The following is a 535,573-nucleotide window of genomic DNA, read 5'->3' as shown; positions in this document are numbered from 1 at the left end:
GGAAGGCCCGCACAGTGAGGCCAAAGGGCAGGACACCACCCATGTGCAGGCACAAAGGGAGCAGAGAATGCATTCTGTTTAAGAAACAAAAAGGGTCTGTGTCACTGCATTGCAGGGCAGAGGGAAGAGTGGTTTAGGATGAGCCAGGGGAGGGGCAGGGACCAGATTGTGGTGGCCTTCACCAGCCATTTTGGCAAGTTTGCACTTCATCCTAAGGGTGATAGGAAGTACCTTAACAATTTTAAATCGAGTGACTTAGATCTGCATTTTCTTTCTCTGGGGAGCTCTCTCCATCTGCTTGTGAAGCATGGGATTAGGGAGCTATACCCGAAAACCATGGAAGGCATACGGAATGGTTTCCACTGGGGTGATGGCATCAGGGCCGGATTCAAAAGATACTAATGAAGAAGGTGGAATCAAGAGGACTTGGTGGCTGGCTGCACGTGGGAGACCCAGCCTCTGACTCCAGTAGCTGGGTGAGCAGCAGTACCTTTCTGAGATGGGGAAGTGGAGTGACAGTATGGGGAGAGAAGTGTTGGGCTCAGTTTGAGGCATGCTGAGTTGGCGGTGTCTGATATCCAAGTGGAGATGTCCACCAGGCAGGTGGGTATTGACACCTAGAGCTCCAAAGTAGATGAGAACTTGAGCGAGAAGAGGAGGAGGTCGTCTCTGGAAGCTAGAGAAGGTGGGAAAGACAAACGCTGCTGAGGAGGTTTGAGCCATTTAGCCCACTGGGTTTAGACGTGCAGCAGGGCGTGGAGACATTCCACATCAGAGAGGCCTGCAGTAGAGGAGAGGATGTGGACCATGAAAAAAGTGAGGAAAGAAAGAAGGGGTTGAAAGAGGGATGCTTGTTATTTTTAATAGGGAGGTTTTGACACATCTAAATGCCAATGTCCATAGGAAAAATTAGGAATGTGGGGGGGAGTGGTCGGGGACAAGATCCTGCTCCCTCAAAGACAGGACATGGGAAGGTGGGCACAGTGGCTTACACTTGTAATCCTAGCACTCTGGGAAGCTGAGGCAGGTGGATTGCCTGAGTTCATGGGTTCGAGATCAGCCTGAGCCAGAGCCAGACCCTGTCTCTAAAAATAGCTGGGTATTGTGGAGGGCACCTGCAGTCCCTGCTACTGAGAGGCTGAGGCAAGGGGATTGCTTGAGCTCAAGAGTTTGAGGTTGCTGTGAGCTATGGTGCTAAGGCACTCTACCAAGGGTGACAGAGTGAGACTGTCTCAAAAAAAAAAATAAAAGAGGATTTGGGAACCAGACGGCCTAGCCCTGAAGTCCCGCTCTGTTCACAGGCTGTGGGGTCTTGAGCAAGTTATTTGACCTTTCAGCCTCCGTGTGCTCCTTTGCATTGAAGATGAAAAGCAGGAAATGCAGGGAAGAGGTCACTGTCAGGCGGAACAGACTAGCAGCTGCGTCAGGTGTTCCTGGTATGGGACAGATGTCTACAGGATGCTCTTAAGCTTGCCTCGGGATAATGGTCAGGATATGTTTGTCTAATGAGAAATTTCTCATGGGAAAAGAATTGAGGGTCATCTATGTCAACCACCCGACCACCGCCAGCTCCTACCCTTGGTAACACTGTCCCTCCTAGAATCCCCACCAACATCCCTGCTGTTACTTGACAGGAGGGTGAAGGGAAGGGGCCTACCATTTACCAAGCACTTTAGCAACTTTTATTTATTTTTTTAGAGACAGAGTCTCACTTCGTCGCCCTCAGTAGAGTGCTGTGGTGTCACAGCTCACAGCAACCTCCAGCTCTTGGGCTTAGGCAGTTGTCTTGCTTCATCCTCCCGAGTAGCTGGGACTACAGGTGCCCTCCACAATGCCCAGCTATTTTTTTTGTTGCAGTTTGGCCAGGGCTGGGTTTGAACCTGCCACTTGTAGTGTGTGGGGCTGGCACCCTACTCACTGAGCCACAGGCGCTGTCCACTTTACCAACTTTTAAAAGAATAATAGCAACAATAGCAGATGGGTAGTGCTTACTGTGTACTAGGCCTGTAAGCATAAACTATTGGAGTCCTCATGGTGACTCTGCAGGATAGGGGCCAATATTGCCTGTCGTGTTACACCACATAATGCAACAGAGACATATAAAGAGGTGAAATAACTTGTCCAAGGTGTAGCCAGGGTCTGATTCAAACACAGGCAGTTCTGCTGGGGGGACCCCTGCCCTGCCATTCCTGCCTGTCAGGCACAGCTTGCCTGATAGAGGAAAAGCTCTGATTTCAGGGCTTTTTTTAAGGATAGTAAATTGCCCTTACCAAATGGGACATGCCCAGGAGTGTTAGGGGAGGAGGCATTTAAGCTGTGCAGACATGGTGAGAAATAAGTTCACAAAGCAGCAAGAACAAATACTAAAGGCCAGGGGCAGTGGCTCAAGCCTGTTAATCCCAGCACTCTGGGAGGACCAGGTGGGTGAATCTTTTAAGCTTAGGAGTTTAAGACCAGCCTGACCAAGATCGAGACCCCTGTCTCCAAAAATGGCCAGGTGTTGTGGCCCGTGTCTGTAGTCCCAGCTGCTCGGGAGGTTGAAGCAAGAGGACGGCTTGAGCCTAAGAGTTTGAGGTTGCTGTGAGCTATGACGCCATGGCACTCTACCAAGGGTGAAAAAGTAAAACTCTGTCTCAAAAAAAAAAAAAAAAAGCCACCCCAACTGTGACGATCAGAAATATCTCCAGACATTGGCATATGTCCTCTATGAGGACAAAATTGCCCTCTCTTGAGACATACGGGTACAGACCTACACTGTTCAGTTTAGTAGCCACTAGAAACATGTGACTATTTAAATTTAAGATTAAAAGTTCAGTTTCTGGGCCAGGCGTGGTGGCTTACTCCTGTAATCCTAGCACTTGGGAGGCTGAGATGGGTGGATTGCTGGAGCTCAGGAATTAAAGACCAACCTGAGCAACAGTAGACCCCATCTCTACTAAAAATAGAAAAATTAGCTGGGCATTATGGTGGGTGCCTATAGTCCCAGGTACTCAGGAGGCTGAGGCAAGAGGCTCGCTTGAGCCCAAGAGTTTGAGGTTGCTGTGAGCTATGACAACATGAGACTCTACCCAGGGCAACAGAGTGAGACACTCTTGTCAAAAAAAAAAAAAATTCCCCAACAATTAAAAAAAAGCTCAGTTTCTCTGTCACACTAATCATATGGGAGGACAATGTAGCTATAGACTACTTCCATAATTGCAGAAATTTTGGTTTGTTGGACAACACTGGTCTACTGACTCAGATTTGTTTCTCAGGAAGATCACAGAAACCCAAATAAACCAGATACTTTTACAAAAAAAAAAAAAAAAAGAACAAATACTAAGAAGCAAAGACTGCTTATTTTAGTGGTAAGGAATCCCATCAGGTAAGAAATGCTGGGGCCCCCATAGAGGCAGCAGAGAGCTTGGGGAAGAGAGGCCAATATGGGATAAACCAAGGCTTGTTGCCTTTCTCTTGATGGCAGGCAGGAGGGACAAAGATAGCAAAGCCCATAAATCTTGCAGAGCTGCTGGGGAAAGGGGTGCTTTTGAAGTGGTTGCCCCAGGTGTGTACTGTGGGTGGGTGACAAAAGAAATTTCCTGTACTGCTGCAGAACCCTACCTCCCAGTGTGGAAAGTTGAGACCGCTAGACAAAAACAAAAGTTGTAGCAATCTCTCAAATGAGTCTTTCTCACACTACTTAAAAATATCTTTAAATACACAAAAATAATACCTATTGACCATCAAGTTGGCTCAGACCTGTAATCCTATCACTCTAGGAGGCTGAAGTGGCTGGATTGCTTGAGCTCAGGAGTTCGAGACCTGTCTGTCTCTACTAAAAATAGAAAAACTAGCTGGGTGTAGTGGTGCCTGTAGTCCCAGCTACTTGGAAGGCTGCGGCAAAAGGATTTCTCAGGCCCAAGAGTTTGAGGTTGCTGTGAGCACTGGGGCAACATAGTGAGACTCTGTCCCAAAAAAGATGCCTATTCATTTCAGATAATGTAGAAAGTAAATTAAAATCACCCATATACTACATCCAACTGATACTGTATATACTTCTTGTAGGCTTCTTTGTGATCTTGTAAAATACCACAAAGATCACTTTTTAATAGGATTTTATGTGCTTTTTAAAATGTTACAACTTTTTTGCAATTTCAAGATATTCATCTACATCATTTTTAATGGCTGCATAGTTTTCCATGCTATTGGTAATAAGGACTTTTAGATTGCTGACGAAATTTAATTCTTTTTTTTTTTTTGCAGTTTTTGGCTGGGGCCGGGTTTGAACCTGCCACCTCCAGCATATGGGGCCAGTGCCTTACTCCTTTGAGCCACAGGCGCTGCGCTGAAAAAATTTAATTCTTAACGATCAATGCTTTGAGAGCATTGTTAATTATTTCCTTAGGATAAAATGCTAGAAATGAAGCTGCTGGGTCCAAGGAAGTGTACATTTTATTGCCTTTCGATATGTCTCAAATTGCTCACCAAGAAAGTTACTCCAGGGCGGCGCCTGTGGCTCAGTGAGCAGGGCGCTGGCCCCATATACCGAGGGTGGCGGGTTCAAACCCAGCCCCGGCCAAACTGCAACAAAAAAAAAAATAGCCGGGCATTGTGGTGGGTGCCTGTAGTCCCAGCTACTCGGGAGGCTGAGGCAGGAGAATTGCCTAAGCCCAGGAGTTGGAGGTTGCTGTGAGCTGTGTGATGCCACGGCACTCTACTGAGGGCAATAAAGTGAAACTCTGTCTCTACAAAAAAAAAAAAAAAAAAGTTACTCCAAATTATACTCCTAGTGCTGGGAATTCTCATTTAAAAAGTATCCCAGTTAAAAGAAAACAGTATTAACTTTATTCACATTTGTTTCATTATTCCTGAAGTTGACTGTTTAAGTACATTTGCACACTCTTTGTGACAGAGGCATCTTAAAAATACTGAAGTCCAAGTTAGAGATGACAGTAGTTTTTTCTTTAAATTCAATGCAGACACATACCCACATAATAATGAAACCTGCAAGCTACCAAGAAGGAAGTGGTTACTCGTGGGTCTGGAGACAGAATTACTCATCACTAACAAAGTTTTCCCAATGGGTTTTCATTCCTAGTTGATGCAGGGAAAAGATATTTTGGAAATGGATGTTTAAGAAAGCATTTGATACTGTCCTGAGAAATGTCTTGGGAAAATTAGCTGAGGTTCACTTGGATTTAAAAAATAAGAGGACTTGGTCACCAAAGCTCGTGTGGATATGTGTGGGTGGGATGGGGGTGCTTGGAAGGGAAGAACAACCAGGAGAAGTTCAAACTGGGCAGAAAGCCACCAAGCCTCCAGGGGCTCAGGAGGGCATTTGGACTGAGCTTGCATTTTCCTGTGGATTCTATTCTTGGGGAGGGCAGACATCTTGGAGCGAGGGGGAAGAGATAAAGGAGCTGCGGTGATGGCTCCCAAAACACCAAGGGTTTCAGGAAGAAGGACGTGAGGGCTGAGTTAAAATAAGGGAAGCAATCTATTGTACTTACCTGAAGAAACTATGGCAATGGTAGGCATTGTGGGTGGTACAGTGGGCAGTGGGCAGGAGCCACAAGGAGAGCAGGGACAGGGGAGAAGTGGTGAGAATGCGTTCAGGGACACCTAAAGGAAAGCCCAGCCACCTGCTGGGACTCACGTTGGTGACAGTCAGCTCTACCGAGGGCTTGCTTATGTACCAGGCTCCCTCTTGACCTCAGTAACTCCTGCTGGCCTGGCAACTGCACAGAGGGCAGGCATTGTGATTAATCCTAACTTTGCAGGTGAACAAACAGGCTCACAGTAGTGAAGAGGAACTTTGTCATAAGGTCACATGGCTTTGAAATGATGGAAATTGAGATTCAAACTTGACTCAGTCTCACAACCCATTCATTGGCTTAATCTGCCTCAATGAACATTGCCTGCAGACATTCAGGCTTCTTTATGTTGTAAGAACCGAAAACCCAACTGGTTTAACCACAACATTCAGCTGACCTGCCATCTAGATGCCTCTTCCAGGCTAAATTCTATCAAGAACTGGCTTGAGGGCGGCGCCTGTGGCTCAAGGAGTAGGGCGCCAGCCCCACATATCGGTGGTGGCGGGTTCAAACCCAGCCCTGGCCAAAAACTGCAAAAAACAAACAAACAAACAATAAAAGAACTTGAGTGATTTCATTTTCTTCCTCGGAGTCTTTATTGTTTAGACCAAGAAAGGATATAGACCACAAACCCTCAATGGTCATTTGTTCCAAATACCTAATTTTAGGCCAGGCACAGTGTGGCTGGTGCCTGTAATCCTAGCACTCTGGGAGGCTGAGGTGGGAAAATCATTTGAGCTCAAGAGTTCGAAACCAGCCTGAGCAAGAGTGAGACCCCGCCCCCACCACTCATATCAACTAAAAAGAAAAATTAGCGGGGTATAGAGGTCAGCACCTGTAATCCCAGCTTCTCTGGAGGCTGAGGCAAGAGGATTGCTTGAACTCAGGAGTTAGAGGTTGCTGTGAGCTAGGCTGATGCCACAGCACTCTAGCCTGTCTCCAAAACCCCCCCCCCAAATGCTCAGTTTTACAGATGAGGATACTGTTGCGGATGGCTGTGTACTGATTTGTCCAAGGCCACTCACCAGCTGGTGGCAGAGCTGGGCTGAAATTCTGGGTCCCTTGGCTAGGTCCAGTGGGTGTCTCTGTCCCACCACCCTCAGCAAGCCACTTTCTCTTGCCTGGCTTCTGAGCCCTGCTTCACTCTATTCCCTAAAGCAACTTCCCACTACATCCTGGGCACTCACTGCTCATTGCTCCAGAGTATGATATAGTGGAGTTGCTGGTGCTTCACTGTGGCTCCCTGGCCCCAAATGCTGCTTCTGGAGAGATTGAAAGGAAGAGTGACACCCACGGACAAATCTAATCTCTGTCTAGGTGTCTGGGATAGATGCAAAAGGCCCTCACCAAAAATTCAAACTGTCTCACTAACCGTGGGGAATTCTTCACTTCTTTCTCAGTTCAGGAGGCAAGAAGAGCCCCCAATATAAGGAGTGGGTGCTTCCCAGAATTCAAGACCTGGGAAATTAAATAAAACCAGTAAAACAGAAACACTCACCTTCTCCTTCCTGTCTCTCCTCTCTGGTCTGGGGCTGTGACCCATCTGCAGCCTGGGCTAGGGACAGAAGGCACTGGGGTGGAGGGGAGCTGCTGTGCTAAGCCTCCTTGATCACCAGCTTCCATCCCGCTGAGTGGCAGGCAGCCTCTTTCTCTGCATTGGAATTGGCAGATTCTTCTGCTCCAAGATGGTGGGAGTGGAGGGAGTTCAGAGGAGAGGTGGTGAGACTGGCTAGGCAGAGGCAAAGCTGGAGAATTTCACACTCTGGTAGTGGCAAGGCCTATCAGAAAGAAGATACTTCCTTTGCTCCCTCAGGCCTTGGAATGAGAAGGGGGAGATTCTGGATGACCATTTCCTGGCAGGAGCTGGCTGTCCTGCCTTCCCTGAAATGGCCCAGGACAGGGAAATGGGATTGCCCCAACCCTGCCTGCTCAGTTGTCCAAGAAGCAAAGCTTCACATGGTATGGTGTCTTAGGGTATATTTGCAAGGTGAAGGATGGTACACCGGTCTGCGAAGGAGTGTGGTGTAGGGGTGTCAGCTGGCACAGGGCATCTGCCACACAGCTCCCCTTTCTCTGGCCTTCTTGGATGTTTGCTGAGCACCTCGTAGGTTCCTAGGACTGAGGAAGGTGCTTTAAAGACATGATTTTATTCAGGCCAGGTGAGGTGGCTCACACCTATAATCCTAGGTCTTTGGGTAGCCGATGTGGGAGGATTCCTTGAGTTTAGGAGTTTGAGACCAGCCTGAGCAAGAGTGAGATTCTAGCTCTACAAAAAATAAAAATGATTAGCCGGGTATGGTGGCACATGCCTATAGTCCCAGCTACTTGGGAGGCTGAGTCAGGAGGATTGCTTGAGCCCAGGAATTGGAGGTTTCAGTGAGCTATGACGACACCACTGCATTCTAGCTGGAGGGACAGAGCCAGACTCTGTCTCCAAAAAAAAAAGAAAAAAGAAAAATTCAAGCAACTCAGCCATTCTTGCAAAGCAGTCATTACTCCCATTTTAAAGGTGAAGAATGTAAGGTTATGAGAGATTCAATCACAGCCAAGTTGAATTCTTTTTTTTAATTAAAAATTCTTTATATTAAAAAATTTTATATTAATTTTTTAATTAAAAATTTTTTATATGGCATGAACTTTTTACATAGAACAAAAGTCTTGAGAAGGTGAAATTAAATAAAACCAGTAAAACAGAAATAGAGTCTTCAAATGAATCCCATCACCTCGTGATACTCCTTACAAGTCTTTACACCAACACCAGATATTAGAACAGTTAATCCTAAAGAAAGAGCAACAGTCCAGGCCTCGGGTCTGCAGAAGAGTAACTGTTTAAATTAAACCAGCAGCACCCGTTCCCTTTGTAGAAACTCTTTCTGAAGCACTATGGACCCTCTAGCAGGGTGCTCAAACACAGTAAAGCAGCTCTCTGCCTCTAGTGCAGGGGTTCTCAACTTTCCTAATGCCTCGACCCTTTAATACAGTTCCTGTGGGTATGACCCACTGCTCTAGTGCCACACCCAGTGAATGGCATGAAGGCAAACAAAGCATTGCCTAGGACTCTGCAATGCCACCCTTGCAGGCTTACAAAACAGTAGCTAAAAGCACGCCGCATTGCCAGCAATGGAATGTGTCACAACAGTGGATGTCAAGAGTTAAGCTAATATTACTCATTAAAGTACCTCTGAGGCTCGGCGCCTGTGGCTCAAGCGGCTAAGGCACTAGCCACATACACCTGAGCTGGCCGGTTTGAATCCAGCCCCGGACTGACAAAACAATGACAGCTACAACCAAAAAATAGCTGGGTGTTTTGGCAGGCGCCTGTAGTCCCAGCTACTTGGGAGGAGGAGGCAGGAGAATCGCTTGAGCCCAGGAGCTGGAGGTTGCTGTGAGCTGCGATGCCACAGCACTCTACCCAGGATGACAGCTTGAGGCTCTGTCTCAAAAAAAAAAGAAGTACATCTGAAATAGAAAAATCTTTAATATACGCCATTTGTAAACTTGCTTTTGTCTTTTTTTTGGGGGGGGGACAGGGCCAGGTTTGATCCTGCCACCTCCGGATATGGGGCCAGCGCTCTACTCCTTTGAGCCACAGGCACTGCCCTGATTTTGCTTTTTTAAATGATTTGCATCATACTGTAACAGTTTCTCTTTCTCTCTCTTTTTTCTTTGAATTATTAATAGAACCATGGTTCCTTAACTCGGAAGAGCCCTTTTTTTCTCAAAACTACCCCTGCAAGATATAACCTTGACTTCCCAGGAAAATGAAAGATAATTTACAATTTCCCCTATCACCTATGTAACTCCCTAAATAAATAAAAATTACAGGCAGCTGCTCCTGGAGATTACATATTCTGGTGTTGAGGATGCAGTTCTTCAGAAGATGTTAAACATTTTAGTTCGACAGATTAAACAACCGAAACATTCTAGAAATTTCAGGAAAAACACAAGTTGCATAAACATCCGTGTCAGGGTTTGGGAAGGAAAGGGGCATCAGCTCAGGGTTGTAAATAAGAAGCTTGTAGACTTTTTTCATCCTATGAATTTGTTTTAAATAAGATGTTCTCCTCATTCTAACACCTCTTGCCAGCTGTGGTGCCCAAATTTCAAGGAACAGATCAGGATGTCACTGCCTCTTTTAGTTCTGTCAGTGTAGGCGACTGAGACGGAAGCTGATTTCTTCCCTTATGCTAACCATCTTCAAGTGCAAATCTTCCCATTCTTTACTCCAATTTGAACCTTTCAGAGTGTGTGATCATTCATTCCTCATCTGAATCCAGAAGGGCTGGTAGCACTACATCTGTCACTGAAGAAGGAACAATCCCTTCTACCCATTTCAAATCATCTCCCTGTGCTTTGTTTACTATCTCCACTAAGTTCTGTTATTTTCTTTCTTTCTTTTTTTTTTTTATTGTTGGGGATTCATTGAGGGTACAATAAGCCAGGTTACACTGATTGCATTTGTTAGGCAAAGTCCCTCTTGCAATCCTGTCTTGCCCCCAAAAGGTGCGGCACACACCAAGGCCCCACCCCCTCCCTCCTTCCCTCTCTCTGCTCTTCCTTTCCCCCACCCCGCCTCCTTCTTTCTCTCTCTGCTTTCCCCTTCCCCCACCCCCACCATGACCTTAATTGTCATTAATTGTCCTCATACCAAAATTGAGTACATAGGATTCATGCTTCTCCATTCTTGTGATGCTTTACTAAGAATAATGTCTTCCACGTCCATCCAGGTTAATACGAAGGATGTAAAGCCTCCATATTTTTTAGTGGCTGAATAGTATTCCATGGTATACATATACCACAGCTTGTTAATCCATTCCTGGGTTGGTGGGCATTTAGGCTGTTTCCACATTTTGGTGATTGTAAATTGGCTGCAATAAACAGTCTAGTACAAATGTCCTTATGATAAAAGGATTTTTTTTCCCTTTGAGTAGATGCCCAGTAATGGGATTGCAGGATCAAATGGGAGGTCTAGCTTGAGTGCTTTGAGGTTTCTCCATACTTCCTTCCAGAAAGGTTGTACTAGTTTGCAGTCCCACCAGCAGTGTAAAAGTGTTCCCTTCTCTCCACATCCACGCCAGCATCTGCAGTTTTGAGATTTTGTGATGTGTGCCATTCTCACTGGGGTTAGATGGTATCTCAGGGTGGTTTTGATTTGCATTTCTCTAATAGATAGGGATGATGAACATTTTTTCATATGTTTGTTAGCCATTCGTCTGTCTTCTTTAGAGAAGGTTCTATTCATGTCTCTTGCCCATTGATATATGGGATTGTTGGCTTTTTTTTTTCATGTGGATTAATTTGAGTTCTCTATAGATCCTAGTTATCAAGCTTTTGTCTGATTCAAAATATGCAAATATCCTTTCCCATTGTGTAGGTTGTCTATTTGCTTTGGTTGTTGTCTCCTTAGCTGTACAGAAGCTTTTCAGTTTAATGAATTCCCATTTGTTTATTTTTGTTGTTGTTGCAATTGCCATGGCAGTCTTCTTCATGAAGTCTTTCCCCAGGCCAATATCTTCCAGTGTTTTTCCTATGCTTTCTATGAGGATTTTTATTGTTTCATGCCTTAAATTTAAGCCCTTTATCCATCTTGAATAAATTTTTGTGAGTGGGGAAAGTTTTGAGTCCAGTTTCAGCCATGAAACTTTTACATGTAGACATCCAGTTCTCCCAACGCCATTTGTTGAATAGGGAATCTTTTCCCCAAGGTATGTTGTTGTTTGGTTTATCAAAGATTAGGTGGTTCTAAGATGTTAGTTTCATTTCCTGGTTTTCTATTCGATTCCAAGTGTCTATGTCTCTATTTTTTTTTTCATAACAGACACCAGACATATTTATTAGCAGTACATACATTTTATGTTTACTTCTAGTAGAGACAATAACCGCAGCTCCTGTAACTAGCATTGACTCATCTGCTTATGCAGACTTAATTCCAGATAAAACATAAGCTTTCTAGGGTGTTTCACGTGTCACCACAGCTAGGATGCCTTAGGTGGACCTTACATTACCAATTGGGAAACATTATTCAATCTTCATTTTGGACAGAAACATTATATGAATCAAGTTAGCTTTTTCAAAATCTGGACTTCTCAAAGCTAGGAGAGAGGCTAAAGTCAATTTTAGTTGTTTGAAAGCCTCTTTGAACTTTAGGGACAAAACCAGAAGATGTGAAAGATTTTTATGTAATGGCTGCAACAGAGATTTTAATCACTCTGCACCACCTGGCATCTATTGTCTGCAATACTGTTTGAGTCCCAAAACTATCTGTCTTAGTCCATTTAGACTGCAAAAACAAAAATAACATAAACTGGGTGGCTTACAAACAACAAACATTTACGGATCACACTTTTGGAGACTGGGAAGCCCAAGATCAAGGCACCAGCAAATTCAGTGTCTGGTGGGGGCTACTTCCTCATAGACAGTACCTTCTGGTTGCATCCTCGCTTGGTGGAAGAAACTAGGAAGCTGTTGGAGCTTCTCTTCCAATGGCACTAATCTCATTCATAAAGGCTCCACCCTCATGACATAATCATTTCCAAAGGCCCCACCATTTGATGTCGTGGAATTGGTGATCTGGATTCAATATATGAATTGGGAAGGGGATGGGACACCAACAGTCCAACCATAGCACTAAGTTCTTCGTAGCAGGCCACTAGATCTGCAAAATTCTTCAGTGACTCCTAGATTGTAGCACTCTGTAGCCTATAGTTGAAAACTGATGCCCTAAATATTTTACCTCAGGAAATCCATGTTGCAATCTGTCTAGTGAAGCTGTATGCCCTGTGAAGCAAAGAACTGTAGCAAAGCCAAAGTGTAGTTTTTGCATTGCTCTTTAGTTTCTGAGGCTACCAGCGAATCTTCTACACTTTGAAAATATTAATAGATCCTCTGGTGGCATACATTTTTCTAAATTGTCCTGTAAATGACTGGAGAAAACGCAGTAACATTACCACTTAACCAGGTTCATCTGCCCACTGCCCAAGAGGAAGCCAATACCCAGGACAGGAAGGTTTACAGCAGAGAAAGAGTTTATTCCACATAGCACTAAACAGGGAGACAGAAGGATTTTCTCAAATCTGCCTCCCTAAGAATTTGGGAGACAGAGTTTTCTTTCTTTTTTTTTTTTTTTGAGAGAGTCTCACTCTGCCACCTTGGGTAGAGTGCCATGGCATCCTAGCTCACACAGCAATCTCAAACTCCTAGGTTTGGGTGATCCTCTTGCCTCAGCCTCCTGAGTAGCTGGGACTACAGCTGCCCACCACAGTGCCTGGCTAGTTTTTCCATTTTCAGAAGAGACAGGGTCTCACACTTGCTCAGGCTGTTCTCCAACTCCTGAGCTCAGATGATCCACCTGCCTTGGCCTCCCAGAGTGCTAGAATTACAGGCGTGAGCCACCACTCCCAGCCAAGACAGGGTTTTTCACGACAGTTTGGTAGGCAGAGGATTAAGTAGATAGGGTCTGCTAATTGGCTGGGTTTGGGGTGGAAGCATCAGTCCCTTGGTATAAGCCATTGCCTGGGTGGGTCAGCCAATCCTTTGGAATGCAGGACAAGGTTCTTGAGTGGAGGAGACAAGACCAGTTGAGTCAGTTCTTTGGTCCAGGTGGGTCAGTTAATCCACTGGAATGAGGACCTGGAAGACATCTCTAAAACTACTCCTTGGGTTCTGAACAGGTGATGTTATCTGGGTGAGAGGGCCCTGAACCTAGATGTGGGGCTTCCTGGTGGTGAAGCGTGGCTTGTGCTGATAGTGGAGGACCTGATGAGGCAGCAGGAACTTGATCTTGAAGTCTTGGAACTGTTTAACCACTGGCTGCCAGCACTTTGCTGGCTACAATCTCCTCTACCTTCATGATCTGGATGATTTGGCCCAGGTGTGCTGCTGGGTGCCCATGTCCCAGTAGCACTGGGTGATGGCACCCACAGGGGCCAGATCCCAGTCGCCCCTACATGTTGTTGAAAGGTTACAGAACCAAAGATGAAAGATTATTCTGAGGCTCAAGATGAAAGGAAAATGGAGGCCTGGTTTGTGCAATTAAAATGGCTTTATTCCACCTGGGAGCAGGTGGGGAGACTCTCCAACCAGGTCAGGAAGAAATCCACCCTATGTCTCTATTTTTGTGCCAGTACCATGCTGTCTTGACCACTATGGCTTTGTAGTACAGCCTAAAATTTGGTATGGTGATGCCCCCAGCTTTATTTTTATTACTAAGAACTGCCTTAGCTATATGCGGTTTTTTCTGGTTCCATACAAAACATAGAATCATTTTTTCCTAATCTTGAAAGTACGATGTTGGTATTTTAATAGGAATGGCATTGAATAGGTAGATTGCTTTGGGAAGTATAGACATTTTCAAAATGTTGATTCTTCCCATCCATGAGCATGGTGTGTTCTTCCATTTGTTAATATCCTCTGCTATTTCCTTTCTGAGGAATTCATAATTTTCTTTATAGAGGTCCTTCACCTCCTTTTGTTAGGTATATTCCTAAGTATTTCATTTTCTTTGAACTATGGTGAAGGGAGCTTCTCATCTTGACTGTTATTGGCATATACAAAGGCAACTGACTTGTGGACATTGATTTTATATCCTGAGACATTACTGTATCTTTTGATGACTTCCAGGAGTCTTGTGGTTGAGTCCTTGGGATCCTGTAAGTGTAATAGCATGTTGTCAGCAAACAGGGAGATTTTGACCTTCTCTGCTCCCATTTGGATTCCCTTCATTTCCTTGTCTTGCCTAATAAAAGAACTTCCAGCACTATGTTGAATAGTAAAGGTGACAGAGGACAGCCTTGTCTGGTTCCAGTTCTAAGAGGAAAAGCTTTCAGTTTTACTCCATTCAGTAAAATATTTTCTGCATCTATTGAGAGGATCATATGGTCTTTATTTTTGCCTCTGTTAATACGGTGGATAACATTTATGGACTTGTGTATGTTAAATCAGCCTTGCATCCCTGGGATGAAACCTACCTGATCATGATGAATGACTTTTTTGATGATAAGCTGTAATCTATTGGCTAGGATTTTGTTGAGAATTTTTGCATCTATATTCATGAGTGAAATAGGTCTGAAGTTCTCCTTTTTAGTTGGATATTTTCCTGGTTTGGGTATCAGGGTGATGTTTGCTTCATAGAATGTGTTGGGGAAGTTTTCTTCCTCCTCAATTTTTTGGAATAATTTCTGCAGTACAGGAGTAAGCTTTTCCTTGAAGGTTTGATAGAATTCTGTTGTGACACTATCTGGACCAGGGCATTTTTTTGTTGGAAGCTTTTTTTATCGTTTCTTTATTTTCAGTGCTTGAGATTGGTCTGTTCACGAGCTCTATTTCTTCCTGGCTAAGTCTAGGGAAAGGGTGTGATTCCAAATATTGATCCATTTCCTTCACATTGTCAAATTTCTGGGCATAGAGTTTCTGGTAGTAATCAGAGATGATCTCTTGGATCTCTGTGGGATCTCTGTTGTTATTTTCCCTTTATCATTTCTGATTGAGGTTTCTAGAGATTTTACTTTTCTATTTCTAGTTAGTCTGGCCAAGGTTTGTCTGTTTTATTTATTTTTTCAAAAAACCAACTCCTTGTTTCATTAATTTTCTGAATGATTCTTTTGTTTTCAATTTCATTGATCTCTGATTTGATTTTGGAGATTTCTTTTCTTCTACTGAGTTTAGGCTTAGATTGTTCTTCTTTTTCCAATTCCATACGATGGCTTGTAAGTTTGTTGATGTGTCTCTTTCTGTTTTTAGAATGTAGGCATCTAAAGCAATAAATTTTCCTCTCAAAACTGCTTTTGCAGTATCCCACAGGTTTTGGTAGCTTGTGTCTTCATTTTGTTATGCTCAAGGAAGTTAATGATTTCCTGTTTTATTTCTTCCTGCACCCATCTGTTATTCAACAGAAGGTTGTTTAATTTCTTTCTTTCTTTCTTTTTTTTTTTAAGAGACAGAGTTTCACTTTATTGCCCTCGGTAGAGTGCCGTGGCATCACACAGCTCACAGCAACCTCCAACTCCTGGGCGTAGGCGATTCTCCTGCCTCAGCCTCCTGAGCAGCTGGGACTACAGGCGCCCGCCACAACGCCCGGCTATTTTTGTTGTTGTTGTTGTTGTTGCTGCAGTTTGGCCGGGGCTGGGTTTGAACCCGCCACCCTCGGTATATGGGGCCGGCGCCCTGCTCACTGAGCCACAGGTGCCGCCCTGAAGGTTGTTTAATTTCTATGCCTTTGTGTGGGGTTGAACGTTTTTGTTAGAGTTGAATTCCACCTTTAGTGCCTTGTGGTCTGAGAAGATACAAGGTAAAATTTCAATTCTTTTGATTCTGTTGATGTTTTTGTTTTGTGTCCCAGGATATGATCAATTTTGGAGAATGTTCCATGGGGAGAAGAATGTATATTCTTTAATTTTGGAATGGAGTGTTCTATATGCATCTATCAAGCACAGTTGGTCTAGGGTTTCATTTAAATCTCTCATATCTTTGTTTAATTTGTGTTTAGAGGATTTGTCCAGCTCTGTAAGAGGAGTGTTAACATCCCCTGTTATTATGGTATTATCAGATATCATATTGCTCAGACTGATTAAGGTCTGTTTCAAGAACCTGGGAGCATTTAAATTGGGTGCATAAATATTTAGAATGGAAACATCTTCTTGTTGTATTTTTCCCTTGACCAATATAAAATGACCATCTTTGTCTTTGTTGACTTTAGTTGCCTTAAATCCACATGTATCTAAAAATAAGATTGCAACTTCTCTTTTCTTCTGAATTTCATTTGCCTGAAAAATTGTCTTCCAACCTTTGATTCAGAGTTTTAATTTGTCTTTTGAAGCCAGGTGTGTTTTCTGCAGACAACAAATGGATGGCTTGTGTTTTTTAATCCAGTCAGCCAATCTATGCCTCTTCAGTGGGGAATTCAAGCCATTAACATTTATTGAGATAATTGATAAGTGTGGTAGTGTTCTATTCATCTTATTTTGTGAGAGTCCATTGCTTAGTTTTATCTTTTGCATCAGTGTGGAAGTTAAGTTCTGTCCTTTAATTTCTGAGTTCTTACTTTGCTGCTGATCCATTGTGATGGTCAGTGCATAGAACAGGTTGAAGTATTTCCTGTAGAGCTGGTCTTGTTGTGGCAAATTTCCTCAATGTTTGTATACCAGTAAATGATTTGATTTCTCTGTCAATTTTAAAGCTTAGCTTAGCAGGATATAGAATTCTGGGCTGGAAATTGTTCTGTTTAAGTAGATTAAAGGTAGATGACCATTGTCTTTTTGCTTGGTAAGTTTCATCAGAGAAGTCTGCAGTCATCCTGATGGATTTGCCCCTGTAGGTCAATTGGCACTTACTCCTGGCAGCTTGAAGAATCATCACAGGTTCATCACAATGTGTCTTGGAGAAGCTCGGTTAGAGTTGAGGTGATCTGGGGTCTGATATCCCTCTGAAAGGAGTGTATCAGAGTCTTTGGTGGTATTTGGGAAATTTTCATTTATAATATTCTCTAGTATGGCTTCCATTCTCCTGGGGCATTCTTCTTCCTCTTCTGGGATACATATCACACATATGTTTGAAGGCTTCATAAAGTCCCATAATTCTGTCAATGAACATTCTCCTTTCTCTCTCGTCTTTTCTGCCTCTTTAACTATCTGAGTTATCTCAAGAGTTTTGTCCTCTACCTCTGAGATTCTTTCTTCTGCATGGTCTAATCTGTTGTTGATACTTTCTATTGCATCTTTAAGTTCCGTAATTGACTGCTTTAGTTCCTTCAGTTCTGCTATATCCTTTCTACATTCTTCATATCAGTCATCTCTTATTTGATTCTGTTTTTGGATTTCCTTTTGGTTATTTTCCACTTTATCAGCAATTTCCTTCATTGTTTCCATCATTTCCTTCATTGTTTTCATCATGTGTATTCTAAATTCCCTTTCTGTCATTCCTAACATTTCTTTATAGGTGGAATCCTCTGCAGTAGCTACCTCATGGTCCCTTGGAGGGTTTGCTCTGGACTGGTTCTTCATGTTGCCAGGAGTTTTCTAATGATTCTTCCTCATGAGTGATTTCTTTTATCTGTTTTCTTGCCCTAATTTTCTTTTCACTTCCTCTTGGTCTTTAAGTTGCTGTGCCTGTGGACTAGGGTTTCGATGAGTCCTTTTGGTATAGGACCAGAAGGATGAGAAGGTTGAAGAGCAAGAAGGGATAAAAGAAAAAACAAAAAGAAAGAAAGAAAGAAAGGAAGGAAGGAAAAAAGAGAGAGAGAGGTGTGAATAAAAGGGAATATTGACAAAAAGAAGAGAGGCACAGAAAGAGGGAGACAGAGCAATGTAGGTGTACAGTAGGGTACTTTGACACAACCTTAAAAAACACCTTAACTTGTGGGGGTGCCGGGTTGGGTGGTTCCCTTGAGGTCAGCAGGTCTTTGCTAGCCTGATCGGACACAGTACCCCACCTCCACCAAGTAGAGAGGAAAGAGAAAAATGCTATAAATCAAACCAAAGCAAGGTTTATGGGATAAAATTGGGGGTGGGGGGACCAAATGATAGGGGTAGAAACACTAGCAAAAATGAAGTTCTAATTATGGAAAAAGGCAACAATGGGAAATTGTAATTAAACTAGAAAAATGGAGAAAGAAAAGAAGAAAAAGGGAAGAAAAATCTATAGGAAAAAAGTTCAAATTAAAAAACAAAACAGAACAACAACAACAAAAACAATCAAAAACAAAGTATATATATCTTGTTGAACATTGGGCAACAGGTGATCTTCTGGGGTATGAGATCTTAATCACAATGCTGATACAACTGGAGGCCTCTGCTGATTTCTCAAACCCCGCAGGGTGGAGACCCTAAATCTCTCTTCATCCCTCTTAAAAGGACTTTAAACTTCTAAACTTGGCTAAGCATAAGCTTTCCCAGGAAAGCGCTTGTTGCTGGGATCACTACTGAAGTGGCTATCCATTTACCCAGTGTGCCAAAACTGGCCTCACTCTGCCCCTGACGGTTAAGGCTGTAAGGTGGCTCAGTCCCTGCCTTTAGGCTGCTCAGTCACTAGATTACTAGCTCCCGCCTGATCTTTGCTCTGTGACCCTGAGGGCAGAGTTTGCCAGAGCAGTTCTCTCACAATGGCTCCGTGCAGCCCACAGCCGAATACTATTAGCTCCGTCCAGCTCAGTGGCTCAGTCTGGAGCCCTAGACAACACCCAAAGTTCTCCGCACTCTTGCCCAAGCTCTCCCAAGGCAGTTCAACTGAGTGCCAAGTCCAAAACCACCAAAACAGCTCACAGGTAAGGCCTTCCCGGTTTGCAATCTCACTGCTGCTGTACGTATAGTTGCTGGTGGGATTAGACTGAACGAACACACGCAACCACTTGCCAGTTTTCCACTGCTTTTGTCCTCCTCCTGGGATCCAGAAGTCTCTCGCTGACTCCCTGTGTCCTCAAAGGGTTGATTATAGGCAGATCCCACCAGCCAGAGATGCCTGGAGTCTTGTCTCCCCAGATTCACTATGCCCAGTTGCAAGGAAGCTGTTACTCGGCTGCCATCTTGCTTGGATCACTCAGGCCCAATCCTCCACTAGGTTCTTATTTGGTACTTCTCTTGCTCATTCCTTCATCATCACTGGTTGTGTAGTGGTTGGAAGTGGGGGAGACATCCTTTAATTTTTTAATTTAATTTAATTTTTTTTGTGGAGACAGAGTCTTACACTATTGCCCTTGGTAGAGTGCTGTGGTGTCACACAGCTCACAGCAACCTCCAACTCCTGGGCTTAGGCAATTCTTTTGCCTCAGCCTCCTGAGTAGCTGGGACTACAGGTGCCTGCCACAACACCCAGCTATTTTTTTGTTGCAGTTTGGCCGTGGCTGGGTTTGAACCTGCCATCCTCGGCATATGGGGCCAGTGCCCTACCCGTTGAGCCACAGGTGCCACCCAACAACCTTTAATTTGTTTAAGATAAAATGACACACCCCTTGCTCACACACTGGGACTTTACCTATTAGCTTTCCACTAATTATACAGGCAAGCAATGCTCATTCTCAGAGCAGGTGTTTAAAAAAAAATAGAAAATAGAGGAAAGAAAGAGAGAAAGAAAGAAGAGAAGGGAGGAGAGGAGAGGAGACCATAGGTTGAATTCTTTCCCCCACAGTGCTCACTAGTTCACTTCTTCCACTCCCTGGCTTTTCTCCCCAGGTTCCTGGTCCCTACTGCCTGGATACTTCTTCCCTAGCATCTGACCCCCATCCTACCTTCTATCCTGCCCAAGAATTCCTCTTAGGAATGCCCAAAGCCAGGACATTGAGGCATTTACAAAAATACAGTCCCAGGTGCTGTGTGGTGTCAGTAGTTAAGATGGGTTCTGAGTCCCTGCAAAGGACAGGCAAAGCCACAAGACCCTGGCAGTTCTTGTCCTCTCTCTGGGCCTTTCTTGTGGAAGGCTGTACAAAATGATGCCCTGTACATACCCTGATGTCCTCTCGGGTCTTCCTGCTTCACAGGGAACTAGAGCTGGGGGACATGCCAGGCTTCTTTATTTCCACTGCTAAGAAGGGAACATCATCTGCTGTGAACGCTGGGTGAGACAGAACACATAACACATTCTCAAGTTCTCAAGTTGGGCCTGGGTCCTCCTCCAAGCTGCCTGGTGATAGAAGAGTGTCACAGGGCTTGGGGACCATGCCATCCCACACCCGAGAGGTGAACAGCTGCTCGGCATTTTAGATTTCCTATGATGCTACAGTGCCCCCATAAAAGGAAATTTCATACCTAGAACTGTCCTGAGCAGCCTGTCTGGCACAGCTTAAACTGCTCTGAGCCCAGGCCAACTGATAATTTCATGATTCTCATGGAGGAGGGTTTGGCAAGTGCAGACGTCCCCAGAGCAGAGCTTCCCTCGGGAAGTAAGTAGCACAGCCTCCATCAAAGGCAGGCAGCTGAACACCAGAAACACAGAGTACAGGGAGGAGGGCCCACAGTCCAACACAAACACATCCACTTGGAGCTGCTATAGTTCCTGGGCTTAGTCTCTTGGGGCCCCTTAGTACCTGGGCTGCAAAGACTTTCAGGGACTTTTGGTGCTCTGTGTGTGGGCTGGCCACCTTCCACTCTGGCTTCAATTGTTTCTTCATTGAATGTTTGTTAATTCATTCAACAAACTTCTTATTTATTTGTTTGAGGACTTAGCTTATACAAAGCCTGGACTAAGTTCTAGGGGCACAGTATTGAATAAGATTCAGTCTTTGGTCTCAAAAAGTTTGTAGACTAATAAGGGAGAAAGAGATTAAACAGCCCTACTTGAAACTTGAGGGAGAACTTTAAAAATTGAAAAAAAAAAAAAAAAAAAAAAAAACAGCTGTAGTGACACACCAGCAAAGTGCCGGACAGTGAAGAAGAAGGAACAGTTGATTTCTCTGGGTCTGAGCAAAATTTCCCCAGGAAGGTGCCACTGAAATGTGTTTCAATATACTTCAATTGATGAAGAAGAGGGGCTGTGAGGTGGGAAGTGGGAGGAAGAGAACTCTTCAGGCTATCAAGACCCATAGGAGCAAATATACCAATAATGAAAACATGAGCTGTATGAAATTGCCATTTTTTGTAGATTAAAAAGAAAAAGATCATAGATGGGCAATTTCTTTTTCTTTTTTTTTTGTAGCGACAGAGTTTCACTTAATTGCCCTTGGTAGAGCGCCGTGGCATCACACAGCTCACAGCAACCTCCAACTCCTGGGCTTAGGTGATTCTCTTGCCTCCCAAGTAGCTGGGACTACAGGCTCCCACCACAATGCCCGGCTATTTTTTTGTTGCAGTTTGACCAGGACAGGTTTGAACCCGCCACCCTCAGTATATGGGGCTGGCACCCTACTCACTGAGCCACAGGTGCCACCCATAGATGGGCAATTTCACCGTAATACACAACTGTCTTAAGATCTGCTTGAATTAGGGAAGGCCTTCCTTCTCAGAGCTAGACTATAATTATTTTAATTTTAATCACAAGAAAGAAATTTCAGGAAACCCATAGACAACCATCCAGAGTCTTCCTGTCCCTGAGTGTGATCCCACTGGCTTCTGCCCCTGACTGCAGGGGGCAACTTCAGAAATCACAGGAACTACTCAAGCCTATAGGATAGGCCAATTCCCTTGCTCTTTGGTGCAAATAACACAGCACTACTTGCAACCACATTTCTGCCAGCAGCAGTCAGGCAGCTCTTCCAGTGTCGAGATGTTTTGACCCTTTTTATTATTGTCCTTAGGGCAGAAAATGAGGGACATTAGTCACATACAACTATAACATTGTTCCCTGGTTGAGCTTTTCTATTTTTAATTAGAAATATTTTTAAATAATCAAGCTATCTTATAATAATTAATGCATATTAAAACAGAAATAATATTTTCACATATCAGGCTGGGGAATAAAAGGCTTAAAAGCATCCAGCAGGAGTATAAATTGCTACTTTCTCTATGGAGAGTAAATTTGGCAGCAACCATCAAAATTACGAGGCCGTTCCTCATCCTCTTACCTTCTCTTCCTGAACAATTCAGTCCTAGAGACATGAGGTGGGGGAAGAGAAGACAATCACAAATTCATGAAGTGAAAACATCAAAACAAACAGAATGAGCCCTGCAATGCCAGACTGGACTGGAGGCACTGGTGTGGACTCGCGGTTTTCAATACCCAGGAAGTCCCTGAGTTATGAATGACCCAACCTACTGGTGTTTCACATTTACAAATGGGCTTCAAATGATACCCATAAAGATAATTTATAATTAAATAATTAAATTAATAATTCAGGAACTTGGCTGGGTGCACTTGTAATCCTAGCACTCTGAGAGGCCGACGTACCACCAGCCTGAGCAAGAGCAAGATTCCATCTCTAAAAAATACCCGGGCATTGTGGCAGGCACCTGTAGTCCCAGCTATGTAGGAGGCTGAGGCAGGAGGATTGCTTGAACCCTGCAGTCTGAGGTTGCTGTGAGCTAAGCTGAGGCCATGGCACGCTAGCCTCTAGGCAACAGAGTGAGACTCTGTCTCAAACAAACACAAAAGTCAGGAACTAGTTTCTTCCATGTATGTAAACAAACCTGCATGGTGTAAGCGGTTTGTTGGTGCAGCATCTTTACACTAGCGGCTAGTTTCTTTTTTATACGATTGCTTATGCACAGTGTTACTTGTGTCTTAACTTTTTAATTCAGTTTTATGAGTCCATGTTTACCCTTATGACTAGGCCTGCAAATCCAGATGAGCCTGAAGTGAAGACAAAGGTGATTAGAAAAGAAACAAAAGTAGAAATAATTAAGTGAAATAATTATTAAGTGAAATAATTAAGTAAAAAGTAGAAATAGTTAAAGGCCAGTACCATTATTCACTGGGAAAGCATTAGGCTCCGGTCGTCCGACTATTGGAACAATTATAAAGCATAAGGGAGAATGACGGAGCGCGCCAAAGGCAGTGCTCCAGTGAATGCATCACGCGTACCAGGCAGCGTGGCAGATTGATTATTGACATGGAAAGGTTATTACTGATTTTGTCGGAAGATCAAAATAGGCATAAAATTCCTACTAGCTTAGCTTTTATGTCACATTAGGTGAGGGTTAACCTTTAATATTCTTTTTTAAAGTTTCTCTTATCAACTTTTTGCATGAACTTGTTTTTATATTCTCTTTGAATAAAAGAGAGCTCAGTAGTTTCTGTAACTTATTATTATAGTACAGGGGTCAGAAAGACTGTCCACCTCTATGGTGAAGAGAAGAAAGGGGGAAAGGACAGAGAAATGACCACAGAGCTTTGATTTAGAAGAGAGCTCCCAGGGAGCACGTGCGGAGGGCTGGAGAGCATGGGACCTGGGGCCATGGCAGGACCCCTAGAAGTATTCATCACACTTGTTTAGGAGGCAGGACCAAAGCCTGTTTCAGGGAATTGCTTCTGGGGTGAAATAGAAGTGACAGACCTTCCAGAGGAAGATGTAAAGGAACTTGAAGGAGGAGAGCCCATCTGCAGGGGCAGAAACAGACAGGCAGTCTCCTGGCTCATCACATTTCTCCCTATGACCTTGGGGCCTCAGTACTCAGAGCTCTGCTAGAGTTCTTATATTCCTGGAATGAAGACTCACTGTATTTCTGGAAAACACAAGCACTTACGTCCTCATACTCATCCCTGACACAGTAATCAACAAATGTGTCATTAACAAATGGGCCCTCACTACAGCCAAACTCTGTAGGAGGCGCTAGGAATACAGAAGGGAACAAGGTCCACAGGTCTGGGGTCAAGGCCAGGTACCTTGAGGAAGTGGAGGCTGAGACTTTAAAATGTGTAGGTGTTAGCTAGGCAGGGAGGGTTCCAAATAAAAGGTACAGCATGTCAGAAACTCTGAAATGGGAAGGGGATGTGGCGGGAAAAGAGTGGAGCCGGATGGCTCCGGAGAGGCAGCCAGGGGCCTCAGGGTCATGATAAAGAGTTGAGCTTCCTGCAGGAGCGATGGGAAGCCATTGATGGATTCCAGGGAGGAGGGAAGACATCCGCTGTGTCTTCAAATGTTCTTGGTACTGTGCTGAAAACGAGCGGAGCAGCGGGCGCAGAGCGACGAGTTAGCACCACACCGTGAGCGCTCTCAGGTCCCAGGACCGCGGAGGTGTTTGCCACAAAACAGGCCGAGACCGGCAGGTCTGGTCTGCATTTCCAGCAAACTCCCAGGGTGTGCTGGGGCTGCGGGACCACAGACCACAATGTCAGGAGCAGGGGCTTGTCCAACTGCGCCACGGAGATGGCCCAGACAGATGCGGGGCAGGAGTAGGGGGCAGACCCTAGGTGTACATGGCAGGTGGAGTCGCCACGCAGAGGGCAAGGGACGAGCAAGAAGGCCTGGAAGATGATTGGCCGCCCTGGGGAGGGTTCTCGGCGACGAAGACTGGGGGAGGGGCTGAGGGGGCTCTTGAGCCTCAGACCTGGAGTTATTAGCAGTTGGGGATGCCCGTGACACCCCCCGAGGGAGGCGTCAAGCTGGGAATTGAAAATAGAGTCCGGGAAAAAGAGCGGCTCCCCAGTCTTCGCTCCCACTGCCCTGCCTCGGTCAGGCAGCCTCGGCAAGCCCCAGCCTGGGCTCAGCCCGGGGACGTCCCGGTCCAGCCCCGCAGACGCCCGCATCCGCTCTGCTTCTCCCTGCGGCAGCGCACCAGGGTGCGGGGAGGGGAGACCATCCCGGTTCCTCTCTGACCGAACAAAAGCCACTTTTTTTTCTGGGAAGAACTTAAAGAATTGGAAGTCCCACCTTCGACTTGGATATTTGAGGCGGGCCACGGGCGCCTCAGCACACCGGAACTCGGGGCCCTGGGCAGCCGCGATGCGCGAGGCCGGGCTGGTCGGCCCGCGGGCGCCATCTGGTGTCGGCGAGGGGGCGGCGGAGCCCGGGAGACCCCCGGGCCCAACGCGCAGCGGGGGCTGGGGTGGGGAGGTGACCGCGGAGCGTGAGACAAATAAGACCACTGTTTAGACTCAGGATTCGTTTCCTAGGGCTGCCCTACCGTATTACTACCGCCGGTAGCTTAAAGCCACAGAAATTTATTTTCTCACAGTTCTGAAGGCTCGAAGTCCGAAATCGAGGTGTCGCTGGGCTGTGCTCCCTCTGAAGTCTCCAGGGGAGAAGCTTTCCTTGCTTCTTTCTAGCTTCTGCTGGCAATCCTTGTTGTTGGGTTGCTTCTAGATGCATCGCTCCAGTCTCTGCCTCTGTTTTCACAGGGCATTCTTCCCAGTAAGTCTAGGCTCAAATTTCCTTCTCTGTCCGAGGACGGCAGCCAAGAGCACCCTCAATCCACCGTGATCTCCTCTTGACTACATCTGCACAGACCCTATTTTCAAAAAAGATCACAGCCTGGTCGGGGGTGAGTGAGTAAGAATACATCGTTTTGACGGACACAATCCAACCCTTTACAAACGTCTTTGGTTCAACAAATGTTCCCTGAGCACCTGCAAAGGACCAGGTGGTGATTGGGGGCTGGGGACAGGGAGCTGCTCTGCCCTTGAGGGTCTCAGCGCAGCTCTGCAATAGTGTTGTCACTGACCTGTGGCTCCCTAGCACACCTTTGACAGAGACAGTCTCAACCTGTTGCCCTGGGTAGAGTGCCATGGCACCATAGCTCACAGCAACCTCCAGCTTTTGGGCTCAAGCGATCCTCTTGCCTCAGTATTTTCTATTTTTCGTAGAAGCCCTTTCTGGGTGCCTCTAGGTGTCGTCTTCCGCCATGGGCATGGACATAGTTAACGAAGATTCTTTTAATTCCTAGTTCTGAGTGTTGTTAATAGTTAATGTGCTTAATTTTATCAAATACCTTTTCTGCGTCTATTAAGATAACTATGTTTTTCCTTAATATGTTAGTAAAATGTAACATTTTCTATATTAGTTGACTTTACTGCTATCAAACCATTCTTATATATAATTAACAGGTCTGACAATTAACTTCGCGAACTCATCCTAGAAAAAGTGTATGTACCTCCTTATGTATCACTATAGTCACCTTCTAAGCTCCCCTTGGGGAGCTATGAACCAATGCCAGCACCTAGTCCACCCTTCAAAGCAATTCTGAAACTCTTTTTCTGGAATGGCCATCAGAGCTTTGTTATATTCCCTTCATGTCCTGAATGTCATCAAAATGTCTTCCTTTCCCCCTGATGCCTGTAGCTAAGTGGCTAGAGTGGCAGCCACATGCACTGGAGCTGGTGGGTTCGAATCCAGCCTAGGCCTGCCAAGCAACAATGACAACTACAACCAAAAAATAGCTGGACATTGTGGCGGGTGCCTGTAGCCCCAGCTACTAGGTAGGCTGAGGCAGGAGAATCACTTAAAGCCCAAGAGTGTGAGGTTGCTGTGAGCTGTGACACCATGGCCCTCTACGGAGGGCGACATAATGAGATTCTGTCTCAAAAAAAAAAAACGTCTTCCTTTCTCTTTGGGAAAAGAACAAAGTCATTAGAGGACAAATCAGGTGAGTAGGGTGGGTGTTCCAATACAGTTATTTATTTACTGGCTAAAAATTCCCTCACAGATAGTGCAGTGTGAGCTGGTGCATTGTTGTGATGCAGGAGCCAGGATTTTTCAGTTAACATTTTCTTGTTTCTCTATCAATGTTTACTTGGTCTGCTATGCTTCTCACAGTCAGCCAATGATTTCAACACACAATTTAATGAATTTTTACAATGTTTTTGTCAGTTGAGCTCTTTACTGGCCAACCTGACCTCTCTTGATTAGTGACGCTTTCTCTCCCCTTAGAAAAACATTTAATCCAATTGTATACTACTGTTGTCTTCATGGCATTATCCCAATAAACGTGGACTAGCACATTTCTGATTTCACTTCCACTCTGGCCAAGTTTACCAAGAAATTGACAAACATTTGTTCATGCTTCTAATTTAAACTTGGACAGTCTCACAACAACACACAAAAACATGCAACAACAATAATGAATGCTACACAGTGAGACACTGCCACATGTCAATACAAACACAACTGTGAGACACTGATATACCAAGGTTATGAAATCCTACTGAGTTGTTTGTCCAGGGCTGCCAACAGAAGTGCATGGTGGTAAGTTCCTGAAGAGATCTCTTATATATTTTTTGCTTTTTTTCTTCTTCCTCACATTAGGAGGAACTATTCTTATATTTTTGCTAAAGCCTACTTGACTGCAATAACAGAGTTCATGCTTATGTGTGCTTTTTTTATGCTTTTTTTTTTTATACCCAGAGAACTCAGAAGAAATGTGTGTATTTTAAAATATATTGCTGTATTTTATTTATATATCTACAGTCATAAGTGAAAATGTTCTATAATTTTCATTTCTCCTCCTTGTTTGGTATCAGAGTTACACTAACCTTATTGAAAGAAATAGGTAGCTTCAAGGCCGGGCACTGTGGCTTATGCCTATAATCTTAGCACTCTGGGAGGCAGAAGTGGGTGGATTGTTTCATTCAACTCATAAGTTCAAGACCAGCCTGAGGAAGAGCGAGACCCTGTCTCTAAAAATAGCTGGGCATTGTGGTGGGCGCCTGTAATCCTAGCTGCTCAGTAAGCTGAGGCGAGAGAATCACTTGAGCCCAGGAATTTGAGGTTGCTGTGAGCTCTGATGCCATGGCACTCTACCAAGGGTGACAAAGTGAGACTCTGTCTTAAAAAAAAAAAAAAAAAAAAATAGATAGCTTCCGTAAAGCTTTTGTGCCTGGTATCTTTTGGTGGAGAGGCTTTTAATTACCAGTTTAATTTCTGGAGTGATTATTGATTTAGTGAAGTTTTTCATTTTATTGAGTTCAACTTGACAATTTTTCTATAAAGTTATCTATTTTAACATATAATTTTCAAATATATATTTTTCAAAATGGTTCAAGGTATTGTTTTGATTTTTTAATTTTACTACCTGTAATTGTCCCCTTTTATATTTCTAAATTTCTAAAATTGTTTACTATGTGACTTTCTCTTTTTTCTTGATCAATCTCACCATAGGTTTGTCTGTGTCATTAGTTTTGTTTGTTTTAGTTAGGTTTGTTAACATATCTTAAGTATAGTAAAATTTGCCCCTTTTAGATCTTAGTTTTGACAAACTCACACATAAGGTAACCACCACTATGATCAAGATATGGAACTGTTCCATCAGCCTCAAACTTCCTTTCTGCCTTTTCATAGCCAACTCCTCCCCAACCCCAGCCCCTGGCAACTACTGATCAGTTTTCTGTCTCTATGGTTTTGCTTTTTGCATATTGTCATATAAATAGATCATACTTTTTTTTTGAGACAGAGTCTTGCTCTGTCACCTGAGCAGAGTGCAGTGGCATGATCATAGCTCACTGCAACCTCAAACTCAAATGATCCTTTTGCTCAGCCTCCTGGGTAGCTGGGACTACAGGCACCCAGCACCACTATGCCCAACTAATTTTTCTATTTTTTGTAGAGCCAGTGTCTCCCTGTTGCTCAGGCTGGTCTCGAATGCCTGAGCTCAAGGGATCCTCACTCCTGGGCTTCCCAGAGCTCTAGGTTATAGATGTGAACCACTGAGTTACTCCCAGTTTCTATGAGACTGGGATTCAGAAGTGGTTTGGCTTGGGATCTTTCCCGAATCTGCAGTTGTCACCTGGGGCAACACTCCTCCAAAGGATCTGCTTCTAGGCTTACTCACCTGGTCAGCAGGTTGGTGCTGACTGGCAGGAGTCATCAATTTCTGCCTACTTGCTTGAGTATCCACATTACATAACAGCTGACTTTCCCCAGAGCAAGCAACTTAAGAATTACAAGGCAGAACTGCCACTGTCTTTTATGAAAGCCTTGGAAGCCACACACCATCACTTTGCCACATTGTATTGGTTAGAAGCATGTCACTAAGTTCCACCCATAATCAAGGAGGGGAGTTAGGCTCCACCTTCTGAAAGGAGGAGAGTTAAAGAATTTGTGTGGACATTCTTCTTAGTAAAGTATCACAAGACTGAAGAAGCAAGAATCCAATGTACTCAATTTTGATATGAGAACAATTGATGACCTAGTTCATGGTGGGGGGTGGGGGAATGGGGAAGCAGAAAGAGGGAAGGAGGGAGGAGGGTGGGCAGTCATGGGATTTGGCACACCTCTTGGAGGATGAACACATTTATAAGAGGGACTTTGCCTGACAAACGCAATTAGTGTAATCTGGTTCTTTGTACCCTGGATGAAGGCTCAATAATTAAAAAAAAAGATGAATTTGTGTGCATATTTAAAAACTATTCACTTATGTTATTAAATCTGTCCAGAGGTATATATTTTCTTGATGGGATGTTTCTTTATTATGTAATTTTCCTCTTCATCCCCTATTAATTTTTTTATCCATATACTATAGATTCTTTTATTTGACTATGTTAGGTGCTAATCTGGATTTTCATCCCTTTATTTTCAAAATGTCATTGTGCTTTTGTTGTAGGTCTGTCTCACAAGTAACATTTTATTAGATTTGTATGACTTTGATCTGATCTGATAAATTCTGTCCTTTAATATCTGAGTTGAATATGTTTATCTTTTGTATGTTTATGAATACATACATTTGAGCTTATTTATTTTTCATTTATTTTTTATTTTTTATTTTTTTTTGTAGAGACAGAGTCTCACTTTATGGCCCTCGGTAGAGTGCCGTGGCCTCATACAGCTCACAGCAACCTCCAATTCCCGGGCTTAAGCGATTCTCTTGCCTCAGCCTCCCGAGTACCTGGGACTACAGGCGTCCGCCACAACGCCCGGCTATTTTTTGGTTGCAGTTCAGCCCGGGCCGGGTTTGAACCCGCCACCCTCGGTATATGGGGCCGGCTCCCTACCGGCTGAGCCACAGGTGCCGCCCATTGAGCTTATTTCTATCATCTCATTTTGTATGATCTCTTTATTGTTCTTCTCTTTTACTTTTTCTTATCTTTTTTTTTCTTTTGAGACAGGGTCTTGCTCTGTTCTCCAGGCTGGAGTGCAATGGCATGACCATGCTCACTGTAGCCTCCAACTCCTGGGCTCAAGACATCTTCTTGCCTGAGTGCCCCAAGTAGCAGGGATGTGGGACTACAGGTATGTGCCACCCACCTGGCTAATTAAAAGAAAAAAATTCTTTGAGAGATGGGGTGTCAGTATGTTGCCCAGGCTAATCTCAAACTCCTGGTTTCAAGTGATTTTCCCACTTCAGTCTCCAGGGCTGGGATTATAAGCATGAGCCACCACACCTGGCCTCTTACTTTCTTTTGGACTCTTGTCTATTTTTCTACTGGCTGGATGACGTAAGATTGTATTTCCGTCCTTTTAGAGGTCAACATTAGGGCTTAGAGATCAATACCCTCAAATATGGCGCTTTGACATGCCTTAAGGTCTTCGACCTTCCCCCTACTCCTGTCTCTCAATCTGTTTAATCTCAAAGCACAGGGAGGCTGTTCTCTGAATTTCCCTTATCCACCTAGAAACTAGACCCCCAGACAGGAACTACTCCCTTCCATCCCTTCCTGAAATCTCATTATTTATCTAAACATCGAGTGAGACTCTGTCTCAAAAATAAAAATAAATGTCTCCATCTCAGAAAATAAGACTGAGGAATGCAATCACACCTGGATGGACTTTTTCACAAGATAATATTTGCCTCTTGTGTGCATTAAAATTCCAAAGAGAGTCATTTGCAAGTTATTTCTATCTCCCAGGTCCATTTATTTCCCATGAAAATAATTTATTCATATACTCCCCATTTCTCTCTCCCCAATGAAGAAGATATTTAAGCCCCAACCATTTAACCCTTTTGTATGACTCCTGTGCACTTGTGTGCCATATGCATTTGTTGTACTTTTCTCTTTTTACCCTATCTTTTGTTGCAGGAATGTCAGCCATGACTCTTTATGGTGAGGAACAAAGAGACCTTCCCCTTTGTACCCCTACATTACCTGACTTAAAGAATAATTGAAGCTGGCTGGGCACGGTGGCTCATGCCTATAACCCTAGCACTGGGAGGCCAAGGTGGGAGGATTGCTTGAGCTCAGGAGTTTGAGATCAGTCTGAACAAGAGTGAGACCTCATCTCTTCAAAAAATAAAAAAATTAGCTGGGTGTAAAATTAGGGGAAATTTGTGGCAGGAGCCTGTAGTCCCAGGTATTTGGGAGACGAGCCAGGAGGATCACTTAAGCTCAGGAGTGGGAGGTTACTGTGGGCCATGAGCTACCAAGCACTCTAGCAGGGCCACAGAGAAAAATAAATCCCCAAAAGTTATTCATTATTTTCCTCCTTTCCTAAATCTTACAGACCTTTGCCTATCCTGAGATTTTTTTAAACTATGAATTTTGTTTAAAATTTCTCATTTTATTGTCTTATAATCAAAGAATATAGTATGAATAATAAGAATCTTTTGAAATTTGTAGAGGCTTCCTTTATAGATTCCTTTAATGCATCGTTTTAAATATTGTATATCTCAAAAAGAATGTGGTTTCCCCCTTAGGTGATGAGCAGTATACAAGTAAATAGCGCAATTGATTACATTGCTCTGATCTTTCACATCTCTGTGTTTCCATAGAGGGTGGTAATGACTGCCTTTTTGAAAAAAGTATAATTTCCATTTTATTTTTTCCCAAAAGATAGTTATTCTTCAGTCCTTAAGAACTCAACTCCCTACATGGGTTTTGGTGGAGGTCATGGGGCAGCACCCGCAGGTCTAAATCCAGGTGGAGGTGTTGGGTCCTTGCAGGCTTCCTGAGAACGGTTCCTGACTACCTTGCTGTGAATAGCACAACTCACACAGCAATGTAGCTTCACATAGAGCTTGGGAAGCACATAGGCGTCGAAGACACTCGCTTCAGAAACACCCCCCTCACAGCTGCGGCCTCCACTGTGTTCGGAAGGACGAACTTCTTTATGGCTTTGTCCTTGGGCACGCATCGGGCGCACTTCGTGCAGCGAATAGGTTGCACAAGGCCACCGCCCTTTTTGACACAACTGTTGTTACTTCTTTTTTTTTTTTTTTTTTGTAGAGACAGAGTCTCACTTTATGGCCCTCAGTAGAGTGCCGTGGCCTCACACAGCTCACAGCAACCTCCAACTCCTGGGCTTAAGCGATTCTCTTGCCTCAGCCTCCCGAGTACCTGGGACTACAGGCGCCCGCCACAACGCCCGCTATTTTTTGGTTGCAGTGCAGCCGGGGCGGGGTTTGAACCCGCCACCCTCGGTATATGGGGCCGGCGCCCCACCGACTGAGCCACAGGCGCCGCCCCTGTTGTTACTTCTTTTTTTTGTCATCTTTGAAGTGAGGATGCGAAAGAGGGTAATGATTACATTATTTCTCCCTGAAGTTTTGTCAGTTGTTGCTTGCTTCATGTTTCTGCGCTATTAAAAACACATGCCTGATTGACATGTTTCAGTGTATTTATTTCATCCTCGCACAAGCTCTGTTATTTGCTCCATTTGTGTGATTTGTTGCCCAAGCACATGGTCCTATTTCAAATTAGAACAAAAACGCTGGTGAAGGTTAAAAATTGCTTTAGGTTCATAAAATGGAGGTCAGGCCCTGAAAATAGATCTGATAATAAAGGACAGCGCTTGTTTCAGGACATCTGAAGAGCTTTCTGACTTCTGGAGGCCGAAGTCAACTCCGGTGGAGGACCCAGGGACTGTGTACAACGCAACTCTCCACCAGGTAGCGCGCTAAGCGCATGGTGCAGAGTTCAGTCTACCCCAGCCTTCTAGGACAAGAAGATTCCAGCAAGAAAATGAGGCCTGAGGATTTTCAAATATAGATGAAAGTTCGAGATCCAATAATTTCTTTGTATGTGTATCAAGACCAGTACCTTATAATAGCAGAATGTGAGATCTGGACTGGCTCCTTTGACTTGCCTGTTTTTACAGGGAGAATTAAGCCAGAAATAGATGCTTTGGTCCGTCTGTCCGTCTGTCCATCCATGCTACATTAATTAGTAGCAGAACTTGGCTGAAAAGCAGATCTTTTAGAGAGAAGGCAAAATCTTACAATGCTTCTAGATTCTTTTTATTTACTTTTGGAGAGGGATTTTGGCATTCACTTAAATATCAATGTGTTTAATATTTATAAAAATTCACAGCAGCCACGCAAATAAGAAAGGCATATTGAGAGGGGTGGGTCGGTAGGGATAAAGCCAGAAGCCCTCAAAACTTGCTCCTGTCCAAGGAAGCAGCTGACAGGTTGCACCTGGAGAGATATAAATATATGAAATGTGTGAACCTTGACTGGGAAGAAAACAACTATAGAAGGGGAAATTTCAATATGATAATAGGGGAAATATGAATATAAATATGTTATGAGATGAGATTAAGGAACAACTGTTAATTTTCTTGTGTGTGATAATGGTGGTTATATAGGGTTTTTATATTTTGGAGATACATGCTGAAGTGTTTAGGGGCGAACTGTCATGATTATGTTACTTAAGACAGAGTCTTGCTCTGTTGCCTGGGCTAGAATGCAGTGGCATCATCATAGTTCACTGCAACTTTGAACTCCTAAGCTCAAGCAATCCTCCTGCCTCAGCCTCCTAGGTAGCTGGGACTATAGGAACACACCACCATGACCCTTAATTTTTAAATAAAATCTTTGTAGAGATGGGGTCTCACGATCTTGCTTAGGCTGGTCTTGAACTCCTGGCTTCAAGCAATGCTCCCACCTCAGCTTGTGCCTGGATGGACTTTTGGAGAGTTTTGATCATGAAGGATGCTGGATTTTTTGAAATGCTTTTTCTGAATCTATTGAAATGATTATAGTTTTTGTTTTTAATTCTGCTTATGTGGTGAATCACATTTACTGACTTGTGTATATTGAATTATTCTTCCTTCCCTGGCCTACTTGACCATTATGAATTATCTTTTTGATGTGCTGTTAGATTTGGTTTCCTAGTATTTTCTTTTTTTTTATTGTTTGGGATTCATTGAGGGTACAAAGAATTAGGTTACAGTGATTGCATTTATTAGATAAAGTCCCCTCTTTTACTTGTGTCCTGCCCCTAAGAGGTGTACTATACACTGTATCCCCCTCCCTCCTCCCCTCTCCCTGCTACCTCATTCCCTGACCTCACCCTTTGCATTAGCTCATCTACTGCCTTCATATTAGAATTGAGTACATTGGGTTCTTACTTCTCCATTCTTATGATGCTTTACTAAGAAGAATACGTTCTTCCTCTATCCAGGTTAATACAAAAGATGTAAAGTCTCCATCTTTTTTAATGGCTGAATATATATCCATGTATTCCATGGTATACATATACCACAGCTTGTTAATCCATTCCTGGGTTGGTGGGCATTTAGGTTGTTTCCTCCTGATATATATATATATATATATATATATATATATATATATATTTTTTTTTTTTTTTTTTTTTTTTTTGAGACAGAGTCTCACTTAGTTGCCCAGGGGTTGAGTGCCATGGTGTCATAGCTCATAGCAACCTCAAACTCTTGGGCTTGAGCTATCTTCTTGTCTCAGCCTCCCTAGTAGCAGGGAAGTTTCCTAGTATTTTGTTGAGGATTTTTGCATCTATGTTCATCAGAAATATTGGGTCATAATTTTCTTTCTTGTTGTTGTTGCATCCTTTCCTGGATTTGGTATGAATGTGATATTGGCTTCATAGAATGAGTTAGGGAAAATTTCCTCCCTCTCAATCTTTTGGAACAGTTTTAGTAGGATTGGCACCAGTTCTTCATTGTACATCTGGTAGGCTTTGGCTATGAATCCATCTGGTCTGGAGCTCATTTTTGTTGGGAAATACTTTTATCTCTGATTCAATCTCACTCTTCATTATTGTTCTATTCAGGAGTTCCATTTCTTCCTAGTTTAATTTTGTGAGGTTGTATGTTTTCAAGAATCCATTTTCTCTGTGTTTTCTAGTCTGTGAATATGTATTTGTTTATAATAGTCTCTGATTATGTTTTGTATTTCTCCTTTTTAATTTTTGGTTGTGTTTATTTGGATCATCTCTCTTCTTAATTAGTTTAGCTAGTGGCATTGATTTCATTTATCATTTCAAAGAACCAACTTTTTATTTCATTTATCCTTTGTATGTTTTTGGTCTGTTTCATTTAGTTCTACTCTGATCTCTGCTATTTCTTTTCTTCTGCTAAGTCTGGGTTTGGTTTGTTTCTTTTTTTACTAGTTTCTTGAGATGTGATGTTAGGTTGTTCATTTGTGATCTTCCTACTTTTTCCATGTAGTCATTTAATGCTTAAATTTCCCTCTAGCACTGTTTTTTTTCTAATATCCCACAGGTTTTGGTATATTCATTCATTTTGAAAAAATTTTTTAACATTTCTTTCTATATTGACCCAGAGATAATTCAGGAGCATGTTATTTAATTTCCATGTGTTTGTAGAGTTTCTGAAGTTCCTTTTGTGTTGATTTCTTTTATTCCACTGTGGTCTGAGAAAATATTTGATATGATTTTAATTTTTTTATTAAATCATAGCTGTGTACATTAATGGATTTTAATTTTTTAAAAATTTGTTAAGACTTCTTCTGTGGCCTAAAATGTGATCTATTTGGAGGATGTCCCATGTACTGATGAAAAGGCTATATATTTGGTAGTTGTTGGGTGGAATGTTCTATAAATATTTGTGAAGTCTAACATCCAATTTAAACCCAGTATTTCTTTGTTGATTTTCTGTATTGATGATCTGTCTAATAAATGTGGTATTAAAGTCTCCCACTAGTCTAGTAATATTTGTTTTATGAATCTGGTGCACCAATGTTAGATGCATATATATATTTAGGATCATTATATCAGCCTGCTGAATTGACCACTTTATCATTATATAATGACCTTCTTTGTCTTTTCTTTTCTTTCTTTTTTTTACTATTTTTTTTTTAAATTTTTTTATTAAATCATAACTGTATACAATGATATGATTATGGGGCATCATACACTCACTTCATAAACCATTTGACACATTTTTATCACAGTGGTTAACATAGCCTTTCCGGCGTTATCTCAGTTACTGTGCCAAAACATTTACATTCTACATTTACCAAGTTTCGCAAATACCCCTATAATATGCACCACAGGTGTGATCCCTTTTTTTACTATTTTTGATTTAAAGTCTTTTCATGCTTGCTTTTGGTTTCCATTTGCTTAGAATATCTTTTTTCATCACTTTACTTTCAGTCTATCTGTGTCTTTATGGGTAAGGTAAATTTCTTGTCAACAGCATATAGTTGGATCTTTTTTTATTTCTTCTGCAAATCTGTATCATTTAAGTGGAGCATTTAATCCATTTACATTCAAGGTTAATAGTGATATGTGAGGCTTTGTTCTTATCATATTCTTAGTTGATTTTTAGTTGTTTAAAATTTCTTTGTTTCTTTTGGTCTTTGCCTTTCTTTTCCTTCTTCGTGTGATTGTTTTATGAAACTAATGAATTTTATATTTTTATGTGTTTTTGTGATGGTGAATATTGACTTTACTTTTCCATGTTTAAGACTTCCTTGAATTTTCCTGTAAAGCCAGTTTAGTGGTAATGAATTCTCTCAGTGTTCGTTTGTCTGGGATATACAAAATTTAATGTAAGAACAACTTCACTGTCTGTATTTCTTTTCTGGTCATTTATTTGTTATTTCTTTTTTTTAGATGAGGACTTACTTTGTCACCAAGGCTGGAATGCAGGAGCACAATCATAACTCATTGCAGCCTTGAATTCTTGGGCTTAAGCAATCCTCCTCTCTCAGCTTGCCAAGTAGCTGAGATTATAGACATGGGCCACCATGCCTGGCTTCTTTCCTTGATTATTGCTTCATATAATTTTCTTGTATACAGGAGGAAGTTCTTAAAAGATGATCTGCTCTGGATGTCAAATGTACTGGGTGTGCCACTGTTGGCAGCCTGGATTTCTCCTGTGTAAACTAGGAATAAGAAAAGGGACAGGGTGGCGCCTGTGGCTCAAAGGAGTAGGGCGCTGGCCCCATATACTGGAGGTGGTGGGTTCAAACCTGGCCCTGGCAAAAAACTGAAAAAAAAAAAAAAAAAAAAAAAAAAAGAAAGAAAGAAAGAAAAGGGACATGTGAGGGTTAAATATAATGATTTGCCTTCATTAGTTGAAATGATTACTTGACATTCATTCAAACTTCACTGCCTTAAATTAAGAAAGTCTGCTGAAGGAGAGAAAGTCTCCTGTTTGGAAGTGTAAACCAGAGACTTCTTGTAATGGTATCTCATAGTTGTAGAACAGAGAAGGACAGGGATGGCTTTGTCATAGGTGCCAGGGAGGAGAGTGGGGGGGGGGGCAACTCCTGACCTCCTTCTGTGGCCCTCTCTACAGATGTTACAGCAAAGGTGCTGTTTGTACTACCACCTGGGGCTTGGAAATGACAGGAGAATCCCTGTCTCCATTCAGCTTGGGTGTCCATGTCAGACAGGCAAGAGAAAGGCGAGGCTGTAGAGAGGAGCAGCTTCTTATATTGATTCTTGCTTTTCCAGAGACAGACATATTTGGGCTGGCAGAGCCCTGAGCATGGCCAGGTGTTTTCTTCCCTGACTGATTGGCTAGGTGAGTTGGGTGAGGCGTTGGGGCTGGGATTCTGTGAGTGCCCCTGAATTTCCCACCTGGTTGGTTTCATCATCAATGGCCAGGTCCAGCATTAATGGAGCTTTTTCTGGGGGGGAACAGGAGGGGATTCTATTTCCAGAACTTCTCATTCATGCCGGGGCCACATTCTTGGAGAGCACTGCAGGCCTTTGCAAATAGCCCAAACATGCCTGTCTTCCTCACCCTGAGGACTGACAAAGCCCGTTTTATAGATAAGGACGCTGAAGAGGGCTTTATTATCTTTAGTACAGCAGAATCCCCTCAACTAGCAGAAGTTCTTTTCTTTGATGCAAATACTTTCTAGGGAAACTATGAACAGTACAGGTCTCAGTGAAGAGCTAGTGTTTTGGTTTGAAGAAAGAGGACTCAGTGTGTAATGGCTAGCCTGCAAATCTCCTAAGGAGACTGGCTGGTTCATTTGTGCTCCCCAGGATCCAGCACAAAGACTGGCTGGTAGGTGGGAATGAATTGTAGCCACTGTCAGAAATTGTGTGGGAGCACTTCCCGTGCATTCTTGGGAAGTTGGTGTTCTTACTGTTCCCATTTTACAGGTGGGAAACTGGGGTTCAGAGAGGTTAGATAACTTGTCTAAAGTTAGTTAAGTGACCGAGGCTGAAATCTACATCTTTCACAAAAATCCTGAGTGATTTGGGTACAGATGGTCCCTTACTTTGAGAAATGCTGTCTTAATGGAGGAGAACTTGGGAAACTTGGCTTTTCCTTTCTAATACACAATGGTATTAATGGTATTAATGTGAGCCTTACTGACTTCACAGTTGGTTTAAGTGGTTTTACCCCCCCCCAGTGGCCTGGGGTCAGGGATTTCTCCCACTCTCTTTCTCGGTAGCTGTGGGATTTGGGGTCAGTCACTCACCTTCTCTGGTCCTTAATTTCTTTATCTGCAACACAAGAGGATTAGACTAGTTCGACAATTCTGAGACTTTTTTTTTTTTACTGCAATTCACTGTAAGATACACTTTTTACACAGCTTTTTTTTTTTTTTTTTTTTTTCGGTTGTAGTTGTCACTATTGTTTGGCAGGCCTGGGCTGGGTTCGAACCTGCCAGCCCTGGTGTATGTGGCTGGCGCCCTAGCTGCTGAGCTACAGGCACCAAGCCTTACACAGCATTTTTGATGTCCTCTGATAGTTGAGATCTTTTCTCCCTCCTCCTCTCCCCTCCTCTCCCTTTTCTTCTCCTCCCTTCCTCTCCTTTCTGCTACATTCCTCTCTTCTCTTTTCCTTTCTTATTCTTTTTCATTTAAAATAAAGTGCACATTAACATCCATTAAACTGATTTCAAGAGCCACCAATGGGTGGAGACTGGCAGTTTGGAAACCTCTGAACTAAAGGATGTGCTGACATTTTGTGGGTCTATAAACAATGATCCTGAGCTAACGTTCCCAGGGACCAGGTCAGAAGAGTGAGAGGTGGGCAGGTTGAAGGTTGTGGTGCTGACCTGGTTGGTCCCCACAGCCAGCATGTTGGAAGGCAGATCTCTAGATGCTTTTAAACAAGCCCAAAATATGGGGCATTAAGTGAAATATCTTCTAGTTTTGAAGTGTTAGCAGGTAGTAACTCTGGTTTAAAGCAGATATAAAAAGTTTATTATTTTGATTTTTAAACATTGTACAAATGAATTAAAGAAAAAGAAACAAAAACTTATAGGGCCAGATGGTTTAGTTGTCTGTGTAAATGATCAATCCTCTTTTTCCCTTACCTTTGCCAGCCTGTCCTGTGTCTAGTGGTTCAGCAGAATCACATATTTGGAAAGACTTCAGTGCCCAGAACAGGTTGCATGTTTGCCTACTTCACTGCTAGACCCTCTTCTGTAGTCCCAGTCCCATCTGCAAGCACTGTTCATTTAGCATCTCTGGGTTAGCCCTGCAACTACAGACTCCCTAGAGGCAAAGCATGTCTTAGGTAGGAGCGAGTGGAAAACCTAGGACAATCAGGAAAATTGTCCCCACCCCATCCTCATTGCTGAGCATCCATGGGACACTCATGGTTTCCCTCTAGTGCAGGGGTCCTCAAACTGTAGCCCGTGGGCCACATGAGGCAGTGTGATTGTATTTGTTCCTGCTTTGTTTTTTTACTTCAAAATAAGATATGTGGAAGAATCCATGATGGCGGCTGAGTAACAGCTTCCCTGCAACAGGGCACAGTGAGTCTGGGGAGATAAGACTCCAGACATCTCTGACTGGTGGGATCTGCCTATAATCATCCCTTTGAGGATACAGGGAGTCAGCAAGGGACTTCTGGACCCCAAGAGGAGGACAAAAACAGTGGAAAACTGGCAAGTGTTGCATGTGTTTGATCGACCTAATCCCACCGGCAGCCTTAACCTTCAGGGGCAGAGTGAGACCCGTTTTGGCACACTGGAGCCTTGGGCTATTGCCCTGGGTAGAGTGCTGTGGTGTCACAGCTCATAGCAACCTCAAACTCCTGGGCTTGGTGCTGCACGGACCTCCATAAGAGCTGCGCTATGACCCCCCCCAACCTGCACCCCATGCCCGCTGGGCCTCTGCATGCCCTGACCAGGAACTGTGGGAGCCACACAACCCTGCATCCTCCCTCCTGTACCCTCTCTGCCTCCATACCGGCCCACTCATCTGGCAAGAAACTCTGGTAGCCACATGCCCTCTGGAGCCCTCCCTGCCTCTGCGCAGAGCCCTTCTCCTGGCCAGAGACTGCTGGAGCCTTGGGCTCTCTGTGCCAAAGTCACTGGGCACCAGGCACTCCCAGAACTGTGTGCACCACCTCCTGCCCTGTTGCTGGATCCGGGTGTGTCACACTCCAGAACTGCTTCCACAACCAGAACTCCCTGGCTGGGGCATTCCTAGAGGAACTGCACAGGGTCACTCCCTAGAAAGATCCAGCAATAATAGAGTGATCCTGCTGGGGTGTAATCTTGGAGAGACACCTTCCCAACTCTGAGGATGGCCAGAGGCAACGGTGAAAAACAATCATGAGGCGAAATCAACAGAAAAACTCTGGCAATATGAATAATCAGAGTAGATCAACTCCCCCAAGGATCAATGGGGCAGACACAGCACAAGATCCCATGCACAAACAAATAGCTGAGATGTCAGAAATCAAATTCAGAATCTGGATAGCAAATAAGATCAAATTAGAATTTTAAGCAGTAACCCAAAACATATCTCAAGAATTCAACAAATTCAAAGACCAAATGACCAAAGATTTTGACACATTGAGACAAGAAGTCACAGCCCTCAAAGATCTGAGAAACACAGTAGAATCTCTCAGTAACAGAACACAGCAAGCAGAAGAAAAAATTTCTGACATTGAAGACAAAGCTTTCAAACGCTCCCAAACTCTCAAAGAGGAAAAGAAATGGAGGGCAAAAACAGATCACTCTCTCACAGAGCTCTGGGATAATTAGAAGAAAATCAATATTCATCTTATAGGGATCCCTGAAAGTGACTAAGTGGCTTCACAAGGCACAGAGTCTCTTCTCCATGAGATTATGAAGGAGAACTTTCCAGACATGCCAAGAGATCCTGAAATTCAGATAGCAGACAGTTTCAGAACTCCAGCACGACTCAACCCAAATAAGACATCTTCAGACACATAATCAATTTCACCAAAGTTAATATGAAGGAGAAAATTCTGAAAGCAGCCAAATGAAAGAAAACCATCACCTACATGGGCAAGAATATTAGAATAACTGCAGCTCTCTCTGCTGAAAACTTTCAAGCTAGAAGAGGATGGTCATCGACTTTTAATCTCCTAAAACAAAATAACTTTCAACCCAGGATCCAGTACCCAGCTAAACTGAGTTTCATTTATGATGGAGAAATTAAATACTTCAATGACATTCACATGTTGAAGAAATTTGCCATAACTAAACCAGCTCTTCAGGATATTCTCAGACCTATCCCCCATAAGGACCAACGTAATCCTCCACCACAAAAGTAAACCCTCCCAGAAATTTTTGATCAAATTCCAACTTCCACAGTCACAAAAGGATTAAAAATGTCCACTGGACTCTCAAAAGGCTTATCAATATTCTCGATTAATGTGAATGGTTTAAATTGTCCTCTAAAAAAGCACAGGTTGGCTGACTGGATACAACTACTCAAGCCAGATATCTGCTGCATGCAAGAACCGCATATTACATTAAAAGAGAAATATAGACTCAAGGTGAAGGGATGGTCATCTATACTCCAGGCAAATGGAAAGCAGAAAAAAGCAGGCGTTGCAATCCTATTTGCAGACGCAATAGACTTTAAACTAACCAAAATAAGGAAGGATAAGGATGGACACTTCATATTTGTTAAAGGTAATACTCAATATGATGAGATTTTAATTATTAATATTTGTGCACCCAACCTGAACACACCTCAATTTATAAGAGAAACTCTAACAGACATGAGCAACTTGATTTTGTCCAGTTCCATAGTACTTGGAGATTTTAACACCCCTTTAGCAGTGCTGGATAGGTCCTCCAAAAAGAAGCTAAGCAAAGAAATTTTAAATTTAAACTTAACCATTCAACATCTGGACTTAACAGACATCTACAGAACATTTCATCCCAACAAAACTGAATACACATTCTTCTCATCAGCCCACGGAACATACTCCAAAATCGACCACATCCTAGGCCACAAATCTAACCTCATCAAATTAAAAAAAAATAGAAATTATTTCTTGCATCTTCTCAGACCATCATGGAATAAAAGTTGAACTCAATAACAACAGGAACCTGCTTACCCATACAAAAGCAAGGAAGCTAAACAACCTTTTGCTGAAGGATAGATGGGTTATAGACGAGATTAAGAAGGAAATCACCAAATTTTTGGAACGAAACAACAATAAAGACACGAATTACCAGAACCTCTGGGATATTGCAAAGGCAGTCTTAAGAGCGAAATTTATAGCACTGCAAGCCTTCCTCAAGAAAACGGAAAGAGACGAAGTTAATAACTTAATGGGACATCTCAAGCAACTGTAGAAGGAAGAACACTCCAACTCCAAACCCAGCAGAAGAAAAGAAATAACCAAAATCAGAGCAGAATTAAATGAAATTGAAAACAAAAGAATTATACAACAGATCAATAAATCCAAAAGTTGTTTTTTTTTTAAAGATCAATAAAATAGATAAATCTTTGGCCAACCTAACCAGGAAAAAAAGAGTAAAATCTCTAATTTCATCAATCAGAAATGGTAATAATGAAATAACAACAGACCTCTCAGAAATTAAAAAAATCCTTAACGAATACTACAAGAAATTCTACTCTCAGAAATATGAAAATCTGAAAGAAATCGACCAATACCTGGAAGTACGCCACCTACCAAGACTTAGCCAGAATGAAGTGGAAATGTTGAACAGGCCTATATCAAGTTCTGAAATAGCATCAACTATACAACATCTCCCTAAATAGAAAAGCCCAGGACCAGATGGCTTTACATCAGAATTCTACCAAACCTTTAAAGAAGAACTACTACCTATATTACTAAATCTCTTCCAAAATATAAAAAAAAGAAGGAATATTACCCAACACATTCTACGAAGCAAACATCACCTTGATCCCCAAACCAGGGAAAGACCCAACAAGAAAAGAAAATTATAGACCAATATCACTAATGAATATTGATGCTAAAATACTCAATAAGATCCTAACAAACAGAATCCAACAATACATCAAAAAAAATTATACACCACAACCAAGTGGGATTTATCCCAGGGTCTCAAGGCTGGTTCAATATACATAAGTCTATAAATGTAATTCAGCACATAAACAAACTAAAAAATAAGGACCATATGATTCTTTCAATTGATGCAGAAAAGGCTTTTGATAATATCCAGCATCCCTTCATGATCAGAACACTTAAGAAAATCGGTATAGAAGGGACACTTCTTAAACTAATAGAGGCCATCTACAGCAAACCCATAGCCAATATCGTATTGAATGGAATTAAATTGAAATCATTTCCACTTAGATCAGGAACCAGGCAAGGTTGCCCATTGTCTCCATTGCTCTTTAACATTGTAATAGATGTTTTAGCCATTGCAATTAGGGAAGAAAAGGCAATCAAGGGTATCCACATAGGGTCAGAAGAGATCAAACTTTCACTCTTTGCAGATGATATGATTGTATATCTGGAAAACACTAGGGATTCTACTACAAAACTTTTAGAAGTGATCAAGGAATACAGCAATGTCTCAGGCTACAAAATAAACACCCATAAATCCGTAGCCTTTATATATACCAACAATAACCAAGCTGAAAAAACAGTCAAGGACTCTATTCCTTTCACAGTAATGCCAAAGAAGATGAAATATTTGGGAGTATACCTAACAAAGGATGTGAAAGACCTCTACAAAGAGAACTATGAAACTTTAAGAAAAGAAATAGCTGAAGATGAGAACAAATGGAAAAAAATACCATGGTCATGGCTGGGAAGAATCAACATTGTTCAAATGTCTATACTACCCAAAGCAATATATAATTTTAATGCAATTCCTACTAAAGCTCCATTGTCATATTTTAAAGATCTTGAAAAAAATAATACTTTGTTTTATATGGAATCAGAAAAAAACCTCGAATAGCCAAAACATTATTCAGCAATAAAAACACAGCAGGAGGAATCATGCTACCAGACCTGAGACTGTACTATAAATCGATAATTATCAAAACAGCATGGTATTGGCACAAAAACAGAGAAGTAGATGTCTGGAACAGAATAGAGAACCAAGAGCTGAATCCAGATACTTACCGTTATTTGATCTTTGACAAGACAATTAAAAACATTCAGTGGAGAAAAGATTCCCTATTTAAGAAATGGTGCTGGGTGAACTGGCTGGCAACCTGTAGAAGATTGAAACTGGACCCACACCTTTCACCATTAACTAAGATAGACTCTTACTGGATAACAGATTTAAACTTAAGACATGAAACTGTAAAAATACTTGAAGAAAGTGCAGGGAAAACTCTCGAAGGAATCGGCCTGGGTGAATATTTTATGAGGAGGACTCCCTGGGTAACTGAAGCAGTATCAGAAATACACTACTGGGACCTGATCAAACTAAAAAGCTTCTGCACAGCCAAGAACATAGTAAGTAAAGCAAACAGACAGCCCTCAGAATAGGAGAAAATATTTGCAGGTTATCCCTCCGATAAAGTCTAATAACCAGAATCCACAGAGAACTCAAACATATTAGCAAGAAAAGAACATGTGATCCCATCTCAGGGTGGGCGAGGGACTTGAAGAGAAACTTCTCTAAAGAACACAGACGCACGATCTACAAACACATGAAGAAAAGCTCATCATCCTTAATCATCAGAGAAATGCAAATCAAAACTACTTTTAGATATCACCTAACCCCAGTAAGAGTAGCCCACATAACAAAATCCCAAAACCAGAGATGTTGGCGTGGATGTGGAGAAAAGGGCACACTTCTACACTGCTGGTGGGAATGCACACTAATACGTTCCTTCTGGAAGGATGTTTGGAGAATACTTAGAGACCTAAAAATAGACCTGCCATTCGATCCTATAATTCCTTTACTAGGTTTATACCCAGAAGACCAAAAATCACAATATAACAAAGACATCTGTACCAGAATGTTAATTGCAGCCCAATTCATAATTGCTAAGTCATGGAAGAAGCCCAAGTGCCCATCGACCCAGGAATGGACTGGCAAATTGTGGTACATGTATACCATGTAATATTATGCAGCCTTAAAGAAAGATGGAGACTTCACCTCTTTCATGTTTACATGGATGGAGCTAGAACATATTCTTCTTAGCAAAGTATCTCAGGAATGGAAGAAAATGTATCCAATGTACTCAGCCCTACTATGAAGCTAAATTATAGCTTCCACATGAAGGCTATAACCCAACTATAGCACAAGACTGTGAGGAAAGGGCCAAGGAAGGGGGAAGGGAGGGGAGAAGTCAGGGAGGAGAGAGGGTAATGGGTGGGGCCACACCTATGGTGCATCTTAGAATGGGTACAGGCGGAACTTACTAAATGCAGAATACAAATGTCTACATACAATAACTAAGAAAATGCCATGAAGGCTACGTTGAACAGTTTGATGAGAATATTTCAGATTATATATGAAACCAGCACATTGTACCCCTTGATTGCACTAATGTACACAGCTATGATGTAACAATAAAAAATTTTTTTTTAGCATATGGTATAAGAAAAAAAAAGATATGTGCAGTGTGCATAGGAATTTGTTCATAGTTTTTTTTTTAAACTATAGTCTGGCCCTCCAACATTCTGAGGGACAGTGAACTGGCTCCCTGTTTAAAAAGTTTGAGGACGCCTGCTAGTGGGTACACAGGGCGTGGTGCTAATGATAGGCCTGATACCTGCAGCCTGAGCTAGCCCAGAACGCAGGAGGAAGCCAGCAACTGTGGCTTCTCCCAGGCAGCTGGCTCCTCCTCCTCCTTCTGTTCCTTCTCCCCCTATCCTTCCTCCTTCTCCCCTGCAGATCTTGCAATAGTTTTTCTAGAGCGAGGAACACCAGCTTGAAACCTTGTGATTCTTCTGTCCCTAGCTAGCCACTGACCTGAATTGAACTTGATGCTCCCCCGCCATGGGGTGTGGTCTTAGAAGACTAAAGATGAACTGTAAAAGCAAAGTATAATCTATCTCAACAAATTATGATGGGAAATTTCAGACAGACACAATATTTGAACAGTTCAATGAACCTTCAACACTTATCAATATTCTATCGCTTGTGTATAAATTTTTTTAAAAATGAGGGTTCGCAGTTATATTTACTGATAGGAAAAGATCTTTCTGGGGCTTATGGGAAAAGACAGTTGAAATGTATAAAGTGTTAATAGTTATCGTAGCAAGATATCAATCACATTAAAATGCATCTTTGGAGTGGCACCTGTGGCTCAAGGAGTAGGGTGCCAGCCCCATATAATGGAGGTGGCGGGTTCAAACCCATCTGGGCCAAAAATTGCACACAAAAACAAAAACGAAAACAAACAAGAAAAAAGAGCTTATCCTATTTAAAGGGACAGGGTGAGGGGCCTGTCCTGGCAAAGAGATGCACAGCTGTCTATCACCTGCTTCAAAACACTCTGCCACCCATCATTCACTTGCTCAGTGTTATGTTTCTGATGTTAAAAAAAGGCAGTGATAAAACACAACCAGGATGCTAGTAATACCACAAACTGACTTCATAAATGCTACCTGCCACTTAAAGTCATAGTATGAAAATATATTTGACTGAGTAAGGTGTCTGTGGGATATTCTTGCTAAGTGAATACAAAGTTAATAATACTGTCAACAAGATGATCCCAATTTTGATTTTGATAAAAAATATTATCATAGGAAGAAGGCTTGGAAGTTACGACGAAATGTTAGCAGTGACGTTATGTGGGGTGGGCTTCCGGTGATATTTTTCTTTCCTTTCCTTATCTGTATGGTTTACTTTTTTCCTGTGCAGTACATATAGAAAAATGAAGGCAGTTTAAAAAATCAACATAAACAAATATATATTTTATGAGTGCCAGTGTCATTGTATTTGAGTGCAAGAAGGGTAATGCTCAGAGCAGGAAGGGCCCCGAGCAGGAAGAACCTGTCTGGTGCAGAACCAGACGGGTTTGAGGGAGGAGACTGGAAATGACTTTGTTTCCACAGGTGCCAGGGAGGGTGGAGATGGGAGTGACAAGTGTGGGCATTGTACAGGTGAAACAAAACACCCCACAGAACCTGAGGAGTCCTTTGAAATCGGGATACCCAGGTCTGCAAATGGCCCTCACCTAGTGTAGCAGGGTTGAAATGAGTACTTGGCTTCTGAAAAAACAAGCTTCCCTTCTCCAGAGAGGCAGTTTGTACATGGAAAACAAAACAAAGTTCAGAAGTGAAGCTCTGACTGAGTTACAAAGGAATTTTTTAAAAAATATGGAGACAGAGTCTCTGTTGCCCCAGGCTAGAGTGCCGTGGCATCATCATAGCTCACAGGAACCTCAAACTCCTGGGCTCAAGTGATCCTCCTGCCTCAGCTTCCTGAGAAGCTGGAACTACAGGTGTCTGCCATGATGCCCGGCTAGTTTTTCTATTTTTAGTAGAGCAGGGTCTCACTCTTGCTCAGGCTGGTCGCAAACTCCTGAGCTCAAGCAATCACCCACCTTGGCCTCCCAGAATGATAGGATTACAGAGTTGAGCCACCACACTTGGCCATAAGTTAAAAATTTCCTGACTTTTAACTGGCTTCAAGCCATGCAGCAGAAGGGAAGAGATGGTTTTATAGGGAACCCAGGTGAATAATACAATGAGAATGGTAACAATCGTACTAATAAAAGCAGCTGCCATTTACTGAGCCGTTTTAATGTGCACTTTGTGTATATTACATCACTTAATCCTTGTCGCAACCACGAACCATAAAACCTGCTTCTGTCATTTATCATCAGTGACAGAGTGCTGAGAAACCTTGTTTTCTAAAATCATAGACTGTTGCCGGACCAAGGAGTCTGTCTGCCTGTCATCCAACAAACAACAGAGAAGCAGATGAGAGCTCAACAGTTTCACTTATTTACAGAAAAGCCAGGAATTCCAGAGAACAGTGAGGGTATCTCCTCAAAGAGCAGTTCTGTTCTCCTGTTTCTTTTTGTTAACTTTATTCAGCAAAAGCACACTTCAGCAATGTTATTAACCAGCATAGTAAACAGATGCCACCTCATAGCTTACAAAGTTACACAATCTCCATCTTAAAATGCCTATATTGTCAAAGCATTTTTACTCTAGACTAAGTTTATAGTTAGAGTGGGTGCACAGTGTTGGTCCTTGACCAGTACCATGGAGTCTAGTTCCCCAACTTATTTATGACAGTGGCCTTGAAAATGAATAAACAATCTCCAGATGTTGGCATGTGGACTCATCCCGCCTTGTTAGGGCCTGACCGCCCACGCCCTGCATGAAATGGCCGTTCAGGTGAACAGTGGATGCTAACATGGGCCGCCCTGTTAGTGTTCATGGGTCTATGGACCCCTGTTTTGTTTTAGCATGGAAATAATAGGTATGATGTAAGATGTTAACTTTGGGGTTATAGGCACTTTAGTTGAAAACCTACATGGTGATCAAAGAGAAAGCAGACTTGCTTTGTCCAGGGCAGCATACACAGTAACATGTTAGGAGGCCTGACAAGAGGAACCCCCAAACTCCTGAGCTCAAGCAATCACCCACCTCACCCACATTGAATGGCTATTGTTGTGCATAGCCAGCCAATGTCAGGTACTTCAGCACTAAAGAATCCGTCTCTTTATGTCCTGGATTGTATTATTAACAGCTTGTATTTTCCTTTTAATTAATTAAGCGTTATCTCACAATTTAAAACAACACATACTATTGAAATCTTGTTACCCACGGTTGTATCTTAATAATAAGTAGTCCAGAGCAACCCAGTTTTCTAAGACTGCTTCCCTAATCTGTCCTAATTCTGTACCAATAGCACTTGTCGCTTGAGAAGTAGCATTTAAAGTTTTTGTCATAGCACAAGCTATTCTGTTAATCTGAATGTTAGCACCAACGGTCATAACAGGCACCACAAAAATGGATAAGGAGACAGTCTCAGCAGGACTGAGCACGTGCACATCACTATAGCAGGTGCCAGGACAGGTAGTTCCCCAGTATGCCTACTGGGTTTAATGCTGCATGTTCTGGAAATTTCTAAGATGCTCATAGTGCAGGGCCTGCCAGTGGTATTAGCTGGGGCTTAGGAGTATGCTCAAGACGCACAAAGAAGAGACCGCCCTTTAGTCAGCTTCAGGTGTGCGATAGTGTAAGACAGGGTGTTTGTCTAATTACACAGGGGGCCTGGGTATGTTAAAGATTGGCCTTTAACATAACACTCTGTGAAGCTGACACAAGAGTCACTTGGGGTAACTGCCTCTAGTTTCAAAGAAAATATTTCTTCATTTTTTTTGTCATGGTAACATGTTCCCCAGTCATATATATCTAAGTAAGTCATACTTTTGTCTGTATGTCTAAGAGAAATAACATGTCTTAAGAGTCTAGAGGAATACTCGCCCCTACTAAATAAGATGTAAATACCTGTTTTACACAGGTTTCCCTTTTTTTTTTTGAGACAGAGTCTTAAGCTGTCACCCTGGGTAGAGTGCTGTGGTGTCATCATAGCTCACAGCAACCTCCAACTCTTGGGCTCAAGCAATCCTCTTGTCTCAGCCTCCCAAGCAGTTGGGACTACAGGTGCCCACCACAACACCCGGCTATTTTTTTGTGGCAGTTGTTATTGTTGTTTAGCAGGCCTGGGCTGGGTCCCTCCAGCTTCGGTGCATGTGGCTGGCACCCTAAACACTGAGCACAGGCGCCATCCAGCTTATTTATGAAATAAATAAGTCTGTATATTTTCATTCTAATGGAAAGGCAGGATGTCCACATTTTGAGAAATGATTACAGTCCAAGTTCAAGTGACTAAGAAGGTGAGGGCTCCATCGCTTTAACTGGAGCCTGGTCAGGCCCACAAGTCCTGGGCAGGTGTTGAGGGTTGTTTATTTAGGGACATTGTTGCTTTCGCTCTGTGTGTGTCCTAAAGACCTTTTATTATTGACCAAACCTCTGGTCAGTCCTTGGGACCCCCCTTGTCACGTCATCTGTTCTCCTTGGGAGTCTGTTCCCAAAACAACCCAAGTTACCATGTCTGTCTGTCCATGTCAGAAAGTCCCTGGGACGGGGGCGCAGCCGGGCTTCGGAGCGGGAGGGAGCCCCGGTGCTCTCTGAGCACGTGGGAAAGTCTTCTCAGGAGCCAGGCGCAACGTTACAGTGGGACGTTTTCAGCTTACCCCTGCTGGTAGTGATGCCTGGGTCTTTAAACAGTGATGCAAATACGCGAGTCAGTCATTGATCATAACATTGCCTCTGCTTTCTCTCACGAGCTCGCGATCTTGGCTATTGACCCATTTTAAAATGCTGTCTTATGTATCATTTAATTGTGTTCTGGAGAAAATAAAGCCATTTGAGAGAAAGAACAAGACCCGGGGGAGGAGCAAGATGGCAGCCGAGTAACAGCTTCCTTGCATCTGGGCACCGTGAGTCTGGGGATATAGGACTCCAGGCATCTCTGGCTGGTGGGATCTGCCTATCATCACCCCTGAGAGGATACAGGGAGTCAGCGAGAGACTTCTGGACCCCAAGAGGAGGACTAAAACAGTGGAAAACCGGCAAATGGTCGCGTGTGTTCAATCCGCCTAAACCCGCCCGCAACTGTAAGTTCAGTAGCAGCGAGACTGCAAACCAGAAAGCCCTTACCTGTGAACTGTTTTGGTGTCTTTGGACTTGGCACTCAGCTGAACTGCCTTGGGGAGAGCCTGAGCGGGAGTGCGGAGAACTTTGGCCTTTGTCTAGGGCCCCAGTCTGAGCCACTGAGCCAGACGAAGCTAATAGAGTTTGGCTCTGGGTCACAGGCAGACATTGTGAGCGATCTGCCCTGGCAAGCTCCGCCCTCAGGGTCGCAGAGCTGGAATTGGGTGGGAGCTGGTAACCCAGCGACCAAGTAGCCTAAGGGCGGGGTCTGAGCCGCCTTGCAGCCCTAACCCTCGGGGGCAGAGGGAGACCAGTTTTGACACACAGGGTAAGTGGATAGCCACTTCAGCAGTGATTCCAGCAACAAGCACTTCCCTGAGAAAGCTTCTGCTCAGTAAGTGAACAAGTTCAAAGTGCCTTTTAAGTGGGCTGAAGAGAGATTTAGGGTGTCTACCTGCTGGGGTTTGAGAAACTAGCAGCCTCCAGTCGTATCAGAACTGTGATTAACATCTCATACCCCAGAAGACCACGTGTTGCCCAGACAATATTCAATTCCATATACATACTGCTTTGTTTTTGGTTGCGTGTGTGTTTTTTTTTTGTTTGTTTGTTTGGTTTTTTTTTTTGGTTTGGTTGTTTTTTTTGTTTATTTTGACGTTCTAGATTGTTGTTTTGTTTTTTAAGTTCAACCTTTTCCATACAGATCCTTTTTTCTCTCAATTTTTCTAGTTTAATTATAATTTCCCATTGCTGCCTATTTCAATAATCAGAACTTCATTTTTGTTAGTGTTTCTACCACTATTATTTGGTTTTTCCAGCCAATTTTATCCCGTAAAGTTTTCTGTTTGCTTGTTTTGGTTTGATTTATAGCATTTTTGTCTTTCCTCTCTACTTGGTGGAGGTGCGGTACTGTGTCTGATCAGGTTAGCAAAGAGCTGCTGACCTCAAGGGAACCACCCCACTTGGCACCCCCAGAAGGTGTTTTTTTTTTTTTTTTTTTTAAGGTTGTATCAAAGTACCCTACTGTACACCTATATTGCTCTGTCTTCCTCTTTCTGTGCCTCTCTTCTTTTTGTCAATATTCCTTTCACCCAACCACTCTCCTTTCTCTATTTTTCTTTTTTTTCATTTTTTTTTTTTTTTCTTATCACTCGGTCCTCATTTCTTTCATCGCTTTTTTGCTCTTAAACCTTCTCACCCTTCTGGTCCTGTAACCCTTAGTCCACAGGCACAAGAACTTAAAGAGCAAGAGGAATTGAAAGGAAAATTAGGGCAAGTAAACAGATAAAAGAAATCACCCATGAGGAAGAATCAGCAGAAAACTCCAGGCAACATGAAGAACCAGTCCAGAACTACCCCGCCAAGGGACCATGAGGTAGCTACTGCAGAGGATTCCACCTATACAGAAATGTTAGGAATGACAGAAAGGGAATTTAGAATACACATGTTGAAAACAATGAAGGAAATGATGGAAACAATGAAGGAAACTGTTAATAAAGTGGAAAATAACCAAAAGGAAATTCAAAAACAGAATCAAATAAGAGATGAACGATATGAAGAATATAAAAAGGATATAGCAGAGCTGAAGGAAATGAAACAGTCAATCAGGGAACTTAAAGATGCAATGGAAAGTATCAGCAACAGGTTAGACCATGCAGAAGAAAGAATTTCAGAGGTAGAAGACAAAGTTTTTGAGATAACTCAGATAGTAAAAGAGGCAGAAAAGAAGAGAGAGAAAGCAGAACGTTCACTGTCAGAATTATGGGACTTTATGAAGCGTTCCAACATACGAGTTATAGGAATTCCAGAAGGGGAAGAAGAATGCCCCAGAGGAATGGAAGCCATACTAGAGAATATTATAAAAGAAAATTTCCCAAATATCACCAAAGATTCTGACACACTGCTTTCAGAGGGATATCGGACCCCAGGTCGCCTCAACTCTAACCGAGCTTCTCCAAGACACATTGTGATGAACCTGTCCAAAGTCAAGACCAAAGAAATGATTCTGCAAGCTGCCAGGAGTAAGCGCCAGTTGACCTACAGGGGCAAATCCATCAGAGTGACCGCAGACTTCTCTAATGAAACTTTCCAAGCAAGAAGACAATGGTCATCTACCTTTAATCTACTTAAACAGAACAATTTTCAGCCCAGAATTCGGTACCCTGCTAAGCTAAGCTTCAAAATTGACGGAGAAATCAAATCATTTACGGATATACAAACATTGAGGAAATTCGCCACAACAAGACCAGCTCTACAGGAAATACTTCAACCTGTTCTGCACACTGACCACCACAATGGATCAGCAGCAAAGTAAGAACTCAGAAATTAAAGGACAGAACCTAACCTCCACACTGATGCAAAAGATAAAACTAAGCAATGGACTCTCACAAAATAAGATGAATAGAATACTACCACACTTGTCAATTATCTCAATAAATGTTAATGGCTTGAATTCCCCACTGAAGAGACATAGATTGGTTGACTGGATTAAAAAACACAAGCCATCCATTTGCTGTCTGCAAGAAACACACCTGGCTTCAAAAGACAAATTAAAGCTCCGAGTCAAGGGTTGGAAGACAATTTTTCAGGCAAATGGAATTCAGAAGAAAAGAGGAGTTGCAATCTTCTTTTCAGACACATGTGGATTTAAAGCAACTAAAGTCAAAAAAGACAAAGATGGTCACTTTATATTGGTCAAGGGAAAAATACAACAAGAAGACATTTCAATTCTAAATATTTATGCACCCAATTTAAATGCTCCCAGATTCTTGAAGCAGACCTTACTCAGTCTGAGCAATATGATATCTGATAATACCATCATAACAGGGGACTTTAACACTCCTCTTACAGAGCTGGACAGATCCTCTAAACAGAAATTAAACAAGGATATAAAAGACTTAAATGAGACTCTAGAACAACTGTGCTTGATAGACGCATATAGAACACTCCACCCCAAAGATAAAGAATATACATTCTTCTCATCACCCCATGGAACATTCTCCAAAATTGATCATATCCTGGGACACAAAACAAATATCAACAGAATCAAAAGAATTGAAATTTTACCTTGTATCTTCTCAGACCATAAGGCACTAAAGGTGGAACTCAACTCTAACAAAAATGCTCGACCCCACCCAAAGGCATGGAAATTAAACAATCTTCTGTTGAATAACAGATGGGTGAAGGAAGAAATAAAACAGGAAATCATTAACTTCCTTGAGCATAACAACAATGAAGACACAAGCTACCAAAACCTGTGGGATACTGCAAAAGCAGTTTTGAGAGGAAAATTCATCGCTTTATATGCCTACATTCGAAAAACTGAAAGAGAGCACATCAACAATCTCACAAGAGATCTTATGGAATTGGAAAAAGAAGAACAATCTAAGCCTAAACTCAGTAGAAGAAAAGAAATATCCAAAATCAAATCAGAGATCAATGAAATTGAAAACAAAAGAATCATTCAGAAAATTAATGAAACAAGGAGTTGGTTTTTTGAAAAAATAAATAAAATAGATAAACCATTGGCCAGACTAACAAGGAATAGAAAAGTAAAATCTCTAGTAACCTCAATCAGAAATGATAAAGGGGAAATAACAACTGATCCCACAGAGATACAAGAGATCATCTCTGAATACTACCAGAAACTCTATGCCCAGAAATTTGACAATGTGAAAGAAATGGATCAATATTTGGAAGCACACCCTCTCCCTAGACTCAGCCAGGAAGAAATAGAGCTCCTGAACAGACCAATTTCAAGCACTGAGATCAAAGAAACAATAAAAAATCTTCCAACCCAAAAATGCCCTGGTCCAGATGGCTTCACTCCAGAATTCTATCAAACCTTCAAGGAAGAGCTTATTCCTGTACTGCAGAAATTATTCCAAAAAATTGAGGAAGAAGGAATCTTCCCCAACACATTCTATGAAGCAAACATCACCCTGATACCAAAACCAGGAAAAGACCCAAACAAAAAGGAGAATTTCAGACCAATCTCACTCATGAACATAGATGCAAAAATTCTCAACAAAATCCTAGCCAATAGATTACAGCTTATCATCAAAAAAGTCATTCATCATGATCAAGTAGGCTTCATCCCAGGGATGCAAGGCTGGTTTAACATACGCAAGTCTATAAACGTTATCCACCATATTAACAGAGGCGAAAATAAAGATCACATGATCCTCTCAATAGATGCAGAAAAAGCATTTGATAAAATCCAGCATCCTTTTCTAATTAGAACTCTGAAGAGTATAGGCATAGGTGGCACATTTCTAAAACTGATTGAAGCTATCTATGACAAACCCACAGCCAATATTTTACTGAATGGAGTAAAACTCAAAGCTTTTCCTCTTAGAACTGGAACCAGACAAGGTTGTCCTCTGTCACCTTTACTATTCAACATAGTGCTGGAAGTTCTAGCCAATACAATTAGGCAAGACAAGGAAATAAAGGGAATGCAAATGGGAGCAGAGGAGGTCAAACTCTCCCTCTTTGCTGACGACATGATCTTATACTTAGAGAACCCCAAAGACTCAACCACAAGACTCCTAGAAGTCATCAAAAAATACAGTAATGTTTCAGGATATAAAATCAATGTCCACAAGTCAGTAGCCTTTGTGTACACCAATAACAGTCAAGATGAGAAGCTAATTAAGGACACAACTCCCTTCACCATAGTCTCAAAGAAAATCAAATACCTAGGAATATACCTAACGAAGGAGGTGAAGGACCTGTATAAAGAAAACTATGAAATCCTCAGAAAGGAAATAGCAGAGGATATTAACAAATGGAAGAACATACCATGCTCATGGATGGGAAGAATCAACATTGTTAAAATGTCCATACTTCCCAAAGCAATCTACCTATTCAATGCCATTCCTATCAAAATACCAACATCATACTTTCAAGATTTGGAAAAAATGATTCTGCGTTTTGTATGGAACTGGAAAAAACCCCGTATAGCTAAGGCAGTTCTTAGTAATAAAAATAAAGCTGGGGGCATCAGCATACCAGATTTTAGTCTGTACTACAAAGCCATAGTGCTCAAGACAGCATGGTACTGGCACAAAAACAGAGACATAGACACTTGGAATCGAATGGAAAACCAAGAAATGAAACTAACATCTTACAACCACCTAATCTTTGATAAACCAAACAAGAACATACCCTGGGGGAAAGACTCCCTATTCAATAAATGGTGTTGGGAGAACTGGATGTCTACATGTAAAAGACTGAAACTGGACCCACACCTTTCCCCACTCACAAAAATTGATTCAAGATGGATAAAGGACTTAAACTTAAGGCATGAAACAATAAAAACCCTCCAAGAAAGCATAGGAAAAACACTGGAAGATATTGGCCTGGGGGAAGACTTCATGAAGAAGACTGCCATGGCAATTGCAACAACAACAAAAATAAACAAATGGGACTTCATTAAACTGAAAAGCTTCTGTACAGCTAAGGAGACAATAACCAAAGCAAAGAGACAACCTACACAATGGGAAAGGATATTTGCATATTTTCAATCAGACAAAAGCTTGATAACTAGGATCTATAGAGAACTCAAATTAATCCACATGAAAAAAGCCAACAATCCCTTATATCAATGGGCAAGAGACATGAATAGAACTTTCTCTAAAGAGGACAGACGAATGGCTAACAAACACATGAAAAAATGTTCATCATCTCTATATATTAGAGAAATGCAAATCAAAACAACCCTGAGATATCATCTAACCCCAGTGAGAATGTCCCACATCACAAAATCTCAAAACTGCAGATGCTGGCGTGGATGTGGAGAGAAGGGAACACTTTTACACTGCTGGTGGGACTGCAAACTAGTACAACCTTTCTGGAAGGAAGTATGGAGAATCCTCAAAGCACTCAAGCTAGACCTCCCATTTGATCCTGCAATCCCATTACTGGGCATCTACCCAGAAGGAAAGAAATCCTTTTATCTTAAGGACACTTGTACTAGACTGTTTATTGCAGCTCAATTTACAGTCGCCAAAATGTGGAAACAGCCTAAATGCCCACCAACCCAGGAATGGATTAACAAGCTGTGGTATATGTATACCATGGAATACTATTCAGCCATTAAAAAAAATGGAGACTTTACATCCTTCGTATTAACCTGGATGGACGTGGAAGATATTATTCTTAGTAAAGCATCACAAGAATGGAGAAGCATGAATCCTATGTACTCAATTTTGATATGAGGACAATTAATGACAATTATGGTTATGGGGGGGGAAACAGAAAGAGGGAAGGAGGGAGGTGGGTGGGGCCTTGGTGTGTGTCACACTTTATGGGGGCAAGACATGATTGCAAGAGGGACTTTACCTAACAATTGCAATCAGTGTAACCTGGCTTTTTGTACCCTCAATGAATCCCCAACAATAAAAAAAAAAAAAAAAAAGAAAATAAAGCCATTTGAACTAGTAAAAAAAAAAAAAAAAAAAAAAAGAAAGTCCCTGGGACAATGATTAGTTTCTATCTCAATGAAATCCACTGTTAAGGTCTCAGTCAGCCCCAGTCCCATGTTAACTCAGCATGACAACTTATTGTGAGAACTCAGGCCCTCCTGACTCAACTCAGCCCCAAACTGCCAAACAGCCTAGTTCTATCTGCCACCTGCCCTGCTCATGTCTAACTGTCTGTCTAATTTAACATTTCTGCTCTGACTAGCAGAGTCCTGTTCTTTGGGAAATGAGCTGATGACCACTTTGACTACTTCCTCACTGAGAGGGAGTGATGTGAGTCGTGGGCTCTGCAGGCAGCTCTCCATCAGGGCCACAGTGGATGTCTGTACAGAGGGCCACGGTATATCAAGTGCAGTTGTTCATAAGTGTTTGTTTTCATATGGTGGTTGTCTGGTTGTTGTTGTAAATATTGCTACCCAGATATGGTAATATGTCATATGTCACTTACAGACCAGCATCTGTAAGTGGCTAGCCTCTCAGAGGGAAGAAATAAACTTTGTTATGCAGCTGGAAATACAGGGTCTGAAAATTAGAATTGGTCAGTCAATACCTGGCACTTTTCCCTGACTACCTTTCAGGACAAACAGAAGGGAAGAATCACGTCCTGGAACAATGTAAATCAAAAGAAGCCATATGTTAAGAATCAGCCCAGCTACCATAAGAGCCAGACACAACAGTGCCAATTAAGGAAGAAAAGCAGCTAGTGGTTTAAAAAGTAAAGAGGATCCTTTTTCTTTCTTAGTTCCAAATGAGTAACTCACCTTGGGTCTTCAACTGAGTGCTGGTATCTTATCTTGAGGATACCCATGCATGACGCAGCAATTACAATTTCTATCTATCTATTTATTTATTTATTTTTGAGACAGAGTCTCACTTTGTCACCCTCAGTAGAGTGTTGTGGTGTCACAGCTCACAGCAACCTCCAACTCTTGGGCTTAAGTGATTCTCTTGCCTCAGCCTCCCAAGTAGCTGGCACTACAGGCACCTGCCACAAAGCCCGGCTATTTTTAGAGACGAGGTCTCGCTCTGGCTCAGGTTGGTCTTGAACCTGTGAGCTATAGGGCAATCCACCTGTCTCAGCCTTGCAGTGTGCTAGGTTTATAGGTGTGAGCCACTGCACCTGGCTGCAACCACAGTTTTTAGCAGGCAGAAAGATAAACAATTTAACAAGGATTATAACTCTGTAGTGACAGATTGACCCTTTGAGTTCTTAACTTTTGATGCATGTACCCATTAGTTTAAACACATGTAGAAGAACAGAAATGGAAGAAGCTTCAAGCATAAGTCTTATAAACTGAGAACAGAAGACTTTGTTGTTTTAACTAGTGATTCTGTTTTCAATATAACCAACTTAATCACATACATAATTCTTTGTAAATTCCCCTTTATGAACCTTAAGACTTACATGAACCATCTTTCAACATATTTAAGTCTTCCATTTTTGTCCTAAATTTTCTTTCTTAAACTACCAGTTACTTTAGGACAAAGAGTTTTCACACAAGATTCCTTCCTATACAAAATTATTCTCTTTATCAAAAGTAAAGAGATGTCTTTCTACCCATCTTTCTCCCCTACTTACTGGTTCCTTTTATTTTAATTCCAAAAAAACACAGAAAAAAGGAAAAAGAAGGTTGTATACAAAGTCTCAGTTAAGCTTCTCCAAAAGTCTGAGAAAGAAAGCCTGAGATGTTAAAGGAATTAGGTATTTAACTTAACCTTGAGGTTCCATTCAAACAATTGGACTTGACCTCCCAGTGGGTAGAGAAGCTGTGGAATACACAGGGGTTTGTATTTTGCCTTTCACTCTGATGAAGATGGAAGAAGAAAACTGAGGTCCTAAAAATTCAGGGAGAGCAGAGGAAGTGGTCCTGGTGTTATTAAAATCAGTTTGCTTGCTTGTAATAGAGAGAAAATTATCTGAGGCTCAGTCACCCCGGTGTGAGGAAATTGAATTTATTCCGAGGCTCGGGTCTGTCCATCAGACTGAAGTAGTCCTAGAGGGTCCATAGGTATGGAGGATGCTGGCTCAGGGAGGCTCCACCAGCTCCAGACTTGCATTCCACTCCCTGGTGCATTTCTCTCCGGAAACCCAACTGGCTGCAAAGGAAGCAGGGTGCAGCCCCCAGGGCAGGGTGCATTCCTGATGCTTCTTGCCTGAGCCTCCACTGTACCTCTGTCTCTGAAAACTTTCTACCATTGTGTTAGACACCATTTAAAAACCTTCTTTATGTTCTTAGGGCCTGCTACTGGCCCGTCTGCTCTCTCCCCTCTCTCTGACTCCATGAGGTTATCAAAGGCCATTGAAGGACAGGTTTAGAAATCTGCTGTGGAGTCTGAGGCTCCTTTACAAGCCTTTGGAGTTTATGCCAAATATCAGGCACCAACTGGGAGAGGAAGTGCACTGCCAGGATAGATTGTCCCTCCCCAGTGTCAGGATCTAAACTGGGAAGGAGGGAGCTAAAAGAGGCAGCTTATCCAGAAAGTGAAGATGGTTAGAGCAGGCAGAATGTAGATCAGAAACTCCAGCAACCTTAAACTTCAGCAGCGCATAAAGTAAAAAGAAGGCATTGAAAATAAAAGTAAATCCGTGAAACCCACCTCCTCCTGGCTGGCTCCTGAGCTAAAGTGAGTTCCTTGATTGGTTTTAGATGGGGATACCACCTCCAGACCCACCTTCCTTAGGTAAGGAGGGTTAACTTTCTCAGCTCCTCTTCTGGAGCTGATGGGAGGGACCACAGGAGTATTGGTCACACATGCCTCTTCCAGTCACCAGCTTAGAGTGATCATCCTCACCCTGAACTATGACCTTTTTTCCCAAGTGTCTGACTTTTCTCCCTCTATGTTTTCTGAACCATTAGAGGGTTCCCTTCTTTTCTTGCATCTGTATTATGTAAAGACAAAAAAACTGTACATATGGAATTTCATCTTATTGTACTAATCATTGATAAACCAATTCAAGCTATAAAATGGTATAACAATTCAAGGAATCGTTCAAGGGCCAACTTTCCTCAGAGCCCACAACATACACAGGCTAAACAGTGTTCCAATAGAATGTTAATTTCCTTTTAGTCAGAGAGTAATACCCATAAGTGACCTAATCCGACAGGATTCACCCCAGAGGATTTCCTCCAGGATTATACATGTACAGAGACAAATACTACACATATAAACAGACAGATGTTTGCCTACAAATTCTACAAATACTACACATACAGACAGATGTTTGTCTACAAATTCTACAAATACTACACATACAGACAGATAGATGTTTGTCTACAAATTCTACAAATACTACACATACAAACAGACAGATGTTTGTCTACAAATACTACATATACGAACATACACAAACAGAAATAACAGGTTGAACATAGAGGATCTCATCCCATTTCTCTGATCTTTGACCAAAGAGCTCTAGTTGTTAAATAGTATAGTAATTCAAGGATCTGTTTAATGGCCATTTCTCTTCAACATTAAGCTTGTATAAAGGCTGGGCTGTGGTACAGTAAAACTTCATCTCTCTCTTAGTCATAGTTGGGTACCCATAAGATGACCAATCAGATAGGATTTGACCCAAATGGCTGTCCTCCAGAAGTGACAGCTGAGCCCCCATAGTTGGACTCCATGGAAAATAGGCCCCTGTGCACAACCAGATGGGCACTTGAACCCCTGCACACACCTGAATAAAAGTAAAAAGGATCTCTATCAATGTGAGGCAATGGCGAGAGCAGGAGGACACCACAACAGCCAGTCCCGGGAGGCACATCAGGGTCTCACCTGTCCAGACAATTGGCAGGACCATAGGCGAGTGTATAGTCAGAGTCCGTCTGCCTGTCACCCCACCCAATCAAAGCAGAAGCAGAGTTTCACTTTTATTTACAGAAAAGCCTGGTTTCTTTTTGCTACCTTGATACTCTCACAGTGAGGGGAAACATCAGCCCTGTTATTAATCATCAAAGTATACATTACACAGATTCCTCCTCATAGTTTACAAGGTTACAAAATATTCTCTTGAAGCAGTTATATCTTTAAAGCATTTTTACTTTAGACTAAATTTATGGAGTTCCTGGAGTCAATCCACACTCCACTGGGTTGCACAGAGTGCCCTGGGTCCTTGATCGGTACCATGGAGTCCACTTTGACAACTGATCTATGACAGTGGCCTTGAAAATGAATAAACAATCTCCAGATGTCTGCATATGGGCTGTGGTCTTGTGAGGGCCTGACCTGTATGAAATGGCCCTTCAGGTTTACAGTGGCTGCTGACACAATACATGTCAAAAGTTTTGTTTCAAACTTGCTACAAAGCAAGAGGGTTTCTAAATAAAGAAGGAAAAAAAACAACTTAACGATTTCTGTCTGTTTTTTTTTTTTTTTTTTTCTTTTTGAGACCAGGTCTTTCTAGGTCAACCAGGCTGGAGTGGGCAGTGGTGTGATCATAGCTCACTGCAGCCTCGAATTCCTGGGCTTAAGGGATCCACCTGCCTCAGTCTCCCAAACACCTGGGACTATAGGCGTGTGGCACCGTACTGGCTAATTATTATTATTATTATTATTCTGTAAAGATGGGTTCTTGCTTTGTTGCCCAAGCCAGTCTTGAATTCCTAGCCTCAAGAAGTTCTAGTGCCTTGGTCTCCCAAAGTGGTAGGGTTATAGGTGTGAGCCATTTTTACTGTGCTGAGAGATTTCTCTCTTGGCAGAGAGGTTTTTATTTTATTTATTTATTTTTCAGTGTTCATATTTCAAAAATTTATTTATCTCAAACAGTGCATAATGGAATAAAAACTTAAGTTGAAAATGTACCTGTTATAAGGATGATATTAGTTCAAGTATATATACATGGATTCTCAGCAGACTGATTTAAATAATACAGAGCTGAATCTTTTAAAATACAACTATGGAAAATAAGAAGGGAAATCTTAAAATATCACAATAAATTTATAGAAATATTACAAACCATAAGAAAATATTTCAAACACAGTAATTTCATGTTTTTTTTTTTTTTATCTGAAATGGAAAGCTGGGATTGAACAAAAGGTATTATAAGTTATCAATGATGTCAACCTGCATGGCCATTTTTTTTTTTTTTTTGAGACAGAGCCTCAAGCTGTCACCCTGGGTAGAGTGCTATAGCATCATAGCTCACAGCAACCTCCAACTCCTGGGCTTAAGCGATTCTCCTGCCTCAGCCTCCCAAGTAGCTGAGACTACATGCGCCCGCCACAACACCCGCCTATTCTTTGGTTGCAGCCGTCATTGTTGTTTGGCAGCCCTGGGCTAGATTCGAACCCACCAGCTCAGGTGTATGTGGCTGGCGCCTTAGCCGCTTGAGCCACAGGTGCCGAGCCTGGTTTTTATTTTTATTAAAAAAAATTTCAGATTAATATGAGGGCATAGACGATTAGGTTACAATGTTTGCACTTGTTAGGTAAAGTCCCTTTTGTTGTGTGTCCTGCACCCAGGAGGTGTGCCACATGCCCTTACATTGTGCCCATTAGGTGGGAAAGCACTGGCAGAGACATTTTTAAAGGAAAAAACACGAGCGTTTAAATCTTTCCTGGCCAATATGGTAACTGCAAGCTGCATGTGGCTCTTGAGAACTTGAAACGTGGCTTGTCTAAATTGAGGTGTGCTATAATTGTAAAATAACCTGATTTCAAAAACTTCATTAGTAGAAATGTCAAATATCACATTAATGACTTTTATATTGATTGTATGTTGAAATGATAATATTTTGAATTTATCAAGTTAAATAAAATATATTATTAAAATTAAGGTCACCTGTTTCATTTTACCTTTTAAAAATGTGGCCACTGGAAAATTTAAAATTATATGTGTGGCTTGCATTATATTTCTACTGGAAAGCATTTGTTTAGAAAATCATTGTTAGACTAGAGATTAAAAAAGAAAAAAACCATTATCCGGTTAAAGATTATTAGAAACCTCCCAGGGCTGGTTAAAGGTCCTTAGGCTCTTCCCAAGACCACAGTTAACCTGAAAAGGTTCTTAAGGCGATTAAAGTTGATCATAAAACTGCTCAAGTGTTTTTATCAGCAATGCAGAGTTCTTCTAGGAAGGAACAGCTATTCACAGCAGACCACACAGTTCTACTCTGGCTTTGGGTTTGGGACAATTTTTTTTCTTTTCTTTTCTTCTTCTTCTTCTTCTTTTTTTTTTTTTTTTTTGAGACAGAATCTCACTTTGTCACCCTGGGTAGAGTGCCATGGGTCATAGCTCACAGCAACCTCAAACTCCTGGCCTCAAGTGATCCTCTTGCCTCAGCCTTCTGAGTAGCTGGTACTACAGGTGCCTGCCACAACACCAGGCTATTTTTAGAGATGAGGTCTGTCTCTTGCTCAGGGTGGTTTTGAACTCCCAAGCTCAAGCAATCTATCTTTCTCGGTCTCCCAGAGTGCAAGGATTATAGGCACCAGCCACCACACCTGGGCCTGGGACAGATTCTTTTGAGGCCTTCAGAGAACCTGATTCCATGGGTTTAAGGAAGGCCTAGAAATCACACTGGGGACCATACCCACCAGTAGATCCGACTCTTGTGGCTCTCTAAGTTTGAGAATCGGTGACTTAGGTGTTTGTGTAGGCTTGTTGAATGAAATGGACCTTTGGGAGAAGCCGTTTTCTTCACAGAACATCACCTGATGGGAGAAGTGGTGGACAGGATTTAGTGTGAGGCTAGGTGCCCTCTCCCTGGGGTGGGGCAGTTCCCTAACACTCACCCTTCAAGCCCACCCCCCGGTGTGCTGTGTTCTGTGGCTCAGGCCTGTGGTCTTCCAACCTTACTGTTCACCCACCCTTTAAAAGACCTTTAAAAAATTACATACCTTTTCTCACATTTTAAATTGACATCTGAAACTTTTCATTGTCAACTTAAATACAGAGGATGTAATTTCTAGTGTTTTTAAGTATTGACATTTCAGAATAAAATGATTACATTACTCTTGAATTAAACCAGTTGGGATCTGTACACTGTCACCACTTGCTACCTAAACTGATGCATTTTGATGCACAGATAATAGTTCCTCTAACACCACAAAATTTTCTATTTCTGTCTTTCCTTTTCTATTTGAGCTTATTTCCATTCCATTTCTCTCATAAATTTTTATACCAATGTAATAAGTTTTTACAATTTAAAAATTTTTTAAATTGTCCTTTCATATTCGATTCCTTTAAATTATACAAGTGTATACTGAAGGCTGAGTGCAGTGGCTCACACCTGTAATCCCAGCTCTTTGGGAGGTTGAAATGGGAGGATCACATAGGTCAGGAGATTGAGATTAGCCTGAGCAAGAGTGAGATCCATTTTTGCAAAAAATAATCAGCGGTGTGCGATGGTGCATGCCTGTAGTTCCAGCTACTCGAGAGGCTGAGGAGGGAGGATAACTTGAGCCCAGAAATTTGAGGCTGCAGTGACTATGATTATACTGCTGCACTCCAGGTGTCTCAGAAAAGAAAAATAATTGAAAAAGCAAGAAGCCCTCCCAAACTGAATGTTTTAATTGCATATAATCAAAACAACATAGACATATTATAAAATTTGAGTTATTCCACTTCAAAAGCAATTTAACTGGAAATATATCTATTTTGAGGTAAATAGACTTTTTTTTTTTGAAACAGTCTCACTCTGTTGCCCCCGGTTAGAGAGCCTGTGGCATCAGCCTAGCTCAGAGCAACCTCAGACTCTTAGGTTCAAGGATCTTCCTGCGTCAGCCTTCCAAGTAGCTGGGACTATAGGTGCCTGCTACAATGCTCGGCTTAATATTTTCTTTTTTTCTTTCTTTCTTTTTTTTTTTCTTAGAGACAGAGTTTCACTTTATCACCCTTGGTAGAGTGCTGTGGTGTCACAGCTCACAGCAACCTCCAACCCATGGGCTTAGGCGATTCTCTTGCCTCAGCCTCCCAAGTAGCTGGGACTACAGGCACTGCCACAATGCCCGGCTATTTTTGTTGTTGTTGTTGTTGCAGTTTGGCCGGGACCAGGTTTGAAGCTGCCACCCTTGGTATATGGGGCCAGCGCCCTACCCACTGAGCCACAGGCACTGCCCAATATTTTCTATTTTTGATGAGACAGGGTCTTGCTCTTGCTCAGGATGTTCTTCAATTTCTAGCTCAAAGGATCTTCCTGCCTTGCCAGAGCATCTAGGATTACAGGCATGGGCCACCAGACCTGGCTAGTAAATAGGGCTTTAAAATTCATAATTGTGGATAAACAATTGTAAGAAAAGAAGTATATCTAAGTGCTAAGAAATGTTTATATAAACTAGTAGGTAGAATAGATGAAGTTTTGTTAAAACAATTGACACTCAAATTTTAAAATTTCTTCTGAATTATATGTCAAAAATATTTTTACATATGATAAAATATTATATTTGATGTATTAGCCGGCAACTTGGTTATGTTCTCCTTTAATTTACTTTAAAGCAAAGGATTGGAAACCATTTGATTTCCCAGTGTTTGTTACCCTGTCATTAGACTCATTGGCCTTCTGAATTCCTATCTAATATTTCCAACTGGCCCTTTGCTTGGGGCCTCAGAGGTGTTTCTCTCCCACTTCACAAAAGAAAAGTAACCATCATGAATCTCTTTCTAGTGGGAAAATGGCTGTTAGAAAAGAGATGCCTGAAGTACAGGAGAGAAGTCTCTCCATGAGGTCAACTTGGGAAAGCATTCATTTTGAAGTGGGGGATCTAGAATGGCAGCTGGGTCTCTTAAAATGGAATTCCATGTATCCTTGAGAAAGCCTTCGTATGTTCGCCAGGGATTCACACACCCCAGGCATTCACACACAGGCCAGCTGAGCAAGCAACTGCTGCCTGCCCTTCAGAGCTGATGTGAAAATCACCTTGACCTGGAGAGGAAGTGGGACTGCTCACGTGGGCGGGGGGCGTTCCCTGACCCATCATCATGCTCAGAGCTGCCTTGCTGTTCTGCTACTTCCTCCTTGGCCTCATCTCTTTCTCGTGTCACCAGTTCTTTTCTTAAGCTTCTCTGGATATGTCCTTAAGTTTTTCTTCAGCCTGTATCCAGTAATTCTTTGTCATGGTAGTAAAAGTTTGAGCTCTTTGAGATAAACTGTGTGGGTTCAAATGCATACTTTCTGCCGAACTTTGTAAAGTTATTTTCTAAGCCTTAGTCACCTTTTATGAAAACTTGTCTTGAAGAGTAAGTAATTTAATGCACACAAAATTCTGAGCACAGTGCAGAAACAGTAAGTGCTCAATAAGTGTAAGCTAGGCCAGGCACAGTGGCTCATCCCTGTAATTCTAGCACTCTGGGATGCCGAGGCAGGTGGATAGGCTGAGCTCAGGAGTTTGAGAACAGACTGAGCAAGAGCTAGACCCCATCTCTAAAAATAGCTGGGCATTGTGGTGGGCACCTGAAGTTCCAGTTCCTCAGGAGGCTGAGGCAAGAGGATTGCTTAAGCCCAAGAGTTTTAGGTTGCTGTGAGCTATAACGCCACAGCACTGTACCGAGGGGTGACAAAGGGAGAGTCTGTCTCAAAAAACAAAAAAAACCCCCAAAATCAAAAAACGAAGTATAAGCTATTATTATTGGTATTTGCTCTAAATTTGGCCTTTTAAATCTCTCTTGGACAGTCAATGCTCATAAAATGCTTTGAAACTCCAAGGATAAATCACTGTACAGAACCCCAAGCCCTGCTGTCACCCTCATATTCTCTGCCCCTTATTAACCCCATTTTACTGAGGAAGGCTGAGTCAGAGAGACATGTGTTGAGGAATGTGGGGTGTCAAAGCTTCAGAAACTGTATTTGGGGGACCTCACCTAATGTGCATGATGGAATGGTACATTTCAAAGCTATTAAGAAATGAGTATAATTGTGATGGATGTGTTACTTAGTTCAAGGTAAGCATTTCACACTGTATGTTGAAGCAGTACTCTGAACCCCATAAATGCATCAATGTACAAAGCTATGATTTAATAAAACATAATAATTTAAAAAAAATCAAAGTAGCAATAAAAACAAAATCTTCAAAAGAAGAAAAAGCTTCATTAACTAAGCAAGACATTCACAGTGCCTGAGCCTCTCAGCCTCTGCTTTTCTGAGCAAGACACACAACTCTACTCTGTCTATCACTCCATTCCATGCTGGAGTTGAACTTGGCCCAGAAGAAAGAGCAAATGGGCCTGAGTTTAGACAGACTTGGCCTTGAATCCTACACTGTCACTAATAGTTATTGAACTTGGGAAATAAACTTCTTGGAACTTCCTCTACCATAAAATAGAATGAGCAATGGCTGTTGAGAGGATCCAATGAGATAAGTCTGTGAGACTTCTTGAGTGGTACCTGGCATACAGCAGGCCTACAATTATTCCTGAATGTTTCAGTAGGTAACTATCAGGGTATCTTCTTGCACTAGACATATCCAGGAAAATAGGCATGACTCAGGCAGATAAGCTGGTTTCATATGTCTTTGCCCAAGCAGTGCTAGAAGACAGATAAGCCGGTTTGGCCTGCTTTGGTGGAAGTTTGATGGGTGGTTGATAGTTGCATTTTGAAGTTGAGCTACTTATTTATTCAATATTTAGGGTATCAGCCTCATTGACATTAACCCTGGAAAACATCATCCACATCTATAAGGTGGGCCCTTTGACAGCCATATTTGTACCATGTGACTTCATCTCTTCTCATTGGACTGGAATAGACGGACCTCCTCCACCAAACTGGGGTCATCAGATTTTCCTCTCCAGATAACTTGGAATTGAGACTAAGTCATTCCCTCCTCATTCTGGGATCTACTTTTGAATGGAGGGGATATGAAAACTGGGTGATATGGTATGGCCATCTTTTCCCATGTGGATTGAGAGGCAGGGAAAGCTAAGCTGCAGGGAATGAGCAAATGAAATAACAAAACAGGAGAGGTGGAAACTGTATACTGCTGAGTTCTCGGCAGTTCCCGCTTCCACTTCCTTTTTAACTCCTTCTCAGGCCTGGGCACATTCTTGCCCTTGAATTTCATGAGACACTTCTGAATCCATACTGATACATATATATTTGAGACAGACTCTTACTATGTTGCCCTTGGTAGTGCCGTGGCATCACAGCTCACAGCAACCTCTTGGGCTTAAGCAATTCTTTTGCCTCAGCCTCCCAAGTAGCTAGGACTATAGGCACCCACCACAACGCCCAGCTATTTTTTTGTTTGTTTAGCAGGCCCTGGCCTGATTTGAACCCACCAGCCCCAGTGCATGTGGCCAGTGCCCTAACCACTGAACTACGGGCGCCGAGCCTGAATCTGTACTGATAAACCTGACTTTGATTTCTTACACTGGATCATGTTGTATGTTAAGCTATTTTGCTCACATGTTACAGAAGAAAACTTGAGCTAGTTTAAGCAAAAAGAGGGAATTGGTGGAGGGGGCTGGGGAAATCTCATTAAATCTAGGTGTGAACAACCTAGTTTCAGGAGGTGCTGGTACCAGGACAGCTCTGGATATGCCACCTACGGTTGGGAAAGCCAACTTCCTTCTGATCTGCTGTCATTAGGATGCCCCATCTTTGGGTCTGAGTTCAAAACTGGGAATTCCTGGGGTAGAGAGTATTTCACTCATCCATTATAAGCCTGTTAGTAGTGGCTAAGAGGTAGCTTTAGGCAGTAGAATCATAGTTGCCCAGAGAGCTTCACCTTGGGGGCTGGATGCCATCATCCAAGGACAAGTAGTGGGCTCTGAACAGCCAGCCCAAGTGATGCCCTGCACAAGTGCCTTTGTGCACCTCCCTAGAACTTACTGTAAGCGGGAAACTGTGCTTCTCACTGAGAGGGATGTAAAGATTTGTAGAACAAGGTCTCTAACATCAAAGAATTTATAATCTGTCCACAAATAATCTGGGCACAGCTTGTGACAACTAACTGCTAGAGGAGATGTACAAGCTTAACCTTATATAGGAATCTAGAGAGAGGGGAGATACTTTTGAGCCACTGCGACTATGGCCTAGGTGTCAGACCAGGTCAGGTTGGCAAATGGCTTCCTAAACAAAACACTAAAGATGCACTTAAAATGCCTTATAATAACCAGAAGGACGATATACTTAAAATCAAATGTAAAATTCAGTAAAGCAAGAATGTGTTTTTGATGCACTAACCCATAGTATGTGAGCCATGTTGACATATGCAAAGGAACCAAGTGGAGAGTGGACACAAATTGATTGTGCCAGGGCTCTGCCTTAGTTTTAAGGCAAGTTGATCCTGTGATCCTTGGTGGCAGCCTGCTTGTAAGCGTCTGGTCAGCTAGTCTCCTTGCACTCCCACCCCCATAGCATTTGTGCATGGGCTCTTCTGGGCTTGTGGCCCTTTTTTCGTTGGAAGTCTCCTTCCAAAGCAAACACATCCTTAATCTGTGCACAGAATTCTCCCTCCACCTCTTTGCCTCAACCCAAACCTGGGTGACTTCATCCACTTTAGTGGTCTCAACTGTTCCATATATGGGGATTTCTCCCAATTTTAAAAACTGCTCTGGCTCATCTGTCTCCTACACTTCAGACTTCTGCACCCTACTGCCTGACAGAGTCTCCCCTGACATGTCCCAGGGGAACTCATGGGCACTGCTCCCTCATTCTCTATTTCCTGGACTCTTTACTGAGCCCATACCACATGCCCAGACTGTAGCCCGGAAGTGAAATTTAATTTTTTTTTTTTTTTGAGACAGTCTCTCACTTTGTAGACTGGGTTGCTGTGCATCGTCACAGCTCACAGCAACCTCAAACTCAAGTGATCCTCTTGTCTCAGCCTTCCCAGTAGCTGGGACTACAGATACCAACCACAACGCCTGGCTAATATTTTTTTGTTCTATTTTTAATAGAGTTAAGGTCTTGCTCTTGTTCAGGCTGCTCTCAAACTCCTGAGCTCAAGCAATCTTCCCACCTTGGCCTCCCAGAGTGCTAGGATTATAGGTGCGAGCTACCACACCCATTTGTGAAATTTGATTCTTTTTTTTTTTTTTTTTGAGCAGAGTCTCACTTTGTTGCCTTCGGTAAAGTGCTGTGGCATCATAGCTCACAGAACCCTTAAACACTTGGCTCAAGTGATCTGCTTGCCTCAGCCTCCTGAGTAGCTGGGACTACAGGTTGTCCACCACACTCTCGGCTATTTTTTAGAGATGGGGTCTTGCTCTTGCTCAGGCTGGTCTCGAACTCCTGAGTTCAAGTGATCCAGCCACCTTGGCCTCCCTGAAATTTGATTCTTATCTCTCCATTACCCACCAAGTCAAATGGATCACAGAGTTATTAATATAATTTGTCTCCTCAATATTTTTCTAATTTGTCCCCCTCTTTACCATGGCCCCATCAATTCTATGATTCACTTAATGCCCTACTGGTGTTTTTGCCTCACCTTCTGTATTAGTTATCCATTACTATGTGACAAATCCCCCCCAACATAATCGTAAAAAACAGCAAGCGTGTTATCTCATGTAGTTGTTGAGGGTTAGGAATCTGGGAGCAGCTTAGCTGGGTGGTTCTGGGTCAAAGTTGCTTATGAGGTTGCAGCAGCTGTCAGCTAGGGGCTACAGTCATCTCAAGGCTCAAATGGGGCTGGGGACTCTGCTTCCAAGCTCACTCACAAGGAGTGGGCAGGCTTCCCTTCCTTGCCAGCTATTGCCTGGAGGCTTCAGCTTCTTCATAGGTTGCCTGAATGTCACAGCATGGCAGATGGTTTCTCCCCAAATGAGTGATGTGTGTGTGTGTGTGTGTGTGTGTGTGTGAGAGAGAGAGAGAGAGAGAGAGAGAGAGAAACTTAATTCTCACTGCAACAAGAGAGGAGCCATAGTCTTTTAAAACTCAATTTCCAATGCTTTCCCTTCTGCCGTATTCCACTGGTTACACAAACCAAACTTGGTACATGTGGGAGGGAGCATGTGCACACCAGGATGTAAGGATCCGTGGGGGTAATTCTGGGCGTTGGCTACCACAATGTCAATTCACCCTCTTTTGGTAAAACAATCCCTTGATTTTCCTGATATCTCCCTTCCCCACCATCAAGCTCTGATATGAGTGAGGTCCCTCCTCCCTCACCATTGGTATGATCCCCACTTATGGCATGGGTCCTGATTGGCTACTGCCTGTCAGCACATCCGTTGTGCTATGGACTCAATGTTCGTGTCCCCTAAAAATTCATATGTTGAAACTGTAATCTGCAATGTGATAGTATTTAGGGGTGGGGCCTTTGACAAGTTAGATGTGAGCGTGGGGCCCTCATGATGGGATTAACGCCCTTAGAAAAAAAGAACAGACATACTCTGATCTCTCTCTTTCCCTCATTTCCTTCTCCTTTTCCCCTCACCCCCACTTCTCTGTATGTACCAAAGAAGGGCATGTCTGGATGTAACCAGGAGGAACCTCACTTAGAACCTGACCACACTGCAACCTGATCTCAGACTTCCAGCCTCCAGAACTATGAGAAATAAATGTCTGTGGTTAAGTCAGCCAGTCTATAGTAATCTGTTATAGTGGCCTGAACTAAAACATAGTCACTCCGGCCTTAGTGATAGATTCAGGGATGAACGGATAACCCAAATGAAAGCCAGAGACATTAGGAAATGTTTGCTGGAGTTCTGGAGAGCATCTAAGAAGCTTCAGTGGAAGCTCATGAAAGAGATGCTCTCTCTTCCTCTGGCCCTGGTGGCACAGGGCTGTGACTGTTAGAGCTGCTGGCATCCTGCCAACACAAGGCAACCCAGCCAAGGAATGGTTATCAGGGGCAGCAGAGAGATGGATGCTGGAGACACCACTCTACCTCAAGCCAAGCCTCCAGCTATATCTGTCTGTAAAGTGTTCAGTTATGCTAGCCTATAAATAAATATTTTCTTAAGGTGGTAATACTGGGGATTCTGTTCCTTGCCATGTAAAGAGTTCTAACTGGTTTTGGTTCTACCTCACAGCCTTTCCCACCTAAAGCATAAATTTGATTGTGTTATTTGCTTGCATAAAACCTTGGAACATTTACTCAGTGTCCATTTGATAGAGTCCAAGCTCATTAACTGGCAGTTGAGGTTACCACTGTCCTCCCAGTCTCCATCTCCAGCCACCTCTTTCCTTGCTTCTGTTTTGAGTGACTCTCAACTATTTACACTGCCATTCTGAAGATGGTCCTTGGCTGGGAGCTCATGAGGCTTAATCAGGAATTAGAGCAGTAGAAACCATGAGAGTGGACTACAGCCAGTCTATCAAGATAGCCCATAAGCCCCAGACTTAGATCCAGAAACTATAATAATTTTATGTGCTAATGATGGAGATGCTGGGCCTTTTCTGTTCACTGGATACTATAGTCTGAATGTGTCTCCCAAAATTAATGCATTGGAAACTTAATCCTCAAGTAATAGTGTTGAGAGATGGGGCCTTTTGATTCTAAGCACCTTGAGTTTGATCTTCCAGCCTCCAGAAAAGGGAAAAATAAATTTCTGTTCTTTAAATTTTTCAGTCTGGGACTGGGCACGGTGGCTTATGCCTGTAATCCTACCACTCCAGGAGGCTGAAGTGGGTGGATCACTTGAGTCACGAGTTCCAGACCAGCCTGAGCCAGAGGGAGACCTTGTCTCTAAAAGTAGCCGGGAATTGTAGCAGGCGCCTGTAGTCCCAGCTACTCAGGAGGCTGAGGCAAGCGGATCACTTCAGGTAAAGAGTTTGAGGTTGCTGTGAGCTATGACTCTACAACACTCTGCCAAGGGCGACAAAGTGAGACTCTGTCTCAAAAAAAAAAAAAAAAAAATTTTTTTTTTTTTTCCAGTCTGTGGTATTGTTATAGCAACACAAATGAACTAAGATAGTGGGTTTGGGTCAGGCTCTGAGTCCCTGCAGCTCTGTATTCCTAATAGCATCTCACTGTGGATTCAACCAGTTGTCTGCAGAGCTCAATAGGGTGTCCTCATTTTTTGCCATTGGGATATCTTAGTCCAATTCTCTTTAACCCAAGCCATGGGTTATTTGAATTAATATTCAATATCCAAGCTCTTAAAAGAGGAGACTGTTGGCTGGATGCAATGGGCCATGCCTGTAATCTTAGTACTCTGGGTGGTGAAGGTGGTGGAGCTCAGGAGTTTGAGACCAACCTGAGCAAGAGTAAAACACTGCCTCTACCAAAAATAGAAAATTTAGCTGGGCTTTGTGGCAGGTGCCTGCCTGGGGAGGCTGATGCAGGAGGATCACTTGAACTCAGAAGTTTGAGGTTGCTGTGAACTATGATGATACCACAGCACTTCAGCCTGGGGAAGCAGAGTGAGATTCTGTCAAAAAAAAAAAAAAAAGAGGAGACTATTTATTTGAAGCACAGTAGTCAGGTAGAAACACATGGTAGAACTTCTTACTCCTTTCCATGCTCTTTGTCTGGGAGCAAGCCATTTCTTCTGGACTATATGTGGCCCACTTGTGGGTGCTTTGGTTTATCTAATAGGATGTCAAATGTTCTGTGCTGGACTGATTCTGTGTGCCTGGATCCTAAAATTGTATTAGGGAAGATATAATTAGGGGTTGACATTGAAGTGGGGAGCATCTCTACAATGATGCTGTTATGATTGATTTAGGGAGTTCATGCATTTGAGGATTCCTTCTTGATATCAAAGATGAAAATATAGGGTAGTGCCTGTGGCTCAGTGAGTAGGGCACTGGCCCCAGAAACTGAGGGTGGCGGGTTCGAATGTGGCCCCAGCCAAACTGCAACAAAAAAATAGCCGGGTGTTGTGGTGGGCACCTGTAGTTAGTCAGTTCTAAATTCTTGACATCTTGGTGAGGCTTTAGAGGATAGGCACTGGGGGGTGGGGGGTGGCTCTTGTCTAGTTCTTGTTCTTTCTTTCTTTTATAAATCTCTTTAGTGGTGCTATGTGTCCCAAAAGTTCATGTATGGGAAATGTAATCCCCAGTACAACAGTGTTGAGAGATAAGGCCTTTAAGAGGTGTTTAGGTCATAAGAGCTCTACCCTCATAAATGGATTAATGTCATTATCATCAAGTGAATGGATTTGTTATAAAACCAAGTTCAACCCTCTCTGGCTCTATCTCTTGCACACTCTCTCACCATGTAATGCCTTCTCTCATGCTATTCTGCAGCACAAAGGCCATCACCCGATGCAGCTCCTTGATCTTGCCCTTTCTAACCTATAGAGCTATAAGACATAAATTCCTGTTCATTATAAATTACCCAGCCTCGACAGAAACCAACATGATTTGGTAAGAAGAGTAGGGTCCTGGGGGTAGGAGCAAGGTGGCGGCCAAGTAACAGCTTCCTTGCAACTAGTCTCTGGCTGGTGAGATCTGCCCATAAACATCCCTTTGGGGACACAGAGAGTCAGCAAGAGATTTCTGGACCCCAGGAGGAGGTCAAAAGCAGTGGAAAACTGGCAAGTGGTTGCATGTGTTTGTTTGGTCTAATCCTGCCAGCAGCTCTAAGTACAGCAGCAGTGACACCGCAAACTGAAAAGGCCTTATCTGTGAGCTGTTTTGTTTTTTATGGATTTGGCACTCAGTTGAACTAACTTGGGAGAGCTTGGGCAAGAGTGTAGAAGTCTTTAAGCATTGTATAGGGCCCCAACTGAGCTGCAGAGCCAGACAGAGCTAATAGTGTTTGGCTGAGGGCCGTGCTGAACTATTGTGGGAGAACTGCCCTAGCAAGCTCCGCCCTCAGGGTTACAGAGCAAGGATGAGCAGGTTTGAGTAATCTAGTGCCCGAGTAGCCTAAAGGTGGGGACTGAGATGCCTTACACCCTTAGCCCTCAGGGGCATAGAGTGAGACTGATTTTGGCACACTGGGACTCATTGAAACCCTAGTCCAGAGGCATAGCAACTTAAAGAGCAAGAGGAAGTGAAAGGAAAATTAGGGCAAGGAAACAGATAAAAGAAATCACTCATGAGGAAGAATCATCAGAAAAACCCTGGCAACATGAAAAACCAGTCCAGAGCAACCCCCCTCCCCACGCCCCCCAAGGGACTGTGAAGTAGCTACTGCAGAGGATTCCACCTATAAAGAAATGTTAGAAAGGACAGAAAGGGAATTTAGAATACAGATGATGAAAACAATGAAGGAAATGATGGAACAATGGAGGAAACTGCTGATAAAGTAGAAAATAACCAAAAGGAAATCCAAAAACAGAATCAAATAAGAGATGAATGATATGAAGAATATAGAAAGGAGAGATGAAGGAACTGAAGCAGTCAATTAGGGAACTTAAAGATGCAATAGAAAGTATCAACAACAGATTAGACCATGCAGAAGAAAGAATCTCAGAGGTAGAGGACAAAACTCTTGAAATAACTCAGATAGATAAAGAGGCAGAAAAGAAGAGAGAGAAAGCAGAATGTTCACTGACAGAATTATGGGATTTTATGAAGCATTCAAACATATGCATGATAGGTATCCCAGAAGAGGAAGAAGAATGCTCCAGAGGAATGGAAGCCATACTAGAGAATATTATAAAGGAAAATTTCCCAAATATCACCAAAGATTCTGACACACCGCTTTCAGAGGGATATCAGACCCCAGGTCACCTCAACTCTAACCGAGCTTTTTTAAGACACATTGTGGTGAACCTGTCCAAAGTCAAGACAAAAGAAAAGATTCTGCAAGCTGCCAGGAGTAAGCTCCAGTTGACCTACAGGGGCAAATCCATCAGGATGACTGCAGACTTCCCTAATGAAACTTACAAAGCAAGAAGACAATGGTCATCTACCTTTAATCTACTTAAACAGAACAATTTCCAGCCCAGAATGCTATATCCTGCTAAGCTAAGCTTTAAAATTGATGAAGAAATCAAATCATTTACTGATATACAAACATTGAGGAAATTCACCATAAGACCAGCTCTACAGGTAATACTTCAGCCTGTTCTACACATTGACCATCACAATGGATCAACAGAAAAGTAAGGACTCAACAATTAAAGGACAGAACCTAACTTCCACATTGATGCAAAAGGTAAAACTAAGCAACGGACTGTCACAAAATAAGATGAATAGAACACTACCACACTTATCAATTATCTCAATAAATGTTAATGGCTTGAATTCCCCACTGAAGAGGCATAGATTGGCTGACTGGATTAAGAAACACAAGCCATCCATTTGCTGTCTGCAGGAAACATACCTAGCTTCAAAAGACAAATTAAAACTCTGAGTTAAGGGTTGGAAGACAATTTTTCAGGCAAACAGAATTCAGAAGAAAAGAGGAGTTACAATCTATTTTCAGATACATGTGGATTTAAAGCAACTAAAGTCAAAAAAGACAAATATGGTCACTTTATATTGGTCAAGGGAAAAATACAATAAGAAGACGTTTCCATTCTAAATATTTATGCACCCAATTTAAATGCTCCCAGGTTCCTGAAACAGACCTTACTCAGTCTGAGTAATATGATATCTGATAATACCATAATAACAGGGAACTTTAACACTCCTCTTACAGAGCTGGACAGATCCTCTAAACAGAAATTAAACAAAGATATAAGGGACTTAAATGAGACCCTGGAACAACTGTGCTTGATAGATTCATATAGAACAGTCCATCCCAAAGATAAAGAATATACATTCTTCTCAACACCCATGAAACATTCTCCAAAATTGATGATATCCTAGGACACAAAACAAACCTCAACAGAATCAAAAGAATTGAAATTTTACCTTGTATCTTCTCAGACCACAAGGCACTAAAGGTGGAACTCAACTCTAACAAAAATGTTCGACCCCACACAAAGGCATGGAAATTAAACAACCTTCTGTTGAATGACAGTTGGGTGCAGGAAGAAATAAAACAGGAAATCATTAACTTCCTTGAGCATAACAAAATGAAGACACAAGCTGCCAAAGCCTGTGGGATACTGCAAAAGCAGTTTTGAGAGGAAAATTTATTGCTTTACATTCCTACATTCGAAAAACAGAAAGAGAGCGCATCAACAAACTCACAAGCCATCTTATGGAATTGGAAAAAGAAGAACAATCTAAGCCTAAACCCAGTAGAAGAAAAGAACTATCCAAAATTAAATCAGAGATCAATGAAATTGAAAACAAAAGAATCATTCAGAAAATTAATGAACAAGGAGTTGGTTTTTTGTAAGAATAAATAAAATAGATAAACCTTTGGCCAGACTAACTGGAAATAGAAAAGTTAAATCTCTAGTAACCTTGATCAGAAAATGATAAAGGGGAAATAACAATTGATGCCACAGAGATACAAGAGATCATCTTTAAATACTACCAGAAACTCTATGCCCAGAAATTTGACAATGTGAAGGAGATGGATCAATATTTGGAATCACACCCTCTCCCTAGAATTAGCCAGGAAGAAATACAGCTCCTGAACAGACCAATTTCAAGCACTGAAATTAAAGAAATAATAAAAAAGCTTCCAACAAAAAAAAATGCCCTGGCCCAGATGGCTTCACGCCAGAATTCTATCAAACCTTCAAGGAAGAGCTTATTCCTGTACTGCAGAAATTATTCCAAAAAATTGAGGAGGAAGGAATCTTCCCCCAACAAGTTCTATGAAACAAACATCACCCTGATACCAAAACAAAGAAAAGACTCAACTAAAAAGGAGAACTTCAGACTAATTTCACTCATGAATATAGATGCAAAAATGCTTAACAAAATCCTAGCCAATAGATTACAGCTTATCATCAAAAAAGTCATATATCATGATCAAGTAGGTTTCATCCCAGGGATGCAAGGCTGGTTTAACATACGCAAGTCCATAAATGTTATCCACCATATTAACAGAAGCAAAAGAAAGACCATATGATCCTGTCATAGATGCAGAAAAAGCATTTGATAAAATCCAGCATCCTTTTCTAATTAGAACACTGAAGAGTATAGGCATAGGTGGCACATTTCTGAAGATGATTGAAGCTATCTATGACAGCCCCACAGCTAATATTTTACTGAATGGAGTAAAACTGAAAGCTTTTCCTCTTAGAACTAGAACCAGACAGGTTGTCCTCTGTAACCATTATTAGAGGAGCATGGCCCTACTGACATCCAGAATTATGAGACAAGAATTTTCTGTTGTTTCAAGACATCCAGGTTTTGATGCTTTGTTGTGGCAGCCCCAGGACACTAACACACTATGGTGTCAGTGTGTTAGCATGTCACTTCTGAGATTGGGTTATAAAAATGCTGTAGCTTCTATCTTGGGTGCATGTGTCTCAGACCACCCTCTTTGGGGGCAGCCAGCTCCCCAGTTCTGAGGACACTCATGCAGCCTATGGCGAGGTTCACAGCAAAGGAACTGAGGCTGACCAATGTTGTAATCTGCTCCACAGACAAGAAAAAAAAATATATTTTTGAGACAGAATCTCACTCTGTCACCCTAGAAAGAGTGCCGTGGAGTCATAGCTCATACTAACCTCAAATTCTTGGGCATGAGCAATCCTCTTGCCTCAGCCTCCTGAGTAGCTGGAACAACAGGTGCCCACCACCATGCCAATCTAGTTTTTTTATTTCTAGTAGAGATGGGGTCTCACTCTTGCTCAGGTGTTCTTGAACTCCTAAGCTCCAGGAATCTACCCGCCTTTGCCTCCCAGAGTGCTAGGATTATAGACATGAGCCACTGTGCCTGGCCACATGAAAACATTTTTTAAAAATAATTTTTGTAGTTCTTTTACATTTCAAGTTCCCAGGCCAGTAAGATTTGCTGATTAGTAACTTTCCATTGCACCGATACACTCCCTTTTGAGTCCCCTCCCCCCCCCAGGAACAGCGTGATCTACTTGCAGCCATGAGAAAACTACAGCAGCTTACACCACCTGTTTGTCCAGAAAAGACAAAGATAAGTGATAAGCTACTGTAGACTGTGTCCAAGACCCACTGAGCCCACACACAAGACTGAAAAAATTACCAATATTAACCCTAGCTTATTATAGCATTAAAATTCCTACCTGAGAGGGATGTATCTACCATTTTCTGCTCATGAGATGTAGCGTGAGTTCTGACTGTGCTTTCATGCCCTGCCCTGCACCCCAAACAGGGAATGATGTTCACTACTCTCATGCATCGTTCATTTCGACCTCAATAACCCTTCCCACGAACCTATTGGTTGGGGAGATAGATTTGAGGCAATCTGTGCCTCCCCCACCCAGCAGATGCATCTCCTACATTCAATCCTTCTTCCTTTACAATCCTTGTCTTTCTGAGTAATTGTCTGTGTAGTGAGCAACATGAACCCCCCCCCCGTGGGTTTATTAACAATGTTAGTGAGCTTGGAAGAAGCTTCTTCTGCCTGAGACATCAGATAAAACTACAGCCCAAACCAACAGTTTGCTGCAGCTTTATGAAAGACTCTGAGCTAGAACCTCTCAGCCAAGCCACTCCTGAATTCTTGACTTGTAGGAACTATGAAATAATGTTTCTTGTTTTATGCTGCTAAATTTGGGGATAATTTATTACACAGCATACCTGCTAACAATGAAGGAGAAATGGAAGCTTGAGAAGAGAAGATGAGGAATGGGGGGATGAGATCACAAGAAAGGGTGACACGAAGTGGGCAATGCACATTTGAATGGTGGTTGCAAACTATAATTGGGGACCACCCTGATTAGGGTGCCAGTTAAATACAGGTGCTCCCCTACTTACCAGGGGATTATACACCAATACATGGATGACAAACCAAAAGTCCATTTAATGCACCTAACCTGCTGAACATCATAGCTAGCCTTAGCCTACTGTAAACGTGCTCAGAACATTTACATTAGCCTACAGCCAGGCAGAATCATCTGGCACACAGGACCCTGTGGAGTATTGGTGGTTTACCCTGTGATCACACGGCTGACTGGGAGCTGAGGCTGGCTGGTGCTGTGCAGCTTTGCAAGAGCCTTTCCCACCGCTTTCTGCTGAATGACTATTGCTTTCGCACCATCCCACAGTTGACTTAGGAAGTTAAACCATCATAAGTTGGGGGTCATTTATATTCAGACTCCTGTGCTACAGATTTTTGAATCAGGGTCTCTGGAAAAACAAGAATCTGCATTTGGAATTAAGTGCCCTTGTGATCTTTCTAAAAAACCATTGAGTTAGAGTAGAGGCAAGACTGGGACACAAGGAGCAGCTAAAGCTAGAATTAAAACCAGGTGTTAATGCATGGCATAACACCAGTTGTTCTCAGCCTTCCTAATGCCACAACCCATAGGTTGAGAACCGCTGGCATAGGCTGACATCAGATACACACAGCCTATAGGTCTGTAAAAAATTTCCAAGTTTTGGGTGGCGCCTGTGGCTCAGTGAGTAGGGCGCCGGCCCCATATACCGAGGGTGATGGGTTCAAGCCCAGCCCTGGCCAAACTGCAACAAAAAAATAGCTCTCAGCTGCTTGGGAGGCTGAGGTGAGAGAATCGCGTAAGCCCAAGAGTTAAGAGGTTGCTGTGAGCCGTGTGACGCCACAGCACTCTACCCTCGGGCGGTACAGTGAGACTCTGTCTCTATAAAAAAAAAAAAATTTCTAAGTTTTGTCTGAATTAGTGGGAATTTTCTATCCCTGCATAAGAAAATATTCTCAAGAGCCCACCTTTCCCTGTAGGTACTGCCCAATTTCTCTTTCATTCAATCCCTATACAGAGATGCCAACCAACTTTTGTGTTTGTTATGTCTCTGCATCTTTTTTCTTTTGTGACAGAGTCTCACTCTGTTGCCCAGGCTAGAGTGCGGCAGTATCAGCCTAGCTCACAACAACTTCAGACTCCTGACTCAAGTAATCCTTCTGCCTCAGCTTCCTGAGTAGCTAGGAGTATAGGTACCCACCACAAGGCATGGCTAATTTTTCTATTTTTAGTGGAGATGGGGGTCTCACTCTTGCTCAAGCTAGCCTTGAACTCCTAAGCTCAAGCAATCTACCAGTCCTGGTCTCTCAAGAGTGCTAGGATTACAGACATAAGCCACCACCCCCGACCCCTTTTTTTTTCTTTAAGAGATAAGGTGTCTCTGATGCCCAGGCTGGAGTGGACTGGGATCATAACTCAATGCAGCCCTAAACTCTTGGGCTCAAGTGACCCTCCCATCTCAGCCTTCTGAGTAGCTGGGACTACAGGGGCATGCCACCATGCTTAGCTAATTTTTCTATACAGTCTTGAATTCCTGGCCTCAAGCAATCCTTCCACCTTATGAGACAATAGGTATGAGCTACCACAACTGGCCCTTCTTTTTCTCTTTTACTAAAGATTTGCTACTCATTTGGATATTTTAGGAAAAGGATGCTAAATCATTTTGTTGAAACATTAAAAAAGGAACAGGACCACTTGAAAAAATGTTCATACAAATCCAGGTCTGTAAGTATTAAATCCTTTCTGTGCTAGGCATTTCTGGAAAACATGAATAACAGACATAAACCAGTGATAAGGGAATTATGGGGGTATAAATACAATATTGTAGGATTGAATAGGAGAGTAAAATTTCCACTGATGGAAGATAACTTTGTGTTTATTGGTGAAATTGGAAGGGCTTGAAATTAGGCAGTCATCATCACAGCAAAAACAAACACATCATAAGACAAATAGGCAATACTAATGAAAAATTACTTTTATGAAACTCACAAACTTTCAGTAAGTAAATAAAAAGAAAGGGATTTCTTTAAAAAACTGGGCCTGATGAAAATCACAGCACCATGGGTGAAGCGAGCAATGTTTTCCAGGGTGTACCGCACTGTCTTTCTTGCTTTTCACCCCCCGAAAACCTTGCTAGATTACTTATTACCGCAAAAATAACAGTGAATGAAATCACAATTATTCCAATTATTTTCTACCTTTTGTATTGACTATGAAAGCACTGCTTTCATAGTCAATTCAAAAGGTAGAAAATAATTGGAAGACTGATTTTAAAAAATTATGTAGAAATCAAGCAAATGTAATTCAATAAAATCTGGCTTGAGACAATTTGTGCATTAGAAAATGCCAATGTTTATTAGGCCAACAGCTAAAGATAACAGTTTTTTCTCTTTAACAAACATGTATTTTAAATCCATCCATTTAAAATCCATCCTTAACTCCCCACATCATAGATAACTAACTTTACAATTGAATCACGCTCCCACTGAGGTACAGATAACAGTGTGAATAGCCAAGCTGCGCCCACACAGAGTTCCAGAACAGTTCATAAGAACCCCTGAGGTTGGACTAGGGTTGGCAGAGCTCCTCCTTCTGAAACTACTTTTTCTCTGTGTAACTCTACCTTCAAATAAGCAACCCTAGATTCTGGGCACTTCTCAAAAATGGGGTGCCTTGGTTTCCACCTATAAGTATTAAAAAAAAAGTAACCTTTTGAGCTTCCTCATCATTATGCTTAAGGTTCTAGGCCTACCAACCTCATTTGGAAACAGCTGGAGTTAAGGACGCAGAGGGCTGCGTTTTACACCCACTTTACAAGCACAACGTTCTCCGTTTCTGAATAATTGTAGACTTTTATGTGTTAATGACAGAAACCCGAATAAGGAGGATTAACTAAATAGATTTAAAAGCAGCTGGATATCTCTTCTAGCCAGCTCAGTCCCAGAGCGATAGAAAAGCAGAAATCTGCATTACGAACTCAATTCAAGATGGCTTTGCAGCTGCAATCCCAATTTCACGCAAAAGCCTTCCATTGAAAAAACAATTCAGTCCCTTAGCTTTCTCACTCCAACCAGTCAGGCACGGTTAAAAAAGACTTCATTAGAGCCTCAAGAGCGCCCTTGCCTTGTAAAAGGGCAAGTACGTACACGAAGAGGTCTGAGCAGGCCAGGTATTTTTGCAATACCCGAGTGTCTCAGCCAGTAGTCTTCCGGGTTTCTGATAAAAACTTTAGATACAGAAAAGGGGCGCCACTTGTCTCAACGAGTCCTACGGGAGAAACGATGATGAACCGCACTCCCAGGTCTACAGCAGCGAATGTCCTCAACAGATGCGCCCCCAGCGCGGGGCACTGGCTCGTGGTGCCGAGGACAGCTCCTGCCCCGGGGGCCCCCACCGCAGACAGAGGGTCACTAGGAGAGGTCCCGCGAGGAAGCCCCGCCTCGCCGAAGCTGGACCCAGCGAGCCGGACGCCCGGGTCCCAGGGGCGGTCCCGGAAGTGACGCAGGGACGCGCCCTCCATTTTGTGGAGCGCAGGACTGCTAAGTGCGTCAGTTGTGGAGAGACGTAGAGGAGTTAAGTCCTGGTCTGCGTGGAGGCAGACGGCTCCGTCGCAGACTACGGACCTCTCTCTGGGTCTCAGCCGCCAAAGATCCTGTCCGGTAGGTGAGTGGCTCACTTTGAGGGCGAGGCTTCTCGGATCGAGGCTTCTTCATGGCCGCTCAGATCGCGAGTGGCCGGGGCTGCTCTCTTTGCGGAGGACGGCGTCTAATGAGCGCAGTTGACTCGAGGTGGGCGCTGGGGCACGTCTCCCTTTTGGCATTGTTTGAGGGGTACTGAAGGTGGAAGGGCGGTCGCGGTTTCGGTTGTTTTTACACGGAGAGGTCGCGCGTCCCTCCCTGCCACTCCGTTAATCTCATCACCCGGCCCCCTTGAGAGCGAGCCGGGTGCCTTGTGACTGCTCGGGGTGCGGTTGGGGCTTTTTGCGGGCGGGCATGGTGACTCTGGAACGGTGGGGGCAGGGGACGGAGAGGCGGATTTGGCACGCGCGGCTCTACCCCGCCGCTGACTCCGCAGCCGCCATTTTATGGCTGCCGAGCGCCTGCCCGCCGACGTGTGCGCAGGCGCAGCTGTGGCGTCGCGAGATTCCGGCTTCCACCCGCTGTGACGCGTCCGGGAGGCGGTGACGCGCTCGCGCGGCCGGCTGCCATTGGGCAGCCTTGCGGAGGGCGGAGTCGGCCCCTCCCGCATTTCTCGGCTTTTCCTAACTGCGGCAGATGGGAGGGGGCCGGAGAGCCGGGGTTCGTTTGCGGCTGCGCAGTGACAGAGGTGGCAGTGGGCGTTGCGGTTGCTGCGGTCTGGGCCTGGGGCGGGATCGTGTTGGGAGCCGGTTTTTAATTGTCTGCAAGGTACTCTTGGCAGTCCTGGTAAACCTTGTGTGCCATGTATGTTTGTGATCCCTTGGCCGGGCCTTCCTCTGTGACAGTCATTTGGTATTGTCTCGATTGAATTATTTTCTGACAGGAAATACTAGCCGGACATCATGAGTGGCTGTCGAGTATTCATCGGGAGGCTAAACCCAGCGGCCAGGGAGAAAGACGTGGAGAGATTCTTCAAGGGTTATGGACGAATAAGAGATATTGATCTGAAAAGAGGCTTTGGTTTCGTGGTGAGTGTTTAGAACGAAATGAATTATAAAACTTCTGGGAAACAATGTTCTCGGTCTAGTCTTGGTGGCTTTTTTTTTTTTTTTTTTTTTGCAAATGTTACGTATCCTTGTGAATTTCATTAAGGGTTAAAAGAAGCTACCTGGTGGCTGACTGGAACCCACTCGCAGTCACTTCTTGGTTAGGTTATCTGGCCATGCCATTATGATATTCCTTTTTCCACTCTGTCTCAATGTTTTAGTACTCAGTATGTTGTGGGATACTTGTTGAAAGCCTTATTAAGCATCTTAAATGTTTATATTTTAGGAATTTGAGGATCCAAGGGATGCGGATGATGCCGTATATGAACTTGATGGAAAAGAACTCTGTAGTGAAAGGTGAGAATCTTAGTTTTATAATTACTGTGTTTAGACCTGGAATGTAGAGCAGACTAGGTCAGCTTGGATATTTTTCTAAGTAGATGTTTTATGTAGCTTGGGTGTATAATGGAGATTTTTTTTTCTTTGTTTTCTGTAGGGTTACTATTGAACATGCTAGGGCTCGGTCTCGAGGTGGAAGAGGTAGAGGACGGTACTCTGACCGATTTAGCAGTCGCAGACCTCGTAATGATAGACGGTATGTAAACAGGTGGATGGCTGCTTTGAAGTATTGTATCAGCAGTATTTAAGTCTCAGGAGTTATTAGCAATAAATGATTCTGGAACTTACTGTATAATATGTCCTGCTATTCTCATGTTAGCCCTCTGTTCCTGATGAGTCTGTAGTGAGTCATAGAGTAACCCAGAACTGTTGATGAAAGTCATTTGAATGACTTGATGTTCGATTACTTGAACTTGCCCACAGTTGAATACACAACTTCATTCACAATCATTGCATTTCTTTTCTTCCTTTTTGAATGCTTGTTTTCTTCCTTAGAAATGCTCCACCTGTAAGAACAGAAAATCGGCTTATAGTTGAGAATTTATCCTCAAGAGTCAGCTGGCAGGTTTGTTCAAATACAGTTTTGAGTTATTTTAATGTGGCTTTTTAAAAAAGTTAATGGGTAGCTAATATTTTTATTAATATATTTTATTAAAAGTACTTTTATCTTTAATTAAATTAATGGATTTAATTGTAATATTAAAATTTAATTAAATGTAACTGGGGGATATTACAAACTTTAATATTAGTGATCAAATGTAAATGTTTTGAGGATATTTTTTCTTGTTTTTTAAAATCAATTTTAACCAAATATTAAACCCTTTATTTGCCAGCCTATCTGTGTCGTTGGCCTTATGACGAGGAGTGCCTGTGGGTTATCCTAATCGTTGTCTTGGTCACTCTTGGTTGGGCCTGGTTGACTTTGCCAGTCAGCTCCTACAGTGATCATTTGGCCACCTCTAGATCTGTGTTTGCCGGTCTAGACGTAATCGATGCACTTACTTGAAGTGCCAGGTTGCAGCGATCCCAGAGCGTTGATAACGTGATCTGATCCCTAAGTTGAGAGCTGTCTCCTGTAACGCTTCCGAATAAGAGGTCCTGGTCGAAAAGAGTTGAAAGATACGAAATTAGGTGGTCGTTGGAATCCTGATTGCAGTAAAGTGGTCCTTGGTAACTGCTCAAGAGTAGAACATGTCTGCATCCGCCAGTAGTCTGCTAATAGGGAGGGCTGTGCGATTAAAGGCTTCCATCGATTGGGTAGTGTCCTTCAAGTGGGTGGCGAAGAGCCAATCGGGCATATGTCATGAAGGTTTCTCCGACCGATAAATGGTTTGCTGCTTGACTAGCCTAGGGAAATATTGATAAAGGTAAAGTAAACTTTTTTAATGACATATGGGGCACAAAATAACTGGTGTCTTGTAAATGTTCTGTTTTTTAAATATAAAATTTCTATTTTAGTCTTAAAAATATGTACTGTTTTCTCTTTTTTTTGTTTTTTGTTTGTTTTTTTTCTTTTGTACTGAGCTCAGTATAGACTAATACTACTTTAATGTTACAATCTGAATTTCCTCTAGCATTTTGCTTACAAGCAATATGCTATTTGCTTATTTCGTGCCCTGACCTAGATAATTCTTGATTTCTGATAGAATACAAGTGTGGTAAATACCATGTTTGTACTTTATCTAACATCTTCTCTTTCAGTAGTTTTGTTTTTATACCATGTTGTTTTTTGTGTGTCACCCTTCCTCTTCTCTGCTTAACACAATTATCTTGTGTTAAGGATCTCAAAGATTTCATGAGACAAGCTGGGGAAGTAACCTTTGCGGATGCACATCGACCTAAATTAAATGAAGGGTGAGTTGTGAAAGTTGTGGAGGTTGTGAAAGCCTTTTAAAATACCCTGAAAATTTTACTGTGAACATTCCTAAAGACTTCAAATTTGAACATTTTCAAATGTAGTAGTTCTCTAGGGACAGTTTTGCTCTCCAGGAGATGTTTGGGATTGTTGGGAGACGTGTTTGGTTGACAAAACTGACTGAGGGTGCTCCTGGCACCTAGTGGGGTAGAGGCTAGGCATGCTGCTAAGCATACAACAACAAAGAATTATCTGGTTGAAAAGGTAGCAGTGTGGAAGCTTTGCTGTGTGTAATACTGTTTTACCCATCAAGAAATGAGAATATAGCAGGAGCAAAGTGAACACAGAAAACAGCTTGTGTAGACTCCTATGTGAGAGAGACTACAGGATGTATTTACCTTAAAATAATTTTTTTCTTCTTTAGGGTGGTTGAATTTGCCTCTTATGGTGACTTAAAGAATGCTATTGAAAAACTTTCTGGAAAGGAAATAAATGGGAGAAAAATAAAATTAATTGAAGGCAGCAAAAGGCACAGGTACCTCTCATATTTTCAATATAAAAGTTTTGTTGAATGGATTTGTAGGGCCTGTCATATAGTCTGATTTCCTTCACCCCCCTCTCTCATTTCATAGTAGGTCAAGAAGCAGGTCTCGATCTCGGACCAGAAGTTCCTCTAGGTCCCGTAGCCGGTCTCGTTCCCGTAGTCGCAAGTCTTACAGCCGGTCAAGGAGCAGGAGCCGGAGCCGGAGCAAGTCCCGTTCTGTTAGTAGGTCTCCCGTGCCTGAGAAGAGCCAGAAACGTGGTTCTTCAAGTAGATCTAAGTCTCCAGCTTCTGTGGATCGCCAGAGGTCCCAATCCCGATCAAGGTCCAGATCAGTTGACAGTGGCAATTAAACTGTAAATAACTTGCCCTGGGGGCCTTTTTTAAAAACAAATTTCCAAACCATACTTGCTAAAAATTCTGGTAAGTATGTGCTTTTCTGTGGGGGTGGGGTTTGGAGGGGGTTGGGTTGGGTGGATATCTTTGTAGATGTGGACCACCAAGGGGTTGTTGAAAACTAATTGTATTAAATGTCTTTTGATAAGCCTTCTGCTCACATTTTTGTGAATGTCTGAAGTATATAGTTTGTGTATATTGACAGAGCTCTTTTATAACTAAAGCAAATTTAATTTTTTTGTACTAGAAAAAGATTGAACATTTTTAAGTTCCTGGTTATTCAAATATGTTTATTCAGAATTAGTTTAATACCTCAGTTAAACTAATTAATAGCTTTGGACATTTAAAAGAGCTCTAAATTTGCTTGTACATAAAGGCTTAATTTGAGTTTTCTTTGTTTAGGGTCAAGGGTGTCCTCCCACTCACCCTTAAAAAACAGCTGCAGGACACACATTAAAGCAGCTGTATGTTATTGATAATAAAATACTATAAAACTGCTTTTGTCTGTTTTTTTTTTTTTTTTTGAAGTAGTCCTATTTCTCACTCCCATATACATACATTTAAAACATAAAATACCTCCAGAATCTGTTTTGACAGTGTCCCTTGTGTCCATATTCCCCCATGCTTTTTCTTTATTATCGCTGGCATCTGGCTACCTAGGTTTCTAAAACCAAATGAAGGATGGTGTGTTTGAAAAACAAATTATAAAATTTAATGAATTTCTTGCTTATCCTAAAAGTTATAACAGTTTTGATAGTCAGATGGTACAGAACTTGACCAGTGTACATGATCATGCTTAAGGGACTATTCACATTCTGCTTTGATTATTCTTGAGACACAGGACAATAAGTGGTTGAGAGAAAACAATAGTAAAAACTGCCTGAGGTTGTATGCCTCTCTTCAGCAAAGTGTTAGAACCCTCTATTCCTTAGTCCTCAAACCCTGCCCAGTAAGTGCAGGAAATGAGTTCTATAGGAATCTCAGAAGACTGGTTAGATATTCTTAGACTTCTGTTAGGATGCAAGGCTAGATAAATAATTGGTAACAGTGGATAACATCTACTTAACACCTGATTGTGCTAGCCAGTTGCCGTTTTAAGTTCTGTACCTGCATGTTGTACTGAATCTTTATGGCTATTTAACAGGAGAGAATTCAGGGTCTTTTTCAAAGAACAAATTTAAGTGGTAGATTAGTAATAGAATCCAGAAAGTCTGGCTCCATAGCCCCAAAACCACATGTTCTCATGACATAGACTTATGCCCTACCCTACCCTTTTGGGCATATTGAGAAAGGCAGAATAAGACTCCAAAGTGGATGTTGCAGTCCGTGGTTGTGGTATCTTGAAGTTAAAAGACTGGAACATGGGCAATGAGGTTGCAAAATTAGGTCTTTATTAGTATCCGGTTGATTTGGGAGTTGGTGTTATACCCATACTTGTTAATATGAGGAAACTGGGTTTATTTTAATCTGTTGTAACTTCAGCTTTGTAATGTATTTCAAGATCAAAATCCTTTTCCCTTGTTAGGTTCTTTTGAGTATGGTCCTCAGGGCAGTGTGGTAGTCCGTTCTTGACATTTTGAGTATTTCTCTTGTCTACCCCTAAATTAAGGCTTACTACTGTCAACAAGTGGGAATACAATAAATTTCATCCTTTGAAAAGATTGTGTTCTAGATTGGTTTCTGGCTAGCCTTTGTTAGGGCATGGTGCAACCTTTGTTTTCTATGTTTTATTCCTTTCATTTTGTTTCTCGTGACAGTTTTAAGTCCAACCCTATCTTCCTCTAAAGCTAAACAAACTTAATTTTTGAGTGTTTTGTATAATAAAGACTAGTAGATGTTTCCTAAATAGAGAAAACAATTTGAGTAAGTAGGCATATATAGATCAAGTGGTTAAGTAGGAGACCTTTTCAGACATCTGTATGTATGATTATTCTGGTGCTGAAAATACTCGTTAGTCTAGTACATTTGCTAGCTTGTCTTGGTTTTATTAGTACCTGATCATACTAAAAGATAATGAAAATCACAAGTAGGCACATTGACTGCAAGTGTTAATACTTAGTAATCTGCTTAGTCCTATTTGCATATGAGCGATGTGCAAAGTGTTTAAATTTTATTAGAAAAAACTTGAAATTTGAGAGTTCTATCTGAATACAAACTATGATACTGCCCTGAGTGTTTTTTATTTTTTAAATTTGGAATCATGTATTTTTGTAATAGTTGGCAGTACTCTTTGAGTTTGGGGTATACTTTGTGTTAAAACCACTGATACCTAATGAAGTTACAGAGTAGGTTATTAGTAATATTCTTCAGTGTGGTTCCTGGGTTTTCTTTGTCAAAGTGTCTCTTCATACTTCTGGAATTCTCCAGACTAAAATTTCAGTTATGGCTGTAGCTATTTTTGAGTTTCTTGTCTAAGTGCTTTTGCATTCATTTTATTGTGTTCATACTTGCATACTGGTTTCTTTTTTGTTTTTTTTTTTTTTTTGAGACCATCTTAGTCACCCTGGCCCTGGGGTTGAGTGCTGTGGCATTGCTCACAGCAACCTCAAACTCACAAGTAGCTGGGACTATAGGTTCCTGCCACAACGCCCTGCTATTTTTAGAGGCGGGTCTTGAGTTTGTGAGCTCAAGTGATCTGTCCTCTTTGACTTCTTATTAGAATGCTAGGACTACAGGTGTGAGTGACCATGCCGGGCTGGTTTCTTACCTGTGTTCTTGAGAGTCTTAATCCCAAAAATATCAAAAGGGAAGGAATGAACTTGGAATCTTTGAAGTCTAATCCTATAGTATTCTTCTATAGTGCTCTTTAGCATTTTGTTTGCCTTCTGGGTCACAAGACTTGAGATTTGGGTATTTGATTAATGGATAAAACACCCATTCATTGATTAGTTAATAAGCTTATCAGACGCTTTGTATTTCTGCCTTCATACTATTTATAGTCACTCTACATGTCTTATTTTTTAAATAAGTAGCAAATCTTAAACGGATAGGTGAGGCTTCTCAGGTTGACACCCTCTGTCTTCCCAGCCAAGGCTTGATGTGATAGGTTTTGCTGGAAATGGAGAAAACTCAGGCAAGGCTGCTGTTTTTGCTGCTCTCTGGTTTACCATCCTGTTTTTCTGAATTGCTTTCTGACCAGATTCTGGGGTGAAGGTGATGGTCTGGGAGAAGGACTAGACTGCAAGGGGAGCCCTCTTCTTTTATGTGGGTGCCATTTATCAGAGCTTCTGGAGTTGTTTCTTCAGTTGTGGCAGCTGTGTAAATCGTATTTGCTTTATCTGTAAAGTTAAAAAGAGTCACAGTTGTAGAGGGAGAATAACAGTAGTTGAAGTTTGTTTAGTCTGGAAAATAGAAAAATCCAACTTATTCTAGGGTATTGTGTGTGCACTGATTTTCTACTTATCTACAGTTGCATCTCTCATTACTTACTCCTAAAAGTCACTTTTTCCCCAATATCTGTAGTGGCAGTACTAGTAATAAAAGGCCTAGTAGAGGGCGGTGCCTGTGGTTCAGTGGGGAGGGCACTGGGCCCCATAACAAGGGTGGCGGGTTCAAACCCAGCCCCAGCCCAAACTGCAACAAAGAAATAGCTGGGTGTTGTGGTAGGCGCCTGTAGTCCCAGCTACTTGAGAGGCTGAGGCAAGAGCATCGCTAGAGCCCAAGAGTTGGAGCTTGCTGTGAGTTGTGACGCCAGGGCATTCAACCCAGGGCGACATACATAAATACATACATACGTAAAAAAGTTAAAAAGGCCTAGTATATATGATTAGTGTATTTGAGCCTTTATTACTTCTCTTTTCTAATATGTGTAAAACAATAGGGGAGGTGAGTTTGTATGCAAGGATGATTTATGTTCTGTGTCAGGAGGGATAGGGAGGAAACAGCTTTAGGATGGGCTAGCCACGAGAGTTTGCACCCTTGTTCCGGTCCTCCTTCCACACAGGTCCTCCCTCCACACACTGCTACCCCTATTTTCTGCACATGTAGAGGTGGTGGCAGCTTTCTAGGCAAGAGTTGAGGTCCACTTTATTCTATGTAGAGGTACAGGGGTCAAAATCCAAAAACTTGTGACAGATTTTTCACCCTGACAAAGCTGGTTGGGCTGTTAGCTTAAAAAATAAGTTGCTTTGGTTTTTGACACTGGGATTTTTGGAGATGCATTTGAGAGGAGTGTTTTTTTAAATAATGGTGTTTGTATTACCCAAGCTGGAGTGCAGGAGTATGATCATAGCTCATTGGAGCCTGGAACTACAGGGCTAAAATGTTCTGCCACCTCAGTTTCCAAGTAGCTAGAACTATTTTTAAATTTTTTGTAGAGGGGGGAGGAAAAGCGGAAGGAGGGGGGTGGGGCCTTGGTGTGTGTCACACTTTATGGGGGCAAGACATGATTGCAAGAGGAACTTTGCCTGACAATTGCACTCAATGTAACCTGGCTTATTGTACCCTCAATTAATCCCCAACAATAAAAAAAGAAAAAAAAATTTTTTGTAGAGACATTGGTCTAGCTATGTTACAATCTAGATTTAGAACTACTGGTTACAGGTGTGGGCCATCCTGCTGGCCTGTTTATTTCTTTATAAGGCTAAAGATTCAGTATTCCCCTCTGAGGGCATTCCTAGGACTTCAAACCTATTTGAGATGCCAATTGTTCTAGAAATTTCTCTGCATTTTTGGTAAGAGGATAGAAACCTTGTGGGCAACAAATCTCGAATTGCTTTCAGAAAATCATCAGACTAGATTGTTTTATACAATACTGTGTAGTTTGGAGCCAAAGCTTACAACGTGGTTCAGCCATTTTATGTCAGCTATTGAGTTTTTTTTGGGGGGGGGAGGGGGCTGCTGGATAGCGAAGATTACCTCTCTGCCAACTTAAAGGAAAAGAATTTGCATTTGCTAATACCATGAATTCTAACTGGGAAGGTTGCCTGTTTTCTTAGGGTGTAAGTTACAATCCCCAGGGTCTAGAAAAGGTTTAGAAGGGGCCCTCAATTCATGGGAAGTAAGACAGTTGAGAGATTTGAGTAAATGGTTAGGAAGAATATATTGATGTTTGGGAGTATAAAATAAAATGAGTGATAAAGTTTGAGTTTCCTGGTTTAAGAGAAAGCTTTGGAGTTAAAGTGTTCTTTGAGGAAGGGACGCTGGTCTTTTTATTATATCTTGAAGGTAGCTTTGAGCATTTTAGAAATGAGGTGCTATATTAATCCAGTAGTAATGAAGTTTATTGTGGTCAGTGTTTAGCAAGCTTAAGTTTGCTGTGTAACCAGAGTTAAATTTTCCTTTGGATTCTGAGTTATATTAGGCTGCTTTGCCTTAATTTTCCTCATGGGGGTGCTAGAGGTGCCAGGACTGTGACCTGGTTCCAGGACATGAGAACGTTGTCCTAGAAAACAAACTTGCCCAGGGTCACCAAAGTGGAAAGTCCACAAAACGCCTGATAACCTCAGTGATGTAAAAGCCAACAGACATGTACTTGAGTGTGAAGGGGATATGGAAACATGAAAATTGTTGGTTAGGGTCAGAGAAATCAAGGCTAACTTGTGATTTAAATATATAATGTTGGCTCGGCACCTGTAGCTTAAGCAGCTAAGGTGCCAGCCACGTACACCAGAGCTGGCGGGTTCGAATCCAGCCCGGGCCTGCCAAACAACAATGACAACTACAACCAAAAAAATAGCCGGGCGTTGTGGTGGGTGCCTGTAGTCCCAATTACTTGGGAGGCTGAGGCAAGAGAATCACTTAAGTCTAGGAGTTGGAAGTTGCTGTAAGCTGTGATGCCACGGCGCTGTACCCAGAGCAGTAGCTTGAGGTGCTGTCTCTGTCACACACACACACACACACAACACACACACAATATATATATATATATATATATTATAATTTATTTATTTATATATTTACATGAGTTAGCCTGGGCAGCAGAGTGCTCTGTCTCAAAAAAAAAAAAAAAAAGTAAAGGACTTTGGTTGAGGCCTTTCACACAAGTAATATTTTAGAACTGTCTAATATCCAGAGCATTCTGTCCTTTTCCCTTGTGCTGAGGAAATGGTGCCTCCTACTTGGACAAAACAGCCCAAATTGTGTCAGCCTTAATGAGGTAAACTGCATTTCTAATTCAATTTGCCCACCTAGAAGGCAGAAATGAAGTACAGTTAATGAAGTAGTCTTGGCCTTATAAGGTCTCTTGAATACTTCTGAGAGCTACCTGGTTCTTAGTGTCGTGAATAGATAATACTCTATACAAAAAGTCCCTACTAGAAATTTGATTTTTAGCAGGCTGGTCTAATACAGGGCAAAATTTGAAGGAGGTAAGATAATTCAGCACTCACCTTTGGGAGTCTTGATTTTCTTATAGCACCAAAAGATGGCAATGAGCAAAAGCCCTTCCCCAAGCTGGAAAATCATGTAGAGGAGAGGAAAGAAGAATAGGGGTCCAATGACTTCAGGTGGAAAGGTCACATTGAGGATGGCAGAACAGAGTTGAATATTTTGGCATCCAGTCTCCATGCTGACCGTGCGTCTGCACCTGTGTGGGTAGGAAAATAGAAAGCCTGTATGCACTGACAGAAGGAGCACGAGGGAACAACTTTGCTTGCACTTCTCCCTCCCTCCCAGATACTCCAGGATCTGCTCAATAGTCCTACATAGGAAGATGGAAGGGAGCCAGGAAAGTGGAGTGCAGTGGGTTCAAAATAAGTCAAGTAAACCCACTTGACACTAATTGAGCTCTGGGGGGATAGTGACTAGTAGATTCACATTGGGGGTTTTATGAGCAGGTTTTTAAATAGCTTGGGAATCTATAACTTGTCTGCTTTTGCAAGATTACCAAAGTTTGGAGAAATGTGTAGTTGTTGAGGGATGAAAAGGAAGCGTAAGTATCGTTCCTTGGCTTGTTATGTTGGGTGAATGGGCCGATTATACTTTAAACATACAGTAGAAGATAGTTTGTCTGAAATGTCTGGGACCTTATCCTCAAGTTTCTGGCTTAAACTTTTTTTTTTTTTTTTAATTAAATCATAGCTGTGTACATTAATGCAATCATGGGGCACCATACGCTGGTTTTATAGACCATTTGATACATTTTCATCACACTGATAAACATAGCCTTCCTGGCATTTTCTTAGTTATGTTAAGGCATTTATATTCTACATTTAGTAAGTTTCACATGTACCCTGGTAAGATGCACCCTAGGTGTGGTACCACCAATCACCCTCCCTCCGCCCATCCTCCTCCTCCCCTCTCTTTCCTTCTTCCCCATATTCTTTTTTTTTTTTTACTATTATTTTTTTTTTTATTAAATCATAGCTGTGTACATTGATAAATTCATGGGGCATCATTCACTAGCTTCACAGGCCATTTACCAAGTTTCACATATACCCTTGTAAGATGCACCGCTGGTGTAATCCCACCAATCCCCTTCCCTTTACCCACCTCCCCCCTCCCTCCCCTCCCTTTCCCCCTTCCCCCTATTCTTAGGTTGTAACTGGGTTATAGCTTTCATGTGAAAACCCTAAATTAGTTTCATAGTAGGGCTGAGTACATTGGGTACTTTTTCTTCCATTCTTGAGATACTTTACTAAGAAGAATATGTTCCAGCTCCATCCATGTAAACATGAAAGAGGTAGTCTCCATCTTTCTTTAAGGCTGCATAATATTCCATGGTGTACATATACCACAATTTATTAATCCATTCGTGTATCGATGGGCACTTGGGCTTCTTCCATGACTTAGCAATTATGAATTGGGCTGCAATAAACATTCTGGTACAAATATCTTTGTTATGATGTGATTTTTGGTCTTCTGGGTATATACCTAGTAGAGGAATTGTAGAATCGAATGGCAGGTCTTTTTTTAGATCCCTAAGTGTTCTCCAAACATCTTTCCAAAAGGAACGTATTAGTTTGCATTCCCACCAGCAGTGTAGAAGTGTTCCCCTTTTTCCATATCCACGCCAACATCTCTGGTCTTGGGATTTTGTGATATGGGCTAATCTTACTGGAGTTAGATGATATCTCAAAGTAGTTTTGATTTGCATTTCTCTGATGATTAAGGATGATGAGCATTTTTTCATATGTCTGTAGGCTGTGCACCTGTCTTCTTCAGAGAAGTTTCTCTTCAAGTCCCTTGCCCACCCTGAGATGGAATCACTTGTTCTTTTCTTGCTAATACGTTTGAGTTCTCTGTGGATTCTGGTTATTAAACCTTTGTCAGAGACATAACCTGCAAATATCTTCTCCCATTCGGAGGGCTGTCTGCTTGCTTTACTTACTGTGTTCTTGGCTCTGCAGAAGCTTTTTAGTTTGATCGGGTCCCAGTAATGTATTTTTGATGCTGCTTCAATTGCCTGGGGGGTCCTTCTCATAAAAATATTCTCCCAGGCCAGTTTCTTCAAGAGTTTTCCCTGCACTTTCTTCTAGTATTTTTATAGTTTCATGTCTTAAGTTTAAATCTTTAATTCAGTGAGAGTCTATCTTAGTTAATGGTGAAAGGTGTGGGTCCAGTTTCAGTCTTCTACAGGTTGCCAGGCAGTTCACCCAGCACCATTTGTTAAACAGGGAATCTTTTCCCCACTGAATGTTTTTAATTGGCTTGTCAAAGATCAAATAATGGTAAGTAGCTAGATTCATCTCTTGGTTCTCTATTCTGTTCCATACATCTACCTCTCTGTTTTTGTGCCAGTACCATGCTGTTTTGATCACTATCGATTTATATTGTAGTCTGAGGTCTGGCAGCGTGATTCGTCCTGCTTCATTTTTATTTCTGAGTAATGTCTTGGCTATTTGAGGTTTTTTTCTGATTCCATATAAAACGAAGTATTATTTTTTCGAGATCGTTAAAGTATGACAGTGGAGCTTTAACAGGGATTGCATTAATTGCTTTGGGTAGTATGGACATTTTAACAATGTTGATTCTTCCCAGCCATGAACATGGTATGTTTTTCCAATTGTTAACATTTTCAGCTATTTCTTAGATTTTCTTAGTTCTCTTTATAGAGATCTTTCACGTCCTTTGTTAGATAAACTCCCAAATATCTCATCTTCTTTGGCACTACTGTGAATGGAATAGAGTCCTTAACTGCTTTTTCAGCTTGACTATTGTTGGTATATATAAAGACTACTGATTTACGAATGTTGATTTTGTAACCTGAGACACTGCTGTATTACTTGATCACTTCTAAGAGTTTTGTAGTAGAATCCCTGGTGTTTTCCAGCTATACAATCATATCATCTGCAAAGAGGGAAAGTTTGATTTCTTCTGACCCTATATGGATACCCTTGATCACCTTTTCTTCCCTAACTGCAATGGCTAAAACTTCCATTACAATGTTAAAGAGCAGTGGAGACAATGGGCAACCTTGTCTGGTTCCTGATCTGAGTGGAAATGATTTCAGTTTAACTCCATTCAATACGATATTGGCTGTGGGTTTGCTATAGATGGCCTCTATCAGTTTAAGAAATGTCCCCTCTATACCAATTTTTCTTAAGTGTTCTGATCATGAAGGGATGCTGGATATTATAAAAAGCTTTTCAATTGAGAGAATCATATGGTCTTTGTTTTTTAATTTGTTTATGTGCTGAATTATATTTATAGATTTTATGTGTATTGAACCACCCTTGAAACCCTGGGATAAAACCGACTTGGTCATGATGTATAATTTGTTTGATGTGTTGCTGGATTCTGTTTGTTAGGATCTTGCTGAATATTTTTGCATCAATATTCATTAGTGATATTGGTCTATAATTTTCTTGATAGGTCTTTTCCTGGTTTGGGGATCAAGGTGATGTTTGCTTCATAGAACATGTAGTATTCCTTCTTTTTCTATATGTCGGAAAAGGTTGGGATCTTGTTGAGTATTTTTGCATCAATATTCATTAGTGATATTGGTCTATAATTTTCTTTTCTTGTTGGGTCTTTTCCTGGTTTGGGGATCATGGTGATGTTTCCTTCATAGAACGGGTAGTATTCCTTCTTTTTCTATATTTCGGAAAAGGTTGAGTAATATAGGTACTAGTTTCTCTTTAAAGGTTTGGTAGAATTCTGATGTGAAGCCATCTGGTCCTGGGCTTTTCTTTTTAGGGAGATTTTGTATAGCTGATGTCAGAACTTGATATTTCAGAACAATAGAATGCTATTTCAGAACATTTGCACTTGATTCTGGCTAAGTCTTGGAAGGTGACGTGCTTCCAAGTATTGGTCAATTTCCTTCAGATTTTCATATTTCTGAGAATAAAGTTTCTTATAATATTCATTAAAGATTTTTTTAATTTCTGAGGAGTCTGTTGTTATTTCATCTTTGTCATTTCTGATTGATGAAATTAGAGATTTTACTCTTTTTTCTGGTTAGGTTAGCCAAAGGTTTATCTAGTCTATTGACCTTTTCCCAACTTTTTGATTTATTGATCTCTTGTATAATCCTTTTGTTTTCAATTTCATTTAATTCTGCCCTAATTTTGGTTATTTCTTTTCTTCTACCGGGTTTGGAGTTGGAATGTTCTTCTTTTTCCAGTTGCTTGAGATGTCCCATTAAGTTGTTAACTTCCTCTCTTTCCATTCTCTTGAGGAAGGCTTGCAGTGCTGTAAATTTACCTCTTACGACTGCTTTTGCGGTATCCCAGAGGTTGTGATAATTCATGTCTTCATTGTCATTTTGTTTCAAAAATTTGGTAATTTCCTTCTTAATCTCGTTTATGACCCAGCTATCATTCAGCATAAGGTTATTTAACTTCCATGTTTTTGTATGAGTATGCAGATTCCTGTTGTTACTGAGTTCAACTTTTATTGCATGGTTGTCTGAGAAGATGCAAGGAATAATTTCTATTCCTTTAAATTTACTGGGGTTAGACTTGTGACTGAAGATGTGATCGATTTTGGAGTATGTTCCATGGGTGGATGAGAAGAATGTGTATTCAGTTTTGTTGGGGTGAAATGTTCTGTAGATGTCTGTTAAATCCAAATGTTGAATGGTTAAGTTTAAATCTAAAATTTCTTTGCTCAGCTTCTTATTGGAGGATCTATCCAATAAGAAGGATAGATTGATTTTAACACTGCCAAAGGAGTGTTAAAATCTCTGACTATTATGGAGCTGGAGGAAATCAAGTTGCTCATGTCTGTTAGAGTTTCTCTTATAAACTGAGGCGCATTTTGCTTGGGTGCATAAATATTAATAATTGAAATCTCATCATATTGAGTATTACCCTTAACAAATATGAAGTAGCCATTCTTATCCTTCCTTATTTTTGTTGGTTTAAAGCCTATTGTAACTGCAAATAGAATTGCAACACCTGCTTTTTTCTGATTTCCATTTGCCTGAAATATAGATGACCATTCCTTCACCCTGAGTCTATATTTATCTTTTAAGGTAACATGAGATTCTTGTATGCAGGAGATATCTGGCCTGAGTTTTTGTATCCAGTCAGCCAACCTGTGCCTCTGTAGAGGACAATTTAAGGCATTCACATTAATGGAGAATATTGATAAGCCTGGTAGAATTTTGGGTATTGAGTTTTTCAAAAGTCCAGTGGACGTTTTTGATCCTTTTGCCATTGTGGAAGTTGGAGTTCGATCAAAAGTTTCTGAGTGAGTTTACTTTTTTTGGTGGAGGATTGTGCTGGTCATTATGGAGAATCAGTCTGAGAGTATCCTGGAGAGCTGGTTTAGTTATGACAAATTTCTTCAACATGTGAATGTCATTAAAGTATTTCATTTCAACTCAGTTTAGCTGAATACACGATCCTGGGTTGAAAGTTATTTTGTTTTAGGAGATTTAAAGTTGATGACCACCTTCTTCTAGCTTGAAAGGTTTCAGCAGAGAGATCTGCAGTCATTCTAATATTCTTCCCTTTGTAGGTTATGATTTTCTTACATCTGGCTGCTTTCAGAATTTTCTCCTTTTTTTTTTTTTAAAGAGAGTCTCACTTTATCATCCTGAGTAGAGTGCTGTAGCATCACAGCTCACAGCAACCTCCAACTCCAGGGGTTAGGTGATTGTCTTGCCTCAGCCTCCCAAATTGCTGGGACTACAGGCACCCGCCACAGTGCCCAGCTATTTTTTTGTTACAGTTTGGTCGGGGCTGGGTTCGACCCTCCCACCCTCGGTATATGGGGCCAGTGCCCTACTTACCGAGCCACAGGTGCTGCCCTCGCTTCGACATTTTAAAAATGTGTGGTGGTTATTTGAGACAGTCTCACTCTGTTGCGCTGGGTGGAGTGCTGTGGCGTCATAGTTCACAGTAACCTCAGACTTAAGAGATCCTCTTGCCTCAGCCTACTAAGTAGCTGGGACTGCAGGCACCTGCCACGATGCCTGGCTAGTTTTTCCTATTTTTAGTAGAGATGGGGGTCTCACTTTGCTCAGGTTATTCTCGAACTCCTGAACTCAGTCAATCTCTCCCTGCCCCTCCACCTTGGCCTTCCAGAGTGCTAGGATTACAAAATGTGTGATAATTAAAAACCAAAAAACCCAAACTCAATTCTGCCCTGTTATCAATCTTTGGAACACATTCTCAGTTTTGCTTTGTATTTTATGGATTAAAGGGTGGATGTTTACATTAATGAATACATAATTCATTGAATTAGGACTTAGTGTATTAAAGTATCTATTAAAAATGTAGTAACATCATAGCACATTATGAGGGAGATTGCTGTGATGGAACTTGATACCGTGCCCATTACCATCTGTAGCACCCTGTTTTAGTGAAAATTGACATCACTAAGTGGTCATTGGCAGCCTTTTGGCTCATGATAACCATCTTGTGTTACATCCTATGGTGATTTTTTTTTTTTGAGACAGAGTCTCACTTTGTTGCCTTGGTAGAGTGTTGTGGCATCACAGCTCACAGCAATGTCAAACTCTTGGGCTCAAGCGACTCAGACTCTTACCTCAGCCTCCCAAGTAGTAGGGACTACAGGTGCCCGCTACAACACCTGGCTTTTTTTTAATTGCATTTGTCGTTGTTTAGCTGGCTCTGGGTGAGGTTTGAACTCACCAGCCTCAGTGTGTGTGGCTGGAGCCATAACCACTGTGCTATGGGCACTGAGGCGGCAATTCGTTTTTTGTTAAATTACATTGGTTTTAAAATGGGTAATTAGGTTGTGGCAGGTGCCTGTAGTCCCAGCTACGTGGGAGGCTGAGGCAAAAGAATCACTTAAGCCTAAGAGTTTGAGGTTGCTGTGAGCTGTGACGCCATTGCACTCTAATGAGGGCGACATAGTGAGACTTTGTCCTAAAAAAAAAGGGTAAATATATATATATACACTTTTTTTTTTTTTTGAAACAGAGTCTCAGTCACCCTGGGGTTGAGTGCCATGTCATAGCTCACAGCAACCTCCAAACTCGTGAGCTCAAGCTATCTTGTTGCTGCAGACTCCTGAGTAGCTAGGACTACAGGTGCTCACCACAATGCCTGGCTATTTTTTAGTGATGGGGTCTTGCTCTTGCTCAGGCTGGTCTCAAACTCCTGAGCTCAGGCAGTCCACCTGCCTCAGCCTCCCAAAGTGCTAAGAGTACAGGTGTGAGCCACTGCACTTGGCTCTAAAAAAATATATATATATGTGTATATATGTGTATGCATATATAGTTTTTGAGATGAGTCTCACTATGTTGCCCTCGGTAGAGTGCTGTGGCTTCACAGCTCACAGCAACCTCAAACTCTTGGGCCTAAGTGATTCTCTTACCTCAGCCTCCCAAGTAGCTGGGACTACAGGTGCCCACCACAATGCCTGGCTATTTTTGTTGTTGTAGTTGTTTGGCAGGCCCAGGCTGGGTTCGAACCCTCCAACCCCAGTGTATGTGGCCGGTCCCCTAGCTGCTGAGCTACAGGCACTGAGCCCAGTAATTATATTTTAAATTGTTTAAAAATTAAGTTTTTTTGGGGGGGGGTGGGGGTGGGGGTTTTACTAATGTTTAGTGTTTAGATTTCAGAATTTGTTTGCTGTGGCTGAAAAGAGGAAATGTCCTTGTGGTACTTTCTCTGTGTAGACAGGAGGGTCTCTGACGTTCCCACACCATGCCCTCAAACTTCTCTAAAGTAGCAACTGTGCGTGTGAATTGGATTACACTTTAGCCAAGGTGCATAGTTACTTCAGATCTGAGTAGCACTTAGCAGAGCTTTTACCCAGTGGTCTTCTTGTCGGGTTTAAACCCTAGGCAGAAATGGAGGAAAAGTGAGAAAGTACTAACACCTGTTATGATGACCTGAAACTACCCCAGTGCCACTAACTACCAAGGAGTTGGGCAGGACATGGTGTCTAGATTTGGGGTGTATGTGGGGGATACTTTGCCATTAGCTATTGCTGTTTGGATGATGGGGTTTAGCTGGTGCATGTGAACTTATTTGCTAGGAAAATGCCTTGCCCAGATCTCACCTTCACTAGACCCTTATCCTTTTCCTCAGAGGCTAAGACAAGAATGAAGCTCATGGCACAGGGGGACTTAAACGAATACCTACCGTCCATTGAGGTGGAAGAGCGTAGAGAGAATGTAGCCCAGCAGAAAGCCAATAAAAGGCATCAGGGAGGAGGTGGCCAGCAAGAGTGGCGTCATGGCAACCAGGATGCTCTTGCCCACATTGATGGCAGAAAGGGCGATGACGGCCACACTGAGCAAGAGAATGATGATCATACCTCCCTGGGCATGAGACAAGAAAAAGTGGTTAAAGGGGTGGAGAATAGGGAGGAACAGAGAGGTGGGGAGGTCCAGGTGGGGATTGGAGGAAAAAGGGAATGTGAAAGACCTTCATCTTCCATATTTTAGGATTTTTTTTCTTTTCTTCTTTTTTTTAATTTGTTTTTTGAGACAGAGTCTCACTTTGTTGCCCTCAGTAGAGTGCTGTGACATCATAGCTCACAGCAACCTCAAACTCTTGGGCTCACATGATACTCTTGCCTCAGCCTTCCGGGTAGCTGGGACTACAGGTGCCTGCCACAGTGCTGTGGTTCAGGCTAGTCTCTAACCAGTGAGCTCAGGTAATCCACCTACCTTGGCCTCCCAAGTGCTAGAATTACAGGTGTGAGCCACTGTGCCCGGCCCCTAGTAACACTTTTAAAAATTGTGATAAAATATAAAATTTGCCATTTTAATTTTCCTGTTTTTTTTTTTTTTTTTTCTTTTTGAGATAGAGTCTTACTCTGTCACCCTGAGTAGAGTGTCATGGTGTTACAACTTATAGCAACCTCAAACTCCTGGGCTCAAGCAATCCCCTTGTCTCAGTTTTCCTAAGAGACTGGCCTCAAACTTTTGAGCTCAAGCAATTCCCAGAGTGCTAGGATTACAAGCGTGAGCCCACCTTGCCTGGCACATTTTAATCATTTTTTGAGTGAACCTTTCAGTGGCATTAAGTACATTCACATGTTATCCTAATGACGTTTTAACATTTATTTATATTCAAATTTTGGTTATATAGCTTTCCATTTCTGTTTTCAATCTATGTTGTAGCTGATGTGATCATATGAAACATCATCTATACCAAACAGTGGTCCTATCCTAGGACAGGAAGAACATTCACACATCCCATCAATAACCACATGCTTCAAGTTTTATTAAAAGACTTACTAAATAATGGGCTTCCCACTTTGCCTTTCATTTTTAATTGATTTCCCCTTTGGATTTCTGCCTTTTGGATTTGTCCTATACTTAATGACCAAATAGTTTTTATCCCCATCCAAAGAATATAATGGATAACGTAGGGGAATTGAGATACAGGAATTGTTCCTCTGTGTGGTCATTCACTCCCATTCCTTCACTCACTCTTGTTCTCTCACTTGTGGTGCAGAGTGGTGGTTATGACACAGACTTTGGTTTGATCTGTGTGAAAGCTGGCTCTGCCAGTCTCTAGGTATGTAAACTTTGGCAAGCCACACACCCTTTCTGAGTGAGATTGATGGCACAGGACCTGGCTGACTTATAGGGACCACTTATTGAATTGTAGCTTCTATTATTGCTTATAGGTAAAAAGAGAAATTTAACATTTTGAGACTTTCCTGTCACTCTCACTCATGCCATCTGTGGAAATATGTATACAATCTGCTGTTGAGACCTCTGTGGCCTTGGGTAATGGCTTCTCCATAGGTCGCCAAGTTTTGTACCACCTGGCTTTACTCCCTGGTCACTGCCCATTCGTGGGCAGCTAATCTGTTGGCTTGACAGTGACACATGACTTACAATAGATACACCAAGTTAACATTTTAAAGATGTCCCATTTGTGGGCACTGCCCATTAGTGGGCAGCCAATCCATTGGCTTGTCAGTGACACATGAGATGATGACAGGGCCTCTACACACAAAGGTGGCCTGCACAAATAGGGGAGTGGTTGAAAAAAGCAGATTCTCTCATATACGAGGGTCTGGATTACAGAAAGGGAAGCAGTAGCACGGACAAGAGTTAAGAGACACAGAAGTCCGGGAGCAACTGGAGCCACAAGTTAGCAGAAGCCATAATACAGGGGAGTCAGGTCAGTTCAGCAGCAGAAGCAGGTGTAAGAAAAGCCTAAGTAGAGTGAGTCAATATAATGGCGTGATCCTTATTAAAAGTGGTGGATGAGCTTGGCGCCTATAGCTCAGTGGCTAGGGCGCCGGCCACATGCTCTGCGGCTGGTGGGTTTGAACCCTGCCATGGGCCAGGGCTTGAACAACAATGACAACTACAACAAAAAAAAAATAGCCGGATGTTGTGGCAGGCACCTATAGTCCCAACTACTTGGGAGGCTGAGGCAAGAGAATCTCTTAAGGCCAAGAATTTGAGGTTGCTGTGAGCTGTGAAGCCACGGCACTTTACCAAAGGTGACATAGTGAGACTCTGTCTCAAAACAAACAAACAAAAAACCCAAAATCACATGGAGCTGTTGATGTCTGGTTGTTTCACCCTGGAGGTTTTAGCCAAGGACAAAATGGGTCCAAGGTACACCTGGGGTTTGGAGATCACCTTTTATGTAGCTCTTTCTTAGTGGACCCTGTCTTTCCAGCCCAAGTATTTCTTAGTCCTTTTATTATTCTCTAGGGTCATTTCAACTCTTGTTTTTGCTGTGTCATTGAGTGGTAGATGTGCAACACACCCGGAACAGGAGACTGTTCAGCTTGGCAGTCACTATATTATAATTATATTAATAATTATTGATAATCCTGGTTCTTCCAAGAAAGTTTTCAGGGCCTCAGTCCGATCTGGAAATTGGGAATAAGGTGGGAGACTGAATTTTATGTGAAGCTCTCTCCAGCTTTCAGAGCTGAGGTTCTGCCTTTGCATCCTTAGAAGACTTTTATGGTTACTCTGAGGTAAAAAGGAGTCATGTTCTCATAACAGTTGTCATTAGCAGTGTGAAGTTAAAGGGAAGGACAGAATTGTATTAAATAATAGCAGTGGTCACTTCACATTTTTATATTCTGTGATTTTCAAAATTCCTAATATCTCATAAACTATCATAAAGAAATTACATGATGTCCTGCAATCCCATCACTGGGCATCTACCCGGAAGGAAAAAAATCCTTTTATCATAAGGACACTTGTACTAGACTGTTTATTGCAGCTCAATTTACAATCGCCAAAATGTGGAAACAGCCTAAATGCCCACCAACCCAGGAATGGATTAACAAGCTGTGGTATATGTACACCATGGATACTATTCAGCTATTAAAAAAAATGGAGACTGGGTGGGGTGAAGCAAGATGGCGGCGAGTAACAGCTTCTTTGCATCTGGGCACCGTGAGTCTGGGGAGATAGGACTCCAGGAATCTCTGGCTAGTGGGATCTGCCTATCAACACCCCTGCGAGGATACAGGGAGTCAGCGAGAGACTTTTGGACCCCAAGAGGAGGACTAAAACAGTGGAAAACTGGCAAGTGGTTGCGTGTGTTCAATCCGTCTAAACCCGCCCGCAACTGTAGGTTCAGTAGCAGCGAGACTGCAAACCAGAAAGGCCTTACCTGTGAACTGTTTTGGTGTCTTTGGACTTGGCACTCAGTTGAACTGCCTTGGGGGGAGCCTGAGCGGGAGTGTGGAGAACTTTGGCCGTTGTCTAGGGCCCCAGTCTGAGCCACTGAGCCAGACGGAGCTAATAGTGTTTGGCTGTGGGTCACAGGGAGCCATTGTGAGCGATCTGCCCCGGCAAGCTCTGCCCTCAGGGTTGCAGAGCTAGAATTGGGTGGGAGCTGGTAACCCAGAGACCAAGTAGCATAAGGGTGGGGTCTGAGCCGCCTTGCAGCCCTAACCCTCAGGGGCAGAGTGAGACCAGTTTTGGCACACTGGGTAAGTGGATAGCCACTTCAGCAGTGATTCCAGCGACAAACACTTTCCTGGGAAAGCTTCTGCTCAGCAAGTGAACAAGTTCAAAGTGCCTTTTAAGTGGGCTGAAGAGTGTGTCTACCTGCTGGGGTTTGAGAAATCAGCAGCCTTCATCGTATCAGAACTGTGATTAACATCTCATACCCCAGAAGACCACGTGTTGCCCAGACAATATTCAATAACATATACATACTGCTTTGTTTTTGGTTGTGTTTTTTTTTTTTTTTTTTTGGTTTGGTTGTTTTGTTTGTTTATTTTGATGTTGTTGATGTTGTTTTGTTTTTTAAGTTCAACATTTTCCATACAGATCCTTTTTCTTTCTCAATTTTTCTAGTTTAATTATAATTTCCCACTGCTGCCTTTTTCAGTAATTAGAACTTCATTTTTGCTAGTGTTTCTACCACTATTATTTGGTTTTTCACCCAATTTTATCCCGTAAAGTTTTCTGTTTGCTTGTTTTGGTTTGATTTATAGCATTTTTGTCTTTCCTCTCTACTTGGTGGAGGTGGGGTACTGTGTCAGATCAGGTTAGCAAAGAGCTGCTGACCTCAAGGGAACCACCCAACTGGGCACCCCCCAGAAGGTGGGGTTTTTTAAGGTTGTGTCAAAGTACCCTACTGTACACCTATATTGCTCTGTCTCCCTCTTTCTGTGCCTCTCTTCTTTTTGTCAATATTCCTTTTACCCACCCCCTCTCCTTTCTCTATTTTTCTTTGTTTTCCTTATCACTCGGTCCTCCTTTGTTTCATCCCTTTTTTGCTCTTCAACCTTCTCACCCTTCTGATCCTGTAACCCTTAGTCCACAGGCACGAGAACTTAAAGAGCAAGAGGAAGTGAAAGGAAAATTAGGGCAAGGAAACAGATAAAAGAAATCACTCATGAGGAAGAATTAGCAGAAAACTCCAGGCAACATGAAGAACCAGTCCAGAACAACCCCGCCAAGGGACCATGAGGTAGCTACTGCAGATGATTCCACCTATAAAGAAATGTTAGGAATGACAGAAAGGGAATTTAGAATACACATGTTGAAAACAATGAAAGAAATGATGGAAACAATGAAGGAAACTGCTAATAAAGTGGAAAATAACCAAAAGGAAATCCAAAAACAGAATCAAATAAGAGATGAACGATATGAAGAATATAAAAAGGATATAGCAGAGCTGAAGGAACTGAAACAGTCAATTAGGGAACTTAAAGATGCAATGGAAAGTATCAGCAACAGGTTAGACCATGCAGAAGAAAGAATTTCAGAGGTAGAAGACAAAGTTCTTGAGATAACTCAGATAGTAAAAGAGGCAGAAAAGAAGAGAGAGAAAGCAGAACGTTCACTGTCAGAATTATGGGACTTTATGAAGCGTTCCAACATACGAGTTATAGGAATACCAGAAGGGGAAGAAGAATGCCCCAGAGGAATGGAAGCTATACTAGAGAATATTATAAAAGAAAATTTCCCAAATATCACCAAAGATTCTGACACACTGCTTTCAGAGGGCTATCGAACCCCAATTGCCTCAACTCTAACCGAGCTTCTCCAAGACACATTGTGATGAACCTGTCCAAAGTCAAGACAAAAGAAAAGATTCTGCAAGCTGCCAGGAGTAAGCGCCAGTTGACCTACAGGGGCAAATCCATCAGATTGACCGCAGACTTCTCTAATGAAACTTTCCAAGCAAGAAGACAATGGTCATCTACCTTTAATCTACTTAAACAGAATAATTTCCAGCCCAGAATTCTGTACCCTGCTAAGCTAAGCTTCAAAATTGATGGAGAAATCAAATCATTTACGGATATACAAACATTGAGGAAATTCGCCACAACAAGACCAGCTCTACAGGAAATACTTCAACCTGTTCTGCACACTGACCACGACAATGGATCAGCAGCAAAGTAAGAACTCAGAAATAAAGGATAGAACCTAACCTCCACATTGATGCAAAAGATAAAACTAAGCAATGGACTCTCACAAAATAAGATGAATAGAATACTACCACACTTATCAATTATCTCAATAAATGTTAATGGCTTGAATTCCCCACTGAAGAGACATAGATTGGTTGACTGGATTAAAAAACACAAGCCATCCATTTGCTGTCTGCAAGAAACACACCTGGCTTCAAAAGACAAATTAAAGCTCCGAGTCAAGGGTTGGAAGACAATTTTTCAGGCAAATGGAATTCAGAAGAAAAAAGGAGTTGCAATCTTATTTTCAGATACATGTGGATTTAAAGCAACTAAAGTCAAAAAAGACAAAGATGGTCACTTTACATTGGTCAAGGGAAAAATACAACAAGAGGACATTTCAATTCTAAATATTTATGCACCCAATTTAAATGCTCCCAGATTCTTGAAACAGACCTTACTCAGTCTGACCAATATGATATCTGATAATACCATAATAACGGGATTTTAACACTCCTCTTACAGAGCTGGACAGATCCTCTAAACAGAAATTAAACAAAGATATAAGAGATTTAAATGAGACCCTAGGACAACTATGCTTGATAGACGCATATAGAACACTCCATCCCAAAGATAAAGAATATACATTCTTCTCATCACCCCATGGAACATTCTCCAAAATTGATCATATCCTGGTACACAAAACAAATATCAACAGAATCAAAAGAATTGAAATTTTACCTTGTATCTTCTCAGACCATAAGGCACTAAAGGTGGAACTCAACTCTAACAAAAATGCTCGACCCCACACAAAGGCATGGAAATTAAACAATCTTCTGTTGAATAACAGATGGGTGCAGGAAGAAATAAAACAGGAAATCATTAACTTCCTTGAGCATAACAACAATGAAGACACAAGCTACTAAAACCTGTGGGATACTGCAAAAGCAGTTTTGAGAGGAAAATTCATCGCTTTAGATGCCTACATTTGAAAAACAGAAAGAGAGCGCATCAACAATCTCACAAGAGATCTTATGGAATTGGAAAAAGAAGAACAATCTGAGCCTAAACTCAGTGGAAGAAAAGAAATATCCAAAATCAAATCAGAGATCAATGAAATGAAAACAAAAGAATCATTCAGAAAATTAATGAAACAAGGAGTTGGTTTTTTGAAAAAATAAATAAAATAGATAAACCATTGGCCAGACTAATGAGGAATAGAAAAGTAAAATCTCTAGTAACCTCAATCAGAAATGATAAAGGGGAAATAACAACTGATCCCACAGAGATACGAGAGATCATCTCTGAATACTACCAGAAACTCTACGCCCAGAATTTGACAATGTGAAGGAAATGGATCAATATTTGGAAGCACACCCTCTCCCTAGACTCAGCCAGGAAGAAATAGAGCTCCTGAACAGACCAATTTCAAGCACTGAGATCAAAGAAACAATAAAAAAGCTTCCAACCCAAAAATGCCCTGGTCCATATGGCTTCACTCTAGAATTCTATCAAACCTTCAAGGAAGAGCTTATTCCTGTACTGCAGAAATTATTCCAAAAAATTGAGGAAGAAGGAATCTTCCCCAACACATTCTATGAAGCAAACATCAACCTGATACCAAAACCAGGAAAAGACCCGAACAAAAAGGAGAATTTCAGACCAATCTCACTCATGAATATAGATGCAAAAATTCTCAACAAAATCCTAGCCAATAGATTACAGCTTATCATCAAAAAAGTCATTCATCATGATCAAGTAGGCTTCATCCCAGGGATGCAAGGCTGGTTTAACATACGCAAGTCCATCAACGTTATCCACCGTATTAACAGAGGTAAAAATAAAGATCACATGATCCTCTCAATAGATGCAGAAAAAGCATTTGATAAAATCCAGCATCCTTTTCTAATTAGAACACTGAAGAGTATAGGCATAGGTGGCACATTTCTAAAACTGATTGAAGCTATCTATGACAAACCCACAGCCAATATTTTACTGAATGGAGTAAAACTGAAAGCTTTTCCTCTTAGAACTGGAACCAGATAAGGTTGTCCTCTGTCACCTTTACTATTCAACGTAGTGCTGGACGTTCTAGCCAATACAATTAGGCAAGACAAGGAAATAAAGGGAATCCAAATGGGAGCAGAAGAGGTCAAACTCTCCCTCTCTGCTGACGACATGATCTTATACTTAGAGAACCCCAAAGACTCAACCACAAGACTCCTAGAAGTCATCAAGAAATACAGTAATGTTTCAGGATATAAAATCAATGTCCACAAGTCAGTACCCTTCGTATACACCAATAGTAGTCAAGATGAGAAGCTAATTAAGGACACCACTCCCTTCACCATAGTTTCAAAGAAAATGAAATACTTAGGAATATACCTAATGAAGGAGGTGAAGGACCTCAATAAAGAAAACTATGAAATCCTCAGAAAGGAAATAGCAGAGGATATTAACAAATGGAAGAACATACCATGCTCATGGACGGGAAGAATCAACATTGTTAAAATGTCTATACTTCCCAAAGCAATCTACCTATTCAATGCCATTCCTATCAAAATACCAACATTGTACTTTCAAGATTTGGAAAAAATGATTCTGCATTTTGTATGGAACCGGAAAAAACCCCGTATAGCTAAGGCAGTTCTTTGTAACAAAAATAAAGCTGGGGGCATCACCATACCAGATTTTAGTCTGTACTACAAAGCCATAGTGCTCAAGACAGCATGGTACTGCACAAAAACAGAGACATAGACACTTGGAATCGAATTGAAAACCAAGAAATGAAACTAACATCTTACAACCACCTAATCTTCTATAAACCAAACAAGAACATACCTTGGGGGAAAGACTCCCTATTCAATAAATGGTGTTGGGAGAACTGGATGTCTACATGTAAAAGACTGAAACTGGACCCACACCTTTCCCCACTCACAAAAATTGATTCCAGATGGATAAAGGACTTAAATTTAAGGCATGAAACAATAAAAATCCTCCAAGAAAGCATAGGAAAAACACTGGAAGATATTGGCCTGGGGAAAGACTTCATGAAGAAGACTGCCATGGCAATTGCAACAACAACAAAAATAAACAAATGGGACTTCATTAAACTCAAAAGCTTCTGTACAGCTAAGGAGACAATAACCAAAGAAAAGAGACAACCTACACAATGGGAAAGGATATTTGCATATTTTCAATCAGACAAAAGCTTGATAACTAGGATCTATAGAGAACTCAAATTAATCCACATGAAAAAAGCCAACAATCCCATATATCAATGGGCAAGAGACATGAATAGAACTTTCTCTAAAGATGACAGATGAATGGCTAACAAACACATGAAAAAATGTTCATCATCTCTATATATTAGAGAAATGCAAATCAAAACAACCCTGAGATATCATCTAACCCCAGTGAGAATGACCCACATCACAAAATCTCAAAACTGCAGATGCTGGCATGGATGTGGAGAGAAGGGAACACTTTTACACTGCTGGTGGGACTGCAAACTAGTACAACCTTTCTGGAAGGAAGTATGGAGAAACCTCAAAGCACTCAAGCTAGACCTCCCATTTGATCCTGCAATCCCATTACTGGGCATCTACCCAGAAGGAAAAAAATCCTTTTATCATAAGGACACTTGTACTAGACTGTTTATTGCAGCTCAATTTACAATCGCCAAAATGTGGAAACAGCCTAAATGCCCACCAACCCAGGAATGGATTAAGAAGGTGTGGTATATGTATACCATGGAATACTATTCAGCCATTAAAAAAAATGGAGACTTTACATCCTTCGTATTAACCTGGATGGAAGTGGAAGACATTATTCTTAGTAAAGCATCACAAGAATGGAGAAGCATGAATCCTATGTACTCAATTTTGATATGACTACAATTAATGACAATTATGGTTATGGGGGGGAGCAGAAAGAGGGATGGAGGGAGGGGGGTGGGGCCTTGGTGTGTGTCACACTTTATGGGGGCAAGACATGATTGCAAGACGGACTTTACCTAACAATTGCGATCAGAGTAACCTGGCTTATTGTACCCTCAATGAATCCCCAACAATAAAAAAAAAAAAAAATGAAAAAGGATATGGAGACTTTACATCATTCGTATTAACCTGGATAGAAGTGGAAGACATTATTCTTAGTAAAGCATCATAAGAATGGAGAAGCATGAATCCTATGTACTCAATTTTGATATGAGGACAATTAATGACAACTAAGGTCATGGCGGGGGGAGGAAAATCAGAGAGAGGGAAGTGTGTGCCACTTGGTGTGTGCCACCCCTTCTGGGGCCAAGACGTGATTGCAAGAGGGACTTTACCTAACAAATACAATCAGTGTAACCTGGCTTATTGTATCCTCAATGAATCCCCGACAATAAAAAAAATAAAAATTAAAAAAAAAAATCACACGATGGACACAGATGTGTTTCTGGGGTTTTTTTGTTTTGTTTTGCTTTTCTTGCTAATGTGTGGAATAATTAGGAAGCAGACAGGACGTGCCCTTTATTTTCAGGCACTAGCTCTGGGATCACTGTGATAGGTGCTGTGGATTCAGGGTTAATTAAGACATAGCTTTATGTTCTTGGTTAATGAAACAGGCGAGTGGGGAATAAAAATGAACAAGTATTTATAGTACAGTGTGGTAACCACTGCAAGTTTTGGCAGGAATTGGGTGCTATGGCAGGGAACAGAGCAAGCACCCTACCAGGCTTGGGGGGTTAAGGAAGGCTTCCTGGAGGAGGTGCTTTTTGTATTGAGACTTGAAGGGTGAGTAGGAGGGACTTGTGAAAAATGGTGAGTAGGGTGGGAGTTGGGAAGAAGAGTGTTCCAGGGAAAGGGCAGGGCATGTGCAAGGAGAGAAGAGCTGAGATTGGCCAGATCAGTTAAGACCAAATCAAGAAAGGCCTGAGAATCCACGTTAAGGAATTTAAACTTTATCCTGGAGGGGAGTAAGGGACCAATGAGTGAGTACAAGCGATAGAGTGACATGCCAATGTTTGTTCTTTACATCGCCTCTCTCAAGTTAAAACTGGGTCAGGGAGCAGAGTTAGAGGGCTGTGTCCATTGTCTAGTGAGAGAGGATAGTGGCCTAAATGAAGATAGTGCAGATAATAAGGATGGAGAAGAATGCATGGATTTAAGCAATGGAAGAGAGACTTGATGGCCACAGATTAGATGGGTGTGAATGGGGAGGGAGAAGGGGATGTTGAGAATGACTTTCTGGTTTTTAGTTGAAAGGCACACACATAGTCACTGAGATAGTTACATGGGGAGGAGGGGAGGAGCAGGTGTGGAGAAGAGTTGATTTTAATTAAATAATTTATATATATATATATATACACACACACACACACACACACAGTCTCACTCTGTTGCTCTGGGTAGAGTGCCATGGTGACATAGCTCACAGCAAGTTCAAACTCTTAGGCTCGAGAGATCCTCTTGCCTCATCCTCCCTAATAGCTGAGACTACAGGCACCTGTCACAACACTCGGCTAATTTTTCTATTTTTAGTAGAGACACGATCTCACTCTTGCTCAGGCTGGTCTTGAACTCCTGAGCTCAGGCTATTTGCCAGCCTTGGCCTCTCAGGGTGCTAGGATTACAGACATGGACCACGTTCCCAGCTAGTGATTTTAATTAAAACATAGTAAATTTTAAATGCCTGAAGTATAGTCAGGCAGAAAGATCAATAGTTAATAAGTGGATTCTGGAGTTGAGAGAGTTGGGAGCTGATAATACCATTCTGGAAGTTTTCAGCTTGCAGATGGTAGTTGCAGACCTGAGAAGGATCAGATCCTGCCCTGGGAGGTCCTGGACTGGGGGAAGTATGGCAAGAAAGGCAGAAAGCTTGGTCTGAATTCAGAAAAGTTACTTTTTCCAGAGGACCTCACAAGGGAGTCTGAACAGAAGTCACAACAGGTGGTAGGAAAACAGCAGAGCTTAGAGTCACCAAAGCTGATGGAGCTTAGAGTCACCGAAGCTGATGGGAGGAGGCTTTTAGGAAGGAGCCAGTGGTCAGTTATGTCAAATTCTGCTCAAAGATCAAGGAAGGATTGAGAATTGTCTGTTAGATTTGGCAAAGAAAATGGAGCAGATGGTCATCAAGCTATTGAAAGAATGGGGGACCCAAGAGGAGAGAAGAGAGAGATTCAAATAACAGGCCACTTGTTGGCTTGGTCACTTGTGAGAGTTCTGGTGGTAGTGTGGTGGAAGTGGAAATTATTCGAAAGCAAGAGGACTGACTCAGAAAGAGAGCTGTGAAGGAGAGTTTTTCTTTTCTTTCTTTCTTTTTTTTTTTTTAGAGACAGAGTCCCACTTTATTGTCCTCAGTAGAGCACTGTTGCATCACAGCTCACAGCAATCTCCAACTCCTGGGCTTAGGTGATTCTCTTGCCTCAACCTCCGAAGTGGCTGGGACCACAGGCACCTGCCACAACGCCCGGCTATTTTTTGTTGCAGTTTGGCTGGGACCAGGTTTGAACCTGCCACCCTCGGTATATGGGGCTGGTGCTCTACCCACTGAGCCACAGGCGCTGCTGAAAGAGAGTTTTTCTGAAGCTTGCCTAGGAAGGGGAGCAAAGAGAGAGATGTTAGGTGGAATACAAAGTGGATTCCACAAAATATCTCAATGAAGGATTTTTTTGTTGTTGTTTCTTAAAGATGAGAAATTAAATCTGTATCAGTGTTGATTGTAAAGAACTAATACAGAGATTTTTAGAAATGAGAGGGAGGTGGGGAGTTTGCTGGGGGAGGAGGCATAATCAATAAAGGGTAAAGCAAGGGTGAGAAGGTGGGAGTGTACCCAGGGCTGGGGATGGGTGATCAGCATGGCCACGAGGAGGAATGACTTGTCCATGTCTTCCAGGAGGTGGGAAGGGGAGTGACAGCCTTGTATCGGGACAGGGCAAGGGCAAAAACTACCCTTAAGACAATGAAAGTATGAAAATAACTTCCTCCACCCCTGAAAACCTGACTTGTAGTTTCTTTGTCACAGGCCCTAAACTGGTGCCAATCCCTAGGCTTCCAAGCAGCATGTCTTATAGACCAGGCCAAACGCACTGATCCAGGGACTGAGATAACAGCATGTTAGGTGAATTCCTGGCCTAGGAGAATGAACAGTAAGCCAGGAAGGAGGTGAACAAAGATCAAATTGTAAGGTCAGAAAAGTAGGTGGAGGGACCGTGGATGTATTCCAAGAGTTTGGGATTCTTTTAAGAGCAAAGCAGTGGCATGATGCCTGGTCTGACCACAATACTTCCCCAATCCCTCTGTGGCTTTACGCACTTCATTCTACCTCCCATGGCCCTCCTGAAATGCTGGGAATGTGTACACCACCTCTTTTCCCCTGGTCTCTTCTGTCTAGCTTCTTGTCAAGTCAGGCAAATTTTCTCTTGGTACTCTATGACCTCTTCTTTTCACGCTTCTTCCCAGGCTTATGTAAATCCTACTCTTTTTTTTCATGGTCTGGTTCAAGCCCCACTCCCCCATTTAAGACCCTCCTTGACCACCCCGACCCTCACTGATCTTCTGTCCTTGCGTGCTGCCAGTTCTTGCTTGTACACTCATGTTGAATCAAACTCTGGGGACAGTGAATCCTCAGGGCATGGCATAAAACTTAGCATCTAGTAGGGGCAAAATACAAATTTAATTTTATTATAAAAATGATGATTATACCTTATACTTTGTGTATGGTGTTTTACTGTTTTTTTCTGTTTTTAAGCCCCCAGGTTCTTACCTTTGTGACACAGCCTACATATTGTGGCCGTTTGGATTTGAGGATGATTCCCATGGTGGAAGGAATGAGAACGAGAATCAGTGATATCATGATTTTTCCATAGGGTACCTTATCCTTCAGGTCCCCATCAAAAATCCCTCGGGAGTAGATGTATAAGAGGAGAGGCATCATGCCCAGGGCAAGGAAGGTGGAGCAGGTAGTCATCACAATACTGGGTGGGAGACATGAGAAAAATGGAGAGAGAGACAGCCCATTAATATAAACAAATGCATAACATAACATTACAAATAAATATAATAATAAAAACAAAATTTAATATTTTGTTGAGTGCCTGCCATGTGCCAGGCATTGTGCTAAATAATTTACGTATATTGTTTCATTTCCTTTTCCCAATATTCTTAGGCAGTAACAGTAAGTATATTCTTTTGTTGTTGTTGTTAATAAGGAACCTGGGGGAGTAGAAGAGTTATATTTTGTCCAAAATCACACAAGGTAGTAAGTAAATGGCTAAGGCAGGATTTGAACCTAGGACTGTGCATCATTATGGAAGTTACATTCTGATCTCCTCTGTAACAGAACTCTTTTGGCTTTGAGTACCTGCCACATGCACAACTCATTTTGAAGAAAGCTAACTCTGTGATTCCCACACCCTGACTTACAGCCCATTGAATCATGGAATAGCACCTGATCCACAGTTGCTAAATGTTTGGCTTAGAGCCTAGGGAATGGCTGGGTGTAGAAGCTTTGTCCAACTAAGATAATAAGGATTAACTACATCAAGTATGTTTTATGTATTGGGGAGTTTGAGTGCAAGGTACAGTGACAGAGCACTTAGTCTTCGGGAATTGGTGATGCAGGAGTGATGGTCAGGCAGAAGCCAAAAAGTGGAGTAAGAGAAAGCAGTACACAGAGGTCATGATTAGAATGCTTGTATCACAGTGAACACCTAGCACACTTAAATATATATGTGAGCTTGTAAAGAAAGTCAGGAAAGTGCCCAGGGACAAGAAACAATGGAAAGTAGTTAAGTGGGTAGGCTCAGGTTGAAACTGCCTGCATGGAGGGGTTAGGGAGTGGAGTGTTAGTTTTGGTAATCTGGAGGTTTGGGTTTTAATCGCCAACAGAGGTCATAGGAAGAACACTGAAACTGAGACATCTAGCCAGGTATTATGGCAGGTGCCTGTAGTCCCAGCTACTTGGGAGGCTGAGGCAAGGGGATCGCTTGAGCCCATGAGTTTGAGCTTGCTGTGAGCTATGATTTCATGGCACTCTACCCAGGTGACAGAGTGAGACTCTGTCTCAAAATAAATAAATAAACAAATAACACACACACAAAAAAACAAATAAAAAAAAAACAAAAAAAAGAAGAAGAAACCAAGAAATTCATAATGAAAGGATCATGGGACTTCCTGATTATCTTATGGATCAAATATGAAATCAGTGTAAAATAACTAAAAAAATGGGCAAAAGATTCGAATAAGACATTCTCTCCGAAGATATACAAATGGCCAGTAAGCTCATGAACAGATGCTCAACATCATTACTTAATAGGGAAATGCAAATCAAAACTATAGTGAGATACCACTTCACACCCACTAGCACAGCTATAATAAAAATGAATAATAACAAGAGTCGAAGATGATGTAGAGGTTTTATAATCATCCTACACTTCTGCTGAGAACGTAAAATGGTACTTTGGATGGCAGTTTGGCAGTTTCTCAAAAATTTAAACACAGTTTTATGACCCAGCAATTCCACTCTTAGGTACATATTCCAAGAGAATGGAAAGCATGTCTATGGATGTTTATAACAGCATTATTCATAGTAGCTAAAAAGTGGAAACAACATGAATGAATGAATAAACAAAATAAGGTATATCCATACAATGTATGACTCAAGCGATTCTCTTGCCTCAGCCTCCCAAGTAGCTGGGACTACAGATGCCTGGCACAATGCCCGGGTATTTTTAAGAGATGGGGTCTTGCTCTGGCTCAGGCTGGTCCCGAACTTATGAGCTCCAGCAATCCACCCAATTGTGGTGGATTGTAAATTCAATAAAAATTTCAGACATATTTCTTATAGACTTGAAAGCTGATTCTAAAATTCAAATGAAAGAGCAAAAGGCTAAGAATAGCTAACATGAGTTTCAAGAACAGGTAGGAGGACCTAACTTTCAGATGTCAAGACTTATTATAAAATTATAATTAAGAAAGCATGGTACTGGTGCAAGGATAGCCACATAGACCAGAAGAGACATTCCAGACACAAACCCATGTATATTTCATTTAGGAAAGAGGTGGCATTACAGATAACTGGAGAAAAATTCACTCAGCGGTGATGGAAATTTTCTCTACTCATCTGGAAAAGATATAATTAGATCACACTATACATAAAAATAAGTTCTAAGATGATTGGAACATTCCATGTGAAAAGCAAAAATTTTAAACTTTCCAAAGAATATATTGGAAAATATCTTTGTAATTTTGCAGATAGTGAAGGATTTCTTAAACCTAAAATAACATAAGGCATTAAGGAAAAATAATGGTAAATTTGACCAAAGTAAACCCTCAATATTATAAGACATCATTATCAAAGTGTAAGGACAACCTCCAAACTGTGACTAGACTGTCGCAACACACATACATATAAAATAAAAAATAACGTCACAAATTGATTTTAAAAACCCACTAAAATAAAAATCCCATAGAAAAGCAAAGGACTTAACACCCAAATGGCCATTAAACATATGAAAATGTGATAGGCTGGGTGGCGCCTGTGGCTCAAAGGAGTAAGCTGTCAGCCCCAACCAAAAACTGCAAAAAAAAAAAATAATAATAATAATAAAAATAAATAAACAAATAAAAGAAAATGTGATAGACTGCCCATGAAATTAAATTCAAAACTTCCATGATCTATTTCACACTTAGCTAGCAAAAACTAAGAAGTCTAACAATTGTAAACACAGATGAAAATATGGAGAAGTAGATCATAAGACGCTGCTAAGTGTGAAGTGGAACAGCTAGTTTGGAGACTGGTTAAAGATGTGTGCACCCCACTCCCTAGCAGTCCCAGTCCTGGTTTTATTATATATGCCCTATATGCTCTCATCTATGGGGTGTGCACTGTTCAGGGAAGCCAGATATGTGATCCACGTGAATGTCTGATGGGAGAATGGAGGGACACAAATGAAGCAGCACTTCAAATACATGAAGTAGCTATTTTCTTTACATGCCTGTCTCTCAATGAGAAAGTCAAAGGAAGTTGTCCACTGTTTATATATACATTTTTTGAGTCAGGGTCTTGCTTTGTTGCCCAGGCTGGAGTGCAGTGGTGTCATCATGGCTCACTGTAGCCTCAAACTCTGGGCTCCAGTCATCCTGCCTCAACCTCCCTATTAGCTGGGACTCCAGGTGCCCACCACCACACCCAGCTAATTTTGTTTATGTAAAGTTTAAAGACATACAAATTCAATAGTATATCTTTTTTTCTGAATATATGCACATGTGGTAATAGTTGGAAAGGATCCGTGGAAATGCTGAATACCAACTTCGGGAGGTGCTCCCTTCGGGCTGTAAAGAGGCATGAGATTGGGAGAGAGAGACATGAGGCTTCCGTGCTATAGCTATTGATCTCTTTTTAGGAGCAAAGCCATACATAATTTGTGTGTTTGTTTTGCTGTCCTAGAGCAGAGAAGTCATGCTTACTTTGGCTTGGTGTGTCAGGAGTGCTGGAGTTTGCTCTTGGACTTGGTGTGCCATGTCAGCTTGGATAGGCAGGAGCATGTTCCCAGACTTCCAGACACTTCTCCACCTGCACAGGCACGGGGGCTGGTCAGGGACGCCCACCTCCCAGCTGGCTGGTGTCTGTGCCTGCTGTTTACCTCAGTTTACCCCGAGGGGCAGGGACAGAAATGGGACATGACTTTTTCTACTCTGCCTCTTGGAGATAGGAAGTATGGTAACACTGTGGGCCTGGCTGCCTTTTAAGGTGAAAGGGACACGTTTGAGTTTTAAATTTTTCCTTCCTGCTTAAGTTCTAAGAGGATTGTCCTACTTTTGGACATCTTTACATCCTGTTTGAGGGACTGGTTTTGAGCCCCTATCAATGGAGGAACTGGAGGCAGAGATGAGGGAGCTGAGGGGACCCATGGTGAGGTGGGAAACTTCTGGGAGGCCCAGAGGCTTCCACTTCCTCCATGATGGCGGGCAGACCTGTGGATGTTCTTAGGTTGTGTCCAAGCCTGTAGTCCTCACAGCCATTGGCTCTGGTCTCTGCTGTGAGCCCAGGGATGATGGGGGGAGCAGGTGAGCTTGAGGGGAACAGGTAGGGGGGCTGTCAAAGCTTGTGGGTAACAGGTAGGGGGCTGTCAAAGGGGTCCAAGTCCCTCTGGCACTCTCCCCTCTGTCCCCAACAAGCCAAGTCACTTCAGCTTTAAGGGCTTGTTCTCTCCAAGTCCCTCTGGCACTCTCCCCTCTGTCACCAACAAGCCAAGTCACTTCAGCTTTGAAGGCTTGATAATGATGTCTTGAGGGCTTGTTCTCTCGCCTGTGTTTTCCTACACTTTTTGCAGTTTTTCTAGTGGTCTCCATGAGGAAGGAGCTGCCATGCCTGGCTATGTCAAGGGGTCCACCTGGTAGCCCAGGCTCTTGTGATGGCAGGCTGTACCCAGGGCTCTGAAAATAGTTTCCCACAGATTCTGGGAGACCTTTGGCAAGACTCCAGACTTCAGCCTCTTCCTGTGTAAGGTAGAATCAGCATCTTCTTCCCAGCTCTGAATGGGAAATAGCAGTGTTGTGCTTAAAGTGAGGTCCCAAACTGAGGCCCGTGAGCTTTATCTGGCCCTTCAACATGTATTGTTTGGTTTGCAGAATCTTTTTAAACAATTTGAATGAGTTGCTGATTTCACATAAAAATGGAGATTCTATCCTGAAAAGCAGGGAACTGTGGCAGCAGGAAGCCCCCAAGTCCACAGAATCCCTGTCTGCCCTAATTAGAAGGGCCCTTCCAGAGGCTCATACTTTGTTTGTGGACTTACTAGCCCTGAAGATACTTAGTGAAAACACAGGTCTTCTGTTTGTGAACATGCTGGCCCTGAAGGTATTTGGATGAAAACTTGGGCAGAAGCCACCCAGTCTCTGAGCAGTCTATTAACCTAAGACAGTTTCTTACATTTAAATGTGAGTGCTGTATGTGATCCAGGTAACTGTTTAGTGCTGTGCTTGGCTGTTTCCTGTCATTGTCATTATCACAGTACATGTAACAAACTATCCCAGATGAACTCAATCAGAATTTGATGTCTGGCAGCACATGATGGTGGATGAGATTCATTCACTAGTGTGGGTGGCTCATTTGTGGGGAAGAGACTTTCTGGCAGAAGGTAGGCAGTCCAGCAAAGCATTATCTCTTGTGGGATCTAGGTAAAGGTGACAGTCCCCAAGTACCTGGACAAGAGGCTGAGCAGAAGAACAGGAGGGGTCATGTTCTTGAATCACCAAAAGCCTACCCTGGTTGGGGCCCAGCTCTTGAATCACCAAAAGCCTACCCTGGTTGGGGCCCAGCACCACAAGGTCTCCTTAGCACCCACTGGCTGATGAGGCTGAGGTGTCTGGGCACTCACACTTAAAAATTCCTTCTTTGTCTTTTATGCTGTTGCCACCACTCTGCTTCTTACACAGAGACACAAAGCCCTCAGTACCCCTTCCTGGGCTCCCACTCCCTGCATCTCTTCTGTGCCAGAATTAAGGTCCAGTCTGGGCTCCTGGGAATGCAGAGGCTGCAGTGAGCCACACCTGCAGGCCACATCGAAGACTCAGAGCTTGCTTTGCAGAAGGTGGGATTTGAATTGGACAGAGGGAAGACTTTCCTCCCAATGAGGTGGTTGAACATTGACATATATCCCTGTGGTAGCCTACACGAGCCACGTCCCCTCTTTGCCTCTCTCTCCATTGACTGCCTTAGTGAAGCTGAGTCAAGTGGATAGAGAGAGCCCAGAGCACTTCAGAGGGTGGGTCCTGGCAAACCACCTCTCTCTCTTGGTTTGTTCGCTGTAAAAATTTGTCGTGGGTCATTTGGCCTCACCAAGAAGGGCTTCTTGTTTTCTTAGCATGGTTCAGCTGGGGGTAGGGTGCTGACAGATGCTAGCAGAGTCCACTGCTAGAGGCGCCATCTGGATTCCACTGCTAACCCTGTGATTGAACAGTGTCTCCACCGAGGATTGAACCAGAGGAAACTGGCCTGAGGCTGAGGCTTAGCTAAGAGGAAGAGCTTCTGCTAGTCAGCTTTCTTCAGCCTCCGCACAGGTGAAGGGCTTCACTGGTGGGCATTTGAGGCTGGAGCCCCTCTGTTTGGAAGGACAGGCATCAACCAGCCCCCTTGTGCTGGGTCTCCAGGAGTGAGCCCTTCCTGATTTGTGCCTGTGACACTTTGGGTGGGGAGATGCTGCTATCTCCCCTCTACCAGACTGGCTGGGGGAGGGGCAGCATAACCTGGGTGGGTGTCAGGAAACTCTAGGACCTCCTTGGTTGTGCCTTTGCATGTAAGTGGCACTGCATCAGATGTCAGGGGGAGATGAGAGACTTTAAAAAGACATCCCAGATGCCCAGATAATTGAGAGGAGGACCTTTGGGAAATTCTTGCCCACTGGGCAAGAACTTGAGGTGCTCACTGGTTCCAAGTCACCCTAATCTTCCTGGAGATGTTTGGAAAGGATTTCACCCCCTTTCAGATCTCTGGCCTCAAACCAGACAACTTAACTTGCCCACCAGAGCAGGTGGGTACAGTTCTCCAGCGGCCTCTTTGGTTTAAAGCAAGTATCCTGGTTTGACACCCATAGCACAGTGGTTATGGCACCAGTCACATACACCGATGCTGGCGGGTTCGAGCCCAGCCCAGGCCAGCTAAACAACAATGACAACTGAAAAACAAACAAACAAACAGCTGGGCATTGTGGCAAGCGCCTGTAGTCCCAGCTACTTGGGAGGCTGAGGCAAGAGAATCACTTAAGCCCAGGAGTTTGAGGTTGCTGTGAGTTGTGACACCACAGCACTCTACTAGGGCTACAAAGTGAAACTCTATTTCTAAAATAAATGAATAAATAAATAAATAAATCAATACATACATAAATAAAGCAAGTCTCTTTTAAGACAATCCTTGTGCATCACTTGAGATGCCTCTGGGAGTAAGGGGGTCTCCAGGATGCTCCTGGATCTGTCTAGTTCCTTTGCCTCGTTGCTTAAACCAAGATGTATGCCAGGTCCTGCCCCCAGCCCAGCATAAGCTTTTGGCAGTAATTGCCAGCCACCCCCCCGCCCTAGCATCTACTCAGCCCCTACTCACTCTTTGCTGGCTTTAGCCCAGCCTTTTCCCTCAATGATGACATCTCTACTGCGACCCTTGTCCCAGCCTGCTCCCTCCTCATCCCCAGCCCTACCTGAGGTTCATGTCCCCTTTCAGGGCCAGACTGAAGACGTTGGACAGGTTGCCCCCAGGTGAGCAGCCACAGACCAGGATAGCCAGTGCCTCGATTTTGGTCAGTCGGAAGACCTTGCCCAGTGCAAAGGCAGTGAGGGGCATGATGCCATACTGTGCCACCAGGGCGATGGCCAGCCCTTTAGGCTTCCAGAAGTGCGCCTTGATCTTGCTGAACTCCATAGTGCAGCCCAGTGAGAGCATCGTGATGAGCAGCATGAGCACCAGGATGACGCTGAGGGCCAGATCCGTGGGGCGCTTGCCGAAGTTGGGCGGCAGGGTGAAGTTGAGGGCGGCAGATGTGTTGTGGGCCTCCATCCCTCTGTGAGGCTTTGGAAAACCAACTCTTGTTCTCTGGTGGACTCTGCTGCTTGTCCAGTTCTTGCTGGGTGCCTTCTCAGGTCACAGAGTTTCTGGACAAAATGTAGCTCTGGGCAAATAGAAGGATTATGCAACTAACTGAGCTGTTTCTGTGGTTGTGGCTCCAAGGGGGGAGCCCTAAGCCTTATCTGCCTGGCTTTCCCTATGTTTCCCAAACTCCCTGATCTCTGCTGCCTTCCTGGGTGCCATTCACACTGGGATGAGAGGGCTTATTTCTCTCCTTTGCCCTCTATTCAGCATGTCTGACAGGCATTCTGTTCCTGGGAGCCAGGCCAGGATGGCCCATCTCCTTCCCTGCAGCTCCTGGCACTGATGCCTTAATTTCTCCATTGAGGAAAGGTATGTCCCCATACTCAGTGGGTTATCATTTTTCCTTAGAACCCATGAGAGTGACAGGAGCTGACTGTTGCCTTTGGTTCTTGAATGTTGGCAGCACAGCCCAGGGGGTTGTGGGACGGGGTAGGAGCAGGTGATGCTGTTGGCCTGTGGGAGGGGATGTGTCCGTGACCCTTCTCCTGGGAGATGAGAGGACGCCAGTGTCCTTTTTGCCTGTGCTGGGGAAATCCTTGTCTTATCCCCAAACTTGGACTATGTGGGGAGGAACACTCCACGCTCTCTGGAATACTTACCTCAGACAGAAGAACCTGTGGGGATGGCACATCTCAGGAAGCTTGGAGGCTCTTTCCCTGAAGGGCGGTTCTGAGGAACCCTGGCTGTGGGTTTAGTTTATGCCCAAGGAGCCCCATCAGCCCCACTTGCTGAGAAGGAAGCAGGAATGCACCATTTTTTCTTTCAGATTTCCTGACTGCTCTACTTTTGCTGTTGCAGAGAGAGGCAGTGCCAGGGGCAGGGCTGTCTAGTATGCAGGTCATTTTGAGCCTTGCTCCTCCATCCTAGCTGCAATGATTGCTTGTTGGCTGGGTTGGAATTAATGAAGCCTGGGTCAGGTCTTATACAGAAGATTAGGCTTTGTGTGTAGGACTCCAAAGAGCAGAACAGGAGCCAGGATGTGAACCACTATTGGACAGGGGTGAAGACAAATTTTGGCCTGGTGCTAGGAGCTTCCAATAGCGGATTGAGAGGCCTCTGGAATCCTGCATGGATAAGGGTTGCATGACAGGGCAGATGAAGGTCTGGGCTCAAAGGAGGCTGCTTTCTCATCTTGGAGCCTGTCAGAAAAGGGTCCCCTAACATGGTTCTTAGAGGTGAATTACTGATCACTAACAGAGTACCAGGTACTTTGGGAGGTAATAAGCTACATAATCCACGTTCCTGCCCTCAGGGACCTTATGATCTCTATCAGACCACAGGAGACCAAAGGGCACACAATGCAAAGCAGAAGCATATAAAGGTGGAGGCCATGCAGGGCTCCCATGTACAATTGGGCAGGTTGTACACTGCACAATGCTGGAGACACCATTCACATAGACATCCTGTGCAGCCATGCTTGGGGCCCTGAAACCAAAGGAAGACATTACGTTTTTACACATCTTTCTGATGCCCAAAGGGATGATAAATAATTGATCAGTATCTGTTAAAGAACAGGTCCTGGGAATGTGTCTCTTGATCACATCATGCACATACAGCAGAGGTCCCATGAACACGCCTCTAAACTGGATTTCAAGCCATTTATTCTCCACTAACTCTCCCTCTTCCCCTCTTCTCAGAAACCCAGAGTTTTCCTACCTCCTTCTGTGAATTTTTCCCTTTGAGAAAACACACCTTTCACTGGCCATCCCGCCTGCCCTGTCTTTGCGGAGAATGGAAAATCTCTTCTAGGAAGCTGACAATTTTCATCCTTTTCTTCATATCTTCTCTGTACCTTCTCTGATTCCATAAAATTATGGGGACAGGAGGATCTTTTGTGTCATGTTAATGACAGCTGAGAGTTGTTGAACACACGCTATGTGACAGACACGGTGGCTTAAATTACATTTCTTATTTAGTCCTCACAATAGGGACTACAACTGGCCTTATTTTACAGGTTAGGAAAGCAAGGCTTAGAGAAAATTAAGCTGTCCAATTCAACTAGGCGATCAGTGGGAGAACTGTTATTCCACCCTGCCTGGCTCCATGCCCCTGACGGCTATGCTATCCCGCTTTGCTGAGTTCCTTGATTCGCCTCACTCTATCTCCCTAGTTACTCTGCTTTTTGAGACCTGGAAGCTTTGCCTGGAAAATCCCTGAGATTACATATTTTTTCCCACCTGGCCTACACTGTTTTTTTCATAGACTGGATGCACCAAGCAAAGTAACACCCAAACAATTTAATGGAGGTAGTGGTGGCTAAGTGAATTTACTTATGGGGTATTTTAGCTTCAGCTCTCAGCAAAACTGGGCTACTTTTCCAGATTCTGAGGTGACATAAAAAACCCATAGAAATAATTGTTTGAGTACAAAAAGGATCGACACAGAGGGATTTTCACTGAAGCACAACTCGTACCAGTGAAATATTGGAAACTTCCTTAAAGTCTGTTAATAGGTAATTGGTCATGGCCCATTTAAAAGAACGTAGCCACTAAAAACTGTAGTATGAAAGTGGCTGTAGAAATCTGCATTTTCTCCTTCTTTTCCCAGAAAAGTAATAAGAAAAACAGAGGAAAGTATCACAATGTTTTTTGGTGAAACTAGGGAACAAATATAATTTGCAGATTCCAGAATACCATGAAAAGGCTGCCCAAGGGCTGCTCTCAGGCAGCCTCACCAAGGGGAAAGGAGGGAAGGGGAGGAGGGATGGAGAGTGGCCAGAGGGCTCAGAGGCACCTGTGTGAGGAAACTCCAGGAATACACACACCTGCAGGGGAAGGACGTGACCTCAAGTGTGTAATCACCATTATGGGAGCCAGGGTGCTCAGGACAGAGGGCAGAAGCCATGGTACACCCTGCTCACGTTCATACAGTTAGCAGTGGGCATGTCAGTTACATGTGGCGCTGCATAACAAGCCACCCCCAAACTTGGTGACTTTAAACACCAATTTTTTTTATTTTGAGACAGAGTCTCATTTTGTCACCCTTGGTAGAGTGCTGTGGCATCACAGCTCACAGCAACCTCAAACTCTTGGGCTTAAGCTATTCTCTTGCCTCAGCCTCAGCCTCCCAAGTAGCTGGGACTACAGGTGTCTGCCACAATGACCAGCTTTTGGCTCTGGCTCAGGCTGGTCTCGAACCTGTGAGCTCAGGCAATCCACCAGCCTCAGCCTCCCAGAGTGCTGGGACTATAGGCCTGAGCCACTACGCCCAGCCTCAAACATCTATTTATATTGCCCTTACACATAGGGGGTGAAAAAAATCAGTTTATTGTTATCTTTCACAGTCCTTAGTTTCAGCTGTGGCTTTTGCTTGCAATTGCTCATGTGATTGCTGTCTGATGATGGCTGAGGATGAGTCATCTGAAGCCTTTTTCACTCTTGTCTGGAGCCTGGTTTGTCAGGCTTTTCTCTCTCTCTCCCTGTGGAATCTCTCCACATGGTCAGCTTTGGTTTCTTTAGAGTGTCATGGTCTCAGCATAGTCAGACTTCCTATAGCAGTTATTAAGCTGATGTGCCCCATGCAACTGCTACAAGTGGCCAGGGTTATAACTGCCAGGTGTCTTATGACCCAGTATGGAAACCACAGGATGTCACTTTCAATACATTCTGTTTGTCAAGCAAGTTACTAAGAACATCCCAGATTTGAGGTAAGGGAAGAGTAGACTCCCCTTGTAAATGGGAGGAGTAGCAAAGAATTTGCAGCCATTAATTCTCCACCTGGATGAGCAGTAGTTGTATGAAGCAACCTGTGGCTGTGGCTATTGTGGTGGGAAAACCCAGCTATTCTGGAAGGCTACCCTGGCCCCCTCAGCAGAGCCTCATACAAATAAATTGCCTGTTAAATGATGAGTGATACACAACATCAAATTAAATCCACTATAAGGTGAAGGAGGAAAAGAGTGACAACATTTTCCAACAATTGAACATTCACTGGAATAACAATGCCACAAGTAGATGAAAACTTTCCAAGCATTATGCAATTAGGGCATTGTGGCAGGCGCCTGTGGTCTCACCTACTTGGGAGGCTGAGGCAAGAGAATTGCCTAAGCCCAAGAGCTGGAGGTTGCTGTGAGCTGTGACAGCATGGCACTCTACCGAGGGTGATAAAGTGAGACTCTGTCTCTAAAAAAAAAAAAAAAAAAGAAAAGAAAGAAAAAGGGAAGGTGGTAATTGCTTCTAGGAAGGAAGACCACAAAGCAGAAATACCTGAACAACAATTAAAGAAAAATATCAACATTTTACAAACTCTAATGTGATAATTGATACAGGTAAAGATCACCAATAGAGGCTAAAATCCTCAGGTAAAAGTCTGTTAGGGAATAGGATATTCATATGGTAATAAAGTATCACCACAAAGATTAATTAGTAATTTTAGAGGGAAGATATGTATTGGGGAAAGCTGGCAGTTACCCACTTTAACCAAGTGACCAAATTTGGAATTACTAATATCAACAGCCTACAATCATGTGCCAGTGGGGAATGTTATATGGAATGTACAACATCATCATAGACAAAATGTTCAATCTAAATCTAATCAAGTGTTTAGACCTAGCTACCGTGTTTCCCCGAAAATAAAACATCCTCCGAAAATAAGACCTACTTACAGGTTTCCTTCTGGGTGAAATATAAGGCATCCCCCCAAAAACAAGGCCCCCCCCCCTCTGTCTTGGAATGAAAATTAATTTACCGTAAACTGGTTGCTAGGGCCGCCGTGACTGGCGTCTAGCAACCAGTGACGTTATGCGGAGTCTTGACCTCACTGCTGTGTGGAGGCTGAGCGGAGGTCGGAGTGGGGCGGGAGAGAGGAGGAGACTTTCACAGATGCGTGTAGAAGAACAGGAGGATCAGAGCAGGTGGGACTCGGCGAAGGTGGTGAGTGCTGGTCTGTTTCTGGTGACACTGCCTGATGCTCTCCAGCGCCCTCATGATGACTGAAGGTTCTCAGTCAGTGGCAGACCCTGCTCCAGCCCAGGTCCAGGCCTCAGCCAGCCCAGTGACAGTCCCCAGGCAGACCCCAGGGGGGAAATGTCTGATAAAGGGGTGGGGTGGGGCACTTAAAATGACACAGGTGGATCAGAGGGGGCAATCAAAATGACAGAGGAGGATCAAAAGGGGTTACTAAAATGGTAATCCCCCCTCTGATTCTCCTGTGCCATTTTGATTCCCCCCTCTGATCCCCACTGTGTCATGTTAAGTGAGCCCCCTCCCCCCACCCTGATACCCCAGTTCCTTTTTTTTACCCCTAGAAATGAGCGCAAAAAGGAAAAGCTACTCCATGGAGTACAAGAAAGGAATCGTGGAAGACTCTTGGGGCCAAAATCTTACTGCTTTCTGTAAAGAGAAGATGTTGAGTATCCGATTGGTCCTAAAATGGCGAGCAGAGTATGGTAACCTCATTGAACAAGTGGACAAGGGAAATGCTAAAAAGCGCAAGTGTGGATCAGGTCGGCAACCATTATTTTCCGAGCTGGAAGACCTGATCTGTGAATGGGTTGTTGACAGGAGAGCAAAGGCTTTGGTTGTGAATAGGGCTCAGATCCAAGAATTTGCCCTTGCAATGGCACCACAGTTTGACATAGCCCCCGAAGACTTCAAAGCATCACAACACTGGCTGGATAATTTCCTTCAGCGAAGTGAACTGTCTTTAAGAAGATCCACAACATTATTTAGGTTGGAAGATACTCAAGTTACTACCGTATTGTATATAGGTAATAAATTTCCTTTATTTTCATTTTACAATAAATGCGTACGGTATTCTTCATGGAAAAATAAAACATCCCCTGAAAATAAGACCTAGCGCAGCTTTGGGAGCAAAAATTAATATAAGACACTGTCTTATTTTCGGGGAAACAGGGTAGCAAAACAAATATAAGTGCTAGAAAAACAAATGAAGTATAAAGAAACAACCTGATGGATCTAGACAATGGGATGTTTTACAAAATAACTGGCTTTTTTTTTTTCACGTACAGAGCATTTTTTCATAGGGAAGCCATAAGCTTTGTGCCCCTTTGTTACATTGACCCCGGATTCCTGTTGGGTGTGTTGTAAAGAGCCTTTCTTCAGGCCCTGCTCTGCGCGTATCCCAACATGTGGTCTTAAAGAAGTTAGCTGTCTAATGAAAGTTGGGGGCCTATTCCAGATTAAAAAAGAATAAAAAGATAGAACAACCAAATGCAATGTATGATTGGATACTGGATTGAAAAAATGTCCAAAAAATTTTTGGAAGTAAGTAGGGGAAATTTGAATATAGATTATATATTAGATGATATTATGAAATTATTGTTAAATTAGTATTATGGTTGCTATGGTCTGAATGTGTCCCTCAAAATTAATATGTTGAAACTTAATCACCAATGTGATGGGAGGTGGGGTCTTTGAGAGGCAGAGCTCTCATGTTTGGAATTTGTGGTCTTAGAAAAGAGGCTGCATGGAGTTGGCTTGCCCCTCTACCATGGAAGAACACAGCAAGAAGGTACCATCTGTGAACCAGAAAGAGTACCCGCATCAGACAGCAAATCCACAGATGCCTTGGTCTGGAGCTTCCCAAGCCCCTGGATCTGTGAGAAATGCATTTCTGTTGTTTACAAGCCACCCTCTCTATGGCAATTTGTTATAGCAGCCCCAAATGGACTAAGACGGGGGTTATATAGTAGAGTGTCCTTATTTTAGGAAATGCAGGCTGAAGTTTTTATGGATAAAGTGTCCTGATGTCTGCAGGTTATTTTAAAATGGTTTGGAAACATGTGTGTACTGTTGAGTGTGTAGAGACAGCAAAAGCAGATTTGGCAAAATGATAACATCAGTGAATCTACATCAAGGACATCTGTGTATGCTCATTGTATTATTTTTCCAACATGTCTGTAGGTTTGCAATTTTTCAAAATAAAAAGTCAAAGAGAAAAAGAACACAGGGCAGAGGTAGATAACAAAGGGAGATAAAGCAAGGGTTGGCAGAACCCAGGAAGAATAAAGTATCAGATAAATAAAGATGAAATGGATGGAATACAAATAATAGACAATTTAAAAAGCCATAGTTAAGGACATGGGGGGAGAAATGAGAAAGCCAAACAAAGTAGAATGGAAATAAAGAGTTCAAAAAAAGAGCAAAGAAAAAATAATAGGTATAGAAAGAAGATTCAATGTATATATAATTGAAGCCTCCAAAGAAGAAAACCAAAAGAATGAAACAGATCAAATGAAAATGTATTTTCTGCTCAGTGCTCATAGCTCAGTGGTTAGGGCCCCGGCCGGGGCTGGTGGGTTAGAACCCGGCCCACGCCTGCTAAGCAACAATGACAACTATAACCAAAAAATAGCCAGGCGTATGGTGGGTGCCTGTAGTCCCAGCTACTTGGGAGGCTGAAGCAAGAGAATTGCTTAAGCCCAAGAGTTTGAGGTTGCTGTGAGCTGTGATGCCATGGCACTCTACCAATGGTGACATAGTGAGACTCTGTCTCAAAAAAATAAAAAATAAAAAGTGATTTTCTGAAATAAAGAAGACATTAATTTATATCATATAACAGGGTAAATAATGCGAGAGAGTCAATCTAGAAATATATTCTAGTAAAGTTATTAAATGTTGAAGATAATCAAGCAAAATTATTAAGTCATTGAGAGGAGAGAAAAATAGCGCTGGTCTCAGAGTTTTGTACAGCAACATTCAGTGTCAGAAGAAGGTGGTACAATACTGAAGAGATCTTCATGGGGGACAAATTGTTAGCTAAGGAATTTATACCCAGCTAAATTATCCTTCAACTATAAAGACTGAGATCCGAGGTCTTGGTCACAGATGATTTCAGGAAATAGTCACATTATGCACCTTTTCTGAGGAGAATAAATGCTAGGCAGCTAAGATATAATTGAAGAAATAACAGAGAAAAGACTGGAAACAAGCTTTAAATATATGTAATATAGACTTTAAAAAGCTAAAGTAATTCTACACATTAGTGTGATTGAAAGGATGTAAACTTTATTTATTTTTAATATTTATTTACTCATTTTGAGACATGATCTCACTCTGTTGCCCCGGGTAGAGTGCCATGATGTCCTAGCTCACGGCAACCTCAAACTCTTGGGCTCAGATGATTCCCTTGCCTCCACCTTCCAAGTAGCTGGGACTATAGGCATCCACCACAATGCCCAGCTAGTTTTTCTATTTTTGGTAGAGATAGGGTCTCACTCTTGCTCAGGCTGGTCTCAAACTCGCTGAGTTTGGATGATCCACCCACCTCAGCCTCCCAGAGTTTTAGGATTACAGGTGTGAGCCACCATGTCCAGCCAAGATAAAACAGTTCCAATTATCTCTGTACAAAATAGCAAAGCACAACATTTGTAAAGCTAAAGTTATGGCAGATACAGGGGTAAAAATAGATAAGCAAATAAATAATTGAGACTTGAATTCATCTCTCTTGATCAATAGGTCAAACTGGAAAAAAATAAGTTGGTTTATAGAAGACCTAAGTATTGTATTTAGAGGAGATACAGGTTCACAATCTCTTTTCCAAAACCCTCCATAATTTTTCAGTTTGGATATAGTACATATACTGTACTTATCCTGTATATTAATTACGTAACAGGAATTTCTGAGTCAATCATATGACAGGTTAAGTAAAACTTGCATTTTCATTGCAGTTTAGAATAGAGTTTGCTGTCAGGGGGGTTGCAAAAAGACTTTGAGATTTCAGAATATTTTGGATTTAGGAACTGCAGAGTTGGAAAAGTGACTCTGTATTTGGTTCCACATATGGGAAAACTTTTTTTTTTTTTATTGTTGGGGATTCATTGAGGGTACAATAAGCCAGGTTACACTGATTGCAATTGTTAGGTAAAGTCCCTCTTGCAATCATGTTTTGCCCCCATAAAATGTGACACACACCAAGGCCCCATCCCCATCCCTCCGTCCCTCTTTCTGCTTTCCCCCCCATAACCGTAATTGTCATTAATTGTCCTCATATCAAAATTGAGTACATAGGATTCATGCTTCTCCATTCTTGTGATGCTTTACTAAGATTAATGCCTTCCACTTCCATCCAGGTTAATACGAAGGATGTAAAGTCTCCATTTTTTTTAATGGCTGAATAGTATTCCATGGTATACATATACCACAGCTTGTTAATCCATTCCTGGGTTGGTGGGCATTTAGGCTGTTTCCACATTTTGGCGATTGTAAATTGAGCTGCAATAAACAGTCTAGTACAAGTGTCCTTATGATAAAAGGATTTTTTTCCTTCTGGGTAGATGCCCAGTAATGGGATTGCAGGATCAAATGGGAGGTCTAGCTTGAGTGCTTTGAGGTTTCTCCATACTTCCTTCCAGAAAGGTTGTACTAGTTTGCAGTCCCACCAGCAGTGTAAAAGTGTTCCCTTCTCTCCACATGCATGCCAGCATCTGCAGTTTTGAGATTTTGTGATGTGTGTCATTCTCACTGGGGTTAGATGATATCTCAGGGTTGTTTTGATTTGCATTTCTCTAATATATAGAGATGATGAACATTTTTTCAAGTGTTTGTTAGCCATTCGTGTGTCATCTTTAGAGAAGGTTCTATTCATGTCTCTTGCCCATTGATATATGGGATTGTTGGCTTTTTTCATGTGGATTAATTTGAGTTCTCTATAGATCCTAGTTATCAAGCTTTTGTCTGATTGAAAATATGCAAATATCCTTTCCCATTGTGTAGGTTGTCTCTTTGCTTTGGTTATTGTCTCCTTAGCTGTACAGAAGCTTTTGAGTTTAATGAAGTCCCATTTGTTTATTTTTGTTGTTGTTGCAATTGCCATGGCAGTCTTCTTCATGAAGTCTTTCCCCAGGCCAATATCTTCCAGTGTTTTTCCTATGCTTTCTTGGAGGATTTTTATTGTTTCATGCCTTAAATTTAAGTCCTTTATCCATCTTGAATCAATTTTTGTGAGTGGGAAAGGTGTGGGTCCAGTTTCAGTCTTTTACATGTAGACATCCAGTTCTCCCAACACCATTTATTGAATAGGGAGTCTTTCCCCCAAGGTATGTTTTTGTTTGGTTTATCGAAGATTAGGTGGTTGTAAGATGTTACTTTCATTTCTTGGTTTTCAATTCGATTCCAAGTGTCTATGTCTCTGTTTTTGTGCAGTACCATGCTGCCTTGAGCACTATGGCTTTGTAGTACAGACTAAAATCTGGTATGCTGATGCCCCCAGCTTTAATTTTGTTACAAAGAACTGCCTTAGCTATACGGGGTTTTTTCCGGTTCCATACAAAATGCAGAATCATTTTTTCCAAATCTTGAAAGTACGATGTTGGTATTTTTATAGGAATGGCATTGAATAGGTAGATTGCTTTGGGAAGTATAGACATTTTAACAATGTTGATTCTTCCCATCCATGAGCATGGTATGTTCTTCCATTTGTTAATATCCTCTGCTATTTCCTTTCTGAGGATTTCATAGTTTTCTTTATGGAGGTCCTTCACCTCCTTTGTTAGGAATATTCCTAGGTATTTCATTTTCTTTGAAACTATGGTGAAGGGAGTTGTGTGCTTAATTAGCTTCTCATCTTGACTGTTATTGGTGTATATAAAGGCTACTGACTTGTGGACATTGATTTTATATCCTGAAACATTACTGTATTTTTTGATGACTTCTAGGAGTCTTGTGGTTGAGTCTTTGGGGTTCTCTAAGTATAAGATCATGTCGTCAGCAAAGAGGGAGAGTTTGACCTCCTCTGCTCCCATTTGGATTCCCTTTATTTCCTTGTCTTGCCTAATTGTATTGGCTAGAACTTCCAGCACTATGTTGAATAGTAAAGGTGACAGAGGACAACCTTGTCTGGTTCCAGTTCTAGGGGGAAAAGCTTTCAGTTTTACTCCATTTAGTAAAATATTAGCTGCGGGTTTGTCATAGATAGCTTCAATCAGTTTTAGAAATGTGCCACCTATGCCTATACTCTTCAGTGTTGTAATTAGAAAAGGATGCTGGATTTTATCAAATGCTTTTTCTGCATCTATTGAGAGGATCATGTGATCTTTATTTTTGCCTCTGTTAATATGGTGGATAACGTTTATGGACTTGCGTATGTTAAACCAGCCTTGTATCCCTGGGATGAAGCCTACTTGATCATGATGAATGACTTTTTTGATGATAAGCTGTAATCTATTGGCTAGGATTTTGTTGAGAATTTTTGCATCTGTATTCATGAGTGAGATTGGTCTGAAATTATCCTTTTTGTTCGGGTCTTTTCCTGGTTTTGGTATCAGGGTGATGTTTGCTTCATAGAATGTGTTGGGGAAGATTCCTTCTTCCTCAATTTTTTGGAATAATTTCTTCAGTACAGGAATAAGCTCTTCCTTGAAGGTTTGATAGAATTCTGGAGTGAAGCCATCTGGACCAGGGCATTTTTGGGTTGGAAGCTTTTTTATTGTTTCTTTGATCTCAGTGCTTGAAATTGGTCTGTTCAGGAGCTCTATTTCTTCCTGGCTGAGTCTAGGGAGAGGGTGTCCTTCCAAATATTGATCCATTTCCTTCACATTGTCAAATTTCTGGGCATAGAGTTTCTGGTAGTATTCAGAGATGATCTCTCGTATCTCTGTGGGATCAGTTGTTATTTCCCCTTTATCATTTCTGATTGAGGTTTCTAGAGATTTTACTTTTCTATTCCTCGTTAGTCTGGCCAATGGTTTATCTATTTTATTTATTTTTTCAAAAAACCAACTCCTTGTTTCATTAATTTTCTGAATGATTCTTTTGTTTTCAATTTCATTGATCTCTGATTTGATTTTGGATATTTCTTTTCTTCTACTGAGTTTAGGCTCAGATTGTTCTTCTTTTTCCAATTCCATAAGATCTCTTGTGAGATTGTTGATGCGCTCTCTTTCTGTTTTTCAAATGTAGGCATCTAAAGCGATGAATTTTCCTCTCAAAACTGCTTTTGCAGTATCCCACAGGTTCTGGTAGCTTGTGTCTTCATTGTTGTTATGCTCAAGGAAGTTAATGATTTCCTGTTTTATTTCTTCCTGCACCCATCTGTTATTCAGCAGAAGATTGTTTAATTTCCATGTCTTTGTGTGGGGTCGAACATTTTTGTTAGACTTGAGTTCCACCTTTAGTGCCTTATGGTCTGAGAAGATACAAGGTAAAATTTCAATTCTTTTGATTCTGTTGATATTTGTTTTGTGTCCCAGGATATGATCAATTTTGGAGAATGTTCCATGGGGTGATGAGAAGAATGTATATTCTTTATCTTTGGGGTGGAGTGTTCTATATGCGTCTATCAAGCATAGTTGTCCTAGGGTTTCATTTAAATCTCTTATATCTTTGTTTAATTTCTGTTTAGAGGATCTGTCCAGCTCTGTAAGAGGAGTGTTAAAATCCCGTTATTATGGTATTATCAGATATCATATTGGTCAGACTGAGTAAGGTCTGTTTCAAGAATCTGGGAGCATTTAAATTGGGTGCATAAATATTTAGAATTGAAATGTCCTCTTGTTGTATTTTTCCCTTGACCAATATAAAGTGACCATCTTTGTCTTTTTTGACTTTAGTTGCTTTAAATCCACATGTATCTGAAAATAAGATTGCAACTCCTCTTTTCTTCTGAATTCCATTTGCCTGAAAAATTGTCTTCCAACCCTTGACTCGGAGCTTTAATTTGTCTTTTGAAGCCAGGTGTGTTTCTTGCAGACAGCAAATGGATGGCTTGTGTTTTTTAATCGAGTCAACCAATCTATGTCTCTTCAGTGGGGAATTCAAGCCATTAACATTTATTGAGATAATTGATAAGTGTGGTAGTATTCTATCGTCTTATTTTGTGAGAGTCCATTGCTTAGTTTTATCTTTTGCAACAGTGTGGAGGTTAGGTTCTGTCCTTTAATTTCTGAGTTCTTACTTTGCTGCTGATCCATTGTGGTGGTCAGTGTGCAGAACAGGTTGAAGTATTTCCTGTAGAGCTGGTCTTGTTGTGGCGAATTTCCTCAATGTTTGTATATCCGTAAATGGTTTGATTTCTCCGTCAATTTTGAAGCTTAGCTTAGCAGGGTACAGAATTCTGGGCTGGAAATTGTTCTGTTTAAGTAGATTAAAGGTAGATGACCATTGTCTTCTTGCTTGGAAAGTTTCATTAGAGAAGTCTGCGGTCACTGTGATGGATTTGCCCCTGTAGGTCAACTGGCGCTTACTCCTGGCAGCTTGCAGAATCTTTTCTTTTGTCTTGACTTTGGACAGGTTCATCACAATGTGTCTTGGAGAAGCTCGGTTAGAGTTGAGGCGACCTGGGGTCCGATATCCCTCTGAAAGCAGTGTGTCAGACTCTTTGGTGATGTTTGGGAAATTTTCTTTTATAATATTCTCTAGTATGGCTTCCATTCCTCTGGGGCATTCTTCTTCCCCTTCTGGAATTCCTATAACTCGTATGTTGGAATGCTTCATAAAGTCCCATAATTCTGACAGTGAATGTTCTGCTTTCTCTCTCTTCTTTTCTGCCTCTTTTACTATCTGAGTTATCTCAAGAACTTTGTCTTCTACCTCTGAAATTCTTTCTTCTGCATGGTCTAACCTGTTGCTGATACTTTCCATTGCATCTTTAAGTTCCCTAATTGACTGTTTCAGTTCCTTTAGCTCTGCTATATCCTTTTTATAGTCTTCATATCGTTCATCTCTTGTTTGATTTTGTTTTTGGATTTCCTTTTGGTTATTGTCCACTTTATTAGCAGTTTCCTTCATTGTTTCCATCATTTCTTTCATTGTTTTCAACATGTGTATTCTAAATTCCCTTTCTGTCATTCCTAACATTTCTTTATAGGTGGAATCATCTGCAGTAGCTACCTCATGGTCCCTTGGCGGGGTTGTTCTGGACTGGTTCTTCATGTTGCCTGGAGTTTTCTGCTGATTCTTCCTCATGAGTGATTTCTTTTATCTGTTTCCTTGCCCTAATTTTCCTTTCACTTCCTCTTGCTCTTTAAGTTCTCGTGCCTGTGGACTAAGGGTTACAGGATCAGAAGGGTGAGAAGGTTGAAGAGCAAAAAAGGGATGAAAGAAAGGAGGACCGAGTGAGAAGAAAAACAAAGAAAAATAGAGAAAAATAGGGGTGGGTGAAAGGAATATTGACAAAAAGAAGAGAGGCACAGAAAGAGGGAGACAGAGCAATATAGGTGTACAGTAGGGTACTTTGACAGAACCTTAAAAAAACCCCACCTTCTGGGGGTGCCCAGTTGGGTGGTTCCCTTGAGGTCAGCAGCTCTTTGCTAACCTGATCAGACACAGTACCCCACCTCTACCAAGTAGAGAGGAAAGACAAAAATGCTATAAATGAAACCAAAACAAACAAACAGAAAACTTTAGGGGATAAAATTGGGTGGAAAACCAAATAATAGCGGTAGAAACACTAGCAAAAATGAAGTTCTAATTATTGAAAAAGGCAGCAATGGGAAATTATAATTGAACTAGAAAAATTGAGAAAGAAAAAGGATCTGTATAGAAAAGGTTGAACTTAAAAAACAAAACAACATCAACAACGTCAAAATAAACAAAAAAAAAACAACCACACCAAAAAAAAAAAAAAAAAAAACACAACCAAAAACAAAGCAATATGTATATGTTATTGAATATTGTCTGGGCAACACATGGTCTTCTGGGGTATGAGATGTTAATCACAGTTCCCATACGACTGGAGGCTGCTGATTTCTCAAACCCTAGCAGGTAGACACCCTAAATCTCTCTTCAGCCCACTTAAAAGACACTTTGAACTTGTTCACTTGCTGAGCAGAAGCTTTCCCAGGAAAGTCCTTGTCACTGGAATCACTGCTGAAGTGGCTATCCACTTACCCAGTGTGCCAAAACTTGTCTCACTCTGCCCCTGAGGGTTAGGGCTGCAAGGCGGCTCAGACCCCGCCCTTAGGCTACTTGGTCGCTGGGTTTCCAGCTCCCACCCAATTCTAGCTCTGCGACCCTGAGGGCGGAGCTTGCCAGGGCGGATCGCTCACAATGGCTCCCTGTGACCCACCGCCAAACACTATTAGCTCCCTCTGGCTCAGCGGCTCAGACTGGGGCCCTAGACAATGGCCAAAGTTCTCCGCACTCCCGCTCAGGCTCTTCCCAAGGCAGTTTAACTGAGTGCCAAGTCCAAAGACACCAAAACAGTTCACAGGTAAGGCCTTTCTGGTTTGCAGTCCTGCTGCTACTGAACTTACAGTTGCAGGCGGGTTTAGACGGATTGAACACACGTGACCACTTGCCAGTTTTCCACTGTTTTAGTCCTCCTCTTGGAGTCCAGAAGTCTCTCGCTGACTCCCTGTATCCTCGCAGGGGTGATGATAGGCAGATCCCACCATCCAGAGATGCCTGGAGTCCTATCTCCCCAGACTCACGGTGCCCAGATGCAAGGAAGCTGTTACTCGGCCACCATCTTTCTCCGCCCCCATATGGGAAAACTTTTAACCTATAACTGAAAAAGGAATGAACTACCTTGGAAGTACCTGTCACTGGGGCTGGAAACAGTGAGAGAGGTTCAAGCAGAGATGACTTTTTCAGGGGACTCACATAAAGTGGGGAGCTGGTTAAGGGGGTGACCAAGTTATGATATTTCCTAACCTGAGATTCTAAGGTTAGGGTAGCTGGGGGCAGGGGTGGGTCAGAGGAGGGGATGAACAAAAGTGGTTTATACAATTCCATGTCTATGATACATCTGTTGACATTAAAGCAAAATGGAGCCTACCCAGTGTTCTAACATGCAGTTTGGAAATGTGTACACAATGCACTAACTCAGTGAGGAGAGGCAGTAAGGAGCTTTTTATAAACTCTTAGAGGATTGAGCTAAAGGAAGTATAAAATGTGCTGAAAGATAGGGTAGCAAGTAGGGCTTTGAAAGAGCAGCTCCTGGTGTTTTCTGTGGCTGGAGGCAGCAATACCACTCGGAGAGTACTTCTGAACTCTCTCTGTTCCACAAAGCACATCTGTAAATGTCTGGATTTAACGCTGCATAGCTGGCAGCCACAGCAGGGTCAGTGATCCTGATCATGGAGAACTTGGCCCATTACTCAGAGCTGATAGACCAGGGGGATGCTGGCGAGGGGAGGTAGTGATGAGTGGGGGGCATTCCGTGTCTGTCAGGCCATGATTGGCTGATTTGATGATTATGAGCCAGAAGTAGAGGGCGAGGAAGAGTGTCCATTGCAGCTGGTTGCTGCTGCCTGCCCAGGGTTAATGCTGTCTTCTGGTGCATGAGGTTTCCTGACCCTCGTTAAATTACTCTGTCTATTCCTTTTAAAAACTTTTGCTGAGGAAGTTTTTCAGTTTCCCTCATGGAATCACTCAAGTTGTGATTTTTGCCACTTTCTCTGGTTCTTACACCACTCTCTGGAAAATGGTGAGGCTGGTGGAGCAGAAGGAAGCTTCACCCTGAAATACTTCTTAACCCCTTGTAATTTTTTTTTTCCTAAGGCAGAGTCTGACTCTGTTGCCCAGGCTAGAGTGCTGTGGTGTCAGCCTAGCTCACGGCAACCTCAAACTCTGTGTTCAAGCAATCCTCTTGCTTCAGCCTCCCATGTAGACGGGACTATAGGAGCCTGCCTCATGCCTGGCTGATTTTTCTATTTTAGGTAGAGATAGGGTCTCACTCTAATTCAGGCTGGTCTGGAATTCCTGAGCTCAAGTGATCCTTCTACCTTGGCCTCCTAAAGTGTTAGGATTGTAGGCGTAAGCCATCACGCCCAGTCATAATTTTTTTTAAAATTTCTTCTTTTAGATTTGTTTGCTTGTTTTACTATGTCACTCTCAGTAGAGTGCAGTGACATCACAGCTCACAGCAACCTCAAACTCTTGGGCTTAAGCGATTCTCTTGCCTCAGCTTCCCAAGTAGCTGGGACTATAGGCACCCGCCACAATGCCCAGCTATTTGTTGTTGTTGTTGTTGTCATTGATTAGCAGGTCAGGGCTCAGTTCAAACCCACCAGCTCCGGTGCATGTGACTGGCACCTTAACCACTGAGCTATGGACACTGAGCCTGATTTCTTCTTTTAGAGACAGGGTCTTGCTTGGTCAGCCAGGCTAAAGTGCACTGGTCTCATCACAGCTCACTGCAGCCTTGAACTCCTGGATTCAAGTGATCTTCCTGCCTCAGCCTCCCTAGTACCTAGGACTATACAGGTACATGCAACCATGCCCACCCCCTTGTAAATTTAAGCAAACATTTAGTGGCTAGAAAGGAGCAAAGTGCATTGGAAGGCAAGAGCAGCAGGATTCACAGGGTCAGAAGTCCTTTACAACATTGATTTCTTTTCAGAATAACAAAATGACGCACGTTACAAGGGCTCATTTTTCAGGAAGCAGAAAATAAAGATAAGCACAAAGAAGAAAACAAAAATCTCACCACCCAGAAATAAGCACTGTTATTAACAATGTTTTAGTCTGGTGGTTTATAGCCTAGAAGTCCCAGGATTCTGTGGAGGGGCTTCTTTTTTTCTCCCCCAAATTCAAAATATTTATTGGAATAGATATAAATCATAAACCCCAAAGAAAGTCACATGACAATACTTTATATTTGAAGTGTATTTTTACCTGATTAACAAAATTGACCTGTGTTTATGGTTCATTAAGTGACCCATATTTTTCTGCTACACCTTTGTATTATATGGCTAAGCAGAAAAGTCCTTAGCCCTGCTTGTGAGCCTACAGGAATTTCCTATGGATGCTTTTGTGTTCACAGGTTTATTTGACTTGCCCAGGATAAATTGGGGGACTGGTAATGCCTGAGTTCATCACAGGATGGATACTCAGGAAGCTTTGATCACCATTAATTTCATCTTCAGGAGCAAAAAATGAATGCAGTGGCTCCACGGCAGAAGTTTTAGTGAATATAAAGACATGGGATACATCACCAACCTTACAAAAGAAAATGATCCCCACATCTGTATCCAGGAAAATCCCCACTTGGTCTAACTGAGGCTTCCCCAAGACACCAGTTCCAGGTATAGTGCTGGCAGGAAGACACCTTCCTTCACCAAACCCATAGTCCAGCAGCCGAGTTCTGAAGACAGTACGAGTTCTCTTTGTCAATTGACTGATTCTTTGCAAACACCCACAGCCCAGTCTTTGCTTGTGTTCATGTCCACCTCCCCATAGTGGCACCTGGAAGTAAACCAAAGGCTGCCTAGGACACATAATGCATAGTTGGACCTCTCAGAATGCTGTTTTCTATTTTGTTTGAAGTGCCCACAATGAACATTTCTCAGGTCATCATAAATAATGAGATGAATGTTGGCTATGTCCAACTTCAAGGTCAGATTCACTTGGAAATTGTTCATTCTTGGGCTCATCTGTAGGAGAGATCTCAGCTGGGGCTCTAGTTTTTTGATCTTGGAAATCAGCTCCCCTAGCTGAAAAGTGGGCTTAATGTCCTTCTAAGCCTTTCCACTGGGCTCCTTCTACAGTGAGTTGACGTGCTGGAGGCAGCAGACATATCCATGTTTCAGGTACCTGGGTTTTTCAAGATAAGTTCAACAGACATCAACTTGCTTCTCTAAAGTATTTAGCCACAGCCAATGCCTTTCTCTACTGGTTCTCTTCCAACTTTCAGATACTTCCAGGGACAATTCAGATCTGGCTGGAGGTGCTTCTAAGACTATCCTGGTGCCCAGGCTAGAGTGCAGTGGTGTGATTATAGCTCACTGCAACCTCAAATTCCTGGGCTCAAGCAATCCTCCTGCCTCATTCTCCTGAGTAGCTGAGACTACAGCTGCGTGCCACCACCTCTGGATAATTTTTAAATATTTTGTAGAGATGGAGTCCCACTGTGTTGCTCAGGCTGGTCTTGAACTCCTGGGCTCAAGTGGTTCTCTTGCCTCTCTTGCCTCCCAGAGTGCTCCCAGTTGTGAGCCACCATACCCAGCTGCAAGTTAGAATTTAACTAAAGAAGTAGAAAAGATTTTGACCATAAAGACACTGCAATAAACAAATTGCAAAACAAATTGCAAAAGTACAGGCAAGCTTGGGGCAAGCAATAGCCTCATGGAGACCGCCAGCACATGCTAGCCCCTCTTATGTCTCTGGATTGGATGTTTATTTGCACTTGTCATGGATGTGCTTTGGCCAGAAGGTTGGAGCTCTGCAGACCCATGGGCCTATCAGAAGACTGCAGGGCCTTCTTCTCTGCAATGTTTGTTTACCTCATTGGGAAATCATGGGTTGTGCAACAAGAAGTGAAGTTGTAGCACATTGTGGTGTCATTTCATCACACATCACATTATAGATCTTTTTAGTATCTTTTAGTTTTATTATTGCAGTATGGAGAATACCTCTTCATAGAAATGCCTTTCTATAAGTGGCTGGATACTAACCTTCCCCGCCACCCCCACCCCCACCCCCCACCCCAGCCCACATTGTCCAGCATCCTCTAGCCCAGCGGTTCTCAACCTGTGGGTCATGGCCCACAGGAACTGTATTAAAGGGTCGTGGCATTAGGAAGGCTGAGAACCACTGCTCTAGCCTCTCTCCTGCCTGGCTGGTAAGTTCTCTCGTGCCTTAAGAGGAGGATTTCAGAAATGCAGAGAGAAAGAAGCATGAGGATACTCAACTATTTCATTGACACTCAGAAGTCTCGATAACTTTCAAGACCAAAATCCAAACAATAGTCTTAGAAGATCTGGGTGGGGAGGAGAGAGAATCACTGGGGAAGCTGGAGAGAAATAAAGTGCTGGCCTCCTGTCCCCGTACTCCCCGTCGGCATTTGCAACCCCAGATTGAAGACAGTCACTTGAATAAATGTGGGACCCTGGGGTCAGAAAGGACCTGTGCTTCCCAGGCACAGCCTCAGGAGATCAGCTGAGGTCCTGAAATCCCCCGTCCCCTGCAGTGGTCAGCAGCAGTCGTGTTGGGATGACTGAACGGCACAGCTGGGCAGAGAGGGCCCATGTTGGCAAACTCCTCCCTTCTTAGACTCCCACAGTCCAAAGGGCGTGAGACTGGCTGGTTTTGAAGGTACTGTGGGGTTGTGGGGAGGAGAGCAGAGCAGCAGGGACTGGAATCAGGGACCAGCGAGGGAGAGTGTCTGCTCTGGGGCTCGTCTGTTGGCCTTGAAGGACAGCAAGGAGGGTTGGGCTAGGAAGTAGCCACAGAAGGGACTGACGGAGAGTTGACAAGGAAGGAGGAGGAGTGGGGCTGGAGCATGCTTGTCCTTGTAGTCATGGAGAAGGCGCTTGGCTGTATTCTTAGGAGGTGGGAGGCCACTGAAGGATTTAAAGAGGGAAGTGCCATGGTCTGACAGCTTCACTCTGGCTGCTTTGTGAAAAACTGCCTTCAGGGAAGTAAGAGGGGAAGCAGGAAGATGACTGCAAGAACCCAGACCACGGGCAGAGTAGCTTGACCTGCAGCTGTGCTGTCTACACGTGAGCAGGAAGCTCATGAAACGTGGCTGGTCTGAGCTGAGCTGTGCTGTCTGTATAATACACAACACTGAAGTCTGAAGACAGCACAGAAATAAAATAAAATACCACACTGATAATTAAAAAAATATTGATTCCATGTTGAAATGATAATACTATGCTCTGACTACACTGTACTGAGTTAAAATACATTATTAAAATTAACCTCACTTGCTTCATTTTACCTGTTTAATTTATCTTCTGGAAAATCTAAAATTATGTATATATATATGGCTTGCATTTGCGTTTGTGGCTTGTGCTATGTTTCCATTGGGCAGCGGTGAACTTGATGTTTCACAGAGATGGTGGCAAGAAATGGGAGGATTCTGTGTTGATTCTCAAAGTTAGGATGATGGGAGCATGAGAGTCAAGGGACACTGGAGAAGGAATACGTCTGGGGAGAGGTAATTCTTAAGTAAATTTTGGAAATGTGCCGGGAGGTCAAGGCAGGTGGATCACCTGAGTTAAGGAGTTTGAGACCAGCCTGAGCAAGAGTGAGACACTGTCTCTACTAAAAATAAAAACAAACAGACAAAAAAAATCCCCCCAAACTGGGATCCTGTAATCTCATCTACTTGGGAGGCTGAAATAAGAGGATTGCTTGAGCCCACAAGTTTGAGGTTGCTGTGAGCTATGCCATACAGCACTCTACCCAGGGTGACAGTGTGAGACTCTATCTCCTAAGGGAAAACAAAAAAAAATTTTTTTAATGTTGAGTAGAGGTCTCTTCCTCATCCATGTGGACATGAGGAATGTGGAGTTGGAATGTAAACAAGCTAGGATGTACATTGGCAAGCTATGCACATACGGGTGGTATTCCTAGTGCTGGGAGTGTTGGAGACAGACAGGGAGAGAGCAGGGCTACAGAAGAGAAGAGGGTCAGAGCCCCGAGGTGCTCCAGCATTTAGAGTTAGGGAAAAGGTAAACGAGTGACTAATATTCCATGGTATAACACACTACAATTTATCAATCTATTCCTGTGTTGAAGGGCACTTGGGTTGTTCCTACAACTTTGCAATTGTGAATTGTGCTGCTGTAAATGTATGAGTAAAAAGATGGAGATAATGTAACTTTTGCAACAATCTGGATGGAATCGGAGACCATTCTCCCAAGTGAAGTATCACAAGAATGGAAAAAACCCAATCACATGTCTCCAGTACTAAACCGTAGCTAGCAGATTAACATCCAAATGCTCACATGAGAGAAAAAACTCATGAAATTCAATCACAGACAAGGGAGAAATGGGTTGAGTAAATTCCTATCCAATGGGTACCTTGCACAGGTGGATGGCATACTACCTGGATGTGGGACACACCTATGAATCAGACTTTAATCTTACAAATGAAAACTATGGAATCTGTTTGTATCCTCACATTAACCTGAAATAATAATAGTAAAAAAGAATGACTGGCAAGGTAGCAGAAAAACCCAGGAGAGAGTGGTGTCAAAACCTCCTGAAAAACTCACACTGAGCAGTGGTTCTCAACTTGTGGGTCGCGACCCATAGAAGCTGTATTAAAGGCTCGTGGCATTAGGAAGGTTGAGAACCACTGCACTAGAGGATCACACTGGAATGCCTGTTGCCCACTGAGGCAGAGAAAGGCTGAACTGCTTCCTGTGGTTCCCTCTGGATCACTCTGTATACATACTCTGTATACATACTCAAGAGAGAGCCAGCAAGGGGAAGGAGCTAGGCCAGGGGAGCCACACCAAAGCCGGGGATGGGGGGCCCTTCCTGCCTGTCTCTACTTTTGTCTTCTGAGAAGCCAAGGAGTGGTTGAGTTGGGTCAACCCCATGACCAAGAGTTCTCCTCCATTTGAGTCATACCCTCTCTGGTGTATCCTCCATGGTGCTGCCCCTGTAATCTCAGAAAGCCAGCCCTGCTTGTCATCCACAAGCACATGCACCTTCCTTGTGCCACGGGATCAAAATCCAAATTCTTTAGCAAGACATACAAGGCCTTCTGGGATCCAACCTTTTCTTCCTATGGTGTAGGGGCTCAGCTCTCTGCAGGAGGGTATTCTCTTCCTCTTCGAATGTCAGTCACATTTGTGTGTACTCAATGAAGGCACTCCATAAACAACTGGAAACCTGTCAGGACACTTTCCATACATTCCTCAGATCTTTGCTTCCCTGGGATGGGCTTTCCCATTGGAGGATAAATTCTGGAAGACAAGAGGGGGGCTGCGGGGAAGGACCACCTGGGCAGCTCTCTGGGGTGCCCAATTGCAAGGACAGCTTCCAGTTTTAAAGACCAGTTTTGGCATAGAGTTATCAGTAAGGGATGATTTACTATCTTCGTTTTAAATCCTCATATTCTCTTCTGAGAAAGTTGCCCAATTAGAGAAATTGCAAAAGAAAACAGAAGAGAGAAGAAATACAGGAAACCAGGAAACATTTTGCTGGCATCATAAAAAGAATTTTTGCGAGCTTTTGGACATTACTTTATGTCTATATGCTTATAAATGATCTCCCTCCTTGGTTAAGTGTGAATGATTAAAGCTTTACATAGGTACATGTAGGAAATTTCTTAGTTAAGCATAGGGATTATACAATTTTTATTTTATTAACTACAAAATGCTAACTACAACTAAACATATATTGAACATATTTGGGGGAACCCAAGTTATTATTTATCATCAGCTGTCCAGAAACCCTAATGTCTCTGTCTGATTCTAGGAGGGAGGGTGGGCTGGTCTGTCCTTAACATTCCCTGTGGCTCTTAGAATGCTGTTAAAAGATTGCCTCATGCCTGGGAGATCATATTGCACCACCAGATGGCAGTAAGTCACCTCTGATGGGATTGCCCTGCACCCGGGGATTGCCGGGGTTTGTGGTTGGCAGAGTAACTAGAGGGGAGTATGGATGCTGGGAAGCCGTGGGGATGATGTTTTGATATGGAGAATCCTTTGTGGAAGAGAGAAAAAGCCGCCAGAGGTATGTCTCAGCCTTACATGAGTCACAATTCCTTTAAAGCACTGTGTAGAAACATAACTTTCTTATTGACTTTTTTGTGCCGCCACGTTTTCATGCAGCCATATTTCCTGTTGATCTTTCATCCACAGTCATTCAGAAATAATGTACATTGCTCTTGCTTACACACTCAAGTCTTCTCTTCCCAACTCCAAGTCTCCTAATCGGTTCACAAAGACATTTCAGAACATATTTAGTCTGCTTCTTTCCCCACTTAAGGAACACCTCTAACATTTATTGAGGGCCTATTACATGCTGGGCATTTTACATATCAAGTCCCTTTAATTTCTCAGAACAACCCTGTGAAACAGTACTGTTAACCCCATTTTATAAATGAGAAAACTAAAGCTCAGAGGGAACACGGTCAGGGTCTGAACCTTAAATCTGTTGACCTCCACACTCAGGTGTGTATATATGAAGTGTTTCTCAATCTATTGACATTTTGGGCTGGATAATTCTTTGTGGAGGCAGGAGGCTGTGAGCTGTGTATTGCCAGTGGTTTAGAAGCATGACTGGCTTCACCCCAACAGATATAGCAGTATCTCTCTCCTCCAATTTGTGACAACCAAAAATGTCTCCAGACATTGTAAAATGTGCCCTGGGAGACAAAACCATCCCAGTGAGAACCGCCAACGGGGAGAGGCTTTGGCTGGGCTTCTGGTTGCTGTGAGCAGGAAGACGGCTCCGTCCAGGCATCAGCCATTCAGGGCTCTTGCTCTGACCCACTTCCAGCTGCTGCCGCCTTAGAGTAAGGAGTCCACAGTGCCAAGGAGACACGCCTACCCACAGCACCTCCACCTTTCTGCAGCACATTCTATGTTCCAGGGCCCCCAAGGGCTCCTTGTCAGTTCTCCTGGCTGCTGCTGCAGTGTGCACTTCTACCCCGGGAGTGTGCCGGGGTATCTACCACAGGGGGGAGGAGGTGGACAGAGTTAGACATGTGAGTCAGGTTGTCTGGACACAGAGGTGCATGCAAGGCCCCTCTGCTGGAGGGTGGTGTCAGAAGTGGGGAGAGAAGGTGGTGGGCAGTGAGCCAGGGGCTGTTTGTACCTTGACTCAGCCCGTAAATGTTAGGGCAAGCCTGCTGCAGAACCCTGCTGCTGGGTGGCTGCTGGGAGATGTGGTGTAGGTCTGATTGCTGCATCGGTTCTAAGACCTCAGAAAGGCTTCAGGCTTTCTTCTGAGTCAGATTTCATTTTTTTTTTTTCTGATGTGCACACCAGGTTTAATTCTTCAGTAGCACTTATAATAAAAATACGTGTAGAACAGCCTTAGTCTGCCCCTCTGAATGTGTGACGGAGGACCTGTGTCTACTAAGAAAAAGAGATGCTAGACAAAGAGGTCTCACGTTGCACTGAAAATCTGCTGAAGTTCCAATCCTCTCTGTAGGAAAACGCATATACATCAACTCCTGTGTACAATTTCAGGGACATCAAATACATTCGAAGGTCCAGTCTCATGTCTCAGGTTCAGACACCTGGCTTTCAATCTTCTTACAAGGGATCTGAAGAATTAGGCTATGTTAACCACTGTGATAAAAATGTGTCAAATGGTTTATGAAGTGAGTGTATGATGCCCCATAATCATATCATTGTATACAGTTATGATTTAATAAAAAATAAATAAATAAATAAATAATTAAAAAAAAAGAATTAGGAATCCTCTCATTTCTACAGTCTGTTTTTCTCCTATTGAATCTGGAAGGAGGGGACCCCAAACCAGAATAAACTAAAAGAAAAACAGTTTGCTTCACGCGCCATTTATACTTATTTGCCCTTGGAAGACAGCACGTCCCAGTCTCTGGTCGCTTCTATCAGATGCCGCTGGCCGTGACTCATCCACTCCTCCTGGTCTTCATGCAGCCACCCACAGAACCGGCACTTAAATATACACTTCAGGCAAGGAATCCACCACCTGGTAGTTGTTTTTATGAACTTTTTAAAGTTTCATTTTCAACATCATTTGCCTTCTGATTTGATTGGCTTCCTCTGCATTCTGGTAGGTGAGCCGGAAGTGGTGCTGTCTGATACCTAGCTGGCACCTAGTCCTCTCTGATAACACAACTTTGAGGACGTTGCCTTTGTACTTATTTATTACCTTCATCACATTGGTCGCTTCTGGGGAGTCCACATCAGGATGGTTTAACACGATGACTGGCTGGTTCCGGTGGGGGCATTAATTAGCTGATCTGGCTTAGCGGCTATCAGTCGAAGTTGTCTTGCAACCTGAAAAATTGAAGGAGCCTTGAGATGGCGGCTGGGGTCAGCCTGGATCTTGTTTTTCTTCTTGGATAAGTTGACTTGTTTGGTTTTGTTTCTACTTATAGGGAGACTTCTTAGAAGCAGCCTCCCTTGCTTGCTCGACTCACCACTCCCCTGTAGTCCGTGCATGAGAGCAGTCTTTCTCGGGGTGGTGCTGCAGAGGGCACTCTCTTTTCTTGGTTTAAGCCGAAAAGATGTCTCAAGATTTTGGGACATGTCTCTTGGCTCACTTTCACTTGTCAAAGGCTGGATGCCTGAGTCTGTCTGTTTCACAGGGTAGGAGGGAAAAGGTTTTACTGTGTCTCATGGCAAGGTGTATCTGGAGGTGCTTCACAGGTAGCCTCTGTGATGTGGGCGTCCTCAGAGGAGCTGAGAACCCTCAGCACTGCCCCTTTGGGAATCAACACTGGAGCAGCAATGTGAGGCTTCCTGGTCTCTCTCTCAGTTTTCCCATTGATGCCACTGACAAACTGTGGATGTATCTGCTGACCAGCAAGGTGTCCACAACCAGCAACACCACCATCATTCTGAGGTTTCTGGAGGGCACCTGTGGAATGACCATGGCCAGTTAAAGTGAATGACACTTTAACTTCTTGAGTATTTTCAGGGACAGCTTTCGAAGTTGTCTTTGAGGCCTTCCCTGCAGAACAGCGACGGGCACTGTTTGCAGCCAGAGACGAGGGCTTGCCACAGGACTCGATCAGCTGAGTGATCTTTCTGCGCAACAGTTCAATTGACTTTATCTTGGATGTTGAACTATTCCACTTAATGCCCTCACGGACATTTTCAGATCCAGAACTTAGAGAAAACACTGATGGGATGACCGGGCCATCAAAAGTGTCACTTGTCTTTTCAGAATTCTTTAATTCCAAAGGCTTATCCCCAGACTGCTGAGATCTGATTCTGTCTTCTCCGGTTCCGTTTACATGTAAATATTCACTTCTCTGCTGGGAGGACATCTGGCTTCTATGTGCAACTGCCTTTTGTTCCTCTGTCTGGTTCTCTTCCAGCTTCCTATCAGAGGGAACCATTCTTACAGGAATGCCGATCTTACATCTAGACTCCACGTCATTTTCTCTTATGGGCAACCAGCCCTTTTCACTAGGGAAGGGGATGGATGCAGGTGATGCAGCAAGAGGGAGTAACCGCTGTGAGCCGCTGGACAGCCTTCGTCCACCTTCAGCAAAAGAAACAGCAGCTTTATACGGAAAAGGGTTTGATGCAGCTCCAAGCCCACAGAAAATACTGTTTTTTAAAACAGATGCTGGTGAATGACCTTTTAAGGCAACAGAATGAAGAGAAGCTCTATGTGGAGATAAGTTATTTTTTTTCTGGAAATCCTCAACTCTTTCAGAATTGAGAAAGGATTCCCCATGGTTGTGTACATTAGAGTTTGACATGGAAAAGTCATAAGACCTTACCCATTTCACATTTCTAAGTTGTTTCTGAATTGAAGACTGAAGACAATCAATACCTATGAGTTTTCCAACATTCCCTTCAATTGTTAGGGACTTTTTCTCTGCAGAATCTATTTTTTCTTGTTCATCTGAACCCTTCTCTTTAGTCATATGCTCAAAATTACCTCCATTGCTCCTGCCAGCTTCGCGGCAATTATTTTCTTCCCGTGGAAAGAGTTTCAGAACCAGCTGCTGTGTGCCATTGACAACCTTCACATCTACCGACTGGGCTAAACAGTTTGCAGGCACGACCAGCTCTGCCGGGGCCACGACTGTGAGCGGCATGCCTTGCTGGACAGGTTCTTTTGCAGGAGATAACACTTCTATCTCAACATTTTTGTTCTCAAATAGGCTGGCTTCACTTTGCTCAGACAGGGCCATTCTATTTGGGATGTAGACTACATCTTTTTGGTACTCCTTTGGTTCAGGTAACAACATGATACTGTGCATTTTGTCTTTATTTGCATGGAGAGAGAATCTTGAAAGCTGATCTGATAACTTATTTTGAAATGTAGTCCTTGGCCTGGAAGCTTTCAGAAGCTCCACATTTTGTTTTGAAGTGCCAGCTCTTTTTGGCTCCAGCTTGGCGCTAGTTTTGATGGCTGTTTCATACCAGCCCTCTCATGGACTCTCTTTCTGCGTTTGACAATATAATCATTTCTGACAGCACCGTAGTCACAGTACTCACACCTAAGGGAAGATGCCTGTGTGTTTCACCAAGTGCCTCTGAAACTCTCCTTTCGTATATGAAATGTAGCTGCAGTGAGAACAAATAAATGTAATCTCTTCATGTTGGAGTGTGTGCTTTTTGAACTGCAAAGGGTCCTTTGTGGAAAATCGACATTTATCACAGTAATATTTGCCTGGCTTAAAGTTCCTCACCTTAAATTTGTTATTGACAGAACTTGAAATGGCTTCAATTTTATTTCCAGGATGAGTTGCGCTTGGATTATTGTTCACAAAGTGGAAATTGGGAGGAGCCACACCCAGACTGCATATACATCTTCCTTCTGGCTTTGCTCCATAGCCTTTTTCTAATCTTGACGAGGGATTCTGTGAACGCTTTTGTACTTTACACATGTAGCAATGGTCATCATGGCAGCCTCTGCCTCTGAACCTTGATAGAAAAGGCTTTGCACTTCCTGGTCGAGGTGTTCCGCTAGCATCAGGCTGTTTGGGTGACATGGTCAAGGAACTGTGTCCACCATTCATTTGTGTTGCATATAACTGCTGTCCAATATCCTTCATCTTCTTTATCTGCATATCTAAAAAGAGCTGACTGAAATTTGGAAAGATTTCACATGATACGACCCTCAGGAGGCATCCTGCAATATAGTTGGTGACTGTGCCTGGAGGAGGGGCTGCTGCTTGCTGGGTACACAGTCAGGGCTGCGAGGTCACAAAATGTGACTGCTTTCAGTTTTCTGACATTCCCAGAAACACTTGATCAGTCTCAAAGTCAGCCTTTAACTATCTGCTTCTTCCAAGATAACAGGCCTGGAGAAGTTACAGGGCTTTTCTAAGGTCACAGTATTGGTGAAGAGGAGCTGCCAGTGTCCCATCTAAATTCTTTGTTTCCTGCTACCCTGCTGTGAGAGCTGAAGTGACAGTCAGGATCTGTTGCCACTTGATCACTGTTCATACTTCCTGCTTAGAGCCTTGGAGCTGCAGATATAAAACAAAAACGTTACAAGTCCCGTTGGCTGTTCCTTCCTTTCCAGGCCTTCTCTTCTCAGGCGTCAAGTGCCATGGATTTCCCAATTTCGGGCCCTGGTCGGCTTCTTTCCTCAGCACTCTGGGTGGCAGCAGGCGCTGCACAGAGGTCGCCGCCGGGTCCCTGAGCCAGGTCCCAGCGAAGGGGTGTCTACACCGCCGCCGCCGCCGCCGCCGCGCCCGCTGTAGGTCCCTACCCGGGGGGCGGAGCCTCTGAGTCAGATTTCTTTAGAGAAATCTCCACCATGTTCACTTCTCACTTGGTTGTCATTTCCTACAAGGAAAAGCGGACGGGAGTCAAACAATAAAGGCACCTGGAGAAGTGGGGCTCAGCAGCTGAGGGACCCTCAGACACAACCAACTTACAGGGGAGGAGCCAAAATAAAACCTGCCTGTTATCTCCTTCCCCACCCACATGGAAATATCTTCACTATTTTTAGTCAAGAAATTCATTGAAATGACTTCTAGGTATACTCGGTCAGAAGTAATATAGGTATGGAAGGGTTTTAACTCACTTGCAATAATTTAAAGTACAAAGTTTATCCATAATCCCCATTAATGGATAGTGCTAATGTTGCTGTCAATTTTGGGAACATCATAAATAATAAGTGTCGGCCAAAAGAAGACTAGCGATTAATTTATAGTACATCCATATGCTGGAACCCAAGGCAACCGTTAGAACCAATACAAACCAGTAAAAAGATGAGCTGACATTAATTTCTTCATATAACAAATATACTCTGAGTGTATAGTATGTATTGGTGAGGGTCTGGATAATGAAACATATGAGTTGACTTTCAAAGATGTCCATGATAAAACATTAACTTTAAAAACACCGTTCATAGCATATAATGCAATCGCTTGTATGCTGTCATATTTGTATATTTACACCAGGGTAATAGTAACCACTCACAGAATGCTGAGCTTCACTGTGCAGCTGATATTGAGCTAAGTGCTCATATATGACAATTTCATTTAATCCTCAGACCTATGGTTAATATTCTCCCCATTTTGCAGAGATAATCAAGACATAGGGAGGCTAACATGTCCAAAGTCATAGACACAACTTGTAGCAGCAGAGCTGAAATCAACTCTGATTACAGGACCCGAGATTCCCACCACCATGCTTTATAGATTTCCTCAAATTGCATAAACAAGTATAAGATGATACCACATGCCATGGAAAGAAGTTTCTGTGCTGTTTAGGATTATCAGCAAATGCAGATATTACAGATTCTATTTTCTGTATTTTTAAATGAATTATATAGTAAATTTATCAAGATCAGAAAAAGTTTGGTGATTTTGATTGGTTGTGTTTAGAATGCTGTGGACAGAAATTGCTATCTGCATAACATTCAGAATTCTTATCTACAATATGGGCATATCTTTCCATATATATTAGAGGCTTTCTATGTATATTCAAATTGCTTCTTCCCTGCCTTCAAATTAAGTGTGATGATTTTTAAACGGTTTTAAATGCACACATCTCACATATTTCTTTTATTATTATTATTATTTTTATTATTATGAAATCATAGCTGTGTACATTAATGCGATCATGAGGCACCATACACTGGTTTTATAGACCGTTTGACACATTTTCATCATACTGGTTAACATAGCCTTCCTGGCATTTTCTTAGTTATTGTGTTAAGACATTTATATTCTACATTTACTAAGTTTCACATGTACCCTTGTAAGATGCACCGCAGATGTAATCCCACCAATCACCCTCCCTCAGCCCATCTTCCCCCCTCCCTCCCCTCCCTCTCCTGCTTCCCCATATTCTTAGGTTGTAACTGGGTTATAGCTTTTATATGAAAGCCATAAATTAGTTTCATAGTAGGGCTGAGTACATTGGATACTTTTTCTTCCATTCTTGAGATACTTTACTAAGAAGAATATGTTCCAGCTCCATCCATGTAAACATGAAAGAGGTAAAGTCTCCATCTTTCTTGAAGGCTGCATAGTATTCCATGGTGTACATATACCACAATTTATTAATCCATTCGTGGATCGATGGGCACTTGGGCTTTTTCCATGACTTAGCAATTATGAATTGGGCTGCCATAAACATTCTGGTACAAATATCTTTGTTATGTTGTGATTTTTGGTCTTCTGGGTATATGCCCAGCAGAGGGATTATAGGATTGAATGGCAGATCTATTTTTAGATCTCTGAGTGTTCTCCATATATCTTTCCAAAAGGAATGTATTAATTTGCATTCCCACCAGCAGTGCAGAAGTGTTCCCTTTTCTCCGCATCCACGCCAACATCTCCGGTCTTGAGATTTTGTGATATAGGCTAGTCTCAGTGGAGTTAGATGATAATCTCAAAGTAGTTTTGATTTGCATTTCTCTGATGATTAAAGATGATGAGCATTTTTTCATATGTCTGAAGACCGTGCACCTGTCTTCTTCAGAGAAGTTTCTCTTCAAATCCCTTGCCCAGCCTGCGATGGGATCCCTTGTTTTTTTCTTGCTGATGCGTTTGAGTTCTCTGTGGATTCTGGTTACTAAACCTTTGTCAGAGATATACCCTGCAAATATCTTCTCCCATTCTGAGGGCTGTTTGCTTGCTTTACTTACAGTGTTCTTAGCTGTGCAGAAGCTTTTTAGTTTGATCAAGTCCCAGTGGTGTATTTTTGAAGCTGCTTCAATTGCCCGGGGGGTTCTCCTCATGAAATGCTCACCCAGACCAATTTCTTCAAGGGTTTTCCCTGCATTCTCCTCTAGTATTTTTATAGTTTCATGTCTTAAGTTTAAATCTTTAATCCAATGAGAGTCTATCTTAGTTAATGGTGAAAGGTGTGGGTCCAATTTCAGTCTTCTGCAGGTTGCCAGCCAGTTCACCCAGCACCATTTGTTAAATAGGGGATCTTTTCCCCACTGAATGTTTTTAATTGGCTTGTCAAAAATCAAATAGCGGTAAGTAGCTGGATTCATCTCTTGGTTCTCTATTCTGTTCCAGATATCTACTTCTCTGTTTTTGTGCCAATACCATGCTGTTTTGATCACTATCGATTTGTAGTAAAGTCTGAGGTCTGGTAGTGTGATTCCTCCTGTTTTGTTTTTATTTCTGAGTAATGTCTTGGCTATTTGAGGTTTTTTCTGATTCCATATAAAACGAAGTATTGTTTTTTCAAGATCTTTAAAATATGACCGTGGAACTTTAATAGGGAGTGCGTTGAAATTATATATTGCTTTGGGTAGTATGGACATTTTGACAATGTTGATTCTTCCCAGCCATGAGCATGGTATGTTTTTCCATTTGTTAACATTTTCAGCTATTTCTTTTCTTAGAGTTTCATAGTTCTCTTTATAGAGATCTTTCATGTCTTTTGTTAGGTAAATTCCCAAATATTTCATCTTCTTTGGCACTACTGTGAATGGGATAGAGTCCTTAACTGCTTTTTCAACTTGACTGTTGTTGGTGTATATAAAGGCTACCGATTTATGGATGTTGATTTTGTAACCTGAGACGCTGCTATATTCCTTGATCACTTCTAGGAGTTTTATAGTAGAGTCCCTAGTGTTTTCCAGATACACAATCATATCATCTGCGAAGAGCGAAAGTTTGATCTCTTCTGACCCTATATGGATACCCTTGACTGCCTTTTCTTCCCTAATTGCGGTGGCTAAAACTTCCATTACAATGTTGAAAAGCAATGGAGACAATGGGCAGCCTTGTCTGGTTCCTGATCTGAGTGGAAATGATTCCAATTTAACTCCATTCAATATGATATTGGCTGTGGGTTTGCTGTAGATGGCCTTTATCAGTTTAAGAAAAGTCCCTTCTAGACCAATTTTCTTGAGTGTTCTGATCATGAAGGGATGCTGGATATTATCAAAAGCTTTTTCTGCATCAATTGAGAGAATCATATGATCTTTGTTTTTTAATTTGTTTATGTGCTGAATTACATTTATAGATTTACGTATATTGAACCAGCCTTGAGACCCTGGGATAAAACCAACTTGGTCATGATGTATAATTTGTTTGATGTGTTGCTGGATTCTGTTTATTAGGATCTTGTTGAATATTTTTGCATCTATATTCATTAGTGATATTGGTCTATAATTTTCTTTTCTTGTTGGGTCTTTTCCTGGTTTGGGGATCAGGGTGATGTTTGCTTCATAGAACGTGTTGGGTAGTCTTCCTTCTTTTTCTACATTTTGGAACAGGTTGAGTAATATAGGTACTAATTCCTCTTTAAAGGTTTGGTAGAATTCTGACGTGAAACCATCTGGTCCCGGGCTTTTCTTTTTAGGGAGGTTTTGTATAGTTGATGCTATTTCTGAACTTGATATGGGTCTGTTCAACATTTCCACTTGATTCTGGTTAAGTCTTGGAAGGTGGCATGCTTCCAAGTATTGGTCAATTTCCTTCAGATTTTCATATTTCTGAGAATCAAGTTTCTTGTAATATTCATTAAGGATTTTTTGGATTTCTGATGAGTCTGTTATTTCGTCTTTGTTGTTTCTGATTGATGAGATTAGAGATTTTACTCTTTTTTTTCTGATTAGGTTGGCCAGAGGTTTATCTATTTTATTGACCTTTTCAAAAAACCAGCTTTTTGATTTATTGATCTGTTGTATTATTCTTTTGTTTTCAATTTCATTTAATTCTGCTCTAATTTTGGTTATTTCTTTTCTTCTACTGGGTTTGGGGTTGGAATGTTCTTCGTTTTCCAGTTGCTTGAGATGTCCCATTAAGTTGTTAACTTCCTCTCTTTCTGTTCTCTTGAGGAAGGCTTGCAGTGCTATAAATTTCCCTCTTAGAACTGCCTTTGTGGTGTCCCAGAGGTTCTGATAGTTTGTGTCTTCATTGTCATTTTGTTCCAAAAAATTGGCGATTTCTTTCTTAATCTCATCTCTGACCCAGCTATCATTCAGCATAAGGTTATTTAACTTCCATGTTTTTGTATGAGTATGCAGATTCCTGTTGTTACTCAATTCAAGTTTTATTCCATGATGGTCCGAGAAGATGCATGGAATAATTTCTATTCCTTTAAATATACTTGTGACCTAAAATGTGGTCAATTTTGGAGTAAGTTCCGTGGGCTGATGAGAAGTATGTGTATTCAGTTTTGTTGGGATGAAATGTTCTGTAGATGTCTGCTAAATCTAAATATTGGATGGTTAGGTTTAAATCTAAGATTTCTTTGCTCAGCTTCTTGCTGGAGGATCGATCCAACACTGCCAAAGGAGTGTTGAAATCTCCGACGATTATGGAGCTGGAGGAAATCAAGTTACTCATGTCTTTGGTGGTTTTGTCTTTAAATTCGTTAAATTCTTGAGACAACTTTTGAATTTCTCCACGAATTCCTAATTCCATTTTATTAATCTTGTCTGCAATCCAAATTCTGAATTTGATTTCTGACATCTCAGCCAGTTGTTTATGAATGGAATCTTCAATCATATCTGCCGTATCTTTGCTTGGGGGGGTTGATCTATTCTGGTTATTCATGTTACCAGAGTTTTTCCGCTGATTCCGCCCGATGGTTATTTTACTCCCTTTGGTTTTTCCCCTGGGGTTTTATCGAGGGCCCGTACAGTGTTGTGGCCTGAGAAACTGGGGCCCTGTCTTGTGTGGTGGAGCTAAGTGGTTCTGTCTTGTTTTCAGCTGGTTTCTGTTCAATCCTATTGCAACTTCTACTCTGGCTTGAAGTCTCAGCTGTGTGGAAAAATCAGCAATTAAGTCACCCCACCTGCCCCCCTCTGGCCCCAGTTGGAAAAGGAGAATCAAACCTTCCTACAACTGCACACCCAGGGCACCGCCTGAAAAGTCCTCAGTCTATTAGCCCAGTTCAAAAGGTCCAAATCAACTGTCTCAATCGGCACCTGTCTCGGGTGGGAGAGTTCAAGAGGTCTCTGGGAACTGGATCACAGGGGCCTGGTGACTCCTCTGACACAGCTCATCCCAGTGCAGCGTGGAGTCAGGAGGAGCCACCCAGCAAACAGAGCAGTCTGGGAAGGTTGACGTCTCCTTCCCCACTTTGCCCCTCCGTCGGACCCAGTCACTGGTATCTCTGCAGATGGCTAACCAGGTTGCCTGCAGTGAACAGACACTCCAGGGGTTTGCACCTGCCTGAATCGCAAGGAGGTCTGCCAGGCCCCCGCAGACTGCCGCTATTTAGCAGGAGGAGATGGGGCCTGACATCTTTGAGTGCTTGATGCAGGTGATGGGAAGGAGGTGTTCACTCAGGCTTAGCCCCGTTCCTGATGGGTGCTGTTAACAGAACAGAACAGAACAGACAACTTTGCGGGGTTCTGTTTCTGTTCCTGCCGAAATCGCCTACAGAAGGTGGGCTGTTCTGAGTTCAAATGTCTTTGCTGCTGGAGGTTTGTGTCCTCTTTGCTGCTGAAGGCTTGCGTCCGATCACCTCTCTGGGTTGGCCCCGCCCTGGAAGCTTCCCGGGTTTGTGAGCAGTGTCAAGAAATCCCCCGCTCACCGGTGGCCTCCTCTGGTTGCCCAGGGAGACAGGGGGTGTGGCCTCAGAATATCCAGAAGTGAGCCGTTTTGCTGTTAAAGAAAAAACGGCTGTTGCTCTGCCTCCAGGGAACTGCCACTCTGGTGTGGGCACTCAGCCGACCCTTTTCTCCTCTGTCTCGTGCCCCAGAGTCAGCACTGAGCAGCCGCAGTTTATGCTGGGTCCACACTCCTCGAGAGATCCCCCAAGAATCCGAACTCCTGGGGGACAGGCCCCCAGATCCCGAGTGGGAGTGGGGGGGAAGCTAGAGTGTCATTCAGTTTTATGCCTGGCCGTACTGTTGCCCGCCCAGGGAGGGCTGCTGCACCGCACCGCAGGGAAGTGCCACCAAGGCTTGATTTCCCCTCAGCAGAGTGCCCTCTCCTCGCTCACGTGTCTCAGAGTCAGCGCTGACCTGACGCAGCTCGGGCACTGTGCACTCCCCTCGAGAAATCACCCAAGGATCCGCACTCCTGGGGGATAGGCCTCCAGACCCCGAGTGAGAGTAGGGGTGCTCAGCGGGGAAGCTGGAGTTTTATTCAGTTTTAATGTTGCCCGGGGAGGGCTGCTGCACCACACCGCAGGGAAGTGCCGCCGAGGCGTGACTCCCCCTCAGCCCGGTGCCCTCTCCACATTCGCGTGTCTCAGAGTCAGCGCTGACCAGTTGTGGCTCGGGCACTGTGCGCTCCCTGCGAGAAATCACCCAAGGATCCGAACTCCTGGGGGACAGGCCCCCAGACCCCGAATGAGAGTGGGGGGGAATCTAGAGTTTCATTCAGTTTTATGCCTGGCCGTATTGATGCACGGGGAGGGCTGCTGCACCGCACCACAGGGAAGTGCCGCCGAGGCGTGACTCCCCCTCAGCCCGGTGCCCTCTCCTCACTCGCGTGCCTCAGAGTCAATGCTGACCAGTCACAACTCGGGGACTGTCCACTCCCCTTGAGAAATCACTCAAGAATCCGAACTCCTGGGGGACAGGCCTCCAGGCCTCAGTGGGCGGGAGGGGAGTGTTGGGGATTCAGGGTTGCCGGCAAAGGATTTTTAAAGTTTTATCCAGTTTTATGCCCGGCAGGAGAACGCCATGGCACCCCAGTAGGGGAGGTAGGTCCAGTTTTTAGAAGGTCTCTCCCGTGGAGTGTAGTGGGAGGGCCTTTAATTTCTGCCCGTTTGTTTAGTTGTGGGGCTCTTGAGCGGGTCTCATGGGGGAGGGGGACTCCCGTCCGCTTGGTGGTGGATTTTGTACCTTTTGTTTGCGTCCTTGTGATCACAGCTTGCCTCAGCGGTGTTGATGTGCGTTCTTCAACCTTCTCTCTTGGTGTGGCTCAAGTCCACGAGGATACTTACTAAATTCCTGTCCCTTAACTCTCCTTCTGGACGGGAGCCTCTGTTGAAAGCTGGCTTCAGTCCGCCATCTTGTCTCGCCCCACCCCAGTAGTGTATTTTTGAAGCTGCTTCAATTGCCTGGGGTGTCTTCATAAAATACTCGCCCAGACCAATTTCTTCAAGAGTTTTCCCTGCACTCTCCTCTAGTATTTTTATAGTTTCATGTCTTAAGTTTAAATCTTTTATCCAGTGAGAGTCTATCTGTAGGGTAATATTTAAAAATAAACATATCCTACATCAAGCACACAAAGTAACTTCAGTGTGAGTTTAAAATGACATGCTTTTCTTCTAGAGGCTTAAGAGGCTTGGACCCCCCCTGGGTTACTCGCAGAGTTAGGTTTTTGGAGTTACGAATTTCTTAGGCCTTTTCTCTGAAGCAGTACACCCCTTGAAGCCTGAGATCCAAGGGCATGCTGCCCTTCCTCAGAGATACTGGCCAGAGGGTTAACATATGTTAACAACATACTGTCAGAGGTCTATAGGTGCTCTGCCCTGAAGGAAGGTCACAGTCATTACTTCATACTGAGTAAACTGAGTGAATGCCTGAAGATATTCAATTCCCCTGTGGCTACTTTTGTCTTTGTGATCTCCTTTTAGCTACCTGCCCAAAAATTAGTCACTGTTTAGAAGAAGAGTTTTACTACACAAGTGGTTGCATTGATATGATAAATATTTCCTTATAAGTTAAATTACAGATATGTAAAAAAGAAGATAAGATGATGAAACTAATAGATAATGGATTAGGTGTGTACGTGACTGGAAGAGTATAAAACTAAAACTTGGAATAAAGAATTTTGCTATATGCCATCCCACGGTGTATAGTCTGTTTCTTTACTTAATAATTATAGGAGTGAGTTTACACCTACAGCAAAGCTGCTGCTCGTTCGCGTCTCCGGTCATGCAACACTATCTTAGTTAATGGTGAAAGGTGTGGGTCCAGTTTCAATCTTCTACAGGTTGCCAGCCAGTTCACCCAGCACCATTTGTTAAATAGGGAATCTTTTCCCCACTGAATGTTTTTAATTGGCTTGTCAAAGATCAAATAACGGTAAGTAGCTGGGTTTATATCTTGGTTCTCTATTCTGTTCCAGACATCTACTTATCTGTTTTTGTGCCAGTACCATGCTGTTTTGATCACTATCGATTTCTAGTATAGTCTGAGGTCTGGTAGCGTGATTCCTCCTGCTTTGTTTTTATTTCTGAGTAATGTCTTGGCTACTCAAGTTTTTTTCTGATTCCATATAAAAAGAAGTATTATTTTTTCAAGATCTTTAAAGTATGATGGTGGAGCTTTAATAGGGATTGCATTAAAATTGTATCTTGCTTTGGGTAGTTTGGACATTTTAACAATGTTGATTCTTCCCAGCCATGAGCATGGTATGCTTTTCCATTTGTTAACATTTTCAGCTATTTCTTTTCTTATAGTTTCATAGTTCTCTTTATAGAGATCTTTCACGTCCTTTGTTAAACTCCCAAATATTTCATCTTCTTTGGCACTACTGTGAATGGAATAGAGTCCTTAACTGTTTTTTCAGCTTGACTATTGTTGGTATATATAAAGGCTACTGATGTACGAATGTTGATTTTGTAGCCTGAGACATTGCTGTATTCCTTGATCACTTCTACGAGTTTTGTAGTAGAATCCCTGGTGTTTTCCAGCTATACAATCATATCATCTGCAAAGAGGGAAAGTTTGATTTCTTCTGACCCTATATGGATACCCTTGATCACCTTTTCTTCCCTAATTGCAGTGGCTAAAACTTCCATTATGATGTTAAAAAGCAGTGGAGACAATGGGCAGCCTTGTCTGGTTCCTGATCTGAGTGGAAATGATTTCAATTTAACTCCATTCAATATGATATTGGCTGTGGGTTTGCTGTAGATGGCCTCTATCGGTTTAAGAAATGTCCCTTCTATACTAATTTTCTTAAGTGTTGTGATCATGAAGAGATGCTGGATATTATCAAAGGCTTTTTCTGCATCAATTGAGAGAATGATATGGTCTTTGTTTTTTAATTTGTTTATGTGCTAAATTATACTTATAGATTTACGTATATTGAACCAACCTTGAGACCCTGGGATAAAACTGACTTGGTCATGATGTATAATTTGTTTGATGTGTTGCTGGATTCTGTTTGTTAGGATCTTGTTGAATATTTTTGCATCTATATTCATTAGTGATATTGGTCTATAATTTTCTTTTCTTGTTGGGTCTTTTCCTGGTTTGGGGATCAGGGTGATGTTTGCTTCATAGAACGTGTTGGGTAGTCTTCCTTCTTTTTCTACATTTTGGAACAGGTTGAGTAATATAGGTACTAATTTCTCTTTAAAGGTTTGGTAGAATTCTGACATGTAGCCATCTGGTCCTGAGCTTTTCTTTTTAGGGATATTTTGTATAGTTGATGCTACTTCAGAACTTGATATTGGCCTGTTCAACATTTCCACTTGATTCTGGCTAAGTCTTGGAAGTGATGTGCTTCCAAGTATTGGTCAATTTCCTTCAGATTTTCATATATCTGAGAATCAAGTTTCTTGTAATATTCATTAAGGATTTTTTTAATTTCTGAGGAGTCTCTTGTTATTTCATCTTTGTCATTTCTGATTGATGAAATTAGAGATTTTACTCTTTTTTTCCTGATTAGGTTGGCCAAAGGTTTATCTATTTTATTGACCTTTTCAAAAAACCAACATTTTGATTTATTGATCTGTTGTATAATTCTTTTGTTTTCAATTTGATTTAACTCTGCTCTAATTTTGGTTATTTCTTTTCTTCTACTGGGTTTGGAGTTGAATGTTCTTCCTTTTCCAGTTGCTTGAGATGTCCCATTAAGTTGTTAACTTCCTCTCTTTCCATTCTCTTGAGGAAGGCTTGCAGTGCTATAAATTTCCCTCTTAGGACTGCCTTTATGGTATCCCAGAGGTTCTGATAATTCGTGTCTTCACTGTCATTTTGTTCAAAACATCTGACAATTTCCTTCTTAATCTCATCTCTGACTCAGCTATCATTCAGCATAAGGTTATTTAACTTCCATGTTTTTGTATGAGTATGCAGATTCCTGTTGTTACTGAGTTCAACTTTTATTCCGTGGTGGTCCAAGAAGATGCAAAGAATAATTTCTATTCCTTTAAATTTACTGAGGGTAGACTTGTGACCTAAGATGTGATTGATTTTGGAGTATGTTCCGTGGGCTGATGAGAAATATGTGTATTCACTTTTGTTGGGATGAAATGTTCTGTAGATGTCTGCTAAATCCAAATGTTGGATGGTTAGGTTTGAATCCAAAATTTCTTTGCTCAGCTTCTTATTGGACGATTTATCCAACAGTGCCAAAGGAGTGTTGAAATCTCTGACTATTATGGAGCTGGAGGAAATCAAGTTGCTCACGTCTGTTAGAGATTCTCTTATAAATTGAGGGACATTCTGGTTGGGTGCATAAATATTAATAATTGAAATCTCATCATATTGAGTATTACCCTTAACAAATATAAAGTGACCATTTTTATCCTTCCTTACTTTTGTTGGTATAAAGCCTATTGTGTCCGCAAATAGAATTGCAACACCTGCTTTTTTCTGATTACCATTTGCCTGAAGTATGGATGACCATCCTTTCACCCTGAGTCTATATTTATCTTTTTTTTTTTTTTTGTAGAGACAGAGTCTCACTTTATGGCCCTCGGTAAAGTGCTGTGGCATCACAGCTCACAGCAACCTCCAACTCCTGGGCTTAAGCGATTCTCTTGCCTCAGCCTCCCGAGTAGCTAGGACTATATATTTATCTTTTAAGGTAAGATGTGACTCTTGTATGCAGCAAATATCTGGCCTGAGTTTTTGTATCCAGTCAGCTAACCTGTGCCTCCTTAGAGGACAGTTTAAGCCATTCACATTAATGGAGAATATTGATAAATCTGGTAAAATTTTGGGTATCGAGTTTTTTGAAAGTCCAGTGGACATTTTTAATCCTTTGCCACTGTGGAAGTTGGAGTTTGATCAAAAGTTTCTGAGCGAGTTTACTTTTGTGGTAGAGGATTGGCCTGGTCATTATGGAGGATAGGTCTGGGAATATCCTGAAGAGTTGGTTTGGTTATGGCAAATTTCTTCAACATATGAATGTCATTAAAGTATTTAATTTCTCCATCATAAATGAAACTCAGTTTAGCTGGATACAGGAGCTGGGGTTGAAAGTTATTTTGCTTTAGGAGATTAAAAGTCGATGACCACTCTCTTCTGGCTTGAAAAGTTTCAGCAGAGAGATCTGCAGTCATTCTAATATTCTTCCCTTTGTTGGTAATGAATTTCTTACGTTTGGCTGCTTTCAGAATTTTCTCCTTCATATTAACTTTAGTGAAGTTAATTATGATATGCCTGGGGGATGTCTTATTCAGATCGAGTCATGCTGGGGTTCTGAAACTGTCTGCTATCTGAATTTCAGAATCTCTTGGTATGTCTGGAAAATTCTCTTTCATAATTTCATGGAGAAGGGCCTCTTGCCTTGTGAGGCCACTTCATCACTTTCAGTGATTCCAATGAGGCGGATATTAGCCTTCTTCAAATTATCCCAGAGCTCTCTGAGAGAATGATCTGTTTTTGCTTTCCATTTCTCTTCCTTTTTGAGAGTTTGGGAGAGTTCAAAAGCTTTGTCTTCAATGTCAGAAATCCTTTCTTCTGCTTGCTCCACTGTTACTGAGGGATTCTATTGTATTTTTCAGATCTTTGAGGGCTGCAAATTTTTGCTTCAGTGTGTCAAAATCTTTGGTGGTTTTGTTTTTAAATTCGTTAAATTCTTGAAACAACTTTTGAAGTTCTCCTTGAATTTCTAATTCCAAATTTTAATCTTGTTTGCAATCCAAATTCTGAATTCGATTTCTGACATCTCGACCAGGTGTTTATGAATGGGGTCTTCAGTTACATCTGCCATATCTTTCCTTGTGGGGGTTGATCCATTCTGGTTATTCATGTTACCAGAGTTTTTCTGCTGATTCCGCCCCATGATTATTTTACACTGTTTGACTTTTCCCCTGGAGCTTTGTTGAGGACCTGTACAATGCTATGGCCTGAGAAACTGGGAACCTGTTTGGTGTGGTGGGGCTACGTGGTTCTGTCTTGTTTTTAGCTGGTCTCTGTCCGACCCTAGTGAAACAGTTACTCTGGGTTGAAGTCTCAGCTGTGGAGAAATACCAGCAATTAAGTCTCCCTGCCCCCAACAGGCAAAAATTGGAAAAGGAAAATCAAACCTTCCTACAACCACACACCCAGAGCACCATCTGAATAGTCCTCGGGTGATTGGCTCAGTTCAAAAGGTCCAAATCAATTGTCTCAGTCAGCACCTGTCTCAGGTGGGAGAGTTTAAAAGGTCTCTGGCAACTGGATCACAGGGGTCTGGTGACAACTCAAATATGACTTGCTCCGGTGCTCTGTGAAGTCAGGAGGACCCACCCAGCAAATAGATCAGTCTGGGAAGGTTGATGCCTCCTTCCCCACCTTGCACCTCTGTCACACCCAGTCACTGATAGCCCTACAGGGCTATGACCCAGTTGTCTGTAGAGAGCAGATACTCCAGGATTTTGCACCTGCCTGAATCACAAGGAAATCTATGTCTGCTCAGCCAGGCCGCTGCTGTATGCTTCTATCCAGCAGGGGGAGGTGAAGCCTGACAACCTCGGGCACATGGTGGAGGCTGGGGGGTGTCTACTCAGTTCCAGCCCCGCCCCTGATTGATGTTACTGACAGAACAGAACAACTTTGCGGAAATTTGTTTCTGTCCCTGCTAAATTCCCATGCAGAAGAGAAGCTGTTTGAGTTCCCAGAACCTGCTTCTCAGGCCCTGTCTACTCCTGTAGGTTTGCATTTGCAGCACAGTTAGGTGTCAGTTCTAGCCTCCTGCCTTCCTTTGTCTATAGGCTGATGATCCCCTGAGGGCAGGATGTGTCTTAGGCTCAGTAAAGTGGTTCTCTGGGTCAGCCCCACCCTTGGAATTTCCTGGCTCTGCGCATGCATTTTTCTAGTCCCTGCTCTCCACCCAGGCTGGTACTGCCTCAGGCAAACCCTTTACTCACGGGGCCTGTGTTTCAGTCCCAGATCCATTCCGTGGTGGTTGCCACGTGAGAAGATGCCTGGCCTCCTCTAGTTGCCCAGGGAGACAGGGGGTGTGGCTTCGGAATATCTGGGGTGAGCCCTATTGTTGCCAAAAATGGCTGCTGCTCTGCGCTTTGGGGCACCGCCACTCCGGTGTGGTTCCCTCTTAGCCGACCATCCTCTCCTCACTCCCGTGCCGCAGAATCAGCACTGGCCAGCTGCAGCCCAGGCCCTGTCCACACCCCTCGAGAAATCACCCAAGAATCTGGACTCCTGGGGGACAGGCCTCCAGACCTCAGAGTGAGAGTGGAGGGGAGTGCTGGGAGCTCAGAATTGCAGGTAGAGAATATATATAGTTATACGCAGTTTTATATATAAACTGGCAGGAGAACACCATGGCACCCTAGTAGGGGAGGTAGATCCAGTTTTTAGAGGGTCTCTCCCGTGGAGTGTAGTGGGAGGAGCTTTGAACTCTGCTCATTTGTTTGTGGGGCACTCTGAGCCGTTCTCATGGGAGAGGGGACTCCCGTCCACTTGGTGATGGATTTTGTACCTTTTGTTTGTACCCTTGGGGTGGCAGCTCGCCTCAGCAGGGTCGATGTGCATTCTTCAACCTTGTCTCTTGGTGCAGCTCTGATCCACCAGGTTACTTGCTAAATTTCTGTCCTTTAACTCTACTTCTGAATGGGAGCCTCTGTGGAAGGCTGGCATCAGTCAGCCATCTTGTCTCCGCCCTCCTCACATATTTCTTGTTCAATTTAATACTAGGCATTCCATAGTTTTTGTTTGCTACATGAAAATGGCCTCCTCTCCTTGCTCAATTTCCTTTCTAACTGGATATTTCCTTTCTATGTCAAGGTAATTGATTCTTGGCTGTTAATTTTCTACTCAGCCATTGTATTGAACCATCTTATTTTCTTATTGACGTGAAACTCATACAATATAAAATCAAACATTTTAAAGTGAATGATTCAATATGAATTTAGGATGTTCACAATGTTGTGCAACCATCTCCATCTAGTTCCAAAACATTTAATCACCCCAAATAGAGCCCTGTGCCCATTAAGCTGTTATTACCACGAACCATCTTATGTTTTTTGGATTTATTTTCTTTAGAAACTGTAGCTATGGAATCTGTGGATACCATTGGGCCATGTGGCATTGCCAGGCAGGGAATTGAAACTCATGTAAGGTTTCTCCAAATTTTAGGCATACCCTACTCCCATCCTCAGTCTGCTTGGAAAGTAGTAGTTCCCAGAAATTCACACTGAAATGACCCTCAGACCTCTTCTGGCCAGTCACAAGCCTGGGTCTTGCTGCCAAGGATAATCAGTGCTTCCGCACGGCTGGAGCGGAGTTACGTGCTGCCAGGGCTGGCCAAGCAGCGCCCCCGGGGCTTGGAAAAGGATGGGGAGTAGGAGTCACAACACAAGCCTGGAAAGCCAGTTTGAGCTGCTGTGGTCAACACCCAGGGGCCAACATTTGCATAAGCCCTGCATATTATTTGTATTATATAAACTGAAATTTATTCTTCAATTTCCCACTTAAAACTTTTATATTTATTTATGCACATAAAATATGAAACCTTCCCAATGTTTCTTTGGTTATCACAGATCTATTTTTGGATCTTATTTTCTATTTGTCAATCACTGGGTCCAGGGCTGCTGAGTTCTGTGTGTGTGTGTGTGTGTGTGTGTGCGGGTGCGCGTGTGTGTGCATGCATGCGCATGTGTGCACATGCACGTATGGCTCTGGGGGCCATGCCCTGTACCATGCACTGAAGACATAAAGACACTGATAATCTAAGCTTGACCTCCAATGAGTTCCCATAAGGCAGGACTAGCCACCCAGCTCCCGAGTCCAAGCCCAGGGCTCTCTACCTCTGTGTCATGTGGTTTCTTCCCTCTCTTCAGATACAGCCATGGCTGAGGTTGTAGATAAGTTATATGTAGCAGAGACCAGGATTGGGGTGAAGCAGGCTCACAGATAAAGAGTCAGCTCTCAGTGGATCACTGTGCCAGTAAATTGTGACTTCTAGCGAGTCTGTGGTAACCCTGTGCCCTCTGAACCCATGCCTCCCCTGAGTATCTAATGTTGGTGTCCCAGTTGGACAATGTTGGACTTGGACTTGGACCCCTCTTGGGTGGGGTAGGAGACTGATCCTAAAGGACATTCTAGATTATGTCTGGACTGGCTTGTTCAGTTTTCCTATTAATCCTACCCCTGGGGCAACCTCAGAGTCCTCATACTAATTGCCCCTCTCACCTGCTGATCTCTCACTTCCTACCTCCCAACTCTCCCAACTCTCACTTACTTTACTTACTCTCTTTATTGATCACATAAGTAGAAATTTATGGAAGATTTAATGTGTTAATCAAACGAAATATTCAACCCTTTGCCACAGTTTATGGTGTATGGTGAAAATAAGTATCAACAGCAAAACTTTTGGTCATAGAAAATACAATAAATCAAAATTTAAAGTGAGACTGGGTGTGGTGGCCCACACCTGTAATCCTAGCACCCTGAGGGGCTGAGGTGGGAGGATTTCCTGAGGCCAAGAGTTTCACCCCAGTCTGAGCAAGAGCAAGACCTTGTTTCTACAAAAATAGAAAAATTAGATGTGTGTGGTGGCTCATGCTCACAGTTGCAGCTACTTGGGAGGCTGAAGCAGGAGGATCTCTTGAGCCCAGGAGTTTGAGATTGCTATGAGCTAGGCTGATACCACTACACTCTAGCCTGGAGTAACACAGTGAGACCCTGTCTCAAAAAAAAAAAAAAAGAAATATATATATATATATATATATATACACACACACATATGCACACACGTATATATAGAAATAGAACTGTACTAGATAATCATCTAGTAAAAGATAAATTGGAATATTTTTTACTTCATAAAGCAGGAAAAATTCCAAAAATATCAGACATTTAAATGTAAAAAAATGACACGATAAGAATACTAGAAGAAAATATGGATAAATTTTTTGGGATCTGGGGTTACAAAAAATTTTCCTTCGACTCAAAATCAGAATAAGAGAAAAGTTTAATATAATTACATAAAAATATAACATATTCTACATGGGAAAAAAAAAACTACAAGCAAAGTAAAAAGCCAAATAATAAACTGAGAAAAAATACTTCCAATTTAGATCACTAAGGGTTAAAAATATCTAAATGTAAAATTCTTCTAAAAATAATAAAGAAATTGGGGCAGTGCCTGTGGTTCAAAGGAGTAGGGCGCTAGCCCCATGTATGGGAGGTGGCGGGTTCAAACCTGGCCCTGACCAAAAACTGCAAAAAAAAAAAAAAAAAAAAAAGAAGAAGAAGAAAATGATCAACAACTCTATAGCAAAGTGAACTAGAGGCTGAGCACAGTGGTGTGTGCTTATATAAGTTCCTTGGGCAGCTAAAGCAGAAGGATTGCTTGAGGCCAGGAGTTCAAGGTTGCACCAGTGAATAGCCACTGCACTCCGGCTTGGGCAACATAGCGAAACCCTGTCCCTTAAACAAAATGTATAAAAATGAGCTAGAGATATAAACAGAGCATAAAAAGAAATGCAATTAACTCTTAACCATTTAAAATCTGTGCAGCCTTGCTCATAAGAGAAATGTAAACTGAAACTACACAGAGATATTATTTCTTACCTATCAGCATGTGGGAGGAAGACAAAGTTTGGCATCTACATCAGTTATCTGTTGCTGTATGATGGACAACCCCAAAAACTCAGTGGCTTAAAACCACAATTATTTACTTGGCAGGATGCATCAGGGATGGCTGTTTATTCTATGTAGCTTCAGCTGCAGTTGCTGCGTTGGGAGCTGACAGGGTTTTAAGTTGGTGCTGGGAATTGGCTGGGAGCTTAGCTGAGGCTGTGGGCCAGAGGCCTTAAGTCCTTTCCATCTGGGCCTTGACATGGGCTTCTTGGGCTTCCTTACAGTATGGTAGCTGGATTCCAAGAGGAGCACCCAAGACAACAGGGAAGAAGTTCATTGCATTTTTATGAACCAGCCTCGGAAGTCCCATAGCATCACTTCCACAATACTCTATTGATCAAGGTGGTTAAAAGGTCCCCTCAGTTTCAAGGTAAAGAGACTTAACCTCTTGAAGAAGTAGGTTCCAGAAGAGGACATGGGACGTGGGGTATTGTCTCAGCCACCTTCGAAAATTGCACTCTTGTGTCTCTATTGGTGGGCATTGTGGGGAAGCCAGTGTTAGTGGGGATGAAAAGAATGAAGCACAATATAATCCTCATGGAAAGCGCTTTGGCAATATTCAATAAAACTACATGTACATTTAACCATTTGACCCAGCAATGCCACTTCTAATAATCTATCTCAAAGATAGGCTGGCAAAAATATGAAAAGACATATACACAAGTCTAGTCTTTGAAACACTATTGTAATAGTAAGAGACTGGGGAACGAAGAATGTTCATCAATAAGGACTGTTTGAATAAATGATGGGATAGCCACTTGATGTAATGCTATACAGCTATAAAAAGGAATAAAAATATCTCTATGTACTATTATATAATGATATCTAGGGTATGGTGTTAAGGAGAAAAAAGAGAATTGGAAAAATATATATACATCACTGGGTGTGGTGGCATGCACCTATAAAATTCCAGTTACTCAGGTGGCTGAGCCAGGGGATCACTTGAATCCAGGAGTTTCAGGCTGTAGTATGCTCTAACCATGCCTGTAAATGGCCATGGCACTCTAGCCTGGGCAGCATAGCAAGACCTTATCTCTAAAAGTAAAATTTAATTTAGTTTTAAAATATACACGCATAATATGTTTTCAAAGAAGAGTGGACTGTGAATATATGTACTTATATATTTTTAAATGAAAGGATAAATTATAACACTTTTTAAAATGATTACCTGTGAGGGATGGAGGAAGTGGGGTTGAGAATACAGGGCTGTAAGACAAACTCCTTTGACAAATGCCACTATTCATGGAATTATGTGACCTATTTATAAATTATACAACAAAAATGCACTTACAAAGTGAGATCTAGAAATCAAAAGAAAAAAGTAATAAATGACCCCAACTATATATTTGGTAGAATAACCACACCAGGTAGAACCATTCCAAATGATAAGCAAAAACTTATCAGTAGTAAGATAAACCCTAGGAAAAAACAAACCAAAAAACTCCCAAAGCTACAAAAACAAAACCTCCTTAAGTGGTCAGTGTTCATGTTGGTATGTGTGTTGGTATTCATATTCTAGGAATAGTTTGGTGTATATATGTGGTGTGGAATAAATCATAAGTAATTCATTGGTGACATTATAAACCAAAATCTGGGGTACGGTCAAAGGTGATACTGATGTATAATTAATGAGGCTGTATAAAACACCCACAATCTTGAATTTGAAATAGAGGTATCAACATGAACTCATCTGTTTTATCCTGAATACACACATATACACACTCATCTTTTCTAGCTCTGTCCACACAAAGGGCCCAGTATTAATAACCAACTCAAAGTCTGGGCACTGTGGTTCACTCCTGAAATCCTAGTACTCTGGGCTCTGGGAGGCCAAGGTGGGCAGATTGCTTGAGCTCAGGAGTTCTAGACCAGCCTGAGCAAGAGCAAGACTCTGTCTCTACTAAAAACAGAAAAACTACCTGGGTGTTGTGGCAAACACCTCTTGTCCCAGATACTGAGGAGGCTGAGGCAAAAGGATCACTTGAGCCCAAGAGTTTGAGGTTGCTGTGAGCTATGACAACACAGTACTGTAGTCAGGGTGATTGAGTGAGACTTTGTCTCAAAAACAAAAAACCAAAAAACAAAACAACAACAACAAAACAAAACAAAACAAAGGAAACAAAAATAAAAAATAAAAAATAACTCAATAGTAATCAGCATCTAAACACACAGATTATGGTCTCTAAATATCATTCCCATTAATGAAAGTCAGAATTCTTGAGAAATGGATGGTTCTAATTCTGAGGCGGGAAATGTGCATATGGTACCAGATAGAAAGGAAACTATCTAAGACTGTCAACATTGTGCCAAAAAGATTCAGGAGCCAAACTGAGTAAACAATTGTCCCACAATTTGACCATTGATAAAGATAATAACTGTAGGACTAAAATATATCAAGTGCATTTAATTCATAAGCTCATAACAATATTAGGAAAGTCATTGGCAACCTATGGAATCAACTTATTAAAATCTTCAAAACTGGCAAATAAGTAGGAATAAAAGAGTGAAGATTTTCATCCTACCTTTCCTGTAATGTTTGCACCGAAAGTACGTAATATAGTTGATTAAGGACAGTTCTCTTTAGAGGACTACTCTAGCTAAATGACAAAGAAAGGTTGGTAGAATATAATCACTTTTTGCAACCCTAATGAATGAGTTATCTATTAAGCAATGGTCATCGATGACTGACAGTATCATGAAAAAAGAAAACAGACTTTCTACCTCTTAATGGAGGTATACAGCACCATGTAGAAGGTGGCAAAACAAAACAAAATAACCAAAAGAGAAACAAACTAAAATCTCTGAAATGGACCTAAATTCAAATCTAATTTCCAAGATCGAATATATAAAAAACATGGGACAGAGGAATATGTTAAACAATACTAGAGTTAGGAAATCTGCAAAAAGCAGGAAACTTACAGGGCAAAGAAGTAGTTTTTCTTCCATAACAACGAAATTATGAGAAAAAAAAGAGAGAGCGAGTAAGCAATGGTGGAGGGACCTACAGATTAATCGACACAATCAACCAATCGCAATGTATGGGCCTTTCTGAATCCTGATCTGAGCAAACTTAGAAAAATTTTTGGAGAGAGTGTCAAGCTAGGAGCTCCTTGGCTCTAGAGCTCCCTGTTGTGTTGTTTTTGCAAAGTGATAAAAGATTTGGTCTGGTATTTCCTGAAGTCTGTTTTCTCTGCTCCACTCCTCTACTTTTATCTGACACTTTCTATCCTTTGCTCCTATTTTTTGGTTCTGCTATGGTTTCTGGCACTTTCTTTTCAGTGTGGGGTTTTTTCCTGAAAAGGGGCTTATGCTTGTCAGTTTGGGGAGTTTCTTGGGATTAGACTGCTCCAGCACCTGAGCAGTCCTTTTCAATTGCATTATTACTGCATCTTGGTCCTCTTGCCCTGGCCTATGGATTGGATCCTGCAGGAGCTTTTCTTCTTAGACTGGCTCACTACATCTTCCAGTGAATTCTGGGTTCTTGGGAATTTCCTTCTGCTTGTGCTCAAAAAGAAGCCAATGCCATGCAAGTCCCCTGCTATCAAAGGTTTGTCCCCACGAATTCATACTTAGGGGTTTATAGGACACAGTGTCACCTGATTTTTGTAGATGTTTTCTGTGGGCCTTCGATTTTGCTGTCTTGATTGCTCCCTCTGTGTTTGGAGGAAGTAATGGGAGATTTAAAAAACTATGTTGTTGCCACCATCTTTTCAGGATTCACCCTCTTAGTCTCACTTTTTTATAAATGTAATTTAACTTTTTAGAGACAGTCTCACTCTGTCATCCAGGCTGGAGTGCAGTGAGTAGCATGGTCACAGCTCACTATAACCTCAAACTCTGGGCCCCAAGGTTTTCTCCCATAGCAGCGTCCTAAGCAGCTGGGACTATAGGTGCACACCACTACACCCACCTAATTTTTTATTTTTTTGTAGAGATGGGGTCTCGTTATGTTGCCCAGGCTAATTACTTCCAGCCTCAAATGATCCTCCTACCTCAGCCTCCCAAAGGGCTAAATTTGATTTTTAAGGCAGTATTAGATTTATAGAAAAATTTCAAAGATAGTACAGAGAGTTCTCATATTCTCTGCATCCAGGTTTCTTTACTATTAACATTTTTCATTAGTATGGTATATTCATTATAATAAACATGCTGATTTTTTTGAGTTAATTTTTCTACATAGTTTGATTTTACCCTTTTGCAATTTGTCACCAGTGGAAACCTGTTTTTTTTTTTTTTTTTGGCTGGGGCTGGGTTTGAACCCACCACCTCCAGCATGTGAGGCTGGCACCCTACTCCTTTGAGCCACAGGTGCCGCCCAAGAAAGTACCTGATTTTTTTATTATAATTTTTTTTTTTTGAGATAGAGTCTTACTCTGTCATCTGGGATAGAGTGCCTTGGGTCCATAGCTCACAGCAACCTCCAACTCTTAGGCTCAAGAGATCCTCATACCTCAGCTTCCTGAGTAGCTGAGACTACAGGTATGCACCACAAGGCCTAGCTAATTTTTCTGTTTTTTTTTTTTTTTTTTAGTAGAGACAGAGTCTTGCTCTTGCTCAGGCTGGTCTGGAACTTTAGAGCTCAAGCAATCCACCCACCTTAGCCACCCAGAGTGCTAGGATTACAGACATGAGTGCCTAGCACATTGATATTGATAAATTATTATGAATTAAATGTCCATATTTTATTTGGATTTTCTTTGTTTTTGCCTAATGTTCTTCTTCTGTTCCAGGACACCACGTTATATCTTGTCATTGTCTTGTCTCCTTCGGCTCCTCTTGGCTGTGACAGTTTCTCAGACTTCCCTGGTCTTTGGTGACCTTGACAGTTTGGTAAGTACTAGTCAGGTATTTTTAGGATGTCCCTCAATTGGAATTTGTCTTTCTCATGATTAGCCCGGGGTTGTGGGATTTAGGAAGGAAGATCACAGCGGTGAAGTGCTGTTCTCATTACATTAAATCAAGGGTATATCCTGTCAACATGACGTATTACTGTTGATGTTGACCTTGATCACCTGGCTGAAGTAGTATTTGTCAAGTAACCCTTTCTTCCTCTTTTTATAGTATCCTCCTTGGATAGAAGTCACTATGTGCAGCCCATATTTAAAAAGTGAGAAATTCTGCACCATTGCCTTGAGAGTGAGTGTCTGTGTAAATTATTTGATATTCCTCCATCGGAGATTTGCCTCTTTCTCCCTTACATTATTTCATCATTAAGGGAGGGAGTCTTGAATATTTATCATACTTTGGGTTATAGTCTAATAATATTTATATATCTTGTTGTTTAAATTGTTATAGCTTTGGGCCTTGGGAGCTCTTCCAGTTGGTTCCTGTGTCCTTTTGATATATAGCCTGTGTGTGTATGTGGGCGTGTGTGTGTGTGCACTACCTTACTTTCTGGCAGTACGAGATCCTCTTGGTTCATCATTTCTAAGTCCTAGAATCAGTTATTTTCTCCAAGGTTCCCTGGTTCCTTTTATTTGAGAATGGCTTTAGAAGCCAAGAGTTAGGTGCTCAGGCATGCTCTACCTCTCTTTCTTGGTGCTGGTGACCTCCGTTTCTGGGCCTCCCTGTTCTTTCAGGCTACCACTTCTTTCCAGCTTCACTTCCTGCCAAGATCCCATTGCTGAGCTGCCTTTGAACTTGCCATCCCCTGATCGTGTGGTGCACACATCCTGCCAGTTCACACAAGCTTAGATCTCCTTGACTTTAGTCGTGCCCTGAGGTTGTCAGGTTCTAACAGATCTGCTGAGCTCTTATTGCAACTTGGCAGCCTTACCATTCTCTGTGACGTCCGTCCCACACCACTGTCCTATGCCCAATCCTGCCTCTTGTACTCTCTCACTCTGGTCAGCAGTTAGGATGGAGACCTCTGACCTCTGTGTTAATGATGCCCTCCACAAAGGATCTGTGCACTGTTCATGTGGGGCTCACTGGTGAGCTTCATATGGTCACCAGAACCTCAGATCTACAAGTGGACACATAACTCATTTCTCCCCCTCCCTCTGTTTTGCTGCCAGCCTTGCCCTGATCTTTCCCCCTCTTGAAGGCTGTCCCCATATGCCTTTCAAACAAGACAGAGTGCTCACTCTGACTTCCCCCTTCCCTACTCCCAGACCACATTGGCAGCTGTGTCCTGCTGATCTGAGATGTTCTCCTTCCTCCTCACTCTCCCTGCCACTGGTTCAGTTCAGGTCCTCAGCATCTGAACAGTAGCACTGAATCCCTAAATGTTTCTTGCCTCTTATTTTTCCCACTCCTTAATTCAACCTTCCATAATTTTCTTTCTAGAAGGCAAATCTAATCATCGTCTGCTGTGACAATCTGAGAGATGACCACCCAGCACCTGGCTACTATTTTTTATCTTTTTGTTTTTTGAGACAGAGTCTCACTAAGTCACCCTCAGTAGAGTGCTGTGGCATCACAGCTCACAGAAACCTCAAACTCTTGGGCTCAAGAGATTCTCTTGTGTCAGCCTCCCAAGTAGCTGGGACTACAGGTGCCTGCCACAATGCCCACCTATTTTCTGTTGCAGTTGTTATTGTTGTTTAGCTGGCCCAGGCTGGGTTTGGACCCGCCACCCTTGGTGTATGTGGCTGGCTCTGTAACCTCGGTGGTACGGGTGCTGAGCCACCTGGCTACTATCCACCAAGGTGTTCTTTAGATCCATGCATCATGATCACTTGTGATGCTTACTAGAATGCAGAGTTGGGCAGGGCGTGGTGGCCTGTAATCCCAGCTACTCCCAGGTGAGGCAAGAGGATTGCTTGAACCCAAGAGTTTGAGGTTGCTATGAACTATGAGGCCACAGCACTCTACCAGGGCAAGAAAGTGAGACTGTCTCAAAAAAAAATAAATAAATAAATAATAAATAATAAAATAAAATGCAGAGTCCTGGGCTAACCCCAGACCTATGAAATCAGAACCATGGGAGTCTGCATTTCACATATGCTCCCCAGTAGGTCCTGATACCCAATGTAGAGATGTTTGTGAAACCTGGTTAAAGCCTATCCCCTGTAGCTGGCACATAATACCTTTCTACTTGTGGGCTCTGTGTCTTGGCAGCTTAGTCTCCATGGAGATTTGTGGTCCCCATATTGTCAAATCCAGGTACTACCGAACAAAGATTAAGGTTTAGCTGTCCTGGTCTGCTTCCTTCCTCTGAAAATACCACTTTTTCCTTGCTTGTTCTGACTCCTCTGCCCAGCTGAGAGAAACCAAAACTCAGGGTGAGAAAGATGCCAGAGTTAGAAAGTGGCAGAGCCGGGAATCCAACCTCAGAGCCTGTACCCTTCACCAACTCTGCCATGCTGGTTCTAGGGACTGATTGATTTATTTGGCAAAGCCTACCCACCTCTTTGTTGTAGTCCCAGCACTGTCTCTCCCTCCAGAGCCCCTTTCACCAAGAGGTTACTCATCCCCTTTCATCCTCCTCTCAGTGGAAGACCTATGTCTACTCTTCCTCCCTCCTTGCCCTTCTCCCCCCATCAAGATGCAAAGAGGTGCTGTGATGAATGGGAAGGGAGGGAGCACAGAAGGAGGAGAGGTGGAAGTGGAGGGGAGAAGGAGGGGGCCAAAGGAAGGGGCAGAGTGGGATGGAGTGTGAGCAGAGTGCCAGCGCCACAAACCTTAATTCAATCACAGGGCCCCGCGCTCAATTTAACAGACACAAGGGCTCAGAGCGGGGTCTCTGTGCCATAGTGGGCAATCAGCCCCTGCAGTTCCTGGGAAAGCATTAATTGCAGTGACAATGTGTAAACAGTGGGGATGAATGGAGTGTGCAGGTGTGAGCAGCTGGGGCCAGCCAGACTGTTTTCACACGAGCTTCACCTCCTCCAGTGCTGACCTGCTCCCTAGAACCCCATTAGCAGCAGCAGTTGGGAAACCGTTGAAGGTGCTGGAGCTTGGCATAGAGCAAGTAGCTGAGAATACAGTGGAAGAAGAGAAGGCACTAGAAGGGCAGAGGCCTAGGAGATGATTTGGGGTGTGTATGTTTACATACATGTGTGTTTAGGCTGCCTGCATCTGGCCTTAGCCCGTAGCCCACTTGCTCCCTGGAAAGCAAGGCTGGATTTGTTTTGTTTTATTTTATTTTATTTTATTTTTGAAACAGAGTCTCCTGGGTAGAGAGCTGTGATGTCACAGCTCACAGCAACCTCAAACTTTTGGGCTTAATCAATTCTCTTGCCTCAGCCTCCCAAGTAGCTGGGACTACAGGCACCCGTCACAACGACCGGCTATTTTTTTGTTGTTGTTGCGGTTGTCATTATTGTTTAGCAGGCCTGGTCTGGGTTCGAACCTGCCAGCTTTGGTGTATGTGGCCCGCACCCTACCCACTGAGCTACGGGTGCTGCCATTTTATTTTATCTTATTATTTGGAGACAGAGCCTCACTCTGTTTCCCTGGGTAGAGTGCCATGGCATCATCATAGCTCATAGCAACCTCAAACTCCTGGACTCAAGCAATCCTCTTGATTCAGCCTCCACCACAACACCCAGCTAGATTTTTTTCTATTTTTAGTAGAGATGGGATCTCGCTCTTGCTGGTCTCAGACTACTGAGCTCAAGCAATCCACCCGCTGTGGCCTCCCAGAGTGCTAGGATGACAGGTGTGAGCCACTGCGCCTGCCAAAGGCTAGATTTTCAGTAACAACTAAGTATGTCAGGGCCTGTGCAGTCTGGGGGCTGTGTGTGGGCCTGTCCTCCACCTGTGCAAAGAAAGCCAGTCCATGGGGAAGCTGAGAGGGTTCCCAGAACCCTGGGATGTGCCTGGGGAAGGCCAGGCAATGTTGAGGGCCCCCAGGCTGAGCTAAGTAGGAGGGCAGGGCAGAGGGGGCTGTGAGGAAATGGAGTCAGTGCTGAAAGATGAGCTCAAAAAAACCTGTATCTTTAAACATCTTTGAATTGAGGATCTCAAAGCTTCTTTTCGAAGCTGTCTCCTAGCAAATGTAACAACTGAGTCACAGAGTGCAGGATGGGGGGGCGTTCTCGGCCCGGACTCTGGGATGGCTCACCAGAGCAAGCAGCACTGGGTCTGGGCTCATCACATGCTGATGATAATTCTCATTATTATCAGGAATACTATTTATTGAGCTACCATGTGCCAGCCACTCTGCTAAACACAGCACTTACGTTGACCCCTGGGTCTGCTCCTTGTGAAGCTTCCTGTATCTTGTGTCTCCCCAGGCCACTGGGACTCTCTGGGGACAAAGGCAATGCCCTGCATTTCTTTCTCTCTCCCATGATCCCTTGAATGTAGTGGGCCTTCGGGAACCCCAGGAGTTCCAGCTTTGACCTGTAGGTAATGGGGGCCTGTGGACTTTTTTAGGTAGTTGATTATCATTGGGTTTCAGAAAGATAGCTTGGGCCACAGGGGGAATGGCTCAGGGACCGGAGGAATGACTCGGAGGTGGAGAGGCTTGAAGGGATTAAAACAAACCAGGTGAGGACTGGGGAGAGTCTGACCTGTGGGGGGCCATGGACCTGGAGAGGAGGGGCACATTTATGAGCTGTGGAGGAGATGAATTCTCAGGACTCCAGACTAGCTGGCTCTCTAGGTTCAGGCCCCCGGTTCTGGTTTAAATGACCCTGCTAGGTGGTAGCAACAGCATCACTGTTCCACACTGACCAGGAAGCAGGTTCATAGGTGAAGAGAATGAGTTGAATTTGGAATGATTTTCTTTCTGATGATTAATATGGACTCAGACTGTAACAGTGAAGAAGTGGGAGCCAAAAGTCCCATGGCGATTTCCTAAGAGAGGGCCAGGATGCTGGGCCCATGTCCACTCTCAGCCAGGAGGCCTGGACCAGGCAGAGCATCCCAACACAGAGTGCTCTCACCTGGTGCCAGGCTTATTCTGAATACTTGCTGGGGGCCGGCCCTGAGCAGGGAAGTAGGCAAACTGAACTGGCAGCAGGCTCAGAAGAGGAAAAAAATCAAGTTGGTGCTAAAATATCTTAAGCACAAGCCAAGAAAAAAAATAACGTGCAGACGCCAGTTGAACCTACTACCTGGAATCTGTGTTTTCACCAGGTGGCTTGTGCAGGCCTTCCCACCTTGTTCTTTTCTTTTCAGAGAAAGAGATAATTTTTTGCCCCTGCAAATTCTGGGCACTTGAAGTGAGCTTAAAAACTAAGTTACTTTTAAAAAAAGAAAAAAGAAAGGAAAAAAAACCCAAAATACTTAAGTATTTTCTTTTTTATTTTTTCTTAATCAGGCCTCAGAGAGGTTCAAACTTCCTACCCCTGGTCTACAGGGATGTAGAGTCTAACCATTGACCTATAGCACCCAACTCTTAAGTTACTTTCTAGTCAAAGGAAAGTCAATGGTAACCCAAGATGTTAATGGTCACCCAGGATGATAAAACAGGGGTGAGGCTGGGCATGGTGGCTCACACACAGTCTCACTTTGTCACCTTCAGTAGAGTGCCATGGCGTTATAGCTCACAGAAAACTCCAACTCTTGGGCTTAAGCGATTCTCTTGCTTTAGCCTCCTAAGTAGCTGGGACTACAGGCGCCTGCCACCACGCCCAGCTTTTTTTTTTTTTGTGGAGACAGAGGTCTCACTTTGGCTGTTCTTGAACCCTCAGGGCAATCCACCCACCTTGGCCTCCCAGAGTGCTAGTATTTTAGTTTTTAATAATAGTTTCTGATATAGAGGCTCAGATTCCAGTTCTATCGATTGCCAGTTGTGTGACTTTTGGTAAATTTATTTCAGCTTACTGTGCCTCAGTTTCTTCACCTACAAAATTCGACTGGTACCTAAGGTGTGGCAGTATTGTGGAGATCAGCTGAGTCTAAGCATGTGCCTGCCTAAGACAGCGCCTGCCTCATAGTTAGCACAACTGTTATTATGGGGGTGGCGTGGCGTGGGGGAATTCCCAGGTTTTTCTGCCTTAGTCTCAGGGCTCTTGTTGGGAACCCTCTAGGTTTCTGCTCCATCTGCCCTTGTATAGGCTGCTGGACCAGTTTTTCAGCCCTCAGGATGAAGGCCTATAAGGATGGTCTGGAGATTCATTGTTCCTGCTTTTTCATTTGTGATGCTTCAACCTTTAGCACGAGGGCCAGACTTAAACAGTGGTTCCTCGATGTTGGTATTTCTTGAATCACTTCTAAAAACTGATGGACAGATATACAGTAGCTAACTATTTTGTCAAGTCAGGATACGAAAGAAACAATCATTATCAGCATTTTATATACGGACATTTTAGTATCAAATATATTGAAGGAGGCATTGAATATTAATTATGTTTGACCACCAAACATCATTCACCTGCTTCAGGTGACGGCCCGCAATTTTTTGGTATCTCCATTCTCTCTCTCAGTCAGCCCCTGACTCAGAGATGCAGCAGGTGACAGGTGTGAGCTGATCAGAGCTTCTCCTTCCTCTGGCTCCAGCCGTCTTGAGCATGTCGTTCAAACAGAACACTGAGGCACAGAGTCTTGCTGGGAGTCTGGGAAGGAAGCGGCTGCTCCATTCTGGTGGATCCTAACCAGAGAGGAGGTGGGGCGGGGGGAGTTCCTGCCGTACTGCTGGTATTGCTGATGTGGGTACGTGAGCCCAGCACGGAGGAAATCAGAGGATGTAGGCATGGTTTGAGCTCTGAGTTCAACCACATCTGAAGCCTCTGGCTTTTTTTTTTTTTAAATCTTTTTACTTTAGAATAGTTTTAAATTTACAGAAAAGTTATGGAAATATTACAGAGCATTCCCATAGATTCTAGACTCAGTTTTGCCTATTATTATTATTGTTTTTGAGAGCAAGTTTCACTGTTGCCCAGGCTAGAGAGCTGTGGCATTATACCTCACAGCAAACTCAAACTCTTGGGCTCAACCAATTCTCTTGCCTCAGCCTCCCAAGTAGCTGGGACTACAGGTGCCTGCCACAACGCCCGGCTATTTTTAGAGATGGGGTCTTGCTCTGGTTCAGGCTGGTCTCAAACCCACCTGCTTTGGCCTCCCAGAGTGCTGGGATTACAGGCATAAGCCACTGTACCCAGCCTTCACATTTTTCTTATGTCAATCCCACTGAAAGATAATTTCGCACTGCAAAGTGCAGATCCTCCCTGGGCTGCGGTAAGCAGTTAGCTGGGTACTGTATCGGGAGACTTGGGAGACTGGGGCCAGGTGCAGTTCAAGTTGCAGCCTGGTGATTTTAGAAAAGTCACTTAACATCTGAGCTATAAAAGCACAGGGATGGGAGAGCACTAGGTGACATCGTATAATCACGAAGTGTTCTGGAGACCAAGACTGTGCCTCTATTTGCTGACCCAACTGCTGGGGAATATAATGCAGCCCCCTAACTGGGGTTGCTAGATAAAATACAGGGCATCCAGTTAACTCTAAACTTCAGATAAGTGATGAGTATTTTTTTAGTATGTCTCCAATATTGCATGGAGGTATGCTTATACTAAAACAATTATTCATCATTTATCTGAAATTCCAAGTTTACTGTGCATCCTATATCTTTTATTTACTAAATCTGGCAACCCTGCCCCCAATGCCATCCCATTTTCAGGTTCCTCAGGGCGTATCCTGGAGGGATGGTGTCTGAGACTTCAACTTCACCCATAAAGGAAGCCGAGCCATGTAGTGTCCTGGGAAGAACAGAACAGCGTCTCTGTTGGACTCTTTTGAAGTCAAAGTTCTGCTCCACTGCTTTAGGTAAGTTGTTCCACCATTCTGAGCTCCATGTCCATACTTCGTTGTACCATGGGTTGATATTTCACAGGCACCATTATAACACTCTGCAGGGTCTGACATCTAGTGGGAACTCAGTCAGTGGTGGCCGCTACTGTTACTCAAATGAACTGAGAAGGCAGGAGAGGAGACTGGAAGCCTTGGGAAGGTTCCCCCTCATTCCCACAGAGGCCCCTTCTCTGAGCCCGGGACAATGCTAGTTCCCAGAATAAAAGTGCCACTTCATGCCTTGGATTTGTAGTGGTGCTGTCAGTTTGGGAAGCCACTTGAGGATTCCTTTTTAAAAAATGGCTTTGTCATTTATAATAGTGGGTTAAAAAAAAAACGACGGGCACTGAATCAAACAGGAAAACAAGATAAATGTCCAACAATGGGGGAACTAGTTACATTATTTGGTACAAACCCATGATGGTGTATTTGGCAGTGTTTAAAAATAATCACATTTTCAAAGACTATTAATATAGGAGGCCTGATGAGGTGGCTTACGCCAGTAGTCCCAGCACTTTGGCATGGCCACAGAGAGAGGATTGCTCGAGGCTATGAGCAACAGTGAGACCCTATCTCTACAAAACATAATAAAAAAATTAGCCAGCCATGATAGTGCTCTTGTAGTCCCAGCTACTCAGGAGGCTGAGGCAGGAGGATTGCTTGAGCCCAGGACTTGGAGGCTGCTGTGATGACACTACTGCACTCTAGCCCTGGTGACATTGGAACATGCCTCCAGATGTAAGTAAAAGCGAGAGATAAAACTATATACACAACCTGATTCCAATTAAACAAAGATAATTATGTATATAACTTATACATAGAAAATACTAGGAGAGAATATTCTGGAAAGTTGATGATGGTTAGTTAATCTCTAGGCTGAGAATTTAAAGTCAATTTAAATTTTCTTAATTATTCTATTTTGTACTTGCCACATCCTTTATAAATCAGTTCTTTGACTCACAAACTTTATAAATCAGTTCTTGACTTTCACTGGAGTTGAAAGGCATTCAGGTGGCATCAAACTATAGCACTTTAATGATGAGGAAACTGAGGCCCAGGCCTAGGAATGCAGTTCAGGCTGGTGGGAAAGCTAAATGTGTTTGCCCGTCTGGCCCTGCCTGGTATAGGGGGGATGCCCACACCTCCAACTCGCTTGAGGGGGTGACCTTGTGGGGGGAATGGGGTACCCTCTCCCAAGGGGCACAGCAGAGCAGAGAGGAGAGGGGAGGGGTGATTGTAGGATGGAGACTGGGTGGAAGTGAAGATGGGGGAACCTTTCAAAAATGGAAACCAGATGAGCTGTTCAAAGGGGAGCAAATTCTCCATGGCAAGCTCCTTTGTTGTGAGTGAGCGTGTGAGGCGGCGGCAGCTGCATGCCTCCCCCCAGCCCATGGCCCCGATGGGGTAGACACGGATAACTGCATTAGATGCACTCAGCTCTTTTCAATAAAACACTCTTGTTGGAGGCACAATAGGGGGAAGGAGGCAGCAACCCTAGGCTGGGGCCGGGGGCGCCCTGCCCTCTCCCGGAGGGAGAGAATGTGCACACTCATTTTTCAGGGCCCTGCTAATTGACTGCCATGTGGTTCAAAAGAAAAGGCTGAACTCCTCAAGTCCACCTCCACCGGAAATGAGGTCAACCCCCACCTCCAGCCCGCCACCATGGGTCTGTCCCTGGGGCGTAGCCAGGGACCATGGTGCAGCTGGCCACAGGTGGCGAGGGGGACTGGGTCTTGCAGAATGTTTTCCTGCAGTTGCTTTTGACTCAGAAAATAAGCAAGGTGTCCTGATGGGTTCTCCCAAAGGGACTGGGTACCCAGCCTTCTAGTTGCTGTGTCAAATACGCCCAAGGAAGGAAGCAGGTGACAGCTGCAAATGTAAAAAGCAATTGCAGGGCGGAAAGTCTTCATTAGTGATTAACCAAATGCTGCCATCTTTCAGTGATTCTAGTAAAGATAGCCCAGCACATACTTTGAAGTTAACAAAGAAGGAAAGAATATTTCTTGAACCACTCCAGTGAGTTGCTTTAATTATAAGTGTGGTTTTTGACTGTCCCTGTTTTACAGATGTGGAAGCCATGGCTTGGAGAGGTTACTGGCTGCTAAAATCACAAAGCTGGGAAGTGGTAGAGCTGGAATTAGAACCCCGGTCTGTTTGACCTTAAAGCAGGGTTTCTCAAACGTGGCACTACTGACATTTTAGCCTGGGTAATTCTTTTCCGTGGGGGCCTGTGCATTGCAGGATTTTTGGATCTCCCCCTCCAGGTGGGATTGCCAAAAATGTGGCCAGACATTGCCAAATGTCCCCCGGGAGGCAAGTTTGCCCCCTGTAGAGAACCACTGTTTTAAAACAACCCTGGCATGCTGCACTGAGCTGACATGATTGTCTTTGCTGGGCTCTGTAATTTCATCCTTTGGGAAAATCAGTTGACTAGTCACATGGGATTTTTTCTTAAAGTTGAGCACTCTGGTTGGTGGTGGTGTGGGTGTTGGTGGCAGGAGAAGAGTTGGCTGCATCAGGCAAGGCCAACCTGCCTGTATGCCAGAAGCCAAAGGGCTGTGGAGTGCTGCAGGCTTTTTGAGCTGGGTGTCTGTCTGGACACATTTCTTGAGACCCATTGGGTTGGGAGGGGCCCTGAACTAGTCCTTTCTGTGCTCCCCATTTGAGACTGCCAAGACTGTCTGGCAGAGGGTGAGCCAGCCCCCTCTTCCATTCATTATGCCAGATGGCAAGAGTAGCTTTGGCTATTGAAAGAGCTAAAACATCAAGGCAGCATGAAGGAAGGTGATGTCACCTGTGCAAAAAATGGGGTCTGAGCCTTGTCTTGCAACTAGTAGGGAGAGGACTCTATTGTGGGCAGCCAGCCCCACTGCTGGCCCCAGGGCTGGGGAAGGGGCTCACACTGGTTTCCATTTTTAGCTGCAACTCATGAATGACCCTGCCTCCACTTCTGGTGAATCCTACTGTGGCCTATTCCACTCCCTAGGCCTCAAAGCTGACAGGCCACCCAAAAGCCAGCCCCAGGTTTGGGGCCACAGTATACCAAGGCCTGTTTCAGTTCAACTGCCTCCTTCTCATTCAGACCAGAGCTGAGGTACAACAGGGTTTGATCATATTTGTTTTTCCAGTCTGGCCTTCCTACTCCCCAAATGGCTGTATCGACTTTTGACTGAAAATGCTTTTTACCAAAGGCACCTCCAGGAAGAGTGTCAGGTCCACAAAGAAGCTAGAGGCACCAGGGCCTACCAGGCTTCAGGCTGGCCCCCAGCACCCTCATGGGCTGTGTGTTATTTAGCAGACTCATGGGTGGGGGCTCAGAGACTCAGGGATGGGTTTATCTTTTTTTGACAAAGACCTCTCAGGAGAGCATAGAGGACGAGCGCTTGAAGAATTCAAAGAGAGATGGGCTTCAGGAAGAAGGAAACCAGGAAATTGGGAGAGTAAAGAGCAAACAGTATACATATAATGAAGGGTCAGGATTTTCGATAATTGAAGTTTGTATCTCTCTTTTCCTCTAATATGCCCATAAGCTTTTGGGGTAAGCAGAAAAATATGTATGTGCATAATATACTCTCCCCATCCCTGGTGTAGCTTGACATAGTAACTACATCTTTCCTGTTTCCTTCTTAGCCAATGATAGATATTTGGTGTCCACAACTTCCTTCTAAAAGGACCATTTTAAAAAAGGAAGACATGAAAAAAAGTGTGTGTGAATATTTGTGTCTCTACCATATGTAACTGCTTTCTTTTCTTTTCTTTCTTTTGAGTGTCTCTCCTCTGGATGGTTTACATTTGCCCTCCTTTTGCTGAGATAATTTGCACTTTCCAACTTCATTAGCTGCAACCCCCTCCTGCCCTGGGACAAAAAATAGGGCCAAACTGTTCAAAAGAACACATGGAGACCCCATTAATGCTGGCCCTAATTGTGCCAATTCAAACCCCTCAATAACTCTAATTAAAACCTGTCTTGTGCCGGGTGCTGAGTGGCAACACAGCTGTCATCCCAGACAATCACATAACAGCTATGAGAAAAGGGGTCTCTCTGTGCAATTTTTGGTGGTGGTTGTTATGGAAAGGGTCAGTGTGGGAGGATTAAGACTGGGCTTGCCGTCAGAGTGGGGAACCTTGAAAAAGTCTGTGATGTCAGATCACAGTTTGAAATCGGAAGACCTTTAGCTTTTTTCCTCTAGCTTCCCCCTCCCTTTTCCTCCCCCACAGGCAGGAACACCTGCCAACTGCCTGGAAGGGGCCATGACCAGCAGACACATGGATACCACAAGTCCACTGAAACATTGAAAAGAAAAGGAAACTCCCCCCGTGCACACCCCCCCAAGAAAACCCCAACTCCAACCAGCAAAACCACACTCCAAAAACTAAGAGTTTTTTTTCCTCTGCTTCCAACTTTGTCTTTTAGGATCCAGCTGCACTTTGCTGGGCACCATAAATAACTCTGCAATTACATTAATTGGTTGCATATTTGTTGACACTGAAGGAGTGGCCCTTAAGGTTGGGGGAGGTGGATTTCAGCTGCAATTTAACATTCTTCCCCTCTGCCATGCACTCATGTCTGATTCCAACTGCCCCATTTAGTTTTCCTAAACCAAGGGATGGGGGAAAGTGGTGGGCAGATGCACCCATTTCTGAATGAGTTTGACAGCATCCAATCAGACTCCCATCTCTCTGTTGGCTAAACTTTGTTGACCCACTGGGTTTGGCAGTTATAGGTAGTATTCCACTATGGGAGAACTTGAAAGATGGGTTCCTGGTTATAGTTTCCTCTAGGGCAGGGGATGTGGAAGGCTCACTGTCAGGTATATTGTTTGGGTTGGAGGAGAACTGGTTAGACCTTTACCTGAATCTCCAGAACCGTCATGAATTCTTCTAAAGGCTTGGAAGAATTATGCAGTCTCTTGAATTCTATTCCTTGGGAAGCAACCGGATTTTAGTTAACTTCATTCACTCTACCTCAGTCAGTCAGCAAGAACATGTGCGTTCAGTTTAAAAACCAGCTCTCTGGGGCGGCACCTGTGACTCAACGGAGTAGGGCGCCGGCCCTATATGCCAGATGTGGCAGGTTCAAACCCAGCCCTGACCAAAAACTGCAAAAAAAACCCCCAAAACCAGCTCTCTGTTAGTTGGGAGGACTTTGCTCAGCAGAGCGAAGGGTGATGGGGCAGCAAGCAGGGACTGAGCCCCAGCTGGCCCCTCTGTGTGGGCTGAGGACCAGAAACTCAGGATGCTTTTCCCCTCTGCTAGGGATGAGACTAGAGGAATTTCTTTGGGGTCCTGGCATGGGCTGCAAGGGGGGGACAACAAAGCATGAACCAAGCTGAAGACCTGGCCCTGCTGAGTGATCAGAGAAGTCCGTGGGAGGAGCAGTGTGTTTGTTTTGCTTACTGCTGTGCCTCAGTGTGCCCCCCTGTGCCCAGAACTGGCCTGCCACTGAGCAGGCTTTCAGCTAGTGTCTAATGGTGGATGGTTGAGGACCTGAAGTTCTGGTGTCCAGGAGCTCTGAGTGCTTGAGAAGGAAGGAATGACATGAATCTGAAGCCACATAGTTCATTTATACATGGTGGGGTGGAAAGGAGCACAGGCTCTGGAACCACAGACCCCACATTCAATAAACCTATTTTCCAGAGCCACTGTAGGGATAAATAAGATAATGTAAGTAAACACAACAAAAGTGCCTTCCTTTTCCTTTCTGTGTGACACCAATAAGAATAACTCTGAATCTAGGCCTCTGATTTCCTCACTGCAAAATAAGGATAATACACACAGCAGAGACCTACCAATGAGCGAAGGGAGAGGCAGGCTTGAGACCCTCACTGCCTGGGTGAACACAGCCTTGAGGCCAGCTCTCACCCTTCCTTCTTTGGTTTGCTGTCCCCCTGCCTGAAATGCTCTTCTCCCAGATTTCTGCGTGTTTCTGCCCAAATGTCACCTTACCAGAACCGTCTTCCTCGAGTGCTCTGTCTGAAATAGCAGGCTGCGGGCGGCGCCTGTGGCTCAGTGAGTAGGGCGCCGGCCCCATATGCCGAGGGTGGCGGGTTCAAACCCAGCCCCGGCCAAACTGCAACAAAAAAATAGCCGGGCGTTGTGGCGGGCGCCTGTAGTCCCAGCTGCACGGGAGGCTGAGGCAAGAGAATCGCATAAGCCCAAGAGTTAGAGGTTGCTGTGAGCCGTGTGACGCCACGGCACTCTACCCGAGGGCGGTACAGTGAGATTCTGTCTCTACAAAAAAAATTAAAAAAAAAAAAAAAGAAATAGCAGGCTGCTCACTTTCTATATCCCTGCTGTATTTTTCCTGATGGTGCTTATCACCTCCCCCATATTATATATTAGTTATTTGTTATCTATCTTCTTTCTTACATTCTGACTTTTCTGAGAATAGGAACTGGTTTGTTTTATTTGTGGCTGTCTCCATAGCACTTAGAACAGTGCCTGGAAAATAGCAGATACTCAGTATTTATATTTACTGAGTGGATGGACGAAGGGGTGGTGACAATTTCTCATCACCAAGCAGGAAGAGGATCTGGTTCTAAGTATTTTTTGGGTCAAGTTACTCCATGGTAAATGCATTATAAAAGGGTGGCCTTTCTTTCATTGGTTTCCAACCTAGGGTCCCTAGAGCAGGGTTTAAGATCATGGCCTTTGGAGCCAGATAAATTCCATGGTCTGGATAGAAATCTTGGCTCCACCCTTTAACAGCAGTGTGAATTTGGGATGATTACCGAGCACCTCTGAGCCTCGGTTTCCTCATCTGAAGATAAAAATAATTTTTACTTCATAGGACTGCTGGCTGATTTGAGATAATGTTTGAAAAGTGTTGACACAAAGTATGTGTACAAGAAATGGTAAGTGCCATTGCCATTGTGGTCATCATCATCTTCATTATCTTTTTTTTTTTTTTTTTGAGATAGTCTCACTATGTTGCCCTCAGTAGAGTGCTGTGGCATCACAGCTCACAGCAACCTCAAACTCTTGGGCTTAAGAGATTCTCCTGCCTCAGCCTCCCAAGTAGCTGGGACTACAGGTGCCCGCCATAATACCCAGCTATTTTTTGTTGCAGTTGTCATTGTTGTTTAGCTGGCCACCACTGTGCTATGGGCGCTGAGCCCATCTTCATTATCTTGAAGACAGAGCCCCTCCTTAACTGAGAGTGGGCTGATCTAAGGTGGGGCAATACCAGGAGAAGAAGTGACCAAAAGGAGTGCAGGCTTTTATTTTGAAATATCTTCCCTCACTGATCATGCAGAAGGAGGCAGGAGCTGAGCCCAGTTTTGCTGCTTTATTCCTTTGCTCTCTTATTTTTAAAACTTGCACTGAGTTGCCAATCACATAGTCTTGCAGATGTAGAAGGACCACAAATTCCTCACAGAGTTTGTTCCCTCAAGCTTGGACAGCTGGTGCAGAAGGTCCCCAAATGGTATTTGGGTCATTATCACCTTGGCAAGGAATTCTTCTTTAAACCAGAATAGGGTTTTGTCCACTGCCAGAGTAAATACAATCCCTTCAAAGGGGTCAAACCGATGAATCAGGGGCAGACAAATCCCAGTTTTATTTTTCACTTTTGCTAGAATGTTGTGAGTGGGCACACCCATCTTCTCTTATAGCCTTCAAGACCTAAGGGTATGGGCAAAGCCACTGCCTGCTCCAAGGGCTCCCAACTTGCCTGCCCACATTCGGACCTACGACTGTTGGAACACATCAGCCTTACCCCACTGCAGTAATTTATCTACCCAAGTGCCCTGAATTCTACTGTATCGTATAACTGTATGCATCTATATATATGTGCATGTTTATATACACATATGGAAACACATGAAATGCATGCAAACCATAGTCATCCCTTGCTTTTGGCGAGTTGGACACAGTGTGGGATTTAGAATGAGCTAGGCCTCAGCTTCAAATTTGGGCTTTGCCATGTAATAGCTTTGGGACCCAGGTCAAGTCACTTGCTTTCACTTAGAAGCTAACTGGTAAAAAGGTTCCAAATGGAAAGTCCAATGTGGTCCCACCTGTGTGAACACCTTTATGTACATGAAAAGGAGCATTTCTTGTTTCTCCAGGCAAGAGATATGGAATTGGCTGGGCAAAGACTGGGTTTCTGGGTAGGGAAGGGGACAGACACCTGCTTTGGAGATGGGAGAGATCTGTGGAAGGAGGGGTGCAGATGAGAGAACAGGCAGAGACTGCTTAAGCAATCCTCTTGCCTCAGCCTCCTTGAGTAGTAGCGGTAGCCCCAGCTACACAGGAGGTTGAGGCAAGAGAATCACTTGAACACAGGAGTTTGAGGTTGCTGTGAGTAGGCTGATAGCCAGGGCACTCTAGTATGGCCCACAGAGTGGGACTCTGTCTCAAAAAAAAAGAAAAAAAAAAAGTACTTAAAGTTCAGGGACAGGGTGGTTCTTATTCCCCCACTCAGTTGGTACACCAGATAGCACATGTGAAGCAGGATGAATGAGGGTGAAAGCCTTGGGTTGAATGCCTCCTGTCCTATGTGCGATGTATTCTGATGCATTAACATCATATCACAAGGTACTTGTTAGTGCACTGTTTAATTAGTGCCTATCCTCTCAAAATATATAGGCAGCCTAAAAGGACACTGCAAAAAACTCTTTTAAAGATAGATTAACTCTGCAAAATAATATTAAAACAACAATATTGCTCTCCTTTCCCCCCATAATGAGGTTAAAAACAAAGATCTGGCAAGAAATCAGTGACTAAAGCAAATTGAAAAGACCTTGAAGTCTACTTAAGCATCTTGTTGTAACTAAATATTTTGCCTTAAAATATCAGTGAGTGATAAACTGAAGCCATCATGATTCACAAGACATAAAGATATCATTTATTTCATGTTTATTTTATCCTTTAAAATAATCTTTACATTGTGTACATAATATATCTATACACATAATATATTCAGACATCTTGTAACTAGATATGCATATAGCAGGGGAGGGTGCTCAAAATGTTTGGGCTGTTGGAGGCATGCGATAAAAAAATGCTGGAGCCCACTGACTAAGACCGAACCTCCAACTGTATAGATGAAGTAATTGGGAGCAGAGAAATAAAGCCACATGCCCAGGGCCTCACTGCAAGCTAGTCTTGGGGGTCAGAGCAGATACCAGGACTCAGGGGATTTCCTGCCCAGAGCTTTGAGCAGGCATGGGATTGTGCAAATTGTTATTATAGACATGGCACCTCCCAGCCCCAAGGTATTGACTATGAATGGAGGAAACAGAGTGTTTTCTTTTGAGACTGAGTCTTGATGTATTGCACTGGGTAGAGTGCTGTAGAAACATAGCTCACAGCAACCTCAAATTCTTGGGCCTGAGCAATCTTCTTGCCTCAGCCTCCCAAATAGGTAGGATTACAGGCGAGCACTACCATGCCCAGCTATTTTTTCTATTTTTAGTAGAGATGGAGTCTCACTTTTGCTCAGGCTGGTCTCAAACTCCTGAGCTCAAGCAATCCAGCTGCTTTGGCCTCCCAGAGTACTGGGATTATAGGCATGAGCCACCACATCCATGTGGAAATAGAGTTTTTCTTTCCCTGTGTATTTTAGCTATATCTGAAGAAAATGGTGTGGCAGTACCAGGGTCCAGATTATGTTCAGGACATGTTAGGCACCTGAAGAATGCGGACTTTTAACAGTAGCAGCTGCCCACTAACTATATTTAATTCATACTATTACAGACTTTCTGTTCTGCTGCTATCCCGTACTTCTCTTAGTAGGTAGTAAATATTCTAGAACCTAATAAAATATAATTTTTTTAGAGATATTCCATTTCTGAGGGTTTTCTGTTGCTGGACTGCTCTTCCCTTCATTAAGGAAGAAAAAGAAAATTTTACTAGTGCTCAGAAAGTGCTGGAAACAGAGAGGAAGAGGCTGGTGGGATTGAGCTGGAAGAAAAACAAGAAGGGAGACATGGATGGGAGAATAGTGAGGAGAGAGAACTGGAGAGGCTGAGTCTAGGCCGAGAGAGCTGAGCTCCCAGGAGGTAGAGGGTGCTATGGGGGAGGGGTGTCCGGGAGGAAGGGCTGTGGCTCACTTTACTATTGCTTCTATTAATCCAATTAAAGTGTTGAAAATCAGATCTTACGTGAAGCTTTGAACATGAACTTTTCATTATAGCACTGGGGTGGGGGAGGCACCCATGAGGTAGGGGTAGGGGGGTAGGGAGGCCTCCTGGTTTTCCCCAGGACAGCCCTGCCTGTGTGGTGCTGGGCTCAAGACAGCCCTCTGAAGCTCGGCTTCCTCCCTCACGCGCCATCTGCCCTATTTTTATTTCCTTTGACTGCTGACAACCTCATTTTGTCCAGTGGTAGGGTGCTTGGCAGGTATGGGCAGAAAGAGTGGTTCACTGAAGGCCCCCTGCTGCGATCTCAGAAAGGGTGCCCCACCTTGCCTCCCAGCATGAGGACAGTGGGCTCCAAAGGCAAAGGAGAAAGGTGCTGGATACAAATGCCCGACACCACACTCATTTGCTTCAACTTGGTATGAGAAGAGCAGCTGAGAAACCCCAAGCCCTCAAAAACATCCCCTCTGATCCTGAGAAAACAGACAACACCAGGAAGGGCAAAGGTGTGCCCAGATGGGAAGAACGGCCCTCGCCCAGCCCAGTGTGCCTTCCACACTTTCTTCATTACCTGAAATGCAGACTGCCGGGTGCCATGGGGTGCAGGCTGCCTGTTCTCCAGGGCTGAGCTGCACAGCCCAGTCTGAGACAAAGAACAGAAAGCAAACAAACGCGCTCCCTGCACTGTCTGACCTAACTAGGGCAAAGGAAACAACCCAACCACACATCTTGCCTGGCTTTTCAGTCTCGTTTCCGTTTCCTGGCCTCCCTGACTGGGAAGCCAGGCAGATGGCCCAGCTCACACAGCAAAATCGCCCAAGCTCGCCCTGTTAGCTGCTAGGGTGGAGATTAAAAATCCAAACGACATCTCCTTTTGCCACTCGGACTTTCACCCAAACTGAATTTGTTATGTGGCCAATAATTTGTTTAGATTAAAACCAAAAAAGTCAAAGAGTAAAGTGCGTTGCCTGCCACACTCCACGCTGCGCGTTCTTTTCCCTGTGGACTTGCCTTCACCCTGTCCCCTGGACTGCTTGCAGGACAGATGAGAAGCCTGGCTCGGGTGCATGGGGGTCAGGGTTTCATGGCAGCTCTCTCCTTGAACTCCCCTCTCCGTGCTCTGCTCCCTTATGCACTGGGGTTTCCCTGAGCCGCCCATACCCAAGAAGAGGGCCCTCCCCCGCCCACCTGGGGTTTAATCTCCACCAGGCCTCTGCCCTGCTGAGCTGCTGGTGTGTGGTCCTTGCACTGAAGTGCCTCGGCAGCTGGAAACAGTGAGGAGGGAAGGGGAACCTTGAGCATAAAACCCTGGTACTTTTCAAAACAAAATGAATGACTCCAGCTTTTAATCAGTTTAGGGCTGAGGCTGGAGAACTGCTTTGGTTTTACATAGACAAAGCCCTTTTAGCTCTCTGCTTTCTGAAGAACCTGTGACTGACCTGTATGCAAATGGCCACAGAGGCCTGGGCTGGGAGGACTGGGGCTGTTGAGCTGGGCCCTTGCGGTTGGGTGGCGGGGTGACCCATAGAATCTGCAATCATCCTAGAGTTACTTATTGTAAAGTAGCGAAGGGTGCACCAGCCCTCTGGCCTAAGATTGTCAGAATTATCAAACAGAAATCCAGGATGTCTAGGTGAATTTCAGATAAACGATGTGTACATTTTAGTATAAAAATATCCCATGCAATAAAACAGGGTTATGAAATATCGGACACACTTGTAGTAAACATTTTTCGGTTGTTTATCTGACATCAGATTTCACAACTCTTTCCCCCTCTTCATCTCTTTTAGGTCCTCCTCTTTACTTCCCAAAGTGCTTTTTGGACTTAGGTCTTCCTGGAGCCCTGAAGCCAGAAAAGCCCTTGCAAGTTGGAGTCTGAGAAGCTGAGCTGAAGCAGTACTGCTGACGCAGTCCGCTCAGCCTTCCCCACACACACCTTCCAAGATTATCTAGTTAAGGTTTCTCCATGGTGGAGAGGGTGTTTATCTCAGGAGACTCTAGGACGTAGTCACACATAGACAACAGGTGTTGTGATACAGGTAAAGGTTACTTTGATGATACAATGTTTTCTTTGATGATTCTTAGGTATTTTGTTAAAGTGAAAATCACTTTTCTGTTATTTAAACATTTTGCTTTGTTAGAGGCTAGGCACCTGTAGCACAGTGGTTACGATGCCAGCCACATACACCAAGGCTGGCGAGTTCAAACCCAGCTCAGGCCAGCTAAACAACAGTGACAACTGCAACCAAAAAATGGCTGGGCGTTGTGGTGGGTGTCTGTAGTCCCAGCTACCTGGGAGGCTGAGACAAGATAATCACTTAAGCCCAAGAGTTGGAGCTTGCTGTGAGCTGTGATGCCTTCGCACTCTACTGAGGGCCACATAGTGAGACTCTGTTTCAAAAAAACCAACAACAAACATTTTGCTTTGTTAGAATGGGGACTACTTTGATGTTATTTCCTATCAGATAAAGTTAAAATTTTCTTTTTTTTTTAATTATTATTATTATTTTTTATTGTTGGGGATTCATTGAGGGTACAATAAGCCAGTAAAGTTAAAATTTTCTTGGTTGGTTTCCTTGTATGTCATTATACAAGTTATTAGAATTGTAGCTGAAGCAGAACAGAATAGAGAGTCTACTTTTGTTGTTCTCCAGAATTGCTGGCCTTCTAACAAATAAAGCTTGTTTAGACCAAAACCCCATCTCTGCATATTAGCTGGACAATGCCAGACCCTGTCATTGTCCAGTTAACAGCCCTGTATTCCCTCTACCTTTCTGTCTAGTTATAATACTCTCACTTCTTAGCCTGGGATCTCTGTACTCATCAATGCTTTCTTTTCTCTTGGTTCAATCCTACTCATTGCGTTCACCCAGTGCTTCTGAAAACTCAAGGCAACGATGATGATGTCTACAATTTAGTCATGCCCCCTCCCTCCTCCCGAGTGCAAACACCATTAGTTAGTTGCTTTACTAACTTTAATCCATTTAACCCTTACCACAAAACTACAAAGAAGACTTTTTATTGTGGGAGAACGTGTATAACATAAAATTTACCATTTTAAACATTTTTAGGTATACAGTCAGCAGCATTAAGTATATTCACATTGTTGTGCAATCATCACCGCCATCCATCTTCAGAACTTTTTCAACTTCCCAGACTGAAACCCCACACCCATTAAATCCATTCCCCTCCCCCTCCAAGGTCCTGGCAACCACCCATTCTATTATTTCTGTGCCTATGAATCTGACTACCTGGACACTCGTGTAAGTGGAATCATACAATATTTATCCCATTGAGCTTGTCTTATTTCACCTAACATAAAGTCTTTGAGGTTTATCCATATCGCATGCGTATAACGCATTTTTTCATCCATTTATCCTTCAGTGGCTGTTTGGGTTGCTTCCACCTTTTGGCTATTGTGAATAAACATTGGTGTACAAATATCTGTCTGAGTTCCTGCTTCAATTCTTTTGGGTATATACCCAGATGTGGAATTACTAGGTTGTATGGTGATTTTATGTTTCATTTTTTGACGTACTGCCATACTGTTTTCCATAGCAGCTGTATCATTTTACATTCCAACCAGGAAAGCATGGGAGTTCCAATTTCTCTACATCTTTGGCAGCACTTGTCTTGTTTAAATTTAAATAATGTCAATTCTAGTAGGTGTGAATAAGAAAGATACTTTTTTTGTGATTAATAATTTAATGAAACTCGAATTCATTAGCATATGTAGATTTTTACAAAATCACCTTACTGAAGCCTGTAGAGTGTGCCCCAATGGCCCTGAACAAGCCACGGTGGATGAGCTGAAATATGTCATCTTGTTCTCTTTTAAAAGCTACTTAATTTTTCTTTAAATTTCAGATTTATGTGAGGGTACAAACAATTAGGTTACAATGTTTGTATTTGTTAGGTAGAGTCCCTGTTGTAGTTGTGTCCCACACCCAGGAGGTGTGCCATGTACCCTTACATGGTGCCCATTAGGTGGGAGCACACCAATCTCTTTCCCTTCCCCCTTCTCTCTCCTTCCCTCTGACTTGAATTGGACTAAGTCTTTTTCTTTTGGGGGTGTATATTAGTTTATCTACTGGCTTCATATTAATATTGAGTACACTGGATACTTGCTTTTGCATTCTTGTAATACTTTACTAAGAAGAATGTTTCAACTCCATCCAGGTTAATACAAAAGATGTAAAGTCACCATCTTTTTTATGGCTGAATAGTATTCCATGGCATACATATACCACGGTTTGTTAGTCCATTCCTGGGTTGATGGGCATTTAGGTTGTTTCCACATCTTGGTGATTGTAAAATGAGCTGCAATAAAAGAAAGACACTTTTAATTACTGTTTTAAAAATGAAAAAACTAAAAACTGAGGCTCAGATGAAGTGATTTGTCTACAATCAACCAGCAAGTAACAGATGGAATTTGTATTAAGGTCCATCTAACTCCCAAACTGGGGCTTTTTTTTTTTGAGACAGAGTCTCAAGCTGTCACCCTGGGTAGAATGCTGGGGTGTCACAGCCCACAGCAACGTCAAACTCTTGGGCTTAAGTGACTCTCTTGCTTCAGCCTCCCAAGTAGCTGGGACTACAGGCACCTGCCACAATGCCCGGCTATTTTTGTTGTTGTTGTTGCAGTTATCATTGTTGTTTTAGCTGGCTGGGTTTGATTCTGCCAGCCTCGGTGGATGTGGCCAGAGCCCTAACAACTGAGCTACGGGCACTGACCCCAAACTTGGACTCTTAATCATTATATTTTCTGCCTCTGATATAAGCATCAAATGCAAATTTTTCTGTCTTTGGACGGATGTCTAATTGTGCAAGACATCTGGTAAGGACACAAGTACAGGAACAAAATATGTCCAAGGATACTTTTCATGTGACAAAACAGCAATAACAAATGATTTCCCCTTAATTTACATTTCATCCTAGCTCTTTTAAAATAATATATTCAATTTGGCCACCCTGTAAGTTTTTACCTTGATATTTCTGGCCTTTTTATGGTTAAAAAAATGTTTTTTTCAGTGTTTTAAAAATTAAAAATTTTAAAAAAATTATTGTGGGTACATAGTTGTATATCTTTATAGAGTGCATGTGAAGTTTGTTTCTTTTTTTCAGACAGAGTCTCACTTTATTGCCTTCAGTAGAGTGCTGTGGCATCACAGCTCACAGCAACCTTCAACTCCTAGGCTTAGGCGATTCTTTAGTCTCAGCCTCCCAAGTAGCTGGAACTACAGGTGCCTGCCACAGCGCCCCACTATTTTTTTATTTGTTGTTGTTGTTGTTGAAGTTTGGCTGGGGCTGGGTTCGAACCTGCCACCCTTGGGATATAGGGCCAGTGCCCTACCCACTGAGTCACAGGTGCTGCCCACATGTGAAGTTTTGATAAAGGCATACAATATAAATTCATCAAATCAGGGTAATTGGGGTATCCATCACCTCAGGGCTTCACTATTTCTTTGTGTTAGGAACATTCCAATTCCACTCCGTTAGTTATTTTAAGGTATACCCTAACTTAATGTTGTTAAATCATAGCTGTGTACATTAATGCAATCATGGGGTTCAATGTACTGGTTTTATATGCAATTTGAAATATTTTCATCAAACTGGTTAACATAGCCTTCATGGCATTTTCTTAGTTACTGTGTTAAGACATTTATATTTTGATGGGGATGTCATTGAATCTGTAGATTTCTTGGGGGTAGTGTGGACATTTTAATAATATCATGGGTCATTACAAAAGTTTTGAGATACATGAAAATCAAGAAACTTAAAATCTGCACAGATGGAAACAAATGAAGCCCTTCCAGCAACACCAATAAACCAATCTAGTTGAAACTTTCAGGGGTGAATCAGAAAGGACACACTGTGCCTGTGTTTCTTGGAAGTGAAATAATGGACCATAACACAGTCTGCCACAAAGCTTTTGTAGTGATCCGTGTATTTATTCTTTCAATCCATGAACATGAAATATCTTTCCATTTTTTTGGTTTTTTCTCCAGTTTCTTCCATCATTGTTTTATAGTTTTCATTATAGAGATCTTTCACTTCTTGGTTAAATTTTTTCCTAGGTATTTTATTTTATTTGTAGCTATTGTAAATGGGATTACTCTTGGTTTCTTTTTCAGATTGTTTTTTTTCTCTCTCTTTTTCAGATTATTTACTGTTGGCATGTAGAAATGATACTGATTTTTAGATATTGATTTTGTATAAATTCACTAACATCATAGTGATGTTTATCAGTTTATTTATTTATCAGTTCTAGTAGTTTTCTGTGTGGAGTCTTTAACTTTCTCTAGATATAAGATTATATCATCTGCAAACATAATTTGATTTCTCCCTTTCCATTTTTTTTTTTTTTGAGACAAAGTCTCACTTTGTCACCCTTGGTAGAGTGGCAATCTCACAGCAATCTCAAACTCTTGGGCTCAAGCGATTCTCTTGCCTCAGCTTCCCAAGTAGCTGGTACTACAGATGCCTGCCACAATGCCCAACTATTTTTAGAGATGAGGTCTCGCTCTGGCTCAGACTGGTTTCCAATCTGTGAGCTCAGGCAATCCTTCCACCTCCATCTCCCAGAGTGCTAGGATTATAGGCGTGAGCCACTGCACCCCTCCCTTTCCTTTTCAATTTGGACACTCTTTATTTTTTTTCTTGTCAAATTGCTCGAGCCAGTACTATATTGAATAACAATGGTGAATGTGGGCATCCTCATCTTGTTCCAGATCTTAGAGGAAAGACCTTAAGGTTTTCCCCATTCAGTAAGATACTAGCTTGGTGTCTGTCATACATGGCTTTTGTCATGTTGAGGTAAGTTATTCTATGCTCAGTTTTGAGAATTTTTATGATGAAGGATGTTGAATTTTATCAAAAGCTTTTTTAGCATCAATTGAAATGATCCTATGGTTTTTGTCTTTCATTCTATTGATATATCACATTGTTTTGTATATGTTGAACCATCCCTGTATCCTTGGGATGAATTCCACTTAATCATGATGACTAATCTTTTGAATACATTGTTGAATATGGTTTTATAGTAATTTTTTGAGGATTTTGGCATCAACGTTCATTAGAGATATTGGTCTACAGTTTTTGGTGTTGTTGTTGTTTCTTTTTGGAATAGTTTAAATAGGGATGGTATTAGTTCTTTGAGTGCTAGCAGTCAAGTCATCAGGTCCTGGGCTTTTCTTTGATGGGAGACTTTTTTCACTGCTTATTGGTTTATTCATATTTTGGACTTCTTCCTGGTTCAATCTTGGTAAGTTGTATCTATCTAGGAATGTATTTGTTTCTTCTGTGTTTTCCAATTTATTGGCATCTAGTTGATCGTAGCAGTCTCTAATGATCCTTTGGATTTCTGCATATCAGTTGTAATGTCTCATCTCTGATTTATTTGGCTTGTCTCTTTTTTTTTCTTAGTCTGTTAAAAGGTGTGTCAGTTTTGTTTATCTTTTCAAAATATCGACTTTTTATTTTGTTCATCTTTCTATATATATATGTATACACACACATACATATACTCTTTTGGTTTTGGTTTCACTTACTTTTATTCTTTTTTTTTTTTTTTTTTAGATAGATTCTCATTATGTTGCCCTTGGTAGAGTGCTGTGATGTCACAGCTCACAGCAACCTCCAACTCCTGGGCATAGGCAATTCTCTTACCTCGGCCTCCTGAGTAGTTGGGACTATAGGTGCCCACCACAACGCCCGGCTTTTTTTCTGTTGTTGTTGCAGTTTGGCTGGGACCGGGTTTGAACCCATCACCCTCAGTATATGGGGCCGGCACCCTACCCACTGAGCCACAGGAGCTGCCCCCAGTTCTCATTGTTTTAGCTGACCTGGGCTGCATTCAAACCCATAAGCTTTGATGTATGTGGTTGGCGCCATAACCACTGTGCTAGGGGTGCTGAACCCATTTACTTCTATTCTAATCTTTATTATTTCTTTTCTTCCACTAATTTTGGGTTTGGTTTGCTCATGTTTTTCTAATTCATTAAGATGCATAATTAGGTTGTTTGCTTGAAGCTTTTCTACTTTCTTGATGTAGGGACTTATTGCCATAAACTTCCCTCCTATTGCTACTTTTACTATATCTCATAGGTTTTGCTGTATTGTGTTTTCATTTTCATGTTTTTTTAAGAAATTTTAAAATGTCCTTTTAAATCTGTTCATTGACCCACTGGCCATTCAGGAACATAGTGTTTAATTTCCCTGTGTTTGTACATTTTCCAATGTTCCTTTTGTTAGTGATTTCTGGTTTTATTCTTTCATAATCAGAGAAAATACTTGGTATGATTTCAATTTTTTTGAATTTTTTAAGACTTGTTTTGTGGCCTAACGTATATTCTATCCTTGAGAAGGATCTATGAGCTGAGAAGAAGAATGTGTATTCTGCGGCTGTTGGATGAAATGTTCTGTAAATATCTATTAGGTCCATTTGGTCCATACAGCAGGTGCAGTCCAATGTTTCCTTGCTGATTTTCTGTCTGGATGATTTATCCAGTGCTGAAAGGGGAGTGGTGAGGTCTCCAATGATTATTGTATTGGGGTCTATCGCTCTCTTTAGCTCTGATAATACTTGCTTTATATACAAGATCAAACAATTATGTTCACAAATTAATCCCAGAAAAACTGCTACGTTCCTCATTGCTGGAAATCACTATGGTCACTTTTGAAGTATTCTTTCCCCTTGGCCATCTAGTGACTGTAGTGATGTCCAGCAATGTGGTATGTACCACTTTTTCTAGGATAAGTTCATGAACTTAATTGTCTGACATCATATGTGGATGCTCTGATGTCGGGTGCAAGTATACTTAGAATTGTTATATGCTCTTGCTGAATTGGCCTCTTTATCATTATAGTAACCTTCTTTGTCCCTTTTAATATTTTTTATCTTGAAATCTGTTTTGTCTGATAGAAGTAAGGCTACTGCTGCTCTTTCCCTGTTTTCCTTTTGCATGGAATATCTTTTTCCATCCCTTTATTTCATGTCTACGTGTGTTTTTACAAGCAAAGTGTGTTTCTAGCAGCCAAATATGTAGTTGGTTCTTTTTCTTTTTTTAATCTATTCATCCACTGTATGTCTTTTGATTGGAAAGTTTAGGTCATTCACATTCAATATTATTATTATTGATAAGTAAGGACTTACTGCTGTCATGCTATTATTTGATTTCTGGTTGTTTTGTGGTCCTCTCTTTCATTCTTCCTTCCTGTCTTCATTTTTTTTTTTTTGGCTGGGGCTGGACCTGAACCTGCCGCCTCTGGCATATGGGGCCGGTGCCCTACTCCTTGAGCCACAGGCGCTACCCCCGTCTTCATTTGTTAAAAGCAATTTTCTTTGGTAGTATGTTTTAATTTCTTGCTTTTTGTTTTTTGTACATCTGTTATAAGTTTTTTGATTTGAAGTTTGGAGACTTGCAAAAACACTTTATAACCAATCATTTTAAACATATCACAACTCTGTTGACAAACAAATAAACAAGCTAAAAGAACCGTAATAGAAATTCTACTTTTTACCTCCAGGCCCCCCCTTTTAACTTTTTGTTGTGTCTATTTGTATCTTTTTATACTACCTATCTTTCAAAACTATCTGACCATTTTAATGTAATTGAGCATGAACTTTGACCTTATTGGGGAATGAGAGGATAGAGAAGTTCAAAGCTAGAAGGCAAAGGCTCCAATTACATGTTTGTGGTCTAACTGGGCTGAGAGACTGGGCCAGCTGAGAGGCATGACCGTGCACCACAGACACACGGACCACAGGAAAGACAGGGCTGCTGGAAGGACAAGCAGAGGAGCTGAGACCGCGGGAGACAGAGGAACGACTGCAGTGTCTTTGTGGACAGTGGGGAGTATGACTAGCTGAGGGCAAGGCTGGCCCCTTGACTGGATGCAAAGCCTGGCATGACTCCATGAGGTGCACCTAGAGAAGGAGGCTGCAGTATGTGTTGTACCATTTCTAGGCTCTGGCTCTTTTTTGAGTGCCACTTTGTCCAGAGGCCATGGCTTTCAGATTGCACCACTGATTTTTTTTTATTTTTTGAGACAGAGTCTCATTATGGTGCACTTGGTAGAGTGCTGTGGTGTCACAGCTCACAGCAACCTCAAACTCTTGGGCTTAAGTGATTCTTTTTGCCTCAGCCTCCCAAGTAGCTGGGACTACAGGTGTCCACTGCAATACCTGGCTATATATTTTTTGTTGTTGCAATTATCATTGTTTTAGCTGGCCCCGGCCAGGTTTGAATCCATCAGCCTTGGTGTATGTGAACAGCACCCTACACACTGAGCCACGGGCACTGCCTGTACCACTAATTTTGAATCAAGGCCCCATGGAAACTACCTGGCTCCTGCCTCTGGTGCCAGCTGAGCTTTTATGCTGACTCTTAGGAAAAACTCCATCTGTTTGTCCACGTCTTCCAACACGGACTAATGTCAAAGAGCATGAGCATGGCATCAAACATGTTCAGGTTAGAAAACAACTCTTCCACTGGGGACTGTGCAGCCGTAGGAAAGCATCTTAGCTTCTCTGAGCTCCAGTTTCCTCATCTGAAATATAGGAATAATATGGGAGATAGCATGGTTGTCATGAGGGTGAAAGGAATTTTCTAAAGTGCTTGGCATGTTGCAAGTGCTTAGTAAGTAGCAGCAGTTGAAATACATATATTTGTAAAATCCATAGGAAAACACACTAGATTTGTATTTATTTCTCCTTCTTGTTGAAAAGTTTTATAAATTTGGCTACACTATTATTAGCCTCTGTGGGAGGAGGTCAATTGCTTTGTTGAGCAGGAAAGATTATAGAGGAAAGATAGAGCCTGAATTTTGCAAGGTGTATGCCTTACCCAGAGTAGGTGCTTACTAAATGTTGATAAATCAATATGTCAGTTGGAATGAGGACTTAATGAAAGTTATTAGTGGAAAAACTGAAATTCTGTGAAATAATTTAAAGAGGTTTAGTATGAGCTGAATATGAGTGACTGCAGTCTGGGAAACATATCTCAGGAGGTCCTAAGAAAATGCTCCTGAGGTGGCCGGGTTTAGTTTAATACATTATAGGAAGGTAGGAATTACAGGTAAGATCATAAATCACTACATGGAAGGTATACATTAGTTTGGCCCAAAAGGTGGAAATATCTCCAAGTGGGGGCTTATAGGTGGGTTTAGAGATTCTTTGATTTGTTATTGGTTAAGGAAATAAAATTTTGCTTAAAGCTTTGAGTCAGTAGAAAGGAGTGCTGGAGTTAAAATGAAAGAGTAGGAGAGCTTTTGAGACTGGAGGACCAGGTGTCTGAAAGTGCTATGGACAGAGGCCCAGGGAAAGGCAAGAGGTGAGACTTTGGGGATGGTGAAGAGATTGTGCACTCTGTATATAAGCAAGATAAAGCAAAAGAAGGCCATGTAAAAGAAGAATAGACTGTAGAATGTGCAAGGCAGAAGGCATTAGTTTGAGAATCACCAAAGCACCAGTTGTTACTAAGGCTGTGACAGTAAATAAGCCTCTAGACTAGCAGGGGTCCTCAAACTGCGGCCCGCAGGCCACATGAGGTGGTGTGATTGTATTTGTTCCCATTTTGTTTTTTTACTTCAAAATAAGATATGTGCAGTGTGCATAGGAATTTGTTCATAGTTTTTTTTTTTTTTTTTAAACTGAAGTCCAGCCCTCCAACGGTCTGAGGAACAGTGAACTGGGCCCCTGTTAAAAAAGTTTGAGGACCTCTGCGAAGGGATTGGATGTCAGGGAGATGAACAGAAGGCCAGGAGCTAGTGATGTTCCAGAGACTGGAGAAAGAGTGGGAAGAAGTCAGAAGAGGAACTGAGTTGTTAGAGAATGTAGTAGGCTCAATAATACCCCCAATATAGATGTCCACGTCCTAATTCCTGAAATCTGTGAATATTGCTGCCTTATTATGGCAAAAGAGATTTTTTACATATGTGATTAAGAATCCTGCTATGAGGGGATTATCCTGGATTATGTTGGTGGGCCAATGTTACTCACAGGGACCTTTTAAGAGGGAGGCAGGAGGATCTGAGTCAGAGAGAGATTGGATGATGCTATCTATGTTCCTGCTTTGAAGAAGGAAGATGAGGCTGCAAGCCAAGGAGTGCAGGTGGCCTCCAGAGAAAAGGCAAGAAAACAGACTTTCTCTTAGAACCCCCAGAAAGAATGTAGCCCCCTAATACCTTGGTTTTAGCTCATTCAGATTCATTTTGGACTTCTCACCTCCCTAACTGCAAGATCATAAATATGTGTTGTCTTAAGTCACTAAGTTTGTGGTAATTTGTTACAACATCAATAGGGATGAAATTAACATACTCGACACTGATCAGGTACAGTGTGAGGAACTTGCCTGGTTACTGAGATGTATTAATACTGTTTGGGGTATGAATAGTGTATGAGTTGGGGTTCTCCAGAGGTGGAGACCTATGAGAGCTGATGGTGTAATCAGCTGAAGCCTAGCAGTTTGAGAATCAGAAAGAGCCCAATTATTTCATTTAGAATCTGAAAGCCAACCTCCCAGTCTTAAGGCCATTAAGCAGGAATGAGTCAACTCAGGGGTGGGTCAGTCATTTTGCTCTCCTCAGGTCTTCAATAGACTGGAGAGGTCCACCCAGGTGGCTGCATCATTTTTGCTACCAGTGGGAGGGGACATTATCAGCTGAGCTGGTGAAGGAATCTTCTAAGGTAGAAAGAAGGCAGAGCTCGGGCAGTGGCTGGATCTTCTAATCTTGTTGCTGCTGATTCAGGGACTGAAATGCCTCAGTAGAGGGGGCCTTCATCCCTTTCCCTACTGCACACAGTCTAGGTGCCTGGCCCTTAGATCTGAGTCTCAGTACTCAGCTCTACAAGTTCTGGCTCCTTTACACCAGCTAGGAGGGCTGTAAGTCAGAAGCTCCAGGCTCCCACTGCCTAGACTCACAATCAAGGTCCTTTTTCTTCCCCCCCCCCAAAATCCCCCACCGCAGTTTAGCTGGGGCTGAGTTCGAACCCGCCACCCTTGGTGTATGGGGCTGGTGCCCTACTCACTGAGCCACAGGTGCCACCCTCAAGGTCCTTTTTCTTCCCAGGGAGGAAGTTCCTCCAAAGGAGTCAGACAGTTTAGAAAAGCTTCTTATAATACAGAAAAGTCCTGTTCTATCTTTTCCCCAGGACACTGAGGCCTGCCTACTGACTCTTTATTTATATTACTAAAGAGGGTAACTCAAGTGATTGTTCTAAAATAAAAAAGCTTTGGGGTGATTTTTTTAACTCCTGCCTACACCCTCAGAGAGCTGGCAAATTATCTTGCTAAAGATTTAAAACACAAGTGAATGCTCGACACAGCATTGTACTACAATCCATAATTTCATTCATTGCTGTCAACGACTTTGGGAAGACTTTATCGTCCCCCTTTGGTGGAAGTGTGAATTGCCATCAGAGGCAATTGGAAGTATTCCTAGACTGGAATACTTGGTGTAGGTTCTCCCAATAGCAGATTCTGAGACAAGTGCATTAGGGAAGGGGAAGAAGTCATTAATGAGAGGGCTACTACTGTGGGCAACTGTGGCTCAATCCTGATGGGGACTCTCTAAGAGAGAGTGTGGAACACACCTCAGAACTGGCCTGTGGAGGGATGAGGGAGTTGGGGGATTTATTTGTTACTTCTGATTCTCCATTGGCTGAGAGTTGCTCCTGAGATTAGCACTTCTGGCCTGCCCTGTGCACAGAGGATGCAGGGCATGTGGCCAGAGAAAGCTATGAGGCAGAAAGAGGAAGGCATGTGAGATGAGGAAATGGCTAGGGAACTCTTGGGCTGAGAGGATATGAGTCATGAATAGTGTCTCTTAAAGGTCATGCCAGTGATATTTCTTCCAAATACTTAGACTAATTGTGTTAATACCATTAGGATCCATTTGACTCAATTTTGTTTTGCTTTTTTTTTTTTGAGACAGAGTCTCACTCTGTCACCCTGGGTACAGTACTGTGGGATCATAGCTCACAGCAACCTCAAACTTTTGGGCGTGACCAATCCTCTTGCCTCAGGAGCCAGAGTAGCAGGGACTATAGGCATGCACCACTATATCCAGAAAGTTTTTCTATTTTTTAGTAGAGATGGGGTCTTGCTCTTGCTCAGGCTGGTCTCGAACTCCTGAACTCAACCAACACACCCACCTTCGTCTCCCAAAGTGACAGGATTAAAGGTGTGAGCCTCCATACTGTGATTAAAGGTGTGAGCCTCCAGACTCAATTTTAGTTGATTTTTTTAAGCCCTTCTAACTTTTGTAAGGATTAATTTTTTTTTTTTTATATTGAGTTTCACTTTGTTGCCCTGGGAAGAGTGCTGTGGCATCATAGCTCACAGCAACGTCTAACTCTTGGGCTCAAGAGATCCTCTTGCCTCAGCCTCCTGAGTAGTTGGGACTACAGGTGTTTGCCACAAAGCCCAGATATTTTTTAGAGATGGGGTCTCGCTCTTGCTCAGGCTGGTCTCAAACTTGTGAGCTCAGGCAATCTACCTGCCTTAGCCTCACAAAGTGCTAGGATTACAGGCGTGAACCACCACGCCCAGTTTAGGATTAATATTTTTTCTTTTTTAGACATTTCCCAAAAATACAACTACAAAATTTACTTATTTTTAAAAGATAGAATATTAAAAGTCATTCTGTCTTGTAATTATGATATTGGACCCTTTTATAAATGTAAGATACATTATGAGATCTTAGTGATCTTATTCCTGTCTGTGACTTGAAACATTTAGTTATTTTAGCTTAGCTGTCCTTTTGTCATTCATCAATTATTCCTAACTATCCTAAAAAAAACCTAAATTAATAAAAACTAAAGAATGACGGAATCACCTAGAAGGATGCATTAGCATAATACATCATCAGAATTTTATCATCTTTAGTTTTCTTACTGCATTGCCTAAAATACTACATTATCTTTAAGAACATATAAAATAAGACTGGGGATGTCATCTTTGTGGTATGCTCTTATGTTTTTTTTAAGTAAGGCTGAGGAATCTGGGATTTTTACTTTCTTCCTATGATGGCAAAGAGAAAAAAAGTGATAGAGAAAGAGGTTTCATAATTATTAGATAAATCAGAAGATGAATTTAAAGAGATAGTAAAGTCCAGAAAAGTGATGGTGAAATTGAGTACAGGAGATATCCTAGCCTATGAGTCTTTAGATAATAATATTCTAGATGATTTTGCTCAAATTCAAGAATTAATGAATTAAGCATGTTTGTAAGGACAAAAAGGAAATATGGTATTTTCATCCAGTTAGTCACCTAACAAGATGACCTTAATTACACAATATTTAGGACAAGAGCCTGGGTATTCCTATTTTGCTAAAAAGATATATGACAATATTGTTTAGATATTTTCGTGAAAAATTTATGTAAATAGATAAATGCTGTATATATGTAAAGATGTATATATAAAGAGGAAATAGATGCAGTGCGAAAGAAATTATTAATTGAATGAATTTTTTTGTTTCGTTTTGTTATTTGCAGTTTTTGGCCAGGGCTGGGCTTGAACCTGCCACCTCCGGCATTTGGGGCCAGCACCCTACTCCCTTGAGCCACAGGCACCACCCTGAATGAAATAATTTAAACTGTGTTTATAAATCTAAAAGAGAAAAAATGAAAATGCTTTGCAATACGGGACAAAGATAAGCATTCTCTCTTCAACCAAATTATGAGCCATGAAAGCTTTTGAAAGTATTGTGTTTTGATGATACAAGTACAAACAGAAGAACCATGAGGAATAATAGACTGGAACCAATCAGAGATACGTTTGAAATCTGGAATCACTATTTATAAAATAAATATGTTCCAGGTTCATGACATTGGATGAATGGATATTTTCAGCCCAGGTTTGTTTTCTATTTCAAGGCTCGGCACCTGTAGCACAGTGGTTATGGCGCCAGCCACATATACTGAGGGTGGCAGGTTCGAACCCAGCCCAGGCCTGATAAACAACAATGACAATTGCAACAAAAATAGTTGGGCATTGTGGCAGGCGCCTGTAGTCCCAGCTACTTGGGAGGCTAAGGCAAGAGAATCTCTTAAACCCAAGAGTTTGTGGTTGCTGTGAGCTGTGACGCCACGGCACTCTACCAAGGGTGACATAGTGAGACTCTGTCTCAAAAACAACAACAACAACAACAAAACAAAACAAACAAACAAAAGAAACTAGGAAAGTCTAGAATACTTTTTTTTTTTTTTTTTTGAAATAGGGTCTTGCTGTGTTGCCTAGGCTGGAGTGTAGTGTCCTAATCATAGCTCACTGTAACCTTGAATTCTGAGGACTCAAGCAATCCCCATGCCTCAACTTCCATAGTAGCTGGGATTATAGGCACATGCCACCATACCTAGCTATTTTTTTTCTATTTTTAGTAGAGATGAAGTCTTAACTCTTGCTCAGGCTGGTTTCAAATTCTTGGCCTCAGGTGATCCTCCTGCCTTGGCCTTCCATAGTGCGAGGATTGTATGTGTGAGCCACAGTGCTGGCCTCGCCTCCCACTGGACTTTTCCTTTCTGCTCTTTGAAAGACAGAAAGGTGATGGCCAGGGCTTAAACAGCCATCTTGGACTGCCAGATACAGCTGCTTATTAGGACAGAAAAATAATATAAGGGGTTAGAGGGAGCTGTTGGAGACTTTGAATGGCGTTTACATACTAAAGAGAAAAATAAGCTTCTAAATTGTTTGTCATTCTAATTATTTTTGTTATGTATATTTAGAGTTTAAAAAGTGAACTTAGTAAAGATAATGTCTGTGGATTAGTCTCATTTTCATAATGGGACTAATAATACCTCCTTTAGCCCAATGCTAAGGTTACAGCAAGTTAGCACTAAATCTAGTAACAGAGCCCAAGATTCTTGGTGTCACAAGCTTCTGAACTCTTGACAAAAGTCTTGAACTTTCAACACAGCTCACCTCACTCTGTTGTTATAACAGGTGAAGCAAATATAAGTAAAGGTATACATATATGAGCATTTTGCTGCAGAATCCCATTCAGGACCCTCCTCCATGAGATCTTCCTGCCCATTAGGTCTACAGTGGGTCCTCGCTCTCTGAGTTCCCAAAACACACTGCAGGCTTTATTCTTAGATGTGGTTTCTAGCTATCAGGCTAGTCTATGTCTTAAATTAGATTGGAACCTCTCAGAGGGCTGGATGTGCATCCAAAGAACCCTCCTAATAATGAGTATTGTAGTGGGCAAGGAAAGACATGCATCAAAGTTCTTGTAAAGATGAACAGAAAGGTGCTATTCTAAATACAAAACAAGGCAAGATTCCTCTGGATTATACAGAAACACAAAAATACATTTGAAATTGGCATTCTCAGCTAGTACTAAATATTTGAGGTCCTAAGACCTCGATATATATGATATAAAGCATCATTTTTCTTCTATTGAAACATCTTGCAAACAGAAGTCCCACAAGACAAGGAGTATGGCTGAAACTGGATAAACCAGATGCCAGCCTAGCTAGATTTATTTTTGGACTATAAGCCTGGCCTCCAGGGACAGAAGGAACTTGTCAATTTTATTTTTCACTTGAATCAGAATATTGAGCCTGGCAGAGAGATGCTGTTTGGGACTAGTAGTTCTCTGGAATTTCTAACCTTCTCAGCTTGGGAGGAGTTTGGAGAAGAAAATGCATCACTTGAATGATGGCCATGGTTAGAAGAGGCCTCACGTGCCAACCAGAGGGAAAGCAAATACTTACTGAGCAAAGTAACTGGAAAGCAGTTGCTCGTATTTTAAACTAAGCTACATGATTGAAATCCAGAATAATGTAGACTTTTGGACCAATGACCACTTGGAAATAAACCTTCTGGCAGGAAAGTAGCATTTGGTGCTTGGGATGGAAAGGACTATTGCAATGCTTTTTCCCTAGGTACTTTGTGCTGCCAGGCTGGAGGGCCATTTCAAGCATATTTACTTACTCCAACAGATTTCTCAATAATTTCAGCAACAGGAAGAAGTTCACCAGCTTGATGGGTGCACGTAGCCAGGTGGGAGAGTCAGAAAAAAAACCTGTTAGGCTGCTGAGCCTGACAGTAACGTTTCTATCTGGTTGAGCTCTTGGTGGGTGAACACTTAGGAGGGCACATGGAAATTGATGTAAGTGCTGCACGAGGAACAACACTGGACAAGTGTCACAAGTCCAGCTGGGAAAATTCTCAGTGTGTCATATCACAAGGGCTGTTTCCTGGCTTTTTACACCTTCTTCTCCTAAAGCTCAGCAAAGCTCACAAGTCTCAATTACCTTGTAGGCAACTGAAGAAATGCCCCATTAGCACCCACAGGGACCGTGGAGATTGCAGTTATTACATGACAAAAGTGGAATTAGATGCTGAAAACCTTCCCTTGAATCTCAGCTCTGTCATTTACTAGCCAAATGAGGTCAGGCTAGTCACAATCTCACAGAGTGTCCATTTACCTACCTGTAAAGTAGCAATGTCTGACCTATTTATTTCATGGGGTCATGCTGAGGATAAAATGAGACGAAGCATTTGTCATACCCTCTTCAAATGCCAGATTGTGATATTTCTAACAATCATTCTAAGGGTTTACACACTCCAGTTTCTTTAACCCTGACAGCAACTCTTATTGAATACCATTTTCATCCACATTTTACACAAAGGGGAACTAAACTCTGGAGAAGTCAAATGACTTGTTCAAGGTTATGCCACTAGGTGGCAGACCCAGGAATTGAACCCCTGCTGTCTAGCTCCAGAGTCTGACCACAGAAGTAATTCCCAGTAGGAGAAAAGATAGACAATTCTTTTAGAGATCTTTTCCATTTTTGTTTGGAGAACCACAAGTACTTTGTTATTGTTCCAGCAGCCAGTCTGGGGTTTTTTGTTTGAGGGCACTGGGCATAGGGGAAGCCTTTTAAGCAGGAAGTGGTGTATTTGGTTTTACTATTTAGAAAGATGACTTGCTGCAGGGGAGGCGGGGTAGAGGGGACCCTTATGGGGAGTAGGCAAAACTGAATGCAGGAGTCAGGTGGGAAGCTTGTATATAATCCAGGAGAGAAGCCCCAGGGGACCTCTCAGGCCAGACAGAGAGGAAGAGTTAAGTGCTGGTATTTACAGTCTGGTTAGAGAAAAGAAGTCCTCCCCATAAAGTCAGTAGCCTATACCAAAGGGAGTGGGCACTAAGGGTTGTGCTCCACATAAGAAGATAACCATGGCTTTCTTGGATTGAATGCAGTGGAGCACGATGCTGTGTCAGGAGCCGCCTGATGCAGCTGTGACCATTCCCAAGATGGTGGAACACCCTGGCCAGTGCCCTCCAACATCTTACTGGACTCTTTGCTGAGCCTGTCCTCTCCAAGAGATCGTTCTCTTTTTTGACCCCTCTCTGGGATCTCTGCACTCACAGACTACCTTTTCCCCATTAATGCTTTTCCTCTTTCTCCCCGACCAGGGGGCCAGGGTCCCTCCGACTGCTCCTCCCCAGGCTGCTAGGTCACAGAGAAGCTGTCCCTTGCCCTCCAGTTGTCTCCAGGATGGGGAGACAGGATGTCTGCTCCTCGTGCGCTGCAATCCCAGATGACTAGGCGCACAGGGCCACGGGTGGGTATTCCCTCCCCAGAGGGCGACGCCCAGTGCAGGCTTCACCATGTTCCCTCGAGAACTTCCTGGGCAGGTGCTGTGGGACTCAAGGTGTCACCCTTGGGGAGCTTCTTTGAAAGAAGCGAATGCTCTTGTTCCCCAGTCCCAGTCCAGCAGGGCCCAGCCCGTGCGGGTCACCTGGCTACTTGCCAGCTGCTCTTGGTGTTGATGCCGTGGAGAGGGGGATTTCTCAGGGCCATACATAGCATTCCCATTCGAAAAAATTTGCCTGCCTACTTTACAGGGCGGTTGGGGAAACTCCGTACTTAAGCTAAGGACTATGCCTGCCTACGGCATTATTATTAGGCAGGTGAGCATTCTGGTGGGTTTAAGGCTGCTGGAGCTTTCTTAGGCTGCCGCGGACAGGAGGATCAAGAGAAAGTTACCGGTCTCCACTGAAGACCCCTGCCGCAGACCTCCTCCGTGGGGGGCCGTGGGGGATTGACCACGAGCCGCCCCTCTTGCCTCTCTCCCATTGGCTTTCACCTGCTAGAGGGCCGGCTGCTACAGGCTTCCCGGGCCGTCAATCAGGCCGGCCGGGCTCCGCCCCGCCCCTCCGGGGGGTTTATAACGGGAATTCCCATGGCCCGGGCTCCGGCATCCAACCTGCTGCCGCCGCGGCCCTGCAGAGCCGAGCAAACGCCGCGCGCAGAGCACACGCTCTCGCCGCATCTGCCCTCCTCTGCGGTTCTTGACCGTGTGCTCTGACCGCAGCTTCCGCGAGACCCCGGCGCACGGCCTCCGAGCGAAGAAGAAAGGAAGGCAGGCGCAGTGTGCGCCCCGCGGAGCCCGCAACCCCTGCCCGCTGCCGGCTGCCTGGCCCGGCTGGCACTATGCTGCCCGCGCGCTGCGCCCGCCTGCTCACGCCTCACTTGCTGCTCGTGTTGGTGCAGCTGTCCCCGGCTCGCGGCCACCGCACCACCGGCCCCAGGGTAAGTGCGCCCCCAACTGCGCGCCCACCTGCGGAAGGAGAGTAGGTGGCTTTGCCCCTCATCGCCGAGGGCAGGAGGAGGGGGGAGGGAAGTGTCAGACCTTGTTCTCTGCCAAGGTCTGAGGTCTGAGGTCTCCACCTTGTTCTACTACCCGGTCGCCTGAGGGCTTCTAATAATTGTTTCTCCCTATGGCGCCACCCCTCCTTTTTTTACAGCACCTACCCTCCTCCCCGACCTGTCACTGGTGGGTTTTCTTCCCCACTCTCTTCTCCCAGGGCGTTTTGCTCCAAGACCCTCGGAGGTGCCTCCTGCGTCGCTGTCGGCTGGAGTAGGGCTTCCCTGTGGTCTCACACTGAGCGGGCTCTGGCGCGCTGGCGTTCTTGGCAGGCGTGGGGGTGGGGGGCGCAGCTCTGCTTAGAGAGTTTTAGGTTACCCGCGAGCCACACAAGGTCCTTGTGTTGTTTCTAAAAGCTCGTAAACCCACAGCAGATAATTTTAATGCCCTCTTCTGTCGGGCAGGGCCTGGGGGAGGGGCAAGGGGGGGGCGGTGGGGAAGAGCTGAACAGTGTTCAGGGGTCTCTTCCCCTGGGATCTATGCTGGGAGGTTGAATTACTTGTTGAACCTTGGTCTGATTGGCGTTTCTGAACGACATGAAACGTGCCAGTTCTGTGCACAGGACAGGCTGTCCAGGGCATTGTAAAATCTCCTGGAACCGACAGCATTGTGTTCATTTGTGGTCTAAATTGTTGTGTCCCCAGTCCCAAATAATCCAATAAGTATTTCACTAATTAAAAAATATGTTAAACTGTTAAACCTCCTAGTTGTTCGTTTGACCAAACTTAAGGTGATTTCTGGCCAAGCATCAGTTTATGTCAGGGTGGTTGCCTTTTTTTTTTTTTTGGCCGGGGCTGGGTTTGAACCCACCACCTCTGGCATATGGGACCGGCACCCTACTCCTTGAGCCACAGGCGCCACCCGGGGTGGTTGCCTTTCAGGGCAGCTGTTTGCCTCAACTGGCAGCCTCAGACACCATGGGAAAGGAGCTAGGAACTCTGTGAAAATCATGTTGGCTCGTCCATCAACTTGTGCCTCCTTTCCAGGATATCCTTCAGCCCATCCCTGTTACCACCTGTTCAGATCACAGGTTCTTTATTCATCACTTTTGCTATAGGAGAATCATCTTTATAGCTGCCTGGTATGGAGGAAAAGCTTTGTGATGCTTGGGGATCCTTAACAACTGCCCAGATGCTGGGCTGATTACATCGGAGCCCTGCTATCATTGTGAGATCAGATTTGCAGCCACTTAGGAAAGAAAAGTGTTTGTCCCCATGTTGGGCCGGCCCTTGCTTTTATGACCAGATGTGCAACAGCAGCAGTTAAAGTGTGGCAGATTAGATCCAGGGCGTGTCATAAATCTTCAACAGCAGGCATTCCCAAAGCTGGGGCATGTAAGGGCTCCGGGAGTGACTTTTATGGATGCAGATGAGGATGGCTTTTAAATGAAGCTGCTTGGTTTGATATTAGGACTCAGAGCTCTTTAAACTCTGAGGTCAGGCGAGCCATGCGTTCCCTCCAATAATTAGGAACAGTCAAGACAGAGATGCAGACCAGAGCACCCCGGCTGAAATCTGGATGCCTGCCCACATAAGGGTGGAAATGAGAGAGGCCCTGAGACAAATGGTGGGGGGCTTGTTTGCTGCTGGGCATGTCCAGTGTCTCAAGCCATATGGCCCTCCTTCCCTGCCTCCTGAGACCAGAGGAAGCAACTTTAAGGGGAAAGCTAGGGAGCTTAGGGGAAAACGAGGGAGCTTGGTTAGGTTCCCTCCAGCTTTTCTAGTTTGTTAATTTGATATTAATAATAATTGAAGTGATGAATCATAAGCACAAACTGTAAATAGGCTCTGTGTTTTCCAATTGCTTTGATTGCTCTCTCCCTCTGTCTTTTTCTCTCTCTCTCTTATTTTCTTAAACACACGCACACACACACACAACACGTGCTAAGAAAGTACCAAGGGGAAGCTGCTGTTGTGAGCATGTGATTACCCGGTTGCATTTATATGCAGCAGTAGGAGCTACCACTTACAAACATTTGGGCTGGGCTCATTACGAAATCTCTTATTTGAACAAGAACAGGAAGGTGGGTCTTTTAAATGCCCCCATCCTGCAGTTGAGGATGAGACTCTGTGAGGTGGAACGACTTGCTTGAATCACTCTGGTGCATATGTATCTCAGAGAACCAAATCCCAATTTATATGTAGGTTGTGTGCTTTCCCCATAATCACACCCTGCAGGGACTATTCATCCAATGAGAGATGAAAGGAAGAGAGGGCTAAGTGAAAAAATAGAGGGCCCAGATGCATCAGGTGAGTCTGTAGAGAGTGTTCTTAATATGTTCTTAATATGCTGTCTGTATCGCTGAAGGATGATGTTTGAATTTCAACATATCCCCGAAGATTCCAGTTCTCGTTGACAGGTTCTTGGTGGCCCCAGAAGGGTGTCTCTGGTTGAGTGTGGCGGCATCACAGGAGGAGCAGAAACATCTGGCTTGTCACAGTATTCCCTTTTGGCACACCTTGGTCTCTTCCGTTAATCTTTTGAGTGACAGAGCCTTAAGGATTGGCATCTTTTCCAGCTGGCTTTCTAGGAAACCAAAAGCATGCCCTTTTGGTTTAACTTTATCTGGCTCACTAATTTAGCTTCTCTGAGGTCTAGACCCCAGTTCTTGCCCTCTTATTTGCTTCCTGCCTTTCTTCATAAAATTTCCTGACATTTGTTTGACTGTGGTAACCAGCAGCTATCAAGTGTCAGATTGGAGGCTATTATATAGGAAGCACCTGATTTTGGGGTCGCTCAGCTCTGAGCAGCTACATGTCTACCTGGGACTCTGGTCAGCACTCTTTTAATTACTGTAGGGGCAGCCATTTCTTTAATCCTGCACAATTTACTGAAAATGTTACAGGGGAGGATGGAATGGGGGAGGGGCTCTTCTAGGCTGATGTCAACTGCCTGTCTTTGTTTAATCTCTGTCTACTTTGTAGACAGGGAGCTAGGTGAAGGCAGGGATTGAACCCATCTTGTCATCAGTGTGTCCCCAGAGCTCAGCACTGTGCTAGGCACCTGGTAGAGATTTATTTTATTGGTGTTTGGAATGATATGCAGATAAGGCATATTTAACAGTGATCCAAGGGTTCCACTTTCTTGGTGCTTTATTAGCATGATGAGGCAGAGAGTAGATTTAAGAAGTCTGAGAAATAGAATAAAACAGGAAGGTTAAGAGGTCTGAGTCAGAACTTTATTTTTATTATTATTATTTTTTTGAGATAGTCTCACTTTGTCACCCTTGGTAGAGTGCTGTGGTGTCACAGCTCACAGCAACCTCCAACTCTTGGGCTTAAGCCTTTCTCTTGCCTCAGCCTCCCGAATAGCTGGGACTACAGGTGCCTGCCACAATGCTTAGCTATTTTTTGGTTGCAGTTGTCACTGTTGTTTAGCTGGCCTGAGCTGAGTTCGAACCCGCCAGCCTCAGTGTATGTGGCTGGTGCCATAACCACTGTGCTACAGGTGCTGAGCCTATTTCTTTGTAATTTTATTGTATTTTTAAAATTTGACAGATTATGTTTGTATTTATCATGTACGACCTGATGTTTTGAAATACACATACAGTGAAGTGTAATTAACAGTTACATTACCTCATATAGTTATCATTTTTTTTAAAATTTTGCTTTCAACTGGCTTTCATTGATCTTAGTTTGAAGGTTTTTTTTTAAATTTTCTTATTTTTTTCTCTTCTTTCTTTAGCGATTCTCTTGCCCTTAGCCTCCCAAGTAGCTGGGACTATAGGCACCCGGCACAATGCCTGGCTTTTTTTGGTAGAGACAAGGTCTCACTCTGGCTCACTCCAGCTCAGGATGATCTCGAACCTCAGAGCTCAGGCAATCCTCCTGCCTCGGCCTCCCAGAGTGCTGGGACTGTAGGCGTGAGCCACTATGCCCAGCCAGTTATCATTTTTGTAATGAGTATGCTTAAGATCCATCTCTGCCTTTTTAAAGAATATAATCACTTGTCCTTAACTATAGTCACTTTGTGGTATGATAGATCCCTATCCAGCTGTAATTATGTACCTTTAACCAACTTCTCCCCATCCTCCCTTCTCCCTTTCCTCCTCACCCACTATTCTGCTCTCTACTTCTGTGAGGTCATCTTTGTTAGCGTCTACACAGGCATGAGATCATGTGGTAATTGTCTTTCTGTGCCTGGCTTATTTCACTTAACATAATGCTCTCCAAGTTCATCCATGTTGTTGCAAATGACAGGATTTCATTGTGTATATACACCACATTTTCTTTATTTGTTTTTCCACTGACAGACACTTAGGTCGATTCCATATCTTGGCCACTGTAAATAATTCTTTAGTAAACATGGGAGTACAGCTATCTCTTTGGCGTATTGATTTCATTTCCTTTGAATAAATATCCAGTAGTAAGATTTCTGGGTCATATAATAGTTCTATTTTTAATTTTTTGAGGAGCCTTCATACTATTTTCCCATAATGGCTGTACTAATTTACATTTTCACCAATAGCATGTAAGGGTTCCCTTTTCTCCACATCCTTGCCAGTACTTGTTATTTTTTTCTTTTGGATAATAGCCATTTTAGCTGCAGTTAGGTGATCTCTCTCTCTCTCTTTTTTTTGAGATAGAGTCTCACTTTGTTGCCCTTGGTACAGTGCCATGGCATCACAGCTCACAGCAACCTCAAACTCTTGGGTTTAAGCAATTCTCTGGCCTCAGGCTCCCGAGTAGCTAGGACTACAGGCACCTGCCACAACGCTGAGCTATTTTTAGAGGTGGTGTTTCTCTTTTGCTCAGGCTGGTCTCAAACCTGTGAGCTCAGGCAATCCACCCACCTCAGTCCCCAAGAGTGCTAGGATTACAAGTGTGAGCCATTGTGCCCAGCCTCATAGGTGATATATCTCATGGTAGTTTTGATTTGTATTTCCCTGATGACTAGGGATGTTGAGCATGTTTTTATATACCCATTTGCCATTTCTGTATCATCTTTTGAGAAATGCCTATTCAGGTCTTTTGCCCATTTTTTCATAGGGCTTTTTTTTTTTTTTTTTTTTGCTTGTTATTGAGTTGTTTGAGTTCTCTCTATATATTTTTTGATATTAGCCCCTTATCAGATGTATAGTTTGTGAATATGTTCTTTAACTCTGTAGGTTGTATCATCACTCTGTTGATTGTTTCTTCTGCTGTGCAGAAGCTCTTTAGTTTTATGTAATTCTGTTTGTCTACTTTTGCTTTTGTTACCTGTAGTTTTGAGGTCTTACCCAAAAAACTTTGTCCAGACCAATGTCATGGAACTTATCCCTTATGTTTTCTTCTAGTAGTTCCGTATTTTTTTTCTTTTTAGATATTCAAAATTTTATTTTTAAAAATTGCCTTCACTACAAATTTAAAAGAAGTCTGGGAAAGCTTTTTTACCCCTACCCAAAGGTTTTACAAACATGTACAGCAAAACAAACTCATTTTAAAAAGAATACTGTTTAAAAGGCAAAAAATAGTGTCTAAAAACATTAGTTCAACTTGTAAGATGTAGTGCAATGCTCAGATAATCAGAATTAGCCAGATTGTTTTAACAGAACTTATATGTAGCTTAATTCTTTCACTTAGATTGTTACAAAAATTATGTAGCCCAACAAGGGGAAAACTATTTCCAAATGACACTCTGAATAGGTCCCTAAGTTTTCCCTTGGAGATGACATTGAATTTATTTTTCCCACTGGTCCTTAGGATATTTCCCTAAACAGACTGCTGTAATTCTCTATTGCTTTTTGCATAAAGGTGAATGAAAATTAAAAAAAAAGGGGGGGGGGAGCCCTGCATAAACCACTGATGAGTATGTCATGAACCAAAGATTATGATTAACTTAAGTCTTTGCCCTGAGGTCAAAAAAACAGTAACTTCCTGGAGTAAAGGACTTTTTTTCTTGCCCCCTTCTGCTTCCTCCTCCCCCTTTCCAGATGTGCAAATGGCCCTATCTAAAATATCCCACTGGGAAGTGATTGTGGCTTTTGTTTCAATTATTGGCTAGTTAGCTCTGGACCATATATAGGCCCTGGTATAACTAACCACTTCACCTGGCCTATGTGTTCCTTTGTAAAGCTGAGCTGGCAGTGGGTGTTCTTCTCCCCCACTTACTCAGGGGGATCAATCCTGTGTCTGAGCCCCCAGTTCTGCAGAGCAGAAATGTTCACTAGTTGAAGCGTGGGTCAGAGGCCTTATTTGCCAATGCAAGGTGGAAATAGTGACTGAGGGAGGGGAAAGCCTGTTTCTAGTTTGATGCCTGTCTTCATTCCAACCTCTCCCCCTCATCCCCTTTGCAGGGGCTGGGGTGCATTGGCCCTGCTTAGCAGGTACAGGACACCCTTTCTCTCTGGACCACATAGAGATTTATTGTTTCAGCAGCCAAGTTCTGGCATTGCTGCTAGTGGTGGGGGATGCCAGTGTGGAGGGCCTCCTCCTTCTGTGTTTGGGAGAGGACAAAGGTTGAGCTGCTGATGAGAAATTGATCAGAGCTGCTTGTGAGGCCTGCCAAACAGGGTTAGCACTGTATGTGCATGCTCTGCCCAGCCATGAGTCACTGAGGGAATAGGAGAATTAGATCTCCACAAACACCCATAAAGACCCCAAAGCGGGCGGCGCCTGTGGCTCAGTGAGTAGGGCTTCGGCCCAATATGCCGAGGGTGGCGGGTTCAAACCCAGCCCTGGCCAAACTGCAACAAAAAAGTAGCCGGGCGTTGTGGTGGGCGCCTGTAGTCCCAGCTGCTTGGGAGGCTGAGGCAAGAGAATTGCGTAAGCCCAAGAGTTAGAGGTTGCTGTGAGCCGTGTGACGTCGTGGCACTCTACCCGAGGGGGGTACAGTGAGACTCTGTCTCTACAAAAAAAAAAAAAAAAAAAAGACCCCAAAGCACCATATCTCATTGTAGCAATTGGTTGGGTTTTCCTTTGCATCAGACATCTTTCTGAGCTCAGTTACTAGATCACAAAACATGGAAGCTTATTGAGTGTGGAGATCCATGTACTAACCAACATCATCTTGGTTGATTTCAGCCTCCCTTTTTTGAGCCCAAGTGGGGCAGCCTGGACAAAGCAGAGAAGGCAGCACTTGTCTCAGTAGAGCCTCTCCCATCATGAGGGAGGACCAGGGCCGAGTGAGGTTCCATGAGCCAATGTGTCAGGTGCTGAAACCTGACACATTCTCCACAGATGTGAGCAGCTATGCCCTTCCTCCTTAAAAACCATTTTACACTACAGCATTGATTGAATTCTATAAGAAAAGAGCTGAATTTTTTTTTTTTTAAGTATTGACAGCATAGACGGCCCCCAGGTTATGAATGGGATGGGTTCTGTAGGTTTGTTCTTAGGTTGAATTTGTATGTAAACTGGAACAGGTACATTTACCTACTACCTGTAATAGCCTCTGTTCATATGAGATGTATGTCATTGGATGTTTGTAACTCGGGGACTTACTGTGTTATCCCCCATTCTTTTTTTTTGAGACAGAGCCTCAAGCTGTCACCCTGGGTAGAGTGCTGTGGCATCATGGCTCACAGCAATCTCAAACTCTTGGGCTTAAGCGATTCTCCTGCCTCAGCCTCCCAACTAGCTGGGACTACAGGTGTCCGCCACAATGCCTGGCTATTTTTTATTGCAGTTGTTATTGTTATTTTAATAGGCCCAGTCCGGGTTCGAGCCTGCCCGCCTCAGTGTATATGGGCTACAGGCATCGCCGATGCCCCCCATTCTTAAGTGTGAGTTGTACATAAGTTGGATATTTGTAACTCAGGGATTGCCTGTATAGAAAAACTGGACCTGTTTCCTAGAATGGTTTATTTTTAGGAATAGATATGCATCTCTAAGACAGTGCTGGGAGTTTAAAATAACTTTTTTTGATGTTTATTGTATGTCTGTTCTTGAACAATTCTTCCAAGCCCCTGGGGAGAGTAAAGTGGGAGGTGTTAAGATTAAAGGACCTGAGTCACTACTTCAGGTATCCAGGGCCACTGACCAGTTCAGACACAATGATGCCAGTGAGTTCCCTTCATCAGCAGCGTTTTCTGATAGAACTTTCCACTAGGGTGGAAATATTTCATCCAATAGTGCACCATCCAATAGTGGTCACACCTGGCTATTGAACACTCCAAATGTGGTTAGTACAACTGAGGACCTAATTTTTTTTTTTTTTTTGGTGGAAAAGAGGTTTTTCTTCTTTCTAAAAGTTGCACCAAAGTAAAGCAAAGCTATAGTTGATGGGGGTGTGCTGTGTAGTTGTTAGAAGCCCTTACTACAAGCTCATTGGACAGTACTGCAATCCCAAGAAAAGGATGGTTTAACTAATTTAAATGTAAATGTTGCTAGCCACATGTGGCTAGTGGCTACCATACTGGACAGCACTGGTCTCTGACCAGTGTGCCCAGCCTTACCTCCTGCTGCAGGCCCCCATGCGCCCCAGACTTCAGCTGCACAGAGTCTCTTTGCACTTCCTGATATCTCCCTCCTTTCTCATTTGTCTGTCAAAATCCTGTCCATCATTCAAAAGGTTCAAACACTACCTTCACACAGTGGTTCCAGACTGGTTTCAGGCAGAATTCTTTCAGCCCTCTGTAAGCAAAGAATTCTTTGCTTGCTCCTATGACAGCCTGTGTCCTCACATGCCCTGTATTCCAGCTGATGAGGGAGCCTCTGCAGAGGCTTGGCGGAAGACAGACTCAAGTTTGAGGCTGGCTTTGCCACTGGGCTCCTGAGCTAAGGAGTTTAACTACTTGGGTCCTCAGTTTCCCACTGTGTCCAATGGAAGTTACAGCATCTCTGTTCCAGGGTGGTGGAAAGGATAGATGAAATTCATTTTATTCCTTCCTATCATTGCTGTGACCAATCACCACAAACTTGTTGCCTAAACCACCCACATGTCTGGAGATTGGAAGTCTAACGCTGGTCTTAATGGGCTAAAACATTGTAAGGCATCGCCAGGCTGAGTTCCTTTATTGAGGTTCTAGAAGAGAACCCACTATTTTGCTTTTTCCAGTTCCAGAAGCTGCCTGCATTCCTTGGTTCACAGTCTCTTCCACCTTCAAAGCCAGCAATGGCTGGTCAACTCTTTCTCATGCTGCTATCTCTCTGGTTCTGACCACTCTGCCTCCCATTTAAGAGCACTTGTGATTACTTTGGGCCCTCATAATCCTGACTAATCTCCTTATTTTAAGGGGTGGCTGATTAGCAACCTTAATCCTCCTTGCCATGTAATATAGCATTATTATTATTATTTTTTTTGGCCGGGGCTGGGTTTGAACCCACCACCTCCGGCATATGGGACCGGCACCCTACTCCTTGAGCCACAGGTGCCGCCCTATAATATAGCATTATTAAAATTAAGACATGGACGTCTTTGGGGAGGAGCATTATTCTTCTCACCACATTCATTAGGGATCTAGTACAGTGCCTGGCTCATAGAAAGTGCTTGATAAGTAGGGCCATTATTTGACCTGTATCTGTTAGTTTTTTTCTTTAGCATGAGAGCCTCTTAATGTTGAAGTTGCTTAACTTTCTTTATAGACTCTGTCTTGCCCAAGAGCAGGTGCTTAGTAAATCTTTATTAAATAATAGAATTTCCAATAAAGGCAGATGGTTTCTTTCCTTGTAAAGATATATTGGACAATAAAAAAAAGGAAAATGCAAGCCAGAATATATGATCCATTTTGTGCAAAAAAACAAAACAAAACAACCCCCCACCCTGTCGAAGTTGATTTATAAATAGAAAAATTGGGTAATTATATATGTCATGCTGTTTGTTACTGGTGGTTATCATGGGAACGTTCCCTTTCTGTGAGATGCAGTCTAGTGATTATAAAAATAATTTTGTTTACAATGAACATCTTTTAATCTTAGAGGAAAATAACTAAGATTAAAACATGCAACATGCATGATTAAAACATGCACCCTAAACCTATCTCAGTCCAGCCCGATCCCTGAGTCACTCTTGGGTTCAGTACACATCCTACGCAAGTGATCTGTGATCATGTTGGGCTAACTTATAGGGCAAGTAACTATCAGTACCAGTTCTCCTGACCATTTTCAGCATGCTTTGAGCTCAATCTGCTAAAGGAGCGTTTTCAATTAACCTCAGCAGGACATAACTGTAAAATATATATTTATTGCTGCTGGTGGGAACATAAATTAGTACAATCACTTTGTAGAATTACAATCGAAGTTGCACACTTTGACCTTGTAATTCTGTTCTGGTAATATCCTGCAGCGACATGTTCAAGGGTGTTCATGCAGCATTTTTTTGGTAGTAGTAAAACACTGGAAACCAACTAAATGCCCATCAACAGAAGAATAGAAAAATAATTATGGTTACATATGAGTAACAGATTACTATGTAGCACTGAAGCTATACTCATTATGCCTCAATATCATAATTAAAATATTGATTAAAAAAAGACAAATTGCAGAAGATTACATCTATCATGCTACTATTTATATAAAGGTTGAAAGCATGAAAAAACTATATATTGTTTAGATCTAAAAAATGTATGAGAAAATTAAGGGCCATGGTAAATACTGGGTGAAGCTGAAATTAATGGTTATAAGGTAGGAGAGGAATGAATTGGAGGCTTGGATTGAATAAGTAGTGATTTATGTTTTTAAATTGGGTGGTGCTGATGTGGATTTTTAAATTCCTTTTTGTATATATTAAGTAAGACTATAACAAGGCCTTTCATAAAAGATGACAGTGCATTTAGACAGATCACAAATAGATTTTAGGAACAAATAATTAAAGTGATGCTTCTGTGACGGGTTCTCTGCTAAGTGATGCTGAGCATGCCGTTCATTTTGCAATTTGCGACCCCCACCAGCATCTGTGGGCCACCTCCCCACTGCCCTCCTGAGACCCTGGCTGTGCGTCCTCCCCTGAGCTCAGGGCCAGGTGCAGCTGCGCCCTCCTCTCTGCCCATGTGGTAGTGTTGTCCTTTCTGCTCGCCGTCTATTGTATGTACCCTCTTTGCATGGTTAGAAATGACGTTCATCACTTTCTCATCATTCTTGGGCATTCGTTTAAGATTTCGAGAGTTAGAAAATAAAAACAGAGGATGCTCAGAGAAATCTGAATTTTGGGAAAACAACAAATAACGTTCTAGTGTAAGTATGACTCAAATAAAAAATTATTTGTTGTTTTATCTGAAATTGAGTTTTAATGGGGCATTCTGTGTGGTATCTGGCAATCCTACAGAGACATGTTCTCTTTCTTTTGTAAATTATCTGCCCAAAGTTTTTGCTAATTTGCAAAACAAGGGTGTAGGGCGGCGCCTGTGGCTCAGTGAGTAAGGCGCCGGCCCCATATGCCGAGGGTGGCGGGTTCAAACCTGGCCCTGGCCAAACTGCAACAAAAAAATAGCCGGGCGTTGTGGCGGGCGCCTGTAGTCCCAGCTGCTCGGGAGGCTGAGGCAGGAGAATTGCCTAAGCCCAGGAGTTAGAGGTTGCTGTGAGCTGTGTGAGGCCACGGCACTCTACCCGAGGGCGGTACAGTGAGACTCTGTCTGTACAAAAAAAAAAAAAAAAACGAGGGTGTAGCTTTCTTTTTTTTTTTTTTGAGAGAGAGTCTCATTATGTCGCCCTGGGTAGAGTGCTGTGGTGTCACAGTTCACGGTAACCTCAAACTCTTGGACTTAAGTGATTGATTCTCTTGCCTCAGCCTTCCAAGTAGCTGGGACTAAAGGCTCCCACCACAACGCCTAGCTATTTTTGTTGTCGTTGTTGTTGTAGTTGTCACTGTTGTTTGGCAGGCCCAGGCTGGGCTCAAATCCAATGTAAGTGGCCGGCGCCCTAGCTGCTGACCTATAGGTATGAGCCAGGTAGATTTTTTTTAATACTAAAGGCACCACTCTATATTTCTGTCATATCTGACAAATACCTTTCTCAGTATGTTATATAAAAAGCCAATGGCTGCAGTCCACTAAAATTTTACAGTTTTATATGGTTAGTCTATCATTATGGTGACATAACCATTATGCTGACATATTGGTGTCAGGTTGAGGAAAGCCTTCCCCTACTGAGTTACAGAAATTGGGTGAATAAGTGGCACTAGCAGCCACAAATACACAACACACAGTTCATCTATTAACATTTGCTATGAGTTCATATGGCATTTTATGTGAACTAAACTTCTTCACATGACCCTTTGCGGAGAGTGCTTGTCCTATGTTTCAGAAATTCTCAGTAACATTTGGAAATATGTGTCAACTGGAAGTACTCTGTGAGGTAATTGAGGAAATTTATGTCAAAAGCATTACTTGGTAAGTAGGCAATGCTGGAAATGACACTCGGGATTTGGCACAGAATTTAGGCTCTCTTCCATCTGTGGGTCTTTTCCATTTATTAATTTCTTTATTATGAAAACTAAATATACACCAAAGAAAAAAAGAGAGACTAGTATAACAGATTCCCATGGAACCCCCGCCCACTTTCAGCAATGGCCCAGTCATGGCTGATCTTGTTTCTTCCAGCCTTCTCCCCAGTCATTCCCCCCACCCTGTCCCAATGCCCCTGCTCAGATTATTTTGAAGCAAATCTGACATTGTGTCTTAGTGTCTATAAATATTTTCATATAAATTTCTAAAAGACTAGCATTCACTAACAAAAGCTAATCATGATGCCATATCACAAACAAAAAATATTAGCAATAATTCCTTAATATACCATCAAATAATCAACATTCAGATCTCCCTATCTTATCTCCTAAATGTGCTTTTTTTCTGTTTGTTTTAGTCAAGATCCATATGAGATCCACACATTGCACTTGGTTGAGCTGTCTGATCCGTGGGTTCCCCCTTTTTACTTTGTCATTTATTAATTGAGTTAGGAGGTTTTCACACTAGATTCTGCTGCTGCATTTCCACTGTGTTTTGTAACATGTTCTTCTATCCTTTATATTTCCTATAAAATGACAGAGCTATAGGCTTGATCAGATGTAGGTTTGATATATATATTTTTGGCAAATATACATATTTCATGGGTGTGAGTGTGTACTTCCATTGGAGGCACATAGCAACTGTGATATTGACACCCATTGATGATCATTGCTGGGCCTGTTAATTCATTGATTTTTAAACAAGGAACAGGTTGCACTGTAAAGGGCTTCTAATCTGCGGGGGGTGGTGGTGTGGGGTGGGGGGAGGGCATTATTACCATGATCTTCCTTGTCTCTGCCCATGCCATGAAGGGGTACAGAAGAGGGCTTTGGTGCCAATGTTCCTTTCTCAGTGGTTTCTTGATGGGGAGGCTGCGTGTGACTGCAGAGTTTTGAGAGGCAAACTCTGCCTTGAGTTCTTAGTTGGTGGGTGCTGGCCTTAGAAAGGGAATCACTTGGTTTCTGGTGGAAGTGGTAAGAACATGAAGAAGCCGTTTTACTCTTCATGCCACTTGGGAGTCTTTAAGGTGTATAGATGTATAGCTGCATAGGTGAGCTTGTGTGTGATCTTCGGTACGTTGTGAATTTATTCAGGGTGGCCATAAAGTTCACGTGCAATTTAAAATGGACAGCTATTTTAAATTGCACGTGAACTTTGTGGCCACCCTGTATTATAAGGTACAGATTTTGAATTGGCTTACATAATGAAGGGAATTTGTTGGCACATGTAACAGAAAGTACAGATATAAGACAGGTGTTGTGGGCTGAATTGCATCCCTCCCAAATGCATGTGTGGAAGTCTTAACCCTTCATACCTCGAATGTGATTGTACATGGAGGCAGGTCTTTTAAAGAGATGACTGAGTTAAAGTGAGGCTGTTATGGCAGGTCCTCATCCAATCTGACTGGTGTCCTCACAAGAAGAGGGCATTAGGACATGTGGAGGAACACCAGGGGTGTGAGAGCCCTATGAAAAGGCAGCAGGAGGGTGGCCATCTGCATATCTAGTGATTAAAGCCATGGAGGAAACCAGCCCTGACAGCTCTTGGTCTGGGACTTCCCTCCTCCAAAACTGTGAGTAAATACATTTCTCTGTGTTAAGCCAGCCAGTGTGCGGTATTTGGTCATGGCAGCCCTAGCAAATGAGGACAGTGGCTTTTAGGAGAGGCTCAATTCAGTGGCTCAGTAGTATCACAAAACATGCAGTGGCTTTGCGTGTGTCCCTTCTGCCTTTTGTGATGTCTGTTTTATCCTGAGTCCAGCAAAGGGCTACAGCGGTTCCATGCTTGCTATCTGAACATCATCTGTTCTGGAAGAGGGAAAAGAGAATTGGCTTCCAGTAGCTCTCTCAGAAGAGGGAGAGTCTTCATTCCTAGAAGACTCAGAAAACTTGGGCTCTTAGCTTACTGATCTGCATTGGGTCTAGTGCCCATTCTCTTAACCAGTCCCTTTGGCCAGGAGACTGCCACATTGAGTGACTTAGTCACCAGTTCCTGAGACCAGTCTCTGTGGCAGGGATGGGAGAGAGGGGACTGGGGTCAGGTTAACACTCTCCTTCCTCCTGGCCACAGGAGGCCTCCTTCCTGCTCCTTCCTACTGGACAAGGTGGAAGACGGGCGGGGTCACTGGAGTGACCAGCACAGGGCCTGTGGTATTTGGAGACTATTGGGGTGGATGTGTGGTGGGAAGTGTGCTGGACACTGCTGGTCAGAGCCCAGAAAGAAGTCTGTCCTCTCACCGTGTGGTCAGTTGCCTCATCTACCAGAAGATGAGGGGTTAATCCCAGTACTGATGTCCCAAGAGTAGAGTTCATAGGGAAAAGTTGATAGCATTTGGGAGTTTTCAGAATAGAAAAAATAGGCCATATGAAGATAACTCCAGTAGAATAAATAGGCCATATGACGTTCTCCTCCAACAAATGAGGGGAACATGGTCGTATAGGCCCACAATCAGAAGAGTCTTACTCTCACGCCCTCATTTTATGCATGAGGTTAAAGACTTTGCCCAGTGCACTCAGCCAGCTATTGACAAGCCAGTTTCAGGTCCCAGATCTATACCTTCATTGTTCTGCCCACGAATCTTCCTTTCAAAAATGCCTGGGAACACTTAGAAAGCAGCACAGTTCCAGCCAAAGGAAGGAAATAGCTTGAGGAAATAGTGTAGAGAATTGTGCTTGCGGTGACTTTGGCCAGTTCACCAGTTTCCAGGGGTTGGAACACGTGGCTACAACTCTGGGTGTGGGGTCTTCACCATCCTCTGCACCTGGCTATGAATGCATTTCATAGTGCTCTTGTTTTACAAAAAGGGGCAAGTTTCTTCTTTTTGCCAGTGCTGAAGGTTTTAGTTAGGATCTGAAGCAGGGTTGATAGAACTAGTAGCCGGGGACCTGGTTGTTAGAAGTGGAGGCAGATGTAGTTGTGAGACACTTGGTGCTTGTTAGTAGCATGGAGATCAGTGCAGAAGTCACCAAACTGAATGGCAGTGGGGGCTTGTTTAATGGTCAGTGTGACAGTATCCTGGGAGGCCTTTTAAAATCAACATCCTCCTTGGGGGTAGAAGTGGGAGCCCTCTGTTTTTGTTGGGGAGGGTCTGAATATGTCTGTGGCCTTCCTTCTGTAGACGCTTTCTCCTTCCTCTCCAGCAGTGATTTCAGGAAGCCTCAGGGAATATTCTCAGCCTGAAGTTGGGGGGTGAAGGGAGGGGCAGGATACTCTGATTCTATCCCTCTAGTCTTCTCTTAGGTTTTGAGGACCATTGTACCCTTTCCTAGTGGTACGATACTATACTTTCTCTCCTCGTCAAAATGGAGACTCAGGAAAAGACTGGGCTTCCATCCTCGAAAGCTGCATCTATTCTGAGAATGAAATGCACCTCCACCCCCCCACCCACCCACCACCCTGTCTCATTGCTGGGTGGCCAGGAAGAAGTCTGAGCCGCCTGCTCTCTTGTCTACCCAGAGAAAAGAGCAGTAGAGTGTTGTGGGGTCAGAGAGACCTAGGATCAGGCCATACCTCTGTTGCTTTCTACCTGTGCGTTCTTGAGCAAATTAAGCTCCACGCTTCAGCTTTCTCATCCATCTGTATATGGGAGATATTTATTATTTGTCTCATTGGGTCAAGGTGAAACTTAAATGCAATAATGGCAGGATGTGCAGTAAATGTTAACTATTCATGAAAATAACAAATTAGATGAGAAAATATGAGATTCATATGAGAACCCACAATTAGAACCCACAATTAAAGCTAACCCCCTGCCCTAAAACAAATCATCAACACATGGAAGATTTATAATCTGTGGTTCAATTCCGTTTTGCTTAAAATGAAGCTCTGTTTTTTGGTGCGATATATCAAATTCCTTCCCTTTCCCCAAATAGTATAGGTCGGGAGGATCCTCATGGGTGGAAGTTGGCGGAGGAGGGATGCCCTTTGGCATGGTTGTCCTCCACGTTCTGTTCTCCTTCTTATAACTGTATGCTCTGTCCTTCCTGAAGTTTTCTCTTTTTCTGCCATGGTATGTTATTTTCCTGTTTAGTATCTGAAGAAAGCCAGAGTAGTCCTGATCACCTTCTCCTTATATCTCTCAGCCTGTGAGAAACAGCTTTGCCATTTCAGATAAGTGGGGGATCCAGCTGATTGCTGCACCCTCCTTGTAAGTTCTGGGCTGAGGGTCAGGCTGGTCACTATCTGATATGTTCTTTGGTTTGGTCCAGGAAAGTTCCATGGAGCTTGGAGGAGCAGCGCCTGACTCTTCCAGCCCCCTATCCCTTCTCAGCCAGAGTGAACCTTCCCTTGTCTGGGGCTCGGGAGTCAGTAAGGTAGGACCACATTTCTCAAGTGAAAACTCCTTACTGTTAGTATGACTTTCTGGAGGGATAGATATTTCTAGATGAGGTGGCTTATGCCAGCCATGCCCACTTGTTTTTTTTTAAGAAAACACATTGCTTAGAACATTGATATTTAAAGAGATTATTGATATTGGTGGATTTATATCTACTATATTTGTTGTTATTTTCTGTTTATTGATGTTCTTTGTTCCTATTTTTGCTTTCCACTCTTTTTCTGTCTTCTGTGCTTTTAACTGAGCATTTTATATGATTCCTTCCCCCCTCTCTTCTTAGTATGTCAATTATATTATTTTGTTTTTACTTTTCAAAATGCTTGCCCTAGAGTTTGCAATGTATATTTACAAGTAGTTCCACTCGTTACTTTCAAATAACACTATATGTACCACTTCATGGGTAGTGCAAGTACCTTATAATAACAAAGTATTCCGTCCTATCCCTTGCATCATTCTGTCATTTATTTTCTTATACATAAGGCATAATTAGTGAATACATTGTTGCAGTTATCATTTTGAACAAACCGTTATTGGTTAGATTAATTAAGAATAAGAAAAGTAAAGGTTCTTATTTTATTTTCATTTATTCCTTCCTTAATACGCTCTTGCTCTTTTAATGCAGATCTGAGTTTTGAGCACGTCATTTTTCTTCTCTCTGAAGAAGTTTTAACATTTCTTACAAGGCAGATCTATTGGCAATGGATCTCCTCAGTTGTTTGTCTGAGAAACCCTATTTTTCTTTCATTTTGAAGGATCGTTTTATAGGATACAGTATTCTAGGTTGGTGGTTTTTTCTGTGTCACACTGAAAATATTTCATTGCGCTCTCTTCTTCCTTGCATGATTTCTGAGATTTTGAATATAATTCTTACCTGTGTTCCTCTGTAGGAAAGTTTATTTCCCCTCTGGCTTCTTTCAAGATATTTTTATCTTTGATTTTCTACAGTTTGAATATTATGTGCCTAGGTGGTTTTTGTTGTTGTTGTTGTTTGTTTGGCATTTATTTGGCTTGATGTTCTCTGAACTTCCTGGACCTGTGTTCTGGTGTCTGACATGAATTTAGGGAAAATTTCCATCACTATTGCTTCAAAATTCCTTTTTTTCTTTTCTTTTTTCCTCCTTTCCTTTTCCCTTCCCTTCCCTGTCCCTCCCTTCCTTTCCCTTCTCCCTCTTTTCTTCTTTTCGGTGTTCTCATTATGCATATACTATATACCTTTTGCAGTTGTCCCATAGTTCTTGGATAGTCTGTTCTTTTTTTTTTCTCCAGTCCTTTTTCTCTTTCCTTTTCAGTTTTGGAATTTCTAACGTTAAATCTTCAAGCTCAAAGATTAATTTGTCTGCCATATTTGGTCTGCTAGTGAGTCCATCAAGGGCAGTCTTCCTAATTCTGTTATAGTATTGTTTTTGAATATACACGTTGGAGGATTGGTTTTATTCAGTGGGCTCCAAAATTATTGATTGATTGAGTGACTGAGGCAAGATCTTGCTCTGTCTCCCAGGCTGAAGTGCAGTGGCATGATCATAGCTCTTCATGATCACTGCAGCCTTTAGCTCCTGGGCTCAGGTGATCTTCTTACCTCAGACTCCCAAAGAATGTTAATTGTATTTTTGATTTCTTGCATTTCATTTTGATTCCTTGAGTTTCCACTTCTCTGCTTATATTACCATCTATTCTTGCATGTTGTGTACTTTTTTCATTAGATCCTTTAGCATGTTAATCATAGTTTTAAAGAATTCCTGATCAGGCTGGGTGTGGTGACTCACGCCTGTAATCCTAGCACTTTGGGTGGCCAAGATGGGTGGATTGCTTAAGCTCAGAAGTTCAAAACCAGCCTGAGTAAGAGTGAGACCCTATCTCTACTAAAAATAGAAAAAGTAGCCAGGTGTTGTGGTGGGTGCCTGTAGTCCCAGACACTTGGGAAGCTGAGGCTTGAGCCCAAGAGTTTGAGCTTGCTGTGAGCTATGATGACACCAGGGCACTCTATCCAGGGCAAAAGAATAAGACTGTGTCTCAAATTTCCCCTCAAAACAGAAAAAAACAAGCCAGGTTTTTGCTTTTTAACATGCCTTATAATTTTTTAAAAAGTTGACATGATGTACTGGGTAAAAATAAGTACGTCACTTTAGTGATGTGGCAGTGAGGTGTGGCACAAGGTCCTGCTGTCGGGTCCCAGTCATGATGAGCCTGTGTCCCTGGACTGTGAACTTCATCGTGCTTTTCAGTGTGGTCCCCTGTTTTAGAAGGACAGGATGGCTAGAGAGGGCTGGAGTTGGGTATTTCCCTTATCTCAGGCAGGCTAGGTGCTGGTAAAATGGTTTCTCTTGAGGGCAGGTCTTGTTGGGAAGAAGCGACTGTTCTGTTTATTTCAGAATGGCTATTGGCCATTTTGCCCTCCGCCTGCTGGAAGTGCAAGGGGATTTTTCTGTATTATTCACTGTGAGAACCTGACCGGCTTCTAGAGGTGAAACTCACAAAAGAGTGGAGGTCCCCTTAAGACCAGCCTACCCCTCCCAAGAGTTTTAAACTCTCAGACTTGCCAATTAGTGTCTGGATTTTTTTTACCTGAAGTGGTTACGGTTAGGTACCAGTTTGGGGGTTCCTCCCTTGCTGGTTCTGGCGATGGGTCTCTGCTCTCATTTAGTTATGATTCCCTGTATCTGCCTCTCTCTCCAATTTTGGGGCAGTGGTTTGCCTTGTGAAAGGAGAGTTGTTGATTTTCAGTTTGTTCAGCTTTTTCTTGTTGTTAGGATGGAGTGTAGACTTCCAAGCTTCTTGTGTGCTCACCACACCCACTTTTCTTCACTCCAAATACACACACAGAGTGTTTTCAGTGGTGGATCGTGGAAACTTCTTCCCAGCTCCCGCGCAGGTGGCTGTGCTCTGACAAGGTTGTGCCTCCCAGAGCCAGCTGTGTGGCGAGCAACCATCCAACTGCTTCGTCCTTAGAGGATGTGGCTGAGGGCAGGGACTATGTTCCTTTTATTTTTGCATGTTGAAGTCCCTAGCAAGGACCTGGGACAGGGCCACTTTTCTTTTTTTCTTTAACCATTCAAAACAGCAAATTCTACAAATATTTGTGGAGGTACTGCTATATGCCAGCCAGTGCCAAGGCACTGGGGAGCAAGAGAACAAAACAGGGACAGTGATAGTTCCTGACTTTACAGAGTAATACATAATGGACCCTCATAACACTGATCTGGCTTTTATTACGTGCCAGGTGCCTTTCTAAGCCCTTTACACATACTAACTCATTTTATTATCATGACAATTTTATGAAGAAGGCATTATTATTATTATCCCATTACAGATGAGGAAGCTGAGGCTCAGAGAGGTTCATTGACCTGAGATGCCTATTTTGGGCAGCAGGGTGTTTACTCCCAATAATGCGATGGAAGGTGTCAAGAAAATAAACACGTTCCTGCCTATCCCCAGCACCCAAAGGCTCTCCCCTAGGGTGGAAAACCTGATAAGCAGATGTTCCCCAGTGCTAAAGCAAGGTGAGTTATGCATCACAGTGTAGCGTGTGTCCCACTCTTGTGCCCCCCACAGCTGGGTAGGAGTGGCCTGGTCTAGCACAGAACCTTTTAGTCATACCGGCTTGTAACTGGACATTGCCTGCAAAATCTTGACCACATCTCCAAGGAGCTGACATGTAGCAGTTAAGAATCTTGTTACATTCTGTAGACATGTATTTCTCAAATGATGTATTTTCTAAAGTGTAGCATGTAGCTCACCTGAGATGCTACTTTTCTAAAAAGTACGTGAAGTGATTCCTATATACACTCTAGTTTAAGACTGCTTCTTTAGGCTAAAATAGTAGAAGGGAATAAATTTATCAGTTAAGAACTGGAACATATAGCCTATGCAATTGTGACTTAAAATAACATGAACAACTCCAAATTCCACTTGCTTTTGCCAGTAGCTACTTGCACATGCCAAGACAAGCTCCCTTGGAAGGAAAAGAGCCTCTTGAAATCTCTGGTCTCTGGGATACAGCCTTTTTGGAAAGAAATATGGAGAATCCTCAAAGAACTCAAAATAGACCTTCCATTGGATCCCACAGTTCCATTGCTAGGTATCTACCCAGAAGAAAAGAAATCATTTTATCATAAGGACTTTTGCACTAAATTGTTTATCGCAGCTCAATTTACAATTGCCAAGATATGGAATCAACCCAACTGCCCATCAACCCATGAATGGATTGATAAACTGTGGTACATATATACCGTGGAATACTATTCAGCCATAAAAGATGGAGACTTTACATCTTTTGTATTAACTTAGAAAGAGTTGCATTCTCTTTAGTAAAGTATCACAAGAATAAAAAAGCAAGTATCCGATATATTCAATACTAATGAAAACTAAGAAGTCAGTAATACATGCCCACACAAGAGAAAAACAATTTAATTCAAGTTGGGGGGAGGGGAGAGGAGGAAAAGGAAAAGAGGGAGGGAGATTGGTGTGCCCCCACCTAATGGGTACAATGTAAGGGTATGTGGCACACCTCCTAGGTGTGGGAAACAACTACTACGGGACCTTACCTAATAAATGTAAATATTGTAACCTAATAATCCATACCTTTTTATTAATCTGAAATAGAAAATGAGAAATCTCTGGTCCCTTTTGTCTTAGATGTTATGTTCACCTTTGAGATGTTTTTGGGTTGGAACTGTTCATATACTAACATGTAATTGGAATATTAGTTGGGCACCTGCAACTCTAAAAGAATAATGTCCAATTTCATGGAAGACCAAGTCTTAAGGGACTACTATACCAGGTGATCAAATTTAGAATGAGATATTTCTTTTCTCAGCTTCTTCTGCCATGCTCAGGTGATGTCCAGAAAGATGAAGGGAAAGTGCTACTGTATAAATGGTAACATTCCAGGAGGTTCCAAAGAGATGGGCTGGTTGGATAGCTAAGGTGCATTAGCTCCTCAGACAATCTTTGCCTCAGGTCCTGGGGATTTAGACCTGAGGCACTGCTGTAATTAGGAGGACAATTTTGATACCTTTTCTCACTCATTTATTCAGTTTTTGCCTCATTCATTCACTTGTTGTGGAGGGCCTGATTTCTGTAGCCTATGCTGTCTATATTCTTGGTGATGGAACTATCTGAGCAGGTCTGGGAGTTACCAATTTACCAGTGGCACAGATCTTCACTGTAGTCCCTCAGCCTCAGGTAATGTTGGCCCACTTGCTTCCAAGATTTATGAGTTGGCCTACGATGGGGCTGTGGGAGGCTGGGGGAAAGTTGTGTTTGCTTTGGATGCTTGAATTTAAAGAAAAAACACTCAGATTCCTATTAGGGTAGAGTATCTCAGGGAGAAGTTTGACAACTGTCTGAGAAAGGACATCTTTTTACCAGGCTGAAGAACTGTGCAAGTGCATGTTGCAAGAGGCTTTGTCTGACGTTTTTGTTTTTCAAGTGCTCAAGAAGCTATTCACTGGTGCACATGCCACCCCACTGGGAAACTGGGACTTGTCAACTGGCAAAGTTCCATGAAGCATCGAGAGAGAGATTCAGTGTGGTTCCGTGGTTCTTTGCCCTGTCTTCATCTTGAGAAGTCTGTTGTAGGAAACATCTGTTGTTTTGGTCTGCCTAGCATCTATTCTCTCTTTTCTGGCCATAGAATCTCTCTTTTTCCTTTACATTCCTCTCTCTCCTATTTCCCATAACTGAAGTGGACTGATCCCACCTCCCATTTGTAGGGTGAATGCATGACCTGGGCTTGTTCAGCGTCTGCTCTCTGCTGGTTCAGGGCTGGTCATGTGACCCAAGCTCGGCCAAGGGATTCAATTTCCTTGTTAGAGCTACTGGGCAAGAGATGCCCTGGGGTTGGTGCACTCTAAAGCTTCAGGCCTGTAGTGGTTGCTGGCCCCACTGTGAAGGGAAAGCTTGCCACAGAATAAAGCCAACAGAGAGCAAAACAGAACTGAAAAGGCAAGAGACAGGTTTCTTGTATTATAATATATTGTTAGTACCTGGATCCAGCTATGCTTAAAGTTCCCTTGAACCTCCCACTTATAGGAGTCAGAAACTTCCCGTGGTGGATTAAGTAAGGCCACAGTTTCTTTGTGTCCCCTTTCATTAACAGAAACTCTATTTCTAGAATGGCCATCAGAATTGTCATCATATTACTCTTGATGTCCTGAATGTCATCAAAGTGTCTTCCTTTTAACATTCCCTTTTTCTTTGGGTAAAGAAAAAAGTCATTAAGGGCAAGATCAGGTAAGTAGAAAGGGTGTTCCAAGACAGTTATTTGTTTATTAGCTAAAAACTCCCTCACAGACAGTGCTGTGTGAGCTGGCGCAGGATCATGATGCAAGAGCCATGAGTTAATGAAAAGTTCAGGTTGTTTTTGTCCTTTTCATGCAGCCTTTTTAGGATGTTGAATAGTAAACTTGGTTAACTTTCCAGTTAGTACAAATTCATAGTGAATAAGTCCTCTGACATCAAAAAAGGTTAGCAATCTTGTTTTGACTCTTGATTTGGACTGACAGAGCATTTTTGGTTGTGGAGAATTGGCTGATTTCCATTGCACACTTTGGCATTTGTTTCAGGGTCATACTGGTGCATGTTTTATCATCAGTGATAACGGCCCAAAACATCATCTTGCCTCTCCAGAGAGTCTTGGTGAACTTCAGCTCTCCTTTTGTTCATCAGTGAGCTCCTTTGGGACCATTTTTGCACACACCTTTCTCATGCCAAGATTTTCAGTTAAGATTTTTCTGTTTCTCTTTCAACGTTTACTTGATCTGCCATGTTTCTCATAGTCAGCTGATGATTTTGATGCACAAGTCAAATTTTTGCAATGTTTTCATTAGTTCTACTTGTAACTGGCCACCCTGCTCTCTCTTCATCAGTGATGCTTTCTCTCACCAGAAAAATGTTTAATCCATCTGGACACTGCCTTTTTTCTTATGGCATTATCCGCATAAACTTGGACTAACATGTCCCTGATTTCACTCCCACTTTTGCCAAACTTAACAAGAAATTTAATGTTTGTTCATTGCTCTAATTCAAGCTCCAACATTTTCATTATGGCACACAAAAATGCACAACAACAATAATGAACACCACTCAGCAAGACACTGCCAGCCATCAATATGAACACAGCTGTGACACACTGGTATACCAAGCTGTTTGTACAGTGCTGCCAATGTAAGTGCACGGTGGCAAGTTTGCAAACTCAATTGTCAGAAGGTGGTGGGAGTGGCATGTGAGTTTTTGAGACTAGGCCTAAAAGGGTCCTGAAGCTTCTACTCTCACCCTCTTGGACCTCTGCTATGAGACCACTATGTAAGAAAGCCAGTTTCACCTATTGGAGGAGGAGGAGCCATGTGGTGGAGAAGTACCCTAGCCACCTGCTGGCACCCACTGCCCAACATGCCAGTGAGGCCAGCCTGGACTTCCTAGACTGATTGACCCTCCAGTTGAATGCAGCTGTTTGGCTGGGGCCAGCTGAAATCAGCAAATGAGCCACTGAGCCTTTTGGGGATTAAGTCAGCTTGACTTTATTTTCTGCCATTTGTAATGGAGTTTTGAGTGATATATCTATGATAACACTTATACAATGAGCCTTGCTGGAGATGCACCTTTGTGAAACTTCTTCCCACTCTGCTGCCTGGATCTTTACTCATCAAGTGTGTGTGTGGATGTGAACTCCCTTGTTGGAGGCATCCATTTCTTTTTACTTTTGTGTAACTGATCTGAATAATAGTGCTGCTGTCTCTGAAAGCATGGATTTCTCCCCACGAGGGGAGACTTTCAAGAACTCTATCTTTACTGGTCACTTACGGGATTTAACATTTGGCATTCCCCAGCCTCTCTGATAGCTCCTTCTTTTAGGCTGTTACACATTTGACTTCTAAGGTTCCTGATCTGTCCTGAAAATGCCCAGCAGGAGTGAACGCCTGGTATTTGGGACTAAGAAAGGTAGCCCAGACCATGAAATAACACAGGCTCAAGAATTAGGCCTACCTGGCTCAAAGGCTGGCCCTGCCATCTACTTGCTGTGGGCCTCGTGCACATCCCTTCTCCTATCTGAGATTTGGTTTCCTTATAGGTAAAATGGGAGACAGTAGTTCTTCCTTCATGGATTTTGGTGCCTGGTACATGAGTTAAGGAACTGGCAAGACCTCCCATGCAATGTTGGTGTTCCAGATTTAGTGGTGACCCTTCAACATTGCTTTTTTTTTTTTTTTTTGAGTTAGAGTCTCACTCTGTCATCCTTGGTAGAGTACCATGGCGTCCCAGCTCACAGCAACCTCCAAATCTTGGGCTTAAGTGATTCTCTTGCCTCAGCCTCCCAAGTAACTGGGACTACAGGCACCTGCCACAACGCCCAGCTATTTTTAGAGATGGGATCTCACTCTGGCTCAGGCTGGTCTTGAACTGTTGAGCTCAGGCAATCCACCTGCCTTGGTCAACATTGCTCTTGAAGGAGGCAGGATATCACAGAACCCCACTCCTCACCCCTGCCATTTCATTTCAGGACTAGAAGGAATCATGTCTTGTTTGGTTTGCTATCAGGTTTGTAATGGGTTGTCTGTGATGCAGAGGATTTTTTTGAGAGCATATGTGTTAGCATGTCTTTTCTGATAGTATTCCTTTCAAATACAGACTCATAGAATCATGGTGTCAGAATGGTATTATTTATATTATTATATATAAAGAAATTACAACATCATGCGATAATGTGTGCACTAAAAACATAGGTGCTGCTGGGAAGGGGTGCTGTGGCAGCACATAGGACACAGTGGTGAGCAGTCTTCTGAAAGCCAAGTCAAAGCGGTCTCACTGGATGTAGGCATTGGACATGGGGTAGGATTTCTAAGGTGGGAACTGGAGAGAAATTTCCAGGTAGAGGGAACCACATATGCAAAAGGATAGAAGTAAGAGAAGGAGTGGTGTGTTCTGGAGATGGCAAGATGCTCAGTGTGCTGTGAAGTAGGTGATTGTGAGCGAATAGAAGGAAGGAGGTGGGAAAGGTTGCCGATGGCCAACCATGAGGGACAACCTCTGCCTGCTAGGGGATTTGGCCTTGCTGTTGTAGAGGGTGGGCTTTGCTAGAGGATTTATGCTGGTGAGTGATAGGAGTGATGTTTTAGAAAGAATAGGCAGTGAGGAGTTTGGAGGGATGCAAGGCCAGAGTCTGGGAGACTAGTAATGAGTTTATCTGGAGATGATGAGGACCTGAGTGAAGGTGGATGAGAAGATAGTAAGATTGGGGAAACAAGGAAGAAACCTATCAGCATTGCTTAACAGTCACTGGCCAGTTAGATGTGGAAGGCTAAGGGTGAGAGGATAAAATCAAGGGAGCCTACTTGTTTTCTCATTTGAGTGATTTCAGAAATTAGATGGGGTCTTGAGTCACATGAGTGGGGAGTACAGGAAGAGAACTGACCCGATGAGGGGAAAGAAGGACTGCTTTGCATGTGTTGAATTTGAGGCACCTTAAGAAATCGTGTGAAGACACCTGCTTATATTCTAGATCAGATGTAGACTGAAGAGCCACCAATGTGTACATGAGAGTTGACATCAGAGGCGTTGGACAAAATTCACCAGGGAGAACGTGTGATACCAATCACCAGTCCAACTCTGGAGAATGCTACCATTAAGTTGGGCAGAGGAGGAAAAATCATGGAAGGGGAGTGTAGCAGATTGCATTTTCCAAATGTGGCTGCAGCAATATCCTGTATCCTACATGCCCTTCTTACTGCGTCATGGTGACAATCCTAGAGAGAGGGAAGGGGACCCTATGTCCCTCTCCTACAATCTAGGAATACTTGTGACTCCAGTGGACTTCAATGGAGGTGCTGTTGTTTGACTTCCAAGCCTAGGCAATAAAAGAGGGTATAGCTTCTGCTGGCTCTCCTAGGACATATACCATTGAAGCCCCAAACCGCTGTGTAAGAATCAAATTTTGCCATGATTTGAAGAACTCAGGCCACAGAGAGAGGCCGTGTGCAGGTGTTCGGGCCAGCAGTCCCAGCTGTGGTTTCACTGACAGCCAGCATCTATTGCCAGGTGTGAGTGAAGATACAGCTGATGAGTCCTGTCCCTGGCTACAAATTCGCCCCCAACCTTTGGGTCCTCTATAGGGATAGCCCACAGAATTCATGACCCACAGAATCTGTGAGCATTACAAAATTATTGATAAGTTGCTAAGTTTTGGGACAATTTATTATACAAAGAGATAATCAGAACAAGGACAAAAAGGAAGAGTCAGGAAGGACTGGAAGCTGACCAGAAGAGGGATGCCTGGGAGACGTCAAGACAGGTGATACCTGATAGGTGTCCGTTGGACTTGGCCACTGAGAAACCACTAGTGATTTCGACAGAAGCATTTAGTGGCATTATGATGGCCAAAGTCAGATTGCCATGAAGGAGAGACGTGGAAACGGAGTGCAGGCCACTTTTTCTTTCTTTCTTTCTTTTTTTTTTTTATTGTTGGAGATTCATCGAGGTACAAGAAACCAGGTTACACTGATTGCATTTGTTAGGTAAAGTCTCTCTCATACTTGTGTCTTGCCCCCCAAAGATGTGTCACACATCGAGACCCCCACCCCCACCCTCCATCCCTCTCTCTGCTCTTCCTGTCCCACCCCCTTCCTCCTTCCCACTCTCTGCTCTTCCTTTCCCCAAACTCCCTCCCTCCTCCTCTCTCTTTCCTCTCCCCTCCCCCCACCCTCACCGTGTACTAGGTCATTAATTGTCCTCATATCAAAATTGAGTACATAGCCGGGCGCTGTGGTGGGCGCCTGTAGTCCCAGCTACTTGGGAGGCTGAGGCAAGAGAATCACTTAAGTCCAGGAGTTGGAGGTTGCTGTGAGCTGTATGATGCCATGGCACTCTACCGAGGGCCATAAAGCGAGACTCTGTCTCTACCAAAAAAAAAAAAAAAAAAATTAAAAAAAAAATTGAGTACATAGGATTCATGCTTCTCCATTCTTGTGATGCTTTACTAAGAATATTGTGTTTCATATCCATGCAGGTTAATACAAAGTCTCTATCTTTTTAAATGGCTGAATAGTATTTCATGGTATACATATACCACAGCTTGTTAATCCAGTCCTGGGTTGGTGGGCATTTAGGCTGTTTCCACATTTTGGCAATTGTAAATTGAGCTGTGATAAAAAGTCAAATGCAAGTGTCTTCTGGGTAGATGCCCAGTAATGGGATTGCAGGATCAAATAGGAGGTCTAGCCTGAGATCTTTGAGGGTTCTCCATACTTCCTACCAAAAAGGTTGCAGTCCCACCAGCAGTGAAAAAATGTTCCTTTCTCTCCACATCCACACCAGCATCTGCAATTTTGAGATTTTGTGATATGGGCCATTCTTTCTGGGTTTAGATAATATCTCAGGGTGGTTTTGATTTGCATTTCTCTAATAATTAGGGATGATGAGCATTTTTTCATGTTTGTTAGCCATTTGTCTGTCTTCTTTAGAGAAGGTTCTATACATGTCTCTTGCCCATTGATATAAGGGATTGTTGGCTTCTTTCACGTTGATTGAGCTCTCTATAGATCCTAGTTATCAATCTTTTATCTGATTCAAAATATGCAAATATCCTTTTCCATTGTGTAGGTTGTCTATTTGCTTTGGTTGTTGTCTCCTTAGCTGTACAGAAGCTTTTCAGTTTAATTAAGACCCACTTGTTTATTTTTATTGTTGTTATAATCACCATGAAAGTCTTCTTCATGAAGTCTTTGCCTAGGCTGATATCTTCCAGTGTTTTTCCTTTGCTTTCTTTGAGGATTTTTATGATTTCCTGCCATAAATTTAGGTCTTTTATACATTTTGAATCAATTTTGGTGAGTGGAGAAAGATGCAGGTCGAGTTTCAAATGGTTTCCCAGCACCATTTATTGAATAGGGATCTTTCCCCCAGTGTATGTTCTTGTTTGGTATATCGAAGATTAGGTGGCTGTAAGGTGTTAGTTTCCTCGTTTTCTATTGGATTTCAAATGTCTGTATCTCTATTTTTGTGCCAATACCATGCTTTTCTGACTACTATGGCCTTGTAGTACAGCCTAAAGTCTGGTATGCTGATGCTCAGGCGTTGTTTTTATTACTAAGAACTGCCTTAGCTATACGGTTTTTTTCCTGGTTCCATACAAAACGAAGGATTATTTTTTCCAAGTCTTAGAAGTACAATGTTGGTATTTTAATAGGGATGGCAGTGAATTGGTAGATTGCTTTGGGAAGTATAGACATTTTAACAATGTTGATTCTTCCCATCCATGAGCATGGTATGTTCTTCCATTTGTTAATGTCTTCTGCTATTTCCTTTCTGAGGATTTCATAATTTTCTTTATAGAGGTCCTTCACCTCCTTCGTTAGGTATATTCCTAGGTATTTCATTTTCTTTGAAACTATGGTGAAGGGAGTTGTGTCCTTAATTAGCTTCTCATCTTGACTGTTACTGGCATATACAAAGGCTACTGACTTGTGGACATTGATTTTATATCCTGAAACATTACTGTATTTTTTGATGACTTCTAGGAGTCTTGTGTTTGAGTCTTTGGGGTTTCTAAGTATAAGATCATGTCGTCAGCAAAGAGGGAGAGTTTGACCTCCTCTGCTCCCATTTGGATTCCTTTTATTTCCTTGTCTTGCTTAATTGTATTGGCTAGAACTTCCAGCACTATGTTGAATAGTAAAGGTGACAGAGGACAACCTTGTCTGGTTCCAGTTCTAAGAGGAAAAGCTTTCAGTTTTATTTCATTCTGTAAAATATTAGCTGTGGGTTTGTCATAGATAGCTTTGATCAGTTTAAGAAATGTGCCACCTATACCTATACTCTTCAGTGTTCTAATTAGAAAAGGATGCTGGATTTTATTGAATGCTTTTTCTGCTTTCTTTTTGCTTCTGTTCATATAGTGAATAGTGTTTATGGACTTGCGTGTGTTAAACCAGCCTTGCATCCCTGGGATGGAACCTACTTGATCATGATGTGTGACTTTTGGGATGATAAGCTGTAATCTATTGGCTAGGATTTTGTTGAGAATTTTTGTATCTATATTCATTAGTGAAATTGATCTGAAGTTCTCCTTTTTAGTTGGATCTTTTCCTGGTTTTTGTATCAGGCTGACGTTTGCTTCATAGTGTGTGTTGGGAAAGATTCCTTCCTCCTCAATTTTTTTGGAATAATTTCTACAGTATGGGAATAAGATCTTCTTTGAAGGTTTGATAGAATTGTGGTGTGAAGCCATCTGGACCAGGGCATATTTTTGTTGAGAAATTTTTTATTGTTTCTTTGATCTCAGTGCTTGAAATTGGTCTGTTCAGGAGATGTATTTTTTCCTGGCTAAGTCTAGGGTGAGGGTGTGATTCCAATATTGATCCATTTCCTCACATTGTCAAATTTCTGGACAGAGTTTCTTGTAGAACTCAGAGATAATCTCTTGCATCTCTGTGGCATCTGTTATTATTTCCCCTTTATCAGTTCTAATTGAGGTTATTAGAGATTTTACTTTTCTATTTCTAGTTAGTCTGGCCAAAGGTTTATCAATTTTATTTATTTTTTCAAAAAAACCAACTTCTTGTTTCATTAATTTTCTGAATGATTCTTTTGTTTTAAATTTCATTGATTGCTGATTTAATTTTGGATCTTTCTTTTCTTCTGCTGGGTTTAGGCTTAGATTGTTCTTTTTCCAATTCCAGAAGATGGCTTGTGAGTTTGTTGATGAGCTCTCTCTGTTTTTCGAATGTAGGTATCTAAAGTGATAAATTTTCCTCTTAGGACTGCTTTTGCTGTAACCCAAAGGTTTTGGTAGCTTGTGCCTTTATTATTGTTGTGCTCAAGGAAGTTAATGATTTCTTCTTTTATTTTTTCCTGCACCCAACTGTCATTCAGCATAAGGTTTTTTAATTTCCATGCCTTTATGTGGGGTTGAACGTTTTTGTTGGAGTTGAGTTTCACCTTTAGTGCCTTGTGATCTGAGAAGATAGAAGATAAAATTTCAATTCTTTTGATTCTGTTGAGGTTTATTTTGTGTCTTAGGATATGATCAATTTTGGAGAATGTTCCATGGGCTGATGAGAATGTATATTCTTTATCTTTGGGATGGAATGTTCTATATACATCCATCAGGCACCGTTGTTCTAGGGTGTAAGTCCCTTATATCTTTGTTTAATTTCTGTTTAGAGGATCTGTCCAGCTTTATAAGAGGAGTGTTAAAGTCCCCTGTTATTATGGTGTTATAGGATATTGTATTGTGCAGACTAATTAAGGTCTGTTTCAAGAATCTGGGAGCATTTAAGTTGGGTGAATAAATATTTAGAATTGAAATGTCTTCTTGTTGTATTTTTCCCTTGACCAATATGAAGTGTCCATCTTTGTCTTTTTTTGACTTTAGTTGCTCTGTTAACTCTGAGTTTTAATTTGTCTTTTGAGGCTAGGTGTGTTTCCTGCAGACAGCAGATAGATGGCTTGTGTTTTTTAATCCAATCAGCCAGTCTATATGTCTTTGGGGAATTCAAGCCATTAACATTTATTGAGATGATTGAGAAGTATGGTAGCATTCTATTCATCTTATTTTGTGACAGTCCATTGGTTAGTTTTATCTTTTGCATCATTGTGGAAGCTAGGTTCTGTCCTTTAATTTCTGGGTGCTTACTTTGCTAGTGGTCCATTGTGATGATCAGCATGTAGAACAGGTTAAAGTATTTCCTGTAGAGCTGGTCTTGTGTTGGCAAATTTCCTCAATGTTTGCATATCAGTTAAAGATTTGATTTCTCTGTCAATTTTAAAGCTTAGCTTAGCATGATATAGAATTCTGGGTTGGAAATTGTTTTGTGTAAGTAGGTTAAAGGTAAGTGACCATTGTCTTCTGTCTTAAAAAGTTTCATTAGAGGGTGGCGCCTGTGGCTCAAGGAGTAGGGCGCCAGTCCCATACGCCGGAGGTGGCAGGTTCAAACCCAGGCCTGGCCAAAAAAAAAAAAAAAAAGTTTCATTAGAGAAGTCTGTGGTCACCCTGATGGATTTGCCCCTATAGGTCGACTGGTGCTTACTCCTGGCAGCTTGCAGAATCTTTTCTTTTGTCTTGATTTTGGATGGGTTCATCACAATGTGTCTTGGAGAAGCTCTGTTAGAGTTGAGGCAACCTGGGGTCCAATAACCCTCTGAAAGGAGTGTGTCAGAATCTTTGGTGATATTTGGGAAATTTTCATTTATAATATTCTCTAGTATGGCTTCTATTCCTCTGGAGCATTCTTCTTCCTCCTCTGGAATACCTATAACTCGTGTGTTTGAACGCTTCATCAAGTCCCATAATTCTATCAGTGAACATTCTGCTTTCTTCTTTTTTTCTTCATCTTTAACTATCTGAGTTATCTCAAGAGCGCTATCCTCTACTTCTGAGCTTCTTTCTTCTGCATGGGCTAATCTGTTGTTGATACTTTCTGTTGCATCTTTAAATTCCCTAATTGACTGCTTTAGTTCCTTCAGCTCTGCCATATCCTTTCTATATTCTTTATATTGTTCATCTCTTATTTGATTCTGTTTTTGGATTTCCTTTTGGTTATTTTTCACTTTCTCACCAATTTCCTTCATTTTTTTCATCATCTGTATTTTAAATTCCCCTTCTGTCATTGCTAACATTTCTTTATAGGTGGAATCCTCTGTAGTAGCTACCTCATGGTCCCTTGGTGGAGGTTTTTCATGTTGCCAGGATTTTTCTGCTGATTCGTTCTCATGAGTGTTTTCTTTTATCTGTTTCCTTGCCCAAATTTTCCTTTCACTTCCTCTTGCTCTTTAAGTTACCATGCCTCTGGCCCTCAATGAATCCTTTTGGTGCAGGACCAAAAGAATGAGAAGATTGAAGAGCAAGAAGTGGAAAAAGATTTAAAAAAAAGAAAGAAGAGAAAGGAGAGGGGGTGAGTAAAAGGGAATATTGACAAAAAGAAGAGAGGCACAGAAAGAGAGAGACAGGAGTAATAAAAGTGTACCAGTAGGGTACTTTGACCCACACCTTAAAAACCCCCAATCTCTGGGGGTGCTGGTTGGGTGGTTTCTTTGAGGTCAGCAGCTTTTTGCCAGCCTTAGCAGACATGGTACCCCACCTCCACCAAATACAGAGGAAAGACAAAAATAGTATAAATCAAACCAAACCAAACAAACAGAAAGCCTTACAGGATAAAATTGAGGGAAAAACCAAATAACAGGGGGGCAGAAACACTAGCAAAAATGAAGTTCTTATTATTAAAGAAGGCAACAGTGGAAAATTATATTTACACTAGAAAAATGAAGAAAGAAAAAAAAAAAGAAAAAATCTAGGTGTGGAGGGGGGCCGGGGGAGTTGAAAACAAAAACCAAATCCAAAAACAAAGCAGTGTATATATCTTGCTGAATATTGTCTCTGCAACAGGTGATCTTCTGGGGTGTGAAATGCTAATCACAATGCTGATACAGCTTTATGAGATGGAGAATGGAGGCCTCTGCTGACTTTTTTGCCCTCAAACCCTGCAGGGTTGAGATCCTGAATCTCTCCTCAGTGTGCTTGAAAAACACTTTAAACTGTTAACCTTGGCTAAGCAGAAGCTTTCCCAGGAAAGCACTTGTCGCTGGGATCTCTCCTAAAGTGGCTTCCCATTTATCCAGTGGGCCAAAATTGGCCTCACTCTATGCCCATGAGGGCCAAGGTTGCAAGGCAGCCCTCCCACTGCCAAACACCAAAAGTTCTGCTCTTCCCCAGCATCTCAGTCCTGGCCTTTGGCACTGCTCATAGTCACTAGATCACTTGCCCAAGGTCTCCCAGCCCAAGCCTTGTTCTGTGATCCTAAGACTGGAGCCTGCAGGGACAGTTCTCCCACAATAGCTGTGTGAGTGGCCCACAGCTGAACAATGTTACGTCCCTCTGGTCCAGTGGCTCAGTCCCATGCCCTGAACAACACTAAAAGTCATCTGCACTCTCACCCAAGTTCTCCCAAGGTAATTCAACCAAGTGCCCAAGTCCAAAACAAAACAACCCACAGGCATGGCTTTCTCTGTCTGCAGTCTTGCTGCTGTTGTAGTTAACAGCTGTGACAGCCCGTTTGCAACTACTTGGCACTTCTCCACTGCTTTTTTCCTCCTTCTGGGGTCCAGGGTCTCTCTCTGTCTATCTGCATTCCCAAAGGGATGTTTCTGGGCAGAGCCCACACCCCGAGATGCCTGGAGTCTTCTCTCCCCAATCTCACTGCTCCAGGTTGCAAAGAAGCTGTTACTTGGCTGCCATCTTGCTCCGCCAGCTGCAGGCCACTTTTCCAATAAACATGGGACAGAATAAGGGAGAATTAGATAGAGATGCAAGGTAAAGACATTTTCTGTAAAAGATGGTAAGGAGAGATTTGAGAGGAGAAAGAGGCCAGAGATGCAGAAAGAAAATCCAATTATTGGAAGAATGTTCTCCAGGAAATAGTAGGAATTGGATGAAAACAACCGTATTTCTGATGAAATGGTCTTGAACACCCTCTGGCGTAGAAGAGAGGAGATAGGAGATTGGATGGCTGGTGGAGGAAATAGTTTCTGAAGCTGGGAGCCATAACCGCTTTAATGCTTTAACGAGGGGCTTTATGGAATAGGCACTGCCTTAGAATTCAGGGATGGACGACAACAGGAAGCTCTACTATACCATTTAATGTCTTATCATTGTGGAATTGCATTATTGTTTTGACGGCAAAAATAAGTTAACTTTACTGTCTATTTATAAAAGATAAAATCCATTACAAGGAATCTTAGGTAATCATGTTTTTTGCCTCTATTCTGATAAAGAAATTCTTTCTGTAACAGCCTTACCATTCTACTGAATATCTGTTTTCTTTCTTAAATACTTAGTGATCACTTTTTCTATTAAATGTAGTTCTACCTTTTGAGTCTTCTACCCATTGCTCCTCATTTTCCCTTTAGAGCTACCCGCAAAAAAAGGTGGTAAGATCCCATTTTATCTTGTAATTAACCAAGGGTAGAGAGAACAAAGGTAAGGGCCTAGAATTTAAGGCAACTGCTGTCTTTTGGCTCTAAGGGTAATGTGCCTTTCCTTTGGTGACATTCAGTAAAAATAGAATGGATAAGACAAAAATCAAAAGAAAATAATTAAGAATGAACTTAAGCACTCTTTCTTTCCAACTTGGGCCCAGCAGGATGGCTTCTGCAAAGAAGGGTGGTGAGAAGAAGAAGGGCCGTTCTGCCATCAATGAGGTGGTGACTTGAGAATACACCATCAACATTCACTGGTGCATCCATGGAGTGAGCTTCAAGAAGCATGCCCCTGGGATACTCAAAGAGATCTGGAAATTTGTCATGAAAGAAATGGGTACTCCAGATGTGTGTATTGATACCAGGTTCAACAAAGCTATCTGGGGCCAAAGGCATAAGGTATATCCCATACCTTATATGCAGTTGTCCAGAAAATGTAATGAAGATTCACCAAACAAGCTCTATACTTTGGTTACCTATGTACCTGTTACTACTTTCAAAAATCTACGGACAGTCAACATGGATGATAATTAACTAGTGATTGTCAGACACATCAAATAAAGTTATACCCCCTACCCCCAAAAAGAATGAACTTAAGTGAAGTGGATGTCTTAGTTCTCTTGGGCTGCTATAACAAAATAGCATAGAGTGTTCTATAAACAACAGAAATTTCTTTCTCGCAGTTATGAAGTTCAAGATCAAGGTGCCAGCAGATTTGGCACCTGGCAAGGGCCTACTTCCTCATAGATGGCCATATTCTCACTCTTACCTCACATAGCAGAAGGAGTAAAGGGTCACTCTCAGGCCTCCTTGATAAGAGAACTAATCCCATTGGTGAGGGCTCTGCCCAATCACCTAATCACATCTCAAAGGCCCTACCTCCAGATATTATCACAGCAGGGATGGGAATTTCAACATATAAGTTTTGGAGGGGGATAAACATTTAGATTCTAGCAGTAGGTGAATAAGTTATTGCACAGACAGACCTATGGTACAGAATCTATACAAAGGGTGTGTTTTGATGTGGATAAGTTCACAGTGGATTCAGTGTGAAAAAAGGAGTTTGTTATAAAACATTATGTGTAGAGTCCCATTTTGTGAAGGACCAATACTTACAGTAAATAACAGTACACAACACCACATGAAAGTCTTATCTGCGTGATAGGATCTTCATTTTCCTTGCCTAAAATGAACATGTGTTTCTCGTGTGTATACAATTAGTAAAACCAAAGCAACCACTGAATCTGCACGTCCACTTATTTCAAATATAAACGCTGACCTATAGTATTGCACAGTTGCTTACTTGCAGGCAGGCAAGCCTGTGGCTGTCCCCTTTCCTGATGTTTTTCGCCCTTGGATAAGGTCGCATTACATCTTCTTGGTGGCGGCTGGTCTGGAAGGCAGGGGGAACGTGGATGGAGTGGCCACAGGCTGGGCTGTGTTTAGAGGAGGAAGTGGAGAGAACACAGCTAGACCTCTGGGGGTCTGCTAGCTGGGCCTAGGAGGGCCTGGGCCTCAGCGTCCTCTTTGCTCTCCTTATCTGGCCTCTGTCCTGTTTCTTTGAAAAATATGTATGTCTTGAATGCTTCTCTAATTCTGACAGGGCCTGGGGTTCTGCGGGTGCTGTGCTGGCCTCCTGCTGCCCTCTGACAGCTCTTCCTGTTAGCGTTGGAGCCTGGACAAGGAGACCACTCTGGTTTATAATGGGAACCTCCCCAGGTACAATTAGAACTTCGGGCGGGGGGCTCAAAACTACGTATGAGAATTGTTTTTTTTTTATTTTTATTTTTAGTTTCTCTTTCCTTGTAATCTTTAGTGTTGTGTGTGTGTGTGTGTGTGTGTTTGAGGATCTACTTGGGAGAATTCTGCTCTCCTGACTGTTTCTGTGAAGTGTCCCTCTCTTCCTCCTCTCTGCCCCCCAGGACTTCACACTCACCTCTGCCAAGGCGTGTCTTCTATGGTGATGGATTGGCTTGTTTGCTGTATATTTGTCTCTTTGCCCCACTAGGCTATGGGTGGACTCCTGAGGGCAGGGACTTTTTATTTCCAACCCATCTAAAGCACGCAGAAAATGAGGACCTGTCTTAAGTCCCTATAGTCCCAGGGTGCAGCACTGTGTCAAGTGCTGAATAGTTCTCTCTTGGTGATGGCGCCAAAGCAGCAGTTCATCATAAGTATGTGTGTTTCCTGTGTCCCTGGAGCATGGTACATATTTACTTACATGCTACATATTTAACTTAAGTGTGTGGAGTATTGCCTTCTACCCTGAGCATGTCATACACTATATCTGATAGCAGGAATTGGCTGAGCTCTTTCCTTTTTGTGGCAAACGTCTCTAAGCAAATACATTTCCTTTGCTGCACTTTACTTTGCTTTTGCAGACGGATACATCCAGTGCTGACCCACGGAGTTCCCACTGTGGTGTCTAGGTGGTGGAAAGTTTGGCTGAGGAGGGAGACGGATTTTATTTCAGAGGGTAGCATTGGGGGAAGCATGATTTCTGGCAAGGATTTATGCATAAACAAGTTTTAGAATTGTGTCTGTATCTTTAATGAATGCTCAGTTGCTTATTTTTGTGAAAAGCTATTTTCCATTGGAAAATCATCTTAGATTTTTAAGTTATGCTGTGTAAAAAAGTTTCCAGAAAATGTTAGGGCATTTTCCAAGGGTACCCTAGGAGGTGAGGATGGTTAAAATGCTTTTCATTGATTCTTGGGCCCAGAAGAATCCCAGCTGGGTGTGAATGAGGATGGGGAGAGAGAGCACAGAGGTTTCTCAGTCTAACACTTCCTAGGACAGGACTCTTTTGGTTATGAGTCCAGAGAACGCAACTGGGGACCAGATCACTTTTTCTTTGCTTAGTATTGTTCACCCCTGTGAACCATGATCCCTAACCCTGGGGCTCTTAGTTTACAACTGGCCTCAGATCATGGGCCTATGCTTTCTGTGTTAGCTCATGTCTCAGGTTTCTGCAGAATAACTCCAGATAGAGGAAGTTACCTAGGGGGAAAGAAAGGTTTATTGCAAGGAGCATGTTTTATGGATCCAGTCCTATGTTAAGCATTTTTGCGTACATGTATTGATATTTCTGCCTCATATATTGATATTTCTGTTGACTGTCCTATAAAGGGGAATGATTATTTTTCCTACTTAAGAATGAACAAACTGAGGTACAGAGAATTTAAGTGCTCAGGGGTCCCAGGGAAGAGACTGGATTTGAATCCAAGTCTGTCTAGTTACAGCATTACGCCTTGGGAGCGCGTTACAGCAGGATCCAGGCTACCACACAGGTGGGTGCAAACAAACAGTTGGGAAGAAACCTTTCTTTGCAGGTTTTCATTATGTTTTGAGTATCTAGGGTGGAGTATATGAGGGCCAGGCAGGAGGCATGAAGTTGGCAGGGCCACTCCGGCACTTTCTGCTTACAAGACAGGCTCTGTTTATTTAATACCAGCTAATGTGGAGGGTGTCTTAAATGATTTATGTTCGAAATTTTTTTCTTTTGGTTAACAAGAATGCCCCTATTGCAATAAGCCCTGGGTGCTCAATTTTTAATAAACCAGGCTTAGCAGCTGCATTAGGTCAAGAGAGACAGACTGCGTTTATGCCGAGAAAGTGTCAAGTCAAAGGCACCGCTGGTCAGAATCCCTCCTGAGCAGATGGATTTTCCATGGCTTGACTCTCAGGGATTAACCCTGCACATTCAAAACTTGGGGGTACATGGTGCTCCAGGACATCATCAAGGGTAGCTATGAGGAAGCCTGAAACTGGGGTTTGGGTGGTGGGGGAGACTTGGGTCTGCTGTCTGTATTATTTCCAGAGAGTTTCCAAGGACTGAGACTGTTATGAACTACAGATTTAAGACGGACACATTGAACTGTATCCAGACTCCGCGTTACCCTGGGCAAATCCTCAAGTCCTGGGAGCTGGGCAGCTGTGAGGGCCAGTAGCAGGGAGTCAGCATGGGACTTGTTGCTAATGTTTATGCAGTGGCCTGTATGGAACTGCATACAATATGGCTTTTGTTCCGTGTTTCAGGAGTGCTGGTTAGTGGCTGATGTTAAAATGTGTCCAGGCTTTGGAAGGAGAATCCTCTCTGCTTACCACTGTATTTGAGTTTGAAGGGTAGAGGCTGGGCATGGAATAGTTAGGGGTAGATACTAAGATTAGGCCCAAGGTGGACAACCTCGAAGAGCCACGTGGCCCAGGCCTGTTTTTCTGAAGGGCAACTTATTTAAACTTTAAAAAATTGTATTTTAAAATTCATAAATAGTAAATACAATACTTTTTTTTTTTGGTAACAGTTCATGAACTTTGATAAATGCAGAGTGGTATCCACTGCTATCAAGATACAGAACCGATCCAGGCCTGCCCCCCCCAGGACACTCTTGTGTTGTTCCTTTTAATTAATCCACCTATCAATAGCTAGTGATGGGGTTTCTTTCTCTATAGTTTTCCAGAAGATTGTCATGTTAGTGGAACGATGTGGTTATTTGAGTCTGGCTCCATAATGCATTTGAGATTCATCCCTGCTGTTATCAAAGCTTGTCCCTTTTTATTGCTGAGTGGTATTCCATGGCGTGAATGCATCATGGTTTGTTCATCCATTCACTAGTTGAGGGATGTTTGGGTTGTTTCTGATTATGCATAAAGCTGTTAGAAACATTTATGAACAGGTTTTCATATAAAAATATGTGTTTATTTCTCTTGAGTAAATATCTTGAGTGGGATTTCTGGGTCCCACGGTCAGCGTATGTCTTTTTGAGAAATTGCCAACCTATTCTCTAGAGTGGCTATGCTATCTTGTATTCCCACCATCAGTGTGTGAGGGTTCCAGTCGCTCTGCATCCTTGCCAGCCCTTGGTAGGATCATTGTTTTTCATTTATTGATATTTATTTTTAGCATTCTAATAACATGTGGTTATCGCATTGTGGTTTCAATTTGCATTTCTACATAAGTGTTTTGGATGTTTCCAAATGAGGTCACATCTACAGTCACCATTTTCAGGACTGAAAGAAGTGAATAGCATAATTATATTGAATCATATTTTTGTATGTGGGAAAAAATATTCATCAAGTATGTGTGTGTATATATATATATTTGAAATTTACCACAATTTTGGTAACCTTGCTTTGGTATATCTTTTATATTTTGATGCACCCTGAACCTGTGGCATTTAAGAATGGTATCTGGCTGCTATTAACAGACACTCAGCCCTAGTCAAGACATGATTATACATAATTTACATAAAGGAAACCCAGTTGTAGATTGTTCAGAGCTGATGAGGTGATCAGGGACCCAAGTCCTTCTCTCTTTCTGGGCCATCGTCTTTAGATTGTGGTCTGCTTTCTCAAGGTCACAAGATGGTTGCTGGACCTCTCAGCATAACATTTGCTTCTTAGGCAGGAGAGAGGGAATAAGAAGAGGTGCTTTTAACTTTTTCATCATGGTGGAAGAGCCCTTCATTCCTTCACCTTCCTGGTTGTATAACCCTGCTTGGCCTGGAGTTTGTCTTCATCCTTCCGTATGTGACTACTTTCTGCTTAGAAAAAGCATTTGGGCTTTCCCTTATTTCACTAGGAAATATCCAGGCCTGTTTATTTTCAGTTTAACCATAGCTTGAACAAGGCTACAGCTTTAAGTTCATTTGAAAACTGGAAGCATCAAACTTACAGAAAGTTGGAGGAATGGTGGCCCAAACCTAGCTTGACAGTGAAGGAAGAAGCAGAAAAAACCCAGGCGACAGACTGAGGCCGTCTAGTACAGGGCAGGCACCCTGTGCGGCTCCAAAGCCTCCTGACTGTGCAGTGCCACCTGGAGAGTTGGCCTGTCTGGCAGTAAAACCATCCCTGCAGCCTCTCTTTTCTATCAGACTGTGTGTACCTTCCCAAGGGCAGGAACATGGGGGATCTCACACCCATACTCAGTGTTTTATGTATTCATACATGTGAGTTGTGTACGCCTTATCATTTTCCTAGGAAGACCAAATTAAGCAAAATATGACTCGATGCTTTTGGGAACCTAAGCGTTAGGGCTGCCAGATACCACACAGTTGAATTCTGGATAAACAGTAAATTGTTTTTGTATATATATATATGTGTGTGTGTGTATACAAGTGTGTGTATATATATGTGTGTGTGTCTGATAAATAATATATTCATTGCTTATCTGATATTCACATTAACTAGTTATTGTGTGTTTTTATTTGTTAAATCTGGCAGTTCTACTCGGAGTATGTGTCAGGAGAAGGCCCTGATGTAGCTGATAGGGTAGAATTAATGTTAACAAAACACTCCGTTTTGGCACAATAGTAGAAACATTCGTTGATCTGATTTTGCTCTGAGTGTGGGAGTTCTGGTACTCTTCTGAAGCAAGGGAAAATAAGTGTCCCTTTTGATAGCTGCTAGTAGGCTAACTCAATACAACAGACCTTAGAGAAAGCCTGGCTAGGTTTTCTAGAGATCTGGGGATGACGTGAAGTTTATGTTCCCTTATCTCCTTGGCTCATTTCTTGCCTGGTTAGACAACCTTTTTTATTTTTTAGAGTTTATGTCTTATATCTGTTTATACATTTGAACCTATAGTTAGAACAGAAAAGCTCAAGTCCACTATGGAGTCATGAATAAGGTCCTGATGATGTGAGTACAATGGGCCAATGTTGATGTCTGCAGGGCTTTCCTAAACCAATGATTCTCAAAGTGTGGTCTGTGGACCAGCAGCACTAGCGTCACCTAGGAACTTTTCAGAAATATAGGTTTGGACTCCAGCATGGACCTCTTGAATCAGGATGTCTGGGGGTGGGGCCCAGCAATCTGTCTTTTACAAGTCCTGGGGGGTAATTCTGCTTATCCTAAAGTTTTGAGAAGCACTGCTTTATATTAGAACTCTGTAAATTTTTTCTGTAAAGGACCAGAAAGTAAATATTTTAGGCTTTGTAGGCCATAGGGTCTCTATCACAGTTACTAAATTTTGCCATCATAGTGTAAAAGCCATGATGGACAATAAGTTAAGAATAATAAGTGTGGTATTGTTAAAAAGTAAATAAAGCCCTATTTACAAAAATGAAAACAGGGAGCTGTCCTCCCCCACCCTCTGGAGTTTTCTGACTCCTGCAAAAACTAAAAGACACCTTCAGAGTAGTCAGACTCACTTGTTACTGGCCTTCTATTCAGTGATACTTACAAAATTCTCCTGAACAGCCACATGATCAGAAATGGATCAGAAATGGGAGATACCAGAAGGAAGAGAAAAACAAACAAACAAACAAAAAAGAAAAAACAGGAAAAAAAAAGCGCAGAGCTGTGTAGGTCTGGTGAAGTAGCTGGTATCATCAGAGAAGGCTCCCAGTGACCAGAAGTGTCTGTCCCTCTGTAAGTCTTACCCTATTTCCAACTGTAATACTCATGAACGAGAATCAACTGCTTTCAAGTGCTACACGACAGTTCTTTTCTCTTTCTCCAGTCCATTCATACATTGTTCTAGGAGACCAACTTACGTATTCTCTTCGCCAGCCTCCAACACTAGGTCCTCCCTCCTTGCTCTCAGCTGATGGCCTTGCCTCCTCCTTTACTGAGAAAATACAGGTAAAGGAAGAGCGTTTCTGCAGGCTTCTATTTCCATGTCTCTGAAACTGCCCACACCTGTATCCAGATCCTCCTGTCACTGTGGGTGAACTGCTATCACCCTGTCCTAGGCAAACTCCTTCACCTTTGTGCTTGATCTCGTCTCATCTGGTACTTACTTGAGGACATTTCTATAGCCACTGCCTCCCCGTCTTCTCTACCCCTGTTACCCTCTCCCGCTAGCTCGCTTCCTGGCTGCCAAAACTGCTGTATTTTCTCCCATCTCACCCTCTTATTGCCACCCTTGGTGGCAGAACTCTCCGAAGGGGTTGTCTGTGTATACCTCCCTTGGTCCCTTGTCTCTGCCTGTCCTTGAACTCACACTTATCAAGATTTTGTCTCCACCACTTTTCTGAGACAACTCGTCTGTGTCCACAGTGACCTCCACGCCAGTTGCGCCTGTGGTCAGCGTTCAGACCTCGTCCTACCAGCACCGGACACAGCTGATCCCTGCCTCCTTCATTGGTTTCTGGGACGTCACTCTCAGTTCTCCTCCCACCTCCCTGGATGCTCCCAGTCAGACTCCTCTCCTCGTCCCTCCCCATCCCTTCCGCCTCTATGTTAGAGTTCCTTCCTCCCAGCTCTAAACAGTGGAGTTCCTCACTTGGTGCTCTCTGCCTGCGCTCCTTCCTTTGCCGACCTCACTTTTTGGTTTAAGTACCAGCAGCTGTAGGCAGAGCCGTCTCACATCTGGGTCTCTAGTCTGTGTGTACTCTACCAGCACATCCTCTCCTGGCCTCTCTACACGATGTCTAATAGGTATGTGAAACTAAAATGAAACTACAAACTCCAACCAACCCTCCAAACCTGTTTACCCTGTAGTCTTCCAAGCTCAGTAAATGACAGCTCCATCTTTACAGCTGTGACAAAGCCTTTGGAATCATCCTTGATGCCTGCATTTCTCTCACATCCCAAATCCCACCCATCAGTATGTCCCAGGGTTGTGGCTCCATACATGCATCCAGAATCTGCCCACTTCTCACCAGCTCTGCTGCCATAGCCTGGTACGGGCTATTATGGTGTCTTTTCCCAGGGCGACTGCAACAGCTGCCACCCCGGGCTCCTCCCTTTGTCTGCCTGCACTCTGTTATCAGCACAGCAGCAGAGGGGGCTTTTAATAACGTAGGTCAGATCAGTCACTCTGCTTCCCATTTTGTGGTGTGTGATTTGCTTCTCTGCTGCCTCCCTGTCCTTGCCTCCTGAAGCTGCCCTCCCCCTTGACTGCTGTTGCTCTGGCCTCCTTACTGTTCCCTGGGCACTCTGAGTACATTTCTTCCTTGGGGCCTTTGTCCTTGCTGTAATTTACCCTCTATATGTCATGTTCTCTCCCTAGAAAACTTCATGGCTCACTTGTTCCCTTCCTTCAGCCTTGGCCAAATGTCACCTTCTCAGAGACTTTTCCTGACCACTCTATGGATAAGAACTGCCACCCCCAATCTCCTTGTACCCTTTATACTCTGAGTCTTGCTGCACAAATCGCCACCTGCTGGGTCACACCTGTGCTTGCTTATTAGCTGTGTCCTTTCACTAGAATGAAAGCTTCATGAGAGCAAGGACCCCAGTAGCTGAAATAATACTTGAAATTTGAAACTTGCTGGAAGCATGTTGAATGAATGGGTTCTCACTTCTCTCACTTATTCAAGATACATTATACTGGGGCTGTAGTTTTCATACTTTTAAATAGCTGGATAACTTTTTCCAAACAAATTCAGGAGCCTTAATTTGTAGGATAGATAGTAGTGGTATTTGATCAGCTTGAATTTATCTAATTTTATAGTGCTCTCGCTGACTTTTTGTAAACTGTGAAAAAGTCCTGATTTATATTGCAAATAGTAATGGCTTACTCTATGATAGCAGACTACTTTTCAGGTCAACTGACCCAGAAGTTTGAAGAAAGGATAGTATGATATTTTGATTTGAAAGTTGAATATTCATGGTTTCTTAAACAACTGTCCAAAACACCTTGCTGACAATACTCCCTAAGTGCATGCACCTAAAAGTACTCCCCAGAATTTGACTGTAGTGTGCCCATGTGCTGTTGTGGTGAACTCTACTTGCTTCCAGAATTTCACATGAACAGACATGTGCAGCCTGAATGAAACAAAACATGAAAGCTATAACCCAGTTATAACCTAAGAATAGGGGGAAGAGGAAGAGGGAGGGGAGGGAGCGGGGAGGATGGGTGGAGGGAGGGTGATTGGTGGAATTACACCTGCGGTGCATCTTACAAGGATACATGTGAAACTTAGTAAATGTAGAATATAAATGTCTTAACACAATAACTAAGAAAATGCCAGGAAGGCTATGTTAACCAGTGTGATGAAAATATGTCAAATGGTCTATAAAACCAGTGTATGGTGCCCCATGATCGCATTAATGTACACAGCTATGATTTAATAATAAAAAAATAAAATAAAAAGAAGAAAAGAAAATGGCATAAATGTATTTATGATCGATGTACAAAAGACTTAATAAAAAAATTTTAAAAAAGAAACAAAACAAAATAAAACATGTAGAACTACAGCTTCTTAATCAATGAAAGACACATTTAGAAAATATTTAAATAAACTCACTGAGAGATGGTCTGGGAGAAGTTTTGTTACTGAGTGTTGTGCAAAAGCCTTGGGAACACAGAGCAGTGTGTTGGCTGTCTTCAATCTGTTACGATTTGGACTATACCACATCAGTTGTTCATTTAAAAAAGGTTTTAAAAATAGTCAAGCTGTTCTGACTTATTACTTCCTTCTTAACTCTCTTTTTAAAAATGACAAACATTGTTTTTCAGGTTTTTATATGAGCAACATCTGCTGAGCAGTGTGCAGTAGGCCAGTGATCTTTGGTGTCTTTTCCAAAGACAGTTTCCAGGCACACGGTAGACATTCCATTAATGAATGCTGGATGTTGAGTTTGCACAGCAGAAGTCAGGAGGGGGAGGCAACTTTCAGTATCTTCCTAAAAAACAAGACCTTGCCTCACCTCCCATCCTGCCTGTAATAATGTGGTCCCCAACTATTCACCCTTGGCTTTGCTAAGGTATAATTGACAAAAAAATTGTGCACATATTTATGGTATACAATGTGGTGCTTTGTTGTATGTATATATTGTGAAATACTTATATCCTGTTAATTAACATAGCTATGATCTCACATACTTATCATTTTTTTGTGGTGAGAAGACTTAGGATCTACTCTCTTAGAAATGTTGAAGTAGGCAACACATTATAATTAGCTGTAGTCTCCATGCTCTATAATAGATCTCCAGAACTTACTCATCCTGTCCATTTTGACCATGACTCCTAGGATCTGATCGGCTGTAGTCCATTCCTGGCTCCCATCACTTACCAGCTGGTGACTGTGGCCAAGTCACAGAACTTTCCTGTGTCACAGTTTCTTCGTCTTTGAAATCTGTAAAAAGTATCTATTTCACAGGATTATTTTGAAGGTTGAATGAATTAATAAATTAAACACCTAGAATATTGCCTGGCAATGAAAATATTTGCTATAATTATAATTGTTATTATTCCGAGAGGTGGAGCTTCTCATAGAATATTGATCTGAGAACAAACGACCTCTGATCCTTCTGAATGGTTGCATCTCGAGGTGCTTCAGGGGATTCTTAGAATATCACACAACCTGGACAAATGATACAGGTGCAAGGAAACAGCCTCTTTTTATTAATGTGCATAATCAAGGGAGTGGTGATTAAGGGTTTTTCTGATTCCTGCGTCTCCAGAGTTGAAGCTGCGTGCTTTTTTTTGCTGCTGTCTCTGAGGGCACACACACTTGAGGTGGGGTTGAGAAGTTCTAGAAGACTAGAAGACTTCTTTCCCTCAGGGCTGGTGCTTCCTGTTGGGAATCCTATTGCTGCCTCCTACAGTTGGGTGGGACTGTGGGAGAGCTGGACTGAGCAGTCCTCTTCTTTTCTGGGACAGAGAAGGTACTGGGGAGCCCAGATGCTCCCCGTGGAGATGGAGACTAGGTCCCAGGGTCCTGGGCAGCTCTCCCAGCCCCTTCCTCCCAGTTTGGACTCTACTTCTCCAGCTCTGTGTCTCATCTAGTGTGTGTTCCAGCCACCGGGAAGTTACTCTACTTCCTTCGTAGACCAGGAACCTTATGATAATAATCATAATTATTATTTTAAGCACAGCAATTATCACTACTAATATTTACTGAGACCCAGACGGTGCCAGGCACATGTAATATTATAACATGTCTGTGATGGTTTTCGTTTTATGGACATGCAGAAGAATGCCTTGGCTTGTGAATGTGAAGCTTTGATCGGCCTGACTCCAGCTTATTGCTCTTGACAAATTGTCAAAGCTTCAGTGGGGTTAGGAGGGCCCAAGATCTGTAGGGAACCCTGCTTCATCCACTTTCCTGGCTCTGATGCAATCCCTGGAAACCTACCAGATGTTTACTTTTCAAAAAATGTATTTCAACTATACAATTATTCCACATAACTTTGGATAATTATGCTGGATAAGGATTATCCAATGTAAAATTAATGTCACCATCTGGACTAAATCATCCTATTAACACACACGCCCCCTCCCCATCTCCCCTGGGGTTCTTAAAGAACTTAACTGTTCTTAAAATGGAGGGGGTGGCCCCATAACCCATTGGTCTCTAGGGAGGTGAGGATGAGCGCCCTCTCTCCTTGGTGGCTGCCTAGGCTGTGGCTGTGGATTGAATTCAGTTTAAGGGACCTCATTTGAGTGAGCCTTTAATGGGGGATCCATCTGCAGGCAGAGGACAGCATGCCTCTGCAGTGGGGGCAAGTGGCAGTGAGCCCTGAAAGCCTAGGAAGCCCTTGTATCCTGAAGTGGGGCTTTGTTACGATTGGCCCTGTGAGAATGAGTGAACTCCAGAGCGCTGATGCCAGATACAATTAGTGCCAGTGTCATCTCCAGGCTGCCAGCCCACCTGCTATAGGTGTTATGGACATGCAAATTAGGCAATATAGACCAGGTGATGTGAGGCGCCTACCTGGTGTCCCCCCTGCATGTCCCGTCATGTTCTTATTGCTGAGGGGCTGTTGCCAGAACTAGGACTGTCGTAATTCACATGTGCATAACGTCTCAACAGCTTCCTGCTATACTCAAATGGTTTTCTCTGCCCCCAATGCCATCATTCTGGTCTCCCAAGTCCGTTCCAGCATTCTGTCAGCACACTGAGATTGCACTTCCACTCTGTGACAGACCCAGCACCAAGTGAGGAGACAGTGATGCCAGTAGAAACAGACAGTGGCTGCCCCAAGTTAGGTGGGGGAGGCAATAAAGTGATCATACCAATGAAATAAAATTTCACCTGTGGTGGGAGATGGAGGAGGTCTGCTTTGCCCCGGAACCTTGCCCTGGTCTGGAAGGTCAGCGAGAGCTGGCCTGAGGACTCTCTGGCAGACAAGAGGCCTGGAGGAAGTGTGGGGACACTTGCTCGGTGAAGAGGGCACAGCACAGGGAAAGGCCTGGTGGCCGGAGGTCAAATTCTACCCATTCTTGAAGCCAGCTCACAGTGGCCATTCATTGGGAGCCTGGCTTTGTGATCCTTGGCTTTCTCAGGGCGCTGAAACATCTGGCTCCTGAGAAACATTGAACTCCTTGGGCGTGGGGCCTGAGCTCCAGGTCCCGAAACCTGTGTTCCTCCTTGGTGTCTTAAGGGCTTTTCGGAGCACCAGGTTCACAAGTCCCCTCTCATACCAACCTCTTGCTACACTGGGCTGGCCTGAGCATTGCCACCTGTGTGACTCACAGCCTGAGGAGGCCAGGGCTGGTGGGTGGACAAGCTGAACTCTACGGCCACAGACTTCTGCTTGGGTCATTATGTGATAGGCAAGATGTTATAGGCTGGTGGAAGGAAAGTGTGGCTGGCCTGCCCAGCCCCTCAATGGGTCACACAGTAGGTCTGGACCATCCCCAGGGTGGGCTGTTGGGACACACGGCTTCCAGTCTTCCCTGGTTTTCCTTTCTGCTGACTCAGTACACAACTTAATGTTGGGTTTTCCTCCATTCTTGGTGAGGCAAAAGGAGACACCAGTTCCTTTGAGAAACACCTCTGGGGTGTTGCATGCCGGGTCCCTGGAGCTTCAGAGGTGAGCTGGACTAGTCTGCAAGAGGGTGAATAGATCCCTGTCTGTGCAGGGCTTTGTATGCCGGGGAGGGAGAGGGCTGACACAAACCCCAGGAGAATCTTATTAGTCTTCCAGTTTCCAACAAAGACATTCCCAGGGGCTGGGTTGGGCCCTAACTTGGGTGGTCTCAATGCATTGCTCAGCTGGAGAACAATAAACCAATGCTTCTCATGTGTTTCATTCCTTTTATCAAGTGGCTTACAGGGGGCTGGGAGTAACTGGTGCTCTGCAGTGGGTTAGGAGTCCAGATGGGGAGAGGTGGGCACCAGGGAAGGAGGACCCAGGACCCCTTCTGAAGTGCTCCAGATGAATTTGGCTGGCTGTGGTACTGGGTGCCTCACCTGGGTACTGCTCCTGCCCGTTTGGCCTCCTTCCCCTCCTGACCCAGCAATGTGTGGAGAATTGGGCAGTGCCTGGTGCTCAGAGAGACAGGGCTGCAGACGCCATTCGCCCCTGAGAGAGGCAGCTCCAGTGCCATGATACAGGGCTCAGGATTTTGGCTGGGTCATCCTGGGCTGCTAATGTAACCTCTAGAACATTCTCATTTGTAAAATATAAGTGCAAATACCTCGCGTTGTGAGGGTGGACTGAAAAATGCACTTAATGTTCTTAGCACAGTGCCCGGTATGAGGTCAGCAGGCTCAATAAAAAGTGGTGATGTTGTTTTCTGTTTTTTGACTCTTTCCATCATGCTTCGGGCATAAAGGCCTCGTGCATGGTTATATGCTCAGCACAGGACGTGCTGCTGCTCGAAATGTTGGAGTGTGGCCCAGGCTTAGTTGAGCCCTTTCTGCTGCAGGAGCTGGCTCTCCTGCGAAAGTCCTGGTTCAGGTTCACTGCCCGCTATTGCCCGTGACTGCTGCTGGGGGATGTGGTGTGTTTTCTTTGCCTGGATGCTCAGAGTGTGGGCCGTTGACCAGTGTCACTGGCATCACACAGTCCCGTTTCAGAAATGCAGTATCCCAGGCCCCCTCCAGACATACTGAATGAGAACTTGCCAGTTAGCAGATCTCTGGGTTATCCGTATGCTACACCTATTGCACCCTCCAGGCCCACTCTCTGCTGGCTCACAGTAGGACTCAATAAATGTTTGAGTAAATTCAGCAGGACTATTTCCACCTACAGGTGAGTTCCCTCTCACTGCTTCTGAAACCCCAGCACACAGGAGTTGGGAAAGTGGGAGCACACGAGTCAGCCTAGTGTGGGCCAGGAGGAGGGGCAGACCTGCTCGGCCCCCTTTATGGCACTGGGTTTTCCTGCTTAGTCCCCTTTGCTGCTGCCCCCTGCACTGTCCCCTCCCAGTGTGGGATTGGTGAATGCCTTGGTCCTGGACCCTCTGTTGCCAGCTATACTGAGTCCATGGCTTTAGAAACAGCCCCGGAGACTCCTGTGGAATCTGCAGCTCCTCGGGCCAGCTACCTGTCTGCCATCTTCACTGTGCTGTTGTCTTAGTTGGGTTTCTAGTTGGGTTTCCTAGTTGTGGAAAGAACCTGAGACAGGGATTCTGGTGCATGGGATTTCTTGAGAGTATGCTCTCAGGAGCAAGGGCAGAGGAGAAGCATGATATGGCGAGAGAGAGGCCCAGCAAGACTGTGGTCCAGGCCTGATAGACCGAGTGTGGTGGGTAGGGTGATGGTAGAACCTCCCTGGTGTCTCCTGGTGGGTGTCTGTCTGCATCAAGGCAATTCTGTAGTGAGATCTGCAGCAACTGGGAGATGGATGTACAGCCAGAAAAGGGGATCTGGTGGGGTGCCAGCAGTGTCCACTGCTGAAGTCTAATAAGCACCCGGAATTTAATATGTCTCAGATTGCTCTTCCCTTGCAAACTGAGTCTATCAGCAGACTTTGCTATCAGCAAATAGCACTTCCATTCACCCATACGCTGAAACCCCAAATCTAGAGACTACCCTTGGTCCTTTTCCTCTCAATCACCCACATCTGGACCAAAGGCAAATCCTGTAGAGTCTGTCGTGAAACTGCTCCTTGAAACTGCTTCCATTTCTTGATCCTGGATAACCTCAACAGCCTTAATCTCTCTGTTTTTTTTTTTCTTCTCAAATTTCTTTAAAAATTAATTTTTTTTAAGTGGACAAGTAAAAATTGTGTAAATTTATTGTCTACAACATATTATACAACATATGCTGTTTTGAAATATGTATGCACTCATCATGGAATGGACAAAGTGAGCTAATTAACACAAACTTATCATTTTTTTTTTTTTTGTGGTGAGAACACTTAAAAATCTGTGATGATTTTCAAGAATACAGTCCCTGTGTATTGTTATTAACTGTCACCATCATGTTGTACACCAGATCTCTTGAACTGATTCCTCCTGTTCAACTAGAATTTTGTGTCCTTTGGCCACCATCTCCCCAGCACCCTCTGTGCCCCTGGGAACCAGCATCCTACTCCTGACTTCTTTCCCGATCCTTCTTCACATGCAGCTGGGATGAATCTGTTAACAAGCGCATTTCTGATCACATTATCTCCTGGTATGAAACTGTTCAGTGCTCTTTCATGGTCTTGGGGATGAAATCCAAACTCCTATCATACCTGTCTGGCCCTCTGTCTGACCTCTGCTCTCTCTGCCCCTCCACAGTCCTCTCCCTACCTCCACGCGGAAGGTCAGTTACGTTCTGAGAGGATGCGACTCTCCAATGTCTGTGCGTCCTTCCTTCTCTGCTAGCCCGAGGGATGTTGAAGGAAGAAGCATGTTTCACCCTAGACCTCGAGCCTGACATGGAAATGTGTGCTTAAAGGCACCCTGTCCACCCCCTTGGAGTCTTTCCTCAACCACATAACCCAGTCACTTGCTATGTCATCACCCTGTTCTATTTTCTTTAGAGCACAACAAATTACTGTCTGAAATCATTTTGTCCATTTGTGTGTGTGCTAGTCCATCACGACCCCCCAAAGTGGAAAGGCCACAAGGGCAAGGACTTGTGTATCTTACCCACTACTGTGTCCACAGCACCAAGAACAATGTCGAGCACTTAGTATGCTAAGATGTTTGTTGGCTGAATGACTGAACACGGGGGAGAGCCATCAGAGATGTGAGGGGTGTCTGTTCTCTGGAATCTGGAGGAGCCCATGGAAGGTCAGTGAGCCTCCATCTAAAAAGTTCTGGAATCAGGAAGGGCCCATTTGAGGTCAGGGAGGCTCCATTTATAAAGTTCCTGGTAGGTTGGAGGTTGTTTTTTTCTAACTTTTTTGTCAAAATGAGCAGAGCAGGAAATGAAGCCCTGTTTCCTACTTATATCTCAGACCTTCAGGAAAGACAGACAAATCTGGAAAAAGCTGGGTACTCACTGTCTGGGCTCGTCCCAACATCCCTGGGGACTTGCTCATCTCCTCTCAGGAACCCTCTGGTGCTGAGACCTAAGGAGCTGGTCAATATCACAAGCCTTTTTAATCAATCACCGGAATTAGCTCCTGCCTTGGTAGTGCCAAAAGTCTGACAGAGTCTGGGAGTTGTAAGTTCAGAGAACAAATGCAAATTAACTGTGTTCTCCTGGATGACAATTTGTTTGCAGAACAAGAGGCAGGATTTTCCTGATGGCAGATGCTGAGGACAGTAATGAAGTGAAGCCCTCCAGACCTCTGACTTGCGTTCTGAGGAAAAGTCATGCAAGGAGAAGGCTCAGCAGCAGGGCCAATCACTCCCCTGCTCTCTTGGATCTTTGCATTTGTTTTTGTGCCAGGGGCTGGGGAGGACCAAACTATCCTCTCTGCTTCAAGCTTTGGGTCAGGCCGAGGGGCAAGATGGACTGCTGGTCCTGTTAATTTTCAGAGTCTGGGGAAGGAAAGATGGAAAAAATAGCTCACAGGGCCAGGCAGCAGATGCAGGAGAGGTCTGAGTTCCTCTTCTTGCTGAGTCTCCTTCTTTCTAGCGTCCATGGGTCCCAGAGGCTCTGCAGAGGATCCAGTGGCCTTTGTGCAAAGGTAGCAGACCCCTGCTCTGTCTGGTGGCCAGCTCCTCTGACCAGCCCTGTCACATTGCTCGGAAGCCATGTTGCTCTCCTCATACTTTCTGCCCCTCGCTGGGGCACAGTCAGGGATTGGGCTCTCCTTGCCCCCTGTTGTGCCCCTAGACAGACTGGTACATGGACACCAGAGAACACCACTGGATGTGGCATGGTGGAAGTGTGTTGGAGTCAGGAGAACTCATTGAAGGGCATGTTCTAGGATGTCTTTACTGGCTGACCTTGAGGAACCTCAGTGAATTTGTCCTGGATTGCGTATAGGCTGCTGTGAGAACCTGAACATGACAATGACGGTGATGATGACAATGGCTGGGATTCCCTGAGTACTCAGTCTGCAGCAGGCATCATGGATTCTGAATCCGTTACATGTCATCACTTGCACTTCACTTTGCTTACCACCTCCTTACGCAGGGGTTACCCTTAGCATGCCATCATATAGCTGTGGGAACTGGGGCACCGGGAAGTGAAACATGTCCAAGGCCAAAAGTCAGAGCTAGGGATTGAACCCAGGCACTTATTTTATAAGACTGATATATGAAATGTGCTTTGTAAAGTGCTAACTTGCACCTGTTTCAGTATTACACATGCAAAGTGGCTTCGAAAGGTCTGGATTCTGGGCTTGGTTGTGGAGGTCACCATCTTCTGAACAATAGCTGTGTGTCTGCACCAGGTCCCACAAATGCCAGACACGAAGGGCTGACTTTACTATTACCTGAGGACATGAGGGGGCTGGTAGGATAGGGAGTTGTGCTCAGTAAGGCGGCGTGAGGAGGCCTCTTACCCATGCCGGAAAGCCTCCAAGGAGGGCCAAGACTGCTTGGGGTAAGGACACTTCTCCAGCCATTGCTCTCATTTTCCGAAGGGAGGCTGGAAGGATCTGGTCCTCCTTGACTGCTCACATTTGCACCAAGTACTTGGCAGGACTGAGCATCCAGCTGTGACTTCCAAGCCACCTCAGTCAGAGGTGATGGAGCAGAGTTCTGCCTGTCCTGTAATGTGAAGCTAAGAGGAACCCTGGAGGAAATGAGCAGGGGGGTGAGCAGAGGGGCATGGGGGGCAGTGCAGGGAAGAGAAGGCGGTGGGACCCGAGAGAGGGAGCAGAGGGAAGCTGGGCTCCATTCAGAGAGATTCCTGCCAAAGAGAAAAGATGCCTTGAATGAAATCCAGGAAGCTTCAGACCTGAGGCCCAGTGAGGAGAAGGGACTTGCCCCAGGCCAGGCTCAGAGGAGGATCTGTGTATCTGCGAATGCTCCAGGCTGGGACCCTAATGGCTGGTACTGGTCACTGGCTTGTCAGGCTGGGAAGCAGGAGGTGGGGCTGGCCTCAAGTCAGGCCTCCTCCTCCAGGAAGCAGGAAGCCTTCCTCAGCTGTGCGGTTCCTGTGTGCAGCTCTGATTTATTTCAAGATTTTCCTTGATTGAATCAGAGACGGTTTTTCTTGGCAAATCGCAACTTTTTCAGAAGGCAAAAATGCAGTCTCCTAGTAGTCTGGGTCAGCGTAATCCCCTGTTTGTTTATTCAGGCTCAGTGTGTTTGAGGCCAGAGCCAGAGCCAGCTGGGGGTGAGGGTCCGGCCCAGCCCAGACAGCTTTATAGCTGGATTTGCAAACTCCAGCAAGGCTCCAGCTCTGGATCCTACTGATCCTTGGTGTGGGCTGGGTGGGTGTTGTGGGCTTTCTGTGTGCCCTACTTTGGAGATGCTCTTTGGTGGGCCCTTTTTCTACTTCCTAGGACCTTTATTTCAGAGGGCAAGTGAAACAAGCCTGCCTCCCATATCAGTTAGGGAGAAAATCTAGATTAATCCAGAATTTTTCCAACTCTATGTTGCCCAATTAATACGTCCACCTGTGTAGAGCCTGAATAACTAAAGCATGCACACATTTCTTCCTCTGCTTATGTTTGGTCTTATTTTCCACCCTAATCCTAAATTCCCCAAGGGGTGAGGAAAATATAACCTCTCAACTCCCCCAAGTGTTAGATGGCGGGTGCTGGGCATATTGGACAGGGTCAGAAGCCTTTCTGGAAAGGGAATGACCATCTGGAGATCTTGCTACAGAGAAGTCAATTCTGATACTTCAGGAAGGTTTCTTCTAGGACCTAGGAGCTCCCCAGGCGAGCTCACAAGTTGCTTAGGAAGAGACTTTCTTGAGGTAGCATTGCATGATTTTGTAGTGACTGGCCAGCATCTGTACCATCTCAGGTCTCTGAAGTCTCTATGGTGACCTGTTAGAGAAGGAAGAGGGAGGAGCCAGCTGGAGCCAGCCCGTTTTCTGGAGTCTTTTCTATTCCCTGCTCCTTCTATCTCTCCTATCCAATTCAAGCTGAGGGCTGTGGAATAGTCTGGTAAACACAGCTACCAATTGCCAAGGGTTTGCAGTGTGCCAGGCACTGTGTTAAGTGATTTAGCATTTCACTATCCCTGATGACCCGTCCGCAGAATGAGCATTATTCTTATTTTACAGATGAAGAACCTGAGGCTCAGAGAGGTTAAGTGACTTGCACAAGGTCACACAGCAAGTAAGTGGTGGAGCTGAGATTTGAAATCCTGGTCTGTCTGATTCTAAAGACCTTACTCTCACATATCTTGCTACATTGGCCAAAGAGATGCTTGAGAAACTAGGGACTTTTAGGACATTGGAGTATTCATGAGATGTGGAAGCCGTATGAGAGTCAAGTTTGGGACTCAGGGAAGCCAAAGTATTGAATCTTGGAGGCTTCTTTGGAAATCTGAGTCCCCAGAGAGGGAGGATGGAATATGATATCCAAGAGAAAAGTACAAATTGATGAAGAGCCTCTTGGGTTTGGATTAAATGCAGGTGGGACTGCTTCCTAGTGGTTAATTTTGGTTGACGTGGAAGGAGGCAGCCCCAGGAGCATTAGGCTGGCAAAGGGGCAGACAAGCCATACAAGGAAGCCTCTTCTTGATGTCTGGGCCAGGCTGGGGTCAGACTCTTCTGGGGTTCCAGTAGGATTAAGAGATACAGAGATGATGAACTCAGCTGCACACCAAGGCGATCCTCCCCCGAGGTGTGGTGACGTGGCCCACCTGGAGATGGGCTGCAAACTCCATATAGGCCTCCACTGCCTTGTTTCTGGGTCATTCCCTGTTCTGTTCCAACCTCTGCTCCTGCCTCCCGTTGTTCCATGGTTGGGAACCTGACAGGGCCTTTCCTACCCAGCACCTCCCGGCCAGTTGCTGAGCAGTCACACTGTTGGCCCCATGCGTCAGCGGCTGGGGCCCTCCCTGGAGTGGTCTGTAGGGCTCTCGTCTGGTACCAAAAACCTTTCTAAGAATAGATGATTGTGCTGTTGAGATGGGGGTGAGGGGATATCGGATCCTCTTTTGTGTAATATTACATTTAAAATGCCGGAACCAAACTGTGGATTTGAAGAAAGCCTCTTTTTGCCCCTTGGCAACTAACTGGGCACAGAGGAACAACACCCAGTTACTTCCAGCCACCTTTTCTGGGTAGGCAACAACAGCTGGTCCCTGAGCTGGCATTTTGGGAGCAGGAGATTTGAGGAACACTAGAGAAAGGGTCAAGGAGTGGGAGCTGCTGGGCCTTGGGCCTGCGGCTCAGAACTGCTCTCTCAAGGGAAGAGCCTGCCTGGCCAGAGATCTGAAGCCCAATGCCCAGGCACGGATGCTTCCCCAGGGCCTGGCGCTGCTCTTGGCCTGGAGCAGGGATTGCAGGAGGTGACCTAATTCCATTGCATTTACTGAAGCAGGCTGGAACCAGAAGATGGTGACAGTGTTTCCAGAATCTTCCTCTAAGCCATCTCCTGTTTTCTTTCTTTCCATCCCCATTGCCACTGGACCCTGTCAACACCTCATGTCTAATTTGTGGCAGTGCCTCTTAACTGTCCATTCTGCATTTTTTCTCTTTCCCCTTCATTCTGCTCTACCTACTGTGGCCAGAGCAGGGAGCTGAAAACATCGGTTTCACTGACTTTCCCACCCACGGGCTCCTTCTGGCTCCAGGACTGACACCCAGCTGTCTGGAGGGAGCCATCCTATCTTCACACAGACATCCTGCCGCAGCCACACTGGCGTCTCCCCTGTACCCTGCACAGGCACCGTCATTTTGCTGAAGGCGCTCTCCCCTGCCAATGTGCCCTTCCTCACCTCAGCCATGAGTGCAGGTGGCCTTTGTCCTTCAAGGAGCAGCCAAGTCCTGTCCTTTGGTGCAGGCTCTTCAACTACCTCAGTGCCTCCTTCTCCAAGACCTGTCTGTTCCCAGTTCTCTGGACAGCTGGGTGCTGAGGCAAGCAGTGTAATCTCTCTTTCCCCCCAACCAGAGCATTGGCTTGCGGAGGAAGGAGCCAGATCACGTCCTTCGGAAGCTCACAGCTGGCCCTGGGTTAAGTCTCTATGGGTACTCAAGAAATAACTGTCACATTGGCCAACAGGAAATAACCTTAACTTGCATCAGCAGGGATTTAGGTTAGATTTCAAGATTTCTAGAGAGCTGTCACAGGTATTTAGAAAGGATGACTGAGGGAGGTTATAGTACTAGGTCTCGTGACATTTGTGAAAAAATAAGCAAAAATTCTCCTGAGCGATGCTACGAGGGCTTGTCAAGGTTTGTGTCTAGGACTCCCCTACATGACTCTTTCATTTCTCTAAGTTCTGCTTTATCTTTCCTTATGTTATCTATCTCTTTAGGGAATTTTGTATTCATGTCCTCTATTATTTCTTTGCTTTCTTCCTGTTGGTTTTCAGCTTTCTCATCAGTCCTGTTGATCTTACTTGCCATCCATATTCTTAATTCCTTTCCTAACATCCAAAAATTTCCTTTTGATTGAAATCCACTGCTGGAGAATTATTGCAATTCTTTGGGGGTGTCAGAACAGCCTGTCACCTACTTTTTTTTTTCTTGCTACCAGAGTTCTTAAACTAGTTTCTTCCCGTTTGAAACCTTCTGTCAATCCAAGAGACATAGCTCTGTAGTTCACTTGTTCTCTGTGGGGAACTCTGTTGCTCGGGGAAGAGAGGGAGAGATACTTGGGTGGCATGCTCAAGCCCTGCTCTGGAGGGTTTACGGGGGCAGAGGGGCAGATGCATTGAACGTTTGACACTGCTGGTCTCCCCACCCCGCTGTGCTTGTCATAGGTGGTCGACATGTTGCAGCTTTAGCACTGCCAGACTTTTCCACTTCTGATCCTTGTCATCAGCTTAGGCTTTCTCTGCTTTCCCCCCTGTTACACAGCAGTGGGAAGAGAAGGGAGCAAGAGTCGCGTAGAGTGTGTGTGAGGAGCACCGGCCTTATCAGGGCCAAGGCCACAGAGCCATTCGCCTGGTCTGGAAGGTCTGGACCAGGCAGTGGCTTTGCCATCCTGTTACCTGAAACCTGAGCTTCTCAGCAAGCCAGGACCAGGTGTTCGGTGATTGTATGGTGCCCGAGTGCTCAGGGGAATGGAAACTCCCTTCTCCAACTCTATCCTGGTGTTTCTCAAATGCAGGTTTACCCACTAATGTGCTTTGGTTTGCCTGGAGGTGTGTGAAGCCACAACCACACCTTCCTAAAAGGCCCACTTGAGGAGGAAAAGGAGGAGGAGGAGGAGGAGGAGAGGGAGGATAGTAGGGGGGAGGGGGAGGGACATTGGTTTGATAGTGAACTTGCTGTGTTTTGCAAGAGAATGCACGAGTGCCAAGCTGCGATGCCAGCTAAGCTGCAGGTGCTGAGCTTCCTTCGCTGTCTTGGGTCCTTCCCCAGACTTTGCTGCAAGGCTGCTCTTAGCCCCACGTGCCTCTCTGTTTCCCTGGAGGTTGGGGGTGCAGTGAGTGAAAGGCGCAGTGGAAGTGAGGAACAAAGACAGCCACAAAGGAGGTAGGAGGAGAGGGGGCAGTGGGAGCCAGAGGGACCTTTTGGTGCCGTGTGGGATTCAGACGTGGCATTGTTCCTACAGGTGCAGTCCTTCTCGCCTGGCTCTCACTGGCTGGATTAGGCACATTCAGTCTTTGTTCTGACACTGCAGCCGGCCCTCTGCTCTTTTCATTCAAAGGCAGCTTTGTGGGCCTGGGGACCAACCCTTGTACTTTGTGAGCCCCGAGCTGGAAGATTGAGAGTGGCTGGCAGGGAGATGACCACGCACAGTGGCTGAGAGGGGGTGGGGTGCAGGACACAGGCTGCTCTGGCAGGGCCCACAGCTTTTGGGGGACGGTGACACCAGTTCTCTGTCACCGTCACCCCACGAGGTGCTCTGAGCTATTCTGAGGTGAACTATACAAGACTAGACTAGCCAGCGTTTTTCAAACTTCTTGAACAGATGGAGCTCTTCTTACTTTATCAAATCAGGGTGTGTTCTCGGAGGCCAGACCACTGGGGGTTTTCATGATTAGTATGGGGAGGGCGACAAACGTGGCGTGCAAACTTAAACTTTAAATTGATACAGTTCTATGAGTTTTATCCTTACACAGAGCAGACAGAAAAGGGTAAATATTTGTTGCAAAATATTAGTACATCTTGAAGCTAAACATTTTATGTTACTTTTACTTGAAGCCAAAAATGATCCTTTATTGGAAAGGTCTAAACAAGACAGAGATATTTAGGGTAGTAATATTAACTTATTGGAAAATTCAGGATGACAATTGTGAAGTTGTAGTAACATTGTTCTGTCATTTAAAATGGTTGTTATTGCCATCTCTGCAAGAGAAATTAAAGGCATTTTTTTTTTTTTTTTTGCTACAGTCATACTTGTATTGTTTTTTAATTTAAAACTTTTTTGGAACTTAAAATATTTCCCACTTCTTTTTGCCCTGGTGATTTGAACATCACTGTAAGATAAAATTGGAAAGAAATGCATTCACACACATTTAAAATACAAAGAAAATTGGCTACTTCACAAAATATCCAAAGTTAAACTTTGTTGGAAAACCAATCCCTAGAATCTTTGCTAGCGTCAGTGAAAATATGTTGCAACTTTGGAATGTAGTTTGAAAAACTCCTAGTTGATAAGTAATAACATAGTAACATCTAGGGTTGTGCCAACCTACTCTTTAATTCTCAGAAAAACCTTTGATACGAAAACTGCTCTATTTCCTTGCCTTAACAGATGAGGAAACTGTGGCTTACAGAGGCAAGTGTCTTGACTGAGGTCCACAGACCAGGACTGGATCCCAGGTCTGTTTCACTGGGAGTCCCTGATTCTACCACCTGCCCTGCGTTTTCTGTCCAGAACAGAGTACCTCCCCATGCAACTCCACCTTCTTTGCTATGTCCTGTTGAAGGCTCAGCTGATTGGCAGTTGCAGTACTGAGTTAGTTTGGCATTCTTTTTCCTCCCCCACTGACCCATAAACAAGGACACCCCCTTTCTTCCACATCAGAAATAGAATGGCATCGACTTTGAACTTTGTCCCTCTTATTTTCATCTTGCTGTGGTAGAGAGCAGCTCCCTAGGAAAGAGAAAGAGCAACCCTCCATCCAGCCAGGTAGGGTAGGAAGGATGGGCAGAGTGGGCCCAGAGTGCGGAAATGTTTGGTTCCAGGAAAATTGCTGCTGTGGTCCAGGTGTATGGCTTGTGAAGGACTCAGAGTCTTCATTTAGTCCTGCCCACCCTGTCCCTCCTGTCCCATATATTTTTTTAAGGGGATGGTTGGAAGGAGGTGAGAATGTGGTGGTAGGGTATTAGAAATCTACATTTTCTTTACTCACTTGTACAGGAACATGACCATACTGGTGAATTTTTAAAATTACTGAGCCTTTATGTAATCTGAGGCTGAGTCAGGGGGTTAGCTCCTTTGGGTCTTTACATGGCTCTTTGGTCTATATTGACTGTGATAAAATGGGAGTCATAGGTCTGGTTCTGACTATTTGGCCTTAAGCAATTGTTTAACTTCTCTGAGCTTCAGTTTTTTCATCTGCAAAGTGGGTTGCAAAATATTATCTTTTGAGTTGTTGTTAGGATCAACTAAACTTATTTATTTATAATGCCTAGCCCTGTAACTGGTACAGAGACAGCCTGCAATAAATGAGAATCCCTTGAAAAAATTTTTCTACTCTGATTTCTTCCTCTTCAACTCTTTCTCAGAATGCTTTGAAATTGTAGCAGTGCAATTAGGTGCTTTGCAGTCTAGGTTTTACATAAATATAGTCTTTGTTCTTGGAACTTCTGCATGAAAATATATATTTTTAGGCAGTTTTCTAGTGGATACCAGGACCCTGACAGATTTAGATCTGGTATGAAGAATCCATTTAAAGCAAAGCAACTTCTACTTTAAGTGTCTTCATCAGAGATGCTTTCAAATGCATCAGGACTTGGGAGGATGTACTTTATGAAGATAAAAAGGGAAACTTTTAAAATTGTCTTTTTCTGCTTTACCTCAAAGGAATAGTTCTTGTATAAGACCAAGCAGTCCAGCCCAAGTTATCCTTAGCCTTCTCCTCTTGGAGGGTGGGCTGGGAGGCAGGCAGCCCTGGATCTGGACACACCCTGCATTCTCCACTTAGCTTGAGCAATTTCTGGAGAGGGCCTGGGGGCCTCCTGCTAGTCTCTTCTCCAGCTAGTTTTCTGTTTTCTTGTTAGAGTTATGTTCTTCCAGATAAGGTCAGGAATGGAATAGCCTTTCGTAGGAGGCACCTGTGTTGTGACTCAGACCAAGAAGGAGTTTTCTCCAAGGAGTTTGGTACATGTGAGTGGCTGTGCTTTGGATTAACCCTACTCTGAACTCTGAAGACTACTGTGGAACCTGACTCAGCAGCTTCGTGGTACCAAGGGCTGAGGACATCATCTGGATGTGAAACATGCACAGCAAGGATTGTGGAGACTCAGTACAGCCCCTGAGGCCATGAGGGCAGCGAGGGCACTGTGCCCCTCGCTGTGTACGCAGGGTCCAGCACAGTGCCTGGCCTATTGAGGAGGCCTGGGGAAAGCTTGCCCAGACCCGAAGAGGGAGGAAAGGGTGCCTTCTTGTCGGTCTTATCTCCAGGAGTCTGGTGAGGTTCCCTGTTCTTCTGCACCACCCCCACAGCTCTCAGAGATGCGGGGTAATACATTGAATGAGTGTGGCAAGTTGTGGAGCTAGAATATGAAATTATCTTGCAGGGTTTAAATTATTTTGCAAGGAAGTAAATGCCAGGAGAGTTTTGTTCTCAGGGCACCTTTCAGGAATGATGGGAGAGCAGTTGGCACTCTGTTTCCCTCCTGCACCTGCAGCTGGAGCTGCCTATTCTCCGAGGGCTTATTTTTGGGCCATGTGATTTTCATTCCTTCCCTGGGTCCCCCAGTGGATGGCATGTTCACCACCTGTCATCACCCCCTGGGCTGATGGCTGTGTGTCTGGAGGGGCTATTGAAGGCAGACCCAAACCCATCCTTGCTGTTGTTTTGGAGATTAGAGTTCATCCTAGCTGGGGAGATTGAGCTGCTCTGTAGAAAAGGCCATGCCTCTGGGCTGAAGGGGTAGATTACATGGTGAGGCAGCTGTGGCCTGCACAGACACTGCCAGGGTCACCTGGACCCTGCAAAGCTAATTGTACCGCCTGGAAGTGCCACTGAGCTGGTTCATGCCATATTTGAGAGCTGTGGGTGTGCAGAAGGACAGGAAACCTCCCCAGACTCCTGGAGATAAGGCAGGAGCCTCCCTCTCTGGGTCTAGGTAAGCTTCTCCTGGCCTGGCCTTGTAGGCGCCATCGGCCCTCAGACTTCAATGTTCCTGAGGTGACACCAGAGTTTGGGCTGGCACTTTGGATACAACTTTGCTTACGAGGCAGGTCTGGGTCAGTGTGTTAGGCGTTTCCTGTGTGTCTTACCCGCAACCCTTAAAAACAGGCAAATGGTAAGGAACTTGGATACTAAAGTGCAAAGAAAAAAACTAAACCCATGTATAAATCCATCTGTAGTCCTACCATTTAGAGATGGCCCCTCAACGTTTTGATGTACCTCTTTTCTTATACCTTTCTCTCTCTCTGGGATGGTAGGAGATACACATATGTATACATATAATATGTGTACATTTTACATGCATGTTTGATATTATGCTTTGGTCTTATTTTATTTTATATCATGAACATTTTCCTGGCCAGTAAAAAAGTCCCGAGCACCCCAGTGAAGGCTGGGTGGAAAGTTTTTAGTACTGGTCTTTTGGGCACTGTGCTTCGCATTTCCCGGGAGTGTGTGGGTGCGGCGTCCCCAGGGCTCTCCTGACTGATTCAGCCTGCCCCTTGCTATCTAGTTGTGACAGGATGGCCTAACAGATGGAATCTGCTCAGTGCAAAGGTAAACGTCCTCTTCATCAGTTTGCTTAATCCCTTGTTTGAGGGAAATCTGAACTTCAGGGTTATAAATGTACGGACTAATAGAAAAAGATCCTCAAAAGTCCAATACAGGCTTTCTTCTTGAAAGAAAGACATTCTCTCTGCCCAGGAGCAAAAAGGGTTTGAGAATGGAAGAACCATTCTTCCTCTCCCTCAGGAGAGGGTTTGCTCTGGTTTTCCACTGATCTCCTGTTCCTGCCTGTAGAATTTGACATGGTTTTATTTACTTTTCCTTGGCCTAGTTTGGGTCAACAGGATTTCTTTCTTGCTCAGAACAGCCTCACACTTATGTGAGAAAGGACATGAGCCTGGGCCCTGGACGATCCATCCTCGTTCCTTGGCGATGCTTTGGGGATTTTCAGATCGAGATGGTCTAACAGCACCAGGTTTTATGTGGCACACGGCAGTTTCACATGGGCCAGACGATTTCTTCTTTTTTGTCTGAAGTGTGTATGTGTACTTGTGTATTTGGTGATCTGAAGCCAGGCACCAGTACCGCAGAATCTCAAGATGACAGTGGAAACAGCAATAAAAGGAAGCATGCACTTTAAACACACACAGCCCCAACAGAATTCGATGATATAGCAAGACTGGGATTTCCTCTTCTGTTTGTTTTAGTCTGCACTTGCTCAGTTTTATCCCCTGGGTTTAGTGCTGTAAGGGAGTGGATTTCCTCAAGTGCTTGTGGATAAAGCATTTCTTCCTCTGCTATCTCCCTTGTCAGCGTAAATCTCTCCACCATGCGGTGGATAAGAAGATGGGCCTATGTGTATGTCGTAGGATCTTGCCCAAATGAATCGGGAAGTCAAATGACATTTTCCTTTGTGATAATTCCATGACATTAAAAATACACCATTTTCTCCATTTAGCGATTATGGAGCCATGAAAGAACTCCCAGGGCCCGGTGGGCATAGAGCCCTGTGTCTTCATCCTGCGGTGTTAGGATTTAGCTGGAAGTCTTTTATCTTGGGTGGGCTACAGGGAGGCTGTTTTGGGCCCCTCTGTGTTGATAAGGGGAATGGTAAGTGGTAAAAGCACAGTATGTGAATGGGCAACTATTTTCTAAAGTCAGAAAACTAACAGCAGCCCCACCAAGAATCCCAACTGTGGTCTTGTGAGGGATGAAGGAAGCCCTGCCGGGGGATGGGAAGGAGACCTGGCCAGGAGGGGAGCCTGGCTTCCAGGTTCAGTGGCTCAGTCCCATGGGGGCTGTGGGGCTGTGGCTGTGTCGGGGTGTGGCAGGAAGCATGCCTGGGAGGGCTCAGCTGGCACAACTGGCCCCTGAAGGAGGGACCAGGGGTGTCCATGACTTCTGTGGGAGGCCTGAGGGTTTGCTCCTGTGGTCTCCATTCACCTCCTTTGGAGAACATGTTGTGATATTGAAGGGCCTGCCTCTGACAGCCTGGAGCAGACGCAGAGGCACTGAAGATGAGACTCCGAATGCTACCGTTTTTGCAAGTAACTCAGCTGGCAGCTTTCTCCTTCAACATTGACCCTGGACTCTTGAATGAGAGTGAGTGATTGTGACCATCAAAAAATTACTTCTTAGGCCAGGTGCAGTGGCTCACGCCTATAGTCCTAGCACTTTGGGAGGCTGAAGCAGGTGCATTGCCTGAGCTCAGGAGTTGGAGACCAGCCTGAGCAACAGGAAGACCCCATCTCTACTAAAAATAGAAAAAGTAGCTGGACCTTGTGTAGTAGCTACTCTGGACTGGATCCTCTGAGGCAAGAGGATCGCTTGAACCCAGGAGTTGGAGGTTGCTGTGAGCTGTGACACCATGGCATTCTACCTAGGGTGACATTGAGATTCTGTCTCCAAAAAACCAAAAAACAAAAAAATGATTGCTTCTTAAGGGCTCTTCTGAGCACGTGTGTGCATGTGTGCATCACATGTGTCTGTGTCCATCTGATGGACACACATGCCTGGCTCATGAACAGATTCAGCTGATCAGCTCTTTTATTTGAGAGACTGTCCAACTCCCACCCCCTCAAGCTCTCTTCCTGACTCTGGGCCAAGTGTTATTAGCTTTATTTCAGCCACATTGTGAGTTACTGAGGCATTCTGTCAACCCGCCTGGGAGCTAACAACCAGTTCCAGTATAATCTTCATGGAAAATTGCTCTCTGGGTCCACAATTGCCCTTTGCAAGATCTTTCCAAGTTCTGGGATGCCTCTTGGAATCCCCCAGCTTGCTAATCCCTGAGCTCCCATTAGGGTCTGTTTGTATAGCTGATCTTACCAGGCCTCTCCTGTGTGTGACTGCAAAATGGTGCCACATTTCCATTTACTTCCCAATTACAAGGACTGTAAGGTCATCATCTGCTCAAACAGTATCCCCTCCCTTAAGTCCTCCTTTAGGGTACCTTAGATGCTTCCACAAGATAGTCATAATTTCCTCCTTTGTCCATTGCTGGCAGTGCCCATAATGAGAGCACCCAGGTCTCAGCCAGTGGACTGTCTGCAGCTGCTACCAAAGCTGTTGATTCAGGTGAGAGAGCAGCACTGGGCTTCATGTCGAGGTGGAGAGGAAGACCTGCATCATTTCTGTGTCACTTTGTCATCCAGCCCCTGAAATAGCTCTGTGAATGCCCGGAATCTCTCAAAGGGATCTTGAATCTCTTGAATGCCCCTTTCAGCTTTGCTCAGAATCTCCCCAAGTCTCCTGTGAAAAAATTTCTGTCTATTTGGGACCTAGTCCTTCCAGCCAGAGGGGCTCAGTCATGGCCCAGCCTCTGGCTGGATTGGGATCAACTCCTCCCTCCGTCTCCTATTGTAAAGCACACCACATGCCACAGGGTTCAAACTGCTGCGGGTAAGGGTGAGACAACATGGTGGAGCAGGACCGGGGATGCGTAGGAGGGCCTGGGCCCTGTTGCCACTAACCAGGATGCTCCGGGACATGCTAATGGTTCTGTTCTTAGCAATGCTTCATGCAAACTTGGAGCGAGTCACTGGACAGAGCTTTCAGGAGTATTCAGGATACCTTGTAAGGAGCCACTAGCCTTGGCTGAATACCTTCTTGCCAGGTCGAGGAGTGCTAGTTTAACAAACCCTTCCTATCAGATGCTTGTGCCATCAAGGCGAAGGGCACAGTGCTTAGAACCCAGCAGGCACCAAGAAATGCCTTCTTCGTCCTCTTGCCTTTGCAGCCCCCCAAGTGTGCCCTCTCTAGTGATCCACAGCCTCTTGGATGCCCCGGAGATGACTTCGTTGCTCCTCGTTAATATTATCCACTTGATCCGTATTTTTTCCCCAGTGTCGGTGTGCTGAGAAGATTAAAAAAAATCAGGAGTCCTGGGTCCTGGAGAGCCCTCTGTTTATTTAATTTGGAGTGAGGGGAGTTTTTATTTATGTTGGTGGCAGATTTTGAAGGATGAGGAGGGGAGTGGGCACGTGACCTCTTCCCAGCCGCAGCCCTTGCTTCCTGAGTCCTGTTGGCTGGTATCTAGTGACTAGGGGGCTGGCAGGGGGGCAGGGAACAGGCAAGAAACAGAAATAAATGCCTTCCACCTCTGAGCTAAAGGTTTGATGCTCTGTTGGTGATCAAGGAAGGCTAAAACCAAAAGGGCATCTGAGCTACAAGACTCCACTCATTCAAAGAGACATTTCTGTCCATGCTTGTCCTCATTTCTCCTCTTTCCTCAAGATGCATACTTGTGGCATCCCACCTTGCCCTTCCTAGCCTCATGGAAGTCCTGGAGGGTGGGGATGGAGCACGCTGATCTTCTCCCATGGGCAGCAAGCCCTTTCTGTACAGAAGCTGCAGTATTTGGTTCTTGGTGATCTTATTTCCTCTGGTAGCTTCAGACCCCACCCGGCACATTTGCTTTTCTGCCTGGGATGAACAGCTCCTAGGGAGAAGGCAGTGTGTGCATAGCTGCCCAGTGTTGGGCTCAGAAACTCACCGTGACCAAGCCATGTGTATCTTCACTTGTCTGTGGTGAGACGGAGGCCCTTGGGGACCGCTGCTGGGTTTGGGTTTGCAAAGCTTGTCATCCTAGTGTAGCCGTCACAGTGTGGTCATGCTTATTACCCAGGCCACGTCCTTGGCCCAAATATGCCCCTTCTCTTCCACCGTCCCTGCTGCCTTTTTCAGGGATAGTAATCTCCTCATTGTCCTCTCTGTTGTCCTTCATACCTGTGCCAGAGATTCATAAAGTTCAGGTTTGACATTGTCTTTCACTTTTTCACTGGCTTTAATTCTTTTAAACCTAAAAAAAAAAGAGAAACCAATGGGAGTTTTGAAGCCCCCCTATGATCTCACCCTCAGCCTGGGCCTAAAGCCTTATTTTGCCCATGAGTAGTTATTCTAAAGTGTACTTTGAAATGAGTTTTCGGGTCTGTCTATTGGCACCTGTTGCTGTTGCGTAGGGCGTCCTTACACATCCCTTCCTTCTTGTGGAAGTCTTCTATAATCCAGTCTGTAGCCCCTTCCCTGGGAAATCCTCCTCGATCCTTCTAGTCTGAATTAACCTCTCACTCTCCCCCTGGAGAACATGGGGTCATCTGCTCTGTCTCCAGAGAGCAAACTTAAAAAGCTTAGGGCAGAGCCCTGGGGCATGGTAGATGCTCAGCAATTCTTTGCTGAGTAGATACATCTTTTTGCTTCTTTCCCTCCATCCTCTCCTCTCTCTTCTTTCCTAAGAGTTAGCTGTGGCCATCTCACACTTTGGACTTTCTGGCGTCCATTTTCAAATAGTCTATCCTTTTGTCTGTGACTTAGGCTTTGCTTCCCTGTTGCTCGTTTCAAACATGCAGTCCCAGTAGAGTTAGCTGTCCACATGTCAGTCTTTACAACTAGATTAGCTTTGGGGGGCGGGGCCTGTGTTCTTGTTTATTTTCATAACCCCCAGCGCACCTAGTATGATGCCTTGTATTAAAGGGGGTCAGCAGAGAAATCTCCAGAAACCTCACTGATGCCTATCTGAATGTTCTTTGGAATTCTTATTTTTAGTTTTAGTTTTATATTTTTCTCTTGCTTATCTATTGATTTATAATTTCCATGGAGTACAGCTTACCTTTTTTAGGTGTACACTTTTATGCTATTTAACAAACTGATATAGTTGTATAACTGCTACCGTAATCTAGATGTAGGATATTTCTATCACCCCCAAAAGCTCTCTCATGCTTTGTTCCCTGCTTCCAGGCCCTGAAAACCACTGGTTTGACTTCTGTCCCTTTAGTTTGTCTCTTTCCAGAGTGTTATATATAGCTTTTTAAGTTTAGTTCCTTTCACTTAGAATAATGCTTCATTTTTTTTTGAAATTTGTTGACTTAGGTCATGCTTTATGACCTTTATTTGTTGACCCATGCTTTATGTACACCTGCCTGCCTGAAAGATGGGCATGGGGGCAGGTTTGGGGGGCTTATGGAGGCGTGTGAGTTGGGACCATCTGAGTAAACTCTATCCCCTTTGCATCCTTGTTGGGGTCTCTTTGGCCCCAGGGTCTCAGCTGCTTTGTCTGACCCACTGACCCTCCCCCACAGTGACACCTGGTGTGAGGCAGCCTTATCCCTGGGGTCTTAGCCAGCCATCCCTGTCGCTGCAGAGTGCAGTGGAGGAGGGAAGCTGGGTGGGTGGGGTGAAGTGACTGCTAAATTCCTCCCTTGGGGAGGGGGTGGCGCTGGGGTGACGAAGGTCAGACCTCTCCTGGCTAAAACAACAGAAGTGGTTCCAGCTGCCCAACAGCTGGAGGGGGAGTCTGCTTTCCCTCAGCAGCATGAAAAGCCCTTTAATCGGTGTGCTGCTGTCAAGCCCCACTGTGGAGGTGTGCAGAGGAAGAGCAGACACGCCACTGCAGCCAGGCCTCTCCTTCCCTTTGACCTCCCTTATCTTCCCTCCTCCATCTTCGCCCAGCCCCACTCCGAGGCCAGTGGACTGAGGCCCTCCTTCGCACCTGTGTAAATGCCGTGGTCATGGGGTCAGGGAAGGGTGAGGGCCAGCTGGCAGATGTAGGGATGTGAATATTTGGTGGGGATGACGAATTTGATGGTGGATGGGTGAGTGAGGTTTTAATGTGAAACTGCTCTCTGATCCCAAAGATACAGGGCCCAGAGCAAAAGGGCCAAAGTCTGGTTTTGCAGATGGTGAAGAAAATGGTGGTGGTGAGGGGACAGTCCCTCGTTGGAGGGTGAGAGGCTGAGCTGCAGCTGAACATCTGGAATAGGATTCTTCACTTTTTCTTGTAGGCATTGGCTCCAGGAGTGGCTCTCCCCACCCCCACCCCCCAATAGCAGGTTTACCTCCCAGAAATGTTTTTTTTTTTTTTTTATTTGAGCTCTATAAAGTTGAGCTGGACTTTGATATACAAGACAGAAAAGTACCCTTTCTCTTAGGAAAGCTCTCTCTGCTTCAGGGGCCTTCCTCCTCTCCTGCCCCTGCCCCCTGAGAGGCCACTGTTAGAGACCCCAACCACTGCTACAGAGTTGACAGCAGGGCCCCACTACCCCTTGGCCAGCAACTGGCCTGATGAATCCCTACACAGAGGGAGGCATTGTGGTGTAGTAGAAGGAATCTGGGCCATGAGACTCAAACTTAAAGGAGTGCTCTACCATGTCCTGGCTTAACCTTGCTGACCTCAATTTCCCCCTCATTCATTCAAGCCACAAACGTTTACTGAACACTCACTTTGGGCACAGCCACTATTGGGCACTGGTGATCCAGCAGTGTGGCACCAGATCTTGGTTTCTGTCCACAGGGAATGTACAGCCTAGGAGGGGAGAATGGGCCATTTAATTGCAGTTGTGCACAGGTATTCTGGGGGCTCACTAGAGGAGTCTCAACCTATTTTGGACATCAGATGCCCCAAGGAAGCAGTGTTTACCTTGATTTGGGTTTGTGAGGTGAAAGTATGTTCCAGGGCAGGGGCTGTCATGTTCATGGTACTGGGGCTGTTATCAGTGTGGAGCCTGCTACCTGCCCAGCAGGCATGCAGATAAACATTGCCCTCCTTCCCTTTCCTTCCACTCAGTCATTTGCAGACTGGGCATTTGCAGGTGGAGAAAACTCATCACTATTTACAACATCAAATCTGCAGGAAAATGAATTCAGGGTGTCAAAAATCTGACTTTTAAATGCATCCATTTTATCACCTGGCTGTTCTTACTCAAGTGCATGCATATGGTTGCTGTCAGGAAAAGCCAGAGTCCTGATCACATTGGCTGCTAAATTGTCAGAGTTTTCTACCTTGACATATACTCATTCCAGGCTCAGCAGCCCAGGAGCTCAGATTACTGCTTGACTTATGGGTGAGATGACTTATCTCTAGTTTGGTGGGAAAGGCTTCCTGGAGGCTAAAGCCAGGCTCACTGGGAATAAATTCCACGATCATTTGGTGATAACCACCATGGGTATGTGGGTATTGTCTCACCACAGATACATTCTCTTCAATGACTTAGGGTTTTTTCCCCTTTCCTGTAATTCACGGGAAGAATACTGTGTTTAATATGTGGCTTTCATTATCTAATAGATGTTCTTTAAAAGAAGAGAAAGTAAAAAACAGTTTTTGTTACTCTATATATTTCAGAGCCTTAAACTTTTGGTGGTGGTTCAACAAAAAATATCTCTTTTCACAGTAAGTGGTAGAAAAAGAAGCTATTTGTGGTATATTTTAGATAAGGTCTGGTATTCATTCGTCCTTCAAAGCATTTACTGAACAACTGCTTTGGGTCAGGCACTGTGTTAAACCCTATGTCTATAAAGGGAAATAAGACACAGTCTGTTATAGCCATGTAAACAGATGAATAATAATGAGGGTTTTGATGGAAGAATGAACACAATGCAGCGGGAGCTGCAAGAAAGCTAGTGGTGGTGTTGAAAACATGAAAACATTTGCCTTTTAGGATAACCTCAGTGGCAATGTGGAATTTGAGCTTGAATTGGGGGTGGGCCGGGGATGTCAAGCACACAGGTAAGAGATAAAGGGCTAAGTGAAGACTTGCTGGGTAAGAGAGGAAAGCCTGCTAGAGACAGAGGCCTGGCCAGGCCCTAGCTCTTCCAGCCACCCCAGCTGAAGAATCAGTGAGTAAAGCCATAGTGGATACTCTAATCCCAGCCAGATTCCCAAATGAATGCAGTTAAATGTGTTGCCTCAGCTGGTACCACATGAATTAGAAGAACCTCCCAGCTGAGCCCGGCCAATACAAAGAATTATGAGAAATGACAAGTTCAAAGCTGCTAAGTTTGGGGTAAATGCAGCACAATACTGATAAGCCAGTACTTCAAGCTGTGTTACATTTGGATTTATTAAAGAAAAACTTGAAATTAGTGTGAGTTTGGCCTATGATTTTTGAGTATGATATCATAAAGAGAAATGCCACTTGTTGCTTCCAATTGTGGATTTTATTCTCCTAAACCCAGTGGGTGGACCACTGACTTGGTTGTTTAGAATGACTGCTACTCCTTCCTCTATACCTGGGAACAATATAGTTATACATTTTATAAGAAAAATGCCTGTTTAGATTTTAGATTCTGGTTAACCAGTGTAATTATAGTAGATAGAAGTTAAGACTGTAAGAACAGCCTTATATTATAAAGAATTGGACTTCTCCTCTCAAATGGAATCCTAGAGTGGCTCTGTTGCTCCCCACATTGTCATGGAAACTTGGCAGTCAGTCAAGCCTAACACAGCTTGTGGTAATGGGGTGGTCTCCCTGAGAAAGAGCTGAGGCAGGGTTTGCATTCTACTTTGCTGGAGACAGAAGGGCAAGGATCAGTGTTTGTGCATTTCAGACAGAAGAGATGGTTGCTCTAACACTGGTTTCATCCACCCTGATCTCCTCCATGGCAAAGACAGCCCCTAGCCAGTAGCTTACTTATCCAATAGGAAGGATAACTTGTTTGTATGTATTTTAAGTGCCTGTCCTACTTTACAAATGTGAAACAAAAACATAAAGCATTTGAAGTCATGTACTCCCCAAGGAGAGAGGGCGGGAGAGAACTGCAAATACACCATTATCCCAGCCCCCTTTTTGTTTGGTTTCCATATTACACAATCATATTTAACATTATTATTTTGTTTTTATTGTCCTTTGGTTAGGAAGAAGGAAGGAAATCTATGTGAGGATTTTTATAAAAATACCATTTTTCCACTATAGGGAAATGGCTCAGTGTTTGGTTTGTTGGGGAGATAGCTTGCCTCTACCCAACACCAAAAATTTCCACCAACCATGCTTGCTCTTGAGCCCACAACAGACAGTCCCAGTAGGGTGACTCAGACTCTTTGAGGTTTGTCTGTGTGCTGAGAGAACTGACACAGACCACAGGCTGGTGCTGGGGACTGCTAGTCTGGACTCCTGTCTCTGGCAAGAAGAGAGGAAAAAGCCACCTTCGTGACTTCAGGTGGACTGTGACAGACTGTTGGGATATCTTGGCTTTTGACCCACAAGCAATGACATGATTTACTGTCTAACTTTAAAACATAGAAATTATTCTCAGGGTTGACATTTTTCCCTCCCTTTAGTCCGATCAGTCTTAGCCTGACTCAACTAGGAAAAACTCAGCTGAGGACTCTCCTCCCCTCTCCTGTTTGTTTGCTTTGTAGCTGGGCTGTTGCATATGGCAGCCGCTGGCCACAAGTGGTCATTTAAATTTAAATTAACTAAAATTAAACACAACTAAATATTTCATTCCCCAGTTGCATTAGCTGCATTTTAGTGTTCGAGAGCCACATGTGGTTTGTGGCTGCTATATTGGATGGCACAGATATAGAACATTTCCATCATCGTGGGAAGTTCTGTTGGACAGTGTGGCTTTGGAGCATTCTGGAGTCTCTAGGATTAAGTCCTCTCTTAGTGTCCCTACCTCAGAGTCTCTGTGGCATCCTGCTAATGTGCTGTCTGGTTATGTGTCAGCTTGCTGGTTGTCTCTACCTTACAGTGTAAGCTTCCTGAGGATAGGGACTATGCTGGTTTTCTGTTGCTTCCTCTGCCTGAGGAGCGCTGGGCTCACTGTTGGTGCTCACTTACTGAGCACGGAGTAGATGAACAGATGGATGAACAAGCTGGAGGTCTACCTTGTCCTCAGCGTCTGCAGATACAAAATAATCTCTGTAGGGCCCTGGCGCTTTGGGTGATGCTATCAGGGCATAGTAGTTCTGTTTATGCTCCATCTTATGGACTTTTTTTTTTTTTTAAACAATCACAAATACACAGTTGTTTTTGTTTTTGTTTTTTTTTTTTTTTGAGACGGAGCCTCGAGCTGTCGCCCTGGGTAGAGTGCTGTGGCATCACAGCTCACAGCAACCTCCAACTCCTGGGCTCAAGTGATTCTCCTGCCTCTGCATCCCAAGTAGCTGGGACTACAGGCTCCTGTCACAACGCCTGGCTATTTTTTGGTTGCAGCCATCATTGTTGATTGGGGGGCCCAGGCTGGATCTGAACCCGCCAGCTCAGGTGTATGTGGCTGGCGCCTTAGCTGCTTGAGCCACAGGCGCCGCCACAAATACACAGTTTTTAAAACAGATACAAATGAGCCCTCACAGTCAACTGGAGATGATCTTTAGCAATGGCCACCCCGTGCCATCACTGTACTTTTTGCTTGGCCCCAGGAACTGGCAATTTTTAGACAGGAATCTTTTGGGAGCTCCTCTGAAGCTGAGAATGTTCTCTGGGTGCGTGCTGGGATAGGTAGGGCTTCTGAAGCTCTTTAACCTGTTGGCAGACAGACTGTTCTTCTTGTTCTTAAGCTGGTTTCTGGCACAAATGCTGTGGAATTGTCACAGCAACCCATTTTCACACTGAATTTATGGACCATGGTTCCATTCCTGTGAATTGCAGAGCAGACAACAAGGCAGCCTCAGTGGGTTTTCAAGGAACCTTCATATTCTCTCCCCCTCTTTTTTACTGTGTGTTCCCTTAAAAACAAAATCCCTTCCCCTATTTAAATTCCAAAGAAAAAGGACGAACAAGAACTTATACATGACTTAGGATATGTTAACTAATTTAATCTTCACACAACACTAGGAGGCACAGAGTATGTTGTGACTATCCTTGTTTCACAGATGAGAAAACTACAGCATTACGTGTCGGAACTGGGAGTGACAGCCATCCCCTGGATTCACAGCCGTGCTTCTAACCGCTGCCTTCCATGCTTACAGAGCAACACTGCAAACAGACACTGACCCTGCTGCAAAAAATGACTCCACAAAGTAAAACATTGTTTACCAAGAACCTGCTGTGTGTGCCAGACACCAAATGCTGAATACCTAGATAAGACATCTTGCTGGTGGGACTCAGGCCCACTGCAGGATGCTCCTGATAAGAGATCTTGTTCTGATGTGGCCTGAGGACAGGGAATGGTGGGTTGCCTCTGCTAATGATGACTTCTGACTTCATAGGGACCTGGCCTGAGAAGGCAAGGCTCAGAGTGGCCCCAGGGGTCCCAGGCTGGCAGGAGCCTAGGAGGCCAGGTCTGCTATGCTACACCAGCAGGTTTTAAGGTAACACTGTGTGGAAAATGCCTCTACAGGGGTGCATTCATCCCCCAGTAATGGAGTGCCCCAGCACTGTGTGAGATGCTGGGCAGGGGCAAATTAGAGAGGCAAAATTATCCTTGTCTTCATAGAACTGAGTTGGGGTTTCTTCACAGAACATAGAAATTCATAGAACATAGATTTCCTTCCTTCTTCCTAACCAGAGGACAATAAAAACAAAATAATAATGTTAAATATGATTGTATAATACAGAAACTCAGTTGAATAGAACTCTGCCTATTCAAGTTCTGCAGTTGGCCCTGCTAAACTCATGTATACAAAAGGTTGGCTTTCCATTGTTTATCAAACTGTACAAATAAATTCATCATCACAAACTGTGTTAAGAGCCATGATAGGAAAGTGAGGTGTGAGAAGCTTATTTCAGGGGCTCTGTCCTCACCATGGGAGTTGGGAATACCTCCCAGAAGAGACAGAGTGAGTGGAGGTCTAAAGCAGGGTGGGAAGGAGTGGGAAGGAGTGGCGTGTCTCAAGGCCTGGAGGCAGGGAAATGTAGCTCATTTGGAAGGTAGAGAGCAGGCCATTGTGTCCCCACAGTAGTGAGCAGGGGACGGGGTTTGAGAACAGAGACGAGGTGGAAGTGGGGTGTCTGGGGAGGGGTTGGAACAGATACTGCCTGGCTTGGGCAACTGTGTGACGGTTCTCAAGGGCAGTGGATACCACTAAAGGGGGAACCTGAGAAAGCTGAGACCAGGGGTCTTGTGAAGGGGTAGACTGTAGATGACACTGTCTACTCTTACTGTCCCCATCAACTCATCCCTCCTCTGTGGCAGCCTGGGAGGCAGTGGGATTTCCTCTGCATATGACTTTATATGTTTTTTATTTTTACCCTGTGCACTTAGACTCTACCAAATACTGTCAATATAGTCCCCTTTGGGCCTTTGGCTGGACTCAGGTTTAACCTGTGAGATGGCCAAGTTGCCTTGTTCATCCTGATTAGACCTGTGCAGTGGTTTTGGCCCTCAGCTGCCCTTCCCTGTGCTAAGCAGCCAGCATCCAGGCATGAGGTCAGGGTGGCAGGAAGGACTGGTTTTATGACTGGCCTGAGGTCTGTGTACTCATGGACAGACTTGGGCTGTCTTGGAGTTTGGCCAGTGTGGGGTGTGTGTTTCCAGCACTCCCTGGAAGGGTGTGGTACTACCTTCAACAAGTCTCATCTATTTGCTTCACACAAAGGGCCTGCAAACACATCTGAGGCGGGTCTTGTATTCACACCTTCCCAAAACCTCTGTGAGCTTCATGTGATTATATAGTCAACTCTAGCATCACTGACAGCCAGATGTGCGCTCCTGACCTTGACCTGCATTATTGCAGGATGTTCATTCCCTCAGCCCTTGCTGCTAAAGGTCCTGCAGTATGCCCAGGGCTCTGCCATGTGGGAGTGGGTGAGAGTGGACCCAGCTCTCAAGGCCCATATGCTCTAATATGAGTTATGGAACAGAAGCTCATGGATTACAATGGCCCAATTATTGTTCTCCAAATGTATTCTACAGTTGTTAGCAGGAGGTTCACTGATAAAGGTGCTCATGGTCAAATGGGAGATAAGCTTTGAGAGATACTTCATCGGGTGTGCTCCTCGATCTGTTTATTGATTGCCAATAACAAATGATCACAAAACTTAACCACTTAAAACAAGGTATTCTTATCTCTCACAGTTCTGTAGGTTAACTGGGCTCAGCTGGGTGGTTCTTATTTGGGGTCTGTCATGCAATTACAGTCATCCCTCAGTATATGCAGGGGATTGATTCCAGGACCCCTGAGTATGCCAAAATCTCTGCTTATTCAAGTTCTGCAGTTGGCCCTGCTAAACTCATGCATACAAAAAGTTGGCTTTCCATACACAAGGGTTTTGCTACCCATGAAGAATGTATTTAAGCTACATTTGGTTGAAAAAAAATCCATGTGTAAGTGGAGCCATGCAGTTTAAAACCCATGTTGCTCAAAGGTCAGGTGTACTTATTTTCATCTTTGTTAGTTGCAATCAGATGACAGGTGGGGCTAGACGCCTTGGAAGGCTTCTTCACTTACGTATCTCTGTGCCTGGACTGGTTGGACATTTCTTTCTCCATATGATTTTGACACATGCTAACTTGGGTTTCCTCATAGTATGGTGGTCTCAGGGTTGTTATGCTTCTTACATAGTGGCTGGTTAACTTGAGAGTGAGAATTGCAAGAGGCCTATGAGGGAGCTGCGAGGATTTGTATGATAGTCAGAAATCCCAAAACATTACTGCCACAGCATTTTCTCCATCAGGCCAGTTTCTGAGGCCAGCTAGTCAAGATTTAAGGGGGATGAGATTAGGTTCCATAGCTCAGTGGGAGGGGTAGCAAATAATTTTTAGCTATCTTTACTTTGCTGTACCTCTTGAAGGTTCATAATGCATAAGAATGTTTCATAGCTGTCTGAGAAGTCCTGCAGCAATGAAATCTGTTTACTCAGCATTCCCCAAGCTAATTGTTTTTGCTATTTTTACAATCAGGAAATTCCTTTCCTACAGAATATCACTTAACATGTATTCTGTCAGGCAGAAATTGAAGGGTGGTAGATTTGAGGCGCAAGGCTATCCAAATAAAACTTTATGAAGATGGACTTTGGAGATTTATAGTGAGTTCCTGATTTGAAGAAGTACTCATCCATCTGCATTGATGGTTAAAGCTTTGCTTTTATTTCAAGCAGATCTAGGTTCAAAATTTGCCTCTACCACTGATGGCTATGCAACATTGGGCGAATTATCTCTCTGGACTCCCATTTCTTTTTTATTTATTTATTTATATTTTATTTTTGGGGATTCATTGAGGGTACAGTAAGCCAGGTTACACTGATTGCAATTGTTAGGTAAAGTCCCTCTTGCAATCATGTCTTGCCTCCATAAAGTGTGACACACACCAAGTTTTTTTTTTTTTTTCAGAGCAACACATTTAATACATTCACAAGATTTCAAATGAAAAACATACATTATTCATGTTATAGGTTTTCAATCTTCCTTGAACAGCACACACAAAAAACCACGGTACTCAAACTACATGTTTTAACAAGAGGAATGTGAAATCTCATTTTGACAAAACAGTTTAAAAAAGTTTAAAACAGTTTAAAAAAAGTGTGGTGTGTGTCACACTTCATAGACTCCCATTTCTTTATCTACAAAATAGAGTTACTATTTCGTAGGATTGTTGTGAGGACTGAGATCCTGCACGTGAATTACTTGGCACAGTGTCTGTAATCATTAGACAATATTGTTTTTACGATGTATAGAGGATGCCTTCCTTGGTTAGACTTTGTGGCTGCTCACTTCCCCTCATCGCTGGGGTTTTACAACTTTGGACTTATTTGGGATTTTCTTCCCAAGGGAAAACTAGTACTATAAGTCTGTGGTCCCTAGCCCCAGGTATAGGTCTGTCGCCAGTTGGGAACAGGTCCCCACAGCAGGAGGTGAGCAATGGGTGATGGAGCAAAGCTTCATTTGTATTTATAGCCACTCCCCATCATTGGCATCATTGCCTGAGCTCTGCCTCGTGTCAGATCATCAGTGGCATTCGATTCTCAGAGCCCATACCCTACTGTAAGTTGTGTACACGAGGGATCTAGGTTGCATGCTCCTTATGAGTGTCTAATGCCTGAAAATGTGAGACAGAGATGAATCATCCCCAAACCATTCTCCTCCCCCCAGTCCATGGAAAAATTATCTTCTATGACACCAGTCCTCACTTTTCTTTCAAAAGTAACCTCTATACTCTTTCACTTTTTTACAACCTAGTTTCTAATAAGTGACCGTGACCCTCAGTGCAACCTCCACTGCTCCAGGACTCAACCAAAACCCCTCTGTGCCTCAGACGGCAGATCCTACGAGTCCATGTGTGAGTTCCAGCGAGCAAAGTGCCGAGACCTGACCCTGAGCGTGGTCCACCGAGGTAAATGCAAAGGTGAGTGTATGTCTCTGCCTGGCCAAGGAGAGGCAGCTGGGCATCACAGCTGCCTTCACTGTGCACACACCAGCGGGGCTTGGAACAAGTCTGTCCATTTGGTTTGCTATCCTGTGTCTCTGTCTCTTCTGCTTGGGCGTAGGAAGGGAAAACTGGTCTACTTGAAGGAACAAGCACTTTTCTGTCTTCCAGACACTATCATCAGGCTAGGACTTAGAGAGATGTGCTGCTATCTGCCTAGGGCTTTTTCTTTTTCTTTTCTTTTAGTGTAGATATTTAAATGACAAGACATTATTGCTGGCTTCTGAATAGGGATTCCAGATTGCTGGCTGATGAATATATTTTGATTGTTCTGCTTACATGTTTAAAAACATTTGCAGCAACAATTAAAAACTGGGAGATTGAACATAAAAATTTGGCTTTTTGTACTTTTCTTTCAAAATGGAAGTTCTGTGTTCCTGCAAAGCAGCACATGGCTGGAACTACCTGCCTTAAAGAGGAACCTGTTCTCTGGTTTGCCACAATCTTCAGGACTCCTTATAGCAGTGATTCTCAACCTTCCTAATGCCGTGACCCTTTAATACAGTTCCTATGGGTTGCGACCCACAGGTTAAGAACTGCTGCCCTATGGTCTCTCAGAATCACACCTATGATGCATAATGCGAGGGTGCATGTCTGATCTATTAAGTATAAAGTATAAATGTCTTAACACAATAATTAAGTAAAGGAGATGAGGTATATATTAACCAGTATGATGTAAATGCTCCTAATTCAATATGAAATCAGCACTTGTACCCCATAAATGCATTAATGTATGTAAGATCTATGTGTTTATGATTTAATAAAAACAAAGAACTGAGTGCCATTCCTGACATGCCTGGCTCATTTCTCTAATTTATGTTGCCTTCCCGTATCTTGCAGATATTTGAGTTTGTGACCCTGGACAGCTTAGAGCCATCATAGGAGTGACAGGAGGCTAAGCAGGCTGCCCTAGACCTGTGATTTTTCTAAAGAAAATGTTTGCTATTCTTGTATCATAACATATCTTTAAGCCCTCTTGGATTTATTAGTTTTGGCATAAGCCAGGTGAAAAATAATGTAAGTGAAACTTTTTTCCTCTGGTGAGGGTAGGGGTACCTGGGAGAAAAGATGGGCAGAACCTGTGCTATGTATACACGTGAAGCCTCCACTTCTTACTTTTCTAAGAATGACATTATAAGGAAGATGGGCTGAGTGACAGCCCCTAGCCACCACACTCTTGCTGTCAGACAGACCACTGGTGCCGCTCCTGGGCAGGTGCAACTGCATTCTCTCACCCTTTCTGCTGAGGGCAACCATTTTGCCCCATGGTTCCAGCGTGGAATCCAAGTGAAATATGGAATATACTCCTCTCCCTGTCTAGATGCTGGCCAGAGCAAGTGCCGCCTGGAGCGGGCTCAAGCCCTGGAGCAAGCCAAGAAGCCTCAGGAGGCTGTATTTATCCCAGAGTGCGGCGAGGATGGCTCCTTTACCCAGGTGAGGCCTCAGACAATTCTCCTGGGCCATTGCCTGGACTTAGGCAGAGGGGAGGTGTCCGAGAGTGTGAGGGCCACTTGGCGCCTTCACCTTCTGGGAAACTGCTGAGTGAGAGGCTCTTCAGCTCCCCTCTGAGCTCCCTCCCCTCCTGGGCCCTCCACACCACTTCTTGCCAACTGGCAGTGGGTCTTGAAAAGAGGCATGGAAGCCCGAGCCAGGAAACTGGCATCGCTGGTCCATCTTCCCTGCCGGCCCTCTCCTCACAGGGCTAGACCTGCACTTTGCTCTTCTGTCAAATGCGGGCTGATTATTTTGTCTTATTCCTGCCAGTTTCCACAGGCAACCCCGCATTCCCTCTACTGCTTACTAGTGCCCCGGTGTACTCCCTGCTTCCCACCTCCAGTCGTAAACGAAGCAGAGCCCTCTTAGTGCACAAAGTGTACTATGATTCTTGGAGTGAGTGGGTGTTTGTGTGTGTGCACATGGGTGTGCAAACACTCAGATTTTAAAAACTCTTTTCAGGCAGTCCCACCTCTCATCCTGTATGATCTTCTGGGTAGTGCTTTGTGTGAAAGGAATGCTGAGTGTGTTGATGTTGGCACAGACAATTTCTAAAACCCAGGCAGTGGTGGGACGGTAAGATGCCCCTTAGGGATCCCCTGGCTATCCCTCCCACACAGGGGTTGTGGCTGAAGCAGGAGGTAGCCCTGGGGAGCAGGAGCTTCTGTGAGGGATGTGCCCACTGGATGGAGGTTGCTGGACAGGGGTGAGCTTAGCCAAGTACGGGGGACTGTGACTTCCATTGTCCAATTGAGCAGCATCTGGGGGGAATCTTGCTGTCTTAGAGCTGGGGGCAGAGGCTTCAGTGGTTTAAAAGCTTTCCTGTAATTCTGATTCGATGGGTCAAGGACTGTTGGCTGGCCTTTGGTGTGAGAGTTTCAGGTTTCATTTCTGGATGGGTTACAGGGGATTACTTTTTTGAGACTGACTGCCTGTTGGGGCAGAAATGCAGAGAGAGGGATGGAAGAATTGGACATTAGAGTTTTAAGCTTTCCCCGTTGATTCACATGTGTAGCCAGGCTCGAGAACCGTTAGGTTAAACTGACCTTAGCTGCCGGTCCTGGGAGTGGTGCCTTCAATCTGTTTTCTCCTCTCAGCCTCAGCACAAGCCTTATCCCTGTTTACAGATGATGCAATAGCAGTGGGATGTGGAGTAGCAAAGCTGGTTCAAACCCAAATGCCCCTGACTCCAGGGCCCTCCTGGAGGCAGTCTGGTGCTATGGTCAGCGCTGCTTCTGGAACTGGGCTGCCTGGATGTGCAGTCCAGCCCCCATCTCAGGCAAATTTCCAAGCTTCTCCAGGTCACAGCTTCCTCATCTGAAAACTGGAGATTGATAAATCCATTATTATAGTGTGTTACAATAATAATTATTCTATGTAGTCCTTAAGTTATATATTATTATATATTACTATTATTAGATATTATCACATGGCTTCTCTTCTAAGGTTGCGATGAGGATTAAGTGAGTTAACACATGGAAAAAACTTAGAACGCATAAATGCTGTATCCTTACTTATATCATCATCATTATTCTCCTACCACTCAAATCTTCCTAAGATTTTATGGTTGATACCACTTAAGGAAAAAACAAATCTTTTAAACGTGAAACTCCTCATGTCTGAAAATTGATGAACTCTTTCATTTTTTTTTACTATTCTAGTGATCTTTGTATACATTTGAAACCTCACTGCTGTGAATTCCCATCGAGGGGAGAAAATGAGACCTCTTTGAGACAGCTGCGGGGCTGGGGCAGGGTGAAGGTAACAGAGAGGAAGGCAGAGTCTGTGACTTGGGTTTTCCTTTTCTCTAGGCTTGCACAATCTTGGGTGTGTGGCTTATGAGGACAGTTGACCCCTGCTCTCCTGATTCTGAAGTGTTTGCTGCCTCGTGACAGACAGCCCGCTGGCCAGCTTTTGTTTTGGCGAGGCCAAGCCAGACCAGGTGGTGTTTGCTGGGGAAAAGGAACTTTCAGATTAGTCCAGGCTGAATTGCTGAGAGAGAGGGCCCCGAAGTTCAGCAAAGGTTGTGTAGACAGTCAAGAACCTGCTCATTTTTTTGACATGCTAAGCACTGCCATGTGTCTGTAGGCTCGAGGCTGGCTCACCCTGGTAGGCAGCCAGATAGCCAGACAGCGGGCCCATCTCAGCTCAAGTGATTGAAATGGATGTGCTTTTCCCCTGATCAAAGACACTGCAATAACTTCGCAAAATGAGGCTGCCTTTTTGAGTGTGCTTCAGTCACAGTGACAGCTGCCAAAACGCCGGGATGGATGTTTTTCTCCTTCCCTCAACCTGCACCACCACTTGGCTGGGCTTTTTTTTTTTCCAAGACCAAAACTCAGAGACAATATATATTGCTTTAATATTCTTTAGAATATTGATAGGCACACTTCCTGATGTTACTAACATATTTTAGCCCTGTGAATATTACACAGTAACTCTCTCTTGAAGTTTAGGGGGCAATGATGGGACTCTTAACTACTCTTGATCCAGCTCACACATGCAACTGGCTCTTCTTTCTACAGCAAAGCTGCGCATTTGATTTTTAAAAGTCTCAATACCCAACCCATATCCCAGAGCATTAAATCAAATTGTGGGAGTGGGACTCAAACATTGTATTTTTTCAAGCTCCCCAAGTGATGCCAGTATTTGGTCAGAGTTTGAACCACTGTTGTAAGGACTTTGTCGTCACTCTGGTTTCTTGATTATAATTGTATCATTCAGAGGTGAAACTAAGTGTCTTTGGTGATCTGTTGAGTAAGGGCCGGAGTTATGGGCTTTGTCATTGGTTATGGTCTTATTTATTTTCTCTTTTGGGTATAGGAAGCATCATTCCTGACATCTGTTCTACCAAGTCTTCTGCCAGGCAATTGTCTGGTGCCCAAGCTGATTAACTGAAACATCAGTCATAGTAGGAGGCCGTGGGATTGTTACCATCAGGCAGTGTTTGCTGGAGCTTGGGAAGCACGTGCAACACTGAATGATAATGATGTTGACTCTTTACTGAGTGCTCCTAGGTCTTAGCCCCTGAGTTTTACACCCATTAATCTTTGCTAAAACCTTTGGAGGTAGTTATTAATACCTTTGTTTATAAAGGAAAACTGAGTTTTGAAGGAGTTGAACAGGTCACTAACCTAAAAAAGATTTACATTCAAACCTACCTAATTTTGAGCCCTGTGCTTTTAAATTTTGAGGACTACAAAAGTGGCCTTCATGCTTACATATGTAATCCATTTTCCTTACCATTCTTATCCTGGAAGTTCTTTCTCTGATGTTGTTGACCAATCAATTAAACTTTTGAAAAAAGTCCAATATGTTGATTATGGAAATTTAAAACAATACAAAAAAGTAGAAATAACAGTGTACCATGTACCCATCACCTAGCTTCTACAGTGATTGACATGTGGCCAGTTCTGTTTTGTCTTACCCCCTTTTCATCTCCCAAATTGCATTGCTTCAAAGCAAATCCCCAGACACAGTTTATTTTCAGCCTAGACATTTTTGAGCTCTGCTGTATTGTGGACTGTATGCTGATTGCTATGGGGGGTTCAAAACAGTGTCCTGACTTCTGTCTTCTAGGAGTTTAGTAACTATGTAGAAGGCCATATACACACAACTGGCAATGTTTCAGAAGTCCATTTTTTTTTTTTTTTTTTTGTAGAAACAGAGTCTCATCCTATGGCCCTCGGTAGAGTGCCGTGGCCTCACACAGCTCACAGCAACCTCCAGCTCCTGGGCTTAGGTGATTCTCTTGCCTCAGCCTCCCGAGTAGCTGGGACTACAGGCGCCCACCACAACGCCCGGCTATTTTTTGGTTGCAGTCTGGCCGGGGCTGGGCTTGAACCCGCCACCCTCGGTATATGGGGCAGGCGCCCTACCGACTGAGCCACAGGCACTGCCCCAGAAGTCCATTTATAAGTCAGTTATTTGGAGTTCTAAATACATTTTATTGTCAAGAAATATATATAAATTTAAAATTTCTGAACATAACCCCTTAAACATAATCCCTTAAAGCAAAGCTGGACATGGTGGAACATGCTTGTAGTCCCAGCTCCTGCAGAGGTGAGGCAGGAGAATCCCTTGAGTCACAGAGTTTGAGGCTATGGTGTGTTACGATTATACCTGTGAATAACCACTGTACTCTAGCGTGGGCAACACTGTGAGATCTTGTTTCTAAAAAACAAAACTAAAATCAGCCCTGCTGCACCTCCCCCCAAAAATCATGCAAAAGCAAAGGACACACATTAGCTTTAATGACAAAGAGCTAATCTTGTATCAGAACTCTGGTTTTTGTTTTGTTTTTGAGATAGTCTTTGTCTTCCCCCAGTAGAGTGCTGTAATGTCATAGCTCACAGCAACCTCAAACTCTTAGGCTCAAGTGATTCTCTTCCCTCAGCCTCTCAAGTAGCTGGAACTTCAGGTGCCCACCACAACGCCTGGGTATTTTTAGAGACAGGGTTTCACTTTTTCTCAGGCTGGTCTCAAACTCCTGAGCTTAGGCAAACCATCTGCCTCGGCCACCCAGAGTGTTAGGAACACAGAAGTGAGCCACTGCACCTGGCTGTTGTATAAAAATTCTTACAACTCTGAAAGAAAAAGATTCTAATAGAAAAAGTGGGTGAGAGATATCAACAAGCAGGACCCACAATAATAATAAATAACCAAAAAGTGAATAGGAATGATGAGATCTCTGTCATTAAAGATATACAGATAAAATGGTGATGGTATTATTTTTCTTACCAACTTGGTAAAAATTGGCAAAGTTGATAGTATTCGGGGTTGAGTGAAGGGAAAAGGCTACTCCTACACTGCACTGGGAAAGTAAATTGGCACCAACTTTTAATGCGATGGTGCTGCAATATGGACTTTATGGGGCCCAACGTCCTTAATTGTGCCCACACTTTGGGCCTGCAGTTTCACTTCTAGGAAATTATTCTAAAGAAATAACTATAAGCTATGTGAAAATATTTAGCCTCAAGGACTTCCATTTAAGTTCTGTTTAAAGGAGCAAAAATTTTATATATGTGTGTGTATATTAGGGACTTATCTAAGCAAATAATTAAAAAGATAATTATTTTTAATTTTTCTAAATAGGAAAGCTATCCACACTGTTAAAAAAATTTTTGACAATCCAAAAGTATGGAAGGTAGAAGGATAAAGCCACTGATTTCATCTCCATGAAATAGTAACAATTAAGTCTAACCTTCTAGATTTTTTTCCTTGTGTGTACTTATTATCACTACACTAAAAATGTTATAATACCATCTTAGTTCATGAAATTTTCTTAATAATTGAATTATAGACTTATATCTAGGTAAATTACATATAGTTCTACTTCATATTTTATAAGCGACTACATTGTTTGAATGTATCATAAATCCTGGAAATTTGGGGATTATGTTTCCAGAAGATGTATGTTGGGTCAAAAGGACATGAGGTTTTCAAGTCTTCTGATGCACAGCACTGAACTGCTCTCCATAAATGTTGAGTGACTATGTGGTTGCTGAGTGGTTATTATCAAATGTATTCCCAAGCCATTTTCTGTGTAGATGGATTGAGGTTCTAATAATATTATAAAATATGAAACACTATTCATTGTTTTACTTCCAGGTGAAAAAAAAATGATGTGTTATTTTTCCTGTCTTTGAGCTCCATGTTCCAGGAACAATCTTTCTTGACATAGTTTTATAGGCACTAACATTTCCCCCATTTTTGTTCCTTCTAACCACTGCCCCAACCAGTGCATGCATACTGTATATATGTTTTTATTTCCTGAGATCATTTTCTTTCATATAGGGGTCTTGAGAGCTATAATTTCTTCTTGATGATGTTTTGTTCTGAAGTTGGAAGCTCAAAAAAAAAAAAAGTTCTGTGCATTTTTTGACAAAGGCAGAGGGCTCCCATGTCATTTCTGTAGTTCTTACCATAATATTTCAAGGTTCTTATTGTTATGTTTCTTAAAACCTGGGCAAATACATGCTTACTTCCTAGGTACCTGGGGTTGAGCTATGAAGCAGGTCTTGTCCTCCTCTCCCCACCCCAGTACAGAATCTCTTCTTCTTAACATCACCCCTGTAGACCTGAGTTGGGTGGCTAGCTTGTCCTGGAAACACCTTGGTTTACTCTCTGGTCCTTACTTTTCCAGATTCCCAGAAAGTTCTGAAGGTATATATGCTTTTTTTTTTGAGACAGAGTCTCAAGCTGTCACCCTAGTGGAGTGCCATGGCATCATCATAGCTCACAGCAACCTCCAACTCTTGGGCTCAAGCTATCCTCTTGCCTCAGTTTTTTTCTATTTTTAGTAGAGACAAGGTCTTGCTTTTTGCTCAGGGTGGTCTTGAACTCGTGAGCTCAAACAATCCACCCGCCTTGGCCTCCCAGATTGCTAGGATTATAGGCATTAGCCACCGTGTCCAGTGGATGCCTTTTTTTTTTTTTGTAGAGACAGAGTCTCACTGTACCGCCCTTGGTAGAGTGCCGTGGCGTCACAAGGCTCACAGCAACCTATAACTCTTGGGCTTATGCGATTCTCTTGCCTCAGCCTCCTGAGCAGCTGGGACCACAGGCGCCTGCCACAACGCCCGGCTATTTTTTTGTTGCAGTTTGGCTGGGGCTGGGTTTGAACCCTCCACCCTTGGCATATGGGGCCGGCGCCCTACTCACTGAGCCACAGGCGCTGCCTGGATGCCTTTTTTTTTTTTTTCAATTTCAAAATATTAAGGGGGTACAAATGTTTTTGTTACATAGATAGCTTTACTATTGCTTAAGTCAGAGCTGTTAGTGTGCCCAGCACTGGTATCTATGCTCTACATGAATGCAAGCCTTTGTTGCCCTTGGCTGATTAAATGTTGGCAGGCTGGAGTGCTGAGATATGGTGGCAAGGATTTGTCCATCTTTGATGAGCCTGAAGGTCTGCAAAGAGCCCAAAGGCAATGTGCTTTTGTATTACGGTAGAAAGATCTCACCTAAAGTGACAGTGTGGCTCTTCTCAGCCAGAATAGAGGACTCTCTAGCTAAAGTACAGAGGCCTAGGGTGCACCCATGAGGTGGAGTGTTCTGAGCTGTGTCAGCCGCAAGTGGTTCCTTTGCCTGCTGCAGACAAAGCCAGTTCTGTGTGTTGTACTGGGTGGAGCCTGCATCGGACCTTCTACGATGCCAATTCTCTCTCTCTTTTTTTTTTTAAATAATCATTCTGTTAAAAATTCAAGCCCATCCTTTATGTATAGACCAGCATAAATGGTAAATGGACCTACTGTTGGACAAGTGATTGCTTTTCTCTGTCCTGTTTTGTCAAGTGTTCAATAAGCATCATTATTATTACAGTTTAAACATCTCCTGTGTCCAGGGCATCTTGCTACTTGTTTTACACCTAATTTTCATGGAGTTGCTTTTGTTCCAAACTCTGAGATACTGCATATGACAATTTATACAAAAACGCCCTTTCCTTGGTGCATGATCGTTGCTTAGCAAGTGCTGGTTTTCCTCCTTTTAGGTTCTTAGTTTGCTCAAATGTAAAGTGGGAGGGTTGAGCTAGGCCACAGGTTGGTACACTGTGCTCTGTGGGCTGTCCACCTGCTTGTGTTCTTTAAAATAGTAGCTTTGTTGAGATATAATTCACACACCATAAAATTTACCATTTTAAAATATACAATTGAGTGGTTTTCCATGTGTTCACAGAGTTGTGCAACCATCACTGCTATCTAATGCCAAAACATTTTCATCACCCCAAAAGAAATCCTGTACCCATTAGCAGTCACTTCCTATTAACTCTCTCCTCTGCCCCTGGCAAGCACTAATCTACTTTCTGTTTCTATGATTTGCTTATTCTGAGTATTTCCTATAAATGCAACATAAGATGTGGGCTTTTGTGACTGGCTTCTTCTACTCAGCATACTGTTTTAAAGGTTCATCGACATTATGGTATGAATCAGCACTACTTCTCTTTTTATTATCAAATAATATTCTTTTGTATGAGTATGCCCCATTTTTTATCTGTTCATCAGCTGATGGACATTTGGGTTGTTTACATTTTTGTCTATTATAAATAAGGCTTTTATAAACATGTGTGGACACTTTTTCAATTCTAGGAGCACAATTGCTAGGTCATATGGTTATTCTATGTTTAAGCTCTTGAGGAACTGACAGGCTGTTTTCTAAGGTGGCTGCACAATTTTATATCCCCACCAGCAATGTATGAAGTTTCCAGTTTTTTCATATTTTTGCCAACACTTGTTACTGGCCATCTTTTATTGTTATCTTTTTTTTTTTTTTGAGATAGATTCTCATTCTGGTACCCTAAGTAGAGTGCTATGTCATCATAGCTCATAGCAACCTCAAGCAGTTGGGCTCAAGAGATCGTCTTGCCTCAGTTTTTCTATTTTTAGTAGAGCTCAGGTTGGTCTTGAACACCTGAGCGCAAGGAATCCACCTGTTTTGGCCTCCCAGAGTGCTAGGGTTATAGGCATGAGCCACCTTGCCCAGCATTATTATCCTCCCTAGTACATGTGAAGTGGTATCTCAGTGTGGTTTTGTGTTTTCCTAATGATTAAAAATGTCAAGCATATATTCAGGTGTGTTTTGGCCATTTCTGTATCTTTGGGGAAATGTCTATTCCAATCCTCTGCCAATTTCCTAGTTGAGCATTTATATTTTTATTGTTGAGTTATATGAAAATTCTTTACATATTCTAGATAGAAGACTTTTATTAGATAAAAGATTCACAAAGATTTTCTCCCATCCTGTAGGTGGTCTTCTCTTAAAATTTTTCCTTTGAGACCCAAAAGTTTTCATTTTAAAGCCCAATTTATCTTTTTCTTCTTTTATTACTTATGCTTTTGTCATACATAAGAAACCATTCCCTAAGACAGAGTAACAAAGATTTACTCTTGTATCTTCTCCGAAGAGTCTTATGGTTTTAGTTATTATGTTTAGGTCTTTGATCTATTTTGAGTTAATTTTTGTGCATAGTGCAAGGTTGGGGTTCAACTTCATTCTTTTTCGTGTGTATAGCCAGTTATCTTAGCACTACTTGTTAAAAAGTCCTTTTTTTTTGCTCCTTGAATTGTCTTGTCAAAAATCGGTTGACCGTAAATTTGAGTGCTTATTTCTGGACTCTCAATTCTATTCCATTAATTTACCTGTCTAGCTTTCTGCCAGTGCCACACTGTTCTGATTACTATAACTTTGTAGTAAGTTTTACAATCTCCTTTTTCCTTTTCAGATGAACAGAGGGATGACTATTGCTCTGTACCCCTGTGTGGGCTTGATGCCAGCTCCTTTCACCAGGGAAAGGTATCCAGGAGGGCCAGGAAGCTGTAGATGTGCTGTGGTCTAAGGTTTTGTGACAGTAGAGTGACCTTGGTTTGATATTTGTAAGGGAAAGGAAAATGGGGGAGAGAAAGGTGCAAACTGGGGGTGGGAAGCTCTCCTCACCAAAGATGAGACTTGTATACCTCTAAGAGTTCTCAACCTTCAATAGACTAATTTCTTTTTCAAATTAGAAATAATGGGTTACTAACAGTGAGCCTTTTTGCCTTCCTGTGGAAAGTCTGGATGGCATATAATTTGCAGTGAATGAGCAATCTTAAGTTATGCAGTTATGAATTTATGATGGCAGCAAGTCCTATTCCATTCATCTGCAGGAAGGACTCATCTAGAAAGTGATTGGTCTAATCTCTTGCATGTGGTGGGAGCCACTACCATCACCTCTTCAGTGTGAGAACTGTTACCCATGGGTCACCCATCAGGTGCAGGGATATGCAATAAGATGAGAGTGGGTGGAACATGCTTTGTGGTTAGAACACAGTATCCATTGTGTTTTCTGGGGACTTGCCTAGTCCAGCCTCTCCTCTGCTCTAGTGTTCAATGGCTGTTCAGTAGCCGAAAGGCCACTGTGCCTCCTCTCCCAGACTACTTGGCATAATTTGCTTTGAGCAGATGGGCAGTGTTTGGGTGCTCCCAGCTGGGCATGTGGGCTCTCTGTAGTTTTGGTGATTCTTTCCTTGCAGTTTGTCTATTGTGGAAATGAAAGAAGAGAGCTCTGGGCTGTATCTGTAGCTGCTCTTCTCCAAGGGGCTATACTTAGGAGGAAGGCTACTTACCAGGAGCCTGCTTCTCGGGCCCTCCTGATGCTTTTGGCAAAAGGAAGCCTCAGAGAGGCCTTCAATCACTCTCTCTGCTATTCTTTCTTTGATAATAACAACCATCACCAATAATGCCTATTTCTTCACTCATACACAATGTGCCAGGCTGTTTTATACATGCCTGACACATTATTAATGTCTTTAATCCTCCACAACCAATGAGGTAAGTGCTATTACATCCCCATTTTGTAAATGGGGAAACTGAACCCCCGAGAAGCTGCCCAGCTTGCCAGGGTCATGCAGCTTGAGAAGGGTAGAGTCAAGATTCAAACCCAAGTAGCCTGGCTCCAGAGTTCTTGGTCCTAACCAGTCTCCCATCTTGCCACTCTAAAGGATATCACCATCTTTTATAGTGATGTTACCAAACTAGGACATATCCAGGAGGGTGACTGAGGTTGACTAAGGTCAGGAAATTATGTCACATGAAGAATATTGAAAGGAGACAGAGATGCTTGGTAGGGAGATGAGAAGAAACAAAGGATAGATGGAAAATAGATGACCAAAGGGATAAAGAGCCGGATTTCAGCCTTTATCTGTGAGAACCCTTTTACTGTCTAGTCCCACAGGACTGATCTGGGAGCACTGAGTAAGGTGTGCAAAGAATAGGCTTCTGACTCAAAATAGGGAAGACCTTTTTACAAGTAGAGGAGTCCACAGATAGAATGTCTGACTCTAAGATGTTGAACTTCTCATCTTGGGAAGTGGGCAAGCAAAAACCAAATGGACATCCCGCAGTGGTGCCGCAGGCGATTGGGAGGATGTGCACCAACCTTGGGAAGAGAGTTGAATTGATGACATTGGAGAACAAAAATGCTACACATTTTTAGGATTTCATTAGACAATAGCCAACGTCCAATCAGGTGGTTAGGCAAACTTCCAGGCAGCCCCATTGATACACACACATTTAGGGCTATTGCCCCTGCACTGTGAGTGCATATAACATTCTAGGAAGGAAGGTCGGTCAACTGAAATTGATAGGGTCAGAATTTTATTCTACATCAAAAATAGAAAAAGATAATAGGAACATAGGTGGGAGGTATGAAGACAAGAAAGTTTAATTAAAAGTGAAGTTAGAGGCTCAGTGCCCATAGCTCAGTGGTTAGGGCACTGGCCACATACACAGAGGCTGGCTGGTTCTAACCCGGCCTGGACCTGCTAAGCAATAATGATAACTACATCAATAAAAATAGCTGGGCATTATGGTGGGCACCTGTAGTCCCAGCTACTTGAGAGGCTGAGGCAAGAGAATCTCTTAAGCCCAAGAGTTTGAGGTTTCTGTGAGCTGTGATGCCACGGCACTCTACCGAGGGTGACAAAGTGAGACTCTGCCTCAAAAAAAAAAAAGTGAAGTTAGACATGGAAATGAAGAAAAGGCTTCCACTCCAGAGGGCCACCTTTGTCCCAGCACCAGCCAGATTTTTCATAGTTCTGATCTGAACAAAGCTCCTACACATGAGGATCTCTCTTATTGGGCATTTTTTTTTTATTTTATGTTTTTTTTTATTGTTGGGGATTCATTGAGGGTACAATAAGCCAGGTTACACTGATTGCAATTGTTAGGTAAAGTCCCTCTTGCAATCATGTCTTGCCCCCATAAAATGTGACACACACCAAGGCCCCACCCCCATCCCTCCATCCCTCTTTCTGCTTTCCCCCCCATAACCGTAATTGTCATTAATTGTCCTTGTATCAAAATTGAGTACATAGGATTCATGCTTCTCCATTCTTGTGATGCTTTACTAAGAATAATGTCTTCCACTTCCATCCAGGTTAATACGAAGGATGTAAAGTCTCCATTTTTTTTAATGGCTGAATAGTATTCCATGGTACACATATACCACACCTTGTTAATCCATTCCTGGGTTGGTGGACATTTAGGCTGTTTCCACATTTTGGCAATTGTAAATTGAGCTGCAATAAACAGTCTAGTACAAGTGTCCTTATGATAAAAGGATTTTTTTCCTTCTGGGTAGATGCCCAGTAATGGGATTGCAGGATCAAATGGGAGGTCTAGCTTGAGTGCTTTGAGGTTTCTCCATACTTCCTTCCAGAAAGGTTGTACTAGTTTGCAGTCCCACCAGCAGTATAAAAGTGTTCCCTTCTCTCCACATCCACGCCAGCATCTGCAGTTTTGAGATTTTGTGATGTGGGCCATTCTCACTGGGGTTAGATGATATCTCAGGGTTGTTTTGATTTGCATTTCTCTAATATATAGAGATGATGAACATTTTTTCATGTGTTTGTTAGCCATTCGTGTGTCATCTTTAGAGAAGGTTCTATTCATGTCTCTTGCCCATTGACATATGGGATTGTTGGCTTTTTTCATGTGGATTAATTTGAGTTCTCTATAGATCCTAGTTATCAAGCTTTTGTCTGATTGAAAATATGCAAATATCCTTTCCCATTGTGTAGGTTGTCTCTTTGCTTTGGTTATTGTCTCCTTAGCTGTACAGAAGCTTTTCAGTTGAATGAAGTCCCATTTGTTTATTTTTGTTGTTGTTGCAATTGCCATGGCAGTCTTCTTCATGAAGTCTTTCCCCAGGCCAATATCTTCCAGTGTTTTTCCTATGCTTTCTTGGAGGATTTTTATTGTTTCATGCCTTAAATTTAAGTCCTTTATCCATCTGGAATCAATTTTTGTGAGTGGGGAAAGGTGTGGGTTCAGTTTCAGTCTTTTACATGTAGACATCCAGTTCTCCCAACACCATTTATTGAATAGGGAGTCTTTCCCCCAAGGTATGTTCTTGTTTGGTTTATCGAAGATTAGGTGGTTGTAAGATGTTAGTTTCATTTCTTGGTTTTCAATTCGATTCCAAGTGTCTATGTCTCTGTTTTTGTGCCAGTACCGTGCTGTCTTGACCACTGTGGCTTTGTAGTACAGACTAAAATCTGGTATGCTGATGCCCCCAGCTTTAATTTTGTTACTAAGAACTGCCTTAGCTATACAGGGTTTTTTCCGGTTCCATACAAAATGCAGAATCATTTTTTCCAAATCTTGAAAGTACGATGTTGGTATTTTGATAGGAATGGCATTGAATAGGTAGATCGCTTTGGGAAGTGTAGACATTTTAACAATGTTGATTCTTCCCGTCCATGAGCATGGTATGTTCTTCCATTTGTTAATATCCTCTGCTATTTCCTTTCTGAGGATTTCATAGTTTTCTTTATAGAGGTCCTTCACCTCCTTTGTTAGGAATATTCCTAGGTATTTCATTTTCTTTGAAACTATGGTGAAGGGAGTTGTGTCCTTAATTAGCTTCTCATCTTGACTATTATTGGTGTATACAAAGGCTACTGACTTGTGGACATTGATTTTATATCCTGAAACATTACTGTATTTTTTGATGACTTCTAGGAGTCTTGTGGTTGAGTCTTTGGGGTTCTCTAAGTATAAGATCATGTCGTCAGCAAAGAGGGAGAGTTTGACCTCCTCTGCTCCCATTTGGATTCCCTTTATTTCCTTGTCTTGCCTAATTGTATTGGCTAGAACTTCCAGCACCATGTTGAATAGTAAAGGTGACAGAGGACAACCTTGTCTGGTTCCAGTTCTAAGAGGAAAAGCTTTCAGTTTTACTCCATTCAGTAAAATACTAGCTGTGGGTTTGTCATAGACAGCTTCAATCAGTTTTAGAAATGTGCCACCTATGCCTATACTCTTCAGTGTTCTAATTAGAAAAGGATGCTGGATTTTATCAAATGCTTTTTCTGCATCTTTTGAGAGGATCATGTGTTCTTTATTTTTGCCTCTGTTTATATGGTGGATAACGTTTATGGACTTGCGTATGTTAAACCAGCCTTGCATCCCTGGGATGAAACCTACTTGATCATGATGAATGACTTTTTTGATGATAAGCTGTAATCTTTTGGCTAGGATTTTTTTGAGAATTTTTGCATCTATATTCATGAGTGAGATTGGTCTGAAATTCTCCTTTTTGTTTTGGTCTTTTCCTGGTTTTGGTATCAGGATGATGTTTGCTTCATAGAATGTGTTGGGGAAGATTCCTTCTTCCTCAATTTTTTGGAATAATTTCTGCAGTACAGGAATAAGCTCTTCCTTGAAGGTTTGATAGAATTCTGGAGTGAAGCCATCTGGACCAGGGCATTTTTTGGTTGGAAGCTTTTTTATTGTTTCTTTCTTTTTTTTTTTTATTGTTGGGGATTCATTGAGGGTACAATAAGCCAGGTTACACTGATTGCAATTGTTAGGTAAAGTCCCTCTTGCAATCATGTCTTGCCCCCATAAAGTATTGGTCTGTTCAGGAGCTCTATTTCTTCCTGGCTAAGTCTAGGGAGAGGGTGTGATTCCAAATATTGATCCATTTCCTTCACATTGTCAAATTTCTGGGCATAGAGTTTCTGGTAGTATTCAGAGATGATCTCTTGTATCTCTGTGGGATCAGTTGTTATTTCCCCTTTATCATTTCTGATTGAGGTTACTAGAGATTTTACTTTTCTATTTCTCGTTAGTCTGGCCAATGGTTTATCTATTTTATTTATTTTTTCAAAAAACCAACTCCTTGTTTCATTAATTTTCTGAATGATTCTTTTGTTTTCAATTTCATTGATCTCTGATTTGATTTTGGATATTTCTTTTCTTCTACTGAGTTTAGGCTTAGATTGTTCTTCTTTTTCCAAATCCACAAGATGGCTTGTGAGATTGTTGATGCGCTCTCTTTCTGTTTTTTGAATGTAGGCATCTAAAGTGATGAATTTTCCTCTCAAAACTGCTTTTGCAGTATCCCACAAGTTTTGGTAGCTTGTGTCATCACTGTTGTTATGCTCAAGGAAGTTAATGATTTCCTGTTTTATTTCTTCCTGCACCCATCTGTTATTCAACAGAAGATTGTTTAATTTCCATGCCTTTGTGTGGGGTCGAGCGTTTTTGTTAGGGTTGAGTTCCACCTTTAGTGCCTTATGGTCTGAGAAGCTACAAGGTAAAATTTCAATTCTTCTGATTCTGTTGATATTTGTTTTGTGTCCCAGGATATGATCAATTTTGGAGAATGTTCCATGGGGTGATGAGAAGAATGTATATTCTTTATCTTTGGGATGGAGTGTTCTATATGCGTCTATCAAGCACAGTTGTTCTAGGGTCTCATTTAAATCTCTTATATCTTTGTTTAATTTCTGTTTAGAGGATCTGTCCAGCTCTGTAAGAGGAGTGTTAAAATCCCCTGTTATGATGGTATTATCAGATATCATATTGCTCAGACTCTATAAGATCTGTTTCAAGAATCTGGGAGCATTTAAATTAGGTGCATAAATATTTAGAATTGGAACATCTTCCTGTTGTATTTTTCCCTTGACCAATATAAAGTGACCATCTTTGTCTTTTTTGACTTTAGTTGCTTTTAATCCACATGAATCTGAAAATAAGATTGCAACTCTTCTTTTCTTCTGAATGCCATTTGCCTGAAAAATTGTCTTCCAACCCTTGACTCGGAGCTTTAATTTGTCTTTTGAAGCCAGATGTGTTTCTTGCAGACAGCAAATGGATGGCTTGTGTTTTTTAATCCAGTCAGCCAATCTATGTCTCTTCAGTGGGGAATTCAAGCCATTAACATTTATCGAGATAATTGGTAACTGTGGTAGTATTCTATTCATCTTATTTTGTGAGAGTCCATTGCTTAGTTTTATCTTTTGCATCAGTGTGGAGGTTAGGTTCTGTCCTTTAATTTCTGAGTTCTTACTTTGCTGCTGATCCATTGTGGTGGTCAGTGTGCAGAACAGGTTGAAGTATTCCCTGTAGAGCTGGTCTTGTTGAGGCAAATTTCCTCAATGTTTGTATGTCCGTAAATGATTTGATTTCTCCATCAATCTTTAAGCTTAGCTTAGCAGGGTACAGAATTCTGGGCTGGAAATTGTTCTGTTTAAGTAGATTAAAGGTAGATGACCATTGTCTTCTTGCTTGGAAAGTTTCATTAGAGAAGTCTGCGGTCACTCTGATGGATTTGCCCCTGTAGGTCAACAGGCGATTATTCCTGGCAGCTTGCAGAATCTTTTCTTTTGTCTTGACTTTGGACAGGTTCATCACAATGTGTCTTGGAGAAGCTCGGTTAGAGTTCAGGCGACCTGGGGTCCGATATCCCTCTGAAAGCAGTGTGTCAGAATCTTTGGTGATATTTGGGAAATTTTCTTTTATAATATTCTCTAGTATGGCTTCCATTCCTCTGGGGCATTCTTCTTCCCCTTCTGGAATTCCTATAACTCGTATGTTGGAACACTTCATAAAGTCCCATAATTCTGACAGTGAACGTTCTGCTTTCTCTCTCTTCTTTTCTGCCTCTTTTACTATCTGAGTTATCTCAAGAACTTTATCTTCTACCTCTGAAATTCTTTCTTCTGCATGGTCTAACCTGTTGCTGATACTTTCCATTGCATCTTTAAGTTCCCTAATTGACTGTTTCAGTTCCTTCAGCTCTGCTATATCCTTTTTATATTCTTCTATCGTTCATCTCTTATTTGATTCTGTTTTTAGATTTCCTTTTGGTTATTTTCCACTTTATTAGCAGTTTCCTTCATTATTTCCATCATTTCTTTCATTGTTTTCATCATGTGTATTCTAAATTCCCTTTCTGTCATTCTAACATTTCCTTACAGGTGGAATCCTCTGCAGTAGCTACCTCATGGTTCTTTGGCGGGGTTGTTCTGGACTGGTTCTTCATGTTGCCTGGAGTTTTCTGCTGATTCTTCCTCATGAGTGATTTCTTTTATCTGTTTCCTTGCCCTAATTTTCCTTTCACTTCCTCTTGCTCTTTAAGTTCTCGTGCCTGTGGACTAAAGGTTAGATGAGTCCTTTTGGTACAGGACCAGAAGGGTGAGAAGGTTGAAGAGCAAGAAAGGGATGAAAGAAAGGAGGACCGAGTGAAAAGAAAGAAAAAAAAAATAGAGAAAGGAGAGGGGGTGGGTAAAAGGAATATTGACAAAATGAAGAGAGGCACAGAAATAGTGAGACAGAGCAATATAGGTGTACAGTAGGGTACTTTGACACAACCTTAAAAAAAAAAACCACCTTCTGTGGGTGCCCAGTTGGGTGGGTCCCTTGAGGTCAGCAGCTCTTTGCTAACCTGATCTGACACAGTACCCCACCTCCACCAAGTAGAGAGGAAAGACAAAAATGCTATAAGTCAAACCAAAACAAGCAAACAGAAAACTTTACAGGATAAAATTGGGTGAAAAACCAAATAATAGCAGTAGAAACAGTAGCAGAAATGAATTTCTAGTTATTAAAAAAGGCAGCAATGGGAAATTATAATTAAACTAGAAAAATTGAGAAAGAAAAAAGATCTGTATGGAAAAGGTTGAAATTAAAAAACAAAACAACATCAACAACATCAAAATAAACAAAAAAACAACCAAAACAAAAACAAAAACAAATAAACAAAAAAAACCACAAAAAAACTCAAAACACAACCAAAAACAAAGCAGTATGTATATGTTGTTGAATATTGTCTGGGCAACACGTGGTCTTCTGGGGTATGAGATGTTAATCACAGTTCTGATACGACTGGAGGCTGCTGATATCTCAAACCCCAGCAGGTAAATACCCTAAATCTCTCTTCAGCCCACTTAAAAGGCACTTTGAACTTGTAAGCTTGCTGAGCAGAAGCCTTCCCAGGAAAGTGCTTGTCGCTGGAATCACTGCTGAAGTGGCTATCCACTTACCCAGTGTGCCAAAACCGGTCTCACTCTGCCCCTGAGGGTTAGGGCTGCAAGGTGGCTCAGACCCCACCCTTAGGCTACTGGGTGCTGGGTTACCAGCTCCCACCTGATTCTAGCTCTGCGACCCTGAGGGCGGAGCTTGCCAGGGCAGATCGCTCACAATAGCTCCCTGTGGCCCACAGCCAAACACTATTAGCTCTGTCTGGCTCAGCGGCTCAGACTGGGGCCCTAGACAATGGCCAAAGTTCTCCGCATTCCCGCTCAGGCTCTCCCCAAGGCAGCTCAACTGAATGTCAAGTCCAAAGACACCAAAACAGTTCACAGGTAAGGCCTTTCCGGTTTGCAGTCTCGCTGCTACTGAACTTACAGTTGCCGGCGGGTTTAGACCGATTGAACACACGCAACCACTTGCCAGTTTTCCACTGTTTTAGTCCTCCTCTTGGGGTCCAGAAGTCTCTCGCTGACTCTCTGTATCCTCGCAGGGGTGATGATAGGCAGATCCCACCAGCCAGAGATGCCTGGAGTCCTATCTCCCCGGACTCACGGTGCCCAGATGCAAGGAAGCTGTTAATCGGCCACCATCTTGCTCTCCTCCCTTTCTTATTGGGCATTTCTTAAGAATGATCATATATTTGGTATTTTCCTCCCAAGATGGAAAAATAGTAAAAGAACAAGAGGTGTCATATTTGCTGTTTACAAGGCCTGGATCATTCTAGGCACCAAACAGAAGGGCGGGGTCAAGAAAACAAAATTCCTTGTGTCCCCGAAGCCCTAACACTTGGGTTTTTAAAATACCTTTGTATGTGTGGTGGGGGGATGGTGTTAAAACATTTTTGAAAATATAAGAAAAGATTCTTCATCCTATACTTGAAATAATGGTCTGGCAATTAGGTACTGGTTTATAAATTTCCACCTTACTATTAAGCAGCAAAAGTTGAATTTGCAGCAGGGTTGTAGAACTGTGGGCCTTCTGGGCTAAAGGGGACCTCAGCGCTGCCTGGTTTATCTTCCTCCTTTCCCTACCCTGCCCCCATCCAGGCTCGGTACACTTATAATTAATTTTTCCTGAAGTAGTCTTCCACCTTCTGCTTGATTACCACCAGACACAGGAAATATTCCTGCAACCAAAAAATCCGTGATACATTTTGGGACAAGTTTGTTGGAAAGCCCATCTTTATGTGGACTTGAGAGCTATCTTTCTAAAATTTCTAACAGATCTCTAGTTATGGGACTTACAGAATCTACAGAAATATTTGAGGACCAATACCCTTATGTCCTTGTGACATTCTCTCTTTTAGCTGAAATGTTTTTTTCTTTTTTGCCCTGGCAGAAATCCTTGATTCTGTCACTCAGTCCCACATTGTTGAGATTTATGTCTCTTTCCTCCTGGCCTCTTTCTCTTAAATCTAGTTTGCCAAGGCCCTTTTTATAAAGCATCCTTCCCCAGACTGGACACAAGATTTCAGATGTCGTCATGAACAGCCTGGAGAAGAATGGGGCTGTCTCTTGTTCTAAACACAACACTTCTAAGTAATGTCATGTTGGCAACCATATCATACCATCAAGTCATAAAAATGTAGTTGACAAAGACTCCCATATTTAGGAGGATTTTAAATTGAAGATTGTCTAGCTTGCCTGCATCAGCTCTTGAATTCTGGCAGTTGAGGTAAATACTCTTACAGGAAAATTCTTCATTCCCCAATAGACAGGCCTCCCTAGACTTGGCATAGAGTAGAAGACAGTGCCTATAGCCAACAAGAACAGCAGAGCTTTGAGGCTATGGCCAGATCCTCCCTGCAAAAGGGAAGGGGAAAGATGAAATCAGCAGGTGTTCAGTGCATGCCCTACCCCTGACACCCCTTCAGATGCTTTCCATATCTCGTCTCATTCTCTCTTCTCAATAACCTTCTAGGTGGTACCATTAGCACTACTTCATGGGTAGGCTCAGAGAGGTTAAGTGAGTTTACCAAAGTCACACAGGTAGTAGCTGAGATGGTACTTATGTCTTTTGTTTCCAAACCATGTTTTTCCTTCTACATCTTACTGATCCTCAGCCAAACATGAACAAAGATGAGGGGAAATTTGTGAGATAAACTTTTCCAAATTGAGGCAAGAACAGTTCATGTTAGACAGACCAAAAGGATTACGCCATCCCTTCCTTCTCGTCCGCTCCCCTTCTCAAGGCAGTCACGCTCTCTTCCATGTGTGAAGTCACCCAAAAGATTTAATGCTTCAGTCACTATATCTATGCATTAAAATTCCCACGTCATTGAAACAACAGAAGCAGAGAAACCAAGTATGGTCGCAAGGCTCCATATTACCAAATTCCCACCTAAAAAGGTACTTGTTTCTTTAGGATTTAGTGATGGAGACCAGAAGAAGTGAAGTGGGATGTTCCCTTTGAAACAGTGGTTCTTGAAGTGTGGTCCCTGGACTGAGCAGCAAGAGCATCACCAGAGGACTTGCTAGAATTGCAAATTCTCCAGATGACTTTAGGACTGATGATCCAGAAGTTCTGTGGGTGGGTCCTGGCAATGTTTTAATAAGCCCTCTAGGTGAATCTCATGCAAACTCAGTCAACAGTGCCATCCTGCAGCTCTGGTAGAGAGTGGTGTTCTGGAGGAAGAAGCGGCCGTCTCAGTCTGGAGACTCGGGCTTCTGCCAGAAGCCACAATGCCCATGGATGAACACCACTTCTCACACATTGTGTAGGGAATACAGCCCAATGAGAAGGGGGCAGCTGAAAATACTAACCTGAAACCAAGTCAGGGTTTGCTCAAGTAGGACGAACAGCAAGATGCTAAAGTTTCACTCATCATTGGCTTATTCCAAAGACTTGCTAAGTGATTTAGAGCAATGGGTAGATTAAAAAGAAAAAAAAAAACAGTCTTTTACTCCCACTGCCAAAAGAGAAAAATATCCTCTGGCCTTCAGCTTTTGAGTTGCACTTTTCCCACTAGGAAATGTTCATGTACAGGATAGTGGTGATTTCATTAAAAGGGTGGTAGTAGCTACAAAGAATGCTGAGTCAAGCCTGTCCTATGTGGTTCATGTTTTCTACTTTACAAAGAGGCACAATGGAGAGAATGTAAGCCAGGGTGAGAGGGTATTATGCCTTGGGTGGCATCCCAGTTGTCCTTGAAGTGTTGAGGCACTTCAAGATGGATTTCTAGGAGGGATCATTGCTGAAGGAAATGATTTCAAGCATCGTGAACGACATGATAGCAGGACTGGGCAGAGCAAAGCAATACAGCAAGGCCCTGCAGTTTATTAACCTGCACCCCTCAGTCTTTCAGAGGACACCAGTGCCATCAGACGCTCCTGACACAAGTTAGGAGAGGGTCCCCTAGTTTAATGTTTGAGGGTTGCTCCAAATGGTATTCTAGAGCTGAATCACCAATTGATTTAAGGCTAGGAAAATTTCTGCAGTGAAGAAACATTTTAACTTTGTTATTTGGCCAGAGAACACCTTCATCTCCCGTAAACTCCTATGCACACCTTACAGGACCCCGGCTACATCCATCCATCAGTCTGTCAAAGTGGCAGAAGTAAAGGCAGAGGGAACCGCAGCCTCACATTTTTGGAATAAAAAGAGGAGAAAGTGGGCTCACACAGGAGACTGGTTTCATCTCCGGCTTCCCATGGGTGGAGGGGTGCTTGGTAGGAAGGAGAGAAAAATAACAAGCAACAGAGAAGCTACTCTGGCCGGTGAGGTCTACCCTCTGCCACAGAAGACCCCACCCACAACCCCACCCCAGAGCAGGCCAGGGGAAGCAGTCAGCCCTCAGGCAGGTGGAGGCTCTGTGCTGTTGTCTACTCCAGAAAAGGCCTCTCATTCAAACTGGAGCAAAAGATTCTCTTCCAGCTGCCTCCATGATGAGCATATTTACTCCCCTACCCTGAGTTCTAGCTGCTGGAGAACTACAATTGTAACCCCTTCCTGTGTCTTCCCCTCTTGGCCTGTGACATTTCCATGTGCCAGGACTATGTCCTGGGGACCATGCTACTTCTCTGTCTCTGGACCTCGATTTCCTCATTTGTAAAATGTTTGGGTTAGATTGGTGACCTTTAAGTCTTTTTTCCAGCCCTGTCAAATCTGAAATTTTGTGAGCACTTGGATATTTGGATTCTAATATCCTGTGCTGTTATTAACTATCTATGATCTTTGAACAAATAGCCTCTGCTCTCTACACCTCTCTTGCAAACCACTCACACACAGAGCAACTTTGAGGCCCAGAGGAACTAACAAATATTTTTAGATCATCCATGGTGATTGAAAAGCCATCCTGTGGTTGAAAAGCTGTCATAAAAGTAGAAGGTGGTGTTTTCCATTTTGAGTACAACACCTGGGGGTTGTGCACTTGGTCCATCTGTCTCCTTTGTTTTTCTCAGCACTTACCTCCTGGTCACTGCCCGATCAGCATTCCCCAGGGAGCTGATATTTGCCCCTCTCTCCCCTCACCAGTCACTCAGCTGCTTTGCTGGGAGTGCTGGTCTCCCATGTTCTTCCAGGTGTCCAGGAGTTGGGCCCATGTTGAAGATTAGCAGGCTTAGAATAATTTCAGATTTATCTTAATCCAGACAGAGTTTGACCTGAAATATACCACTGGGGTGTTTATTTAAAGGGCTTCTTGCCAAAACTATTAAAATATATGAGCCAGAGATAAAACTTATCTAACACATTGTTTCAAAGTACCTTTGGGGGATGCCAGTGACACTCAGCCGTATAGTTACAACACCAGAGAAAGTAACTTGACTTAGGTTGAAGAGCAAACACTTTTGTCCCTTAAGGAAGACCCATCAGTTGACACTTCAGCCTTCCTGGGATGCTTCAGAGAGTGTGTGTTTTGTATCTGTATTTTTGGGCCCAGAACCACCCTGAGTTTTCAGAACTACAGGTATTAAAAATGGCCAATTGCCTCATCAATTACTCTTGGCCTGGGTTTCTCCCATAGATGTATGTCCAAAAGTTGATCAACTTGAGGCCCTCAGGGGAAACAAAGGATATTACTTACTGATTTAAAAGAATAAGTTTTCAAGGGAGAAAGCTAAGCCAGGTTGAATTTATGTCTTGGTTGGGTGTATATAAACCACCGATGCTATAGAATTTATATCCTGATTGCTTTTCTGCGTGATTTGCTTCTCTCCTGTGAGAGTAATAAAACAGCTTCTATATGAAAACAAACTTTTCCTTCTTCCACCCAAACTTTTTCAAACTATTTGCTGATTTCAGATTGCCCTTTCCCCTGAGGCTGCTCAGAATAGGATGTTCTTTCATCCCTATCAGATAATCTAGCTCTGGCCTTTTTGAGTATACAATTAGTTTGCTAAAAAATAACACAGTGATAATAAAAATAAATAGCTAAGGTTAACTGGGCATTTACCCTGTGAGCTAAGTGCTTTATTTACATTATCTGATTTAATTCTCCTAGCAACTGAAGTTGGTATCATTATCATTATTATCTTCCCTTTTCATTTAATTATTTAATTATTTATTTATTCTTTTACCTTCCCTTTTTAAATAGATGCAGACAGTCTGAGGCTTAGTTTGATTCAGAAACTTTCCAAGGCTGCAGAAGGAGTTAAGTGGTGGAGCTGGAAGTTAAAGAAGGCCGGCTACAGTCTGTCCCCAAGTAACTTTTTATTTTATTTTATTTTATTTTTGCAAGAAGACATGTTGAAAACTCCCCAGAAAAGCTCTCAAACAATTTCTCAATTTAGCATCATGGGCCGATTCACCCGAGGCTTCTTCAGCAGAGAGATTTTGCTCGGCCCCTTCCTACAGTCCCTGCAGTCAGACCCTGCTTGGGTCTTACATACCATCTTTTGCTCAGAGCTGTCCTGCCCCTGCAGTACACCTGGGGTAGGTGTGCCCAACACTGTGTACCCTGAGCCTCCGAGGAACATGGCAAGGATTTCTCACTTGATTTCAGTTTTATAGGACTTGGAAGGAGCTCCCTGTCTCAGGATTTTGTAATCAGGATTTGTTCTTCAGAACCTGGACTAAGAAATTACTGAGGACTCTGAGGGGAAAGCTGTGTTGTTGGTGGGCCAGCTGGGGGCTGGGAGGCAGTGTCCACAGGTCCTCAGGGATACAGTGGGTGCACTCAGTGAGAATGTGGCCGTTGGGATCTCCAAGATTGTATCCCCTGAAACTAACTGTTGCATTTAGTTCTATCCCCAGAAGCCTTGGCTGGGGGTCTTTGCATGCCCCAGAGGAGAGGACTTTCAAATCAGTTCATCCCCTGCACCCTGCTTGACTGCGGAATCCAGCAGTGCAGCCCTGGGGCAGAGGAGGGCACAACCTCAGGTGCTAGACTTGGAGGGCACAGTCATCAGGAAGAAAGAGGCCTGCTTCACTGTGGGAGCCAAGGGGTCTGGGAGTGAGTCAGCCTGGCTGCTCAGCCCCTCGGACAGGTTTTCCCAGAGGTGATTATTGGCCAAGGAGGAGAAAGCAGCCAGCCAGGTCCCATTAAAATGCTGCCACTGGTGAGGAATCATCTCTAGGAAATATCCCCCGCAGGGCTGATGGAATCTGAAGGGGTCAACTCCAAGTTTCCAGCAGTGCTTCCCACCCAAGCCTGTGGAGGTTACTAGAGGAATGTAGCCCATAAGGAGACCAGCTTGCCAGATGTTCCTGACACAGCTGGCCGTGATCATTCCTATAGCCACTCTGTGTCCAGCCTTCTCCCCGTGCCAGGCACTGGCCTTCCTCACCAGGGCCCTTCGGATTTGATGCTGTTAGCCCCATATTATAGATGGTACTCAAAGAGCTTAGTAAAGTGGCTGGTTTGTATCTGATGGATCCAAACCTGGGTCTGTGTGGATTCTTTTCTATTCCACTATTAGGCCTCCTCAGAAGGGAGCACTAACTGACCCAAACTGAGATACTAATGTTGGGTGAGCATCTGAGCTAGCAGCCATGGCCACGAGAAGAAATGGGAGTGGGATGTGGATGTGGTGCCAGGTAAAGGCATTGAATGCAGTTGCCTTGTGTAGATGGGAGAAGGAATATCTCATTAATGCAGCAGTCACCTCCCTGGTAGGAACAAGGGCCTCCGCTTGTCTTAGTCTGATTTCTGTGGGCAGGCCAATAGTGAAACAACTTGTTTGGGGGGGAATTATAGTAACCACACAAGAGCAGAAGCCTTTCTGTAACGTTTCTGTGTCATTGATAACTCTGGGATTTCACCCATGGCATTAGATCTCTTCTCACTCTGTTCTTTTCCAGGCTTTACTACTCAATTTGTATGCTAGTACTAGTTACTGTCCAGTCTCAGTTCCAATCCATCCTTGATTTCAAGAGGTGCATTTTCCCTACACTTTAATATTTTTGCAGTTGGTACAGTTTTTTAATTGGGATCTACATTTAATACAGTGGGGCTGTTTAAATTGATGTTGCATTTTTGGAATTGATAGAGACCACAAGTTGAAGAAATACAATAATTCATGCCTTTATTCAACCCATCACCTACCATAAATGTCAGGTATTGTGCTAGATAACTAGTATGCAGTCCTTGAGATCACAGTCTTGGGAGAGGGGCAGCAGGACCAGACAGATTGGCAGCTGGAGCTCACAGTAGGAAGGGCTGTGAATTTGGGGAACCCAGGGTATGCAGAGTGTCAGAGGAAGGAGGGTCAGTAAGGAGGCAGAGGAGGCTGGGGCTGCCTTGAGGAGAAGGTGTATCAGGAAGGAGGGCAGGAGTACAGAAGGGTTAGGCATGGGCTGGGGAGTGGTATTATTCCAGGCAAATACAGTAACTGAAGCAAACAAAGGTTCAGAATCATGAGAAACATGGGTATATTTGGAAACAGCAAAGGATTCACTGTGGCCAGAGTGGAGGGTGTGTGTGGAGACATGGGTCAAAATGAGGCTGCGGAATGGGAGCGGATCAGGGAGGACTGGGGGTGCTGTGCACATGAGTGAGACCTCTACCCTGAGTTCAAAGGCAGATCCCTGCGGGGTTTTAAACAGGGAAGTATGCCTCGATGTGTGTGTAGAAACTCAGTACAGAAAGCAGGTGGGAAGAAGAAAGAGGCGTGGTGTGGGAAGATATGGGTGGGGTTACAGCTATTGGAGGAGGAAAAAGGGCTACCCTGGAGGATGCAAACAGTCTCATTTCCCTTCCCCGGCGGGCAGATCTGGTCATGGAAGCTTGGGGAAGATCACACAGCAGTGCGGCAGGGTGTCTGGAAATAGAAGCTGTAGGCACACTTAACTTTGTTCTTGCCTTCAGCCACATGATCAGTGGTCAGGCTGAGTTAGGAATGGATGCTGGGAAAAGCTAGACAAAGAAGAAAAGCTTACTACTTGTCTCTACTTGTTAAAGAAGTGTCAAAGAAATGTCATATCAACCTATGTGTATTTGCCAGAGTGATTCACTGATCAGAAATTTGGATGAGAATGTATGCCAGAACTTGGGGCAAAAATGTACTATCTCTGGAAAAACACAGTGGTTATTTCTCAGTGTGATATCAGGTATTAAGTGTGAAGAGTCGTAAGGAAGACGCAGATAAATGGCTGTGGCTGTGCATAGGAATCACGCAGCACACACATAATCAGTTCTGTTGACTGACTGGTCCACCTCTAAGAGACACTCTGGAGACAGATGTGGGGTGAGAGTTGGAAGGTGCAGCTTGCACTGTGTGCACGATGCTTTGAAAGGTGTGGGAAATGGCTCATGATGTTGTGACCCAAGACTTATGGTTTCTTCCCTTCCCACTTCCCCGAACAGGTGCAGTGCCATACTTACACGGGGTACTGCTGGTGCGTCACCCCAGATGGGAAGCCCATCAGTGGCTCTTCTGTGCAGAATAAAACTCCTGTATGTTCAGGTACCGTAGGGAGGGGCAGGAAGAATGAAAAGGGTTGGAAGGAGACCCTTCGGTTGGTCTCCCGTACCTTGTGGGGGAACCTTAGAGAGAATGGTGGTGGTTATGAGCCCTTTGCCAGGTCAGAGAAGATTCTGCTATACCACTCTCAGTAGTCAATGGGGTGGCGGAGATCAGTATATGCCTGTGTGTATGTATTACATTTATTGATTATGAGTTTAGGTTCTGGTTCAATGCTGTTTTCCTAAGCACTGGCTGTGATCCTGCGAGCTAAGGGGGCACATAAGTTATTGACTTGTGTGCTGATTCTGATTGCTAGTGGCTCTAGGTGTACTTAACTGAGATGGATTTTGAGACTCCATGGAACTCCAGTGTCAAAGGCTGTGGTGATCCATTAGTGATGTCTGTCATGGGCATAGGAGAGGAGAGTGGTGACTTGTTTGCCACATATTTGCTGCCCTGGAAGAATGCAATGTGGAATAATGGAAAACTTTCATAAGAGGCTCTTAAATCTGGTGGATCATCGGCAAAGCCTGGGGAGTTAAAAAGAACCTGGGTTTCCTCCTGTGTATTTTGATCCAGTGATCCAGAGTGAGACCTGAAGTTCTTATTTTTATGAAGCATCTCAGGAGGTTCTGATGATGAGGCTGGTTAGGAAACCACTGGTTTATAGTGATGTATTGGGTTAGTCTATAGCTAAAGTTAAGTCCTTTCTATTCTCCACCTTGTAAGCATAGAGAAATTTTGCTCTTAGGTCAGTTTCATGGGCTTGTGGATTATGGTTTTACACAGCCCCACACTGTCCACCTCTACTCAGACAGCGAGGGACTCTGAGTTGCTTTCTTAATTCGGTATGTGGCTCAGCCCTCTTCCAAAAACCCCATTTCACTCATCGGTGGATTCATATTTCTTTATATCTGTGTGTATAGGGTTTTATTGAATTACTTATTTTTCATTTTAACTGTAAACAAAGCATAAAACATTATGCTAGAATACATGGGAAATTTCAGAGTCTAGTGGTCTTGTTATTGTAGCTTTCTCTCTTCCTTATTTATTTTTTTCCCCCACAAAATTTATTCATTTCTACTTGCCTTGCTATATAAAGAGGAAAGGAAGTGGAAAGAACAGTAAGAAACTACATCAGGAAACCAAAATTTGCAGGCCCAAAAGGGAAGGAAGTTTACTTTATTGTGGTTTACGTGGAAACTGGAAACCTTAATTGGGGTTGGGGTGGAGAGGGTGGGAATTAGCAAATGACCTGGAAAGTCTCATTTAAAGCAAACAAATGCACTAGAAACAAGCCATGCAAGGTAATGCAATTGAATTCTCACAAAACTGGTATATGGAGAAGGAGCATGATATGGATTAGGGAAATATAGATTCTTTCTTTTCTTTTGTTGGTGGACTCCACAGATGCCCCTCTGTGGATGCGCTGGCTATAGCCTGCATCTGTGGGGGCTGGGCTTCATGGAGAAGGCAGGTGCCACGGGGCCACGACAGGAGGATGCCAGGATATGCAGGGCAAATGTTTGGCCAAACACACATACTGCCCCCTCCTTGAGGAACAGGCTGTGTCTAGAAAATTGTTTCCATGCCTCAGACTATTTTGTCCCATTCAGTACAATTGGACCAACAATTTTCTACTTAATGCAGATGGAAAATTGCTGATTTCCTGTCTTAACCAGCAAGGATGTCAATCATTGCATTTGTAGTGCTGGGCTGGCCATGGAGGGGGTTCTTTTCAGTTGACTCTGCTGTCTGGATGTGGCTCAGAGCATGGGGTTGATGAGAAGGTGGAGAGATGGGGTGCGAAGGTGAGGGGTACATATGGAAAGGTTCAACAGGGGAGGTACATGAATTTGGAATGTTATAAAAATCTGGTTAAGACTGCTGCAGGGAACCTGGAAATCATAGTTCATCTCAACAGTGCTGGGTTATCAGTGACATTGATGTTAAACAAACCCCACTCGGCATGTGTGTAGGTACTAACTTTGTATATAATATCCCTAGATGTGTATACAATGCATATATACGTGACCATGTGTTCATAACATGAGGCTTTGCCAACTCTTTGAAAGAAACCAACGCAATGCATTCTGAATGGCTATGTTTTTGTTTCCCTTCTCACCCAAGGTTCAGTCACCGACAAGCCCTTGAGCCAGGGTAACTCTGGAAGGAAAGGTGAGTGGAGTTTTATGCTTTATCTAAATGTTTGCTTCTCAAGCCACTCTGAGCAGGAGTTCTTAGGAAAGGTAGAAGGAGCCTGGCTGGGGTGCTCAAAGTGCCCCACAGAAGGTCATCTCCACCCTTATTCTGTGTTTCCTTTCAGAAGCACCAGAGGTGAGTAAGAATCACACAGTGAGGAGACCACACTCCTAGGATTTCTTAGGGAGGGGGGTGAGCAGACAGCCCAGAGCTGCGGGGACCTTTAGAGAACATGAGCCCCGGGCGTCCTGGTTCCTGGGGTGGCTCAGTCTATCAACACCAGTATAGCTAGAATTAAGCCAAAGAAGGCAAGGAAGACAGAGAGGCTTGCCCCTGCCCTTGGCCGTCTCATTCTGTGAGCTGCAGGAGCTGTTTTCCCCACAGATCCTCCTTCCTCACTGCTCCTGCACGCTCAAGTTCTCTTCACTAAGGCTGGGTTGGGCATATGCCTGGTGTAGCTGTTGTCCTGAAATTCTGATTACCTATGTATTTGAGTCCCCTGGGACAATGAAGATGTGTACCAGCAGGGAAAATACATGTAATTTGAGCGTCCACTGCTGAGCCCTGTCACCCATTGTGATGTAGAAGGTGCATAGCACACATAAAATTTTAGCTTTTTTTTTTTTAAACCTAGGACAGCATTAAATAGCAAATTAAAAAACACCATGACAACTTGAGGGAGAACAAAGACTATAGAAAAAGGATAAAGCTTTATATCTTAGCACCTGTAATGAAAATTGTAGCATTTTCCCCTGCTTTTTGAACAAAGTTTCATACATTTTCACTTTCTGCTGGGCTGTACACATGATATAGCCGACATGTGTCTGAGTGCTGTATCATGGACCAGCTGACATGAGCAGCAGGTCTCTGGAATATGCCGATCATAATTTCCCATGTAGAAGACAGTTTGAGGCCTAAGGTTCTCTGCTTCTGACCTCCGGGTCGATACACACACAGAGAGCGGGTGGTCGGGTGCAATGCAGCTATGCATTTCTTAATGTGTGCAAGCAGTCCAGGACTCCCATCTCCAGGCTGGGTTTGAGGCTTCCCACCCACATCAGTACAGCCTTTGGAACTACAGGCTCATCAGAGTCCATGTGGACAGCTGGGCCTGCTGAGGGTCATCATGAAGGTCAAGGGCTGGTCCTAACATGTAGTTGCCCTGTCCTGGGTGCTTACGCCATGGGGATGGGAAGAAGAGGCAAAGATACCCCTTCTCAATGCAGGAGATAGGAATCTGGAGAACTTGCTGCCCCAAATGCAGGTGCTTCAAGAAGATATGGAAGTGGACATGGTGAGACCACCCACCAGAAAGCATGGACCAGTGGGCCAGATGATTGCTCCTCTTTCCCTGGGCAAAAATGAGTCAATGGGTGAAAAGGAGAGAGAAAGTAGCTTTTCAGGTCAGGGGTGGGGGACAGCCATGAGTGTTGATGGTTCTCTCCTAGGTGGGAAAATGGAGAGAGGGGTCTGCAAAGACTTGACCCTGAATGGTGCTTTTGTAGTGAGTTGGGAAAGAGAGTTGCTTTCAGTTTTGCTTGTGGCAGCCGAAATCTTCAGGAACATCATCTTTGTTCCTGGGTCCTGGTAGTGAGAAAGAAAAGTTGGCAATCATGTGAAATTGGCCACCCAGATTTCCACTCCTCTCCTACATTCCTCCAAGGGGAGCTGTGTGTATGATGCTGAATAAAGTCTGAATAAATGTTGAATTAAATAGCAAATTAAAAAACACCATGACAAGTTGAGGGAGAACGAGAGACTATAGAAAAGAGGATAAACCTTTATATTTAGCACCATCTGTGGGATTTGGGTTCTTAAACTGGACAGAGAACTACCTCCAATTTGATGTGGTTTTCCACTCTGTGGGTAACCGTGAGAGACTCGTGGACATCCTGGACTGGCCTAGCAGGAAGAAGGCAGAGGGGCAGGGGATGTCAACTTAAATAAACAGCAGTGAGCATGCTTTGCTCCTTCTCAGCCCTGGGGTCAGTGGCCAGAGCCTGATTCCTCCAAGGGCAATGCAGAAAGGGAGGGATAGAATCTGACCCCTCGTCTTGGAGACATGAGTTGCTGTCAGTCCCCACCTCTCTGCTCCCCTGCCCTGGCTGGGTTTCTTCCTCCCAGATGCTTCTTCAGAGGAGTCCTCTTTGGTGCATAGGTCAGGGTGGGGCTGGGTCGGGAGAGCCAGGACTCATTCTCCCCTAGAGTCCTGAATTCTACCTAAGGGCTCTTTTCCCCTCCCTGCTGTGGAGGATCTGATTAGGCCTCAGATCCTCTTCTCTTTGTCTGCTGTGGGCAGTGCAGTGAAGAGCAGTTTTGGGCCATCTATAGGAAGGGCCACCTGAAGCCACACCTGTCCAGGAAGCCGAGGTTTGAATGGGAACAGGGTGCAAGAGGGCATTCCTAATATCCTGTGTCAACCCACCAAGGTTCCTCTTTCAGCTGCCACTTAAGAATGGAATGTGCTCTCTGGAGGGCAGCAGGTGGGAAGACACAAAGGCCCCTTGTCTGAACTCGTGCCCGCACGCACGTGGGCTGTCCTCGAGGGCACTGTCTCTCTGAGGCTGCTGCAAAGAGATGCTGGGCTTGGACCCCTGTGTAGGGGAGGGGATGGCCAGAAGGGAGGTGAACCCAGAGGTCTGTGTGGGGTGGGGTGAGGAGCTGGGCAAGGACTGGACCTTTCCTTTTCTTTCCCTTCCCTCTTGCCTTTCTGAATGTGCTCCACTGACAGGACTCGGAGGATTGGGTCTCTGCCTGGAAGGAATGAAAAGATGTATTGTGCAACCAGAGAATCTGGTTGCCAGCCAGGAATTGGATTCTGAAGGAGAGAAGGAGAAAGGCAGAGTGGAAGGAGGCTGGGGGAGGAGGCCCAGAGAGGCAGCAGGAGGAAGGCAGGAGGGAGGGAGGCCAGTCGGTAGCAGGTCACTGCTGGCTTGGCCCCAGTGGGAGGCTTGGGGTCCACAGGTGCAGGGAAGAGGTGGGGGAGGGGGCAGAGGCGGTCATCTTACCCAGATGCACGTGCTTCAGCAGGGGAGGGAGGTCAGAACTTCAGACTATTTACTTAATCCCTTGGAATGTCCTCTCCTCACTCTGTTCTTTGGGCCCCTTGTGTTTAACGGACTCCTTTATGGGCACATGTGTGGTAATTAACACGTGCAGTGTAGGTCCTGGGCCATGTGTTTGAGTTTCAAATATCCATTGATCTGGGACAATCCGTCCTGGCTGCCCCCCTCCCCTCCTCTGCCTCTGGTCCTGGCCCTTGAAGAGAGATGTGAGGGTGTGTGTGTTGGGGGTGGTGCACATGTGCATTCACATGTGTTTTATTATTATCACACGTTTTATTCTTGCCACAGAGGAATATCTGAACAGAGGAAGAGGGCCCCACACAGCCCCTGCAGCCTCAAAAATCTGCTGCTAAAACAGCAGAAGGCTGTAGAGGTAGAGACAGAGGCCAAGTTCTGGTTTTCATTGAAGTGGTCCAAAGGAAAGTAGCTGGGAAGCAATATGTATTTAGGGGTCAGGAACTTATCCTGAGCAGCCTTACCCAACTGTACCAAGGCCTGTGGATTTTTACCAACATACCTCTTTTCGGAGTATTGATGCTAATTACTGCAGGTGGTTTGAGGAGCTCTTGGGATAACTGAACCCAAAGTCAGGGACTGGGCCCAGCCTTTCTTGTGAGATTCAAGGAGGGAAGTTCGGAGCCTTGAGGAGGGTGAAGTGGGGGTGGTGATGGTGAAGAATGATTCAGTGAGAGAAAATGGGAAAGCACTGGTAAAATGGTTTCTGGCAGTTCTCTGGGAGCTTTTGTCTTCTGAGTGTCCAGAATCACAGAGGCCCCAGGGTGATGCTATGATAAATAGCAGGTGAAAGCTGAGGATCCTCAGCAGTTTTCTGCCCTTTGCTTTTTTCCTGTAAGAGTTCTGGGAGTTAGTCATTTAAGGAAAGTGAGAGAAAAATGAAAACATTGATAAACTCTGCTTACATTTTCTGCATGGGCATCTGTATTTGTCAAGCCAGTTATAGAGAAGGACGGAATGTCCAAAATCCAACCCATCTTTAATTTGCAGAGACTTATTTAAAAAATTCTCCCACTAGCTGTTCCATAGTAAAAAGTGAGTCACATTTATTTCTCCAAGGTCCCTGTCTGTGTCTCTAATTTTAGACTCTCTCATGGAGCCAGGTCTACTGGTTGGTGCCAACTTGGAGACCTTGTCTCTCAAAGGACAGGGTCAAGAAGCTCTGCGGGGCAAGCTTAGGGCAGGGTGATGGGTGGGTGCATCTCAGATAAAGGGGAGCATCTGCCCCCCACCTCCTCCCTCCTGAGGTTGGCACACCAGGCACATATTGCTTCATGGTGCCAAGCCTGGAAAAGGTGTGTTGGGCTGGCTGTTAAGAGTCATCCACACATGGAATGTCCCTCCAGCTCACACGACTCAATCCTCTTCCCAGTTACTTTCTTTCCCCTCTTTCCCCGGCACCTGTGATGGGGCAGGGTGCTGGATCAGTTGTTGATCTCTCAGCATTGCCCCTGGATGGCAAAGGTCTGATCACCCATCAGCCTGGGAGGAGTTTGGATGGAGGTAGGCAGATGACGACCTCCGTGGTGTTGGCTTCTGCTCATGTTGCCATTCTCTGCAAAGAAGTGCTCGCTCTGGCTGGGTGCGATTGCTCACACCTATAATCCTAGCACTCCGGGGGGCCGAGGCAGGTGGATAGCTTGAGCTCAGGAGTTCACGACCAGCCTGAGCAAGAGTGAGACCCAGTCTCTAAAAATAGCTGGGTGTTGTGCCGGATGCCTATAGTCCCAGCTACTTGGGAGGCTGAGGCAAGAGGATCACTTAAGCCCAAGAGTTTGAGGTTGCTGTGAGCTATGATTACATGGCACTCTACCGAAGGCAACAAAGTGAGACTCTGTCTCCAAGGAAAAAAAAAAAAGCACTTGTTCTGCTTCTGTGCTGTTGAGGCAGAGCCACTCCTGACTGGCTCCAGGCTTGCAAGAGGCAGCTCTTTTGTGTTCTGCGTGCACATTGCTGCTGCTTTCTGATGCCCCAGAGCCACCTCAACAACCAAGCCTGGCATGGCATTATACCAGCTTTTCAAAGATCAGCTGCAAAAGGAGTGCACATGAGTATGCCTGAGTGCTCACGCTGCACGATGCCTCCTCCCTGCGGCAGTTCAATGCCTCTCCCCCTTGGCTCCATCTACTCCACCCTGCACCCTGGCCCTTATTCTAGGGTCTGTTAAGGAAAGTTAGTGCATGAAGAGCACTAGACTAAGACTTTGAGTCCCTCCCATAGGCCTGTCTCCAAGGATTGGAGAGAAAATGAGATTTAGGGATCCAGTCATAGATGCATTCAAGTAATCACTGGAATTTTATACATAGTTTTTTTAATCAACAGATATTTGTGGAGAACTTACTGAATTCTAGGCTTGCTGTAGTCAATGAGATGGTGGGTCAAACAGTAAGGGCCTGACCTCACCTAGTGGAGCTCACATTCTAATTGTTCCTAACCTTTTATTATGAAGGTCATCTTCAGGTGGAGGCCAAGCCTTCTGGGGGAGTAATAGACTTCTAGAAGCTCCAAGAAGTTGTCACCACTATAGGGGAGAGTAGGCAAGTTCCCCTCGCCACAAACAGTCCTAGGAGATAGCTAGCTCCTTTCACCAGAATCCAAGACCCCTGGAGGGGCTGCCTGAGGTGAGCATAGCCTACTGCACAGTTCTTGAGCCCCCTGACTTGTGCCTTTGTGGGGCCCTGAAGGTGAGAGGGCTCAGAGGATGTCAGGCCAATGAGAATACATCCGTTTGCTTCCTGTCCCTTGCCTGAGTGAGCTAAGAAGTAGCTGTGGCCCAGCAACTTGAAGAAAGGCAGGGATATAGACACATGGATGGATAGGCCTTAGAGCCACATCTGACCCCTTATCTTCAGCTCTGAGGGCCATGTAGCTCCAGTGACAACAGCTGGGGAATTGTCACTGTCAGGGCCCATTGCATGGACCCTGTGCCCACAGAAAGAAACATGTGAGATTCAAGGCAAAAAGACAGCTTTAGGTTTGTTTTCACTTTTGGGAGGGAATGTGCAGGTGGGTAAACAGAATGTAGAACATTGATCTCTTGCTTTGGAAAGGACCTTGAGTACATAGATCACTTCTGCTCTCACCAATCAGTGCGGGGACTGTGCACAGTGCAATTCCAAGCCTCGCGGGCCAGGGGGCATGCATCTCAGGGAATACTGACGTTGACTGACATTTCATCCTCCTCCTGGTGGGATTCAGACCAGGTTCTTAAGGGACTTTTGCAAATGGGTACAGTTGTCTTCTTATGAGGCCCAGAATGAGTCTCTACTTCTGCATGGTGCTAAGCCACATGCTGAGGGGGGTTGTGCCTCTGGCATTAACGTGGTCCCTTCAAAAGCAAGAACCTTCCAGTTCTTCTCTCAGGCTGAAGTTTATATACATATTTTTAAGGATAGACAATAGTAGCCTAAAAGGATATGAGGGAAGAGCCCAAGAATCAAAGGGGACTTGGGATTGTGGAGAGACCTTCTGAAACTCAGAATGGGGGTGGCGGTTTCTTTTTTCCTCGTTCTCCAAGGCTCCTCAGTCTCAGAGACCCCAAGAGATGCCATTAATACAGATTCCTACTCTGGCCCCTTTGAGACATTTGCTTTTGAAGGACCTGGAAGAGAAAGCTCTTTGTATGTGGTCAGAATAAACTCATTGTACACCCAAACAATTAACTCCTCAATGGACTTGCCAGCCCCTTGAAAGGCCTGGCCCTACTTTCCTGGACCTCTTGGGCTCTATTCAGTCCCTTAAGCACACCAATGTTTTGGGGGTTTTGTTTTGTTTTGTTTGTTATTCTGAAAAGTCTTTCCCTGAGAATAGTCAGAGCGGATCAACATTGTCCTCAGCCCAGCATTTATCTCTCCTCGCCAGCGAATGTCAATCAGGAATCAAAAAGCCAAACGCAGGAGGCTTTGAACGGTGTCATGGGGGTCGAAGTGACTTCCAGCTGTCTGTGCGTGGGCCAGGCCTTCTCGCAGGGCAAGGAATTGTGCTGTCACACAAACCCACTGTCTGTAAAGGCTCACAGAGCCCATGCAGGGGCTGCACCTGCAAGGACAAGGCATGGTTGGGGGGTGGGGAATCCTGGAAGGCCAAACGCCATGGCTGTGGGTCTGCGCAGTTTCCAAAGCTGCTCATTGCCTCTGGGACCTTGAGCAAATCACTTACTTGCATTGAGACTCAGTTCTCTTTATCTGCCTGTGACTTCCTCCCCCTGTCTGGTGGTGAGAATAGATTAGGAAAGCTACCTGCCAGAAACGGAGTGTTGCAAAATGTGCTAATACTATTATGGTTGTTAAGCTTGACATCATCCTTGAGAAATTCTCTCAGGTTTGCTTTATTTATGTATTTCTTTTAATATTTCCAAATCTCCTTTTCTTCTCCTCTCTGTAAGAAAAATTATAATCTTTGAATTGGCTTTGTTCATTGTTAACTTCTTTCTCTTTAGTCTGGAAGAGTATTATGATATTAAAAAGAAATAAGATCTTACTATTTGAGGTCCAAAACAATCTGCAAGAATATATTCATCAGTCATCAAATCTCATATACATTTATGTAATCAGATTTCAGATGTGTCTTAAAATATGTGGAAGAATTTTTCCCCAAAGTAAGGATTGCTCAAATAATTTAACTGCTGCTGCCAAATGATTTATCTGTGACAACTTTGGCACTCCCCCTCTTTTGTCTTAGCAACTTTATTTAAGTATAATTTACATACCACAAAATTCACCCATTGTAAATATACAATCCAGTCAACTTAATAAATTCATGGAGTTGTGCAGCTATCACCAGAGAACGTTTCCATCGCCCCCCAAAGAAACCTTTTGTGCCTGTTTACAGTTATATTCCAGTCCCAGCCAACTCTAGGCACCCGCTGATCTGTCTCTATAGAATTATCCTTTACAACTAGACATTTCAGATAAATGGGATTGTACAATATGTAATATTTGCATCTGGCTTTTTTCATCTGGCATAATGCTTTTGAGGTTTTTCATCTATGTCATCATATGTATTAGTTATTCATTTCTTTTAATTACTGAATAGTATTCCACTGTGTGGATACATCATATGATTTATCTGTTCACTGGTTGGAAGACACTTAGATTGTTTCCAGTTTGAAGCTGTTGTGAATATTTGTGTACATGTCTTTTGTGTGTTTTTACTCTTTTGGGTAGATTTTTAGGAGTAGAATTTGGGGGTTGAAAAGTTTACATTTAGCTGCTAAAGAAACTGCCAAACTCTTTTCCAAAGTGGCTGCCCAATTGTACATTTCCACAGGCAATGAGCAAGGGTTCAAGTTTCCTTACATCCTTGCCAATGCTTGGTATTGTCTATCTTTTTAATTTTAGCCGTTCCACTGGGTATTTAGTGGTATCTCATTGTGGTTCTAATTTTCACCTTCCCAGTGACTAATTATGTTGGGCATCTTTTCCTATATTCATTAGCTGTCCATAAATCTTCTTTAGTGAGATGTCTTTTCAAATATTTTGCCCATTTTAAAGTAAGATTGTTTGTCATTGAGTTGTAAAGTTTGCTTTATGGTTAGCCATCATGGAATTATATTCATCCTTAAATAGCCCTTTAAAGTTTTTATACCTACATAGTGTCCAGAGGGTTGGTAGGCCTTCAATATCAAAGGAGAATATTGCTGTCCAGAGAAGTAAAGTGAGGGGTTCGGATTAGCCAACTTATTGGATATAAAGTGAGAACTGGAGTGTGACTCCACTTGAGACTGGGAGGTCAGGGGCACATGCAGAAACTTTACTTTCTCCCCATGGCTCAGTGTGGGGCCTGGTGTTGCTCCAAGGCTTGCCTGGAAGCAGAACTGATGTGGACCTTGGACCCTGGCCTTGGATCTATGTTTGGTAGAAGAGGTGTGCTTATTTACTGGGTCAGAAGCCAGGTGCCCAGGTGCCCGGAGATGATGGTTAGAGGGTCCTGTTGGCTTTGGCTAGGATTCCCAGCCTTTGGGCACAGGTGGCTCCTGGCAGCAGGGCACCTTGTCTTTTCTCACTTCATAAAGATTTCCATTCAGAGCCTCCCTTGTGGCAGAACAGCTGTATCTCTTCACCCTTGGTGACCCTACCCTGCGGGAAGATTCCCTCCCTGCACGTGGCTTCATGCCTCGTGGGCTTCTGTGCCTACATCAGGGCAATCTGTGGAAGTCCTTGACCTGCAAAAGTGTAAAACTTCCCCAGGAAACTGTCTTTGCTCTCCTTGACCACAGATTTGCTGATGACTGGAGCAGGTGGGCAGTTGCAGGCTCGCAGCTGGGTGATAGGAGAAATAAACAGAATGTTTTCAGTTATTTTGCTCCAGAGAAGAAACACAGCTCTTGTATTGTAGGAGGATTTTAATGACTATATTATATATAAAAATGCTGTGTGAGCCATTTTGCACATGGGTTCTCACCTTTGTCCCTCTTGGAATGTCTGATTTCTCACTTTGCCTTTGGTAGCCTGGAAGTCTCCTAAAATGAAGCCACCCTGTGTGGAGGAGCTGAGCACTCTGTGCTGGGCTGTTTAGACTGTGAATTCTGCATCCGGCAGGCGCAACCAAATGTTCATTGCAGCTGCCAAAAGACTTCATTCAGTGGCTCACTGAACTCAATGGAAAGAGGTGTTAATAGAGTCAAGGGAAGTGATGCTATTAAAAAAATGACATTGTGTGGCTCTGTTCTGTGCTTTTTCTCCCTCAATGATTTCCAGATCAAACTCACACAGCTGGGCATCAAAAGATGCCTGTTTTGGACTCCAGTTTGAGGCAAATAAGATATCCAGGATAGTTACTCCTCATTTCTTGCTGTGTCTCATTCCCTGGGATGATTGTCCAGGATTGCTTCAGTCCCTGTGAGAGTTGGGCCATGGTGTCAGCTGGAGACTACTAGCAGGGTTAGTTTTCACATGAGTTAGGCTCAGCTGTTGGCCTCAGCCTCTAGCAAGGGTTTGGGTCTCCATAGCTCTTGAATCGTAAGACCCCAAGGGTGAGATGTTAATGCGAAAAAGAGATCAGGACGCTATCCTTTCTGTCTCCCAGATGGAATGCAGGAAAGTTGGCCAAAGGTACTGGGAGCTGTAAATTGTGGGAGCATTGCTGTTATTGATGGCCTGACCTGCATTACAGAGACTATCTGAGAATTTGCATTCTCCATAAATAGTTAATGCTCAGAGGATGTAGTGTTCCATTCCGAAGGGCCTCTGGGGGTCTTGGGAAGAGAGGGATGGTGTAATCATCAAACCATCTGAGACAGCAGTGCTCTCCTTCCCTCACCCCACCAAGGGAGAAAACAGAAGAGAAATCTCTAACCTGTGTATTCTAAAGAGAGGAAAAGATGCCTGCTCCTAGCCTTCACCAGTGGGTGCAATTATTTCCTGGGAGGTTAAAAAAAACCTTAATGCTTTGAACATATAAAACACAAATATATATACAGTTTATCTGGGCTTTTAAACTTTCATAGGGGAAGTGATTGGAAAAAATTGTCTGAAAGTGCTCCTTACATGGGTGATAATAGAAAAAGGGCTGTGAAATACTGCTCTATGCTAAGGTTTTGGGGGGGCTTGATGAAAATAACTCAGTCCTGGAAGGTGAATAAAAAAGTCTGTGCTAACTTCTGACCTGTGGAGGTTCTTGCTCTGCAAAGGGAGCTGCCAATACCACTGGAATGATAGGCACCGGGGCTCGCTTACTAGGTGCTCTCTGCTCCCATCGTCTGTGTCAGGAATTTCCAAGCAAGGCTGGGGTGATTTCTGCAATTTCCCATGTCCTCTCCCATTTTGTTTGCTCCTCCTCTTGCTGGGAGTTGAGGTGTGTGCTGTTTCACAGCTAAACTGTTCTAAGGATTCCTGATCGTCTTTAGCTCAGTGTGCTGGAAAGAGAACAGTCTTTCCCCCTGTCTCATCTTTTGTAGGTGAGTTGAAGAAACTGCCAGGAGTTTGGAAGGGGAAGAGCACCCTGGCCTTTTGTTGTCCTTACGCTCTTTAATCAGGGCTACTTTAAAAAGGTGCTGAGCTGGTACCTTTCACAAGAGGGCAGGAAGAAACTGGGGTCACCAGAGTTTGATGCATATAAGGGATGCCAACCTTATTCTATCATGCCTGGCCAAAACTTAGGGCTGCTGGGAGAGACTCCTCCCCTTAACTATTTCCTGCAAGGAGGAATAAGAGCTGGCAGTCTCATAAACCTGGTGTCCTCAGGTTTATGAGAGAAGCTCCTCCAAAGCCACCAAAGTGTAGGCCCCTTTGACATCTTTTGGGACAGTGTGCACACACCTGGATTTGTTTACTGCAGGTGTCTCTCTGTGCTTCTCTTTTCCTTCTTGCTCTTTTCTTCTTTCATTTCTTCTTCTTTGGTCTACTCATTGGGACTTGGCCGGGCCATGTACAAACCCCAACCATTCAACAGTGCTGGAGAGTAGATAGTATTTACCTCAATAATGGTAGTCTCTTTTCGGTTCTTTTTAACCCTCAATTCAGATGATGGGTCCAAGCCAACACCCACAATGGAGACTCAGCCAGTGTTCGATGGAGACGGTAAGCCTCTGCGTTCCTGCTGACTGGTTCTCCCGCCCATCTTCAGGTTTGAGGAAGGTGTTAACTTGGCATGTTTGTTTAAGCTTTATTATTATTATTTTATTTTTTAATCTCAGTTTTTCCCAGTGTTAACTGGGCTGTTCTAAACTTTTTTAAAAATGCAAATTCTCCAAGGAACTGGTATACTCTCCACTTCTGGGAAGGCCCTCTGTTCTTAGGCTTCCTGCCTATCTCCTGATGTCCAACAATACCACAGCCTGGACAGACCCTTTGAGCTGCCAAGACCCAGGAATCCTGACTGAGAAAGTCAGGCCTTTAGTAAACTAATCAACACTTCGAATTGCCCATTCTAGGCCTAGCATTGTGTGAGGCCCTCTTGAGGATGAATGAGAGGTGTGCAAATGTGAGCCTTTGCTCTCAAGATAGCTAGAACTATCAGAGAGCTTTTTTTGTTAAATAATATGGTCTCAATTTTTTTGTGGAATAGACATTTATAGATGAAAGAGATCAGAATGGTCTGGGGAAAGCTTTTATGAAGATCTGGGTCTTAGAAGTGGAGGGAGGACTCAGTGTGCTGCAGGCAGGAATCTGGCATGGACAGAGGGAACTTGGTGAGGATAGGGTATGCTGAGCAGTGCAGCAGAGGGGAGGTGGGTTAGGGGGCCTGGGTTGGCTAAGTTATAGGGACTTTGAGACAAGACATTTGAGTCAAGACATTTGGGAGAGAGAAGTAGTGGTAGCTGGTGGTAAAATAGAAGCTGGAATTCTCTGGAGATGTGGGGAGTGGATAGAACTCATGAGATGCAGAAGATTGGGCCCCAGTGCAGGGGGAGCTGCTCAGGGCCTGTATTCTTTAGTGTGTGTTACTGAGCACTCCACATTCCCTCGAGGAGGAGAAGAACATTTGGCAGAGTGCGATTTCTAGAAAGTCCAACAAGGTTTTAGTGGAACATGCAGCAAATTTTTAGCCATTCTCACCTGAGTATGTCCAGCCCTGGATCATGAGATTGGACGTGGAGATAGAGAAATAAAAAGCAGGCACTGTGCTAGGGGTGTCCCTCTCATAGGCTCATCTCTGGGCACAAGGATTGAAGTGTGAGATATTCATTGCAACCAGTTTATTTAGCAGAACACTTGTATGTTCATATCTAGAAGTTCACACTATCTCCATGATCCACAAAGGTCCTGGAGCATTGGCAAGTCTGGGACCTGGGGGATCTGGTAGGAAATGTAGACCATGCCATCTTGGGAGACCTCTCCAAAACCCTCACTGAAAACCTTACACTCCACAGTATGCTCAGGGTCATCCGGGATTCCCATACTTCCTGTCCACTGTGTGACCCACGTCCTGGAGAGCTTGGGGGCACCCTGGTTCTCTCTGGACAGAGGAACTCAGCATCTGTTCAGTGAGAAACCATTAGAAAGGGTTTGAAGTGCACATTAGATCTTTTGCTTTCTTTTCCTTGTGGAGCAGAGTCTCAGCAAGCTGAATCTGTTGTGGCTCAGCCATTTCCTCTAAAATGGTGTCTGTGGTTTGTTTGGCATTTGTTTGTTGATTTATCCCCTTTAAAATCTTCTCCCAGGGAAGCAGCTGAGCGGGACTTGGCTTGGCCCTTGTTCTTTACCTCCTGGGATAATATTTTTATTCCTGGATGGAGTGGCTCAGAACCTCTGGGCTCTGCCCACTCTGCCTCCTGGCACAGGGTGCCTGGGTTGGCCCTTAGGAGCTGGTGGGGAGAGGCGCTTCCCTTGTGAGGAAAGGAGAGGGCACTGCAATGAGGTGGATATGTAGTGAGGGAGACTGTGCCTTAGGATTTTTAAAATGCAACAACAGTAAAAATCCTAGGGTGACACTGTAAGTCACATACTCTCTTTGCTCAGACTTTTTCTCTCTTCTTTCTTCCCCCTAGAAATCACAGCTCCTACTCTATGGATTAAGCACTTGGTAATCAAGGACTCAAAACTGAACAACACCAACATAAGAAATTCAGGTAAACAGTCTTCCTTGACATACCAACTTCATCCCCATATGCCCCATGGTTGCTCCATGACTACCTATTGTGTGAGTTTGGGCAAGTCATTTAATCTGTCTGGTCTTCAAATTCTACAGCTATAAAATACAGAGATTGAATGAGTTAATCCTTTCCAAACTTAATTTTCTTCAGTTTACCATCTCAGGGATCATCATTCATAAGTAGATGATCCTTTAGCTAAAACACTTTTGACTGTATATTGTAATATTTTGATTGGCTTTCTATATGCCATGAGGAAGAATTTGGAAGAAGGAAAGCTGAACATAAAGACTTCAAGCCTGGAGGGACTTGGTTTCATGTGGTTTTAAGGCTCTGTATGGGGGTCACTTACAGTCATGTATTTTCTGGTCTGATCTTTTGAGACTCTTGTGAATCTGACTTGACAGATTTTGGTACTGACTGAACCTCTGGTAGAATGGTAGAAAAGTGATTATTTCTGAAGGGTAATCTTATTTGTAGGATTTATTTGTAGAGTTTATTTACTATCAATAAAGACCACAGTCAATCAAGTTCATTTATCGTTGATAAAGACTAAATGTCCATCAACAGGAAAATGTATCCACAGCCAAATCTGTATCTCTGTAAATTAGGATCATTCTTCTTTCAACCTAAGACTTCATTGTTAGAAATAACCACTCCACATCGTTTATGCCTGGTTGTTGAATTTGGCCATACCTTTTCTTTATAGGTGGCAAGGACAATGAACAAAAGATACATGACCATTAATGAATGAGTGTGCTGTCCTGGGGCACCTTGAGATTTATCTGTATATCACCTTGGTCCTAAAGATGGCAGTGTGCACCTGTAGAATAGACTGCAAGGTGAAAGGGTTACTTCTCATTCTGTGACCAAGTAGTAGATGAGAGGGTAAGCTCTCTGAATGATATACAGCACCTTTTGCCTGAAAAGCTCACTTGACATTCAGAAACTGCTTCCCTGAATTTCCTTTTCACCCATCAGTAGTTGATTCCTCCAGGTGGAGTATAAACTCTGTGGGTACAAGCCCTTTTCTACCTCTGTCTTGTCTATTATAGAACCTCACTCAATGTGTTTGACTGCTTTGGGGAAAGGAGGAGGAGAAGTGGTTGTCATCACCATTATCAGTAAAATGAGAATAGCACTGTCATAATGGCTAGTCCGAGTCTTGTCCTGTAGAACCTTACATTTGCCATCTCATTTGAGCTTTGCCGTAACCCTATGAGATAATCATTGTCTCAGTCTTGCAGAAGAAGAGCTGGAGGCTGAGAAAGAGGAATTAACTCTTCCTGAGTCACAGCTAGCAAGTAGTTGGGCTGGAGAAAACTAGTTATCCTCAGGAATAGTGTGCTTGTCTTGGGCTGTACCCACTGAGCATAGTGAAGTGGTAACTTCAAAGTCAGTTGATAATCTTTGCTTGCACTGAAGTTCTTTCAATTTCTACTTTCCAATTGGATGAAAATAGGGTCATGTTGGGAAATCATTTCTAGGTGGGTACAACTATCTACCTTTTGTTAGAGCAACCCAGCCACATTTATTTTTCCCTGGTTGGCCCCAGTTATGTCTGTAAGAATAGTGTATGGGACAGGATCGTTGGAGCAGCCTTAACAGTTCTCTAGGAGAAACTGAGACCATGAATAATTGTTATGGATTGATGACTTAGGAATCTCCTATTAAACTAGGACTTTCTCTAACATGATCATTATTGACTGAGGGCCTGACAGTCTTTTTGTTGTAATTATATCTAAAAGATAGGGCCTCAAAACAGGGTTTGGCAAGTGACTATGTGCCTGCTTTTGCAAATAAAGTTTTATTGAGTAACAGCCAGAGACGCTTATTTGCATATTGGCAGTATTTTCCCTGCAATAGTATGGTTGACACAGCCTATGTGGCCTGCAAAGCCTAAACTATTTGCTATCTGACCCTTTACAGAAAAAGCTTTCTTGAGGCAGCACACAAAGCTCTTCAGCATCTCACATGAACCTTTTCACACTTTAACACCCTGCTCTAGAGTATGCTCTCACAAATGGTTGCCTGGCTTTCATAAGGCAGAGAGTAGGGGATCTTTTGGTGGAGATAAACCATGTAATGGCAAAAGCATGGGCCTGAGTGTCAGGCAAACCTGCAGACCTGGCTTCCAGTGCTGGCTCCCCGCTGAGAGGCTTGCTAAGCTTGGGAAAGTTAATTCATTCCTGAGTCATGAATTCCTTATATGTAAAGCTGAGTTATTAGTGCCTGGCAAGATCTTTGTGAGGACTCAACAGCATCTACATAGGACCTGGCACAAAGTCAATGCACCAAACGTGATTTTCAACAGCAACAAAACAGTGGTTATTCTTTTTTTTTTAGAGACAGAGTCTTACTTTGTCGCCCTTGGTAGAGTGCTGTGGCGTCACAGCTCACAGCAACCTTCAGCTCTCGGGCTTAGGCGATTCTCTTGCCTCAGCCTCCCAAGTAACTGGGACTACAGGCGCCTGCCATAATACCTGGCTATTTTTTTGTTGCAGTTTGGCTGGGGCCAGGTTTAAACCTCGGTATATGGGGCCAGCACCCTACTCACTGAGCCACAGGCACTGCCCAACAGTGGCTATTCTTGACAGAGTACCTTTATGCATTTTGCTAGGCACTTTTCACATGTTATCACATTTGTTTTAACGAGACATCAGATATACTTTAATGATAACTCGTGTCTGAGCAGCTGGCTCTGTAAGGATGGGACCTCTGGGTCAAACACCTGGGACAGATTTTATTAGGTTCTGGACTCAGGTGCTTTTCAGCTTGCATCTGTGGGGAGTTTCAGCGGGACCCTGCAAAGCCATGAGGGTGAGAGCTCTTCTCAGCTACCTCTCAGAGGTAAAATGCTATCCCAGTTTCTGTTAAGCCCCAAACTTCCTTTTTTCACACTCAGACCCTGTGACGCCAGGTTTGTTTTCTGGCCTGGGGACTGTTGATATTGGAAAGACTCCACTGGGCAGCCAAGGTTTTGCAATAACATGACACATACCCCTGCAGCCTTTCCCAGTTCCCGTCTCTCCTCCTGGAAGTCTTGGTCCTTGTTTTTAAGGCTTTGCCCTGTGCTTGCTGTGGTCAGTGTCACTGCTGGAGTGCTTGGCAGGTTCAGCTCGGATGGATTTGCCTCTTCAGCCTCTTCAGTCCTCTACTCCGTTGCTGCTTTGGAGCACCAAGACTTCTTCCTGCGTTCAGGAGGACAATGTACCTGGCCACCTAACACCCGAGAACTCAGGAGCAGCACCTTCTCCACGAGGAGTGTAGGCCAGACCCTCTTCTGCTTTTATAAGGAAATAGGAACTCTTGCTGAGACTTTTTGTGTGTCAGAAGCATTTCTTAATATACCTACAGTTTAAAATAATGTTTTTAAAAACAATTTACATTTTACAGAAGAGGGTAGTAAGATTAAATAAATGACAAGAATTAGGCTTCATCTAATTCTTCATCCTATGTCCCCCTGCTTCTAATTTGATTATCTGATGATATTTTCTTGTTTCTGTGTGACAAAATTCTGTGCTTTCTCCTCTGGGAAGGCACAGTCTCTCAGGAATTATGGTCCTGTAAGCTGTAACTCTTCCTGGTGTGACATGGTAATGCTCCCAAGGCCCAGCTCTTTTCCTCAGCTGCAGGGAGGTTAAATTAACCCTTGTAGCCTTGAGTAGAATGCAGTTGTGTGACATCCCACTCTGATTCCTGCCCCCTTTCCTGTCTCTCCGTCTTTCCTAGTTAACTTCTGTCATGATCTGAACCTGGTCCTCCCTGTGAGTTAAATTCCAAAGAACCACTCCTTTCCTCCTTTGCCTCTGGCCAGCCGAGGTTCCCTCAGTGAATGGAGCAGCTCATGGCTGTCCCTGGAGACAGCCATCACCAGACACACAGGGTAGAAATGCATTTCTTGCAAGTTTTGCCATCAAAATGACACCAGTGTCAGTGTTTGCCCAAGTCACTGTACCTGGCTCAGGTAAGCTGCTCACGGAATCCCGTCCTTACCTACCAGAGTCAGAGCCCTTCTAGGCCTGCTTCTGGGCCTGGGATGCATTTTGGGTTGCTTCTTCCTCACCCGGGAAGTTTCTGCTGGGTTAGCTCCTCTGCTTGGGACTTGGGGTCACTGAGGCAGCTGCACCTCCTGGCTGGGTCCCCCCCAACCCCCCAGGCCAACTCTTGGCTCATCTAGAAACCACCAGCTGATGTAATGACCTGAGGCCTGGAAAAATAAACAGCTCACAGGGAAACCAGCGGTAGCCCGTTGTAAGCAAATACCCCGCAGCCACCTGGAGTCGCGCACATGACGTGATTGGAAGGAAGAATGAGTAATCCACCAACGTTAGCAGCTGAGGTCGGGTCTGGGCTTGTGCATTTAAAATATCTATATAAAAACAGACCCTGGATGTTTATTTCTATAACTGGCCATCTGGGTGTCTGCCCATGTAATGCAGGTGCCTTGGTCCGTTATGGCCAGTAGAATTGAGCCAGAGATGGGGCCCGTCATCCTTATGGCTTTGTTCTTTCTGAAGTTTTCTCTTTGCGGAGAGGAGTGGTAAACCCCATTTGGAGGCCCCAGAGAGCCTAGCCGCAGAGTCCATTTTTACCGTGTCTTAAAATTAGCTTTCCCGGCTGCCTCATGCCTTTACGCCACGTGGTCTTCTTGGAACACAAAGGCGTGGTGTGGGTGGAGGTGAGTGCAGCGTGATCCAGTGCTGGGACTTGCTTTGTTTCTGGAGGTGAGTTTGTATGCTTTTCGGTGTTCGATAGCAAAACCATGTGTCCCGATGTTTCCCTTTTGGCCTTTGCTGCTAAAACAACTGAAATCAGATATCCTGCCCGGATATTGTCACCAGCTCATTCCAGTTTTCTGGAAGTCAACTACAGTCTCTGCTTTGATTTGAGGGTCCTCATCTTGTGTTTATTTGTAAAATGACTTTGGAAGTGGCAGGGTATTCATCTTGTGAACATACCTATGCAACATTTGTGTTTTGTGGAGTAAAAGGTGAAGTTTTGATACTTTTCTTTGAGAAATTTAAAAGCATCTCTTCCATCTCCCACTTTTGTCTGCTCCCTGTCCTCCTTTCTTGCCCACGTTTTTATTCATTGGCGTTTGCTCCTTAAAGTACAGAACCTATCTGGTCAGAATGAATGAAGTTACTGAGAAAACACAGCTTGTTATTTCTTAGTACTTGTTCATTGCAAAAATGCTGGTTTTTAATGCATTTCATATTCTTTTTGGTGGAGCAGTCATATCTGCTTAATTAATGGCATGAGTCAATAGAGTTGGAAACTCTACTAAAATTTGAGTGGATGTGAGTCAGTGATGCTTTGGGGGTAAGAGTTAAAAAGAAAAATGCCTATGTGTTATATGGGAAGAATCCATCTTAGAAAAAATATCCTCTGTAGAATTTCTATCTTCTTCTTCCCTACCCCTTTGAAACTTAGTCTCTGTGTGGGAAGGAAGCGGTCAGCACTTCAGACCATAGGGAGCCACGCATGGCCATTTTAGGTTACGCAGGGAGAAACTATTTAGACATTGGTTTGTAATTTTCCCTTCCACCTCCTCACACATGATACTTCATCCCAACAGTGTGCCCTATTTACAGTGCCAGCTGTAAACATCCCTGTAAGTAGGTGCCCTCAGATGGTGTCAGGGATGTGGGGTGGGCAGTGTTAGCTTTTCTCTGAAGGTGAAGCCCCCCGAGATGCAGCAGGTTGAGTGTGGCTCGTAGGCCACATGGTGAGACTGTGGGAAGAGGCATGAAGTACGAGGAAAAACCTGGAAGCACCAGGCAGTCTTGCCCTTGACTCAGCCCCTTCCCCGTACTTGGGCTCCACAGGAAATTGGGGAGCTTAGTTTGGATGGGGAAGAGCACCTATCCCTGTCTATTTAGTGAGAAGGGCCTGAGAATCTGCTAGTACTTATATTAGTTTTATTTTGTTTTTGAGACAGAGTCTCACTGTGTCGCCCCGGGTAGAGTGCTGTGCCATCATAACTCTCAGCAACCTCAAACTCTTGGGCTTAAGCGATTCTCTTGCCTCAGCCTCCCAAGTAGCTGGGACTACAGGCACCCGCCACAATGCCCAGCTATTTTTTGGTTGCAGTTGTCATTGCTGTTTAGCAGGCCTGGGCTGGGCTCGAACCCAGCAACCTTGGTGTATGTGGCTGGCACCCTACTCACTGATCTGTGGGTGCCGAGCTGCCACTTAATTTTAAATGAGGATGCAAGAGACTAGTTAGAGCTTTGTGTATGACTGGTTAGGGTCATAGGCCCATCAAAAGTATTATGAGCCAAGGCCCCTGTTTGGTGCTAAGAGGAACCTAGACAAGGAACATCTAAGGGAGGAGCTGACCATCAGGCAGTGGGTGCCAAGGGAGGGGGTGGTGGTATGGTCCACCCCAGTGGGGAGGAATATTTTATCATTGATGTTGTTTTGAATTGTTGGCACAGTAATTATAAAAAGCAGACTGACTCTAAGCTCTACATACTTTTTAGTTCACCTGTTAAACTTTATTAACTGCATCTGGGACAGACTTCTTGTCACCCTGTCCTTGGTCAGCCAATACAGTCCAGGTGAGGAGGCTAGTCATTCACCGGAGAAGGCAGGAAGATCATATTACTCCACTTTTGCTGAGGACACTGCTCCCTTGGACAGCTGATAATAAGAGCAGTTTTATCAACTTATGATAGCATTGGTTAAATGCTTTACATATACTGACCCCATGAGGCATGTGCAAGGGCTACCCTGCTTTTACAGGTGAGGAACTTGAGACTTTGAGAACTTAACTGGCCAAGATCACAGAGCCAACAGCTGGTAGAGCCTAATTCATTGACACCGAAGACCATGCTCTTGACCGTTCCACTATACAATACTACCTCTGTTCCAATGATTGTGGACTTCTATGGCTTAGTGATGGAACCTTCCACCATGCCACACCCTCAGGTGGAAGTGTGCAGGAGTGGAGTGATAGGCACTTACTTCCCCACTCACCACTCCAGTTCCCTTTGAGTGCCCTGAGTTCCCTCTGGCATGTGAGAACAGCCATCCAGCTGAGCTTTTATACCATCCTCACCTTGCTTTCTAGGATGGAGATGCTTCTCTTGGCCAGTGAGTTAATCAGAAGGGTGCCTCCCCAGAGGCGTCCTCCCAGAGCTGCCTTTGTAGTTTATAATCGGTGACGATGATATGCTTTTCACTTCGTTCTACTCTCTGTTCTGTGGGGGAAAGGGTTTTTTTTTTTTAGCTTAAAGGAGATGGGGAAACCCATTCCAGTGGAAGAGACAACTTTTACATTTGTGCAAAGTTTGTTTCTAGTCTCCCCACCCCTACTGCTACCTGATATACACCTGAGCACAGTTTCAGGGGTGATGTTGTTCTATTTGCCAGTGACTTTAGCTTTTACCCTTCCCTGTCAGTTGTCTGCCTTCCGCTCCGAAAGGAGCCTTGAGCAGTGGTTCTGTGGCTCCCCTCCTCTTCGGGATAAGTCTGAGTCATGTAGCTGTTGAGATTTGGGAATGGTGGAAAGGGAGAGCCAGCCTAGCAAATAGGGCTTGGAAAAATGATCCTCTAGGGGCCACTTAGCCCCTCCTGTGAGAAAGTGAAAAGTCCACAAGAAAAATAACATAGTTGGCTTGAACCCATAGGTGCTAAACCCCAATGTGGCTAAATAAACAGAAAGGGTCTGCTCAGTGATGGAATATAAATCACTCCCAAAGATCCCGGACTCCAGGAGGGCCCCTCCCCAGAGCAGCGTGTTTCGTCCCTGTGTTGGCCCTTCCAAAACAGCAAAGTCAGTTTCTTAAACCTGGTCCTGTCTTCCCGCTTCCTGCTTCTTCAGTCCCTTCCTGTGCCAAATTCTCAGCCACCCAGCTCTTCTGGAACGGTCCCGACACGGCACACTCACAGGCTGGCCTGCCGAGTCCTGAGGCAGGAGCCGCACAATTTCCTACGCCTCTGGAATTTCACATTGTGATTTGGAAAGGTTGTTTTTCATACACAGTTTGTTATTTTGGGTTATCTTTCAGCATTTCATACATTTTTGATAGGAGGTTAGGTGGGCGTGAGGTATTTGAGGGGGTTTCAGGGTCATCATAGGTGACACAACGCCAGTGTTTGTTTTCCTTAATATTCTTGGCCCAGTAGGATAATTCCTTTTGCAATGAAACATAAGCATGCTCCTCTCATTTTTCAGGCTGGATAATATTTTACTGATTTTTTTTCCCTAAGAAAATCCAGTGCCTGATGATCTGAGGGTTGAGGGTAGCATTTCCCAGGATGAGTTAAAGGGATAGATGATTTTATTTCGGCCTCCGTGGTCTTATCCCTGCCATTTACTCAATAGTGTGGGGCCCTGTCCCCGAAGTGTCAGACTGGAGTTCTGTGGGAGGGATGGCGTAACAGGGGATTTGAGCAAAGAGGGGTCCTGGGCTAAATAATCATTACAGGTCCTGCATACCCAAGATTCCATGTTTATCCTGTGAGTAGAGGCTGGGCACCGGAGATGGGTGTGTGAAGGACCAGAAAGAATGTGGCAGAGTCCTTGCCCTTAGGAGCTTGCAGTCTAGTGAGCCAGGGTGCCCAGGCTCAGGGAAAGGTGGGGGACAGGTGCTCAGCAGGGCCAGACTGCTCCTTCGCCTTGGTCTAGGGTGGGAGCCCTCTAAGAAGGCTTCGGGAGTCCTCCAAGGCAGCCTTGCAGGAGTAGATTAAGATCTCAGAACTTGTTCCTCCGGGTTACTATATTTTTCTTTTTGTTGTTGTTGAGACAGAGTCTTATTCTATTGCCCAGGCTAGAATGCCATGGCATCAGCCTAGCTCACAGCAACCTCAAACTCTTGGGCTTAAGAGATCCTCCTGCCTCAGCCTCCCAAGTAGCTGGTTACTACAGATACCCACTATAATACCTGGCTAACTTTTATATTGTTGGTAGAGATGGAGTCTTGCTCTTGCTCAGGCTGGTCTTGAAATCCTGAGCTCAAGAAGTCTACCCACCTCAGTCTCCCTGCGTGTTAGAATAACAGGTGTGAGCCACCATGCCTGGCCTCTGCTTGCTACATCTTATACTAAATGTTTCTGGCTTCTTGATGCCTGACATGATGTTTGCATGTGGTACCCACAACCCCAGTAACAGCCTGAGCACCTGGGGCCACAAAGGCCTCAGACCCTCTTCATATCCTCTTCCTGAGCTGTGATCTCTTTTGTTACTCAGTTCTGCTTTAGGTCCTCCTCTCTCAGGACATGTCCTGAGCCGTGTCAGCTTCTCACCCCCTTGTCCTGGAGTGTAACTCTCTCTCAGCATGGCCTGAGGAGGCACCTGTGTTACTAGCTGGGCTTCCACTAAGAGGGCCTCTGCTCTTGCTCTGTGAAGATCACATCATTCATCAAGACATTTTTCTCAGTCTGTTTTTACAGCCTGTAACTCTTCTGTGTATGGTTCTCTATAAGTTTAGGCTTTTTTCTTGCATTTATTTTTCATATGGACCTTTTGATAGTTCCTTGAATGTATCAAGTTGACTAGGCCCCTGTACTCAGTGGTTTGGTCCAATGTTAAATCTAAATCAATCTTTCTTATCTACAGCACACTTGAACCTCTAGTTAAACTTTCATGGCACACTTAAATTATGTTGAGTAAAAAAAAAAGAATATACTTACTGTGCTTCGAACTTCCTTTGACAATATTTTAATCATCTGTAAAAATTTTCACAGCACACTAAGATCCTCTCAGGGCACACCAGTTGAAAATTTCTAATCTAGAAGTTGCTGTGAAGGTATTTTGTGGGTGTTGTTAATATTTTCAGTCAGTTGACTTCAAATTATAGCAGATCATCCTCTGTAATGTGGGTGGCCTCACCCCATCAGTTGAAAGGCTGAAGAGCAAAGACTGAGGTTTCTTATAAAGACAAGAAATCCTGCCCAAGTTTCCACCCTACTGACCTGACCTATTGATTTTGGACTCAAGACTGCCATCCCTCTTATCTGAATTTCTAGCCTACTGGCCAGCCCAACATATTTCAGTCTTGCCAGCTTCTGCGATCACCATATGCCAATTCATTAAAATCTCTGTCTCTCTGTGTATGTACGTGTGTGTATTACCTGGGCATCTATCTCTGTTTCTCTCTCCTATCTCTTCTCTTCTTCTGCAGAACCCCGAGGGATACAGACCTTTTCTGATTGCTGCCTTCTCTCTCTGCCCATCTCTCCCCTGACCCCACCATCCCCACTACCATGAGGTTTCTGTGTACCATCTCCAGGAAATTGATGGTGTGGCTGGGCCACTGATAACTGCTGACTGCACTTTCAGAAAGTGCTTGGGTTACCCAGGATGTCAGCCTTTCTGCCCGCTCTGTGCTTTAGCAGTTCCTCCTCTGGAAAGCAGCCTACAGAGAGGAAGCCCAGCCCAAAGAGCCTAAACTCCAATCTGTAATGTTTATGTTTGTTGGCCATTCTTGCTTAAAAAAAAAAAAAACCATAAAGAAGAGAAAAGAAAATAGATGATGAGAGAGAAAAGGTTCTCAGGATAAAAGGCTAAACTCTGGGCTAAAATCAAGATTGGGGATTAGTTGAGGACTTAGGTGATCTATGCTCCCCTTTGCTCCTAATTACCATGAGTAATTGAGAGGCACGGAGGCCTGAGCTAGCCGTAACAGTCAGAGCTGTGCTCCATGCTCACCCTCTTGTGAGACATGTAGGAATCCGGTGCCCTGGGCCTGGAGACAGGGGTCATGCTCATCTGGGCCAATCTCATCTTTCCTTTCCTGTCCCCTGCTCTGCCTCTTGCACTCCACTGTGGTCCTGCCTTGCCCCATGCTATGTGGAACTGGTGGTCAAGAGGGCTGTGTGTTTTCTGGTGGCAGGGGCTGGGCGTGGTCTCATTTCTTCCGCAGGATGCTTTTCTTTTGTGTTTGTCTGCTCAGACAGAGGAGAGGTTTGTGAGTGAGACCAACCACTCATTGCAAGTGGGGAGTGACCTGGCTCCCACTTCTTCTCTGCACCATCCCAGGGATAGGATTGTAGAGGTTGGCATGTGCATGTGGAAGCATGTGTGGCCGTGTGCCCCTGTCCCTCCTGGACACCTTGATTCTTCCTTGTGCCCTGTGTTCATGTCTTCTAAGTGTTTACAGAGGTTCCTGGCCAGCCCAGCCTTTCTAATCTTGTCATCCTTCCCTGAACTTTCCTAAGCAGAGATGGAATGTTTTAAAATAGTGTGTGCCCATTTCTGGGGTGCTCCCTCTCTGAACACATGGTCATGAAGAGACCTCTGAAATTGACCCACTGTCTTGCATTCTGGAAGGTGACTTCTTGGCACCTGGGGAAACTGATGGATGTGCACGTCAAGATGCATTTGGGAGGTGACTGTGGAAGACAGAGGGTGAGCATGGGCTGGCTTCTGGGTCCTCAGATGTGAAATGAGGTTGCGTTCCTTGGTACTTTCTGATTCACATTTGCATGACCTTTAGAGAATCCTTGAAGATTGAGTGATTGATTAATTGATTGATTGAAGGGCTTGCAGGGGCCACAAAAATACTTATGGGGTAGATTGGTAAATGGTCGATCAGATCTAGATATGTCACTTATCTATTGCTGTGTAACAAACCACTTCCAGACTTGCTGGCTAACTATAAAAATAATCTATTCTTTTTAATGTGTATGTGGGTTGGTGAGGTGGTTCTGTAACTGGTTTTATCTGACTTCACCCCTGAACTCCTCCAGATGGAGGATTGGCAGGTCTGGACTCTCCCCAGTGACACCCTCGCCTTGCACACCTGCAGTTGTGCTGCCTGCAGGCTGAACCATTTCTGTTCCTTCTCTGTGGCCTCTCACTGCACAGTAGGCTAGACCAGCCTCCTTACGTGGTGATCTCAGGGAAGCTTCCACACAAGTGAAAATGGGAGCTGCCTCAGACTGACACGCGGCATCACCTCTGCCATTCACTTGGTCACAAAGAGTCAGAGTGCATATGGAGGGTCCACTTAAGGCGTGGATATAGGGAGATGCAATTCACTGGGGACCATTTGTCATACTCTCCCATACTGACTAACAGAAAAATATAGGTTAGAATAAAAGCCAGATTAGCCTTGGCGATGAGAGATGCTGTTGCAGACAGGGGCAGAACATAGTGCTGAAACACCAGCTCTGCTGCTTCCTAGTTCTGTGATCTTGACCCACTTATGCACCCCGTGTGTGTCCCTGCATCCTGCTCTTCTCAGAGAGGACAATAACACCTATCTTAGAGGCTTGCGGTGCCTTCAAAGTAAGGTAACCCAAGTAATGCACCTGCTACTAAGTGTAGTACACGGTGAATACTCGAATAGATGCTAACAACTGTGATTCATTTTATAGTTCTGTGTTGGTGGGTGAGTTACAGATTTGGTTTTAAGTTTTCCAGGTCTGAGGCAAAGAGAGAAAACCACTTGGGTGCAAGATTTGTACTGGGCATAAGTGAGCAGACATCCTTGGTTCAAGAGAAGCTGTGTTGTGGCAAACACACTTCATTCTGAGTGCACTTAGGGGAATCTGCAAAGGAACTCTCTTGAAAGGGCTCACTGTAAAAGACACACGTATTTTTCTCCTAGAGCAAATGGTTAGAAGCAGCACTGCCTAGAGGTTAGCAGGTTGGGCTCGACCTTCAGGATCCCCATCTCTCCTCTCTCCCGGCGGAGTGAACTCAGGAAAATCCATGAATCTCTCCAGAGTCCAGACTCCTTGTCTGCTAAATGGGCGTAATAATGTGCCCACTCACATGGGTAAAGGAATTGTGCAAATGAAGCCCTCAGTCTATCGCCTGGCACGGGTTACTACATGGATGTTGGCTTTTGTTGTTCTTAGTTGTACAGATGATTTTAAGACTTTTCTGTTTGCTGGAAGACAAACTCCTTGTGTACTCTTCACAAATGATTGGCCCTGTTAAACCACTCTTATCTCTTTCTTAGAGGGCACTTATGCTTGTAGGGACTGTAATAAAGTAATACACAGGTAAAAAATAAAAAGCAATAAAATAATAAAGCGGTAAACCCTGTATTTAGCCTTCTCTTTAATCCCACGTGCTACTGCCCTCTTTTCCAAATTAGTGAGCTTTATCATTTTTAGGATTTTGTTCTTCATAGACCTTCACAGATGTTGACTATAAACATTTGAGAGCAGGGCAGCACCTGTGGCTCAGAGGGTAAGGCGTCAGCCCCCCATATACCGAGGGCGGCGGGTTCAAACACGGCCCTGACCAAACTGCAACAAAAAAATAGCTGGGCGTTGTGGCGGGTGCCTGTAGTCCCAGCTACTCGGGAGGCTGAGGCAAGAGAATCACCTACACTCTGGAGTTGGAGGTTGCTGTGAGCTGTGATGCCACAGCACTCTACCTAGGGCGATAAAGTGAGACTCAGTCTCTACAAAAAAACAAAACAAAACAAAAAACATTTGAAAGCAGCCTTCAAGGCTGTCCAGAAATCCACCAACAAGGCCCCAAGTCATGGGTTTGCACCTCTGCCCAGACAGCTCCCGTCCACATCTCCATGGTCTCGGGACCCTGGTGATTTGAAGTCAACTTCACCGTTGGCTCTGCCCTTGAGGACGTTTCCTCCTGCTCCTCATGCTTCTCCTCCTCATGCTTCTCGCTTTCCGTCTGATTTATGGCCTTGGAAGGTTGGCCTGGGAGTCTTAATTTAAAGCCTCTGTCAGAAGTTGTTACACGAATGTGGTGCCAGTAAAAAGCTGTTTTCCTTTGGTTTTGCTCCTCTATTGCCTCTTTCATGGCATGAAATATGAGGTAGGAAAATAAGGCTACCAAATTGGGGTTGAGCTATTGAAAAATTCTTGCACAACCCCCCTGAAGTTGCCATGGCACCTTCCCAGTCAGGGGCTGACAGCAAAGTTCTGGGTCCTTAAGCCAGCCTTCCCAAGGCCGCTGTCCTCACCCAGTTTCTGTCTTTCTGCTAGGCTGCCTCCAGATGCTGTTCTGGTGGGAGTTCCCACTGGAGGCAGGATTTGTAGTCTGATGTCAACTATGTTCAATGCTTCTTCCTCTGACCAAAAGGATTCTGTTTAGCTCTGTTGTGTTTGCATTATGAAAACAATAGTTTTTTTTTTTTTTAACTTTCCAAATTCAAAACTGTATTTTAGTGATGAATATGCTATACATACCTGCTTCCTGGCCCTCAGATATGTTTATGTCTTTGGGGGAAATAGTCCCCTCATCCTGCAATGAAAATCACTGACCTGGGGGGAGGAGACAAGATGGCTGACTGAAGCCAGCTTTCCACAGAGGCTCCCGTTCAGAAGGAGAGTTAAAGGACAAAAATTCAGCAAGTAACCTGGTGGATTTGAGCTGCACTAAGAGAGAAGGTTGTAGAACGCACATCAACCCCGCTGAGGCGAGCTGCGACCACAAGGATACAAACAAAAGGTACAAAATCCATCACCAAGTGGACGGGAGTCCCCTCCCCCATGAGAACGGCTCAGAGTGCCCCACAAACAACCGGGCAGAGTTCAAAGGTCCTCCCACTACACTCCATGGGAGAGACCCTCTAAAAACTGGACCTACCTCCCCTACTAGGGTGCCACGGCGTCCTCCTGCCAGGCATAAAACTGTATAAACTGTATATGGTCTCTACCTGGAATTCTGAGCTCCCAGCACTCTCCTTCGCTCACACTGGGGTCTGGAGGCCAGTCCCGGTTGGTCGGTGGAGAGGGGACTGCACCAGAGTGGCAGTTCCCTGAGGCACAGTGCAACAGCTGTCTTTTGGTGATAATACGGCCAGGCATAAAACGGTGTAAAGCTGTGTGTGTTCTCTGCCTGCAACCCCAGGCTTCTAGCGCTCCCTGCGCTCCCCTCTGCTCTCGCTCCAAGGTCTGGAGGCCTGTCCCCCAGGGGTCCAGACTCTTGGGCGATTGCTCGAGGGGTGTGGACAGTGCTGGGCTGCAGCCTGTCGGTGCAGACTCTGGGGTACGGAGCGGAGAGAGGACGGTTGGCCGGAGGGGAGCTACACCGGAGCAACGGTTGCCTGAGCCATAGGGCATCAGCCCTCTTTTGCTAGCAATAAGGCTCACTACAGAATATTCTGAAGCCGCACCCCCTGTCTCCCTGGGCAACCAGAGACTCTGAGTTTGCCTGAGGCAACATAAACTTGCAAACCAGGGAAACTCCCAGGGCGGGGCTGACCCAGAGGTCCGCTTTACTAAACCTAAGACGCACCTGGCCCTCAGGGGATCGTCAGCCTATAGACAATACAAGAGCAAAGACAAGCTGATTTGGAACTCAATTCAGCTTCTCTTCTGCAGGGGGAAACGCAGAGTTGTTCTGTTCTGTTCTGTCAGTAACATTAATCAGGGGTGAGACTGGACCTGAGTGAAAACCCCTCAACCTTCATCTAGCACCCGAGGTTGTCAGGCCTCACCTCCTCCTGCTGGAGAGAGGCAGAGCGCAGCGGCCTGGCAGACTTCCTTGTGATTCAGGCAGGTACAAACTCCTGGAGTACCGATTCACTACAGGCAACTGGGTCAGCCAACTGCAGGGCTATCAGTGACTGGGTGTGAAGTGGTACAAGGTGGGGAAGGAGGCAGCAACCTTCCCAGACTGATTTATAGGCTGGGTGGTTTCTCCTGACTCCACGCAGCACTGGAGCAAGACACACCAGAGTAGTCACCAGACCCCTGTGATCCAGTTCCCAGAGACCTCTTAAACTCTCTCACCTGAGACAGATGCAGACTGAGACAATCGATTTGGACATTTTTGAACTGAACCAATCACCTGAGGACAAATCAGGTGGTGCCCTAGGTGCCCGGTGGTAGGAAGGTTTGATTTTTCTTTTCCAATTGTTTGCCGGTGCGGGGTGGGGTGACTTAATTGCTGATATTTCTCCACAGTTGAGACTTCAATCCAAAGTATCTGTTTCACTAGGGTGGAACAGAAACCAGATGAAAACAAGGCAGAACCATTTAGCCCCACCACACCAGACAGGGCCCCAGTTTCTCAGGCCACAACACTGTACGGGCCCTCGACAAAGCCCCAGGGGAAAAAATCAGAGGGAGTAAAACAACCAGGGGGCAGAATCAGCGGAAAAACTCTGGTAACATGAATAACCAGAATAGATCAACCCCCCCAGGAAAGATATGGCAGGTGCAATTGAAGATCCCATTCATAAACAACTGGCTGAGATGTCAGAAATCGAATTCAGAATTTGGATTGCAGACAAGATTAACAAAGTGGAATTAGGAATTCGAGGAGAAATTCAAAAGTTGTCTCAAGAATTTAACGAATTTAAAGACAAAACTACCAAAGACTTAGAGACACACTGAAGCAAGAATTTGCAGCCCTCAAAGATATGAAAAATACAGTAGAATCCCTTAGTAACAGAATGGAGCAAGCAGAAGAAAGGATTTCTGACATCGAAGATAAAGCCTTTGAACGCTCCCAAACTCTCAAAGAGGAAGAGAAATGGAGAGCAAAAACGGATCATTCACTCAGAGAGCTCTGGGATAATTCGAAGAAGGTGAATATCCGAATCATAGGAGTTCCAGAAACAGATGAAGTGGCCTCGCTGGGCACAGAGGCCCTTCTGCATGAAATTATGAAAGAGAATTTTCCAGACATGCCTAGAGATTCTGAAATTCAGATAGCGGACAGCTTCAGAACCCCAGCACGACTCAACCCCAATAAGACATCCCCAAGGCATATCATAATTAACTTCATTAAAGTTAATATGAAGGAGAAAATCCTCAAAGCTGCCAGGAGAAAGAAAACCATTACCTTCAAAGGGAAGAATATTAGAATGACTGCAGATCTCTCTGCTGAAACTTTTCAAGCCAGAGAGGGTGGTCACTGACTTTTAATCTCCTAAAGCAAAATAACTTTCAACCCCGGATCTTGCATCCAGCTAAACTGAGTTTCATTCATGATGGAGAAGTTAAATACTTTAATGACATTCATATGTTGAAGAAATTTGCCATAACCAAACCAGCTCTTCAGGATATTCTCAGACCTATCCTCCATAATGACCAACCCAATCCTATACCATAAAAATAAACTCACTCAAAAACTTTGGATCAAACTCCAATTTCCACACTGGTGAAAGGATTAAAAATGGCCACTGGACTTTTGAAAAACTCGATACCCAAAACTTCACCAGACTTATCAATATTCTCCATTAATGTGAACGGCTTAAACTGTCCTCTAAAGAGGCATAGGTTAGCTGACTGGATACAAAAACTCAGGCCAGATATCTGTTGCATGTTAACCTAAAAGACAAATACAGACTCAGGGTGAAAGGATGGTCGTCCATATTTCAGGCAAATGGTAATCAGAAAAAAGCAGGTGTTGCAATTTTATTTGCAGATACAATAGGCTTTAAACCAACAAAAGTAAGGAAGGACAAGAATGATCACTTCATATTTGTTAAGGGTAATACTATGATGAGATCTCAATTATTAATATCTATGCACCCAACCAGAATGCACCTCAATTTATAAGAGAAACTCTAACAGACATGAGCAACTTGATTTCCTCCAGCTCCATAATTGTCGGAGATTTCAACACTCCTTTGGCAGTGTTGGATCGATCCTCCAACAAGAAGCTGAGCAAAGAAATCTTAGATTTAAACCTAATCATCCAACATTTGGATTTAGCAGACATCTACAGAACATTTCATCCCAACAAAACTGAATACACATACTTCTCATCAGTTCATGGAACTTACTCCAAAATTGATCACATCTTAGGTCACAAGTCTAACCTCAGTAAATTTAAAGGAATAGAAATTATTCCATGCATCTTCTTGGACCACCATGGAATAAAACTTGAGCTGAGTAACAACAGGAATCTGCATACTCATACAAAAACATGGAAGTTAAAGAACCTTATGTTGAATGATAGCTGGGTCAGAGATGAGATTAAGAAAGCGCCAATTTTTTGGAACAAAACAACAATGAAGACACAAACTATCAGAACCTCTGGGACACCGCAAAGGCAGTTCTAAGAGGGAAATTTATAGCACTGCAAGCCTTCCTCAAGAGAATGGAAAGAGAGGAAGTTAACAACTTAATGGGACATCTCAAGCAACTGGAAAAGGAAGAATATTCCAACCCCAAACCCAGTAGAAGAAAAGAAATAACCAAAATTAGAGCAGAATTAAATGAAATTAAAAACAAAAGAATAATACAACAGATCAATAAATCAAAAAGCTGGTTTTTTGAAAAGGTCAACAAAATAGATAAACCTTTGGCCAACGTAATCAGGAAAAAAAGAGTAAAATATCTAATCTCATCAATCAGAAACAACAAAGACGAAATAACAACAGACTTCTCAGAAATCCAAAAAATCCTTAATGAATATTACAAGAAACTTTATTCTCAGAAATATGAAAATCTGAAGGAAATTGACCAATACTTGAAAGCACGTCACCTTCCAAGACTTAGCCAGAATCAAGTGGAAATGTTGAACAGGCCCATATCAAGTTCGGAAATAGCATCAACCATACAAAACCTCCCTAAAAAGAAAAGCCCAGGACCAGATGGTTTCACGTCTGAATTCTACCAAACCTTTAAAGAGGAATTAGTACCTATATTACTTAACCTGTTCCAAAAGGTAGAAAAAGAAGGAAGACTACCCAACATGTTCTATGAAGCAAACATCACCCTGATCCCCAAACCAGGGAAAGACCCAACAAGAAAAGAAAATTATAGACCGATATCACTAATGAATATAGATGCAAAAATATTCAACAAGATCCTAACAAACAGAATCCAGCAACACATCACACAAATTATACATCATGACCAAGTTGGTTTTATCCCAGGATCTCAAGGCTGGTTGAAAATACGTAAATCTATAAATGTAATCCAGCACATAAACAAATTAAAAAACAAAGACCATATGATTCTCTCAATTGATGCAGAAAAAGCTTTTGATAATATCCAGCATCGCTTCATGATCAGAACACTTAAGAAAATCGGTATAGAAGGGACATTTCTTAAACTGATAGAGACCATCTACAGCAAACCCACAGCCAATATCATCTTGAATGGAGTTAAATTGGAATCATTTCCACTCAGATCAGGAACCAGACAAGGCTGCCCATTGTCTCCATTGCTTTTTAACATTGTAATGGAAGTTTTAGCCACTGCAATTAGGGAAGAAAAGGCGATCAAGGGTATCCATATAGGGTCAGAAGAGATCAAACTTTCACTCTTCGCGGATGATATGATAGTATATCTGGAAAACACTAGGGACTCTACTACAAAACTCTTAGAAGTGATCAAGGAATACAGCAGCGTCTCAGGTTACAAAATCAACATTCATAAATTGGTAGCCTTTATATATACCAACAACAGTCAAGTTGAAAAAACAGTTAAGGACTATCCCATTCACAGTAGTGCCAAAGAAGATGAAATATTTGGGAATTTATCTAACAAAGGACGTGAAAGATCTCTATAAAGAGAACTATGAAACTCTAAGAAAAGAAATAGCTGAAAATATTAACAAATGGAAAAACATACCATGCTCATGGCTGGGAAGAATCAACATAGTTAAAATGTCTATACTAGCCAAAGCAATATATAATTTCAATGCAATCCCTATTAAAGCTCCACTGTCATACTTTAAAGATCTGGAAAAAAGAATACTTCGTTTTATATGGAATCAGAAAAAACCTCGAATAGCCAAGAGATTACTCAGAAATAAAAACAAAGCAGGAGGAATTACGCTACCAGACCTCAGACTATACTACAAATCAATAGTGATCAAAACAGCATGGTATTGGCACAAAAACAGAGAGGTAGATGTCTGGAATAGAATAGAGAATCAAGAGATGAATCCAGCTACTTACCGTTATTTAATCTTTGACAAGCCAATTAAAAACATTCAGTGGGGAAAAGATTCCCTATTTAACAAATGGTGCTGGGTGAACTGGCTGGCAACCTGTAAAAGACTGAAAGTGGATCCACACCTTTCACCATTAACTAAGATAGACTCTCACTGGATCAAAGATTTAAACTTAAGACATGAAACTATAAAAATACTAGAGGAGAGTGCAGGGAAAACCCTTGAAGAAATCGGGATGGGCGAGTATTTTATGAGGAGGACTCCCCGGGCAATTGAAGCAGCTTCAAAAATACACTACTGGGACTTGATCAAACTAAAAAGCTTCTGCACAGCCAAGAACACAGTAAGTAAAGCAAGCAAACAGCCCTCAGAATGGGAGAAGATATTTGCAGGTTATGTCTCCGACAAAGGTTTAATAAGCAGAATCCACAGAGAACTCAAACGCATTAGCAAGAATAGAACAAGGGATCCCATCGCAGGCTGGGCAAGGGACTTGAAGAGAAAATTCTCTGAAGAAGACAGGCGTGTGGCCTTCAGACATAGGAAAAAATGCTCATCATCTTTAATCATCAGAGAAATGCAAATCAAAACTACTTTGAGATACCATCTAACTCCAGTGAGACTAGCCTATATCACAAAATCCCAAGACCAGAGATGTTGGCACGGATGTGGAGAAAAGGGAACACTTTTGCACTGCTGGTGGGAATGCAAATTAATACATTCCTTTTGGAAAGAGATATGGAGAACACTTAGAGATCTAAAAATAGATCTGCCATTCAATCCTGTAATTCCTCTACTGGGCATATACCCAGAAGACCAAAAATCACGTCATAACAAAGATATTTGTACTAGAATGTTTATTGCAGCCCAATTCATAATTGCTAAGTCATGGAAGAAGCCCAGGCACCCAATTGATCCACGAATGGATTAATAAATTGTGGTATATGTACACCATGGAATATTATGCAGCCTTAAAGAAAGATGGAGACTTTACCTCTTTCATGTTTACGTGGATGGAGCTGGAACATATTCTTCTTAGTAAAGTATCTGAAGAATGGAAGAGAAAGTACCAATGTACTCAGCCCTACTATGAGACTAATTTAGGGTTTTCACATGAAAGCTATAACCCAGTTACAACCTAAGAATAGGGAGAAAGGGAGGGGAGGGAGGGGGGAGGTGGGTAGAGGGAAGGGGATTGGTGGGATTACACCAGCGGTGCATCTTACAAGGGTATATGTGAAACTTGGTAAACAGTCTGTGAAGCTAGTGAATGATGCCCCATGATCATATCAAAGTACACAGCTATGATTTAATAAAAAAAAAATAATAAGATAAAAAAAAAAGACAATCAATGACCTGCTGTTTTTCCTCACAGTGAGATGAGAATGGTTTTCTCACCATCTGGCTTCACTCTAAAACAGCATCAGATTACTTGGTGTCTCATCATACTCCTTTACATATATGTGTATCATTAACAGAGCCATTGTTCAAGGGGTTTGGCCACTTTAAAGTAGAGTTAAGTTGCTGTGGTTTTGATAACTGGCAATGTTCAGTGAACAGCATAGTTCTCCAGGTTGCTGATACCAAGTTCCTGGCTCTAGGACTGGTGTTTTGTCCTGAAAAAATTCCATAGGATGCCAAGTCTATATTCCTGTCCATTTCTTTAAGAGGAACATGGTAGAATAATGTTATTAAATAAATAAATTAATGAAGTAATAGTAAAATTTTGTGATGTGACCCTCTTTTTAGTAAAAAAAAAAAAAAAGTAAGTCAATGTGTGATTGGTATTTGCATGAAATGTATGGGCATAACCAAAGATTCAGGGAAGGTACAGTGTTTAACTCTGGTGGAATTAAGAGTGCTTGAAAAAGTGTTTTAAAACATGTCTTTATAATAAGAAAAGAACCCCCCCCCCAGTAGAAAAGAAACCCAACACCATTTATTTTTAATATCAAGTAAGAACAAAAACAAAAACACTAAAAGGAAAGTCTTTTGACTGGCTGACTGGGTAGGGTTTTCCTGTAAAGGGCTGTGCAGGTATGAGAGACCCTGGAGCTGGCCGGGGCTGGCCCAGTTCACCATGCACTGTCTCAGCCGGGCCTGGCCTTGGAGCAACCAGGGTCAGCTGTTCAGACATGTTCACACGCTCCTGAGGCCACCCCAAGTGCAGACACCTTATGGCTGGGCCTGCTTTCTCTCCCTCGGGATGGAAGCAGCCTTGTATAATGGATTTGAGTGCATTCAGCCTACTTCATTCATGTTGGAGGGTGGGAAGGGGCCAGAATTCACCTTTTAATCCTCTTGGGTGCTAAGCATCATTTCACATGAGGCTGGCCTGTGGCTCTGTTCTGCTGTGTCCTAGAACACAGGCATTCCTGCCAGGCAGCCAAGCCTCTGTGCCCACCCTCTTGGAGCCTGCAGACGGTGCATCTGTGGGAACCTTTCTGGAACAGGGAGGGCAAATGGCCACCTAAGAGGCAGCCCAGGAGTGCCAGCCAGCCTGTTGTTACAGCAGGAGCTATTGGGTGGGAATGCTGAGGAATCCTGGCCGCAGAGACAGACACAGAAGGTTCTGGGCCTCCAGTCCCCACACTATGGGCTGGTAGAAGACACAGCTCTCTGTGGCAAGCCACAGTTCTCTGGGCCCAGGCCTGGGCCTTGCTGTTTCCTTTGGGTGTGGGGCACAGAAGTAGGGAAGCTAAGTCACAGGAGTGATATTCAGCACCTCTGAAGGCTGTGTCTTCTCTTGCAGAGAAAGTCCACTCGTGTGACCAGGAGAGACAGAGTGCCCTGGAAGAGGCCCGACAGAATCCTCGTGAGGGCATCGTCATCCCTGAGTGTGCTCCCGGGGGGCTCTATAAGCCAGTGCAGTGCCACCAGTCCACTGGCTACTGCTGGTGTGTGCTGGTGGACACAGGGCGCCCGCTGCCTGGGACCTCCACTCGGTAAGCCCACCCAGAGCCTGTCCTGCACCCCAGGCTGGGTTCTGGGACAAGAGGACCAGCTTCCTGCTATGCCAGCACCTTCTAGCACCACTGCCCTGCTTTGGTGGAAGTCAGGTCATGGGAAGAACAACTTGTCCATTCATAAGCAGAGGAGTTTCTGGTAGAAAGCCCCTGGGACCTGGATTCTGGTCACAGATCTTTCTCTCACTGTAGAACAGTATTTAACTCCTCTGGACCTCGGTTTCCTAATGAGAAGGTTATTGCCCTGCCCAAGTTCACTAGGTTCCATGGATCAAAAAAATCCTGTGTACAGTTCTAAAGTGACATCGTTATTATGCTTGAGTGGTTAAAATGACATGCCTGAACGTGTCTCAAAGGGAACATTTATGCTTAGATGGCCTTGTAGCTGTCGAACAGTGCAAGAGATATTTTACTGCCAACCCCGGGTGCATTAGGCTTAGTGACAACACAGTTCATTGCTGGGCAGTAGTGACAGAGGTGGGCTCAGTTGCCAACCCCTTCTAACCCCCCTCCCACCCCCCACATCTTTGTCTTCCAGCTACGTGATGCCCAGTTGTGAGAGTGACGCCAGGGCCAAGAGCACGGAGGCCGATGACCCCTTCAAGGATAGGGAGCTACCAGGTGGGGAATGAGCTGCGCCTGTGGACGCCTTCCCCTCCTCTATTCCCCCCACCCCCATGTCATCCCCTCCTCTGGGTCTGTCTGTACAGTGGAGCAGGGATCACCAGGCAGGGCATCGCAGGAGGACGAAGCCAGCAGCCGTGGGATCTGCGTCCCGATGGGGATCTGTCCCTGATTAGTCCTACACCCTCGAGTGCCTTGCTCCTCTTCCCTGCACTTGCCCCTTCATCTTTAAAATGTAGTAATCAGGCTAAAATCCTGTCCCTGAAATTCTGTAATATGTGCCCCATCTGAGGGTAATTGGGGTGTTTGGGGAATGTGAATCATTTTTTCCAGGGCTGTGAAGAGAGGGTAACTTACCAGGAGGGTCTGTCATGAGGGGTGGGGCTTCAGCTGTCACCTGCCCTACAGATACACATGAACCCTGGTTAGGGTGACCATGGGCATGACACAAGATACACAGGCAGTGGCCCTGAGATGCCTGCTATGCTGGGCTTCCCCTTATTCATAGAGATCTCCGTCTGCACATCGTGGTGAAATTATTAAATATTGGTGACTTGGAATCCTGTTCTCTTTGGGCAGCACAAAGTTGGCTCAGTGCTGGGGCCCATGGGGACTCCAAATGAGAAATGAAAGCAAAGAGTCCCTGAGAGTCAGGGGGTTTCTACAGGAAGTTGGTAGAAATCATTATCACAAAATGGAGTCATGTAGGTCAAGGTGGCTCCTTTTAGCTATCCCCTTGACAAATGTGAATTGAGATTCTAGTGAGTGCTGGATATGGGGTATGCTCTGGTGATCAAAACTGATGTGGAGCTTAGAGAGCAGAGGAGACAGATTGTCTACAATTCAATGAATATGTACATTCATAAGCAGGTGTGGCAGGTGCTCTGAAGGAGAAGAGCAAGGTACTGCGAGAATGGCAGGGAGACACTGCATTAGATGCCACAGAGATCTCTTAAGATCTCTTCCTTCTCTGTGAAGAAAGTGTTAATCCCAAGACCTGGAGGATTTGGGGAGAAAGAGAATGAGCTAGTTTCTGCAGAGAGGATGCCTGGTGTAGTGTGGAGGGCTCACGTGGTGTTGGGGATTGTGAATCTATAGGGACACCCAGCTATGCGGTTGTGTGTGGGGTATGTTCCCAAGCAGCACTCAGCTACATGGGTGTAGATGTGGAAAGGGCACGTGTATGAGAAGGTCCATCTGTGTTTTACTGTGATTTCTTGGAACAGTGCAATGAGAAAAAGAGCAGCAGAGCATTCTTGGCAATATTAGCAACAGAGATTCTCTAACTATAATCTAAGTTGGATGGGAAGTGAAGTGCAAAAAGGAGGTTCTTGGGTTGATGAAGTGGTAGGTCTACTTAAAACAACTTAGGCCACTGGGGTTCTGTCCCTCCCTGTGTACCCATAGCACCTGGTAGGCGATCTTCTCATTCTGAGACGACTGCCTGGCCATTAGCTTGAGTGTATCGTGAACTTCGTGAGGATGAGGACACTGCATATTGTTCATGGTTGTATCCTTGGCCTTTAACATAGAGCCTGAGTTGGTACTCAGCACACATTTGTGGAATGGAGGAAAACTGAAAGCCATTATTATTATTATTTTTTTTTTTTTTGCTGTTTTTGGCCTGGGCTGGGTTTGAACCCACCACCTTTGGCATATGGGGCCAGTGCCCTACTCCTTTGAGCTACAGGTACCACCCCTGAAAGCCATTATTATCCATTTTGTCTGATGGTCCCATACTGGGAGCCATGGAGGTTTATAAGAATTGTCTGAGCAGTAAACAAACCCCAAAGTGGATTTTATGGGATAAGGACTTCAAGAAGTTTAGAAAGGATGGTAGTTGAGCAAGCAATTGACTTAATTATTTACCTGGGTTCTGTCTTCTAATCTTGTTTCATCTTTCAGGCTGTCCAGAAGGGAAGAAAATGGAGTTTATCACCAGCCTTCTAGATGCACTCACCACTGACATGGTGCAGGCCATTAACTCAGCAGCGCCCACTGGAGGTGGGAGGTGAGACTGTAAGCAACCTGCAGGGAAGGGGGGCTTGACTCTTCAGATGCCCGGGGAAGCTGGGAGAGTGGGGCTGGTGAGGGCAAGGGCTGGAAGTCTGTCTTCTTGCCTAAGCTGTGTGTGTGTGTGGCTTTGGCCTGCCTTCTGCCAAAAATCTTCCTGCCCCTCTATTCTTTGGGAGCTGCTTATCTTTAGCTTTTAGTTACCTGGTTCACAGGCAAGTTCAGGGCCATGGAAGAGATGGGCGGGAACCAGATCCCAAAGGGCCTGTGAGACATGCTAAATAAGATTTCTGGTTATGAACAGTGACCTCAACGGGACCACAGGGCATGTTTTTAGGGAGGGTTCTAGGACTCTAAGCATAGCTGTCAATGGTTCTGTGTCCTGAGGCAGACAAAGGGCAGCCGTCTTGAAAATCCAATTTTATACCATATTGAAGTGAGCATGCACAACAGCCAAGCTGTGAATGGATGAATAAAATGTGCTATATATACACAGCGGGATAATAGTCTGTCTTTAGTAAGAGGAGAATCCTGTCATGTTAAGGACGTTATACTAAGGGAAGTAAGCCAGTGACAGGACAAATGCCATGTGATCCCACTTACGTGGGTGTCTGTAATAGTCAGACTCATAGAATCAGACAGTAGAATGGTGGCTGCTTGGAGCTATGGGTAGAGGGGATGGGGAGTTGCTAATCCGGTCAGAGGATGTGCTGTGCGGCTGGCCCTTTAGATTATGTTACTACACTATAACTTAACAGTTTGTCAGCAGGGATCTGTAAACAGATGGGAAAAGTGGATGGGAAGTGAAGTGCAAAAAGGAGGTTCTTGGGTTGATGAAGTGGTCGGTCTACTTAAATCAACTTAGGCCACTGGTGCGTATCAGTTCGGCTGTACTTGCTTTTGATGGGAATGAAAGGTTTGGGGCTGCTTTGGGGCTGCTCCTCCTCCTCCTTCTTCTCCTCGCCATCCATCCCAGCCCAGCCAAATGGAGGTACGGATGTGTGCCTTCTCAGAGTCACAATACTCTTTCCTTCTCCCTGGAAGGGGTTTCTCTCTTCTTTGACTGGCTAAGCCCTTCCTGTCCTTCAAAACTCAGCTCAGCCGTCACCTCCTCCAGGAAGCCTCCTCGGACGCCTCCTGACTTAGACAAGATAACTTCTGTGGGCTTCACCTCTGTCCTAGCACTTACCATATAGTTTATAAGGGTAGATCTCACGTTCAGTGTCCTCACCACAATAAGATGAAAAAAGATGGAAAGGAAAGAAAAGAAAGAAAAAAACGTGAGTACCAGGGCTGCCACTCTTGGAAACTGCTCTTTGAGGTGCTTGCTTTTAGCATCCCCCAGTCCTATGTGAGCTCTGTGATTGGTTTCTGGCTCTGGCTATTTCTGTTTGCCTGTGGGTGGGGGCCGGGAGCACCGAGTCTGAGAGAGAGGGAGGCCGGGGCTGGCGGGCCACAGAGGAAGCTGCTCCAGGCAGCTCAGTATCTGAGACAGACAGGGCTGCCCTCAGGATCTCCAAGGACAGGGGAGGAGTGACTTTTGAAAAGGCATGTTCAGTATTATGTGCCTTCGGGTTATTTACATTTAGAAATGAAAAAATGCCTGCTGTTTCTTGCAAAAACAGGCTTCTGATATTTATGTTAAAAACATAAGGAAAAAAGAGAAAGGAAGACCATACTCTAAAACATGCTGGGTCTGAGTGCTCCTGCCCACAGTCCCCTGAAAGCCGCTGCTGGCTCTGCCACCAGCGCAGGGTCCCCCAAGCCATCCTGCCTCCACCCTAAGGAAGGTGCAGGCTCCTGCCTCCACCCTAAGGAAGGTGCAGGCTCCTCCCTGGTTGCTTTCACAGAGCCACAGCTCTTGAGCACCACATGGTCTCAACTACAGACCAAGGACACCGATGGGCCCCGCTGCCGGGAGAGTTAGAATTGCTGCCTTCCCTTCCAATCACAGGCTGAAGGGATTTTTATAGACAATAAAAAACTAGGAACTTTATAATGTGTCTAATACCAGTGTGCTCTCAGGGAAAGGGACTTTTTTTCCAACTATACTTATTTTAGGTGTAATTTAGAGTTGAGGGAAGTCTTTTTAAAATATTCTTTTCAAGACATGTTGTTCATTTGAAGTGCATATCAGTTCGGCTATACTTGCTTTTGATGGGAATGAAAGGTTTGAGGCTGCTTTGGGGGGTTACTTTACCTGGAGGCTGGACTTTTAATCAAGAGACAGACTAGATGATCCAAGAAATGGCTTAGGAATCAAGGAAGGGATGGGGGCAGGGAAGGAGGAGACAGAGGAGCAGGTCCCTGTGCTGGCCCTTGCCTTCCACACACACACTCTTTTCCTTGCCACTGTTATGTTCCAGGTCCTCAAACAAGAGAGGCTCTTGTCTTCCCAGGACCAACCCCTGCCTGTTCATGTAAATGTCGCCTTCTCAGGCCCAGTCCAGTATAGAGGAGCTGGCCAGCACCCTATGCCTTAGCATCCCTTTTTGACCCCACTGTCTGATATCGCGCTGGCTTGTTTATATGTCACCTGTCTCCTCCCACCCAATGAGAGTTTAAGTCCTATGAGAGAGGAAGCCTTTCTGTCTTCTTCCCTGCTGTATTTATTCCCAGAATTAGAATCATGCCTGGCCCGTAGTAGGTGCTCAGCAATGTGTTAAATGATGAAACAGTTGGAAGGCCAGATGGATAGTTGGTCAGCCCTGTCTGATCCAGAATGGAATATCTTCATAAGGCCTCTTTCTGTCACACATCAGAGTCTACCTTTTCTACTCGTTTCTGCAAGACTAAGCAGAAGATCCAGCTACCAAGTTTAGGTGCTTCTTTGTAACCAGGGCCCTGTGGTTACAAAGGGAACCCCAGGAACCTGGGGTGCTGTGTGGGTGGGTCCTCTCCACTCAGCCCTCTTGTATGAGAGAGGAATAAAGGCACGGGGCAGCTGGAGATTGGGTAGCATGTCTGAGACAGGGCTGACGAAGAGAATTAAGAAGTCCAGGCTTCCATGGTTTTGGCCTTGGCTTTAGAATTCAAGAAGAATTGGGGTTGCAGGCGAGATTAAGGGAGCCACATCCAATCTCTCCTTTATGCTCTCAGGGTCTGGCAATTGAAGCTGGACATCAGCTGAGACCAGTGGGAAGCAGTCCCATTTGGGGGTAGTGGGGAAAAGGGACAGGGAAGATATTTGGGCAGTGAAGAAAAGAAAATGTCTCCCCCTTAATCTACCACCTGGAGAGACAGTGGAGGCTGATGAAGGGCCTCACGGGAGGCAGGGTGGGTGAGAACAGGCTTTACACAGGGTGTGACACTTTATCCACAAATGGGAAAATGCCGCAACCTGGATAGACCAGGATAGGAGCATCTAGCAGAGGCGCGGACAAGGTGGGGTGTGTGGGAAGACTTGTAGGAAGTAGTGTGGGTTAAGGGGGGAGGCAGCGGGGGCAGGCAGGAGATGAAGCTGCAGCACAGGCAGAGCCCAGGTAATGCCAGGCCTCACGAGTCATGCCAGGGTCACACTTCCTGATGCTCTGTGGAAGTGGGATTGGAGGGAACAAGGTTGTTGGTGCAACTCAATACAAAATAATAACACATACTCAGTCCACTTTGCATTGAACTGAGGGGACCCTGGGAGGACGATACCACCAGGCCCTCTGCACGGAGAGACAAGGGTGAGAACCCTTCCAGTGATCCTCACAAGCTTTTGTTGAAGTCAGGCATGAGAAAATACGGCACAGCAGCAAGCTTCAAAGAGAGTAAACATTAAAAAATGAGGAGTAAACATTCTGTTTGCTGCACTTCTGTCTTGCCTTTTTTTTTTTTATCATTGCTAAATAAGACTTAGGGCTGAGACAGTGTGCTGTGTCTAGTGAGTATTGTTTTTAGTACTCAGGGCCACAGTGAAGCTTGGCTTTTTCCCATTACTTTGTCCCTAGTGCTCAGCATGTTTAACCCTATGCTGTATCCTACTCAAGCTGGGCAGGAAGGTTGCAGCAGTTGTCAGCATGACAGGTGCTGAGAGCCTGGACTGTGGGGAGGGGGTAATTTGCTAAAGCTTCTGTAATGAAATCAATGGGATTTCAAGACTTGTTAGATACAGGGAGTGGAAGAGAGGGTGGCATCTACTCCCCTTTTAGACTGATTTGGTGGCAAAACGCAGTACTGTCCAAATCTAAAAATCAGCAAAGTAGAATAGGACGTCTGTGGAAGCCTCTATGGTGGGAGAAGGCACCCTGCAAGTGTCACTGGGTGACAGCCATTCTCAATGTGTGTTTGTTGGCTGAGTGAGTTATCCCCTTGGTCCCTCCTGTCAGGGCCAGTCCCTTAGAGGCCCGAGCTTCCCCTTAGATCAGCCCTTCATGGCATCCGCGAGCATTTGTCAGTTCCCAAGGAAGATTTCTAAGATCCTAACTGGCAGAGTCTTCCAAAGCAGGGAAACCCTGTCCTGGCTCCACCCTACCCTAGGGAAATTCAACATAGAGGGGAGGTGGGATGGGACATGTGAGCCTCCTGGCACTTCATACGGTCCCCCTAGGAAAGACCATCTGTACTGTGGCTTCACCCTTCCTGCCCAGTGTGGCCTGTTGATGGCTATGCAAGGAAGAGGCTGGAATGTGGCTGAGTTGGCATTTCCCAGCCCCACCCGCACAGCTGGCAGAGCCTAGACCCAGCTCCAGATGGAGCTCAGTTGGTCTGCTTGGCTTGGCTGGTGCCTCCAGGCCGTCCCACTTTACCTTCTTTAAAACTGCCTAGGACAGCAAAACTGGGCCCAAGATCTTGGCTGAAGCAGGTTTCCTTGTGGTAAACGGGGCTGGCTCTCCAGCTGTGCATTGCAGCCAAGGCCTGGCAGGGCTAAGGCTGCAGAAGCAAAACTGAAAGTGCCACAGGAGAAGGGTGGCCCGTGCCACCTCTAAAATTGAGAGAAGGCTCAGTGGGGCCAGTTCAGAGAGGGACCTGTCTCTAGTGGGCTTCCTCATCCCTGGAGGTGAGAATCAATGGAGCAGCCACTAAAACAGCCCAGACACAGGACAGACATCAGTGTTGTCTGGAACCATGGTCTCCCCAAATCTGGAATTTGGTACCATTTGGGTGTGTCTTTCCACACCACATCCAGGGAAACTTGGATCTCTGCCGCCCGAGGAGCCCTGTTAGCAGAAGCAGAACTTCTGCCATGTAGAAGTCCACAGTACAGCCCGTGAGTGCTGCTGGAGAGCCCTGGCTCCCCATCGTTTAGGGAACACAGCCCTGGTGAGCAGCTTTGAACCCAGCAGCCCTGACATCTTCAGTGGGATATAAATGTGCCCGAGTGGGACAGGCTGGGAGCCTGAGGCTTGTGGGAGCCTGGAGCTGCAGAAGGTGCAGGAGCTGGAGGGACCAGTGGGCTGTGGCTTTGTGGTCAGGGTGTAAATGGTTAAGACGTCTGTGATGGAAAGGAATCTAGCAAAGACTGCTTGAGATAGTCCCTGAAACTCAGGGGGAGGCTATCCCGCACTGCCCCGGAGGAGGCTACAGAGGCCTCTGGCGTTGCCGTTCGTGCACACTTACTGCTGGGCTGGCGGAACAGGGGTCCTGCCCATCTCGGTCCTGACCAGAGCTGATGAGAAGCACTGGGGCAGGGGAGGCCCTGCTGCCAAGCCAGAAACTCCACTTACAGAGTTTTAAATCAGATGCCTTGAGTAGTTTTTTTTTTTTTTTTCTTCTGTTTTGTTTTGTTGGAAATATGGAAACTGTCCCATGGCCCACCCATCTACTGTCTTGTCTTCTTCTAGAAGCCTCATGTTTAAATATTCTTCTCTGAGGCTATGGCTACAGTCTCCATTCTTCTAAAACAATGTTTTTTTACCTGAATCCCTTGGGCTTCGAATGGGCTTTAAGAAGTCCATCAGTCCCCTGAAATCTGCAGCCTTATGCACATTTTTTTAGAGAGAGAGGCATACCTGTTTAGCTCCTCAGATGGGTCTGTCGGGGAGCATGTGTAGTTTGCCTGTGGTTTGCTCAGCTGAATTAGGTCCAGCCAATTTATGCTGAGCACCCATCCTGCTCAAAGCTGAGAAGTTCTTGCTATCAATATGCTTTGCATTCCAAAGTATGGCCATAGTGATCTCCAGCTTTTCAGGTAGAGCTGGGCTCTGTTACAGGGGCTGGGGGTGGGGTAATCCCCGGGTAAGGGAGTAGAGAAGCAGAGTCTCAAGCTAGTCAGGAAGGACAGAGGAGTGGGTAGGGCCCACAAGCAGGCTGTGGGTTGTGATCGTGCTGCAGGGCCTCTGCTTGGAGTGGCTCTGAGGACTTCTCCAGAGGAAGCGAGCCCTGCGCATCTCAGCCCAGAGCTCAACTGGGAGCTGGGCACAGGAGTAGGGGACAGAGTGGAGACGGGAGGCCAGCAGATGGCAACATGGTGCTGTGCACTGTGAGGCCCTGGTGGGAGTGAGGAGAGCAGGAACATGGTTCTTCTGACATGGAGACAGCAGGACAGGAGAGTCGGAATAAAGAGACAGACAGGAACAGTCAGACAACAATCACGCTCTGGCATGGAAGGAAACTCAGAGGTTGTAAAGTTGGGAAGAAGAGCTGCTTCCTGCTGCAAAATAGCCCAAGGGAAGGTGGAGGGAGCTCTATCCGTGGAGTTGCTGAAAGCCGGACAGGCGGAAGCCCCAGGAACGGTGTTGGAGGGAGCAAGCCTCCCCTGGCAGCGCCTCTGAGTGGGATGACCTCATCCCTTCCCGTCTCAGCGACTAAGGCTTTATTATTCCAGCCTCTAGGTAGACATTACGCTATGCTGAGCCTAAAGGTTAAAGGAAGAGCTGGAGAACCTTGGGGCTCTCATGGCTCCCCAGCAGGAGGGGCTGAGAGGGACAGTCCCTGTCGGCCTCCCTCAGCCTTGGCTCAGAGCCTCTGGTGGGAGAGCCCTGTGCTTTCCTTGGGTCCCTTCTGTCTCTGTGTCCTTCCTGGTGTGTAGGGAAAGGTGGTGGTGGGCAGGACACCCCCACCCTGCACCATGAGCATCCCGACAGAGCACCTCTTCTTGCCCACTGGCTATGCACTGCTGGAGCAGCCTGGGGAGTCTTGAGAGTCATCGTGGCTGGTAACACAGAGGATGATTAAAAATGCCAAAATACCATGTATACTGGTAGGAACAAATTCTGAGCACTGCAGTGAATAACTTCATGTTGTTTAAGACCTCCTGAGCTTGGTTTCCATGACAGACTAAGAGGATTTCCAAAGAATTAGAGTAGTTGGCAGTTCTGCACGGCTCCCTCACACCTCTGCCAGGTACTGCCTGAGTCAAACCTGTCAGGATGGGGTCCCACTGGCAGATCCATTAATCGTGTCCTTCTGGATCAGGACAGGATGCCCGGGGTGACCTGCCCCAGACTGAAATACACCACATTAGGAAAAGGCATATAACAGGGCTGGCTGGATTGTTTTTTTTTTTTAATAAGGAAACTTGTTTTGCCCTGAACTTTGAGGTCACTTGACGGATGAGAAGAGGAGGGAGTTTTCTGGCTTGTTCACAGGGGAAAGATCAGAGATGATTCCCCTTCCTTCTGGAAAACTTGACAAACCCTAGAGGGAGAGAGTAGTCTTGGTGAGTGTCTGGAATGTTTTCACCAAGTACAGCTTCAGAATGTGCTGAAAGGCCCGAGAACCTTTGAACGTGTGGGACTCCTGACATTAACCTTATTCTCCTTCCCAAGGGGAAGTTGCCAAGGAATGTGAGTACATTGGGCCTAGATTACAGTCACTCCATGCCTAGCCCCAGGGACACAAGCAGGGGACCCCTGTGGCTCCATTCTCTGGTCAGAGACCCCAGTCAGACCCACCATTGGCTTTAAAAATTATAAATTGTAGTTATCACCTTGATTCCTTTTTGGGAAAAGATAGGCCATAAATAAATAAAATGCATGGGCAGGCCATGGCGTTCAGTTATACATGTAGACATTAGTCTGGCAGCTTTGTGGTCGCAACAGTATGTGGGCTGTGTGGGTCGTGACTGCACATCTGGGCCCCAGGCAGTGTTCTCCGTTACTCTAGTCCAGGGTTTCTCAGCAGGACCACCTGGGGGTGTTGATTCACAAGTGGCATCTCCTGGGCCCACCCCAGACCTCCTGACTAGAGAGACTCACCCCTAGTAGGGCTGTGACCTGCCAGGTTAAGAACTTCTGTCTGTGTCTGTCCCGGACTGCCTTCTCTAAACTCCCACTGCACTTGGGGCCCGGCAGCCAGGGACTTCAGGAGCTCTATACTTCACAAACTGCCTGCGCTCAAAGCTCCAGTCTGTCTCACTGAGACAGTGAGTAGCTGGAGGCCCGAGGTGCACCCTGGGAGCTGGCCTGGCCCTGGGTATGGTGGAGCACCCTTTCCCACCGCCAGGGCTGCCTGAGGGTACATGTGCATATGTGAAGAACAGCTTGTTTGCAGTGAGCTGTAGGCCCTCGGAAGGGTGAATTGGATTCCAGCTATGGTTTACTCAGGTGAATTAGACCAAGCCAGTTTGTCTCGAGTACCCATCCTGTACAAGCATATTTCTGGCTGTGGCAGAGGGGGAGGCATGCCCATGTGCTAAGGATCACCCGCTTGGTGAGAAAAGGATTGTCCAATCTTGAGATCCAAGTCAGGGAGGTGGCACGATGCTGCCATAGGCTGAGCCTCCTGGCATGGGCTTTGACCTGGGGGAGCTGTTTATACCTGGCCACCAGCAGCCCAGCACCAGTGCCCAGCATAGGACCACCTGAGGAGATTTGCGGCGGGCGAGGCTTGATCTTGAGCAGCGTCCACAAGGGGGTCTCATGGGCTGATGGTGCCTGCAAGACCCTAAGCAGTGTTTTGTGGTGGGGGTGGGGTTATTGTCCATGGCCCAGGTTCTCCGAGCCAGACCCTAGCCATACCCTGGAGGAGCAAGTGGTGCACTGGTACTTCAGCCAACTGGACAGCAACAGCAGCAGCGACATTAATAAGCGTGAGATGAAGCCATTCAAGCGCTACGTGAAGAAGAAAGCCAAGCCCAAGAAATGTGCCCGGCGTTTCACCGACTACTGTGACCTGAACAAGGACAAGGTCATTTCATTGCCTGAGCTGAAGGGTTGCCTGGGTGTTAGCAAGGAAGGTGAGTGCTGTACCCTAGACGCTAAGCCTTTCATTACTCGCTGCCACCAGGCACAGGGACCAAGGGCTCTCCCAGTGGATGAGATCCTAGGTGCTTATTTATTTCACAGTTGTGTCCTGGGAGTGCTCTGTGCTTTGTGCTGGATGCCTGACACCAAGGTGAGATCAACTGTCCCTGCCCTTGTGCAGGAGATAGATATTAAATGAGGGTCCACATGCATTGTGGTTAGCAGTGTGTGAGCGTTAGGGTTGGCCAGGCTGCAGCAACAAGGGGACCCATATGTGCTGGCTCAACACAGTAGATATTTTTTTGTCTTGCCCATGTAATAGTTCATCATGCTTCCAGATTGTGGTGTGGTGTGAGTGTGAGAGAGAGAGAGAGAAAGAGAGAGAGAGTGTGTGTGTGTGTGTGTGTTTGTGTGTAGGGGAAGGAATAGAAGTGTTCCATGCAGTTACTCTGGGAACCAGGCTGAGAGTACCTCTGCCATCTTCATCATGTAGCTCCCAAGGTTACCCTGGAGGTCATCTCCATGGCCAGTCAGCCAGATTGAGTGTACATGGAGCTGTGCATGGGAGGGAGTTTTGTGGGCCAGTTCTGGAAATGGCACACATCCCTTCTATTTCTGGCTGGAGCTCAGTCACTTGAACACACTGAGCAGCATGGCAGCTGGGAACCCAGAAAGAGGAGGGGAGCATGGCTTTGGGGGAACACTTAATAACCTCTGTCACAGTAGAACAAGTGGCAGAGTTGCAGGAACGTATAAAGGGGCACCTAAGTCACTAAGGGGCAGGCAGCCTCAGAACCGTTTGTGAGGGGAATGATGCCTAAGCCAGGGCTCAGCAAACCATGGCCTGCATGCCCAGTCTGGTCGGTGGCCTGCCTTTGCATGACTTGTAAGCTAATAGTGGTTTTTCCATTTTCAAAGGGCTGTCATTTTTTTTAACAGAGGATTATGCAACAAGGACTGGACATGACCCCCAGAGCCTAAAATATTGACTGTCTAGTCTTTTACAGATGCATTGCCAACCTGTGCTGTGAACCAACAGGGAAGGCCTGGGTGGGAGGGAACGAAGCAGGGAAGCCAGGAAGGGAAGAGTGTTCTGAGCTGAGGCAGATGAGGAGTGAAGCCTTGGAGGTGAGCAAACAGGGTTTCCAAGGAACCAAAGGATGTTGTGTGATGAATGTATATTTTAAGGTGGTTTGAAGGTGGCAGGTGACGGGCAAGGTGAGGTTGGAGAAATTTTTCATCCAGGGAACAGAGTTTAGACTTTATAAGGGCAGCAGAAAGCTGTTGATGGAGTTCAGTCAGAGAAATGATGAGATCAGTTTTGCTTAAAGTGTTATTCTGGCTGCAGGGTGAGAAATGGATAAGAGCTGAGCCAGGCAGAGTTACCCAGTGGTATGCACGGCATGGCCCCACAGAAGAGCTGGTGGAGGGCTGAGTGATGAATAGCACAGCAGCTGGGGGCAAGAGAAGTGGATAGGCTGGTGGTAGAGTGGGTTTAGGTGGCTGATTTGGGCAGCTGGAGGGCGGGACTGCCCACTGGGTTGGGCAACATGGAAGGAACAGGGGCGAGGGAGGGGCTGGGGAAGGCCAGTGCCATTTAGACGTGTCACGTTGGATGCACCTGAAGGATGAGGGGGTCTGTAGAGCAGGGTCTGGGCTGAAGATGCAGATTTGGGTGATGCTGACTTTTTGAGCATTCTAAAATGATCCTAAATGATCCTAAAAATGTTCTGGGTTTTGGAGTATTTTAGATTTTGGATTTTCATGTTTGGGATTCTCAACCTGTACAAATTACTCAAACATTCTGTGTTTCAGTTTTTTCATGTGTAAAGTAGGGATGATGGTAGAGTCCACTCAAAGGCTATTGCGTTGATTAAATGGGACAGTGAGTGAAAGCGTTTACGAGTGCCTGAGACATCGGGAGAACTCCGCAGAGCTTTGGTGTCACTGCTCTTTGTGAGAGCCTTGCTTCTCTCAGGAGCACTTATCACACCACATCACCGTTTACTTTTCTGATTCCCCCTGTCTTCTCAATGCCTGAGCTCTGGCACAGAGCATGGCGCCTAGTGGCGGTCAGATGAGTGAATGCGTGAAGGGGTGAGAGGATGTGAGAGGAGAGGGTTGTCCTTGGGATGACATCACGCTCTGTCACACTTGGGATCTCTGCTCACTTCACAGAGGGTAGGCAATGGCCTTTACTGGAAAGAGACCCGAGGCCTCAGGAACACTCCTAGGCCGAGAGGGGATAGTCTGTACTGACCCTGCCCTTGGTCCCCTTCCCTTGCTGGTAGCTCTGGCCTGCGCACCACATAGAATGTGGGAAGGCTGAGCATGGTGAGCTCAGCAAGCTCCCCTAGTCTTACTCTAAAGCCTTCCCGGGTGCCAGGCATCTACCAATCCCAGCTAAGGCACAGGACCAGAACTAAGCATCCAGGGAAAACTGTGAACTGGAATGAGGCATTTAGGGAGTGCTGGTCATCCGATGTTGCTCCTTGACCACAGTCTCAGCTTGGGACAGGTTCCAGCTTCAATTATCTGCAAGCTTTGGCCACAGAGGCCTCTGGAGTGCTTTGGACTACAACTGTCAGTGCTTCATGGCTTGACACTCTCCTGACCCTCCCTGGACTAGGGAGGCCAGGGAGCTTCAGGACCACTGTTGCCCCCCCCAACACCTGCCTGGTTGCACGTCTGGCAGGAGTGCTGTGTGTGGGCATGTCTCTGCAGGTGTCTGTATGTGTACATCTGAGCATGTTTCTGTGAGTGTGCCCGAGTGTGTATCTGTCTTTGTGTGTGCTTGTATGTGTGCATGGTTTGTGCACACGTGTACGTGTGTACATGTGTTATGCCTATGTGTGTATATGTCTCTGTGTGTCTGCATGTGCACATTTGTGTGTGTCACTGTGTGCATGTTTGTACGTGTGCATGGTATGTGAAGATGTCTTTAAGTGTACCTGTGTGTACATGTGCATATCTGCACGCTTGTGTGCATGAGTTGTGCCCATGCCTATGTGCATCTCTGTGCATGTGTCTGTGTGTGTGTGTGTGCACGCAATGGAGGAAAGAGCCAGAGAGTGTGCAGGATTGACCAGCGGGAAAGGGCAAGGAGCCTGTGTAGCCTTGTGGCCCATAAGGATGTGGAACAGGATTGTTCTCTCTCCACTAGCCATTTCTACACATATCTCAGGACACACTGCTCCAGACTCATAGCACCTTACAGCCAGGAGACCCTGAGGTCTTCCAAGGTCCTCTAGTCTACTTTGCAGTTGAGGAGTCTAGGCAGCCCTGGAGTGCAGGAGCAGTTTGCTCAGGGTTACATGTGAGGCAGCAACATTGCTGGCGCTCAGCCTGGCCTCGGGGTTCCTGGGCCAGACTGCTGTCCCCTCCACGAGGGTTTGAAGATGTCACCTAGTATGAGCAGGCTAGTTTTGCTCTCCTGAGGAAGACAAAAGAGTGGCCAGCTGGGTGATGTGAGCAGAAAGAGAGGGGGCAAGGTGCCACCAGCACCCTGAGTGCTGAAGCCTGTGGTGTCCTGATAGGCCTATGGACACAATGCTATTAAGAGCCCTAAGTGAGGTGCAGGTGGGGCAGGAGATGCGAGTGGAGACCCTGAAGTCAGACGGCCCTGGCTTTTAATCCCAGCTCTGCCATCTTTGGCAAGTTACCCCATCTCTTTCAGCCCCAGTTTCCACATTTGTTTAATGGGGATGACAGTGTCTATGTCACAGGTTTGGTATGAGTATTTAATGATACAACTCAGGTGAAGAACTTAGCATGGTCCCTGTTAAGTAGTGATGGCACAAAGAGATAAGCACAGTGGTACAACTCAGCCAGGGCTGAAGGCATGACTGGCAGCCCCCTCTGCCCCTCTGCTCTGGGGAGCACAGAAAAGCCACCTGGGTGGGTGGGGTAGCTGCCCCAGGGGAAGGGGAGTTCTGAGTTGGTGTTGGTCATCTGGGGTCATGTGGTGCCCTCTGGTGGGCTGAGAGTGACTTGCACACTTGGTGAGGGCAGAAGCAGGGTTGGTGGGGGGATTTGGAGCTTTGGGGTGAGTATAGTTTGGGGACTGAGGGATTGAGATTTTGGAAATGCCACACAAACACAGGCATTTTTACCAACCAGAGTCCTCATTGGAAAGTTGAATTCTCTGCACAGCATGAAAAGGCTAGGCATTCTGAGAGCTGGGGCCATTTTCATAACTGGCCTCTCGCAACTTGTAAAGTGTCTTCATTGGGATTATTGTCACCATCCTCTGGGACCGGCAGGGTGGGGACAAGAAATGCCAGCTCATCTTTTAACATTGTCTGAGCATGCCATCTGCTCAGGGCTCAGGTTTTTTCTTTCCCTGGGCCTCCCTGGAGGTCTGGAGAGTGGTTCTGTAGGCAGAGACAACTCTGAACTGGCTTTACCATGTGGAAGCTGAGTCATCCTGGGTAGGTTCCTGGACATCACCAAGCCTCAGTCTCATCATCATAAAATGGGGATAATTTTGTCACTATCAGATAAAGTTCCCCTGTGGATAAAGTGATAGGACTCAAGTGAAGGATGGGCACAGTAAGCCTCTACAAAAGACAGCGGCTGGCTGTTGGCTGTACCTTTCGCTGCAGTCTCAGCTTGGTGGGCAGGGCTGCCGCAGGCCTCTCCCTGGACATGACAGCCCCTCTGTTCAGCCTGGAGGGAAGCAGCCGCAGGGGGAACAGTGGAGAGGTGGGATTCAGAGCTCAGCCTTGCTCTGCTTCCTCCCACCTGTCTGCCTCGGGCTTGTCACTCTCTGGGTTTGTGTCCTCGTCTGTAAGATTGAGTATTCCAACATCCCCCTGCATCCACTCCGCCCTGTGTTCTGCCATCCCTTCTCAGGTCTTAAGGGATGTTGGCATAACGAGGGGAACATTGAGCTGAGGGTCACACAACCGGCACGAGGGCTTAGGTTCTGTAGCTCTGTACACTTTACAAACTCCTCTGCTCCTCCATGAAGGTGGCAGGTCCTCAGGCAGCCCTGTGAGGAAGGATGAGCAGAAGCAACACCCACCGGGTCCCAACACCCGCCCTACAGGCCTGAGCTTTTAGCTGTGTGTGGGGTCACACGGCCTTACAGTGGGCTGACACGGCCGACAGGGCCAGGGCTTGGCCCAGCTTTGGGGTTTGCCCCTGACTGGAGCAAGCACAGCCAGTCTCCAGAACTGCTTGGCACCCTGTGAAGAGGAGCGGATTATGTAAGTCACTTGTCTGCTCTGAGCCTCTGCTTCCGTATGTGTCCAGTACATGTGCTGGACACCATGGTGGCTAAGATTCCTTCCTCCTCTTACATTGTGTAACTTGGGAAACTGAGACCCAGGAAGGTTCTACAAGTGTCCATCAGCATCAAAGTCCTCCTTAGCAAATAGCTAAAGAGACTTCACAGAGGCACCCAGCAGTTAGCCAGTGAAGAGCCCACCTGGGCAGAGCACAGCCACAGGCACCCACAGAACAGGACACAGGGCCACACAACTTCAGGCTCTTTCTCAAGTCCATTCTTCACACGGGGTCAGAGGGGACAGGAACCCAGGTATAGGAGAAGCTCTGCCAATTCTCTGGGTCAAGGCCACTTGAGTGTCACATGTTCCTGTTTGCTGCAGTAGTCATCTTAGCAGCTTCCCCCAGGAAAATCAAGCAGGCACAAACCCACTCAGTAAGTTGCCTTCCTTCTGAGCTCTTCTGTGACCCCCTGATGAAGTTCTATAGCGTAGCAGGGGGAAGGGATCGACCACATGACTTAGGCTCCCATTGTTAAGATTTATTTATTTATTTTACTTCAACACATTGTTAAGATTTTTAATAAGGACACAAGACAAAGCTGGAGTTAGTGCTAAAAAGATTTTGCCATCCCCACTGGTAAACAAATATCTGCTATTTTCCACCACAGCCCCAGGCTGAAAGGCCAGGCTCTGAGAGTGGTGTGATTTGTGCAGGGTGCGCCCCTCTCCCCCAGCCTGTGCTCACTAGCAAAGCCTAGCTCTCTGAAATGCCAAGCCGATTTCACTTGCCACTATAAAATGTGGTTACCTGTAAGTCTAGGCTACTTGAGCCCCACTCAGCCCCATACCTGGCAGCAGGTGGAAAAGGGTACTCCGGTGGGGAGACTGGTTAAGTTGGTATCTCGTGAACCCAACTCTAACTTCTTGCTTTTGCACTCTCCTCCCTGCTCTCAGTAGGACGCCTCGTCTAAGGAGCAGAAAATCCAAGGGCAGGTGGAGAGTCCCGGGGAACAGGACCGACCCCACCGTCAGACACCTGACCTTCAGCGTTGCCCACTGCCCAGCCACACCCTGTGTAACTAAGCGGTGCCCACCATGTTTGCACTTTTAATGACTCTTACTTTAGTGTTTTGTTTTTGGTTTCATTTTTAAACACCAATATCTAATACCACAGTGGGGAAAGGAAAGGGAAGAAAGACTTTATTCTTTTTCTTATTGTTAAGTTTTTGATTTGCTACTGACAACTTTTAGGTTTTGGGGGGGAAGCGAGGGTGTTGTTGGGGCTGAGAAGAAAGAGATTTATATACTGTACATAAATATATATGTAAATTGTATAGTTCTTTTGTACAGGTGTTGGCATTGCCGTTTGTTTATTCCTCCCCTCTCCCTGCTGTGGGTTTGGGCACTCTGGACACACATGGTCCAGCTTTCTAGAACCCAGGACACTATCCCCAGCCTACCTGATTCTGTTTGGAGACTGATACTTGTGTGTGTATAGAAGGGGAGCCTTGTGATCGTGGCTTCACCGGCTCTCTTTTGGTGGGATGACTGTTTTGCCTCAAGCCATTTGTTATCAAGGTTGACAAGTCACTTGGCCTTCTCCTGGGAGACTGAGTTAGGAGAGGTGGGAATTGCCCCTGGAGAGGGGGCAGTCCAGGTCTTGAGTAGCCAGCACAGGCACCAGCGTCGCTTGGCCCGTGTGTTCGTGGTATCCAGATGCCTGGGGACCCTCGGCCAATGCCTGCACCAGTATCTTAGTGGGCAGACTATCCACAAAGCATCTGCTTAGGTCAGTTTAAACATTTTCATCCATGTTCGGTGTCAGCACTGTATACAGCATGAGGGGGGAGGCAAAGAAGAAAAAGATACACGGCAAGTTTTTTACTTTTGTTTTAGGAGATGTTTCATATCTAAGCAGTGGGGGGAGGAGGACAGAAAACCTGTACCCAGGAGTGTGGTGCCAACAGGAAAACTCAGAGGCGCCCAGAGATGCAGCTGTCTCAGCGTGAGGCAGACAGCTTTGACCTCACCTCTCCTCCACACCCACTGTTGTCCTCAGTGGGGTCACAGGCCTGAGGGTGGGTGGGGTTGGTCACCTTGTTGGTAACAGTATAGTTGTTCAATTGTTTTTCTTAACCCAATCCTGAAGTTCTTTTCTCTTAAATTCTATTCCCTTAAATTTTCTTTTGGTCTTCTAGCCTTTAGGCCATTTCTAGACATGAAACTGATCTTGAATCTGCAACTTCTGCCTCCTGAGAAGGCCGGAATAATGGGCCAGCTGAGGGGAAGCCCAGGCCTAGTTTTCCACAGGGGTTTTGCTGGGATGCCAGTGTGGGTGGCACAGCCTTGGGGTCAGCTGCACAGCTTCCTTCACCCGGGTGGTGTACCCACCCAGGGGACCTCCAGACAGACCGACAGTAACCCTTAGTGCCTCTTGCCATGAGCAGCTGTGATGGCAGTGAGGGAGGTCCGGTAGCCCCTCACTGGTGCCCTTGTCTGATGGCTCTGGGAAATCTGGCCTCATCTTGCATTCCATCCCAGATCCCCTAAGTGCCTCTGCCGTGGCAGGCTGTGTATGGCATTCTGGGTCTGGAAAGCATTGACACCATAGTGCTGCCCGTGGGAGGGGCATGGCCCTCTCGGGACATGATCTGATGAGGTCTCAGGCTAGAGAAGGCCCCCAATATCTTGGAAAAAGTTCTAGAGGTTGTCTCAGGGATGACTGGTGACCACATCCTGACATGGTAAGGTGGAAAGGAAGCCCTATCCCGTTGGCCCTGACCAGAAAACACAGTGTGCTGGAGCTGGATGGACCTTGCAGGAGACCCCAGCCCCATTTGCAACCTGGAGGAAGCATGTCCATGGGGAGAAGGCACCTGCTGTAGAAGTCCAGAATCTCCTATAGGCGTCTTGTCCCTAACACGTGTGAAGGCTGTGGTTTTCCTTTGTGAGGGAGGGAGGGAAACTATTTGTAGCTTGTTTTATAAAAAATAAAAATGGATAAAACTTGGCGACTGTTGCCTCTTTCTTTGGGTGGCTTCCTTTGATGAAAAGTCTCTGTTTCCTAGCAGGTTTTGTCCCTGTGCAGTTAGTGACATACCTGGCTGGGAACCTAGCAGTGGCCACTAGGTGGTCCTGCACTCTGTGTGCTCCTCCCTTCCCCCAGCCACACACCTGCCCCAAGGGAGGCCCCTCCCCCTTCTGCCCCTCACACACCACTGGAATGTAGGAAATGTTGCCGACAGATTTTTGTGGGCAGGGCGGGGTGGGGGGGAGCCCATTCCCTAGGCACAGGCTGGTGGGAGTGGGTGCATTGGCCCCATCCAGATCACAAGCCCCTGGGCTAGGGTGCCGCTGTAGGTGGGCAGCAGACCTCCAGCAGGGTTCATTCGGTCTGTGCCCTGGCTTTGTGGTTTTGTTGATTACATATTCTGGCTGGCAGAGGCTGCTGGTCTAGTTTGTGGAACTGGAGGACCTGGGGACCAAGATTGGCAGCGGGGGTGGAGATCTCTAGATGTTCTCCCCTGCGGCTGGCCCTTTCCCTCTTGCCCATGTCCTACACAAAGCCGTCTCTAGAAATGACCTCCTCCTTTTGCCACACTCTGCCCCGTTGTCCTTCGCAGGTGAACAGAAGATAATTCCTCTTGGAAAACTCTCCTCCAACCTTTCCTTCTGCTGCGCTTTCCTGGGAAAGACTCTAAGCCCTGGAATGTGGTCACACAGGCCCCTTCCTCCAGGCTTCAGAAGAAAGGGCAGCAGTTCCAGCCACTCCCTCCTTGAGTTGCCCACACTGTGCTCACTGCATCTACTGGCCCCGTCATGTGTAATACACCCCACAACACAGTGACACAGGCATCTTTGTCCCCATTTCCCAACTGTGGACTCAGACCCAAGATGGGGGCCACCCAACTGGAAAGGGCAGAAAAGCAGGAGTCCCTTTAGATTTCCAGCTGCAGGCCCACAGAGCTGCCTCTTCCCCGGCTGCTTTTCCTTGAGGGGCTAGAACTGCAGCCTTCTCTCTCCTGCCCAGCTGGGACTCTGGGGGTTGCATTCAGGTCTGAGTGTATTTTTTCTTAGTGAAGTAAAGGGTTTTCTTAAAAGCCACTGCTTTGCAGAAGCCTGTCACAGCCTTCAGGGATTTGGGGAAAAGAACTAAGGAAGGCATTTGCCCCTGCAAGACCTCGCTGGGATTGAGGTTGACCTTGCCCCAGCAGAGCGGCCTGAGCTCTCACCCTTGCTTGCTGGGCCAGCCTGCAGTCCTGCTTGCACCAAGGATGGCGGGCCTGGAGGCAAAGAAAAGTGCAAGGTACATCCATTCTGCTTCTTCCTCCACATAAGGAGACAGGGACGTTTTCAGTCAGGTATAGAGAGGTGAGTAGGGATCAGCCCCTGCAAGTCCACAAAGGAGAGGCCCCAGGCCAGCACTCACCCCTTGTTCCCAACAGGATGGGGATGGGGGGCAGGGAGCTGGCAGCATCAAGCCCCTTGTAGATTAAAAAAAAAACAAACAAGCAGAGACAGCCAGGCCCTGCACCTGGCCATTTATTCCCAAGCTCCTGAGGACACACAAGGCCAGGTGTGCTTGCCAAGGAGGCTGAAGACCTTCTCAGGCATGCTGACCTTTTGGTCTTGGTGTTTGGCTTTTTTCACAGTACAGAAACTTAATCTTTTCATGCAGTCCCACCAATTCAAGCTCTCAACTCCAGGACCTGGCTCACTACCACCCTTTGTGTGACTTTCATGAATTGACAAGGCAACAGGCCATGACCTTGGTTCTATGCCTGCCTATTCCTACCAGTGCCTGTGCTGGGTGTGCAACACAGGTGTCCCTTGTCATTTCTTGTCAGATCTGAGTGGGACACTCTGGCCAATTCCTTTTACTCTTCTGTACTACCCCCAGCCAACACCTTATCCATGTAGCTTCTGCATCACCTCCCACCTGGCCCCCTGCTTTCCCTTTCACAGGCTGCACCCTATGAAAGCTCTTTTGCCTGTGTCCTCATTGTCGAAGTTGATAGATGATCCGTAGGTAGCAACCTAGACTAGGCCTATCTGCAAGCCCAGGGCAACCCTAATTATTCACATGCTCACTGGTCACACCCACTGAATCCTTGGCTGTGCTCCCTTCACAAGATGATAGACAGAATCATAAGAATCGAGAAAGACCTACACCCCTTCCAACTTCAGTGGCTTACAACATAAGGTCTTTTCTCAATTCTGCGACATAGCCATTGTACGTCACCTGGGCATCACCCGGAGCCCTGGCTAATGGAGGCTCCATCCTCCGTGATAGTGGGGGCAGAACAAAGGGAGGTGGTAAATCACATCCTGGTTCTTAAAACTTCCGTCTGGAAGTGATGTTTGTCTGTCATTTGGCTCACATTGCAATGAGGACAGCAAATCCCATGGCTCTACCCAACTCAAAGGCAGCTGGTGAGTACCTGGAAATAGAATTAGAAATATTTGGTGAACTTTTTCTTTTCTATCTTGATTAAAAATTTTCAATTTTTACATTGTCTTCTAACAAGGAGACTTTTACCATTTACATGGTGCATTTTATGTGCCTTACCTCTGACAGGTCCATCACACTTACGACCACTAAGGGGAATGTATGCCTTCTCGGGGCTGGAGGGGAGCTCCCCACCCTCCACTTGGAAACCACCTCTAGATAGCTGAGGCCCTGTAGCCTCAGAAGAGGTGCTGCTGTCCCCATAGTCGGGAAACTTGGAGAGGGGAAGGCCAGGAGATGCTGGGGGAGAGTGGTATGTTGAGAAACCTCAGTGCCCTGAGGTGTACATGGGAAACTTGTGCGTGCTCTGCAGTCACCACTCTCAGCTGTCTGCTGCTGCATCATCCTTCCACTGTGTGGTGGGGCCCTTAATGACAATCGGGCAGTTCCATAACTTCCTGGTCAGTTCAGTTACTCACAAGCTCAGTGCTGTCCAGCTACAGAACTTCGATCTCTAGCTGGGTTAAGTCCTTTCCCCTCCCTGCCGGCCACAGTCTTGTGCTGGTACCCCGACTGCTAGCAGCGGAGCAGCAAAGACACCGCTCTGAGATGTTCCTCCTCCACTTTGCCCTGACCCAGCAATTGTGAAGCGATAAGTAAGGAGAAGGGAGAGAAAGATGATGAGGGCCTCTTAGCAGACAGCGGCCATAGCCCTGTGTGTTCAATGTGGTAGCTTCTCAGATTCACACTGGCCTTCCCAGGTGCAGGCCCTCAGGTGCCTCATATGGGACACATGTCCGGTCCCAGGGCCTTGATGTGGGTGAGACAGCCCCAATTGACCTCTTCCTCGCTGACCCACCCAATTGTATACCAATACACCCCATGTCCACTTAGTTCTAAAGATCCTGACTTTGGTGCTGCACCTACAATGTGATTATGGCTGGCTCCCTTCTGGTGCATCCATTCACCCACAGGGAATCCACACTCCCTGGCTTTGCCACACGGTGAGGGTGCAGGGGGGCCCCCTCCTGACCCCACATCTCTCCCCACTTTCCTTCTCCCTTGCTTCAATAGGTGGAGGAGGCTGCTGCATGCGTGTCTGGCAGGGAAACGAGATGCCAGCCTGTTAGCCAGCTTGAGTTGCAGGAACATTGTCTCCCCTTGTCTCAGAGCCTCCCTGCTTTCTTTGGCTTCAAGAGGAGAGGAGAGGAAGCAATCCAGTGATTCTTGGCTGTCTCTCTCCTTTCTCTTACCTCTCTTCTCTTACACATTGGGATGAGGAGAGGGTGGCTAGCTGTGGCACTAATTCAATACCATATTAGTTATCCTTGGGTAGAGTGTCAGCCCTGGTTGTTTTTTAGGATACGGGATGCTAAGCATTTCTGTATGCCTAGTTTGGGATTCTAATCACCAGTTCTGGGGAAATAAAATGTCTCCCCTTCAAAGTCCTTTTATGATGGATTTAGTGATAGTGGCAAGAAAGTTGATTCCAGAGAGAGACTACGCCCCATACTAGAGGATGACAGACCCGTCTCGAGCACACGAAACTCCAGATGTTCTATCTCCAGGCACAGAGACTACCTGTTTCCTGCCTTCTCAGAACCCTAACAGGCCTGCCCTAGACAACACTGTCCTTGGAGGCCCAGACTCCTGTCTCCTCCAGTACCAGACAGGACTCCGGGAGACCCACTCATCTCTGGCTCATACTGGTCCCTGTGCTGTGTAAATTCCTGCTATAATCAAACTCCTTGTGATGTCATTTTAGGGGAAGGACTTTTAGAGATGTGGTGTGTAGCTGCCCATGGAATCCTCAATCTGTCCCATGCTCTCCACCTCCTAGGGTTTAGCAATTCTTCCCACAGTACATTTCCTCCCACTCCCACCCAGGATGAGAACTCTGCTTTCTGGAGGGTCACTTTTTATACCTAGGTAGAAGCCAGCCATGCTGGGCTACACTGACCCTGTAATGTTTGTAATGACTGCCTTGAATATAGGTCTCTGCCCCCAATCCTTGACTGGGTGTGAAATGGGCCATATAAAGACTCCCAAGACCCGGAAAAGCCTGAAAACTGGAGCAGGACTACTGGCTTTGCAGCCTTCCCCTTGGGGAGGGTGGGGAGAGTCAGCAGGATATGGGAGAAGGACTCACAGGGCTGTGGCAAATGAGAGAGTAGGGTCTTCCTGGACCTAGACCCCCTGCTTTTGTTATTTTCCCAGATGTCTCAGAGGCTTGAATGTAGTAGAGTCAGAAGGTCAGGGCTCAGCCATTGGGTATCCCTTTACCTTCATAGATCCCTCTACTGCACAGGGGGTCAGTGGGTCTTGCATTGAAGGGGGTTTGTGTATTTCTGGGGAGGAGGGAACACACACAATATTCACTATTAAAACGCTGAAACCATTTCAGTTTTTGAAAAAGTGCTGCTTGCCATCAAGCTTTAATATGTGTCTCCTAGTCTTGAAAAGAAAAAAATGATTGAATGAAAACTCAGCCAGAGATGCCTATCATAGCCAAAAAAAAAAAAAAAGTTATCATGCATTATAGAAGCAATCTCATTGATACAATATGCAGTTGTGATAAAGATGACAGAATGACAACCAGGAGGGAGAACTTGAGATAGAGCAGAAAGGACTAAGATTAGAAATCAGAATCTAAAGAATAGCTTACCTTGGGTTATACCTCCTTTCCTCCTCACTTATTAAGTAAGATTTTTAAGAAAGAATGATACATTCTCACCTCTAGGTATATATTCAAAGGAAATGAAATGAGTATCTCAAAGAAATATCTCTGTATACCCATGTTCATTGCAGCATTATTCACAATAACCATGGTATGGAAACAACCCAAGTGTCTGTCGATGAGTGAATGCATAAAGAAATTGTAGTGTGTGTGCGCGTGTGTGTTCCCACACGCATATACATGTATATACATGTAGGGTGTTCATAAATTTCATGTGCAAACTGGAATATTATTTGGCCTTAGAAAAAGAAGGAAACCCTGCCATTTGTGACAACATGGATGAACCCAGAAAATGTTACGCTAAGTGAAATTAGCCAGGCACAGAAAAACACCCTAGAGGTGGCATCTACGGAAGTTGGATCCATGGAAACAGAATTTGTAGAAACATAGTACGAGGGGCAGGGTAGTGGAAATGAGGGGAGGTTGGCCAAAGGGTGCAAAGTCGCAGTTAGGAGATGAATAAGTTCTATAGCCCTAATATGCAGCATGGTGACTACAGTTTATAATAATGTATGGAATATTTGAAATTTGCTAAGAGAGTAGGTCTTAAGCATTCTCATCACAAAAAAGGCAACTATATGAGGTGATAGATATGTCAATTAGCTTGATTGTGGCAATCATTTCACAGTGTAAATGTGTATCAAAACATCACACTGCAAACTCTGAATACATAATTTTTGTGTGTCAAATATAATTCAATAAAAGTGTAAACGGGCGGTGCCTGTGGCTCAAGGAGTAGGGCGCCCGTCCCATATGCCGGAGGTGGCGGGTTCAAACCCAGCACTGGCCAAAAACCACAAAAAAAAAAAAAAAAGTGTAATAAAGACGCAAAGAAAGATTGATGAATTACCTTCAAGTTTATAAAGACTAATCTCAGTTTTTGTAAAGTCAGCTGGATTTCTCCTCTCCCCTGTTCCTTTGTGAAAATGCCATAACTGCCACATGACATACCTACCCGGGCAGTTTACCAGGAGTCTTTTTTTTGGATACTCTTTTTCGAGAAGATGTCTTTTGAATTGCCACTTCCCTGGGGCCAGATGACTCTCCATCATTAACTGTCAGTAATTAGGCTCCTCCACCCAAATCACTTCAGCATAGTCAAATTTCCCTTCTGGAAATTTCCACCAGTCTGCCCTTGGCTTTTCCTGGCACATCAGTATATGCAAGTGCTCCCAGAGGAAGCTCCTTGCTCGGTAAGAATGAGACAAAGGAGAGGGGAAGGGAGCCTTGGGAGCATGAGAAGAACAATGCTGCATGGCTTTTCCTGCCTTCCCTCCGTGGACACTGACTGCCTCTCCATGGAACTCTTTCACTGGCTAGATCCAGCCCCCTGTAAGTCTCCTTCTTTGCTCTTGTGTTCACCACAAGAGGCCATGATATGCTGGGAAGAGTTTGAATTTGGAATTGGAAGATCTGTGTTTGTCCTTGCCTCTCACTATCTGTGTACTCCCAGGCAATCATCTAATAACCTCTCAGAACTTCACTGATAAAATGAAAATATCTACCTCTTGTGGTTCTTATCAGATTCAAACACATGCCTATGAAAGGTTTGCTGTAAACCATGAAAATCCACATAGACATAGAGGTCAGATTGTTCTTGGCTATTGATATTAAAAGTTTCTATCTTTGATCACGAAGGGAGTATGGCAGATGCAAACATTTATACAAACTGTATCCTGTTGTAGTATAGAGTGGTCACTGGGTTGACAGGAAGTGGGTCCCCAGCCAAGGCTGTATTTCCCAGTCTCCCTTGCATTTCAGTGGGTGAAGTAACTAGCTTTTATGAGCAAAAGTGGTGAGTACTGCTTCAGAGCCAACGCAGTTAGGAGTGTGTGCACCTTCTCTAATTTTCTTTCCATCTGTTGCTGGACAAAGAGGAGTCAGAGGCCCCAGAGGCTGGCAGAGTTACAAAAGGGAAGGTAATTGAGTTGAGTCTCTGAATTACCACAGTGAAGAAAGTTACCTGTTGACAAAGAAGGTCCTCACTGTATTCTTAGGAGTGAGAAATATACTTTCATTTGCTAAGCCACTGAAACATTGGGGTTTATTTATTACAGTATCTAACATTACCCTAGTAACAAATGAGTCAAAGGGGTGGAAATGTCACGGCTCAGTCAGTGAAAAGTGCTGACAATGAGCATAAGTGCAAGGGTTAGCTATGTCTTCATACTAACTAATGCACAGGACACAGGGCTAAGGAATTGGAGAGGGATGTCAGGCCAACAGGCTTGTGTGTGTGCACATGCATGTGTGTGGGCACACACACACATCACTTTTACATATATTCTAGAATCACCATGTTAAAGCTAGAAGTAATGTGTTTCAGAGTTAATTTATTAAAACCCCACTTATAGTTCAGGAAATTGTGATCTAAGGAGGAACTGGATTGGCTCAAGTTCACAGAACGAGTTAGTGGTGCCCTGTAGGCTATAACCTGGGCCTTTAGATCCCAGGGCTGCTTCCCTCAATTCTCCTCCCCATTCTCTATGGCTCATCCTAGCTTCTCTCTTGACAAAGCCTAACATCTGGATAATCCAGGAGTGACCAAAAAGGGGAGAGATGGGTACAAACAGATTGTATGATTTTTTTCATGCCTTTTTTTCTTTTTCTTTTTTTTTTTTGTCGCCCTGGGTAGAGTGCCATAGCATCACAGCTCACAGCAACCTCCAACTCCTGGGCTCAAGCGAGTCTCCTGTCTCCACCTCCCAAGTAGCTGGGACCACAGGAGCCCACCACAACGCCTGGCTATTTTTTTTTTTTTTTTCAGTTTTTGGCCAGGGCTGGGTTTGAACCCACCACCTCCGGCATATGGAGCTGGTGCCCTACCCCTTTGAGCCACAGGCGCCACCCTCATGCCTTTTTTTCAAAAGGCATTTTTCATTTTTTTTTAGGCATTTTTCATTTTTAATTTAGAGTGGCTAGCAAAAAAAAATCAATGAGCGTTCTGGCCCAAGCTTTCTCTATGCCTGTTTTTTTGTTTGTTTTTTGTTGTGTTATTTTTGTGCCGTTTGCTTTCACTTATAGATCCCATTGCTATCCAGTTATCATCTTCTAGGGTAGGAATTGTTTTCCTGATGCTGCTTTCTCTCTCCACTGCATTCCCGTGGCATTCTGTTTAGGCCTCTCTTACAGCCCTCAGCACATAGAACTGCCATTTTTATTTGCTCCTTGGTGTTCATATGCTTTATAAGCTCCCTCTCATCCTGTGACCTTTGGAAGGGGCAATAGGACATATGATGGAATCATAATGTTCTTCTCCTTACCTGAGTTATTTGGACCAGGAGTGGACCCTTGACAGCTGGGACACCTGCAAGCAATCTGCAGGTGTCCAGGTACAAAAGATCCTGCTTCTGTATATGTGAGGCTTGGTAAATGTGGAATGTAAATGTCTTAGCAAAGTAACTAAGAAAATGCCAGGAGGGCTATGTCAACTAATGTGATGAAAATGTGTCAAATGGTCTATGAACCAAGTGTATGGTGCCCCATGATCATATTGATGTACACAACTATGATTTAATTTAAAAAAAAGAAAAAAGATCCTGCCTTCTGGATATGGCTCTCTGGGGATAGGGAACTGGTTATATAGTCTCAATTGAGAATTTGCACTCAGAGAAAAAGAGGGAAGCTACAGTTTGTCCTGGGTAGTGGAGCTATGAGGTTGTGATACAGTGTCAGGGCTTGTGATGGTGTTAGGCTGCCTGCAAGAAGACAGAGGAAGCACTCTGAGAGGAAGAGGAAGAGGACAGGCCTCACAGGCAGGAGCAGCAAGGCTGGGAGAGCCCTGGCTGGGGGAGGAGCAGGGCTCAGTTCTCAAGTGCTTTTGGCTCCCTGGGCCCCACTGTACTTTCTGCCTGGACCTCCACAAGATCCTCCCTTCCAGACCTTTGTGGTGTTGCCTTCTCCATTTCTCTAAACTAGTTTAGTGGGTTTCTGACTCACTTCCCTCATCTAGACTGTGAGTTTCTTGAGGTCAGGAACTATATTTTGCTCTTTATGTTACCAGAAGGAAGCTCAGCACAGGGAAGCCGCTCACTAATTGTTGAATATGTGATGAGTAAATGAATGAATGGATACTCTTTTGGTAATTGCCACAGGGCACTGTCCTCCCAGCAGAGTTCTCGCTCTGCCTTGACTTTCTAACACAGAAAGCTCTTTTCCCTTTAATCATCACAGCTCTTACTACTGAAGTCCTCTGGCTTCTCAAAGTCTTGGTTTTATAGGCAGCATGTCCCTGAAGTATTTTTGCTTAAAAAATACTGGATCTGGCACATTGGCACCTGAGTGTGATAGGAGATGACACCTTTATCTAAGTCAGATCTTCTCAGAAGAGACCCCACCACCTCAGAAGGTGGCCCCTGGGACTTTCCCTGAAGAAACACAGGAAGAAGCAAGCTGTATATAGAGAGATATAAGTATAGCTTTTATTTATTTTTTTTGAACCAACCCAACATTTCCACTGGCAACTGTCAACATAGCTTATGACACAAGCACTGTTTCTTTTTTAGTTTTTTCTTAAAAAATGTGTTTAAAATTAAACAGGTGTCTTTTAATTTATCCCCACCCCCCCTTAGAAAATGTATTTATGTCAATGCAGAAAGCCTAAAGATCTGTGGGCAGTTTCGTGGTGATGTCATGTACGTGTTTATTTATGTGTGTGTTTTAAAGCCAGGTCCTTTTAAAATTGGTTGGGAAAAGGTCTATAGGGTGTGGCAATCTCTTTTCCTAAAAACCCAGGCTGCATGGGATGGTGGCAACTAAGATTCCTCTTACTGGGGCATGAAATACCCTACAGGCTGGAAAAAAGAGCTTCATGAAGTTTAAAAACAAGCAGGAACATGGGAGAAATGAGGATTCCCAGTTCCTAGCTTGTATAAATGCTTTCCTATGTGACCTGAGGGATCAGCAAGGGTGGGGGCAGCCCCTGGTTCTCAAATAAACGTCTATGTTTTTACATCACTTCAAGAAATACAGTCAGCTGTCTTCAGATGGAGCCTTAGGAAGTGAGGGGGTGGTGAAGCTGACATTTCTTAGAAACACTGACATTTAAAAAATAGTCTTTCCCTATTAAGATGCCACTGTTTGGACATCGCAGCTCTCCTGCCTCAGGTGCAGAGCCAAAGATAAGAAAGCACGTATCCCTTTTGTTCTCATCACACTCCCTTCCCACTTCTGTCCCATCTCTCCCACTTGCTGAGGGCTTCCTGCAGATGGATACACATGTAGACATTGACACAGCAATGCTCACAGAGTTGGATAGGCTGGGGCAAGGGAGAAGACAATTGCCTTTTGATTTTGACTTAATTTCAACAGAAGCATATAAAGCGCCTCCTGCTTTATATATGTGAAACCCCTGCTCTTTACTGCCCCACATGGGTGTGACAGCCTTTTTCCACCCAAACGCCATCAGACCTCCAAAGGGCTCAGAGAAAAATAGGATACAGGGCCAGGACCCTGATGGAGCCCAGAACCACCTGTCACCCTGTGGGGGCGGGAGCGTGTGTGTCTGAAAACCCTCTCAGCCCTGGCGTTCCTTCACAGCACCTCTGTTGCTCGCTTCAGAGAGAAAAGATGAAACAAAACAATAAGCAAAACCCCAAGGGGGAAAAAAAAATCAAACACAATAATATCACAATGAAAAGAGCACCCAAACCAGCCACACGGATCTGACTCATCCTCACCCCTCGCCAGCTGAGTGAGATAATAGAGACTCATGGAACTGGATGGACGGGAAACCCTGCCCCCAAAGAAACTAGAGGCCAGGGAAAAGCAGAAGAAGGTGCAGAGAAAGAGAGAAAAGCGTCTGACCTTCAGTATGGGTCAAGGGCATGAGGGGAAAGATGGTGTGGAGGTGGATTTGTTGCTGCTGTTTGTATTTCATTAAATACTTTGTAAAGTGGGTGGTTCTCCTTTCTGGTTGGTTAAGACTTTGCCCTTCCAGTTCACTGCCAGGGTCTGGGTCGGGTGAAGTTCTGGGGCTGGGTCCTGATGCTGCCTCTGGGTGTGGGGGGCTCATCCTGGAGACCGGTGGGAGGCGCCCTTCTCGTAGGAGACGTCTCGGGCCTGCTCTGTGGGGGCTTTTGCTCCGTGGCTCAGAACCCCTTGATGTAGCAATAGGCCTCCAGCGTGGCAAAGAGTATGTAGAGCAGCCACAGGCTTACGAAGAGCCACGTCGTGGCAAGCTTGCAGCCGCGGGGGCCGCCGAGCTCCCCGCCCAAGTGGGGCCGCCGTCGGTACAAGAGCACGCTGATGCAGACGAACGCGAAGATGGTGAAGAGGGTGACGGAGAAGGCCAGCGTGCCGGCCGACACGTGGAACTCCTGTCCCTGCAGGGCCCAGTAGATGGCGGCCACGGACCAGGCCAGGCCGATGCCCAGGAAGACGTTGACGGCGTTGCTGCCCGTGACGTTGCCTATGGAAGCGTCCGCGTACACGTCCTGGAGGGCCGCCGCTTTGCTGGCAAACGTATCTGGAAAAGGGACAGTGACAAATGGGAGCTGGCGGGAGGCCGAAGCGTGGAAGGCCTGCGTTTCAGCATGCCCCCAAAGCAGCTGGAGCCAGTGGGGTGAGCCCAGGAGCCAGAGACAGGGGCTGGTTGGTGGGGGGAACACTCCCAGCTGTGCCATTAATAAGGCAGGTGGTCCTGGGCACGTCACACCACTGGTCTGGGCTCTCCACTCTCATCTGCAGGAATCCGAACCATTCTTAAGGGCCTTTCCAGTCCTGAGGTTTACTGAGTGGCCTTCTTGTTCTCCTTTGACTACTTTTTCAGTAAGGGGATTTTGCCATCCCATAATATCTCCCCAGGGAACCCTGACACCCCAAGAAGCTGCTTAAAATAGATGCCTGATTGTAACAGGCACTCACTGGGCAGTGCCTCACTGGTCAGGACTGGGCTGGGTGCTAGATTTACGGGGACAGAGGACACAGTGGAGAGCCATGGTGAGGATGGGCAGGTGAGCTGTGGGTGGGCAGGCTCTGTCTCTGTGGCCTATGCGTGGATCATAGGACATTGCGGGATGTTTGATGTTAGATCTTGGCACAGATTATAGGCAGAGAAGGGGCTGTCAGGGACAACTAGCTCAACCTTTTCTTTTACAGGTAAGGAAAGCAAGAACCTAGGAATCTACTCAAGGGCTCATGGGATGTTAGCAAGAGACTTGACCCTAAAATTCTCCTGTAAGAACTCATTCCATCCCATCAACTATATCCAAGGAGCTTCAGCCAAAGCCACGAAATCAGATGAGTAGACCATAGCATAACCTTCCTAAAGCCCCTCATAATATTAGCTGTTCTCTGGACCAGTTGACAGGGCTTGGAATTGCTCCAAGCTGTCTGCCTGCCTAGTGGGGGTTGCCTCATTACTGCTAAATTTCTCAGCTCTCCCTGAGAAAACCTCTTACCCTTTCTTGCTATGACCTTGCTTTTATGCTTCTGATCCTCTGCTATTTCTCCTCACCTCTGTTCTTTCCTCCATATTTGCTTCCCACCCCGACCCCAATAATTCAGGTCCTCTGAGCCTGGAGAACAGAGGTCACAGGGCACAGCCCTTCCCTAGATCTTCCATCTATTTTCCAGGCACCTGATGTGTTTTCATGGTAGCTAAACCTCTTGCATCACTAATGTACAAATAATCTTACTGGCCTGTGCTGGGGTTTGGGGAAGCAATTTTCCTACAGTGTGATGTAGATCCAGTTACTCTCTAGGAAGGATATATTCTCTTAGTATGAGAAGGGTTTCCCTTGGTCCAGCCAGCAGAGTCCTGTCTGATGAGATTCAACTTCACCTTTCTGAAGGGGGATGTCCTCTGTTCCTTTGTAGGGCAATTGGGATGCCAGCTCCCTGGCAGGAGTTTTCACATGTCCTGGAGACTGCAACTGAATTAAGTAAGGAAGTGGGCCAATGCAACCCTTACTTGCCATTCAGGCCCAGCTTCCAAATACCTTCCCCTGAAAGCCAGCCTGGCCCCAGCCTAGCCCAGATTCACCCCCTTGTCTATTTGCATAGAACCTTCACTTTTCTTCATAGAACTTATTGAAATGATTTTAATTGTAGTAACTGAGTATAGTTGTCTTCACTCTATTTTAAGCTGCACTTGGAGAAGGAAACATGTCTATCCTGCCTCTCATATAGTCCCCACCATTAGCAAAATACTGTACTGGGCATAAATATTTGTAAATATCAGTAAATATTTGTTCAATGAAGGAATGTTTGTGTCTGAATGTTTTTAAGGTAGAAAAAAGCATGAAATTCATCAAATGAAAGGACAAAAAGCTTGCTAAGCTCTCCCCGCCTGTTCTGCTAGGAACACTTTGCATTCACAGTGTCCTTCCAAGCATTTCTACCATGACATCTCCAAGCAGGCTAACATTTAGCTTCTCAGAGACTGCCAGAGTTACATGGCAGGAGAATAACATCTATATTCTTTGAATTGCATTGTTTGTGGCCTAGTCATGTAATGTGGAGGTTAAGGGATTGGGCCAATTACTTGGGCAGGTAGCTTAACCTCTGTGGGCCTCAGTTTCTTTATCTGTCAAAGTGAGAATAATAACTTTTCCTAAGCAGGGTTTGGGGAAGTATTACAGGGATGAAATGTGTAAATGGCTTAACATATATAGTTTCTGTCACATGGAAAGGGCTCAAGAAATGTTAGCTATCATATTAATGTCATCATTAATCCCTCTGTTGGACTTCAGTGCACCTTAAAGGCAGAGGCTTTCTTAAGCCCCAATCTGAGATTACGAGGTAGAGTTATGGGGGCATCAAAAACAGGTAATATTTTCTTTGCAAACTCAAGCATCTCTCACTCTTACCTGGCACAGAAGTGCCAAATGCCACGAAAACCACAGCTGTGACTGAATCCTTGAGACCAATGGTGCAGCCGAAGTGGGAGGCCAGGTCCCCGATGATGGCGGTGAGCATGCCAATGATGAGGATGGAGACCACGAAGCAAGCCCAGCCATGGCAGTACTCTGTGGGGGGCACGCAGGCAAACAGCACCTTCCAAAAGACTGTCAGGAAATGCATGACGTAGTCAAAGCAGGATGGCAGCCTCTCTTCCCCAGATTCATCCTCATCCTCGTCCCCTGCTGAAGTCAAGACAAACAGGCCCAGGGAAGGGTGGCAAGGTCAGATGACCATCCATGAGAATGATCACAGGTGTTGTGAGTTGGAAGGGGATGCCAGCTGTTTTCTGGGCAGCTGGGGAGGCCAGTGACCTGGCACCAGAACAGAGTTGGGAAATGGGAGACAAGTTGTGTTGACTCATTGGTCAATTAGAACTCAGGGCACCAGGGGAGCATGGGAAAGAGAGGGGGCAGGGAAATAAGGAAGAGGAAAGAGAGAGAGATTAAAAGTAGGCTGGGAGAACATGAGAGAACAAGAAAGTGGAGGATAAAGGAAGGAGGATGGAGTAAGGTGCATTTTTCAGCCTTGGTGAAGAGATGTGACACCAGGTCTGTGTTCTGCTCTTCACTGGATGCTCTCGGGGCTACTCTCAAGTTTTCTGACCTGACTGCTGCCATGACCAGTGCGGTTCTGATCAATATCTATCCTCAGAGGGACAGCTGTCATTCAAGATCATGTAAGTACACTGGAGAGCCAGTACCTCCAAGTATTCCTTGGGACAGAGCAGGGATGGGCCATGACTATTCTTGCCATGAAATGTGGGCAGAGTGGCCCACCAAGCAGCCAGTTGGGAGAGGGTGTGCTGGGACACTCTGGCACCTAGTCAAGGGTACTCTCTGTCATGTTTTGGCACCATCAGGAGAGGCCAGGTTTATAAAAAGCAGAAGTCAGAACTCTCAGGTTCTAATTCCAGCTTTGCCATAAGGAAAACATGTAAGCTGGGGTGAATTCTGTCTGGTTTCTAGACCTCAGCACTCTCATCTGAGGAAGGAGGGGGCAGGTTATGTGGCCTACATCCTGTTCATTATCTTAAGGGGCACAGTTGGGTCACCATAGGGAGGACTAGAAGGAAAGGAAGCAGGCAGTGAGAAAAGTGGGGCAGCAGCCTCTCTACCTGGCTGTCCTTTTGCTCTGGCTCTGGGGCCTTGGGGATATGACCCTGTGGGTTGCTATGACAACAAAGCCTCACCCAAGAAGGTAAGGCCAGAAATGCTGGGCCGTGAGAGGCAATATAAGTGGCTGGGAGACCCTTTCTACCCCATTCCAGCTTGTGTGCAGGCCTGGGGCTCTTGGCCGGGCTGTGGGTTACTACCAGGGAACCTGTCAGTAAGTGTTGAAGGAGAGGTTTAGAGTCAGTGGGCAGGGTGAGTTTTTCGGACAGTCAATGCAAATCATTTTACAAACTCTTGACCCCTGTATTTCTAAATTAGAATTGTTCCTCATTTTACAGAAGAGTGGTGCCAAATTAACAAAAGGAAGGAATAACGGAAACCAGAAATCATTGAGTTGGTGTTTGGTACAAGACTCTGTACCTGTCATCTTTCTGAGAAAGGGAGCCATTGTTTCTGTTTAGAGTGAGAAAAAGGAGGTCTGAGACGATGTGTCATTCCAGTTCGCACAGCAGAACAAGGATTTGAAAATAGAGACAGCTATGCTCTTTTAGTTACTGCCTGAGTCCTTTCCAGAGTGACCCAGGGCAGCAGGGAAACACCTAGGACTACAACTGGGCAGATCAGACACACAGTCCTGCCGAGGAATTGGTGGGCTGTGGATGTGGCTACGTTCTTTCTTCTCAGGTCTGTCTGCTTCTCCCAGCAAGGTCTCATCCTGAGACCCTTCTTACCTGCACTGACTGTGATTGCCTCCATGAACTGGTCCCTCCAGGAATGGGTCCCCACAACCAAGGCCAGGTTTGTCTTCTTAATTAGTTTGTCCACTGTAGTCTGTTAGGAAGAGAAAAACTTAGAACCATGAGGTTAGAATGCTTAGAACCACTGAGGAGTCTGGTGCTTCAAAGGGATGAAAGGCGCCATGCCTTCCATGGGGTTCTAAACGTTGTGCACGGGGTGGCCTTGGAAGATATCTTCTGGGGCAATCCTTTTATTATCCCCTGGCCTTTTTGGTTGTGACTTCTGACAGTGGATGTTTAGAGTAATACCATAGAGAACAACAATATTAATAAACCTTGCCCCTTAAGAGTGAGTTTCAGTATCTTGGTTTTAAAAATACTGTTAAATAATAGTGATGATACATCTCAGGCCTTTCTAGCTCATTTAGTCCATAGTATATGTTATGTTTCCTCACAATAGTCCTAGCATGCAAATGGCCAGCATTATTTTCTTCCATGTTACAAATGGGGAAATCGAGACTTGAGGTAGGTAGGTGATTTGTTCAGTTTCAACTTCACATATTCAGTTTTGAAATTGGAAAATAAAAAAAGAGCCCCACGTCTTTTGCCTCTTATTCTAATTAATTCCTAATTCAAGTAGACATCATCAATGGCCTGACCTTGAACTCATACGACTCTTCAATGATGACCTCTAGTTTGGGGTGTTCACCCAATACTGGCTTTCCCATCTCTGCTATCCTCTTGGCCTCCTCTTCCTCCATAGTCAGCTTCCTGTCTGTCACTTCTGCAATAAAACACAATCAGACTAGCTTCAGCACCTTTTCCCTTCCCAGAACTCTACAGCTCAGAGAATTAGGCATGGGCAGTGGGTACAAAACAAATAGCTCTTGGGAATGGGAACTTTGTATATTTTTTAGTGCCTCTTCCTATGAAGTGCTAAACACTTTATGACCATCAGACCATGACAGAGGCAAGATAAATATTCCTCTTTCTGTTTCATCCCTGGTGGGCAACCTGACACAAAGGCCTTCTGAGAAACAGCACTAAGTAGAGTTCCCAAGAAATTCAGCAGGATGTTGGGGAGCTGGGAAGAGAAGTCAAATTTCTTGATCTTTACCTGTTTTGAGTTTCTGGGCCTGACTGTTTATTCAACTACTTTGTGTAAGAGTTCTGGAGGTACAGTAGACATTTATTCAAGGGAAGTGTTTACTGGTTCACATTAGCATCTGTTTCCAACACTGTTCACATTAGCATCTGTTTCCAACACTCTATATTCACAGAGAATATAGTGACAAAAGAGAAAGGAGATGTGTCTAGGAATATCTGTACTTCGTGTGAGACTGAATATTATCTTCACAATGAGAAATTTAGAAGAAATTTAAAATGTTCATCGTGTTCCAATGAAAGATCCCCAGGATTTTTATATGAACAAAGCACATTTTTTGAACACAAATACTTGTTCAAAAAATAAATAAATAAAAGAATGCTCTTCCTTTCCTTTCTCTTGTGGCATTCTCTGGATTCCCACAGCATCTCTACTCATTTACCAATGGTTTCTTCTCGTGTTAGAAATTTTTTCCACTTCAGCTGGTGAGTCCTTTTTAAGGCCACTTCACCATGAAGACATGTTTTCTGTATTAGAGTGAAATAGAGATTGAATCTTTTTATTTCCCTTTGATTAGAAAATTGCTCTTGGCAGCTTCTTTCTTTCAGAGCTCATTTAAATATCTTCCCATCCAAGTCCACATTCTCATATGCAATTAATTCTTTTATTTGGCTCCTTAATTGCTTTCACACAATAAACCTCCCATGGGAATCTTCTAGTCCTTCGATAGTCTTAAGGACAAAATGGGTCAGAGGCCAAGAAGGTCTTCTTTTCTCTCTAGCTGGGCAGTTGGTGAAGCAAAGGGAGGGGGGAGGCTCCATCACCTGAGGTTGCAAGGAAAGGAATTCGTTGAAAAGACCATAGGCCAAGACTGTAAGTCACCAGGCAGACAGCCTATGTTTCATATCAGTATTTTCTTACTTGGTCTGAATGAAGATGGTATGAGTATGCAGGGAATCCCTGTGTGGGCTGTTTTACTCAGTGTAGTCCCAGAGGCACCACATGCAGAAGGCAATCCCCCAAATGTTGGGAGCTGTCCGTGGTGCTGTCCGCTCTCAAGTGTTGGTGGCTATTTTTGGAAACAATGTTTTCACAAGGATTTACATCTTTCTGTATGTTTCCAAGTCAGCAGGCATCCGTTTGCAGCCTGACTTCATTTAATCCATTGAATCCAAGTCTTTGATTAGTTAATTCTGAAGGCAAATCTGGGTCAATCTAGGGTTTTCACTAAGATGCCAGAGATTCTAGAAGCCAGACTGCAAGCTACACTAGCTTAGAAAAAGACATACAGATTCTTATGGGTACCTATGTTTCCTCTATTCTCTGGGTTGAGCACCATATCACAATGTCCATCTTAGTAGCGACAGTGCTATTCTACTCCTCCCTCCCCAAATCCCCCATGTCATACTTTACAGGTGACACAAGAACTTTGTACCAATATAATGAGCTCTCCAGTGACATATAAATGTACCTGTCTAACCCCTTGTCTAGCTATCAATCTAGCACTATATCTATCTGGCAGGATATTGATCTACCTGCTGACCTGTTCACCCCTGTGGTGACAGTCAGTTTTTCCCTCTAGCTTTCTGAAAAAATCTTTTTGACAAATAGCCAATCCTCTATCTTTGGATCCCCAACAGTCCCACAGAGGCACTCTGTAAAAATCTGTTAATTGATTCACATGCCTTTAAATCAATTCTCATCTAGTTTCTTGGCTTGGCAGTAATTCCTGTCTTTTTCTATTTTTGTCATAATCATTCTGTTAAATTCAAATTAAGCTAATTTCTTGAGAGAATAAATCTCAAACTTAAAAGACCACAGTGATGCTGATCACTTGTTCATGTGAGTCTACAGAATTTCAAGTAAAGAGAATAAATAAATGATGGGTGATCTAGATATTCAGACTGACTAAACAAACTCTCAGTTCTAGGAATAGGAAGATAGGTGGGGAGGGGAGAGAGAGAAAGAGAGAATATGAATAGGATAGGAAATTGAATAAATATTTATATTGGAAGAACAAAGAGCTTGCCAGGCCAGACAAGAATAGGTTTTTGTGAATGCGCTGCAGGTGTCCTCAAGAAGAAGCAGAGTGACAAGGCCACTGCTTGTCACTGCAAAGCCCCTGAGCATGATGGGGTAGCTCAGAATGAACATATTTACTCTCTGACTTCCACCAGCAGGCACATTAATCATGTTTGCCTGGCCACCCAGGAAAATTAAAATTAGGATTTGAGGATTTCCAGTGAATTTAATTAAAGCCTAATTAAGGGCTCCTATATTAAAGGCTTACCAATTGAAAGATCTAGAAAAAGATACCCTCCTTTCCCCTTACTTTCACTTCTATTGATATTTGCAAGTATGTTAAAAGTATAAGGACACTTAAATATGATCACACACTTTTTTTGAACATATATGCATATGGGGTGGAGGCCAAAGTTGAAACACAGAAGCCTAAATACCTTCACAGGCAAGAGGATGAGTGAAGTGGCGCAGAGACTCAGGGCTATGACATCAAGTCCCTGGGAGAAGAATAGAGGGTGCAGGTTTGGGGGTGAGCCTTATGCTGTTGGTATAAAAAGAAAGCAAGAAACCAAAGAACCTGGAGTAACTTTATTTTTCCCACCAAAGGAAAATGTAGGAATTATCTACATTTTGGGGGGCTAAGTGTCCCAGAGGGAAAATGTCCTTACTATGTACACCACACCTTCCTAAACTCAGGGTGTAGCCTGTAGATGACTTTGAAAACCAGTGAACTCTAAGATGTTCTTAAATGACCTTAAGATTTTCTTTTGTTCAAATAATTGGTAAGCTATTCTTTTAACATATATTGCAAACTGTCTTGCATAGACCACTCTGACCTCATCTAGAGTTATCGTGTTGTTGGACATGCTGAAAATGTGCAAAGTAAGTATGATGTATTTCTGTTTGCTTTCCACTCAGGCAAGCCTGCTCTTAGAGTAAGGGTCTGTCCACCACCGAATCTAGATCCTGCATGAGAATCTCTCCAAAATAAATTCTTTAAAATTTCTATTTCCAGAACATCGTTCCCTATTCCCTTAACATGCTAATTCTTCTTATTCATGGTAGATATGACTTTAAGGGTCAATGACAAATGAAACAAACTTCTAACAATTTAAGTCTGAGCTGTGATGAGATGGAAACTCTGCAGGTTCAGTAAAATTCTAGATTTTTTCAAATCCCAGCACAATCCTATTATAGGAGATTCCAGCTCGAACTTTCACCTTCTCTTCCTCCATATCACGAGACAGCAGATGAATTAAGATGGAGAAGTCTATAGCCCACAGTATCCTGAGTAAGTTTCATTTCTCCTTCTGGTCCCAGAGAGCATCTTCTATGCCTTTATCCACCTCCACTGAGAGAAACGATACTCAAGGAACTGTCTACATCCTCACAGCTACTTCATGTGGGGAAATAGATCTCCCAATCCTTGGGAGAACTTGTCAGGTTAACTCAAGTTTGTGGGTCCTATTAAACAAATCAAAGGACATTGGTTTTCAACCAAATAATGGCACTGACAAGAAGGAGAAAAGAGAGGGCAAGACATGTCTTACCTGGAAATAACAGGAGCTCTGTTTGCAAATGGATACAAGACAAAGGAAAGAAAGAAAAGGAAAAAAGGCATTAAGGTCCCATCTTGAAAGTACCCACAGGCTTTGTGGTCGCTGGCAGCATAAGGGAAGCAGTGAGCTTAGTAGGGGAGCCCTCAGCTGCCACATGCACAAAGCAGCATTCAGGCATGCGCAGCAGCAGCAACAAGGGGTGTGAGCAGCTGGAGAGGCCAGTGAGCACGCTGTGGTTAAGGCAGAGTTTTCCTCCACCTTCCCTGCAACCCTGAGGGCTGGGAATGGAGGAGTGAAGGCGGAGAAACCCAGTGGGGGGGCACTTGTGATCTTGTAAGATATCAAGTTATCACTCCATTCTGCCAATGAGTGATATTCCAGTTTGCATGAACTGTGTAAGTTGCAACTGGCAAAGTAGCTAACTTATCAGCAGTGAATGTGACCATGGAGCTTGAACAGGAGCTCAGGGCACTGGGCAGCAGTGTGCATGGGTGGCACAGCGGCCAGTTCCAGGTCTTCTATCTCTAACCGCACGATCAGGTCATGCTCAGCTTCCCAGTGCCTGAAAGTATTCCATGATCTGAAATGGATTCCTAGCTACCACATTGACCAGAACTTCAATTCCCCCTAAAAGGATGGCTTAGTGAAAAAGTTAAGTCTTGCAGAATGTTTTCTTTGAATGGTTTGTCTTTTTTATAGCTATGTCCTGGAAGTCAGACCTCCAACATCTACCATTTTGTATGACTTACACACGTACAGCATTTGGTAAAGGTTTGTTGTTTGCTGTTTGTATTGGCAATAGTTTTTCCCATAGATCCTATGGTGCTGCATCTTTGAGTAGTGGTCTTTTTGTTCCATAAAAGGGCACACTAAATCAGAGTCTAGATATTCTGGAACAGAGAAAGTGTCATGCCAACACCTGTGTGTAAATAGGAGATGATAACCCTATGTGAGCTGGGAAACTGAGTCAAAGACACACCCAACACAGGTTGGTCCTAGCCACTGAGTTTGTACATATGCCAAACTTTCTTAGGCTTCGAGGTCTAAAAATGTAAAGAATTCTTGTGACATACCACATTTTCATAGCTTCCATCTCCTTGGCTCTTATCAGATAAAAGTGTGGCAACCCCTACCACATGTTGCTGGTATAGCTGGTGACTGGTGGAGATTGCTAAGGAAGATTGTGTGTGTGAGTGTGTGTGGAGGGGCAGGGGGCTAGAAATTTTTCTTATAGGAATCTCTAGGAATGCAACTCAAACCTGTGACCAACCATAACCACTGAAGATACACATAGCTCCAGAATGTGCATGGCATATTACCAGGGCAAACAGCAGCTGACTTTTCCTGATATTTCCTGGCTAGAATTCCAAGGCATAATGGATCAGTGAATCTCTCCACTATGTTGAGATAGGGAGCTTGTTTATTCTGTTTCTTCCATGGTTCTGTAAGGAAGAGCACCTCTTGGCCCCCAAGTTCCAGTGGAGATGTTAATGTACTTAAGTAGGCTGTACAGGGGCAGCTCTTCCAAAAAGGTCCTCGATGCCTTGGTTTTCCACTCAGATGACCCCCTTGCTCTTGACTTCTGTCTCATCCTAGAGTAGTAGGAGGGCTTGCAGCAGCTGTATTTGCATCATTCTCTGGTCATCGTCTCCATGAATCTAAGACTTCCCACTCAGCAGTTAGAGATGGGTCAGGTAGCCAGGTCTGAGTGACATAATACCTTGATGGTGTTTTTCCTCCTGCTACCGATGAGAGAAGCTGGAGCTGAACCTTTCCCCTGCGTTAATCCCCAACGTCAGGTGAGAGTCATTTATTTCTGCTCAACACTCCAAGGACAAACAGGAAAGGGCATAGTTCAGTGAGTAATTAGGAAGCATCTAGGTGGCTTGTCAGGATAAGCCCATCGATATGGACAGAGGAGGAACAAACAGGCTCCATTCTCAGGGAAGATGTTTGCCTTTCACACCTGATGTTTCCAATGTCCAGGCCCCATGGCCCTGACCATGTACTCTGTGCGGCTCCCTGAAGCCCACTTCCATTTCCAGGCTTGCTCCATTCCCAGGCAACTGTGTTTTCTACTCTTGTGTCCCTTTTTTCCTTCCCCCAGCTCACTTAGAGCTTTTAATCTCACCTCTGAAGTCTGTTTTGTTCGCCAAGAACAGAGCCTCCTATTTCAAATCCAGTTCTTTGTTTTTTAAAAAATGCAATTGTCATTTTGACCATGGAGAGACTTTGTTGTTCTGAATGTCTGAGCCTCTCCCATGCAGCAGTGATAATGAAAAGCAATTGCCACTGTACTGTTTCTCACTCTGAGAGCAGCAGGGAATTCTGGAAAGCTGGATGGGCTTTCACTTGATTCTGAGTCTAGACAATCAAGTTTTATGACCTTTCACCTTATGGTCTGATAGTAAAATTCAGGAAGACTTGAAGTAACTGAAAATTAATCTCCTAGACAATAGAACAGGAGCCTGAGAAATTGACAAATTTCTTACTGGCAACTTCCATCTGGGGGCATTTCACACAGGTTTACCACTGAAATCCTTGTCTTCTCACCTGCTTCCTCCTCCAGGACTAGGCTTCACCAGGGCTTTGCTGATGTCTCCTTGGGCAAAGGACTCAGTGCAAAAAAGGCAGGTGTCATAGATGTTTGTATTTGGCCAGGTCTTTTGAAGGCCTCAAGGCTTACCTTACTCTTTTCCATGCTGTTGGTAATGGGTATTTATGGCAGGCAGAAAAGAAGAGCATTTTTTTTTCCTTGAGAGAGAGTCTCACTTTCTCATCCATGCTAGAGTGCAGTGGCATCATCATAGCTCACGGCAACCTCAGACTCCTGGGCTCAGGGGATTTTCCTGCTTCAGCCTCCCACTTAGCTGGGACTACAGCTGCACACCACCATGCCCAGCTAATTTTTTCCTCCCTCCCTTCCTTCTTTTCTTTCTTTTTTAAATAGAGATGGGGTCTTGCTCTTGCTTAGGCTACCTGAAACTTCTGGCCTCAAGTAACTGTCCCACCTCAGCTTCACAGAGCGCTGGGTTACAGGCATGTGCCACCGCACCGAGCCAGATAAGCCTCTTTACTGGTTGAATGAAGGCATGTATGGACTTTCAGTTCCCTCCTCTTGTCTGGAGCCACAGCCTTCTTGCCAGTGCCCTGTATAATCCTTTGTGCTGCTGTTATTTGCACCTAAGTAGCTGGGTGCAATTGATGAACCTGGCTTACAATGGCCGTGGGTATCTGCAGCTTCCTACAATTATGGATATGTGGAGTAAATGCTCAAAGGAGGTGAGAATGAGTAAGGAAAGTGCTGAGACAACTTCTGAGAGTATTTTGGTGGCAGGAAGTGGAAGATTGACAGGAATACAATGTGAAAAACAATGGAACCACAAAGAGTCTCTTTCTTCCAACACTCTTTGACAGTCAGGCTGATGGCAGCATCTTATTATGTGGCCAAGAAGACCAGCAATGGAAGATGGGGAGGAATTCTGCCCCTACAATACCAGGTGTGTCCATACCAGTGCCAGACAGCTGGTCAGCTCTGCAGAGAGAGTCCCCAGCAGACAATGGGAACTGACCAATGATGGCAGTCTGAGAGGAAGACCCATAGAGGAGACTGTGATGTAGCCACTGATTCTCTTAGATCTGTCCTTGAGTGAAAGGCTTATGCTGCTTCTTATCATGTGAAGTAGTTGCAGAGTGACCACCCTTTTTGACAAACAGGTGAATTTCACTGCTCCATTCTCCATGAGCCTCCTGGCAGCATGTCTGTCCTGAATGGGAGCATGAACGTCCCTTGCTATTTCCCAAGAGCACTCCTACCTGTTCCCACATCTATTCCTCTAACACATTTGAAGTAGTGGCTTCTAATCGTTTTCTTCAAGGGAAGATGTCCTTCTTTGCATTGACTCAGGTTGCAACATCATCACCCCTTAGGGATGAATCCCTGGCAGGTATTCTGAGATGCATGTCCCGAGGAAAGCAGGGCTGGAGCCACTTCTCTATGTGGGATGGGGACTCTCTTGGGATCTGGGCAATATGTTCACTTGCAGATGCCTGGCAAATGCAGACATCTGTCAACCTGCCTCTTGGGGATCGGCACCAACTACACCTGCCCAATGTCAGCCCTTTTCCAGGGCGCAGGGGAATTTTCATACCTGGAATTACTTCCTTCTTTTTGTAGCCTCTCAATTATCTGCTTTAGAGGTTGCATTATCCCATTGGTTCTCAACCTTCCTAATGCCACAACCCTTTAATACAGTTCCTCATGTTGTGGTGACCCCCAACCATAAAATTATTTTCATTGCTACTTTGTAACTGTAATTTTTGCTGCTGTTATGAATTATAATGTAAATATCTGATATTAGGCAACCTCTGTGAAAGAGTCATTTGTGTCATACCCACAGGTCGGGCACAGCTGCATTATCCCAAAGTTGTCTCAAAAACATATCCTACCTTAGGCTAGGAACAGGGGTAGAATGCAATGGGGTGGGATGCCCAAGAGAGAAAGAACAGCTCAGGATTCCAGATCGCATAGTTAGAAGCTAGCTCTAAGAGAACTCTCAGAGGCCACATCCCCTGACGACAGGTACACCTTCCCATACCACAGTTCACCCCACCGGGGAATAGCCAGATGATACACTTACCTCTTCAAAGGGCAGAGGGACCAGGGGCCACTCTGCAAGTGAGTAACCTGCCAAACATTCAACAGAGGTTGGGGAATGCAGTGGAAGACTCTTAAAGTGTCATTGCAACCTGGACCCGAACCCCTATTCCAGACCCTCCCACAAGTCCAGGCTTGAGAGTGAGGGGTGGCAGGGAGGAAGGCTGGGAAGGGGCTTAGGCATGCATTGCATCACATTCCTTTCTTCTTCTTCTACTTCCCACCCACCAACGAGTTTTTACATTTAGGGGTTACAGTGTGAGGTGGGGAATGGAAAGGGGGAGAGTGTATGGGCCAATGGCAATTGGATAATTGGATAATTATAGCAAAATATGGAAGCCACTCATTAGGGTCAGGAGGAGTTGCGGCTACAGTGCTGCCCAGAAGGCGGGAAAGGAGGAATTTGGAAATAAGCTAAGGCTGAGAAGGCAGAGATGGTACCGAAACAGGGTGAGAGCAAGAATACAGGAGGGAAAAGAATAAAAAACGTCTGTTGGTCAAAAAGAGAAAGGAGGAGAAGGGAAGAAAAAGGGGGGAGAGAAAAATAAAGTTGCTTTTGCTTTTTTGTTGTTTTTCAGGTTGTTTCAACTTTTTTCTTTCTTTTTGTTGTTGTTTTGTTTTTAAAGGATCTCACACCTGATATTCCACGTTCCATCCATTTCGGTTCACCAAGGGCAATGAAGAAATTCTCTTGCCTTTCGTATTCCTCCTCATCTACTATTTTAACCCTTATGGTTTTCCTGTAGGGACAAAACAAGAGAGAAAATGTGTCGACTGGGGCGGTCGATCGACTGGTCACCTGGAGCACAGCCTTTAAAATCATTTCCTATCACTCTTGGCACATGCAGCCCAGTCCCGCCATGGCGGCTTTTGACGGGACGATGGCAAATTGTGTTGTTCTCACGTAAAAAATGGTCTTAGTTTTTCTTGTCTCCTCAGTCATAGTCCTTCATATGAGTGAGAGGGAAAGGGAGCCAGGAGACAAGGAAAGGTGGGCAAAGGGAGGGAGCCAGAGAGCCGGGAAGGGAGAGGGGAGGAAGGAGGGGGCGTTTAGACCCTGCTGAGAGTTAGTGGGAGGTAAGCCGGCAGTGCATTCCCCTGGGTGTCACATGGTAACACTGGCAATTCTTTGGACAACAGGTAAACTACTGGCCCATCAGGAACGACTCAGGGTCCTACCACAATAGGAAATATATCAGTGGAACCTGGGGCTTGTATCACTTCTTCGTTTTTATATTCACTTCCATTGTAAGCCTTGTAAAAGAAAAAATCAAAAAATAAGTATTTATGAGGAAGGGAAATCAGAGAGAGAGAGGGAAGAAGGAGAGAAAGAATTCTATTATTTGTCTCATTCTTTGTTTCATAGGGTTTCCATGGTGGGAACTAAATATATATGTGTTAACCACAATATCATATAGGAATCCTTTACTATTTACAACGGATCCACTTCTGGAATAATGTGAAAGAAAGATATAAATCATCAAATTCTAAATCACCTTTGAATTTCTGTCATAGAGGGGTCATATGTTCCCAAATTGGCTTCCTGAAATGTTGATGATCATGAGTCCAGGGCACAAGGCAGTGGAGGTTTCTGTTTGTCTCTGGATATTTTAACAAAGCATAGTGTCTTTTAAGAACAAATCATCAGAGAAGCAAAGTTCAAAACTCACTCCCCTCAAACCAGACCACAGTCGTGGAGAGAGGTTGCTACATAGGCTTGGCTCTTTCAGAATTGTTATTTTCTGCTATAAATATGTATATTTATATATACCATATAAATATGTATATATATATATATATATATAGTCCTGAAACTAAATGCTAGCTAAAGATCAAAGAGGTGCTGTTGTTTTTTTTTGTAGAGACAGAGTCTCACTGTACCGCCCTCGGGTAGAGTGCCATGACTTCACACGGCTCACAGCAACCTCTAACTCTTGGGCTTAGGGGATTCTCTTGCCTCAGAGGTGCTAATGAAGGGTGGCCTAAGTGTTTGCTGAGGAGCCTATTATATTCTGAAGACACCCTGGGCTTTGCTACCTGTGATCCGAGGCAGTTTGCTGGGCACAGGATTTGCTGTGCATTTGTAGGGTGTGTACTTTACAGGCACAGTCATGTGCCACGCAACAGCAACAGCGTTTCAGTCAATAATGGAATAATGGACCCCAAAAGGTAATAACATTGTATTTTGACTGTATCCTTTCTATGTTTAGATGCGTTTAGATAAACAAATACTCACCACTGGGTTCCACTTGCCTACAGTTCTCAGTACAGCAACATGCTGTACAGGTTTGGGGCCTAGGAGCAAATACCACACAGCCCAGGAGTCCAGGGTTGTGTGAGCGCCCTCTGTGATGTCCACATAGCCAGGAAGTCTCCTAACAGGGTGTTTCTCAGCACATGCCCCATTATTAAGTGATGCATGACTGTATTTTCTTTCTACCTTTTGGGCATTTTTGGGGCACCTTTTCAGACCTCACTCAGTGGGCAAGAGAAAGCACAATGATTGTCAAGAGGCATTTTGGGAACTTCTCTCTTGGCCCTTGATATGGGACCCTGGGGTTGTTTAGAAGGTGCGAGGCCACTTTTCTGCTGCAGGGAGTGTGTGGTGGAATGGGAGTGGGGTGCCCTGCGAACATGGATAAGGCCCAGGGGGCATGAGGGACAGCTTAGCCAAGGAAGGAGCAATCCCCCAATACCGGCACTTTCTTCCCCACAGTCCGGTCCATCCAGGATAGGATTTCTTGCTTTGCCTATTGCAGGCCATGGAGGTATCAGGTCATTTAAGTTGAAAGCAAAGTTTTCATCCACTCTGAGAAGACCCAGAGACTTCTTGGGAAAGCGTCCATTCCAGTCAGAATCCTCTCCCCTACTGTTTGAATGCTTTGTCTGAACACTCTGTTGCTCTTGGTGGGAAAGTAGAGGAAGGCAGCTAGGTCTTTGACCATGACTTGGAATGCACAGCTGTAGTTTTAGCCCAGTCAAGGTCAAGGAGAGAAACAGCCTTAATAGTAGGCATGTGGCAGATCAGAAGGCTCCAGAGTCCTGCTGTAGGGAGTGGGGTTAGTCATGACCAAAGTACACTGATTCTCATGTCCTGGGACTCCAGGCTTTGCCCCAAGACTACTGCCCCATGGAGATCTCTGCTGAGAGTCTGTTTCCTGGTGCTGCCCTCCGGGCTAGTGCTCTTGGACCTTCTCCTTCCTGGCAGAGCCTCATATGTGGCACTGTCAGTGCACCAGCTCTGTCTCTCTCTTTCCTCACACTCATTTCCCCATCCCAGAAAAACCATTGGTCTTGAGCATCCCTCTTACGGCTACCATGTGACAGGCTGGCAGGTGTTAGGACAGAGCTGGGAGCAGAGAAAGGACACAGAGAAGAAGGAAGTGAAAAGAGAAAACAAGAGAGGAAACAAGGGAAAGTGAACCAGAGAATCAGAAGACAAGAGAGGAGGAGACATACAGGGCAGAGAGAGGACGAGCAGGAGAGAGGACATTAGTGTTAGTGTGGAGGACAGGGTACTACACCTTTCTGAAAACTCATATCCACCATGCGGGGGCCCATCATCTCAATGAAGTAATTCTTGTTTTTCTCATACGTCTCATCATCAATTACCTTGATGTGAATTGTTTTGCTGTGGATGGAAACATAAGTATCATAAGCAAGGAGGAGAGTGGGGGTGAGCCAGTCAGGAGAAGAGACAGAAGAGAAGGAAACAGCAAAGAGATCCAGAAGGGTCCGAGCTTGCTGAACACTGCAGGGACTTGGAGGAGAGTGGCTGCCTGGGGTCCCTCCAGCCTCACGGGGCTCCTCCCAGGCTGCCTGTGGCTTCAGGGTGAAATCCCACTTGGACACTGAAAAGAAAGAGCTTGAGCTTCCCAGCTAGTCTCTGGCTTCTAGCCCTGCCTCTGCTGTGTGATCTCGGACAAACAGGACGAACAATGCTCACACCATCCCGGGGCGGTTGTGAGATGTGCACGTGAATACTGGGCATTCAGGGCTCCCATAATGTTTGCTTCCTTATCCCTCTTGATTTTGGCACAAGAGATAATTTTTTGACTTTCAAAATCAGCTGATGTTGATCCAAAAGGTTCATTTTATAATAAAAAGCAGAAAAGGGAGGACTAATTGGTCTGTGGAAATCTTGCCTAGAAATGTAGAATTTTTCCCTTTCTGCAGGGCAGTGACTATCACGGGGGAGCCAGGAGAGTTGCTCCCCCCATGTCACACATTCTGGTAATGCACAGTGGACCCCTCAAACTACTGACACTATTTCTAAAGAAGCTTCCGCAATCATAATTCTAGGGCACCCTGAATTACGATTAATTTCTTTTTGTTTGTTTGTTTTTTTGTGGTTTTTGGCCGGGGCTAGGTTTGAACCCACCACCTCTGGCATATAGGACCGGCGCCCTACTCCTTGAGCCACAGGCACCGCCCACGATTAATTTCTAAGTCTTTCAATATCTTGTGCCTGGCACCAGTACATGGCTTTTTATGCTGAAAGGTAAATGTTACTGTAAACATTTAAAAACATAAAACAATTTCAGCAATCCTGTTTTGCCTCTCTTTCTTTCTCTTTCTCTCTCTTTCTTAATACTATTCAGTCATTAAAAAAAAATGGAGACTTTTACATCCTTCATATTAACCTGGATGGAAGTGGAAGACATTATTCTTAGTAAAGCATCACAAGAATGGAGAAGCATGAATCCTACATATTCAATTTTGATATGAGGACAATTATGACAATTAAGGTCATGGGTGGGGGAAGGCAAAGCAGAGAGAGGGAAGGAGGGAGAGGGGTGGGGCCTTGGTGTGTGCCACACCTTCTGGGGGCAAGACATGATTGCAAGAGGGACTTTACCTAACAAACGCAATCAGCGTAACCTGGCTTATTGTATCCTCAATGAATCCCCAACAATAAAAAAAAAAAAGAAAGAAAAAAAAATTTACCAAGGAGGAGGAGGTTTAAAAACAGAGATAGTTTGGGCCTCTCCTGTTGGGTAATAAGGGGACTTCTCAGAACCAGACCCTGGCCAAGATGCTAGGCCTCTCCCAGAGAGGTGGGAAGTCACTGGACTGTGCAGGTGTGGAGCCCTTCTTTCAGACACTAGCCTTTGTTGAGGAGACTGAGGCTGCTAGGTCCTCCCTTTATTCCTTTTTATAAAGTAGAAATATCTTTCCTTTCTAACTAATCAGGACTCTATCGCTGATCTCTCAATCTTTCCCAAGTCACCATTAGAGCTTTGCATGTCTACAGAGGCTCCATTGTCCACACTGTTGATCCTGCAGAATCCCATCTGGGTCCACCACTCCTGAAGTGAATGCAACAGCAGTTACTAACACACCCCTCTCCGTCACTCCACCTCTTACAAAAGCAGACTCCAAGCCTTCATCACCTGTCAAAACCACCCCAGTAACAGCAAACATGGCTGTTAGCCATGGTAGAAAGCATAACTACTCACTCGTGAATGGCCACAACACTTACAGCCTTCCTTCCTCAGGTAATGATGCCCTGTGTTCAAGTCCTTCCTCCACCCCTCACTACCTAGGGGACCTTTGGCACCTTACTGAAGCTCTTCAAATCTCACGTGCAGAATGGAACAGTAATACTGACTCTGTAGTGTCCTTAAATGAGATAATGCACGTGACTCTGCTGGCAGGATGTGTACTCCCTTCTAAAAATTTAACAAATAGCAGCCATTATTACTAAGAGTAACAAGGTCCCCAGTTTGGTAGCTTAAGAGTGATATAAGAGGCAATTAATAAATAGAATTGGTGACCCAAGAGGTGGAACAAGCTGGAAATAGAAGTCAGGTCAGGAAAGGTTTGGATAAAACAGGACAATGACAGATCCCGGATGGGTGATTAGAGGGGCTCAGGATGTTAAGAGTGGTAACAGAGAACATCTCTCTCATTCTCTCAAAATCTAGCCTATGCCCCCATCAGTGATGAGCTCGGTTCTGGGCTGGACAGACCACATGTCTTTCAACATAGCATGGTTTATGACTGTTTTGACTTTTAGTGAGTAGATAAAAAGAGATGCCATTGACTTGTTAGTTGGGGACAAGAGAAATGAGGACAGGCCTTCAGTAGCCACAGGTGGAACCCAGGCCCACCAGCCAGAACTACCAGTTGCAGGGTGGAGTGGGAGGAGCAGATGTGGGATTCCCCCATAGGGATCGCTCATGGGGAAGGCAGCTCATCTCTTTGGACTTAATGTGTTACCTTGCCTGGAGGCTAGAGAAATCCCTTCCAGCTCTTGAAAACTGAGAAAGTTCTCACTTCTGCTCAAATCACAAATGAGGTAACAGGAACATTTAAATATAGTAAGAGTTACCAGCCAGGTCTTGAGTTCTCTTTCCAAACCTTGGTCCTCCCACTTCAGTCAATGGCACCATCATCTACCAAATTGCTGAAGCCCCAAATCCAGAAACACTCTGATTCCTTCCTTCCTTTCCTTCACTCCTCCTCCCTGGCCCCTGTGCCATGTCCACAGCATATTTAATTTACCATATCTGTCCCTGTGTCATCAAAACCGAGCTCCTACCCCATCACCTCTCCCTCAGACTTTGCAGTAGCCTCCTAAGAGATTACCGTGCTCCTGCCTTTGTCCTCCTTTTTCGATCCCTTCCCCCCATCACAGGCAGGTTATCTATTAAAAATGCAATCCCAGTCCTCTCATACCCCTATGACTGGAACCAATGCAGAGCCCTTACCATGGCGTATGGGAGCTTGCACAATCCACCTGCCATTGACTTCTCAGACCCCACTCATAACGTTCTCCCCTTCCTTGCTCATGGCACCCAGACACACTGGCCACCTTTTCCTCAAATCAACCCCTTTCCCACATCAGGCACCCCCCACCTCCTTGCTATTCCTTCTGCATAGGACAGTCTTCACTCCATCTTGCTTACGCTTACTCTGGGTTTCCCAGTAAACATCTCCTCAGACAGGCCTTCATGGCCACCTTGTCTTCAGGTAGTCACTTGCCATATCATCATCACTCTGTTCATTCCCTTCAGTGCACTCACAGCTTAGAGGTAGCTGGTCTGTCCACATTAGCATGTGAGCTCCACGAGGACAAGGGACATGTCCATCCCATTTGCCACCAGGGTCCAGTGCCCCGCTTGGTATCCAGCATATAGGAGGCCTCAATCATGACTTGCTGAGAGTTAGTGATGAATTTCCAACACACTCAGAGCTTCATAAAATGAATATACTATGCCTTTTTGCAGTAAAAATATAAGTCATTAGGAAAAAAATATTTTGAAGGCTACTTTCATGGAATGCCCCAGCAGGTGTCCAGCCATTTGTCTTTTTTGCTGCACATGGGAAGAATAAGAGTTGTCCTGGGCCATGCGTTAAATACATAAACACTAATGACAGTTGATGAGCAAAAGTTCCATGCATACTTTTTGCAATATCTGATACCAAAGATAAGCAAAACAGTTCTCAAATAATCTGCATGTGGCCCCTGGGTCACAGGTTGGACACCCCTGAAAGGAGTCTCAGTGGTGCAAAGAAGCTAGAAGCCCTGTATCATCAAACTTAGGGCTTACATAAACGACTGCATTTGTCCACTTTACAGAAGATGTCTCCAACAATAGCCTGGGATCTAACTGACTGGTTTACATGAGGGTTTTTGAATCCTTTGTCTCCCCATTCCCAATTCCTTCTTCTATCATAGTAGTGGTTACGGAATGGTCATGGGGGCAGATTATCCGGAGCAGCTACTCTGGGAGCCAGTAATGCTGCCAGAAGCTCCAGAGCCTGCATCTGCCTGTCCTCCAAGTCTCCCAGAGTACAGCATTGCTTGGAAAAGATGCTCCCAGGAGAACATTCCTTTGCTCATGGGCATCCAATCCCAAATCAGCCTTTGTTTCTCTGGGTACTGCAAAGGGAAGTGTTCCCTTTCTCTACTGAGTTCCTTTAGAGGGGAAGGGGAAAGAAGCAGCATCTATCAGTTGCATGGATGAATAATGCATTGGAAGAGGATACTGTGAATTTCACTTTATAAAGAAAGGACAAAAATCAAAGATAATTCGATTATATGCTGTTCAGTGCCATGAGAAAGCCTTTCTTACTTCAGCCTTACTTCTGTTGTATTAACATAGGTTATTATTATTGCTTCCTTTTTAAAGATAAAAAAACAGATGCTCAGAGAGGCTGAGTAACTTGCTCAGAGACACAGAGCTAGTAAGCAGCAGAGCTAGGATTTCAGCACATGTCCTCTGGTGCTTCTATAACTTACAGCCTACAAGCATTCCCATTCCCAAGCAGCCACCACAATGAGGAACCCCAGAACTCCCCCATTAAACTGATGGCAGCAGAGGTGGACCTGCCTCTGCATCACATTGTGAGTAGATAGCCTCCTGATGCTTCGGCCCTCCCATGCCAGAAATAATCTCTAAATCCAGGCTGGACTTCCAGCTCGGTGACCTCTTCCCCCTTGATTCCTACTGAATGACTCTTCACCGTATCAAGAAGGGTTTCTTTCATCACTTGTAAATGCATCCTTGCTGCTCCGAGCCAGCTAATGTTCACAAAGCTGCCTTGATCTGGGGCAGCAGGACAGAGCTGGGGAGGAGCCGCCAGCCTTTCCATGGCAGCTTTCAGAAGCTTCACATCCCTGTGTTGGGTTTTTCTTGTAGTCTCCTTTATCTTCCCGGCTGGAGGCCAGCTGCCCCCCTGTCATCTCTTCCCTTGTCAGGCTTTTGACTCTGTGAACCTCGATAGGTAGAACTCCCCCAACCCCCACCACACCCTCATAGCCCAACACTGACACTCCCTTTCCCCCTCTCCCAAGGTCTGAGGGAAAGGTTCTTGTTTCAAGAGAAGGCTTAGGATGCTATAATTGGTTTGCTCTTGAAAACAGGTATGTCACAGGCTCCCTGAAAACCATGCTTCTCTAACTTGAATGTGCATATAGATCATGGGCATCTTGTTCATGTGCAAATTCTGAATCAGTACAGGTGAGTGGGCCTGAGAGTGTCCCTTCCTTACCAGGCCCCAGGGCATGTAGGTGCTGCTCCTCCAGGACCAAGACTCCTTGGAGAAGTCTCTCCAAGGCTATTGAAAACTCAGGGAAAGGAGAGCTGCTGGTCAAATGCCACGGCCAGTCACGATGAGGGCTAGAAGCAAAATGTAGCATTTTAGCCAAAGGCTAGACTAATTTGGTCTATTCTGATACCACATTTTGAGAGGGGCATTACAGAGTGTCCCAAAAGTCACTCATAAAATTGCCATTCATAGGGAAAATGGGAAATTATAGCTAAGTGTACCTTTATGGACAAAAGATTCATTACAAATTTTTATAAAGAGGTGGCCAACATGTAGTAAATATTTCATAAATATTATGTAAAATCTTGTAATGAATATTTTGTAGATAAAGGTACATTTAGCTACAATTTCCTGATGCGTGGCAACTTTTGAGTCACCTATACCCAGAGTAGGGTGACTAGAAGTCAAGAAACCCCATTTCAAATTAGTTTTCTAATATTTACAATCATGCCTATTCTGTGCTAGGCACAGTTCTAAGCACTTTGTTTATATTAAATAATTTACCCCTCACAACTAACCTGTGAGGTAGGTAGAGGCCAGGCAAGGTGCTATTTTCTCTGCATATGTTAATATTATCTCATTTAATTTTTGCATTAACCTACGAGGTGGGTACTATATTTATCCTAATTTCCACAGATGAGAAACCAGATAGCCAGGAAAGTGAAGAGTCTCACCCAAGGTCAAAACTAAGTAAGTGGCGGAGCTGGGATTTAAACTCCGTGTGGCTCTTAAGATGGTGCTTCCAACCACCAGGGCTGATAAATGGATCTGGAGGACAGCTGTCTCCTGGGAGAGATGGGGCTGCTCTGAATGGTTTTGGGACTGTCACAAGTCATTGGCTGGAAGCTCCAGGGAGGTGGCTGCATCTCTGCCATGTGCCATCAGTGAGATCAACTGCTTATAAGGACTCGGTGTTGTTCCTGGTGGTGTCAAAAAATACAATGATGACTTGCATGAGAAAGGCTAGGGGAAGGCTTCAAGCCTCTTATGGGGTCAGGTAGATGAACTCTGAAGAGCTACACCCTGTGGTGAGCTGGTAAAGAAGCTCTCTGAAATATAAAGGAACCCTGATTTGGAGTGTTTGCCTCCCAAGGTGAAAATAACCTCACTGTGGTCAATTTCAAGCTACTTAACAGTTTCACAATCAACTTGTAAAATTCCTTAACAGTTAAGAGTCAGCTCTTGGGGGGGAGGAAAAGCAGAAAGAGGTACGGAGGGAGAGGGGTGGGGCCTTGGTGTGTGTCACACTTTATGGGGGCAAGACATGATTGCAAGAGGGACTTTACCTAACAATTGCAATCAGTGTAACCCGGCTTATTGTACCCTCATTGAATCCCCAACAATAAAAAAAACAAAAAATAAAAAAAATAAAAAAAGAGAGAGGGAAGGAGGGAGAGGGGTGGGGCCTTGGTGTGTGCCACACCTTCTGGGGGCAAGACATGATTGCAAGAGGGACTTTACCTAACAAATGCAATCAGTGGCTGGGTTATAGCTTTCATGTGAGAGTCCCAAATTAGTTTCATAGTAGGGCTATAACCCAGCTACAACTTAACAATAGGGGGAAGTGGGAAAGGGGTGGGGGGTGGGTAGAGGGAGGGGGATCGGTGGGATCACACCTGTGGTGCATATTACAGGGGTATTTGCGAAACTTGGTAAATGTAGAATGTAAATGTTCTGGCACAGTAACTGAGATAACGCCGGAAAGGCTATGTTAACCACTGTGATAAAAATGTGTCAAATGGTTTATGAAGCGAGTGTATGATACCCCATGATCATATCAATGTATACAGTTATGATTTAATAAAAAAATAAAAAAAAAAGTGCAATCAGTGTAACCTGGCTTATTGTACCCTCAACGAATCCCCAACAATAATAATAAAAAAAAAAGTCAGCTCTTGTGTGGGCTGGTAGGGCTTGCTCCAGGGCAGGACAATGCCAGATTCTACTGAAATGTCAGAGAGAAGTTACGATGGAAAAGGTAGTTTTGACTGCTGTACAAATTATTTTGTCACATGCTAGTGTTTTCTCAAAGTGAATAAGTATCTGATAAACTGAGGTTTGAAAGTGCTGATTTAAAAAAGTGTTTGGAAAGAAGGCTTAAAGATTTGGCTTTTAAAAGGATCGTGGTTGAGTATGGAGGCTGTGGTAGGCAGAATTTTTAAAATGTTCCACCCAAGATGTTCTGACCTAATCCCTGGAACCTGCGACTATGCTGAGCTATCACTTCCATAAGGTTATGTGGGATGGTATGTGATATGGCACCGTGGAACCTTAAACTAGAGACATTACCCAGGTGGGCCTGATTTGATTTGTGGGTTGGCCCAGAAAGCACAGCACTTTCTCTGGCTAAATTAGAAGGGAATCCAGGGAAGAAGGGGGGCATGAGAAAGACCCCTCAGGCTGCTTTGGTTTGAAGAAGAAGAGTGTCACTGAAGAAGAAATGTAGGCAACCTGTAAGTGCAAAGAGTGACCGGGGGATGACAGCAAGCGAAGTAAAGGACCTAAAGCCACAAGAGACTGGATTCTGAAACACCCTGAAGGAGCTTGGAAGCAGCTACTCCCCAAGAGTCTCCAGATAAGATTCCAGCCTGGCTGCCACCTTGATTTCAGCCTTGTGAGATCCTTGGGCAGAAAACTTGGTGGAGCCTAGGTAGTTGTTAGCCACAGGACTCTGAGATCATAAATGGCTATTGTTTTACACCTCTACATTTGTGACAATTTGTTACACAGCAACAGACAGCTAATATGGGAGGCCTATTTATTTTATGGAGGCAGGAACTGAGCCAGATGAACTCGTGGAAACGTGCAGTGTCTGCTTTGTAATCAGAATACTTTGTCCTGATGAAAGGGCCCTTTGTGCAAAGCAGAACAAGGATATGCCTCTGAAGATACAGAGTTTGACAAGGACAGGGGTCTTCCTTTGGATTAGTATCACCTTGCCACAGGGCAGGGCATGGTGTGAAGAGCACTGGCTGGATTTGAGCCTCTACTCCAGCGTCTTTATACAGCCCACAACCTGTACAACTGCATGCAGCAACCCTGATAGGCAGACTCTTGCTTGGTTCACTATTCCACATGCATGCCTGAGCCAACAGGAATATGGGGCAGACTGAGACAGAGAGAGATGGGTGTCACTGGAGAATTTTCTGCAATTTAGAGGGATGGTCAGGTAGGGGGGAGGGACAAAGTCGAGGGAAGAGTGTTTGAATATGCGTGAGTGGGGAGAATGCACAGGGTCCCTTTTGCTTTGGTGTCTATTCTGGCCCTCTGATGCTTATAGCTTCTCTGCTGGACTGATCAGAGGAAACTCCTGAGGACATGGCTTCTCCTGCATAAAGTGTAGCAATTTTGTCTCTATTGACAATGAAGACCTGACTGCTGGGCGCGTTCATGGGTGTAGACACAATATGCGTCTGAGGACTTAATGCTCACTCTGTTCATTCTGAAATGTCCAGGGACATAACTGCGCATTACAGCCCATGGTTGGCTCTTCCTCTTTTCTAAATATCCACTTTTGCAGGTCACAAAGAGGTTGTTACCTATGGCTAGAGTGAAAAAGGCATCTGAGATAACTGTATGATTATGGACCTAGACTTCAGGGTATGATCAGAGGCAAGGTGGTACCAGAAACTCCAAAGGGGCCACTCATTCTTTTTCCCAAAGGTCAGGGCAAAGTTTCTAATTTTTAGAAAAGAGGTCTTCTAAAGTAGGTACCTTTCTTTGCAGGATAGCTCTGCAGGATAGAAAAGATTTTAAATCACAAATTTTTTGGGGGGGGCAGAATTTTTTTTTTCTTATTTAATTTTTTTTATTTAACTTTTTTTTTTTATTGTTGGGGATTCATTGAGGGTACAATAAGCCAGGTTACACTGATTGCATTTGTTAGGTAAAGTCCCTCTTGCAATCATGTCTTGTCCCCAGAAGGTGTGGCCCACACCAAGGCCCCACCCCCCTCCCTCCATCCCTCTCTCCGCTTTTCCTTCCCCCGCCCCTTGGCGGTTTTATTTAATGTCTGTCCATTCATCTAGTCACCCACCCTTCTCTGCAATTTTATTTTTTCAAATTTGTCTACACAAACTATGCACCCCAAGATTCCTCACTATGTCCTAACCACGTCACCCCTCTGCTCACTTTGGAGATCCTTCCTTCTTTCCTTACTCTACCCAACCACCCATCCATCTATCTATCCATTCTTCCCCCTTCATCCCTCCCTTTCATTCAATAAATGTTTATTAAGCACCTAATACAGGTCAGGCATGATTATCAAGCAGGAAGGACATAAAAGCTGTCTTTAAAGGATCTTCTGTGTAGTAGGGAAGCAGATAATTAATCAAGTAATTAGAGTGAAGTGTGATGAGGAAGACAGACAATAGGGGCAGAGCAGGGCTGGGAGCACAGTGATCTAGAATAAGGACATCAAGGAGCTTTTGCAGAGGAAGGGCTATTTCAGTAGAGGCCTGAATGATGAGTTGAGGTTTGGTCAAGAGGAGTGGGATCTACCAGGGAGAGAGGAGATGGATGGCATGTACCAGAAGCTTGCCAGTGAGAAAATACACGGTGGCTTCAAGGGGGGCAAAATAGGTTCATTTCGGCCAGAGTATCCAGAGTGTGAGCCATGCTGAGGAGTTTGGGATGGTATGTCCTCCTCTCTACCTTGCCATGTCCCCCGTTAAAATAGAGCCCAGGGACTGCCTAGTCTGGGAGGGTGCTCCTGCATGGCCAGCCTGCGCTGAGTTTCCTACATTGTGGCTGTCACACTGAATTAATTGTGCCCTGCCTGAAGCATTTCCTGATTGTTTCTTGGGTAATTATCTTGCCTCTTGAGCCAGGCTGTGCTTCAGGGACTTGGGATATGTCTTACCCTCAGCTCCTCTGCAGTACTTAAAGGCCCAGATGTGGACACAGAACTGTGAAAAAACAACTGTTAGTCACATGGTTCCTGATTCATCTATCCACCCACCTATCCATGTACCCTCTCACTCAATACTTACCAGAGGGATCTTCCCACACTAATGGAACTTACAGTCTAGTGGTGTGTCCACGCACAGAAAATATCCCTTGGCCTCTCCCCTTTGCTCATGTGGAATTCGCATGGGGCAGGAGGCAATATTAAGCTCTAGGAAATGTTAATGTCTGTGGAGGAAACTAACTTATTCCCATTCCTCAGCCAGCTTCAATACATCTTAGCTTGAGTAGATAGCAAACTTCCAGAAGGCTCCTGAGCTTGGTTATTTCTTGTGGCTACTCAAGCAAAGATAAAAGGATGTGTGTGTGTGTGCATGCATGCACACACAGACAAAGAAATGTGCTCAGACATTGTCTCATTACAATTTCTCTGCCAGGACAAAAGTGTTCTCATGTCTTTGAGCTTCAATAAAGATTTCCCTTCCTTTTTGCTGCCATGTGGTAGAGAATGTGTCACATTCCTGATTATGTGTGTGCATGTGAGTGGAGGTGTGATGGGGTGGAGTGAAGGTTAGGAACATACCACTAGACATTAGAGGGAGAATCTGGCCTTCTTGAAAGTTCTGAAGGAGTAGTTATTAGTTATTCTCAAAGGGGAATTACTTTCTGATCCCCACAGAGATCGCCACAGCAGTAGGTCTGTGTAGGTTGTTGCAGGTTTTAGCTTTGCGTGTGACTCAGCCATTTACAGCCCCATATGGGCCCCCACTTTGCCCTACCGTAAGGGAACGGGGTGGGAAAGAGAGGTGTATTTGCCACGCCAATTCTCCCCACCTCCTAAGTCAAGAGGGGAGGTAAAAAAAAACACCGATGGTCTGGGAATAAATGGTTCCTGTGCTGTGAAGTTGATAAATCCCTTTCTTGGGAAGAATAATCTCTAAAATCATTTTATTTAACAGTGTGTCTGCTCCTAGCACCGAAGAGAACAAGTGGCTGGCTTTCAGACTTAAGCTTTAGAATGTTGGGTGTCTCTGTCTTGCTTTCTCTCTCTGCTGGGAATCTCATTTTAAGAGAATGATTTTGACCTGAGCAGAAAGGAGAGACATTTGTATTCTATAAACATGAAACGTTGGGTCCAAGAAAAAACCTTCTAATATTAGAGAGAGAGAGGTACTAGCTCTGCAGGACCCAGGTCACACAGTCAAGGCTCTTAATCTTCCATCTTAAGCCCCCATTCACTTGAGCACTTACAAAGCCCACACTTTCTGGTGGATAATTCCTAGATATCCCCATAAATAGCGAATCCAGGAAAGATTGCTGTCCCCGGGCTCCGCCAAAAAAAAAAAAAATGGTTTATTTAGAGACTTAACTATGTGAAAGACTGGCTGATCCTATAGACATTTTCTTGACTCAACCAGGCATTAAACTAAAGCAGAGCTGCAGCACCCAAATCTGCAGCACTGCACACCCACAGCACTGCACGCCTGCAGCACCCACATCTGCAGCACCCACATCTGCTGCACCTACAATATAACTAGGGTTCCTCATTCACCCTGCAGAGCTAACCCCTTAAGGCTTTCAGGAAGCCTGAGAATGTTGTTAACCTTTCCATCTATCTGTTCTTCAGTACCCCACTCCTCATGGGCCCCTAATCTTCCTCTTCCTCCCCAGAGGAAGTACCCACTCAGTGCAAGAGCTCAGCTCCCCTCAGCCTGCCCGAGTCCGCCATTGCCTGATATCCGCTATGCTCTCTATTTTTAGACAATAGAAAGGGGGCAGGAAGAAGTATGGAATGTTTTTTCAAGAATATGGTCTTGGAACTGCACTCTGGAGATTGAGGCGGGTTCTCTGTGGCCCTGGCCCCTGCCTCCCTGCCCTCGCCAGGCTGTGTGAGTGCTGCCCACTCCATTTGTCAGTGTGGTCCCCTCTGCTGGGACTCCCTTCTCTCCACTACATATGCTACTCACACCACTGTCACTGGTCACCAGCACTTCTGCAAGAGCCGCCTAACTCATCTCCCTGCTTCCATTTCTCCCTCCCTGTGACAGTCCATTCTCCTCTCAGCATCCCAGAGTACTTAAAAAAAAAAAAAACTTTTTAAAGAAAATCATAACGTGCTGCTCCTCTGCTTAATCCTTCCGTAGGTTCCCAATGCACTTCAGATAAGATTGAAGCTGCACAATATAGCTGAAGAATTCTGAAACTTTAGCACGCTTAGAACCATCCAGAAGGCTGGGTAAAACACAGATCGTTGATTCAGCAGGTCTGGGCAGGATCTGAGACTCTGCATTCCTAACAAGTGGCCAGGTGCTCCTGCTGGCTCCAGAATCACCCCGAGAAATGTGAATCAAGGCTTCGAAGCTCTGCCTTGTTGCCCTTCAACTCACCTTCTGCCACCTTTCCTCACCTCTTCCGCCCTCACCATTCATGTCCTCTTTCTGTCTTTTCAAAAGCATCTACCTCACTCCTGCCTCAGGGCCTTCACACTATCTATTTCCTCTCCCTGGAGCTTCCTTCTCTACATTTCCTCTGGCCAGGTTCTTAATATTTCAGTTTACCTGCTACAGCCCTTTCTACCCAACCTGATCACCCTCTGGCTACTCTTCACCAAATCACCCTGATTCATTTTTATCTCATTTATTTATTTGTGTATGGTCTGTTTCCTCCACCAGAGTAAAAGCCCTGTGAGAGCAAGAACCTTACCTGTCTTATTCATCTGGTCTCTGGCACATAGAATATTTGTTGAATGAATGAATGATTCATGGATACCAGTGGGTGATTGGGTCAGAATTAGTGCCCAGCCCTGTCTGACCGCAGGGCCCATGCTTGACACTCAGGATGTGATGACTGACAGGGACACAGAGGCAAACTGTGGGCTGGTCTCCCTGCCCACTCCATTCTTGCACACACTACCTTCAGAGCACTATTATGAATATTAGGCTGCTCTTATGAAAAGATGAGTTTAATAGCTCCCCTTTCCTTTCCCAAACAAGTCTAAACTCCTTTTCCTGGCCTTAAAAACGTGCATGAAGAGAGTCACCTTGGCTGGCATCCTGGCTGTTCTGTCACTTCAATTACCCAGTTACGACTCAGTTACGAATAGTTAAGCATATTCTCCGTTGTTCCTTCCTGTGACTGATGCCATGAAAAGAATTATCCATTCTGTCACTTCTGGCTAAGAGCATGGGCCTTTGTATCAGAGATAACTACATGCAATACTTCGAAGTTTTAGGACTTTTGGCAAATTACTTAATCTCTATCAGCTGCAGTTTCCTTAACTAAAGATAGATGCAATAACAAAAACTACTCACAGGGTTCTTGGGAAAATTAAATGAGATAATGAGAATAAAACTCATACTGTAGTAACTGGCATAGAATAAGCAGTCAGAAATGTCATTTAATTTGATGATGGCCTGTTTTAAGTTATAATTGGACCAGCCACTAGAAGGATTTTCCCTCTTGACTCCCAGGATAGGGTCAGAAGAGAGTGAGGCAATTATGAGTTTGACAGGCACAGGTTTGGACGGGGCAGGGTATTTTGGGTTCTCTATGGTCTGGTCTGAAGAAGAATGACAGAGTGTTGTGCCTTGAGAGGGCTTGAGTTTCCTCAACATCTTTCCTCGTTTTTATATCCTGCACATTGGTCTCACCCTGTCTTAGAAAGGCTGTTTGGAAACAGGGGTCATCATTCCCCTATACCTGCTGCTGCCCCCCCAGTGGTAGCTGAATGCGTTTTGAGAGGCAACCTTCCCTATTATCCCACATGGCCCTCTGCTCACTTCTATATGGGAGCCCAGGTGATTGCAAGGCTGTTCTATTGCCTATTTTAATCCCATTGGTTAGTGACAGATGGGCTTTTGGGGTCCTATTTTAGCTCCAAGCGGTATGTGTGAAAGAATCAGTGGTATCAACTTCTGCTACAGAGGACATCAGAAAGTTGGATAAGGACAAGCTGTTCTCCACGGATGCCCAGTGAGTATAGGCAGCAATGAATTCCTTTCTAGACTGCTCTGTCTTGTTGATGGATAAACCCATCACTCACACCCTTTTCTTTTCCCCAGAGATGCCAGAATCTGATTTTGGGGGTCCCAGTGCCGATTCCTCAAGTCCCTCTTCCACCTGCCCCCACTTTAGTGAACTCTCCTGAGCTCTGCTCTTTTCTGCTTTTGGCTGGGGAGAGTGTGGTAGAGGAACAGAGTCTGTTTCCCTTTCTGAACATACCCGTCCCCTCCTCCCATCCCACCTCTCAGGAGCAGAAGAAGGTTTGCAGTTAATACTCATTTCAAGCAGTACATTTACATATTCCTGTTGAAAGGGGGAAAAAAAGAACTTGGGAAAACCTGGATTTATAGATAGGTGAGGACTGGCTGACAGGAGCCAGGCCAGAAAGACTCTGGACCCCTCAGCTCAAAACATTTTTGTTTATACTATACATCTGGGGGCCTCTGCCTTTCTGATGACATTCAGGACATGAAACAGTCAGGCAGAGTCGTTCACCTGAAACAGAAGGTGGTAACACTCTGGAGTGATAAGAGACAGTAATATAATACATTTAAAATTCTACATCTGCCTGGAGGGCCTTTAATCAGGGATTTGAAAGCGCTTTCTCCAGATCTTGCCCATTCATCTTTACCACATCCCTGGGAAATAGCTGGCAGGTAGGTAGCAGAACACTAAAAATAGAGAACTATATCATTATCTTTGATGCGAGCATGGTGTATTTAGACAGCATTTTCTCTGAAGAACTAAAGGGCTCCACACACATTATATTATCTAATTCTAACTTATTCATACAACATCCCCCGTATTTGCTGCTTTGCAGGTAGTTTGGAAAGCTTTGGATCTGCAGAAATTCACAACTTTAATGCTTACTCCTTTCCCTCCTGCACTAGCATAATTCTCAGGCATGTAAGTAGCCAGTGCTATAGCTTGATCACCCACCTTGTCTAATATCACACTAACAGAGGCACCCTCAGCATACCCATTCAGCTTTACGCCAGTGACACCAAGAGCTGTAAGAAGACACCATAAATTTCCTTACTGTCAGATTTCATTTAGGTCTAGTTTGTTGGGTTTTTGAAGCCTCTCTTGCATGACTCCCAGATGAACTTCACGATTATTGTGAAGATACAGGGTCGGGCAGGGTCTGCAGGGTGTGCTGAACATATGAGTGGTCGTTAAGGCTAGTTCAGGCTCTCTCTCTAACAGACACCGTCTGTTACTTCATTGTCCTTTAACCTTGCCCAGTGTATTTCTTTTATTTGTAAGCATTTCTGTCTTTCTCTTCCACAGAAATCAGCACTGTTATACACTTATAGTACATGTTACGGTATAAAGAATTTGTCATTTGTATAATTGTCTTCTTTTTAGCCTAAGCTTTATGAAGGCAGGGGCGGTATTTAATTGTCTCCATATCTTCAGAGTCAAGGACACGTCAGATGTTTAAATAAATAGGTGTTGAATGAGTGATGGAATAAATGAGGGTAGGAACCACAGTGAGTATTCTCTGGTTTAGAGCTCCTAATCATGCCCTGTTTTCACTCATGTAAATTCCATTTTAGGATGCCATAATAGCCCCCGCCACACACACACACTGTATCATCATGCCCCTGGGAAATGCTGCCTCACCAATCTTTCCTCTCATTTTCCTCAGCCTTACAGGGGATGCTTAGATAGAAGCCATATTATTGACCTAGTGTCATCCAATAATTTAGTTGAACTTTAGGCTCAGATTGTTTATACAACCTGTTCAAAAAGCCCATGGCTTCCAGCAAAATCTCTCACCTGCACCTGTCTATGTGGTATAAGGAAGAACACATAATCTGGGAGATCATAGGAACTCCAGTTAGAATCTCATTTGTGTTGCTTATAGCTGCATGCCCTTGGCCAAATTCCTCACCTCTGTGAGTGTCTGTTTCTTCAGCAGTAACATGGAGATGACATCCTCATCGGGCAGTTGTGCGGGTTACACGAGAAAGCACAGACAGCAGGCTTAGTAAATACTATTTCCTTTCCTTCCCTTCTATCCTTGACCCCTTCCTTGGACTCATCCTCCTTCCTGGCTGCCAATTATCCTTTGGAGGCTTCTAGCTGTCATCCCCTCGATTTTAGGCTCCATGCTAGAAGTGTTGAGAGTCAGACTATATTTAGATGCCTCGGCTCTTTTTTTTTTTTTTACACCACTGTGTTGCTATGGCGATGGCGGAGAGGGGGGATGGAGGACAGCTTGAAAAGAAGGATGGAGCTCAGCCATGAAGACCAGTGACTCTAGTGGACTGTTCCCAGTGAGCTGGTGGTCTCCAAGGAGACTCACCTGTGCATTCCATCAGGAGATGCCTCAAGGAGATAGGAAGAGGTGCTGCCTGGGAAAGGCTCTTAAGAAAAGGGGGCAAAACTAAGAGGATGGAATGCTGAAAACTGTTTCCTCCACATCCCTAACTCCTGGAGTCTTCCTCAAGTGGCTTCTTGAACCATCAGGTCAGGAGATAGCAGCAGATGGGGTAGGGTGGAGGAATGACATCAGTCATGTCGGAGTTTGGACAATGTTCAGACTCCTTCCCAGGAAGAAAATCCCACCCCCATGCCATGGCCCAGGCTTGCAGTGGACAGGCTTGCCATCTACAGGGGAAACCAAAGTCACACAAGGGCAGAAAAGGGGAGAAGGCTCCTATATTTGAGTGTAGAATGTTGTATACTTGCTGGATTTGAATGTGGGCATGGCAGGCTCCAAGCTAAGGCTAAAATCTTCCACTGAGAAATGGTCCAGTGTTTCCAAAGCTGTTACTCATGCATCATTTCATTGTGTCTGAGATGGCCTGGTGGAGTAGGATTATCTTCACAGGAGAAGATGACAGAGATAGGTTGGAAACGTGCCCAAAGTCAAACAGCTAATAAATAGCAGAGCAGGGAATTGAACTCAGGCCACCTAGACTCCAAATCTAATGTTCTCTCCAGTATACCAAAGGCTACTGAAAACAATCTGTTAAAGCTGAAGAAAATTCATGTAAGGGAAAAGCCTATAGAGAAATATAACCAGTCAAGGCAGACAGAAGCAGAGTTCCTACAGTTAAAGTGGTGGATCTCCCCGACAACCCCTCCTCCCACTTCACTTGCAGGAAGAGAGTGTTCTAGGCAGCTCTTCCCAGTGTGTGGTCATCCAAGCACCCATATTGGAAACTCCTGAGGTAACTGTAAAACCTCAGTTTCCTACACACTAGACATGGGGTCGCTTGCCCTTGAATAAGCACCCAGGAATTTCTAGCAAATACTAATTTAACTGAAAGTAAACTAGCAAGTCTTAACTCAGAAAATGTAGAGATGGGGGAATTTACCTAACAAAGGACGTGAAAGATCTCTATAAAGAGAACTATGAAACTCTAAGAAAAGAAATAGCTGAAAATGTTAACAAATGGAAAAACATACCATGCTCATGGCTGGGAAGAATCAACATTGTCAAAATATCCATACTACCCAAAGCAATATATAATTTCAACACACTCCCTATTAAAGCTCCACTGTCATATTTTAAAGATCTTGAAAAAACAATACTTCGTTTTATATGGAATCAGAAAAAACCTCGAATAGCCAAGACATTACTCAGAAATAAAAACAAAACAGGAGGAATCACACTACCAGACCTCAGACTTTACTACAAATCGATAGTGATCAAAACAGCATGGTATTGGCACAAAAACAGAGAAGTAGATATCTGGAACAGAATAGAGAACCAAGAGATGAATCCAGCTACTTACCGCTATTTGATCTTTGACAAGCCAATTAAAAACATTCAGTGGGGAAAAGATTCCCTATTTAACAAATGGTGCTGGGTGAACTGGCTGGCAACCTGCAGAAGACTGAAATTGGACCCACACCTTTCACCATTAACTAAGATAGACTCTCATTGGATTAAAGATTTAAACTTAAGACATGAAACTATAAAAATACTAGAGGAGAATGCAGGGAAAACCCTTGAAGAAATTGGTCTGGGTGAGTATTTCATGAGGAGAACCCCCCGGGCAATTGAAGCAGCTTCAAAAATACACTACTGGGACTTGATCAAACTAAAAAGCTTCTGCACAGCTAAGAACACTGTAAGTAAAGCAAGCAAACAGCCCTCAGAATGGGAGAAGATATTTGCAGGGTATATCTCTGACAAAGGTTTAATAACCAGAATCCACAGAGAACTCAAACGCATCAGCAAGAAAAAAACAAGGGATCCCATCGCAGGCTGGGCAAGGGATTTGAAGAGAAACTTCTCTGAAGAAGACAGGCGCACGGCCTTCAGACATATCAAAAAATGCTCATCATCTTTAATCATCAGAGAAATGCAAATCAAAACTACTTTGAGATATCATCTAACTCCACTGAGACTAGCCTATATCACAAAATCTCAAGACCAGAGATGTTGGCGTGGATGTGGAGAAAAGGGAACACTTCTGCACTGCTGGTGGGAATGCAAATTAATACATTCCTTTTGGAAAGATATATGGAGAACACTCAGAGATCTAAAAATAGATCTGCCATTCAATCCTGTAATCCCTCTGCTGGGCATATACCCAGAAGACCAAAAATCACAACATAACAAAGATATTTGTACCAGAATGTTTATTGCAGCCCAATTCATAATTGCTAAGTCATGGAAAAAGCCCAAGTGCCCATCGATCCAGGAATGGATTAATAAATTGTGGTATATGTACACCATGGAATACTATGCAGCCTTAAAGAAAGATGGAGACTTTACCTCTTTCATGTTTACATGGATGGAGCTGGAACATATTCTTCTTAGTAAAGTATCTCAAGAATGGAAGAAAAAGTACCCAATGTACTCAGCCCTACTATGAAACTAATTTGAGGCTCTCACATGAAAGCTATAACCCAGTTACAACCTAACAATAGGGGGAAGTGGGAAAGGGGGTGGGTGGGTAGAGGGAGGGGGATCAGTGGGATCACACCTGTGGTGCATCTTACAGGGGTATTTGCGAAACTTGGTAAATGTAGAATGTAAATGTTTTGGCACAGTAACTGAGATAATGCCGGAAAGGCTATGTTAACCATTGTGATAAAAATGTGTCAAATGGTCTATGAAGCGAGTGTATGATGCCCCATGATCATATCAATGTATACAGTTATGATTCAATAAAAAAAAAAAAAGAAAATGTGGAGATGGAACATAATTGCATCACCTATTACTCTTTTCCTATCTAATTCCTCGAGCTAATTTTTAGCAGCTGGAGGTCAGACATCCTCCCCCAAATCAAACTGGATTGTTTTGGAAAGTTTTCCAGCTGCCCTTGGGCCTCTATCAGTAGCTGAGCCCTGGGCTATATTCTAGGTTGCCAGGGTCCACATGCAGCCACAGCCATTGTCTGACCTTGGCGAGGTCATCGCTGTGCCTAACAGAGCAGATGTCTGTGCCAGTCAGCTGTTGGTGGAAAGCGGGCAGGAAGGACGCCACACTCAAGAGCACAGAAGGGATGTTTATCAGATGAAAAGGCCCAAAGAAGCCTGTGAGATTGACACCAAAATTATATTCATTGGCCAGACTCAAAGTCTGGAAAAGTATGCAGGGAAATGAATGCTTGATTTATCATGCACTGAAAGGTTGAAAGAACCTTCTAACCTAGGAAGGAGGTTCTACAGGTGCCATTAAAGGTGGAGGTCAGGATTGGGCCAAGATTTTTAGCTCCTTTCAATTCTGAAGACCTTAGAATACCCCCCTCCTTATAAATAATATCTTCTTATGGGCCAGACACTGCTTTACATAATAACTCATTTAACCCTTCCTAGGACTCTATGAAGTACTATTAGCATTTCTGTTTTGCAGATGAGACAAGTGAGGCTCTTAGAAGTTTAGTAATTCTGCCCAGGGTCACCTAGTTAGGAAGTGATACAGCTGGAATTTGATCCCAGTGGTCTGACTCCAGGGCCTGTGCATCCACTTACCCAAAACTAACTCACAGAGTAAGTATAAATAGTCCAATTAATTTCCCATAAGATTTTTGAAAAATGAAATTATTTCAAAAAATTCTGGTGGGATGATCCTACTTAGCAGATGCTAAAATCTTCCACTGAGGAATGGTCCAGTGTTTCCAAAGCTGTTACTCATGCATCATTTCATTGTGTCTAATTTCAAAAAATTTAGGGGATGATCCTACTTAGCAGATGCTTTGGGGGTAATTCAGCACCGAGTAGGGGAAGAAATATCTCCAAGAGAGTTATTTTCCCAAATTTCTCCTTTGCTGCTTCTTGTTCCTTTAGCAGATTGCATTTTTTCAGTTGTTTTTGCAAAATTCTATTAAAACATCAATAACAACGAAAAACAGCAATGTATTTGTTATGTAAGCTCGGCTTCCAGGGCAGAGCTGAGATCCCATCTCCTCCAGAAACCTTCCCCGGTGACTTGGGCCCTTTCCTTCCTCTAGGCCTGGTCTCATTCCTAGTCTGTAGCAACCAGGAGGTACCCAGCATGCCCAACTTCTGATTGCTCTCATTCTCACTGTCCTGTGAGCCTCATGAGGGCTTGACCATGTCAGGCACTTCTATTTCTCCAGTGCTTTGTAGAGTGAGGTTAACTTAAGCTGTTGAGCATTCTGTACAGAGTCAGGATGTTGAACCAAAGGGAAAATGAAATTGAAGGAGACTAAAGAGTTGTGGGCACAGAGGGAGAGAATGGGCGGTCCAAATTCACCAGCCTTCTGTGTAATTTCAATACAGGTGGAAATTCTCTTGAATATATTCCTCTCTTCCCCATTTGTACTGATTTCTTGTGGTGGTAATTTACTTTCATACTCCAGAACTTTGTCTTTGGGCCAAGAGGACTAAGTAGGTAGGGAGGAGAACAGGGGCAGGAAGGAGACGTGACCTAGTCACAACTCACCATCTGGGTTCATCATGCAAAGGAAGGTGGCTGATTCTGGTTCTAAAGCCTTCATAACTTCAGGTTCCACATGAGTATTTTCTACAGTTTCATTTTGGGACTGACCTGGCTCCTCTCCCCAGCATCATTTTCAGTGTCTGTCCATATATGTAGAATGATTGTTTTTCCAAGAATCTGTGCCTTGAGCATGGAGCCCTCTGATTAAGATTTATTCTCTCTGAACAGCCCTTTACAGTTTATGGGGTGCTTTGCCATTCATGACCATTCAAGAGTTTCCCAACTTCCCTCTAGGGTGGGCAGGGAAGTTTATCAGAGATCTCACTTTATTGCTGAAATGGAATTATGGAGTTAATTTGGGGGTATGGTGGTCTACTTCCTCTCTCCCAAAGGAAAACAAAATCCTATTGGAGAGTCAACTGAAATGTCTTAAGCATTGGAGGAGGAAAAGAGAGAAGAATGGCTCTCTTTCCACAGCATCAAAACAAACTAGCTATAGCCCTGGTCAACAGACAATTGACCATATCTCCTATTGCCAACTAACAACTTGTAAGCCCTGAAAAGTAGGGAGTGCCAATAATCCTTTGCACTTGCATTGGGTGCTTCTCTTATAGTTATTTCATTTTGTCTGCACAGTAGCCATGCAGTTATGCAGTTATGTTTACCTCCATTTGAGGGATGCAGCAGTGGAGACTGAGTGAAGTGTTAGGATCTGCCCAGGTTCATGTGGCTGATAAATGGTACAGCTGGATTGAGCTCACATCTTCAGATGAGGTCAGGGATTTTTTTTAAATACCCTATCCTTTTTCTCTTGCCTGTGAGCCTCACCTAGGCATTCTAAAAGTAACAAAATCAGCGAAGAAGATGGTCCATTTCAATGATCCAGGTGTATTAAAATTTGGGGGCAATGTTAAGAGCAGAGGTCTTATAGTCAGACACACCCAAGTCTGAGTCATGACTCTCCCACTTATAGCTGAATAGAATGGGGAAAACCATCTTTTTCAAGCCTCTATTTTCCAGCTCATATGCTTAGACATCTTTATTTCACAGACTTTTCTATTATGTTTCCTAAAATTGGTTATTAAGTGTAGTTTCAATGCTTCTTGTTGTCAGCCTTCTTGGGCTTGAGGATAGAAACTCTGTGAGCGGGTGGTTATCTTATCTCTTCACCCTACTGGTCATTATTCAGCCAAGCTGAATACATTCTTATTATTTTTTTTCCTCACACTCTGTCTAGTCAAGTTTTTAAAGAATGCAAACTTGTCATTGAAGTGATCAGACAGAATACTTAGCATTTTCCTCACACACACCCACTTTCAAAGTCCTTTTCCATTTCTCTTCAATGTTCAGTCTCTAGAGGGAATGTGTGTTCAGGAGCATGGCACCAAGAGAGGGGAAAATGGAATCTTTTCTGGAATTGCTATATGCCTAATGGGGATTCAGAAAATAGTCACTGAGGAAGAAGAGAAATAGAGATGAGGAGAGAAATCAGAGACCTGACTCAGCTCAGAAAACTGGATTGCAGGCTCTTGTCAAGAGCCCTGGGCTTCCAGATACCTAAATCCTATTTCCCAAATGACACTTGCAATTTTTGACATGGGGAACAGAGTGGGCAAGGTGTCAAGAACAGTGGTGGAAGAAGATGCCTGGGTACTGTTTATATGCTGTTTATAAGGTGGCTGATGGAAGAGAAGATATGGCTAGGCAAACCGTGTGTGGTAGGGAAGGATGGGAAAATGTGAGTAGACTTCAGAAATTCCATCCCCTTTACAAATGGCTATTGAGTTTCCATGGGTAAAGCATACAATTGACATTATGGGCTAAAGGAGTTAAAAAGATGAGTAAGACATTATTCTTTACCTCAAAGAGCTTAGTATGACATGGACAAATATTGAGAAATAGTAACCTAGAACCCTCACGGCCAAATCCACAGCCTACAGATGCCTCTCTGTGGAAATTTCTCCTGAGCTCTAGTTTTGGAAAGGGGAGTATATTGCACCCCATTTTCTACACACACTAAACAAAATACATCAACATATACACAAAACCATGTAGTAATAGTGCTACTACTAATTATTTTTATTTATTAATAATAAAACACATGCAAACAGATTAAAATTTCTTCCTTCCTTCCACACATTCTCCTTGGATTCTATTGGTGTTGACATGAAGGTGAAACATTGATCTGATTTCTCCTGGATAGTAATGTTTGTAATTCATGTTGGTGACTAATTAATGTGATGGCCCCATGGCCTTTCTCTTATCTTTAACCTGACCCACCTCTCCATCTGCACTGGGCCACATTAACCGACTCCCTACAATATGCCCAGTCCTGTTTGGCACTTAATGAATGTCAGGCGTAGTAATAAAATGCTATGCTTGGTAAAGATGAGTAAAACAGTTTCCTTGCTGTTCAGGAATTCACAGTCCAATGGGGAAAGTGGATATGTACACAGATATTTATCCTGCAAACTGTTTGATTTATAAAGCTGGGAAGGACCTCAAAAACTCTGAAGTTTCTCTATGTCCTACTCCATGCATTATTTAATAAAATAACAGCTAATACATATAATTTAATACATTCCAGGCACTGTTATAAGTGCCGTAGGTATGTTAACTCATCCAATCTCCACAGCCCAACAGGGTAGAAATTATTATTACACCTCTTTTACAAATAATAATGCTAAGGCACAAGGAGGTTAAGTCACTTGTCTAAGGTCAGACAGCTAATAAAAGACAGAGACAGAATTTGAACTGAAGTCTAGATCCATGGTCCATATCCTTAACCACTGTACCATACAGCCTTTCAAATAGGATAATGAAAATTGCTTTTCAGTGAAACAGAAGGAGTTGTGGCCTCTCTGGTCACCTCCAGGTCTCTCTGGCTTCTTCACAATCAGCATTGATTGAGTGTTCCTTACATGCCAGACACAGTGCTAAGTGCTTTCAACATACCTCATTTAACTCTTGTTACAACTCAATGAAGCAGGTACCAGCATCACCTCCATTTGACAATCAGTCTGATTCCAAACCAAAGCCTTCCCTGGACCTGCATTTCCTTTTCCTCTATGATGGGTTATTTCTGCTGGAATCTTGGAAACAGTCAGGTAAGTATTCTAATTCCCTCAGCCAGGGCCAGACATGCCATACCTTCTGCTCTGGGACTGTGCTTGTACTCACCTCTTGCTGAGATAGATCAGATTCCATAAACCAGACACCCTATTACTGGGGACCAGTGCTGAGTTGAGACAGCTGGAGGGAAGGGGATGGGGCTCTCCATAGAGGAGCCCCTCGTAGTCCCAAAGGTCCTGACTGATGCTGCTGATGTCACTTTTCATAGGTACAACTCCTCAAAGCACAGGCCTTACTATCTTTGATGATTATTCAAGAAAACAGAAATTCTCAAGAATCTCCAGCTATTTAAGATATTCTTAAAAATGCTACAGTTTCCCAAAGGGAAAAATAATTCAAGATCATTCCTATGTCCAGATTTCTCCACCAAAGTCTAGGGTAGAGTATTATTAGGATAAGCAAAATAAAAATGAGAAAAGAAAGACAGCTTAAATGTAAAGAATAGAGAACAGCAGATGGAGTGCTGCCTTCCTGAGGAAGCTCTTGGGCTGCTGGGCAACTTCCATCCATCTGTTGCAGCTGCCTGGAACACCGGCCACTGACATGTATTATCTAGCTGCTGATGGCCCAGGAGTCACATAAACACTGTGTATCAGTGGCCATGGGGACTTGTGTCCAACAGGTTTAGACACTTGCCATTTGATTTCATTTATCTTCACTTTAAAAAAATGCTCTGCTATACAAAAAAAAAAAAAAACAAAAAAAACTTGAAAGCTGTAATTTCCCCTTTTTCTTATCTTAAGCAGTTACTCTCTATGAAATATGAAAATCCATTTTCTGGATGTACAGAAAAATCACTTGATATGCCATTCATAATTTTAGCTCTTAGGCAAATCAAACAAAATGATTGCTACAAAAGAGCTATAAGGAAAAACTATTCAGCCCCATCTCTCACATGCTTTTTGCTTCATGGAATTTAAGCCCCATGTGCCGTCTGTCATTTTTACTTTATAAAAGACATACATAGACCAGAGATTATCAGCCAATGTCAAATAGAAACTAGTATGCTAAATGTTCACGGTGCATCTACCTGCACAAGGAACATGCTAGAAATTGACAGAGTATAAACTGAGTTTTCTATACACCAAGAAATTGCCATATATGTGCACCACAGGTGGTGTTTAATAGTTATAGAACAGGTGTGGCAGGACACATGTGGTTGGTGGAGGGTACAATCACTCGGTCAGTATCAAATGGTTCTTGGAAGGGTGGGGATGGAGCAGGTCACCTTCAGGGAGCAGAGGTGAGGAGGTTGAGAGATGGTTATGATGAAACAGGAAAGTGCACACAGCAGACAATGGAGAGGCCCACGTGACCAGAGCCGATGGGTGATGGGAACAAGTAATGAGATATAAATCTGGCTGGTGATATTCTGAGAACCAGCCAAGGCCCTCATGTAGATAGGAGATGCTTGGGAACAGAATTCATCTAGGTGATTTTCTGGGGAAGCCGGTGCCTGCCCCTCTCCTGTGCACACTGCTATTTCTTTCCTGAGGATTGCTTTAGAAGCAAATCCCGCAGAGCCGTGTCAGCTGGATAATTCCCTCCTCCCTGCTCCCCTCAGGTAATGGCCTCTTCACCATCAGGCTATAAACCTCTCTCCTGCTGCTTCCTGACACTGTCCTCTGACATCTGAGTAAATTGACCTAACATTGAAGACTTTGGTACCTGGCTCATAGTCTTCCTGCCAGCATCCTGGGGGTGTTAGTGGCCCAAGATGACTAATGAAAAATTCTTGGCCTTCAGCTCCCAGACCTTTTCATTTTTAATGACCTTCACCTCCACATCAACTATCCACTCTCAAGTCTACAGACTTACTATGAAATTCTCTCCATAGCTGGACTTACTTCCTTTATCAAAGCTGTTTCTCCTCCTTTAATCCCCATGTCAGCAGATCACACCCTTGTCCCTTCCTTCATTCCTGTATGCTGACTCCCTCTCTGGATGACTCCTTCTCCCAGGTAGGCATCAGACCCTGTTGTTTTTACCTATTTATTTCTTCTTTTCATTCCCTGTTAAAACCCTTAATTGGCAATCTACCTATTCAATGCCATTCCTATTAAAATACCAACATCGTACTTTCAAGATTTGGAAGAAATGATTCTGTGTTGTGTATGGAACCAGAAAAAACCCTGTGTAGCTAAGGCAGTTCTTAGTAATAAAAATAAAGCCGGGGGCATCAGCATACCAGATTTTAGGCTATACTACAAAGCTGTAGTGGTCAAGACAGCATGGTACTGGCACAAAAATAGAGACATAGACATTTGGAATCGAATAGAAAACCAGGAAATGAAACTAACATCTTAGAACCACCTAATCTTAGATTAAACCAATCAAGAACATGCCTTGCGGGAAAGACTCCCTATTCAATAAATGGTGCTGGGAGAACTGGATATCCACATGTAAAAGACTGAAACTGGACCCACACCTTTATCCACTTACAAAAATTGATTCAAGATGGATAAAGGACTTAAATTTAAGGTATGAAACAATAAAAATCCTCAAAGAAAGCATAGGAAAAATACTGGAAGATATCAGCCTGGGGAAAGACTTCATGAAGAAGACTGCCATGGCAATTGAAATGACAACAAAAATAAACAAATGGGACTTCATTAAACTGAAAAGCTTCTGTACAGCTAAGGAGACAACAAAAGCAAATAGACATCCTACACAATGGGAAAGGATATTTGCATATTTTGAATCAGACAAAAGCTTGATAACTAGGACCTATAGAGAACTCAAATTAATCCACATGAAAAAAGCCAACAATCCCATATGTCAATGGGCAAGAGACATAAATAGAACCTTCTCTAAAGATGACAGACGGATGGCTAACAAACACATGAAAAAATGCTCATCATCCCTATTTATTAGAGAAATGCAAATCAAAACTACCCTGAGATACCATCTAATTCCAGTGAGAATGACCCACATCACAAAATCTCAAAACTACAGATGTTGGTGTGGATGTGGAGAGAAGGGAACACTTTTACACTGCTGATGGGCCTGCAAACTAATACAACCTTTTTGGAAGGAAGTATGGAGAAACCTCAAAGCACTCAAGCTAGACCTCCCATTTGATCCTGCAATCTCATTACTGGGCATCTACCCAGAAGGAAAAAATCCTTTTATCATGAAGACACTTACAGTCAACTGTTTATTGCAGCTCAGTTTACAATCGCCCAAATGTGGAAACAGCCTAAATGCCCACCAACCCAGGAATGGATTAACAAGCTGTGGTATACGTACACCATGGAATACTATTCAGCCATTAAAAAAAATGGAGACTTTACAGACTTTGTATTAACCTGGATGGAAGTTTAGTCTTAGTAAAGCATCACAAGAATGAAGAAGCATGAATCCTATGTACTCAATTTTGATACGAGGATAATTAATGACAATTAATGACATGGTGGGGGTGGGGGAAGGGGAGAGCAGAGAGAGAAAGAAGAAGGGAGGGGTGGGGAAAGGAAGAGACGAGAGAGGGTAGGAGGGAGGAGGGTGGGGCCTTGGTGTGTGCCACACCTTTTGGGGGCAAGACAGGATTGTAAGAGGGACTTTACCTAAGAAATGCAATCAGTATAACCTGGTTTCTTGTACCCTCAATGAACCCCCAACAATAAAAAAACAAACAAACAAACAAACAAACAAAACCCTCTTAATTGGCCACTATCACCTCTGGCCTAGATTCTGGTAACAGTCTCCTAACTCATCTCCCTGACAGGGTTAATGCCCATTTACGTCTATCCTCCCAACACAGCTATAGCCATTTGTTCAAGTTGCAAATCTCATCATGCTCTTCCTCCCCTCCAAACTTTTCAATGGTTCTTCACTGTCCTCGAAATTTCATAGCATGCTGTGAAAGGCCTTTTTCTGTAATGCTGTTGCCTGCTCTCTTTCTTGCCCAATTCCCACATGTCCTCCAGCTCTGACAGCACCATCTCTGAGACACTGTCCCCAAACTCCTTAGCTTGTCTTGGTGAGCCTCTGCAGGCCCTGTGCTTGTCTCTGGGGTGACACTTACCATACTCGGTGAAGACTGCTTGTTTGCAAGACCACCTCTGGCAACAGGAACCATTTCCAAAACATGACAGGAACTCATAAATGCTTATGAAATGAATGAATGAGAAAAGATGCAAGAGAGACACATTTTAAATGCAGAAATGGGAAGGAGGACAAAGTAAAAGATAAATTTAAGGCTTTGCACTAAGTAGACAAGATGCGGATCATGAAGCAATGGACTGATAGAGGGACTTCCACAAGAGAAGCTGGTTTTGAAAATAACCCTTTCAATTTGGCCCCACTGACTTGGAGGATAATTAGGTATGATGCAACAGAACCCAAAAGACACTTGTTTGGGATATAAACACAAAGAAAATAGCGCCGAATCCATCTCCATAGGTGATGTTTTCAATATAGGTTGTGTGGCTTTATCACCACAGTCAAGCCATTGTCATTTTGTTTGCTGTTTCTGGGCAGCATTTTGCTTGCTTTTCAACTGACTTCTACAGTTTTTCCCCAAAGATATTTCTTTGATTAACACATTGGCTGACTATTGATTCATACATTTCTGTTCACGTACAGAGAGAGGAGCAGGGGAACAAGTCTTCTATATGTGGGAAGTTTTACCAATTTCCCAGATAATTCAGGTCTAAATGAGTTTCTTAATTTTCTGACTAATTGTTTGCATTGTTTCTCACTTTAAAGATCTGCCGGGGATTTTTTTTTTCCACCTCTAACTATTCTTTCTCTCTCTTTTTTGAACGTATTTTGCTAACTCTAGCTGTTAATTACCTCATCACACAAACAACCCATTGTGACTTCTGTTTGCTGTTTTTATGCAGCATCATGCTTGTTTTTCAATCGACTTCTACTGTTTTCCCCTAAAGGATAATTTCTTTGATCAGCACATTGGCTGGCTATCGATTCGTACATGTTTTACCAGAAATATTCTGGCTTGCTCTCCCTCCTCTAAGTTGATTTTCTGTGCTCTGAATTCATCTTTTCCTCCATCCCAAGTGAGTATTTGTGAGTGCTTATACATGTCATATCCTTCTGCCTACTTGTCAATTTCAAAAGCTCAGTTCCCGTTAGTCGATAAAAGCACAGCTCATTGGCAGGGTTACACTTTACCCTTGGAAGCCAAAATCAGCCAACATTTTCCTAACTGAGGTATAAAGGTTTGATTTAGTGAAATCACAATTATCTTTCAGGGTCGAAATGTAAATACAGGGGCACTTCCTGAATCTAACTATATTCTTTCCCACCAAGAGAAGAACCTTTGATATATATTTTTTTTTGAGGAAACTGTATATTGTGGTTCTTACTGTAAAAAAGTTAAACATACTGAATTCTGATTCTTGTAGAATTACTGCAGTATATACTTGATGAGCCTGTAGAGCTGGAAGCAGACCTGCTGTTGAAAGCATGAAATTGCACCCCAGACTGAGCTGCTCTGTAAATCTCTAAGTGTGGCAAAATATCCCTTTGCTCTAGGACAGTGGTTCTCAACCTTCCTAATGCCGTGACCCTTTAATACAGTTTCGTGTGTTGTGGTGACCCCAAACCATAAAATTATTTTCATTGCTACTTCATAACTGTCATTTTGCTACTATTATGAATAATAATGTAAATATCTGATATGCAGGATATATTTAGGCGACCCCTATAAAAGCGTCATTCGACCCCCAAAGGGTTGTGACCCACAGGTTGAGAACTGCTGCTCTAGGAAGTAGTTCTTAGACTTTGTAGGGTGGAATTAGAAACTGCTTTGGTAACTCAAGCACCTCTTACCAGAAAATGCACATGCTCACACTCAATATTTTGTATACAATTTTGGGGGGTTCACAGACCCCGGGAAGACCCAGTCATTGACCCTCTAAAGGTCCATGAACTCCAGGTTGATAACCCTTGGACTAAAGGCTACAGCTCAATTGTTGATGGACAAGGGATTTCATAAACCTCAGAATGTAAAGAAAATAGCTGCACCGAAAGTGTGAACCACTGGGCTGTGGCTACGCTTCCTGCAGAGGAAGCACAGCTTGTAGACAATCAAGCCCAGGGTGGCCCTGAGCAGGCTGCCATCTTCCCTGCTGCAGAAGAGCAGGTTTTCCACTCATTCCATTAGGAGATTTAATTTCATGGCAGCAGCATTCTGCTTTTATGATAGAAATCAACACAAAATAGCTCCTTTATTATTAAAAAATTTTTTGCATTATAATCATTTCAGCTAAAACAAACCAGTTTTTTAAGCAGGAAGGAGGAGAGGGGAAGAGTAGGCTCCTGTGTTAAAGGAGCCTTCTCTTTGTGTCCCCTCCCTTTCTTCCCACAAACCCTAGCTCTTCTTTCTCTGGTATCTTATACTCCCTGACTCCTATATTCTCCTTCGTTAGGTTATTTCATTTTCTTGAAGTTGGCACCTGAAAATCCTATATCGGTTCCAATCTTCTGAACACCTACTAGCTATCTCATTCCACGCTGCTCTGCACACATCTGGGTTCAGAGCCACGCTCCATTCTCTTGAAGTCTAATGGGCAGCTTGATGCTTTTGATCATTTGAATCACCAGCTCCTATGCTCTTTTTAAACTTGAGGTGACATAATCTTCCACCTTCAATACTTTCTTCAAACTTCAAATTTTTGGTTTTTCAAAGTCATGTTTAAAGGTGTGACCCAGGCAATGTGCCAGCTTGATAACCTCTGACCACAAAGTGCACTGTGTTCTATTTTGCCCATCTCACTATCATCCTCATAACATTTATGAAGATTTTACATGTACCAGGAAACTCATTAGTTATTGGGACAATCTGAGATTTTTCTCTCCCTTCCCAAAAGAAAATCCTCTAAAAGATCATTGTGTCATGAATATATCGTTTTCCAGCCAGCGTGTCTCACCATGTTACTTCCTATACATCTCATGGCCTGTACACTTTGTTCAGGTTGTTCTTTGATTCTATTTTAGAGAAATCCTTTCTGGGTTCTGAGATCCTAACTCCACAAGTATTTTCAAAGGCCTTTCATTCTTCTGCCCTTACCTTCAGGGCCTTGTCACCTTTCCTCTTGGCCTCTAACAGTACTGAGCTATGTGTCTTTCCCAGGTGCCCAGGCCCTTCTGCATTTTTGCTAATGTTTCTGTTTCTATCTGGAATGCTCTTCCTGACTTTGCTCACCTTGAGAATGTATGAGTGTCTCTCAGCTCCCCTGTGATGTTTTCCTGGTACCATTTTCTTTTTTTTTTTTTCTTGAGACAGAGTCTTACTCTGTCACCCTGGGATTAAGTATCATGGTGTGATCATGGCTCACAGCAACCTCAAACTCCTGGGTTCATGTAATCCTCCTGCCTCAGCCTCCCAAGTATCTGGGACTACAGGCACATGCCACAACACACAGCTAACTTTTCTACTTTTTTGTAGAGATGGCGTCTCATTCTTGCTCAGGCTGGTCTTGAATTCCTGAGCTCAAGCAATCCACCTATCTCAGCCTCCGAGAGTAATGGGATTACAGCTGTGAGCCACCTACCCGGCATCCTGATGCATTTCTTAACCTAGTCCAGACTCAGGTGTATCTCCCTCCTTGGGCCCCCAGGGCTCTCCTGCTGCAGAGGGCATTGTACTGCGGCTGGTCATTTGTGTGGTCATGCTCATATCTCCCACTAGACAGAAAACTCCTCAAGGTTAGGGACTGAGTATCATTTAGAACTGAAAGCATCAATTTCCTTCCTCCATTCCCCTGATTTGGGCAAGTTCATTTCTCAGGCTTTAACTGTGTGGTTCAAATGGGACCTGCCATCTTTTTACATATCTTATCTCTCCCACAGAGTGGATGGTCTAAGCACTCTCTGACACAGAGGGACAATTCATCTCTAAGGCTGAAGCCAAAGACATAATCGCTGCCTGGTTGTGGGAACCAGTCTGAGAGAGGAGACCTGGCATGAAAGAAGAAAGGATGAGTCCTGGAGACATCTGAATGCCTGAATTGGTCGTCTCTGGGATTTTCCTTCTCATGCTTTGCTTGGGTAAACCAAAAAATCCCCCTTTCTCCAAGGTGAATTCAAGCTGGGCTTCTGCCATTTGCAATGAAAAAATCCTCTTGAGTTAAAATTTGGCTATCTTATCCGTGTCTCTACCTCCAGTAGCTGACTCAGCACTTGGCATTCAGGACATGCCTCATAAACTTAGCCCTTGTGAGCTCAAAGCCTGAAATCATATTTGTTGTCATGTGAAGCAGGGACAGAGGTGAGAGTGAACACGTGTCATGCTGTGATAGACGTATGAAGGTCACAGCTCAGAGCTGGGTAGTGAAGTGCTGAGTCCACACACATTCTGAGCGTCTATTATATTTGGGTCTGAGTTTGTTCTGTTGCTATTTGGTCAGCCATCTGCAGAAGTCTTGGCTATTTCTTATCTAAACAAGAGTAATTAGATCTCTGAAAGTAAGTGTATCTCTGAAAGAAAGTAAGATCTCTGAAAGTAAGTAGATCTCTGAAAGACAAAAGGAAGGAGGCTACAGCAGGCACACTCAGTGATGGACTATTCGGCTGCCTGGTGGCTTTGCCTTTACACGGTGCACAGGGCATGGGATGTGGGAGACAGACGGCTGAGACCGACCCTGTTTACCAGCTGTGTAGCTCTGGGAAAGAAACTTCACTTCTCTGGGCCCTGTTTTTCCCATTTGCCAAGTGGAGAGAGGAATACCTGTCTCACATACCTTACAGGACCGTTGGGAGAACGCGATGAGAAAACACACGCGGCAGCCCTTTGTCGTTGTTGTCAAATCCCTTCTTCAAGGGGATCCTTTTCTCAACACAGAGGCCACTGCAGGGCTGATGGGTCTGCTTTGGCGAACACATGGCCAAAGGCAGGGTCAGTGCTTCAAGAGATGGCCTGATGCACCTTTGCCAAGGAGCTGAGGCAAGCCCTCCCAAGTCTGACTTTACTTTCTCTGCTTTCTATCCTCCTGGCTGTTAAACAAAGTTTCTGGACAATACCCTCTCTGCTCCTGTGCAAAAGGACTCTTAGCTCAATCTTTGGTCATGAAAATGGATTCTGAGTCTTCTGCATATCTGCTCTGTCCCTTGGAATATACCCTCCCAGTACCTGCCCTAGCTAATGAGTTGCTCTGGACCTTGGTGAAACCTGGTAGACTGGGAATCCTTCAGACTCCCACCAGCTTGGGAAACATCCTGGATGTTTCTGTAGAACACAGCCAGCCCTGTAGAAGGCCAGATGATGACAGCTGGCCAGATGGCATGGGGGTTTCTGGGGGTTGCCTGGGGGTTTCCGACACTGCTTCCTTCCTTGCTGACCTTTGCATAAGTAGCTTCCAGCAACGTCCTCATCTGTTGGTCTGGAAAGGAACATCTTTGATACCCTAGTGGGTATCAAATAGAAGGCAGTTTGGGATAGAGGCTTTGGAGACTTGGGTTCCAATCTCAGCCCTCCAGCCACTGACCGGTGGGAACTAGCACATGAAATACAACCTTGCTGGGTCAGACTCCCAGTCTATGAAGTGGGGATAATACCTTGTAAGAAAGCCTGACAGTTAGCTGCCTGGTATAGGCTAGGTGCTCAATAAATGTCAGTTTCCTTTCTTTCAATTATAAAACGAATAGTCACTATCATCAGGAAATCTTATATGTATGGATTTCTGGAAGGAACTTGCATGCAACAAATTGAATGGACAAAAGAAAATATTTCAAAAACAAATCTTTAGGGAAAAAACATTTTCTTATCTCCCCAACCTGCTGAGGACTAAATTCTGGGTTCTGCATTCTCTCAGCAATAACAAAAGCCAGCATAAGCTGTACTCCTTCCCTGGCATGGGGACCCTGGGGGAGGAGTGCTGCTCAGTCTGTCAGGTTTGCTCAGGATGAAGACAGACTGTCCCCACACTGTTGGTGGGGAGGAGGCACCTCCAGAGCTCTGAGCTGACTACAGCTCAGCACAGCCCTGGGGGCTGGTGGTGTGTGACAGCAACAAAGATAATTCACATCTGCAGGGACTGCTTACATTTTCAAAGCACTTTCTCTTTTTTTATCTGTTTTTCGCCCTACAACATCCATGTTAGATGAGTGTTATCAATTCCCATCTGACAGACAAGGAAATGAAGCTGAGAGCAAGAATATTACAAGTGGCTAAAGCATAGGCTCTTCAGAATCAGACCCAGAGCTGTGTTCACATCTGCCTCAGCAGTGTGACTTTGAACTAGCAACTTATGCTCTGAGCCTCAATTTGCTTATCTGTAATATGGGTCCAAAAACCTTATAGTGATACTCTGAGGTTTCTGAGGGCTTGTCACATGGTAGAAAGAATATAAGCTTTGGAGACTGATATTCAAATCCAAGTGTATCTGGTGTTAGCTCAACAAGGGTACCATGTGGATGATGGATTAGCAAAGAGCTGGTCCCAGGACCCAGAGCTGAGCTCTTCCAGGACTTCACTTTGGGTGCTTTTGTCTTGTGCTCTTGACCTGAGTCATCCTAAGAGCACCAGCTGCTCTGAGTGGGTTGTAGGACAAAGTAGAGAAATCATGCTTCTGAGAAAGATCAGATAGCATGTCCAGGACCTAGCAGCAACACAAAGGCCAGAGATCGGGATCCCAGCCAAGTGTATCCTGTGCCTCAGTTTCTTCATCTGTGAAAAGGATGTGACTTCTTTCTGCCTGAGGCTTTGAATTGTTATTGGACAACTGCTTCCTTGCCAGGCTCCTTGCTGCTTCTAGGCCTGGCTGCCACATTTTCACTCCATTTCTCCCCGTTTTTTCTCAGTCCCTGACCCAAGGTTTTTCCCTAGAATGTGGAGTTTTAAGAATACCACAGCTGCCTGAAATGAGGATAGACACACTTGGGAGGGTTGGTGCAAGTTTTTCCATGTACATGATGAAGCAAAGGAAGATATTCTGAAGAGAGAGAGAAATGAGATGAAGACGCAGAGAAAGGCAGGTAAGAAACCATTTGACGCCAGGGAATAAGATGATAAGGAGGCAATTTCCCAGTCCCTGTTTTAGCACCTCATGAGGCCTGTTTATCCTTCTTTGAGTTCTGCATTCAACTTTAAAATATATACATGAGCTGTCTTTAGTGCATTTCTGCTTCTTGTACCCAAAACAAAGTGATACGGATACCCCTCCTCCTGTCCTAGGATGGCTACATCACTGTTGAAGTCTCAATGACTGTCTGTTCCTAGTGGTGTCCAATTGTCATGGCACCCAGGCAAGTCCTTGGACAATAAGGTCAGTGGAACTCCAGGACAGTTGGCCTCTGCTTTATTGTGCAAGAAGACTTCAGCTGATACCTTTCGAATTCTTCCTTGGATATCTTCAAGGGGGAAGTAATACGTGTATGGAGCAGTGACCAAGAGCACGGCTCAGACGGCCCAGTTCCGCATCACAGTTCTGACCACTTATTGTGTGACCTTGAGCAAGTTACTCCATTTCTCTTGGTTTACTCATCTGTAAAATGGGGGTAGTTTTGGTACTTAGCTCATAGGGATATTGTAAAGATGAGGTACTTAGAATAACAAACAGATCCTCAACACATGCCCCTCACTATTTCCATGTCCTCAACAGAACAGAGAAGGCAGTTACAGGAGAGGCTGTGGCAGGTAGCATGTGGGGTGGGTATTCTTATTTCTTCATCCTCACTTTGGTTTTCTTGTTTTTTTTTAGGAATGAGGAGGGAAGCTGGTAACTTCAGAGAAAACTAAGGCCTTGAGGAGGCTGGTGGATAAAGAGATAATCAAAGAGACCAGTGGAAAAAGTAGGAATCAGTCTTCCAAGCCAAGTAAGGCCCTCATAGCCACTGCCCAGCAAAGTAAATGGAGCGAGATGTGGGAAAATAAATGCCGTCCTGAGAAAGGGCCACAGGTGGTGGGCTGGCCCCAGGGAGCCTCCCACTGCCAGAGGATGTGAAGGCAGCGAACTATGCGGAGACACTGGGGCTCAGGGGAGACAAGGAATCAATACAATCCTGCTGGGAATGTGGAGAGAATGGCAGTGCAAGAGTCAGAAGGAAACCTATGAAAATCTTGATCGTAAAGATTTTTATGAATTTAGATACCGCCTTCAGAAAACCTTAAAAAAAAAAACCACCTCTTTGAGGATGAATGAAATCCCAGCAGCGCATCTGCAGACTACTTCCAGTTCATCAATACAAAGTTACTCTGAAGGGTTCTGTGCACAGAAAGTTGTTTAAAATGTATGACAGGCCAACAACACGTTATTCATCTAGGACTGGGGAATCTCAAGTCCAGTCGCTTGGGTATAAGACCTGGTTCTGCCATTAATTAGCTGGAGGACCCTGGTTGAGTTTCTCATCTTCCCTGTGTCCCAGTTTTCTTGTCTGTGGAAGGGAGATGCTTTGAGTGTCTGGTCCATAGAATAAGGAGAAGGAAAAATGAGTTAACATGCCCACAACACTGTGTGGCATAGTGAACCCTCAATAAACATTAGCTATTTATTATCTCTGCCTGTGGTTTTTATCTTTTGTGGATCGTTACACAACAACATTCATGTATGTGCGTGCACGTGTGTGCACACACACTCCAGTGCCAAAGCAAACAACCAGTCCAGAGTCCAGTGCTCTCTCAAGTGCAGGAGCAGGTGAGGACATAGCCTGGCTGAAGAGCAGACACCAGAGTTCTCAGATCCTCAGCAGCCAAGGACACCCTGGGCATCGGGTTCCAGCACCAAGCACACTGAATGCCCTCTCTCCCCTACTATACTCAGCCCTTGCTCTGCCACCATCCTCCCTGTCCCACTGTGCCCCTGGCAGGGGAAACCTGTGAGCAGCAGCATCGGTCACACTCCCTGGCTTAAGTGTCACCCTGGCTGTGGCTTACTGAGCTCATGGAAAGGGAGATCAGAGGCTCCCCTGACATGTGACTCTGACAGTTGTCATGGCCAGCGTCCACGGGTTTCCAGTGGGAAGGAGCTATTCAGGAAGCAGCAGCCTCAGCAGCCCAGAAGTGCTATTTCGCCCCTTTCATGAAACACTCTTCTTTTGAAGTTTTCCTTCTCTTCCTATCTCTTTTTCTTTTAAAATCTTCTCTTTGTCCATACAGTACCCTCCCTCTTCCCCAATCTCTATCTCATTACGAAACTGCACAGGCTAAAAATACTTCTGGCAGCCGCAATAAAACCCAAACTGAGCAAGATGCAGATTTAATGAGGCTTCCATGGAAACAAGATTCCTTTTGCCAGGCAGAAGAATGTGTCTGCCCCAGAGAAAGAGAGAGGGCAGGGAAGCGTGAGGAGAGGAGATGGGGTTTGTGTTAGGTAGGGGCAGCGGGGAGTCCCGGGAAGCTGCTCGGCCCCAGCAGCCCACAGCTGTGGACTGCACCCACTGGGACCATCAGCAGTCCTGGTCAGCAGCAGGCCACGCTGTGTGAGCTCATCAAAGGGAACCACAGCTTCTGCCAGGCAAGAGGTAAATATTTACCACTGGAGTCTCTTAAGCACTCAAACACTTAGCAGCTGAAAAAAAATTAAATTACAGCTTAAAAATAAAAAGCTGCTGACTCTGAAGTTTCTTACAGTGCTTTGATTATAACCAGGGAAGTTCAGAAGAGAAAGGTTGAAAAGGTCAGCCAGATGTGAAGACAGTTTCTGTCCTGTGGGTTTTCTATTCACTTTAGGAAGCATTTTCCTCCAGCACATGGTTCACTGAGCTGCTGAGGGTGTGAGGTTCCTAAAAGAATCTCAGGGGGAAAAAAAAAAAAAAAAAAAAAAAGAATCTCAGGGGGAAAGCTGAAACCTTTCACAACTGTCAGGTGATTAAATGACCTCTGGTTTCATCTCACCAGAGTGGGGACAGCCCCAAATGTCATCTTGCTACCATTCCCAAGCGCTTACCATTTTCTCCCCATTTCCCACTGCGAATGCATGGAGTTTCCATGCCCTGAGAAGCAGGGGGAAGAAAACTATGGCTCATAGTCCAGATCTAGGTCCAACTTGGTCCATGAGCTGTTCTTGAAAGATTTGTAAACTCAAAATTGTTTTTATATTTTTAAAGGGTGGTAAAGAAAGAAGAGTACATGAAGGAGACCACATGTTGCCCCCAAAGCCTAACAGATTTACTATTTTTCCTTTTCAGAATAGTTTGTTGACCCCTTGTTAAAAGCAAACAAAGCTCAGCTCCTCCACAGACTAGCCCAAAACCTTCATGGAATTTACTTATTCTCTTAGTTTTCCCGATGTAAAACTGGGCTAAAAGCACCTATCTCATAGAGAAGACACTATTAACATAGCACAGTATTGGTCACATAAGTGCTCTATAAAATGGTAGTTAGCACCACCACTGGGACAGATGGAAGAGTAAGCTTGATGTATAATGGGAAAATTGCCCAGTTTATTTTTTTCCCCAAGGATTACGCTGATTGCAAATATTCTGGCCTTTGGTTTGGACTAAACATTAGATATGCATCCTCATGATTAATTCAGGAATTAGAATTCCCAGAGTTTTTTCCTTTTGTTTTTTTATTAAATCATAGCTGTGTACATTAATGCAATCATGGGGCACCATACACTGGTTTATGGACCATTTGACATATTTTCATCACACTGGTTAAAACAGCCTTCCTGGCATTTTCTTAGTTATTGTGTTAAGACATTTATATTTTACATTTACTAAGTTTCACATGTACCCTCGTAAGATGCACCGCAGATGTAATCCCACCAATCACCCTCCCTCCGCCCATGCTTCCCCCCTTCCCCATTTTCTTAGGTTATAACTGGGTTATAGCTTTCATATGAAAACCATAAATTAGTTTCATAGTAGGGCTGAGTACATTGGATACTTTTTCTTCCATTCTTGAGATACTTTACTAAGAAGAATATGTTCCAGCTCTATCCATGTAAACATGAAAGAGGTAAAGTCTCCATCTTTCTTTAAGGCTGCATAATATTCCATGGTATACATATACCACAATTTATTAATCCATTCGTGGATCGATGGGCACTTGGGCTTTTTCTATGACTTAGCAATTATGAATTGGGCTACAATAAATATTCTGGTACAAATATCTTTGTTATGATGTGATTTTTGGTCTTCTGGGTATATACCTAGTAGAATTCCCAGAGTTTTAAGGCTACATTGCATTCTGTGAATACACAAATCCTGGGCCACAAGGAGTTTGACAAAGCCTCTGATGACAAACACCTGAAGTCAGAACTTGCTGCTCACCTGAATCACTACTGTACAGCACGGGGCCCTGAGTCTGAGCCCCTTGTGCAGAAGAACTTCTAAAACTGATAATAACATGTTAAGAATCCCATGCTGACTTACCCACGGTCTTCAGAAAGTGGAACAGCAGAAAGGGGGTAAGGAACACACAGTTAGCAATTAGACAATCTTTAGTAGAACAAAACCACTCTGGCCTGCCTTTTCGCCCTCTTCACCTTTTATTAATGACTGGACAGATAATGAGTTCAAAAGCCCCAAAGAGACACTCATACTGCATTCAATCATCCCTTGGAATAAATAACTGTGCTCCTGAGCCAAAGTGGTGCTAGAAGGTGGTGCTGATGAGGTCAAGGTTAAACCTGGATCAGCCACTCAGCTTTGTGTGATCAAACAGGTCAAACACTCAGATGAGGTTTCCAGCCTCAGCCGGTCGTATGTGAACATCTGCACTGGCACAGAGGGAGCTGATGGAGGGTGCAGAGCTCAGCACATCCACCTCTACCTGGGAAGCCAGCACCCAGACAATGGCTGGGTATCTAGATCCATGGCTGGTTTGGGGGGATAGTCTTTACTGCCTTCTTTAAAAAGAGGTATTAGAATGTTTGAGATGAATTTTTGCAACAAGAAGGCCCAAGCATTTTAAATTTTAATAAGATAGCAAAGAGCCTTACAAGGCCAAGAATGGAGATGGGAAAACAGTTGAACACTGGAAACAATAGGAGCAAAATTATTTTAGGTCCATGTAGAATTTCCTGTGCTCAACCATATTTTTTAAGGGCCTAAAAAGCCAACATAATTCCAATCTGAATAAGTAAAAACCTTTTTAAAAAGGGGGATTATATTTTGTGCACATTTTTCTCGATAAAGCAAGGGTAGAAAGAACCCAAGAGAATGGGAGGCTGAGGGGTCTTCTGGATGGAACTCCTGATTAGATAGATGCTGGGAGACTGTTGTAGCCATGCCTCTGCCTCTGGTAGTGTGAGCTTTGGAAAATCATCTGGCTTTTCTGTGTCTCAAAGTCTTTACCTGATAATATTCTCAATATTCCTTACAGGGTTTTGTATGTCTCAGAGGAGCTATGCAAGAAATCCTCTTTGAAAAATCAAAAAGACTATATGAACGTAAGGTATTATGTTTATTATCAATGATAAAATGAGTCAAAGATCTAAAAGTCACAGGTGGATTCATTTATTCAACAAACATATATTGAGTACCGACTGGGTACCAGGCATTGATAAATATTCGGGATACAGTGTAAGTAAAAGAGGTAGGATCTCTGTTCTCTGGGACTGGGCAGGCAGACATCAAACAAAAACCACATTAATTACAATTTAAATAAGAGCTTTGAAGAAAAAAACATATATTAGGGTAAAACAGGAGTATAGAACAGAGGAATGTAACTAGACTGGCTGGGGCAGGAATGACCATCCTCAAGAAATGCCGTTTCTGTTGAACCATGAAGATGAGCAGTAGTGAATATGGAAAGAAAGGATAGAGCATTTTTAAGGTGGAAGGAAAAACATGTAGAAGTTTGAGGAAAAAGAGAAGACTAAAAAAGAGTGGAGTATGTGAAGGAAACAGTACAATAAGAAACTGGAAAAGTAGTTGGGGGTTGTATCACATAGGGCCTTGAAGAAGATGTTGTAGATCACAAAGTCATCCTAAGGGCAGTGGAAAGCTACAAGAGGGTTTGGGGAAGGAAGTGGTATGACTCAATTTGTATTTTTAAAAAGATAAAAATTGAACTTGTACCTCTGGCCATGACTGGGTAACTAATACTAGAATTGACCTCTCATTTAAGAGAAACATAAAACTGGAAAATATATTAAGAAAATCATTTTTGGGTATTGAACAACAAGCCATGCAAAACTAAGATCTTTGAGAGAAAGGAAATTTATGAAGCAAGTGGGCATAATTTTTCCACAGTTGTGTAGCTTGTCTTCTTATTGTGAAGTGGGAGGATGGAGCCCAAAGACAGGCAGTTTAGCTGAGCTGAGGAAGCAGAGGTAAGAGTTTTCTGGATTGTTGAAGTGTGTGAAATTTGCAGGGTAGCATCCCTGGGAAGGGGAAGGGAATGAGGACCCAGAAGTCGGCATGGGGGTTCCCTGCAGGTCTTTAGCTGAAGGCTGGGCTGCACGAATGTGGGCAAGATTCCACAAGGCCCTGCAAAATCTCTTCCTATAGTCTTGAAAGTTGGATGATGAACATGGAGGTCAGGACATGCTGGGAAACATTACAGTTCCAGCCCAACTGGAGTGGTGAGACCTGACCTCAGGCGCTAGGAATGAGTGTGGTAGAAGGAAGGCTCATACCATACAGTAAAAGCCATATCCTAGAATTAAGTTTAAAATTAAATTTAGATTTTAATTTAATTTAAAATTAGACTCATTTTAATAGGAATAAGATTAAGAACAAAAAGATCTACAAGTAAAGTAACTACTTTCAGAAAAAAACTTAAAACTCTTTAAAGGAAGATGATATAATTGATATTGTTTCCATTGCTTCATCTCAATGTCTATCAAACAATGAATAAATTACTAGACATGTGAAGAAACAGGAATATGTGACCAGTAGGCAGGGCAAAAGTCACTCAACAGAAAATGACTGCAAGATGACTTCAGGTTGAAAATCGATGACAAGGCCTTAAAAGCAGCTATAATAAATATGTTTAAAGACTGAAAAAAAAAGTTGTCATAATGAACGAACAGATGAAAAATTCTAGCAGAGAAATGGAAATTATAAAAAAAGGAAAGTAAAAAAAAATTTAGATCTAGATGGGCTTAATATTAGATTGGAAGTGACATAATAAAGGATAGTGAACTTGAAGATAGACCAAGAGAAAATGTCTAATTTGGAGAACAAAAAGAAAAAAACTGGGAAAACTAAAAGATAAGCCTCAGTGATTTGTGCGACAACATTGAACAGTCTAATCTATGTGTAATGAAAGTTCCAGGAAGACAGGAGACAGAATGAGGAAGAAAAAACACAATAATGGTTAAAATTTTCTCAAATTTGCTTAAAAAATGAATTTACAGCACCTAGAGGCTCAGGGAACACCAAGGATGTTGGCAGCTACAAAAACAAAAACACTTAGGCCATCATATTCAAAGTGTTGATGACCACAAATAAAGTGAAAAATCTTGAAAGCAGCCAAAGAAAAATAACACATTACATATAGGGAAAGAACAAATAATGAATGACCTCTTCATAAATAATGGACGGAAGAAGACAATGAAACTCAAGAGTAAGGGAAAAAATAACGCCAACCTATATTTCTATGCCCAGTGAAAATATATTTTTAAAATGAAGGCAAAATAAGACACTTTGAGGTAAATGGAAATATGGAATATGTTGCCAGAAGTCCTTCACTAGAAATGCTAATGGAATGACACCAGATAGAAGTAGGTCCATAGATAAAATTAAAACAGGTGTGCAGATAAGAATAAAGAGAAAGCGGAAATGGTAAATATGTAGGCAAGAATAAAATCCTGTATGTATTTTTCTACTCATAAAATTTTTTTATAACTCACATAAGAGTTTGAAGCAAAAGTTACAGCACTTTTTCTGAAATCCGCATAGTATATATAGTTGTATTATATATATGACAATAATAGCGCAAAGGATGGGGTGGCACAGAATGCTACAAGGTTCTTACATTTTATGTAAAGTAGTACAATATTATCTCTAAGTTGACTATGAGTTAGGGATGCATATTGTCCCTAGAGCAACCAGTAAAAAATAATGCAAAGAGATATAGCTATAAAGCCAGCAGAGGAATTAAAGCAGAATGCAAAATAAATTTTTTAATGTAAAAGAAGGTAATAAATCAGGAACCGAGGAACAATATCAACAACAACAACAACAACAACAAATGGGAGAGGTGACAAACAACAGAATGGTAACTTTAATCCAACTTATATTAATATATTAAATGAAAAGGCAGAAATTGTCAGATAAGAATAATTAAGACAATAAATTACGTACCGTCTATAAGACATGCACTTTAAAGGCACAAATACATTAAAAGTAAAATAATGGAAAAATATGAACTATACAGATAGTAAGCATTAAAAAAATGAAGTGGCTATATTATTATCAGGCAAAAAAGACTTCTAGACAAGGACTTTTACCAGACACAAGGGACATGTCTTAATGATAAAAAAAATCAATTCATCAGTAAGACATGGCAATCATAAATGTATATGTGTCTAATAACAGAGTTTCAAATCACATGAAACCAAAAAAAGAAAAATAACAGAGTTTCAAATCACATGAAACCAAAAACAGAACAAAAGAGAGAAACAGACAAAACCACACTCATAGATGTAGATTTTTAATATCCTTGTCTTCTTAATTCACAAAATAATTAAAATTTGGTAAGGATATAGATCATGTAAATAACATTATCAATCACCTCATTGCCATTTATAAAATCCTGTACCCAATAATTGCAGAATACCATTTCTTTTCAAAAGCACAAGGAAAGGCACCAAAATAAATCACCTACTAGGCCAGAAAATATTTTTAGTAAATTTCAAAGGCCAGAATATACATTCTGACCACAGAAGAACTAAATTAGAAATTAATAATAATAAATTAACTGTGAAAGCCCTCAAATATTTGGAAAATATATACATTCTTCTAAATAACCTGTAGCTCAAAGAAGAAATCACTAGGAAAATCAAAATAATGTTGAATAATGAAAATGCAATTTCAAAATTTGTAAGATAATAGCTAAAGCAATGCTTAAAGGGAAATCTATAAGTTTAATAATGCTTATTAGTAAAGTGGACAGTTTCAAAATCAATGATCTTCACTTCCATCTAAAGAAGCCAGAAAAAGATGAGCAAATCAAACCTAAAATAAGAAGAAAGAAAAGAATAAAGAACAGAAATAAGTAAAATGTAAAAGAAACAAACAATAGGCAAAACAATTAACAAAGACAAAATGTAAAGGTTAATAACATGGATAAACTTCTATCAAGGGGCAGCACCCATAGCTCAGTGGGTATGGCACTGGGCACATACACCAAGGTTGGTGGGTTTGAACCCAACCCAGGCCAGCTAAAAAAAAAAAAAGACAACTAAACAACAACAACAAAATTTATAGCTGAGCATTGTGGTGGGTGCCTGTAGTCCCAGCTACTTGGGAGGATGAGGCAAGAGAATCGCCTAAGCCCAGAGTTTGAGGTTGCTGTGAGCAGTGATGCCACAGCACTTTACCCAGGGTGACATAGTGAGATTCTATCTCAAAAAAAAAAAAGAAAAATTTCTATCAAAACTTCATTTTTAAAAAATGAGAGAAGGAACACCAGTACAGATCCTATAGACATTTAAAGGATAATATTAGAAAAGAATAGGAATATAAAATATATAAATCATTAAAAATATATAATATTTTATATTATAATAAAAATAGGAATATTATAAAAGACTTTATGCTAGTAAATTTCATAAGTTAGATGATATGGGAAAAGTCCTTAAAAAAATACAATTCACCAAAGTTGTCACAAGATAATATAGAAATTGGCAGCTAAGTGATGGGCACACATGGGCACAAAGAGATATAAAGTTTATTGGAAATCAAGAAGGAAGAAGAGGGGAGGGGAGAGGGGTAAAAACTTACCTATTGGGTACAATGAACACTGTTTGGGTGATGAGCATACTAATAGCCCCGACTTAAGCATTATAAAAGGTATTCATGTAACAAAAGCATTTTTACTGCCTTAATATTTTAAAGTAAAAAAGAAAATGTAAAAACTCTGTGTTAGAGAAATTATATTGTTTATCAAAAACCTTCCCATATGAAAACTCGTAAGTCTACAGAATTTCACTGGTATATTCTGTTGACCATATAAGGAAGACATAATTCCAATGTTTGATAAATTCCTTCACAAAATGAAGCTCATTTTGTGAGGCCTGCATAACCTTGCTGCCATAAACCTTAGCAAAAACTTTATTAAAAGAAGAAAGTTGCAGACCAATATGTCTCATGAAAATAACAAAATAGTGTCAGATTGAATCCAGCAGTATATAAAATGGATAATACATCAATGACCGAGAAGGATTTATGCCACTAATGTAAGTTTAGTTTACATTTGAAAATCAGCAAATGTAATTAAACCCTATTAACAGCTTTAAAAAGCAAAACCATATGGTCATTTCAATAGATGGTCACACACACACACACAAAGTTTAAAACCCACTCAGAAAAAAATAACCAAACATTATCAGGAAACAGGAATAGAAACAAAATTCTTCAGTCTGATAAAAGCTGTCTATGAAGAACTTACAGAAAACCTATTAAAGAAAATTGGGAGCAAAATAAGAACATTCATTCCCACCACTCCTGTTTAACACACTGGACATCCTAGCCAACGCAATAAAACAAGAAAAATCATGCATGTTCATCTTATTTCACATCTGACTAAATTAAATTTATTTCGCAACTTCTTCATGTTAATACTCTCACATGTGTTTTTCATTTTCTGAAAAAAGGAAATATTCTTGAAAAAACAGGCTAGTTGTAATATCTATAAATTGGACCCAAGTTTTATTATGGCAGTAGTCTTACTATTTAGTGGTGCCTTAGGAAGTGAAGAAACAACTTTGTTTTTTTGTTTTTGTTTTTGTTGTTGTTGCAGTTTGGCCCGGGCCAGGTTCAAACCCACCACCCTCAGTACATGGGGCCAGCGCCCTACTCACTGAGCCACAGGTGCCACCCCTGAAGAACCATCTTTGTAATATGGATAATCAACTCATGCAATGTTTGCTTGAAAACATGTATCACACATGATTAACTCTGTTTTGATTGTTTAATAATGAGGATGGCAGTCAGGTTGTTGCTGTTTATAATAAGAATGGTAATTACCTTCATTTAAGAACAGGACAGAGGCTAATGTGCTTGGGAGAGTGCCAGGATAGTATCAGGACATCACCGGAGGGAACCGGGAACTTTGTTGTGATAGACAGTTTCAGAGTTGGGCTCATATTCAGTTTGATCTGATTTGTTTCTGTTCAATTCTTCATCCCATTCTTCTTTTTTTCTTTGTTGTTGGATGCCACACATGATGTATTTTCTTGTGTCTGCCTCCCTACCAGATTGTGGGGATCTGAGGACACAGAAGCTTTGTACTTGGCTTTGTACCCCAGTGCCAAGGACAGGACCTGACCTATGGAAATGCAAAGGAAGAATCTCTCCAGTGGGTGCTAGAAGAATTTTCAGAAGCATTGAGATTTCATAAAAGATAAAAGAAAACTTCCTGAGTGGAGTAAAGTGGCCAGTCTAACAAAGGTGACAAATTCAGCATTCCACAAGTAGTTTGGAGGAGCAAGGCAAAGAACAGATAAGTGCTCGGGTGGGAAGGAAGATTAGGACCAGATTGTGGATCCTTTGGTTCTGACATCAACAGGATATGATTTAAACAGATTGGTTTATACATAGTATCCACTCTACAGAAAACCAAATAACCACACCTTGACGACAGCATTTGGTGAGTAACTTCCTGCTTGCTCCCCAGACAAAAGGTGGAATAAGAATTTTTTAAATTCGATAATTCTAGTTTGTTGCAGTGAAACCAGACACCTACACATCTCTCATGGCTGATAATTTTTATCAGCATCCTTGACTAGAATAGCATATTTCACATTCAGATTGCAATACACACTGCCAGCAGCATACATACTGCATGACTGGGGACACGCAACTGTACAGCAGGTCCTGTCAGCAAGGGCACCAGAGCAATTTCAGACTCAGGGTGTGGAGACATTTGGCTTTCCCTAGGCACAAAGCATTGAGATGTTTCCAGTAGAAGCCAGCCAGCCAGCCTCCTGCTTTGTAGAGATGCTGCAGTAGATTAAGTCATGCCAACACTGTCCAGTAGGGTCCTAACACAACCCCAGCAGCTCAAAGGGCCACAGCACATCCTTTTACACCAGCTGCTTTCTACAACCAAGATGAAAGATGGGGGGGGGGGAGGCTGCAGAACAAGAGTCTTCCTTTCTGTGCATTCACATACCACAGAAATGACTCCGGCAGGAGCTCCCTGCAATCCTTTCCAATTTAGGGTGGAAAAGAATTAGAGAAAGAGGGAGTCAGATAAATTCTGCTGCCCAGATAATTTCCCTTGCCCTCCCTCTCTATTTTCCTTTCCCAAACCCTCCTTTTGTCATTCGAGTCAGGTTTTGAACTTCCTGCCTCTCTTGCCTGTCATAGATGTTTGGCATCAGCGCATGTGTTTGCTTTTCATCTTTCTTCTCTTGGATATGTTTATGGTGGTTTCCTCTCAGGGCTGCTTTCAACCCCCTCATGCCCACTGGGAGGGCGCCTCTCCCATGGCAAGGATTTTGCCTACCTCATTCACTGTCCTATCCCAGGCCCTGCTGCAGCCCAGCAGGCAATAGAGGCTCAGTACAAATTCCCCAAACAACTGGGTGAGTGCTCGTGTTATTTCTGAGATTCTCTTCCAAGTTGTCTCCAGACATGGAATGGAAAAAGTGAAGACAGAATCCTTTGTGTAAGCCGGCTGACGGTTGCAGATTAGGGGAAAGGGTTCGTGCCTCCTTTTTCCTTTCATCCTTACAATATCCTTTCCTTAACAGGCTGCCTTCTTTTGCTGCCTCATCTCCTCTAAAACTCAGGTACTTATCCAGATGGACCACTGGGTTCCTCCCAGAGAAAAATGCCCCCTTGATGAATCACAGCTTTGTCTCACACAGTGTTTGGCAGGAGGACCTGCTCTGAATTAGCACAGCTGCTGCTCATGGTGGGATGGTCCAAGTGTAGAAGAGTTTATTTAAGAATCTGCCATCCTTAGAAAAATTAGCTTTAAAATAGCAATATTATTTTAGGATGCAAAACTGCCCTAAATCACCCATTTCCTATTGCATTGAGAAGGATATCTAAACTATTCATTGTGGCCTAAAAGGCCCTCCCTGCCTCTCCACCTCTACCACCACCCTGCAATGTTGACCTTCTTTCAATTCATTTCTTCACCAGGCTCTTCTTTACACTGGGCCTTTGCAAATGATGTTCCCTCTGCCTAGATTGCTCTTCACTCTATATCCACCTGTTCAACTTTCACTATTCTCTCAGGTTCACCTAAAATGTTGCTTTGTCAAGAGGTCTTCTCAGCCTCAAGTTCATCCATTGATTCCCATCTCAGTACCCTTTTACATTACTTATGGCATTTTTCACAAATTATAATTTACATATTTGTTTGTTATTTCAACCAGTTTTCCTCTCTAAGCCGAAAATTCAGTTGTTGTAGAATTAGGATGCTCAGAATGATACAAAGTTGTTTTTCTTTTTTTGGTTTTTTTTTTTTTTGTAGAGACAGAGTTTCACTTTATTGCCCTCGGTAGAGTGCCGTGGCATCACACAGCTCACAGCAACCTCCAACTCCTGGGCTTAGGCGATTCTCCTGCCTCAGCCTCCTGAGTAGCTGGGACTACAGGCGCCCACCACAATGCCTGGCTAAAAGTTGTTTTTATATCACATCTACAACCCCTTCCTATAAAGTCCACTAATTGGTTTTAACTTTAATTTTATAATATTGAGATATGCAGATTAAATCTACTCTCACTCTTGAATGCATCAGATTTTCAAGTCCTAGATTTTGAAGCTGCAGCGACTGTCCACTAATGCTGTATTCATTGTATGGATGAGGCCCTACTGTTAACCACAACAACAACAACAAAAATGTATCCCAAGTAGAAAACCTGTATTTTAAAATGGGGATTGGGTGGCACCTGTGGCTCAAAGGAGTATGGCGCTGGCCCCATATACCAGAGGTGGCAAGTTCAAACCCAGCCCCAGCCATAAAATAAAATAAAATGAGGATCATCATACTTAAGTGATTAGGGGCCATACCTTATTTTTATTTTTATTTATCTTTATGTTTTGTAGGGACAGGATCTTTCTTTGTCACCCAGACTGGAGTTCAGTGATGTGATAACAGCTCACTGTAATCCAGGCTCAAATGATCCTCCTACCTCAGTCTTCTGAGCAGCTGGAACTATAGGCACACACCACCTTGCCCAACTAATGTTTTTCCTTTGTGTAGTAATGAAGTCTCACGATGTTGTCCAGGCTGATCTCGAACACCTGGCCTCAAGCAATCTTCCTGCCTTAGTGTCCCAAAGCACTGGGATTACAGGTTAACATGAAAGCATTTGGTAAAACATCGTGTGTGATACAAAGGTAAACTATTCTTTTTATTTTTTGTTATCATAAGTAAGGCTCAGTACAGAAAGGAAGATACGATCAATGTAGAAATAACCACAAGAGGAGGAGAATACACGCGTGTAATGGGAGACAAGAAAGGCATAAAAAGGATTCTGAAGACAATGACATATTGGCTAGCAGTTCACCTTGTCTGATCTCAGTTTCCACATCTGTCAAAGGAAAATAAATCCTTACCCTAGGGCTTTTTGTGAGACTCAGTTGAAAAGTGCACGTGGAAACATTTTGGACACTGTGAAACACTGTTCAAATGTGACACTAAGGTGGCAGTGGCGATGATGGCAATGATGCTGTGGGATACGTTTTAAAGTAAGTCCTGGGTTTTGACAGGCAGTGCTAGATGAGGGGAGAGGAGGAGAAAGGCAAGGCACACAGGCCGAGGGACATGCAGAGTGCCAGGGACCCTGAGCAAGAGAGGAAATGCAGGAGCAAAGTAGGAGGCAAGTGCCACCACACAGAGAGGCGGTCGGTGGCCAGCTCCAGTCTTCAGATGCAGAATAATTAATGTTTCTGTAGTAGTAGGATGGAGTCATGCTCCCTCCAACCCTGAGCTCAAGCAGTTCTTGGGAAGATGTTGTCTATCAGCATTTAGGTTGACAGTGGCTCGGGGGGGAACACATGCGATGAGGACTGCTGTGGTCTAGATGAATGTAATGAAAGCCTCTTTGATAGTATGAGGAGTAAAAAAAACTGAAAAATGAATTTTGAGGGACAGTATGAGGCTAGAATCCAGACCACCAATTAGATTTGAGAGTGATGGGGATGGTAGACTCCGAAGTGGCTTCAGAGTGGCTGGGGAAGTAGTGGTTCCGGGAAAGCACCAGGGCTCAGGGGTAGGAGTGGGCTTGAGGTGGGAGGTGGAGACGGAGCCGGAGCCCCACGACCACTCCTGGCTCCATCGGGAGGGTGGTGAGGTGGGCAGAGGGGCCAGATGCAGAGAGAGAAAAGGAAAAGATGATGCATTCAGCTGCAGGCGTGTCGAAAGTGAAGTGCCTGCTGGACATCGGGACAGAGCAGCCTGGCAGTAATTGGAGAAAAGGGTCTAGAGATCAGTAAGGAGGTCTGGACTGAGGACTGGAAATCGTCAGCCATTGGTCTGCAGGCGCTAACTGAAATTATAGGAGTCACCTGATGATCCCTGGGTGCTAGCCAGAGAGAGTGGGTAGAAGAAGAGGATCCAGACGAAGACATAGAGAAGGAACAGCCAGAGAGGTAGGAGGAGAACCCGAGTCCAAGCAGGTTCCAGAGTCTCAAGAGGAGGGTGGTCTTGGGGCTAAACGCCACACAGAGTGCACACCATGGTCTAGACAAAAATACATGTGGGTGAAAGGAAAATTGCAAAAACCTCACACACGTTTAGCATTCAAGCATGAGGCTATATGTGAAGCTTACATTTAATATCTGAAACATCTTTAATGCTAGCAGAGTCAGGCTCCTTGGGCTTGCTGATTTAGACAGTCTCTGGTGGCTTCAAGAGAACATCACCGTGTGGAGTGTGGGCAGAATTCTGTCTGTAAACATTTGCTGAAGCTGAAGGAGTGACTAGTAACAACGCTGTGAAGATATCTGAAGGCAAATGGAAATAATGCAGTGGTTTGAGGAGCACATTTGTTTGTTGGTTTCATTAAGAGACCAAGTCCTGCTTGTAGAAGGCCACTGAGAAGGGACAGGGAGGGGCAGAAGAGAGGGAGACACCGAGTCCAGCCACCACGTGAGAAGACCCCAAGACCTGACCAGGAGAGGTCAAAATCTCCCCTTGGACACAGGAGGCACAGAGGGCTACAGATGAGGAGAGGAGTAGAGAATGTTCTCGTCAATGGAAGGGGAGGTGGTGTGTGGATCCTAAGGAGGATTCTCCTCCTTGGACTCAGGGTTCTCTGGCCCTGAGGAAGGTGAGAAAGGTTTAGGACAGTCACAGAGGGGATGGGCTAGGCAGTCACCTAGACAGGAGCAAAAGGCTCACAGTGGCACAGCCTCTGGGTGGGGCTACAGAGGGGCATTCGCTATAGAGATAATTCGTGGGTTCCACAACTTCCAGACACCCCAAAGAGCGAAGGATTTGGGGATGAAGAAGACATGCAGTGGACACACCACAGCTACTGGTTCCTGGCTCTTCCCACACGTCCTCATGTGCTGCCCAGGCATGTCCCTATCTGGGCCCTAATAATTTCCTAGAGCTATTGAAGCAAAGTTTCACAACAACAGAAATTTTAGCATCTCACATTTCTGAAGGCCTGAAGTTTGGACTCGAGGTGCTGGCAGGGCCTCTCTGAAGGCTCAGGGACACCGCCCTGCCTTTCCCTAGCTTCTGATGGTTGCCGCCAGCTGTCAGTGCTCCATGGCTTATGGCTGCATCCCTGCAGTCAGGGTCTCTGTCCTCACACGGCCTCCTCTCCTGTCTGTCTGTGTGTGTGGGTCTCTTTTCCTTTTATTATAAGGACAGCAATCATACTGGATTTGACCCCATCTTGACTGATGACCTTTGCAAAGACTCCATATCTAAATAAGGTTATATTCTGAGGTCCTGGGTGAACTTTAACTTTTGGGGGACACTATTCAATTAAGTACACTTGTCTCTGTTCCCAGTGGAGACTCAAACTTGGAAATGGTCTTGAAATACAGTCCTGTCATGCCTCCTTTAATGACCAGGATATGTTCTGAGAAATGTGTCATTGGGCAATCCCCTCTTTGTGCGAACATCATGGAGTGAGTGTATAAACCTGGATGGCATAGTTTAGTACACACCTAGGCTATATGGCACAGCCTGTTGCTTCTAAGGCACAGACCTACATAGCATGTTGCTATACTGAATATGGTAGGCAGTTGGATCACAACGGTAGGTGTTTGTGTACCTACATATCTAAACATAGAAAAGATACAGTAAAAACATAGCATTATAATTGTATGGGACCATAATCACACATGTAGTCTATCACACTACAGCATTCACCAAAGCATCATTATGTGGCCCGTGACTGTTTCTAGAACTGGACTCAGAACACCATGACTTGTCTGGCCAGAATGCACAGAAGAATGCACATGGCATTTGCCAAATGCAAGAGAGCAAAGAACTCTCCCTACTTCTCCCTTTGTCTTCTTTTATTTATAAAGTCATTTGTATTCCAGAAAGGACTGTTATTTAGCTATTCTTACCTCAGTGTTGATCCCTTAACACAGAGAAAATGATTCTGCTAAACGGAAAGGGAAATTTAAAAATGAGATGAATTACTAAATTGCTAGCATTATAACCACAGGCTAAATCAACATGCAGATAGAGCCAAAATTGCTTAAAACCAGTTCAGAAAGCCACATTTGTGCCTAAGGAAGCAAGACATTCTAAAGCATCTCACTAGGTCACTTACACATCTTACTCAGTTACAGCAAGTTCAAGGTCAAATCAGAATTCAACAGCCTAACCTGACAATGGCAGAGGTCACATGTTTTTTCCTGATATTCCTGGGTGTTGGTGGAATTTTCTTCTCTGAAGATTTGAGAATAAGTCTCATGAACACCTGCCACTGGGAATAACTCAAACCACACTCTTCCTAGATGCATTCATAACATAACCCAGGAAGGTATGTGCCTTTGACTTTCTGCCCCCAAACAGGTTGTAAAACAAAGCCCTAGATTCTTAGATACTTTAGGCAGTCAGGAGAGGGTGTATCAAGAGAGGTAACTGAGAAGTGGTGGGTAGAAGAAAGAAGTTAAATGGGAAAAACCTAACCCTCTGGGGACTACAGTCCTCAGGCTTTGGCACTTTTGACATCTGAGGATCATCTAAGATTTTAGAGTTGGAAGGGACATTAGTATCCTTTGGTTCACCCATTTCATTTACAGATGAAGAAATTGAGAGGGGCTGTAACCTGCTCAGGACACATTGTGGGCTTTTTGCTGTGGGTTGAGAATAGATTCCAGATTCTGGACTCTAAGCCTGGTCATCTTGGCACTATACACAATAGCATCCCCCACAAAAAACAGGTACAAGGAGGTGAACCCTGCTCTCATATACCCCTTTTCTAATTTAATTGGCATTTTCCAATTTCCCCTCTGAAACTTCAGGTTCAGAAAAGCAAAGGCTAATATTGTTGGAGTTGTAGTGGCCTCAAGAAGCACCCTCTCTCCATCTCTTCTTCCCGCCCCCATCCCTACCATCCTTCGGCAATCCCATTAAAAATAGCTTTGACTTGAAATTGGCCTGGAGATTATCATCGACTCTGCAATTATATAACCCCTCCACTGAACGCATTATCATACCAAGCAAAAGCCAAACAAATTTACAGTAGGGCTGCTGCCTGAGAGGGAAGCCAAAGCCCTGCTTGGCATCTGCAGATGCTCAGAGGAGACTCAGATGTGAAGATTCCTGCTCTTTTGAGCAGGGGGTGTGCGGGTGAGTGTGTGTGTGTATACGTGTATGTATATGTGTGTGAGGAAGGGAGAGGGTGTGATTCACAGAGTCCAAGAGGTGGAGTTTCTTGGTCTCAGCCTCTCCCACGGCCAGGCAGGGCTGATATGCAGTGGGCTTTGCAGACCAAGGGCAGGGAGACCATTGGATGAGTGTGAGACTCCTTTGTCAGGAGATGGGGATAGAAAATCATAGATTCTATAAACGCTAGTTCCCTAAGGGCACCTAAAATTCATCTTGCCTGCAGATCTCTTAGATGGAGAGCCTGTGGCCCCTGAAGATGAGGGACACACAGGAAAGACTCAGCAAGACGGTGGCAGAGTCAGGACTAGACAGTAGGCACTGACCTCTGTGTCCAGTGTGCTTTCCTCATGCCTTATTCCTAAGCTTTGGGTTGGGCCAATTTTTTTTCCCCAATCCTCCCCCTCCAAAATTTAAGAAAAGAGCCCCTTCCTCTGATAATTCCCTAAGAAAATAGTATTTTGCAAAGACGAATATGCAGATATCAGCCTTTTCATTACTGTCTACTTGCTTGTGAGAATGTGCTGATTAAAAGCACCCAGTTCCCTTTGATTTGATGCCAGTGCCTTGCCTCAATTTTTCCTTCTGCAAAATAGCTGCAATAATGGTTCTTCCCTAACAAAGTTATAAAGAATAAGATTCATTCCTGGGAAGCACTTAGCACAATTCCTGGCACATAGCAAGTGCTGATAAACACAAGCTGCTCTTAGGATGCCTCAGCCTGTGCAGGAGAAGAGAGGAGGTAGGAACAGCAGCAGGGGCAGGGAAGAGCTGTCGCTGTCAGGGAGTGTGGGCACAAGGTGGGTGGCATGAATTACCATGGACAGGCATCCGGGCAGTTGAGCGCACAGCTGGTGAAGTAGGCTGGAGGATTTACCTTTACCTTCGACACTCTGTGAACTAGGGCCAGTTACCAAACTTTTCTAAGCCTCTAAGCTTTAGATCTGCAAAATGAGAGGGTCAACTAGGTGAAGCCTAAGGCACATTCCAACCTGAGCATTGTAGAATTCAATAAAAATCTCCCTTCGCATTGTCATAAGGGAAGAAGCAAAGGTCCTTTGTCACCTGAAAAAGCATCTCCCCGACTGTCCCACCCTTCACCCTTTAAACAAAACATATGTCAGACATCTTTCAGTGTTAGGCCTGAGTTTCTAAAAAGAATGCCTAGGCTTATGTTTATTTTGTGGTGTGTGTGTGTGTGTCTGTGTGTGTGTGCAGGGCAGAAAGGGATAAGGGAAGAAGCAAAGGTCCTTTGTCACCTGAAAAAGCATCTCCCCGACTGTCCCACCCTTCACCCTTTAAACAAAACATATGTCAGACATCTTTCAGTGTTAGGCCTGAGTTTCTAAAAAGAATGCCTAGGCTTATGTTTATTTTGTGGTGTGTGTGTGTGTGTCTGTGTGTGTGTGCAGGGCAGAAAGGGAAGGGTCTGTGGAGGCCAGAAGGAAGTACAGATTGTAAACTCTGACTCTAAGAAGCATGGTTCTTCCACACACAGTGGAAACTGGCCAACAGACATGCTGCGGGTCCCAGCTGACCAGGGCCTACATAGGTGGACAGACACATCACCCAATGCATCACTGGGTCTCAGGTACACCAGTAAGTTTGTTTTTTACAGGGGCAGGAAAGTCAAAGGCAGCAGATGTTTGCCTTTATTTGTGGCTCTCAGCTCAAGACGTCCACCACGTCTTCATTCTCTTGCAAAAAGGGAACTCTGGCTGTCCTTTCTGCCAGGGCTGCTGCTTGCCCTTCTGAGGGGAAGCTGGTACTTCCGTATAAGGTCCAGAAGGGGCACCAGGCAAACTTCCACCTCAAGAAACAAATCTCTGAGAAAGAAAATGCTGTGGACTGGATTCTCCACATGAGGTTTTCAGCAATGGTACCGATATATCACAAGCATGCCAATAGATACATTTTATCTGAGCAGACTCATCAACAAAATCTGAGTGTGATTCTCAGACTTTTCAACATGAATAAGCCAATCTGGTTTGGTGGCTTTTCTTTGGCAGAAAATTGAGGTATCTTATTACATGGCTTCAGACACATTGCTTGATTTAAAAATGGGGGGCAGGCACAGTGGCCCAAGCCTATAATCCCAGCACTCCAGGAGCCAAGGCAGGAGGATCCTTGAGCTCAGGAGTGGAAGACAAGTCTGAGCAAGAGTAAGACCCTTTCTCTACAAAAAATAGAAAAATTAGCCAGGCGTCGTGGCAGGCACCTATAGTCCCAGCAACTCAGGAGGCTGAAGCAGGAAGATTGCTTGAGCCCAGGACTTTGAGGTTGCTGTGAGCTAGGCTGACACCACTGCACTCTAGCCCTGGTGACAGAGCAAGACCCTGTCTCTCTCCAAAAAAGAAAAAAAGAGACCTGTGTCCTCCAGGGGATCCCTGCCTGGAACCCAGTGTACTTCTGAGATTGAGTCTCCATCCCTGTTCTCTCTAGTGGACACCCAAGTGTGTGGTATGTTCCCTGTAGGTACTGAAGCCCTCTTGCTCCAGCTGCTAAAGGTATTGGCCACCCACACGCTGAGTCTCCCTCTTAGTGTGTCCTGTATACAGAGGGCTCCCTCACTGAAGACCAGGCTCTTCCTGGGGTGTGGTGGGGAGCCTGCTTCCAGTGACCAGCCTGACTCCCTGCCCCAATTTGCGAAGTCTCTGAAGGGCCCTCTGTGATCTGGAGCTCGCCGTGGACCAGGATCTGCTGAGGCCTTTGTGTGGCTGGCATTGCCCTCCACCTACTCTGCCTCTTGTGCTGCCGCCTCTCCCCCCAGCAAAGAGGTGAGTGTGAGCATTAGACATCCTCTATGCCGATCTCCACCCAGTATTTGGTTTCTGGGAAATGTGAACTGCAACACCAACTATCAGCTCCCTTGGGTTGCTCAAAAACTAGACCTCCTCTCCCCTCTCCCTTTTTTTTCACTGCTGCATAATATTCCATGGTATACATATACCATAATTTATTAATCCATTCATGGGTCGATGGTCACTTGGGCTTCTTCCATGACTGGCAATTGGGTGGAAGGGATAGTCGGGGATACTAGGGCGACCACACCTATGGAGCACATTGCAAGTACAAGTTGGATCTATCATGTGCAGAACACAAATGTCCTAATGCTATAATTGGGTAAATGAGGTGAAAGCTATGTTGATTAGTATGATGTAAGCACTCCAATTTGTACAAATAATCAACACGTTGAAAATGGCATAAATATGTTTATGATCTATGTACAAAAGACTTAATAAAAAAGAATAAAAAAACAAAAAAACACTAGATCTGCAGATATGAATTTGATCAAGATTTAAAAAAAAAGAAGAAGAAAGAAAACATTTTTTTCTTTTATTTTGTGATGCTTTGACATCTGAGGCCTTGCTGTCTCTGGAGTGCCAGTCCTCTTAGGGCAAGTGTGATTTCTAGAGGACATACCTGCACATGTGCCTTTCACATGCAGATTAACCAATCTGAAGCCTCGCCTATGCTACCAGGCACCTTCTTCACTGGTCCATGCCTCAGGCAGCTCTCCACTAGTCCTAATTGCCTCAGGGCCAGGTAACAGTCACTAGAGATACCGCAGGGCTCCTGGAACTTATTTAAACTAAGCCTGCACCCCCCTCTCTCCCATTTTTTCCCACAGAAACCACACTAGTGCCTGTTTTCTTCTCAGTCCCTCTGCCTGTGACTGACCCTGGTGCATCCCAGGTGTCCCTGCGTGCTGTGCTGGGCCTTCTTTTTCTTTTTCTTTTTTTTTTTTGGGGGGGTCTTCTTTTTCTAAAGATCTGTGAATATAAATATTTATTCCTTCATGACGACCATTTCCACATCTGTGCCTCTTACCACACCTGACTAAAATGAATTCCAGATACATTTTAAAACAAGGTACTAAGAAGACCCATCTCTAAACCAACACAATGTCTGAATCCCCGGGTATACCCTGCCCTTTAAGATGGAAGAACTATGGGGAAAACCTCAGTGTTAGCCATCCCCCACCAAGCTGCCTGCTGCTCCCTAGGAAGATTCCAAATGCTCCCTGCTTTTCATCCTGTTTCCCTTCACCCTCTGACTCTTGACATTCTTGTCTTATTCTGGAACAAGCAGCAACAAGACTTTACTCCAGAGGAACCTACTCAATAAACTCTTGGGTCTTCTGAAGCTACTCTTAAATCTTCTCTGCCTGGAATTCAGTCTTCTCGATTCTGGCCATGGTAAGACCTAAGCTTAAGTCTTTGTCTCTCCTTCCTGGCTTCTGAAGGGTCATCTGCTTGTAGAGGCATAATTCCTTCCCAAGAAGGAATGAATACCCATGCTAATGGCAAATATACTCCCTTGCCAAAGAAATCCTTTTGGTCATGCTCTTTCTGTTTCTTAACCACCTGTCCAATGTATCACAATATAAAGCCTTGAAAAGACATTATAAGAGGCTTATAGAGCATCTCCTACTTCCCAATTTGGGAAGAATGAACCCAGATTGGGGCTTGGGTACTGTGGGTGGAGGCATCAGGAGACATAAGTAGAAAGGACACAGCGGGTGCACATGGGTCTCCTCAGTTCACAGTAAAATGTGGTTTTGCTGTATAAGATCATTCAAGGATTTTCCTTTCATTAAATATTTGGTCTTAATATGATTTGGGAGTTTGCTCTACTATCGTCAGAAACCTCTAAGGAGAAGTAACGCTGGGTAATTCATATATCTCGAGCTGTTCAAAGGCATGTCAATCCTGCAGAGCACTGCTCTTTTAAGCCCTACTGTTTGCACTTTTAAGAGCAAGCATTTTTTGATGAGAATGATTTCTTTACATGTGAAATAGGAAACCAGCATTTTGGGCACAGAAGCAGTGCCTTTTCCTCTATCTATGGCAAAAGTACTATACAAAAAGTCCTATTGTGTCTGCACATGGTGGCTCATGCCTGGGTTTTGGGAGGCCAAAATAGGAGGATTGTTTGAGGGAAGGAGTTTAAGACCAGCTTGGGCAACATAGTGAGACACTGTCACTACAAAAGTAAAATTAGCCAAGCATGGTGGTGTACACCTGTAGCACCAAATAACTCGAGAAAGTGGGGCTGGCAACCAGATCACTTGAGCCCCAGAGTTCAAGGTTACAGTGAACTATAATTGTGCCACTGCACTGCAGCCTGGGCAACAGAGTGAGACCCTTGTCTTTAAAAAAAGCCAAAAAATGTTTTATTTCCAAGGCTACCCTTAAGTCATTTTTAGAGCTTAGGGGAAATCAACTCCCTTTTCCTATATATTGATTGCTTTATTATGTGAACAGGAATACTTTGACTTGCTGTCCCCTGAATGAGGTGGACATTCCACCTCATCCACCTCATCCTTCACGTTTCTATGGTGCATTAGGACACCTTTGAAAGGTCTTGCTCTGGTCATGTAACTATGAGGACCCCATACACTTGATCTGTTCACCCTGAGAACTATATCATGTCCCAGCTGAGGTCAACCTCAGATCTTATCCAGTTTAACATCCTTGTTTTACAGAGGATAAAACTAAGGCTGTAATAGTTACGAGCCTGAGCTCTGGAGTTAATGGCTTCAATTTTGGATTTGTGACCAACTTATTACATAACCTTGCATTAGTTAAGTTATATCTTTACAGTCTTTTCACCTGCTCATTGTTGAGGATAATAATTGCTAGGATTGTGAAGATTAAAGGAAATAATAGTCAGCATACTGCTGGCAAATAACGTACTGTGTAAATGCCAGTTACAAGTGTCTGAGACCAGTAAGGATACAGGCTCCCCTTCCACAGTGTAGAGTTGCTGTTGAGATGCACTGACCAACCAGAGCCTACATTTCTGAACTCTCTTTGCATCGGGGTAGAGCCACATGACCGAATGATGACTGGAAGACTGTAAGTAGAAGAGATGTGTGTCCCTGCTGGGCCAGGTGGTCTTAACTAAGGCAGGGTTACATAAGAGGTTGAGAAACTACTACCAGTCATCTTGAGTTATGGCCTTGGAAAAGAAGGGGCATTTGGAAAAGCATCACCATTCTCTGCCCTATGGAGTGGCCAGGTGAGTGCTTCCCACTCCAATGCTACCCAAATTCCTTGCTTCCAAAACCCCTGTGTTTCTTTGTGGACACTATTGAAATGGGAGACTCTTGCTGCTGTCCCCACAGATTCTGATGCATCTTGCTCTAATCAAGTCTAACATTCACAGCTCTATCTATGGCAAAAGTACTATACAAAAAGTCCTATTGTGTCTGCTAGGACTATATGGTTGCTAAGGAACCACTGGACCAGTTGCCTCCCTAAGCCCTTTGGCCTCAGTTTCCTGGTATCATACCTTTTTTGATTGCATTAAAAAATTCACACCTGCAAAACTCATGCTGTTGAACAAGGGTAGGGGGTTGGAGTGTGGATTGTGGCAAAGAGCTAATAGTTACCTTCTGGTTGAAAGGATTCAACCTTCTGAGGAAACCAAAAAGCCCCTTACTCAGTTGCCATGGGAACGGCTCCACAATGCTAAGGATGCACTGCAGGAGGCTGCCTGGGAGCAGAGCTGGGGAGAGGGCTTTCTTTCCAATGAGGCAGGAAAGCTATTTGTGAAAAAGTGATCCTACCAGCTCTTCTGATTCCTGCAGGGGCTGGGAGTGTTGCCCCAGCTTCTGGCTGTAGGGCATCTTTTTTTTTTTTTTTTTTCATAGGGTTGTTGCTTAGGCTGGCAAAAAAAGGGGCCATCACTCAAGGTTTACTCCAAAAGGTTATGGGGCAGGGCTCTCTGTTGAAGGATTAGAACTCACTGGGGAGAGCTTCCGCCTCTCTGCTGCTATGGCTCTCTCCCATCTCACCAGGATGAGAAGACCGGGCACCCTTGTCTGAAAGAGACAGAGATGGAACGAGAAAGACCATTATTTCAGAGAAGACTTGGTATGAGGGGGTGATGGGAGAGGTGGAAAGCCGAAGTCGCTTCTGCCTGACTTTGGAACCCTCAACTGCCCATGCTCCCTCACCGCGTGTTCACACAGCAGTGGACAATGATTATTGTGTCCTGGCATGTTGTTTCTTTTGCCCTGTTGTGCTGGAGAGTCATTTCTCAGCCCACTCCCAGATGTTTCTGACTCAGACACACCCCCAGGGCCATGTCCCACAACCATCCCTTTTGAACAGCTCCAGCTTTACTGGGTCAAGGACAGTGGGGAGGACTCTGATGTAACAGTGGTTAGGACGATGAACTCTTAAGTCAGACAGACTTGGTCTTAATTGGCTCTGTCACTGCCTGGTTCTGTGACCTGGATCAGGGCACTAAACCTTTGTCTGAATCTCAATTTCCTAATCTGTAAAATGGATGGTAAATGACAACTACTTCATAGAACTTCTGTCCATACTATAAGATTTACAAGATCTTACAATTAAGTTCACAAACTCATCCTAGCAAAAGTTCTATAAACTCATTGCTGAATTATCACTATGGTCACCTTCAAAGTACTACTGTTGGGAAGCTATGCACTCACAGAATACTGGTTAATAGCACTTTTAAAAATATTTTATTATTTTGAAAATAATATTTTTATTATTTTATTTCCATCATAAAAGAAAAGCAACCACTCCACATACTCAAGTGTCATCAAACACATTGTTAATGTTTTATCGTATTTCTTTATTCCATGCTCTTTGCTTTTAACTTAACAATCATTTTTAAGGGAGAATATGAAAAGAAGAGTTGAAATAATCCCAACTATGGACCAGCACACAAGAGTGCCCTTCAAAGTGATTTTGGAACTCTTTATCTGGAATGGCCATCAGAACTATTGTTGTACAAGTTCTGACAATTAAGTTTGTAAACTCGTCCTAGAAAAAGTGCTTTTAAGAGTGGACTAGGAGCTGGAGTTTGTGTATAGCTTCCCAAGGAGAGTACTTTGAAAGTAATCATAGTGATTGATACTCACCAATGAGGTGGGTAGCACTTTTTCTAAAATGAGTTTGTGAACTTAATTGTCTGATCTTGACCTCATATTGCATGGACAGGGCTTAGCCAAGGGCCTGAAATGTGATGGGTATTTAATAAATTTAGACTAAACAAACAAAATGTTTAAACTTGATTACCTTTTTAATTCTTCCACTGTGAGTTTTTATTCTTACTTTTCTAAAAATAAATGGATTATGACTACCCTCCATAATTGAGATTATTTCAACTCTTTTTGTAATGTCTTCTTCAGTGTCTTCTTTTTATATTCTCCCTTAAAAATGATTGTTTATGTTAAAAGCAAAGAGCATGGAATAAAGAAATATGATAAAACGTTAACAATGTATTGGATGACACTTGAGTATGTGGAGTGGTTATTTTTTTTTATGATGGAAATAAAAGAAAATATTTTAAAAAGTGGTATTATCCAACATTCTGTCTATGTGATCTTTATTCTCTTTCTGACATCAAATTAAGAGGCCTTAACCATTCCCAAACTTTAATTATCTTTTCCATAGAGAATACTTGCAAGCCTCAATCTCCAGGCCTGGCCTCTCTCCCAGGCTCTGGTCCCCCAGGGCCAGCATCATCCACGTGGATGAGCCAGAAGAATCTATAATGAACCAAATGCACATGGTGCATTGGTGTTTACAAATCCTTACCAAGGTTGTCTCTCTCAATCCCCCAAATAGCCCTGTGATATGACTATTGATATCAACATTGCCATTTTACAGAAGAGACAGTGGGGGCAAATTTAAAGGCTTGCATTCCCCATTTCCATTTCAGTCAGTAGACCAATGGTGGAACCAGGCCTCCCACCCCAGGTATGCTGATGCCACCTTAGCACAGGTTTCCCCTGGCTAAAATGTCTGGACACCTCTGGATAATGTGGATTATCTCTACACTAAATCCAGTGATGCCTCTTTCCTCTCTCTTTTCAGTAACAACATGATGCTTTCCCCCCTTGCTCTGTCCCCACATCTGTTTATGTAACTTCTCTCACTGTCTTCTCCACTGCTTCATTTAATCAGTCATCTGATTTAATCTGTCCTTCTCTCTCATTGTCTAATTGCCCCTTTTCCTCCATTCCCACCATGGGCCCTCATATTGAGGCCACCGTCGCCTGGTATTTTAATGATTCAGCTCAGCAGCTGCTCTCACTCACTGCAATCTCTCTGCCCTTCACAGGAACCAAGTTACTCTTACCTACATTCTGTAATACAAAGACTCCCACAGCTCATGAATGCCAATGACATAAAGTTCAAAATCACTGCCTGATAGGCAGGACCTTCCTTGACGTCCTATAAATGTATCTTTCTTGCTTTAATTCTTATTATTCTTCTACTCAGTTATCCAACTCCAGCCATATGTGTATGACCTGTCCAAGAACAGCAAATGGTGTTCAAGGTATCAGGTGCCAAGAGAGCAAAAAGTGATATCCGCTTGGAGCCTGGATTGAAAGGTTTATAAGACAACACTCTGGTCAGAGGAAAAGGGTGCCAAAACCAATGACCAATATCTGCCATTGTCAAAAGGAAGAGGGGTGAGGGATGGAAAAACATGGTATTCTCTTCTTATTCCTTTCCTTATGTCTTTTCTATTGGTTTGTAACCTAGGCCATGACCTTGTGTTTTATCCCCAATCTAATTTCCCTACTGCCACTTAACACAGTGCCTTGCACACAGTGGATGCTTGGTAACTATTTAAAAATTGATCCATAAATTGTTTTGTACTCATTTTGAGCCACAATGAGGGAGGGCTCTCAAAGGATAGAGCAGTAGTCCTCAACCTTAGGGAGCTTTAAAAAAAATACTGATGTCTAGACCTCATCTTCATGGGTTCTCATTTAATTAATTTGGGATGGATCTGGTACTAAGAGTTTTTAAAAAGCTCCCCAAGGTTGACACCCACTGGTTTAAGCTTCCTTACAGAAGTCCTGGCTTTGCAGAATAGCTATGGTTGTGAATTAATCACTTCACTTCTCTGGGTCTCTATTTCACCTTTTAGAAAACAAAGTGGTTCTACTGCAATATTTCCAAGATTCATTCATGTTCTAACAATATCATCTTCCTTTTTCTAAAGACTCTCTACCAGCAGAGACTGGTTTTTTTATGCTGAGGGAGCCTAAAGGCCTTCATCACATGCTCCAATAATTAGAAGAAATGAAAAGCCTAACCTACATTATTTTATTTTATTTTATTTTATTTTAGCCTGCTCTAGCCATTGAAACATTGCTTCTTCAATCAATCAATCAACTCCTAATGATAATAAGGAGTAACATGGGGGGGTCAGTAAGCCCCACCACTCTTACATATACATAAGTGACATTTTCTCATATTTGTGAAATGTGCTTTAAGAAAAGACCCTAAATTTCTCTCGCAACCAGATTGTTGCCTCTAAGACTCCTTCTACATAGAAAACTGGAGATTGCCTGAAATCAAAGTCCTAATGAATTCCTATTATTACTGAGAACTATGTAAGGGGCCGTGTGGGGAGAATGCAGAAAAATACGAAGTTTTGTCCTGAGGAACTTAGAATATAATTGAAGGAGGAAAATTAGCACACACAATTTAGAACAAAACTTGAGGCCTTGACAGGAAGAGTATTCAGGTGGCACCCAGGGGAGGGAAAGTTCTGTGTGTTGCCTGCCATTCCTAGCTAGGTCTTCTTGACTTTAGAATATTGGTGTCATCCAAACCTACTACAGGTTGAGTATCTCTAATCTGAAAATCCAAAAATATGACATGCTCCAAAATTCTAAATTTTTTGAGTGTGGATATGATGCTCAAAGGAAATAAATTTTCATTGGAGCATTTCAGATTTGGGATTTTCAGATTAGAGTTATGGAAATGAAACATGCAAATGTTCCAAAATCAGAAAATGTCAAAATCTGAAACACTGTGGTCCAAAGTATCTTGGCTATGAGGTATTCAACCTGCATAAAGTTTGTTCATGCTATGACCAGTTCCTGGTCACTGGGAGAGGCTCCCAGGATGCCTCCTTATTGTTGAGCCTAGTGAAAAGTAACAAAAAATATCTTCTACCCTTCCCATCATGTCTTCTTTCCATTTTCCTAGTAATGACTCCCCAATTCATTTCTAAATAATTTACATGCAAATTAGACTAGAAGGAGGCAGATAAGATTGGGGGGGGTGGGAGAAAGCTGTATTCCAGATACCTGCAACTAAAAAACAAATGTTTTATTACTTGAAAACAGAGTCTGGGTGATGCTGAGACTGGATCCACAGAGGAAGTGGTCAGTGTGAAGTAAAGTCCTGCCCAGGCATCTTATTTAGTGCTTTATTGACAGTCTCATAGACCAGTGCTCTTGGGCCGTTTCCAAAGAGTTAGCTTTCAACTGTAATAGCTTCTTTTTCTGTGGGGGTGACCAGGGCAGCTAAAGGCTGATAGTGATGGCAGTGGATTCAGCTGAACCCTGCCTAGCTGGGGCCAGCACTTGAAAGTGTCTTCCCTATGCTGAGTTTTCTTTGCTTATTTCTGCCTCAGGATGTCCTGTCCTGACACCAGCCAGTTTGTTACATGCTCTCCAAATGTATTTCACAGAATGTAGACCATCCTGTCCAATACCTGATTTTGTAGATGAGGAATCCAGGCTCTTGAAGAGAAGGGAGTTGCTTATAGCCACAAACTAAGCAGTGTTTTCATTATCCCATTGATGGTTTATGTTCATGTCTGAGGAGTGTGGTGAGGAGAAAGGACAGAACAGCCTCAACCTTTGGCCTTTTCTTTTCATTTTAAATTCTCCCCTTTGGTGATCTCATCTATCCTCATATCTTCTGTATCACTTCCATTCTGGTTACCTTCTAATCTGTGTCTCTCATCCTAATCCTATATTGAACTCTAAGTCCATATTCCCAATTGCCTAATATATTTTCACATGGACATCCCACTGTTACCTCAAAAGTGACGTGCCTCAAATGGAACTCATCACTGACTCCCGGACGTCTTCTAAACCTATTCCTCGCTTATTCTCCATCTACTTAAGGACAATCCAATTATCCACTTTGTCACACTGGATTGAATTGGACAGTCACCTTTAACCCTTTCCTCCCATTCTCTTTCCATATTTCCGCTCAGTCTCCAAATCGAATTATCTTTGCTTAGTTCTGCCTCAGGATGTCCCATCCTGATACCAACTGGTCTGCTCCATGCTCTTCAAACATAGTTCACAGAAAGTGGATCATCTTGTCCAACCCCTGATATTAATAGATGAGGAAATCAGGCTCTCACCTATAAAAATAATCAATTTTCGTCATAGAATGTCTTCTTATTCACCTCTTTCTGTCCCTTTCCATGGACAGAACTGCTGCCAGACTAACTTTCTTACAACACATCTGTCATGTCATTCCAGTGTTCCAAAACTCCAGTGGTTGCTTTACTGCCTGTGGGTGTGTCCAACCTTTTGGCTTCTCTATGCCACACTGGAAGAATAAGAGTTGTCTTGGACCACACGTTAATGAAACCCTAACAAAAGCTGATGAACAAAAAAAGTCCGTGTAATTACCACAGATAAACCAAACCATCCTGACATGGTCCACATGCAGCCTGTGGGCCATGGGTTAAACACCCTTGGATGGAGTAATGGCCACACCCCCCTGCCCAGGCTCGTCTGCCATTTGATCATACTCTGAAGTCCTCTCACTCTACACCCTGCCCCAGCCACATTTTACCTCTCACTCCTTCTTTGGCAGGCCTTGCACTTTCTTCTCCTGACCAGAAATGTCTTTCCTCCCATGTTAACTTGACAGAGCCCTACTTCTTCTTCAAGACCCACTTCTTCTTTTTCTTTTTCTTTCTTTTCTTTTTTTTTTTTTTTTTGCAGTTTTTAGCCAGGGCCCGGTTTGAACCTGCCACCTCCGGTATATAGGGCTGGCACCCCACTCCTTTGAGCCACAGGTGCTGCCCCAAGACCCACTTCTTTAATAAAGCCAGCTCCCATCCCACCCATTCTCTCTGAGTGGTTGCAGTTTTAACATCTTAATGTTATTTTGACGACATGATGATTATTTAAGGCAGGATTGTGATATGCTTATTATGAGAAGCAGATGTTAGAAGCAGCAAAATCATGAAAAACTGGAGAAGGGGGCTATGGGGTGGCATCTTTGAACATGTTTTCTCTCCACTAATCAGTGATCGGGACTAAGGCTGTGAACATCCTTCTCTCCTGTGTTTGCATTTGGTACCCCCCCAACTTTAGCTCTTACCATGAGCCTGCCCTCATAGGTGTGGTTATAAAGATTTTCCTTCTCTATTAATGTAAATGCTCATGCAGAACACAAAGGGTGTTTGGACTTAAGGTGTCTTGACATTTGTCAATATCATCATCAGGTTAATTGGCCTCTGTTGTAGTTATGGGTATGGAAGTTGTGGTGATAGCAAGAGGTGGCTACATGTGAGAAGTGGATCCTATTATCGACTTGGGCTCTGGGTCTAAACCCAGTCCAGACAGATTTCAGAAAGGCACATTTCCAACACAGTATAGTCCTACACATAATTTCTCTCTAACTCAAACCCATCTCAGGTCACATCTTCACAAGCTTAGAAAGGCAACTCTCAATGTCTGAATAGGGGAACAAAGTGTAACCAAACATGGACTGAGCCAGGTAACCTTATTTATACTTCCAGGGAAGCTCCCACAGGAACTGTGTGTGCAGGAATCTGATCGTTCTGCTCTGGATTCCTGGATGTAGAGTAAAGAATGGCTAAATAAGACAGAGAAAACCTGTCTGAGAGGTTACCATTACAGTAAGTATCTGCTGTTCCTGACAGCCAGGTGTCTGTGCAAGAGCTTTATATATATGTTATCTCATTTAATCTTTCCAGAAATCCTATGTGAGCATTATTAATATTATTTTCCTTATTTTACAAAGGACAAAACAAAGTTTACAGAGCTTTGGGTTTTGTGGCTCATAAAGCAGAGTATTTAGTAAGCTTCATTAAGGTTTTAATGTATTTTTTTTTTTTTTTGAGACAGAGTCTCACTTTGTCACCCTAGGTAGAGTGCTGTGGCATCTACCCACTTTAGTAGAGATGGAACCCTGCTCCTACTCAGGCTGGTGTCAATCCCCTGATCTCAAGGTCAAAGGTGGGCCCTTTCAAGCAATCTACCTGTCTTGACTTCCCAAAACGCTAAGATTACAAGCATGAGCCACCGTACCTGGCCTGCTTTAGTGTACTTACTGGGCATTTTACACCAGGTACTGTGGGAGACAAATCAGATACACTCACAGACTCAAGAAGTTAACAGGCTAGGATTTCAGGGGCTGGAATATTTATGTATTTAAGTAAGTCAGATTTTGTTAGGGAGAGGGAGAGGTTTCCACTGACTCAGTGGTCTAACTTAGAAAAAAAAATGTGGGCCAGTGGTTTTGAAAGATTTATTAGACTTCAAAATGAGGGCATGTACTTTCCATGAAACTAAACTATAAACTCTTTGAGGTCAGAATCTAATTTTTTCTGCATTGTTCAACTCAAAAGATATTTATCAAGCATCTTTGATGTACCTGCCAGGGAAGTATGTATCTGAGGAGGGGAAGGGATGTCAGGATAAATAAGACAGAGCTGTGGCCTGCAGGCCTCGGGGCAAACTTCTTCCTTAGTCCCCAACAGTGTTTCCTCCTCTGGCTGCCCTGTGTATGACCTCACTCTTACCCTCAGTGAATACTTGCTGATTTGTTTATTGTACTGTTCTTTTTGCCTGGGTTAGACAACCCTGAATGGCATTAGGCTCTAGAATTCTGAGATCCGAAAGGTTATGGGAAAGAGCTTCACACCCTGAAACATTTGCAACCAGACCTGCCTGTGCACATGTCTTAGGGGAGACTTAATAATCTTCCTTAAGGACACTCAACCCACCTGAAGTTCATCTGCTGATCCACCTGTTCCCACCCCTCTATGTAGGCACAGCAGTGCTGATGGATGGGAAGGTGGAGATGCTGTTTCCCCATGCTTGCTTTTGTCCCATGCATGCACATGTGCATGTGAAAGCTCACGTGAGCTCATGTGTGTATGTGTGTGACAGTGCATACAGATGTAGGTGACACTTCTCAGGGCCACTGTCCACATTGGGGGCACCCAGCTTTCCTGCAGCCTCTGCAAGGGGGATGCCTGTATCCAGGAAACTACTTCGAGCCTGGCTAATTGACCCAAATGGCAAGGTAACTCCTCTGGGAACCCCCAGGGGCTCGTCTGAGGAGAGCCATGAACACTCATAATACAACAGCAGAAAAAAAATAACAACAGTCCATCTTGGTGCCCTGGCTGTAAATGGCTCATTTACTCTGGCAAGAGGAATGGAGTTTTAATGACAAATTGTAATGCCGCACAGCAGGCCTGGTTATGTGCTGTAAATTATTTTGAAAGAGGCACTATGCTTTAATAAAAAGAGGGCTGCTTTCTACTGTGGAGCCCAGACTCAGCCACAGAGGGAGAAGCACTGGCATGCCCGTGAAGCACGCGGGTGGATGTGCCCAGCAGGCAGCGGGTACGGCTAACAATGCAGATTTAGGTCTTGTCAGTACAGGAGCTGTAGACAGAACTCGAATGGATAAAGTTGATGGTGTACAGTTGTTCTTGTACAGCCAGGAAGCAGAAGGTCAAATGTGGGCCCCTCAGGAGCACCCACACTCATGGGGGTGATGAAGAAAAAGCTGCCAGCTCAGGGGTGGGAAGCAGCTGAGAGAAGGCGGGAGGATGCTGTGCTCCAGAGAGTGAGGGCATGGGAGGCTTCAGGACGGCCAGTGACCAACTTGGCCAGACATGGCACAGGAGCCTTGAATGATCACAGAGTGGAGGTCGGACTGCAGGGGGCCGAGCAAAGGGAAGGGGCAGCTAGACACAGTGAGGCAGTCAAAAGTTTGGACAGGACTTAGAAGTAGGAGAGGGAAGAGGCTTAGATCAGTGGTTCTCAACCTTTCTAATGCAGCAAGCCTTTAATACAGCTCCTGTGGATCGTGACCCACAGGTTGAGAACCCCTGGCTTAGATGATGGAGGAGGAGACAGAGTGGGGAGCTCCTGCCACACCTGGGAATCAGACAGGGCTGGGTTAGACTCTCAGCTTCCATACAACTGTGTGGCTTTGGGATAATTTAATCTCCAAGACTCTCTCTTCATCATGAGGTGAATTTAATACGAGCTAGCCCACAAGGTATACAGTAAGTGCTCTCAAATGGAGCTGGAGGAGGACACAGGTCATAGGAGAGGTCTTCTAAAAGACGGATAGAACATAAATGATAGGGACAGACAGGACAGACTTAGACACTGGCCCTAATAACATTAAGCTATGTATGCTGCTGATTTCTCTCGCTGAAACTGGGAGAAATCGTGGGTTTCTTAGATTATGCTGGATGAAGGGTAATGTGTCCGTTGTAGAATGTATCAGTCTGTAATTGTTTAGGAAGACCCTGTGTGTGTAAAACTCAGATTGAAGTCCAGAGACATTAGAGAGGCAACCTGAGGGATCTCAGTGATAGTTCAGAAGAGGCAGGCATGTGAGAGAACAACTGAAGAAATAGAACAAGGGGCTAGATGGGGCAAAGTCACAGAGGAGGACGTGGAAGAGGGACACCTGTCTTTAAATCACAGGAGAGACATCTGCAGGAAGTAAGCCTCATGGGAAAGTTCCCAAGTGAATATATTTCCACCTGGGAGAAAAGGGTAAAGAGAGGTCATGCAGGTTGCCCCTTCAGCCTGCAGAGGAGGAAGCTGAAGACCAGCGTGGCTGACTTACAGAGTTTGCACGCAGAGTTAACAGCAGAGCTGGAGCTAGAGCTGGGGCCCCTTGGCTCTTCCTGTGGCATTTTTTTTTTTTTTGGTTGAAATGAATTAAAAATGAAAGAATTAGCTTGTCTTGGTTTGGTGAGTTCCCCTTTTGGTGATCATGTGTTGGCAGATTAGAATGGTTGAGAGGAAATCAAATTAAGAAATGGAAACCCCTCCATCAGAGAAAGTAGCAAAGTCAGGAAGTGTTGCAGCTTTCACTGTAAGATTTAGAGGCCGATTCCTTTGCACTATTTAGTATTTTGGTTTATTAGTGAGAATTTTAATGTTAGTACTTAAAAAAAATTTATGAAACCCCAACTCATTTTACAGATGAAGAAACCTGTTTGCCAAGCACATAGGGAATCTGTGGACTAGAATTGAGGTGTTCAGACTTCAGCCACAGAAATGTCACTGTGTGTGTTGGCAGGGGCGAGGGGGGATGGTGCAGAGAGCAGGGCCCTGGCTGCTCTGAGTTGCTCCTCTAAGTAGCTCAGAAGGCAAATACAAAGGAAAGAGGAAACCCTTTTTCCCATTCTCCAATTGCATTTCAAGGTAGCCTTCTGAGGCCACCAATTCTGGCAATTTGATGTTAAAAGAGGTATAGGTATCTAAATTAACCAGATAAATTCACCTTTTTGCTTTGTTGCAAAATACCTGACTCTGTGAGCCACTGTGTGTTGTTTGTTAGCTCCAAGGGAACTGAGTGGAGACAGTGGATGCAGGAGCTCAGGTAATCACAGCCCGCCCTCAAGCATCTGGGGATTCACTACTTGACAGAACGAAATCTTCACATTCCCTTTTTGGAGCCAGTTACCAATTCCCCTCTTTCTGCTGTCCACTCATGGCGCCTCTCTGCTTATCACTGACTGTTGTCTTCTGATTCTAATTTACCACCCGTTTTGACACTTAGTAAAAGCCAAGGAAACATTATTTAGAAAAGCTTTTCTTCCTTCAACTACAGCCCCCTCCTCTAATCTCCCAAACCAAATAGATGTTTTTTGAAGTTACACAAAGAAAAAAAAGCTTCCTTCCCCAGGAGGGTGGCAAGAAAACCAAGGCAAGTTTGGCTTCATACCTCTATTACAATGGCCTTTACCATTAGTCCAAGCCAAAAGATGCGACTTTGAAGGAAAAGAGATGGAAGATAATAAAACAGGATACACATGATGCTTAAAACTCTCTTTTGCTCCCAGTTTAGGCAAAATAACCTTCACTCAATGGACTGGACAAGTAGTCCTGATTATCAGGCTCTGGGGTCATCTAAGGACAGTAGGCTTCCTTCATTGTCACCGGTAAAAGGGTTGGGGACACCATCTGACATAAGTAAATGCCCTCAAATGCTCTGGGGTGGTAATAACCTATTCAGAACAAGGTGCATTGAGGATGTAGGGGAACTAATACTGAACATGTCTTTTGGCAAGATACGTGAATCTGACATCAAATGGTTGGGGTGAGACCGGTGGGGGTCACACTATACCTGTTACCAAAGCTGGGATTCCACCCTTGATGGTTTTCATCCCAAATGCCCCAATTCAGCTCACCTAAGAAATTCAAACAAAAAGGTCAATGGTGATACAGGGTGAGTAGCATGCTGTGATGAAAACCCAGCCCTGGTAGTACCAAAATTCTGGGGCTTAGGAGAGCTATTGCCAGGAAAGCCAAAGAAGATGGTGTATCAAAAATAGTTGAGTCAAGAGAAAGCCAAGGTCATAGGGAACCATCATGGCTTGGCTTTTGGCCAGACTTTAATCCCAGCCCTGTTCCCCATTTGCAGGAGATCCTCTCACTCCCCCCCCACCCCTTCAAGTTCCCTCTGTCTTCCTTTCCAGCTGGTCTTAGTGGAAGGCACTTGCTGTCTTCTAGCCCCATTGTACTGGCACTTTTGGACAGTTGTTTTGGGGTGCTGGTCCTGCTCCCACACTGAAATGGAATTAAATTAAGCACGCATCCACAGCCCATTGAAGGGAAAACTGTGATGCTGAAATACTCTGCTGTGCTCCTTCATTGCTCTTTCTGCCTTTAGCATAATCTTGCTTGTGACTTTGTCTCCGCTCCCAGATGATGGCTGTTTCGGGGAAAGGTGCACTGGCTGGCAGTGTTTCCTCTTCTCCCAGGAATGTTTGCATTTTGACAAGAGATTGAGCTTTCTGACAAAAGGATGCTTCATTACTTGGAATATTTCAGATAAAAGCAAGTTGTTGCTAACTGATGATGGGATTTCTAATTTTCATCTAAGTATTTTTCCCATTCACAACACTCACAGCCCCTAACCTAATCCTCTCCAAGTTTGTCTCAAAAAGGTAAATGACCCATCATTCTATCATGATTAAAGCAAAAAGGCTAGACCCCAAGCCCTTCATCTTCTTCACCCCACATCCAATCCATAGGCATGTTTTGTCATTCTTCCTAAAAAACATATCCATCCACTTCTCTCATCTATCTTTTTTTTTTTTTCTGAGACAGAGTCTCACTATGTTGCCCTCGGTAGAGTGCCGTGTGTCACAGCTCACAGCAACCTCCCATTCTTGGGCTTAAACAATTCTCTTGCCTCAGCCTCCCAAGTAGCTGGGACTACAGGCACCCACCACAGCGGCTGTCTATTTTTTTGTTGCAGTTGTTTAGCTGGCCCGGGCTAGGTTCGAATCTGCCACCCTCGGTATATGGGGCTGGCACAGTAACCATTGTGCTATGGGTGCTGAGCCCACTTCTCTCATATTCCATCATCTTAGTACTGCCATCATCACCTCTCAGCTGAGCCAGCCCTTTCCTGGTCCTTTACTAGTCATCAACTTCTGTACTCATCACCCTGAGGCTCACACAATAGCTTCACATCTGCCATCTACCTGCTTAAGACACTCAGGACTTGCAGGTAGAATAAAATTCAAATTCCTTACCATGGTGTTATGGGTTGACTTGTGTCCCAACAAAATTCTTATCTTGAAGTCCTAATCCCCAGTATCTCAGAATGTGACCTTATTTGGAAATAGGGTTGCTGAAGATGTAATTGCTTGTGATTAAGTCATACTGAAATAGGGTGGAACCATAATCTAATATAAGTTGTGTCCTTATAAGAAAATTTCTATGTACCAGAATATATAAGGAACTCAAACAACTTAGTAACAAAACAACAAATAATCTGATTGAAAATAGGCAAAAGACCTGAATAGACATTTATCAAATATGCCAACAGGTATATGAAAAAGTGCTCAACATCACTAATCATCTGAGAAATGCAAATAACAACCACAATGAGATAGCATCTTACCCCAGGTAGAATGGCTATTATAAGAAAAAAGATTAAAAAGAAAATAAAGAAAAAATAACAAATGCTGGTAAGGACATAGAGAAGGAAATGCATTATTGGTGGGAACACAAAGTAGTACAGTCATCATGAAAATAGTACAAAGGTTGCCAAATAAACTAAAACTAGAACCACCACATGATTCAGCAATCTCACTGCTGATTATATATATCCCAAGGAAAGGAAATTGGTATGTTGAAGAGATATCTGCGTTGCCATATTTAGTGTGGCTTTATTCACAATAGTCAAAATATGAAAGCAACCTAAGTGTCCATCAACAGATGAAGGATAAAGAAAATGTGGTATGTACACACCATGGAATATTATTTACCCATTAAAAAGAACGAAATCCTGTCATTTGCAGCAACAATGGATAGAACTTTAGGTCATTCTGCCAGGCACAGAAAAGAAAAATCTTGCATGTGTTCATATGTAGGAGCTAAAAATGTGACTCTCATGGAGCTAGAGAGTAGAACAGTGGTTACCAGAATTTCAGAAGCAGATGGGGCAGAATGGGGTGAAGAGAAGTTGGTTAATGGGTATAAAAATATAGTTAAAAGAAACAAGTTCTAGCATTTGATAGTACAGTAAGGAAATCATAGTTAACAGTGATTTAATATATATTTCAAAATAGAAGAGGACAATGTTCCCAATGGAAAGAAAAGATAAACATTTGCAATGATGATGTTCCAGTTACCCCGGTTAGATCATCACACATTGTATACGTATTGAAATATCACATGTACCCCCCCCAAATACATACAACTCTGATATAGCAATACAAAATACTAAATAAATAAACTTCTGTGCATCTGGACACATGCACGAAGATGCTATGTGAAGACAGAGGCACAGAGAGAAAATGTCATGTGATGACAAAGGCAGAGATGCCAGTTACCCTGCCAACACCTTCATTTCACACTTTCAGCCTCCAGGACTCCAGGCCACAACGTTTCTGTTGTTTGAAGCCACCCAGTGTGTGGTGCTTTGTTACAGCACCCCAGGAAACTAATGCATGTGGCTTCTAAGAACCTGGATGATAAGGTTCCTGCCTACCTCACCCACATTCTTTTGTGCCATCCTACTTCAGCCACACTGGTTTTTTCTGTAAGTTCCAGAACATAATAATCCCTTTTCCTTTGGTGCTTTGTGTATATTAGTCTTTTTCTGCAGAACATTGTTCTAGCTCTTCGTGTGCTGGATATGTTATCATTTTGGTTTTGCTTTAAATGTCCCCTACTTCAGAGAGGCATTTCCAGACCATTCCACCTACATAGGTTCTCACAGAATGCATCTTGACTTAAAATTGTTCAATTTATTTTTTTGTTCAATTTTTTTTTCAGCTTTTTAAAGCTTTTTAAATTTACTCTTCCACTACAATACAAGCTGCGTAAGAGCATGGATTTTGCCATGGGAATTGTGTGTAATCTTTTTTCCTGCAGTCAGCAAAGATGTATGAGTCCCTACTATGTGCCAGGCACTCTCCTAAGTACTGAAGGCATAGCAGTGATCCAAACAGGTGAAGCCTGGCTCCTGGACTCACATTCCAGGGACTGAACACCCCTTTCTCAGCAACTGCTCTCTTTACTTGAGAAACCACAGGCTGCTCTCCTCTTGTTGTTCAAACCCAGCTCACAGTCACTGTCTGAGGAGTTTATTCACCAAACATCCACAGAAAAAACTCAATGAATATGTTTTGAAAAAGTAAATGAAGGAAGAATGAATGTAGTTAAGGCACAATCTGTGATGTCTCCTTTTATTGAAGGAAGAATGCTAACAGACACCGCCTGTGAAACACCAAAGGTCTGATCAATATAGGTAATAAGATACCTTATTAGAGTTAGAACTGAAAAGCAGGCCTAGAAGGCGAAAATGTATGCTTTTCTGACAGTTCATATTGAGAATATCATGATAATTTCCCTATAGATCAACATTTTATAAATCCAGTGATATTCTAAAAGTACTGGGGGAGCTGGCCACTTAAAAGGAATCCTAAGGTAAACCAATTTGTGAAGTAAGCAACAATATTCTAATTTGTGAACATTCATCTTTAGAGTCATGGAGGTAGCTGGTATCAAGACACAGGTGTGGTTTATGCCTTTGAAAATATAATGATGTTTATTTGTACCAACTGCTCAGAGGTGAATGAATTTTCAATATACATTTCATGCCTCCATCTCTTTTTCAAGGTTAGATGTCAAATATAATAATCAGCTTCACAACACAACAAAACAAAACAAAAAACCACCCCAACAAACTGATTTTAGAACTGGGAGTGACTTTTTCCCCCCTCTAATTTAGAAATCTCCCAGAACTGTGTTAATTTGGCTATCTGGGAAAATGAGATCTTCAGTTCAGCTCCTCAGAGGAGAACGATGGATGACTTGTCCTTAAAGCAAGTCTCCTCATGCTCCGTGTTGGGCAATGATTCACTTTCACAGTGCCTCCATCCGTCACTCCTCCCCTTCCCTCCACTCACCTCTCCTGTTGCTCCTCAGAGAGGGAAAATGGATGGCAGATGTTCCTTGAGATCTTGTTTTCAGGTGAGGGGAGGCAGCAAGGAAGGGGGTGGCCCTGCTCACACTACCTTGGTGGTGGTGGGGGAGGGGTGGGGTGTCAGAGCAATCAGGCCCAGAATCAGCCTGTGATTTCTCAAATAAAGAAAGCGGCTGCTGAGAAAGGGATGTTCATTTCCTGGAATGGGAGTCCAGGAGCCGGGCTTTGGGTCACTCCTATGCCTTCAGTACCTAGGAGAGTGCCTGCTCATAGTAGGGACTCAGATATCTTTACTGACTGAAGGAAAGAAAGAATGATCATGCTCACTTCCCACCAGGCTACAAAGCAGCTTCACTATCTATCATAGATTGTTCTTTAAACCACAGGTTTCGTGTGCTCTGAGCTCACGGTTCTGCCCGCTGTACCATTCACTGGGATCAAGTAGAATGAATCCTGGCTCAAATCTCTCCCATCATTGCACCAACTCTAAGTCTTGGAAGGCAGGGACTTGGAGCTCTGCTTACAACAACCATTTCTTTCCTTGGCCACCATACTGTAAGTTATTCCAACCAGTTAGGGGAAAATGGTCTGTGTGTGTACATGGTGCTTTGAATAGAAGAGGCTTCAATAAACATTTGTGGAATGAGCATGTCCAGGCTTTGCCTTCCAGACTCCTGGGTGGGATAAGGACACAGGGCAGAGAGGACCACAGTCTCGGTGCTCTGTTTATTATGCTATGTAAGGACAAACAAATGGTCTTAGACATTTTGTAGGTCAAGCAAAGAGGAAAATAACATAGTAGGCCTCCCATTGGCCGCCACTTAGCAAACACCTGCCCAGCGCCAGGCACTGTGCTAATAGGCATTACATATTTAGCAGCATGTTGGGTGGAACTTTTCCTGCTACCCCAATATTGGCATCTGGTGGGCAGAGCTGAGGCAAAAAGGCCTTAATTCCCCCTAGACTTAGAGAGAACAGCCAACAGTTGAGGACAGACACCTCCTTCAGGATTTGGCAGAAGTCAGCTGAACTGGCTCTGCCACCCTCAACCATCACTCCAGCAGCCCCATTCCCAGTCTATAAAATTGAGGAGGGAAGGAGGGTGCCTGAATTGTTGACTAGTGCATGGATTTTTGGCTTCTCTCTCTTCTTTCATGAGGGAAAGGAAACAAGTACCTGCCCCCCACCCAGGCTGGCCAAGCCAAATGAAGGGGGTGCCAGGAAAATTGTTCAGAATTATTAGGGTTACCTCCAAGAAGGGGATGCTGTTCACTCCCAGCTGGTAATCTGCAGCCCCTCTTTGGGTACTTTCCTCAAAATAAGCAGAGTATTGAGTTCTTAAGAGAACAGATGTGATCTGATGAGTTTGGGGCCAGATGAAAACACAGGAATTCTTGCTTGCAGCTTCTTACACTGAAGGAGGCTGCTGGAGTGGTGGCGCCACCCAGGTGAGAAGGGACAGTGGAGTCAAGTGCCTGCAGAGAGAAGGAAGGAAGCCTTCCCCTGGCCCCAATTACCTCTGGACTTTCGAGGGTGTGGAAGAGGAAGACAGAGGTTCCCATGGCTCCATGAAGTAGAAGATAAAGGCTGGAGGTGGGGGTGGGGCTGTGAGGCCAGACAGGCAGCTGCTGGATCAAGCAAGGCGATGCCTCCAGCAGGAGGGTTGGAGAAATGGACCCAACCTCAGGAAAGTATGGTTGTACCTCTGAGAGGGTCCACATTGAGCCATGGTGGAACTGAATACTGTTTCCAAATCACCAACTCATCAGCAGAGGATGGGAACCGTGTGAGTGAGAGTCCCAGACACTTTCCCTTTCCTTTCCTTGACCCAAAGTGCCAGAGGAGTTTGAGCCTAGAAATTGTGTAAAGGAGGGTGTCCCAGAGGGAGACCATGCATCTTCAATGTCACTCCAAGGATGATGGGGATGGGAGAAGTGGGGAGGAGAAGGGCTTGAGCGGGAGACCACATTTGCAGTTCCCCTCAAGTCATGAGCCTGATTCACATCAGAGGAAGGAGTTTCAATCTAGCTTTGAGATTAGCACTTTAAACTGGATAAACAATAATTTTAACAACAAAAGTTACCAGGAAATCATGGATTCTGCCTAAGAAACCATTAAGGTTTGAGCACAGGTTATATAACCCAGCAAGAGAGGACAATTTAACATAAGACTTTTGGAGACAGTGAATGGAGAAAAATAAAACTACCTAATGGTTTCACTTCCTGAGCTCAGATTTCCTGATGAGCTTGTCACATACACAGTATGTCACTGTACACGCACAGCAGCCCTATGAGGTGTGTGCGTGCAATCTTCATTGAACAGATGAAGAAACTTGCCAGAAGCCACACAAGAGTGGTTACCTGGGCTCCCAGCCCCAGTAGAACACTGCCCCATCTTCCTCTCTGTATGTTGATTCCAGCTGTATCTGCAGGCAGACGTTCCGGGGGACCCAGGGCATGGAGTAGAAATGAGGCAGCAGGGATTCCATCTGTTGCTGGGATTCTGGGCAAATTGCTTAAAGTGTCTGAGCCTCACTTTCCTTCTCTATAAAATGGGAGTAATACCTATCAACAAGGTGTTGTGAGGATTTGATAAGAATCCTTTCACATAGGGTCTGACAAGCAAAGTAATAGTGATTAGTAATCACTAATTCTCTAGTGCCCTTTCTCGAAAGCCTAGCTGATGGCACATCCTTCTTCCTTGCACTGAACCCTCAATCTGTATTGCTTTCCATTTTCCACAAGTGACTTTGTACATTGTTAGTTCCCTTTGACCTGATTACATCTCTCTAATTAGACTGTAAGCTACCTAAGGCCAGGATCAAATTCCCACTTCAGACACTCTATAGCATCCAGTCACACATTCGGTAAGAGCTCAGTTAAATCACTGCTTCTGCTGGAATATTTCTCTGTTAAACAGCTAGGAAAATTTGAAGACTGTAGAGAAAAGGGTAATGATAATAATACTGAAAACAACAATAATTTATTGAGCACTTACTCTGTGTCAGGCACAGTGCCAGGTACCTTAAACACATTCCCTCATGGACTCCTTCCATCAAGCCTGGCTAAGAGGTTTATTTGCTGGTGGTTTAGTTGGCTGGCTGTAACTTACAGTTTTTTTCAACAATTTTTTTTATTAAATCATAACTGTGTACATTAATGCATTTATGGGGTACAATGTGCTGGTTTTTATATCATTTGAGATGCTTACATCAAACTGGTTAACATAGCCTCTTTTATGTTTACATGGATGGAGATGGAACATATTCTTCTAATAAACTATCTCAAGAATGGAAGAAAATGTAACTAACATTTAGCTAGAGCTTACCATCACACAGGCTCTATGGGAAGTATATTCAATGTGTGTTATCCCACGTAGACCTTATTGAAAAGCTGTATGGTAGATACCAGTTCACCCATGGTGTAGGTGGAAAAGGGACACAGATGGATTAAGTCCATTGCCCAAAGTCACACAGCTAGCACATGAAAGACCTCACATTCACATCCCTGAAATCTGCTTTGGGGCCAACCCTGTGCCCGGTGCAAATGAGTTAGGTGACTTGCCAAAGTATACGTGGCTAATAAATGAGAGCTGAAGAGATTTGAGCTCTTCTTGGGAGCTGAGTCAGTTCCCATGTATGGCAGCAGAAGCTGGACTGCAGCGCAGGTTTCTAAATGCAGCAGGAACAATTGTTTCAGTCTATAGACCTCTTCGACAGGACAAAAGGGTTCATGGGTCCCTCTTCTAACTGCTTATACTTGTCGACAAGATAAGCTTTCTTTAGATTTACTGGGAAGAATGGTGAGGTTTTGGATGAGACCCCAAGGAGATATTCCTTAGTTTCAAAGAATGTCAGAAATCAATTATTGCATACCACTGGAAGTTACTGAGCTCAGGCTAGGAAAGTTACCCTCTCAGAGAGCTGTCCCTGGTACCCTCCTCTCACAGCCCAGGGACTCGAGGCCTTTCTCAGGACAGCTGTCTTTCTTCCTTGGTTGACCTCACACCATGACTTTCACCTTATAATCTGTGCTCAGTGTGAAAAGGGTGTTCACCTAGCTGCTTCCCTGGGGTGTGTAGATCCCTCCCAATGGCCCTCTCATGAATCCTGCCATAGAACACAGCTCCATAGAACTCAGCCCAGCACCTAATGCCCAATGTAGCCCCAGGCCAAACAGAGAAACTAGAAGAGTCAGTGACCAGAGTTGGGCTGATCAAAAATCCCATGAGAGAAGCAGATCTGATGCATAGGGTGACATTTCAATTAATTCATATTACCGCCACAATCAGACAGCTTTCCAATCTCTCTCAGACAATCTGCCCCAGGCTCTCTTTGGAGAGGCTGTCCCTGTTCTTGCAGAGTGCAGAAAAGGAGCTCTAAACCTTGAGAAGTTCAGACTGTGATCATCCTGTGAAAGCAGGGTGGGTGGAGAGGGTGTGGGTACAAATGGTTGTGAGTTTATCTGAAAGATTCTCATTTGACCACAATGGGCTCCCTGAAATACAATATAATTTCCCCTACAACTATTCACAAATTTGTGTAAAATAAAGCAATCAAGTAATTCTTTGCTAGAATTAATGTATGGTTACATTATTTTCCCCATTTGTCTTGACAGAGGGGATGAAATGTGTCCAATTTAACCACAAGCTGGTTGATTTCTCTCAAAAGCAAACACAGGAAAGTCATCCATTTTCTCTTTGGGATCACACATAAGTCCATGTGTTTCCTTTTGAAGATTGCACTTGGAGAGAAATCTACTCCTTTATGAGGGAAACTCCTCTCCAGGAGACCTAACTCAAAGGCAGTTGTCTGAGTGTTTGTGTTTCGGTGGAGGGTTCTTTTGTTCTTTCTCTCATTTTAGGTTTTTCTCCTTAAGTCTAGTCCTATGTATTAACTTAGACTAAATATGATCTAGATTCTTCTGCTCTATTAAAGAAGAGGTCACAGTTCTAGAGTTTTTCCTAAGTCAATGATGCAAAAGTAACGCATTACCTTTGCCTCATCACCATAGTCTTGGTCTAGGGCTACACTCCCAGTCCCCAACCCCCCAGTACCATTCTGTGTTCTGTTAGGAACTGGGCTGCACAGTAGGAGGTGAGCAGCAGGGCCTGCAGGCTGGAGCTTCTTCTGTCTTTACAGCAATGCCCCATCTCACAGATCATCGACAGCATTAGATTCTCATAGGAACACATGCAAGGAATCTAGGTTGCATACCACTTATGAGAATCTAATGCCTGATAATCTGAGGTGGAGATACAATGTGCTTGCATCATCCCGAGATCTTCCCCAACTCCCCTTCAGTTCATGGAAAAATTGTCTTCCATGAAGTGGGTCTCTGGTACCAAAACAGTTGGGGACTGCTGGTCCAGGGGCCGTACTCACGTCTTTCTTTTGTTGTTGAGCACAGATACATGATCAATATTCAAGTCTTCTCCTGAACCTCATTCTGTTCCCTGATATTCCCAGGTAGCCCTGTGAAGTTCATTCTTCCCTCTGCAGCTCACAGACCCCCTCAAATGAGAGCTGTTGGAGACATATTTTTACTTCTGAGACATGTTCACAGATTTTTGATTGGGTGACATAAAATTCCTTACTTTTGGCTTACATAGGGCTATTTCCTGTGGATACATTAAGTTTTGAGGGCCTGGCCCATGATACCTACATACATGCTTATTTTAAGCTGAGATTATATTCCTTGTAAACTTCACAATAATCCTATCAGGAAGTACTGTCATTGTCCACATTTTGCAAATTAAGGATTTGTAAATTTTAGTCAGTTTAGTAACTTGCCCAAGATCACTAAATGGCCACATCAGGGCTTAAACCCAGGAGTGTTGAGTTCCAGAGCCTTGGTACATTTGCTATTGTAAGAAGCCTGTCTACTCTTGAAGGGACGGGCCTGGGAGGACCTTCAGAGTGCAAATAATTTAGAATGGTGGTTCTCTAGCACAATTATGCATTAGAATCATAATACACAGAGGTGCTTTTAAAATATAATATGCTGATGCCCAGGCCCCACCTCAGAACCGTGAGATCAGACTCTTCTGGAGGTAGGTCCCAGGCACCAGTATTTTCTAAACTCCTTAGATAATTGTCACAATAAATCAGGATGAGAATCACTCACCCTTTCTGTGTTTGGATCGTGCATTCTAGAGCTTATCTGAGCCCTAACAGCTCCAGTAACTGCCTGGGTTGGCTGCTGCTGTTCTAGAATCCCAAACCCCCTCACGCCCCCCTGCCCAGAACCAGCAGCTCCATTCTGTTCTACCTAGGCTCTAGAGTGTGACGTGGCTGTCAGGTATGTGCACATAGCATTCCACTGTTCTCTTATCCCCTATGGAGGCTTCCCCTGCACTCGTGGGCCCCTTGCTCTCCTCCCCTACCGTTGGTCATTCCTTCCTGTGAGTTTGCACGACAGCCTGATCATCTGCTCTGGAGAGTCCTTAGCTCACTGCATGGTCATCATGTATTTGTAAGTCTGTCTCTCCCACTGGACTGTGAACCATGGGGTTCTGAAGCTGTGTCTGATTCCTTTCCACACTGTGTGGCAGGGGACTTGGCACATGGAGTGGTCCCAAACAAAGTGGGTTACTGTAAGAGAACCTTCAGGCCTGAAGGACTGGATTCTGATATGAGAAAAGAAAAATCTTTTCCATCTGCTTCCACAACCTCTCCTTCCACTCACTTCCCGTTGACACAAAGGCTCTTTATAGGAAGTAGAAAACCTTTCCTATAAATTAAAAAAAAGTAATTCACCCTTCAAGATTTGGCTACAAACCTACCTCCAAAAGGAAGTCACTTGGATTGCCCTTAGCTCATAATGATCTCTTTTAATGAATTTTTATAGTCAGTGTAATTCCGTTGTCAATTGCATCCTTCTGTTACTGTCTTTGCTGGTTTTTATTTTGTTGTTTGTTTTTAATGCTAACAGGTTTATGTTTCATCTTCCTAACAAGACTGTAACCTCCACGAATTTCAGGACTATTTCTAAGATGGCAGCATCATTTTGTTGGCTCACTTGTTTGAAGTCTCCTGACAAACTGTAAGCTCTTTTAGGCCTGACACTCTTGTACATTAATCTTCGTATGACAGCCCGGGCACAGCACTGGCACAAGTAGGAGCTCAACTGGACTTTGTTAAATGAAGACATTTGGTAACCTCTTTTAGCCCAGTGACATGAACTTATTAGGTACTCACAAATCATATTTGTTAACTGGGTATGAAATGAAAAGGCGTAATTCTTACTACAAGATGTGGTTCATATGAGACACAGAATTTCTTGGATTAAACCCTGTTTCAATTTCTTCTGCTGCTATTTATAAATGCTTAATTATTTGGTTCCAAAACTGAATGAGAAGTATTGGGAAAGAATCCTTCCAAGTCCCTTACAGACCATTTTACACAAAGCCCCTAAAGCTTTAAACCCTAAATAACTCTGAACATCATAACTCCTTCATTAAATTCAATATGTCACTACAGAGAAAAGACAGTGGTGCCCACTGGGTTTGGCTAATGCCTATAAACCCATACGTGCACTTTGGAGTAATTCCTAAATATGGAATTGGGTATAGGGTTTAATTTTTTAATGAAGGAAATAGATACTTTGGCCCCCTCACTATGGATACTGTTCAGCTGTAGCAGCTACAAAACAAAGGGCCATGCTCTGTTTTGCCAACTGATTATATAGGAGGGTTCCGTGTAGATTCCCAGAGATAACCACATTGCAAAACAGATCATTGTTTTCTGTTTTCCTTTGGTGCAGTAAAAGTCTATGTGGGAGGAAGGGAACACAAAGGAAACAAATGAACTCCCCTGCCCCAGAAAACCATTCCATCACTTTGCCCCAGCACCAAATCCTCAGCCCCATTTTGGCCTCCAGCTGCTGTTTCCCAGCACACAGCTGCTGCTGCCGAGCTATAATGAGCTGCAGTTATGGAGAAGGAAGGAGGGGTGGCTTCCTAATGAGGAAGCACTGGGACAGACACGCAGGGAGGTGGTTTTAAAGCAGATGAGTGGCAGGCAGGCGAGCCCAGAGACAGCTTGTCCCAAGGTGTTGGAATGAGAGGCTTGGTATAAGGTGTCCTCTGGAACACTATGGGCAAACTGCAAAGCCACCGCCAATTTGGGCTGGTTATAATCTTTCACCACATGCAGAGGAAAGAGAGGAAAAGCCATCTCATTCAGCTGACCTGCAGCCAGCTCTGCCCACTTGCCCTAACATTATCTCTTCAGCGCTCTGCTAAACAAAATGGCTGCTGAGGATGTCTCCCTACTCTGGGCAGTGGAAGATCTGTAGCGGCCCACTGACACATGGCTGGGAAGTTCCAGCCAAGTCACCTTTGGCAGGAATCTGGATCTGCAATGAGGCCCGGCCAGGGAGGCAGAGTCCTCACATTCAAAAGGCTCCCCCAGCACATTTCACCTATCAGTACCAAGGGATGGGCTCACTTGGGCTGTAGCTCTTTTTCACTGGTGTCTAGGGAAGTTGCCGAATGGATTGAAGGGACAAGTCCAGCAGAAGGGCCCTTGCTTCTGAACCTTGCTCCTGACCCTTTGCTCTAGTTCCTGTCTAGTCCAGAGGTCCTCAAACTTTTTAAGTAGAGGGCCAGTTCACTGTCCCTCAGACCACTGGAGCGCCAGACTATAGTTTAAAAAAAAGAAACTATGAACAAATTCCTATGCACACTGCACCTATCTTATTTTGAAGTAAAAAAACAAAACGGGAACAAATACAATCACACAGCCGCATGTGGCCTGCGGGCCGTACTTTGAGGACCTCTGGCTAGTGGTTGAAAAAAAATTCCAAAAATATTGGGGGGGGGACCTGTTATTTTTATATATCTTTAAAATACATTTATAAAAATTGAGGGACCTGACTACACAGCTGAGGTAGAAGGAGGCAATGCTCTTCTTGTTTTAGCTCTCATGCTATAAACGAATGTCCTCTTTGCAGTCTATTGAGTGCTACGGTTTTCATCATCCTTTGTGGTTATTAAAATTATTTTGCTGTTTAAATTGGCCCCCAAGTGTAGTGGTGGAGTGCTGTGTTCAGTGTCCCTAAGTGCAAGAAGGCAGCAATGAGCCTTGGAGAAATTATGTATGTTAGATAAGCTTCATTCGGGCCTAAGTTCAAAGTAAATGAATCAATCGTATATGTTAAATAAGGTGTCTTATAACAGAAACACACATAAGACAAGGTTATGTATTGATCAGTTGATGAAATGTTGTGATCGGAGGTTCATAGGAATCTAACCCTGTATTTGTCCCAGGAGTGACACTTTGGTATTCATCCTGCACGTATGCTAGAGCTATGGAACATACCCACTACAAATCATGAGAATTGGCTGTACTTTTTGAGATCATTTTGGCTACCTGAAATTTTTTTTAATGGTATTTCAAATCACAGACACCATGGGATAGGCGAACAACAAAAGAAAGGGTAGGTGGGAAATTTTTAAATGCTTGTGTCTACTATTCGCCAGATTTCTTCAACCTATTATACCTTACTTACTCTTTGAAATAGCACCACATAGCTGTTTCTATTGCCTTTTTATTCCAGGTAAGAAAACTGTACCTTTAAAAGATTAGTCAGTTGAGGTCACATGGCATAAAGGGCAGAATTCTAACGTGGCCCTAAGATGCCTCCCCCTCCCCCCACGTGCATGCCCTGTGTAATCCTCAAGTGTGACAGGGACCTGTGAGTGTGGTAATAATGATATGCCATGATTCTGTTACACGGTGACAGTGAAGAGACTGTGCAGATTAATTAGGGTTCCTAATCAGTTGACTTTTAAGCCTTTACTCGAAGGCCCGGGTGAGTCTGACCTTATCAGGTGAGCCCCTTAAAAACAGTGAGAGATTCCCTCTCTGGCTTCCCTTGAAGACATAAGCTAAGAAAATTTATTCTACCAACCACCACCTCCCTTTGGAAGGCCCCCCTCACACACACACACCAAGCCCCAGAAAACATAGCAGCCCCAGTTGACATCTTAACTGCAAGTAAGTTGTTCCCAGACTCCTAATTCATGGAAACTGAGAAATAAATGTTGTTTGTAGTATTTACTTATGCAGCAATATAAAAATAATACAACCAAGGAATGGTAGTCAACATTCAACACAGGCCCACCTGTCTCCAAATCTGATGTTCTTTTTCTTTATAACATGTGCAGAGGGTCCCTGTCTCATGATGGTTCAGGATGGCATCAAAGTGATACACCTTCAGCAGAAACCATATTTTGAGTACTCATCCAACCATTCTAGAATGACAATATTCAATACATCACATGAGACAGTCAACACTTTGTTACAAAACAGGCTTTTTGTTCTATAATTTTGCATAACTATAGGCTAATGTAAGTATTCTGAGCATGTTTAAGGTAGGCCAGGCTAAGTTGTGATGTTTGGTAAATTAGGTATATGAACTATATTTTCAACTTATGCTGGGCTTATGTCCCCTATAATGAGCTCACTGGGATGTAACCCCTTCCGAAGTTGAGCAGCACCTGTGATACCAGCTTCTGTTTGTTTGTTGTGCGCTTGCTTGTTTGGTGGGCGTGGGAGAGGGTTAGTGGAAGAGAGTACTTTTGCTTTCAAAGAAGGGGATACGGAAGGTTGTCAGATACAATGACTCAGATACAATGTGTTAGGTTTTAGGAGTAACTGTGACCAGTAAAAACATGGGGAGCTTCTCAGTGTTGGGAGAGGAGGGAATGGCCACAGACAGCATTTTATCTCCTCTTGCTCAGGAAATAGCTAGTGGGGATTTGGGAGCGGCAGGATTCACAAAGGGACAAGCTAAGAAGCCTGGGTCCCTAACATTGGGTGAAACACATAAAATTGCTGATACTGTATTTTTGATGCAGTTATTATGACCCAACCAGTATGTGCAAGGACAAAGCTTAACAGCAGTTAGACCAGGGCTAGGTCAGTGGCCAGAAGCAAGTGTTCTGCAGGAAAGAATTTCTACAGAGGGAAGAGATGTAAGTGGGGCCAGGCACGGAGCCAACAACCAGTTGTGCAGAGCCCAGAGGAGCAATGTCACTGATCGCATTCACGCCTCAAGCGCGTCAACTTTTAGTTAAGGGCTCTGCACAACTGTGGGAAGGATAAATACCTGCGAACCCCAGACCTAACCTTCAAATTTCTGACTGCAATTCAGTGACAAGTTGTGCTGTGAAAGGGAAAGCAGAGGCAGAGAGCGGTCAGGGCTGGGCTGGGGTTGCAGAAAGGGCCACAAATAACATATGTCAGACACCTGCTACAGTACCAGCTTGTGGTAAGTGCCAAATGAATGGTAATGTTATTTGGTGCTTCACTAAGTAACAGAAAACTGCCTGGCTTAGGTCAGATGAAGGCAAGGGTGAGTCATCTAAAAGAAAGGTATAAAGCCCTGATTGGGAAAACCAGAATCAGGTTGGAAAGTCGTTAATTCTTTAGTCACCAAACTTTCCCCTCTGAGGCTTCATGGGGGGTGGCAGCACCTTTGGCAGTGCTACAGGAGAACTGTAAGTCTTGCTCTGGGTGCCCTGGCCATCAAGAGCAGGGCTCTGCACCTGAGGGAGTCAAGGCCCGAAAGGCTTGTGGTTTTCATCACATGAGCCCACAGGTGTGACTCCCCTCTGAAGCTGCAATTGTTCTGTTTAAGCTCCTTGATTGTCACCAGGCTCAGGAGTGGATGGGGTACATACTCTGGGGGCCAAGAAGAGGCCTCAATGCTGCCTCCACATTGCTCAGAGACATGCCCAGAGCCCTCCGCAGCCTTTGCTGTCATTACTGTGGGTTGTTCTGGCCCCCAGGTCCCACTGGCAAGCCATTTCACATGTAATTATCCTGGAGATAAGGACTTTGCTCCCCCAGCCCTTCTTCCTCCCAGTTCTTTTATTCTCCTTCACCCTCTCCAGTTCTTACTTTCTTTCCCTTTATCTCCCAGACAAGTCCAATAACGTCCACATCAGGATGCACAGGAGTCAACCTCAAGGTCACCTTCTGCCCCTGCCTGGGGCTGCTCTCTCCTTGGGGAGCAGCCTGTCGTGTTCCCTGACATCATCAAAGAAAGCCCAGATAATGACATTTCCCTCCACCTTCCTCCAGACAATACTCTGTCTATCTGTAGATTAACTGTCTCTTCCTAAAGGCTAACCTTGGGAGGAAATACGATTACTGATGGGGGACCTGAGCAAAATGCTAGTCCAGATAGGTCAAAATGTCTGGGAGACGTCCACAATTCTCCTAGTTGCTTAAATAACTAGCACATAACACCCCTGGTGAGTAGCTTAGACTGGGCACTGTGCTCAATGTTTGATTTATATTTAGCATGATTATTTTCAATATGCACAACAACCATATGAGGTAAGTGCTGCTATTATCCATGTTATGTGACTGAGTAAAATGACAAGTTAGGTAACTTTCTCTAGATCACATCACCAATAAGTGGCCGGTGTAGGACTCCACCTCTGTCTGACTGACAAGCAGGTCCATGCATGTACAATCATGCTGCTGTTACCCACCATGTGTCTATAGGCTTCCACAGTTGCTCCCACACTTCTGTTATTGGTGATATCCTTATGGCAATGATGATGTGAAATCCTGTCTTCCAGCTCCCTGACATTAATTTGGTGCCCCCACACTCCTATCAGTCAGGGACAGCCAGGACCTTGGCTGCCCTCGGGTCACCTGTAGTGTCTTCACCTGTGCCCTAGCTAAGCCTGCCTCCTTTTGCAGGTAACATATGTGCATTTCAGGACACTGGTAACACACCTGCTGCTCAGGACCAGCCTCAAGGCACCAGGGAACTGTAATAGGAAAGAGAATTTGGAGAAGAGGCCTTTCTTTCCTTCCTGGTCACAAGATGAAAAAGTCAGCTACAGTGTGGGATGTTGTTTTCAGTGGCTCAGAGAGAGAAGTTGAATGAGGGTGTGGCCTGCAGGAGGACCATTTACCCCTGAGGCCAGCTCCTAGGTACATCCCTGTATGTCCCACAAGCCCAAGACAATCAGTCTTCCCTTCTAGACAGACCTTCTGAATCGACTGGAGGAAGGGGTTTGCAGGTCATCTTTAATGACGTAAAACTGAATCCCCTGACAAAAGCAGGAGGGCATTAAGGAGCAGAAATGAAAGTGCAACTCAAGGCTGCTTGAACATTGGTTGGAGCCTCTGGGCAGTTGTTTAAGAACTGTCAAGGATCTAGGGCTAAGGAGACTGGAAGATAGAAGCAGAGGCTGTTGTAAAGTGCCAAAGGGACTGGAGTAGAAGCAGTGTGTCCGACCTGAGGCCCGTGGCCACATGCTGAATTTTTGAGGACTGTTTTGCTTATCTACAGTGTCAAAAATATAAACAGACCTTTTGTTTGGCTATCAGCTATCGTTAGTGCTTGTGTATTTAAATGTGTGGCCCAAGGCAACTGGCAACTCTTATTCTTCCAATTTGCAACAGAGGCCGGGAAAAGGCTGGACAGTCCTGGGAAAGTGGCCATTATTTTTCTTTAACCCTGACCTACTGTAAACAGGACCTGAAGAGGAGTGGGATTGGAGCCCCTTATAAAGAAAGCAGTTGAATGAGTTCTGGCCTCCCCCTGCCTTGGGAGCTTGGGTTGGTGTCCTGAAGGACAGTGAACTCACAGGCAGCACAGGGGTCTCTCTTCTATTAGTCCTTTGACCACAGGCATGTGGTCCCTGACTCTTCTGCTGAGTCTGGGGTAGGTACTGTGGGGGACTTACATATTAGCTTCCTGTAGCTACTGCAACAAATTACCACAAACCTGGTGGCTTAACACAACAGAAAGATGTTCTATCACAGGTCCAGAGGCTGGGATTTTGAAATCAAAGTGTCAGCAGGGTTAATTCCTTCCAGAGGTCTGAGGAAGCATAGAAGATAACATCTGTTAACATCTGCTGTTTCCCGTGGAATCCCGTGTATACCTCACTCCAATCTGTCTCTGCCATCACAAGGATTCTTCCCTCGTGTCTTCACACACCCTCCTGAAAAGGATGCTGGTCTGGGGATCTAGGACCCACCCTAACCTGGTGTAATCCAAAGTAGTCACATCTGCAAAAATCCTATTCTCAAACAAGGTCGTATTCTGAGGTTCTGGGCAGCATACGTTTGGGGGCTCTGTGGGAGAGACACCATACAACACAATATACCTCGCCAGTGACATTATGGCAGATCTTACCTAAAGACGAGGAAAGGACTTGGGTTCCTCCAAAGGGGGGCTCAAGTAAAACTGGGCTCCTGGTTCCCAGTGGAGCAGGGGGCAGGGATTAACACTGCCCTGAGCAGTGTCCTCGTCAAAGTGAGCCATGGCTCATGCATCTAGAATGTGGCATAGAAATCAAGCCCAAAGGAAAAAGAAAGTCATGCAGAGAATAAAGGCAACTTCCCACACCTCAAGACAGAGTGGGCCGCTGCCTCCCCAAACATTCAGCATTTGGATTACCCAGGCAAGGTGCCGAAAGCAGCTCAGTCCTCACACCTACCTCCCCAAGCTAACCTACAAACAGGCAAAACCTTTGGTCTTCTTTTTTCTCTCTTCCAACCCCTAGGAGGGCTGGGGAGGCCCAGGGCACCGGCCCTGAGGAGAAGGGAGCTCTCTCAACCTCTCTCACAACCAAGAGCCATCCTGGGAGGAGGACCACCTAGATGAGAGGAGAGGTTGAGGGAAAGTGGAATCTGCAAGGCAGGCTTGTTCCAGCAGGGAGAAATATGTTTCGGAAGCATTCAGAAAAGTGCTGCACAGAACTGCTTCCTATCCAGGCTAAGCAGATTAGCTCCCTCCCAGGGAAAGGTTCTGGGCAGCCGAGCAGGGTAGCTCCCTATGCAATGGCAGGGGACTGTCATTACAAGGCTCAGATAGGACATAATTACATGCTCCCTAGAGGAAACTCATAATTGAATTACAGGGTGCTTTCTGAGCATCAAAGGCAGCCCAGTCTCTGAGGTAGCCGAGCATCAGGAAGCGGACCCTCTGAAGAGCTGACACCTGGGCATGGATCAGGCTGAGGGGAGGCCTAGTGTTCAGAGGGCGTTGTGGATCTTGCTGACAATGTGAGAGAGAAGGCATGTTTCATTCCCAAGCCTCCCAGGGCTTGCAGCAACCTAGAGGTGGCACACAGGCAGAGGTGGTGCCAGGAATTCCCTCACTCATTCCTTCACACCTTCATTCATTCTGCTGACATATATTGTGTCCCTGTGGTGTGTGCAGCACACTTTCTAGACATGGGGAAAGAGCCAGGTGCTTCTCTAGTCTGAGGATGTGCCCTGTGTGAGGGCCACTTACCCTTCAGGCAAGCTCCTGGTACCTGTGAGAGGCCCACAAGCTGAAGCCAGTCAGTTCCCCTTCTTAATAGTCCTCTGAATTGACTGGAGGAGGGGTGACTGCAAGTCACCTTTAATGACACCAAACTTTAGAATCACCCCAACAAAAAGCAGAACAGAGGGCTCACCTCCATGTGGCCATGGCCCTTGGCAGCCCTGTCTTCTACAGCAACCAGCACACAAGTAATCTTCCCTACCAGATTGTGACCTCCCTGAGGACAGAGACCGTGCCTTTTTTCAGTGTGCTCAGTCTACAGGAAGAGCCCCACAATGTCTGCTGATTGTACACTGAGCAACGACCATCCACCTCCCTGGCCCCAATCTCCTGGGCCCTCCAGCTAGCATTTGAGGGCTAGCATAGGCTCTCCTGTGCTGCAGCGAGGACCCACCTGCTCTCTCTCATCATCTACCCCCTCGAATCCTTAGTCCTGGCTGCCCTCAGACACCATGAGCCCAGCATCAAAGAAGGCCCCCAGGATCAGGAAGCCTCATCCTGGAGCCTCATCCTGTTTCCCCAGGCAGCAGGCCAAAGCATCATCTGTTGGTAGTTCCTGGTGACCAAGTGACACAAACAAGGGTTCTCTATTTGTGTCACCAGCTTGGTCAAGGGTGGGTCTGAGCCAGCAGTCAAGGGTGATGAATCCAGATTTCTAAGCTGGGCATTAAGGAGTCTATTTGGACTTTGCCAAATTCCCTGGGCCTGATTGTTCCTGAATTGAAAGAAGCCAACCCTTGATATTAAGAAAGAAATGTGGGATGCCCTGGCTTCCTCCACAGGAGGAAAAGGAAGCCTGTTATTTTCAGCTTCATAATTATATTCCGATGCTAAAATACAGAACACAATAGAAATAACATGATTTAGGATTAGAAGATCTAGGGGTATTTTTCATGTTTGTGGTGTTTTTATTTTTAAAGAAATGCATGCCCATGTTAAAAATTCAAAACAGCACAGACTAGTATAAAAAAAAAGTTAAACGTCATCTCTCCACCATCCAGACCATCAGTCCCATTTCCCAAAAAAGACCACTCCTAAGAGAGTCTTAACAATGCATAAATACCAGACGTAGCCCTTCCACTCCACACCCAGCTAACCAACATGTAACACAAGGTCTCTCAGGGCCATCAGACGTGAGCACGGCTGTCTCTACTAACTTGACATGGCTGGGTGCAGATGCCCTCAAAGCAACGGCCAGAGAAGCACTTCTCAGTGGCAGGGATACAGTCTGTTTAGGACTCAGTTCTTCAATTATCTTCTTCTTCTTCTTCTTTTTTTTTTACTATGTATGTTACTTTTTATTACACATATTCAAGTATAAGCTTATACTGTAATTTTATCATTCTTAGATATAATAATATGAACCATTCTTCTTAATGGCTACACAATTTGTTGTGTGAATGTACTGAAATGTTTTTATCCCTTTTTAGTTATAGCTAATAATTGTACATATTTTGGGGATACGGAGTGATATTTGGATACATGTATACAATGTATAATGATCAAATCAAGGTGACTAGGATATCCATCACCATTTATCATTTCTTCATATTATGAACATTCAAAATCCTCTCTTCTGGGGTGGCGCCTGTGGCTCAAGGAGTGGGGCGCCGGTCCCATATGCCAGAGGTGGCGGGTTCAAACCCAGCCCTGGCCAAAAACCAAAAAAAAAAAAAATCCTCTCTTCTAGCTTTTTGAAAATATACACTAAATTGCTGCTAACAATATTCACCCTACAGTGCTACAGAATATTGGGAATTACTCCTCCTAACCAGCTGTGGCTTTGTATCCAGTAACCAGCCCATCCCTATCCTCCCCTTCCCCAACCCTTCAATTACTGCTTAGCTCTCACAGCAGTATTTAGAAGCTCTAGGTTTTTTGGGGTGTGTGTGTGTGTGTGTTTTGTTTGTTTGTTTTTTTAGATAGGGTCTAGGCTAGAGTTTCATGGCCTCAGCCTAGCTCACAGCAACCTCAAACTCCTGAGCTCAAGCGATCCTCCTATCTCAGCCTCCCAAGTAGCTGCAACTATAGGCACCCTTCACCCACAATGCCGCTAATTTTTCTATATTTTTGGTAGAGACAGGGTCTCGCTCTTGCTCAGGCTGATCTCGAACTCCAGAGCTCAGGGGTTCCACCTACCTCGGACTCTCAGAGTTTTAGGATTACAGGTGTGAGCCACCACACTCAATCGAAGCTCTAGGCTTTAATACTTTTAAAAACTCTTGTGTTCCCAGGTAAATTACTTAATATTCATTAGACTATGTCACCTAATCTGAACAAAATGATGATAATAACCCTAGTCGGATGACAAAATCCAGAATACTTATAAGGTGAATTTTATGTTTTCGTATAAATACTAGAAGCATTATTATGTAATAAAAATAGTAAGGTTGCCTAGAGGTCTGAGCAACAATAGTAAAGCCCATGTGGGCAACACTATGCTTCTTTCCAGAATATTCTGAGCTCCTTATGGGGTTATCCTCATCAAAACAAGTTTAAACAATTAGTGCCTAATATTTTCAAAGCATTTTATATCAGTCAAATGTCCTCTGATAGTCAGCCCTTGGCTGTGTTCATTTTACTCTCTCCTCAATCCCCAAAATAGAAAGTCTATATTCTTCCAACAGCTCTCACAGGTTAATTAAAATGTCATTTCTCTCTGCTTTGGCAAGAATTACATTAACTCATCATAGTAACACTTGTTATCTTTTACTATATTTTATGAGGAAAAAAATGGAAATCTGATTAATTATAAGCTAATAATCTTCTGAAACATAGGTTCCGTGGTGGGAGGGAGAGAAAATGACAAAGTCCTGTGGTAGGGAAGTGGTAGGCGAACTCTTGCTCTAGTATATGAAACCTACTTGGTTAGCAGAGGAAGATGCTGGTCTGATAAGGAAATTATCTGCTTCATATGTCCAATGAGAATTTATGTTTAGCTTTTTGAAAATATGGATTTCATATGGATTCCTCCAGGGAAGAGAAGAAGCTTCTGTTATGTAAGAGAAAGAAGACAGTGATTGCACGATGCTTTTCTCATTAGGATTGGCCAGCACGGAAGACATAGTGACGATTTCATACTTAATGTGGCTCAGTGAAATGACACTCCTAGTTTCTTTATTCCATGAGGTTCTTTCTATTTCTAGTCCCATGACTAGAGTTGGCAGATATTTGGGCTTTTCTTCTCACATCAACCTGAGCAAAGATACAGCCTCACAAGTCCTTTCCAGGATGGCCCCCTGGATGGCCACTGGACATTGGCTGGAGTGAACACAAAAAGAGAGTCCTGTTTCCTACCCCAGCCCTGAGCCAGAGACGCAGGCACCTGATGAAACCACAAACTGTGCAACCTATAGATAAGAACACCCTGGCTTCCGGGGAGTTCCTGGAAAGGCATCAAGTTACAACTCCTAGGATACACAGCGGGTGCTTGCTGGCTCTAGTGAAGTCCCGCTGACCAGCTGTCCAGCAGGGGAGGGGCAGAGAGGAAGAGGATCCAGGAGAGTTGCCATTCTGTCCCTGGCAGATATGAGCTACAGGGAGGATTTCTGTCTCTGTCTGGGACGCAGGCTGCTCTGGAAACCCAAACCCGGAAAGAGGCTTTGAGAGTACCCAAATAGTGCCCCCTGAAAATGACAGCAGATCTTCTGATGCTAGTGTCCTGAAGAGGACAGACCAGAAAAGATTAAAGGGGGAGAAATGACCATTGCAGTGTTGAGATGTGTGCCGCTGAGCACCGCCTACTAGGAATGTTGTCTGTTCATCTGGACAGAGGCCACTTTACTCTTGGCTGCAGAGTCTGTCGTCAGTTTGATGCATTTGATGGGGCTGGGGTGCTCCAGGGACAGCTATTTCTCTAGCCTACTGCCCCAGCACAGACTGTCGTAAAATCAGTGCTCTCTTGGAAACACTGCAGACCTTAGACAGTATGCCAGTTTAGAGTTGACAGGTTCCTGCCTCACCTGGGACTCAGTGACACTGCCCACCACACAGAGATAAAATTGCTTAGGTAGCTTATCATGGAATTCCATGAAAACTTCAATTTTCCACTCCAACATCCAGGTATTAACTGGGGGGGAAGGGAGAGAATGGGAGAAGGGGTAACCAATATGTATCTAGCCAGGGGTCTTGGATGTGATCAAGCTGGGGGGAAGAAACAATCAGATTCCTTCTCTTGAAAACTTGTGCTAAAAAGGTAGAAAGAGCTTTCCAGGTAGACACAGAAACATATACAGAGAGAGGAGCAGTGAGCGAGGACCATTGGTCTGTGAGGTGCCACAGCGAGCCGGAAGTAATAAAGAAGTAGGTTGCAGAGAGAAGGAGAGATTGCGGAAGGCAGACACCCAGCCCCAAAGGGAGAACACTGGAAACAGAGAGTGGTCCCTGGAGGTCTTTTTGATACCAGACCCAGTCTAGGCTGGATCCTCACCATCAAATCTTGTCTTCACATACAATCAGGCAAACCCTTTAAGGTGGAGAAAAAAAGAGCACCACAGTGAATGGTTTGTTTCCTGGGATATATTAGTCTTCTTGGTGTGATCATCAGGCTAGTTCTTTTGTCCTAAATGACAGGCTTTCTTAAGAGATATTTTCACAGACCCTTCTTGATCAATCAAAGAAATCATAGACCAGACAGTAGGCAGAAGGTGACCCAAGTACAGATGCCACAGTAAGAAGGAAGGAAATACCAGATGAGAATAAGATTAAAAGATGAGGCAGGGCAAAAGGAATGGAGGGGGGAGGCACTGAGTGCGAGGAGAAGTGGAAACCCAACTCCAGCCCCCGCAGCCCCTGCAGCACACACAGCAAAGGGTTCTCAGAAGGGACTACAAGTGTAAGAAAGCAAGGCGTAAACAGGAAATAAAGTGAACAGATAACAAAGATTTACACCTGGGACCATGGTTAACCATGGAGATGGTGACAGAGCACACGTGTCTCACGCACAATTTTTAGTCATGTACACTAAAAGCCCAGACTACTGTTATACAATATGTATACTATATGTCGCAGAATGCAACTTGTACCCACTAACTCTATTGAAATTTTAGAAAAGGAAAATAAAGACGTGGTCAGTGATGATAGTGGGGTCAGTGAAGGTCACAAGGGATACATGAGGAAAATACAAAGAGTTGACAAATCAACCTAGGAAAGAGGACAAGATCAGCCTGACAAGATCAGCCTGACAAGATCAGCCTAGGAAAGACGGATAGCAGCAATAGTCATCCACAATCATTAATTGCTTTCGCAGCTGTATTTTGCCCTACTCTGAATAAAAAGTTACTATCAAAAGGTCACTTATTTTGAAAGTACCAACTAAAGAAACCACTACAGAGTGTCTTCTATGAGTTCTGTGATAACTGGTTCTTCCTGAATCCTACTTCCCAAAAGGTAAAGGAACTGGGGCCATGGCAGCGACAGGTGAACCACGTTGTGCCTATGCCTGCTGACTTTTAGTTAGGAAGGGTAAAGATGGCGCTAAATTGACAGCTGAAGGTAATTATGTAGGTACTTTCTTAATTAGGTACCCAGTAGGTGGTAGGGTGAGATTTTAATTCCTGTGAATAATTATCATTCCAGCTGAGAATACTTACCTAGTGCTTTCCTTCATGGTTATTTAGCAAAGTCTTCAAAGCATTTCATTCTTGAAAAATGCTTCTAGAATATGCAGAATTTAAGTATGGGGACCTTGCTCTATTACAAATCAATTTTCTGTCTCTTCAACTATCAATTATATGCTACTGGCTCTATGCCAAGATTTCAGAGTGAGTTCTGGAAGTGCAGTTTAATTTCTCTTTAAAAATACAACAATAAAAAAAACCTTAAGACCAGAACTCTGACCTCTACAACTTTCTTCATGGGGTTTATGAGGGTACAGCCAAAGGGTGGAAGAGGAATGAGTGCTCATACCCCTTACAAATACATCTGGGAAATTGGGGACAGGCCGGACAACCAGGAAGAGTCTTCCTTATTTACCTGCCTTGCTGTGGTCAAGCATCCTTTACTTTTTTTTTTTTTTTGAGAGAATGAAGAAATTTTGACCTTAATCAAGATCCAGTAGAATGAAAAGAAAATAAGCAAGCCCCATGACTGTATCCTCACATGTGTCCCCTTATTATTGAAGCCTGAAGCCCCAAATAGCAACTCTCTGACAGGTGCACAGCAGAGCCTGCTTGGAGGATGGTTTCATTTTCTGAGTGGCCAGTCACGTGATCACCTCGAACCACAGTGTGTTAAGCCCACACTGACATTCTCCCAGGCGGGCTCTCCAACCCTGCACCTCTGAGTTTTGTTATAGACCTTGCCATCCATGGGTTCTATGGACTGAAGATGCCGTGGATTAGAATATTTGAAAAAATTAAAAATAAATATAATATCCTGGATAGAGTTGAAACACATTCTTCGTATCACAAGAGTGGAAAAGCAAACATCCAACGTACTCATACTAATATGAAACCAGTAGATGATCCAATGCATGCCCAAATAGGAGAAAAACTCATTTCAATTCAAGTTGGGGGGAGGGGTGACAAAGGAGAGGGAGGGGGTTGGGGTACTCTCACTGATGGGGCACGGGGTTGGAGGGTTGGCACACCTTTTGGTGTGCGAGACATAACCACAAGACAAACTCTACCTAAACTAATTCAAATATTTTGACCTGGTTGCTTGTACTCCCACATTAACCTGAAATAAATGTTCTTAAAAAATAAAAATAATACAAATAAAAATCAACATATGATGTAGTAGAACAACTATTTATATTGTATTAGGTATTATATAAGTAATATCTAAATAATCTACAGATATTTTAAAGCATACGGGAAAATGTGTCTAGGTGAGATGCAGATATGATGCTATTTTACACCTGGGACTTAAGCATCTATGGATTTGAGTATAAGAGGTGGGGTCCTGGGATACCAAGAGCAAACCAGTGTGAGCAGAACCGGGCAGACAGACTGGGTGCTCTGCTGCACATGAGTTGGCTAGGAGAACTGTTCATGTAGTGTTGCCAAGGGATGCCGCAGGGCTAGATCCTAAAACAAACCAACCAGAGTGGCTCAGGTCTTCCTGAAGACTTCTACAAAAATGTAAGTTTCACAGCAGACTTGGGCACTTTGTGGATACTGGAGTTAGAATATGTCACTCTTTGTCATATTCCTTGACGATCTCAGGAGTTAAGAAGAAAACAGAAAAACAAAAAGATACTTAATCAGGACCTAAGGTCCTTCTGGACACATTAGCCAAAGCTTCTGCTAATAAATCTGTAAGCTTTTACTCACTCCTGTGGGCCCAGAAGAGGGGAAATTGTGGTTGAACAATTCTACTTGAAATGTTCCACCGTACTGCTAAGTACCCGCACTCAACAACTGGTTCAGCAATGAAGTCCCTTCTTCAGAACAAGTATACAGCTCTGCTGAGGGTTTTGGGATGCCACAGTTCTAGTGACCAAATGATTGTTTACCTACAGATGGGGAAGGCTCCTGCTGCTGGCACTGAAGACAGAAGGAGAAAGAAAAGAGAGAGGCCAACTAAGGGAGAGTTGTCACCATTGCCACCCTGCTCTCACCCCCACTGCTTCTGCAGCCTGTGACTTCTCTCAAGCCCAAAAAGAGCACTCCAGAGGCCTGTCATCCCCTTCTGTGGCCAAGAAAAGACTGTCCTATTACTTTGTTGAGCCAAAGAAAAAGAAAAAAAGAAGTCTACTGTTGTTTTAGTCAAATTGGAGAATTTGCAAATGGTATCCTGGAACATTCCAGATCTTTATAGGTTTTTGTGAAGCGATTTATTGGCGTTGGAATGTTACAGAGAAAGCTCCCATGAAAGAGAATGGCCTGCATCATTTTTTTTTAAATTTTATTATTTTATGGAACAAGGCTTAGTCTGTTGTTTACAAGCACTGCCTAAAAGATGTTCTGGCTCTGCCTGTCACCTTTTCTCAACCAAGATAGTTTTTAAAAACTTTCTACGGGCTCAATACTTTTTCTTCCTTAACAGTCTCAAGGTGAATGAAGAGATTAAAAATAGTCCATAATATATTATTATTCTTAGTTAAGACATTAGTCACATAATACTCCTGGAATTGCACTTCCAGGAAATCTTTCACCCAAGAATTACTGTATTCTTTTACTGATGGATAAAAATAAAATTGAGAAGAAGTCCAAACCAGGAAGAGGGGGCATTAAATCTGTAGCTTCTAAAGTCCTTTCCAACCTCAACTTTGTCATACTAGTTGTGTGATCTTGGATAAGTCACTTTCCCTCTCTGAACCTCAGCTTCATAATTTATAAAGTAGGAGGTCAGATACCTTCCAGCATTAATATTCTGATTTGGTTGGAAAATGTGCACCATGGTCAATATTCTCTTCTTTGATGGAAGCCTACATTATTTAATTATTGTAGATCTTAGCTTCACATATTGACATCTGTGGTTTTGACTATTCCTGGAGACCCTAAAGTTCGATGAGCTGCAATAATCTGTTATTTTGCAGAGGTGTGCTGTGAGCGTGGGATATAGGGACCAGTCACTTAATTAATGAGTGAAATTAGTGTGCAGGCAGAACCTATATCTTCATGGGGTTCTGTCATCGTATGTTGTAGTCTTAAGGGCCCTAATTCTCATGAAGTATTATAGTGATAGTCACGAAGGTGGGGATTCTTCTAGATCATGAAGACATCAGTAATATTTCTTTCAAATATCAAGAGTTTATTACAACATAAGCACAAATTAATGAAGTGTGCCCATTCCCACTTCACCCCTATCACTACTACATCCTTAATGCAGGTTACTTAAGAAATTTTAGTGTGCCACACATATTGCAGGGAGATCACTCTCCTCTTTTATTGAATCCATCTCAACTATTCCACTTCTCCCATGTGTTTTGATTTGTCTGTGTACTTTGATCCTCCCCACTTGAGTGGAAGATCCTTGAAAGCCTAAACACCAGCTTGCCTGATTCATATATGTATCTAGTATGTGGCAATATTTAATACGTGCTTGTCGAATGACTGAGCATCTTCTATGAGTAGGCACTGTATATTTTTTCATATTTGCATTTGGTACTTATTACTCCTTCAAAAGACAGATATTATTATTTCTAAAAAATCTGGGCCTTAGACAAATGAAGTGATGTTTTCTTTTTTTTCTTTTTTTTTAAATCTATAGATTGCTTTATATTTTTTTTCTATATTAAATCATAACTGTATACAATGATATGATTATGGGGCATCATAGTTACACACCTGGTGCGTGACTAACACACACTTTTTTGTTAGATACCAAAGTTCACACTTTTCCATCCTACCATGCTGCTAAGGACACCTTTGAAGAAGTGAAAACATAAACCCAAACAAGTAAATTCACGGATCCAATATGATTGCTAAAGCATAGTCCTGGCTTCTGCTTGATTATAGTTAGAGGAGTATGGTGAGGGCAAAGTTTACAATGCTACCAGGCTTGGTAGGCAAAGAAGGCTACACAAAGAGGACGGGATTAGAAAGCAGAATCATTCCAAGTGTCACACAGCTTCTCTTCTGTCTGCCCTGAAGGTTTCAATTTCAGTCTCCATACTGGTATCGCAATTATCAGGGCCTCGAGGTAAGAGCTGAGTTCTAGCTGAGCTGGGGTTGAAAGTTAGAATTGGAGAAAGAGCTTGCAAGATTCAATTAAGCAAGTCATTTGAAAAACTGCTTTTCTTTTCTGGGTCTCATGATCAAGTGCTTTAAAGCTTTCTTATTTCTTTCTTTCTTTATTTATTAAATCATAAACACATAGATCATGTATACATTAATGCATTTATGGGGTACAATGTGCTGATTTAATATAGGATTAGGAGCGTTTACATCACACTGGTTAATATATACCTTGTCTCATTTACTTAATTATTGTGTCAAGACATTTTTACTCTATACTTAATAGAGCTTTCAAGTCTAAGTTGGGACCAGAGACATTAGAAGCTTGTTAGACATGCAGAATCTCAAGCCCTGTCCAAATGTTCTGGGTTATAATCTGAGTTTTAGAAAGATCCTTAGGTAACTGATGAGCACATTCAAATTTAAGAAGCCCTACTCCAGAGGACAGCCTAAGGTCCTTTTTGGTTCTAATATTCTATGAGTTTAAGTTAGGACTGTTTATGGTAACTGAAAAGTTAGCACGCTCATTCATTAGAGTCACTTGAAGATGAAAGTAGCCTGACCATCTCAACAATGTCTTCTGAAGAACATCAGTCTTCCTTCTAAGGCCTTGTTTACCAAGCACATATCACATACCAGGTACATTGCATATAGTATCTTGAATTATCATAATAGCCCTGCAAGAGAGGTATTATTATCCCCATTTTACCAATGAAGAAATGATCTCATAGGTTAATAAAACTTCCACAAACCACATGGTTAAATCAGTAATAGAGCCAGAACTCTAACCCAGAGTACTTACAGCCTATGATTTTTCTACTATATAATACAGCATCTGGTTGTAAAATTGCAATTTAAATATCAAGGGTAGGGCTGCTCTGTTAGGATAGACCAGTAGATTTGGGGCTCATTATTCTGCAATGAATGATATCTACAAAAAATGCAAAAGAATAAATGGGAACATAGATGTATTTGCTAAACCTTAGAATATCTGGACCAGAATCTCAAACTTCTAGAGGTCGACATACATTTGTAACTAATATCACCCAGAAAAAGATCATTCACAAGGCTCATTGACACTAAGATGTTATACAAACTGAAAATGTTATACAAATGAGTTTGAGGAAGGTTTAGTCATATTCAGAGATCCTAGGTGCAAAATTGATTAACAGAGTGAAGAAACTGGGAGTCAAGTCTCCAATCTCCCCAAAACCACCCTTCTATGCCATAGGTAGACAAGGTCCTGCCAAATCTTTTACATTATGGCAAATTTGGGGGATCTTGATGTCATTTAATGCCTGAAAATAAACTCTATGTATGACATTACCATAAACATGTGTGAAATTTCACAAGGTTTATCCTTCCAGCAAGGGCCTGTCCTTCATTTATATGTACAGACACTCTCCCCAGAGCATATATAAATGGATAGTATTCTCTGGAAGGCACAGGTTTTTACTTATGTTAACAAATGATTATTCCTCCCAGCAAAATGACTAAACAAAGCTCTAATAAATCAATTTGTCAATGGTTATTTCCCTTTAGGAAATAACATCCCCTGTTCCGTTTTTGGCTACTACAAAAATGCCCTGCACTGAACGCCTACAGTCTATGGCTCAGAAAACCTTAGAGCTGGAAGGGACTGCAGAAAGATCTGACCCTGCCTCCAGGCAAGGGAAATACTGTTATTCCCACTTTGCATAGAAATTTATTCCAGAGCTACTAAACGACTTGCCCAAAGTCATATTATTAGGAAGGGATTGGATAAGGACAAGGGCAGAACCCCATGGGTCACCTGTCTCTATTGCCAGCAGAGCTCAACCCTTTCGAACTCTGGGAAGAAGCACTTCTATGACACTTCTCACTAGGCTCCATGGACTCTTCTTTTCTATAGGTTCCTTCCTTCTTCTAGAAGTCTTATTTCCCACTGAAAGTATAATTAGGAGGTTCCTGGGATAGTTTGACATCCTCCTTTCCTATGGGCCCCTTTTATTCTTCATACCACCTCCTGAGACTGCTTGTGGGCATGTGCAGGCAGGTATTCAGGGACAGTGTTTCTCTTCTCCACCTTCCAGGATCCCCTGGAAAGTCTACTGTCTCAAAAACTGGAAATCCTGGGGAAAGTCATTCTTTTTCTTCTTCAAAGCTATCCATTGGGAAAAGTACAGAACATCCAATTTGCAATGGATTTAATGGGGAGAAGTTAGGATACTAGAGACAAGTGAAGTGCAACACCCACAGTTTCTAAAGGACTACATGGGCAGTAACCCAAGGAGAAGTGTTTCAGGAGAGTCTTGGACTGTGAAAAGAGATGACCACACAGAAGATGTAATTTATTACATAGTTTCAAAGATGCTTCTCTTTCACTGCTTAGCCAGCTTTTGGAAAATAGAATTGTGACTAAAAACAGGTGGCCACTTCCCTGGGAGCTCTGCCTCACCAACATACCACCACTCTGCATGCCATACTGCCTCATCGCACCTGGGCTAGGCAAGACTAGCACCATCTAACAGCCAACAGGCATTTAAAGAGATTTCAAAGTTTCAGTGAAGTTTGCAATTTCCAAATTAAAGAAGAGGTGTCTGGAAACTGGCTGTACAATATGGCATCTAGGAAAAAAGCCAATGCACTTGTTTTCTTGAGAATATTCTGATTGGGCTGTTGCTGTCCCAGAATGGTAAAGATTGGCTTCAAAGCCCATATACACCCTTGATAGGAGGAAGGGAGAAAGGAGAGGCCCAAGAAGTTTCCTAGCCCTTGCTTAGTCATAAGATTTCTCCAAAATCTGATATCACAAAACTTATGTCACCCCACAACTCCACCAGCCACCATTTAGAGTCTCAGTGGACAAAATGTTCTGAGTCCTTAGATTCTATCATAGGATTTCTTGCCCAGAAACAATTTAAAGTGAAAAACCCAAAGGAAGTTTGGAAGTGGTCGGAACCTGTCCAGTAGTGACTGTTGATCCTGCATACCTGTGATGGAACCAAAGTTTGACATTAACACAAACATAAGGAAGTGTTTTAAAAAGAAGGTCATAAAGAGATGGCAAGGGATAAAGTAGGGAAGGGGCAGAATACAGAAAGGTTACTTACACAGTCTCGTCATTCTTGAATTCCAACTCCCCATATGTGTCTTCAAAGTCCTCACCACCACCCTTGGCTGTCCCTTCTACTGTCCTAAAGGGGACAATGACTGTACCCCGGGCACCTGATGTTCGTAGAACTTTGACCTCCATAACACCAATACTCTCACTGACATGAATAGTATCACATTCAAAAGTGAAGATGCCTGCATGGTCATCATCCAAGATAGTAACTGTGGCCACACAAGGGGATGCTAGGACAGCCCGAGGCAAGGGAAGGCTGTTGAATATTGTTGGAGGCATCCCCTCCTCTGGCTGCTCCTCCTCGACACGGACATTGCTTAACCTCACAAAGAAGTGTTCATCCTCCTCAAAAATGTCATCGTCAATGATGCCCACAGAGAACTCCTTCTGGGTCTCTCCTGGCTTCAGAACCACAGTGCCCTCTGTGAACTCATAGTCAGCCCCCGCATTGGCAGAACCATCCTCTGTTTTGTAGTCTACATACATGGTCTTGGACATATCCCCCCCTTTCCTCACCACTGTCAGGAGTACAGCCCCGCAGTTCTCCAGGCACTGGTAAGAACAGGGGTCAAAGAAGACCTTGGAGATGAAGTCCTCAGGCTCACCAGTATGCACCTCACTCATGCTGGAGGACTTCTTGGCTTGTTCTGCTGCATGTTTCTTGAGGATATTGCCTGCACCAGTCATCATACGGGTAGCTTGAATCCGGTAGAAGGCACGGCTCTTTTGTTGGTGGGAAAGAGCATAGTAATTGGCCATCTCCACCAGCTGATCTAAATCCTTCTCTGGGTGTTTTTGCTTCAGGTCCTTGAGAATCCGGATCATCTCCCTGCGGGACTCATCCACTTCCTTCCCTTCCAGGGGCACTAGGTTCCCATCTAGGAAGTGGGAATTCATCATTTTCCCATCCATCTCAATGCCTTTAGGGTGGTCACCCTCTGTCTCTATGATAATTCCTCGGTGTTTATCAGTGCGGTACTTTTTGTGCATGTATTTGTAGAAGAGCAGTCGTTTATCTGCCAGCCAGGCCAGAAGAACACACACTGGAAAGAAGAAGAGAGTGAGGAGGCCTTCCCAAACCTGGACCACACCAGGGGAGAAGACTGCCAGGATCATATAGAGCCAGATGTAGGCAAAGATACTCCAAGCAGCAGTGACAAAGAAGACTCGTAGGTGCTTGATCTTGCGAGTCTCTCCATCGGGAATCACATAGACACAGATGCCAATAATGATGAACATGTTGAAGGCTGCACTGCCTACAATGGTAGAAGGTCCCAGATCACCAGCAATGAACCCATGACCACACACCTCAATTAAAGAGAGAAGTATCTCAGGAGCTGAGGAACCCAGGGCCATAAGGGTCAGATTGGAGACAGTTTCGTTCCAGACCCGAATTGTGGTTGTGCTGGTCTCTCCATTGGGCTTTTTGATAGTTACCTCCCTCTCTTGAGAAGTGATGACTTCAATAGATGCCATGAAACGGTCAGCAATAATGGACACCCCAAGGAACATGTATATCAGGGCCACAAAATAGACGATTACCCTGGCAATCTTGTCCCCAAGGGAAGGGTTCTCTGGGTACCAAATTGGTAGGATGACACCCTCCTTGCATTCCGATGACCCTGAACAGGACTCATTGTTCTTCCCTGCTCTTGGCACATCCCCTGAGCCACCAGCCTCTGCCCGAAGACCATTCAGGAAGAGCACAAAGGTTATCAGCCCAAAATGGAAGAAGGCAGAGGTGAGAAGCTGCAACCTTAACCACGCCATACACAAGACTTAGCCGCTGGCTTCTACTGCAGCACCAGTGGTCCTCCTGACAGGCCAGAGACCTAGAAAAGATCAGAGAGGCAGGAACAGGCATGAGGAAAAGGGGGACAGCAAATGGCAGGTTCCCACCAATACAAACTGATGCTTCACCTCCAGTGACATATTGCACTAACATATGGAGAAGTCTCTCATTTGGAAAAATAGATGTCAGTGGGAGGCACAAATAGCTGGTCTGTCCTCAGAACCATCTGTGGAGACTCTGTTGAAGAATGGCTTGAAATGGCTGGGAATATTGGGGAATGGAAATGCAATGAGCCCACTGAGACTTGTCTCCCAATCCCACTGCTACCTGTAAGAGTTCTCAAGAAGCAGCTTAAAATAGGCCACATAAGACCTGAATCTTCATCTCTATGCATGCTGTTTCCAGGGTTTTCAGCTTTCTTTATCCCAGTTCATCATACTCAAGAATCCTGCATGACATAGATTTGCAAGAGTACATACTGAATTGAATTTTCATGGGCTAGTCCCCCCAGATAGACCACCTTACTCTGTGTGTAACTGAGCCCATTTGGGAAGAAAACTCCTTCCCCAAATACAAAACACCAGGAGACAAGTTGTAATTCTGAGATTGCTTGAGAATTCAAAAGAGTTGATTCTTAGTGAATTCTACCCATGCTATAGCTAAACAGACGCCCTGTATGATGTGCCCAAGACCAAGGCCATAGCAGCTCTTAACCCTCCAGCAAAATGTGCTTATGGACAGTTCAGGTGGCTAGTTACAGGAAGGTAATGCTCTTCAGCCACTCAAATTCCAAACCCAAACATGGAAAGGGCCAAGTGGTAGAAGTCATTATCAATATAACATGCAAATTACTCTCAATATGTTTTTTATAACTGGAGATAATATTTTGAGCCTCCTGACTGAACTCACAACCCTTCCTAGTCTAGTTCTCAATTCCACTTTCCTCATACAGCCACAATCTTTTTTAACAAAACAAATAAAACCCAAATATAAGCATATCACTCCACTACTTGAAGCCCTTTAGTAATTTTCTCTTGCTCTTGATACAAAGACCAGATTTCTTACCATGACTATCAAAGTCTTGCATGAATTAGCTCATTCCCTCTCTTCCTCATTTATCCCCATCACTCTCTTTCTCTCTCTGCCTTTTAACAATAACAGCCTTCATTTCTGATTCTGGTTTATACCAAGTTATTGTCCACCTCAAGACCTTTGAACATGCCACTATTTACCTTTGAAACAATTGTTTCTTCTTCACACTCCTACTCTCAATAATGAATGCTTTAGATCTCAACTTAAGGGGCACTTTCTCAGAAAATCTTTCCCTCATTTCTAAAAATGGCCACCTCCCTTTATTATGTCCTCTTATCATATGCTTTACTTTTCCACTCGGGCATTTGTTAAACTTCGAAATAACATATTTACCTGTGGGATTGGATGATTAACGTCTGACTCAATCATTAAACTGTGAAGGACATGTGAGCAAAGGTTGTTTCTCTTCTGTTTAATGTGGTGTCCTAAGTATGTAGTTACTAGGTGCCTAGTAATGTGTGGTTTTGGAGTGAATAAATGTAACCACCAAGGAAGCATCTCTGACTTCAGCCTTCTTTAAAGCCATTTTGTGATCTACATTATAGCCATGTGCTTTGGAAATACACAGAGATCTCACAGACAAATCCTGACTGGATTTGAGCAGCTAGGTAGACCCTCTTTACATTCCCAGAACTTGTACTCAGAAGAAAAAAATCCCTTCAGGATGCAATATGTCAGGGTGCATAAACCATAAAGGCCTTTGTCCCGAGGGCTTTGTGGATTAGCTTGGTTTCACATTCCCCAGAGTGGCAGTCAAGAGCTGAGCCCCACATTCCCAATTAGTCCAGGCACTGGGGCCATCACAGCAGGTACATGGGGCCTCTTCATTTGACCTTGCTCAGAGGAGAAGACATTATGAGAATGACTGTGGAAGAGCAATGTGGCCGAAGACATTCAGAATCCGTATTCAAAGTTTGGGAGGGCTCTTTTCACCTATGATGTGCACAGTGACCCCATTCAGAGGCTGGCACTCATCCTGGAGAAATGTGGAGGGAGAAGGATCTTGGCTCTTTGCCTTGACTTCTGAAAACCCTGACACTTTGTGGATTCTGATAAGCCCCATGCAGAAGGAGACAGAAGGTAGGCACAGCTGGAGCAGCTCTGTAATCAAGAGCCAACATGGTGACAGGACCAACCCCAAGGAGGTAGGGTATTCACAGGGAAAGAAAGCAAGCTGGCTTCTGGAGTAAAAAGGCATGTAACATTGGAGCAGTAGATTAACAAGGGGTACAGAGTCCTGTTTATCTTCCAGTAGAAATAGGAGTATGGGCTTTGCTCTCCCTCAATCTTAGAGACACTTAATGGTAGGTTTTGATAGAGAATATGCGATCATATGGTCAGACTTAGAGATACCTTTAAGCAAGGGAAAGTTTAGGAAGACTGTTCCCTGAGAAAACAAGTGAATTGAAGGAAAGAATCAAAGAAAATATGGCAAGAAAGTGAGATGAGGAGGCTAGTAAATGCCTGCACCCAGACTTTGGAATTAAAGGTATAAAATGCTCTGTGAATTCCCAGTTGCTCCTAAAGATGTTAGAGAGAGGGGACACCTTTGATGACCAAGCCAAAGGTCATTTTTATGCCATTTTCCCAGGCCCATATGCCCGTTGAGTCAGATCCCAACTTCCTGGCAGTCTTCCTCAGCCCCTTAGAGACTCAAATGATCTTCTGTGATTCCAGAAGGCTCTTAATTAACCCTGAGGTATACGCAGAGATATGATTCAATGTGAGACCCTCAGGACCACTTCACATAATAAAGATATCAATAATACAGATTAATTATAAATTACTAATTTATAATTAATAAATAATGGTAAAGTATTTATAAGAGTTTATGGTATGCATAATACTAAGTACTTTCTGATTTAATTTTCACAAAACCCTATGATATTAGTAATATTTTCATCCCTATTCTACATTTTTGGAAACTTAGTTAAGTCATTTATTCAAAGTATAAAGTAAGGGAATAGCAGGGCCAGAACTCACACATGGACAACATAAACTATAGTTTTAACAACTCCATTTTTACCAAGATGTCCCACTTTGCTGTGGCATCCATGCCCCTCCAATAATTTTCTGGCCTGATGTGGTCTTAGGGGCAATGTGACTGACCCACACTCACTCAAAAGAGAGACTAGCCATTGGGTAGAGTTGTCCAGTCCCCAGGCTAACTGGGGGTGCCCTGGCTTCCTGCTGAAGTCTCCTTCCTAAAATATTCTCCTTCTCAACAGTTCAGTTTGACAAACATTTTGTCTGCAATTTGCCAGGCCTCATATTAGATGCCACTAGGTAAAATGAAAAAATCAGACAGTGTTCGCTCTGAAAAGTACAATCTAGCAGGGGTGGAAAGATACACAAATAGACATGTTTACTATAAAAAGTGGAGGTGAGAGAAGCATGCAGTGGGAACATACGGGCTCTGAGCCAGCTTGGGGGTTCAGGGAGGTATTCTGAAAGAGGTGATCCCTGAAATGAACCTTCAAGCACGAATGAGCTTTAGTCAAGAAAGAAAGGAGAGTCAGAGAGGGAGGGAGGAAGGGAGGAGGAAGAGAGAGAAGAGAAGAAAAAAAAGGAAAGTGGGAAGGGCATTTGAGTCAAAGAGAACAAGCCAAAAACAAAGACATAGAGACATGAAAAGGCCAACCCAGGAATGCAGTGTGAGGCAGGAGGGTCAGGACTTGAAGGTGGACAGTAGGAAGACTAGATTCGTGGCCAGTCTTATATACCAGGCTGAGAAGACAGGATTTTATCCTAGGGGCAATGAAAAACCAATGATAGGATTTTAAACAGTAAAATGACATGGTGCAATTTATATTTAAGAAAAACCAATTTCACTAAAGGGTTTAGGATGGCTGGAAGAGAGACGGCTAGTCTCTCTTTTGAGAGAGTGTGGGTCAGTCACATTGCCCCTAAGACCACATCAGGCCAGAAAATTATTGGAGGGGGATGGATGCCACAGCAAAGTGGGACATCTTGGTAAAAATGGAGTTGTTAAAACTATAGTTTATGTTGTCCATGTGTGAGTTCTGGCCCTGCTATTCCCTTACTTTATATAAGACTGGAGCAGGAAGAGAGAACTCTACTGCAAACAGAAACAGATGTAGATAAGGAGGTTGGGCCCAGGATAGATTCTGCCAACAGTGACCCTCTGCTCCCATGTCACATTCCTTTCCCTCAGCCAAACTGATGTCCTGGCTCAGCCCACAGCTTCTCATCTCTTTTCCTGGACTATTCTCCTAAAGCCCCCGGGGCCATCTGCAAGGTGTCTGTGTCCTCTGCAGTGGCTCCTGACATCTTTTAATATCACTGACAAATTTAATTAAAGTCATTGTTCCTCTGCTCTTCCAGATCATTAATAAAACAGTGCCACCAGGCCAGACTGAGCAAATTCTCCCTCCTGCTACGCCTTCCACTTTCTCCAATGGGAACACTGCTTCAGGCCTGTCACCAGCCTGGGTAGAATCGTCCTGCTCTGCTTCTAAATCTGGGCCCCTGCACAGGCATCACAGCCAATTTACATTAAAGTTTTAAGTGCAGCCAGGCTGCACTGCCTCTGACGTGTTACCGGAGCCCAAGCACACTGCATCCTCTCCTGCACTTCCTCTGCCTACAGGGAGTAAGAATCATTTCCGAGTCCTCTCCACAGAAACACTCCCTGAGAGACACAGGAACTAAGCTGCCTGCTATCTCAAGAATAGGAAAGATGTGACCTCTGCTCCTTGGGGAGTTTAATGGCTACAACTGGAACTTAGACCCAAGGAGGAAAACATAAGGATGCTAAGTGTTGTTCTTGCATTATTATCTTTTTGAATCTTCACAGTGAAGATTATCATCATTATAGGTGGCCAATTAGAACTCACAGAGGTCAAGTAATTTGCTCCAAATCATGGTTATTAAGTAGAAAGGTAAGTGTTTGAGGTTGGGCAGTCTGCTCCAGGGCACGTGGTATTAAGACTATACTTGTACACTGGGTTTGGGAACCCCTTTTATCAAATGCCCAAGTAGATCAGGCTAAGTGTTTCTAGATGAGGAGGCCTCCCCACAAGCTCAGAGGCTCTACACACTCCAAGACAGAGTGGAACAATGATGGACCCCAGATTTGAAATCAGGGGCAAGAACTTCCTTCCCAGCTGCACCTCAGTGAGCTGTGAGACCTTAGAAAGTCAGAGACCCTCTCAGGGGCATCAGCTTCCTTATTCATAAACTTCAGGTTGGTTTGGATGATCTCTATGGTTCCTTTGAGCCAAAGACACTTTGATCATAGGAAAAGAAAGAAGCAAAGGGACACATTTAAGTCAAGTTGGCCCAGCGCAGTGTGAGAGCCGGGCATGGAATTTAGACTTCCAAGGAGGCCTCAGAGGATAAGAGAGTAAGCTAAGGGAGGGTAGGTAGTAGGACGAGAGAGCTGGGAAACTCAAGGAGAGCCCACATTCTAAATTTGCCAAAAGCTTCTTGGATCAAATCCATGTTTTAAAAAATGAATCTTTGCCCATTTGGGGCCAAAAACTCTGCTAGTGATTGGGGGTACAGCCAAACTTGCAGAGTTTATCTTCTGATAAGGGACTGAGCCAAACAAGTAATTATGGGAATAATTGATTACAAGTATGTCCTGGGAAGTAATATCTTTCTTTTGTGTTGCTCTAAGCCCTCAGATTGGTGGCTCTCTAGCTGTCTCAAACCACGTGGGCAGTGGCTGCAATGCAGCAGGGCTTTATAATGTAGAGAGCCTTGCAGTAGTACAAGAGATGCTGTGACACTGGGCTTGCTTTCTGGTCTCATGCAATTGTCATATTTTATCTTCCTCTAACCCCTCAGACCCTTAACGATAACATGAACCATATGATAACTTCATAGAACCGTACTAACATTCTCCCAGGCACCACCACCCAAAAGGAAACTTCCTAGACAGGGTAGTCCTCAGTTTCCTTGTGCTTTATAGGAACCAAAGACTTACAAAAAATGGCAACACTGAGCATATCTTTTCCTCGAGTTACCTACTCTATGGCCAGCCCTGAACTGGCACTGTTACATCTGCTATTTAATACTTCATAACACCACAATGAAACAGGTATTCTTTTTTTTTCTTTATTTTTTTTGTGACAGAGTTTTACTCTGTTGCTCCAGGATAGAGGACCATGGTGTCAGCTTAACTCACGGTAACCTCAAATTCCTGGGTTCAAGCAATCCTCCTGCCTCAGCCCCTGGGTAGCTGGGACTATAAGTGCCCACCATAATGCCTGGCTAATTTATCTTTTTTTTTTTTTTTTTAGTAGAGACAGGGTCTCATTCTTTCTTAGGCTGCTCTCAAACTCCTGAGCTCAAGGGATCCTCCTGTCTCAGCTCCCCAAATGCTAGGATAACAAACATGAGCCAGCATACCCAGCCAAGGTAGTCTCGACTTTTTTTAGAAATGAAAAGACTGAGTCTCACAGGTTGATAATCCACCCAGGGTCCACTAGCTTAACAAGCAGTATACCCAGCTATGCAATGTGGTATGTCAAATGCCAAAGTCTGCTTCTAAGCTCAGGGGATGAAAGGGGCAGTGGAAGATCAGACAAAGAATCTGGGTCCCTTAGGTCAAGAACCCTGGGCTCAAGAAAGCTTGACCTCTTCTGAGAAGCCTTCCCTACCAATGCTTTCCTCTATTACCTTCAAAATGAGTCATTTACTCCCTTGGGCTCCTCTAACACATTGATCACCACCAAAGCTCCTGGCACACTGTACTGGGCCTGTCTGCTTATACGTCCACTGTCCATTCTCTTCCAGAAGCGTCACGAGGGATTTCAATTCAACATAATGAAGTTTTTTCATTTGTTTTGTTTTTGTCACACTCAGTGAAACTCTCCTGATAGGCCAAAAGGGTGGAACCTGACCTGTGATATCTTCTCTGCTGTTCTATTTCAAAAGATGCCTGAAGTTTACCAGAGTTGTAGAAGCCAGAGGACTCTGCACTCTCTATCCTTGATGGATGTGGGGAATTACAGACACTGAGAGCATGCCAGGGAGCTAGGAAGAGAGGGGGCTTTGCTCAGCTTAATGTAAGTTCTGCTTGTCCCCTTGCTGGATCTCCATCGGCATTAAGTCATCCCTCAGCTGCAGACAGTGATGCAACAGGACCATGTTCTAGAGATGGCTATGTGTCTGAGTAACTAGGGCCTTCTAAAAAGTACAGACATCTGGATCCTACTTCACACCTAAATTTTGGACTCTCTGGGAGTGGAGCCTAGGTATTTATGCCTTTGAAAAGTTTCTTGTTTATTTTTAAGGAGCAGCCAAGACTGAGAATCCTGGGAGAGAAGACAAGGATCACAGCCTGACTATGACTTCTGCATCTCAGGGATTCCAACCATTAAACACTTTCTTTGGACAGGGATCACTGGACAAATGATTTGTCTATGCCCTGGACAAATATTTCACACTCCTAGATTCTCACTTGCTTTTGTACCTTCCCAAGGATAGTCAGCATCAATTCCTCACCCACACAAGCAGATTTTTCTCTTTGCTGCTCCCTAACCTTAGTGTCTGCTGGGTTTACACTTTAACTAAAGAAATAGAAAAAAATCCAAAGTTTTGGCTTGGCACCTGTAGCTCAGCAGTGAGGGCGCCGGCCACATACACGGGAGCTAGCGGGTTCAAACCTGGCCTGGGGCCTGCCAAACAACAACAACAACTACAACAACAACAAAAATAGCTTGGCATTGTGCAGGCACCTGTGGTCCCAGCTACTTGGAGGTTGAGGCAGGAGGAATCACTTAAGCTCAGGAGTTTGAGGTTGCTGTAACTTGTGACACCATGGCACTCTACCAAGGGTGACGTGGTGAAACTCTGTCTCAAAAACAAACAAAAAAATCCAAAGTTTCCTTATCTTCGTAGGAAAATGATGCTACTTGTCCATTTTCAGCAAGACATGTTTCTAATTATTTCTCACTTCAGTGATAATGACTCACACCAACTTCTGCACACTTCTCCTGCCATCTTCGTTTGTTCACTCATTTATTCATTCATGTGTGCAGGCATTTGTATGAAACCTGCCTACGTGTCGCAGGCTGGCTTTCTCTGAATTATGCATGGTGAGAAGTTTACATTGCTTTGTTTCCAACTCATTTTCTCCTCATGCACTCAAAAAATTAAAGTATAAGTTTTGAGAAGGTAGGAATTTTTGTCCAGTATTTCTGTATTCCCAGTGCCTAAATCAGTGCCTGGCGTATAGTAGACACTCAGTATGTATTTCTTGAATGAATAGATACACTGAATGAATGTGCAAAAACAGAAGGGATAATATCCAGTGATTTCTCCCATGCTTGGCAGTGTTCAAATGGAGGTTGGAGAACCATCTGTCAGGGATGCTGTGAGCAAGGTTTTTCAAATTTGAGTAATACGAACAAAATATAATCCCTCTAGAGGAGCACACACTTCACTGGAGAACAGTGACAGAAAATCAAATAATTACAACAAAACAAGTACTAGATTTGGAAGCGTGTGAGATGTGCCAACAACTCCCAAGGAGGGGAGGTGTTAACGGTGCCTGGGATCACTGGGGCCAGCTCCGAGAACCAGATAACATTAAATCTAGGTTTTGAAAATGAACAGGAGTTAACCGGGCAGAAGCCAGCACATTTCAAACAAAGACAATGGGATGCCCATGCTGAAGGGCATGGGAGCCTGAATGAGCAGCGTCTGTTTCCAGAAGGGTGAGCAGTGTGGCTGAAAGGCAGCACTTGAGAGAAGCTGCAGAGTTAAGCGAGGAATTGCTGGTAAAAGGCGTGTGTGCCTGGTCAGGGAATGTGGGCATGATCCAGGAGGCAATAAGGAACAAACCACTGGAAAGTTTTTAATCGGAGGAAGGACAAGATCAATGTTTTCCTTTGGGATAGGCAATCTAGAGTGATGACCATGTGGGAACTAGATAGGTGAGCAAAAGCCGGGCACAACTAGAGGGAGAAAGACCAGTCCAGACTCTCCCAGCATCTGGGGGAGAGATGGTGGGGACCTGAACCTAGGCTGTGGGAGCAGCACTGCTGGACAACGCATAGATTTCAGAGCTACCAAAAGGAGAATATAAATGTGAAACCAACGAAAACAGATGATAATGAAACAAGAATAAAGAGGAATGGCAGGGACCAAACCACATTGGGCACCTGTTCATTCCACAAGCCCTGAAGAGCTTCTCTCGATTCAGAGATATCCAGGCCCAAAGAAAGGGAAGCTGCAGGAATCAATATAAAATTATTCAATGTAGACACCTGCTTAGCTTCACCACTCCCTGTAACAGTGGGACAAATGAGGCCAGTGAAAGTTCTGGGCTCTCCAGGAGGAAAGCTGGAAGTGCCTGGAATTCAAGCAAGGCCTGAGAGTGTTCCTCAGTCTAGTCAAGGGGAAGAGTCCTTTGTGGGTTCAATAGTCCGGACTATGATAAGCTCTAGAGACGTGCTGATGAAGTAGGTCTGGTTCCCGCTCTGAAAGAGTACACAGAAAAGTGCACAAGATGAGCAGCTAAATGTGCACAAAGGACTCTGGGACTTTTGAACACCACCTAAGAGCATCAGAGAGGTGGTGGAATTGGATGCTCAGGTCTGTTCCAAATGACAATGCTGTTTCCTCAGAAGAAAATGAACTCATGGAACTTATTGCTCCTGAGAAATAGTGCTAGCTAGAAGAGTAAAAATCAAAAGATTCAAAATATTGAGGTTAACTCAAAGTTCAGAGTGGCCACCAGGAAGTGTGAGTCATGAACAAAAGTATTTGTAGAGCACTTACTATGCGCCCATCACAGTTGAGGTTCTTTGAAAATCACTTCTGCCTGGATGTCTTCTCATATTTATTGAACACCAAATATGTGTCACACTCCACTCTGGAGGCACCACAGCACATCTCTCACCTGGAGTACTGCAGAGCTGCCAGCCTTGCCCCACCCCTGGCAGTCTACTCTCCACAAAACAGCCAGAACTGTCCTTTTTAAATGTAAATGATTTCTAAGTGATTTTGGAAAGATGCACAGAGACTTCAGACTTCCTGGCAAGACTTGGGGTAGAGACGGAAATGGTTAAAGCCAATGACCTCAGTGAGCAGGTCATTCAGAACCACCACATAGTGTTTGGACAGAAGTTGTGAGTCTTATTTCCAAACACAGCCCCTTCTCCACACCCTGGCTCTGTCACTGGCACCTCACTTTACCTCCAGAGTATGGCATAATGATACCCAACATTTGTATTACATCACTCATTCAGCAAGTATTAAGCGATACTATGTGCCAAGAGTTCACAAAGACCTTCCGATTGACATGGTCTTATAATCTTTCTTGCAAGAGCGATCCTACCTATGAAGACACTGGGACTCAGTTAATTGCTGAGTTTCTATGCCAATAAGTAATGAAGCCAGAATCAAACCCTGGTGCTCTGTCAAAGGTCTCTTTATACCAGACCTGAAGAAGTGTGTCTTGTTGAAAAGGACCAAGAGAAAACTTTCCCTGCAACTGAAAAAAAATCAGACCTGGGGTCAGAGGGATGAGAAGCCCAGAGAAGCCTGCAATGGACATTATTCCTGCCCTGCCTTATTCCCTAGTGAGAAACTCTGAAACTCTATCCTTTGAGGTTATGCATAGTAGAAGGTTGACATCCCTCTGCTCTGTTGCCAAGCCATCAAGGAATGCTGGTGATCGGCCTCTTTTATATACATTTTCCTCAGAGCATTCTCCAGAAGTCTGATTTATTTTAATGTCATTTAATTTATCTTAATTTTTTAAATGTTGAAATACAGAATCAAATCATATCATTGCCTGAGTAATGAACAAATAAAATCTGGCAAGCAGTCAAACTTGTCCCTCTGAGACAAGGCTGGAGAGTTATCTTGCTCAGTCAACTCTAGGCATGCACTGGCCCTCCTGCTGTAAGAGGAGCAGACTCCTCTGACTCCCAGTAGATCTAGCTATTGTCTTTGCAGCTGCACTCTCTCCCCACTTCCCTAGTGATTGTCCTTGAAGTTGATTCCTCCCTTAGTTTCTTCTGAGGAACTAACATACACAGCCTCAAGATGATTCTTCCTGTCTCACTGGGGAGGGAGTTTGCTGATATGGTCATGGGTAGGCAGAGTGTCTAGAAAACCACCAAGCAGAGTGGTTCCACCAACTCTCAACAGAGTCTACACAGCCCTAAATACATTATCCTTCTAGGGGCTGCAGGAAAGGCAGAAACATAGGAGTTGAGATAGGATGGCTGGAATATCTGGGGGTCTAAAACACTAATAGTTGTTTTGTAAGTGCCATGCAGTACAGCAATGGGGCTGACAGGTAAATGCACACTGGACAGTGCCAACCCAGGGCCATCAGGGCACCCAGCATAGAGCACCTTCGAGGCCTTGCAGATAGCTGAGTGGACTGGCCAAGCTGACCTCTAGAGACCCAACAAGAGAGCAGACACACTAGGGGCTTTAAGTTACAGCTGGACAGTTCTAAAATGAAAGCTATTGACTGTCAGCACCAAAAGTATTCTCCTCAGTGGGAGGCAATCTATATGCTATGAAACAAGATGCACAGAACATTCAATTACCACATCAGGGAGGAGCTTAAAAGCCAATACATTCAGCTTAAACTCTTTTGATGGATAAGGAGTCCAAGGCCCAGACAGCAGAGGTGGGGCTTACCCGTGATGGTCAGAAGTGATGAGAACTGGGATACAACCTTCTCACCACCAAGTCAGTGCTTCTTCTATTAATACCATATTGCCATAATACCATTAATATCATCTTCTTTTATGATAAATAATATAGATCCCCTTTCTTGACCTTGTTTCACCTGCCTCAGTCATTATTCACTCCTTCATTTTTCATTGAACACCCACTGGGTTATAGGCATCATATAACATAGAGTGGGAGAGAGAAAAAGCACTTGGTCCAGGAGAGACAGTAAGCCACAAGCGAAAAACAAAAACAAACAAACAAAGAAAACCCTTGCATTTCCAAGTGTAAATGGCTCATTTGGAAATGCAAAGGTTTTCTGTCAGAAATGCAAAAGTTTTCTGTCAGAAAACTATGTTTTATGGTATAATAATAATGGTAACTACTTCGTACAGCTATAGTAAGGATTAAACGGGGGTGGGGGTGGGGGAAACAATGTAAAATACTTTGCAACAGAGTAGCTGATAGGTGGTAAACACACAAATATCATTATTATGCAAGAAGTTATAACATCTGCATATAAGTAGAAGTAGTAGGGATGGAGAAGAGGGGGATGGGTTTAAAAGACACCAGGCAATAGCTGAAGGACAAGGGAGAGGAGTCCAAGATAAACTTGGGGTTTTTTAGCTGGGTGACTGGAAGTAGGTTGGGACCTTCCAAAGAAAGTGAGAAGTCAGGAGGAACAGTTCATAAGGACAAAAATGATGCCAAGTTAGTAAAAATTCAATGTGAGGAATTAACCCATCCTCATCCTTTGGGAGATATTGCACAAGTGGCTAGAAGCAAGACACTGCTTAGAGAGGCAAAGTCACAGACTCTAGGAATTACCCACAATGGAGTGACAGCACAGCCAACTGAAAGAGATTGCCAGAAGATAATGGAGAAAGGACAAATTGGAAGGGAGGGCAAAATCTTGGAGCAGAAGTGGGAGAGGGGCCACCGAGAGAATTAGGGAGACCTGGAAAATGTGAAAGAAGCCAAAAGAGCCAAGTTTCAAGGAGCTCATGGTCGATATTATCTGATGGGGTAGGAAGGCAAATCAAGGAGGGAGAGAAGGAAATTGACAGAGAGATCAATAGATAGATAGAGATATCTGGAGTAAGTCATTATACTTTGGAGAATGAGAAGTCTTTGGTGGATAAAAGTTGGATGGAAGTGGAGAAAAGTGAGGAGCAAAGGGTTAAATGCATGAATGAGAAAACAGAGGTCAGGGATTACTCTAAAATTCCAATACTTTGTTGACTGTTGATACAAGGAAGGGAGAGGGAATGATGGGAGGAGGAATCAGACAAATGATACTCTTTTTGGGATGGGATCTGTGGAGAGAGAGGATTCTGTGCTGCTGGAGAAAGAGATTCCAGATAAGAGAAGGAGTTGGAGGAGTTTACAAAAGTAAGGCAGGGGAGGTGTGGGGGGGAGCTCCTGAAGAGGATTTTTTACTCTGAGATAAGTGACAAGGAAGGACAAGGAACCCAGTGGGGACATTAAGGCGCAAAAGAAGAATGTTGACCAAGCTCACACTGTTTGGCCTCATTTTTCAGGACGTTGAGGTCCTCTCCACTCAAGTGATTTGGAAATTACCACGCAGAAGCCAAGGCGGGATTACGGTTTCCAGTACCACTTCCGGATCAAGTCCCCACATAACCCAGTGTTTCTACACACAACCAGGAAAGCTCTATTTATCATTCCAGATACCAAGTCAGTAAATGCTGCTTGGTCTATTCCAAATTGTATTTAGGAATAGAGCTGTTTTCTTAGTAGAAGTGATTCTATGTACCATATTCAAATACTCTGGATTCTGGAATTAACCTTTACTCACTCTGCATATTATTAAAAAGTCCACATCCACACACACATGATTCTTCCTATCTAGATGTCTGCTCTATACTCTCTGTGTATCTACACCTGGGTCTAACTCCTTCTTACCCTTCCAGGTCCTTTCTTGAGGCCTTTCCCATCCCTCACAGATCTCTCCATCTCAAATCTTTGAGAGTCTGCCTCGCTGTGCAGCTCAGGAAACATCTTATATCTTCCAGAGCCCTTTCTCCTTTCCCCTGAGGCGCCCTGCCCAGGCCTGGGTTTAGAGTGCCCATTCAAAACACAAATGAACAACCAAACATAAACCAAGCGCACTGAAGTAAATTAGTGAGACTTCTTCCTAGAAAGGGGCATCTCCTGTTTGTGCACTAAAACAGAAGCCATATGCATGGGTTTCTGCAACAGCTGTGTCTGTTGCCTGCTCTTGCCCCACATTCCATGTTGGACAAACTATCTATAATGCTGAGCTGACTCTTCACATCCACAGTTAAAACCTTCATAACAACCCCCCCCCACACACACACACACTGGAAACTCAGAGGAAATCCTTAGCATAGAGTACAAGCCCTTCCAGGTTTGAGTCCTGTGGCTTCTCCAAACTCATCTCCTCTTCATTTTACTTGTGAGTCCTTTGGAAGAGTTCTTATCCAATTTAGGACTTGGCAAGCTGATCCCTCACCTAAAACCCCTCCCACTCCACTCCCCTCTCCTCTCCGCTCTCACCAAAGCTACCTCCTACCTCTCCTTTCTTTCTGGGCTTAGCTGTTCCTACAAGTTCTCATGAAGGCCCTATGGAGAGGTGATCTTCCTACATACTTCCTGGGATTTACCCTCCACTGGCAGAAATCACTTTACTTGGTAAATGGTAATTGCTTGTCCGCTGGTTGATAATCCCTGCTGGAATGTATGTTTATGAGGAAAGGGACCATTCTATTCCATTTTCCTCTGTACTTAGCACATGCCTGGAAGAGTAAGTGGTTGTTGACTATTTATTGACTAAATGGGTGACCGAATGAACAAATGAATGCTTTTGCTTTTAGAGTTGAATATATTTCAACCAAATATTTGGACCTCTAGGCAAAGCAATAGGCTTGAGTGAAAGGGAAGTTATTCCTCTCTTCTTATCCCACCTTGGTTGTTTAAAGAGATGTCAAGATTTGTGACTCATTCCCTAAATCCAGGTTTCAGGCAACTATTGGACTACACAGACTGGAGAACAATTCCCACAATCACTGCCTCTAAATGATACCAATCACTGTGCCCAGAGGTTGTATAAGGAACCACCCTGCCCAGTGACAGAGCAGGACCCGGGAAAGAGAACACCTATCACTTCATGGTCCCAGCCCATGGAGGAGCAGAGGGGAAAGAAATTGCTTTCACACGGTCTATTTGATAACCATATTCTCTCTTCTTTGACCAAGAAACTGTGGAGGGCAGTGTAGAGATCAGAGGAAAAAGAACAGAGAAGGGGAGGCTGGAACTTGTTTCTACAATTCCATTAATTAGATCAATGTTTACTGCGTGCCTACCTATGCCGGGCACAGAGATAGGCCATGGAGATACAATGTGAATAAACAAACACCAGTTGATCCTTCCTCCTTCTGTGGAGTTTACTATCTAGAAGTGCACCCAGAATTGCTCAGTCACATAAATAAATTTAATGTGCATTTCTAAATCGCTTTGAAATTATAGATTTGGATTATGGATGTATAATAAAGGGGAACCCAACCTTGTCAGGAAAGGTGTGGAAGGCTTCCTTGAGGAAGCAATTAATGAGCTGAGAGCTGAAGCATGAATAGCATTGCAGGTGTTGGAAGAACCATAAAGCATTCTGAGTACAGGGAACTACAAGCATGGCATTCCCCTATCCATCAAGTTAAAGAAGAACCATTTCAACCAAGTTCAGTTCTGTAGGCTCCATCTGCTTCTTCTCAACCCAATATCTACAGTTTATTTCAAGGAAAAGGAAGCTTTGGAATGGACTTGTATGAGGGGACCGTTGACAGAAAGTGTACATTGCAATGAGGAACTGAGCTGTGATCAGGCCACAGATCTAGTCATCCCAGGCTCTGACCATCAGCCTGCCTCATTTGGAGAGCTGCAAGGCATGAAGGGGCAGGTTTCTCTCAAACTTGGATCCAACCATCGAGGCCAACAGAAAGAAACGCAGGCGGGAAGCCAAGCACCCACACAGAGTGAACTGATCCCCCTATTTCAGGAAGAGCATGGCGCAGCAGCTATATTTGAAAATCGAGGTAAACAAGAGCTCAGCTCAAGTGGATGGGGCACGACAGCTGTGGAAGATTAATTACACGCGGTTGCAAGTCACCAGGTCGCCAGAGGCCGGGAGGCTTCCCTTTTGGTGCCCCACCAGTAGGCTGGATGCGTTCCTACCACATACCCACATCCCTCCCCCACCTGGTCCCGCTCACCAACCACCCCAACCCCCACCCCCGACCCCCGGGTATTTCTTCACCACCTAGGAGCTCCGTGTCCGGCTCCTAGCTACAGCCTGCGTTTCTGATAAATTGCACCTAATTTCAGTCCTTCTGCCGGGGAGAGCTAACCACCAAACGTTGACGGGTATGCTTTCAATCGCCAAGAAGTGGGAGAGAGGGGGGAGAGAGAGAGAAGCCGGTAAATTTATGGCACTGCATTAAAGGCGTTTGCTCTATTTAACTCCCCCTTCCCCACGGTTAAAAATAAAAGGCAATGAATTAAAAAGGAAAAACTGATTCTCCTCCGAGCAGATCGCTTTTAGCATATCCCCTAGTGGCTCAAGTCCTCGGGGCAGGTCATCCCGGGCCTGCAGGAGCAGCGCTAGCCTCTGAATGAGGGCTGTGGCCGTGTGTGTGGTGTGTGTGTGTGTGTGTGTGTGTGTTGGGACGGGGGTGGGGAGGTTAGCTATGTACTTTGCTTCTTTCCACCGGGCCCCAAAAGCTGGAGAGCGCAGGACTGGAGAAACCCTTCTTCTCCCCCGCCCCCTCCGCCACTTAGGCCGGGAAGCTGGGGCTGCAGTTCCCGACCCGCCGCGTTGGAGTCCCGAGATCCGGGCGTGCGCGTGCGTGCGTGTGTGCACGCGGGCGCGCGCCAAGCTGCTAACGCGTCCCCTCCTAGCCCGCGAACCCGGCCGACACTCACCGGAACACAACACGCCCTGGCACAGGCGGCTCACACATGCACACATGCATCCGGCACTCAACACAGAAGTCTCCCGGATGAGCACCCGCTGCTGACCCAGCAAACCCACGACCCGACTGTACACAGATGGCCAGGCATCTCTTCCTGCGCCCCGCCCCGCACCCTCCGGTAGACACTCACTCTGCCAGACCTGCCCTCCACCCCCACAACACCGCATACAAGATGTACACTTTCCAGGGCACCCTCCCCCACCTCCTTCTGGTACTAAATCCACAGGAAGGCGGTTCCTACGGATGATCTTGAGAAATAACTTAACACCATCGTTGACAACCGGGGACCCTCTTGGGGACAGTCCGAGACCCCTCAACCTCTGCCTCCCTGGTCTCGGCTGCCAGCTAAGGGGGAAGGGCAGGAGGCTCGGCCCCGTTACTCACCGTATCCTCTCGGCCTCCCGAGCCAAGTGGGCAATTGAGGGAGGCGAGGAAGGTGCGCGCTACGCCCGCCGCCGGGCTCCTCACCGGCGGCAGAGGCTCATCGCCCCCGCGGGCTGCCCGCCGGCCGCAGCCGTGTCCGGGGCATGTCAGTCCGCCGCCGCCGCCGCCACCCGCCCGGCCGCCGAAGCTCTTGGGCTTGCGGCTGTCAGGGAGATGCAGGGCAGCGCATCCGGAGCGCTAGGTCTGCGCCCGAGGGTGGCAGGGGCCAGGGCGAGGGGGCCCGGGGAGGGGTCCTGCCCAGCCGATTTAAGAGGGAAAGCCCCAACCTGGAGCGCGGGCTGGAGACCACGCCTGGGAGAGGCCGGGAGTCCCGGCTGCGGGCGGGCGGGGATCCCTGCGGGAGGGGCAGGAAGGCGAGCAGCCCGGCGCTCCCTGGTGGCTCCGAGGGACCGGGGCTGGGGCTTGCGGTCGCGTCGCCTGGGCTTTCCCGGGGCCGAGAGCTTGCCGGCTCACCCCTTCGCGCTGTCACCGCGGGGGATGTCTGGGCCTCACCGCGCGCGGAGGGGAAGCGCGGAGAGGCTGGTTTCTGGGCGAGCCCAGAGCTTTGCCCATTAAGCTGCCGCAAGAAGCCAAATCAAAAAGCCAATCTCCAAGCCTCCAGAATGAACGTCACCCTATCAGCTGGGAGAGAGAGCCGCACCGATTGACAAGCCGCGCACATTTATCCTGGCGCGCCGAGGGGAGACTTTCAGAAAGCTTCCCGACCCGCAGCGAGGAAGTCGAGCCCGTGCCGGCCATTCAGAGTGTCCCCAGGACCGAATTCAGACGGAACTCCCACCCTACGCCCCTACCCAATCGCTGGAGCCTGGAGCCCGGCGCCTCCGGCCCGGCAGCACTTGGAGACCGCGGCGCGTCCTGACCTGGATTCGGCGGGGTTGGGAGCTCCCGGCTGCAGGCGGGCGCGCGGCACCGGCTTTCCCCTTATCCTCAGGAGACGCTGCCTGCAATTCCGAAATTAAGTCTCCACCAAACACATCTGTGGTTTTTAAATATAGTAGGGAACGATTACCCAGGCAGAGTCCACCCAGGCCTAGAGGAGGAGTCGAGGGGGATGGAGGTTGGCTGTGGAGGGAAAACAAAACTCTTTTTTCCCCTCTCTTTTTCTTCTCTTCTGGTGCAGAACTCAGCCTGTCATTTTCCCAAACCAAATCAAACAACAGCTTGTGAGAGACGCTTGGGTGAGCTCTGGTATGTTGGTTTTTTGGGTTTTTAAGGCTAAAAATAAGAGGGGGCTGCTTCCCAAATTGCTGCTTACTCTGGGCCTGGAGACTGGAGGAGAGATGGTTCTTTGATGCCATAGCGGGGCTTGGGGCTTGGGGCTTGGCTCGAGCAAAACGTACACACGTAGCCTTAAATCAGATGCCTGTAATTTCTGCTATATTTGTCAGTCCTGGAGGCATGAGAGGTTGGTAGGCCTCTCCGAAGAATGGGGTTTCGTGTCCCTATTTTATCAGGGACATGAGGCGGATCTAAAACAAGCACCGTGGCTGGCCTTTTAGAGACACCAGTGCAGAGGGGACAGAATTTAAGGGTGGAAGGTTGTTCTCTCAGGCCTCTGCTGCTTGAAACCAAGTACCCGGAGACCAATAAACAATTCTTACCAGTGATCAGCATCTCCGTGGCGCTAGCAGTGATGCTAGGGAATCCAATTGTATTATCTCATGTCATTCACATGAAGCTCTATGAGATAGGTACGGTCACAAATTCCAATTTTCTATTGAGGAAATTAAGCCTTAGGGAGGTTAATTAAACTTCCCAAGCTTACTGTGTAGCAGAGCAAGGGATTAGGGTGAGGGAAAAACCAATCAGAGATGTGCCGATAGGACAACAGTGTGTGTAACTTTTCGGATCCTGGCTTTCCTGCCCAGATGCTCCAGAATAAGGTTTGGCCCAAAGAGATTAATAAGTAGGTATAGGGACTAGAGAACCCCTGAGCCTGGGATGGTCTGAGTTCCTTTCTGGTCCCTGAACTCAATCTCCTTTAGTAAGTCACAAAGCAGTTTCTGTCCTGAGTTTGAGGCCCAGTTAGGAGAGCTTTCAGATCTCTGAACACTTACAAATCTTGAATCCAGTCAAGATTAAGGCTGAAACACTGACTTGGAAAGGTTTCAATAACTTCTAAAGCTGTGAGATTTAGGATATGTCAGTTAGTGAGATTTACCTGCCTATTCCCATGGAAAGTCACAATGCTGACTGGTCTACAGTCAAGACCAAGAAATTGATGGTGAGCATATAATGGGTATAGCTTTTAGGGAGGGCAATTTTGAAAGATATATCAAATTGTTTAAAGAATGTGAATGCCTGTGACCCAGAAATTTTACTGGAAGAAATGTATTCTATGTCAATAATTAAGGAGATGCTCAAATATTTAGTTACAAGGATATTCATGGTAGTGTTTGTAAGAATTAAAACTAGGAAACGTCTTAATTTGAGAGAATTGGTGAAATAAATCATGTTGAGTTAACACAATGGTGTATTCTACCACTGTAAAGATGCCGATGTAGCACTCTGTTTTCACAGGGAAATATATGAAATTGTATATTATTGAGAGAGGGGGGAAAAAAAGCAAACCATAGAGGTTTTCATGATATGTTATTGAGACAGAAAAAAAGAACCAAACCCTGGCAGCATAGCAACACCAAAATGCTATTATTTCTTGGTGACAGGATTTCTGGTGATTTTCTTTTTCTCTTTATATCAACGTTATCAAGGCATAACTTACATACAACAAAATTCACCTATTTTATGTGTACAGGTTGATCAGTTTTGATAAAAGTACAAACAAGTAGAGCAACAACCTCAATACAGAACATTTTCATCTCCTCTAAAAATTCTTTCAGGCCCCATTTGTACCCATTCCCTCTCCCTACAAGCACCATTGATCTGCATTCTGTCAGGACAGATTAATTTTGCTTGCTCCAGAATTTTCTTTGTCTTACTTATTTATATCCATTACTATTTCTTCAATAAATGTCACTTGTTCTCTAAAACTGCAACAGCAACTCTGCATTCTGAGCCTCAGTGTCCACATGAGTAAAATGGAAATAATAATAATGATAATAATACCTGCCTCGTGGGACTGCTGAAAGGATTCAGAGAGATAATAGTTTCTAGTACAGAGCAATTCCCAAATATATGTTAATTCTCTCTCTTCCTCTCTACCTCTCTCTACCCCTTAATCCTGCTTTTTTCCCATTCTAAGTTCTACAACCAACTTCATATTGGCCTGTGAAGTCTCATACCCCTTTAAATTCTGATCAGTCTCATATTTTTTCCTCTCTTTTTTGTTTTTATAGCTTGAGAACTTCTGCTCAATTACATTTTTTTCCCTCTCTGCTACATACGTAAAGGGTTAGAAAACATTACATTTGGTGACAATCTGCCTCCTGCTTCCCCACTTCTGCCATTGTTTATTTGTTTATTTCTTAATGGGCTAGAACTCCATGAGATTTTCCCAGGAAAGCCAGCAAGCAGGCTATTTATCATTACCATTGGGAGCAAGAGCCACAGATCTCATTTTCAAGTTGTGAGGCCCAGAGATGTTAGGGGATTCAAACAGTCACAGCACTTAGTAAGAAATAGACAGAATCTTTTATAAACCGAATTGTGTCCACGAAAAGTCATATGCTGAAGCCCTAATCCTTAGTACCTCGGAGACTGGATTTGGAGATAGGATCTTTAAAGAGGAATTCACACTGAAGCTAGGTCATTAGGGTGTGCCCTAACCTAATATGAGTCACTGGTGTACTTTTACAAAAAAGTGATTAGGACACAGATAGACAGAGGGACTACCTTGGGAGGACGTGGCAAGACAGAGGCCATCTGCAAACCAAGGAGGGAGAAACCAAATGTCCTAACACCTTGATCTTGGACCTCCAGCCTCCAGACCTGAGAGAAAGTAAATTTCTGTTATTTAAGCCACTGTGTTTGGTGTTTTGTTATAACAGTGCTAGAAAACGAATGCAGAATCGAAGTATTCTGGCTGATTCTGTGAGTTCTTCACATAGAATGTCCTTCTTTCTTTAGAGGGTGAGCAGCATGCCATGGGCAGATGGGCTGAATACTAGGAAAGGACTGTGCAGCTTCTTGGTGATGACTCGTGATTTACCATCATGCCCCAGAACTGCACAAGTTGGCGCCTCTCCAGAAGTGAGGCCTAAGGCACTTCCCAAGTAGCAGACCTGTCTACCCTGCCTACCATTAGCACTGCATCTGGTGCTGCTTTCTCACTGGCAACTTATGTGCCAGTATTAACCATGTTATAACTTTTATTTCCAAAATTTGTCACTTAATGATCATTTCTTTTTTTCTTTAATAAAATATTGCGATAGAACATCCATACAGAAGTATGTACAAGTCCTAAGTATAAATTCAAAGAATTTTCACAAAGCAAATACATTTTACTTAATCATCACCTAGATTTTATTTAGTCATCACCTAGAACAAAAAATGTTACCAGTACCCCAGGTGCTCCTCTCAGCACCCCCAGTCATGGTTCCTCCTCCTCTCCAGAGGAAACTCCCAACTTGTTGTGACTCCTAAAACTATACAGTAGTCTTATGTGATTTGGGGAGTTATGTAAATGGAAGTACTATTGGGTCTGGGTTCTATGCTCAACATAATTTTTGTGAGGTTCATCCATATTGTTGTGTGTAGCAATAGTTGGTTATTTTTCATTGCTGTATGGTTTCTTTGAATGAATATGCAATTGAATGTTTCATTCTTCTCTTGAT

General features: G+C 43.9%; 4 protein-coding genes, 2 non-coding genes and 2 pseudogenes across 29 annotated transcripts; 2 read left to right on the top strand and 6 right to left on the bottom strand.

Annotated features, from left to right (window-relative positions):
- Nucleotides 1-31,662: 31,662 nt before the first annotated feature.
- On the bottom strand, nt 31,663-32,000 carry LOC128593989 (putative 40S ribosomal protein S26-like 1; annotated as a pseudogene).
- Nucleotides 32,001-83,351: 51,351 nt separating this feature from the next.
- On the top strand, nt 83,352-88,233 carry SRSF5 (serine and arginine rich splicing factor 5). 6 transcript variants are annotated; one of them, XM_053602461.1, is made up of 8 exons: nt 83,352-83,525; nt 84,384-84,528; nt 84,833-84,903; nt 85,043-85,141; nt 85,441-85,510; nt 86,726-86,799; nt 87,225-87,335; nt 87,436-88,233. In XM_053602461.1, exons 2-8 carry the CDS (start codon nt 84,403-84,405, stop codon nt 87,692-87,694), a joined length of 810 nt encoding a protein of 269 aa, XP_053458436.1. In that variant the 5' UTR covers nt 83,352-83,525; nt 84,384-84,402; the 3' UTR covers nt 87,695-88,233. The 6 variants fall into 6 exon arrangements, with proteins under 6 accessions (XP_053458436.1, XP_053458433.1, XP_053458434.1 ...); XM_053602458.1 differs by having other exon boundaries at nt 87,433-88,233; XM_053602459.1 differs by having other exon boundaries at nt 83,359-83,521; nt 87,433-88,233.
- Nucleotides 88,234-90,195: 1,962 nt separating this feature from the next.
- Nucleotides 90,196-123,579, bottom strand: SLC10A1 (solute carrier family 10 member 1). The gene is made up of 5 exons (XM_053602455.1): nt 123,088-123,579; nt 115,659-115,869; nt 102,185-102,363; nt 94,067-94,263; nt 90,196-91,015 (listed from the first exon to the last, which is right to left on the bottom strand). The coding sequence occupies exons 1-5, from the start codon at nt 123,441-123,443 to the stop codon at nt 90,807-90,809; spliced, it is 1,152 nt and encodes a 383-aa protein (XP_053458430.1). The 5' UTR covers nt 123,444-123,579; the 3' UTR covers nt 90,196-90,806.
- A 95-nt stretch (nt 123,580-123,674) lies between these two features.
- On the top strand, nt 123,675-378,222 carry SMOC1 (SPARC related modular calcium binding 1). Of its 11 annotated transcripts, XM_053602447.1 has the most exons (17): nt 123,675-123,845; nt 128,782-129,243; nt 129,951-130,094; nt 174,691-174,790; nt 175,022-175,096; nt 182,475-182,620; nt 291,277-291,442; nt 292,845-292,957; nt 319,557-319,656; nt 321,787-321,834; nt 333,368-333,457; nt 335,368-335,448; nt 358,020-358,212; nt 358,772-358,854; nt 360,763-360,868; nt 369,729-369,973; nt 376,166-378,222. In XM_053602447.1, the coding sequence occupies exons 7-17, from the start codon at nt 291,373-291,375 to the stop codon at nt 376,180-376,182; spliced, it is 1,146 nt and encodes a 381-aa protein (XP_053458422.1). In that variant the 5' UTR covers nt 123,675-123,845; nt 128,782-129,243; nt 129,951-130,094; nt 174,691-174,790; nt 175,022-175,096; nt 182,475-182,620; nt 291,277-291,372; the 3' UTR covers nt 376,183-378,222. The 11 variants fall into 11 exon arrangements, with proteins under 11 accessions (XP_053458422.1, XP_053458424.1, XP_053458423.1 ...); XM_053602449.1 differs by lacking the exon at nt 129,951-130,094; XM_053602448.1 differs by lacking the exon at nt 175,022-175,096.
- LOC128595245 (small nucleolar RNA SNORA11) lies at nt 129,497-129,619 on the bottom strand. The gene has a single exon (XR_008382889.1). It is a non-coding gene; the product is annotated as a small nucleolar RNA SNORA11 (small nucleolar RNA).
- LOC128593983 (zinc finger protein 518B-like) lies at nt 148,506-151,853 on the bottom strand (annotated as a pseudogene).
- On the bottom strand, nt 221,547-221,667 carry LOC128595253 (U4atac minor spliceosomal RNA). Its single transcript, XR_008382892.1, has one exon. It is a non-coding gene; the product is annotated as a U4atac minor spliceosomal RNA (small nuclear RNA).
- A 9,570-nt stretch (nt 378,223-387,792) lies between the features above and the next one.
- SLC8A3 (solute carrier family 8 member A3) lies at nt 387,793-531,788 on the bottom strand. 9 transcript variants are annotated; one of them, XM_053602435.1, is made up of 8 exons: nt 531,701-531,788; nt 511,822-513,667; nt 407,018-407,124; nt 398,828-398,845; nt 394,810-394,934; nt 394,145-394,244; nt 392,208-392,483; nt 387,793-389,863 (listed from the first exon to the last, which is right to left on the bottom strand). In XM_053602435.1, the coding sequence occupies exons 2-8, from the start codon at nt 513,603-513,605 to the stop codon at nt 389,487-389,489; spliced, it is 2,787 nt and encodes a 928-aa protein (XP_053458410.1). In that variant the 5' UTR covers nt 513,606-513,667; nt 531,701-531,788; the 3' UTR covers nt 387,793-389,486. The 9 variants fall into 9 exon arrangements, with proteins under 9 accessions (XP_053458410.1, XP_053458411.1, XP_053458409.1 ...); XM_053602436.1 differs by lacking the exons at nt 407,018-407,124; nt 531,701-531,788 and adding exons at nt 404,130-404,233; nt 530,781-530,930; XM_053602434.1 differs by lacking the exon at nt 531,701-531,788 and adding an exon at nt 530,781-530,913.
- Nucleotides 531,789-535,573: the final 3,785 nt, after the last annotated feature.

The sequence above is a fragment of the Nycticebus coucang genome, chromosome 9, assembly GCF_027406575.1.
Source record: "Nycticebus coucang isolate mNycCou1 chromosome 9, mNycCou1.pri, whole genome shotgun sequence".
Taxonomy (NCBI): domain Eukaryota; kingdom Metazoa; phylum Chordata; class Mammalia; order Primates; family Lorisidae; genus Nycticebus; species Nycticebus coucang.
The sequence above is the reverse complement of the archived record's forward strand: the minus strand, read 5'-3'. Positions and strand labels throughout refer to the sequence as shown.

Excerpts from the sequence above, each read along its gene's own strand:
- SLC10A1 (XM_053602455.1), bottom strand. The coding sequence starts at position 123,443 with ATGGAGGCCCACAACACATCTGCCGCCCTCAACTTCACCCTGCCGCCC. Across the intron at positions 102,364-115,658 it reads ATGTAGGCTGTGTCACAAAG|GGAGGTATGATCATCATTCT; the intron begins GTAAGAACCTGG and ends TCTCATGCCCAG. Across the intron at positions 91,016-94,066 it reads GAAAATCAAGACTCCCAAAG|ATAAAGCAAATACGATTTAC; the intron begins GTGAGTGCTGAA and ends TTAACTTTACAG.
- SRSF5 (XM_053602458.1), top strand. The coding sequence starts at position 84,403 with ATGAGTGGCTGTCGAGTATTCATCGGGAGGCTAAACCCAGCGGCCAGG. Across the intron at positions 86,800-87,224 it reads CGACCTAAATTAAATGAAGG|GGTGGTTGAATTTGCCTCTT; the intron begins GTGAGTTGTGAA and ends TTTCTTCTTTAG. Across the intron at positions 87,336-87,432 it reads GAAGGCAGCAAAAGGCACAG|TAGGTCAAGAAGCAGGTCTC; the intron begins GTACCTCTCATA and ends CTCATTTCATAG.
- SMOC1 (XM_053602444.1), top strand. The coding sequence starts at position 213,174 with ATGCTGCCCGCGCGCTGCGCCCGCCTGCTCACGCCTCACTTGCTGCTC. Across the intron at positions 213,273-291,276 it reads ACCGCACCACCGGCCCCAGG|TTTCTAATAAGTGACCGTGA; the intron begins GTAAGTGCGCCC and ends TTTACAACCTAG. Across the intron at positions 360,869-369,728 it reads GCGCCCACTGGAGGTGGGAG|GTTCTCCGAGCCAGACCCTA; the intron begins GTGAGACTGTAA and ends TCCATGGCCCAG.
- SLC8A3 (XM_053602435.1), bottom strand. The coding sequence starts at position 513,605 with ATGGCGTGGTTAAGGTTGCAGCTTCTCACCTCTGCCTTCTTCCATTTT. Across the intron at positions 407,125-511,821 it reads TTCAAGAATGACGAGACTGT|CAAAACAATTCACATCAAGG; the intron begins GTAAGTAACCTT and ends TTCCATCCACAG. Across the intron at positions 394,245-394,809 it reads AAGAGTCGTATGAGTTCAAG|ACTACAGTGGACAAACTAAT; the intron begins GTCAGGCCATTG and ends TCTTCCTAACAG.